Source organism: Homo sapiens, chromosome 17, assembly GCF_000001405.40.
Source record: "Homo sapiens chromosome 17, GRCh38.p14 Primary Assembly".
NCBI lineage: Eukaryota > Metazoa > Chordata > Mammalia > Primates > Hominidae > Homo > Homo sapiens.
This window is the reverse complement of record NC_000017.11, coordinates 38141414-38698518: the sequence shown is the minus strand read 5'-3', so window position 1 is coordinate 38698518 and position 557105 is coordinate 38141414. Positions and strand designations below refer to the sequence as shown.

The 557105-nt window shown below is 49.5% G+C and overlaps 7 protein-coding genes, 6 long non-coding RNA genes and 3 pseudogenes across 37 annotated transcripts, besides 62 other annotated features; 10 read left to right on the top strand and 6 right to left on the bottom strand.

Moving 5' to 3' along the window:
• Positions 21169–21463: an enhancer, noted in NCBI's record as "tiled region #4536; HepG2 Activating DNase unmatched - State 8:EnhW, and K562 Activating DNase matched - State 5:Enh". NCBI's record gives its function as "activates a minimal TATA promoter and a strong SV40 promoter by Sharpr-MPRA in HepG2 and K562 cells {active_cell/tissue: HepG2 | K562}" and the evidence as "EXISTENCE:reporter gene assay evidence [ECO:0000049][PMID:27701403]".
• EPOP (elongin BC and polycomb repressive complex 2 associated protein) lies at positions 23562–26816 on the top strand. Its single transcript, NM_001130677.2, has one exon. It carries the CDS (start codon positions 24024–24026, stop codon positions 25161–25163), a length of 1140 nt encoding a protein of 379 aa, NP_001124149.1. The 5' UTR covers positions 23562–24023; the 3' UTR covers positions 25164–26816.
• Positions 24319–25154: an enhancer, noted in NCBI's record as "H3K27ac hESC enhancer chr17:36829618-36830453 (GRCh37/hg19 assembly coordinates)". NCBI's record gives its function as "activates a minimal SCP1, AML or CMV promoter by ChIP-STARR-seq in naive H9 embryonic stem cells {active_cell/tissue: H9 hESC(naive)}" and the evidence as "EXISTENCE:reporter gene assay evidence [ECO:0000049][PMID:30033119]".
• Positions 26429–26723: a silencer, noted in NCBI's record as "tiled region #8107; K562 Repressive non-DNase unmatched - State 8:EnhW". NCBI's record gives its function as "represses a minimal TATA promoter and a strong SV40 promoter by Sharpr-MPRA in K562 cells {active_cell/tissue: K562}" and the evidence as "EXISTENCE:reporter gene assay evidence [ECO:0000049][PMID:27701403]".
• Positions 30669–30963: an enhancer, noted in NCBI's record as "tiled region #11404; HepG2 Activating DNase matched - State 12:CtcfO". NCBI's record gives its function as "activates a minimal TATA promoter and a strong SV40 promoter by Sharpr-MPRA in HepG2 cells {active_cell/tissue: HepG2}" and the evidence as "EXISTENCE:reporter gene assay evidence [ECO:0000049][PMID:27701403]".
• Positions 39314–39813: an enhancer, noted in NCBI's record as "H3K4me1 hESC enhancer chr17:36814959-36815458 (GRCh37/hg19 assembly coordinates)". NCBI's record gives its function as "activates a minimal SCP1, AML or CMV promoter by ChIP-STARR-seq in primed H9 embryonic stem cells {active_cell/tissue: H9 hESC(primed)}" and the evidence as "EXISTENCE:reporter gene assay evidence [ECO:0000049][PMID:30033119]".
• Positions 41229–41523: an enhancer, noted in NCBI's record as "tiled region #2012; HepG2 Activating DNase matched - State 1:Tss, and K562 Activating non-DNase unmatched - State 7:EnhWF". NCBI's record gives its function as "activates a minimal TATA promoter and a strong SV40 promoter by Sharpr-MPRA in HepG2 and K562 cells {active_cell/tissue: HepG2 | K562}" and the evidence as "EXISTENCE:reporter gene assay evidence [ECO:0000049][PMID:27701403]".
• Positions 78394–78904: an enhancer, noted in NCBI's record as "H3K4me1 hESC enhancer chr17:36775868-36776378 (GRCh37/hg19 assembly coordinates)". NCBI's record gives its function as "activates a minimal SCP1, AML or CMV promoter by ChIP-STARR-seq in primed H9 embryonic stem cells {active_cell/tissue: H9 hESC(primed)}" and the evidence as "EXISTENCE:reporter gene assay evidence [ECO:0000049][PMID:30033119]".
• Positions 88691–89361: an enhancer, noted in NCBI's record as "OCT4-NANOG-H3K27ac-H3K4me1 hESC enhancer chr17:36765411-36766081 (GRCh37/hg19 assembly coordinates)". NCBI's record gives its function as "activates a minimal SCP1, AML or CMV promoter by ChIP-STARR-seq in primed H9 embryonic stem cells {active_cell/tissue: H9 hESC(primed)}" and the evidence as "EXISTENCE:reporter gene assay evidence [ECO:0000049][PMID:30033119]".
• Positions 90505–91105: an enhancer, noted in NCBI's record as "H3K4me1 hESC enhancer chr17:36763667-36764267 (GRCh37/hg19 assembly coordinates)". NCBI's record gives its function as "activates a minimal SCP1, AML or CMV promoter by ChIP-STARR-seq in naive H9 embryonic stem cells {active_cell/tissue: H9 hESC(naive)}" and the evidence as "EXISTENCE:reporter gene assay evidence [ECO:0000049][PMID:30033119]".
• Positions 91106–91707: an enhancer, noted in NCBI's record as "H3K4me1 hESC enhancer chr17:36763065-36763666 (GRCh37/hg19 assembly coordinates)". NCBI's record gives its function as "activates a minimal SCP1, AML or CMV promoter by ChIP-STARR-seq in naive H9 embryonic stem cells {active_cell/tissue: H9 hESC(naive)}" and the evidence as "EXISTENCE:reporter gene assay evidence [ECO:0000049][PMID:30033119]".
• On the top strand, positions 91494–168488 carry SRCIN1 (SRC kinase signaling inhibitor 1). Of its 8 annotated transcripts, XM_017025169.2 has the most exons (23): positions 91494–91758; positions 119728–120029; positions 123545–123643; positions 130285–130308; positions 134206–134401; positions 134998–135196; positions 135599–135692; positions 136191–137056; positions 138043–138186; positions 138422–138465; positions 138747–138934; positions 140117–140292; positions 145664–145794; positions 145925–146072; positions 146387–146633; positions 147130–147364; positions 149309–149463; positions 149810–149962; positions 150638–150760; positions 151987–152058; positions 153060–153644; positions 154550–154696; positions 165088–168488. In XM_017025169.2, exons 2-23 carry the CDS (start codon positions 119751–119753, stop codon positions 165220–165222), a joined length of 4440 nt encoding a protein of 1479 aa, XP_016880658.1. In that variant the 5' UTR covers positions 91494–91758; positions 119728–119750; the 3' UTR covers positions 165223–168488. The 8 variants fall into 8 exon arrangements, with proteins under 8 accessions (XP_016880658.1, XP_047292808.1, NP_079524.2 ...); XM_017025170.2 differs by lacking the exons at positions 91494–91758; positions 151987–152058; positions 153060–153644 and adding an exon at positions 93801–94040 and having other exon boundaries at positions 138094–138186; XM_047436851.1 differs by lacking the exons at positions 91494–91758; positions 151987–152058; positions 153060–153644; positions 165088–168488 and adding exons at positions 93801–94040; positions 155383–157238 and having other exon boundaries at positions 138094–138186.
• Positions 98009–98303: a silencer, noted in NCBI's record as "tiled region #8854; K562 Repressive non-DNase unmatched - State 7:EnhWF". NCBI's record gives its function as "represses a minimal TATA promoter and a strong SV40 promoter by Sharpr-MPRA in K562 cells {active_cell/tissue: K562}" and the evidence as "EXISTENCE:reporter gene assay evidence [ECO:0000049][PMID:27701403]".
• Positions 104738–105237: an enhancer, noted in NCBI's record as "H3K4me1 hESC enhancer chr17:36749535-36750034 (GRCh37/hg19 assembly coordinates)". NCBI's record gives its function as "activates a minimal SCP1, AML or CMV promoter by ChIP-STARR-seq in primed H9 embryonic stem cells {active_cell/tissue: H9 hESC(primed)}" and the evidence as "EXISTENCE:reporter gene assay evidence [ECO:0000049][PMID:30033119]".
• Positions 104819–105789, bottom strand: LOC124903992 (uncharacterized). The gene is made up of 2 exons (XR_007065741.1): positions 105260–105789; positions 104819–104973 (listed from the first exon to the last, which is right to left on the bottom strand). It is a non-coding gene; the product is annotated as an uncharacterized LOC124903992 (long non-coding RNA).
• Positions 105238–105739: an enhancer, noted in NCBI's record as "H3K4me1 hESC enhancer chr17:36749033-36749534 (GRCh37/hg19 assembly coordinates)". NCBI's record gives its function as "activates a minimal SCP1, AML or CMV promoter by ChIP-STARR-seq in primed H9 embryonic stem cells {active_cell/tissue: H9 hESC(primed)}" and the evidence as "EXISTENCE:reporter gene assay evidence [ECO:0000049][PMID:30033119]".
• Positions 106032–106613: an enhancer, noted in NCBI's record as "H3K4me1 hESC enhancer chr17:36748159-36748740 (GRCh37/hg19 assembly coordinates)". NCBI's record gives its function as "activates a minimal SCP1, AML or CMV promoter by ChIP-STARR-seq in primed H9 embryonic stem cells {active_cell/tissue: H9 hESC(primed)}" and the evidence as "EXISTENCE:reporter gene assay evidence [ECO:0000049][PMID:30033119]".
• Positions 118678–119405: an enhancer, noted in NCBI's record as "H3K4me1 hESC enhancer chr17:36735367-36736094 (GRCh37/hg19 assembly coordinates)". NCBI's record gives its function as "activates a minimal SCP1, AML or CMV promoter by ChIP-STARR-seq in naive H9 embryonic stem cells {active_cell/tissue: H9 hESC(naive)}" and the evidence as "EXISTENCE:reporter gene assay evidence [ECO:0000049][PMID:30033119]".
• Positions 119406–120127: an enhancer, noted in NCBI's record as "H3K4me1 hESC enhancer chr17:36734639-36735366 (GRCh37/hg19 assembly coordinates)". NCBI's record gives its function as "activates a minimal SCP1, AML or CMV promoter by ChIP-STARR-seq in naive H9 embryonic stem cells {active_cell/tissue: H9 hESC(naive)}" and the evidence as "EXISTENCE:reporter gene assay evidence [ECO:0000049][PMID:30033119]".
• Positions 131976–132484: an enhancer, noted in NCBI's record as "H3K4me1 hESC enhancer chr17:36722271-36722779 (GRCh37/hg19 assembly coordinates)". NCBI's record gives its function as "activates a minimal SCP1, AML or CMV promoter by ChIP-STARR-seq in naive and primed H9 embryonic stem cells {active_cell/tissue: H9 hESC(naive and primed)}" and the evidence as "EXISTENCE:reporter gene assay evidence [ECO:0000049][PMID:30033119]".
• Positions 132932–134225, bottom strand: LOC105371761 (uncharacterized). The gene is made up of 3 exons (XR_007065740.1): positions 133995–134225; positions 133874–133906; positions 132932–133643 (listed from the first exon to the last, which is right to left on the bottom strand). It is a non-coding gene; the product is annotated as an uncharacterized LOC105371761 (long non-coding RNA).
• Positions 133027–133578: an enhancer, noted in NCBI's record as "H3K4me1 hESC enhancer chr17:36721177-36721728 (GRCh37/hg19 assembly coordinates)". NCBI's record gives its function as "activates a minimal SCP1, AML or CMV promoter by ChIP-STARR-seq in primed H9 embryonic stem cells {active_cell/tissue: H9 hESC(primed)}" and the evidence as "EXISTENCE:reporter gene assay evidence [ECO:0000049][PMID:30033119]".
• Positions 133579–134131: an enhancer, noted in NCBI's record as "H3K4me1 hESC enhancer chr17:36720624-36721176 (GRCh37/hg19 assembly coordinates)". NCBI's record gives its function as "activates a minimal SCP1, AML or CMV promoter by ChIP-STARR-seq in primed H9 embryonic stem cells {active_cell/tissue: H9 hESC(primed)}" and the evidence as "EXISTENCE:reporter gene assay evidence [ECO:0000049][PMID:30033119]".
• Positions 134685–135237: an enhancer, noted in NCBI's record as "H3K27ac-H3K4me1 hESC enhancer chr17:36719518-36720070 (GRCh37/hg19 assembly coordinates)". NCBI's record gives its function as "activates a minimal SCP1, AML or CMV promoter by ChIP-STARR-seq in naive H9 embryonic stem cells {active_cell/tissue: H9 hESC(naive)}" and the evidence as "EXISTENCE:reporter gene assay evidence [ECO:0000049][PMID:30033119]".
• Positions 135238–135789: an enhancer, noted in NCBI's record as "H3K27ac-H3K4me1 hESC enhancer chr17:36718966-36719517 (GRCh37/hg19 assembly coordinates)". NCBI's record gives its function as "activates a minimal SCP1, AML or CMV promoter by ChIP-STARR-seq in naive H9 embryonic stem cells {active_cell/tissue: H9 hESC(naive)}" and the evidence as "EXISTENCE:reporter gene assay evidence [ECO:0000049][PMID:30033119]".
• Positions 135790–136342: an enhancer, noted in NCBI's record as "H3K4me1 hESC enhancer chr17:36718413-36718965 (GRCh37/hg19 assembly coordinates)". NCBI's record gives its function as "activates a minimal SCP1, AML or CMV promoter by ChIP-STARR-seq in naive H9 embryonic stem cells {active_cell/tissue: H9 hESC(naive)}" and the evidence as "EXISTENCE:reporter gene assay evidence [ECO:0000049][PMID:30033119]".
• Positions 136896–137449: an enhancer, noted in NCBI's record as "H3K27ac-H3K4me1 hESC enhancer chr17:36717306-36717859 (GRCh37/hg19 assembly coordinates)". NCBI's record gives its function as "activates a minimal SCP1, AML or CMV promoter by ChIP-STARR-seq in naive H9 embryonic stem cells {active_cell/tissue: H9 hESC(naive)}" and the evidence as "EXISTENCE:reporter gene assay evidence [ECO:0000049][PMID:30033119]".
• Positions 147577–147786: a silencer, noted in NCBI's record as "fragment chr17:36706969-36707178 (GRCh37/hg19 assembly coordinates)". NCBI's record gives its function as "represses an EF-1alpha promoter that drives an FKBP-Casp9 reporter gene in an ReSE screen in both phorbol 12-myristate 13-acetate-treated (for megakaryocytic differentiation) and untreated K562 erythroleukemia cells {active_cell/tissue: K562 | K562(+PMA)}" and the evidence as "EXISTENCE:reporter gene assay evidence [ECO:0000049][PMID:32094911]".
• A 17645-nt stretch (positions 168489–186133) lies between the features above and the next one.
• ARHGAP23 (Rho GTPase activating protein 23) lies at positions 186134–279244 on the bottom strand. 11 transcript variants are annotated; one of them, XM_006721991.2, is made up of 24 exons: positions 279120–279244; positions 240256–240417; positions 237587–237614; positions 235578–235673; positions 235323–235401; positions 235137–235191; positions 231188–232352; positions 229220–229375; positions 228884–228995; positions 228615–228672; positions 226513–226656; positions 220623–220940; positions 219022–219083; positions 218636–218766; positions 216376–216497; positions 215841–215996; positions 212379–212457; positions 208344–208417; positions 207968–208057; positions 206987–207112; positions 200693–200734; positions 200009–200105; positions 197891–197922; positions 186134–188575 (listed from the first exon to the last, which is right to left on the bottom strand). In XM_006721991.2, the coding sequence occupies exons 1-24, from the start codon at positions 279126–279128 to the stop codon at positions 187547–187549; spliced, it is 4422 nt and encodes a 1473-aa protein (XP_006722054.1). In that variant the 5' UTR covers positions 279129–279244; the 3' UTR covers positions 186134–187546. The 11 variants fall into 11 exon arrangements, 10 of the variants coding, with proteins under 10 accessions (XP_006722054.1, NP_001186346.1, XP_006722055.1 ...); NM_001199417.2 differs by lacking the exon at positions 279120–279244 and adding an exon at positions 269971–270055; XM_006721992.4 differs by lacking the exon at positions 279120–279244 and adding an exon at positions 269971–270055 and having other exon boundaries at positions 220623–220691.
• Positions 188119–188935: an enhancer, noted in NCBI's record as "H3K4me1 hESC enhancer chr17:36665820-36666636 (GRCh37/hg19 assembly coordinates)". NCBI's record gives its function as "activates a minimal SCP1, AML or CMV promoter by ChIP-STARR-seq in primed H9 embryonic stem cells {active_cell/tissue: H9 hESC(primed)}" and the evidence as "EXISTENCE:reporter gene assay evidence [ECO:0000049][PMID:30033119]".
• Positions 188936–189763: an enhancer, noted in NCBI's record as "H3K4me1 hESC enhancer chr17:36665002-36665819 (GRCh37/hg19 assembly coordinates)". NCBI's record gives its function as "activates a minimal SCP1, AML or CMV promoter by ChIP-STARR-seq in primed H9 embryonic stem cells {active_cell/tissue: H9 hESC(primed)}" and the evidence as "EXISTENCE:reporter gene assay evidence [ECO:0000049][PMID:30033119]".
• Positions 198402–198926: an enhancer, noted in NCBI's record as "H3K4me1 hESC enhancer chr17:36655835-36656359 (GRCh37/hg19 assembly coordinates)". NCBI's record gives its function as "activates a minimal SCP1, AML or CMV promoter by ChIP-STARR-seq in naive and primed H9 embryonic stem cells {active_cell/tissue: H9 hESC(naive and primed)}" and the evidence as "EXISTENCE:reporter gene assay evidence [ECO:0000049][PMID:30033119]".
• Positions 198927–199453: an enhancer, noted in NCBI's record as "H3K4me1 hESC enhancer chr17:36655308-36655834 (GRCh37/hg19 assembly coordinates)". NCBI's record gives its function as "activates a minimal SCP1, AML or CMV promoter by ChIP-STARR-seq in primed H9 embryonic stem cells {active_cell/tissue: H9 hESC(primed)}" and the evidence as "EXISTENCE:reporter gene assay evidence [ECO:0000049][PMID:30033119]".
• Positions 204271–204770: an enhancer, noted in NCBI's record as "H3K27ac hESC enhancer chr17:36649991-36650490 (GRCh37/hg19 assembly coordinates)". NCBI's record gives its function as "activates a minimal SCP1, AML or CMV promoter by ChIP-STARR-seq in naive and primed H9 embryonic stem cells {active_cell/tissue: H9 hESC(naive and primed)}" and the evidence as "EXISTENCE:reporter gene assay evidence [ECO:0000049][PMID:30033119]".
• Positions 204771–205272: an enhancer, noted in NCBI's record as "H3K27ac hESC enhancer chr17:36649489-36649990 (GRCh37/hg19 assembly coordinates)". NCBI's record gives its function as "activates a minimal SCP1, AML or CMV promoter by ChIP-STARR-seq in primed H9 embryonic stem cells {active_cell/tissue: H9 hESC(primed)}" and the evidence as "EXISTENCE:reporter gene assay evidence [ECO:0000049][PMID:30033119]".
• Positions 213508–214029: an enhancer, noted in NCBI's record as "H3K27ac-H3K4me1 hESC enhancer chr17:36640731-36641252 (GRCh37/hg19 assembly coordinates)". NCBI's record gives its function as "activates a minimal SCP1, AML or CMV promoter by ChIP-STARR-seq in naive H9 embryonic stem cells {active_cell/tissue: H9 hESC(naive)}" and the evidence as "EXISTENCE:reporter gene assay evidence [ECO:0000049][PMID:30033119]".
• Positions 225886–226386: an enhancer, noted in NCBI's record as "H3K4me1 hESC enhancer chr17:36628374-36628874 (GRCh37/hg19 assembly coordinates)". NCBI's record gives its function as "activates a minimal SCP1, AML or CMV promoter by ChIP-STARR-seq in naive H9 embryonic stem cells {active_cell/tissue: H9 hESC(naive)}" and the evidence as "EXISTENCE:reporter gene assay evidence [ECO:0000049][PMID:30033119]".
• Positions 228608–229244: an enhancer, noted in NCBI's record as "H3K4me1 hESC enhancer chr17:36625516-36626152 (GRCh37/hg19 assembly coordinates)". NCBI's record gives its function as "activates a minimal SCP1, AML or CMV promoter by ChIP-STARR-seq in primed H9 embryonic stem cells {active_cell/tissue: H9 hESC(primed)}" and the evidence as "EXISTENCE:reporter gene assay evidence [ECO:0000049][PMID:30033119]".
• Positions 232896–233687: an enhancer, noted in NCBI's record as "H3K27ac-H3K4me1 hESC enhancer chr17:36621073-36621864 (GRCh37/hg19 assembly coordinates)". NCBI's record gives its function as "activates a minimal SCP1, AML or CMV promoter by ChIP-STARR-seq in naive H9 embryonic stem cells {active_cell/tissue: H9 hESC(naive)}" and the evidence as "EXISTENCE:reporter gene assay evidence [ECO:0000049][PMID:30033119]".
• Positions 234697–234991: a silencer, noted in NCBI's record as "tiled region #7659; HepG2 Repressive non-DNase unmatched - State 20:ReprD". NCBI's record gives its function as "represses a minimal TATA promoter and a strong SV40 promoter by Sharpr-MPRA in HepG2 cells {active_cell/tissue: HepG2}" and the evidence as "EXISTENCE:reporter gene assay evidence [ECO:0000049][PMID:27701403]".
• Positions 237545–238173: an enhancer, noted in NCBI's record as "H3K4me1 hESC enhancer chr17:36616590-36617218 (GRCh37/hg19 assembly coordinates)". NCBI's record gives its function as "activates a minimal SCP1, AML or CMV promoter by ChIP-STARR-seq in primed H9 embryonic stem cells {active_cell/tissue: H9 hESC(primed)}" and the evidence as "EXISTENCE:reporter gene assay evidence [ECO:0000049][PMID:30033119]".
• Positions 240311–240476: a silencer, noted in NCBI's record as "fragment chr17:36614287-36614452 (GRCh37/hg19 assembly coordinates)". NCBI's record gives its function as "represses an EF-1alpha promoter that drives an FKBP-Casp9 reporter gene in an ReSE screen in K562 erythroleukemia cells {active_cell/tissue: K562}" and the evidence as "EXISTENCE:reporter gene assay evidence [ECO:0000049][PMID:32094911]".
• Positions 246088–248125, top strand: LOC101929494 (uncharacterized). 3 transcript variants are annotated; one of them, XR_429962.4, is made up of 4 exons: positions 246088–246201; positions 246692–246893; positions 247126–247213; positions 247796–248125. It is a non-coding gene; the product is annotated as an uncharacterized LOC101929494 (long non-coding RNA). The 3 variants fall into 3 exon arrangements; XR_934733.3 differs by having other exon boundaries at positions 246994–247213; XR_429965.4 differs by lacking the exon at positions 247126–247213.
• Positions 246659–247600: an enhancer, noted in NCBI's record as "OCT4-NANOG-H3K27ac-H3K4me1 hESC enhancer chr17:36607163-36608104 (GRCh37/hg19 assembly coordinates)". NCBI's record gives its function as "activates a minimal SCP1, AML or CMV promoter by ChIP-STARR-seq in naive and primed H9 embryonic stem cells {active_cell/tissue: H9 hESC(naive and primed)}" and the evidence as "EXISTENCE:reporter gene assay evidence [ECO:0000049][PMID:30033119]".
• Positions 248542–249483: an enhancer, noted in NCBI's record as "H3K27ac-H3K4me1 hESC enhancer chr17:36605280-36606221 (GRCh37/hg19 assembly coordinates)". NCBI's record gives its function as "activates a minimal SCP1, AML or CMV promoter by ChIP-STARR-seq in naive H9 embryonic stem cells {active_cell/tissue: H9 hESC(naive)}" and the evidence as "EXISTENCE:reporter gene assay evidence [ECO:0000049][PMID:30033119]".
• Positions 257248–257750: an enhancer, noted in NCBI's record as "OCT4-H3K27ac-H3K4me1 hESC enhancer chr17:36597014-36597516 (GRCh37/hg19 assembly coordinates)". NCBI's record gives its function as "activates a minimal SCP1, AML or CMV promoter by ChIP-STARR-seq in naive and primed H9 embryonic stem cells {active_cell/tissue: H9 hESC(naive and primed)}" and the evidence as "EXISTENCE:reporter gene assay evidence [ECO:0000049][PMID:30033119]".
• Positions 262049–262549: an enhancer, noted in NCBI's record as "H3K4me1 hESC enhancer chr17:36592213-36592713 (GRCh37/hg19 assembly coordinates)". NCBI's record gives its function as "activates a minimal SCP1, AML or CMV promoter by ChIP-STARR-seq in naive H9 embryonic stem cells {active_cell/tissue: H9 hESC(naive)}" and the evidence as "EXISTENCE:reporter gene assay evidence [ECO:0000049][PMID:30033119]".
• Positions 268074–268981: an enhancer, noted in NCBI's record as "H3K4me1 hESC enhancer chr17:36585781-36586688 (GRCh37/hg19 assembly coordinates)". NCBI's record gives its function as "activates a minimal SCP1, AML or CMV promoter by ChIP-STARR-seq in primed H9 embryonic stem cells {active_cell/tissue: H9 hESC(primed)}" and the evidence as "EXISTENCE:reporter gene assay evidence [ECO:0000049][PMID:30033119]".
• Positions 268982–269891: an enhancer, noted in NCBI's record as "H3K4me1 hESC enhancer chr17:36584872-36585780 (GRCh37/hg19 assembly coordinates)". NCBI's record gives its function as "activates a minimal SCP1, AML or CMV promoter by ChIP-STARR-seq in naive H9 embryonic stem cells {active_cell/tissue: H9 hESC(naive)}" and the evidence as "EXISTENCE:reporter gene assay evidence [ECO:0000049][PMID:30033119]".
• Positions 273972–274617: an enhancer, noted in NCBI's record as "H3K4me1 hESC enhancer chr17:36580149-36580794 (GRCh37/hg19 assembly coordinates)". NCBI's record gives its function as "activates a minimal SCP1, AML or CMV promoter by ChIP-STARR-seq in naive H9 embryonic stem cells {active_cell/tissue: H9 hESC(naive)}" and the evidence as "EXISTENCE:reporter gene assay evidence [ECO:0000049][PMID:30033119]".
• Positions 276204–277132: an enhancer, noted in NCBI's record as "H3K27ac-H3K4me1 hESC enhancer chr17:36577634-36578562 (GRCh37/hg19 assembly coordinates)". NCBI's record gives its function as "activates a minimal SCP1, AML or CMV promoter by ChIP-STARR-seq in naive H9 embryonic stem cells {active_cell/tissue: H9 hESC(naive)}" and the evidence as "EXISTENCE:reporter gene assay evidence [ECO:0000049][PMID:30033119]".
• Positions 278062–278986: an enhancer, noted in NCBI's record as "H3K4me1 hESC enhancer chr17:36575776-36576704 (GRCh37/hg19 assembly coordinates)". NCBI's record gives its function as "activates a minimal SCP1, AML or CMV promoter by ChIP-STARR-seq in primed H9 embryonic stem cells {active_cell/tissue: H9 hESC(primed)}" and the evidence as "EXISTENCE:reporter gene assay evidence [ECO:0000049][PMID:30033119]".
• Positions 279490–280039: an enhancer, noted in NCBI's record as "H3K4me1 hESC enhancer chr17:36574723-36575272 (GRCh37/hg19 assembly coordinates)". NCBI's record gives its function as "activates a minimal SCP1, AML or CMV promoter by ChIP-STARR-seq in naive H9 embryonic stem cells {active_cell/tissue: H9 hESC(naive)}" and the evidence as "EXISTENCE:reporter gene assay evidence [ECO:0000049][PMID:30033119]".
• Positions 280040–280589: an enhancer, noted in NCBI's record as "H3K4me1 hESC enhancer chr17:36574173-36574722 (GRCh37/hg19 assembly coordinates)". NCBI's record gives its function as "activates a minimal SCP1, AML or CMV promoter by ChIP-STARR-seq in naive H9 embryonic stem cells {active_cell/tissue: H9 hESC(naive)}" and the evidence as "EXISTENCE:reporter gene assay evidence [ECO:0000049][PMID:30033119]".
• Positions 281878–282812: an enhancer, noted in NCBI's record as "NANOG-H3K27ac-H3K4me1 hESC enhancer chr17:36571950-36572884 (GRCh37/hg19 assembly coordinates)". NCBI's record gives its function as "activates a minimal SCP1, AML or CMV promoter by ChIP-STARR-seq in primed H9 embryonic stem cells {active_cell/tissue: H9 hESC(primed)}" and the evidence as "EXISTENCE:reporter gene assay evidence [ECO:0000049][PMID:30033119]".
• Positions 281878–283748: a biological region, named in NCBI's record as "NANOG-H3K27ac-H3K4me1 hESC enhancers GRCh37_chr17:36571014-36571949 and GRCh37_chr17:36571950-36572884".
• Positions 282639–282933: an enhancer, noted in NCBI's record as "tiled region #681; HepG2 Activating DNase unmatched - State 1:Tss, and K562 Activating non-DNase unmatched - State 5:Enh". NCBI's record gives its function as "activates a minimal TATA promoter and a strong SV40 promoter by Sharpr-MPRA in HepG2 cells, with weaker activation in K562 cells {active_cell/tissue: HepG2 | K562}" and the evidence as "EXISTENCE:reporter gene assay evidence [ECO:0000049][PMID:27701403]".
• Positions 282813–283748: an enhancer, noted in NCBI's record as "NANOG-H3K27ac-H3K4me1 hESC enhancer chr17:36571014-36571949 (GRCh37/hg19 assembly coordinates)". NCBI's record gives its function as "activates a minimal SCP1, AML or CMV promoter by ChIP-STARR-seq in primed H9 embryonic stem cells {active_cell/tissue: H9 hESC(primed)}" and the evidence as "EXISTENCE:reporter gene assay evidence [ECO:0000049][PMID:30033119]".
• Positions 283749–284683: an enhancer, noted in NCBI's record as "NANOG-H3K27ac-H3K4me1 hESC enhancer chr17:36570079-36571013 (GRCh37/hg19 assembly coordinates)". NCBI's record gives its function as "activates a minimal SCP1, AML or CMV promoter by ChIP-STARR-seq in naive H9 embryonic stem cells {active_cell/tissue: H9 hESC(naive)}" and the evidence as "EXISTENCE:reporter gene assay evidence [ECO:0000049][PMID:30033119]".
• Positions 292926–346675, bottom strand: SOCS7 (suppressor of cytokine signaling 7). Of its 4 annotated transcripts, NM_014598.4 has the most exons (10): positions 345487–346675; positions 336744–336808; positions 333663–333767; positions 333110–333211; positions 332102–332232; positions 330469–330637; positions 320677–320805; positions 303075–303210; positions 302521–302671; positions 292926–299006 (listed from the first exon to the last, which is right to left on the bottom strand). In NM_014598.4, the coding sequence occupies exons 1-9, from the start codon at positions 346464–346466 to the stop codon at positions 302551–302553; spliced, it is 1938 nt and encodes a 645-aa protein (NP_055413.2). In that variant the 5' UTR covers positions 346467–346675; the 3' UTR covers positions 292926–299006; positions 302521–302550. The 4 variants fall into 4 exon arrangements, 3 of the variants coding, with proteins under 3 accessions (NP_055413.2, XP_016880040.1, XP_016880041.1); XM_017024551.2 differs by lacking the exon at positions 333110–333211; XM_017024552.2 differs by lacking the exons at positions 333110–333211; positions 333663–333767.
• Positions 346676–347522: 847 nt separating this feature from the next.
• LOC124903991 (uncharacterized) lies at positions 347523–348060 on the top strand. The gene is made up of 2 exons (XR_007065738.1): positions 347523–347601; positions 347794–348060. It is a non-coding gene; the product is annotated as an uncharacterized LOC124903991 (long non-coding RNA).
• Positions 354563–373948, top strand: GPR179 (G protein-coupled receptor 179). Its single transcript, NM_001004334.4, has 11 exons — positions 354563–355523; positions 358994–359102; positions 360799–360886; positions 361306–361541; positions 362375–362443; positions 362819–362928; positions 363248–363486; positions 363677–363815; positions 364481–364586; positions 365122–365268; positions 366988–373948. The coding sequence occupies exons 1-11, from the start codon at positions 354730–354732 to the stop codon at positions 372052–372054; spliced, it is 7104 nt and encodes a 2367-aa protein (NP_001004334.3). The 5' UTR covers positions 354563–354729; the 3' UTR covers positions 372055–373948.
• Positions 356664–357188: an enhancer, noted in NCBI's record as "NANOG hESC enhancer chr17:36497214-36497738 (GRCh37/hg19 assembly coordinates)". NCBI's record gives its function as "activates a minimal SCP1, AML or CMV promoter by ChIP-STARR-seq in naive H9 embryonic stem cells {active_cell/tissue: H9 hESC(naive)}" and the evidence as "EXISTENCE:reporter gene assay evidence [ECO:0000049][PMID:30033119]".
• Positions 365264–365764: an enhancer, noted in NCBI's record as "H3K27ac hESC enhancer chr17:36488638-36489138 (GRCh37/hg19 assembly coordinates)". NCBI's record gives its function as "activates a minimal SCP1, AML or CMV promoter by ChIP-STARR-seq in naive H9 embryonic stem cells {active_cell/tissue: H9 hESC(naive)}" and the evidence as "EXISTENCE:reporter gene assay evidence [ECO:0000049][PMID:30033119]".
• Positions 375308–401351, bottom strand: MRPL45 (mitochondrial ribosomal protein L45). Of its 2 annotated transcripts, NM_032351.6 has the most exons (8): positions 401270–401351; positions 399893–400070; positions 399051–399168; positions 391888–391986; positions 379784–379832; positions 377752–377901; positions 376220–376393; positions 375308–376010 (listed from the first exon to the last, which is right to left on the bottom strand). In NM_032351.6, exons 1-8 carry the CDS (start codon positions 401333–401335, stop codon positions 375924–375926), a joined length of 921 nt encoding a protein of 306 aa, NP_115727.5. In that variant the 5' UTR covers positions 401336–401351; the 3' UTR covers positions 375308–375923. The 2 variants fall into 2 exon arrangements, with proteins under 2 accessions (NP_115727.5, NP_001265208.2); NM_001278279.3 differs by lacking the exon at positions 377752–377901.
• Positions 377209–378146: an enhancer, noted in NCBI's record as "H3K4me1 hESC enhancer chr17:36476257-36477193 (GRCh37/hg19 assembly coordinates)". NCBI's record gives its function as "activates a minimal SCP1, AML or CMV promoter by ChIP-STARR-seq in primed H9 embryonic stem cells {active_cell/tissue: H9 hESC(primed)}" and the evidence as "EXISTENCE:reporter gene assay evidence [ECO:0000049][PMID:30033119]".
• Positions 400916–401466: an enhancer, noted in NCBI's record as "H3K27ac-H3K4me1 hESC enhancer chr17:36453019-36453569 (GRCh37/hg19 assembly coordinates)". NCBI's record gives its function as "activates a minimal SCP1, AML or CMV promoter by ChIP-STARR-seq in primed H9 embryonic stem cells {active_cell/tissue: H9 hESC(primed)}" and the evidence as "EXISTENCE:reporter gene assay evidence [ECO:0000049][PMID:30033119]".
• Positions 401467–402015: an enhancer, noted in NCBI's record as "H3K27ac-H3K4me1 hESC enhancer chr17:36452469-36453018 (GRCh37/hg19 assembly coordinates)". NCBI's record gives its function as "activates a minimal SCP1, AML or CMV promoter by ChIP-STARR-seq in naive and primed H9 embryonic stem cells {active_cell/tissue: H9 hESC(naive and primed)}" and the evidence as "EXISTENCE:reporter gene assay evidence [ECO:0000049][PMID:30033119]".
• On the top strand, positions 402914–431748 carry LOC105371760 (uncharacterized). Its single transcript, XR_934732.2, has 3 exons — positions 402914–403025; positions 411429–411551; positions 431481–431748. It is a non-coding gene; the product is annotated as an uncharacterized LOC105371760 (long non-coding RNA).
• Positions 411268–412467: an enhancer, noted in NCBI's record as "P300/CBP strongly-dependent group 1 enhancer chr17:36442025-36443224 (GRCh37/hg19 assembly coordinates)". NCBI's record gives its function as "activates an origin of replication core promoter dependent on BRD2, BRD4, P300/CBP, MED14 and CDK7 cofactors, with strong dependence on P300/CBP, by STARR-seq in HCT116 cells {active_cell/tissue: HCT116}" and the evidence as "EXISTENCE:reporter gene assay evidence [ECO:0000049][PMID:35650434]".
• Positions 440949–441482: an enhancer, noted in NCBI's record as "H3K27ac hESC enhancer chr17:36413044-36413577 (GRCh37/hg19 assembly coordinates)". NCBI's record gives its function as "activates a minimal SCP1, AML or CMV promoter by ChIP-STARR-seq in naive H9 embryonic stem cells {active_cell/tissue: H9 hESC(naive)}" and the evidence as "EXISTENCE:reporter gene assay evidence [ECO:0000049][PMID:30033119]".
• NPEPPSP1 (NPEPPS pseudogene 1) lies at positions 441270–502779 on the top strand (annotated as a pseudogene). Its single transcript, NR_036750.2, has 12 exons — positions 441270–441621; positions 456234–456318; positions 479396–479473; positions 489403–489468; positions 492777–492884; positions 495538–495783; positions 496185–496281; positions 496414–496447; positions 497300–497414; positions 500809–500973; positions 502048–502152; positions 502579–502779. The product of NR_036750.2 is annotated as an NPEPPS pseudogene 1 (transcript).
• Positions 454652–455151: an enhancer, noted in NCBI's record as "H3K27ac hESC enhancer chr17:36399387-36399886 (GRCh37/hg19 assembly coordinates)". NCBI's record gives its function as "activates a minimal SCP1, AML or CMV promoter by ChIP-STARR-seq in naive H9 embryonic stem cells {active_cell/tissue: H9 hESC(naive)}" and the evidence as "EXISTENCE:reporter gene assay evidence [ECO:0000049][PMID:30033119]".
• Positions 473747–474248: an enhancer, noted in NCBI's record as "H3K27ac hESC enhancer chr17:36380303-36380804 (GRCh37/hg19 assembly coordinates)". NCBI's record gives its function as "activates a minimal SCP1, AML or CMV promoter by ChIP-STARR-seq in naive H9 embryonic stem cells {active_cell/tissue: H9 hESC(naive)}" and the evidence as "EXISTENCE:reporter gene assay evidence [ECO:0000049][PMID:30033119]".
• A 3184-nt stretch (positions 502780–505963) lies between the features above and the next one.
• Positions 505964–516860, top strand: TBC1D3 (TBC1 domain family member 3). The gene is made up of 14 exons (NM_001123391.4): positions 505964–506074; positions 507489–507561; positions 507724–507809; positions 509093–509132; positions 509615–509695; positions 510139–510246; positions 510576–510685; positions 511939–511987; positions 512531–512651; positions 513365–513459; positions 513844–513909; positions 514373–514472; positions 514843–514995; positions 515977–516860. Exons 2-14 carry the CDS (start codon positions 507490–507492, stop codon positions 516543–516545), a joined length of 1650 nt encoding a protein of 549 aa, NP_001116863.3. The 5' UTR covers positions 505964–506074; position 507489; the 3' UTR covers positions 516546–516860.
• YWHAEP6 (tyrosine 3-monooxygenase/tryptophan 5-monooxygenase activation protein epsilon pseudogene 6) lies at positions 528693–528800 on the bottom strand (annotated as a pseudogene).
• On the top strand, positions 532822–545294 carry LOC102723933 (uncharacterized). Its single transcript, XR_429960.3, has 3 exons — positions 532822–532957; positions 535972–536079; positions 545170–545294. It is a non-coding gene; the product is annotated as an uncharacterized LOC102723933 (long non-coding RNA).
• On the top strand, positions 554232–554318 carry RNA5SP526 (RNA, 5S ribosomal pseudogene 526; annotated as a pseudogene).

Below are 557105 nucleotides of genomic sequence, written 5' to 3'. Positions count from 1 at the left end.
TTGTATTTTTTTTTTTTTTTTTAGTAGAGATGGGGTTTCACTATGTTGGCCATGCTGGTCTTGAACTCCTAACCTCGTGATCTGCCCACCTTGGCCTCCCAAAGTGCTGGGATTACAGGCATAAACCATCGCGCCTGGCCTGGGCTGATCTTGACTCAGGTCAGGCAATCTTCCTGCCTCAGCCTCCCAAAGTGCTAGGATTACAGGTGTAAGCTGCCATGCCCCGCTAGCACCCCCCCTTTTAACTAGGTGTCCATGGGGTTGGTCTAAATTATCAATCAGGGAGGTGTTCTGGGGCTAATTCAGAACTCATGTTTCCCTGCTCCCCAAGACTCTCCCTGTCTGTGTGACACTACTGTTAATCCACTGTCATCTATGTAATCAGTTACCATTTGTTGACCCCCCGACTATGTGCCGGATAATGGGCCAGGCACTGATACTGCAGGAAGGATAAAAGCAGTTCTGGTCCTGCAGGTGCTTGGGGTTGAAGGGAAGGCCGCTGGACAGGCAGTACAATATGCCTTATATTTGGGGATGGACCACCTGCAGAGGGAGTCTACCATGTTTAGAGGGTACAAGTGTTTGGTGGGGGAGGAAGGGAAGATGAGAGAAGACAGGAGGAAGGGGATCAGGACACCTCACACATGGCCCAGGCTTGATCCCAGGAGGATGAAGTCCCATGGAAGATGCTGAGCAGCTGCACATGTGGTGACTTTTGCTGTGGCCACAGCAGAGTGGGCAGTTAGAGGGGTTAGAATGAAAGATGGAGCCGCTTTTGAAATTACTGCAAGTGCTAGAAGGGAAGCTCTGTAGGGCACTGATTTTTATGTGTTGTGTTTGAGCATCGGGATCAGTGTCTGGCACAGAGTAGGTGCTCAGCTAATACTTATTGAATGAATGAATGCTTGAACCTCTCTGGGAATGTCTGTAGGGGTGGAGAAGGGGGAGTTTTAGAGGGTGAAATCAAGAGAAGGGGATAATTGACAATTGCTGGTCATGGAGTAAGAGGGTAACTCCCAGGTTTCTGCCTGAAGCTGGAATCCTGAGGAAGGGAGGAAGAGCAGGGCTGGCAAAGGGCTGATGAGTTCAGTTTGGGGCTTTCTGAGCCTGAGGTCCAGTGGACTGTGACAGAAGGGGGTTGAGTATACATATCATATTAAAAATTGTAAACAGCTTCTGAAGCATATGTCATATATCCTGTGTCTACCTCTTCTGCCACATCCTTGATACTCTGAAAAAAATATTCAGAGGTATCTTTGAGCATTGTCAGCAATAGATGGTAACTGAAGCCCTGGAGCAGGTGAGATCATGACGGGAGACTGTGCAGGTGCAGAGTGGAAAGCAGAAGACCAGGTCCAGGGGCCCAGGGAATGCCGGCACTGAAGAGGTGTCAGAGGGAGAGGAGCTGGGCTGGGAGCATGAGAAGGAGTATCCAGACATGGAGGGAGAGCCTGAAACTCTCCCTCCATCGCTGGATACAAGCAAGTGGGGTCCTAGGAACCTGAGAGAAGACAGAAAGGAGAGAAGGAGTGTCTCTGCAGGGCAGGTGTCTCAGAGATGGGTGACTGATCCAGCATGCTGAAGGGGAATATAGCCCATCCTTCCTAGGGGCTGGGCTGTAAGGACAGCAGGGGAGATGGATGCAAGGTCAGAGGAAGGGTGGCATGAGTTTTTTTTAGGGGGAACAGTCTAGGCGTGATAGCTTGCATGGACAAGAGGAGGCGCTCTGCCGTGCCAGAGAGAAGGGAGGAAGCAAAGCATGTGGACAGATGGGAGTGTGTGTATGTGTGAGATGAGCGTGTGTGTGTGTGTGTGTGTGTGTGTGTGTGTGTGTGTAGGATTTTTCTGCTTGATAGACTGTTATTTTATCTTTAAAAACAATTTTTTAGGCGGGGTGCGGTGGCTCACACATGTAATCCCAGCACTTTGGGAGGCCAAGGCAGGTGGATCACGAGGTCAGGAGTTCGAGACCAGCCTGGCCAAGATGGTGAAACCCCGTCTCTACTAAAAATACAAAAATTAGTCGGGTGTGGTGGCACATGTCTGTAGTCCCAGCTACTTGGGAGGCTGAGGCAGGAGAATCGCTTGAACCCGGGAGGTGGAGCTTGCAGTGAGCTGAGATGGTGCCATTGCATTCCAGCCTGGGTGACAAGAGCAAGACTCTGTCTCAAAAAAAAAAAAAAAAAAAAAAAAAAAAAACATGCTTAGCCAGGACACGTTTCAGGTCCCTGGTGTAGGGGAAGTGCTCTGTAGCCTCAAAGCACAAATGTGGGGCGCATTACACAGGCTGCCCAGTGGGAACTGTGTGCCCTGGTGGAGGAGGGGAATCAAAGAACAGAAAGGGAGTGGGAAGGAAGAACTGTGGTCACAGAGGGGCCACACAGCCCCAACTTTCTTAGTGGCCCCACCTGCCTCTGCTGTCAGGCTGGTTCCTTGGTGGCCCTGTAGATTCTGGGCCTGTGAGTGAACCAGCCCCTCTTCCACCTGGAATGCCTCCCAGCTGTCCCTTATCTCACTTCTTCCAAGGGAGCCTCTCAGACCTCCCAGCCCTGCTCTAGTCTCACTTCTTCCAAGGGGGCCTCTCAGACCCACCCTCTTTTTTTTAGACGGAGTTTTGCTCTGTCGCCCAGGCTGGAGTGCGGTGACGAGATCTCAGCTCACTGCAACCTCTGCCTCCCAGGTTTAAGCGATTCTCCTGCCTCAGCCTCCTAAGTAGCTGGGACTACAGGCGCCTGCCACCATACCTGGCTAATTTTTGTATTTGTAGTCGAGACGGGGTTTCACCATATTGGCCAGGCTGGTCTTCTGACCTTGTGATCTGCCTGCCTCAGCCTCCCAAAGCGCTAAGATTACAGGCATGAGCCATCCACCACGCCCGGCCCTAAAAAAATTTTTTAAGGCCCGGCATGGTGCTTCATGCCTGTAATCTCAGCTCTTTTGGAGGCCGAGGCAGGTGGATCACTTGAGGCCAAGAGTTCGCGACCAGCCTGGCCAACATGGTGAAACCTTGTCTGTACTAAAAATACAAAAATTAGCTGGGTATGGTGGTGCACCTCTGTAATCCCAGCTACTCGGGAGGCAGAGGCACGAGAATTGCTTGAACTTGGGAGGCGGAAGTTGTAGTGAGCTGAGATCGCGCCACTGCACTCCAGCCTAGGCAACAGAACAAGACTCAATCTAAAAAAAAAAATTTTTGTTTTTTCTTTTTTTTAGGCCAGGTACTTTGAGAGCACAGGGCAGGAGGAATTACTTGAGCCCAGGAGTTTGAGATCAGCCTGGGCAACATAATGAGACCCTGTCTCTACAAAAAATTTAAAAATTAGCTGGGCATGGTGGTGGGTACTTGTAGTCCCAGCTACTTGGGAGGCTGAGGTGGAAGGATCTCTTGAACCTGGGAGGTCAAGTCTGCAGTGAGTCATGATCCTAGTGCTGCACTCCAGCCTGGGTGACCGGGTGAGACCCTGTCTCAAAAAAATATTTAGTTCTCTATTTTAAAAATCAACTTTATTAGGCTGGGCTCGGTGGCTCATGCCTGTAATCCCAGCACTTTGGGAGGCTGAGGTGGGTGGATCACCTGAGGTCAGGAGTTCAGGACCAGCCTGACCAATATGATGAAACCCCACGTCTACTAAAAATACAAAAATTAGCTGGGTGTGGTGGCGTGCACCTGTAATCCCAGCTACTCGGGAGGCTGAGGCAGGAGAATCATTCGAACCCGGGAGGCAGAGGTTTCAATGAGCTGAGATCATGCCATTGCACTCCAGCCTGGGCAATAAGAGTGAAACTCTGTCTCAAAAAAGAATTAAAATTAAATAAAATAAACTTTATTATGGTATAATTTACATATAATAAAATGCACACGTTTTCAATGTACAGGTGATGTCGTTTGACCAGTGTAGACAGCTGTGTAACCACCACCCCTTAGAGATATAGAACATTTCCATCTCTTTGGAAAGTTTCTTCCTATCCCATTGCAATCAGTCCCTTGGCCCCAGACAGCACTGATCTGATTTCTATCACTGTAGGTCACAGTAGGTGGGTGTCACTGCTTCTAGAACCTCCTAAGAGTGTATTATGTGTACTCTTTTGTGCTCAGCTTCCCCCGCTCAGCACCGTGTTTCTCTTTGAGACAGAAAGCAAAGCCCTTGCTGAGATGGGGGCTCTGGTGGAGGGCAGGAGAAGGAGCCACATCACCGGGCTGTGGGATAGAGGGGCCAAAGGGCATTGGAATCAGCAAGTGAACAGTGTCCTCTGATTGTGGCTTGCAACAAAAGCAGAGGAAGCAGTGGTGTGAATTTAGAATCAGGTATGGGGCCGTGCTCAGAGAACTGAGAACTCCAGGGTGCAGCAGGCTTTGGTAAACCTGGACTTAGAGGGGGACAGAGGCCTTCAGGACGCTGGCAGGAGTTGGGATTCAAAATCTTGGAGTTGCGCCTGACTCCTCCCACTCTCCAGCAGCTTCCTGGCCATCTCTGCTGCGCAAATGTCTCTGGATCCTTTCCCCCTGCTCCCTGACGCTGGTCCAGGCCCTCAGTGCCTTGAGCCTGACCCTGTGCTTTTGCAGCCAAGCCTTGGCTGGGATCCATCTCTCCTCCCTCATGTGGAGACTCTATCCTGATCTGCACTCTCTCCCTCTCCTGGCTCTTCCCGGCAGCCTCCACATGGGCTCAGGCCACCACCCTCTGTGTCTCCCAGATCCCTCTGCTCTGCTTCGTAAGTCAGGAGACCAAGCGCGGCCTCCACATGCGCAGCACACTTAGCTGTGTGGTTCCTCCTCACCCTGCTGGAATTGCTCTGCCGCAGGTCACCAGGAACCACCTGTCCTGGGCATTTGCCGGAAGTTGTGGCTGTCCAGTGTCCCCTTTCCTAGGTCAGGGGAGTGCTCCATTGGGTGATCTGCCCTGGAACCCTGGATCTACCCTTGCTTCCCCCTTCCCACCCCACACCCACCGCTTCATCCACAGCCTCTTCCTTCTCAACTGATGGCAATTTCATCTTTCTTGTTGTTCAGGCTGAAAACCTTAGAATCATTCCTGACTCCTCTCCCACATCCATTCTGTCAGCAAATCCTGTTGGCTCTACCTTCAAAATATGTGCAGAATATGATGACTTGCCACCATCTCCCCCATCATTTTCTCCCCTGGATTACTGTGGTCACCTCCTAACTGGTCTCCCTGCCTCCATCCTTGGCCCTGCCATTTATTCCCTGCACAGTGGCCAGAGTGATCCTATTAAGCTGTAAGATAATCAGGTCACCTCTGGGCTCAGAGTCCCCCAGATGTTCTCATGGCATTCAAAGGGAAGCCTGAGGTCCGGGCACGGTGGCTCATGCCTGTAATCCCAGCACTTTGGGAGGCCAAGGCGGGCAGATCACTTGAGGTCAGGAGTTTGAGACCAGCCTGGGCAACACAATGAAACCCTGTCTCTACTAAAAATACAAAAATTAGCCGGGCATGGTAGCACACACCTGTAATCCCAGCTACTTGGGAGGCTGAGGTAAGAGGATCCCTTGAACCTTGGAGGCGGAGGTTGCAGTGACCCAAGATCACACCACTGCACTCTAACCTGGGTGACAGAGCGAGACTCCGTCAAAAAAACAAACAAAAAAACCAAAGAGAAGCCCAAGTCCTTCCAGGGGCCTACAAGGTCCTACGCAACCTACTGTCCCAATCCCTCCAGCTTCTTCTCCATTCCACCCCAACCCCCATCCTCTGGTCACCAGCTTCCTTGCTGTTTCCTGGCATGCTCCTCCCTTCCCGATTAGGCTTTTCTGGACCATCCTATTTATTTATTAATTTTTAGTGAATTAATTTTTTTGAGACAGGGTCTTACTCTGTCACCCACACTTGAGTGCAGTGGCACAATCTCGGCTCACTGCAGCCTTGACCTCCCTGGGCTCAGGTGATCCTCCCAGCTCAGCCCTTTGAGTAGTTGGGACTACAGGCATGTGCCACTATGCCAGGCTAATTTTTGCATTTTTTGTGGAGACAGGGTTTCGCCATATTGCCCAGTTGGTCTTGAACTCCTGGGCTCAAACGATCCACCCACCTCAGCCTCCCAAAGTGCTGGGATTACAGGTGTGAGCCACCAAGTCCTGCAGGACCACCCTATTTAAAACTGCACCCTGGGCCAGGCACGGTGGCTCATCCCTGTAATCCCAGCACTTTGGGAGGCCGAGGTGGGTGGATCACCTGAAGTCAGGAGTTTGAGACCAGCCTGGCCAATATGGTGAAACCCCATCTCTACTAAAAATACGAGGAGATTAGCTGGCGCCTGTAATCCCAACTACTTGGGAGGCTGGGGCAGGAGAATCTCTTGAACTTGGGAGGCAGAGGTTTCAGTGAGTCAAGATCATGTCATTGCACTCCAGCCTGGGCAGCAAGAGTGAAACTCTGTCTCAAAACAAACAAACAAACAAAAAAACTGCACCCTGTTCTCCTGCTGCCCCCATACTCCCCGTCTTCCTTATACTTTCCTTTTGTCCTTCAGCTTTTACATTATTTCCACATTTATGTCTGTGGGTTGTTGTCATTCTTTCCCCTCGGGTGTGAGTGCCATGAAGACAGGGATGTTTGTGGATTTTGCTGCTGTATTCCAGGGCCTAGAACGGTGCCTGGCGCATTCTAGGTTCTCAGTAAATATTTACAGAAAGAACTGAAGGAAGGAATTCTGAGCCTCTGTCTTCAAGCCCTAGGCAGCCAAGATGTGGACATATGGCCCAAGCTGTGCCAGTCTGATGCCCTCCTGGTCTATTCTGAGGAGCAAGTAGCCAGAGGCTAGCAGGGGTCACTCAGTGGCTACACTGGTAGCACCCAGCGGGTGCTGTTTCCTGTGCTTTTTCCGGGCTGAGAGACAATTGTATTATACTTTCTGCTTCTTGGCCCACAGGGCTCTGACACCAAGTGAGTCCTCTCGTTTCTCTGTTTTTGCTGAGAAGCTGGAGTCTCCTAAGGCTTCAGAATCACTAAGGTCAGTAGCTCCTCAAACACTGTCCTGCTTACCCTGTCCATGGCATTTGGTCCCCATGACCATCCCCCTCCTCTGAAAACTCCCTTTCCCTTGCCCTCAAGTCTCACTCTCTTCCTTCCCAGCCACCTTTGCGAGGGCCCTTTTGCCCTGCCCCTCCCACAGGGGCCCACTTCTGGATCCGCTTGGCTTCCCCTGGAAGAGCTTATCCATGTCTGTGGCTTTAACCTTGACCTGTGTGCCTGTGACCTGGTCCTCACCTCTCCAGTCCCAGGCCTCCTTTTCCAGGTCTCCTCTGGCCACTCCCTCCGCATCTAAACTAAGCTCCGCATCTCCCCACCCCAGACCCACCCTTCCTCTTCCAGGTCCTGCCTCAGCTACTAGCCTCCACTTTCTCTGGAGACAAAGACATGGGGGCCTTCTCAACTCTGTCTTCTTCACTCCTTCTCTGAATCAGCCACTCAGTCCCACAGAATCAACCTGGTCAATGCGTCCTAACCCAGAAGCATTCCCATTTCCCCTGAGCACAGCCCTGTTCAGCCTGAAGCATCTTGGTTGTAGTCCTCCACACTGCCTCCCAGGGGATCTATCCCCCATCTTCCTGGTCACTGCCTCCTTCACACACCTCTTGGAAACCAATCTCTGGGCCAAACTCCTGCTAGGCATTGAATGTGCAGGTCTCAGCACCCCCCACACCCTGTCCGAGGGGGAGCCCACACCTTCAAGCCCCAGAGACAGACTTGAGCCCAGTGAGCAGACACTTCAACCACCCCACCAACTTCAGTCTCCAGCCCACTTCAGTCAAAAGAGACAGAGGCACAGCTCTCAGTTCACACTTACCCTGGAACACTCACAGAAGGCAGGCCTCATCAGAATGAATGGAAGAGTGTCCTTGCTTTGAATAAAATGCCAATGAGGGATAACTTAAGCTAATTATCGAGTCATGCCGGAAGCCAAATTATAGACATTGTCATGTTATAAACACCATTTCCCTAGAGAGCGGCTTGGAGACATCTGGGAAGCCTGGAGCCTGAGCTCATTACCTTCCCCCCAAGTTGCTCTGTCTCCTCATGTCCCACCCGAGATGTGAGGGAAGTCTCTGCTTCTGCCAGGGCTTCTGGTTCCCTCCCCAACACAGCCAGTTGTTTGCAGATGCTGCTGATTCTCCTTTGAAAACCCGTCCGTTCCTGTGGCCACTGCCTTCCTTTAGGTCTTAACCATCTCTTGCTGCTTTCTGGGGCGAGTGACTGAATGAGGCAGAGCCTCTGTTTTCCTCATCTGTAAAATATGACTTTTCTTCTGTTCATTAATTTTTTTTAGAGACAGTCTCACTCTGTCGCCCAGGCTGGAGTGCAGTGGCACGATCTCAGCTCACTGCAAGCCTCTGCCTCCCAGGTTTAAGAGATTCTCCTGCCTCAGCCTCCCGAGTAGCTGGGACTACAGGTGCATGCCACCACACCCAGCTAATTTTTGGATTTTTGGTAGAGATGGGGTTTCACCATGTTGGCCAGGGTGGTCTCAAACTCCTGACCTCAAGTGATCCACTGGCCTTGGCCTCCCAAAGTGCTGGGATTACAGGCATGAGCCACCTCGCCCAGCCAAAAAATGCAATTTCTTGATAGAAGGATTGGCTGTTGCCAAGGGGAGCAACTGATCAATATTATATCACTAACAGTGAAACTCAGGCATCAGGGACACCCCAAGGGAACGCAATATGTTGGAGGAAGCTTCACCCACAAAGTGTTTTTGTCAGCATAGTCAACCTGAAGCTAATCAAGCCTGGAGATCTAATTTCCAGTTTACAGAAAATACGGGATAAACAACACCATGAGGAAGCAATCAGAGAAATCTAGAAGGTGGGACATGATGTCTGTAATTTACTTAAAATACTTTAGCAGTTCACCAAGTCAATGGCAAAGGGGGAAAAAGTTATTCTAGATTTAAATGAGACTTAAGGGACATAGCGAAATGCAGTGCGCAGACCGTATTTAGATTTTGGTTGGAGCTAGGCACAGTGGCTCATGCCTGTAATCCCAGCACTTTTGGAGGCCCAGGGAGGAGGATTGCTTGAACCCAGGAGTTCAAGACCAGCCTAGGCAACATAGCAAGAGCCTATCTCTACCAAAATAAATAAATAAATAAATAAATAAGATATACCTAATGTAAATGACGAGTTAATGGGTGCAGCACACCGACATGGCACATGTATACATATGTAACAAACCTGCACGTTGTGCACATGTACCCTAGAACTTAAAGTATAATAAAATAAATAGATAAATAAATAAATAAATTAGCTGGATATGGTGGCACGCGTCTGTGGTCCCAGCTACTCAGGAGGCTGAGGCCTGGAGGTTGAGGTTGCTGTGAGCTGTGATTGTGCCAGAAGCCTAGGCGACAAAGCAAGACCCAGTCCCAAAAAATAAATAAGTAAATAAAGATCTTGGTTGGAACAAATCAAATACAAAAAAAGCATTTTGGAGGACAAGTTGGTAAATTTGAATATGGGCTACATATTGGATGATATTAAGGAATGGGTAATTTTCTGAGGTATGATCATTTTATATATAAACATATATATACATATGTGTGTGTGTGTGTGTGTGGGTATATATATATATATATGTATTTTTTTTTTGACTGAGTCTCGCTGTGTTGCCCAGGCTGGAGTGCAGTGGAGAGATCTTGGCTCACTGTAGCCTCTGCCTCCCGGGTTCAAGCAATTCTCCTGCCTCAGCCTTCTGAGTAGCTGGGATTTCAGGCGCACCACTATGCCTGGTTAGTTTTTGTATTTTTAGTAGAGACAGGGTTTCACCATGTTGGCCAGGCTATTCTTGAACTCCTGGCCTTAGGTGACCCGCCCACCTTGGCCTTCCAAAGTGCTCGGATTAAAGTGTGGCCACTGCACGCAGCCTATGATCATGATATTGTAGTAAGAAAACTTCCTGAAGTATTTAGGGGTAAACTTCCATGAAAACTTTAAATCACTTTTAGCAAATGTTGGCTGTGAGCAGTGGCTCATGCCTGTAATCTCAGTGCTTTGGGAGGCTGAGGAGGGAGGATTGCTTGAGTCCCAGAGTTTGAGATTGCAGTGAGCTATGATCATGCCACTGTACTCTAGCCTAGGTGACAGATGGAGACCCTGTCTCTTAAAAAAAAATAAAAAAGTATTTGGTGGCCAGGTGTGGTGGCTCACACCTGTAATCCCAGCACTTTGGGAGGCCAAGGTAGGTGGATCACGAGGTCAGGAGATCCAGACCATCCTGGCTAACACAGTGAAACCTCGTCTCTACTGAAAATACAAAAAAAAATTAGCCAGGCATGGTGGCGGGTGCCTGTAGTCCCAGCTACTCAGGAAGCTGAGGCAGGAGAATGGCATGAACCCGGAAGGCACAGCTTGCAGTGAGCTGAGATTGCACCACTGCACTCCAGCCTGGGCGACAGAGCAAGGCTCCGTCTCAAAAAAAAAAAAAAAGTGTATTGGGTTGCCAACTCTGTGCCAATTACTAAGCTACTGCAAAATTCAATGTGGTCCCTGTCCCCATGAAACAGAGTGGCGGAGGAGAGGGAGGAGAGGTGGATAATCAGATACACTAATAGATGAATAGTGATTAGCAGATGGAAATCTTTTTTTTTTTTTTTTTTTTGAGATGGAGTCTTGCTCTGTTGCCCGGGTTGGAGTACAATGGCGCCCTCTCAGCTTACTGCAACCTCTGTCTCTTGGATTCAAGCGATTCTCCTGCCTCAGCCGCCCAAGTAGCTGAGACTACAGGCACGTGCCACCACACCCGGCTAATTTTTGTATTTTTAGTAGAGAGCAGGTTTCACTGTGTTGGCCAGGCTGGTCTTGAACTCCTGACTTCAGGTGATCTGCCCGTCTTGGCCTCCCAAAGTGCTGGGGTTACAGGCGTGAGCCACCACGCCTGGCCAGTGGAAATCTTTGAAGGAAATATACACAGCTCTTGAAGTGGGGATAGTGTGGAAACTGACCTGGGCATCATCTGGAAGGGCGAAGAGAGGTTTTCTTAGAGGAAGGGATGACTCAGTGGAGCTCTGAGTAGGAGCAGGCGTTGGCCAGGAGAAGCAATGTGGGGGGAAAGTTTACAGTCTGAAGGAACAGCAAGTGCTTAGGGAAAGAGAGGAAGGAGCTTATTGCTTTAGGCCTAAAGAAGACATGAGTGGCTGAAGGAAGAGGCAAGGGAACTGTCCCCTTCCCTAAGAAGACCTGTGTGTGGCATTGCTAGAGTTAAGTAACACTACCTGTGAGCCAAATTAAGAGTTTAGTCTTTTAGGCTGGGCTTGGTGGCTCACGCCTGTAATCCCAGCAGTTTGGGAGGCCAAGGTGGGCAGATTACTTGAGGTCAGGAGTTTGAGACCAGCGTGGCCAACATGGTGAAACCTCTTCTCTACTAAAAAGACAAAAATTAGCTGGGTGTGGTGGCGCACAACTGTAATCCCAGCTACTCAGGAGGCTGAGGCAGGAGAATCACTTGAACCTGGGAAATGGAGGTTGCAGTGAGCCGAGATCGTGCCACTGCACTCCAGCCTGGGCAGCAGAGTGTGACTCCATCTCAAAAAGAAAATTAAAAAAAGTCTGGTCTTTCTCCTGAAAGCAGTAGGAAACCATTAACAGATTTTTGTTTTTTTGTAGAGATGGATCTCGAACTCCTGGGCTCAAGCGATCCTTTCACCTTGGCCTCTCAAGTAGCTGGGACCACATTTGCTCACCAGCTGGCCCAAGACCAGACTGGGCAACATGGTGAGACCCCGACTCTACAAAAACTTTTTTTTTTTGAGACAGAGTTTCGCCCTTGTTGCCCAGGCTGGAGTGCAATGGCACGATCTTGGCTCCTGGCAACTCCGCCTCCCAGGTTCAAGAGATTCTCCTGCCTCAGCCTCCTGAGTAGCTGGGATTACAGGGACCTGCCACCACACCTGGCTAATTTTGTATTTTTAGTAGAGATGGGGTTTCTCCATGTTGGTCAGGCTGGTCTCGAACTCCCAACTTCAGGTGATCCGCCCGCCTCAGCCTCCCAGAGTGTTGGGATTACAGGTGTGAGCCACCGGGCCTGGCCCCCCAAAAAATTTTAAAAATTAGCTGGGTGTGGTGGCACATACCTGTAGTCCCAGCTACTTGGGAGGCTGAGGTGGGAGGATCAGTTGAGCCCAGGAAGTTGAGGCTACAGTGAGCTGTGACTGTGCCACTGCACTCCAGCCTGGGTGACAGAGTGAGACCCTGTCTCAAAAAGAAAAGAAAAAAGGTTTTGAATACGGGCGTAACAGTCAGATTTGTGGCTTTGGAAAGATGACTGTGGGGTATGATGAGTCTTGCTGAGGCATTGACTTGGAGGGCTGGAGGTGTCGGGATGAGGACTGGGTTTCTGGCTGTGGAAGTGAATAGATGGGGGAGCCACACCTCAGGATAGGTTTCCTGGGAAGAGGGGGTGGAGTGGGTGCTGATGGTTTGGGATGGCTGAGTTTGAGGGGCTTTTGAAATGTCCGAGGTGGACTGAGTGGGCAGTGTGGTGTCTGGGCCAGACCTGAGAGGAAAGGGCCAGGCTGAACCCCGGGGCTCCAATGCTGACTGCAAAGTGAGCAGGGAAGAGTGTCTGGAGAGAGAAGAGAGTTCTGGACAAAGCCTTGAGGAGCCCCGACATTTTGGGCTGAAAAGGGGAGAGTGAGCCTGCACTGAAAAGCAAGAGGAAGCAGCCCCAGAGGCAGGACAGCAAGGGAGCTTGGTGTCCAGAAAGAAGGGGACTGGAAATGTCTCGGAGGAGGAAGTGGCCAGCCAAGCGGGCTGCCCGGAGAGGTCAGGGAGGCTGACAAGTGCCTGCCAGTTTCGATGAGATGGAGGCCACCGAGACTTCAGCAAGAGCTATTCCGGTGGCGGGCGAGGGTGGAAGCAGATGGAAGCGGGTTGGGGAGCAAGTGGGAAGTGAGAAAAGGAAGGCTACGTGCGTAGACAGCTCTCGGGGGAGCTTGGCTGTGAAGGGAAGAAAGGGATAGGGCTGTAGCCTCTGGGGTCAAGGAAGATTTAGCTTTTTAATGGGAGAGACCTCCTGATGGCGAGAGTGATTGGCTGTGCAAGGGAGATGAGATGACTCTAGGAAGGTGGATGAGAAAGGCCAAGGCCAGGGCACCCTGCTACTTAACAGAGGGGTGGTACGCTGATGGCTGGAAGTTGGCAGCACATGGGGCAGGCACTTGCTTGCCTTGGTTCCTTGCTCATATTCCTCTGCAGGTGGAATTCTTCTCTCTTCTCTCCTGCCTCCTTTGTTTTTTTTTCTTTTTCTTTTTGTTGAGATGGAGTCTCTCATTCTGTCGCCCAGGCTGGACTGCAGTGGTGCAATCTCGGCTCACGGCAACTCCCACCTCCCAGGTTCAAAGTGATTCTCCTGCCTCAGCCTCCTGCATAGCTGGGACTACAGGCATGCACCACCACACATGGCTAATTTTTGTATTTTTAGTAAAGATGGTGTTTCACCATGTTGACAGGCTGGTCTCAGGTGATCTGAGGTGACCTCAGGTGATCCATCTGCCTTGGCCTCCCAAAGTGCTGGGATTACAGGCATGAGCCACCATGCCCAGCCCTGCCTCCTTTGTATACTCCTGTTCAGCCTGTAGACATAGGAGGAAGATTACGTTCTCTGAAAAGACCTCCTTCCTCTTCCTCTAGGGTCATCCTCCTCTAAGATTCCAGGACCATGATCATCCCTCTATTGCTACTTCTTAGATCAGCTTGTAATGTCCATCTCCCCCACCAGACTGCGTCTCCAGCATCTCTGAGTCCCCAGGGCCTGGCCTGGGGCTTGCTACATGGTGGGTGCTCAGTAACTGTGAGGTAAATAAATGAATGAATTAACCATGGTCATATGGAGGAAGTACTGCAGGAGGAGGCAAGTCTGGAATAGTTCCTAAGTGAATGCGGAGAGGGATGGGACAAGGAAAGAAAGGAGGAAAGGGAAAAGGCAGCCTAAGCTACTGCCAAAGGCACTTACATTGATCATGAACTTCTATGCACCAAGCATTAATACGTGAGTTTCTCATTTTTTATTTTTTATTTTTTTCCCGAGACGGAGTCTTGCTCTGTCACCCATGCTGGAGTGCAATGGCGTGATCACGGCTCACTGTAACCTCCGCCTCCTGGGTTCAAGCAATTCTCCTGCCTCAGCCTCCCGAGTAGCTGGGATTACAGGTGCCCGCCACCGAGCCCGGCTAATTTTTGTATTTTTAGTAGAGATGGGTTTCACCATGTTGGCCAGGCTGGTCTTGAACTCCTGACCTCAAATGATCTGCTCACCTTGGCTTCCCAAAGTGCTGAGATTACAGGAGTGATCCACGGCGCCCGGCCATGTTTTTTCTTACCTATGGATAATAATTATTTTTTTTTTTTGAGACAGGGTCTTGCTCTGTCACCCAGGCTAGAGTGCAGTGGTGTGACCAAAGCTCACTGCATCCTCAAACTTTTGGGATTAAGGGATCTTCCTGTCCCAGCCTCCCAAGTAGCTGGGGGCACAGGCATGCACCACCATGCCCAGCTAATTTTTACACTTTTTGCAGAGATGGGGTCTTGCTATGTTGCTGCTCAGGCTGGTCTTGAACTCTTGTTGGACTCAAGTGATCCTCTTTCCTTTGTCTCTCAAAGTGCTGGGATTACAGGCATGAGCCACCTCGCCTAGGCTAGGTTTCTTCTTTAATCCTCACAATATCTTCAGAAGGAATATTATTTGCCTGTGCATTAGCTGGCTTCCCGAATCTACTAGAATACAAACTCCTTGAGGTGGGGGTTGTCTGTCTTGCTGCTGTGTCCCCAGTGCTAGAATAGCACCTGGCACATAGAGTTGCCAGATAAAACACTGTCAAATCTGAATTATAGATAAACAATAAGTAAGTTTTTTAGTATAAATAAATATGTTCTGTATATTTTGTGCTAATTTTTTTTTTTTTTTTTTTTTTGAGACGGAGTTTTGCTCTATTTCCCAGGCTGGAGTGCAGTGGCACTATCTCAGCTCTCTGCAACTTCCGCCTCGAGGGTTTAAGTGATTCTCTTGTCTCAGCCTCCCTTACAAGAGCCTCCTCTTTTGTAAGCTGGGATTACAGGCACTCGCCACCACACCCGGCTAATTTTTGTATTTTTAGTAGAGATGGGGTTTCATCATGTAGGCCAGGCTGGACTCAAACTCCTGGCCTCAAGTGATCACCCGCCTTCGCCTTCCAAAGTGCTGAGATTACAGGTGTGAGCCAGTGCACCCAGCTCTGTGCTAAATTTGACAATACTATACATAGCAGGTCCTTAATAAATATTGTTCCATAAATATTGTTTGATTAAATCTCACGGTGGGAATGCAGCCAGTAAATTCCAGACTATGGGAAGTCTAGAAGACAATCGTAGTATCTCCAATGACTAAATTGCAAAGAGGAAAAAAAAAAAGAGAGACAGAGAGAGATAAAGGGGGAATTTATAGATAAAAAGAGAGACATATTAACCACTTGAAATCCTTCTTTGGCTCCTAATTCAAATAAACTAAAAATTGTAAAGAAAAAATATTATAAGATAATTAGAAATTTGAACACTGACTGGCTATTTGATGAAGTTAAAGTGTGATTGTTAATTCTTTTTTTTTTTTTTTTTGACATGGAGTCCCACTCTGTCACCCAGGCTGGAGTGCAGTGGTGTGACCTCAGCTCATTGCAACCTGTGCCTCCCAGGTTCAAGCAATTCTTCCGTCTCAGTCTCCTGAGTTTCTGGGACTACAGGTGCATGCCACCATGCCCGGCTGATTATTTTTTGTATTTTTAATAGAGACAGGGTTTCACCATATTGATCAGGCTAGTCTCGAACTCCTGACCTTGGGTGATCCACCCGCCTTGGCCTCCCAAAGTGCTGGGATTACAGGCATAAGCCACTGTGCCCGGCCAATTGTTAATTTTTTTTAGGTTTGATAATAATGTTGGGGTTATGTTTACTTTTAAAGGGTCCTTATAGAAATATGTATTGAAATATTTAGGAATGAAATTATGTGATGTCTTGGATTTGCCTAAAAATAACATGGGGTTTGTTCTAGGTTGGGCACAGTGGCTCGCACCTGTAATCCCAACAGTTTGGGAGGCCAAGGCAGGAGGATTGTTTGAGCCCAGGAGTTTGAGACCAGCCTGGGCAACATAGTGAAACCCTATATCTACAAAAAAATACAAAAATTAGCCGTGCGTGATGGCACACGTTTGTAGTCTCAGCTACTCAGGTGGCTAAGGTATGAAAATCACTTGAACCCCAGAGGTTGCAGTGAGCCGAGGTCGCATCACTGCACTCCAGTCTGGGCAACAGAGCAAGACCTGTCTCTAAAAAACAAACAAAGCAAAACAAAATAATATGGGGTTTGGGGTTTGTTCTATATCTTATATTTTTCTTTCTTTCTTTTTTTTTTTTTAGATGGAGTCTTGTTCTGTCACCCAGGCTGGAGTGCAGTGGCACAATCTCAGCTCATTACAATCTCTGCCTACTGGGTTCAAGTTATTCTCCCACCTCAGCCTCCCAAGTAGCTGGAATTACAGGCACGAGCCACCACATCCAGCTAATTTTTTTGTATTTTTAGTAGACATGGGGTTTCACCGTGTTGGCCAGGCTGGTCTTGAACTCCTGACCTCAAGTGATCCACCTGCTTCGGCCTCCCAAAGTGCTGGGATTGATTACAGGCATGAGCCACCGTGCCTGGCCATTGTTCTATAATATATCTTTTTTTTTTTTTTTAATTGAGACGGAGTCTCGCTCTGTTGCCCAGGCTGGAGTGCAGTGGCGCAATCGCGGCTCACTGCAAGCTCCGCCTCTCGGGTTCACGCCATTCTCCTGCCTCAGCCTCTCCGAGCAGCTGGGACTACAGGTGCCCACCACCACACCCGGCTAATTTTTTGTATTTTTAGTAGAGACGGGATTTCACCGTGGCCTCGATCTCCTGACCTCATGATCCACCCGCCTCGGCCTCCCAAAGTGCTGGGATTACAAGCGTGAGCCACCGCGCCCGGCTATAATACATCTTAATTGTGGTGGTAACATGGGCATATTCCTTTGGCAAAACCATTTGAACTGTACACTTAAAATGTGCATTTTATTACATAAATCATACCTAAATAAAATTGTGTTGTTATTGTTGTTTTTTGAGACAGGGTCTCGCTCTGTCACCTGGGCTGGAGTGCAGTGGTGATTGCAGGTCCCTGCAGCCTGAACCTCCCAGGCTGAAGGGATCCTTCCACCTCAGTCACCTGAGTAGCTGGGACTAGCTAATTTACATGTTGTTGTTTTTGTTTGTTTTGGTAGAGATGGGGTTTCGCCATGGTGCCCAGGCTAGTCTCAAACTCCTGGCTCTAACAATCTGCCAGCCTCGGCCTCCCAAAATGCTGGCATTACAGGTGTGAGCCATCATACTGGCCAATTTGATTTTTTTTTTTTTTAAGTGAGGAAGTGGGTGGGTAAGAATGAAACAAAACTGACCATGAGTTGGTGAGTGTCGAAGCTGGATATTGGGTACTCAGAGGTTAATTATGTTTATTTACTTTTGTGTAGGTTTGAAATTTTCCATCATATAATACCTTTTTAATTGCATGAGGAAAGATGCTAGTCTTGTTTTACAAATAAGGAAACTAAAGCTTCCTGAGGTTAAGTAATTGCCCCAAAGTCACAAAGCTAGTAAAATGATGGGTCTGGAATGTGAACTGACCCATCTGAGCCCAGAACTTAAGCTGTTAACCCTGGGTGCAAATTCCCAGAGGAGGTAGAGGAACATGTGGGTTTATGCTAGGGGGTGATGCAGCCCTGCTGACTTAGGGAATTCTGGGACCAAGAAAGGTTAAATGATGGTGGCTGGGTGTGGCAGGGTGGAGAAATGGCTTCCCTCTTGGATTCATTGTTGTGGGGTAGCCTTGTGGTTACCAGAGCTAACTTAGGACTCAACTACCTGGGTTTGGGTTCTGGCTCTACCACTTGCTAGCAGTGTAACTTGGGCAAGTCACTTATCTCCCTCAATGTCCTCATTTATACCATGGATTATTTATTTATTTATTTTTTGAGACAGAGTCTTGTTCTGTCACTCAGGCTGGAGTACAGTCCTGCAATCTTGGCTCACCACAACCTCCGCCTCCTGGGTTCAAGCGATTCTTGTCTCAGCCTCCCGAGAATCTGGGCAGCTGGGATTACAGGCGTGCACCACCACACCTGGCTTATTTATTTATTTATTTATTTATTTATTTACAGACAGAGTCTCGCTCTGTCACCAGACTGGGGTGATGTGGCGCAATCTCGGCTTACTGCAACCTCCACCTCCTGGGTTCAAGCGATTCTCCTACCTCAGCCTCCCTAGTAGCTGGGATTGCAGGCACCCGCCACCACGCACAGCTAATTTTTGTATTTTTAGTAGAGATGGGGTTTCACCATGTTGGCCAAATGGTCTTGATCTTTTGACCTTGTGATCTGCTCGCCTTGGCCTTCCAAAGTGCTGAGATTACAGGTGTTAGCCACTGCGCCCGGCCTAGTTTTAAATTTTTTTAGTAGAGACGGGGTTTCGCCATGATGGCCAGGCTAGTCTCGAACTCCTGACCTCAGGTGATCCGCCCACCTCAGCCTCCCAAAGTGCTGGGATTACAGGCGTGAGCCACCGTGCCCAGCCTATATCATGGATATTAATAGGAATGTAAAATGGAATAGCCCGTTTGGAAAACAGCCTTGCAGTTTTTAGTTTAGTTTTGTTTTGTTTTGAGACAGGGTCTCACTCTGCCGCCCAGGCACAGAATGGCATGAATGTGGCTCACTGCAGCCTTGACCTGCTGGACTCAAGTAATTCCTCACCCTCAGCCTTCTGAGTAGCTGAGACTACAGGCACATGCCACCACTCCCGGCTAATTTTTGTATTTTGTAGAGATGGAGTTTCACCATGTTGCCCAGGCTGGTCTCAAACTCCTGGCCTCAAGCCATCAGCCTGCCTTGGCCTCCCAAAGTGCTGGGAATACAGGTGTGAGCTACCATGCCCGACCTTGGCAGTTTTTAAAAGAATTAAACACAGCTGGGCATGGTAGCTCATGCCTGTAATCCCAGCCCTTTGTGAGGCTGAGGCAGGAGAATCCCTTGAGCCGAGGAGTTTGAGACCAGCCTGGGGAATATAGCGAGACCCTGTCTTACAAAAAAAATTTAAAAAGAAATTCGCTGGGCATGGTGGCTCAGGCTTGTGGTCCCAGCCACACTGGAGGCTGAGGCAGAGGATCTCGTGAGCCCAGGAGGTCAAGGCTGCAGTGAGCCCTGACTGTGCCACTGCACTCCAGCCTGAATGAGACTGTGAGACCCTGTCTCAAAAAAAAAAGAAAAAGAAAAAAAAGGTTAAACATAAATGTAGCATATGACCCAGCAATTCCACCCTTAAATGTCTACTTAGGAGAAATAAAAACATATATTCACAAAAGACGTGTATAGCAAATGTTCATAACAGCATTATAGATAATAGCCAAAAAGTGAAAAACACCCAAATGTGATTGGATAAACAAAATGTGGCATATCCCTACAACAGACTACTACTCAGCAATAAAAAGGAACAGGCCGGGCGCAGTGGCTCATCCCTGTAATCCCAGCACTTTGGGAGGCTGAGGCAGGCGGATCACCTGAGGTCGGGAGTTCAAGACCAGCCTGACCAACACGGAGAAACCCCGTCTCTACTAAAAATACAAAATTTGCCAGGCGTGGTGGCGGGTGCCTGTAATCCCAGGTACTCGGGAGGCTGAGGCAGGCGTATCGCTTGAGCCCAGGAGGCGGAGGTTGCAGTAAGCTGAGATTGTGCCATTGTACTCCAGCTTGGGCAACAAGAGCAAAACTCTATCTCAAAAGAAAAAAAAAAGGAACAGATTACCAATACACGCTACAACACAGGTAAACCTCAAAAACATTATGCTTTTGTGAAGCCAGATGCAAAAGACCACATATTGCATGATTCCATTTATATAAAATATCCAAAAAAGGGAACTCTATAGAGACAGAAAGATTAGTCACCCAGGGCTGGGGATGGGAAGGGAGAGCTACAAGTGGGGAGGAGGAGTCTTATAAGCAATGTTCTAAAACTGGATTATGGGGCCGGGCACGGTGGCTCACGCCCATAATTCCAGCACTTTGGGAGGCCGAGGTGGGCGGATCACCTGAGGTCAGGAGTTCGAGACCAGCCTGGCCAACAGGGTGAAACCCTGTCTCTACTAAAAATACAAAAATTAGCCGGGCGTGGTAGCATCTGCCTGTAATCCCAGCTACTTGGGAGGCTGAGGCACAAGAATTGCTTGAATCTGAGAGGCGGAGGTTGCAATGAGCTGAGATTGAGCACTCCAGCCTGGGCAACAGAGTGAGACTCTCAAAAAAAAAAAAAAATTTAGCTGGGCGTGGTGGTGGGAACCTATAGTCTCAGCTACTTGGGAGGTTGAGGCAGGACAATTGCTTGAACCCGGGGGGTGAAGCCTGCAGTGAGCTGAGATTGTGCCACTGCACTCCAGCCTGGAAGACAAAGTGAAACTGTCTCAAAAAAACCCCCAAAACTGGACTATGATGATGGTTGCATAACTGTAAATTTACTAAAAATCATTGAATTGGACACTTAAAATGGGTTATGTGTGGTATGTTCACTTTTAAAAATAGTGTCGGCCAGGCGCAGTGGCTCATGCCTGTAATCCCACCACTTTGGGAGGCCAAGGCGGGCGGATCACAAGGTCAAGAGCTCGAGACCATCCTGGCCAACATGGTGAAACCTCGTCTCTACTAAAAATACAAAAACTAGCTGGGCGTGGTGGTGCGCGCCTGTAGTCCCAACTACTCAGGAGGCTGAGACAGGAGAATGGCTTGAACCCGGGAGGCAGAGGTTGCAGTGAGCTGAGATCGCGCCACTGCACTCCAGTTTGGGCGACCGAGTGAGACCCTGTCTCAAAAAAAAAAGGTCTATTTCATAGGCTGTTATGGGGATTAAGTGACATCCAGTTCTTAGAACAGAGACTGGGCAGTAAGTACTACAGAAGTTACTATGGGGTTGGACGCCTGGGGTGCAGTTCCCCAAAAGGGGCAACCGGGCAGGTCTCCTGCTCCCAAATCCTTGAACACAGTCCTTACTGCCCCAGGTGAGACCTAGATGGGCCAAGGAAAGGGAAGGGCTGGCTTCTGGATCCAGAGGGGCCCTTTCTAGCCTTCACTCTGGAAGTGTTAGATGGGACCCGGCATCCAGCCTTGTCCCTCTTTTTCTCCTATGAGGAGGAGAGGTTCCTGAGAAGGGTGTTGCCGCCCTCATAGCAGGCTGAGGATGGGGTCGAGTGTCCTCTACCGGAGGAAATGGTAATTGCAGCAGCTGGGCCTGCCCACGTGAGTTCTGGTGACTGCTCACATCATGTTTCAACCCTCCCAACAATGTGAGGAAGCCACTGTTGTCCCCTTTTCACTGATAAGGACATTGAGACTTAGAGTGTCTAGGTGACCTGCCCAGGGTTGCACAGCGCCACCCCCGCCCCCATCCAGGCCATAAAGGGTGGTTTGATGATCTCCTTTCAGCTGGAGAGGCACTCACACTATTCTCCTACTGTTTGTAGTGATTCCATCCCTGAGTCCATATTCTGGGGTGCCTGATGAGAGCAAGGGGAAGTAGGGATAGTGGAGGCAGAGAGAAGCACTCACAATCGTAATGACCCCTCAATAAAGCCCCCAAACTCACATGGGGAAGGGGGAGCTGGGAGCTTTTGGAGGCAGAGAAAGAAGAGGCCATTGATCTGCACTGTTATGTAATATTCACTCATTTATTCATACTGATCATTTTCTTGGGCATTCTCTCCTTGTGTCTACACTGTGGTAGGCACAGGAGTGCAAGTAGGCACTGTTGTTGAGGATGAGTCCTCAGCACTGTCCTGCAGAAGAGACAGCCATGAAGATCATCCTTCCAGAACTTTCCGTGTGTGTGTGTGTGTGTGTGTGTGTGTGTGTGTGTGTGTGTGTGTAGAGGTGGGCTTTTTGAGCAATTATGAGCCCTGGAGTCTAGACCCAGCTCAGCTTCATGACTTGGCAGGACCCCAGGATCCCCCCTTGTGACAACTGCCCTGGAGAGCTCTTCTGCAGATGTTAGAGGGTGAGTGTTTTGGGCAATGGAACATCACACCTCCTCCTTCCTCAAACCCTCGCCCCACCTAGGGACTTTACCTCTGGACTTTGCAGGTGGGGGAGGCAGATCCTCCTTACCCCTGTCCTCCCAGATGTTATTTGATGACACATAGGGAAACTACACCTCTGTTGTCACTGCTAGAAGGGCCCGGAGGCAAGCTGCATCATTTGTCCCCGTTCTGAAACCCTCTCTTGTCCTGGCTCCAGAATAAGATATTTATCTGTGGGGCCGCCCCCAGCATTCTTCCACACCTTTACCCCAAGTCATCATACCAATCTCTGTATTTCCACAGATAGGAAACGGCAGTATTCCAATAACCTGATTTTTATCAAGAGAGAAATATCCCAAGGATTCATTCACTCGCTCACTTGCTCATTCATTCATTCACACATATTGATTGAGCACCTATTATATCTTGGCCACTGTTCTAGGCAGTGGGGGATGCACCAATGATCAAGACAAAGTTCTCGTCAACTCATTTCCAGACTAATGGGAGAGACAGACACTAAAGAATAAATCCATTTACAGACTTTTATGTAACAATAAGCTATGCAGAAACTAAAGAAGGTTAAGGGGATAGAACAGGGTGGGGGTGTGTGCTGCATTATCAGAATTTGTACTGGGAATTCACTTTTTCTTTATTTTCCTTGGGGCAGATGAGAGTGAGGGTCTGCGCGTGCCCTCCTCTGGCCTCTTCAACCGGTTTGGCAGATCAAACCTCAGAGGGGGGCATCCTGGGATTGGGGGTCAGGGGTTGCAGAGTCAGCCCTCGGAATTTAGTTGAGGCGGAGTATTTAGATACTGCATCAGAGAAATGGAAATAGATACCGAGACAGCCTATTTATCGGCTTCCATGGATGTAATAACACTCCCACCCTTCCAAATTTATTTTTTTTGTTCATCTTGCATACAAGTACTGAATTATTAACTACTTATACATTACAGCATTTTTGAGCCTACTGTGTGCCACGCACTGTTTTAGGGGCCATTCACGGCCCGCTAGAATCCCTGCTGTGCAAAGCTTGTAAACAACCATTGCCTCATTTCATCTTTCCCCTAAACATTATTTCTGAGATTCATCTACGTTGATTCACATAGCTCTTTTAGTCCCAAGAGGGCAGATATGAACCGTCCCATTTTACAGATGCAAAACCGTGACTGCTCGGGAAAAAACGAGTGGCTTTGCGACGACGAAATCCCAGGACGCCACCGGGCCACGTGCGGCGGCGCATCTGGCCGCTCGCGATCCCACCCGCGCACGCTCCCTCCCGCGCTCCCTCCCAGCCGCCGCCGCGCCGGGTCCACGTGTGTGTGTCTGTGTGCGGAATGGGGACGGGGGCGGTGCCGCCGGAGGGGTGGGGTCCGGGCTAACGTCACGGGCGGTGCGGCCCAATCAGCGGCGGGCTCGCGGCCCCGGCGCTGGTATTGGGGCAGCGAGGGGGCAGTTCTCTATAACGCGGTCTCCGGGAGCCAGCGGGGAAGAAAGAAACCGAGCGGGCGGAAGGCGCCCTCCCCGCCGCCTGGGCCCGGGCACCGGGTGCCGGGCCCGGGGTCCTTCCCGCCTCCCGCGGCCGCCGGCCGCTTTGTTTCCCCTGCCTCTGCGCTTCGGGCGACTCGAGAGGGTCTCCCGCCGGGGTTGCGAAGGGGACGCGGCGGCAGAAGGGCGGCCGACCCCGCCGGGACTCACAGGGACCCAGGAGTCCGGCCGCCGGGAGGGCCGCGTGAGGAGAGCGAAGAGGGAGCCCGAGCTCTGCGGCCCCGGGTGGCGGGCCGGGGGCGCCCGTGAGCAGAGACCTCCCCGTCGACGGGGGGCGATGTTCCCCTCACCCGTGGGCTCTTCGGGCAGCCAGGGCATCCCGCCGCTGGGACCTGGACCCGCTCAGTGGGCACCCCTCAGGCTGCTCCATGGAGACCCTGTGCCCTGCGCCCCGCCTGGCAGTGCCGGCGTCCCCGCGAGGGTCGCCCTGCTCCCCCACGCCCCGGAAGCCGTGTCGGGGGACCCAGGAATTCTCTCCGCTGTGCCTGCGTGCCCTCGCCTTCTGCGCCCTTGCCAAGCCCCGGGCGTCCTCTCTGGGCCCGGGGCCTGGGGAGCTGGCGGCGCGGTCCCCAGTGCTGCGGGGCCCTCAGGCCCCCCTGCGCCCTGGCGGCTGGGCCCCGGATGGCCTGAAGCACCTCTGGGCACCGACCGGGCGGCCCGGCGTTCCTAACACCGCCGCCGGCGAGGATGCGGACGTCGCAGCGTGCCCCCGCCGCGGAGAGGAGGAAGAGGGCGGAGGCGGTTTCCCGCACTTCGGCGTTCGCTCCTGTGCACCTCCGGGCCGCTGCCCTGCGCCCCCGCACCCTCGGGAATCTACGACCAGCTTCGCCTCGGCCCCGCCTCGCCCGGCCCCGGGTCTCGAGCCTCAGCGTGGCCCAGCCGCCAGCCCGCCTCAGGAACCCAGTTCCCGGCCTCCGTCGCCACCTGCGGGCCTCTCCACCGAGCCCGCGGGTCCCGGGACGGCGCCGCGGCCGTTCCTGCCCGGCCAGCCTGCCGAAGTCGATGGAAACCCCCCGCCGGCCGCCCCCGAGGCTCCAGCGGCCAGCCCCTCGACGGCCAGCCCGGCTCCGGCCGCACCCGGAGATCTCCGCCAGGAACATTTCGATCGTCTGATCCGCCGGTCGAAACTTTGGTGTTACGCGAAGGGCTTCGCCTTGGACACTCCGAGTTTGCGCCGGGGGCCAGAGCGGCCGCCTGCGAAAGGGCCGGCTCGGGGAGCCGCCAAGAAACGCCGGCTGCCGGCGCCCCCTCCGCGCACCGCGCAGCCCCGCCGCCCTGCACCGACGCTCCCCACCACGAGCACCTTCAGCCTCCTCAACTGCTTCCCCTGCCCCCCGGCCCTGGTGGTGGGGGAAGACGGAGACCTAAAGCCGGCATCCTCGCTTCGCCTCCAGGGAGACTCTAAGCCCCCGCCCGCCCACCCGCTGTGGAGGTGGCAGATGGGGGGTCCCGCTGTCCCTGAGCCCCCTGGCCTCAAATTCTGGGGGATCAACATGGATGAAAGCTGACCGTGGGACTTCTGCCAAAGGGGAAAAGTTGGGACCATGGCCAAACCGCGGGCTTGAGGAGGGAGCCCCGTTTCTCACATTTGTCCCCTTCCTTTACATTTTAGGAGCTGTGGGCAGAGGGACCTAAATAACAGTGATCTTCATTCAAGCACCTAAGTTTTCGGGGTGACAGTCCCTCCCCCTCATCCTTTGCAGAGGAACCCAGGGCTGGAGTCGGGAGAAGGCTGATGACATAGATTCCAATCCCTGCCTCCTTCCATCTCGGACCGTTGGAGGCAGGGCCTGCACCCCAGTGGGAGCAAAGGAGGCCACCGCTCAAAGACACCCCCCCACCCAAAAAAAAGGGGAGAAGAGAGAGACCTCGGTGATGGACAAACCGGTTGTTACTGTGTCTGTGGGCGAGCCTGGGGTGCGGGGCTGTGGTGGGGGTGGGGAGATGATTGGCAGCTCCCTGGGGGCATCCCCCACCCCCACTGTCCAGGCCTTTAACCCTTTGCTCCCCTCAGGCCTTCCCTAACGCTCCAAGCACCGCTGGAGCCTTTAATGGGTGAGGGAACTTGGGTAAGAGGAAGATCACCCCCTTCCTGTCCCCTTTCTAGGCCCCCTCAAGTGCAGGTGACCCTTAATTGGTGAGATCTTCAGCCTCAGCCGCCGACCTTTCCCTTTTGTCCAGTTTTGGAGTTCCCGTTTTTTCCTTGTTTGCTTTCCGAGTGTAAGGTCTGGCCGGTGAGAAAGATTTCCCCCAACCTTGATTAATCAGCCCCCTCCCCCAACTTACTTCCCTTAGGACGGGTAGGGCTGAGGGACCTCCTCTCCTGGAAAGTGCTTACTTTGCCTGGGGAAGGGGCTAGACACTGTCCCAGGGAAAGTAATAGAAGGTGGAAGAAATCAATAAAATCAGACCAAACAAGTCGCCTTTCGAGGGCCTCCACCGATTTATGGATGAGAGGGGGTGGAGGTGGAAGGCAGGCCCAAGTCCATTCTTTGGACACCCAAACTCAGCCCCCTTAAAGAGTGGAAACAAAACAAGCTGCACTTTGCAGAGGTGGTAAATGAAAGGACTCTTGGCCTAACTTCAAGAGTCCCCTGGGGTTTGAAGGGGCAAAGTTTGAGTCTGGATGGAACCTGGGCTGAGGTACCTTAAGCTTCCCCCCGCAACACCCCAGCCTCAGGGATTGCGGGAGTTGTCAGAGATCTGATGGATCCGAAAGGGGCAGGGCCAGGGGATTAGGTTTGGGGTCAGAGGTTCTGTTTTCCAGGGGAGGGGTGAGATAGGCCTGGATCATGCCCTCTGCCATGCCCTCCAGCTAGGAGGATCTTGAGTCAGAGAGGATTGGAAGTGCTTTCTCCTCCACCCAGGTGAGGTCAGGGGAGCTTAGGTCTTAGGGAGATGGCAAGTTGAGGTATGAAGGGAAGCTGGGGCTTTTGGAGCTGCCGAACAACTGAGGGACCCAGTGCGCCTTCCATCCCGCACTAGTGAATAGCGCCCCCTCTTCCCCCGAAAACGAGGTGCGAGAGGAACAATTCCCACGCTGGGGAAGGACTTGTCTCCTTTTCTGTGAAAATGCTTTGTAAAAAGTTGTTATTGTTTGCATAGAGCAGATTCTTGAGAAAAACTGTTTTGGACCATAAAAGTTTTGTTTGTTTTAAAAACTGTCTCCTTTCATTTTTCTTTCCTTGGGGGTGAGGGTGGGGGTGGGGTGGGTGGGCACTTCTCTCTTTTTCCTTAACATCTGGCCTCTGTGAACCCTGCTGACCTCCCCTCCCCCTCCAGCTGTGTTGTGGGAGGAGGAGGAAGAAGGGGTGGGGGAGTGCCTTCCACCCTGTGCTTCGGGAGTCTCCATCTTATTTTGCCCCCCAAGAATGGAGAACGGGAGGAAGAAGACACAAGGGGTGGGGAGAGAATCGCTGTGAAGAGGGGGGCTGTCAGAAGTCTGGAAAGGCAGACTCCCTGATTTTCAAAGACCCCTTGGTTTTAGTAACGCGCTCCGGGTCAGCGTCTGCCCCACCCGCCTGCCTGGAGCCGGGCACGGGATGATGGTGTGAGCTCTGGGTGAAGGAGGAAGGGCTGGTGGGCATGAAATACTCTTCTTGGACTTTCCTCCTCTTCGGGGCAGGAGGAGATGCTGTTAATTTAGGTTCTTTCCTCCCTGCATCACCTGCCCCCACCCTCACTCCCCCACCCCCGCCCTGCAAGTGAAAGGGTTACAACTCAACCTGGAAGGGGGCGGGGTGGCGAGTTAAAAAACACACCTTTTGGCCAAATAAGATTTAATTCTAGTTATTTTACAGAATAGGGAACTACGTTAGTTTCCAGGGCTGCCATGACAAATCATAACAAACTTGGTGGCTTAAAAGACAGATATTTAAGCGGCCGGGTAAGGTGGCTCACGCCTGTAATCCCAGCATTTTGGGAGGCCGAGGCGGGTGGATCACAAGGTCAGGAGATCGAGACCATCCTGGCCAACATGGTGAAACCCTGTCTCTACTAAAAATACAAAAACTAGCTGGACTTGGTGGCGCATGCCTGTAATACCAGCTAGTCTGGAGGCTGAGGCAGGAGAATCGCTTGAACCCGGGAGTCGGAGGTTGCAGTGAGCCGAGATCATACCACACTGCACTCCAGCCTGGCGACAGAGTGAGACTCCATCTCAAACAACAACAACAAACCCCGATATTTCTTCTCTTCCATTTACTGGGACCAGAGGTCCAAACCTAAGGCATTGCAGGGCCGAACTCCCTCCGAAGGCTCTCGGGAAGGGCCCCCTCCGTGCCTCTTCCAGCTTCTGTGGCCCCAGGTGTTCCTTGACTTGGGGCTGCAGAGTTCCCATTCTCCCATGGTATGGCCCTCCCCTCTCCTGTCTGTCACAAGGACACTTGTCATTGGCTTTAGGGCCCACCAGACAATCCAGGATGATCTCGTCTTGACATCTTTAATTAAGTTACATTTACAAAGACCCTTTTTCCAAATGAAGTCATATTCACAGGCTCTGGGGGAGTGGGGGCTGGGGATTAGGACCTGGACACATCTTTTTGGGTTCCATCATTCAGCCCACCCCAGAAACTGAGTCCCAGAAAAGAAAGAAACTTGCCCAGACTTCTGGGGGAAGCAAACAGGTACTGAGTATTTGGGGTTGGAATAGGGAAAAGCGTGCTTCCAAGCGAGGGCCACAAGTTTCTCCGAACAGGAGCCGCCTGGGGAAAGGGGAAAGGGACCCCTGGCTTTCCCTAGGCTCTGAGCTCCCGGGAATCTGGGACTCCCTCTCCCACGCCAATACGCTGGAGCCCGAGAGGGTCTGAGGAAGTCTGCTCTCCCTCCCAGGTGTCTTCAGCCCCTGCTTCTACCCCTCCCTTCCTCCAGTCCCATGTCCTCTAGGGCTGGTGGCCACCACGTTGGTTTGTCAGGGATGTGGTGGTCATAGTCTTATTTCTGTCTGGGTCTCTAAGCTCTTACAGCATCACCTGTTTTCCTTCTGTCTCAAAGGGTCTCAGAGGGTCTCCTCTCCATGTGCCTCTGGGTCTCTACCCTCCTCTTCAGGGTCTGGCAGGACCCCCAGAGTAACCCCTCGCTCACCTTCCCCTATCCCAGCCCTGCTTACCGTCTCCTCCCTCCTCCCGGGAGCATCAGCCGCCTCCAGCTCCTCTGCCTCTCACCTCTTAGACCTCTGCAGCCTGACTTCTGTCCCTGAAACCGCTTTTGCCAAGGTCAGCCAGGAGAGCCCCCAACCTCAAATTCAACAGTTGCCTCCCTGCCACCACTCCTGGACTTCTGCATAGCCTGTGACACTGCTGGACACTCACAAGGGTCTCTGTCCCCAAAGGTCCCGCCTCTGTCTTCTTCCATCTCCTCCTTCTCTTGCCCCCCTCCCCCAGAAGCTTTAAAAAGACAAAGTCCGATGAAGTCCGGTGGCGCCTGCCCTCCACCCTATCTGCCCGCAGGATTCTGTTTTCCTCCCCTAGGTCATCAGCTTGCACCTATATGGGTAAATGACTCCCACTTGACTGTCCCTGCCTCCTCTCCCTCCAGCACCCCTCCTGAGCCTTGGTCCCGCATCTCCACAGGGACAATGGCAACTCATTTGCCCCTGTCAAAGACCAAGCTCCTGGTCCCTGCCCACAGCTCCCTGCCCACAGCAGTCCCCCTGGTCAAGTCCACATTCTGGTTACAGCTCTGCTTTTCTCCCCATTACTTCCCCTGGACTCAGCACCTTGAATTCTCAGCTGGGTCCTCCCATTTGACCCACAGCTATCTATTTCCAAGCCTCCCCCTGCTTCTCCCCTCCCAAGGATCTCACAATTCTGTCTCTAATCTCCACTCCATCATGGTGCAGTGTCCCCTACCTCTAGGCTGGACTATGACAGTAGCCACCTAACTATTAATAGTTTCTGGGTGTCTGGTTTTTCTCTGATGCCCTCAGATCAGTTTACCTTCTTACTGAGTGGGTCCCCTGATAGTATTAAATGCAGCCTCCTTGGCCTGTCATTTGGAGCCCTCTGTGATTTGGCCTTAACCCCCAGCTCCCTCAACCAACTTGGTTCCCATTACTTCGCTTTATACCAGTGAAGGTATACCTGGTCTACTAGGCTGGAATGCACTTCCTTCCCCAGCGCCCCCAGCATGCCCCTCCCTGCTTTCTTTACCTTCATTCTCCAATGCAAAATGTCATCTCTCCCATGAAGTATTTTTTGATTCCCCCAGTTAGATGTGCTTCATGCCACCTCTAGACCCTCTTCACTCTTCTGTGTCTGGTAGGAAGGGACTGTGGAGTGTGGAGGGCGAGTGCGGCTTTGGGGCCAGACACTCCCGCTCCCCTCTGTCTATGGAGAACCTGGGTCAGGGGACTCGAGGCAGAACCTTCCTGACCTAAGCTTTCATTTTATTGCCTTGGCCTTAACTGAGAGTCATTGACATGTAACAACCATTTCAAAAAAAAATCGCCCCTGCAATTGTAAAAACTTCCTGAGAAGGCTGGCAAGGTAGCTTGTGTCTGTAATCCCAGCACTTTGGGAGGCCAAGGCGGGGAGAATCACTTGAGCCCAGGAGTTTGAGCCAGCCTGGACAACATAGGGAGAACTTGATGCTACCAAAAACAAACAAACAAACAAAAACAAAAAACAAGCTGGGTGTGGTGGCGTGCACCTGTAGTCCCAACTACTCTGGAGGCTGAAGTGGGACGATTGCTCAGCCACTTCAGGGAGATCAAGGCTGCAGTGAGCTGTGATCACTCCACTGCACTCCAGCCTGGGTGACAAAACGAGACCCTGTCTCAAAAACAAAAACAAAAAACACTTCCTGAGAAGACACTGTCCAGTGTGCCAAGTCCCCCTATGCTGTGTTCACATTTTCTCTAAGATAAAAAGTTAGGGTATTGATGACAAAGTTATAATTATTTGTGATTTTTCTTGTGTCCTTCTACAGTGATCTTGTATCTCTTGCTTCATTTTTTAAGGTCCTGGATCAGTGCCTTGCACACAGCAGGCACCTAATGAATACTTGCCCAATGCATTTCACCCCACCTCCGTTCCTCCTGACCCCTCCACCCTTGTCTAAAGCATTTTTAAAAAGCCTCATTTAAATGACTGCACAGCAGCTTGGCGAGTGACCCTTGGCCAGAATGCAGTTCCAGAGCTTGTCCACTAGATGCTGCTGTCTGCTAGCACCAGAAAGAGGATGGCGAGCCAGAGAAGGGTGGCTGGGGAAGGGATTCATTCTCCCAGGCCATGGAGTGAGAGCCCTGAGGGGGATCGATGTGCAAGACGTGGTCTCTGCACACAAGGAACTTAAGCAGGTGTCAGGTGTTTTACAGGCATTATTTTGCTTTCATAGCAATAGATAAGTACTATTTGTTTAGCAGATGAGGAAATGGGACTCAGAGAGGTTAATTAACTTGCCTGAGGTCACACAGCCAGTGGAGGAGCAAAGTAGCTCTGGTCTGTCTGACTAGGTTTCCTCCTGAGTGGTTATCATAGCAAGCACTGTAATGGCATTTCCTTGGAACCAGGCCTTGTTATATTATGCTTAGTTGCTCATGTAATCCTCAGGACACAACATGAGGTAGGTACTATTATTTATTTATTTATTTATTTATTTATTTATTTATTTATTTATTTATTTTTGAGACAGAGTCTCACTCTGTTGCCCAAGCTGGAATGCCGTGGCGCAATCTTGGCTCACTGCAACCTCCACCTTCTGGGTTCAAGTGATTCTCATGCCTCAACCTCCCTAGTAGCTGGGACTACAGGCGTGGGCCACCATGCCTGGCTAATTTTTGTATTTTTTAGTAGAGACGGGGTTTCACTATGTTGGCCAGGCTGGTCTCGAACTCCTGACCTCAAATGATCTGCCCACCTTGGCCTCCCAATGTGCTGGGATTACGGGTGTGAGCCACCGCGCCCAACCGTGGTACTATTAGCTCCATTTTGCAGATGAGAAAACTGGGGTTCACAGAGGTTAAGCCCATACAGCTACGGAATTGTGTCCTTTGAGTTTGTGCTCTAAATGACCACACTGCTGCCATGTTTCACCACCCAGCAGCAACCTGTTATGGGGTGGGAGTAGCCCCCACCAATATGTAGAGGTCCCAGAGCTCTGTTCCAGAGACACAAAGACACAGAGCCTGCCCCCAAGGTCCCTAGAGTGGCATGGGGAAAGCAGGACATGCAGTCCCCTCCTTAGGGTGTGGACTCTCCACAGATGTGCTGAGCGACTCAAGCTGAGTGTTGAGTGTTTTACCCTCTCTGGGGCTCAGTGTCATCACCTAAAATCAGGGGACTCTGTAACAGAAAGTGCCTCTCAGACGCAGACTTGCCATCCATGGTGATTTTTTTTTTTTTTTTTTGAAACAGGCTCTGACTCTGTCACCCAGGCTGAGTACAGTGGTGCGATCTTGGCTCATCGCAGCCTTGATCTCCCAGGCTCAAGAGATCTTCCCATATCACCCTCTCGAGTAGCTGTGACCACAGGCACGTGCCACCATGCACAGCTAATTCTGTTTATTTTTAATTTTTTTTTTGAGACGGAGTCTTGCTCTGTTGCCCAGGCTGGAGTGCAGTGGTGCAATCTTGGCTCACTGCAACCTCTGCCTCCTGAGTTCAAGCAATTCTCCTGCCTCAGCCTCCTGAGTAGCTGGGATTACAGGTGCCTGCCACCATGCCTGGCTAATTTTTGTATTTTTAGTAGAGGCGGGGTTTAACCCTGTTGGCCAGGCTGGTCTCGAACTCCTGACCTTGTGATCCACCCGCCTCAGCCTCCCAAAGGGCTGGGATTACAGGTGTGAGCCACCGTGCCTGGCCAATTTTTTTTTTTTTTGAGATGGAATCTCGCTCTGTCACCCAGGCTGGAGTGCACAATCTTGGCTCACTGCAACCTCCACCTCCCAGGCTTAAGCGATTCTCCTGCCTCAGCCTCCTGAGAAGCTGGGACTATAGGCGTGCACCACCATGCCTGGCTAATTTTTTTTTTTTCTATTTTTTTAGTAGAGACAGGGTTTTGCCATGTTGGCCAGACTGGTCTAGAACTCCTGACCTCAAGTGATCCGCCCACCTTGGCCTCCCAAAGTGCTGGGATTACAGGCGTGAGCTCTGTTTATTTTTTGTAGAGATGGGGGTCTCATTATGCTACTCAGGCTGATCTTGAACTTCTGATCTCAAGGGATCCTCCTGACTCAGCCTCCCAAAGTGCTGAGATTACAGGCATGAGCCACTCTACCCGGCTTCCACGATGATTTATTACAAAATCATGGCACTTAAACAAACAGAGGGAAGTTACCTACTCTAAAATGCACCAGAATTTCAGCTTGATGATCATTACACATGTACATTACCTGTGTGATCGCCACCCAGACCTAGATAAGCAACACTTCCAGCCTTTGGGAGGCTGTGTGAGGCCTGCTCCCAGTTGATCTCCTGACCCGGAGATGACCACCATGCCGGCCTCTGTCACCGAAGATCCGTTCGGCTTGTTTTTGACCCTCATAAGAATGGAAGGTACGTTTTTGGGTCTGGCTTCTTTTGTTCAACATTATGCATGGGATTCATTCATGCTGTTGCATGAAGCTGTAGTTAACTCATTTTATCACCGTGTAGTATTTGATTGAATGAATATTCTGCAATGTATATGTTTTCCTGTTGATGGATGTTTGGGCTGTTTCCAGATTTTAGTTTTATGTATAAAGCTACGTGTTACAGTTTTTATTGTTGTTGTTTGTTTGTTTGAGACAGAGTCTCGCTCTGTTGCCCAGGCTGGAGTGCAGTGGAGTGATCTCAGCTCATTGCAACCTCTGCCTCCCAGGTTCAAGCAATTCTCCTGCCTCAGCCTCCCGAGTAGCTGGAATTACAGGTGTGAGCCATCACGCCTGGCTAATTTTTGTATTTTTAGTAGAGACGGGGTTCTGCCATGTTGACCAGGCTGGTCTCGAACTCCTGACCTCCAGTGATCCACCCGCTTTGGCCTCTCAAAGTGCTGGGATTACAGGCGTGAGCTTCTGTGCCCAGCCTTTGTGTCACAGTTTTAAAGGAGAAGAGAAAGGAGCTAACATTTCTCAAGCGTTAAGCGTTAACTGTCTCCAACAATGGGCTAAGGACTGGAGATGAGAAATAACTAAAACCTCATATTGCTCTCCGACAGCTCACCACCTAGCAGGGGAGAGAGGTAAGTGAGCAATCAGGACAAGACAGGCATAGAGGTGGAGACTGGTGAGGTTGAGGGAACAGTGGAGCATGTGGGAAGAGCATCAGGGCATCAGAGGGGGCTTCTCAGAGAAGGAGCTCTCTGAATTGAGTCTTCAAGGATATAGGAATCCCTGAAGTGAAGGCCGGGAGGCACTGGGGCAGAGCACACACAAAAGTGCCAAGATTTGAGTGGCTGGAGCACAGGGTACATGTGACAAGAGATGAAGTAGACCGAGGTCAGATCACAAAAGGTCTTATATGTTAGGGTAAGGAGTTGATTCTGAAGACAAGAGGGAGCCCCTGAAGGGTGACCCAATCAGACTGTGAGAGAAGAGGGCTCAGGAACAGGCAGGGTGAATACTCACATTTCATGATTCATGGGAGGCTGGTGTGGAGTCCCTGGGGGTAGAGGCAGGGGGGCAGGGGTGGAGGCTGTGAGAACCCATTCGGGGGCGGGGTCGGCGGGGAGAAGGAGAGGACAGTCTCGGTGAGGGGGTCCTTACAAGGTAGACTCACCAGCTTTGGTGACAGATTGAATGTGGGGTGAGGCAGAGGAGGAGTGTGGCTTGAGTCCCAGATTTGGCCCTGTTGCCTGCGTGGGTTTGTGGCTGAGAGAGGCCTGAGCTGGAGGTAGGGAGGCTTTAGGGCATCAGACAGGATTGGACGGGAATGGCCAAGGCATGCATGTGGGGTGAGAAAAGGGCCAAGAACAGAGCCCTGGGGCACATTTACAAAGGGGAGCCAAGTGCCGTGGCAGCTCACGCCTGTAATCCCAGCACTTTGGGAGGGCAAGGAGTACGGATCACTTGAGCCCAGGAGTTTGAGACCAGCCTGGTCAACATAGTCAGATTTTGTCTCTACTAAAAATTAAAAAAAAAAAAAAAATTAGCTGGGCATGGTGGTTCGTGCCTGTAGTCCCAGCTTTGTGGGAGGTTGAGGTGGATCACTTGAGCCCAGGAGGTCGAGGAAGCAGTGAGCCATGATCATGCCACTGCACTCCAGCCTGTGGTGGGCAAAAGAGGGAGGCTTTGTCTCAAAAAAAAAAAACAACAAAAAAAGGCGGGGGCTGGGGAGGAATGGCCAGGGAGAGAGTGGGGAGAGAGAGGGTGGAGAGGAGGGAGAGAGGGGGAGGCTCTGGGGGCTCTGGTGACCACTGCTCATTGTCCACCCAAATCTGAGCTCCCTGTGCCAACTGGGTAGGCACATTTCCCAGCCCCTTTGCGGTCAGGTATGACTATGTGATTTAATTCCCACCACTGGGCTGCGAAGGGGAAGGGGTGTGTGCCTCTCCCAGCCTGGGCTTTAAGACCCTGGGCCTGCCCGCCCCACACTCCCTTGCCCTTCCTGCTGGCTGGAACCCGGCATGGCAGTCACTCAGCTTCGGTCCTGAGTCACTGGCAGGGCCCTAGGGGGCAGCACAGCAGCACATGGAAGGAGCCTGGTCCCCGAATGGCTGTGAGAGCTCCCGGCTGACCTGGAGTGTTCACCTGCAACACAGGAAAGAAGCAAATTTTACATTCTTCAAGCCATCATCTTTTTTTGGATCTCTTTGTTCTAGGAGTTTAGCCTAACCAGTACAACTTAGACTAAGCTAAACAGTTTAGCATAGCCCAAATAATACAGAGAATTAACCTAATGAAAAAATAATTAGCCAAATTAATACAATGGAAAATTAAAACATAATAAAATAAAATATTGGCCTAACGAACACAACTTACCCTAACTCATCCAATAATCAAAGGAGGAGAGTATCAAGAAAGGAGGAAAACAGGGTGGAATGTCACACAAAGATGGGATAGAGCCGGGCATGGTGGATCATGCCTGTAATCCCAGCACTTTGGGAGGCCAAGGCGGGTGGAGCACTTGAGGTCAGGAGTTTGAGACCAGCCTGGGCAACATGGTGAAACCCCGTCTCTACTAAAAATACAAAAATTAGCTGGTGTGGTGGCGCAAGCCATAGTCCCAGCTACTTAAGAGGCCAAGGTGGGAGGATCACTTGAGCCTGGGGAGGTGGAGGTTGAAGTGAGCAGTGATTGCACCACTGCACTCCAGCCTGGGTGGCAGAGTGAGATCCTGTCTTAAAAAAAAAAACAAGATCAGATACAGGATGAGGAAGGTCCACTGGCCTTGGCAAGCAGGATGGCACCAGTGACTCTAGTGAGATCTTCCTGGGGAGTAGGGATGAAACGGGAGGGAAAGAAGCAGATCCAGCCCATGCATCTCTTTTGAGGAACTTGGATGAGGAAGGGCAGAGATGAGGAAGGCTCTAGAACGAACCCAGGATCCAGCACGATTACAGTGCGTTAGGAGAGAGGGAGGGGTTGGGGACACCGGAAAGAAGAGAGGAAGGCCTCTGTGGAGGGCAGGTGCTGGGCTCCAGAGCTCAGGTGGACAGGGATGGACAAGCGTGTTCCCAAACGGGCTCAGACTCCTGCTCCTATGCACATGCACACACACACGCACGTGCACGCACACATGAACACACATGCACACACACCTGACACAAGAGCCTGGAGACAGGCTGGGCACGGTGGCTCACACCTGTAATCCCAGCACTTTGGGAGGCCGAGGCGAGTGGATCACTTGAGGTCAGGAGTTTGAGACCAGCCTGGCCAACATGGTGAAACCCCATCTCTACTAAAAATAAAAAAAAATTAGCTGGGCACGGTGGCAGGTGCCTGTAGTCCCAGCTACTTGGGAGGCTGAGGCAGGAGAATCGCTTGAACCCAGGAGACAGAGGTTGCAGTGAGCTGAGATTGTGCCATTGCCCTCTAGCCTAGATACAGGGCGAGACTCCGTCTCAAAAAACAAAAAACAAAAATAAGAAGAAGAGGGGCTGAGTGTAGTGGCTCACACCTATAATCCCAGCATTCTGGGAGGCCAAGGAGGGAGGATTGCTTGAGGCCAGGAGTTTGAGACCAGCCTGGGCAATATAGTGAGTCCCCCTATCTACAAAAAATAAGCAATTAGCCGGGTGTGGTGACGCATACCTGTAGTCTCAGATGCTTGGGAGTCTGAGGTGAGAGGATTGCTTGAGCCTGGGAGGTCAGGGCTTCAGTGAGCTGTGATTGCCCCACCACACTCCACCCAGAGAGACAGAGCGAAACCCTGTCTCCAAAAATAAAAGTAAATAAATAAATATATTAAAAAATTAGCCAGGCACAGTGGCATGTGCCTATTGTCCCAGCTACTCAGGAGGCTGAGACAAGAGGATCACTTTAGCCCAGGAGTTTGAGGCCGTAGTGAGCTATGATCGCACCACTGCACCGCAGCCTGGGTGACAGAGTGAGAACTTATCTCAAAAAAAAAGAAAAACAAACAAACAAAAAAACACTTTGGGAGGCCGAAGCGGGTGGATCATGAGGTCAGGAGTTCAAGACCAGTCTGGCCAACGTAGTGAAACCCCATCTCTACTAAAAATACAAAAATTAGCCAGGGGTGGTGGTGGGCACCTGTAATCCCAGCTACTTGGGAGGCTGAGGGAGAATCACTTGAATCCGGGAGGCAGAGGTTACAATGAGCCAAGATCGCGCCACTGCACTCCAGCCTGGGCGGCAGAGAGACTCCATCTCAAAAAAAAAAAAAAAAGGCCGGGTGCAGTGGCTCAAGCCTGTAATTCCATCACTTTGAGAGGCCGAGGTGGGTGGATCACCTGAGGTCAGGAGTTTGAGAACAGCCTGGCCAACATGGCAAAACCCCGCCTCTATTAAAAATACAAAAAGTAGCCAGGCGTGGTGATGCACTCCTATAGTCCCAGCTACTCGGAAGGCTGAGGCAGGAGAATCGCTTAACCCAGGAGGCGGAGGTTGCAGTGAGCTGAGATCACTCCACTGCAATCCAGCCTGGGCGACAGTCTCAAAACAAACAAAAAAACCAGAAGGGAAGTAGGGAAGTGAAGTGTCCTCCACCCTTGGTCCCTCCCACAGAGAGACTTGTCCTGGGGAAATAAGCACTGCAGTTCCAAAAGACAGGAGCTTATGGAGAGAAGAGGGGAGACTGGGGATCCATTCCCAGGGTTGCGGTGATCCTTGATCCCATGGCCCTGGTAGTGTGGCAGCAGGACTGCCTTTGCTGTTTTTGTGCCCCAGAGAGTGGGGACCTGGGAGCAGGAGCTGGATAGAGAGTAGGGAACCCCTGTGGGGAATCACGCCTATGGCTTATGAGGTCCATGTGTGTCTGTGTGGCCCTGTGAACAGGGAGCTCTGTCTGTGTGTCTGCTGGAGGGGGTCCTTGGGTTTGTTCGTGAGTCAGGAAGGAGTCTCTGGATATGCATGTGTGTGCACCGGCCTCGAGTGTGCGATCTCCTGCATTCGTCTATCCCACGTGCATGCGTGTGCATCTCTTGGCTCTGCACAGCTCTGTGTCTAGGAGTGTGTAACATGTGTCCCCCCTGCCTTGAAACAGAAACTAGGTCAGCCTGGAGATGTGTGGGCAGGAGTGGAGTTAGGGTTGGATTCTTCAGCAGTACCAGGCTGGATGGGGAGCGTCATCCAGCTCCCCATTCAAATTGGCCAGGTGCAGTGGCTCACTCCTGTAATTCTAGCACTTTGGGAGGCAGAGGTGGGAGGATTGCTTGAGGCCAGGAGTTCGAGACCAGCCTGGGAAACATAGGGAGACTCTGTAAACAATTTTTTTTTTTTTTTGAGATGGAGTCTCGCTCTGTCACCCAGGCTGGAGTGCAGTGGCGGGATCTCGGCTCACTGCAAGCTCCGCCTCCCGGGTTCACGCCATTCTCCTGCCTCAGCCTCCCCAGCAGCTGGGACTACAGGCGCCCGCCACCACACCCGGCTAATTTTTTGTATTTTTAGTAGAGACAGGGTTTCATCGTGTTAGCCAGGATGGTCTCGATTTCCTGACCTTGTGATCTGCCCGCCTCGGCCTCCCAAAGTGCTGGGATTACAGGCGTAAGCCACCGCGCCTGGCCCAAAAAATTTTTAAAAATTGGCTAGGTGTGGTGGCTTGTGCTTGTAGTCCCAGCTCAGCTACTCAGGAGGCTGAACGGGGAGGATTGCTTGAGCCCAAGAGATCAAGGCTGCAGTGAGCTATGATTGTGCTGATGCACTTTGGTCTGGGTGAGACAGCAAGACCTTGTCTCAAAAAATAAATTCATAGTAATGCCCCTCCCTCCATCCCTTCCTCCTCTACATTAACCTTGGCATAAAGAGAAGCTGCAGGTAGCCTCTGAGGGGCTTCTCCCCTTGGTAGGGACAAGGACTGAGAGGCATCTGACCAGAAGCGGGAGGGAGGGCTGGGTTTAGTTAAGACGAAGGTGTGGGCACCTATTTCTAGATCTTGCCAGGGATGTGGGAAGGGGCAGCCTGCATTGTTTTCTGCATTCCTCTGGGCAAGGACACAATAGGGCCAGGGCACTCTGCCTAGGGACCTGGCTGCATCAAAAGGACCTCCAGTGCCAGGAGGGAGAACCCTTCCTCCTCTGGACCCTGAGTGCTCCATTCAGGGAGACATCGGTTTGTCTGTTCCCCCAGCGCTGAATGCTCCTTGATCTGAGGTCCGTAAGTCCCAGACCCATAACCCACCGCATCGCCTGTGTATAATGGGAGCGGGGAGTGTAAATGCCAGGATCCACATGGGCAGTGGGCCAGCCCCCGTGCCAAGCCTCTTTGGGGGAGGAAGTGCTCTCCCCACCCCAGCCTCGCGCCCACCCTGCCTCCAGCTTCCCACTTCCTCCTCCATCTGAGCCTTGCAGCAGCAGCACCTCCTCTCTGGGGCCCAGCCAAGTAGCACTCAGCCCACGGCAGGCAGGCTCACAGCAGCCACAGAGCAGCCTTGCTCCCCGGCACCTGCTCCTCTCCTCTCCCAGCCTCCTCCGGACCCTCCCTTCCTGTCTTCTGCAACCTGGAGTTTGCACGGAGAGCCCCCTGTCATGTCTGGGGCTCTGTGTTGGGTGCCTGGTTGGTCCAGTTGGTCCAAGTCCTGATGAGCTCTATGTCACCCTGAGCAAATGTGGCCATCACCTCTGTTAGTCCTTTCTGAGTTCCAAGTCAGTCCAGACCCCTGTGGCCACTGTGGGTTCCATGTCACTCTGGACCAAAACGGGCACCACTTCAGTCTAATCCCTGTGGGCTCTGTGATTTCCTGAAGCAACATGGGCGCCCTATCATTCAGTCCCACCCCACCAGGCTCCATGTCACTCCAGGCCCTGTGAGCCCTGTCTCAGTGTGGGCTGCTACAGGCTCCCTGACACCCTGGGCTGGGTTCTGTGTTGGTTTGGGCCAAGTTAGGTGTCCTATAGTTCTAATTCCATGACAGGCTGGACACTGTGGACAGACACCATCTTGATCAGCACCGTGGACCTCCCCTTAGGCCAGACGCCTTTGGGCTCAGCCTCTGATCCCACTCTGGACTCTTGTGGGTCCTGTGTTCGCCTGAGCCAAAGGGAGCTCCGTGTTGCTCTAGCTCCTTGTAGTCCCTCGCCACTTTATGGGGGCCGGGAGGCCAGCAGCACTGGCATCACCTGAGTCTTGCTAGTAATGCAGACTCTTAGGCCCCACTCCAGGCCTCCCTAATCGGAATTGCATTTACCAACAAGATCCTAGACGATCCTGGCACATGTACAAGTTTAAGAAGCGCCATCATCAAATGCATGCTGACCTGAATCAAGGCAGGAACCTTGCTGACCTAATTCCACGTGAGCTCCATGACACCTGGGCCAGTGTGGTGACAAGAGACACCCCCCCCCCGCCCCGTGCCCCATGTGAGTGGAGGTGTTCTCCCTCTAGACACCCCTACTCCTGCCACACAGGTCTATGCCTCTCCTCTGTCTCCCCTTCTTTTCTTCCACTCGGAGGCCTTGCCTCTAACCAACTTCCTTCTCCAAAACCAATGCCCATTCCCCTGCCCAGCGTGTCTGGCACCCCCTGCACAGAATCCAAGCACAAAGGGCTTTTGTCATCCCTCACTCTGAGCCTGGCTCTGGGGCTCCTCTTGACCCTCCCTCCCGGCCAGCCTCCTGCCGCCACCTCAGGCCACCCCAGCTGGAGGCTGCTGCGGTACTTTTCCATCCCTGCTGTTCTCTGCCTTACACACACATTGCACAGATAGATCCAAAGTCTATATCTATATATACCTCTCACCCCCCCACCCCCGGACGTCGTGCGTCTCGTTTGCCAGGCTGTGGTCGTGCAGTCTGTCGCTCGTTAAGGCTCTGTCTCAGATTTGCATGTTTAATATTTTATCCAGGAAGTGCTTCTGGCTGGGGCTCCGGGAGGTGGTGTGAAGCCGACAGAATGTCAGGCCCCGGAATGGTTGCTCACGGGTGGTGGCGGTGGGATGAGCGTCTGCGGGACTGGGGATGGTGACGCCAGTTCCTGGCTGCTTGTCTGGGCTTCAGCATTGGGGTGGGGTGGCAGGAGGTGGGCTTGGGGAGAACATGTTGGAGATCAGCTCCCCCAGCTGCACGGACAGCTTCCCTTCTTTGGGCCACATGGCTATCAGAAGGAGGGGCCCCGAATTTGAACTTACTTTTTAGGTTCAGCAGCTCCACTAGGTCTTAGTCACTTCCGTGTCCGGGGATTTTCCAGGAGGAAGAAGCCCTTTGACTCCATGGGGAAATGGCGGTAACTCATCCTCTTCCTGGTTCACCCTGTACCCGGGACAAACCATGTAGGAGAACAGAGTGGGAAACAGAAAATGGGCTGCCACGGTGTGACCTTGGGGAGCCATTGAGCTCTTCTTTTTCTTTTTTTTTTTTTTTGAGACAGAGTCTTGCTTTGTCGCCCCGGCTGGAGTGCAGTGGCGCCATCTCAGCTCACTGCAACCTCCACTTCCCGGGTTCAAGCAATTCTCTGCCTCAGCCTCCTGAGTAGCTGGGATTACAGGCACTCACCACCATGCCCAGCTAATTTTTGTATTTTCAGTACAGATGGGGTTTCACCATCTTGGCCAGAGTGGTCTCAAACTCCTGACATCAGGTGATCCGCCCGCCTCGGCCTCACCTCCCAAAGTGCTGGGATTACACCGTGTCTAGCCAAGGCCAAGGTCTTTTTTTTTTTTTTTTTTTTTTTTGAGACGGAGTCTCGCTCTGTCACCCAGGCTGGAGCGATCTCAGCTCACTGCAAGCTCCGCCTCCCGGGTTCACGCCATTCTCCTGCCTCAGCCTCCCAAGTAGCTGGGACTACAGGCACCTGCCACCGTGCCCAGCTAATTTTTTTTTATTTTTAGTAGAGATGGGGTTTCACCATGTTGGCCAGGCTGGTCTCGATCTCCTGACCTCTTGATCCGCCCACCTCGGCCTCCCAAAGTGCTGGGATTACAGGCATGAGCCTTTTTTTTTTTTTTCTGAGATGGAGTCTCTCTCTGTTGCCCAGACTGGAGTGCAGTGGTGTTATCTCAGCTCACTGCAGCCTCCACTTCCTGAGTTCAAGTGATTCTCCTGCCTCAGCCTCCCAAGTAGCTGGGATTACAGGCACGTACCACCACGCCTGGCTAATTTTTGTAGAGATGGGGTTTCATTATGTCGGCCAGGCTGGTCTTGAACTCCTGACCTCAGGTGATCCTCCCACCTCAGCCTCCCAAAATACTAGGATTACAGGCATGAGCCACTGCGCCCAGTGTATTGAGCTCTTTGGGTTCCTGTGGGTGACAGGAGAGGACCACAAGCATCTTTACCCTCGCTGCCCCCCAGCATGTTAGAGACCTGAGTCAGTGGCAGGCACTACAGAGCACTGAAGAAATCCCTTCTGTTCCCAGATATTTGTAAATAACTCAGCGGGCAGGAGGGGGAAAGGAGGGAGAAAGATGAGGCTCTGGCCCAAGGGCAGATGGAATTATCTGAAGATGGAGAAAGGGAGGCGGGGAGCAGACAGACACAGGCCTTTCATTCTGACCCTTGCCAGGCATGAAGTGCCTGATTGTGCTTGTGTCCAGAGGGCTCAGTGGGGCCTGGAGGTCAGAGGGAGAAGGGATTGCCTGCTCCATCCCCCAGGTCCCTCGGGAACAAGCTCTCCACACAATTCTGCTGCCGTCTGGTGGGGGTCAGACAGAAAGGGATTCTTTTTTTTTTTTTTTTTTTTGAGATGGAGTCTCGCTCTGTCACCAAGGCTGGAGTACAGTGGCGCAGTCTTGGCTCAATGCAACCTCTGCCTCCCGGGTTCAAGCAATTCTTGTGCCTCAGCCTCCCGAGTAGCTGGGATTACAGGCGTGCCACCACGCTGGCTAATTTTTGTGTGTGTGGGTATATATATATATATATAGTTTTTTTTTTTTTGTAGAGATGGGGATTTACCATGTTGTTCAGGCTGGTTTTGAACTCCTGACCTCAAATGATCCACCTGCCTGGGCCTCCCAAAGTGCTGGGATTATAGGTGTGAGCCACCACGCTCACCCAGAAAGGGCTTCTTAGCAACAGAGGGGGCATGGCCCCAGGTCCCACTCTCCCCACCCCTTGCTGAGTTTCAGGGCCTGGAGGTTTATCTGTGCAGAATTTCTGGAGTCAGCCCTGGTTGGGGCAGGAGCAGACGAAGGGGGTGTGAGTGGGAGGATGTATGTGATTATCTCTCAGCCTGCAAAGGGGACCTCCTCCTACCTCAGACAGTTCCACATTTGCTCCCAGCTGCTCCTCCCCCAGGTGCCAAGTTGGGAAGTTCTTCCCGGCGTCTAGCTTCAGCTCTTTCCACTGCCACTGCAGTGCGATTACTCTCTGTTCTGCTATTTGGGGGCCGGAGGGGAGGCAGTTAGGGATCTTCACGTCCTGGGGTTTGTGCCTGATGTGGAAGCCAGGAGTTCAGTCTCCCTCTCCTGTTCGTTCTCTGCCCACATCCATACAGCAATGAGCCCCTATGTAAAGGGATGCCCTCCTGCCGGCACCCCACCATCCACCAGTGACAAGGAGTTAGGAAGCTTAAAGGGCCTCCAAACCGCCGACACCACCAAACCCTGCACCGAAGTACAGGCATTTTATAAGAGGGTGCCCTCTGCTCCTCACAATTCCCTCCATCTAGGTCAGTGGTTTGCGAACGCCTTTCGGGACTTTTTGTACACTTGGGACTTTTTGTTCAAAGATATCATGCAGAAGCAGAGAGAAACAAAACCAAGAACAGCCAAGCTGCTGTGGGGCCACTGAGGGCTGGGGCAGGGCGACCTGCCGCCTCCACTCCTCCAGCCTCCCGGAAGCTCCTCCTCCTCCTCCTACCCCACTACATCCTACGGGGGCTTCTGAGAGGGCCCTGGGGATTCCCAGTGCTTGGCGGGGCACAGTTAGAAAAACACTGATCTGCAAAACTAAGTTCCTTAACTCCTCGAAGCTGCCAATTAAAGGGAATGGGGGCCAGAGTCGATAAGAATATAACGAGCAGTCCCACAGGGCCAATTGGATGACAGGGAAAGAGGAGGTAGAGAGATGCTGAAGAGCAGAAAGAGCAGACTGCAGACCTGACAGGCTCTGCAGGCTGGGGCCATTCCATCTGGGGGCAACGTTGATTGGTCCTCAAGAATCTCCGGGATCTGGATGGAATTATAGCGCATGCTGTGGTTGCGGGGCAGGTCTGGGCTTCAAGGAAAAGAATTACATGATAAATTTGAGAAGAGCACCTTCCATAGTGGTTAAAATACAAAAATATGGAACAACGTGCATCCTTGAAGGCAAGTCCTCAGCCCGCTGGGTCTGTATGAAAAGCTCATAGCCTTAGGGTCTTGAGCAGTGGTTCTTAACTGGGGGGATTTTGCCCTCCCTCCCCACATTTGGCAATGTCTGGGAACATTTTTGGTTGTCACAACTCAGGAGTTGCTAATGGTATCTAATGGGTAGAGCTCAGGGACGCTGCTAAGTATCTTACGATGCTCCGGAAAACCCCCTTCAACAAAGAATTACCCAGCTCCAAATATCAATAGCACTGAGGTTGAGAAAGCCTGGTCTAGACTCTAGACAATACTGGAGTCTTTACTGTATTTATTTATTTCCCCGAGTAGAGGGTATGTTCCTAAAAGTTAGAAATAATGACTTTCCTGCTTGTCTACTGCATCTGCCTGAGCACCTTATGCTCAGCAGGTGCTTTACAAGTATTTGTCAGACAAATGTGAGAATAAAGAACCCACCTTGACATGGTCAGCAGCACTCCCCTTTCTATCCAGAGCTGGGTTTGGCAGAGGCACATGCTACATCTCAAGTTTAGTTAATAGGTCTTGCAAGGGATCCTGACCCCAGGCAACCCTGGGAGAAAGCTGGGGAGGGCCCTCCCAAAAGTGCCTGAGCTATTGACTCAAAAATACCAGATGCTCATTTCTGATGCAATTTACATCTCATATGCATACTGCTTTGAATATGATTTGCAAGCTGCTCCTTTAAAGTCAAAAGACACATGGCCGGGCATGGTAGCCCATGCCTGTAAACCCAGCATTTTGGGAAGCTGGGGCAGGTGGATCACCTGAGGCCAAGTGTTTGAGTCCAGCCTGGGCAACATGGCAAAACTCCATCTCTATTAAAAATACAAAAATTAGCCAGGGGTGGTGGCAGGCGCCTGTCATCCCAGCTACTCGGGAGGCTGAAGCAGGAGAGTCGCTTAAACCCAGGAGGCGGAGGTTGCAGTGAGCCAAGATTGCACTATTGCACTCCAGCCTGGGCAACAAGAACAAGACTCCGTCTCAAAAAAAAAAAAAAAAAAAAAGGCCCAGCGTGGTGGCACGCACCTGTAGTCCCAGCTACTCTGGAGGCTGAGGCATGAGAATTGCTTGAACCCGGGATGCAGAGGTTGCAATGAACCAAGATTGTGTCACTGCACTCTAGCCTGGGCGACAGAGCAAGACTCTGTCGAAAAAAAAGAAAAAAAAAAAAAGAAGAAGAAAGACACAGTCTTCTGGCCTTGTCTTGCTTTTTTCTACTTCTATAGGGACCTCTGTCTGTCCCCACCCCTCTTTCTTGGCTCACTCTCTGGTGAACACCCATCTGTTGGGCCCACATTCACTTAGGTTCCCCAGAGCCTGGCACAAAAAACTTAGGAAATCCGTGGATGGTGAGTTGCAGAAAAACAGGCAGGCCCCTTGAATTCCAGCTGCCCTCTGTGGTCACGATCACGGTTTTTGGTGCCCCACATGGCTGAGTTTCAACCCAGCTTCTGCCATTCCACAAACAGTATGATCTTTTTTTTTTTTGAGACGTAGTCTCGCTGTCACCCAGGCTGGAGTGCAGTGGCACGATCTCGGCTCACTGCAAGCTCCGCCTTCCGGGTTCACGCCATTCTCCTGCCTCAGCCTCCTGAGTAGCTGGGACTACAGGCGCCTGCCACCACGCCCGGCTAATCTTTTGTATTTTTTTTAGTAGAGATGGGGTCTCACCGTGTTAGCCAGGATGGTCTCGATCTCCTGACCTCGTGATCCACCCACCTTGGCTTCCCAAAGCGCTGGGATTACAGGCATGAGCCACCGCACCCAGCCACAAACGGTATGATCTTGAGCTAGTGAGTTAATCTCTTTGTCCCTCAGTCCCCTCATCTGTGAAAGAGGGATAATAATATTTACTTCATGGAATTCCTGTGATGATTCAATAAGAAAATCTATTAAAATGGCAGGTTTTTGGTAATTTGGTAGGCGCTCAAGGAGTGGTAACTGATGTGCTTATTATTATTATTATTATTATTATTATTATTATTATTATTATTTTGAGACAGAGTCTCACTCTGTCTCCCAGACTGGAGTGTGGTGGCTCCAATATCTGACTAATCCTGAAACAGAAGACAGAGATGAAGAGAGCAGGAAACTGACTTTTAATTTAAAAAAAATTTTTTTTTAAAGACAGGGTCTTTCTCCCAGGCAGGAGTATAGTGGTGTGATCATGGGTCACCACACAGCCTGGAACTGCTGGGCTCAAGTGATCCTCCTGCCTCAGCCTCCCCAGTAGTTGGGACTATAGGCACATGCCACCGCCACATCCAGCTGATGTTTTAAATTATTTATTTTTGTAGTGACAGGATCTTGATGTGTTGTCCAGGCTGGTCTTGAACTCCTGGCCCCAAGTGATCCTTCTACCTTGGCCTCCCAAATTGCTTGGATTACAGGAGTGAGCTACAGTACCCAGTTGGAAATTGACAATCAATTTTTTAAAAATTTCACATCCAACCTGAGCAACTTGGTGAAACTCCATCTCTATCAAAAAATACAAAAATTAGTTGGGTGTGGTGGCTCACGTGCCTGTAGTCCCACACGCTTGGGAGGCTGAGGTGGGCAGATTGCTTGAGCCTGAGAGGTCAGGAAGTTAAGGATGCAGTGAGCTGAGATCGCACTACTGCACTCCAGCCTGGGCAGCAGAGCATGACTCTGTCTAAAAAAAAAAAAAAAAAAAAAAAAAAAAGATTCACAGAATTGTAGGACATGAATCTCCAAAATGAATGAGCTGAGCTTCTGCTTCTGTGTAAGATGGAGTAACAGGTAATTGATTTATCTTCCCACTAGAAACAACTAAAAAAACCAGACAGAATATTCAGAACAATGGGGTTCAGATACTGGACATCAGGCAGCACAGCCCAGTGATCCCTGACAGAAGAGAAACAAAGCTCCTACAATTTTTCAAACCTATTACCTGGAGTGAGTTTCCAGCCACAGTACAGAGCAGAGTAAGTCAGTCAGAGTCTGATGGTCTACCTGAGTTGAGGAGGTTAAGTTGGGAGACAAGAGAGGCCCAGAAGTTCACTGGGTAAGGTATTAGAAAAGAGTTCTGCACAGAGGGCTAGGCGCGGTGGCTCACACCTGCAATCCCAGACTTTGGGAGGCCGAGGCGGGTGGATCACCTGAGGTCAGGAGTTCGAGAACAACCTGGCCTATGTGGTGAAACCCCGTCTCTACTAAAACTACAAAAAATTAGCCGGGCATGGTGGCAGTTGCCTGTAATCCCAGCTACTCGAGAGGCTGAGGCAGGAGAGTCGCTTGAACCTGGGAGGTGGAGGTTTTGGTGAGCCGAGATCGTGCCATTGCACTCCAGCCTGGGCAACAAGAGTGAAACCCTGTCTTAAAAAAAAAAAAAAAAGTGCCAGACAGAGGAAGAGAATCCTGAAAATTTGCAGGGGATCCCACTTGAGTCTTCAGCCGAGTACTAATCAGTGCATGTGTGTGAGGAAACCACCTGAGGCCAGGTCAAGACCATCCAACGGAGGAGAGAGAATGATTCCGAGACTCACACAAGGCTGGGAATTGGTTATGGTCCTGCTAGCAGAGAGACAAAACATTATAACTAACAGGGCATCAGATAGTACTCAGAAGGGTATTGACTCAGTAATGGGGCAAAATTAGCCCTAGACTAAAGTCTGTTCTAGTCCCGCCTAACAAAGCTTAAAAATTAGCCTCAAAGGGACCAAACTTTTGTGAAGTAGCTTCGCTTCATCCCAGAACAAAACTCAAGAATTGTTATTAGAAAATAAATCTAGGCCACACATGGTGGCTCACACCTGTAATTCCAGCACTTCATGGGGCCGAGGTGGGCGGATCACAAGGTCAGGAATTTGAGACCATCATGTTGATGAAACCCCATCTCGACTAAAAACACAAAAAATTAGCCCGGCATGGTGGCAGGCACCTGTAATTCCAGCTGCTCAGGAGGCTGAGGCAGGAGAATCACTTGAACCCGGGAGGCAGAGGTTGCAGTGAGCTGAGACCACGCCACTGCACTCTAGCCTGGGCAACACAGCAAGACTCCGTCTCAAAATAAATAAATAATCAATCAATCAATCAATCAATCTAGGCAAGGCACAGTGGTTCACACCTGTAATCCCAGCACTTGGGGGGGCTGAGGCAGGTGGATCACTTGAGCTTAGGAGTTCAAGACCAGCCTGGCAAATATGGCGAAACCCCATCTCTACTAAAAATACAAAAATTAGCCAGGCATGGTGGCGCATGCCTGTAATTCCAACTACTCAGGAGGCTGAGGAAGGAGGATCACTTGAACCCAGGAGGCAGAGGTAGCAGTGAGCTGAGATCGAGCCACTGTACTCCAGCCTAGGGGACAGAGTGAAACTGTGTCTCAAAAAAAAAAAAAAAAAAAAAAAACAGCCAGCTACGGTCGCTCACACCTGTAATCCCAGCACTCTGGGAGGTCACAGTGGGCAGATCACCTGAGGTCAGGAGTTTGAAATCAGCCTGGCCAACACGGTGAAACCCTGTGTCTATTAAAAATACAAAAATTAGCTGGGCATGGTGGTAGGCGCCTATAATCCCAGCTACTCGGGAGGCTGAGGCGCGAGAGTCACTTGAACCCTGAAGGCGGAGTTTGTAGAGAGCAGAGATCGTGCCACTGCACTCCAGCCTGGGTGACACAGCAAGACTCTGTCTCGAAAAACAAAACAAAACCAAACAAAAAAACAGCAAGATGGTGGATTTTAAATAAACAGTTTAATGATACTGAATAAATTTATACAGTTGTGCAACCAAGATGGTAGATTTAAACTCAATCAGATCAACAATTAAAATAGATATACATAAACTAAACAACCCAATTAAAAGGCAGATGAAAAAGCAACACCCATCTATATGCTATCTACAAGAGACCCGCTTTAAAAATAAAGACACAAGGCCGGGCACGGTGTCTCATGCCTGAAATCCCAGTAGTTTGGGAGGCTGAGGCAGGCAGATTGCTTGAGCCCAGGAGTTCAAGACCAGCCTGGGCAACATGGTGAAAACCCATCTCTACTAAAAATACAAAAAAATCAGCCGGGAGTGGTGGCATGTTCTGATAGTGCCAGCTACTCAGGAAACTGAGTATTGGAATTTGAGGTTGCAGTGAGCCAAGATCATTCCACTGAACTCTAGCTTGGGTGATGGGCGTGAGACCCTAGCTCAAAAAAAAAAAAAAAGAAAGAAAGAAAGAAAAAAAAAGAAAAAAGGCACAAATAGGTAGAAAGTACAAGAATATACTAACATTAATCAAAAGAATGCTGGAGGCCGGGCCGCGATGGCTCACGCCTGTAATCCCAGCACTTTGGGAGGCCAAGGCAGGTGGATGACCTGAGGTCGGGAGTTCGAGACCAGTCTGACTAACATGGAGAAACCCCGTCTCTACTAAAAATACAAAATTAGCCGGGCATGGTGGCACATGCCTGTAATCCCAGTTACTCAGGAGGCAGAGGCAGGAGAATCGCTTGAACTCGGGAGGTGGAGGTTGCAGTGAGCTGAGATCAGGCCGTTGCACTCCAGCCTGGGCAACAAGAGTGAAACTCTGTCTCAAAAAAAAAAAAAAAGGAATGCTGGAGTGGCTATGTTAATAGAGGATAGGCCATGCCAAAATGAATTTAAAGGACTCTTATCTTGTTTAGGTATAACATGCATAAGCAAAGGACACAAATCTTATGTAATAGCTTAATAAATTTTCCCATAGGTATATGATATAACCATTCCCAGATTCACAATGCAGAACATTTTTTTTCTTCTTTTTTGAGACAGGGTCTTGCTCTGTCACCCAGGCTGGAGTGCAGTGGCGTGATCTTGGCTCATTGCAACCTCTGCCTCCTGGGTTCAAGCAATTCTCCTGCCTCAGCCTCCTGAGTAGCTGGGATTACAGGTGTGCACCACCACACCCAGCTAATTTTTTGTATTTTTAGTAGAGATGGGGTTTTGCGATGTTGGCCAGGCTGGTCTTGAACTCCTAACCTCAGTTGATTCTCTCACCTCAGCCTCCCAAAGTGTTGGGATTACAGGCGTGAGTGTACCTGACCTAATGTTTGTATTTTTAGTAGAGATGGGGTATTGCCATGTTGGCCAGGCTTGTCTCGAACTCCTAGGCTCAAGTTATCCACCAGCCTCGGCCTCACAAAATGCTGGGATCATAGGCGTGAGACACCCCACCCAGCACAGAACATTTTCCATCTCCAGAAGGCACCCCCATCCCAAACCTGTCCCTACAGGTGACTGTTTCTGTCTTCTATTAACATAGGGTTTTGTTGTTATGTCTCGCTCTGTAGCCCAGGCTGGAGTGCAGTGTCATGATCTTGGCTCACTGCAATCTCTACCTCCTGGGTTCAGGTGATTCTCCTGCCTTAGCCTCCCAAGTAACTGGAATTACAGGCACGTGCCACCATGCCTGGCCAAGTTCTGTATTTTTAGTAGGGACGAGATTTCACCATGTTGGCCAGGCTGGCCTCAGCCTCCAACGTGCTGGGATTACAGGTGTGAGCCACTGCACCTGGCCCACTATAGTTTTGTTTTTCTTGTTTGTGGGTTTTCTTTCTTTTTTTTTTTTGCCTGTTATTGAACTTCATAGAAATGGAATTATTATATAGTACATACTCTTTTATATCTGGTTTCTTTCACTCAACAATTATGTCTGTAAGATTCATCCATATTGTTGAATGTATTATTATTATTTTGAGACAAGGTCTCACTCTGTTGCCCAGGTTGGAGTGCAGTGGTGATGGCAGCTCACTGCAGGCTCAACCTCCCATGCTCAAGCAATCCTCCCACCTCAGCTGCCTGAGTAGCTGGGACTAGCTAATTTATGTATTTTTTTTTAGGTACAGACCATGTTGCAGTTTTGTCATGTTGCCCAGGCTGCTCTCGAACTCCTGGACTCAAGTGATTGCCCCACCTCAGCCTCCAGAGTAGCTGGAACCATAGGCATGTGCCACCCATGCCCAGTCAATTTTATTTTATTTTTTTTGGTAGTGATGGCTTCACACTATATTGTCCAGGCTTGTCTCCAACTCCTGGGCTCAAGCAAACCTCCCGCCTCTGCCTCCTAAAGTGCTGGGATTGCAGGCATGAGCCACTGTGCCTGGACCATTTTCAATGCTGTATGGAATTCTGTTGTGTGACTATAACACAATTTACTTATCTATTGTACTATTGATGGACTTCAGGTTTGTTCTAGTTTTTGGCTATACATGATTTTTGCTGGAAATACACGTTTATGTTTCTTGTGTACTTACCTTAGAGTTGCTAGATAATAAGGTAAGCTTATTTTTATCTTTCACAGAAGTTGTCAAAGAGTTTTCCAGAAGAATGATACCAATTTACACTCGCACCATAAATTTTCAGTTTTTCAAATTTTAGCCATACTTGTCGATGTGCAGAATAGGTATCTCATTGCAGCTGTAATTTGCATTTTCCTGATGCCTGGTGATTTGAGTACTTACATATTTGTTGGGTATTTGGATATCTCTTTTGTGAAATGCGTTCAACAGTTTTGCCTATTTGAATCTAAATCTAGATTAAAATTAAATCTAGATTGTTTAAATCTAAACAATTTAAACAATCTAAAATTAGATTGTTTTACTTTTTAAAATTAGTTAATAGGAGTTATGTATTCTGTGGTTTGATTTTTCATCTTTATGGTATCTTTTGATGAACAGAGCTTGTTTATTTTAATGAAGTCAAATATATCATTAATGCTTATTGTGTCCTGATCAAGAAATCTTTGCCTACCCCAAGGCCATAAGAATATCCTTCCATAATTTTTCTAGAAGGTTTATTGTTTTTATCTTTCGCACTGAAGTCTATTATACATCTCAAATTAATCTGAGTGTAGGCTCGAAATGGGAGAGCCAAGACTCAATTTTTTCTATGTGGCTAGCCAATTACTCTAACACTATTTATTGGAAAGATCATTTCCCCACTGAATTGCAGTTGGGTCTTTGATGTAAATTAGGTGACGATGTATCTGTAGGTCTGTTTCTGCATTCTATTCTGTACCAGTGGTAGTCTATTTGCCCATTCTTGTGCAAACTACTTATTTTTATTTTCATTTTGAGATGGAGCCCGCTCTGTCATCCAGGCTGGAGCACAGTGGATCTCCAATCTCGGCTCACTGCAACCTCCGTCTCCTGGGTTCAAGCAATTCTCCTGCCTCAGTCTCTCAAGTAGCTGGGATTACAGGTGCGTGCCATCACGCCTGGGTAATTTTTGTATTTTCAGTAGAGATGGGGTTTCACCACGTTGGCAGGCTGGTCTCGAACTCCTGACCTTAGGTGATCCTCCCGCCTTGGCCTCCCAAAGTGCTGGGATTAGAGGCATGAGCCACCGCGCCCGGCCACTAACCACTTATTATTTCTAATAGTTTATCTGCAGATTCTATTGGATTTTCTTTCTTTTTTATTTTGAGACGGGGTCTCGCTCTGTTGCCCAGGCTGTAGTGCAGTGGTGCCATCTCAGCTCACTGCAAGCTCTGCCTCCTGTGTTCACGCCATTCTCCTGCCTCAGCCTCCTGAGTAGCTGGGACTACAGGCGCCCGCCACCATGCCCCGCTAATTTTTTGTATTTTCAGTAGAGACGAGGTTTTACCGTGTTAGCCAGGATGGTCTCGATCTCCTGACCTCAGGTGATCCACCTGCCTCAGCCTCCCAAATGCTGGGATTACAAGCATGAGCCACCGCGCCCAGCCGGATTTTCTATATACAAAATCATGTTGTTTAAATAATTATAGTTTTGCTTTTTCCTTTCCAGTCTTCATATCCTTTTCTTGCCTAATTGCACTAGTTAAAACCAATGTGATGTTGAATAAAAGTGGTGAAAGTGGACTTTCTTGTCTTATTCCCAAACTCAGAGAACATTCAGTATTTTATTATTAAGTATGGTGCTAACTATAATTTTTCTTAAACAATTGTTTATATGTATAGATATATATAATTGATATATACTTGATGTGCTACTTACACGATTCAATTTTTTATTGATGTGTAATTTACATACAGTAAAATGTACAGATTTTCCAGTAAATGGCTTTTACAAACCCGCTACCCCAACTAATGTATCAAACGTTTTCATCATCCCAGTAAATTCCCTCATGCCTCTTTCCAGGAAATCTCCAGAGGCAACCACTCTTCTTATTTCTATTCCATAGATTAATTTTTCCCTATTCTAGAACTTCATATAAATGAAATTATTCAATATGTACTCTTTTGTGTCTGGCTTTTTTAAAAAACTAATCATAAGACTTTTGCAATTTATTATGTTCTTGCATGCACCTGTAGTTAGTTCCTTTTTTATTGGTGAGTGGTTTCCCATGAATATATTACAACTTATTTATTCAATCACATGTTGATGGACATTTGGGTTGTTTCCAGTTTGAGCTTATTATGAATATAAATGCTATAAACACTCTTGTCCAGGGGTGGTGGCTCATGCCTGTAATCCCAACACTTTGGGATGCCAAAGAGGGCGGATCACCTGAGGTAAGGAGTTCGAGACCAGCCTGGCCAGCATGGTGAAACCCATCTCTACTAAAAATACAAAAATTTGCCGGGTGGGGTGGTCTGCACTGGGAATCCCAGTTACTTGGGAGGTTGAGGCGAGAGAATGGCTTGAACCCAGGAGGAGGAGGCTGCAGTGAGCCGAGATCGCACCACTGCACTCCAGCCTTGGCGACAGAGCAAGACTCCGACTCAAAAAACAAACAAACAAAAAAAAACAGCAACAATAAAAACCCCAAAAACATTCTTATACAAGTCTTTGTGTGGACTTGTGTTTTCATTTCTCTTGGGTAAAACCTAAGAGTGGAATTGTTGAGTCATAGGGTAGGTGCATCTTCATTGCCAAACTGTTTTTCAAAGTGGTTGTAGGTTGTACTATTTTATAATCCATGTCAGTGAGTTCTGGTTGTCCACATCTTCTCAACATGTAGTAGTATTTTCAGACTTTAATTTTAACCATTCTGATGAGCCTGTTGTTGTTTTAGTTATTATTATTATTGTTATATAATAATATATATTATTTTTTGAGACGGAGTCTTGCTCTGTCACCCAGGCTGGAATGCAGTGGCGCGATCTCGGCTCACTGCAACCTCCGCCTCCCAGGTTCAAGCGATTCTCCTGCCTCAGCCTCCTGAGCAGGCACGTGCCACCATGCCCAGCTAATTTTTGTAGTTTAGTAGAGACTGGGTTTCACCATGTTGTCCAGGCTGGTCTTGAACTCCTGACCTCAAGTGATCTGCCTGCCTCGGCCTCCCAAAGTGCTGGGATTACAGGCGTGAGCCACTGTGCCCGGCCTCAAATATCTTCTTTTGTGAAATGTTTCTTCAAGTCTTTTTTAAAATTAATTAATTTTTTTTGAGACAGGGTCTTCTTGCTCTGTCACCAAAGCCAGAGTGCAGTGGCACAATCATGGCTTAATGCAGCCTTCACCCCTGGGCCCCAGAGATCCTCCCATCTTAGCCTCCCAAGTAGCTGGGACCACAGGCTTGCACCACCACACCTGGCTAATTTTTGTATTTTTCGTAGAGATGGGGTTCTGCCATGTTGCCCAGGCTGGTCTCGAACTCCTGGGCTCAAGCAATCCTCCCACCTCGGCTTCACAAAGTGCTGGGATTACAGGCATGAGCCACTGCACTCTGCCAAGTCTTTTGCCTTTTTAAAAAATTGGATTGTTTGTTTATTATTGAGTTGTGGAAGTTATTCATTTCTTCTGTATATAAGTCTGTATCACATATATGAGGTGATTATTTTCTCTCATTCGGTGTCTTACCTTTTCATTTTATAAAGGTATTATTTGATGAATGGAATTTTTAATTTTAAGGAAGTCCAATTGATCATTTTTTTTCCTTTATGGTTACATTTTTGTCCTAAGAAATCTTTGCCTACTCCAAGGCTGCAAAATCTTATGTTTTCTTCCAGGAGATTTATAGTTTCAGCTTTTTACATTTAGGTCCATGATCTAACTTGAATTAATCTTTGCAAATGGTGTAAGGTGAGAGTTGAAGTCTCTCCCCTTGACGGCACTTTCATTTCCCCACTGAAGTACCTTGACTCTTTTGTCAAAAATGAATTATTATATATGTGGGTTTGTTTATGAACACGCTTTTCCACTAATCTATTTGTCTCTCCTATACCAATACTATGTTATCTTTTTTTTTTTTTTTTTTTTTTTTTTTTGAGACAGAGTCTCGCTCTGTTGCCCAGGCTGGAGTGCAGTGGTGCGATCTCGGCTCACTGCAAGCTCCGCCTCCTGGGTTCACGCCATTCTCCTGCCTCAGCCTCCTGAGTAGCTGGAACTACAGGCGTCCGCCACCGCACCCCGCTAATTTTTTGTATTTTTAGTAGAGAGGGGTTTCACCGTGTTAGCCAGGACGGCCTTCATCTCCTGACCTCGTAATCCGCCCACCCTGGACTCCCAAAGTGCTGGGATTACAGGCGTGAGCCACCATGCCCAGCCTATGTTATCTTGATTATTATAGCTTTGTAGTAAGTCTTAAAATCCAATAGTGTAAGTTTTTCAAGTTTGTTCTTCTTTTTCAAAATTGTTTTGTCTATTCTAGGTCTTTTGTATTTCCATATAAATGATGGAATCAGCTTGTCCATTTCTATTTTAAAAACCTGCTGACATTTTGATTGTGATGGCATTGAATCTATAGATCAACGTGGAGAGACATGACATCTTAACAATATCGAGTCTATTCTATGAACATGATGCATCTCTCTATGTATTTCAGTTGTCTTTTATTTCTTCAAGCAACATTTTTGTATTTTTATAATAGAGGTCTTGCATATCTTTCATAAAATTATTAGTGTTTTTTTAATATATTATTGCCTATGGTGTTTCTAAAATTTGATTTTTCAACTATTTGTTGCTGGTAGACATGCAATTGACTTTTTGGTATGTTGACAATATTGATGCTAATTTCACTCACTGACTATAATATAATAGTTTTTGCAGATTCTTCAGGATTTTCTATGTATATAACCTTGTTGTACAAAGACGGACTTACTTCTTTTTCAGTCTTTATGCTCGTAAGTTGTTTTATTTCTTTATTGAGCTAGCTAGGATAATGTTGAATAGAAGAAATGAGAATAGACATTCTTATTTATTTGTTTCCAGTATTAGCAGCAAAGTTCTCAATATTGTACCATTAAATATGAGGTCAATTGTGGGTATTTTTTTTCTGAGATAACTTCTATCAAATTGAGGAAAGTGCTTTTTATTCTAGTTTTCAAAAATCATGAATAATGACTAAATTTTGCCAAATGCTTTTTCTGCATCTATTGAAGTGGTTGTCTAGATTTTTTACTTTATTTTGTTAATATGATTAATTACATTTTTTGGTATATTAAACTTACTTTGCCTTACTGGACAAAACTGCATTTGGTCATTATTCTGAGTTATCTTTTTAAAAAATGTATACTGGCTGGGCACAGTGGCTCACACCTGTAATCCCAGCACTTTGAGAGGTCAAGGTGGGTGGATCACTTGAGCTCAGGAGTTCGAGACCACCCTGGACAACATAGTGAGACCTAGTCTCTGCAAAAAATACAAAAATTAGCCAAGATTGGAGGATTGCTTGAGCCCAGGAGTTTGAGACAAGCCTGGGCAACATAGAGAGACACTGTCTCTCTAAAAAATAAAAAATTAGCCAGATGGGGTGATGACATACTTGTATAGTCCCAGCTACTTGGGAAGCTGAAGTGGGAGGATTACCTGAGCCCAGGAGGTCGAGGCTGCAGTGAGGGGTGATCGCACCATTGCATTCCAGCCTGAGTAATACAGTGAGACCCTGCCTCCAAAATAATAATAACAATTTTAAAAACTTCAAAATAAAAGGTTAAAAATAAATGTATTACTCAATTTGGTTTGAGATATATATATATTTTCTTTTTTTTTAGATGGAGTTTTCGCTCTTGTTGCCCAGGCTAGAGTGCAATGGCACGATCTCGGCTCACTGCAACTTCTGCCTCCCGGGTTCAAGCGATTCTCCTACTTCAGCCTCCCTAGTAGCTGGGATTACAGGCATGCGCCACCACATCCAGTTAATTTTGTATTTTCAGTAGAGATGGGGTTTCTCCATATTGGTCAGGCTGGTCTCAAATTCCCGATCTCAGGTGATCCGCCCTCCTCGGCCTCCTAAAGTGCTGGGATTACAGGCATGAGCCACCGCGCCTGGCTTTGTTGTTGTCTTTTTTTTTTTTTTTTTTTTTTTGAGACGGAATCTTGCTCTGTTGCCCAGGCTGGAGTACAGTGGCGTGATCTTGGCTCACTGCAACCTCCACCTCCTGGGTTGAAGGAATTCTCCTGCTTCGGCCTCCCTAGTAGCTGGGATTACAGGTGCCCACCACCACACCCAGCTAATTTTTATATTTTAGAAGAGATGGGTTTTCACCATGTTGGCCAGGCTGGTCTCGAACTCCTGACCTCAAGCAATCCATCCGCCTCAGCCTCCTAAAGTGCTGTGATTACAGACCTGAGCCACTGTGCCCAGCCTCGTTTGCTATATTTTGTGTAGGATTTTGTATATACATTTATGAGAGATCCTGGCCTGTGACTTTCCTTTCTTTGTACTATCCTTGTCAGCTTTTGGTATTACAGTTATGCAAGTCTCATAAAATGAATTGGGAAGTGTTCCTTTTTACTCTGTCCTCTGAGTTTGTATAAGATGGTATTATTTCTTCCTTAAATGTTTGGAAGAATTGCCTCAGTGAACCTGCCCGAGCTTGAAGTTTTCTCTAGGGGAAGATTTTATTTTATTTTATTTTATTTATTTATTTTTATTTTTATTTTTTTTTTGAGACAGAGTCTCACTGTTGGCCAGGCTGGAGTACAGTGGCATGATCTCGGCTCACTGCAACCTTTGCCTCCCGCGCTCAAGCAATTCTCCTGCCTCAGCCTCCTGAGTAGCTGAGATTACGGGTGTGTGCCACCATGCCCAGCTAATTTTTGTATTTTTAGTAGAGACAGGGTTTCACCATGTTGGCCAGGCCGGTCTCCAACTCCTGACCTCAGGTAATCCGCCCACCTCGGCCTCCCAAAGTGCTGGGATTACAGACATGAGCCACCTTGCCCGGCCAGGAAGATTTTAAATTAATTCAACTTTTTTTTTTTTTTTTTTTTTCTGAGACGGAGTCTCGCTTTGTTGTCCAGGCTGGAGTGCAGTGATGCGATCTCAGCTCACTGCAGCCTCTGCCTCCTCGGTTCAAGCAATTCTCTGCCTCAGCCTCCTGTGTAGCTGAGATTACAGGCACCTGACACCACGCCTGGCTAATTTTTGTATTTTTAGTAGAGATGGGGTTTCACCATGTTGGCCAGATTGGTCTTGAACTCCTGACTTTGTGATCCAGCCGCCTTGGCCTCCCAAAGTGCTGGGATTACAGGAGTGAGCCACCTCGCCCGACCTTCAACTTCTTTAACAGATATAGGTGTATTGTGATCTCAAAAATCAGAAAATTCTTATAAAATTTTTAAATATTCTTATGACACTTTGTGTTTTCTCTTAAGGAATTTGCCCATATTATCTCAATTTTCAAATGTCGATGTAAAGTTGTTTATAATATCCTGCTATTATCTTTTTAACATCTGTAGGGTCTATAGTAATGTTTCCTTTTTTATTTCTTATTTATTTTCTTTTTCTTTCTTTCTTTCTTTCTCTCTTTCTTTTCTTTTCTTTCTTTGTTTTTTTTTTTTTTTTTTTTTTTTTTTTGTGAGACAGAGTCTCTCTCTGTCATCCAGGCTGGATGGAGTGCAATGGCGCGATCTTGGCTCACTGCAACCTCCACCTCCTGGGTTCAAGCAATTCTCCTGCCTCAGCTTCCCCAGTAGCTGAGACTACAGGTGCCTGCCACCACACACAGCTAATTTTTTGCATTTTTAATAGAGATGGGGTTTCACCATGTTGGCCAGGCTGGTCTTGAACTCCTGACCTCAGGTGATCCACTCCTCGGCTTCCCAAAGTGCTGGGATTACAGGCGTGAGTCACCGTGCCTGGCCTTATATTTCTAATATTTGTTACTTGTGATCTCCTTCCCTCCTTCTCTTTTTACCTTAATCTTTCCTGCTCTTTATTACTTTTAGAGGTCTTTAGTAATTTTAGAGATCTTTCCAAAGAACCAGTATTTGTCTTTGTTGACTTTCTCCATTCTATATTTGTTTCCTATTTTATTGATTTCTTCTCTTATCTTTAACATTTTGTTCCTTCTACTTTTGGGGGAAGGGGAGTGTTAAATGCTCTTCTTCTAAAAATTTCTTTTAATGGATTCTTAAATCATTAATTTTTGTTCTTCTATGACTTTAAGTCTATACATTTCTCCTTAAACATGTTTTGGGCAATATCCCATTATCATTCAGTTCAAAATACTTTATAACTTCCATGGTGGTTTCTTCTTTGACCCCCATGGCCTATTTAGAGGCTTATTAATTAATTTTTGAATATTTGGGGAGAATTCTCTAGTTATCTTTTAGTTATTGACTTCTAGCTCAACTTCACTGAGTCCAGAGAACATACTATGCATGATTTCAGGAACTGGAAATTCGTTAACACTTGCTTTATGGCCCAGCATATGGTCAATTTTGTTAAGTGTCAAAATTGGTACTTGAGAAGCATGTGCCTTCTGTAGTTGTTGGTTTCCTCCTGGTTTTTAAAATAATATCCTATAAATGTCAGTTAGGGAAATTTGTTTAATTACATTGTTCAAATCCTCTACTGACTTTTAAAAAATCGACTTGTCTATCAGTTACTGGGAGAGCTGTGTCAAAAATCTCCAACTATGATTGGGAATTTTGGGGATTTGCCTATTTCTTCTTTAATTTTTTTTTTTTTTTTTTTTTTTTTTTTTGAGTTAGGTTCTCGCTCTGTCACCCAGGCTGGAAAGCAGTGGCATGATCATGGCTCACTGCAGCTTTGAATTCTGGGCTCCAAGGATCCTCCCACCTCAGCCTCTTGCGTAGCTGGGATTACAAGTGCATGCCATCACGCCTACCTATTTTTATTTTTAGTTTTTTGTAGAGATGAGGTTCTCACTATGTTGCTTGGGCTGGTCTTGAACTCCTGATCTCAAGAGATCCTGGCACCTTGACCTCTCAAAGCACTGGGATTACAGGCATGAGCCAACATGCCTGGCCTGTTCATTAATTCTGTCCATTTTTGCTTTATGTATTTTGAGGTTATATTATCAGATGAGTATTTAGAACTGTTATGTCTTCCTGTTGAATTGACCCTTTTATTATCGTGAAATGTCCCTCTTTTTTGTTTTTCTTTTTTTGGTTGTTTGTTTTTTTAGACAGAGCCTCACTCTGTCACCCAGGCTGGAGTGCAACAGCACCATCTCGGCTCACTGCAACCTCCACCTCCTGGGTTCAAGTGATTCTCGTGCCTCAGTCTCCCAAGCAGCTGGGATTACAGGCGTGCACCACCACACCTGGCTAATTTTTTTGTAGTTTTAGTAGAGACGGGGTTTCACCATGTTGCCCAGGCTGGTCACGAACTCCTGAGCTCAGGCAATCCACCTGTCTTGGCCTCCCAAAATGCTGGGATTACAGGCATGAGCCACCCTGCCCAGTTCCTTCTTTGTTTTTAGTAATGCTTCTTGCCCTAAAGATTACTCTGTCTGATACTAATATAGCTACAACTTTATTTTGGTTAGCGCTTGCATTATATCTTTTTTCATCCTTTAATTGTAGTATTTATTTATTTATTTTAATTTTTTTGTAGAGATGGGGTTTTGCCATGTTGCCCAGGTTGGTCTTCAACTCCTGAGCTCAAAGCGATCTGCCTGCCTTGGCCTCCCACAGTGCTGGGATTACGGGCATGAGCCACCACACCCAGGCCTCACCCTTTAATTTTAACCTTTCTGCATCCTTATATTGAAGATGTGGCTCTTGTAAACAGCACATAATTGGATTATTTAATGCAGTCTGACATCTTTTTTCTTTTAATTAGAGGATTTAGCCCCTTTAAATTTCATGTAAATACTAATAGAGTTGGGTTTAATTTACCATATTCTATTTGTTTCCTATTTGTTCCTGTATTTGCAAAGGTCTCTCTCTGGTTGCAGTATGAAGATCTGACTGGAAGAACACACGCACAGATGCAGGGAAACCAGTTAAGAGATCGGAGCAGCTGTCCAGGTGAGTGAAACTGGCATCCTGAATTAGATTCATGGTGGTGAAGATAAGGAGATGTGAACAAACTAGATATTTGGGAGGTAGGAAAAATAGAACTTAGTGATTGTGACCAGGCGCAGTGGCTCACACCTGTAATCCCAGCACTTTGGGAGGCCGAGGCAGGCAGATCACTTGAGGTCAGGAGTTCGAGACCAGTCTCGCCAACATGATGAAACCCGCTACTCTATAAAAATACAAAAAGTTAGCCGGGTGTGGTGGCATGAGCCTGTAGTCCCAGCTACTTGGGAGGCTGAGGCAGGAGAATTGCTTGAACCCAGGAGGTGGAGGTTGCAGTGAGCAGAGATCGTGTCATTGCACTCCAGCCTGGGCAACAGAGCGAGACTCTGTCTAAAAAAAAAAAAAAAACTTACTGATTACCTTTAGAACAGTGGTCTCCAACCTTTTTGGCACTAGGGACCGGTTTTGTGGAAGACAGTTTTTCCACAGATGGTGGGGTGGGAGGTGGCTTTACACTTGATTTTAGCCAAAAGGCCGAGAAGCGATGGGGGGTGGTTTTGGAATGGAACTGTTCCACCTCGGATCTTCAGGCATTATTTAGATTCTCAGAAGGAGCATGCAACCTAGATTCCTTGCATGCGCAGTCACAGTAGGCTTTCTGCTCCTATGAGAATCTAATGTCGCCGCTGATCTGACAGGAGGCGGAGCTCAGGCGGGAATGCAGGCCAGCCACTCACCTCCTGCTGTGTGGCCCTGTTCCTAACAGGCCACAGTCTGTGGCCCGGGGGTTGGGGACTCCTGCTTTAGGGTATAGAGTGCAAGAGTAAAGAATCAAGGAAGACTCTCCTATTTCTGGTTTAAGAGGTTTGGTGGATGGCACCAGTATTTATTTAAAAAACCCAGGAGGAGAAACAGAACTAAGGGGAAAGATAATGAGATCAGTTTTGGACTAGTTGACAACCTAGTGGAGAAAGTCCTGGTATGCAATTCAATATATAGGACTAGAATTTCTATCTGAGCTGGAGATATTAATTGGGACCTGCTAAAATATGGGTGGTAATTAAGGCCATGGGAGTGTCAGGGAGTGAGGATAGAAACAGGCCTAGGACAAAAAACTGAGGAACATTTCATAGTTGGGTTGAGCCAAGGAGACTGAGAAGAAGTAGTCAGAGAGGTTGTGAGAAGGAAACCAAGAAAGTACAGTATCCTGGCCAGGCGCGGTGGCTCACGCCTGTAATCCCAGCACTTTGGGAGGCCGAGGCGGGCGGATCACGAGGTCAGAAGTTCGAGACCAGCCTGGCCAATATGGCGAATCCCTGTCTCTACTAAAAATACAAAAATTAGCCAGGCGTGGTGGCACACACCTGTAATCCCATCTACTCAGGAGGGTGAGGCAGGAGAATTGCTTGAACCTGGGAGGTGGAGGTTACAGTGAGGCAAAAGCATGCCACTGCACTCCAGCCTGGGTGACAGAGTGAGACTCCGTCTCAAAACAAAAACAAAAAACAAAAAACAAAGTACAGTATCCTAGAAGCTGGGAAGAGAGTGTGGGTTTTTTTTGTTGTTGTTGTTGTTTGTTTTTTTTGAGACGGAATTTCGCTCTTGTTGCCCAGGCTGGAGTGCAATGGTGCGATCTCAACTCACTGCAAACCTCCGCCTCCCAGGTTCAAGCGATTCTCCTGCCTCAGCCTCCCTAGTAGCTGGGATTACAGGCATGCGCCACCACGCCTGACTAATTTTGCATTTTTAGTAGAGATGGGGTTTCTCCATGTTGGTCAGGCTGGTCTTGAACTCCCGACCTCAGGTGATCTGCCCACCTCGGCCTCCCAAAGTGCTGGGATTACAGGCACGAGCCACTGTGCCTGGCCGAGAGTGTTTTTGTAAAGAGAAAAATGGGTAACTGCTCTATGCTGCTGAGAGGTCCTATTAGGTAAGGACTAAAACAGGTATGCCACAGCCTAAGGAAGAGTAGTTTGAATGGAGTTAGTGGGGTGGCACCAGCGTGGAGGGCGTTATAAAGTAGGAGATGAAGAAATGAAGACAAATTAGCCGGGTGTGTTGGCGGGCACCTGTAATCCCAGCTACTTGGTAGGCTGAGGCAGGAGAATTGCTTGAACCCAGGAGGTAGAGGTTGCAGTGAGCCAAGATCGCACCGGTGCACTCCAGCCTGGGCAACAGAGCGAGACTCCGTCTGAAAAAAAGAAAAAAAAATTATATAATGGATTTTGGAGACTAAGAAGCAGAATGGGTGGGTACGGGGTGAAGGATAAAAAACTATGTGTTGGGTACAGTGTACACTATTCAGTTGAGGGGTCCACTAAAATCTCAGACTTCACCACTATATAAATCATCCATGTAACCAAAAACCACTTGCACCCCCAAAACTACTGATTTTTTTTAAAAAAGCATTGACCTGGAAGTAACACACATCACTTCTGTCCAACTTTCGTTGACCAAATGAAGTTGCGTAGCCATTCTAACTTTTTTTTTTTTTTTTTTCGCTCTGTCGCCCAGGCTGGAGTGCAGTGGTGCAATCTCGGCTCACTGCAAGCTCTGCCTCCCGGGTTCATGCCATTCTCCTGCCTCAGCCTCCCAAGTAGCTGGGACTACAGGCTCCCGCCACCACGCCCGGCTACCTTTTTTTTGTATTTTTAGTAGAGATGAGGTTTCACCATGTTAGCCAGGATGGTCTTGATCTCCTGACCTCGTGATCTGCCTGCCTCAGCCTCCCAAAGTGCTGGGCTTACAGGCGTGAGCCACCACGCCTGGCCGACCATTCTAACTTTAAGGGAAATAGCATCTTGCTTTGTGCCCAGAAGGCAGAGACACAGAATAGTCCTAATGACAATTGTAATCACTCCTTTTGAGAAGGAGTCTTGCTCTGTCACCCAGGCTAGAGCGCAGTGGTATGATCTTGGCTCACTGCAACCTCCGCCTCCCAGGTTCAAGCGATTCTTCTGCCTCAGCCTCCTGAATAGCTGGGATTACAGGTGCCCACCACTGCACCCGGCTAATTTTTGTATTTTTAGTAGAGATGGGGTTTCACCATCTTGGCCAGGCTGGTTTCGAACTCCTGACCTCGTGATCCACCCACCTCGGCCTCCGAAAGTGCTCGGATTACAGGCATGAGCCACCGGGCCTGGCCCCAGCAATCACTCTTTTAAACAGTTTAAGGAAGGAGAATGGGAGATGTTAGAAGTTGTCACTTTGAAGAGCAGGTAGGGAGTTAATCACTGAAGCATAGCCAGGATTGTCAAGCCACATTCAGGTTCCATATAACATCGAGGACCACCATTTTCTTTGGTCCCAGTCTTCTCAGCTATGTGCTTTTCTCTAGTGATACTCAGCTGCCCGGATGCAGGCACGATAAAAGCCAAGAGTTGGGTTCATCAATTTTTAACATTTTATTTTATTTTAATTTTTGAGACGGAGTCTCACTCTGTCACCCAGGCTGGAGTGCATTGGCATGATCTTGGCTCACTGCAACCTCCGCCTCCTGACTCCAAGCGATTCTCCTGCCTCAGCCTCCCAAGTAGCTGGACTACAGGTATGTGCCAGAATGCCCACCTAATTTTTTTGTATTTTTAGTAGAGATGGGGTTTTCCCATATTGGCCAGGCTGGTCTCGAACTCCTGACCTCAAGTGATCCGCCTGCCTCGGTCTCCAAAATTTTTGGGATTACAGGCGTGAGCCACTGCACCCCACCTAGATATCATTTTTAAAATATATTGATGCCCCCTCCCATCATGAAAGCAAGGATTTTGTCCGTTTTGTTTAATGCTATGGCCTTAACCTAGAACAGTGATTGGTCAAGACAGGTCCTATTTAAATATTTGTTGAATGAATAATTCATTGCTCTTTAGAAAAATTCAAGCTGGGCATGGTGGCTCATGCCTGTAATCCAAGTACTTTGGGAGGCCGAGGCGGGAGGATCACTTGAGGCCTAGAGTTCAAGACAAGCCTGGACAACACAGCAAGATCCCATCTCTACAAAAAAGAAAAGAAAAATTCAAATCATAAAGATGTGTATAGGATTAAAAGTGGATTCCTTTGGGGCTGGGTGCAGTGACTATGCCTGTAATCCCAGCACTTTGGGAGGCCGAGGCGGGCAAATCACTTGAGGTCAGGAGTTTGAGACCAGCCTGTCTAACATGGTGAAAACCCGTCTCTACTAAAAATTAAAAAAGTAGCCAGGTGTGATGGCTCATACCTGTAATCCCAGCTACACGGGAGGCTGAGGCACGAGAATCACTTGAATCCGGGAGGAGGAGGTTGCAGTGAGCTGAGATCGTACCACTGCACTGCCTGGGTGACAGAGACTCTGTCTCAAAACAAACAAACAAACAAAAAACACAAAAAACACACAACAGTGGATTCCTTTGGCTCCCATTGCCACTCCCTTAGGGATAATTACTGCTAATAGTGTGTGTGTCCGTGTGTGTGTGTGTGTGTGTGTGTGTGAGGGTGTGGGGATGTGTGTGTCTGTCTATATTTCCAGACCTTTTTGTATGCATAGACATACAGTAGTTCCACTTTATTCACAGTTTCACTTTCTACAGTTTTAGTTACCCAAGGTCAATCGAGTTCTGAAAACAGGTAGGAGGAATACAATAAGTATATTGTTATAATTGTGCTATTTTATTTTATTTTATTTATTTATTTATTTATTTATTTTATTGATCATTCTTGGGTGTTTCTCGCAGAGGGGGATTTGGCAGGGTCACAGGACAATAGTGGAGGGAAGGTCAGCAGATAAACAAGTGAACAAAGGTCTCTGGTTTTCCTAGGTAAAGGACCCTGCGGCCTTCCGCAGTGTTTGTGTCCCTGGGTACTTGAGATTAGGGAGTGGTGATGACTCTTAACGAGCATGCTGCCTTCAAGCATCTGTTTAACAAAGCACATCTTGCACCACCCTTAATCCATTCAACCCTGAGTGGACACAGCACATGTTTCAGAGAGCACAGGGTTGGGGGTAAGGTCACAGATCAACAGGATCCCAAGGCAGAAGAATTTTTCTTAGTACAGAACAAAATGAAAAGTCTCCCATGTCTACCTCTTTCTACACAGACACGGCAACCATCCGATTTCTCAATCTTTTCCCCACCTTTCCCGCCTTTCTATTCCACAAAGCCGCCATTGTCATCATGGCCCGTTCTCAATGAGCTGTTGAGTACACCTCCCAGACGGGGTGGTGGCCGGGCAGAGGGGCTCCTCACTTCCCAGTAGGGGCGGCCGGGCAGAGGCGCCCCTCACCTCCCGGACGTGGCGGCTGGCCGGGCGGGGGGCTGACCCCCCCACCTCCCTCCCGGACAGGGCGGCTGGCCGGGCAGAGGGGCTCCTCACTTCCCAGTAGGGGCGGCCGGGCAGAGGCGCCCCTCACCTCCCGGACGTGGCGGCTGGCCGGGTGGGGGGCTGACCCCCCCACCTCCCTCCTGGACGGGGTGGCTGGCCGGGCGGGGGGCTGATACCCCCCACCTCCCTCCCGGACGGGGCGGCTGGCCGGGCGGGGGGCTGACCTTCCCACCTCCCTCCCGGACGGGGCGGCTGGCCGGGCGGGGGGCTGACCCCCCCACCTCCCTCCCGGACGGGGCGGCTGGCCGGGCAGAGGGGCTCCTCTCTTCCCAGTAGGGGCGGCCGGGCAGAGGCGCCCCTCACCTCCCGGACGGGGCGGCTGGCCGGGCGGGGGGCTGACCCCCCCACCTCCTTCCCGGATGGGGCGGCTGGCCGGGCAGAGGGGCTCCTCACTTCCCAGTAGGGGCGGCCGGGCAGAGGCGCCCCTCACCTCCCGGACGGGGCGGCTGGCCGGGCGGGGGGCTGACCCCCCCCACCTCCCTCCCGGACGGGGCGGCTGGCCGGGCGCGGGGCTAACCCCCCCACCTCCCTTCCGGAGGGGGCGGCTGGCCGGGCGGGGGGCTGACCCCCACCTCCCTCCCGGACGGGGTGGCTGCCGGGCGGAGAGGCTCCTCACTTCCCAGACGGGGTGGCTGCTGGGCGGAGGGGCTCCTCACTTCTCAGACGGTGTGGCTGCCGGGCGGAGGGGCTCCTCACTTCTCAAACGGGGCGGTTGCCAGGCAGAGGGTCTCCTCACTTCTCAGACGGGGTGGCCGGGCAGAGACGCTCCTCACATCCCAGACGGGGCGGCAGGGCAGAGGCGCTCCCCACATCTCAGACGATGGGCGGCCGGGCAGAGACGCTCCTCACTTTCCAGACTGGGCAGCCAGACAGAGAGGCTACTCACATCCCAGACGATGGGCGGCCAGGCAGAGACGCTCCTCACTTCCCAGACGGGGTGGCGGCCGGGCAGAGGCTGCAATCTCGGCACTTTGGGGGGCCAAGGCAGGCAGCTGGGAGGTGGAGGTTGTAGCGAGCCGAGATCACGCCACTGCACTCCAGCCTGGGCACCATTGAGCACTGAGTGAACGCGACTCCGTCTGCCATCCTGGCACCTCGGGAGGCCGAGGCTGGCGGATCACTCGCGGTTAGGAGCTGGAGACCAGCCCCGCCAACACAGCGAAACCCTGTCTCCACCAAAAAAATACGAAAACCAGTCAGGCGTGGCGGCGCGCGCCTGCAATCGCAGGCACTCGGCAGGCTGAGGCAGGAGAATCAGGCAGGGAGGTTGCAGTGAGCCGAGATGGCAGCAGTACAGTCCAGCTTCGGCTCAGCATCAGAGGGAGACTGTGGAAAGAGAGGGAGAGGGAGACGGTGGGGAGAGGGAGGGGGAGGGGGAGGGGTGCTATTTTATTAATTGTTGTAAATCTCTTTTTGTGCCTTTTTTTTTTTTTTTGAGATGGAGTCTCGCTCTGTTGCCCAGGCTGGAGTGCAGTGGTGCAATCTTGGCTCACTGCAGCTTCTGCCTCCTAGATTCAAGGGATTCTCCTGCCTCAGCCTCCTGAGAAGGTGGGACTACAGGCATGTGCCACCACGCCCAGCTAATTTTTGTATTTTTAGTAAAGACGGGGTTTCGCCATGTTGGCCAGGCTGATCTCGAACTCCTGACCTCAGGTGATCCACCAGCCTCAGCCTCCCAAAGTGCTGGGATTACAGGCGTGAGCCACTGTGCCCAGCCTCTTGTGCATAATTTTAAAATTAAACTTTGTCATAGGTTTGCATGTACAGGAAAAAACATAGTACATATATGATTTGGTATATCTGCAGTTTCAGGTATCCACTGCGGGTCTTGGTGTATTTTAAAATTAAAAACGAAGGCCGGGTGTGGTGGCTCACACCTGTAATCCCAGCACTTTGGGAGGCCGACACAGGTAGATCACGAGGTCAGGAGTTCAAGACCAGCCTGGCCAATATGGTGAAACCCCGTCTCTACTAAAAATACAAAAATAAGCCGGGCATGGTGGCGCATGCCTGTAATCCCAGCTACTTGGAAGGCTGAAGCAGGAGAATTGCTTGAACCCGGAAGGCGGACATTGCAGTGAGCCGAGATTGCTCCACTGCACTCCAGCCTGGGCAACAGAGCTAGACTCTGTCTCAAAAACAAACAAACACAAAATAAAAACAAAACAAAAAAGAAGTAGTATTTCCACATGGTTCTAAGAAACTTTTTCCCCCTCAAGTATTTTATTATTTATTTATTTATTTATTATTTTTGAGACAAGATCTTCTCTGTTGCCCAGGCTGCAATGCAACAGTGTGATCTCGGCTCACTGCATCCTCGACCTCCTGGGCTCAAGTGATCCTCCCACCTCAGCCTCCTGAGTAGCTGGGACTACAGGTACACTCCACCATGCCAGGCTAGTTTTTGTATTTTTTGTAGATATGAGATTTCACCAAGTTGCTCAGGCTGGTTTCAAACCCCTGGCCTCAAGCGATCCTCCTGCCTTGGCCTCCCAAAGTGCTGGGATTACAGGCGCGTGCCACCACACCCGGCTAATTTTTGTATTTTTAGTAGAGATGGGGGTTTCACCATGTTGGCCAGGCTGGTTTCAAACTCCTGACCTCAAATGATCTGCCCACCTTGGCCTCCCAAAGTGCTGAGATTACAGGCGTGAGCCACTGTGCCTGGCCATGGAGGGTGTTTTATTGGCTCATATCACTCAATTCCTAGGGACAGCTGAATTCAAGTATAGCTGGGTCCAGGTGCCCAAATTTTGCCTTCATAATCTCTCACTAGCACTTGGATTTCCTTTGTTTTGGCTTCATTCTCAGATCAATTCTTGCATGGAAAGTCAAGATGGCCACACTCCACCTGCTCTTCTCTGGGAGGCTGGAAAAGTCACAGGGCGGTCTCTAATTTGGCTCTCACTTAGATCACATGTCCTGCCCTAAACCAATCACTTTGCTTGAGGTGGGGGATGGAATACACTGATTGGGCAAGTTTAAGTCACAGAACTCACCCCCGCAACTGGGAGGCGGAGCCAGCCCCAGCAAACTGCTTGCTGGACAGTAGGAGACAAGTGGTTCTGCAGACAATCTGGGGTGAGGGAAGGGCAGTTGCCAGAATTCTGAAGGGGTAATGGGTGCTGGGAAAGCTAAAACAACAGATTTTTACTAAAAAGGAGTAGCTTTCTCAAAGGGTTTGTTTAACATTTTGGTGAGTACAGATCAATTGCCTCCCAAACTGTCGTATTGTTTTGTATATTCGTCAACAATGTTTGAGAGTTCCCTTGTATCTGCGCTCATGTGAACACCAAACATTATCAATTGCATTAATTTTTTACCAACTTAATGGACAAAAATGTATCTCTACCAGGTGCAGTGGCTCATGCCTGTAATTCCAACATTTTGGGAGGCTGAGGTGGGAAGGTTGCTTGAGCCCAGGAATACAAGACCAGCCTGGGCAGTATAGCAAGACCCTGTTTCTACAAAAAATAAAAATACTAAAAATTAGCTAGGCTTGGTGGTGTGCACTTGTAGTTCTAGCTACTTGAGAGGCTGAGCACAGGAGGTTAAGTCTGCCATGAGCTATGATCACACCACTGCACTTCAGCCTGGGCAACACACTGAGACTCTGTCTCAAAAAAACAAAAAAAGCATAAATTGTCCTGTCATTACCTTCGCCCTTTGTCCTGTTGGATTTTCTGATCTTTTCTTACTGATGTGTAGGATCCTTTTGTATATTAGGGATAATAATTAGCAGGTAACTCTATCTGTGCTTTAAATATTGCAAAACTCCTACTTTAGCATTCACTTTTTTGTTGTTTTTGAGATGGAGTTTCACTTTTGTTGCCCAGGCTGGAGTGCAGTGGCACGATCTTGGCTCGCTGCACCCTCTGACTCCCGGGTTCAAGTGATTCTCCTGCCTCAGCCTCCTGAGTAGCTGGGATTACAGGCATGTTCCACCACGCCGAGCTAATTTTTATATTCTTAGTAGAGACAGGGTTTTACCACGTTGGCCAGGCTGGTCTGGAACTCCTAACCTCAGGTGATCCGCCCGCCTCGGCCTCCCAGAGTGCTGGGATTACAGGTGTGAGCCACCGCCCCCGGCCTAGCATTCCCTTTTTTTACTTTATGGTGTCTTTTACTGTAATCAAATCTTTTGATATTTTTCATTATAGTTTATGAATTTCATGTCTTATGAAAGTCCTTCTTATCCCCAAATTACAAAAAATGTTCTCCTTCTTCTGGCACTGTCTGATTAAAACAAAACAAACAAAAAAATAAAAAAATAAAAACAAAAAAAACCAAACCCTCCTGTATTTCTTCCTGGTGCTTTTGTAGTTATTTATGTACTTAGTTAATCCATCTGGAATTCATTGTTATGTATAGATCTGACTTAAGTATTTATTTTTCATAGATGGATAGCCACTTATTCCAGCACGGTTTCTTTTCCTTGCTAGTTTGAAATGCTGTTTTTATCATGTGCTAAATTTCCATGTGGTGGGAGGTGGAGATTGAGAAATATCTTAAAAGGTAAAACTGAATGAGAGAGTGAGTGGGAGGAAAAGGAGGGATCCAGGGTGACTACTTTTCCTGGTTGAGTGATTGTCTGGAACTGTGGAGTAGGAAGAGGTGCATGAATAAGAAGGTAGGTCAATCTGGGGCATGTTGCTTTTGAGGGACTCATGGATATCCAGGACATATTTAATAGAAATACATTAAATACAGGTGGCTCAAGCCTGTAATCCCACCACTTTTGGAGGCCGAGGCGGGTGGATCACTTGAGGTCAGGAGTTCAAGACCAGCCTGGCCAACATGGTGAAACCCCATCTCTACTAAAAATACCAAAATCAGCCGGGCATGGTGGTGGGCACCTGTAATCCCATCTTCTTGGGAGGCTGAGGCAGGAGAATCACTTGAACCAAGGAGTCGGAGGTTGCAGTGAGCAGAGATTGCACCACTGCACTCTAGCCTGGGCAACAGAGTGAGACTCCGTCTCAAAAAAATAATAATAATAAAATAAAATAAAAAAATAAAAAAAATAAATAAAAATAATAGAAATACATGATAAGTCTTTATGCTAAAATATTCACTACATGAAAAACGTTTTGGAGACTGTCTCTGTATGATGCATTCTATTGTTCTGTTTGCCTATTCATTTACTTGGTTATTTCGTAAATATTTGTGAACTAGGAAAACAAATCCATGCTTGCTATAATAATAATTGTTTTATGGTACATTTGGATTAGTGGTAATGGAAGTAATTCCCACCTGGTCCATTATCCTTATTTTTAACTACTTTTTTTGTTGTTGTTGTTCTTGGTACCCATTTACTCTTCCAGATGAATTTTAGAATTATCTTCTCTAGTTTTGGTTAAATAATTCCACTGGAAATTTAAACTGGAGTTGCAATGAATTTATAGAGTAATCTGGGGGAAAATTGAGAGCTTTTCCGGAGTGTTCTTCCATTTTGAGAAGATGGCATAGGTCTCTCTGTTTATTCAGGTCTTCTTGTATGTTCTGGGTAAAGTTTATTCCTGGGTATTTCATAGCTTCAATTGCTATCACGAATTAGATAATTTTTTTCTAACATTTTAAAATTGTTTTTGCTTGGTAAAAAAGAAAACTATTGATTTTTGTATATTTTTCTTTTGGCCATCTTACTGAACCTGCTGATGTGATCTAAATGGCTTCAGTTGAATCTTTGACTTTTCTAACTAGACAATAATGTAATCTGCATGTAGTGATGATTTTGCTCTTTTTGTAGTATTTATATCTCATTTCTTTTCTTAGACTAACTCTTTTATTTGATTCTTGCTTCTTTTTATTTACCTTTTTATAGCTTTATTGATGAACAATTGACAATACAATAAACTACACATATTTAAAATGTACAATTTGATAAGTTTTCACATATGAACATATCCTCAAAGCCATCAAGTCAAGATAATGAACATATTTATCACCCCAAAAGTTTCCCCATGCCCCTTTGCTCCCCCAACTCTCCCCTCATCTCTAGGCAACCATTGATCTGTTTTCCATCCCTATAGATTAGTTTGCATTTTCTTGATGCAGTCATACAGTAGATACTCCTCTTTTTCATTTTTCTTCTTTCATCCAGCATAATAATTTTTTATTATGTGGCCGGGTGCAGTGGCTCATGCTTGTAATCCTAGCACTTCGGGAGGCCGAGGTGGGGGCATCACTTGAGGTCAGGAGTTCGTGACCAGCCTGGCCAACATGGTGAAACCCCGTCTCTACTAAAAATACAAAAATTAACGGGGCGTGGTGGTGCATGCCTGTAATCCCAGCTACTCAGGAGGCTGAGGCAGGAGAATCGCTTGAACCCAGGAGGCAGAGTTTGCAGTGAGCCGAAATTGCACCACTGCACTCCAGCCTGGGCAACAGAGCAAGACTCCGTCTCAAAATAAAACAAAACAAATTAGCTGGGCTTGGTGGCAGGCACCTGTGGTCCCAGCTACTCGGGAGGCTGAGGCAGAATTGCTTGAAGACAGGAAGTGGAGGTTGCAGTGAGCTGAGATTGCGTCACTGCACGCTAGCTTGGGCAACAGAGCGAGACTCTGTCTCAAAACAAAAACAAAAACAAAAAACAAACAAACAAACAAAAAAAACCCCCGCCAAACTAATTTCCAAAGTGGTCGTACCATATTACATACCCACCAGCAGCGTATGAGTTTCATTTTCTCCTCATTCTCACCAGCGCTTGATACTGTGGTATTCCAATAGTGATGTCTCATTGTGAAACCACAATTTGCATTTCTCTAATGACTAGTGATGGGTCTCTTTCCATATCCATCTGCATATCTTCTTCTTTGTTGAAGTATCCAAAATCTTGCGCTTTTTTTTTTTTTCCTGAAACAGGATCTTGCTCTGTTGCCCAGATTGGAGTGCAGTGGTGCAATCGTGGCTCACTGCAGCCTTGACTTCCAAGGGATCCTTCCACCTCAGCCTCTCAAGTAGCTGGGACTACAGGCGCGAGCCACAGTGGTCAGCGGTCAGCTAGTTTTTTAAACTTTTTTTTTTTTTTTTTTTTTTGAGACAGACTACTGCTCTGTCACCCAGGCTGGAGTGCAGTGGAGCGATCTCAGCTCACTGCAACCTCCGCCTCCCGGGTTCAAGCAATTCTCCTGCCTCAGCCTCCCCAGTAGCTGGGATTATAGGCGCTTGCCACCATGTCCGGCTAATTTTTGTATTTTTTTTTAGTAGAGACGGGGTTTCACCACGTTGACCAGGCTGGTCTCGAACTCCTGACCTCAGGTGATCCACCTGCCTCAGCCTCCCAAAGTGCTAGGATTACAAGCATGAGCCACCGCGCCCAGCTTAAACATTTTTTGTAGAGACAGGGTTTCATTATGTTGCTTAGGCTGGTCTCTAACTTCTGGGCTCAAGCAATCCTTCTGCCTTGGCTTCCCAAAATGCTGGGATTACAGGTGCGAGTACCGTGCCCGGCTCTTGTGCCCATTTTATTTATTTATTTATTTATTTATTTATTTATTTATTTATTTGAGAAGGAGTCTCACTGTGTCACCCAGGCTGGAGTGCAGTGGCACGATCTCGGCAACCTCTGCCTCCCAGGTTCAAGCGATTCTCCTGCCTCAGCCTCCAGAGTGTTTAGGACTACAAGCGCACACCACCACGCCCAGCTAATTTTTGTATTTTTAGTAGAGACAGGGTGTCGCCATGTTGACCAGACTAGTCTTAAACTCCTGACCTCGGGTGATCCACCTGCCTTGGCTTCCCCAAGTGCTGGGATTACAGGCGTGAGCCATTGCCCCTGCCTCCGTGTGCCCATTTTAAATATTGGGTTGTTTGTTTTCTTATTATTGGGATTTTAGAGTTCTTTATATATCCTGGATAAAAGTCCTTTATCCATATATGCTTGCAAATATTCTTTCCCAGTCTGGCTTGCTTTTTTATTCTCTTTTTTTTTTTTTGAGACCGAGTCTCGCTCTGTTGCCCAGGCTGGAGTGCAGTGGCGTGATCTTGGCTCACTGCAATCTCTGTCTCCCGAGTTCAAGTGATTCTCCTGCCTCAGCCTCCCAAGTAGCTAGGATTACAGTCACCCACCATCATGCCCGGCTAATTTTTGTGTTTTTGTAGAGATGGGGTTTCACCATGTTGGCCAGGCTGGTCTTGAACTCCTGACCTCAGGTTATCTGCCCGCCTCGGCTTCCCAAAGTGCTGGGATTACAGGCGTGACCCACCGCACCCAACCTTTTCTTTTTTCTTTTTATTTTTTTTTTAGGCAAGGTTTTGTTCTTGCACCCAAGCTGGAGTGTAATGGTGTGATTGTAGCTCACTGCAGCCTTGAACTTCTGGGCTCAAGTAATCCTCCTGCTTCAGCCTCCCGAGTAGCTAGGACTACAGGTGCGTGCCACAACAACCAGCTAACTTACTGTTTATTTATATTTTCTTTGAGACAGGATCTCGCTCTGTTGTCCATGCTGGAGTGCAGCACCATGACCACAGCTCACTGCAGCCTACTTCCTGGGCTCAAGCGATCCTCCCGCCTCAGCTTCCCAAGTAGCTGGGACCACAGCTGCATGCTACCATGACTGGCTAATTTTTGTATTTTTGGTAGAGACAGGGTTTCACCATGTTGCCTAGGCTGGCTTCAGACTCCTGAGCTCAAGTGACCCAACTGCCTTGGCCTCCCAAAATGCTAGGATTACAGGCGTGAGCCACTGCACCTGGCGAAAAGACAGTCTTTCTTCCACTAGATTGCCTTTACATCTTTGTTGAAAATCAGTTGAACATATGTGCATGGATCTGTTTACAAGCCTTGATCTATTTGCCCATCTTGATGCCAATATGACACTGTCTTGATTGTGCCGTCGCTTTATAATCATCTTAAAGTTAGATAGTGTAAGTCCTCCAATTTTTCCCCTTCTTTTCCAAAATTGTTCTGACTATTCTAAATCCCTTGTGCTTTTCTTCTTTGTCTTTCTTTCTTTCTTTTATTTTTTGAAACAGAGTCTCGCTCTATCGCCCAGGCTGGAGTGCAGTGGCGTGATGTCGGCTCACTGCAACCTCCACCTCCCGGGTTCAAGTGATTCTCCTGCCTCAGCCCTCCTGAGTAGTTGGGATTACAGGCATGTGCCACTGTTCTGGCTAAGTTTTGTATTTTTAGTAGAGAGGGGATTTCACCATGTTGCCCAGGCTGGTCTTGAACTTCTGACCTCAGGCGATCCGCCAGTCTTGGCCTCCCAAAGTACTGAGATTACAGGCGTGAGCCACTGCGCCCAGCTTCCATCAGATTTTCTACATAGAAATTCATGCCATCTGTGAATAATGATCATTTTGCTGCCGCCTTTCAAATCTGATGTCTTTTTCCCTTTCTTGCACTGGCTGAACTACAACACTGACTAGGGATGATATTCAGGTCTTTAATTCCTCTAAGCAAATTTCATAGTTTCTGGTATCAAGTCTTGTATATCCTTTGTCAGACTTATCCCTAAATATTTCATATTTTTTGGATGCTACTATACAGAGTTTTTTTTTTTTTAATTTCAATTTCCAATAGTTCACTTGCTAGTATATAGAAATGTAATCGATTTTTATATATTGATCTTATCTCCTACAATCTTGTTAAACTTACTTATTAGTTGTAATAGCCATTTAACAAATTCCATCAGATTTTTTACATAGAAATTCATGCCATCTGTAAATAATGATCATTTTGCTGCTGCCTTTCAAATCTGATGTCTTTTCCCCTTTCTTGCACTGGCTGAACTACAGTGCTGACTAGGGATGATGGGGGTGGACATCCCTGCCTTATTCCCATGCTGAGACACAAGTCTAGGGCTCTTCGGGGAAAATTCACTCTCTTAGTGGAGCCCTCTATGATGTCATAGATTCCTTCTCTGTTAGGTTGTGCTATCAGTAAATCAAGCCTGTTTTAAAACCCCAGGATATTTTTTTGTGTCATTTCAAAGGGATTGTCCAGGATGGAGGGGCAAACATACGTGTTAAGGGTAACCATCTTGAATCAGAAGTCTAAATGTTAGGGTTTTGTCAGGGAAGTGTAACCCCAAAATACAGAGTGTGGGGAGTTAAGATGATCTGACAAACCAGGGACTCTGGGCTGACAAGAGAAGAAAGAGTGGGCCGGGTGCGGTGGCTCACGCCTGTAATCCCAGCACTTTGGGAGGCTGAGGCAGGTGGATCATTTGAGGTCAGGAGTTCGAGACGAGCCTGGCCAACATGGTGAAACCCTGTCTCTACTAAAAATACAAAAATTATCCGGGTGGTAGTGGCGCATGCCTGTAATCCCAGCTACTTGGGAGGCTGAGGCAGGAAAATTGCTTGAGCCTAGGAGGCGGAGATTGCAGTGAGCCAAGATCTCGCCACTGCACTCCAGTCTCGGTGACAGAGTGAGACCCTGCCTCATTAAAAAGAAAAAAAAAAGAGTGAAGGCAGAAGGGAACTGATGGATGGGGAATGCACCTCTGGATCAGTTGGTGGGAGATTGAAGAACGGTTGTATGACGAATAGTTGAATAGAGGGAGTGGACGATGCTCCAGAGAGGAAAATATGAGCACATACAGATGGTAACAGTGTCTAGATGGAAACAAGGCTATGGGTACAGTGGAAAGTGATCAGGCATGTGAAGGTCACAGCACTGAGAGGCTGAGGCTTTGAAGTTACCCAGGATATGCTAGGAATTGGGATGTCAAAAGGCTTCAACAAATAGAGGCAGTATTGCGAGTTCAATGGACAAGGCCACTGTAGGTGGCACGGTGAGGGTGGCACAGATGGATAGAGCAGAGGCTTTTGCAAGAAAGTAACAGAATGATGTTTTGGAAACAGCGATGGGGACCTAGGAAGGGCCTGATCCCACCTCCCAACGGTGGCCCCACTTCCTGACCCTGAGGTTGGGGGTGAAGGAGACTGAGCAGCAGCTGTTCCTGAAAGGGACAATGTGAGCCGCAACAGCCATGGGGAGGTGCCAGACTCTTTCTCCCCAGTCCTGGGGTCCCAGATCCCCTGCCTCTGGTTACACTTGGGGACTGGAGTCCAGCCACGGCCTGGAAGTTGGACACACAGTCCAGGGATTCAGAGCCAAGTGTTTCCATCAATCTGGAAGTAAAGAAGAGAGGGGCTTTGGATGCCTCAGGCAAGTCACTTCACTTTTCTGAGCCTCAGTTTTATCAACTCTAAAATGGGGTTTTATACTCGCAGATGGAACTAAATAAAATAATATCCTAAGTGCTTAAGAATTACCCCAACTATGATTATTTTATGTTCCTAGAGCTAGACCTTGATTTCCTTGTCTTTCTGTGAGGAGCTCCTTGATTTTGGCCAGAAGTGCAGCCCAACCCTTGGAAGTAAGGAGTTGGAGCCCGACGCTCAGGGCAGCATCAGGGCCTCAAAGGTGTCCCCTGAACACCAGCCCTTACAGCCTCCGACAGGATGCTTGCGTCGGATTCAGGGCTGGGCCTGGACGGGGGCTGGGCAGCTGTGAGTCTGCAACAGGACAAGGAGCAGAGCTGTGGGTCCTGGAAGGGAGGGAACAGAAGGCAAAGCGTGCACCCGTCTGCCTGACCCAGATGTGGCCAAAAACAGAGCAGGGTTGGGAAGGGCTTTGCTGGTCTCACAGGGGTTGGAACAGGGCTGCTCACCACAGAGGCTGGCAGTGATAGTAATACATAGCGGCTACACAGTGGGGAGCTTCTTCCGCCTTCTTCCCAATTTCTAGATCCACACGTAGAGCACACCAGAGAGACTTGCTCAAGCTCCCACAGCCAGAAGGTGGGACTCAGTGGGAGCATTTATGGGGCACATTCCCTGTGCCTCTGGCCCATTCTCCTCTCAATCCTCATCTTAATATCCACTTTGGAAGAGCAGATTATTTCTGTTTCTGGTTGTGCCCCAACCACTGAAAGATGATCTTGCTCCTAGTAGTTGCTCAATAAATATTTGTTGAGTGTTGAGTGCATACCAGTCACTGTGCTGAGTGACTTGTACCTGTGCACTCTCACTAACCCTCCCAGGCCCATTTTACAGATGAAGAAACTGGGAAACACAGAGGCTGAGCGCTCTCAAACATGCCAGATGCCCCCTCCCGACCAAATAAACTGCCAGAGACACAGGGCTGAAAGGCAGAGTGGGTAGGTGTGAGAAGGGATCTGGCTCTGAATTCTGCCTACGTCACAAATTAACTTGTGTCGTCGGGCAAGTCACTTGATGCTTCTGAACCTGTTTCTTTTTGTTTTGTTTTGTTTTAGAGACAGAGTCTCACTCTGTCACCCAGGCTGGGCAGTGGCACGATATCGGCTCACTGCAACGTCCACCTCTGGGTTCAGGTGATTCTCCTGCCTCAGCCTCCTAAGTAGCTGGGATTACAGGCACCACCACACCCAGCTAATTTTTGTATTTTTAGGAGATATGGGGTCTCACTATGTTGGCCAGACTGGTCTTGAACTCCTGGTCTCAAGTGATCTGCCCACCTTGGCCTCTCAAAATGCTGGGGTTACAGGTATGAGCCATTGCTCGGCCTCAGTTTCTTTATCTGAGTGTAGTTAGGGTTGTGGGGTTGCCATGGGGCCCTGGAGCCCTGGATCTGGGTAGAGACAGTGAGAGGGGGTAAAGGTTGGGGCCCTTCTTTGGAAGGGAGTCGTGGCTCTGTTCTGGGAGGTGGTAAGAGATGAAGGGGATAGGGCCAGGCACGGTGGCTCACACCTGTAATCCCAGCACTTTGGGAGGCTGAGGCGGGTGGATCACAAGGTCAGGAGATCGAGACCATCCTGGCCAACATGGTGAAACCCTGTCTCCACTAAAGATACAAAAAATTAGCCGGGCATGGAGGCGGGCGCCTGTAGTCCCAGCTACTCGGGAGGCTGAGGCAGGAAAATGGCGTGAACCTGGGAGGCGGAGCTTGCCGTGCGCCGAGATTGTGCCACTGCACTCCAGCCTGGGCAACAGAGCAAGACTCCGTCTCAAAAACAAACAAACAAACAAAAAAGAGATGAAGGGAATGTACTGGGCTCTGGAGACACATGGATCCAAATTCTTATGCCACTTACAAACTGTGGGACTTTGGGGATGGGACCCGAACTTCCTGAGCTTCTGTTTCCACATCAATAGAAAGGAGGGAAGCATGTGCACCACTTGGCCTTGTTGTAAGGTTAAATAAGGCCATGCTGCCAAGTGCCTATAGCAGGTGGTGCTTAGTAAACAAAAGCATGTGGGTGTCCCCTGGGCCAGCCTTTCCAGGTGAATCCCCTGAAATGCATCCCTGACCTGACCTTGGTCCCCTTGAGCTAGTAAGCCTCTATCATCTCTATCTCTCTCTCTCTCTCTCTCTTTTTTTTTTTTTAAGACAGGGTCTTGCTCTGTTGCTCAGGCTAGAGTGCAGTGGTATGATCATGGTTCACTGCAGCCTTGGCCTCTTGGGCTCAAGTGATACCCCCACCTCAGCCTCCCGAGTAGCTGAGACCACCATGCCTGGCTAATTCTTGCATTTTATTTTGTAGAGATGGGATTTTGCTATGTTGTCCAGGCTGTTCTCAAATTCCTGGGCTCAAGTCATCTGCCCGCCTTGGCCTCCCAGAGTGCTGGGATCACAGGCGTGAGCCACCTCACCTGGCTGTCACTAATACTTTTACAAGGAATTTATTTCTTACATTGGCCTCTCTCCCCAGTCAGGAGAGGTTACCCTGCTAGTGGACTGGAGAAGGATGTGGTCAGGGTGTCTGGTGTCCAGAAGGGACACTCACTCAACCTCTGCATCCCTGCCCCTCCCAAGTTGACTCCTTCCTGCCCATAGCTACATGTTCTTCCTGAATCACATCACTTAAAAGCCTCCGTGGGCACCTGCAGGGCCCACCTGAAGCTCCTTAGCTGGGCATCCACCATTCACAGCTCCTCCAACGCTAGCCTGCCACCTCCCAGCCTCTCCTGCTGCCACTCCCTGGGCAGCCCTCTACCCCCAAGCCATACCAGCTCCCGCACGCTGGCCCCGGCGCGCTGGCCCCAGCTTTCTCAACATTCTCCCTTGGCCAGAGACACCCTCCTCCTCTTTTCCACTCAGCAAAACCCTGCTTTGCTTTCAAGGCCCAACTCAGATGTCAGCCACCTCTGTCATAAAGCTTTTCCAGATCCCTTTCCCTGAGGACTGATTGCTCCTTCCTCAGTGCCCCACCCACAGGCTGGGAGGGCACACTGTCGCAGGGCAGTGGAATGGTGTCTGTAGGTCCCAGCTGTTCTGCTCCCGCTGCTCTGGGAAGAGGACAGACACAGCTGGTCTCCTGTCCCGCCCTACCCTGACTGCTGGATGCCTGGCCCTTCAGAGTCCCCTGTGTACGTCCCCAGCCCCCATCTGGGCTCTGAGCCCCAGAGGTAGCAGGTGTATTCCTCATCCGGCAGGAAGCCTCTGGCTCCACCCCGGTAGGCTGTGTGCGAAGCTATAGTACAGATGGGGTTGTTGAAAATATCCGTGACATATTCCAAACTGGCCTACTTTCCTATCACGAGAGTCTGAGACGGAGACGGGCGAGGACAAGTGAGATGGAAGTTTGGGACCTGTTCCCACCTCCTTCCTCCCTCAGTTCAGTTGTTAGGAGAGGGATTTGCAGCCTCTCCCCGCGGTCCCTGCCCTGTTCTGGGGCTGTGTGGCTGGGGTGTTGGTGGAGAGGGTGGCATGGGGGTGTGGGGGTGCAGAAGGCCTAAGGAAGTTCACAGAGCCACCAAGAAAGGAGGCCTGGGTCCTATCTGGGAAGCTTCTGGCCCCAAGAGGCAGGGCAGTGGGGGTCATCTCACTGGACTGAAGAACTGAGGGTCTGGGCTCAAGTCCTGGCTCACCTGTGAGGCCTCAAACAAGTTTCTTAACTTCTCTGGGCTTCAGTTTTCTCATCAGGAAAACAGGTTATTCGTAATCCTGGCTTGCCTCCTTGAAGCCTTGATTATGGGGTTGCTTTGAAGACTCTAAAGCTCTGGACCCTGCCTTAATAATCCGTTTCTCAGCCTCTCCCTGTCGGCGAGGCTCTGCCCTTGCATGGCAGCTTAAGTGGTCACCTGCTCCGGTCCTCTGCCTCCCAGCAGGCCTGGCTGGGCCTCCACCCTTAATCCTGGTTGAATGATCTCTGAATAGGAAGTCACCCAGCATCCTCCCCCTGGTGCCAGGCCTTCATCATCCCTCCTGCACTGCCAGGAGGTTCACACTCAGAGCTAATTTCAGTCTCTCTTGCTGACATGAAACCCCTAGAGTGTTCCCTGGCTTGTCTCCTCCTTCACACACACGGTGATCATTATTTTAGTTTCTCCCTTTTCAGATGAAACATGCCCTCCTTCCCTCTCTTTCTCAAGGTGGGCAGAATTCTTGAGGCATTTTTCTAACTCTGATGAAGCTGAACTGCTTCTTCTTCCTTCTTCTTCTTCTTCTTTTTTTTTTTTTTTTTTTTTTTTTTTTGAGACAAGGTCGCACTCTATTGCCCAGGCTGGAGTGCAGTGGTGTAATCATGGCTCACTGCAGTGTCCACCTCCTGGGCTCAAGTGACCCTACTGTCTCAGCCCCTTGAATAGCTGGGACTACGGGTGTGCACCATCACACCTGGCTAATTCGCATAAATAGAAAAATGTGGCCAAATCGAGGAAGATTGGTTGCTATGGATCCACTAATCAGGGCAAAACTAGAAATAATGATTCATTTGAAACACTTATGGGCTTGGCGCAGTGGCTCAGGTCTGTAATCCCAGCACTTTGGAAGGCCAAAGCGGTTGGATCACCTGAGATCAGGAGTTTGAGACCAGCCTGGCCAATGTGGTGAAACCATCTCTACTAAAAATACAAAAATTAGCTGGGTGTAGTGGTGGGCACCTGTCATCCCAGTTACTCAGGAAGCTGAGGCAGGAGAATCACTTGAACCTGGGAGGTGGAGGTCGCAGTGAGCCAAGATTGGGACATTGCACTCCAGCCTGGGCGACAGAGCAACACTGTCTCAAAAAATAAAATAAAATAAAAAATAAGCAAAATGTATTATTTTACTTTCTTTTTTCTTTCCTTTTTTTCTTGATAGTCTCAGTCTGTCGTCTAGGCTAGAGTGCAGTGGCATGATCTCGGCTCACTGCAACCTCTGCCTCCCAGGCTCAAGTGATCCTCCCACCTCAGCCTCCTGGGTAGCTGGGACTACAGGCATGTGCCACCATGCCCAACTAATTTTTTGTATTTTTAATAGAGACAGCGTTGGCCGGGTGCAGTCGCTCACATCTGTAATCCCAGCACTTTGGGAGGCCCAGGTGGGTGGATCACGAGGTCAGGAGTTCAAGACCAGCCTGACCAACATGGTGAAACCCCGTCTCTACTAAAAATACAAAAATTAGCCGGGCGTGGTGGCACATGCCTGTAATCCCAGCTACTCAGGAGGTTGAGGCAGGAGAATCGCTCGAAACCGGGAGGCAGAGGTTGCAGTGAGCTGAGATTGTGCTACTGCACTCCAGCCTGGGTGACAGAGCAAGACTCTGTCTCAAAAAAAAAAGAGAGAGACAGGGTTTTGCCACGTTGCCCAGGCTGATCTGGAACTCCTGGGCTCAAGCATCTGCCTGCCTCGGCCTCCCAAAGTGCTGGGATTACAGGCATGAGCCACCACGCCCTGCCAGTATTTTTTTACAGTGTTTTTTTTTTCGTTTTGTTTTTGTTTTTTGAGACGGAGTCTCGCTCTGTTGCCAGGCTGGAGTGCAGTGGCGCAATCTCGGCTCAATGCTTAATGCAACCTCTGCCTCTCAGGTTCAAGCGATTCCCCTGCCTCAACCTCCTAAGTAGCTGGGACTACAGGTACGCGCCACCACGCCCAACTAATTTTTGTATTTTTAATGGAGATGGGGTTTCACCATGTTGGCCAGGATGGTCTGGATCTCTTGATTTCATGATCTGCCTACCTCAGCCTCCCAAAGTGTTGGGATTACAGGTGTGAGCCACCGCACCCAGCCTTTTTTTACAGTTCTTAACATGTCAAGATGTCACTAATTTTTGGTCCCAGTCATATACCAGCAGTTATTGCTGAGAGGGTCGGATCTCCCAGGTGATGAGGTGAAGTCAGGAGTGGGGCAGGGAGTGGGATGGAGTCCTTGCTGAGGGGAGCTCAGAGGGGCCAGCACAGAAGATGGGTGGACACAAAGGAGCAACCACAGGAGAGGCCAGGGGAGTGGGGTACAAATCAGGATAGCAATGCCCAGAATCCATGCAGCGAGGTGCTGGACATCCCAGAGCGGGAGAGGCCAGGAGGCACCGGCAGAGAGGACCACAGCTCTGCCTTGGCTAGGAAGAGACAGACGGCCACAAAGAAAGCTACATGGGTGTTAGGAAAGCCCAGGGGAGTGCAAAGTTCAGCTAGAATATGTTTGTGTGTTTGCTTATGTGTGTAAGGAAGGAAGGGGGTGGAATTTGGAAAGGCTTTACTGAGGAAATGGAATTTGAGCTGGGCTTTGAGGCCAGAATCAGGTGTCAACAGGTGCAGAGGAAGGAAAGGACAACCCCATGGGGGAGGGGAACAGTATAGGCAAAGACATGGAGTGTGAAGGGAAGATTGTGTGTGTGTGTGTGTGGGTGTGTGTGTGTTGTGGGAGGTAGCCAGAAATAAGGCTGGAAAGATTAGAGGATGGGGTCGTGGAGGGCCTGGAATGCCAGCCTGAATTTATTGAGTAGGTCAGCAGTGAAAGGGTCCTTAGGGTAGTGTTTCTCAAACTCTGTAATGAAGGACTACCCCCGCCTTTTAAAAAAATTTCCAATTGATTGCATACCCATATTTTTGTAAAATACAGTAAAAGTGGTCATGTGCCTAGATGTACAGGCAATCGCTATAAAGGTTTCTCAGTGCTTACTCTCCATTTCTGTATTCTTGTGAACCAGTGGCTGGCACTGGTCTATGGACCACACTTTGAGTAGCTCTGCCTTAGAGGTCCTTGGATGGGCTGCAGAGGTCAAAGAGGCCCACTCATTTCTTGTACATGGGCACATTTATTTATTTACAGAGAATGCAAAATTCTTGTTAGGACCTCAAAGGGTTCAGGTTCCTATAATCCCTTGGTGTGAGAATGGGGAGCCATGGAAGATCTTTGAGCAGAAGGGGCTATAGGAAGCTTTGGAGCAGGGAGGAGCAGTGAACAGCCTGATTCACCCTGGAACTCCTCCCCACTCTGCTGCACCCTGAGCAGGCAGCCCAGGGCCTGGCATGTGGGGAGAGTGCTGTGGGGAATGTGAGATTCCAGAGAGCAGGAGGTTCACTTAAGGGGTGATGAAAACAATCTGTGGTAGGCCTGTACTCCCAGCACTTTGGGAGGTCGAAGTGGGCAGATCACTTGAGGTCAGGAGTTCAAGACCAGCCTGGCCAACGTGGTGAAACCCCATCTCTACTAAAAATACAAAAATTAGCCGGGCGTGGTGGCACGTGCCTGTAATCCCAGTTACTCAGGAGGCTGAGGCAGGAGAATCACTTGAACTCGGGAGGCAGAGGTTGCAGTGAGCCAAGATCGCATCACTGCACTTACTAAAAAAAAAAAAAAAATTGTGGTAAAGAAAACTAGAGGGCTTTGAAGGCTATGTTCGGAGCAAAGGATCAGAGAGGGGTGGACCTGCCACTGGGGCAGATGGCACGATGTTAGCTGAAGATGCGAAGCACAGATCAACTGTCTGCCACCTGCTTGGGAGGCAGGAACCTGAAAGGGAGGCCCCCATGGAGTGAGGGCTAGGCAGAGGAAGAGGCTTCGGGGAGCAGCCTGGGGCCAGAAAACATCTCAAGGTCCTACGAGCATCCTCTGAGAGTCCTCAGAGCAGTGCCCAGTGTTCCAGCACACCGGGAAAGGCTGTGACTCATGTGGGCACAAGCTCTTTTGTTCCAAAGAAGATAAGCTGAACTTTTCAGATGGTTCTACTCATTGAATTCCCTGGCAGACTCCTACTTTCATTATTACTTTGTTTTCTGAGGCGAGATTTGCATAGTATATTAATAAAACTAACCATTATAAAGTGAACAACTCAGTGGCATTTAGTGCTTTCATAATACTGTGCAACCATCAACTCTATATAGTTCCAGCACGTTTTCATCATCCCAAATGGAAACCTCATACCCATTAACAGTTGCTCCCTGTTCTCCCGTCTCTCCAGGCAAATCTCTGTGGATTTACCTATTCTGAATATTTCATATAAATGGAATCACACAATATATGACTTTTAATGACTGGCTTCTTTCACTTAACATGATATTTTGGTGGGGACTGGGGATTTTTTTGTAAAGATAGGGGCTTGCTACATTGCCCAGGCTGGCCTCGAACGCCTGGCCTCAAGGAATTATCCTGCCTTGGCCTCTCATAGCACTGGGATTACAGGCCTGAGCCACGGTGCCCAGCCAGCATGATGTTTTTGAGGTTCATCCATGTTGAAGCATGTATTAGTACTTCATTCCTTTTTATGGATGAATAGTATTCCATTGTATGGATATACCACAATTTGTGTATCCATTCATCCACTGAAGGACATTTGGGCTGTTGGATCATAGGGTCATTCTATGTTTAAAGAACTGCCAAACTGCTTTCCATAGCTGCTGAACCATTTCACATTCCCATCAGCAATGCACGAGAGTTCTTCCTACTTTCATCATTAACTAGGGGATTGCTATAACCTTGGAAGGCAAGGAGATGGTTACTAGGTGCTAGCAGGGGTAAAACGGATCAGGATAGTACCGGCTCCATGCCCTGCACCTTCTACCACAGTCTTCTAAGGCTGGTTGGCAGGCCTGGGAAGGCAGCTAGCTGGAGGTGGAAGGAGTCTTCCATTTTTTTCCCCAAGACATGTGAATCAGATGGTGAAATCTAGAGCCTTAAAGTCAAGCTGGGTGTGGCCCTGCAGGAGTTGGGCTTGTGGTCTACCTGGGCCTCAGTGGCTCATAATATGTCCTGTTAAGGACAGATACAGACTGTACCTTCCTTCTCCTCCTCCCTGCCCTGGCCTCATCTTTCTTGTCTTTTCCCTTTCCCTGTCAAAGGCCTTCTTTCACTCTTTCCATCTCTCCATACATCCCTCCCTCTCTTCTTCTCTCTTTCCTCCCCTCCCTCCCTCCTGCTTCCCCTCTTCTTCCCTTTTCTTCTGTTTTTCTCCACCTCTCATCTTCTCTTCATCCCAATTCTGTTTGCCCCCTCCCCTCACCCTCCATCTCTTCACTCCAGCTCCAGTCTCCTGTCTCCCTCCTCCCCCAACTAGAGCACTAAGGTTGCAGTTCACTCACCCACCCACCCGGGCAATTCTTTTTTGTTTGTTTGTTTTTTGAGAAAAAGTCTTGCTCTGTCACCCAGGCTGGAGTGCAGTGGTGTGATCTCGGCTCACTGTAACCTCCGCCTCCTGAGTTCAAGTGATTCTCGTGCCTCAGCCTCCCGAGTAGCTAGGCTTACAGGCGCGTGCCACCACGCCCGGCTAATATTTGTATTTTTAGTAGAGATGGCGTTTCTCCATGTTGACCAGGCTGGTCTCAACTCCTGACCTCAGGTGATCCACCTGCCTTGGCCTCCCAAAGTGCTGGGATTACAGCGTGAGCCACCTCGCCTAGCATGAGCCACCTCGCCCGGCCCCACCCCGACAATTCCTTTTTTTTTTTTTTTTTGAGATGGAGTTTCACTTTTGTTGCCCAAGCTGGAGTGCAATGGCGCGATCTCAGCTCACTGCAACCTCTGCCTCCCAGGTTCAAGTGATTCTCCTGCCTCAGCCTCCCAAGTAGTTGGGATTACAGGCACCTGACACCATGCCCAACTAATTTTTTGTATTTTTAGTAGAAACAGGGTTTCACCATATTAGCCGGTCTGGTCTCGAACTTCTGACCTCAGGTGATCCGCCTGCCTGGGCTTCCCAAAGTGCTGGGATTACAGGGGTGAGCACCGCATCCGGCCCCATCCCGACAATTCTTATGCCTAAGGGACCAAGTGGGAAGGGAGGAGGTGGGGAGCTGCAGGCATGCTTATGGACTGTAGCCACAAGCCCCTCTCCCCACTTAGGCCCTGGGAGGTCACCCAGAGTGAGGTGGGTGCTAGGAACCCTCTCCCTTGCGGTTATTCTCCCCTCCTACAGAGAAAGGAGATCCACTGGCATCAGCAGCACCGAGCATGGACCTGGCACACAGCAGGGGATCAGGGATCCAGTTCCGGTCTCCAGTTTGGGCAACAAAAGTGAAACTCCATCTCAAAAAAAAAAAAAGAATTGTCAGGGTGGGGCCGGGCACGGTGGCTCACGCCTATAATCCCAGCACTTTGGGATGCTGAGGCGGGTGGATCACCTGAGGTCAGGAGTTCGAGACCAGCCTGGCCAACATGGTGAAACCCGGTCTCTACTAAAAATACAAAAATTAGCTGGGCATTGTGGTGGGTGCCTATAATCCCAGCTACTCGGGAGACTGAGGCAGGAGAATCGCTTCAGCCCGGGAGGCAGAGGTTGCAGTGAGCCGAGATCGAGCCACTGAACTCCAGCCTGGGTGACAGAGTGAGATTCTATCTCAAAAAAAAAGAGAAAAGAAAAGAAAAAAGAAATGCGAATTCTCAGGCCCCTCCTCAAATCTGTTGAATCTGAGACCTTGAGGGGAGGGGAGCAATCGCTGGTTTAACATGCCCTCCAGGCAACTGGGCTTTTCCAATTACTTTCAGAGCCACTGCCCTACCACAGGGGGAGCCCTGGCTTAATGAGGGGGGCAAGGTGCCTGACTCAAGGAGCTCCCAGTCTGATGGGACAGATGGAACCCTTGCCATCTGACAGGGAAGACAGCCTTGTGCTCAGGAAATTCCCACTGGGAGGGGAACACCTCGGCTTTTCACTCCAAGCCCCTACGCTGGTCCCTCCCTGCCAGAAGCAACGGGATAAGGTTCTCTGGAGGAGGCTGGCTACGGCTCCGACCCCAGAGAACCTGCCTCCACTTTCTGTCTCCATTCTTCAGAAAGCGGGTTTGATGTGCTAATGAGGGCATCAGTTAGGGAGCATCATTAGCATTCATTACAATAACAAGCAGGGAAGCGGGGAGGGTCTTTAGAAATTTACTGCCACTCACTCCTCTCCTATGGAGTGGGAGGAGGAGCAGGAGGGTGAGGAATGTGAGAAGGGAGGCTTAGGGGCTCTGGGAGACCAGGCTGTGTTCAGAAAGCCCCAGAAGCAGGCCTGGGGCAGCGGGAAGCACCCTCCTCCTCCTTGGCTCCTCCCCCACCCCTCTTGTGCCCCAGGTGCTAGGTCACTGCCCCTGGTTACTTGACCCAGAATAGGACCAGGTCCCCAGGCCCTCACTGTCTGCAGGCCACCCTTAGTGGAATGTGGATGGTTCCTTGGGGTCTCATGAAATGCCTGGCCAGACAACAGCCCCATGGACCGGGGGCTTTCTCAAGGATACTGGGCTGGGGGTGCTCCAAAGCAGCAGAGTGACCAGTTTGGGGTGTCCCAGCCATTATTTCCACGTCACCTTTTCCCTGTGCCTTCTCCTAGAGGCCCAGATGCCCTTCTCTGCCCACCCCAAGGCCCATCTCCCTTTGCCTGCCCAGATGTTTGTCCAGATGCAACCCCTGTTCCTATTGCATCTTGGGGAAGGAGAGGCAGGGCTGAGAATTCTCTCCTCTAGGGTGCACCCCCATAACCTCTCTCTCGCAAGCTCCCAGGAACAGGTGAGGGCTGGGTGGGATGTTTGGGGAGGCAAGGTGAGTGGTTAGGATCTGCTGTTCCAAGCCCCAAACATGCCAGCTGCCCCCTCCCCACCAAATACACTGCCAGAGGCACAGGAGAGGAGGACCAGAGGGAAGTTACCTGTTGAGGAATGAGAGCGGGGGCGGGGCGGCACCTGAGGCATCTCAGGTGGAGGCAGCTGGCAAATTGGTTGTGCCTGGGCACCATGCCAGCTTACAGGAGCAATTCTCATCTCTCAGCTGAAGTAATACCTGTGTTGCTTTTGCCCTGATCAGTGGAGATGGTGTCCCCAGCCTTCTCTCTCCACCAGGAACCCCTCCTTTTGAGACCTGGTGGGAGGAGGGAAAGGCACGTATTTTTCTTGGGGTCAATGAGGGGCGATGATGCCAGGCCATCTGTCCTCTGGCTCCACTTTCAGCCTTGGGACCTTGGGTTCTATTCAGGGAGCTGTATCCCTTCTCACCCCTCCAGGAGACCCATGGAGTCAGCTGGGCAGGGTGGGTGTGGACAAAGCATCTTTGGGGAAGAGAGGGCAGAAGGGTCTCAAATGAGCTGATAGCTATGAAGATGATCAGAAATGCTAAGGATTCATCATTAAAAGGTGAGCTATACAAATTAAAAATATTACATAAATCTGATTTAAGCTCCTCACTATGGAGGTGGCCTTCATGATGAGCGAGCTCACCTTAGGGCGGGTAAAAATGGATGCTTCGTTCTGCTGACACCTTTGGAACTGTTCCAATCCCTGGGGGCTGCATCACAGAACCTTTCCCACCCCACCCCAAGCCACTGGGGTTGGGCAGGCAAATCTCCACATGATGGCACAAGCATCTTTTCAATTGTCAACTAGAGGTAATGCCTCAGGTCACTCTCTCCACAATAGGACCAGATCCCTGTCTCCTTCCTGATTATGGCATGGCTATACATCTTAACTCTCAGCCACATTCCTGATCTCAGTTCTCTTCTAACGACTATATGGTTATGAGACTTTGTGTCCCAGGGGTTGTCCCTGCTGTGGCGACCCACAGGGTTATGAGATGATGGTGATAGAAGAAAGGCAGGGAGCTTTGACATAAGGCAGATGTGGGTTTGAATTTCAACTTTGCTGCTCTTACATTGGGCAATTGGCTATATCTCTCTGATAGGGGGTTGAAAATGCTCACTTCCATCAGGCTGTCGAAAGGGTAAAATTAGAGATTATGGTAGAGCACCTGCTAATTTTCTTCCCCTTAGGCACAAAGTGGGGGAGGGAAGAAATCTTGTCCCTTGGGGGGAATCTGAGTTGGGGGCAGGTGAAGGGCAGGAGTCCTGTGCAGTCAGTGGGTGAGGAATCTGAACGGAGGAGCGACCTGTGCCAGAGCTCTGGGCTCCCAGCCGCTTGGGAGGTGGTGTCCGTGTGCTGAGGGGAAGCTACCCTTGCCTCCCCTGAGCCTCCCCCACACAGAGCCTGCTGCCTCCCATGCCCATCCTGGGCAGGCAGCCAGGCAGGGCACTGGATGGATGCCCACTGTGCGCTCAGAGGCCAAAAGATGGGCACCATCCAGTTGGCAGAGGGAGAGGCAGTTGGCCCAGGAGGGAAGAAGTCAGGGTGCCTGCCGCTGGGGTCGTGTGCCCAGACTGTGTGTCCAGGACACAGCTCTTGGCTGTCCTCCTGATCTGTCCCACTGGAGCTGGGAAGGGCCTCTCCTCTGGTCCTGGCCCTGGCATCTGAGTTACTGCAATTGGTTATTTATCTCTAAGGGGAATCTGGGACCTTGTCCCTAGCTGGGCATGTGGTTGGCTCAGGGGCAGGCCTGGGGGTGGATAGGAAATTGGGAGAGCCCAGATTAAGGTTGCAACTGGGTAGACCAGGAAGTGGGGAAACCGGTTTGTCATTTGGGCCACTTGGGGTGGGGTCTCCTCTCCTGGGCTCTCTGCCTGCCTGCCACTCTGCCTGATGGCCCACAGTGAATAGAAGTACTGTGTCCACTCTCTTGCTCACCTAAACTGCTTTTGGAAACTCCAGAAGTAAATAAAAGGGACAGGGGACTCAGCCCACCTTCTCCTCCGCAAGAAAGCTTGAGAGAGAAGGGACTGGCCAGAGCATCGGAGCGAGGGAGGGAGGGGGCCGCTGGAATCACGAGGTGTCGGCGCGGGCCTGGGTCTGGGTCTGGGTCCGGGTCAGCGCTGGAGAAGTCTGCGGAGCCAACAGGTAGGCCAACGAAGGTGGGACGCGGAGGGGCGGGGGACGGCAGGGTGGAGCCGAGCTAGTGCTCTGCGGGCTGAAGTAGAGGCGGCAGTGACGCCGCCAAGCGAGGCGTGAGCAGGGACCGTCGCTGGAGCGTCCTACGGTGGGGTCTCACTGGCCGGAGGGGCGCGGACCTGCCTGCAGTTCCCGCGCACGCCTGCAGGAGGGGCTGCAACCCGGAGCGGGGGCGAGGCGGCGGCCCAGCAGGGGGCGCCGGGGAGCCCAGACCCTCCGACCGAGCCGCGTCTAGGCGCGCTGGGGTGAGGGGTCGCGAGGCAGAAGCAGAGGAGGATCCGGGCGCTCCCAGCATGGGGCGGCTGTTGGTTTCCGCGGTCACCTTGGCTGAAGGGAGCCCCCAGTCTCGCCGCCCCGCCTCCCCACCCAGCCCCGAGAGCCTTTCCATCCCTAGGCGCGCCCGGGCTTGGAGACCCAGGAGTCCTCCACCCTCCAAGTGTCCCCGCTTCCCCGGGTGCCTCCTCCGAGCCGGTCCTCGGTCAATGTATTTGTCTCTATCGTGGCGCGAAGACTACTTGGGGTGGGACGAAGCAGGTGGCGCGGGAAGGAGAGAGTGAGCGCGCCCCGCGCCCGGCCCCGGCCGCGCGCTGCGGGATCACGCGGTGAAGCTGGAGGGCGCGAGAAGGCGCAGTGCCCCCTCCCCTCCCCCGCCCCCGCCGCCCCGGGCGGCCCTTTGTAAGTTCCGGCCACACGCGCGCGCCCGCGCCGCGCGCGCGCCCGCCCGCAGTGACACACCCGCGCCGGCCCGCGCGCGCGCAGACACACACTCAAACACACACACACTCGCTCTCGCACACTCGGTGACACGCCCGCGCGCGCGCTCACCCACACGCCCGGCCGCCGGCGCCCTCCCAGCTGGTCCACCCCGGCGGGGCCCGCGCCCCCGGCCCGCCCGCCTGGCACCGCGCCCCGGGGCTGGGGCCGAGCGAGGAGCCCGCGAGGCGGCGAGAGGGCGAGCGCCAGGCAGGCCGGCCCGGGGCCCCCGCCCCCCGCGCCCCCGCCCGATGGGGAACGCTCCGTCCCAAGGCATGTCCCTGTCTCTCTCCTCCCTAATGTGCCTCCATGCTTAAGTGGAAGGTATTTCTGTTTTCTTTGTGTGTTTTCCCCCTCGGCCGGGGGCGGGGGCGGCGGCCGGGCCGGGGAGGCGGTGGCCGGCGGGGCGAGGGATGCTGGGGCGCAGGTGTGTGGGGGCAGGGGACCGCTGTGCGCCGGGCTTGGGAGAAGGACCCGGGCGAGAGGAGTGCTGGGACCAGAGAAGGGGGCAGGGTGGCGAGGCAGGAGACTGGGTGGGGAGGGCCTCACTACGCCCCGGGGTGGGGGCCAGAGGGGTTCAACTGTAAAGGGGCTTGTGTGGAAGGGGGAGGGGTGAGGAGAAGAAGGGGGATGGATGGTGAGGAGGGTGGGGGGAGAAGGGCGTCCCTCCGAGGTGGGGGAAGTGGAGGATGCAGGGGAGGGGAAGGGGATGGAGAAGTGAGGGGTGCATCAAAGGCCTCCCTCCCCCAGCTCCCAGAATGGGGTGCACGGGCTAGGATGGTGGTGGTGGGCCCTTTGCGCCAGCCTCCAGGGAGGGAAGGGGATGAGTGCGTTCTGGGGTTGGCCGCGTTGCCAGGATACAAGCCTGTATTCCACACACCCCCCCTCCCCGCACCTCGAGGCCCTAGCCCTGGAGACCTCTGAGCCTCAGCAGCAGTTGCAGAAACTGGGGACCAGCTCCCCGCTCTACCAGCGGGTAGGGAGGGCCACGAGAGGGAGGGGTTTAGGGAGGGGCTATTTGATCTTAACCCCTCCCCCTGCAGAGGCCAGGGGGCAGGGGAGGGCGCCCCCAGCTGGGGAGGGCATCTAGGGTGAGTGAGAAGATAGGGAAGGCAGGCGGCTGAGGGGTGGAGGGTGGGGCTGGGAAGGGGACGCACCGTGGCCCCCCCTCCCCTCCCACGCACCCCCCTGCTACGTCAGAAGCTCCCGGGCCAGCTCCGAGTCCTGTCGGTGGGGGCAGCAGGATGCTGGTGGAAGCAGAGGGGACAGGCCGGGTGCCTCCGCAGCTCAGCTGTCAGGGCCCGGCGGGGCGTGTGCGGCTGCTGGTGCTCGTCCCCCAGCCCCACGCGTCCCCATGCAGCCCTGGCAGTGCCTCCGGCGCTTTGCCCTGGCCTGGTGGGAGAGGACGGCGGAGGGCAGAGCCCGCTCTCCCAGGGAGGAGGCTGGACCGAGGGACCCTGGGGGCCGAGGGGAGCCAGGTGAGCAGGCGCGGGGAAGTATGCAAGGAGGGGGATCTTCCCAGCCCCCCTCCTCAAATGTTGTGGGACAAGGAGGTCCTGCAGCACCCCAACTTTAAGGAAAGTGGGCTCCCCGAGCTGGGGGTGGGGGTTTCTGGCAGCAGCCTTTCAAAAGGAGATGGAGGAGCTGCTGTCTGTTTTGGGGAAGGGAGAAACAGGTGAGGCTTGGGAGTGAGGGAAGCTGACCAGACTTCCAGGTTTGTGGGCCTGAATGTTCCTTTGGGTGGGGTTTGAGCACTTTTGGGGGGTCGTCAGGATACCTTCTTCCCGACTCTTGGTATCTTGGTCTGGGTGACCTTGAGCCAACTGCTTTGCTGTCTAATTCCTTGCCTCAGTTTCTCTTATTCCCATCCCTTTCCCTCTTGTTGATCTTTAAAAATTGATGATGCATTTGATGGAGATTGTGAGGCTGTCGCCACTGGTGGCAGCTGTGATGGTGGTGGTTTCTGGTGTGGTTGTATGTGGGGAGCAGCTATGGTGCATTTGAGGGGTTTTGCTGGTTCTGGTTGGTGATGGGCCACTCCATACAGGTGTCAGGGACATGGGAAGGAACATTCACACAGGAAGGAGTGCTCCAGGCAAGCTGAGAGTTGCTGGGGACAGAGACTTAGCTGGTGGCCTGGGGTAGAAGCAAGGGATGGGGTGAGGGCTCTGGGCATAAGGGGAGGGTTTCCAAGAATAAGATGCACCCCCCCTCCACCCCGCTGTCCCCACCCAGACTGCCTGGCACCCAGGCACCACTGGCAGCAAGTGCAAAGGCTTTGCCCTGGCTTCCTGCCACCCTGCCTTGGGGACAAGAGGGTCTTTGTCCAGTCCCCCCACAACAATTCCTGCTTCTTCTGCCCTTTCCACGATGGCTGGTTCTCTGTGATGACCCTCAAGGCTGGGATGGAGGCACAAATCCCCCTTCTGGCTCCCACTGTCTGTGCCCTGGAGCTCTATCTGGAAGAGGCAACTGTGGTCCTCGGGGAGTGCTGAGTGGAGAGGGATGCTCCACTAGGGGAAGGGTCGCTCGAATGAACCCCTCAAAGAGCTACCCCCACCCCAGGCTTTCCCCTGCCCCTCTACTTGCCTCCTTGCCTAATGCGGAGGGTCTGGGGTCTTCGTGGCCTCATCCCTGCTGGGTTCCAGGCGTCTTAAAGATGTGCAGGATACTGGGTTGGGCACTGGGATGCAGGGCCTCTCTGATGCACTCTCGCGCTCTCTCTCTCTCTTTCTCTCTCTCTCCCCCTCTCCCCCCTCCCTTCCCTGTCTCTCTCCCTCTTCCCTCTCTCTCGCCAGGGACCCACCCTGGAAAAAGGGTTTAATTAGAACCATTGATTCCTTCTTTGGCTGTGGGCATCGACAGTGTGGTCAGAGCTAGAGGGTGGGGGTGGCATGGCTGCCATCTGCCTATGCCAACCTTGGAATTCTCTGCCAAAACCCCAGCCCTGGAAGTGCTTAGGAGGGAGGCGGCTGGGCTCTTTGAAGTACCCAGTTTGTTGAGCCCCCACCCCCACCCCAGGTTAGGTTTTGGGGAAAGAAGGGAGACAGTGTTGAGGATTTGAACTGAGGGAGCTGAGTTTGGGGCTCAAGGAAGAACAGTTCATGGCGTCTGTCATCCTGGGTAGCAGGCCTGGGGCACATGAAGAGGCAGCTGTGGTGGGGGGTGCTCTTGCAAAGGGGCCTGTGGGTGCTGGGCAGGCAGGGAGTTCAGGGGAAGGATCCAGGGCTTGCCATAAAAGCTGCTCTTTCGAGGAATCTCAAGCATTTATCTCCTCCAAGCCCTGGCAAGGAAATCTGTTTTCTTTCTTCATTTATGTCCTTGAGGCCCAGAGAGGGACACAGACTGCCTCAGAGGCCCAGCAGACTTAGGTCTAGCTTTAAGCCTGGTTTCCTGACCTAGGGACCCCTGCTTGGGCACAAGCTGCTGAGGGTGAGTCTCCTGGTAGCTGAGGCTCTGGACTCTAGGATTTGTGGGGGGTGGGGGACAGGTTGTGCCCCCCAAGTCCTGGCTGCCTGCTGTGGGTGGGCTGGTGCAGGTGCAGGCTTCAATGAGGCACTCAGATGCTCTTTGAAGAATCCCTCACTGGCTTCCTAGGGCCCATTCGAGCAAAGATAATAAAAATCTGGCCGTCAGCGGGTTTGAGGGCTGTACTCGCTTCCCCTTCTTTCATTCCAAGCTCTGAGTAGCGGAGATGAAGGCTTCGGATTTGGCTGGGAAGCAGTGCCTGCCCCGAGGGAGGAAGGGAGGGAGGCAGTGAAGGAGGGAGGACTGAGTTCCTGGCAGCCAGGGGAGTTTCTGGGGGAGGTGGGCAGAGGGGCAGGGGCATGGTCCCCAACTCCTGCCAAGCAGCCTAGAACCTCGGGGTCAGGGTTCCTCTACCCGATACCTGGGCTCCAGAGCACTCCCCTGGATGCCCTCAGTCTTCGCCCCTCCCCCATCTCTCCTCTGTGCCTTTCCGTCTTCCCATTCCTCCCCTCCCGCTCCCTGTTCGTCAATTTCTCCTGCGCTGCCCTTCCTGCTGTCTCTCTCTCTAACCCTGTCCTCGTCTCTTCTTCTGCCTCCCCCTTCCTCCCTCTGACCACCCCTCCCATTGTCTGCCTCCCCTTCCTTTCCCCAGCTCTGGCCCTGCTTTCGAGGACTGTCTGGAAGGTTGAGAAGCCAAGCTGGGGGCGGGGAAGTGGCCTCAGAAGGGATGGGCCTGGGTTAACTATTATGGTCTGTCAGGTGCCATAATTGTCAGAGTCCAGGAAGGGCTGCAGAGCACTTAGCGATGTGTGTGTGTGTGTGTGTGCGCGCGAGCGTGTGTGTGTGTGTGCGTGTGTGTGTATGTGTTGAGGGCGCCATCCCCCTCCCCACACCACAGCAGGCACCTTGCCCTGACATTGGGCTCTTCCTCCCCTGCCTCAAACACCCCAGGTTCCCTGCTCTTCTGCCCTGCCCCTCATATTTCTCTTTGCCTACCTCCAGCCTCCCGCCCCTCCAACCGCGCGGCCCCCCAGGTGCTATGCTGCCCTTGCACTGCCCCTCACACCCACCAGACCATCTCCAGGTGCAGAGGCGGTAAGGGAGGCATCCAAGAAGCCTCTCAGCTCCATCTCCCACCCATGTCTCTGATGGGCCTGCCTGGAGCCCCATCCACGCCCTGGGGCCCCTTTGCAATGTTATAAACCCCCCAGCAGAAAGACAAGACCCTGGTGGAAAAAGCACTGCACTAAGTCAAGAGAGCTCATTCTTATCCTTCCTCAGTGCCCAGATGTCTGCGTGACCTTGAGCAAGTCCCATCCCAGCGCGGGCCTCTTTCCTCACCTGTGAAATGAGGGGGCGTGGGCTGGCTGATCTCCAAGGTTTCTTGTGACATTCCAGCGGTGTTGTGTCTCTCTTCTGGGTGATTTGCATATGCTTTGCATATATTAATGGTGCCTGCTTGAAGGGGGAGGGTGCCGCCCACACCCGGCCCAGAGTCCCACCCACCATTCCAACTCCCCTTGCCCATTGGCCCATGCTTTTGCTGCTCCGATTTCCCAGAGGGGTGAAAGCTGGGCTTGAGCATTCCCTGGGGAGGTGAGTCTGGCCCCTGTGTTCCAGCCATGCTGGGGGCAGGGTTGGGGGGATGGCTGTAGTCGAGGGGACCCCTGCCCTCAGCACTTCTGCTCCAAAAGGTCAAAACAGAGAAGCCAAGTGGTGGGTGAATTCACCAAAGTTGCCTGTGGCTAGCTAGGATGGGGTGTGCAGAACCCCACGGAGGCCTGATACTGCAGCCGGCAGAGGGGCTTGAGGCTGTGCACCCTCCAGGGCCTGCTAGCCCTCTGCCGGGAGCTTAGCCAGGTGTCAGAGCTCCTCCTCCGGCTTCACCTCCCAGGCTCAACCCATGGCAAGTCCTGCCCTTGTGCCCCTGCCTGCTTTTGCCCATTCCCCTGGGCTCTGGGGATGTGTGTGCTGAAACCTGGGCCTCAGAGATGGTCAGTGAGAAGGACTAGGTCATTCATTGCCTCTCTGGGCCCTCTTAGCTACCACACAGAAGATGGGGCCCAGGCCCCCTGCAGGGGTCATGGACATTATGAGGGAGGAGAGCCTGCCACCCTAGTCCTGCCCGTACCTCCAACAGCCCTGCCTGACCTTTTGGGGACCTCCCCCAGAGCCTCTTCGCATGCCTTGGTCGCTTTTACCTACATATCTACCCCGTCCTGGGGCAGGGCTGGGTAAAGGTTGATAGCCTGGAAAAAGATCATGTAGGCCACTGAGTCATGAGAAGAGTCTCTGAAGACAGGAACAAAAATGCCACCAAGGAGGACTGGGCCAGAGGAAATGCAGCAAGAGAGATCAAGGTTAGACTTAGTCTTAAGGAAGGATGGTCCCAGGGGACAGATTCGTTTCTGATCCTGGAATTGTGAAGATTAAATGAAACAACAGATGAAAACATCCCGCACAGTGCCGGACATATACTAAACAATCAACTTATTGTTGGGATAATAAACAATCAATTATGAGGGGATAGGGGACAGACATCTCTGAACCCAGAGAAGATAATAATCCTTAGAGAAGTCTAAGCCTGAGACTTAGTTAGGATTTTGCAGAGGATGAGGACTTGGAGGGGCGATTCCTAGAAGAGCTGTTTCCCCCATACCCAGGCTGCTGTTCCCTCATCCCACCCTTCGGGCCCCACGCATGCACTGGGCTTGGGCCCAGCCACCCAGGGACACCCTGCCCTCATCCTGTCTGCTGGGGGTGGGCAAACATAAGGGTGTGGAGGCTGGAAACCTGCTTTTCTCCCCCTGCCTCCATCTCTGCATAGGACAGCTTGAGAGGAAGCAGGCCCACGCTGTAGTAGGAGGAATCGAGGTTAGATAGGAAGATAAACCTCCCAGCGTGTGGCCACTTCAGGATGGGAGGCTCCAGTGGTATTTTTGCATCTTTCACCTCAATGACGGTGGTCTGTGAGCACCCGTAGACTAGTGTTGGACCTAGCGGCAGGGGACTGGTCAGCGTGACCTTTCAGATGAACTTTGGGCATCCTGAAGAGTTTGGCTGGTGTGGTTGCCAGAGTGCAGGGGACCCTGCTGGGGAGGGATCCAGTGCTCCGGGAGAGGGAGAAGAGGAGGAGAAAGAGAGAAGCTGCTCCTCTGCTCCTTAGGGCAAAGAAGTAAATTGTAAAGAACAAGCATTGGGCTGGAGTCAGCTTGCCTGTCTCCCCTACTGCTGTGTGACCTTGGCAATTTAGTTGCCCCCTCTGGTCTTCAGTGTCCTTGGTATAAGAAAAGAGGGTGGGACTAGAGGACCTTCAAGCTCCCTTCCAGAGCTCCCAGGCTCTCTCTACCTCCTCTCCCTTGAGATAATATTGCTTTGCCACATGGAGGGTGGGAAGACTGTTTCCCAGCTTAAGCTAAGAAAAAAAAAATGGGGATTTGGCCCAAGAGAATATTGGAATACACACACACGTACGTACACACACACATACACACACACACTCATGCCTTACAGACAGCCCCCTCCTGTTCCGAAGGCACACCTTGCCTACATCTGCCCTCCCAGCCCAGGGGATGGAGAAGGGAGTGGCTAGAGGATTCAGCTGTCCTCTGAATTCTAAACTCACTGTTTTCCTCCCACCCCAGCAGAACTGGCTTTGCCACACTCCATTCCATCCGGGGACTATAATCCAATTCGGGTTTTCTCCCACAAGGCACTTCAAGCTGGTGGCTCAGCTCCCCCACAGCCTTATCCTGGCTCCTGGTAGCCCAGGCCACCTGCCTCGGTTGCCTGCATGTCCTGATGTGGAGTAACCCAAGACTGGAAGGGAGTTGGGTTTTCTCATGCCTGCCTTCCTCACCTGTGCAAACACACGCATTCCAGGGCACTGGCTTCTTTTCCATTCCAGCTGGCAAAGCATGCTGGAGACCCCAGACCCAGGGGCCCATAGAGGGGCCCCCAGACTCAGCTTATAGAGAGACCCCAGACCCAGAGACCCCACAGAAAGAGCCTAGCTGTTTCTGCTTGTGCAGAGCTGGGGAGATTGCGGGGGGGACGTGTTCTGCAGTCTCCCCTCACCCCTAGGATGCATGATAATTGCATACGCAGCAGACATCACTCCAGACACCAGCCTCTGCTTCTTATGGGAAGAATGAATGACCCCAGCTCGTAGGGAAGGCCTTCCATGGTTCCTTGAAGCCCTTGGGATGGGCCTTGCTGTCTTCTCTCCTGGGCTGTCTGCTGCCTATTCCACCCCACCCAGTGACCAGGCTGGCCTGATGAGTCCCCCATTCTTGTCCCCAGCCCCCTTATCCATGGAAAGTTAGGACTCTGTGCAGAGGCAAGGGCTGTGGGGACTGCCGCAGACTCTCACTTTGTCCACCCCAGAACTTCTGGGCTCTCCTCTACCTGGGCACTATGGGAACTTCTGGTTGGTAAAACGTGAAGGGGCTTGTGCGGGGCTTCCTGGAGCTTCCTCTCTCCTGGAAGTGGGAGGGGCAGGAAGGGGCTATTAGAGAGGCAGAAGTCACCTAAAGATAAAGCTCAGGAAAACCTAGACCCACCTCTCTCCTTAACCTGATGGCTCACCCCCTCCTGGTCCACTGGCAGCCTGGGGTTAGAACAGTCTGCCTCCCACTCTTAGGACGAGGCAGAGCCGAAGAGAAATCTTCTCTTCTACCTTATTGCCCATAGGAGATAATTTCTTTAGGCAGAACTTCCCAGAGGCCACCAAAAGGAAGATAGCCAAAGACTGAGAGAGGGGTGGGAGTGGATAGGAGACAGTTTAGCTCCTGGGTCAAGAGCTTAGGGTCTACAGTCAGACAGCTCTGGGCTGCAATCGCAGCCCTGACAGTCATTTGCTGTGTGGTTTGGGGCAAGTTGCTTCACCTTTCTGAAGCTCAGTTTCTGTCTCTGTAGATCAAGAGCATTAACACTGGCTTCCTCACAGAGTGGGTAGTAGGATTATATGAGGTAATTTAGGCAGAGTTCCTGGCACATAGTAGACATTCAATAAATAGTCATATCTTTATCTTCCTCCTCTTCCTCTGTCTGACTGAATGATTGAATGGGGCCCACTCTCCACTGAGAAAAGGGCATACATAAGAAACCTCTTTAGATTTTTTGAAAACCCAGATCCTCACCTCAGCCTGTCTGGGGCTGGGCCCCTGGAGCTGCCACTTAGGGCTGGTGGTAAGAAGGAAGCTGGAGCTCCTAAGCCTTCACTTTTGTGCCTCCCACTGCCTCATCCAGGAAGTTCTCTGGGGCTAGACACATCAATGAGCATTCTTAATATTTTCTCCCAGTCCGTGTCCCAACAGCTGTTTCTCCCTGGGATGTCGATGTTTTAGGTAATCGGTGGGAAAATTGGAACCATGAGATTGGCAGGGGGCTCTGAGAATGCTTGTAGCCAGACGTGTTGTGGGTATGGATGGGTCTGAGCCAGCCCAGGGAGGGCTGTGCCTGAGTGGGTGCTGGCCACAGTGTCTCCCGGCAGGAAGGGTCTTAACTGCTGCATGCCCCAGGGTAAAAGGCTAATAGGTATTGCAGCATGAGGGAGGTGGAGTAGGTTTAGAAAGGACTTCTAACCTTTCTAAAGGGTGGGGCATGGTGGACAGCTGTAGGGGACCCTGCCATGGCAGGTTGAGGGTTGGGGGTGTGGAGGCAGTAGCTAGGTGAAGGACTTCAGGCAGGTCTGTGCTCCTAGCACAGTGTGAACCTATGAGTGCCTTTTGGGTGGGGAATGCCTGTCTCCTCTAACACAGGCAGGGGAAGCTGGGCATTCTCAGGGTTAGTGGGGAGTGGAGCAGATGGGGGTCTCGTAGGCTGGGGAGAGGGTTGTCACCAGGGGAATGATGGCAAGCCTCTCTGACCCTGAACCCATCAACCTTCCAGAATGGCATAACCTGGCATGAAGGAGGCAGGCGGGCTATCATTTGGGGTCTAGGTTGGGCACCTCAGTAAAGTGTCTGCCCCTGTTTCTGGGTGGAGAACCAGGCATGGCTTGTTGGCTGTCTGTCCTGGGAACCCAGTTCTGGGGACCCCATGTTTTCTGTGTTGTCCTGCTGTTTGTCCCCCTGTCTGTCTCCCACCAGTGTCTCTACCCCCTCAGTCCCTGCTCTTCCTATGACACCCAATCTCTATCCTGTCTGCCCTGGGGGGCCCCAAAGGGAGAGCTCCTAAGGCTCTGCCTTGCTCTGTACCTGCTTCACCTCCCCCAACCCCATGGCCCATGGCCCTGCCCCTGACCTAGCCCACTTTGGGAGCCCCTGCCCCGGCCCCCTCCTCTCTCCAGCTCCTCTGCAGCCGGGCCTTTCTGGGCATTCATTCACGACTTTCCTCCTTTCCTGTCCCTCACCCAGGGCTCCAGCGTGCGGCGGGAGGGAAGCCTCCAGGACTCTGTTCCCTCTGTTTAAAGTCTCCAGGTTAGTAAGCCAGGAGGAGGGAGGCCCCCCACGATTCCTCCTCCTGCCAGCTCTCCAGCTCTCCGTAGTCAGATGCTCCTCCCCAGCCTGGAGGGCCAGAAACGGAGAGGGGGCTATCCCTGGTGGGCCCAGCCTTTGCCAGGGGAGGGGGCAGCAGATACCTGACTCTGGGGGGGGCACTTTGGCTGGTAGAGAACATGTCTGTATGTGCACGTGTGTGCATGTCAGTGAGTGTGCGTGTACAAGCACGCGTGCATGTACATGTGTGTGCAGGCTGCAAAGCCGCCATGTAAGCTAGGGCTGGGGTGAAGAGAAGAGGCGGGAATCCTCTGCTGAGGGGGCTTGTGGCCTGGGGAGAGGGGTCAGGAGCAAGGGGCACCTCTTATGGGGGGAAGCCCATGTTCCAGTGATGCCCAGAGGGTGGGGGATGGGAGAAGATGGGACCATTTTGTTTAGCTTACAGTCACATGCAAACTTGTGATCTCGTTTCATTTATTCAATTGTTTGCTTGTTTATCTATTCATCCATTTATTCAATAAAGACTTATTGAAGGCCAGGCGCGGTGGCTCACGCCTGTAATCCCAGCACTTTGGGAGGCCGAGGCAGGCGGATCATGAGGTCAGGAGTTCGAGACCAGCCTGGCAAACGTGGTGAAACCCTGTCTCTACTAAAAATACAAAAATTAGCTGGGTGTGGTGGCGGGTGTCTGTAATCCCAGCTACTCAGGAAGCTGAGGCAGGAGAATTGCTCGAACCCGGGAAGCAGAGGTTGCAGTGAGCCGAGATTGCGCCACCGCACTCCAGCCTGGGTAACAGAGCAAGACTCCATCTCGGGGTCGGGGCGGCGGGGAAAGACTTATTGAACACTTTCTCTGTGCCAGGCACTGGGCTAGGCTCAGAGTCTAACAGCAACCAAGGCAGATAGGTTCCTGGATGCTTTGCTTAAGTGTTGAGCAAGTAGAGGTTGAAGAGTTGGAAGATATCCTGGCTGTGGGGGCCTGTCCTCTGTCTATCTGCCCCTGTTCCCCCTGCTGGAAGCTGTTTTGTAACTTTATGTCCCTGTAGAGTGTCCTCTCATAATGTGCCCCTGCCAAGCAAGCAGTTACTTGGCCTCCAAGTCCCTAGTGACCTTGATGGCTAAGGGCAACATCATTAGGCTGCTCCTGAGGCTGTTTCAGAGGACATCAAACAGCCCGGCTGGAGGAGGGTGTATGGGCAGGGGAAGCCGCCCCCCAAAATCTGGGCCCAGGACCAGCAGCCTGGAGCATTGGACTTGAGAGTCAGCCTGCCCTGGGTTCAAACCCCCACTTCAGCCATTTCCTAGCTGTGTGAGCCTGGACGAGCCACTTTCCCTCTCTGAGCCTCAGTGTTTGTGCCTGTAAAGTGGTACAAGAACACCTCCCAGGCAGCATTGTTGAGAAGAGTAAAGAAAAAGTAGTGATGGGCCCAGACTTGGCCCACAGCAGGGGCTGCCTAATTGCAGGTGCCCTTTGCGTCCCCACCTGCTGCCCAGGGTTGGGCAGGCTGTACCCTGGGTACTATCTGGATGCTGCCCTGCCTTCTTAGGAGAGGGGCTATTTTCAGGTTCCACGTCCTCCAGCCCTTTTCCAGCTCTCTGAACTGCTATTCAGCTACAATCTGGGTGGGCAGCTGGGGGAGGCAGCTCTCCTTGCCACCGTGGCTGCCGCCGCCTTGATGGCTTTTTAATAACTTTGCTCTGAGACAATCTGCAGAGCGCTCATTTGTCTGCCTCTTAATTAAAATTACCGTTTTCCTAAAAGAGCAACGACACTGCTCCCCTCCCTCCCCCATCCTTGGCTGCTGCCGGGAGAAGCCAGGAGAACGCGGAGAGACTTGAGATTGGAGCCCTTTCCCTCCTTGCTCGCGTGAGTTACCCCCGCTTCCCTGCACAAACAGCAGAGGGGCCAAGGCTCAGCCTGCAGGGTGGGCTCAGGGGCAGTGAACCAGGCAGAGGGGGCCAGGGCAAGGGCCTCTGAGACCTGAATGTTCTTCTCTTTCACCCACCCTTTTCTGGAATACCCCCAGTGATGGGGAGCTCAGTACCTTACAAGACTTACTTTCTGCCTCCGTAAAAAGGTGAAGCAGCCCCGTCCTGGCTTTACCAGCCAGAGTGGAATAAGATGTGGATGGGTTTTGGAAAAGTGCTATGAAGGAGTATTGCAATGCCTAGTGAGGGTGTAGGGGGTGGGAGTCGGGAGGAGGCTACCATGGTAGTGGACACCGGGGTCAGCCCCTCACTGTTGACTCTGGTTTTGGTTAGAAGAGACCTGTGCTCCCTCTGTGGGCTTTCAGGGGATGGGGCTCATTTAGTCATTGCTGAGTTTTGAGAAAAAAAATCATCACTGGTAATAATGAAAACACTGATGGCCAGTATTTATTGGGTGCTTCCTGGGAGCCAGATGCTGGGTTGTGCATTGTACAAGTGTTAGTTCATTTCATCCTCACAACTGTCCTGTGAGCTCACTGCTGCTGACTGTTTTGTGGGGGAAGAGACGACAGACCTGAGGGGTTAAGTAGCATGCCTGAGGTCAGAGAGAGAGTCCCAGTCTCTAGCAGGGCAGCCTCAGCCCTACACCCTCCCTTCCCCTCCGCCTTCACCTGAAGCTTTGTATGGGTCTTGCCCCATTCCCTCGTGCCCCTTTTCCTCACTCTCTGCACTCTGGCAGCAGGGCTCCTCTGTGGCCCAGCGCCATGGAGAATTCACACTGAGATTCATCACCTTCCTCCCCAACCCTGTTCCTCCTGAGGAGTCCGTGCTGCAGCCAGGTGGGGGCCCCAGCAGCTCACCTTGGGTCTGGCCTCTTCCCTGTGGGCCTTTGCCTCTGTGGCTCAGCTCCTCTTCATCACCTCCCATTCCTGCTCCTCCCTGAAATGCCCTTCCCCAACAACCGCCTCTGGGCTCGCCCCTCCGATCTCCCAGAGCACTGTCAAACCTCTGGTGGCTCCTAATGTAACCTTTCTTGAACAATCACCAGTTCTGGACATAACTAAGCCCACTAGCCTACTTTTGCTTGTGGGGGCAGCAAACTCAGTACCTTCAGGGACAGCAAATGAGGGAAGCGATGCATGAGGATGATAGGGAATGGTGGGGGCTGTGGTGAGGAGAGGGGTGCCTTGCAGCCTCTGCAGCCCTCCCTTCCTTACCTCACTTCCTGTGCTCCTTAGAGGTATTAAAATTCAAAGAAATAAAACCAAACACCACCAGCCCCCCAACCCCCCCAACAAAAAAAGCCTGTGCTTCAGTGTAGCCACAGTGTGATCCTTGCTAAATCATCTCATTCATCTTGGCATCCCCACATTGCCTAACACATTAAAGTAGCTGTGTATGAATTGTTTGTTGAATGACTACATGATGACACATGTGCCAGGCACTGTGCTAGATACTTTACACACCTTATTTCTTCCCATCTTCACAAGGGAGGCACTATTTTTTCCATTTTGCCATTGGGGAAACTGAGGCCTGGAGGACTGAAATGATTTGTTCAAGGTCACACATATGGGAAGTGGCCAAGGTGAGATTTGAGCCTTGGCTTGCTGTGTCCTTCTGCCTGTTCTGTTTGGTCATGGGGATGCATACATGGGACACATGTCACCTGCTTTCAGTACCTGTCCCGGGTAACAGGGAGCACTTGTGTGGCTGGTGACCACCTGGTTGAGGTGCACTGCTCACCTTGGGGAGGCAGGGCAGGGAAGTGAGGGCTGCAGAGGCTGGAAGGGTGCAGATGCCCCTCACCCCAGCACAGCCCTCCTCCCTCAGCTTCCGATCCCATCCCAGCAGCCTGGGGATGGCGGCGTGGTGACAGGTGCCGAGCTGCAGAGATGACGGCACTGCTGATTCCCCCATAATTACTGTCTGATGAGACACCAGAATTAGCCACTGCGCAAGCATGGGATGCAGACACGGGGCACTTGCAGGGAAGCAGCTGAGGGTGGGGGAGCCTCTCCTTCCAAGCCTGGGGCCCTCTGGCAGCAGGGCAGGGAGGAGGAAGTAGGTTAGCAAGGAGGAAGCACTGTGTGGTTAATATGCCTCAGATATTATCATGTGGGCTTGTGGTTTTCCACTTCTCACAGTGACTGGCTGCCAGACAGGGGCATCCTGGGCCTCAGGCCACTAGCCAGAGAATTCCAGGCAGAGCGGGCTGCCCACTCAGACTCCTGGGCACACCCTTTGGTGTCTGGAGCTGGGGCTCTGAGGGGCATAGTTGCTGGGAGGTGCTAAGATTCAGACCAGACCCCTTAAGTGACATTAGCAAGGCCAGGCACCAGAAAGCAAATGGAAGTGACTGGAAGGAGCAGTTTCAGCTGACTGGGCCAGGAACTTCACCCCTTCCAGGCAGGAGGAGTCAGGCTGGCCCCCTGAGGTCTGAGGCTGGGGGAGGCCTGAGCGTTAGGAGCAGGAGGCAAGGAAGGTATGTTCTGGCCCTGGAACAGCGCTCTTAGGCCCTGAGCATTTGTTTTTCCTGGCACATGTGCTGTGTGGGCAGGAGGGGCACTAGCGAAGGCACTTTAGTAACAGAAGCAGAGAGGAGTCACCTGTGCTGCTCATACCTCATCTGGACCATTAGAGCAGTTCTGAAGGCCAGCAGCCAAGAGGGGTGGTGACATGGGGATTACCCAACAAAGGGTGGTGCAGATGGCTGGGGGGCTGGGCCACACAGGAAGGACCTGAGGGCTTATGACAGAAGGTTCCGGTTCAGGAGCCTCCACTCTGCTCCAAAGGGAGAGGTCATGACCTTCCCCCAGGTTCCCCTGAGGGCCATGGGCACAGACTGTGGCTCATGTTAAGGAAGGAGAAACCCCACAAGATGATTGGTGCTTTGGATGTAATGAGTTCTCCTTTCCTGGAAGTATCTAAGACCTGACTGGCTGGAGCTCCTGATTTGCAGTTCTGTCTCTGCACAGCCTGTGGCAGGGGCTGGGAGGGCTTCGTATCCAGCATAGGTACAAGAAGGCTACGAGTAGGGCTGTGGAAAGGTGGATCCCCTAGAAGGTCTTTCAGGACTGTGGGACCCCCACTTCCAGCCTAAGTTTCTGTGATCTGGGGGTGGCTCTGCTTCCTCCCTCTCCTCCAGCCCTGGGGAATAGGCCCCCCCAAGAGGACTGGGTGGATGGCGCCCAAGATTAGCTGGGAAGGAGGGTTGTTTCAGCGTTCTCTTCTTAGGGTGTAGGAAGGACAGAGGGGACCTGTGGGGCTCTGGCCTAATGGCTTAGATGAGTACTCACAGATGACCTGGTGGCAGAATCAGCATCTTCCTCAGGGGCAACAGAGTGTAGGGGAAAGAAGAAGGACATGGGCTAATGGGCTAAGCACCCCGGCAGTTGAGATCAGCCTCTTCCACTTATCAACTCTGACCTTGGACAAGTCACTCCTTCCTGAGCCTCAGTTTCTTCACCTGTAAAATAGGGGGTTTGCAACCTCACAAGGTGACTGTGAGAATGAAGAGAATGATGGCTGCACGAGCCCTTTGAGATCATCATGAATATGTGTGGGTGTTCAAGGGTGGTTATCATGGCTGGGTGCAGTGGCTCATGCCTGTAATCCCAGCACTTAGGGAGGCCAAGGCGGGCAGATCACCTGAGGTCAGGAGTTTGAGACCAGCCTGGCCAACACAGCAAAACCTTGTCTCTATTAAGAATACAAAAATTAGCCAGGTGTGGTGGCACGGGCCTGTAGTCCCAGCTACTCGGGAGGCTGAGGCAGGAGAATTGCTTGAACCCGGGAGGAGGGGTTTGCAGTGAACTGAGATTGTGCCACTGCACTCCAGCCTGGGCGACAGAGCAGGACTGTCTCAAGAAAAAGAGTGGTTATCATTTCATGGCTGGTCCATATTTCCCACAGCTTCCAGAAAGCCCGATGCTGGGTTTAACCCTCGTCACTCAAGATGGATGTGTGGATTGGAGAAGGGAGGGTGGGAGTCTTTGTGTCTTTCGCAGAAGGGGAGACAGTTTATTTTTCCTTGCCTTGAAGCCTGTGCTCCACATTCCCAGATGCTGCTCTGATGGGAGAGCTCAGGTTAGACAACAAAGAGAACTTCCACAAGATGCCCCTGCTATCTGACCAGGCCCTGGCTTCCAAAGACTGCCTGACCCAGAGGCCAAGCCGACTTGCCAAGTCTCCTGCCTTTTCCAAACTGTGAACTCCGGGCTGCCCTCGCCCCATCCTCCAGAGTCTCTCGGGATACTAACAGGGTGTCCCTAGGGAGAGAGAATCATGGGCTGCAGATTCGGCTGTTTGTTCTTAGCTAGCTTGCAGGGTGGCAGAGAAATTAACCCATGAGGTGAGAGCTAAGCCTTGGGTCCCAGCAGCCCTGTCCTTCCCCATCAGCAGAGCTGGAAGCTGGGCAGAGGCTCTCCGGCCCCCTCGCCCTGGTGGAGGCGCTGAGCACCTACAGAGGTGGAATGAGGGCTGGAGGCAACCAGGTCCCAGAGGAGGGTCTCACTCATGAACATCGCCCCATTGGCTAAGCATTGGTCAGAGTAGGTGGCCTTGAGGTTACTGGGCTGACTCCTGTATTTTAAGACATTGTGTAAACACCTCAGCAAGGGAGCCCCGAACCTGGCAAAGTGGAAAAGGAGCTGAAGATGTCGCCTCCATGAGGGACTCAGGATGGGCAAGTCCCCACTGTCTTTCACCCCAAGCTGGAGATGCATCCACCTGGCGCTTTAGCGAGCCCCAGATGCCCTGCATGAGCTGCGTGGACTGGCATGACATTCTCCCTGTCTGCGTGGCATCTAAGGTGGCAGAGTGGGGCACCCTGGTGGGCCCAGGTATGTAGACCCCTGCATGTAGACTGTCATGAATACGTGTGGGTGTTCAAGAGTGGTTATCATGGCTGGGCACGGTGGCTCACGCCTGTAAGCCCAGCACTTTGGGAGGCCGAGGCAGGTGGATCACCTGAGGTCAGGTGGAGAGTGCTGGTGAGGCAGGCTGTGACTGGGCCCATGTCAGTGAGCAAGTACTGGGCAGCCAGGCGCATGCCGAGGTGCACAGGTTTGACGTAGAAGCATGAGTGAGCAGATGTGTGTGCCTGGGCGACTGAGTGTGTGCTGGGAACCCGGAGGAATCCTGCTGGTTCTAGCGGCCGAGGGAGCTGTCTGAGTGCTACTAGGTCATAGGGCTGGGACAAGGCCTCCTAGGGAGAGCCTGTCCCCATGAAAGGTGGTGTCTCTGAGGAGGATATCAAGGGCATCTTGGCAAGGCTGGGTCTCCTGCCCAATATTGATGAGCCCGTTGATGAGTACTTGGTGTTGAAAATGCTTCCCTGTGGGGAGGCAGGATGGTGGGTGGGGCTTCCACCACTCACTTCCAACAGATTGGAGTCTCTTCCCCTGGAAACAATATGCTTCCCCCTGGGCACGCTTTCAGCCTGAGGCAGCTGCAGGGAGGGAGGAAAGATCCCTTTCACACACAGAGGGGCGCAGCACTCAGGCTGGAGTGCCCCCTGGGGAGAAGACGCCCTGGCAGCCTCCTCAGAGTGATGGCAGAGCTGAGGACAGGCACCGGCCTTCCTCCCTTCCCACCCTCCAGTGTTCCCTCCTCCCCTCCCGCTCGGCCTGTGTTCCCCTCGGCTGCCTCTCCAAGGAGATGTGGAGCTGACAGGACACCTTCCCTGGGCGCGTGAGCAGTGGAGCTGCCACACAGGAGTTAGCTGGTTAACATAGTGCCGCGTGGGCACATGCCAGGGCTGTTCTCAGCATTTCCAGCTCCAGCTTCAGACTGGGGGTGACATGCTGCCCTCCATATCTCTGCCCCCTTCCTTCCCAGGGAAGCCAATTAGCCAGATCTTCATTAGAAGCCAAAAATCACAACCCCACAGTCCTGGGTCTGATACAACTCTGACAGTGGGTGGAAGGAAATCGGGCTCCGGGGTAGATCAGAAGAAACTGACTCTGCTCACCCAGGCTCTGCAGTCTGCATGCCTGTTGCCTGTTGCCTGTTGCCTGTTATTAGCTTCTGCTTCTTCTTCTTCTTCCTTTTTTTTTTTTTTGTTAAAGCAAATGAGAGGACTGAAGCTCTGAGCATCCCCTGACCTACTCAAGGTCACATAACTAGTCAGTGGATGCAGTGGTTTTTGGTAATGTCACAGATTTGCCTGCTGTGTGTGAAAGAGGAGGGGCAGGGGGAAGAAAGAGGGTTGTATATCTGGAATTCTGGGCACGGGGCTGATTTGCACATTTTGCAAGGATGGGGAGTCTTGTCTGAATGTGCAGTTCGGATGCCCTGCGGGGACCCTGATTTCTGTGTGGTGAGCATCCCCCTGGGCTGGGGGCATCACTGGGCCATGGACCCCAGCTTTTCTCCCTGTCGGCCGGGCTGCTGCGGTGTTTCTGCCTTGCTGCTGATCCTTCCTAAGGAGGTTGTTAGTCTGTGTCCTCCTGGGGCCCGTGGCCTAGAGAGGGGCTCCCCAGGCAGCTGCTTTCTGGGAAGTGGCATCGTGGAATGGAAAAATCCTTGTCCCTGAGGGCCAGGACCCCTGGGTTCCACTTTGGGCTCTGCCTTCAGCTCCTGCAGATTGGGTCAGGCTTGTACTCTGGGTGTTGGTTTCCTGCCTAGGAAAGGCATCTGGCTGGAGAGAGAGCACTGTGGTTTCCCGACACAGGACGGGTAAGGAGGGGGCCACCTCTTCCCGAGAGCTGAGAGCTGAGGGGAGGCCCCACCTCACCACCAGAGTCTGAGAGCTGCTGTGCTGTGTGGCCTGGGGCCCTGGGGGAGAGACAGCTGCAAGCAGAAGGAAGCAAGGACTCAATAGCCATGCAGAGCCAGTGCAGTTGGTGGAGGTGGCACCGAGGCCAAGCCTGGGATCTTTGAGAGTCCCCAGGACCCCACCCCACTCCTGATGTGGTGGGTGGGCCTCCTCACCCCACCCAATTCTGCCCTTCTGGGTGGAATGGCCCTTCTGCCATAAGGGAGGCCCCAGTCTGAGGGAGGAGGTGAGGGTCCTGCCCTGGGAGTGCCCAGGTCTGTGCAAGTGGACACAGTCAGCCTGGGATGGGCGAGGAGGAAGAGCTGGGCTGGGGAAGCATCTGATGCCCGCCCCCCTCCCCGGGTGCCCACCCGCAGGGAGCTTGACCCCCTCAAATCTGCTCTCCCCATGGAAAGCCCCAGCAGCTCCACCAGTAGCAGCCAGGGCCCAGGCCCCCAGCCTCACCGCTCCTCCTAGGCAGGTGTCAGTGCCTTCCCCCAGCCTCGAAGAGGTCCTTTAATTAGATTCTGACTCGTTTACCAACTAAGTGGCCTTCAGTGGGTTTTAAATCTGCACAAATTGGTTTGTGTTTTTCTGCCTACACAAAGCTGTGACTGGCAGTGCCCTGCACCCTCCCTAGCTGCCCTTTGCATCACCTCTGCTCCCAGCTCCCTCCAGGGCTCCATCATCCCCCATCCCATTGGATGCCCAGCTTCTGTGGAGCTTGGGAAGGGGGTGGCAGTATTCCCTGGGCAGGGGGATGGAAGAGACCACAGGGTCATAGGCCACAGTCCTAGTCCCCCTTCTTACCCCCACCCCTGGGGAAGGGAGTCCATGTGGTGACTCAGATTAGATCACTCGACCTCCCTGAGCCTCAGTTTCCCTTGCTGTATGATGAGGAGAATCAGCCTGCTCCAGACCCTTCTCCATGGTGGCTTTATAGATCAGGGCTGGGAGGTGGAGGAGGGGACAACAGGTGTATCACCTGCCAAGAACCACCTGACACCTCTTGCCTTGTCCATCTCCCCCCGCCCCCATCCACTACAGTGCCCAGGGAGTGGGCAGGGCCCACGCTGGGGGGATGGCCTCGATCCTCCCTGGCCTCGACCCTCTTCTCTGTCCTCCTTGTCACCCTTGGTGGGGAGGGGAGCTGGCATTCCTTGAAGACAACTTGCCTGGCCTTGCCCCATGTCCCTAGTGCCCTGCCCTAGTCACCAGGAGTCTTTATTTTCTAGCCATCTCCTCCATGCCTTCAACTCAGCTCCTTCTCCTCCCAGGCCCTGTCTCAGGCCTTCTGTCCAGTGGGCTCCCTTCCCACTTCCTCTCTGTCTTCCCTCCTAGTCCAGGCAGACTCTCCTGAAGTGGAGCCTGACATTCAGGGGGTGGGGCTGGGCTGGCAGGGAGTGGGGATCACCGTGGGGAGGTGCAGAGTTTCTGGCCCCCGCTCTGTGCCAGGAGCTAGGCAGGAGCCCCCTGTCTCCAATCCTCAGTCCAGCTGCCTCCTTCCCCCCATCGCCCTTCCCCCATCACACGCCCTCATCTCCGAGGCTTTAGTTGGAGTGACAGGGAGACTCAACAGGGCGCTGGGTATTAGCAATTTGGGGGGATATTACACAGGAATGTTTACAGAAAGGCAATTGCCCGGAAAATGACTTTGGTTGCTGTGGTATGGGGCGGAAAAGATGGTTTTAGAAAACAGACACAGATGGGCTTCTGATCCAAGGACCCACAGCCAGCCAGCAGAAACTGAGGAGTATGGGCACACAAGGAAGGCAGAGCCAGGGGCACCCAGGGACAGGGAGGCCGATTCCTTCACTAGCAGGGGAAGCAAAGGATCCCCTCTCCTAATTCGGGTTCCCAGAGCCTCTGCCTAGTTTGATACATATCTGGTCCCGGTTGACCTTTGTCCTCTGGCCTCCAACCTCCAAGCACACCGTGTGCTTCCCGACTGCAGCAGGCACCCAGCAGGATGGAGTCATCATGCACAATCGAAGGTGGCAGTGCCTCGGGGCTCCTCCTGGCTGACTTGGGCTCCTGTAGCATTGGCTGCAGAGGAGGGACTGGGGGAGCCTCATGCTGTGTGTTTGTGTGTGTGTGTGGGTGTGGCCTAAGGCAGGCAGGTCCTCCACCCTTCCAGCTGTCTCCATGCTCCTCTCCTGCTGCCCTGCCTAGCCCCATGTCCTGTGGGCTTGTGAGTTGGTGTCTTCACCCTGAGTGCCTCCTGCCCTCGCTTCCTGCCAGGGCTATAACCCAGCTCCTACCCCTGCCCAGGCAGTGGGTCGGGGCACACATGTGACAGCCTCTCAGGTCCCCAAGGGAGGGGTTTTGTCCAGCCTCCTTATCTCCACAGAGAGGGTTACAGGGACCTGATTTCCAGATCTTGAGTTTGGGGCTGGGGAGGACTCACATCAGGGGCCCCAGAGAGTTCTCTTCTCCCTTTCCTGAGCTGGTGGCTTCGTTCTTCCTCTACTTTGTCCATTTGCCTCTCTCCTTCCTTCTCCCTCCCTCTCCTCTCCTCTCCCCGTTCTCCTCCTTTGCAGATGACATCATGTGTGAATGTTGCCCAGGGGCAGCCAGAGGACAGAGTAGAGGGTTACATCCGGGGTAAAGATGCCAGTTGGGGACCGGCTTGGTGGCTTATGAGATGGTGTCACTAAGATGTTGGGATCTTAATTCTCATAATCAGTTACAGTGATCTCATGTAAAAGAATGTGGTGGAGGATAAAAATAAATGAGGCTGATAAATAAACGTAGAATTTGGAATTGTTCGGACAAATGACAACGTCACTCTTCCCAAGCACCTGTGCCGTCCTCCTAGCCGGCCACTGGGGGGCGCCCGCCACTTCCCGGCCACCCCAGCCTCAGGCCACTTTCACCTTCCGCGTTTCCCAGGCGGGGCAGGCTGAGCTGAGGGTGGCAGAACCCGCCTTCCTCACCCTGCCCTTCCCCTCATTCGGATTCTGGATTTCGCCAGTTCTTGGCATCTTCCCTGTGGCTTGAATCTCGGACTCAAAAAATATAGTCAGCCTTGCACACTGAGGTTCCTTGGAGAAAAGAGAAGCCCTGAGCCCCCTCCCTTATGTCTCTGGTTTCCCCAACCCCATCCCTGGGTTGGGGGGAACCTTCAGGCCCAACGCCCCTCCACCAGGGTATCCTAGCTTTGCTTCCCTTCCCCCAGAGTTCCCTGCCTCCGTCTCTCTCTATCGCAATGCCCCTATCCCTCTCCCAGCAGAACCCAGCCATGCTTAAGACCCCAGCCCGGGTCTCTCATGCCCTCCCTGCCTGGAACAGGACGCATTGATCTGTGCAGGGCTGGCAGGTGCCTGGATCCGCTTGCTAGATTGGAATCGATCCCTGTGTCTTTTCCCTGGGCTGCTCAGGTCCGAGGGGGGTCAGGGCCACTCCGAGGACTTGCTGATGGCTGGAACAGGCGTAGGGGTAACAGGGAGGTCAGGCTGCTACAAGCCCATCGCTGCTCAGGAATGTCTTTCATTGAAAGCAACCTACTTTGGCCTGGCGCGGTGGCTCACGCCTGTAATCCCAGCACTTTGGGAGGCCGAGGCGGGCGGATCACCTGAGGTCAGGCGTTGGAGACCAGCCTGGCCAACATGGTGAAACTCCGTCTCTACTAAAAATACAAAAATTAGCTGGGCATGGTTGTGGGCTCCTGTAATCCCAGCTACTCAGAAGGCTGAAGCAGGAGAATTGCTTGAGCCCGGGTGGCAGAGGTTGCAGTGAGCCGAGATCGCACCATTGCACTCCAGCCTGGGCCATAGAGTGAAACTCTGTCTCAAAAAAAAAAAAAAAAAAAAAACAGAAAATGAAAAAAAGAAAACAACCTACTTTCTCTACCATTGTCTTGCCAGCCTCTCACTTAGTGCCCAAAGGCAGAGTTTAGACGTTAACATCCCCATTTTACAAATTAGGTTCTTAGGCTCAGAGAGGGAAGATATTTGTTGACTGAATGAGTAAGTAAATTAATGAGGCTGGGTGTGTGTGGTGGCTCATGCCTGTAATCCTAGCACTTTGGGAGGCTGAGGTGGGTGGATCGCTTGAGCTCAGGAGGTGGAGACCAGCCTGGGCCACATGGCAAAACCCCATCTCTACAAAACAAAACAGACCACCAAAATAAGCTGGGCATGGTGGCACGTGCCTGTGGTCCCAGCTACTCAAGAGACTGAGGCTGGAGGCTAGCTTGAGCCCAGGTTGAGGCTGCACTGAGCCATAATCGCGCCACTGCACTCCAGCCTGGGCAACAGAGTGAGACCTTGTCTCAAAAAATAAATAAATGGCTAGCCTGGGGTCTCAGAAAAGTTGCTAAGACACCCAGGGTGTCTCTGGCCTGGGTTTTTCTCTCCCAGTGTTCTGATTTCAAGTGCCTGGCCTGCTGAAGGAGTTAAAATCATGCCTGAATCTTCAGAGCCCCCCCAGGAGGCTGGTCACTGGCTTCCCTCTCCTAAGGACAGGATGCTCCCCCACCCTCAACCAGAAGCCCAGGTTCATCCTCCCAGCTCAGCTGGGGCCCTGCAGAAAGAAGTTAAATCTGTACAAAGTAGGAAGCCAGGACAGCTAGGCTACCCAGGCGTTCCCTTCTCCCCGAGCCTCAGCTTACTTTTTTGTTATATAAAAGCCAAGGATCTCAAAGGTTCTTAAACAGATTCTAAAGCTTTTCACATCAAAGCTCCTCCTTGCCACCGCCCCTCAGAGAGAGCAGATCATCTCTCCTGCCCCCTCCCCTCTCTCTGCCACCCCTTAGTATCTAGCTCCTGCCCGCCTCACCCCAATAGCCCCAATGCCAGAGCACCTGAGGGCTGAGCGACGGCCTGGAGGAGGCAGTGAGGGGTAGTCCCTGCTTCCCTGTCTGTGCAGGCTGCTCAGCAGCCCCTCCCCACTGCCAACTGTGAGATTTGTGGGACTGCAGTCATATAGTGCAGTTGTGAGCTCCATGCCCTACCCTCTGCCTGCTCCAGCAGCTGGGAGCTGGGACCTCTCCCTGCCATAATCTGCCTGGGAGAACTGGGTGACCTGGGGACCCTCCCACTCCACAGTCACCACTCATCTCAGGCTGGTACACTGTTTGCTCCACCCCAGACACACTGAGATCCCCCAGGAGGTAGGGAAGGAGGTGCTGGCATGAGGAGGGGGTAAGAGAGGGGATGAGGAGCTCTTTTGGCTCCAGGAAGGAAGCAGCTGGGAGATGATAATTGGAGACCTGTCCCAATGTTGTCCTGAGCCCTAGGAGGGCAGAGGAGCCTGGATCTCTGGCATAAGGGGCAGGGGTCCTTCTGGCTCAGGCAGGACTAGGCCTGAACTGTGGAGCTGGATTCCAGCAGCAAGGCCACGGCAGAATCCACAAGGCCTGGGCAAAGGAAAGGCTCTTGGCCTCAGAGGGTCCCCTCCTTCTCACTTGTACCCAATGGGCTGCAGACCTCTGGCTGGTGGTGAGGGTGAGTGGAGGAGGAGGAAGGTCAGGGGTTATGGGAGGCAACCCTCTGACTTTGGTTGGAGCTATTTCTCCAGCGCCCAGGGAACCCCCAGCCTTCTCATGGAGGCATTATTCAGGCCACTCTCCTTTAGCCACACTTCTGGCCACTGTGGGTTGCCACAAGTACCTCAAAGACAGGGACTGGGCCCTCAGGAAGATGGCCCCAGTGTTCCCAGTCTCACTCAGTCAGGGTCTATTTCACGAATTACCATCATATCAGGAAACCTTTTGTACTGTACTAATGCAATATACGTTTTTGTTAGCTCACTTTGAACTTTAAATTTACTTAAAAGGAAACTTTATTTCACTACCATCCCAAGGAACTATATCCATGAAATCACTGGTTTGACCTTCTAATTGGGGCTTTTTCTAATCCTTATGAAAATAAAGGTATTTAAAAAAAAAAAAAAAGACCTGGGTGTGGTGGCTCACACTTTTTTTTTTCTTTTTTCTTTTTTCTTTTTTTTTTTTTGAGACAGAGTTTCACACTGTCTCCCAGGCTGGAGTGCAGTGGCGTAATCTCCGTTCACTGCAACCTCTGCCTCCCGGGTTCAAGCATTTCTCCTGCCTCAGCCTCCCAAGGAGCTGAGATTACAGGTGCCCACTATCACTCCCGGCTAATTTTTTGTATTTTTAGTAGAGATGGGGTTTCACTATGTTGGTCAGGCTGGTCTCGAACTCCTGACCTCGTGATCCACCTGCCTCGGCCTCCCAAAGTGCTGGGATTACAGGTATGAGTCATCGTGCCTGGTCCGCGGCTCACACTTTTAATCTCAGCACTTTGGGAGGCCAAAGTGGGAGAATCACTTGAGCCTAGGAGGTTGAGACCAGCCTGGGCAACATAGCAAGACCCCATCTCTAAAAAAAGGAAGAAATTCACTGGGTGTGGTGGCAGGCACCTGTAATTCCAGCTACTTGGGAGGCTGAAGTGGGAGGAACTCTTGAGCCCAGGAGCTTGAGGCTGCAGTGAGCTATGATCACACCATTATACTCCAAGCTGAGTGCCAGAGCAAGACCCTGTCCCCCCAGAAAAAGAAAAAAAGAGGAAGGAAGAGAAGACATAAAATAATGTTCTTCCCAAAGTCATCTCTCATGTATTTGGACCTTATTTTGGGGAGCACAACAGAGGATGGTGACCATGGTGAGAGGGACCACCCAAGACCCAGGGCCATGGTTGGGGATAGCAGCAGGTCAGTGAGGAAGTCCACACATGCCATGTGGTGCTGTCAATGTTCACTCAAGAAACAGTCATCGTGGAGAGTGTGGTGGCACAAACGTAATAAATATTGAGATCAAATCAGGCCTCTTCCATTCAGTGTTGCTTTAGGCTTGTCAGTGGACTTCTCTGAGTCTCAGTAGCCATTTCTGAAATGGGGACCATGATAACACCCACCTGATGGGGTGTAGGGAAGGAAGCATGCAGCCATGAGGCAGGTGGTCAGGCCCTGGTGAGCTGCGGCTCTCATGCCCATGGGAGCCCTTCTTCCCTTGGTTCGGTGGGAGGTGCTGGGTCCTCGCAGGCTCTGTGCCCCTAATGGACACAACCCAACCATTGCCCAGGGAGGGGTGTGTATGTGTGTATGTGTGTGTGTGTGTGTGTTGGGGGCAGGTGGCTTTTCTTGAAACCTGGCTGAATCTCCTCTTTCCTCTGTGGCTGGGCAGGGGATGGCAGACCTGGCAGCTGTCCATAGACCTCCTGACAGTGGATGCTTGGCGGGAGGAGGCTTGTAGCAAACCTGGCTGGTTTCCAGCGTTTCCAGCCGCGTCCCCTGTTGCCCTGGGCTGCCCTTGGAGGAGCCCTATGAGTCAGGCCACACGGGGGCGGGAGTGCATGTGTCTGCTGCAGCGCCTGATGCCCCAGTCCTAGGCCACACTTGGAGGGCTGCTTTGGGGCTGGTGGATTGTGGGGCTGGGGTGTGCAGGAGAGGCTGTGCTTGTCTCCCTATGGACTGACTTCTGAGGGGCACAAATCTATGTTTTATGCCCAGGAATATGGCTGAGGTAGGCCCCCAGCAACTTCTTCCACCCCCAGGGGCATGCGTGACCTCTGGAACCCCTGGCCACTGGTCACTGAAGCTGGAGAGTGCGGGCCAGCAGGGCTGGGCCTGGGGAGGCCAGGAGCTCAGGGCTGGAGAGCATTTGGGAAGGGGATTCAGAGTTCCGCGTGGGACCTCAACCCCCGGCCTTCTCTTTCTTTTGCTTCTGTGCTGTCCTTTGTCCCCTGTACGTCTCTTATGGGTCTTGATCTTGTGTGTGTGTCGGGAGGAGAGACTGAAGAAGGGAGGGGAGAGGTGGGGGGAAAGCCCCTGGGAAGGACTTCAGCTGTTCTGTCTGCTTTCTTTCCCTTTAAGTTTGTTCCAAATCCATCTCTCACTGTCCTCTCTGTGCCCAGCCTCTCCTGTCTGTCTATCTGTCTGTCTCTGGGGAGGGAAGGGAAAAGGGGTCCCACTGCCCCAGACGCTGGGCTTCCATCTCCATGGGAAACCTGAGAGCGATTTTTGCCCTCATTCTCCCCATGTCTTCCTGCCCTGGCCCTTTTCCCAGCCGGCGCCCAGCCTTGAGGATAAGTATGTCCTGGACATATGCTAGTCTGAGGGAGGAGGCAGGGCTCCCCGCCCCCAACCTCAAAGGAAGACTACGAGCTCATTTTCACGTCTTTTAGGGAGCATCTAAAAAGCACCCCTCCTTCCCTCACCTGCTGGCACCAGCTTTAGGAGGGGAGGGGGTTGTGTGGCTGGAGAGGGTCTCAGGATACCTTCTACCCCTTTCATCCAAACCCCCAACCCTTGGCCTCAAAGGGCTGCACCCCCGCGGTCATTATCGCTCCAAACCCACGGAGGAACAGGGAGTATCCAGCCCTTGTTCCTCACCCCTCCCTAGGGGCCGTAGGCGCGCTTTCCACGCCATCCACGCACTTCCCCCTTCAGTCCCTAGTGGGGTGCTGGGCAGCCCCTGCCTCTCCCCGGGCGCCTCTCCACTCTCCTTAGGCCCAGGCCCCGCCCCTTCCCGCAGGGACCCCCTTGGGGGATGGGCAGCCCCAGGCCGGGCGCGCCGTGACCCAGCCGTGCCCCTCTCACCTCTCGCAGATCCGGAGCGGAGCAGCCCCCCCATGCTGTCTGCGGACGATGCGGAGTACCCGCGGGAGTACCGGACCCTGGGGGGCGGGGGCGGCGGGGGCAGCGGGGGCCGGCGCTTCTCCAACGTGGGGCTGGTGCACACGTCCGAGCGGCGGCACACGGTGATCGCGGCCCAGAGTCTGGAGGCGCTCAGCGGGCTCCAGAAGGCGGACGCCGACCGCAAGCGTGATGCCTTCATGGACCACCTGAAGAGCAAGTACCCACAGCACGCCCTGGCCCTGCGAGGCCAGCAGGACAGGATGCGAGAGCAGGTGAGTGGGCTCCCGGCTGCGGCTGCGGCTGCGGCCGCGGCCAGCGGGCAGGGGAGGAGGTCTGACCCCGTGCTCCGTGTCCCCAGGCTCATTCCAACTCTGGGAGGCATCTGGAGCAGAGAGGGAAGAAGGGGAGGAGTTGGGGAGTTGTCCCTCCAGGGCAGTGGCTCTGGTTGGCCTTTTCTGGAGCCTGGGGAGGAAGGGGGTGGGGGCTTGGCCCCCAGACCTCTGCCTGCAGTCCGGAAATCGAGAGCGTGTGACGGGGCAGAGAGAGCCCAGCCTCTTTAACTCAGGCTGTTTGGGCAGAACTCTTCTGGGAGGAAAGGAGAGGAGGACAGCCTTGGGGACTGTTGTTCTGTGCCTGAGAGTCCATCCTGTGGTGAAGTTGAGATGCTGGGGTCGTCGGCACCTCTGTGATATGGACTCTAAGAGAGAGTCGGGCCTTGAGAGCCTCAGTAGGCTGGGTCCGATGTGTCCCCAGTTCCTGCAGCCTGCAAGAATGGAGCCCAGAACGGGAGCCTTTGACCTCTTTCCTCCCTGTTCCACCCCGTGGCGTGCTGGGTGACTTGGAGCTGGAGGCCTCCTCTCTCTGTACCTGGGTATCTCTCCTGCCATCAGTAGGGCTTAGAGAGGAGACACAGCGCCTGTGTCTAGACCAGGACCCGTCTCCTTCTATAGCGAGTGGGATGGTTCCTTTTTAAACCTCCCCCAGAACCTCGGGGTCCTGAATGCATCTCTCCACCCAAGTATGAGCTTCTTGTCTGTAAGAACATGCTTTCTGGGTCTAGCATCCTGTGTACAGTTCTGCATTGGTGAGGCGCTTGCATGGTTGCTGCATATTGGCTTCTGAGACTCAGCCATTGTACCCCTGGGTGAAGGGACTGAGGGGAGGGATGCACATCCCATCAGCAGCCTTTCAGTCAAGCCTGGGGGTGTGTCAGTCCCTGTCTCCCTTTTCCGGGTTCTACTGGATGTAGCTGGGGATGGGGAGGAGTGTCCCCACTCCCATCCTCACTGCAGGGAACAAGACACATTGGCACATTTCTGCTACCTTATCTGCCCTCTAGTGCCACCTCCAGTTCCGTCTGGCTTTTGCCTTTTCCCAGCTCTGAAGTCCTTCTGGGAGCAGGATGCAGATCAGGATTAGAGAGAGTTGAAGAAGATGTTGCCGTCACCCTCAAGGAGCCCCTCTCATTGGGTTCCTCCTGTGTGCACTGGCTTGAGGAGAAGGGCAGGGGCATTTGTCATCTAGCTGGGGAGGGGAACAGTCAGTTGGGACGGGGTTTAGAGGAGGGAAGATCATAGGCAGGCCTGATCGGGGAAGGCTTCCTGCAGGAGGAGGTATCTAAATCAGGCTTAGAAAGATGAAAAGGGTTTGCATAGCCCTAAAGGAAAGAATGTTGTTTTAGGAGTGGTGGGGGTGTATGGCATGGGCATAGGCCTGAGTTGGTTTGGGAACTGGCACAGAGGTCCACCTGGCCGGCGAGAAGGCTCAGGTGGGAGGTAGTGGGATGTGTGGGAGCTGACTGAAAAAGTGGGGCAGATGGTGGTGGCTAAGGTGGCTGTGTTTGCTTTTGGATGGTGAATAGGAGGGGAGAAGCGGGACTGGAGGCAGGGGAAGGAGAAGAGGAAGAGTGTATCAGGGATGATGAAGGGGAAAGGATGGATGGATGGGGGTTGGAAGAAGACCAAGTGTAGGTCTAAGGCTAAGCTGCCTGGACCTAGAAGGCAATGACAGAAACACCTGGGCGACAGGGAGATGTTGGTGCCTTGGAGAGAAATAGGAGGGTTGGAGGGAAATGTTTGGGGGTGAGGGAGAGGAATATACAGAGACGGGTTTGAGCAGTGGGTAGGGCATTCTTGGGGATGCTCTTAAGGCACCATATGCACCACTCAGGACTCCAGAGAGGCTGCAGCTTCAGGAGAAGAGTTGAGCACGGTCACAGCAGATACAAAGTGGACCTGGGATGCGGAGTGGCCATCAGGGCACAGTGGGGTCTAAGAAGGGAGAAAGCCCATGATGTTTGGGGAAAGGGGACCAGGAATGTTCTACATCCATGAGGAAGTCCCAGGGGAAAAAAGGCCCCTGGACAAGGGGCCAGCAGGAGGGTGACCAGAGCTTCAGAAGTCCAAAGGATGGGGAGAGAGAAACAGACATCGCGACTGGCCGGGATTTGTGGGCGCAGAGGGTATTGAGAGCTTGTGTCTCGTGGTGTGGTAAAGTAATGGCCAATTTCATGGGTTAGGGAGTTTGGGATTGGTGAAGGATCAGGAGCCCCAGCCACAGACTTATTTTGGGGAGATTGGGCCAGGAAAAGGATGAAAACAGCTGGGTGGAGCTTCCAGGGGTAGCAGGCCTGGGAGAGAAGGCATAGGCATGTCTAAGGGCCTCCTATGTTCTAGCATGTTCACCAGCACAGAGTTTGGAACTCAGTAAATACTTAGGAAATGAATCAAAGCCCAGCCACCCACAAATTTGTTCCTTTCTTCTTTCACTCATTCGTTTCCCCACTTAGAGTGTAAGTGGGCAGGATCTATGGCCCGTTCACTTGCCATGGAATGTTCGGTGCTTAAGCACGGTGCCAGCTCAGGCAGTGTTTGTGGAATGAATGAGAGAATGAGGGAGGAATGAATCTGAGGATGCCAAGGGGAAAGAAGGCCACGGGAAACAGGTCCTAGAGGAATCTGGAAGGATGGTCTTAGGTGTGGGGTGGCCTTGGGGAACGAAGGGGGTGGAGTCACTTCCACTGAGATACAGGAAAGAAAGGTATGCTGTGGGACAGAGACAACTGGGGGGAGGCTTCTCCTGCCCAGCGGTTCCTATTTCTGTGAGGTAGGTGTGACACCTTTAGTGAGGAGGGGATGAGAGCTGGGGAAGGGGAGATGGTAAGGAGCAGCTTCCTTGCCAGTGTGCAGAGGGACAGCCAAGAATTGGATATGAGGCCGGGCGCAGTGGCTCACGCCTGTAATTCCAGCACTTTGGAAGGTTGAAGCAGGTGGATTCCTTGAGCCCAGGAGTTTGAGACCAGCCTAAGCAACATGGCTGTCTCTTAAAAATAATTTTTGTTTTTAATTAGCTGGGCATGGTGGTTTGCCCCTGTAGTCCTTGCTACTCAGGAGGCTGAGGTGGGTGGATCACTTGAGCCCAGGAGGTTAAGGCTGCAGTGAGCCATGATCGTGCCACTGCACTCCAGCCTGGGAGACAGAGTGAGAACCTGTCTCAAAAAAAATAAAGTGGAGATGAGAATTTCAGAAATGTCTGATAGGGAAGGCCCTGCCCTGGGCTCAGGGAACCCCCAGGTCTAACAGAAAAGCAGACATCCAGAAACAGAGCAGGGCTCTAGTTAGAGAGATACCCAGCCTAAATAAGGGACTTGCCAGCATCGCTAGACCCCTCTGCAGTATGAGCTCTGTGCCAAGGCTTGCCCCAGGAATGCCCTTCCCTCCCAATCACAGTACCCCAGCGGCTCCTGCCCGCTTCCCCTAATGGGGTGTCCCCCGCTTCGCACACACAGGTTGGCGGCTGGACCGTGGACCCCGTATGCCTCCTCAGCTCCCTCTGCTCCCACCTCCATGGCGACTCCGCCCCCTCCGGGGCTGGCCAGCCGGCCCAGGTGAGTCACCCACCTCCACCCCACCCCCCAAGCCCATGGTGGAGTTTGGCTTTGGGGAGGATTTTTTTTTTTTGGAGGGGGGATGTTCAGGACTTTTATTTTGCAACCTTTTCTCTTTGGTGTAGGAGCCCCTATTTTCAGGAGACTTCTGTGTCCCGTACTCACATCTGCCCGATGTCTAATTCCCTGCCACTACCTCCTCAGGCCTGGTTGACTTTGGAGAAGGAATTTTTTGAGGGAAGATACTCAGGATTTTTAAAAAAGTTTTTGTATCCCTTTCTCCTTTAAACAGAAGTCCCCTGACCTTGCTCTGTGGGTTTTATGCCCTCCTCCCACTGAGGACTATCTTATTCCCCTCTCCACACCCTCCCCTTCCGTTTCTGAGCAGATCCAGCCTTCCCCAGATGTCCCACCATCAGGAAGTTCTGCATGAAGTCTCTCTCTCACCCCTCTTGCTAAGTTCATGGCTTAGTCTCTAATTTTTAAGAAGACTTGGGCATCAAGCCATCTATTCTGAACTTATTCCCCTCTTCCTCATCAGGCTTCAGTGTCCGTTATGGGAAGATAGATCTTAGCTTAGACAGGGACACATGTAGGCAGGATACCAGGGGCCTGGGCTCCCAGCTAGGCCTGGACATTGCTATGGGAGAAAAATAGGCATCTGAGGCCCAAAATAGGCATCAGAGTTGCAATGGGAAGGGGACAGCCCAGGGGAGGTCTTGACTTGAGGATATTCAGCTGTAGGAGGCGGAGGAGGGGTAGTGGCAGGGAATCCAGTGGGAACAGGGTGCTCAGGTCCTTACACACCCTGCTTCCCCCAGAGGACAAAAAGTCTTGGCTTTTTCAAGGAGAATTAAGAGAAAGAAAATTGTGACCACCTAGGAAATGACAGGCCTTCAGAGGGAGGATGTTTTAGCCGAGTGTAACTCAAGTCTAGTAACAGATTGGCATGCTTGTCATCACTCACAGGGCATTCAGCCCAATTTCTTTCCCAGTTCCCAAGCCCCATCTTGGCTGAACTTTGGGGAACAGGAATGTGTCTGCCCCCAAGGCTGGATGGCAAGTGGGACAGACTTGTCCTGAATGGCCAAGTGCATGGCGGAGACCAAAGTGGGGCTAGGACAGGGATGGTGATAGGACAGAGGACGATGTGATATGCATGGGTAGGGTTGTGGTGCCTTGTCTGCCCAGAGGTCCTCCCCAGATGGAGCATCTTGGGGCTGTGATAGGGGTTGGATGATGGACAGGAGTGAGGCTGGACTGGGTGAGCTCAGTTGTCCCAAGTCAGGGGCTTGGGGGAGCTGGGGATTTTGGCCTGTCCACATCTGGGATCTGCTCTGATGGAGGAAAGGGGAGCGCTTGAGCAGACCTTCCTCCTGGGGCTCTGTAATTAACCAGGAAAGTGTCTGTGCATAGGATCTTTTCATCACTTGATACTTATCACACTCCCTGCCCCTAAGGCTGAGTCTGAGGTTCCCTTTTGTTAAGTGCAGGACCAGAGACTTTGGAAAGGCCAGAACCACACAGCAGGGCAGGATGAGAGGCCATCTAGGAAACTTAGGCATCCTAGGCCTCCCAGACTTGGCTAAGGATTAAGTCACGGGAGAGTTAAAGGCCAAAGGTGCACAGCAAAGACCCCGGTGGGGAGAGGCTGTGGGCTCTGAAGTTTGAGCAGGAGGCAGAACACTGTCCCCTCCCTGATCCTCCACCAGGCGGGACCTTTAGGGATGGGGGCAGTGAAGAGGATCCTGGGAGGGCACCAGAGGTTGGACTCCAAGCCAAAGCCCCTCCCCCGGCTTCCACCAGGCTGTCTAACCTCCCTCCCTCCTGCTGCAACCCGAGTCCCGGGCGCCAGGCCGGCGTATCGGGTGACCGCGGCGACGCAGCCACCAGCCTCCGCCGCTCCTCTGCGGGGCTGCGCCGGCGGGGCCGCGCCGAGGGAGGGGGCCGCGAGAGGGGATGTGCACGGCGGCGCGCAGCGCCGCGCCAGGTGGAGTCGCGGTTACCGGGGCGACTGGGGCCCGGGCCGGCACGGCGGCGGCCGCGGCGGCTCTCGCATTGCAGCAAAGGGCACCGGCGGCGGCGGCCGCGGCTGCGGAGGCGGCCGGGGGAGAGAAGAGCCCGGGCGGGTGGGAGTAGGGGCCCTCCCTCCCCAGCCGGACGCAGGACCTGGGGCTGGGGACCCCGCACGTACACCTGTGGCCGCAGGTAAGGGGGAGCGACTGTGGGGGCCGGGATCGCCGCCTCGGGTTGGGCGGGGGGCGGGGACACGGAGATGGGGGCCCGCTCCGCGGCACCGAGAGCCATCCAGGGGTGGGGGACGTCCAGGCCATTGCAGGTTCCCGATCCCTGAGAAACGCCTCCTCCCCTCCCCCACCGCATTAGGTGCCTTCGGCGTGGGCCGGCCCCCACTCCAAAATCAGGCTGGCGCCCCCTCCCCCAGCGTCGGAAAGTCATGACCTTCCCGGGGTGCGCCCTCTTCCCCAGCGTCCCACAGCACCCCCACCCACCCACCCACACACACACTCTGCATTGGGAAGGAGATGAGGGTGTCATCCACACATCTGGAAGAGAGGGTCATGCATGTACATCGCGGTGGGGGCAGGCGCCCGAGGAGGGGCGAGTGGCTTAGCCCCAGCCCGGGGGACGAGTGTTTACGCTGACTCGTGTTCATGGGAGTTGAGAGGTGGGTGTGTGCACCGGTGCAGCACAGCCAGGGGATTAAGGAGCCGGTGTGGACCCGTGGGTTGCCCTCCCTCCTTGGAAGGTGCGTGGTCAGGGCTTGAGGTCAAGGAGGGGTCATTTGCTCACTGAACCTGCTGGGGATGCCTGCCCAGGGGAGGAAAGAGACCTCAGCTGGCTGGGCCAAGCCTCCCCAGGGGCCCTAGCCCCTCCCCTCCCAGGGCATGAGGGCCGAGGGGGGGAAAACCAGCAGCAGGGGAAGTAGGAACCCCTCTACCAGTGGCTAGGATGGAGGAGAGAGGAAGGGAGTTAACTCCTTAGCTCCCAGAGAGAAGAAGCTGTTTCCTCTTCTCACCAGGAGTTTGAGGACTCCCTGGCCTGGCTTCCTTGGGCCTTGAGAGACACTCCTTTCCCCCGTTTCTCACAGCGTGGTCCCTAGGGTCCTATGCTTCCATCTTACCTTCTTAGAACACCTCTCATTTTGCCCCAGCTCCTTTAAGATTCTTCCCCACAAGTGGTTGCCCCTGCCGGGGTCTCCCCTACTCACCCCTTTCTTTATTTCCCCCTTTCACTGTCTTTTGGGAAGGTGAGACCCCCTCCCTGACTATGGGGGAGGGAGACAGCTTTGGCACTGGAAGATTTGGCTTGAGGTGGACAGCCAGACCTCTCCTGGCCCTTCCTGCCCTCTGCCCTCCTAACTGGGGGGTTTCTGGTGTTGGGAAATTCCCAGGGAAAAGGCCCAGAAGGCTGAGCAGTGCTGGGTGCCAGGAGATGGAGGGAGTGGTGCCAGACCAGAGTATTCAGAGATCCCACCCTCCACCCATGGCTCGGTCCTATTTTATTGACATTCATTCATTGTCACATACTTGCTGAGTGCCTGCTATCCACCAGGTACTGTACTGGGCACAGCAGGAGGAACAGACACCCTGGAAAGGGGTGAGGAGGTACAGGGTGCTGGAAGTTGGAAGGGGAGTGACTGGGAATGTCCCACCTTAGAGAACACTAGAGGAGCCCTTTGCTCTCAGTCACGCTAGTCTGTCCCATGGGTTAAAATCCTGGAAAGAGACAGAGAAGGGGATGGATGATATCCCCAGAGGCCTCCCCCACCACAGTTTCTCTTCGCCAGAGACACTGAGTGGCCAAGAGACTGTGTCTCGTTCCTGGTGGGGTCAACATGAAAGAGGATCATTCTTCCCACTTTCCAGAGGGAGGACAGAGGATGGAGGGGCAGGATTCACTCATGTGCTCTATAGATCAGAGCCTGAAGTTCCAGATTTTGATCTCAACATCTCTCATGCATCCAAGTGACCGGCACAAGCGCAGCCCCTCTTCCATCTTTATCCTTTGAGGGGCTTGGCTGGCCTTTCCTATGGCACTGATGCCACCCAGTCCTCTCCCTTGGCTGCTGCTAGTGATACGTCCCTTCCAGGTGACTGCCCCATGGATGTGCACAGCCTTGGGACCCTGGGGCAGGCCCATGTGGAGGCCATAGCCAGTGTGGTTGTGGCCAGGCCCTGTCTTTATCTCCCTCCCAGGACCACGAGGTGGGCCTCAGTCATCCGAACAAGGTACCCTGAGTCTGATGTGTTGACACTGGTGGCAGGGTGGGGGACAGAACATCTTCTATCTCTTTTGCATCAGAGGTCACCTCCCTGACTTATGATATCTGGGACATGATAGGCATGGGACAGTGGCACCCTGACCTGGGGCTTTCTCTTTGTACGTAGGTGGCTCTGAGGCCGTGTGTGTGTGTGTTTCAATAGCCGGGGTGTGTGTCTCTCACTGTGAGTGGGCACCCGTGTCTCTGTTTCTGTGACTGTGGTGTTTTGAGGGTGAGTGTGAATGCCATCAGCACCTCTTGTCCTCTGTGACTGGCTATGGTGCTTGTGAGTGTGTGTAAGCGAGGCAGGGGTCTGGCGGGAGCCAAACACGTTTGTGTATGAGTGGGGGCGGTCTATGTGTGAATGTCTCTGTCTCTGAGTTTCTGTTTGTTTCCAGGGCTGTTTCTGACTGGGGAGCCCCTCTCTTAGTAGGGGTGTGTGTGTGTCGCTCTGGGTGTGTCTGTGGAGATGTCCTTATCAGAGGATGTGTCTGAGAGTCTGTGCTCAGCTGTGCGTGAGCCTGTGTGTTGCGGGGCGCTGTGGGTGGCCCATGTGTGCGCCGCCCGTGCCTGGTGTCATGGTAGTGGTGGGTAAGGGACTTGAGGCCTTCTCTGCAGAGCGGTCCATCACCGCTGGGTCTGCAGACGTGATTGTCCTCATAAACCTTCCGGTGTCCTCTGCCTGCCCCCACGTGTCCACTCCCTCTGCTACCCCTCCCCTTCCCCAGGCCACAGTCAGCTGCCGCTGGAGCCTGTTACTTGGTCCCTGGTCTCCCCTACCCTCAGTACCTGTGGGCATCCCCTAGCACCACTGGGGGTGGCCTCAGTCCATAGATGATTCCAAGCATTGGCTGGGACACAGACTTTGTTGTCCTCTTCTACTGCCTGGTATGTGACTGTTTTTTTTGGTTGTTGTTGTTTGTTTGTTTGTTTTCTAGCGTGAATGCTGGGGGAAGGATGGGGATGGTGGCTTAGGAGGGGGTGGTCTTGGCAAATGACCCTCTTGGTCCCAGCCCCAGCCCAGTGTCACCCCCACCCCAAAGGTCTGCCTTAGGTAAAGCCTCCAGCCGGAGTGCCCCTCGACTCAGCCCCTTCCAACTCCTCCCTGCCAGGAAAGCATTCAGGTGGCCCAGGACACCCTGGCATGGTGTTCTTCCCCCAGGGGCGCCTTCGATGTCCCTCTCCTCTGCCAGTGGCTCTAAGGCCTGGGGATCTTGTCTGCTCGTGCCAGGCACCCCCGGGCCAGGCCATCTGCTGCCTCTGTCTCCCTGCTGAGGCTGGCACCGGTCAGCAGGGTGCCTTGGCTTTGCCAAGAACCAACCCGGCCCCAGGGCAGCTCTTTCCTTGTACTAAGCCATCTGGAAGGGCCTTCTGGTCTCTAGGGAAGGAAGGGTGACCCTGGGTTACTGCAAATGAGGAGGACTCTCTGGCTTCCCATTCTAGGGATGCTAAGAGGGATACGAGGAGCCCTCCTCAATCAGCCAGCCAGCCACAGTCCCCAGTCTCCCCAACTCCCTTCACTGCCCCCAGCTCCCCAGCCATTGATTGCCCAGTGAGTGAGGTTCCTGGCACCTGGCCACTCTGCTCTGTAAACTAGATCCACCATGCTGCATAGGCCTCTCTCTCTTGGCCTTGGGCCCCAGCCCCCCTCCTCCGACCCCTGCCCCATCCATCCTGATCCACCCCATCCACCTCTGCCCCGGGGTCTAGTTCTGATCCCACTCTGCTCCATTCAGACACTTTCTGCTTGTCCACCCAGTTAAGTCTAAATACTTTCTCTCAGCAGTTATGACCACTCATCATCTGGCCTCAGCCTCCCACTTCCCACCCTTTGCAGCCTAATCTGCTACTTTCCCAGCTGCGCCCCAGCCAATGTGGACTAGTGACTTGCCTCAACCCCCCTCCACTTGTCTGCCCCTGGGCACTTCCCCTCTGCCCAGCAGGCCTCTCCTTCCAGTCTCCAGCTGCTCGTTTTTCCAGACCCAACTCAAATGCCACCTCTTCCAAGCACTGTTCCCTGGCCTGCCATTTCTCTGACCCCACAGCTCAGCTTTGTCGCTGCCTCTCTTGTGACTGCCTCATGGGTTCGCTCTATCACCATCCTCTGTGCCTTTTCCCACCAGTAACTCTGCGAGGAGTCGCTGTAGCGCCTGCTCAGGGCCATCCTGGGTACACCATGGTGTTCCAGGTCTCAGTAGAGAATGGATGTACCAGGCATGACTTCATTCCTGCTCCTGGGAGGGTGGAGGGCCCTTGTCCTAGGGCTGAGTGCTGAGTTCCAAGGGTCTCTAACCTGCCCCTGCCCCTCTTTTCCCCTCCTGGGCCCCCTCATAACCATCTCTTCTCTTATTTCCATCAGCAGCCAAACTACTGGAGTTTCAAGGTCAGTGTGTGATGCCTCTGCTCCCATGACAACTGCATGTGCTCTCCCTCCCCTGCCCCTGCCTCTCCCTTGCACAGGCTTTGCACCGGGGTGCGCATCTGCACGGACACCTTCTGGTATGGGCGGTGGGCCTCGGGGCTGCAGGCTGTGGCTGCTGCTTTGGGAGAGTCTGGGTTCGCCTGTCAGGGGCTTGTGGATGGAGTAGGAGTTTGGGCCACCCCTGCTGGGGATCTGGGCTAGAGATGCTCAGTCCCCAGGCATCCCCAGCCCCTGAGGGGCATTTTGAAATGACATACATTTTCCCCAGCCTGGAGAGACTGCTGCCTCTGAGTTAGGGACTTAGACCCTTGTTGTGGGCCCTCTTCTTTGAATTCATATCTCACCTCCCAGGGAGGCCCTGTGACTGTGATGGGTCCCCCTTCCTTTTCTTACTGTCCACCATGGGGGCTGGTCCGTGCTAGGCAGGAGACTCATGGTCCTACACCCTCAAGCCTGTTGTCTAAGTGGAGGGCTAAGCTGAGGGATAGGTGCCTTCTTGCCTCCTCCTGAGCTCTGGCCTTTCCAGAGCTAAGACAGCTGTCTGCCCCTCCCAGGGTATCCTGTTGACCCCTGGGAGAGCACCCTCAGGCACCTGCTTGCCTCCTGGAGTCTCTGGCCTCCCAAGTCCCAGGCATCATGACAGCGGGTGGGAGGCATCCCACCCAGACTCCCCAGGTGTCTTATTTGCATGCATTCTTCCTAGCACTGCAAGAAGTCCTTGAATCAGAGAATCATGGAGTCAAAGTCACACTGTCAAGCATAGCCTCTTTGGAGGAGGCAGTTGAGGGTAGTGGTTAAGCGCATGGACCCAAGAGCCAGGCTGCGTAGTGGTGAATTCCATACAGTCTGCTGCTAACTAGCTTGGTGACCTGGGGCAAGCCACATATCCTCTTAGCCTTGGTTTCTCCTCTGTAGAGTAGAACGACAATGTCTGCATCATAGAATTGTTGTAAAGATAGGGAAAAAAGGCCGGATGTGCTGGCTCACGCCTGTAATCCCAGCACTTTCGGAGGCCGAGGCATATGGAATGCTTGAGCCCAGGAGTTTGAAACCAGCCTGGGCAATGTAGTGAGAACTTGTTGGCCAAGGAGGGAGGCTGAGGTGGGAGGATCACTTGAGTATGGGAGATTGAGGCTGCAGTGAGCTATGTTTGCACCTCTGCGCTCCAGCCTGGGTGACAGAGGGAGGCCCTATCTCAGAAAAAAAAGAAGAAAGAAAGAGAGAAAGAGAGAGAGAAAGAAGGAAAGAAAGAAGGAAGGAAGGAAGGAAAGAAGGAAGGAAGGAAGGAAGGAAGGAAGGAAGGAAACGAAACAAAACAAAACAAAACAAAACACGAGAGGATGCATGTTCCAGGCAGTGCCTGGCTCCTGGTGAGCCTTACATGGTAGCTGACCTCATTAGCTACTAAATCATAGACTCTGCCTTGATTCTCAAACCTAGAAATCAGAATCGCCTTAGGAACTTGTCAAAAATCTCGAACCCCAGGCTCCAATCCCCAGAGATTCTGGTTCAGTGAATATGGGGTCCTGGAAAGGTATTTTTAAAAGCTCCCAAGTGATTCTTCCCTAGTCTATGGACAACCTCTGGGAATCTCAGATCCATGAGCTGCTCCCTGGAACACTCTGGTGATAGGCGCTCTCTACCTCCCATGGTGGTCCCTCTCCTGTCTTGGGAGAGCTCTGCTTGAATCACTGTTTTGTTCTTCTGCCATCTCCCTTATGGTGGGGAAGTCCTGGATGTTTCACTTTCCTCTGCCCTATTGTCTCAGCCCAAGCATGGAGAGAAGTGCCAGCAGGTTTTCCCTCCTCTCGAGAGGGTTTTCTGTACAGGCTGTGAGAATGGAAAGGTGCCCACTGGGCTAGGAAGTGGTGGAGCAGGGAACGTGGGCATCTCTTCTCCCAGGGTTTCTGCCTTCTTGGCAGGCAGCAACCCCCAGGATCCCTGCCCTGCCTCCCTTCATTTGGACCCCTGTTCTGCCTCCTTACTGGCATCTCACTGGTGTCCCCCCGGCACCATGGCCACCCCCTACTCTTCATCGTTGCTGGCTGCCTCGTGCTGCCTGAATTCTGTAGCCCTCATCCGCACTAGCCTGGCAACCACTGACCTTTTAGTTGCCAGGCAACCCCATGACCACCAGACCAGACCTGGTTCCCCACACTGCCACAGAGCTCCCCGCCCTTCAGCTGGGATGAAGGTGAGACAGAGGGGTGTGGGCTGGCACTGGTGGTCAGCCTAGAGCTGAGCCATAGCCTCTCGGTCACAAGCACAAGCGGCCCCTCCCTACTGCCCCTGGCCCATTTCTATGCTGCCTTCCTCCTGCCAAGACCCACACCCACCCAGTGGTCAAGGCATTATGCTTGAGAGGGGAAGCTCCCTGATGTCCCCACGTCTGATCTATTATGGTCCCCAAACCCTCAAGGCCACCTTGGGGACAGCTGGGCATACTGCCCATCAGAAGAAGATGCTCTCCCTTTAAGAGTGCTAATCCAATTGGAACATTAAATTGAGTTAATATGAAGATGGAGATTAATTAGGGGTAAATCAGGAATTGGGGAGAGAGGGAGCTGAAGAGGAGAATAAATGATTCCTTTTTAGAGATATTTTATTGTTGTCTTTTTTTAAATTATAAAAGGAATCTATTCACACCGTTTTGTAGAGAAATCTATAAAGTGAAAAAAGAAAACTGTCAACCCTGAGATAACCAGTGTTAATGGTTTTGAGTGATTTGTTGTTAAAAATAGACAATTTGTTTTACAAAAAAATATAATTGGGCAACATGATTATTTCTTGACAGTATATGTATATGTAATACATATATGTATATAATGCACATAACATGGAATGATGTAGATCGGATTCATTATCTCACTCCTTGTACCAGCTTCTGTACAACAACCAGATTTCTTGCCCAGGGACTAAGGCAGAATGTCAGGGGCTGTGGCCCTGAGTGACATCCCCAGGTTTCAGCCAAAAGTAGGCTCTTAAAGTACGGTTGAAATCATCCTGACTCCCCCTCCCCCACGGAGAGAGCCATCAAGCTGTCCTGTGACATCCTCCCCCACCCCCAGCCAGATATCAGCCTCAGCTACAGCTTCAGAGAAGTGGCTGCCGTCACTCAGAGGCTCCTGGGGGAGGCTGGCTGGCTGTGTGGCAGCATGTGCCTTGCAAGGAGGGGCTGAGGCCTGGCACATGTGTGTCACATCAGACTTAACATGTGTGTTGTGGGCACTGGGCAGGTCGTCTCAAATCCGGGTCCAGCTGGCTTTGAGGAGTTCGGGATAGTTTTCTCAATCACCCTAAATCAGGCACATTCCCTGTGTCCAGCTCTGTCAGGGTCCGCATCCCCTCAAAGCTGGGATCCTGGGGTGCCAGCTCTCTTTGCTTTCTCCCTGGGCCCTGCTTCCCGCCCCCACCCCCACCCCCACCCTCTGAACTCCATGAAGAATAAATTCTCCGCTCACAAACCTGCCACTTAATTAATGTCTGGAACTAATGCCCCAATTTGCTCAACGATTCTGCTGCTCACCTCGGTGACAAATTTGTGTTGTTCTTCGGAAGCCTGAAATAGCAGCCGTGCCCATGGCTCCCACTCACATGGCCTCTTGTCTGGCTTCCCAGGGTGCCTGGGTCCTTTGCCCATTCCTTACCTGCCGGGTGTCCCAGGGAGGCCAAGGCCAGCAGAGACTGGGGAACTCTCTTGTGGCCATGCCAGGAGTCTGTAATCTGTGTGGGAGTCTGTAATCTGTGTGGGTGTCGCTGGCTGGCAGGACCTTCCCAGGCCTGGATATGGGCAGTGACAAGCAAAGGGGAGGGGGGGTGCTCATCCTTGGTTCCTCTCACCCTGCCCGGCCCCTGCAGACCCGCAGCTCACGCCACACTCAGGGAGCCCAGCCCGGGCTGGCAGACCAGGCGGCAAAGCTGTCCTACGCCTCCGCCGAGTCGCTGGAGACCATGTCGGAGGCCGAGCTGCCCCTGGGCTTCAGCAGGATGAACCGCTTCCGACAGAGCCTGCCTCTCTCCCGCTCGGCCAGCCAGACCAAGCTGCGCTCCCCAGGTACTGCCCGCCCAGTCCACCCTCCCTCCCCACACAGGCTCCTCCCTCTGCTCTTCACTCCCTGGAGCCCCCTCCTCCCCTACAGCACGCCAGCTCGCCTCAAGCTCTGCTCTCTTTCCCACAGCCCCTTCTCCCCAAGCAACCCCAGCTCTCTCCATCTCTCTCTCGCCCTCAGCATCCCCACCCGACCCCTTTCCCTCCAAGCCTCCTCTCTCCCTCTTGCTTCCTTTTCTGTCCCTTTCTTTCATCCCTCCCTTCTCTCCCATCTCCCTTCTCTAACTCTCTCCAACCTCTCTCTCCCTCAGCTCACTTCCCCTCAGTTTCCGCCCCACCTGCTCTGCCCCCACTTCCATTTCCTTGTCCAAGTTCCTTCAACTGCCTGGAGTCCAGTGGGTGCCTTGAGAGGCTGGAGAGCCGGCCTGGCGCCCCCGCCGGCAGCATGAGAGGTGCCTGGGTGCATCTGCACTCGGGGGCGGCGTCTAGCCTCAGACCCTGCCGCTGCGGGGCTGGCGCAGCTCCGAAAAGCTCCCCGCGCTCTCCTGGAGGGCGGCGTGGAGACGGCAGCAGTGACAGCGAGGGCGGCGTCTCCTTCGCAGGGGTGCTGTTCCTGCAGTTCGGGGAGGAGACTCGGCGCGTGCACATCACGCACGAGGTCAGCAGCCTGGACACGCTGCACGCACTCATCGCGCACATGTTCCCGCAGAAGCTCACCATGGGCATGCTTAAGTCGCCCAATACCGCCATCCTCATCAAAGACGAGGCTCGCAACGTCTTCTACGAGCTGGAGGACGTCCGGTGGGCGTGGACCGGGGGGGATTTGGGTGGGCTTCCCCACGCTCCTCCTCTGCAGGGTGCTGGACCCCGCCGGCCCTTCCCCAGCTCCTTCCTGACCCGACCTCAGCCTTTCCCCTCCCCTCCCAGAGCCCTACCGCCCCGCCCCCTTCCTCGGCCATCTCAGCCCCCACCCCCTAAATCGTCCACCCCTGCTGGTTCCCTTTGCTTTGAGCTAACCTGAAAATGGCGCCGGAGGCCAGGAAGAGGCCGGGGTGGAGGCTGCTGGGCGTGTGTGCAGGCAGCCTGAGATGGGGCTCCCGGTGCCTCTGGCCACCCCTCTTCTCTAGGCCTGGAGTAGCCATCCCTTCTCATTGTGCACAGCTGGGGGATGGGTGGTGACCCCCGTCTCCCCGCCTCTCCCAGGGACATCCAGGACCGCAGTATTATCAAGATCTACAGAAAGGAGCCCCTCTACGCTGCCTTCCCTGGCTCACATCTCACCAACGGGGACCTCCGGGTATGGCTGGGCATGCCCAGGGCATTGGGGAGGCTGGGCACATGGGGTCCAGGGGAGCAGGGTCTGGGCAGTTGTCATCTGGAACCAGGGCCAGCTTTGGAGAAGACAGCATAGGGGCTGAGGGGTTAGGGAAGAGCCCCTGTCCCACCTGCCACTTTCCCCTCCATTCCGGGCCTGTCCACTCGGGATTTTGCTAACTTGCCTCCAGATATTCTAAGCCCTCTCTCAGGAGCCGGAGCCACCCCTTCCCCTTCTACTTCCCACCCCTCACGGTAGCTGAGCTGAGGGTTACCCCTCTGGTGCCTCTTCATCGGCCACCTTTTCCTCCATGCTAGGAACCCTGATGGGAAAGGGACCCTAGACGCAGCAGGATGGAGGGAGGGCAGAGAGCAGAAGGGACTTCCTAAGCGTCAGGGAGGAGATGCTGGCTCCTCAAGCAAGGGACAGGGGTGTCCTTGGTGACCAGCCCCGTGGGGTTCCGGGCTGTCTTCTGCGCAGAGAGAGATGGTGTACGCATCGCGGGAGTCCTCGCCCACGCGGCGCCTCAACAACCTGTCACCAGCGCCGCACCTGGCATCCGGCTCGCCGCCGCCCGGGCTGCCGTCGGGGCTGCCGTCCGGGCTGCAGTCCGGTTCGCCGTCGCGTTCGCGCCTATCGTACGCCGGGGGGCGCCCGCCTTCGTACGCCGGCAGCCCGGTGCACCACGCGGCCGAGAGGCTGGGAGGCGCCCCGGCCGCCCAGGGCGTCAGCCCCAGCCCCAGCGCCATCCTGGAGCGGCGCGACGTGAAGCCGGACGAGGACCTGGCGAGCAAGGCGGGCGGCATGGTGCTGGTGAAAGGCGAGGGCCTCTATGCTGACCCCTACGGGCTGCTGCACGAGGGCCGTCTGAGCCTGGCCGCGGCCGCCGGCGACCCGTTCGCCTACCCGGGCGCCGGCGGCCTCTACAAGCGCGGCTCGGTGCGCTCGCTCAGCACCTACTCGGCCGCCGCGCTGCAGTCCGATCTGGAGGACTCCCTGTACAAGGCGGCGGGCGGCGGCGGCCCGCTGTACGGCGACGGCTACGGCTTCCGCCTGCCGCCTTCGTCACCGCAGAAGCTGGCCGACGTGGCAGCACCCCCCGGAGGTCCCCCGCCACCGCACAGCCCCTACTCGGGGCCGCCCAGCCGCGGCTCGCCAGTGCGCCAGTCCTTCCGCAAGGACTCGGGCTCCTCGTCCGTCTTTGCCGAGAGTCCTGGAGGGAAGACCCGCAGCGCGGGGAGCGCCTCGACGGCCGGAGCTCCCCCTTCGGAGCTCTTCCCTGGGCCTGGGGAACGCTCGCTGGTTGGGTTCGGGCCGCCAGTGCCAGCCAAGGACACGGAGACCAGGTGAGGGACGTTAACCAGGCCTCAGGGACTGGGGGTGGGGGGTGCGCTGCGGAGAGGGTTCACAGCAGAGTCCGTGGCAGGTGTGTGTCCTGGACTGAGATCCTGGAGTCCTTTGGAGACCTTGAGTAGTCTTGAAGGGTCGCCAGAGAGCATCTTGGATGTGGCAGAGAGGGCATTGGAGAGACCAGCTTGCCATTTTCCTCCCATCCGCAAGACTGGAGGGGGTGGTTGAGAGGTCCCCAGACGAGGACTCTGGAGACTTGGGTTTGCATCCATTTTCTAAGCCTCGGTTTCCCCAACTGTAAAATTGAGGGGTTGAACCACTTTTAGTGGCTTTCCAGCTTAAGAGTTTGCAGCAGTGAGAGCTGTCCAGCACCGGGACAGCTGAAGTCCACTGGGGAGGAGGGTGCTGTTGAAAAATGGTGACGAGGAAAGGAGCACATTCGGGTACCTAGCCTCCAGGCTGAGGAGCCCCTGCCCATCGCTCAGTCCCCTCCTAAGGGTGCAGGGCTGGAGGAGGTAACCAGGGCAGTAGGTAATCTGCACCCTCAGGCAGCGCTGCTGAGCAGTGAAGAGAAGCCATTGGCCTTCACACAGCTCTTACGTGGCCTGTGTGGCAGGCGCTGCACAGGGTACTGTCAATGCCAAGCTGAGCAAACCCAGTTCCTGTCCTGGTCTAGTGGGGAGACACTCAGCATACCTCCACTTCCCTTGGGTGGTATGGAAGGAGGCGTTCCTCGGGGCCCCTGGGGTCTGTGGAATGGTTTGGGGGAGGGGTCAGGAGAAAGGCAGAGCAGGCAGGGGAAAGCATTGCCAGGCATGGAGAGATCAGCGTGCAGCCTTTAGGGAGGGAATGAAAGGTGAGATGGGAGGCTGTGGGCTTGATCCTTAGGCATTGGGGCCCTTTGCGTTGTCTGTGTTTTGGCAGCCAGGGATGGGACGGTGTTTCTTCTGGTTACCAATCTTAGGAATGGGGGGCTGGGCAGGAGAGACCCTATGCTCAGAGGCGAGGTTGCCCAGACCCCCTTCCTCCCCAGGGAGCGCATGGAGGCCATGGAGAAGCAGATTGCCAGCCTCACAGGCCTGGTGCAGAGCGCCTTACTGCGAGGCTCTGAGCCTGAGACCCCCAGGTGAGGCCCCTCTCCCAACACCACTGCCAGGGCCTAGGGGTGGAGCAGGAGGAAGGGGAAATGGGCATCGGCTCTGCCAGTGTCTCACTGGGTGACCCTGGGTGAATCCCTTCCCTTCTCTGGGACTCCATCCTGAGATCGGAGAGCTGGAGGAGATGACATCCAAGGTTCCACCCAGCTCTGAAGGTCTGGGGCTGGCCTGGACCCCCTGATGGCTTTTTTCCCTGTGCCACAGCGAGAAGATTGAAGGCTCCAATGGAGCAGCCACCCCCTCAGCACGTGAGTGAACCTCCCCCTCCCCCATCCTTGTTCTCTCCGAGCCTGTTTTCTAATCTATAAAGTGGGGATTAAGCAATAGCTACATCACTGGCCTTAGCCCAAGAGGTCTTTTTCCTGGCACTTTGGTCCCCACCGTTAGGGCTGACCACTTGGGGCAGGTAGAGCCACGGGCTTCTCTGGCTACTGTGTGGGGTCGGAGAGTAGGGAGGACTTTGTCCCAGCCCAGTCCTTCCCAGGCTCACAGTTTGTTCACTTTCTCCCATCCTCGTGGTCCTCTGCAGCCTGTGGGTCAGGCGGCCGGAGCAGCGGGGCCACCCCGGTGTCCGGCCCGCCCCCGCCCTCGGCCAGCAGCACCCCCGCAGGTCAGCCTACCGCCGTTAGCCGGCTGCAGATGCAGCTTCACCTGCGAGGCCTGCAGAACAGCGCCAGTGACTTGCGCGGCCAGCTCCAGCAGTTGCGCAAGCTCCAGGTACCGCCCCGTCCTGGGCCCCGCCCCACCAACGCCCACCTACTGGTAGAAGTCCCTTGCCGCAAGTCCCGCCCCATCCCCTACTACCTCATCCTTTTCCCAGAGCTTCCACGCCCGAGTCCTTCGCCGCTCACTGGCCTCTCTCCGAACCCTTTCTCCCCTTCCCCTTTCTTGAGCTTCCGCTCCCTCGCTGAACCTCCACTTCCTCACCAAGGCCTTATCCCTCGCCCGTGACCCCCTCATTGAGCCCTCCTTCTCCTTCCCTGAGTCCCCATCGCCCTCCTGGAGCCCCAGTCACCCACTGAGCCCCTCCGTCGTCAGTATCCCTCGGGGCAGTTCCAGTTCCTTCCTGCCCTGCATCCCTTTCCCTGAGTCAGCGAGAGCCCTTCCCCCAAGTCCTCTCAGCTCCTCCCTCCTGAGCCCCAACAGTCTCCCCGGCCCTGCTTGGCAGATGGTCCCACCTGTCAGGAGCTTGGCATCGCCGAGTCCGCTCCTCAAGCAGGCCCAGGGGCCGTCAGGTGAGGATAATTAGCAGAGACAGGCTGGGGAGGGGGCAGAGAATTGCCATCTGGGCAACGGGTAAGATCTTGCCCACCCCCGCCATTCAGGCTTGGAACAGGGTTGGATCGATCATCAACTTAGTCTTCCTGTCCCAGCCATAGAAGCTCTATCAAATGCCAGCGCTTGAGTCCTTCATTCCAGTCCCGTCCCCATTCCGGGATGATGGAAGCCATAGCCATGCGGCCGCACTGTCGGCAGGGACCTACATAGGGCTACACCCTGTCCCGCAAATATTCCCAACCCCTTCTCCTGCCTCATATTCCCCAGAACTTAACCTTGCCCTCCTCCCCCTGCAATACCACCCCTGCTCGCGGCCACAGCCATGCAGCTCCCCCTTTGCATGGCCCATTTTAACGCTCCCCTCTCCACGATCCCCATCCGTTCTCCTCCTGCCTCTGTTCTTCCCCAGAACTTAGCCCTCTGCCCCTGCCCTTCGCCATCCCGCCCCTGCCCTTCGCCATCCCACCCCTTCGCTGCTGCCTGAGGCGGAGCCAAGCAGCCGCTTCTTCTGCAGAGCCCCGCCCTGGATTGGGCAGTCCTCTACCCGCCTTCTCCCGGCCCTTCCCCTGCCTCGCGGCTCCGCTCCCCCCACCCGGGTCCATCCGTCCGTGCGTCCCGCAGCTACAGAACCAGGAGTCGGTGCGCGCGCTGCTGAAGCGCACGGAGGCAGAGCTGAGCATGCGCGTGTCGGAGGCGGCGCGGCGGCAGGAGGACCCGCTGCAGCGGCAGCGCACCCTGGTGGAAGAGGAACGGCTGCGCTATCTCAACGACGAGGAGCTTATTACCCAGCAGCTCAAGTGAGGCTGGGCCCGCGGCGGAGGGAGGGGTGGGGGTGCGGCTGGAGTGACCCGCAACCTGGTTTCCCTGGGAGGCGCAGCTCCCTTCCCTCTGAGTCACAGGTGGCGTTGGTCTGTTCTGAAGCCTGATTTCATTCTCCTCTGGCCTGATTTCACTGTGACCCACAAACTTTTGACCGGCTGGCATTATTCCTGATTTCTTTTTTCTGGCTTGATGCCTGCTTTTGCTATGGTCTTGCTTCATAATGATCCACACTCAGGCTTCCTGTGGCCTGCAGCTTCACTGTCATGTGGCCAGCTGCCTGATTTCCCTCTGCCCTCTGCCTACTTTCATTTTGGCCTGTGACCCGTGCAAAGTGACCCTTGGGTAGTGAGTTCAGGTGCAGCGTTCAGGTGCCGTCACTGCTCCAGCCTGGCGCTGACCAGCCATCATTGGAGATCCGATTCCCTGATCTCTGAGTCCAGATATAGCCAAGGAAAACCCACCTTCCTTCCTAGTGCAGCTGGAACAGGGCTGTAGTGTTTTCAGAAGGAAGGAGGAATCGCGAACACTGTGCCTCCGCATGCTTAGGCATGGAGGGGTTAACAGAAGACAGTCTTCTGATCCAAATTTAGCAAATGGCTGTCTGGCCAACCATTCCATTGTCTGGCACCTTTGAAGGGAGACGCTGCCTTTCAGTGTCCATTCAGGGAGTGAGCACCCACCCTGCTTTCCCTCGCCAGTGATAAGGATCTGAGACAGAGGCCCTGCTCCTTCCTTTGGGCCCTCTCTTGGTGACACAGGGCACTAGGGGACCTGGAGTCCAGTGCCAGCACTGAGAGGCTGAGTGATCAGGGCAGTTCCTGCCCCTCTCTGTGCCCCAGTGTCCTCATCTGTACCCAGCATTAAGTTTTTCACCTCTCTTTTCAACAAGGGGTTGAGTTGTACTGGCCAGTGACTCCGGGAGCCAGGAGAGGCTGCTCCTTGGAGCCCAGCTTCCTCACTAAGTCATAAATGAGCCTCTTGCGACGGGCTCCTTGAGATGGGTTGCTGCTCCTCAGCCTGAGGCCCACATAGCCTGGTGGTACATGTGCATTTTAGCAAGGCCCAAGGCAACAATTCCCATGACACCATGTGGCTGAAATAGGGTAAGGGGCCACCCCATCACTCTAGGTGTGATAACTTAGTGAGGACTCCAGCCAGATCTCCAAGCAGACTGGCAGGTGTCATCTCTCCTCACCCAGGGAATTCCATTTCTCCAGATTTTCTATCCTTTCCTTGTCCCTTTTCATTCAGCCCAGAGGAGGGGGGTTGGAATTTTCAAAAGCAACTTTACCGAGACATTAAAGGAAAATTAAAGGAGATCTAAAAGCACAGAGCCAGAAGATACGAAAGGAGAGATTTATGCTACCGTCATTATAAGTGTTTGGTCCTTGGCTCCCTGAAGGCCTTGGTTCTCCAGGAACACAGACTCCCCAACCCCTGCCCCATTATCAAACCCATTACTCAGAGAGCTTGGGACCTGCATTACTGTTTCTGGCAGGATTCTCCATCCTCCTGAAAGGGGACTCCTGCTTCTTCTGGGTTGGGCAGATACTGGGCTCCAACCTGGCCATGAAGGCCCTCCCTGCCCAGCTCCCATAGCCTTCCCAGGCTTTAACCCTGCAGCCCCCCTGCCCCACACTCTGGCTGTAGCTCGTGGTTACTCCAGGAGCTTACGCTTACTCTTGCTCCAATTTGCTATACCACTTCCTCTTTCCTGGCAACTTGCTGGAAGTTAAAACTGGTTCTGTTTCATTCAACTTGACTCACTCACCTGCCCATCTAGCCCAGCACTTAAGGTCTGTCTGGGCACTGCCTTTAGGTGCAGCCTCTGCTGACTGAGACCTTTTAGGTCCTGGAATCTACCTTTGCCTAACCCAGGTCCAGCTTTGTAGGTATGCCACGTGTGCGGTCACGCGGAGCCCCATGCTTGGAAGGGCCCCATGCTTGGTGTAATGCTCTGCTGTTGCCATCTTGAAATTCTTAATAATTTTTAAACTAGAGGTAACATTTTCATTTTGCATTGGGCCCCATAAATTATTTAGCTGGTTCCATTTTGACTCTCCCCTCTTGACCCCTCCAGGACTAAACCTGGGCTTGGAAAGCCTAGCCACATTTTAATCCAGTGTCTAGACTAGCTGGCCTGGGACTCATTTGCAGAGCTTGCCCAGGTTAGAGGCCCCCCAACTTTGGCAGATTGGGTGATCAGAACATCAAGTTGCCGATTGAGCTTAGGGAGGCCTAGTCTCTCCTGCCTAAGAATTGCAGTGTTGTCATCTCCTGGAAGCTTATTTGAGTCCTTTACATGAGAGTCTCTTCCCCCTCTGAGTGATGTTTGGGAGTGACCATTTTATAAAACTGGCACAGCCTGGACCAGTCAGGTGTTACACATATGAGCAGGGGAATTGTTCTTTCCCATGTGGTAGAGCGAGGGCTGGGCTAGGACAGTGTATGGATTGGGGGCAGCGTGGCTGATGTTGGTCTAGTGTGAAAATGAGATGCAGCAGAACCAATGGCTGATGTCAGATGTGAGTAGATCCCGCTTTGCTGCAAAATAGCTGTATGACCTTGAACTAACTAGTTAATCTCTTTGAATATCTGAATATCTTTTTTTCCTTTTTTTAAAATGCCAGAGTCTTAGGATAGCTAATTAATTAGGGTAGCTTCCTATAACAAATAAGCTCCCAAATTGTTTAATAATTCAAAAGTAATAAACATATCTTTCTCATGGAACAGTATTGGGTGGGTTAGGCGGGTGGCTCTTCTCCATGCAGTCATTCAGGGACCCAGGCTGATGGAGGTTCTGCCGTCTTCAACATGTGTTTTCCAAGATCACCCAGAGAGTTTCCAACCAATGGAAAAGGAGAAAGGAGCATGGAGGACCTTACATGGGAGGTTTTTGTGAGCCAGGTCTGGAAGCAGCATGTATCCCTTCCACTCATCTTCCATTGGGTAGACTTCAGTTAAATGGCCACTTATCATTGCAAGGGAGGCTGGGATGTGTAGTCTAGGCTCTGAGCCACTGTTTGTCTGTGTATAAGCTGGAGATAATAACTGTTCCCACCTCCAGGATTTGTTTTGAGGGTTAATTAAAGTAATGAAAGCCAAGGCCTGAGTGTGGCACCTGGCATACAGTAAGTGCGTAATACAGGATAGCTCTTTAACTGGTAGTGTTGCTGAGTCACAAGCTTTTGCCCTTGACTTCAACCCAGTCTGTCTTTTCACCTGCTAGTTGGATGAAGATGTGTAAGGCGTGCTGATAAGATTTGCTGATGACACAGAGCTTTAAGGGGGAGCAAATCTGTTGGATGGTAGAACTGAAATTCAAAAGTTGTTTGCCCCTGGATTGAGCTGAAATCCAACAATGGGATTTGACAGGAATATATATAAAGTCCCGCATGTGAGTCAGGGATGTCAGCGACTCAAGTACAGAACTGAGATGACTTACCTGGGCAGCAGTTCCTTCTCTCCCTTGTTCATTCATTCCACAATTATTTCCCAGACATCTACTCTGCACCAGGCACCATGCCAGGTGCTAGAAACCGGAGATGAATCTGGAAGACATGGTCTTTGCCTGCCTGGGGTTAGTAGTCCAGAAGGCTGCACAACCCAGCCAACAGGAGCTTCAGCGGTTTGGAGGGCAGGAAGCAGACCCAACAGCCGCAAGGGGAGGGGCTGGAGGACAGCTTCCCACTGAGACCTGAGGATCAGTGGGAGTTAGCACGTGTGTGTGCCTGTATGTGTATGGGTGAATGGAATATTCTAGGCAGAGAAAACAGCATTATAAAGAGCCAGAGAGGACAGCACATGTAGCACCTCAGAGCAGGTCTGAAGGGCTCTAAGCAGAAGCCAGATGAGATGAGGGTTACAGCAGCACGGAAAACAAGAGCAGTTCCCAGGCACTGAGCCCTTTGCCGCGTGCTTTCCTGTCTTCATTAGCTCATCCAATCCACCTGATGGCCCCCATGAAGGGGGAACTCTTTTTTTTTTTTTTGAGACAGAGTCCCACTCTGTTCCCCAGGCTGGAGTGCAGTGGCATGATCTCGGCCCACTGCAACCTCCGCCTCCTGGGTTCAAGCGATTCTCCTGCCTCAGCCTCCCAAGTAGCTGGGATTACAGCCGCACGCCACCATGGCCAGCAAATTTTTGTATATTTAGTAAAGACAGGGTTTCGCCATATTGGCCAGTTGGTCTCGAACCCCTGACCTCAGGTGATCAGCCCACCTCGGCCTCCCAAAGTGCTGAGGTTATAGGCTTGAACCACCATGCCTAGCGGGGAGCTCTTACCATCCCTATTTTTTGGACGAGGAGGTTGAAGTCCAGAGATATTAGGTAACTTGCCCAAGATCTCTCCTCTGGCAAGGGCAGAGTGAGGATTGGAGCTTGGATCAGTCTGACTCTAGAACCAAGTTTTCAACTACCACCTTCCTGCCCTTCTTGGCTGCATTGAAAAGTTTGGATGTTAGGCCTCAGGATGATGGGATCCATTTAGCGTTCAATGGCACAAGTGAAGACCTGATCTGATTTACAATTTAGAAGAATGTAGGGTCTCAAATGACACAAGTTCAGCATATAGTAGCTGAAAATCTAACTCAGCTTTGGCCCTCAGGAAAGAGGCTGTGTGGCTGGATCATGTGAGAGAAGGGCAATGGACATGGCAGTTTCCCCCGAGACAAGAGACCTCCCCGGGGGCACGTGCTCTGCCTCTGGTTCTTTGAAAGGCAACTAAGTTCTCTCTGCTTCCTTGGCAGAATAGAATCAGGGGATGCAAGTTACAATGAGAGATACTCGGGCAGATATTGCTGAGGGTCAGAGCTTCCAAGGGGGCAGATGGTGCAGGGCACCTCTTAGGGAGCGCTTCTGAAGTCTCCTCATCTCTGAGATTTGGCGTTGCAGATTTTACTTGAGTATGTGGCCTGATGGCTGGCTTTTATGTTTGTATGCTTTTGAGACAAGGTCTCCCTCTGTCACTCAGGCTAGAGTGCAGTGGCACAATCACGGCTCACTGCAGCCTCAACCTCCTGGGCTCAAGTGATTCCCCCTGCCTTAGCCTCCCGAGTAGCTGGGACTACAGGCACCTGCCACTACATCCAGCTAATTATTTTATTTTTTTGTAGTGATGAGGTCTCCCTATGTTGCCCAGGATGGTCTTGAACTCCTGGGCTCAAGTGATCCGCCTGCCTCAGCCTCCCAAAGTACTGAGATTACGGGCGTGAGCCACGGTGCCCAGCCTCCTGCTTTTACTTTCGATCCAACTGGTGGCCTGATTTCTTTCCAGTTGCCCAATTTCAGGGGGCTGGGCTGGCATCTCAGGCCAAAAGGGCTGAAAGGGTCTCTCTGTGGCTGCAGTGACCTGGAGAAATCGGTGGAGAAGATCCAGAGAGACGTGTCCCACAACCACCGGCTGGTGCCCGGCCCTGAGCTGGAGGAGAAGGCACTGGTGCTGAAGCAGCTCGGGGAGACGCTGACAGAGCTCAAGGGTGGGTCTGGGGCCTGCGAATGCAGCACGTTGTTCAGGGTGGGGAAGTCTGCCATACTCCAGCCACCATCCTCTCCTCCCAGTCTGTGGTGCTCCCTCTGGCCCCAGCTCATGCCTTCCTGTCTCCTCAGCTCACTTCCCGGGCCTGCAGAGCAAGATGCGGGTGGTGCTGCGCGTGGAGGTGGAGGCGGTGAAGTTCCTGAAGGAGGAGCCCCAGCGCCTGGATGGGCTCCTCAAGCGCTGCCGCGGGGTCACGGACACGCTGGCCCAGATCCGAAGGTCATTCTGTCCCTGACCTCTGATTTCCCATGGGTTCACACACCGGGCCCAGACCCATAGGTCATACTGAACCCTTACCCCAACTCCCCCAAAGGTCACTGGCGTGCCGACTGGACTGGCACCTCAGCTCTGCCCTGTGACCCCTGCATGCTGTAGACCTGGCTTCCTCTTATACCAGGGGCAGTCACTCCTCCCCAGGCCCTCCCACAGCATCCCAGAGCCTGCCTCCCACCCCACCTCCCTCAGAGCAGCCTTCCTGCAGAAGGGTCACCACCTGCTGGCCTCACAGCTGCTCCCAACTCTCCCAACCCCAGGCAAGTGGATGAGGGTGTGTGGCCACCCCCCAACAATCTCCTGAGTCAGTCCCCCAAGAAGGTGACGGCAGAGACTGACTTCAACAAGAGCGTGGACTTCGAAATGCCACCCCCCAGCCCCCCGCTGAACCTGCATGAGCTGAGCGGGCCAGCTGAAGGAGCCTCTCTTACCCCCAAGGGGGGCAACCCCACCAAAGGCCTGGACACTCCTGGCAAGAGAAGCGTGGACAAAGCTGTGTCTGTTGAGGTGCTGGGGCCAGGGATTGTGGGTGGGGCCATGAGCCAGGTTCACACATTCTTACGACCATCCTTCCTAGAGTGGGGAGTGCCAATCCTGTGGGTCTTTTTCCTTGGGGGAGGAGGGCCAGTGCCCTAATGGAAGCCTAAGAAGCATAATGAGGGTGACATTAGCCCTCCTAGACAGAAAGCGTATTATAAAGCTACAATAATCAAAGCAGTATGATGTTTGCCCAAGAATAGACTATGTAGTCAGTGAAACAATAGAATGCCCAGAAATAGATCTAAGTTTATCACGAATGTAGTATATAATGAGGGTGGCATTCCTACCCATGGGGATGCCATGTGATACCCACGAGAAGTCAAAGTGTCTTCCTGGAGGTGGGATCAAATATGAGGCTTCGTTTTCTATTCCTTGCCTACGTGGCTTGGGGGAGGAGGCTGAGGCCCCAGAGGTCCTGGAGCAGGAGAGCTACCTCAATCCTGACTCCTGGCTCCCTGTTAAGGCTGCAGAGCGAGACTGGGAGGAGAAGCGGGCAGCCCTGACCCAGTACAGTGCCAAGGACATCAACCGGCTGCTGGAAGAGACACAGGCAGAGCTGCTCAAGGCCATCCCTGACCTGGACTGTGCCAGCAAGGCCCATCCAGGCCCGGCCCCCACTCCAGATCACAAGCCCCCCAAGGCCCCCCACGGCCAGAAGGCAGCCCCCCGAACGGAGCCCAGTGGGAGGAGGGGCTCAGGTATGGGGAGTAGTAGGGCTGGTAAGGAGCCCAGCGTGGGGGAGTGCCCTCCTCAGGAGCCCAGGCTGATGGGGGAGGCACTGGGATCTCAAGATCATTGTGGTTGGGCTGCCACACAAGGGAGGCCCTGGGACATCGGCTGCCACTAAAGGGAGACTGGGACCCAGAAGGACAGGGCAAGCTGGACTCCATCCCGGCATTTCCCACTGTCCTGGGAAGGGAGCCACTGAGAGGACCAGGCAGGGAGCAAGTCCAGGCAGAGTCATCCGCCTCCACGGCTTGGCTGGGCACATGCCCCAAACCAGGCTGTGTTGAGGGCGGGTTGAGCGCTGATACTGCTGATACTGACACAGTTCCCATGGTCCCCAGCCTGAGTCACGGTCCCGGGAGTGGCAGAAATCCAGACCAGAAGTGGCAGTCATCATTCCTTCATTTTATTCATTCCTGCAATGCATATTGGTTAAGTACCTACTGTGTGCTAGGTGCTGGAGATACGGAAATAAGACAGGGCTTGCTTTAAAAGAGCTCAAAATTTAGTGGGGGGAATAACACTGACATTTGTGTTTATCAAGCACTTACTCTGTGATAAGAACTGTTCCATTGCTTTTACTGTAGTCATCCTTATAATTTTATTTTTATTTTTTATTTATTTATTGTTTTTGAGACGGGGTCTGTCTCTGTCGCCCAGGCTGGAGTGCAGTGGCGCTATCTTGGCTCACTACAAGCTCCGCCTCCTGGGTTCTCGCCATTCTCCTGCCTCAGCCTCCCGAGTAGCTGGGACTACAGGCGCCTGCACCACGCCCGGCTAATTTTTTTGTATTTTTAGTAGAGATGGGGTCTCACCGTGTTAGCCAGGATGGTCTCGATCTCCTGACCTCGTGATCCGCCCACCTTGGCCTCCCAAAGTGCTGGGATTACAGACTTGAGCCACCACGCCTGGCCTCATCCTTATAATTGTATAACAAGCTCAGGAGGCAGACACGGTAGTTATTCCCATTTTACAGAGAAGGACATAGGCTCAAAATGATTAAGAAATCTGTGCCGGACCATGCCTAGTATGTAAACCAGAAATAGAATGCAAGTGCTAAATGTAATAGCAGAGGTGAATGCCGGTACTGTGCAGTCCTGGCGGAGGCCCTAGGAGGGCAGGAAGGCTTCCCTAAAGATGTGACTTTTCACTGAAATCTTGCAAATGAGTGGGCACTTCCCTAGCTAGTGAGAGCGGGTACTCCAGGGTGAGGGAACAGCGTGTGCAAACGCCTGAAGGTGTGTGTGTGGCATGGCCTGAACAGGGTCCAGCCTGGGGAGCAGCAAGCAGAGCTGAGGCTGAAAGCTTGGCAGGTGCAGAGGTGCTGGCCTAAGGAGCTTGGACATGGTTTGGGGTGATGGGGAGCCACTGCAAGATCAAAGGCAGGGGAATGGCTAGAGTGACCTCTCTGCAGGTTACCCCGGAAGCAGGGCTGGAGGACAAATTGGGGGAGAGGAGAGCCCAGTGGGAGGGGCCAGGATCCCTGGAGGAGAGATGGAGAGCTGAGCCGAGGCAAGGGTGAGGGGCAGTGGGAAGGAGGTGGTTAGAGCAGCGCCTCTCTAACTTGAATGTGTGTCCGTCACCTCAGGATCTGTTCAACCAGATCCTGGTTTAGCAGCCCAGAGGTGGGGCCTGAGCTGCAGTTCTGACAAGCTGCCAGGCGCTGCCAGTGCTGCTGGTCCACAGACAACACTTGGAGTAGCAAGAGTGCTGTCAGGAGAGGGACAGGGCTTGGGGCTTGTGTGCAGGAGAGGTAAGAGAAGGAGGGGCCCTGTGTTCTTGCCCCCAGGCTTTCCTCTCACCTCCTCCTGGTCCTCCCTGGAGGAAGAAGCAAGGTTTATCCCCTTCAAGTTAGATGTAGTGCACTGACTCCAAGGTTGCAGGCCTGCTGACCCCCAGCCCCTTGGTGCCTGCAGATGAGTTGACCGTGCCCCGATACCGCACAGAGAAGCCCTCCAAGTCGCCCCCACCGCCCCCTCCCCGCCGGAGCTTCCCCTCCTCCCATGGCCTGACCACCACACGTACCGGAGAGGTGGTGGTCACCAGCAAGAAGGACTCGGCCTTCATCAAGGTACCACTCCCACCTCAGACAGAGGGCCAGGGGACTGAGTTAGGATGAAGCCTCAGATGACTTCTGGAGGCCCTCTGGGGTGGGAAAGAGACCCCTTTCTCAGAGAACATGGAAGGAAAGAGGGAGTGGCCGGTGGCGACTTTGTCCTGCTAGTTTGGGATTCTAGGTATGTGTATTTGCCTTAATTCCATGCCAGGCCCCTGTCTGTTGAGGGACACCCTGGCAGGGGTGTAGCAGCAGAAGTAGCAGACGAGAAGCTGGGGTACATGGGCGATGGGGCCTGGGAGGTGAGCTGGTGCTGAAGTGGGGCAGAGCCTGGCCTTGACAGGAGTCCCGGGCCTTGCAGAAGGCTGAGTCCGAGGAGCTGGAGGTGCAGAAGCCCCAGGTGAAGCTGCGCCGGGCTGTGTCTGAGGTGGCCCGCCCAGCCTCCACACCACCCATCATGGCCTCGGCCATCAAGGACGAGGATGACGAGGATCGCATCATCGCAGAGCTAGAGGTAGGTCAGGGCACACCTGGCCCCCAAGGTCTCAGCCAGGCCCCCTTCCCTCCCAGGCTGCCCCCCAGGCCAGGTGACAGGATGAGGCAGAAGATGGGCTCTCGGGCTCCCTGCGGAGCGCTGGCTGTTCAGACCCCAGCCTTTTGCCTCCATTTCTTCTCCACTGTGAAATGAGGGGTGGGGGTCTAAAGTCTTCTCTCCTTGCAGGTTTGAGTTTTTTAACTATAGTCTCTGAGTCCCCCCAAGTATCCCCAGACCTCCTGCACTCTGAAAGTCCCGTATCCGAAGATTCTGAGATCACCGAGTTTGGAGATCCCCATCCCCCAGTGTTCTGAGATCAGCTCATGCTTGAGACCCCCATACTTGAGTATTCTGAGGACGGAGCTCTGAGACTCTCATACCCCATGCCTCGACTCTCCCAGCAGTGTCAGTCACCACACTCAAGCGTTCTCAGCCACCCCCAGCTCCAGTGCGGGAGACCTGGACTACCAGGGCTCTGAGGTGACCAGATGAGGGCAGAGAGGGCTGGCGGCTATGGCAAGGGACCAAGGGGTGAGGCTGGGGGCCGATGCCATCCCAGGCCACCCTCCCCAAGGGTGCCGGGGCCACAGGCCAGCACCCCCATCCTCCCTAGTGCCCCCTCCTCCAAACCTGCCCCCACCTTCTGCTCCCCAGGTGTTTGAGAGAAGCTCAGTGTCTTCCCTCCCCCCCACGCCCCGCCGCCAGCTGATCCCCACCTTGCTGTCCCCCCAGGACCTGGGGCCCCCCGGGGGCTCAGCCCCAGGCCCTACACGGAAGGTAACGGGGCTGCTGCCACTTCTCACAGCTCTCTCTCTGCCTGTGCCCCCACAGCTTCCTCTCCTCACCTCCCACGCTAACCCGCTAAAACGCCAGTCACCATCCCAAGTCCCACCATGGCCACAGCCACTGCCACAGCATTACATGTGGACTCACCCCTCCCCCACTCCAAGGACAGGCGCATAACCCTTCCTCCCCGCTGCTTGCTGGGGGGCTCCCTGAGACTCCAGCAGCCTGGGTGTCTGGTGGCCCCTTGTGTCTGCATTTTCTCACGGGCTTGCTGATGGAGGCCTGAGTATTTTGTTCTGGTTCGCAGTTTGAGCTTAGGTCTGGCCCGAAGGCTGAGTGTGGCCAAGATTGGAGTTTGGATCTTGCTCACAAGATGACTTTGGATCCAGCTCAAAATCTGACCTTGTCCTGAGCCCTTGCCTAGCCCCCACCTCCATCTTCGCTGCTCTGCTGCCTGTGCCGGGGAGGGGCTCTGTTTTTCCCCTAGAATCTATGCCTTGCGCTGGGGGCCAGGACACCACAGGGGTAGGCTCGTCTACAGCCTCACTAGCCCAAGGGCCTACGATGCCCTCTTGGACAGAGAGCCTGGAATGGAAGAAAGCTATGCCATTCCTTGGCTGCTGGTTCTTTTGGCATTGGGAAATTCTTCCTTCTCTCTAATGTCAGTCCTTGCTGCTGTCCTGCTGCACTTATTTCCTCTTTATTCTTTCCTGGGAATTTGGGGGTGAACCTGCTGTCTGCACCCTACCCCTGGGGACTGTGCTTGGGGAGGAGGGGAGGGGGAAGGTCTGGGAATCTCTCTCTCTCTGCCAGGTCAGGTTGAGGCAGGGGGGCTCCGCTCTGGAGAAGGAGAGCCTCCCGTGTGCACACACTCCCTATCTGGGGCTCCCTGGCCCACAGTGGGCTCTGTGCTGGTGGCCACCTGATTTCTGGCCTGGCTGGAGGCCTGTTGGCGCTTTGGTTTCCTGGCGGGGGAGGAGCAGAGGGGCATCAGATAGTGGACAGTGCCTTCTGCTGGGCAGAGGATGGGCACAGAGCAGTGCGAGGAACCTCTAGGATGAGCTGTATGGAAGGGGCGCCTCCTGGGCTGGCCATGCCCTTGGCACTTTGGCCCCTCCCATCCAAGCCCTGCCCCTTTCCGGCTCTGGGAGCCCATCCTGAGGGGCCCAGTGGACAAGGCCTTTTGCCCCTGGCCGACCCTCTGCATCCTGCGGCAGCATCGGGCAACGGAGCCGGGCGAGCGTGAGGTTGCCCTCTCTGCCTTCCCAGTCAGCACCCCCCACTTCCAGGTAAGCAGGTGGCAAGGCTGGGTGGGTTCCTTTGGGAGGGGGTGGTTGGGGGTCCCTGCTGCCCCCTCCCATCTCCCCACGGCTCCCTTTAGTGGAAGGAGCACTGGCCTTGGAGTCAGACTACCTGGGTTCAAATCCAGGCTCTGCCACTAACTAGCTGTGGGTGGGTGGCCTTGGGTGAAGTGTGTTACCTCCCTCGCCCTGGTGAGAGCAGCAGTCACTTCCCGGGTTAAGGTAGGCACTGAAGGTGAGGAAGGGTGTGACGGCACCTGGCACAAGCCTGGTGCTCAGAGTTAGACCAGGATTCACTCACATCGGGGAGTGGTACTTGGGGCTTCCCTCTGTGCCCTCACCGAGGCCAGGGCCAGGGATGCTGGCACCGGAGCAGGTGCCCAAGGGAGCTTTGCCCGAGTGTGTGTGCCACAGAGGATTTGTCAGGGGGCAAGCCCCACCCCTTCTAGCTGTGAAGCTCTTGGGGAGAGCACACAAAGTTGGGGTAGACCAGAAGTCTCTGGTTTGAGATGCCAGAGGCTGACATGTTGTCTCTGCCCACATGGGGCCAAAGGTCTCGGCCATTCCATTCATTTCAACAAATAGCTAATATTTATGAAGCACTCACAACATGCCCAGCGAGCTCACTTCATCCTCCACCGGCCCCACCTTGGTGTCGAGTCATTGCACAGATGGGCACGCTCATGGGAACAACCCTGAGCCCGGCTCCCAGAGGCTCACATGGGTGGTGTAAAGTAAATGTGTGCCTGCCCTGGCCAAACCGGCACCTTTACTGGCAAGTAGGAGGCCACAGGGTATGGTGGGAAAGACCTGAATTCTGGTCCCAATTTTGCCTCCAACTTACTGGGTAGCCTCTGTCAGGACCCTCCCTGCCTCAGTTTTCCCATCTGTAAAAGAAAGGGGCTAGGCTCACCTAACTGTAACACCCATTTTAGCTTGGGGTTTGGTTGTAGGAATCACACTCTTCCTCATCTTCCTTCTCCCGGCAGGCTGCCCCAGGTCCCAGGGCCTTCTGCGTCCCAAGGATCATCTTGACAGAGTGTGCCCCCAACCCTCCCTCCCCGCCAGAGGCCAGACTTGAGGAACTGGGACCCAGGACAGCTCCCACCCCAAGACCTCAGACCCTGGCTGACAGCACGAGGGGCTGGGATGGCCCACAGTCCCCACCAGGGGTAGTGGGGGAGACTTCTGGGCCGAGGAGCAGCTTCATGCCCCGGAAGGAGGGGGCAGCTCTGAAGAGACTGGGTGGAGGAGGCAGCAGCCTAGAGGATGGAGGAGCCAGAGTACAGTGTCCTCAGGGACCAGCCCAGGATGGGACTCCAGAGACCTCTACTGCTGACACCTACCCAGAGGAGATCCTCAAGGACTCTGGACATGATGCCCAAACCTGCAGTAGGGAGCATCAGGGCCAGGCTGCTGCCAACTCAGGCCGCACCACGTGGGGCGCCACTGCCCAGCAGATGGACAGCTTGGAGGAGACGCTCCGGGAGCTGGAAGCCACCCTGAGCAACATGGGCACAGGCCCTGCCATGGGGTCCCCTGGCAGCCCCCCACCCCTACCCCTCCGCCCCCAGGTGGCTGCCCGCTTTTCATCCTCCTCTGCTGCCTTCCTCCTCCATTTCCAGAGTCAGACAGAGTAGGGGGCAGCAGAAATGCCAGGCCAGCCCCCTCCTCCCACCGGCCTTCTCTCAGCTCTTACCACTCTCCTGGGAGCCTGGTGCCAGAGCAGGGTTTGCAGGCAGAGTCCGGGGGAGGCTGGGAAGCCGGCCTACCCAGGGGCCGGCCAATCCCCAGCCTTGGCAAGAACCAGGGCCTCCCCCTTCTGCTCTGTATCTGTAAACCAACAAATAAAGTTCTCTCCCCACCTTCCATCCCCATGCTCCCCTCCCCTTCCTGTCTCTGATTCTCTGTCTCTGTCATCTCTCTGCTTGCGCCTCTGGATCCCCAGTGCCCCGCGGGCAGGCCTGGTACTTGGGGAGGTTCATGGGAGCCAAGCTTGCCCATCCCTAGGGAGACCTCACCTGCATCCTCCCCTTAGGAGGAGGATGTGGGCCTGGGGCTGCCCCTCTGCTCTGTGTGCCATTATAGAGAGCCCCTTGCTGGCATGTGCACCCAGGTCCAGATGGTGCCCCTTGCCGGGAGTGGGGTTGCTGCTGGGGACCCTCACTTTAGCAGAGGCTCCCCAAGGAGGGCATCAGCTGCCCCTGAGCTACTCAAGGAAGCCACCGAAGAGCTCTCCCTCAAGAGCCGTTGGGAAACTGGCTTGGGCCCCACCCCTCTCCTGCAGGGAGACCATAAGTGGGGACTGAGAGGGTGGACCTGGGTTCTGGACTCGGGTGTGGAGCTAGAGAGGGGTCTCCAGGTCTCAAAGGGCCCCACTGAGGAGGTCCCAGCCCCGAGACCCCACCCAGTGCTAGGGTTCCTGTGTGATTCACCCCATGTGGACTCTGCAACTGCAACCCTGTTCCTCTTCCTGCAGAGTGGCGGAGGCAGTGTACCACCCATGAAGGTGGTGACTCCGGGGGCCTCTCGGCTGAAGGCGGCCCAGGGCCAGGCGGGCAGCCCCGACAAAAGCAAACATGGCAAGCAGAGGGCCGAGTACATGCGGATCCAGGCCCAGCAGCAGGTGAGGGCGGGGACTGTGGGGGCCACCCAGGCCCACTCTGCTGCATGCCGGGCCCCTGCCCCACTGGGCATCTCCTGCCCCTGCTCCCGTGACCAGCTTTCCCAACCTCTTCCCAGACAGACCTTCCCTGCCAGGACTGCCCCACCCACCCCCTGAACCGTCTTCTCCCTCCTCCTCCCGATCCCGGAGCTTTGGATCTAGATTAGCACATGAGTTCTCAACCAGGCACCTCCCCTCTCAGGAGTTCCCTCACTCAGACACAGAGAAGACTCTCCAGCTGCCACTGCTGGCTCCTGGAGGAGGGGCGAGCGAGCGAGTTTGTGACTCCAGCAGCCCCAACGCCTGGGTCCCTTCTCAGGCCTGGCCTACCCTGGGGTGCAGAAGGGGGATTTTGTGGCCCTCTGCTTCCTGCCACTCTGTTTCTCTCTCCGCTTCCCTCTCCCTCTTCCCAGGGCTCCGCCTGCTATTCAGGGCCCCACTCTCATCCTGGTCTCCCTCTTAGCTCTTAGGCCACCCCTAGCCAAGGGAGAAGCCAACTTTGCATCTGCTTTTCAGCCTTGTGTTTGGGTTTCAGTGGGGTCACCTCCCGTCTTTGCAAGGTTGGGTGGGGACAGGGCGAGGCACTTTGGCCCTCAGGAAGGGTAGGGGTGCAGCAGGAATTGCAGGGATGCCGCAATCTCTTTCAGGTCTAATGAGCAGGCGCGGAGGCTGTGTGGAGAGTGGACATACCTCACCTGTGGGTGTTTACTGCCCTTGTGGCCTGGTCAGAGGCTGCAGGGTGGCTCCTGGACCCAGATGTTGTGAGAGACCCTTAGTGCACTCGTTTGATTTAGTTAATATTTATGAGCAGCTCCTGTATGACAGGCCCATTCTGGGTGTGAGGGTGGGGGCTGTGATATGTCCAGATGCTCTCACTTAAAGAAGGTTCTAGACTCAGAGGCAAGACGTTAGAGAAGGTTCTAGACTCAGAGGCAAGAGGTTAGAGATGGGTGAGTCCATCTCTTTTTCAGATGAGGGGGCAGCTCAGAGGAGGAGAGGGGCTTCCCAAAGGTGCACAGCAAGGTGGCATCACAGCCAGGATCGGGACCTAGGAATCTTGGAACCCTTCCCTGCACTGGCCCTGGGACAGCCCTGGGCACCCAAGGCCCTGCCTCCCTACTGGCTCCCAGGAGAATTTCTCAAAAAGCAGCCCTCCAGCCCCCCGCAGCCTCTCCACAGCTCCCACCTGCCTCCTCATGGCCCCCAGACACCCTGCGAGCCCCACCTCCAGATCTTTTTCCTGCCACTGCCAGGGATGAGTTCCCCTTGTCCTGTCCGGGCTGGACCCTCCTGGGTGCCCAGCAGAGCAGCTGACACTGACAGAGCTTTCGCTGGGGCCAGGCATGCGCATTATCTCATCTCACACTCACCACACTGAGGAAGGTCTATTACCCCCATGTGACGGGGGCGGAAACTGAGGCTTAATCCAAGGCCACACGGCTAGCAAGTGGGGGGCAGGACACAAGTCCAGACTGCCTCCCTCCCCACCACAAAGTGCTTCAGCCTCTCCAGCAGCCCCTTCCCTCAGCTCTAATGATGTTGCACTGTTTCCCACCCTAGTCCCTCCCTCCCCAGAGCCCAGCTCCTCCGCTGTGGTGTCAGCCTCATGCCTTTATGGCCCAGCCTCCACCCCATCTCCGGGGTTGCCTGGGTCTCCAGTGACATCGAGATGGGCTCTTTTCACCCCCCTCCCCCACTGCTCTGCAGCATGTGGCCTTGTAGACCCCCCCCACACCTGCATAGGGCTGTGCAGACCCTCTGTTCCTCAGCATCCTCTCCCCAGCCTCCACCTGGAGCCTCTGGGCTCCTTTCTGGGTGACTCCCTCTATTTTTTGAGACGGAGTCTTGCTCTGTCTCCCAGGCTGGAGTCCAGTGGTGTGATCTCAGCTCACTGCAGCCTCCGCCTCCTGGGTTCAAGTGATTCTCGTGCCTCAGCCTCCCGAGCAGCTGAGACTACAGGCTAATTACCACACTGGCTAATTTTTGTATTTTTAGTAGAGACGGGGTTTCACCATGTTGGCCAGGCTGGTCTCAAACTCCTGAGCTCAGGTGATCCTCCCACCTCAGCCTCCCAAAGTGCTGGGATTACAGGCGTGAGCCATTGCACCCTGCCTGGGCGACTCTCCTTTGCCTGCCTCTTCCCTTCCTGTGCCCCACTCCTCAGCCTCTTCTCCTCACACCATGCCTTCCTCTCCTCAGGCACCAGGTGCACTGCTTAGTCCCTGCCCCCACCCAGGTCTCCATTCTGAGCTCCAGTCACCCACACACGCTTCCCCGGGCATCCCCAGGCTCCTCGAATGCGTGTGTCCAGACATAATGCTCCCCCGACCACGCTGCCCCAGCCGGTACGAGGCTGCCCCAGCTGCTGTCTCCCTCAGGAAGGGTCGCCCACCCCCAGCCTTCCCAAGCCCCTCCGTGCCCCTGTCTCACTTCCAGTGCTCCAGTAGCCTTTCTTATAAACATGGCTTCTTTCTTGTAAAGTAATAAATGTTTACAGTGGAAATTTTATTTTATTTTATTTTATTTTATTTTATTTTATTTTTTTGAGGCAGGGTCTCACACTGTCACCCGGGCTGGAGTGCAATGGTGCGATCCCAGCTCACTGCAACCTCTGCCTCCTGGGTTCAAGGGATTCTCCTGTCTCAGCCTCCCGAGTAGCTGGGATTACAGGCGCCCACCACCAAGCCTGGCTAAATTTTTGCATTTTTAGTAGAGATGGGGTTTCACCATATTGGCCAGACTGGTCTTGAACTCCTGACCTCGTGATCCACCCGCCTCAGCCTTCCAAACTGCTGGGATTACAGGTGTGAGCCACCGCCACCAGCCTCCCTGTGGAAATTTTCAACAGTAAAGTATAGAGAAGCAGGGGAAAACCATCGATGTCTCACTACCAACATGCACGGTCTTCTAAGATCTCCTTGTGACTTCTGTCACCTCTAACTGATTTCCCAAGACCTGGGGGTGGGGAGGGAACTTTGTAAAATGCAGATTTGATTGTCTCTGTGTGTGTCACACACACACACACACACACACACACACACACCCCTGCCAGCTTAAAATCCCTGCCCCGGCCCCTGGCAGATGATCAACCCAAATCCTTCATGTGCGGCCCAGGGCCCTTCACAGCAGCCTCAGCTCACCCTGCCCCTGCACCCACACCCTCGGTGTGCTCCAGCCATGCGGGTCACTGGTGGGACACGATCCACACTAGCTCAGCCTGTGGCCTTGGTCAAAGCCCTCTGTCTTCTCAGGCCCTTTCTTCGTCTGTACAATGGGGACAGAAGTATCCAGCCTGGTCCTGAGCTCACATAATGCCAGGTACAGGAGAGAGCTTGGAACACCACAGTGAGCTCTACGGTGGCCGGCGGGGGTGGGGATTGGGGGGGCGGTGCCCAAGGCCTCTCCTTCATCCAGTGAGTCCAAGCTGTCTTTGATAATGTTGAGATGGAGGGGACTAGAAGTGCTGGGATCAGGGACACAGAAATTGGGAGTAAGAAAGTTCTAAGATGGAGGTGCCTTGCAGCAGTGCCTGACCCCACAGAGTAGTCAGAGGAAGTGACTGAGGAGAAGCCCGTGAATGTTGTGCTTAAGATCCCAGGGAGGGACGGGAGCCAGGTTCCCAGGCGTGCAAGGATCAAGGCTTTGTGTAGACCTGAAGCTATGGACACCCCCTCTTCTATTAGGGCTAAGAAATTTGCTGAACAACTGCTTATCTTCTCAGATGGCTGAAATGAAGATACTTTTTTTTTTTTTTTTTTTTTTTGAGATGGAGTCTCGCTCTGTTGCTCAGGTTGGAGTCCAGTGGCGTGATCTCGGCTCACGGCAACCTCTGCCTCCCGGGTTCAAGCGATTCTCCTGCTTCAGCCTCCTGAGTAGCTGGGATTACAGGTGTGTGTCAACACGCCCGGCTAATTTTTGTATTTTCAGTAGAGGTGGGGTTTCACCATGTTGACCAGGCTGGTCTTGAACTCCTGACCTCAAGTGATCCGCCTGCCTCAGCCTCCCAAAGTGCTGGGAGCCATTGCGTCCGGCCCCAGATGAAGAGACTTTAATGAAAGGACGACACCAGAGGATTGAGGGAGAAAACAAGGGATGCCGAGGTACCCATGGACATCTCAGAGCAGGAGGCTGTGACTCCCTGGGGGAAGGGCAGTGGGGCAGGTGTTTAGCGAGTCCCGGAGGGCGGGAGCAGCAGAGCTGTGCTGTGGAGGGCACAGCTGCTGCCTGTGACACAGCTCCCAGGAGGGAGAGAGCAGGGAAGGAACTTCACCCCACCTACCTCTCTCTCACCCTGCCACAGACCCCACTGGCCAAACCCAACCAGAGTCCAGTCAGCAAAGGAGTGACCAGGATCAGCCTCTCAGGGTACAGAGCACGGCAGAAATTAGTTCTGGGAGGCCAGGGGCAGTGGCTCACGCCTGTAATCCCCACTTTGGGAGGCTAAGACAGGAGGATCACTCGAGGCCAGGAGTTCGAGACCAGCCTGGGCAACATACGTGAGCCCCCCCATAATTGGTTCCGGGGTATGGAGAGGCAAGTGAAAGACAGATAGCATACCTGTTAGGTACCAAGTTTACAACTTTATACCTTAAAGTAAATCTGTGTTGTCACAGCTGCATCCCCACAGCACCTAGAATAGTGCTTGGCATACGTAGGCACTCAGTAAATATTTGTTGAGTGAATGAGCGAATGAGTTTGCCACCAATCAGGCCCAATCCAGGTGGAAACAGCCAAAGCAAATCTGAAAGGTTAAAATGACAATCGCTATAATGGCTACCATTTGTTGCATGTGTACTGAGGGTGTTGGGCGCCGGGTCTTACACCCTGTTGGCATCATCTCGTCATGTGCATCTGGTGCTGTGGGGCCTGTTATCCGTTTGCAGGTGAGGACATGAAGGCACAGAGAGATATGCGATTAGGGTCACACGGTTAAAAAGTGGCAGAGCTGGGACTTAAACCCGAGTGTGCCTGCTACAAATTCTGCTGTCTTAGTGCTGGATTCTGTTGCCCTGCCAGGGAGCATAACCTCGTGGGTGTGAGCAAGCCTCGATGAGATCGCGCTTGTGACGAGAATTCTAGAAGGTGATACGTTAACAAAAAATGAAGGTCGAATAGATCAATAAAGCAACACTGGGCCTCACGTGTATCAGTGAGAATGCTTTCAGCTGCAAGGAACAGGAACCCTGATTCAAAATGGATAAACAATAAGGAAAGGTATCCTGTAACCAAGAAGGCTGGAAGCAGGGGGATTCCAGGGTTGGTGAATTTAGCAGCTTGAGGATATCAGGACCCAAGTTTCTTTGCATTTGGTCCCGCTGTCATTTTTATTATTTTATTATTATTATTATTATTTTTTTTTTTTTTTTTGAGACGGAGTCTCACTCTGTCACCCAGGCTGGAGTGCAGTGGCGCAACTTTGGCTCACTGCAACCTCCGCCTCCTGGGTTCAAGTGATTCTCCTGCCTCAGCCTCCCTAGTAGCTGGGATTACAGGTGCCCACAACCACGCCTGGCTAATTTTTGTATTTTCAGTAGAGACAGGGTTTCACCATGTTGGTCAGGCTGGTCTCGAACTCCTGACCTCGTGATTCGCCCACCTCAGCCTCCCAGTGCTGGGATTACAGGTGTGAGCCACCACACCCGGCCTATTTTATTTTTATTTTTATTTATTTATTTATTTATTTTGAGATGGACCCTCGCTCTGTCACCCAGGCTGGAGTGCAGTGGCACAATCTCAGGTCACTGCAACCTCTGCCTCCTGGGTTCAAGCAGTTCTCCTGCCTCAGCCTCCCGAGTAGCTGGGATTACAGGTGCCTGCCACTGCCCCCAGCTAATTTTTGTATTTTTAGTAAAGATGGGGTTTCACCATGTTGGCCAGGCTGGCCTTGAACTCCCGACCTTGTGATCCACCCACCTCAGCCTCCCAAAGTGCTGGGATTACAGGTGTGAACCACCGTGACTGGCCTTATTTTTTTTTCTTTCTTTTTTTTTTTTGACACGGAGTCTAGCTCTGTTGCCCAGGCTGGAGTGCAGTGGTGCGATCTCTGCTCACTGCAAGCTCTGCCTCCTGGGTTCACGCCATTCTCCTGCCTCACCCTCCTGATTAGCTGGGATTACAGGTGCCCGCCACCACGCCTGGCTCATTTTTCGTATTTTTAGTAGAGACAGGGTTTCACCCTGTTAGCCAGGATGGTCTCGATCTCCTGACCTCATGATCCGCCCGCCTCGGCCTCCCAAAGTGCTGGGATTACAGGCATGAGCCACAGAGCCCAGTCTTATTATTATTATTTTTGAGATAGGGTCTTACTCTGTCACCCAGGCAGTGGCATGATCTCTGCTCCCTGCAGCCTCAACCTCTCCAAGCTCAATCCATCCTCCCGCCTCAGCCTTCCAAGTAGCTGGACTGCAGGTGGCGCCATCAAGCCTCACTAATTTTTTGTATTTTTGATAGAGATGGGGTTTTGTCACATTGCCCAGGCTGGTCTCAAACTCCTGACCTCAGGTGATCCACCCACCTAAGCTTCCCAAAGTGCTGGGATTACAGGCATGAGCCACCAAGCCCGGCTTCACACAGCTGTTTTTATTTATTTATTTAATTTTTTTTTGAGATAGAGTCTCTCGCTCTGTCACCCAGGCTGGAGTGCAGTGGTGCGATCTCGGCTCACTGCAACCTCCACCTCCCTGATTCAAGCGATCTTCCTGCCTCAGCCTCCCAGGTAGCTGGGACTACAGGTGCACGCCACCACGCCTGGTTAATTTTTGTAATTTTTGGTAGAGTTGGCGTTTCACTGTGTTGGCCAGGCTGGTCTCAAACTCCTGGCCTCAAGTGATCTGACTGCCTAGGCCTCCCAAAGTGCTGGGATTACAGGCATGAGCCCGGCCTCACACAGCTGTTTTTAGAAGCTGGAGAATCTTTCCCAGAAGCCTCCAACAGACCACACCTCTTATCTCACTGCCCATTCCTAAATCAGTCACTGGCAAGGAGAAAGGAATTTCTCCAATTGCCATAGATTTTGTCATGATCCCCACATCCCCCACTCTGGGCTGGGGAAAGCCCAGCTTCTCCTGATGGTTCAATACCTGACCCAGGCAGGGCTTAGCAAGGAAGGAGGGCATGGGGGCTAGGGAGGGTGGCCCTGGGAATGGCCCTGGAGGTGGAGTCAGCGGGGTCTGTAGAGTCGAGAGGTTCCACACTTGTCTGGACATCTGGGCGTCAGAATGTGAAGGGCCTCGGGAACATGGACCTGGCGAGAGCAGGTGGCCGGCTCTGATCCCCAGGCAAGAGGGAGGTGTGCAGGGTGGTGCCCTCTGGGACCAGCTCAGTGCTCCATGCCTCCCCCAGCTGAAAGCTGGACATGTGTGAGGTTTCTGCCTTGCCACGAAGGTAACAAAGTTCTGCTTCTCTGGACATAATTGGAATCAGCAGGGGAGGATGATGGGTGAAAGGAAATGACAGGAACCTTCAGAGACAGCAGCTGTGTCACCTGAGAAGGGTTAGCAGCACAGGCTGGGGTCACCGGGCACAGCTGGACGTGCTCCCTCAACTTCAGGAGAGTGGATTGTGGATGGTGTGTCCAGAGTCTCCCGGGAGGGAAGATGACCCGAGAGGATTTTAGAAAGCACATGTTGCAGAAGTGGTCTCCATGAAGAAGCGGGACGGGGACGAGGCATCCCCATAAACTGGTGAAGCTGGATGTCTAAAGGTCTTGCACTGGCTGTTGGGGGGAGAAGGGGTACCTCAACTGGGTGAAGGCACATCACCTGCCTGAATACAGAAGCCAGGTGGTGGTGCCGGAAGACAAGTGTTCCCAAGACCAAAACTTGGAATAGAATGAGGCTCTTGAAAAATGCTGAAGGGGTAGGAGCAGAAAAAGCAGCTTTTACCTAGAAAGATCAGTTCAGAGGGAAAAGGACAACCGGGGAGAATCAGCACCTTGCCGGGGGACATGGTGAGGTGTGAAGAGACATCAGGGGGAACTGGGCAGTGCTTCCCTCTCACCTGGCTTTGGGGGAAAGAACTTTAAATGGGAAAGGCTAGAGCAGAGGAGAGGCAGGACTGAGCCCAAGGTAAGTGACACAGTGGTCAGAGAGCCTCTGGTTCCCGTTGGATGAGTTTGTCTCCAGGCCCAGGTACTGGGGGCACAGAGAGGGCAGGGGCCATGCCTGACACATGCTGAGGACTGCGTGAATCTGACGACCCTGTGGCTGGGCCCTGGACCCCCTAGAACTCCCTTGAGTAATGGATGAGCAGAGGAGAGGGGTTAGAAAACCCAAACAGGGCCAGGCGCGGTGGTTCACGCCTGTAATCCCAACACTTTGGGAGGCCGAGGTGGGCAGATCACCTGAGGTGGGGAGTTTGAGACCAACCTGACCAACGTGGAGAAACCTCGTCTTACTAAAAACACAAAATTAGCCGGGCGTGGTGGCGCATGCCTGTAATTCCAGCTACTCGGGAGGCTGAGGCAGGAGAATCGCTTGAACCCGGGAGGCGGAGGTTGCCGTGAGCCAAGATTGCGCCATTGTACTCCAGCCTGGACAACAAGAGCAAAAGTCCATCTCAAAAAAAAAAAAAAAAGAAAGAAAAAGAAAACCCAAATGGGGAATTTTCGCTTTAACTTAAATAAATAAATAACAAAACAAACAAACAAACAAAAAAACAGGGCCTCATTCTGTCACCCAGGCTGGAGTGCAGTGGTGCAGTCATGGCTCACTGCCACTTCCACCTCCTGAGCTCAGGCCATTCTCCCACCTCAGCCTCCAGAGAAGCTGGAACCACAGGCACACACCATCACACTCAGCTATTTAAAAAAAATTTTTTTTTTAGTAGAGACGAGGTCTCGCCATGTTACCCAGGCTGGTCTTGACTTCCTGGGCTCAAGCAATCCTGCCTCAGCCTCCTGAAGTGCTGGGATTACAGGTGTGAGCCACCACACCCGGCCCTTGTTTTGATTCTCATAAAAGGGAAATGTAGATGGCAAACTACACTGTAGTGAGCAAAACCCAGGTGAATCGTGGAACCAACCATCTGTGCACCTGTAAAGGAGAAATGGTGATTGCAGCCAGCGCTGGTTCTTTACTGTGAGCTGGGCAGGCTGCTGGAGACAGGGCTTGCTTTAGACTCTAGCTTCTCCTCTGCAAGGCATCTGAGAAAACTCCGTAGCAGCAGGGTGATAGTAGAGGGAAGTGAACGACCCTGCCCAGACCTAACCTCAGGGTGGTCTCTGGTGACTCGCCACAGCGCCCTGTCTTATCTTTTGGATCTTTTTTTAAATCTGGGTGATTCAGTTCTCACACTAGTAGCTAAGCAAGGCCAGGAGGGACAGTGGGTACAATTACAAGGAGAAACCTGGGTCTGTGTAGCCTTAATCCAGTGGATCTCAAAGGTAAGTGTGCAGCAGAGGCACCTGGGGCACCTGCTTAAAATGCACATTCATGAGCCCACACAAGAGATGGATTCTGGAGGGGAGCCCAGGAATCTGCATTCACGATGCATGCCAGAGGGTGGCCCCTGGAGGTGATGAGGTAATGCACGTAGCTCTCAAACCGCACTTTGGAGACCGCAGCTGCAGAGGAAAAGCCTCCAGGACCGGTGGAGTTGCGGGAGTCCACCGAAGGTGGGAGGAGGATGAGGGGTCAGTTCTGACCACTAGAACTGACCAGTGAGGGCAGGACAAGTCATGAGGGAGTAGCCTCCTGTTACCAACTGGGGCGACAAGTGCTTGCAGGGCATGCAGTGGGGCCTCCTGCACTGGGCGGGAGGCTGGTGCGGCAGCGCCTTCTTCTCAGATTTCCAGGTGGTGGTGGTGGTGGTGGTGGACGGGGTCTTTGAAGTGTTTATTCCCCCCTGGGAGGATAAGCCCCCTCCTCTGTTGCCACCAGGATGAAGCTGGAAGGGGCTCTGGCTGTACAGCGGGCCATTTGGGACTAGGAGCCTTTCCCCACCCTGACCCCCGTCCCCCGCAGGGCTTGTGCCCCTGTCCCAGCTAATGTTTCACTTCTTCCTCCCCTCCCCTGCCCTCCCCCACCCCCACCTCCCCATCTGCCCATCCTGGGCGCGGCCTCTTCTGTGCTTCTCTGGTCGCTCTGCTTCTCTCTCTGCTCTCAGTAACTATGGGCCTGCCCTCTGACCACCCAGGCCCTTTGTCCAACCTCGTGCCCCCTCCCCCCCCTTTTCTGCCCCCACCCCTCCACCATTCAAGGGACCCCTCTCTCCAGATGCCCCTCTGGCTTCTTCCTTTTGCAGTTAATTTCCTTGGATTTGTGGAGGTTTTCCACTTTTAAAACTTCAGCTGGGGGCCAGCATGGAGGCGCTCCCTTCCGCTCTCTGACCCCTGACCCCTGTTTTTGTTCCAGGCCACTAAACCATCTAAAGAGATGAGCGGGTCGAATGAGACCTCGAGCCCAGTCTCAGAAAAGCCCTCGGCTTCCAGAACCTCTATCCCTGTATTGACTTCCTTTGGGGCAAGGAATTCTTCCATCTCCTTCTAGAAGCCCCTCACCCCGCTGCCCCGCCTGTCCCCCTCCCTCACTCCTGCCATTTCTCCCCTCTCTTCCTTCATCTCCACCCCACCCCACCCTACTCTCCAGACGCCCTGAGGGGTGTGCCCTGAAGAGGAGGGTGCGGCCCTCCTCAGCGACCCCTACCCATCATCTGTTGGTGTTTTTGGTTTTGTTTTTTTTTTTTTTTTTAACAATTAACTTTTAATTATCTTTTTTTAAACAGTAAAACTAAAAACCAAACACACCACCTTCCTTGATCCCAGCTGGCCTCTCGCTGGCCGCACCTGTCACATCTCTCCTTCTTCTCTTTCACCACTCTTTCCCCCAGTCCATCCTGAAGCTCCTGCACCCCCTTCCCGCCTTCCCCTCACTTCCCAAGAATACTCCAAACAAACTCTGAACCACGGAGACTTGGAGCAGTGGGAGACCCCTCTCCCGTTTCTCGATACCTTCCTGGAGGAACGCGGGGACATCGGACCAACCCATACATCAAGCCAGAGAGCGGGGCTTAGGGAGACTGGCCTTGGAGATGCCCCACTCCCTGTCTAAGCTCCGACAAGACTGTGACTTCCTCTGTGGCTGCTCTGCCTCCTCCCACTCACACCCAAGTGGGCCTGGAGTAGAGACGGACAGGCTGGAGACGAGGCCGGAGTTTGAGAGGCCTCAGGGTGGGTGTGAGGCCATGGAGTCTGTATCCCTGGGGAGGCGCTGGCCTCCTGGGCCTTGCCGTCCAGTGGGGAGTGGAGGGCAGAGGCCCTTTGGTCTGCTGGCTGTGGAGGGTGGGTTGCACGGACAGCCGGATATCGGGGACACTGCCTTGGGAGAGGGCGGCCCGGACGGGTATTTGGTACTTTTAGTTTCCTGATTTAGCACTTTAAATGGCATTAACTTATTGAATGGGGATGGGGTGGGCAAGAGTGAGGGGCCTAGAAAACCAGGTTTTGTGGCTTGCAGTTGGGGGAAGGGTCTGGTTTGAGGGAAATGGGAGGGTCGAGAGGGGCTTGACGGGGAGCACTGAAGACACCTGGGACCCGCAGGTGGGGTGACTTGAACTTCAGTCATCCTCTTGGCAATTTGAGGGTTTTCCCAGGAAAGGATGAGACGTAGTTTTTCAATGGGGCTCTGGTGACCCTGGTGAGATGTCTGAAGGTCCCTGAGGCCTGACCATCCAGCCAGCGCCCCTGGCCTGTGGACGCCCTGCCTGCCCTGCAGAGGCGGTTGGCAGTGCCGCCTGGCTTTTGGCCGGGTCCTGGGGAGGCAGAGAGAGGCCAATTTTGGTTCTCACTCCTGGCCCCCCAGAGGGCACAGTGAGGAGCCGGTAGGGAGAGGATAGGAGAAGAGGAGGAGGAGGAGCGGGGTCCCCGGCCGCAGGATTCCCACTTGGAGCACAAAGTGAAGTAAGCACAGGGGAGGGGGACTAGAATCAGTCCCCCATAGCAAGCACAGAAAGGAGGAGCTGCGCAGAAGGCAGAGCCCCCCAGACCCTGGGGCCTGGCTGGGGAAGGTCCGCACCTGGGGAGAGCTGGGAGCTGTTGAAGGTTTGGGGGGAGGGGAAACGGGTTGTGTTTCTTCATTTCTTTTTTTGTTTTTGCCTTTGTTGGTTCATCCTTGTTTTCTAGCTTTGGATCATTTTTGTACCAAGGCGAGCAAGCCTTTTTGAAAAATAACAAAAGAGGAAAAAAAAAATCCCTCCTGGAAAAAAAAAAAAACCCTGGAAAATAGAAAAAAAAAAAAGGACCTCATAAATGATGCAATTACTTTTAATTGCAGGCAACTCTTTACATTTAAGTGAAGTGTCTTAACATTTTATATTGTTTTAAAAATATATTTACATATTATATATATAATATACGTAATATAAATATATATAAATATTTAAAAAAGAAAAAAAAAAGAAAACCACGGCACTCTCCCTGGCCACTGTTTTGGCGGGGGAGGGGGGCTGGGGGGCGGGCACGTCGGCCTGGCTTCTGTGGTCCCAGTGAAATGGTCTGGTTTGATTTGGCTGTACAGAGACCCCCTGACTTGGGAGGGGAGGGGGGAGTGGTGCCCCCTCCTCCCTCCACTCCATTACTCTCTGCTTGCTACTTCGCTTGCCCCCAGCTCCCACCCTCAGCCCTGTGACTGGAATGTGTGCCCCACCGTCATTGTCCTGAGTTGAATGTCCCTTTGTGGGGGAGGTGGGGGGGGCAGTGTCCATCCACGAAGGGGCAGAAGGAGGGAGCCACGTGCCCCGCCCCACCCGCTCGGGTGAAGCCCAGTGGGATTTGCATCTTTCTTTCTCTTTGGTTCCTGCACATTTATGGGCTGGGAGGCATCCGTGTGGAATTGCGTGCAGCCTGTGTGTGTGCTGGCACAAGCCCATGCACTGTGTGTGCAGACGCATGGGGCCTGCACCCACAGGCATGGCCGAGCACATGTGTGGGGGAAGGCGTGGGCACATAGGTGCATGTAACCTGTTTGGGCATTGGCACGTGCCTACCTGCATGTTAGCGTGAGAGGAGCTTTGTGTGTGAGAACATGTGTAATGTGTGTGCAGACATGCCGAGAGCCAGAGACTTGTGTGTGGGCCACGTACATGTGGATAGAGACGCATACATGGAGGTGCATGTAATCTGTGTCTCCGAGTGTGTGTGTGCAGGTATGTGTGCTGGTGCAGACCCAAGTGTGTGGGTGTGCCTCTGTGTGCGTGTGTTCCATCATCCCTGCACCACTGGCTCCAGATCCCTTCCTGAGCCCCCGTCCCCGCTGGCCCTCTCACAGCCTGCAGCACATCAGTGCCCCCAGCTGCATGCGCCTCGCTGCTCTGTCCATCAGTGTGTGCTTGACCAAGAGAAAACTAAGACGTCTCGGGGGACCCCTGTACCTGGTCCTCTCAGCCCCCGCCCACTGTGCTGTGTTACTCGCATGGGGGATTTCCTGCCCCTTCCACAATATGCTGTTTCCCCAGGAGCCTCAGGCCTGAGGCTCTGAGTGGGGTCCCCAGGGGGCCCCCCGGGGTGAGCCCCGGCTCCACACCCTGCCCCATCCACCCTGTAGGGCCCATGTTGGTGTAGCAGTGATGGCTTCTGTGGATATTCTGTGACCTCTGTCGGTGTAACTTGACAATTTCTAAATGGAAAAGGGTTGCTGTGTTTTCTCTGTCTCTCTTTTTTAATGTCCTTTTTTCTTCTCCCCCGCTCCCTGCTCTCTTTCCTTTTCAGTTTTTCTAGCCAAGTGTTTGGGGCTTTAATAAAACTTGTTTCTTTTTCCTCTCCTGGATCTCCTTCCTATAGGCTGATGTCTCATTATTTCTCTGCTTCACCCTGGAGGATCTGGAAGGTGCTGGGATGGGTGGGGTGGCAGGTGGGGAATCCCTGGCAGCCACTGGCCTTCAGCTGGCAGAGCATGAGGGGGAGGACAGAACAGGGCCCCTGGGATTAGCCAGGTGGGGTGGTGTACACCAGTAATCCCAGCTACTCGGGTGGCTGAGGCATGAGAATCGCTTGAACCCAGGAGGTGGAGGTTGCAGTGAGCCAAGATCGCACCACTGCGCTCCAGCCTGGATGACAGAGCGAGAACCTGTCTCAAAAAACAAAAACAAAACAAAAAAAACCAGTTCTCAGCTTGGCATTCCAGGAGGTGTCCTGCCTAACCCTCACAACCATCGGTGAGGTAGCTACCGGCACTACCTACTCAGGCAAGTGACAAAACTCAGAGATGTTGGGCATCTTACCCAGAGTCATACAACTGGTAGGTTGTAGACAAACCAGTAAGTTTGAATCCAGCTCTGCCTGACACCAAAGCCCACGGTTACCCTGAAACCAAGCAGGGCTGATGACCTCCAGTAGTCCCCTGAATTGGGTCTCAGCCTCCTGCCCTTTGAGTGAGATGACCCTTGGTGGGGGTCCACCCATCTTTTCTTTCTTTTCTTTTTTTTAGACGGGGTCTCCCTCTGTCACCCAGGCTGGAGTGCATGATTACAGCTCACTATAGCCTCAACTTCCCTGGGCTCAGGTAATTGTCCCATCTCAGCCTCCCAAGTAGCTGGGACTACAGGTGCCTGCCACCACACCTGGCTACATTTTTTTGTATTTTTTGTAGAGATGAGGTTTCGCCATGTTGCCCAGGCTGGTCTCGAACTCCTGAGCTCAAGTGATCTGCCCACCTCGGCCTTCCAAAGTGCTGGGATTACAGGCGTGAACCACCGAGCCCGGCCACAAACATCTTTTCTAGATGCAGCAGCTTTCAAACCCGTAAAGTGGTAACAATACAAAATGCATTTGACACCTCTATGCTTTAGGTATGTACACACATATGCACAAACAGCCACAGCAAAGCAGCACCTGCTACACAGAGCACCATGGTGTATGCCATGGGTCCTGATTGGGTTTTACAGGCTTTCCCGGAATTCTGAAGGCTGTGCCACTGTTCCAGCATGTTCTAAGAGTCCCCGAGGCAGCCTTCCAGCTGTTCTGCGTGGCTGAGGGCTGGCATGTTACTGAATCTCTTCTCCCCCCTCAGCATCACTTCACTTCCATCCCTGAAGGTAGTGACTGTGTCCTGGAGCCACAATCTTCCAGTCATCACAGGGGCCCCAGTTGCGCTTCCTTCTCTTAAAGACCTCTTTGGAGACAGAGGGCAGCAACCTGCCTACTGTCTGCAGGGAATGCCCCTCCATGAGTCACCCACCCACCAAAGCCCAGCAACCCTTGAGACTCACAGAAAGCCAGTCCTCAGCCTGCCCGTAGCCCATCCCTATGTCCTTTTTAGAATGTCGGCAGATCTTGCCTTCTCTCTGCCATCCTATTCCCCAAAAACTGGGAGAGGAGCCAAAAAACCCCCTCTCCCAGAATCACTGCACTCATGACAGTTCAAGATCAAGTAACAAACGGAACCATCCGCTGCACGCCTGGAAGGAGGCAGGCACTCATTCACCCGCCAGATGCCTATCCAGGATGCACTCCCTGTGAGGCGCTGCTCGTCCACTCCTTGGGGCTGGGGCTCTGTCTGGCGGGAGAGCTGCCAGGACAGCCAGCAGACAGAACACAGACACCCGAGCTCAACCAAGGCAGGTGCTGGGAGAACACAAAAAAGAGGCACAGTGGCAGATGTGGCGGGGAGTAGCAGGGTCAGTCACATTTGAGAGGAGACCTTGTGGGTGGGTGAGGAGTGGGCTTTGGGGGCGCTGGTGGCTGAGGGTCCCAGGCACAAGGCCCTGGGTGGGACGTAACCAGTGGGTTCTGGAAAATGAAGGAAATCCAAGAAGAGTGAGGAGGGGAAAGTGCAGCGTGGTGGGCAGAAGCCCCCTCATGTGAGGCCTTATGGGCTGTGGTAAGGAAGGTGCCATGGAAAACAATAGGAGGGTTTAAAGTAAGAAAGTGTCATGAACTGACATGTTGTTTCAGAAGTTGTCTCAGAGTGGGCTGGACGTGGTGGCTCACGCCTGTAATCCCAGCACTTAGGGAGGCTGAGGCGGGCAGATTACAAGGTCAGGAGTTCGAGACCAGCCTGGCCAACATGGTGAAACCCGGTCTCTACTAAAAATACAAAAATTAGCTGGGTGTGGTGGCAGGCACCTGTAATCCCAGCTACTGGGGAGGCTGAGGCAGGAGAATCACTTGAACCCGGGAGGCAGAGGTTGCAGTGAGCCAAGATCATGGCATTGCACTCCAGCCTGGGCGACAAGAATGAGACTCTGTCTCAAAAAAAAAAAAAAAAAAAAAGTTAATCAGAGTGGCATGCACCTGCGGTTCCAGCTACTGGGGAGGCTGAGGTGGGAGGATTGCTTGAGGCCAGGAGTTTGAAGTTTCAGTGAGCTATGATGGCATCACTGCACTCCAGTGTGGGTGACCGAGGGACACCCTGTCTCAAATACAATACTGCCTACTGTCTGCAGGGAATGCCCCTCCGTGAGTCACCCACCCACCAAAGCCCAGCAACCCTTGAGATTACAGAAAGCCAGTCCCCAGCCCTGTCTCAAAAATGAAAAATAGGCCTGGCGCGGTGGCTCATGCCTGTAATCCCAGCACTTTGGGAGGCAGAAGCGGGCAGATCACGAGGTCAGGAGATCGAGACCATCCTGGCTAACACAGTGAAACCCTGTCTCTACTGAAAATACAAAAAAATTAGCCGGGCGTGGTGGCGGGCGCCTGTAGTTCCAGCTACTCGGGAGGCTGAGGCAGGAGAATGGCATGAACCCGGGAGGCGGAGCTTGCAGTGAGCCGAGATCGCGCCACTGCACTCCAGCCTGGGTGACAGAGTGAGACTCCGTCTCAAAAGAAAAAAAAAAAAGAAAAACCGGAACTTATCCCTCCCAATAGCCATGCTTTATTAATGTTTTATAATACTAATTGCTACCATTTATGGAGAGTTCGTTAATCTTCTAACAACCCAGACAATAGATATTATTACCTCTGTGCTATCAGTGGGGAAGGTTGACTCTGGCCAAGATTTGAGCGCGATCTGACTGCCTTCAGAGCTCAGGTTCCTGATGGAGAGGAGGCAGGCGCTACTTGACGTGTAGTGGTCGGGGAAGCCCTCGGCTTCTCTCCTTCACTGTCTGCACATCCTCTCTTGGCCCCCCTGGGCATTTTCTGACTGTTTGATCATTGAGTGGCTTAAGTGGTCCCTGAGCTCAGAGTGACAGAGCACGATCCACAGGATGGGGGCCTGGGGCTAGTGGCATCTGTGCCCCTTAACTGAGAACAGGCTTCCTCGAAGCTCACTGGTGCTGACTGGCTGATACCACTCATAATGGCACACCTGGCAGGGGGATCCCTCCATCCCCTCCCCTTTGTCATCGTTCCAGAAATCTTCACTCAAAATCTCAGCCTGTGTTTTAGTTCAGGGTGACAATCATGCTGCCTCTCCATGTCCATACTAGAAGGGCAGGGAAAAATCTCTATTCCTTTCACCTAAGCCCTCATAGATTTGGAGTTTTCCCAAAGAAATGTTTCCTGCCGGGCGCAGTGGCTCACGCCTGTAATCCCAGCACTTTGGGAGGCCGAGGCAGGTGGATCACGAGGTCAGGGGTTCGAGACCAGCCTGACCAACATGGTGAAACCCCGTCTCTACTAAAAATACAAAAATTAGCTGGGCGTGGTGGCGGGCGCCTGTAATCCCAGCTACTCAGGAGGCTGAGGCAAGAGAATTGCTTGAACCCGGGAGGCGGAGGTTGCAGTGAGCCGAGATTGCACCACTGCACTCCAGCCTGGGTGACAGAGCAAGACTCTGTCTAAAAAAAAGAAAAAAAAAAAAGTTTCCTATGAAATATATCAAACCCCACTGGAAGCCAGGCACAGTGGCTCATGCCTGTAATCCCAGCACTTTGGGAGGCCAAGGCGGGCGGATCACGAGGTCAAGAGATCGAGACCATCCTGGCCAACATGGTGAAACCCCGTCTCTACTACAAATACAAAAAATTAGCTGGGTGTGGTGGCGCATGCCTGTAGTACCGGCTACTCGGGAGGCTGAGGCAGGAGAATCGCTTGAAACTGGAAGGCGGAGGTTGCAGTGAGCTGAGATCACGCCACTGCACTCCAGTCTGGGCAACAAAAACGAAACTCCATCTCCAAAAAAAAAAACCCCCACTGGATAGGCAGAGCAAGTTTTACTGTATTTTATTTATCCTATTTTATTTTTTTGAGACAAGGTCTTGCTCTGTCACCCACACTGGAGTGCAGTGGCGCCATCATAACACACTGCAACCTCAAACTCCTGGGCACAAGGGATCCTCTGGCCTCAGCCTCCTGAGTAGCTGGGACTACAGGTGCAAGTCACAACCCCTGGCTAATTTTTCAATTTTTGCAGAGACAGAGTTACCAAGGCTTATTTTGAACTGCTAGACTCAAGTGATCCTCCTGCCTTAGTCTCCCAGAGTGTTGGGATTACAGGCGTGAGCCAGCAAGCCTGGCCTAGAGCAAGTTTTAGAGTACAGTTTGTTATTGTTTGTATGGCTGCTTTTTTTTTCTTTTCTTTTTTTTTTTTTTTTTTTTTACAGAGTCTCACTCTGTTGCCCAGGCTGGAGTGCAGTGGCACAATCTCAGCTCACTGCAACCTCCGCCTCCTGGATTCAAGCGATTTTCCCGCCTTAGCCTCCTGAGTAACTGGGACTAGAGGCAGGTACCACCACGCCCAGCTAATTTTTGTATTTTTAGTAGAGACGAGGTTTCACCATGTGGGCCAGGCTGGTCTTAAACTCCTGACCTCAAGTGATTTGCCCAACTCAGCCTCCCAAAGTGCTGGGATTACAGGCACGAGCTACCACGACCGACCTGTTATGGCTTTTTTAAATTATTTATTTATTTATTTATTTATTTATTTGTTCAAGACAGGGTCTTGTTCTGTCACCAGGGTTAGAATGCAGTAGTACTATCTCGGCTCACTGCAGCCTCGACCTCCTGGATTCAAGCAGACCTCCCACTTCAGCCTCCAGAGTAGCTAGGACTACAGGTATGTGCAACCATGCCTGGTCAATTTTAGTTTTTTGTACAGCCCAGGTCTCAGTATATTGCCCAGGCTGGTCTCAAACTACTGGGCTCAAGTGATCCTCCCACTTCCACCTTCCAAAGTGCTGGGATTACAGACGTGAGTCACCATGCTTGGCCTGTTACACGGCTTTATTGAGATTTATTTCACATACCACAAAATGCACCCTTTTAAAGTCTACAGTTCAGTGATTTTTAGTATATTCACAGATATGTGTGACCATCACCACAATCGAACTTTAGATTATTTCAACTCCCCGAACCCTGACCACTTGACAGTCATTCCCCATTCCTGCACCCTCCTCTCTGCCACCTACCTCCTCACCCCGACCCACAGCCCTAGGGAATTAGTAATTTACTTTCTATCTGTATGGATTTCCCATTGCAGACACTTCCCACAAATGGAGTTATACAACATGTCGTCTTTTGTGACAATCTTCTTTCTACATGTTTCCAAAATTCATCTATGTTGTAGCATGTATCAGTACTGATGCAGGGCAGACAAGCCCCCAAATTGGGGTTTAGCAGAGGAGGATTCTTGGTTTTGTCCGGGAAATAATTCAAGGGTGAGCCGGTGGTGTTAGACAGCAGCTTTTATTGAAGCGACAGTGCACAGCAGCAGAGGTGCTGTTCCTTGTGGAGCGGGGCTACCCCACAGGCCTTGTGCTCAGAGTAGCAGCTCAGAGGTGGGTCTGCACTCATAGTTATACCCACTTTTAATTGTATGCAAATTAAGGGGTAGATTGTGCAGAAATTTGTAGGAAAATTTTGGTAACTTTTGGGTCATTGGGTCGTTGCCATGGAAAGGGGTGGTAATTTCTGGCTGTTGCCGTGGCAATGGTAAACTGAAATGCTGCACTGGTAGGTGTGTCTTATGGAGACCTGCTTCCACTCCATCTTTGTTTTAGCTAGTTCTCAATTTGGTCCAGTGTCCAAGAACTGACTCTGGAGTCGAGTCCCACCTCCTACCTCAGTATTTCATTCTTTTTTTTTTCTTTTTTTCTTTTTTTTTTTTTTTGAGACAGAGTCTCTCTCTGATGCCTAGGCTGGAGTGCAATGGCATGATCTCGGCTCACTGCAACCTCTGCCTCCCAGGCTCAAGCGAGTCTCCTATCTCACCCTCCCGACTGCAAGTCGGGACTTGTAGCTGGGACTACAAGTGTGTGCCAGCATGCCCGGCTAACTTTTGTATTTTTAGTGGAGAAGGGGTTTCACCATGTTGGTCAGGCTGGTCTTGAACTTTTGACCTCAAGTGATCCACCCACTTTGGCCTTCCAAAGTGCTGGGATTACAGGCATGAGTCACCGCGCCCAGACTGAATAATTTTCTCTTGTATGGATATATCATATTTTACTTATCCATTCATCAGTTGATGGATATTTAGGTTGTCAGTACATGAACATTTGTGTACAAGTTTTTTTTTGTGTGTTGACATATGTTTCAGCTCTCTTGAGTATATCCTAAGGAATAGAATTGCTGGGTTTTACAATAACTCTAGGTTTAACATTTTGAGGAGCTGCCAAACTGTTTTCCAAAGTGGCTGCCCCACCAGCCATGTAATAAGCATTCTAATTTCTCCACATTCAACACTTGTTATTGTCTGTTTTTTTACTGCAGCCACCCTAATGTGTATGAAGAGGTAGCTTATGGTTTTGATTTGTATTCCCATGATGACTACTGATGTTGAAAATCTTGGCCGGGAGCGGTGGCTTATGCCTGTAATCCCAGCACTTTGGGAGGCTGAGGCAGGCGGATCACGAGGTCAGGAGATCGAGACCATCCTGGCTAACAGTGAAACCCCATCTCTACCAAAAATACAAAAAAATTAGCCGAGCATGGTGGCGGGCGCCTGTAGTCCCAGCTACTCGGGAGGCTGAGGCAGGAGAATGGCGTGAACCCGGGAGGCGGAGCTTGCGGTGAACCACTGCACTCCAGCCTGGGTAACAGAGCGAGACTCCATCTCAAAAAAAAAAAAAAGAAAATATTTTCAAGTATATAATAGCTATTGGCATATCTTCTTTGGATAAATGTCTTCAGATCCTTTGCTTATTTTTATCCAAATTGGGTTGTCTTTTTATTGTTGAATTTTATTGTTCTTTATATATTCTAGATATGAGTCCCTTGTCAAATATATGATTTGCAAATGTTTTCTCCCACCGGGTGTGGTGGTGCATGCCTATAATCCCAGCTCAGGAGGATCACTTGAGCCCAGGAGGTCGAGGTTATGGTGAGCCATGATCATACTGCTGCATTCCAACTGGAGCCACAGAGTGAGTCCCTGTCTCAGGAAAAAACACACACACACACACACACACTTTTTTTCTTCCATCCAATGATTGGTTGTCTTTTCACTTTCCTAATAGTATCCTTTGACACACACAGTTTTTAATTTTTATGAAGTCCAATCTATCAATTTTTTTTCTTTTATAGCTTGTGCTTTTGGTGTCGCAGCTAGAAGATCCTCACACCTCAGCCTCCCAAGTAGCTGGGACTACAGGCATACACCACCATACCTCGCTAATTAAAAATTTTTTTTTGCCTGCGCATGGTGGCTCATGCCTATAATCCTAGCACTTTGGGAGGCTGAGGTGGGCAGACCACTTGAGGTCAGGAGTTTGAGACCAGCCTGGCCAACATGGTGAAACCCCGTCTCTACTAAAAATATAAAAATTAGCAAGGCGTGGTGGTGGGCGCCTGTAATCCCAGCTACTTGGGAGGCTGGGGCAGGAGAATCACTCTAGCCCAGGAGGTGAAGGTTGCAAGGAACTGAGATCGTGCCACTGCACTCCAGCCTAGGCAACAGGGTGAGACTCCATCTCAAAAAAGAAAAAAAAAAAGAGAAAAACATTTTTTTGGTAGAAAGGGGGTCCTGCTATATTGCCCAGAGTGGTCTTGAACTCGGCGTCTGAAAGCGCTGAGATTACAGGACCTGCCACCACACCCGGCTAATTTTTGTATTTTTAGTAGAGATGGGGTTTCACCATGTTGGCCAGGCTGGTCTCGAACTCCCGGGCTCAAGGGATCCACCTACCTCAGCCTCCCAAAGTGCTGGGATTACAGGCGTGAGCCACCGGCCTGGCCTCTTCTCACATTCTTGATGATGTCTCGTGACATACAGAAGTTTTAGATTTTTCTGTTTTTTCTTCCATTGTTCATGCTTTTGGTGCCAAATCTAAGAATCCATTGTCACATTCAAGGCCATGAAGATTTACCTTATTTTTTTTTCTAAGAGTTTTAGATTTTATTTTAAAGTCTATGATCTATTTTGAGTTAATTTTTGTAGACAGAGTGAGATAGTGGTCCAATTTCATTCCTGTGCATGTGGTTATCCAGTTGTCCCAGCACCTTTTTTTTTTTTTTTTTTTTGAGATGGAGTCTTGCTCTATCGCCCAGGCTGGAGTGCAGTGGTGCAATCTCAGCTCACTAACCTCCGTCTCCCAGGTTCACACCATTCTCCTGCCTCAGCCTCCCGAGTAGCTGGGACTACAGCCGCCCGCCACCACACCCAGCTAATTTTTTATATTTTTAGTAGAGACGGGGTTTCACCATGTTAGCCAGGATGGTCTCGATCTCCTGACCTTGTGATCCGTCCACCTTGGCCTCCCAGCATGCTGGGATTACAGGCGTGAGCCACTGCACCCAGCCTCCAGCACCATTTTTTTAGAAAAGATTATCATTTGCCCCATTGAATGGTCTTGGTAACGTTGTCAAGTGTCAAATTGACATCCAGTGTGTATCATGGATGTAAAAAATATATGTATCTGTTGACCATAAATGTTTGGGTTTATTTCTGGATTCTTAATTCTTTTCCATAGGTCTATATATCTAGCCTTATGCCAGTACCACACTGTTGAGATTACTGCAGCTTTGTAGTAAGTTTTGATATTGGGAAGTGTAAGTACTGCTACTTTGTTTTAAATTTTGTTTTCACTATTTGAGGCCCCTTGGAGTTTCCTATTTCATGGATTCCTTAGAATTTTCTACATACAATCTCATGTCATCTGCAAATAGAGACAGTTTTACATCTCTATTTGTGGATGGCTTTTATTTCTTTTTCTTGCCTAATTGCCTGGGCTAAAACTCCCAGTAGAATGTTGACTAGAAGTGGTAAGAGTGGACATCTTGTCTGTTTCCTGATCTTAGAGGGAAAGCTCTCAGTCTATTAATTTAATAGCATGAAATACGATATTAGCTGTAGTTTTTTTTTTTTTTTAGACAGCGTCTCCCTCTGTCACCCTGGCTGGAGTGCAGTAGCTCAATCATGGCTCACTGCAGCCTTGATCTCCTGTGCTCAAGCAATCCTCCTACTTCAGCCTCCCAAGTAGCTGGGACTACAGGTATGAACCACCACGCCTGGCTAGTTTTTGTATTTTTTGTAGAGACGGGCTTTCACCATGTTGCCCAGGCTGGTCTTAAACTCCTGGGCTCAAGCAAGCCACCCACTTCAACCTCCCAAAGTGCCAGGATTATAGGCATGAGCCACCCTGCCTGGCCTAGCTACAGATTTTTCATAGGTATGTTTATCAGGTTGAGGAAGTTTCCTTCTATTCCTAGTTTATTGAATTTTATAATCATAAAAGAGTGTTGAATTTTGTCTTGCTTTTTCAGCATCTATTGAGATGATCATGTAATTTTTATTCTTTATTCTCTCAATTTTGTGTGTTTCATCGATTGATTTTCAAATATTAAACCAACCTTGTATTCCTGGGATAAATCCCACTTGGTCATGGTGTATAATCCTTTGTATACGTTTCTTGATTTGTTTTGCTTGTATCTTTTTGTTGTTGTTGTTTTGAGACAGAGTCTCGCTCTCTCTTCCATGCTGGAGTGCAGTGGCGTGATCTCAGCTCACTGCAATCTCTGCCTCCTGGGTTCAGGCAATTCTTGTGCCTTAGCCACCAGAGTAGCTGGGATTACAGGTGTGTGCCACCACACCCAGCTAATTTTTGTATTTTTATTAATAGTAGAGATAGGGTTTTGCTATGTTGGCCAGGCTGGTCTCCAACTCCTGGCCACATGTGATCTGCCTGCCTCGGCCTCCCAAAGTTCTGGGATTACAGGTGTGAGTTGTCACACCCAACCGGTTTGCTGGTAGCTTGTGGAGGACTTTTGTTTCTATAGTCACAAGGGATATTAGTCTGTAGTTTTCTTGTGATATCTTTTTCTAGCTTTGGTATCAGGGTAATACTGGCCTCACGGTTGCTTCCTCTTCTTTTTTTGAAAGAGTTTGTGAGGGATTTGTATTAATTTTTCTTTAAATATTTGATAGAAATCACCAGTGAAGCCATCTGGGTCTGGAATTTTCTTTGTTGAAAGTTTTTAAATGACTAATTCAATCTTTTTCCATGTTGTAAGTCTGTTCAGATTATTTATGAGTTCTCCTTCTTATGTCAGTTTTGGTAATTTATGTCTTTCTAGGAATTTTTTCATTTCTTCTATTTATCTAACTTGCTGGCATGCAGTTGTTCACAGTGTTCCCTTATTATCCCTTTACTTTTGTGTGTGTGTGTGTGTGTGTGTGTGGAGATGGACTCTTGTTCTGTCTTCTAGGCGGAGCGCAGTTACACGATCCCAGCTCACTGCAACCTCTGCCTCCCAAGTTCAAGTGATTCTCCTGCCTCAGCCTCCTGAGTAGGTGGGATTACAGGCGCCCGCCACCACGCCTGGCTAATTTTTTTATTTTTAGTAGAGACAGGGTTTCACATGTTGGCCAGGCTGGTCTTGAACTCTTGACCTCAAATGATCCACCCGCCTCGGCCTCCCACAGTGCTGGAATTACAGGCGAGAGCCACTGCACCCAGCCCCCCTTTACTTTTTATAAGTATTGATAGCTCCCTTTTCATGCCTGAGGTATTAATCTGAGTCTTCTCTTTTTTTTTTCTTGGTCAGTCTAGCTAAACAGTTGCCAATTTGTTGATCTTTTCCAAGAAAAAACTTTTGGTTTTACTGACTTTCTCTATTTTTTCTATTTTCTATTCCATTTATTTTTACTCTTACCTTTATTATTTCCTTCCTTTGGCTTTCTTTTGGTTGAGTTTGCTCTTCTTTTTCTAGTTTCTTAAGGTGGAAGTTTAGGTTATTAATTAGAAATCTTTCTTCTTTTCTAATATTGACATAGTTACAAATGTCTCTCTAAGCACTGCTTTAGCTGCATCCAGTAAGTTATGTTATGTTGTGTGTTAGTTTCCATTCATCTCAACATATTTTCTAATTTCCCTGTGATTTCATCTTTCACTCATTGATTATTTAGGAGTGTTTTTAAATTTCTACATATTTCTAGCCAGGCGTGGTGCCTCATGCCTGTAATCCCAGCACTTTAGGAGGCCAAGGCAGGCAGATCACTGGAGGTCAGGAGTTCGAGACCAGCCTGGCCAACATGGTGAAACCCTGTCTCTATTAAAAATACAAAAATTAGCCGGGCATGGTGATACACTCCTGCAGTCCCAGCTACTTGAGAGGCTGAGGCAGGAGAATCACGTGAACCCAGGAGGCGGAGGCTGCAGTGAGCCGAGATAGCACCACTGCACTCCAGCCTGGAGGACAGAGCAAGACCCGCCTCGAAAAAAAAAAAAAAATTCTACGTATTTGTTAATTTCCTTGGTTGTCATTTTCTAATTTAATTCCATTGCAGTTGGGGAACAGACTTTATGTAATTTCAATCCTTTTCCATTTATTGAGGCTTGTTTTAAGGCCTAGTATAAGTCTACCCTGAAGAGTGTGTCACGCGTAGCTGAGAACAATGTGTGTTCTGCTGCTGTGTGGAGTGTTTCGATGTCTTTCAGGTCTTGGCTTACAGTGTTGTTCAAGGCTTCTACTTCCTTGTTGATCTTCTGCCTCGTTGTTTTATCCGTTATTGAAAGTGGGGGCCGGGCGCAGTGGCTCAAGCTTGTAATCTCAGCAGTTTGGGAGGCCAAGGTGGGCGGATCACGAGGTCAGGAGATCGAGACCATCCTGGCTAACACGGTGAAACCTCGTCTCTACTAAAAATACGAAAAATTAGCCGGACATGGTGGCGGGCACCTGTAGTCCCAGCTACTCGGGAGGCTGAGGCAGGAGAATGGCGTGAACCCCGGAGGCGGAGCTTGCAGTGAGCGGAGATCGTGCCACTGCACTCCAGCCTGGGCAACAGAGTGAGACTCCGCCTCAAAAAAAAAAAAAAAAAAAGAAAGTGGGGTATTGAAGTCTCCAACTACTATATTGAATGGTCTAATTCAGTTCAGTTCCCTTCAGTTTTATTAGTTTTTGCTTCATGTATTTTGGGATCTGTTGTTAGGAGTATATATGTTTACAATCATTTTATCTTCCTCATAAACTGGCTCTTTTATCATTATAAAAGATATTGTATCTTTAGTAACAATTTTTTTTTTTTTTGAGACAGAGTCTTGTTCTGTCGCCTAGGCTGGAGTGCAGTGGTGCTATCTCGGCTCACTGCAACCTCCGCCTCCCAGATTCAAGCAATTAGGAGCGCCTGTCTCAGCCTCCCGAGTAGCTGGGACTGCAGTGCACGCCACCATGCCCAGCTAATTTTTGTAGTTTTAGTAGAGATGGGGTTTCACCATGTTGGTCAGGCTACTCTTGAACTCCTGACATCAGGTGATCCACACATCTTAGCCTCCCAAAGTGCTGGGATTACAGGCGTGAGCCACCTCGCCCAGGCTTCAGTAAGAATTTTTGTCTTAAAGTCTAGTTTGTCTCATGCTTGTGTAGCCACCCTAGCTCTCTTTTAATAACTCCTCACATGGTTTCTTTTTCCATCCTTCTACTTTCAACTCTTGTGTCTTTGACTCTAAAGTAAATCTCTCACAGTTAGATCATTTTATTTTATTTTATCCATTCTGGGATGGGCCCGGTGGCTCACACCTGTAATTCCAGCCCTTTGGGAGGCCCAGGTGGGAGCATCACTTGAGCCCAGGAGGTTGAGACCAGCCTGGTTAAGATAGCATGACCTCATCTCTACAAAAATTTTGTTTTTAAAATTAGCCAAGCGTGGTGACGTGGCCCCGTAGTCCCAGCTATTTGGGAGGCTGAGGTGGGAGGATTGCTTGAGCCCAGGATGTCGAGGCTGCAGTGATCTAGGATCACACCACTGCACTCCAGCCTGGGCAATTGAGCAAGACCCAGTCTTATAAAAGGAAAAAAATAATAATCCATTCTGCCAATTTCTGCCTTTTGATTGGGGTGTTAAATTCATTTACATTCAATGTATCACTAATAAGCTAGGATTTATGTCTGCCATTTTGCTAATTGTTTTCATATGTCTTGCCTTTTTTGTTCCTCTATTCCTTGATTCTGCCTTCTTTCTTTCTTCCTTCCTTCCTCCCTCCCTCTCACCCTCTCTCTCTCTCTCTCTTTCTTTCTTTTTTTTTTTTTGGAGACACGGTTTCACTCTGTTCCCCAGGCTGGAGTGCAATGGCGCCATCTTGGCTCACTGCAACCTCCGCCTCCCGGGTTCCAGTGATTCTCCTGCCTCAGCCTCCCAAGTAGCTGGGATTACAGGCACACACCACCACACCCGGCTAATTTTTGTATTTTTGGTAGAGACGGGGTTTCGCCATGTTGGCCAGGCTGGTCTCAAACTCCTGACCTCTGGTGATCCTCTGACCTCAGCCTCCCAAAGTGCTGAGATTACAGGCGTGAGCCACTGCCCCCAGCCTGATTCTGCCTTCTTGAGTGTAAAATAAATATTTTCTTTCTTTTTTTATTTTTATTTTTATTTTTTTGAGATGGAGTCTTGCTCTGACGCCCAGGCTGGAATGCAGTGGTGCGATCTCAGCTCACTGCAAGCTCCTCCTCCCAGGTTCACGCCATTCTCCTGCCTCAGCCTCCTGGGTAGCTGGGACTACAGGCGCCTGCCACCACGCCCAGCTACTTTTTTTGTATTTTCAGTAGAGGCGGGGTTTCACCGCATTAGCCAGGATGGTCTTGATCTCCTGACCTCGTGATCCACCCGCCTCGGCATCCCAAAGTGCTGGGATTACAAGCTTGAGCCACTGCGCCTGGCCTCTTTCTTTTTTTTAATACAGGGTCTCACCTCCTGGGCTCAATCGATCATCCCACATCAGCCTCCCAAGTAGCTGGGACTACAGGCATGTGCCACCATGCATGGCTAACTTTTAAAAATTTTTTTATAGAGATGGGTCTCGCTAGATTGCCCAGGCTGGTCTCAAGCAATCCTCCTGCCTCAACTTCCCAAAGTCCTAGGATTACAGGCATAAGCCACAATGGCTGGCCAATATTTTCTGATATATCATCTATTTAATTCTGTTTTTTTGTTTCATTTACAATTTTTTGAGTTATTTTTAGTGGTTGCCCTAGGGATTACAATTAGCATGTTAACTTAGAACAATCTAGTTCACCTTAATAGTAACCTAATTTTAATAGTGTTTAAAAACTTTGCTCTAATATAGCTCCATTCCTCTCCAGTCCTTCATGCCATTATTGTCATACAAATTACACCTTTATATGTCAACACAGTTTTGTAATTATTGCTTTATGTAGTTATCTTTTAAAGACAGGGTTAAAGACAAAAAGGAAAATAATTACTACAAAAATGTTTATTCTTTCTTTTTTTTTTGAGACAGAGTCTTGCTCTGTCACCCAGGCTAGAGTGCAGTGGCACTGTCTCAGCTCACTTCAACCTCCACCTCCCAGGTTCAAGTGATTCTCCTGCCTCAGCCTCCCAAGTAGCTGGGATTACAGGTGCCCACCACCACACCCAGCTAATTTTGTATTTTTAGTAGCGAAAGGGTTTCACCATGTTGGTCAGGCTGGTCTCGAACTCCTGACCTCAAGTGTCCACCTGCCTTGGCCTCCAAAAGTGCTGGGATTACAGGCTTGAGCCACCGAGCCTGGCCTATACTGTCTTTCATAATGCCTATGTGGCTATCCTTACAGTGTTCTCTATTCATTCGCGTGGACTCAAATTACCATCTAGTGTACTTCCGTTTCAATCTGAAGGCTGCCTTTACTATTTCTTATATGGCATGTCTGCTAGTGATAAATTCTCTGTTTTTTAAAATCTAGAGATATCAGTGGGGGTATGGCGGCTCACACCTGTAATCCTAGCACTTTGGGAGCCTGAGGCAGGAGGGTTGCCCAAGAGTTTGAGACCAGCCTGGGCAACATAGGGAGACCCTGTCTCTACAGAAATTAAAAAATTAGCTGGGTATGGTGGCACGCACCTGCAATTCTAGCTACTTGGGAGGCTGAGGTGGGAGAATCGCTGGAGCCCAGAAGGTCCGGGCTGCAGTGAACTTCGATCGCCACTGCACTCCAGCCTGGGTGACAGAGTGAGACCCTGTCTCAAATAAATAAATAGGCCCGTCACAGTGATTCACGCCTGTAATCCCAGCACTTTGGGAGGCCAAGGCAGGAGGATCGCTTGAACCCAGGAGTTCAAGACCAGCCTGGGCAACATAATGAGATCTTGTCTCTACTAAAAAAAAAAAAAAAAAAAAAAAAATAGCTGAGTGTGGTGGCACATGCCTGTGGTCCCAGCTACACTGGAGACTGAGGCAGGAGGTTCACTTGTGCCCAGGAGGTCCAGGCTGCAGTGAGCTGTGATCACACCACTTCACTCCAGCCTGGGCAATGGAGCAAGACCCTGTCTCAAAAATAAATAAATAGAATAATAAAAATAAAAATAAATCTAGAGATATTTTCATTCCTTATTTATTTATTTATTTATTGAGACAAAATCTCACTCTGTCACACAGGCTGGAGTGCAGTGGCACAATCTCGGCTCACTGCAACCTCCACCTACCAGGTTAAAGCGATTCTCCTGCCTCAGCCTCCCGAGTAGCTTTCCTGAGTAGCTGGGATTACAGGCATGTGCCACCACGCCCGGCTAATTTTTGTATTTTTAATAGAGATGAGATTTCACCGTGTTGGCCAGGCTGGTCTCGAACTCCTAGCCTCAGGAGCTCCCTGCCTCAGCCTACCAAAGTGCTGGGATTATAGGCATGAGCCACTGTGCCAGGCCTATTCCTACTTTATTTTTGAAGGAGAGCACAGGGTTTTCATCCATTCTCACTCAAAGTCTACTACAGTCTGGAGAAGGTGGCCCAATGGGCTTGTTACCCCATCTCTGTGTCCTTTCTTTGGACTTAAACTTACCCTGGTTCTACAGCTTACTAGCTATGTGATCTTGGGCTGGGCAAGTTATGACACTGCTGCGTGCCTCCATTTCCTCATATATAAAATGCAGAAAACAATGGTGGTGTGCTCAAGAGTGTTGGACGACTGATTTAAGACGTGTTGGCCGGGTGTGGTGGCCCATGCCTGTAATCCCAGCACTTTGGGAGGCCGAGGCGGGCGGATCACCTGAGGTCAGGAGTTCGAGACCAGCCTGACTAACGTGGAGAAACCCCATCTCTACTAAAAATACAAAATTAGCCTGGTGTGGTGGCGCATGCCTATAATCCCAGCTACTTGGGAGGCTGAGGCACGAGAATCACTTGAACCTGGGAGGTGGAGGTTGCAGTGAGCCGAGATCCAGCCTGGGCAACAAGAGCGAAACTCGGTCTCAAAAAAAATAAAAATAAAAAAAATAATAAGACGTGTAAAGCCCTTGGAGCTGGCAGAGCCTACAATGCTATAAGCTCATTTGCCCAACAGAAACGACTTGGGAGGGTGGGGCATAGGATTCAGTGAGCAACTGAGCTCTTCCCAGCTCCTGGGCTCCTCCCTAGATTCTCTTTATATATATACAGATTTAAATATATATATATATGTATATATATAATAGAGGAGGGGGAGGGACTATACTATGTTGCCCAGGCTGGTCTTAAATTCCTGGGCTCCCGCCTTGGCCTCCCAAAGTGCTGCGATTACAGACGTGAGCCACTGCCCCAGCCCTCCCTAGATTCCCTTTAATGACTGTCACCTGGTCTTCCTACAGAAAGCTGCGAGGCTCAGCAGAGGCAGCCTGTAAACTGGCTGGGGCAACTACAAAGCAACCGCCGGCACAGAAGGACGCCCACCCCATGTTGTAAGCTTACACATGTGAAGGGGACAACGGGCAAAACCCATTCTGTCCTTTTGCAATATTATCTGGGCCTGGAGTGCCTACGACAGCTGGCCCAAGCCTCCTGTCTGCGGGGCAGGACTGCTGGAACCATTGTGAAGCTCCAGGTAGGCCTGAGAAGGTGCCTGTGCACCTGCCTGGGCTCTGTAGGAATAGAGAGCAGGTGCCTGGAAACTTCGCACAGCAATGAGGGCCACCCACTCTTCCAACTCATATCTGTCCCTGTGTCATTGACCAGTCCCCCAGGACACTTACAAAAAGGTCACCAGGAAAAAGTCTGCCTCCGTCCTGCCACCCCTTGGTCCAGTCCCCATCGCCCTCCTTCCCTGGGCCAGGTACCTCTCCTGTCTCCCAGCCCCACTCTGGCCCTTTCCCTCCAAAACAAGTGAGACAGCTGACTCATGCCTTGAGGAAAGCTATTTATTTCCAAGATATAGACTGTACTTTTAAGACAGGACTTTTCAGAAGCAGGAAATTTTAGTTGTTGCCAGAGAGGTGTGTCAAGGACACAGTGAAAGGAGCCATGCGGACATGGGGTGGAAGGCTTTGTCCAACACTGTTACAACACTTTTGTAAATGAGCAAAACATCTTTAAAAATCCTTATAAATTCTTTATAATATGTTACACATTTAGAGACAATATTTACAATAAAAGAATGGGGGAGGGAGGGAAAGAAATCTACTTTACAGTAAATCTTTGCATAAAACAAGAGGACTGATAGACGTGGCAGCGGGTTCACCACCTACCTGGGCTTCCCTGGAATGAGTGAGGGTGTGTGGGGGCTGGCCTGGTGATTGGAAGTCTATTTACAGCCTGTGGGGAGAAGAGGGCGCTGGGTCCTGTCCATCCTGCAGGAACAGCCCAGCTCAGACCCCATAAATCAGTGTGTGAGTGACAGAGAGACAGCAGGGGTGTTGACTATCCCTCCTCCTAAGGGGAAGAAGGTGGGCTTCTGTGTGCCTGGGCTGTGGAAGGAACAGGCACAGATGGAAAAACAAAAAGAGGGGTGAGGGAGGTACCAGCAAGGGGGACCCTGGACCCCCCCCACCAAAAACTGTCTGGGGAACAGGCAGCTGCCCGTGGTTAAAGCGCTTAGAGGGTGACTCAGGCAAAAGGATGTTGGGGAGTAACCCTGGTGAGGGTTTCAGTCCTGCCTCCTTGGAATGGCCCCAACCCCCTTCTCTGGCTCTGGCAAGGGGGGCGGGCAGGATCCTGTGTGCACCAAAGGCAGGGAGCCCGGGGGCGCAAAGTGGGGACCAGGGTGGGGATAGGGGGACAGAAGTCGCTACTGGAAACACCTTGGGACAATGACTGCACACACAAGCCCCTCCCCCCATGGACATACGCACCCTACACCTCCTCTCCCCAGACATACACACATCCCCGCTTACAAGCTGAGGTGGGAGGGCAGAAGAAAGAAGCAAAAAGCCAGCATCACCCAGGATCTTTCCTTTAGTCTGAAACTTAGGGGTTCCCTAGCCACACCCCATGGTCCACAAGGGTCCCCAAGTGCAGCCACAGAAAGGCTCAGAAGGACCTATCGGGCGCATGTGTGCAGGGACACAGACCCCAGCAGCCCACGCCCCCTCCTCTTCTGCTCATCACCTCTGGAACCCCCTTCCATTCAATTAGTCCGGCCCCAGCCTTCTCCTCTGCCCTGCCAGTTCCAGCACACCAACTAGAGACACTGCCTGCTGCGCCCTCCACCCACACCATGCACCCAGGGGCCACAGAAGAGGAGGTGCAGGCTGGTGAAGCCTCCTGGTTCCAAAGGGGCTCTAGGGAGGGGTGGCGCCCGAGCGGCGCGGGAGGTGGGGATCACAGACACTGATGCAGGCGGGAGGCGGCCGAGCGGCGCGGGGGCTGGCTCTGCAGGGACCCCGTGTCCCCGGGCGCGGGCGGCTGCGAGGCAGCGGACGACGGGGCCCGCGCCTTGGTGGACTCCAGGCTGCTGAGTCCGGAGTCCTTGTTGTCACTGTGCGCCCGCGCGCCCGCAGGCTCCGGGGGGCCCCCTCCGCCCAGCTCCTTCCACTCGTTGAAGTTGAGGTCAGTCAGCGGGCTCTGCACCACCACGGTGTGGCGGCGCCAGCTGCTCCGGCGCCGCCGGGTCTCGGGCGACAGCGGCCGCCGCAGGCGCACGGCGAGCATGTCGTCCGCCGTGCCGCGGAGCCTTAGACGCAGCGCCTCCATGCGCGAGGGCCGGGAGGCCAGCGCCGCCGCCGGGGGCCGCAGCGACTCCTGGCTGCTGGACGACGCCGAGCCGGGCGGCTCCGGGGCGCGGGGACCGCCCCGGCCCGCGCCCTCGCCGTCTGGGCGGCCCCGGGCCAGGCGGCGGCGCGCCAGAGTGTCGCAGGGCATGAGGTGGTGCGAGCTGAAGGACGGCCGGCGTGTCAGGCGCCCCCCAGGCCCCGCGCCCGCCGCGCCCTCAGTGTCCGTCTCCACGTGGCTCAGCTCGCTACGCTCGTCGTCCGCCTCATCCCCCGCCCCTGCCCGCCGACCGCTAGCGCCCGAGCACACGCTGCGGTCCATGGTGGACAGGGTGGAGTAGCCCGACACAATGGAGCGCGTGTCCGCGGCCGGCCGCTCCTCCGGCGCCGCCGGGGGACTGAGGCGTCCGGGGGCCTCGGGGGCGACGGCGCCAGGCAGCGGCCCCTGCGGCCGCTCCTGAGTCCCCGGCGCTGTGGCCCCCGCCCCAGGCTTGTGCGCCTCCTGCTCCGAGTCGTCGTCGGTGCTGCTGCCCAGCCCCCGCGCCTCCCGCCGCTTCTTGCGCTTGCGGTTGACGGCCGAGATGAAGGAGATCGCCAGCATCTCCCGGGCGTACGGCTCCTTCTTGGGGGCCCACGAACCCTGTGTGGGAGACAGGTCAGGATGCGGGGGGCGCCCGGACTCGGCCCCCTGCCGACCCCGCTCTACCCGGTCCACCCCCACGTCACGGCACCCAGTCGCCACAAGCCCCAGCCAAGGCCAGCACCCACGGCCGCATCATAAAACGCTCCTCCTCCAGCCCCGTGCCGCCCTCCGTCCAGAGACTACCCCCGCTGGCCCAAATCTAGGCTCTCAGCTCTTTCTTGTGAGGTGGGCTGGTCTCCCAAAGCCCCCTTCCATTCTGTTTTCCGTATCCAGCCCTGGCTAAATCCTTTAGACACGGCTCTGGTGATGACAATCTCTCCACAGTGAATAACGCTTGGCAGCCTGAATCCGTTTCACACACGCCCCTGGGGTGTCATCACCAGAGCTTCCTGCATGCTGATCCCCAAATCCCCGCCAGGGGCGCTCTCTGACCACAAGTCCCCCACCTCCTCTCCACCCGCTGCCACCTGGAAACCTGCCTTCCCACCTGCCCAGCATCTACAGGCCTCTCCAGGGCAACCCGCCCAAGTTCACGTCCTCCCCTTTCCGCCGGACCCCACCAGCTCCCCACCCCGCCAATCCCCAATCCCAGGTCAATCCCGCCGCCAGCTCCGCCCCTGCAAGTGGCTGAAAGATCCCGTATGGTGTCATGGTTTGGATTGGAGCCGCTCCCAAACTGTGATTTCCAACCCCAAGTTGGGCAACTTCATGCCGCTGTTCTCACCTGAACCAGCCCTCACTGCTACACCCTGTGGTGTTTTGGGGCCTTGGCCTTTCACACTTTCCCAGGAGGGCCCATGCTGCCGCCCATGGCCTTCTGGAAGCTGGTTTTCATCCGCCCTTCTGGCCTCTCCTCTGCCTCTTGGGAGGTTCTTCTTGCCCGCCCCCCGCCCCGCCCCTGCCTTCCCCTGCCTTCCCCACTGAGACTCAGTGTTCCCAGGACTGTTTTTGGCCCCTTTGCCTTCTCTGTTCGTGTTCCCTAGAAAATACCATTCCCAAGCAGCGCTGCTATCCAGGCCTCCCTGTCCAACACCACACTCACTTGAGCTCCGGGACTCTTCTTCCCATTGAGAATCCATTTCTACCTGGGTGTCTGTAGGCTCTTAAAACTCACCTATCCGGAACCACAGCATCCTACCTACCCCTGCCCCAAACTGCCTCCATTCACACTGCTCACCTTAGGGCGGTCTTGTGACTCCTCCCTCTCTCCTCCACCCACAGCCAAGTCCTGGATTCTTTTGAAATGGCTCCCAAAGCCAACTCCTCCTCCTCCTCCGGCAGGCCCTCATTCTGCCCTCTCTGGGCCCTCCTGCCCCTCCTAATAGGGTTTCCTGCCTCCACCCTTGCCCCAGCCCGGGTCTCTCCTCCAGAGCCACCATTCTGAAGCAGGAATCTGATCCTCACCCAGCTTTGCTCAGAAGCTTGCATGCCCCAGCACCCACCAGGATAAAGCACAAGTTCCCCAGTTCAGCACATGGGGCTCTTCATAACCCAGCCCCAACTTTCCCAGCCTACTGCCCTGCTCTGCCCTGACCCCAACCCCAACACAGCCCTCACTGTGGAAATACAGCCCTACCAACCCTTCCTTTGATGTGACCTACACTGTTACATTGCTGCCAGCCCTTAATGTCCCCCTGCCCTATTTGCTGGATGAGCTCCTACTCACCCTACAAGGCCCAGCTCGAACATGGCTTCCTCTGTACAGCCACTTCCCAGCCCTCCCTTTGCCTGAGATGGGAGATCACTTCTCTATGTTCCTGTCATCTCACTATGCTCCTAGCTCTTCTCACATCAGCCTCATCAAACTCTGAGCTCCTTAAGAGCAAAGGCTGTGACTTGGTTGTTTCTGCATGGCACATAACAGGTGCTCAATAAACATGAAATGAACAAACAATTGGTGAATGAAGTCCCCTTAACACAGGAAGCCTTGTAGAAGCAGACGCTGGGACTGGTTCCTGTCTTGGGCTGGAATGACCTGACAAGGTCACGCTGCCCTTTCAACCCCTCCTCACAGACCACCTCTTGTTTCAGCCATGGTGTAATAATGAATGGAGACCCAGATGCCTCTTGTGGCCACTGCAGCCACTGTCCTTGCTCTCACATTAATTAGTTCTGAGAAAACCAGAGCATGTCAGGGACTCAGGAGTCACAGGCATGTGGCTCCTGGGCCATGGTTGCCCACAATGCACAACACCAGAAGGCACCCCCTGGAGTTGTGCAATGTGGTTGCACTGCTAGGATCAGCCTGGAGCATATGGTGGCCAGTACTGCTTTCTTTCCTGGCCAGTGCTCTCTGAGAGACTTAAGAGGCCGCTAGGATCACCTGATCAAACTACCCTCTCATCCCAGCTGGTTCCAGAAGCAACGAGGTCAGACTGATTTCTCTTCCAAGGAATGCAGAGGTCAGCAGATTCACAGAGAGATCAGGGAGTTAATCCAGGATATACTGCAGGAAAGCAGGGGGCCAGCAGGAGCAATGGACGGAAGTGACAAGGACCTGGATGTAGGTCACTATAATGAACTTTCTCCCTGTCACAGCAATCTTATGATGGAGGTCTCTGTCACCAGAGGTGTCCAGGTGCAGGCAGGGGCTCCATGCAGAGCTTACAGGGGACCCTTGCACCAGGCTAGAGCATTATTATTATTATTATTATTATTATTATTTTGAGACGGAGTCTCCCTCTGTCACCCAGGCTGGAGTGTAGGTGGCGCAATCTCGGTTCACTGTAACCTCTGCTTCCCGGGTTCAAGCAATTCTCATGACTCAGCCTCCCGAGTAGCTGGGATTACAGGCATACACCACCACACCTGGCTAATTTTTGTATTTTTAGTAGAGACGGGGTTTCACCATGTTGGCTAGGCTGGTCTTGAACTCCTGGCCTCAAGTGATCCTCCCACCTTGGCCTTCCAAAGTGCTGGGATTATTACAGGCATCAGCCACTGCGCCCACAGCCTTTTTTTCTTTTGTCCAGTGTATTCATCCGACACACACGGAGCACCTGCCAGGTGTCAAGCACATGGCTGTGGAGTGGGCTTACAAACCTGGCCAGTGCAGTGCTCAGAGACCCAGACAGAAATGAGCCCAGTTCCACCAGCCAGTCATCAGCTGGTTTCACTCACTGCTATGGACTAAATCGTGTACCTCCCAAACTCACATGTGGAAGCCCTAACCCCCAGTTTGGAGGTGGAGCCTTTGAGAGATAATTAGGTTTAGGTGAAGGTGGGACCTTTTGATGGGATTAGTGCGGTTATTAGAAGGGACACCAGAGGGCTTGGGCTCTCTTGCGCTCTCTTTTCTTTCTGCCTTGCCTTGTAAGGACACAGTGTGAGAAGGTGGCCATCTACCATCTACAAGACAGGCAGGGAACCCTCACCAGAAATGAGCCACACTGGCACCTTGATCTTGGACTTCTAACCTGTAGAACTGTGAGAAAATCAATTTCTGTTGTCTGAGGCACCTAGCTATGGCATTTTATTACAGCAGCCTGAGATGACTTTATACACACCCTGCCCTCAAGCTCTAATCTCACAGCCGGGCAGGGTCACCCAGGGCAGGCCTCATCTCCTAACGGGTTCTGTCTCACAGGGGAGGCTCTGGAGCAGGCGACTTGCTGGTTGTGAGACCTGGGGCAAGTTACAGAAGCTCTTCTGGCCTCTGTTTCTTCAACTGCAAAATAAGGACAATTTTATCTCTAACTCACAGGGCATTTGTGAGGATTAGTAATTCTAAGCACAGTAACACAGCAAATGCTCAATAAATTGTAACTATTCATATTGTTGAATACTTTAAACTTAGGAATCAGCGATGACCAAAGGCATTATTGACAGCTGGACTGACACCTTCTGCCAAACAAGCTAATTACCAGCCGGAATACTCTGGAGAAGGTGCTGTTAACTGGAGTCCCTGGGTTGGCTTTGGGGGTCCATAAACTCCTTGAACTTGCCACAGGATTTGTGTAGATAGGTGTCGTTCTGGAGCAAGAGTGCATAACTTTCCTTTTTTCTTTTTTTGGAGACGGAGTCTCACTCTATTGCCAAGGCTGGGAATGCAATGGTGCAATCTTGGCTCACTGCAACCTCCACCTCCCCAGTTCAAGCGATTCTCCTGCCTCAGCCGCCTGAGTAGCTGGGATTACAGGCGTGCACCACCACCCCCAGCTAATTTTGTATTTTTAGTAGAGACGGGGTTTTGCCATATTGGCCAGGCTGGTCTCAAATTCCTGGCCTCAAGTGATCTCCCCACCCTGGCCTCCCAAAGTGCTGGGATTACAGGCATGAGCCACCATGCTTGGCCTCCTCTGATTCTTGAAGGTGCCTGAAGTAGATAGGGAATCCCTGCATTCCAATATCTGTTGTCAATGCAAAAATTTTCACAGCCAGTTCTCTGTCAGGGTCAGGGTCATGGGGAGGTTTCTTATGGGGCAAGGGTTGGGGTCAAGGAATTTGAGGAACTTGAATAGGGCAGGGCCGGGGAAATCAGAGCCTGGTCAGGAGCTAGACTTCTCCCTGTACCAGTGGGGGTGCTCGGGGATTATTGCAGGCTGTAAAGAAAGCTAAGCAGTAGGTGAGGGACCACCAGAGAAGACAAAAGTGGTCCCCTTCCTCAAGAACTTGGAATTAAGATGATAAGGAGAGTGGGGTGCCGTGGCTCATGCCTGTAATCTCAGCACTTTGGGAGGCCGAGGCAGCAGGATCCATTGAAGCCAGGAATTCAAGAACAGCCTACGCAAAGAAGCAAGACCCCATTTCTACAAAATAATACAAAAACATTAGGCAGGAGTGGTGGTGTGTGCCTGTAGTCCAGCTAACTCAGGAGGTTGAAGCAGGAGGATCACTTGAGCACAGCAGTTAGAGGCTGCAGTGAGCTGTGTTCAGGCCACTGCACTCCAGCCTGGGTGACAGAGCAAGACCTGTCTCAAAAAAAAAAAAAAAAAAAAAAAAAAAAAAAAAAAAAAAAAAAAAGATGATAAGGGAGGCTTCTGAGTAATGAACAGCTCCACTCCACCCACCACGGAGCTGAGAGACTGCCATGTGTGCCTGGCCACACTCCTACCCGGGACAGCCTAAACCATCCACACAGGGAGGCAAGATCAGAATGTGGCTGTAACTTGGGGCACCGACGCCGCCTGGGTGTCCTGGACACAGCCTGGAGAACGTCTACAGACAGGACTGTCACATCTAGAACAATGGTTTCTGATGAGCTTGGGAGCACTCTGTCCAAATCGAATCCTCCCTAGAGACCCAGCAATGTGAGACAGAACCAAGAGTGGCTCAGATGGAGGCCGTGGGAGCTTGGATCCCTGCACGCTTGGTCCTGTCATACACCTGTTGGTGGTCACAACCCCATGGTGGCTCCAGGGAACACAGTTTGACCATCACAGACCTGGGTTTTAGAGTCAGGCAAGAGAGACAGAGGCTGGCAGTCGTGAATGTCCGGCACTTGCAGGATTTGTGCCCACCCTCAGAGCTCACAGCCTGGCGGGAGGCCAGGCCCTGGTGCCCGAGGCAGCCCCTTCCTTACAGCCGGGACAGGAGGCCGCAGGCTCTCAGATGCCTGGTGCCTCCTGCTTCCCTGACTCCGATTCCTGGTCTCCCCAGTAGATGAGACTGAGACCACTGCGGCACACACAACTCAACGTCCCTGTCCCTGCAACAGTTATTCCTATCGCTGTACTTAATAGACCGGCAGCCTCGTCTGTGCCTCCGTTTCTTAGAGGCTTGGCCGGTTGGTTTCAGCTCAGGCTCAGGACAGAGCCAGTCCCTGTGCCAGAAAATCAAGAAACACTCAGAGCCTGAGAACAGAGGATCAGAACTCAGATACCAGAGCACCAACCAAGGAAGGAGGCCACCTAACCAGCTCCCCTGCCTGAGGCCCAAGAATATGCCCAAACTTCTAGTTACTTAAGTTCTCTGAGCCTTGGTTCCCCACATCTGTAAAATGGGGATGGTACAAAATTCAAGGGTCTTCCGTAAAAATGAAATGAAACCGATGTTCGTGAAAAGTTATCTGCATACTGGCTGGCACCTAGTAGGTGCTCAGTAAATGTGCATTCCCTCCTCTTTCATCTCATGCTAGTGATTGTGATGAACTCACTGGGTCACAGTGAAGTCTCTGAGTCAGTTTACAGTAAAGACGTACTCTCTGAAAAGCACGTTCTATTGTTCAAGGCCCTGTGATTGAGAAGGCCTCCTGCAGGAGTTCCCAGGTTAATGCAGGAGTCAGGCAGGCCCAGACTGGGAAGCGGTAACTGCTAGCGTCTCAGGAGGAAGGAATTTCAAGCCAGGAGGCTTCCGGGAGGCAGTGGCCTGTGAGCTCTGGGGAGGTCAGTGTTGAGTCCACTGGAGACACGGTGGGGTCACAGGAAGCAAATGAGGACATCTTCTGGCCAGAAGGGACTCAGAAGGGGCTCTCCGGGGAGTGTGGAGAAGCCAGGCCCAAAGGGGCGGGGCACGGCTGCTGGGCAAAGTGCTGGCTCTCGAGAAGGGGCCGCAGCCTTCAGAGGCCTCGGCCTGCCCATGATGCTTCTCGGCCCCTTCAGGAAATCTGCCTTGCTTCATGGGACCCATTTCAGACTTCCTTCACTCTGCTCAGACTTTCCCTGCCACCTTCACGCCCAGCAGAGGTCCTCACCTTCCACTTCGCTGAGGAAAGAGCCATCAGCTGGGAGTGACCCCAATGACCTGCTGCCAACACTGCCTGCCAGTGTGCCCCTGCCACCTCCCTCTCTTCCTACTACACCTGGGGATGCATCTGCTAGGAGCACAGGCTACTGCTGCTTCACGGGCTCTGGGCCCAGCTCTTCCTCTCTCTCTCTGTCTCTCACCTGGATCATTCCCATTGGCAAGTAAATATGTGCTTTCGTCTTTTTTTGTTTGTTTGTTTGTTTGTTTTTGAGATAGGATCTTGCTCTGTTGCCCAGGCTGGAGTGCAGTGGCATGATCACGGCTCATCACTGCAGCCTCAACCTCCCAAGCTCAAATGATCTTCCTGCCTCAGCCTCCCAAGTAGCTGGGACTACAGGCATGCCCCACCATGCCTGGTTAATTTTTGCATTTTTTGTAGAGTTGAGGTCTCACTATGTTGTCCAGGCTGGTCTCGGACTCCTGGGCTCAAGGGATCCTCCTGCCTCGGCCTCCAAATGTGTTGGGATTATAGGCGTGAGCCACCATGCCTGGCTGCTTTCATCTTTTAATGAAAGTTTCCCTCAAGCCACATATTTTTCCATTTTTGTTCTGTAAATATCTCTTCACAATCGGACTTCTCACAAGAGTGGTCTACGTATGCGCTTTTCCCTCCCTCACTTTATTAGCTCATTCCATCTGGTTTCTGCCTCCACTGTGCCTCCAAACCTGCCAGACAGATAGTCTATTTCTTCATAAGCTTAGTGTCTGTCTCTCATTAGAAGATAAGCTTTGTGAGGGCAGGAACCTATCTGTTTGGCTCATTATTTATATTTTCAGTACCCAGCACAGTACTGATATAAAGTAGACGTTCAACAAGTATTTGTGGTATTATCAAATGAATTAGCCCTATCTTTTTCAAAAGCATTGTTAGGTTTTGGTATCAGGGTAATGCTGGCCTCATAAATGAGTTGGAAAGTGTTTCCTCCTCTTCTATTTTCCTTTCTTTTTTTTGAGACGGAGTCTCGCTCTGTCGCCCAGACTGGAGTGCAGTGGCACGACCTCGGCTCACTGCAACCTCCTCTTCCCAGGTTCAAGCAATTATCCTGCCTCAGCCTCCTGAGTAGCTGGGATTACAGGCGCATGCCACCACACCCAGCTAATTTTTTTGTATTTTTAGTAGAGATGGGGTTTCACCATGTTGGCCAGGCTGGTCTTTAACTCTTGATCTCAAGATCCGACCTCAGCCTCCCAAAGTGCTAGGATTACAGGCGTGAGCCATGGTGCCCAGCCACCCTCTTTTATCTTCCAAAAGAGATAGTGGAGAATTGGTATTATTTCTTAAATAACTATTTAAATAACATTTAAATAATTCAAATATTTAAATAACTATTTAAATATATCAATATTTAAAATTATACTATTTTCTATTTAGAATATTTTAAAATTATTAAAGTAAATTGTTTAAAAATTTAAAAAATTCCTTAAATATTTGGTAGAATTTAACAGTGAAACCATCTGGTCCTGAAGTTTTCATTGTTGGGGGATTTTAAATTACATATTCAATTTCCTTAGGAGGTATAGGACTATTCAGGTTATCTATTTTTTCTTAAGTGAGTTTTGGCAGTCTGAATCTTTCAAAGAATTGGTCTATTTCACCTAAGTTATTGAATTTATGGGCAACTTTATGCCCATAAATTCAATTACTTAGGGGTCTATAGCCAGGCGCAGTGACTCACGCCTGTAATCCCAGCACTTTCGGAGGCCAAGGGGGACGGATCACGCGGTCAGGAGATCAAGACCATCCTGGCTAACCTGGTGAAACCCCGTCTCCACTAAAAATACAAAAAATTAGCTGGACGTGATGGTGGGCGCCTGTAGTCCCAGCTACTCGGGAGGCTGAGGCAGGAGAATGGTGTGAACCTGGGAGGCGGAGCTTGCAGTGAGCCGAGATGGTGCCACTGCACTCCAGCCTGGGTGACAGAGCAAGACTCCGTCTCAAAAAAAATAAATAAATAAAAAATAAAAAATAACTTAGGGGTCTGTAGTGATGTCCCTCTTTCATCCCTGATACTGATAATCTGTGCCATCTTTCTTTTTATTCTGTTAGTCTGGCTAGAGGTTTATCAATTTCACTGATTTTTTTTCAAAGAACCAGCTTTTGGTTTCATTGCTTTTTTTCAACTGTTTTCTATTTCATGGATTTCTGCTCCTCTCTTTATTTCCTTCTGCTTGCTTTAGGCTCTCCAAAGACCTTAAAGGATATCTGTTTTATTTATTATAGCACCCCACAGATTTACTGATATTCCCATTTTATAGATGAGGAAGCTAAGGATCAGAAAGTGGTTAAGTAACTTGCCCAATGTCCCAAACTACTAAATGGTGGAGCCAGAACTCAAACCCAGGACTGTCTGACTGCAGAGTCTGTGCTTCTAACTACTGAGTGACATTGCCTCCTAGCCACATAACTCCCAGGCCAGGTCCTTCTACTACAGCAGATGCCTCACCAAACACTGCCAAGGTAAGCAATTTCTCAGCTTACCTTGGGCACTCGGTACCTCCTGCCTTCCCTCCCAGGGACCATCAACTTTCCCCATGGTCCAACTGCCATTCCCTCAATTCCCTTGAACAAAAACCAAAGTGGGCTGCCTTGTACAGGGATCAAGCCTTCAGAATTGCCTTCATACGTACCTTGGACTTGGCTGAACTACAGGTGGTAGAATCTGTTGGTGAAAGACAGAAAAAAAAATGAAAGTTGCATCAGGAAAAAAGAAAGCTGAGTCTTATGCACACAATTCCCTCTCCTCAAAGGCTTCAGAAACCAGGGAATTCTGAAACATGAGATCTCCCCAGGCCCTAGGAGTATGATGGACATCTGATGTCCATCTATGGGAGAGGGATGGAGGAGAAAATGATGTTAACTGCCACTTCCTCTAGAGGCAGGAAGTGACATCAGGCTGCCAGCCACTGGCCCCTCATTTACCGATGGCTAAGGGCAAGGGGGCATTGTCTTTGAGCCTGGTTCCTCTCCCCTTCCCCGCCCGTCCCTGTTACTCTGAAGCACTGGAGAGAAAATGCCAAATATCAGGTGCAGTCCATGGAAACCACCACAGTGAAACACAGCAAATCACAGATGCTCTGGAGAAATGGAGACCACACAGTGCACAGAGAGGTGGGTGCCCTACATCCACCCCCGAGCACACAACAGAGAAGAGGGACCACATGAATAATGGATAAAAGGGCAAAAATGAAGTGGGTGGGACGCAGGAGGTGGAGTGGGCTGGTGATTAGAGCCTTGATAGGTTCCACCTCCGGACCTGGGGTCACCCTGCCTCATGGGCAGGGTCCCCAGTTATCACCCAGTTATGAAGGAGACCAAAAGCATGATTTCTATGGGACTTGGGTCCCACTCCCTTAATATCACTGGGGTGGAGAAGGAACCAGAAACACGTCCTGGTGGGTCCCCTCCAAGGCTAAAGAAGGAGCAGGTTGGTCCAAGGGCCTCCTGGGGTCCCACAGGGTAGTGGGCAGGTGCGGTTAATCCACACTCTCTGGCAGGCAAGTTAGACGCCCCCCTCTCCGGACCCCTCCCCCTGCACAAGGTGAGAAAAGCAAGATGGGCGACCACACACGACACACAGGGCGCGGGGGGCGGCGGGTGATTAGAAGAGACATGGGGTCCCTCTCTGCCGTCCCACCCCCATGTCTTCTGGCCCCTCCTGAGCCTGCCTCTGGTGACTAGGGAGCTCCTGTGTGCCTCTGTCAGAGACGAACAGAAATGCTAAAACTAAAGGGAGGGACAACCATGGCGGGGGGAGGAGTCAGTGGCTGCAGCCACAAAGGGAGTGGCCCTCATCTGTCTCTGAGCATGTAAATCATCTGTCCTCTGCCATGAGAGGGCCACAGGCCCTGCAAACAGGACTTAGGGCCCCGGTTTCTTAAGCAGGAAGAGGCGGCCCATTGGGGTGACTGAGGCAGGAGTTAGAGATAAAGAGAAGCTTCTGGGCGTGGCATCGCTGGTCTCCAGAGAGTGTCGGTCCCCAGCCTGGATGACTAGCAGTGGTGAGACTCGGCAAAGAGAGGCCGCAGGGTCTGTGGCACTGCAGGAGGGCAGCAATTCGATGCCCAGGTGTCCAGGCAACGGGGAGGGCCCTGGGCCCAGTGAGTGCCTCCTTCCTCCTGAGAAGGGGCTTTAGAATGGGAGGGGCATGGACTGCTGGGGTAAGTGGATAACAGGCAGGGGTAACTGGCATGTCAGCGTGGGGTCCTCACAGTCCGGGACATTCTGCCTGCCGCTGTGCCCACCCAGCCTTCTTATAATCACCCGCCACTGTTAGTGACCGAGGCCGCGACACCGCACTGTACCCTTTAAATCTCCAACAGGTCCGCTGGAGGAGGGGAGGGGGAGGAGAAGAGAAGGGGGTGGGAGGAGAGCACGGGGAGAAGAGGAGGGAGAGGCGGGGGTGCAAGGAGAAAAGGAAGAAAAATTAAAAAGAGGAACATGCCCAGAAGGACACAGCCAGCCCATGAGAAATTAAAGGCTGAGGAAAGAAACCAGTGAGAGAGGGCGAACAAAGCTCCGACCCTGCCCGGGGCGGGGCAGCTGCGCAGACAGGAGGTGGGCACGGGGCAAGCTGGACTTCCCTAGGGAGGGAGAAGGCCCCCAACAGCCCCATCTCCATGGTGGCCGGCAGGGGAGGGCCCCGCTGGGGTGGCACAGGGAAGCTGGGCATCTGGCCAGGCACCTGGGACCCTCAGGAATGCAGTGTCCAACCTCCCGCCTCCCCACTCCCAGGCCCCTGCGCTCACCTGACCCCGGGTCGCCAGGGGGCACTGTCCTGCCAATGTTGGGCAGGAGGTACTCAATGTTGGGCACTGCCTGAGGCTCCTTGTCGCCCACAGGGGTCTGCGAACAGGAGGAGGGGTCAGCTGGCATGCCCTCAGATGCTGGGCTGCCAACCCCCCAGAGGGGGGTGCCCTGATGACAGAGCCCATGTCTCCTCCATCAGACCGGGCTCACTGGGGCAGGGACCGTCTCCCTCATCAGCCGGGCGCTCTTGAGGATGATTCCTACATGTCCCCTATTAGACAGTTTTGTGCCTTCCTCAACACCTGGGAACCGCGAAGGCCAGAGCGGCCCCTTCAGCTAGGGGCAGGAGCTGTGTCTCCCGCACCAGACTGGAACTCCTCCAACCTAAGTCCTTCTCAGTAGCCTGGAGGGCAGGAGCTGCCTTTACTCCTGAACTGGGTTCCCTCTGAGCAAGGCCTATATCTCCCCCATTTCGACTGGGGATTCCTGAAGGCAAGCTTTGTGCTTCTCTATCAGACTAGGGGCTCCTGAGGAGAGGGTCTGTGTTTCCTCCACCAGACTTGAGGGAAGCCTCAAGGACAGACACCTTCCCCGGCTTAAGTCCCGCTGCCTGCCCCACCCCCAAGGACTGGGGCTCACCCCAGACCAGCCCCCATGCCAGCCCAGCCCGCGGCATCACTTACTCTCTCTCCCTTGTCCTCTTCGTCACTGAAGAACCAGTCTGACTGCAGAGAAGACAAAAGGAAGGGATGAAATCAGCATGGGAAAGAAGAGTCTCTTCCACCTGCTCATTCCAGAGGACCCGCTCAGGCGGCAAGGGGCGCCTCTCTCTCAACAAACCCCAGGCTGGCGGGGCTGCAAAAGAGGGCTCAGAGGGAGCTTGACGGACCCTAAAACCTGACTCCACAGACTATGAAAAACCCTGGGGGAGAGAAAAGGTGGGACCCCAGTGTGGGAGGAGACACGGCAGGGAGTGGGAGCATTCACCTCAGACAGGAGATAGGCTTAGGGAGAGCTTCGCTTTTACTTGCTTTTCTCTAAACACTGTCCTGGGCACACCCCTGTGGTATACTCCCCACAGCGAGCCGGGGGGCAGGGAGGCACCAGTGCCGTTAGTGTTGGCCAGGTCCATGGCTGTGACAGCCGAGTGTGCCCCACGCCACCTGCCACCCATGGGTGCCACACTGACAACAGGGGTGTCACGTACTCAGCCCAGAAAAGGAAATGACAGGAGAAAGGCGTTGGAGGTTTCCTGAGGGGCAGGAGGCGAGAGCTTTCTCATAAAGGCCAAACAAGAGAGAAAATAAAGACCCCCACAGTTTAATATATTTTGTAAAATTTGAGAATCTTGAAGATAAAATTCTAAGTTTTCTGAAAAAAAAAATCCAGATTGCTTATAAATGAACACGTATCACAGGTACTTGGAACTTTCAGCAGCAAAACACAAGAAGACAAGAAAGTAAGTTTTGACGTGTTGAAGGAACCTAGAATTTTATACCCTGCTAAACTCTCATTTAAATCTGAGTGTAAAATAAAGCTATTCTTTTTTTTTTTTTTCCAACAGAATCTCACTCTGTCACCCAGGCTGGAGTGCAGTGGTGCAATCTTGGCTCACTGCAACCTCTGCCTCCTGTGTTCAAGTGATTCTCTGGCTTCAGCCTCCCAAGTAGCTGGGATTACAGGTGCACGCCATCACGCCTGGATAATTTTTGTATTTTTAGTAGAGATGGGGTTTCGTCATGTTGGCCAGACTGGTCTCAACTCCTGACCTCAAGTGATCCGCCCACCTCCACCTCCCAAAGTGCTGGGATTACAGGCATACCACAGATTGTTTTAATCACCCCTTAAGTGAACCTCCTGCTCTCTGGAGCCACCACACCTGGCCTTGAAATAAAGCTATCCTGAGACATCAGAAAATTTACTACACAAAGACTCTCTTAACTGAATACTTGAGCAAGTAAAGAGATGACCTTCGGCAAGCTCCAAGAAATAACTAAGGCACTTTTGGCTTTTATTGTATTTATGTATTTATTTTTGAGATAGGGTCTCTCGCTGTTATCCAGGTTGGAATGCTGTGGCCTGATCCTAGCTCACTGTACCCTTGAACTCCTGGGCTCAAGAGATTCTCCCACCTCAGCCTCCTGAATAGCTGGGACTACAGGCATGTGCCACCTTGCACAGCTAATTAAAAAAAAAAAAATTGTAGATTTTGGGATTACAAGCATGAGCCACTGCACCCTACCACTTTTGGCTTTTAGATGTGGTGGAAGGAAGACACAGAAACTGATAAGCATTAGAAATTGATAGTGACAGGCCCGGTGCAGTGACTCACATCTGTAATCCCAGCACTTTGGGAGGCTGAGGCGGGCGGATCACCTGAGGTCAGGAGTTTGAGACCAACCTGGCCAATATGGTGAAACCCCATCTCTACTAAAAATATAAAAATTAGCTGGGCATGGTTGTGCGCACCTGTAATCCCAGCTACTCAGGAGGGTGAGGTGGGGGAATTGCTTGAACCCGGGAGGCAGAGGTTGCAGTGAGCTGAGGTCGCACCACTGTACTCCAGCCTGGACAACAAGAGTGAAACTCCATCTCAAAAAAAATAAATGAATAAAAATTAAGGCAATTACCCTTTACCCCCCTCAACACCTATGAAAGAAGAGGAACAGGCAATTTATAATCTCATTATGTAGACTTAAAACACACAAAGAATATTATATATATTTAAGGGTAGCCATGCATTTACAATAAGTGGAAGGTGTCCTGGAAGGACACATATTAGCCTATTAAGAGTGGGCACCTAGGGGAATGAAGAGGGGAAACAAGGGGACTTGCCTGAGCATACGCCATGAGCCTCAGTTATTATCGCTCATGATCTGACATGTGATTAACTCAAACAGCACAGGAAGGCCAGAAGGGAAAGAAGAAAGAGATAGAAGAGAAGACAGCAAAGGAAGATAAGAAAAATGCAAGCTCTGGCCGGGCACAGTGGCTCACACCTATAGTCCCAGCACTTTGGGAGGCTGAGGCAGGTGCATCAGCTGAGGTCAGGAGTTCAAGACCAGCCTGGCCAACAGGGTGAAACCCCAGCTCTACTAAAAATACAAAAATTAGCCCGGCATGGTGGCATGCACCCATAATCCCAGCTACTTGGGGGTGCTGAGGTGGGAGGATCACTTGAGCCCAGGAGCTGGAGGCTGCAGTGAGTGGAGACCGCGCCGTTGCACTCCAGCCTGGGCGACAGAGTGAGACTCTGTCTCAAAAAAAAAAAAAAAAAAAAAGAAAAAGAAAAATGGAAGCTCTGGAGTCAGTCATCTTGGTTCAAGTTCACCTTAGCCAAGTTACTTTCCCTCTGTAAGTCTATTTACTTATCTCTAAAATGGGCATGATGTGAGTACCTCCTTCTAGGCCTGAGGAGGATTGAGATGAAATACTGTATGGAAAACGTCGAGTGCAGCACATTGTTAATGTATAATAGATGTCAGCTACTGCTATTCAAAAGTGTGGCTTCCAGAGACAGGCTGACCAGGGGAAGCCTGAGGATCGGCCCAAAGAAGCCAGCCGTTAATGCAGGTTGGAAGGTGCCCAGAAGTACTCTGCAAGCCACAGCGTCTACAGGAAGCGCCCGGGTGGCCACGGCTCTCAAGAGGAATCCACACTAGTTCCTGCCACCCTGTTTCTGCACGTGCTGTTCTTTCCGCCTGGGATGCCCTTTCTCCCTGCTCTGCCTGGCTAAGTTCTCATCATGGTCCTCTAAGGCAGTTCAAGAACTCCATGACTACGACCCCAGCCCTGCACCCAGGGCCGGGGTGGGTCCTTCTGTGGGGCTTCCTTGGGCATAGCCCAGAGCACAAAGAGACGCAGCTCTTACTTTGATAAACATTATTAAAAGAATAAATGAATGAGAAGCATCATTTTTTTAATGGATTTTTGTGTGTGTGTGTGTGTGTCAGGGTCTCACTCTGTCACCCAGGCTGGAGTGCAGTTTCGCAATCTCGGCTCACTGCAGCCTCCCACCTCAGCCCCCCAAGTAGTTGAGACCACAGACACGCACCACCACACCCGCTGGCAATATTCCTTCTGAGCAGGCTCCCATTCACCTCCGTGTTCCCAGCACGGGGATCTGTCTCTGGCGTGGAATAATGACCACGACGAAGAGGATGACAGTCCGTTCTCACACGACACTTAGGACCTGCCAGGCACCGCCGCGAGTGCTTTAGCAGACATTCACAACGATGTGAGGTAAACAGTATTGTCATCTCTGCTTTACAGGTGTGGAGACTGAGGCACAGCAGGTAAGGAACTTGTCCAAGGCCACACAGCACATAGGAGCAGGCTGGCCCCAGAGCCACTGCCGTCAATCCCCCCACCCCAGTGGGCACTTGGCAATGTCTGGAGACATTTTCGATTGTGACAACTAGAGTGATATTCCCAGCATCCAGCAGGTAGAAGCCAGCGATGCTGCTAAATGTCCTGTAACACACAGAACAGCCTCCCACAAGAAAGACTTATCTGGACCCCAGCGCTCACTAGTGCTGAGGCTGAGAAACATTAGGTATCGCTGCCTTTGCTGAGTGAGTCCCTGAGCAAATGCCCTGGGTGATCTTTGTTTGGGTTCCATTTGACTTCGTAAACATAGGTAGGGGCTCCTGGCAACTTGCCCGCTGCAAGATCAGACACCCAGGTTTGCTCTCCTCTCTGCTCTGCCATTATCTTGCTGCGTGGCCCTGGGCAAGTCGCTGTTCCTCTTTACCCCTCAGTTGCCACGCTCTTTCCGACCTGAAGACTGGTCTGGGTACCCCAAGTGACAGCAGCACTGCCCTGGCTATGGAGCCTCCAGGCTAGACAGAGCTGGCACGCTTGGGTGGGCAGGCTTTCAGGGCTTGCAGAGTGGGTGGCTCATTCCCTCGACAATCATCCAGGGCTGGTTACGTTCAGATGCCAAGGAGGCAGAGAAGGGAAGGACACTAGCTCAGTTAGCTCTCGGGAATGAATCTCTGAGTAGAAAAGCCCAGCCTGGCTGGGCGTGATGGCTCACACCTGTAATCCCAGCACTTTGGGAGGCCGAGATGGGAGGATCGCTTGAGTCCAGGAGTTCAAGACTAGCCCTGGCAACATAGTAAGACCTCATCTCTACAAAAGAATACAAAAATTAGCCAGGTGGTGTGGTGGTGGCATCTCTAGTCCCAGCTACTCAGGAGGCTGAGATGGCAGGATCGCCTGAGCCTGGAAGTGGGCCGTATCTGCCCACTGCACTCCAGTGTGGGCGACAGACTGAGACTCTATCAAAAAAAAAACAAAAAAACAAAAAAAAAGCGAAAAGAGAGAGAGAGAAAGAGAAAGAAAACCCAGCCTGACGTAACCTCAATTAGCAATTTACTCAGTCATTTATACTCCACAAACACTGAGTAGCCACTGTGTGCCAGTAGTGTCAGTGCTAAATGAGACAAACTCCACCTTCTCCACCCTGCCCAGAGCAGGGACTCCCCCTTGGGGCTTTGGCCTCCTTCCTCCCTGAAGGCTGCAGTTCCTGACACCTCAGCTGACCTCAGACCTTGGGCTTCCAGGGACTTCTCCAGGAGCACAGGGCCAGACACCCATTCTTCCCTGCTGCTGCCCCCAAAACACACCCTCACGGGAGGTTCCGGGGCTCCCTGGTGCCCTGGAGAGCTAAGCTTTCCCAAGGCCTCATCAGGATCCCCGACGCTGCAGGGCAGCCCTGGCCTCCCAGACAGCTCTGGAGTGGTGTTCCCAGTGTCCGGATGCAGCAGGCTGTGATCTTCCCTCCTGTGGCTCGGAGCCCTGAGCATGCAGTGAAGGAGGGAGATGGGCAAGCAAGGCTGTTAACATGGCTCAGCTGCTCACCACCTCGCCTCCTTACCCTGGCCCCCTCCCTCCGTCCCAAGCCAGCTCAAGGAGGGACCCAGGAGTCTGGCCTTTGGGTTGATAGCAGGAGGAAAGCACAGGCTTTGGTTAGTCAGATCTGGCTTGAAATCTTGGGCTGCCACTTATTAGCTGTGTGACCATGAGCAAGTTGCTTTGCCTCTCTGAGCCTGTTTCCTCCTCTGTAAAATGGGGGTGATAGGGCCCAGCTTTCCTTCCCTAAAGTGTCTAGGGGGCTTGGGACTGAGGCTTCCCTTCCTCTGACCAGCTGCCAGTCTTATTTCCCCTGGCAGGAGGGGCTCTGTTCTCATCCTTTGTGGGCTGTAACAAGAATTGGAAATGGAAAATCTACGATTCATAATGATATCCGTGTGCACACCAGAAGGCGGCAGTGCTGCCTTAGGGTTGGGCTCTCGAAAACCAAGGCCTTCTGCGCCCTCTGCTGGCCACTCTGGGTTCTCCTCCGCCCATGCACAGTAACAAGAACCTACAGGACCAGGGCTGTTGGCATCCAGGAAGCCATGAGAAGGGAGGTGGCCAGCCCAGTACATGCCAAGCACTGGTGCAGGATCCTGCCTCAGGCCAAGGCCCTGTGCCCTGCCCCATCCACCCCTTGTTACCAGGAACATCACCACTATCTCCCCAAAACCTCAGTGGGGCCAGCAGGGAAAGTCACTAGAGCCGGGGCCTCCTGATATCAGGCCAGACCTTGGCCCCCGTCTGCTCGTGTCTGCCAGGACACCTCTCCAGGGGCCAACTTCTGAAGCTGCCCCTTCCGCCCTCCACCAGTAGCACCTTCCCTGCCCTTCCTCCTCTTCTACCTTTCCCAGGCATCTCGGAAGCTCGGGGGCCTCTTGACTCTCCTGCTGGGGACACAACATCCCAGGGCAGCAGGGATTCCAGGATCCATTCCTGCCTTGCCTTGAAATGCAGCCCATGGCTTTGGAGGAGTATATACCACCCTAGCAGCATGCTCTAAAGCTGCCGAGCCCTTCCTGGGGCACACTCCGCCAGGCGGAGCAAGAGCGAGGGGCTCAGAGGAACATGGCCTGGGCCCCAGGGGCTGCCGGGCGCCCCCCGGAACAGGGGCTTACGTGCTGGATCAGTGTCTCCACGATCTTGTAGCGGTCAGGCATGTGGGTCACCATGTCTGTCATGTTGTCCTCAGACGTCCTCACCAGTGTCGGCCCAAAGACCAGGGCCAGGTTCCGGGGTTCCATCTGGGCAGCAGGGAAAGCAGGTCACTGTCAACATCCTGACCTCAGTCCTCCCTCACTCTGGCACCTGAGGCCTCTGTCCCCAACTACATCCTCACCAGTCCCCAGCTTAGAGGGTGGACACCCCCTTGTATGGGCATGGAGATGCTTGATGAGTAGAGCACAGACCAGATTTCAGCCCCTTTCATCCCCAGGCCCAGCAGCCATGAGCAGTGCCCAACCTGCACACCTATACAAGGCAGCCCTGAGTGGTCAGTGCCAGCAGTGGGAGACCCTGCAGTAGGAAACATGTTGGAGGTCCCAGGGGTTATTTTAGGCCTGGGAAATAATCCGATCACTTCCAGGTGCCTGTAATCCCAGCTACTCGGGAGGCTGAGGCAGGAGCATCGCTTGAACCCGGGAGGCGAAGGTTGCAGTAAGCCGAGATCGTGCCAAGGCACTGCAGCCTGAGCGGCAGAGTGAGACTTCGTCTCAAAACAAACAAACAAACAAACAAAACACAAAAAATCCTATCACTCCCCTCATTTTCCCCACTGCAGAACCAGAAGGCATAAGGGGTTTGATGAGGAAAATGCAATGCGAGGGACTTGAGCTAAGTCGGAGGATGGCAATGCATCGGATACGGGGGGCCGGGGTTCCCTGCCTCTGGAAAGCCCTCAGAAACTCAGGAGATGGCTCTCTGGGGGAAAGCACTGACCAGCATGTAGGAGCGGGGTGGGGACGGAGCAGTCATAGGAGGAGGGCGTGCCTAGAGGGGCCTGAGTTACTGGACCTGCTGGAGCTCAGTGCGTGCTGAGGGCCCTCACACAGTAAGTCCGTGCTTGCCTCCCCCAGACTCCATGCGGGACTCCTACCCACCTTGTTTTTCTCAGAGTGGTCAGCGATGGTCTTGAGATGGCCCACAAGGAATTTGAGCGTTTCATAGTAGTGTCCTGGGAGATCCCGGATCTGAGCAGGAGAGAGGAGGGGCATGGGGACAGGCTGTAAGGGCCTGCCCCTGTCCCCCGTCATCACCATGCCCCAAAGATCTCCCACTACCATGCCTCAGGGAGTCTGGAACCTATCCTCTAACCCCCCGTTCTCTTGTATGGACGGGGAAACTGAGGCCCTGAGTGGAGCGGGGCTTCTCCAAGGCCACAGGGGTCGTGGGCAGCACCGGACTCCCTGCCTCCTGGGACAGAGGTGCTCAGGCAGCTGCCCCACCTCGTGTCTGACAGCACCTCTCTCTCCTTACCAGCTTCCGCAGCGTCCTCATTCGCTCCCGCGCGTCCTCAATGCGGTTGGCCTCGATGAAGTCGTTGTATTTGTCTAGAACACAGCGGAGACTCTTTAGAGAGGTGGGGGCAGCGCCTTCCCCTGTTCTCCCGGCCAAGGGCCCTGCTGGGAGGGCTGTGTTTTGAACTCCTCCAGTTCGGGGGCTCCAGCGTGGGCGACAGCCTCTTGTGTATGTGAACACACCCACCACAGCTGCACTCACCACAGCTGCACTCACCACAGCTACACTCGGGTGTGCACCTGACCTGGGGTAGCCCAGCTGTGTTCATTTGGGAGGCAATACCATCTGAGCTGCATGCTGATCCCAGAAAAGGGGTCCCTGCCCCCGTCTCCAGGACATGGACACCAAGGTTCAGCAGGTCAGAAGAGAAGGGCACCTGGAGAGGAGGAGGGGCTTCAGACAGCCTCCACCAAGGATTACCCCAACTCCCTTCAGAACAAGTCCATGGGGACCTTTAAAAAATGGAACATGATAAGCCTATTCTGAAATTCATCTGGATGAGCTAACGCACAAAGACAGCCAGGAATAGTTTTTAAAGAAAGAGTAACGCGGGAGGATCTGCCCTACCAGGGACTGAAACATCCCGAATGGATGGCACAACTGAAGCCGGCTGGCACGGCAGAAAAGGCAGAGCAATGTTAAGGCTAGAAAGGGGGGAAGCGGGCCATATGGATATTTATTATATGATAAAGGCAGCACTTCCAATCGGGGGGAAGGATGGGGGCCTCAACAGATGTCCCCGGGACAAATGGCTACCATCGGGGGCGGGGGGATCATTTCTAGCTCACAATACACAAATGCAATCACACGGCAGAGCCAACTGTGAAAATTATAAAAGCACTGGGGAAAAAGTAAGAAAATATTTTTATAATCCTAAGGCCATCCTAAACATGAGATGCAGAATCCATGAAGAAAAGATGAACAGCTTTGGTCACATTTTAAACAATTGTTTTCGGCCAGGCACAGTGGCTCACATCTGTAATCCCAGCACTTTGGAAGGCTGAGGCGCATCAGCTGATCACTTGAGATCAGGAGTTCAAGACCAGCCTGGCCAATGTGGCAAAACCTCATCTTTACTAAAAATATAAAAATTAACTGGGCATGGTGGTAGGCGCCTGTAATCCCAGCTACTTGGGAGGCTGAGACAGGAGAATGGCTTGAACCCGGGAGGCGGAGGTTGCAGTGAGCCGAGATCGTAACACTGCACTCCAGCCTGGATGACAGGGTGAGACTCAGTCTCAAGAAAATAAATAAAATTAAATAAAAATAAAATTAAAAATTGTTAGGCAGGGCGCGGTGGCTCACGCCTGTAATCCCAGCACTTTGGGAGGCCAAGGAGGGTGAATCACCTGAGGTCAGGAGTTCAAGACCAGCCTGGCCAACGTGGTGAAACCCCGTCTCTACCAAAAATACAAAAATTAGCTGGGCATGATGGTGGGCACCTGTAATCCCAGCTGTTCGGGAGACTGAGGCAGGAGAATCGCTTGAACCCAGGAGGCAGAGGTTGCAGTGAGCCAAGATCACACCATTGCACTCCAGCTTGGGCGACAAGAGTGAAACTCTGTCTCAAAAAACAAAACAAAACAACAACAACAAAAAATTTGTTTTCAGTTTCTATACTGCAAAGTGAAAGGCAAATGGCAGGCCAAAGCAAATATTTGCAAAAACTAACAAAGGGTTAATAGCTGTAAAACACAAAGAGCTTTTCTCCCGCAAATCAACATAAGAAAAAGATAAACAACGCAACAGAAAAATGGGCACATGGTCTGATCGAGCAATTACAGAGAAAATAGAAACAGCCAATATGCTAATGAAAAAAGATTTAATCTCCCTAGTAATGAGGGCAATGAAAATAAAAACAATAATGAGATACCATTTCCCTTATCTGATTAGCAAAAGTTTAAAATGTTAATAATATTTAATGCTGTCTGGGTGAGGTGGCTCAAGCCTAAAATCCCAGCACTTTGAAAGGCCGAGGCGCGATGATCACTTTAGACCAGGAGTTGAAGACCAGTCTGAGCAATGTAGTGAGACCCTGCCTCTACCAAAAAAAATTTTTTTTTAATTAGCTGGGTGTGGTGGCACAAACCTGTAGTCCCAACTACTCAGGAGGCTGAGATGGGAGGATCACTTGAGCCCAGGAGGTTGAGGCTGCAGTGAGCCATGATTGCGCCACTGCATTCCAGTCTGGGCAACAGAGCAAGATTCTGTGTCAAATAATAGTATTTTTATTTTTATTTTATTGTATTATTTATTTATTTATTTATTTTGAGATGGAGTCTTGCTCTGTCACCCAGGCTGAAGTGCAGTGGTGCGATCTTGGCTCACTGCAACCTCTGCCTCCTGGGATCAAGCAATTCTCCTGTCTCGGCCTCCCTAGCAGCTGGGACTACAGGCACCCGCCACCACATCCAGCTAATTTTTGTATTTTTAGTAGAGACGGGGTTTCACCACAGTCAGGCTGGTCTTGAACTCCTGACCTCAGGTGATCCACCCGCCTCAGCCTTCCAAAGTGCTGGGATCACAGGCATAAGCCACCATGCCTGGCCTTCAAGTAACAATAATAGTTATAATATCCAATGCTGTTGGGGATGTGGAGAGACAGACTCCTACATTTTAGTGGGAGTCTAAACCAGGGCCTCTTTCTCAGAGTGCAATTGACACTGGTCTCAGAAAGGTTCACCGGGACTTTGACCCAGCAATTCTACATCTAAGAATCTCCTTAGAGAGCACAGATCCAGGCGTGCAAGGACTTATTCAAGGAAAGCCATTGCAACAGGTTGTGTAATAGCAAACATTTGAAGACAACCTAAATATCCATCAATAGAGGAGTACTTAAAGAAATTGTAGTCTATTCAAACCATGAAATTCTATGTGGCTGATTTAAAAGAAGAATGAGGTAGAGCTCTCTGCACTGACACGAATGAATCTCAGAATTACAACTCTGCTTTTGTTAAAAACAACTCAACCAGCGGTGTGCTGGAGCCCGCTCACACCAGCTCCTGAGAGCGACTGTGTGCCTCTCTTCCCAATTCCATGTTGGTGACATCATGTTGGTGGCTTGAAATAAACCATGGTAGGAGTATTTACGCCATGGAAGCTGGAAAACGCTAGGCATTAGGGCTTTTTTCCCCCAGAGACAGATGTTAAACATCTGCCAGCACACCCCTGAACCCACCCAAATCCAAACCCCACGCAGGCACGTGTGTATCTCTGCCATGCATATAAGAGGGCCAGGAGAGAAACACAACAGATTGTGAATAAGCAGTTCAGCAAACGGCCAAAGCCCGTCGGTGCCCGACGCCTGGGGTGGAATCCTGGCTCTGCCATTTACAACCTGTGCGACCTTGGGCAAGGCATTAAACTTCTCTGAGCCTTGGTTTCCTAATCTGTAGAGGGAAGACAATAGCACCTTCCTCATGGAGTTGCTGTAGGGAGTTGTGCTTGGCACACTCTAATGCTCAGAAAGTGTTAGCCACAACCTCCCGTGAAAGGGAGCAGGACATTCACAGGGTCCTGTGCTGTTTTCTTCATTCACATCTGTACAATCTATGTTTTTTAAATAAGCTTTTGTGTTAAAAAAAAAAAAAAAAAAAAGCCAGCGTGGTGGCTCATGCCTGTAATCCCAGCATTTTGTGAGGCTGGGGCAGGCAGGAGGATTGATTGAGCCCAGGAGTGCAACACCAGTCTGAGCAACATAGTGAGAAACTCCCCCCATCTCTGAAAAAAAACTTTTAAATTAGCTGGGTGTGGTGGTGTTCACCTGCTGTCTCAGCTACTCAGGAGGCTGAGGTGGGAGGATCGCTTGAGCCCAGTAGCTTGAGGCTGCAATGAGCCGTGATTGCGCCACTGCACTCCAGCCTGGGCAACAGAGCAAGACTGTCTCAAAAAAAAAAAAAAAGAGTAAAACCAACAAACCAAATGCAAAAGTAGTGGTCAGGGTGAGGCACGGACTGGTGTCCCCTCCCCGCCCCACTTCCACCTCCTACTCACCATCAGTGAAAAGAGGCTCGGGCAGCTTTCGGAAGAAGGACTTGAGCAGGCTGCTGATCACATTGAGGTCTTGCCAGCGCTGGGGGAGGGGTCAGATGTCAGGCACAGGCAGGCCCAGCCCGATGCCCATGCCTCCACGATCATTCACCCCAGAGCCCAATCAAGCCCACCAGGCCCTCCCTGGGACCTACTTAGACCAAGCTCTCTACTCATCAGGATGGTGGCAGCAGAACTGAGTCCCCAGAGAGGTCCTGTGCCCACACTCACACTTGGCCCCAGCCCCTCCCTGCTCCTGCCAGTGCGTGGGCTCCAACACCTCCCCATGCACAGAAAGTCCCAGGCACTGTGGGGAGACAGTGAGTGGCAGCTGCTGCCTCCACTGGGCACAGTTTAAGCATCCGTGACACAGCAGTCATTCGTGCCGGCTCCTTCCTGTCTCAGGTCCTCTGCATGTGCTGGTTTCCTCAACCAGAACTTTCCTCCCCGCCTCCACACAACTGGCTCCTCATCCCCGCCTAAAAGTCGCTCTTCAAAGAGGCCTTCTCTGACCCTCATAGCTAAAGCAGCCACCTTCACCACTGCCCTGTCACCTGCACCCCAGCCCTGACTTTGTTTCCTTCCTGGCGCTTAACCCAATTTGTCATTATTTTCTGCTTTTGTTTCCGTGTTCATGCCTGTCTCCCTGCAGGACTGTAAGCTCCAGGAGGAGACAGGATCCCGTCTGTCTCATTTCCCACTGTGCTCCTATCACCTAGCAAGGACAGTTAACCTGGTACTTACATGGCCCTAAATCAGTAGTTCTAACAGAAGGAGGCAATTTTGTCCCCCAAACTCCCACTCCACCCACAGAGGACATTTGACAATGTCTGGAGCCATTTTGATTTTCCCAACTGGGAGGTGCCACTTGCATCTAGTGGATCGAGGCCAGGGATGATGTCAAATTCCCTCCAGTGCACAGGACAACCCCACACAACAAATAATTGTTCTTCCCAAAATGTCCACTGAGATTGAGAAACCCTACTCTAAAATAAATGGTTGTCGAGTACAAGAACTAACGGCCGGGTCGTTGTCCCTTCTGTCCTCCAGGGGGCACCATCACCCCACATTGCAACCAAGTTGGGCACAGCCGCCTCGCTGGGAATGGCTCAGAATAACTCAGGCCCAGAAAGCGACCTAATACCCCCAACAAAGAGACACAGTACAGCAGTACACACACTCATTACAATGGATCCACAGCTTAATGCCAGACAATCCCATAAACAATACACTCCCCACAGGCTCACCAGGGGTTAGATTCATCCCCCACTACACTTACTCCCAGCACGACCCACAACAAATGACACAATGATATCCAAGACAAAACAACACACCCAATATACCTCGTATGCCCCCAGCTGGCCCTGGCTTGGACCAGCTGCCTGCCAGCATGGCCCCCTCATCTCACACACACCCAGTGCGGCTCCTGCCCACCCGACTCCGTTACCTCCTGGCCCTCAGGTGTGAGCTCCTCTCATCTCCCAGCTGCCAAACCCAATGCCCTGGCCAGTGCTTCCTGGTTCCTCCAGAGTGAAGTGTCTGCCCTCACCCCAGCCTCACTGGCGGCCCTCTCCTTCTGTCCCACTCAGAGCGTGGCCCCTGCTGTTCTGCGGCCCACCCTTGGTCATCCCATGCCTCAGCTGCAGCAGGACCCATGCCACTCTCTAGTCCAGGCTCAATATAGCGCCTGTTTATGCCCTCACCCCATGCAAGGGACTTTCCACACCCCAAATCCAATGGAGCCACTCCCTGAGACGGCCCCTCCCTTCCGCCTCTCCTCACGCTGCCCCACTCCCTGGTTTCTGCCAAGGGAAGATACCACCAGCCCCAGCTCAAACATGCGGCTCTTCCTCGCCCCTCCTTCCTCCCTCTCATGCAGACAACTCTTAGGGTTGCTCCCATCCTCCCCCTTCCCCTGAGACCACCAAGTCCTCCCGACACTTAGCGCTTCCATAGATCAGTGACTTCTCCCCAGACCCCTGCCCTCCGCATTCGTATCCAATGGACATGAGCAGGAGCATTACTGTTTCTTGAACTTTGTTCTCACGATGCCTCCCCAGCTTAAGAACCATCAGAAGCTCCCTACTGTCCATCAGATCAAGGTCGAAGTCTTCAGTGAAGCCATCAAATGCCTTCTCTGTCCCCCTGGGGCCTCACCCTCCCCACCTCCAAGCCCAGGAGGTAGATCCACTCTCTGTCCTAACCCTCAAGCCCTCCCCGGCCCTTGCTGGGGTTTTGGAAAATGCCATCGTCTCACACCCCGAAAGGCTTCCCGTCCACCTGCCCCCTCCTATTCATTCCTCCAATACTCAAACCCTCCAGCCACCACCTGCTCCAGCCTGAGCACCCTCTCCTTCCTCATCACAGTGTGGTCCCTGATGAGAGATCATCTTTTTCTCTTGTCCACAATTTCACACACACTTGTCTCAGCTCCTCATTCTCCAAGGACAGGAAGACTTGTGTATTCCATGAGCCTTCACGTGTGTGATTCGTGGGACATCACTGCCCACGTTCACGGTTTTCCAAAATATCTTTTTTATCAGAGCCCCTTTGGGCAAATAAAATTGTACATGAAAACCCAGTACAACAGACAGGGCAAAGCAGGGTTGCTCTAGCAAGGACAGGGGGTCCTGACCTGCCCCTGGCCTCCCAAGGCCCCTCTGGGGAACCCTAGGACTCTGGGGAACACCCTTTGAGAATCGCCGGCCTTGCTGGAAACACTTAAGTGTGATTGCAGATCCCTTCACAGGCTGGTCTCATCTCGCCTGATCAGCCACTTCTCTTTCCATGTTGCAGCCACCCAAATTGCTGGCCATTCTAGAAAACATCATATATTCCCCTTTTTCTAAGCCGGCGGTTTGTAAACCATGGTCTGTAGGCAATATCTAGCCACAGCCTGCTTTTGGATGGCCCTTGAGCTAAGTATGGTTTTTACGTTGTTAAAGGATTAGGAAGAGAAGGAGGAGGAAGAGAAGGGGGGAACGCAACAGAGCAAACTACAGCAGAAAATATTTACCCTCTGCCTTCTACAGAGAAAGCTGGTTGACTCCTGGCACACTTTCCGCGTCTACACCATTGAGCAGGCCATTCTGCTGCCTGGAATGCCCTCACCTGGCTTTCACCGGCCTTTGGTGAACTCTACTCATCCTAAACACTCGGACAAAACTGCCATCTGTGAGCCTCTGCCTCAGAGCTCCCCAGGCCATGACTGCATTTACTTGGTCAGCTTCAGCCTGGGGTGATGCCCATCCCCGGGCTGGCCAGCGGGGGCAGGTCCCATCTTGCCCATCTTGGTGTTCTGGACCAATGCCGGGCATGTCATAGGGCACAATGCATGCAACACAATAGACCACAGAACTCTCCAAGCGGAGCACCACCCACACACCATCTCAGCCCCTCTTCCACAGACCCCCCAGCTTCACCCACCTCATCCTGCAGGTTGATGTCACCAGGCCCGCGGTTGAGCTGCTCCTGTAGGCTGGACACCACTGCATTGTTGCCGGGCACTCGGTAAATGCCTGTGGACTCCAGCCCTCGTGCCTCCACAATGCGACAGCATGCAGCCACGATTAAGGGGACGCGCTGGGGACACATGGGAGGGGTGTTAGGGGGGACAGGGGCCAGAGGAGCTGGGGAGGCCAAGAAGGGGACAATGCAAGGCCCAGAGCTGCTGCCAGGAACCCTTGGGGGGAACAAAAGGCCCTTGCTGCCTCCAGTCTGGGAGCTAAAAATGACACCAAAGCCTCGCCATGGTCTGAGAAGGAGCCGGGCTCAGCCTCAGCCCTGCTGCTCCCTCCCTGGGAGGCCCGGGGCAGGCGGGGGCCTTCCCCTCTCTGGGCTGTTTTCCCAGCTGTGTTTGTACAATGAGGTGGAGAGCTGGTTCCATGTCCCTTGCTGCTCTGACCCTCTGTGCCTCGGTCTCCCCCTGCTGGGCCTGCTCTGGCGTGTGGCAGAGACTCACCTGGTTCTCCGTGGCTGGCTGGCACTCCTCCAGCCTGACCCCAAACGCCCTCGGAGCGGCCTTCTTATTTTTCTTGATGATGTTGATGCCCCAGGGGGTTTTGGGGGCTGCAGCACTGTCATCTGAAGTGGGGGAGACAGAGCCAGAGTGAGCTGGGGTATCCAGGAGGGTCACACACATTCACTGCCACATTCACACATTTGGACGTATGGGGATTCCATCAGAGAAGAAACCAGATGCCCAGGGCTGATGGGACATTGTATGGCAAGAGAGAAGGCCTGAAGGGGAGGATGCTTACCCCAAAGGAGAGGCCCAGAGCAATGCAAGGACTTCCGTGTGGCTCGTGGGCCAAAACTACAAGGCGGAAGCCATAGAACTTTGTTTCTTTAGAGATAGAGTCTCTGTCGCTCAGGCTGTAGTGCAGTGGTATGATCATAGCTCAATGCAGCCTCAAATTCCTGGGCTCAAGCAATCTTCCCTCCCCAGCCTCCCGAGTGGCTGGGACTATAAGCTCATACCACCACACCTGGCTAATTAAAAAAAATTTTTTTTGCCAAGCACAGTGGCTTATGCTTGTAATCCCAGCACTTTGGGAAGCTGAGGCCGGCAGGACCACATGAGGCCAGGAGTTCGAGACCAGCTGGCCAACATGGCAAAACCCTGTCTCTACTAAACATACAAAAATTAGCCGGGCGTGGGCCGGGCGCGGTGGCTTACGCCTGTAATCCCAGCACTATGGGAGGCCGAGGCGGGCGGATCACGAGGTCAGGAGATCGAGACCATCCTGGCTAACACGGTGAAACCCTGTCTCTGCTAAAAATACAAAAAAATTAGCCAGGCGTGGTGGTGGGCGCCTGTAGTCCCAGCTACTCGGGAGGCTGAGGCAGGAGAATGGCGTGAACCCAGGAGGCGGAGCTTGCAGTGAGCCGACATCACACCACTGCACTCCAGCCTGGGCAACAGAGCGAGACTCCGTCTCAAAAAAAAATAAAAAAAAAAAATTAGCCGGGCGTGGTGGCACATGCCTGTAATCCCAGTTACTAGCGGGGCTGAGGCACAAGAATCGCTTGAACCTAAGAGGTGGAGGTTGCAATGAGCTGAGATCACTCCAGCCTGAGTGACAGAATGAGACTCTGTCTCTAAATAAATAAATAATATATAAAAAAAATATTTTGTAGGGATAGGACCTTTCTATGTTACCCAGGCTGGTCTCAAACTCCTGGCCTCAAGCAATCCTCCAGCCTCAGCCTCCCAAAATGATGCTGGGATTATAGGTGTCAGCCACCATGTCTGCTGGCCCAAGGGAACAACTTTCTTTCTTTTTTTTTTTTTTTTTTTTTGAGACAGGGTCTCACTCTGTCACCCAGGCTGGAGTGCAGTGGTGTGATCTCGGCTCACTGCAACCTCCACCTCCCAGGCTCAAGTGATTCTCGTGTCTCAGCCTCCCAAGTAGTTGGGATTACAGGCGCACACCACCACGCCCGGGTACTTTTATTGTATTTTTTTTTTTGAGATGGAGTCTCGCTCTGTCACCCAGGCTAGAGTGCAGTGGCGCGATCTTGGCTCAATGCAAGCTCCGCCTCCCAGGTTCATGCCATTCTCCTGCCTCAGCCTCCTGAGTAGCTGGGACTACAGGTGCCTGCCACCACACCCGGCTAATTTTTTGTATTTTTTAGTAGAGACGGGGTTTCACCGTGTTAGCCAGGATGGTCTCGATCTCCTGACCTCGTGATCCGCCCACCTCGGCCTCCCAAAGTGCTGGGATTACAGGCGTGAGCCATCGCGCCCGGCCTTTTGTATTTTTAGTAGAGTTGGGGTTTCACCATGTTGGTCAGGCTGGTCTTGAACTCCTGACCTCAGGTGATCTGCCCTGCCTTGGCCTCCCAAAGTGCTGGGATTACACGTGTGAGCCACCTTGCCCAGCCAGGTAAGAACTTTCTAACAGCCAAAGGTGAGTGAAATGGGAAAGGTTGCTCTTGGAAAGGGTGGGCCTCTCATCCCTGCAGAGACACCAGCAAAGATTAGAGGACCACCCAGCAGGGATGTCAGGGACGGGAATCAGGCTCCAGGCCCTTCCACCCCGAGACCCTGAGAGCCCCTAGACCCTCACAGGCATGCACACGCAGACAGACATACCGGTAGCCCTGGCACACAGTCAGGCACACATGAGCAGACACAGCCCAACACACACACGCGTGCCCTCCCCTCCCCATGCCCCCTGCCCCCACACACCACCCTGTCTCAGTGGCCACCTTCCTACCCTTGCTCCCTGCGGGCAGGTCCTGAGTCCTGAGGCCACGTGCCGCACTCTGCTTGAGGAACTCAGACTTGAGGCCCCCCAGGCCGCGAGAGCCTTTGGGGGAGGAATCAGCTTTGGGCCCAGAGCTATGGCTGTGTAGGAAAAAGGGGGAGAGGAGAGGTCTTCATTTGGGGTGGCCAAGCAGGCCACCCACCCTGGCCTCCCGCCCCTCGGGACCTCCCCTCCACCCTGAGGCAATGCCTCCATGCCTAACTGCAGCCTGGAGACCCTGGATACCCCTTCCCCCAGCAGAGGGCAGCCCTGGAGGTGGGCCAGGAAGACATCCTTTGCCTTCAGCCCCCTACCACCCCCACAGAGGAGACTGCTCCACGAGGGCTGGGCCTCACCTCACTTTGCGATAATCGTTAAGCTTCTTGCTGATCAGAGCTTGGTTGGCACAGCCGGGGTCCTGAAGCAGGAGAGGAGAGAGCGGATCATGTCAGTGCCCACAGCCAGCCCACCCCAGGGCTCATCCCTAGCCCTGCTTCCCCTCTTGTCCACCTGCCAGGTGGACAGCCCAGACCCTGGAGTGAGAAAGACCAGGCCTGGACTCCCCAGCACCCTCTCACCAGCTGAGGCCTTGGGGAAGCCTCTTAGCCTCTCTGAGCCTCAGTCTCCTCGGTAATAAACATGGGGGGCTAACAGGGAAGGCTCAGGGCCGGGTGCAGAATCATGCAGCACTCGCCACCGTCCTGGCAGACACTGAGCAGGCATGGAGGAGGTGCCCCAGGAGGGACTGCTACTGCCATAGTGATGGTGACTTGGGATCCCCTGACTAAGCCTTGTTGGGGACAGCCAAGAGAGGCCCCCAGAGGAGGAGGCCCAAATTCCAGGTGCCTTCCTCCCTGCAGTGGGGAAAGCTGTTCCCGGGAGAGCAGAGCCTGGTCAGTAAGAGGATGTGACCTCAGCAAGAGGCCATGCACTAGCACCCCCTCCCACGGCCACAGCAGGCCCAGGCCCACTGCCCTCTTGGCAGAGACCCCAGGCCTGGGACGCCCACATGACTTTGTGTGGGTGTCTCAAGGCACTTCTGTGTAGGTTCCTGGCCAAAGAAGTAAACAGGGAGGAATCCCTACCTAGGCCCCTGGAGTGTAGCTATGGCTGACCACAATGGGCACCATTAAAAAAAATTCTTCGGCTGGGCACAGTAGCTCACACCTGTAATCCCAGCACTTTGGGAGGCTGAGGCGGGAGGATCACGAGGTCAGGAGATCAAGACCATCCTGGCTAACACAGTGAAACCCCATCTCTACTAAAAAAAAATTAGCCGGGCATGGTGGCATGCGCCTATAGTCCCAGCTACTCGGGAGGCTAAGGCAGGAGAATCACTTGAACCTGGGAGGCGGAGGTTGCAGTGAGCTGAGATCGCGCCACTGCACTCCAGCCTGGGCAACAGAGCGAGACTCTGCCTCAAAAAAAAAAAAAAATTATCCCAAAATCCCTGCCGAGGCCCTTGGCTCCACCCCTGCCCACCTGTGGCCAAAGGCCAAGCCTCTCGGCCTCCTCACAAGGTCAATGTGCTCATCCTTCTGCAGACAGGCCAGCCCAGTGCAGTTCTGGTGCGGGGACACTCATGCCCTAACACACTCCATAGGAGGCCCCTGCCTTCCTCGCCTGCTGAGAAAAGCTGAGACTGGCCTGGAGCTGACCACTCCACACCGGAGCCTGCTCAAGGCGATCCTAACACAGTCACAATCATCCCTGTCATCATTAGGGTCAGGATGGTGACTGCCGGTCCCCGCACCTGAGGACGCCAGGTCCCCCGTGAGCCCTGCCTGTGCACCCTCCTCACCCCGAAACCTTGGGGGACACAATCACGAGGTGCACTCCTGTCAGCCCCCCTTTCTAGCAGAGGGAAGTGAGGCTCAGAGCGGGCATCCCAGGTCCACAGCCGGTGAGAGGCCACCCCGCCCGCCCTCTGTGGCTGCCGGGCTGGCCGGGCCCTCACCTCGCCCTCGGCCCTGCTGTTCTCCCGGATCGCTCTGATCCAGCCCAGCATGTCATCCCGGTCCTCAGCCTGAAAGAGATATTCACAGAAGTCAGCGGTGGTCAGCCGGAACACGTGCCTCCTCTTGGTCTCGCTGTAGGAGATGTCCACGAGGCAGGAGCCGATGCAGACGGGCGCCGCCTCGTCCTCACCTGCGCCGGCCGCCGCAGCCCCCGCCGCCGCCGGCCCGGGCTCCCGCCGCTCCTTGCTCAGCGAGAGCGAGCGCGCCCGCAGCGCGGCGTACACCCGCTTCCACTGGCGCAGGCCGCTGCCCGCTTTCTGCAGGGAGACACGGGGTTGGGGGAGACAGGAATGGTGAGAGGCCAGTTTTGCCCACTGCTCTCAGAGTAGCAGACAGAGGACAGCCAGGGGATGGACCCCACGCTGCCTACCAGGAGCCCCCTGCTCCACCCGGCTAGACCTGGGCAGCCTCCTGCCCACAGCCCACCAATGCCTTCTCAGCCCCTTGCCTGCCTAGACACCCCTACCCATCATCCTAAAGCCCCCCAGCAGACCCCAACCCTCTCCCCCTCTAAACACCAGCATCAACACTCACCGAGCGGTGGCAATGCTCAGACACCCAGCATGGCCCTCCATACATGAAATCCTGGGGATGCCATTCCCAGCCCACGCCCCTCCCCAGGCTGCCCCTCATCCCAGCAAACCTGCTCAGAAGCCGTCCGCACTCTTAGAGGGTTGTTCTCCCCACTTTCCTGCCGCCCACCCAAGACTCCACTTGCCCAGAAGCTCCTTCTCAGGGACACCCAGAACCGCCATGTGGCCAAAGCCAGTGGCTGCTTCTCCCCAACTTGCCTTAACCCCTCAGCGGCATCTGACACAGCCAGCCCCTCCTTCCCTCTCCAGACCCTATCTCGGCACCTGAGACCCCACGTTCCCAGCTTTCTTCCTAATGCCACTGGCTCCTTCCTAGTCTTCTCTACTTGCCCTCCCCCACCCTCTACACCTGTAGTTAAACAGCCAGGAGACTAGTCCCCACGGGACATTTGTGTGGAGGGAGCTGGAGGGTGTGCTATGGCATCTGAGGGATGCGGCTAAACATTGCACAATGCACAGGACAGCCTCCCCCAACAAGGAATTATCTGGCCCAAAATGTCAGCAGAGCTGAGGGTAAGAGACCCCGCCCTAAAGGAGGCGGAGCTCCAGAACTTTGTCCTGACTCTCCTCTCCTCTCCTCTCCCTGCACACCTCCCTCAAGGATGTCACCTCTGCCGTGCCTTTAAACTAGGTCCATCTGCTGATGGCCATTCCCAAGCCCAGCGTCTCTCCCAGCCACAGCCCGGCACCCCCACCCTGCTCAGTGGCTTCATTTGCAGGTCCCATGGGCACTTTGCACAATACTTGCCAGGCCATGTGATTTCTTACCATCAAACCCCTTCTCCACTCTCCACCCCCATCTTTTCCAGCCCAGTCAATCCATCCAGTTGCCCAGAAACCTGGGAGCTGCCCTTGACTCCTCCCTTTTCCTCGCCCTTGACATCCCATCCATCAGGAAGTCACAACTATTCTGCCTCCAAAACATCCCGTCTCTGTCTTTCCTGCCACCACCCGGTCCACGCCATCAACGCCTCTTGCTTAGAGGATGCACAGACCTTCCCAGTCTCTACTCTCGCTCCTGCAACCATTCTCCAGCAGCAGCTGCAGCGATCATGTTAGAATGAAAAGGAGATCACATCTCTCCCCTGCTCAGCATCCTCTCAAGGGATCCCATCGCCCTCAGAATCAAATCTAAGGTCTCCTGTGGTCTGTCCCTGCCTTTCTCCAAATTCATCTTCACACCTTTCTCACTATGTCAAGCCAGGGGGCCCTTGCAGGTGAGCGAGCCAAGCCTTTCCTTTCTCAGGGCCTCTCCGCTTGCTGTTCCTTTTGCCTAAGCCCCCTCCCTCACTTCTATATGTGGCTGCTTCCTTCTTCCCCTTCAGATCTGAGCTCCAGCATCACCAACGTCACCTCCTCAGTGAGGCCTTCTCTGGCCATATTTTTCCCTCAATGCAGCTCCCGCTTCTGATCAGCTTGATCCTTTCCAAGAACTTACTGCAGCCTCAGGCTGTCCTGGGGACAGGGAGCTTGTCCGTCCTCTCATTTCCATATCCCAGGGCCTACAGCAGCAGCATGCAAGGGCTCATCAATATTTGTTGAATAAATGAATTAATGATCCTTGGAGCACCCTGAGGGCAGGAGCTCCATCTCCCATCAGACCAAGAGCTCCTCTCTGCTGGCTGGTGGCTCCACATCCAGCACAGGCCTCAGCTCTCCGAACAAACCAGACAAAGAGACCCCGTGGCTGGCAGATGGGCACAGCCCACATCTGGCCTCCCATCGTGTGGATCCTGAGCTGTGAGCCCTGCTCATCACAGAACTGCTGGATGGGGACAGGGACATTCAGAGCAGGAGACAGCAGAGCCCTCCAGGGAGAATTTTAATGTGACAGTGAGGTGGTGACAAGGGCACCTCTCTGAGGCTAAACCAGAGGCATAACCTAGGACAAGTCAACCGCACTCCCAGGCCTCAGTGTCTCCGGCTGGTAAATGAGTGAGAGAGTTGGTCACCAAGGCTGCATGCAGCTCCCATGCTGGGGCTGAGGCTGCGGGGACAAGTCACTGTCCCTTTCCCTCCTCTGCCTGACAGTCCGTGTCTCTGAAAGAGGCTGGGGCTGGGAGGGAGCACAGAGAGGGTGCCCACGGCCTGGGTGGACCAAGGGCCTGAGGCTGACTTGAAGACTCTCCTCTAACGTCCAGGCCACGGCACCAAGAGAACAAGTGATATCGGGTTTTGGCCAGCAAGGGAGTGGAGGCCTGGTCCTCCAGAACTGGCCAGTGAGCAGGAAGGGGACAGCTCCTGTCCCTGAACTGGGCTCAGGGCCCCCAGGAGCTGAGGGTCAGGCTCCCCGGCAGGGGGAGCCAGCCACCCTCACAAGGACCCTTCATGTGGCTCACACGTTAGACTGGAAGGGCTGGCCCACACGTGGCTCTCCTCGCACAGTGCACATGGCTGGTCCCTCCTTGCCTCATGGCTCCCACCCCATGGGTCACTGCCAACTTGCTGGCTCTTTTTGGTCTCTGTCAGCCTCCCCGGCCCCCCCACTTCTCTCAAGGCTCAGCCGGGTCTCTTGCCTTCTTCCTTCAAGCCCCTGCACAGAGGCACAGGTAACTCGTCGGTGCTGACAGACAAAGGCCATCCCCAGGTGGGCCTCCCTCTAGTGCCACGCCCTCAGAGCCTCTGTCCCCAGGACACCTCCACTGGGGTCTGTCCCAGGGCCCTCAGACTCACATAGCCCCAGTGGAGCCACTTGGCTTCCTCTCCCCAAACCTGTTCCTCCAGTATGCCATGGCCCAGGGAGGGTCCCACCACCCACCACCCTCCCTCAGCCCAAGCCAGGAATCCAGGAACCTTATCGCCTCCTCCTCCTTCCATACCTCCCAGCAGCCGGCAAGCCCTGGCCCTCCTTCCCCTGGAATCTCTCTCTAAAGTGTCTGCTCCACCCGGCCTCACACCACTGCCTTGGGTCAGGGCCCCCAGCCTCACTCACCTGGACAAGGGCAATGGGATTGGCTCCTCCTGTCACAGACATAACCCCAGTCTCCTGCCATCCCCAGCCCACATTTAAAACCCTGGACAGAGCTGGGCACGGTGGCTCACGCCTGTAATCCAAGCACTTTGGGAGGCCAAGGCAGGCAGCTCACTTGAGGTCAGGAGTTCAAGACCAGCCTGGCCAACATAGTGAAACCCAGTCTCTACTAAAACTACAAAAATTAGCTGGGTGTGGTAGCAGGCGCCTGTAGTCCTAGCTACTCAGGAGGCTGAGGCTCAAGAATTGCTTGAACCTGGGGGGCGGAGGTTGCAGTGAGCTGAGATCGTACCACTGTACTCCAGCCTGGGCAACAGAGTGAAACTCCGTCTCAAAAATAGATAAAATAAAATAAAATAATAAAACCCTGGACAGGCTCTTCCTGGGTATCAAGGCCCCACACTCTGGGCAGGCACCCAATTCCCCAGCTCATCTTCCACCTCTCGCCCTGGCTCCCAGCACCCCTCTCCCCAGGACCCTCTAAGGAGACATCTTCCCTGTCAGGCCCCTCCACTGTCTCCCAGTTTTGTGGCTTCTCACCCTTTCGTGTCTCAGCCTCTGGATACCTCCCTACCCACGCCCACCCGCCCCCGCACCCCGGCATCACGGCAGTCTGTGCACTGGGAACCATGACGCCACATGCGTTCTCTCTGCTCAACAGGAGCGACAGGAGCCCCAGGAGGGCAGGGCTGCCCTGGCTCCCTTACCACTAACTCCCCAGAACCTCCACGGAGGCTCCCGAGCAGGGCGGCCTTAGTCATTCTCCACAGAGGAGCGCCAGTCCCGCCTCGACTTCACCCTCACTTAATCCACAGCAGCCCTTGGGGTAGGATAACATTGTTCCCATCGTACAGATCAGAAAGTGAGGCTCAGGGAAGGTAAGTGGGGTGCCCAAAGCCACGTGCTTGATATGTGGCCGGATAGGAACTCAAAGTCTGTCTGCTTCAAAGCTTATGTTCTTTCCAGGGACCCCCAAGACCCCAGAAGGCAGGGTAGAAAATTCAAATAGCAGTAAGCGGGCTGGGCACGGTGGCTCACGCCTGTAATCCCAGCACTTTGGGAGGCCGAGGCAGACACATAATTTGAGGTCAGGAGTTCGAGACCAGCCTGACCAACATGGTGAAACTCCGTCTCTACTAAAAAAATACAAAAAAAAAAAAAAAAAAAATTAGCCGGGTTTGGTGGTGAGTGCCTGTAGTCCCAGCTACCCAGGAGGCTGAGGCTGGAGAATTGCTTGAACCCAGGAGGTGGAGGTTGTAGTGAGCCGAGATCGCGCCACTGCACTCCAGCCTGGGCAACAGAGCGAGACTCCGTCTCAAAAAAAGAAAACAAATAGCAGTAAGCAGAAGTACAGCAGCTTCAAGTGCCGGGCACTGGGTAAACCCTTTACTTAGATCATCTCATTTAATCCTTAGCAATAGGCTTATGAGCTAGGGATTACTGTTAGCTCCATTTACAGGAGAGGACACTGAGTCATGGCCAGGTGAGTCACCCAGGCTCTCAGAGCAATGGGTGATGCAGTCAAGAGTCAAACCCGGGTTCATCCTAATCGCCAGGAGGGAAGGCAGTGGTCTCTCCTCCCACTTCTCCAGCCCACAGCGCAGCCTGGGGCCAGGATTTGCACCCCATGGATCCAGGGGCCCTGCCCTTCTCCTCTCAGAGTCCTGCTGGTTCCCTCCCAGGCCCTCCCCAACTACTCCCCGAAGCCCCCTTCGCCTCTCATCTGGATCTCCACGGTGGCTCCTAATTGGTCTTCTTGCCTCCAGCATGGCCCCTCCCTAACTCACTCCCAGGGAGCCAAATGAATATTTTAAAGCTGTAACTCCCTTGGCAAGAGCCCCCGAGAGCTTTTGGTTGCCCTTAGGATGAACACTAAGCCCTTTGCTGGCTTGCCTGCGTCTTCTTGGGCCTTAGCTCTCCTACGGAAATCACCCCGGCCTTGCTCCTTGTTTTCCATGAGCCCCAGCGGCCATCTTCAGGATGGCCTGTCAAGCCAGGGCCCGTGTGGGATGGTTTTGCCAGAATATTCCAAGCACGACTCGATCAGATCCATCCCACAGCAAAATCCACCTCTCTTGTTAACTTCTTTTACATAAGTTCTTTAAATCCCCCTGCCAGGAAGTTCTTCCTAGCATCTAACCTCCATCCTTCATGCAACAACCTACACTGGTTCTCTCTGGCTCCAGAGGCTGTCAGGGTAGGCCTAGGAGAGGCTGGAGGGTTCTGCTGGAGCCAGCTTCCACCTCATTCCTCCACCCATCTTACCTTCCCCTTCTTGGTGAGAATCTGCTTATAATACAACCAGCCTTCTCTCCTGATATCGCTGAAGGTCGCATCTGAGAGGTCAGAGGTTGAGTGTCGCTTAGAAGGAGCGTCAGCATCTTCAGAGGTGCCCCAGCTATCCAAGGACTGCAGGGAGACAACAGAGGACAATTTAGGGTGGCTCCCACAATGCCAGCATCTCAGGAACCCCATGGACCACTTGTGGCCGCACAGGCCTGATATATGTCTGTGCTACACCCCGATGTGCTGTGCGACCTCATGGGCATTGCTTGTCCTCTCTGGACCACTTGTGTTGAGGTCATGAGACGTACATAAAGGAGAAGCCAGAAAGGAGGAAAGGCTACGACCTGTCAGCAGACCACACGCCTCACCACACTACAGGAGCCAATTCGGAGCCTCCCATAACTTTATAGACTTAGAAGAATCAAGGAAATGGAGGAAGTGATCGTGTCAACGAGGAGTTAAATAAACAGGGGAAGTGGGAACATCAACAAAGGCTGAGTGAGTGGAGCAGGTAGTCATGTCCACGAGGAGTTAAACAGAGGAAGTGACAGTCTCAACAGGACTCCAGCCAGAGGGCGCAAGTCAAGGGAGAGTTAAGTAAGCAGAAAAAGTGATAAGAAATAAGCTAGGTGCCAATATCACCAGGGTGTTCAACCAACCAATGAGACAGAGCGCTTGACATCAAGATGGCTTTTCCAGTCCATCTATAATCAAAAACAGCCAGGGAAAGGTGGGGCGGGCACGCTGGCTCATGCCTGTAATCCCAGCACTTTGGGAAGCTGAGACAGGTGGATCACTTGAGGTCAGGAGTTCAAGATCAGCCTGGCCAACATGGTGAAACCCCATCTCTACTAAAAACACAAAAATTAGCCAGGTGTGGTGGCGCATGCCTGTAATCCCAGCTACTCAGGAGGCTGAGGCACGAGAATCGGTTGAACCCAGGAGGTGGAGGTTGCAGTGAGCTGAGATCGTGCCACTGCACTCCAGCCTGGGCAATAGAGTGAGACTCCATCTCAAAAAAAAAAAAAGAAAGAAAAATCATGCATGAAAAATATATGTATGATTTTAAAAACAAAAATATGTCCAGGTGCGATGGCTTATGCCTGTAATCCCAGCATTTTGGGAGACCGAAGCAAGAAAATCATTTGAGGCCAGGTGCGGTGGCTCACGCCTGTAATCCCAACACTTTGGGAGGCCGAGGTGGGTGGATCACCTGACGTCAGGAGTTCGAGACCAGTCTGGCCAACATGGTGAAACCCAGTCTCTATTAAAAATACAAAAATTACCCAGGCGTGGTGGCACACGCCTGTAATCCCAGCTGCTCGGGAGGCTGAGGCAGGAGAATAGCTTGAACCCAGGAGGTGGAGGTTGCAGTGAGCCAAGATCATGCCACTGCACTCCAGACTGGGCAATGGAGTGAGACTCTGTCTCAAAACAAACAAACAGCCAGGGCTATCACAGGCCTGATCCTGCCTCCCCAGGTCCTGAGGCTGGGAACTCTACCTGTCCACCAGTCTCAACCCTGTGTCCCGGCCACACCTTTCCAGTGTCCACCCCGACCCCATCCCATGAAGACAAGACGCGATGCAAATACTGACTGAGGGTAGTGAAGGAAACAAATGAAGCCCCAAATATAAGTTCAGGGAGCTTCTATTCTAGCTGGGGAGCCAGGCAGGGAGGAAGGGAAACACCAATTGTGCATGAGGCGTGCTGAGGAGGAAAACATAGAGTAGCGAAGGGAGGCGTGAAATGTCAGGAGCGGAGGCTGGAATTTCAGGGAAGACCTAAAAAGCCGCGAAGACAGGGGAGAAGTGAGTCATGTGGCTATGGGGGATGGGTCTGGAAAGAGGCAGTCCAGACGAGGGCCCATGGGCGGGGCTGCATGGTGTCATTCAGGGATGTCGGGGCCCACAGCAGAGGGCGGGTCCCGCGGTGGACACGAGGGTGAGGGGTGCAGGGAGGAGGAGGAAGGCAGGAGCTGGAGCAGGAACCCCCATGCCGAGGCTGTGGCCCCACCTCCCTGACACCCTCTCTCCCCACACCCTCGCTCCTGCGCACGCACACACACTTGCAGCTCTCACCCCGTCGGTGAAGAAGCTCCGGAGCATCCGCAGGCTGGGTATGCGGTTTGGCAGGCGCCTGGAAAGCGAGGGTCGAGGGTGAGGGATGTGGGCAGCAAAGCTGGGACCTCACTATCTCGTCACCCACCAAACCCCAAGCCCAGAAGCCTTCCAGCGGGGGAGGCACACTGTCCCATGCATAGAGGACCCCCAGGGCCAAGAGCCCTGCCCCAGAGCAGCTGGCCACGGTGGCTGTGGCCACCCCACCCCGTGTCCGGACAGGGCCTCACCGCAGAACCCGGCCCTCGTCGCGGAAGGTGTTGAGTCCATCATCGCAGGACTTGGAGCGCTCCGTGGTGATGGCCAGCAGGTAGGAGGAGCGGCGGCCAGCCTTGATGCTGCCTGCAAAGCCGCCCACATCGGGCCTCAGGGTCAGCGGGGCAGCAGGTCAGGGGCTTCCCAGAGCCCTCCCTTCTGGGCAGGGGCAGGAGGTGACTCTCCCAAGGGGCCGCAGGAGAAGCGGAAACCAGAGGAAGAGGCCAGACATCAAGCAGCAGGCCCAACAGAGACCCCTGGGACTGGGCAGCGAGGGAGAGGGTGGGGCTGGGGGTGTGGGGAGTGCTCACTGCAGTCCTGCGAGTAATGGCGTCCGAGGGTGAAAGTGAAGGTCGGGGAAGATGGGCTGGTGCCCAGGACAGGGGCTGAGTTCATGGCACTGGAGACCACAGCAGAGGCAGGGACGTGCTTGGCTTGGAGGTCAATGCTGGGGCTGGTGGGCTCATCTATGCATGTGGAAGGAGAAAGGTGTGAAGGCAGCAGACAGCGGAGCCTGCCTGCCTCCACCCTAGCCTTGCCAGCCCCCGTGCCACTCGCCTCCAGGCTCAGACACATCCCAAAGGGTCCTGCTGGCAACATGCCCACTGTCAAGCATGACTGGCCCACTGTCCAGACTGTGGCCATGGAATCCTTACCCTCAGGAGTGGGGCTGAGCCACCCTCCTTAGACCGGGCTCCAGAGGACAGAGCCAATATTCCCCCATCAGACTGGGAGCCTGCTGAGGGCAGGGACGGTGTCTCCCTCATCAGACTGAGGGCACTCAGAGAGAATGAATTATGTCTCCCCTCTCAGACCAAGAGCCTCCTGAGGGCAGGGGCAGTGTCTTCCCCATCAGACTGAGAGCTTCCTAAGGGCAAAAGCTCCCCCATCAGCTGGGGCTCCTCAAGGGCAGAGATGACATCTCCCCCTCAAACAGACTGTGCTGTGGAAGAAGAGACTGCCTCTCCCGGCCACAGCCTAGAGCCTTCCTTACTAGCAGAAGGGGCTGTGTCTCTGCTCCACCGAAGGCTGGCTGGGGGAGCCAGGGCTGTGTCTTCCCCCTGCCCCAGGCCTCCTCCCTCTCACTGTCTGGTAGGGTGAGCTCATCTCCCATCTACCACCATCCCTCTCCATTACCCTGCATCTTGCTCTTTCTCCCCAGCCCCGTCTATCCTGCTCCCTCTTGGACACCTCATATTCAACAGTCCTGAACTTTGTCCCCCTCTCACTCCCAACACGGGGGTGAGGCACCACCCCCAAGCCCGGCCAGAAACCTGGGCATCACCCAGCCACTCTACTCTCTTGCCTCTCCCTCTCCTGCATCCAGTCGAAGGCAAGGCAAGCCTTAGAGGGTTCCCTCTGCTCTCAAAAGCCAACCCCAGTGACTAATGAGACCCTTGGGCCTGAAAGGGTCCTCACAACCTGGAAGGGGGTCCTGCCTCTCTCCCTTCAGGGTCTTTGCATATTCTATTCCCTCTCCTTGAATATTCTTCCCCTGATAAACTCCTTCTCATCCTTCAAGTCTTAGCCCAAATGTTCTTTCTCCAAGATTCTCACCATAGCCCTTCTCTGAGCCCGTCTCCTCAAGCTCCCTGTCCCACGACACGCCCATCCCAATGGATTGTCCCTGCATGTCCAACACCCTCTGCTGGGCCATCCAGTCCAGGAGAGCATGGAGCCATGCACAGGGCCTGACACAAATATCTGTTGAGTCGATGGAGGGATGGAGGGTGGATGGAAAGGACAAAGAGGGAAAGATACAAAGGGAAGATGGAAGGAAGAATGGGAGAATGGAAGGAAGAGTCAAAGGAAAGAAAGATGGATGAATGGGTGGAAGAAAGGATGGAACAAATGAATGAACAAAAGAAGGAGGGAGAGAGGAAGGAAAGAAGGAAGAATAGATGGATGGATAGATGGATGAATGGATGGAACAAATGAATGAACAAAGGAGGGAGAGAGGAAGGAAAGAAGGAAGGAAGAACAGATGATGGATGGATGGATGGATGGGGAGAGGGAAAAAAGAAAGAGTGCGTGGAAAGATGCTGAAAGGATAAATGAATGAGAGGTAGGATGGAAGAAAGGATGACAGAGAACAGAAAGAAAGATGGAAGAACAGATGGATGGATGGATGAACAGATGAATGAATTGACAGAGAAACAAGATGATCCCACCAGCACCCAGCCGAATTCTGCCCATGGCAGACAGGCAGATGGGGTACAGCAGGACACAGACAGCCGACAGCTAAGTCCCCCAGGACAGCCACATGTACCATCACTCACCAATAAAGGGGATGGAAGCCAGAGAGTCTTCGGTGGTGGCCAAAGGGGCCACCTTCCTGCCCAGGCGTTCCCCTCGCCCACTGGCCTCTGGCTCTGGGGACTCGTCACCAAATCCAAGGTTCATCTGTCTTGCGGGGGTCAGCTGAACCTTGCGGCCCGTCGGGGGCTTCTGCCTCAGGACCACCTCATCGCCGCGATCCTCCGCAGGAGGCTCCAGGGCCCGGGTGCTGGGTTCCGGCCGTACAACCCTGGGTGGCTCGGAGGCCTCTGGTGGGAATGACGCAGGGGACTGGGCCAGGTTGAAGGTAGGCAGCCCCCCAAAGGGTGAGTCCCGGAAGGAGAGCGCATGGAGGAGGCCGGTCCGGCGCTGGAATGATGGGCTGTAGCTCCGGTAGCCGATGTACCCGAGGTCATCCAGGCCCTGCAGGCCAGACGGGGGTGGGGCCTGGGGCCCTGGCAGGTCCCGAGTTGGGCAGGCGGGGGTGCGGGCAGACGAACGCTGGGAAGCCCAGCCACACCGCTCAAAGCGGGGTGACACCAGTGCCCCTGGCCCCAGTGCCTCGGCAGAACGGGTGGCCCGGCTCAAGTAGTCATCTGAGCGAGCTCGGTGCCAGCCCTCCTGGCCCAGCTGGCTCAAAGCATCCTGGGAGGTGGAGCAGGGCCACGGGCGGGGGGCAGCCACCTCCTCCAACCGGTCCTGGGAGGCGCTGCGGGCCCGGGGGGCCATGGCTGGGCACCGTCTCTCCCCCGCCCGGCGGGGTACCTGGTTTGACAGCCAGTGTGACAAGGCCTGCTGGCACTCCAGTCTGCTGGGGGGCACCCGGCTGCCAGGCTCTGGGAAGGCACGGGGCGTCCGGGGCTCCGAGGAGAGGTGGGGGAAGGCACCAGGGCTGGGGCGGGGCTGGCTCATCCCCAAGGAAGAGTTGTCCAGGTGGGCACGGGCAGCAGGTGGCACACGGAGCCCCGGGTCACTCCAGGCAGCAGGACTCCGGGGGTCACTGGGCAGTGCTGAGGTGGGCTCAGGCACCATAGTGGCCCTGGTGGAGGCCCGGGCAGGAGGGGCGTAGGTCTTGCGGGGGTAGCAGATCGGGGGTGGCTCTGGGATGCTGCGGGCCTCTCCAGAATACGGCTCGTTCCCTTTCAGGTAGGCATCCTGGGAGTAGGCCTGGCCAGAGACACAGAGACAGGTAAGCAGGGCCAGACAAGTCCCACAGGGTAGGGGAACGGCAGCCCGAGGAGGTCAAGGAGCCCAGGAGGGAAATGAAGGGAGAGGACCAAGCGGTGGGGGGAACGAGGGAGAGGCATAAGTGGGTGGGGGTGGAAGGGCAGGTCCAGGGAGAGAACAAAGAAGAAGCAAGAAGCCTTTGAGACGCAGGCAAACTCCAGCAAAAGTGGGATTTCGCTAAGACTGTGACAAGGACTGCCCTAGCCACAAACATTCCAGCATCTGTTTCCTGGGGTCCTCCCCCAGTCCTGGCCTCCACCGCCTGCCTGCCCCCTTATGTCCACCAATGCCCAAAGCTCCTCGGGTGGAGCCGGAAAACCCCACCGAGACCAGTCAAGGTGGCAGATGAGAGAAGAAAGCCGGCTAGGGGTGTGTCTGGGTGGGGCAGAGGCTGGCAGAGCCCAGCTGTCCCTCCATCCCCGGGAATGGGGAGCTGGCTCCTGAGCCACAGGGGTGAGAAGGAGTTTGCCCACCTCCTGCCAGGCTTGAAGGAGGGGACTTGAGCCACCTTCTGCCACCCCTGGGCCTGGAATTTGGCACTGGGAGCTGAGGCTGACGCTGCATTGCTAAGGAGTGACAGGGCCAGCGCCCAGGCCCAGCCAAAAAAGGAGTCAGCTCCCAGGGACAGCGGCCTTGTGGCCTGGGCCCAGCCTGGCCCCTGCTGAGCTGCCCAGGAGCCTAACTCAAGGCAAAGAACCAAAGGGTGGGAGGGTGAAACCAAACACACACACACACCACACTACAAGGAGACACTGGAAGATACACACCCAGAGACACACACACACACAGTAGAACACAATGAAACACACACAAATAACTACACCTCCAGTCCCAGGCACAAACATCATGTGATGAGGACAAGCTAAACCACACCCCCGCACACTCAGCCCCCTCCAGCTGGCACAGGGCCGGCACACACATACCTCTCCCTCCTGCCATCCCGCCGTCTCCCCAGGCTCCCGGCATCATCACGGCGGCGGCAGCATCCCAGCCCGCCTCCGCCCACCCCCAGCTCCGGCTAACCCCGCCACTGACCACTGTGTTGCCCTGGCCAGGGCCTCCGGTCCCCCTCCGTCTGCCCTCCCTGCGGCTCCCCCTCACCCCCACCCGACTCTCTCTCGGCTGGCTGGCGGGAGGAGGAGGGAGGAGAGGATGGGTGTGGAGGGGCCTCGCCGCGTCGGTGGTGGCGTCAGCAGCTGCCGAGGCCCGATTGGCCTCCAGCCTTGGCTTCCAACCACAGGAATGCCTGGGCCCCACCCTCCGGCTGGCAGAGATGCGGGGGCCAGTGGAGGCCCCCAGATGCTGTCATCTGGCGCTGCCAGCCCACCCCAGCCTGGGCAGCAGAACTTGAGGCTACTGCCCTTCCCACTCCTTGCCCCTGCCAACTGGAGAGAGTGGGGGACACCCTAGGGTCCCACCCTGTCACTGCCCCATAGCTGGCCTCGCCTCAGCCTGGGGGAGCTGTACAGGCAGGGCCTTGAGACTTGGGGTAAGCAGTCCACCTCAGATCCCCCCCTCCTTCCTCCCTCTCCCCAGGAAGAGCAAGGGGACAATCGAGGTCAGGGGTGGAGGTTTCCAGAAGGGCATCATGCCAGGCATGGCACTGTGATTACAGTGATTAGGAGAGTGCGTCCAAGGCAGAAGCCAGCACAGCGGCTCCCAGGGCCTCCCCAGGGACAGTGACCTCAGGGGCAAGTAAGCCGCCATCTGGCTGGGACCCATGAGACCAGGGAGGTGGGCACTGGGCAAAGCGGACCGCCGGGGCTCCAGGCACAAAGAGGCAGTGTGTGAGTGTGAGTGTGTGTGTGTGTGTGTGGAAGGGTATGCTTGGGAGTGCAGGGCCTGCTTCGTGCAGTGTCTGGGCCACGCTCTCTGTGTGGCAGGCTGGATGCTGTCTTCTAGGTATGCTGAGGTGTCGAATGTATAAATTTGGAGTCCTGTGACACGGGTGGGCGCACGTGCTGAGATGGGCAGGAGGATGCCGCGGTGTTTGCGAGCATACATGTTGTGATAGTGCGGCGTGGGTGTGTAGTTGTGGAGGTCCGAGTGTGCAAGGTACTATGCTGTTTGTACTGCAGGGAGCCAAGGGGCTGGTGAGTGTGTCGTGTTTTAATGTTTGTGGGTGTGTGTTGTGGTGCACTTCGCTGTATGAGGGTGAACTGTGGCAGTGGGTGCTTGTGTGGTTGTCTGTATTGCGGCACGTGCCTGGTGCTGCATGTGTGTTGTGGTGTGCTTCGTGCTATACAGAGGGTGGGACTGTGGGGCTGTGCTGTGTGGCTGTGTACTGCTCGGGTACTGTGTGGTGCACATGACGGTGGGTGGGGTGCAGTGTGCTGAGCAGTGTTCGATGTGTGCTCGGTGCCTGTGTGGACACACCCACCAGAGACACCCTCACTCAGGGCCAGACAGGGAGGGGGTGCAGGGAAGAGGCATCTCTCCTAGGAGCTGACAAGAACGTGCCAGGCTGGCAGAGCCTGCTGGGCCACCCTCCTTCCAGATACCCTGGCAGGAATCCTGCCTGCCAAGGCCAGGTCTCCCGCTCCCCCAGCACAGAGCAGCTCCGAATGAAGCAACAACCAGCCCCAGCCCAGGGAGGGGCCTGGCATCCCCAACTGGGCAATGTCGGCCTGTGCCCTCCAAACACTTCCTTCTCTGCCTCCCAGGGGAGCCGGTGCTGCCCCAGGGCTCAGGGGTCTCCTCTCAGGCCACAGGGGCTGGACTCACCAGCTGGAGGATGTCCTCGTCCTTGGGCATGATAGACAGCTCCAGAGTGTCATCACTACAGAGACAGGCAGAACGTCAGGCTGGGTCAAGGAACAGGGTCCAGGAGGAAGGGATCCTGGTCTCCAGGGCATCCCCAGGGCAAAGGGGAGGGGAGATAATATGGGACGAGGGGTCAGGGACACTCACCTATTCTGGATCAGAGCTATGACCTGAGAGTAGGTCTTCCCAATGACGCTTTCCCCATTCACCTTTACCAGCCGGTCTCCTGGGGACAAGGAGCGCATGAGTGGTGACCAAAGGGCATCAAAGGCCCCATCTGAGAACCCCTGTACCAGGCATGGCTAACACTGTGGGGACAGGAGCCTCCCCAACACCTGGATCTGAGAATAAAATCCTAGCCAGAAGGTAGAAAGTAGAGCCCAGGTAACTGGGCCAGCTCACCTGTGCGAAGCCCCGCCCTATGGGCAGGGCCGTCTTCCTTCACATTCTTGACAAAGATGGTGTCCATGGGCTCCAGGCGGTACCGGGGGGAGGGTCCTAGTGGGCATCAGCCAGGTTAGCTGGGGGTGGCTGGGGAAGGTCACACCCATGCACAGCTACACACACAGGGGACACACACTCAGAGAATGATTGCACTCGTCCGGTCACAAACATGCACAGGCTCAAACATCCACGAGGACACTGGACAGGTCCATGGAGGCACAGAACCCAACAGGAGGACACAGACCTGGGAGAAAGAAAACCTATGGGGACATACAAAGAGTCACTCCGTAAACACCTCCTGTGTCCTCTTCATGTGCTAAAAACTACACTAAAAAGGATGAACAGGCCAGGCATGGTAGCTCACGCCTGTAATCCCAGTACTTTGGGAGGCCAAGGCGGGTGGATCACTTGAGGTCAGGAGTTCGAGACCAGCCTGGCCAATATGGTGAATCTCTGTCTCTACTAAAAATACAAAAATTAGCTGTGTGTGGTGGCACGCATGCCTGTAATCCCAGCTACTCAGGAGGCTGAGGCAGGAGAAACACTTGAACCTGGGAGGCAGAGGTTGTGGTAAGCCGGGATTGTGCCACTGCACTCCAGCCTGGGTGACAAAGTAAGACACTGTCTCAAAAAAAAAAAAAAAAAAAAAAAAGGCCGGGTGCGGTGGTTCACGCCTGTAATCCCAGCACTTTGGGAGGCCGAGACAGATCATGAGGTCAGGAGTTCAAGACCAGCCTGGCCAACATGGTGAAACCCTGTCTCTACTAAAAAATAAAAAAATTAGCCGGGCGCGGTGGCGGGCACCTGTAATCCCAGCTACTCAGGAGGCTGAGGCAGAAGAATTGCTTGAACCCGGGAGGTGGAGGTTGCAGTGAGCCCGGATAGCACCACTGCACTCCAGCCTGGGTGACAGAGCAAGACTCCATCTCAAAAGAAAAAAAAAGGATGAACAAGCACAGCCCTTGTCCTTCCAGAGCTCCCTGTCCAGTGGGGGAGGCAGATTCTCACACACACATGTGCAGCACACACAAGTCACGAGACAGAGGAAAGGGCGCCATACAAGAGGCCATAACAGTTCTGAAGACATGTGGCAGAGTCAGACGCCCTCCTCACAGGGATGCCCACTCCCGCAGACCCAGCAAGACACCTAATACTCACATCCCCCACCTCCTCCCTTCCCCAGGCTCAAGGGACTCCAAGCAGAGGTCCGAGGCCCCTAGGGTGGGCACAAATCGCATTGCACCCCAACAAAGTTTCTCTGCTCCTAAGTGCTGCTAACTCTAAGCTAACAGAGAAATGGGCCGCTCTAGGTCAGCGGGCTCCTCCCTCATCACGGCCTCTGGATGGGGATGCAGGAGTGTCCTATGGCTGCCCAGCGAAAGCCCCAGTGGCAGAGCAGGAAGGCTGCCAGAGAAGGCACTCTGCCTTGAATAACCTGGGGGCCTGGGTGTCCACCAGGGGCCTCTGGGGAGCAAGAGCCACAGCAAGGGGAGTCAGGCTCACATCATATGAGAGAAAGACCTTGGGGGATCCCTGACTTCCACCAGGACTCCACTGTCTCCGCCTCCAAGGACAGCCTTTGCTCAGCGCTCCCACCACCAGCCCCCAGGCCCTGCAGCCCTGCCCTGCCTTGTTCTAGGCTGGGAGCAGCTTGAGGGCAGGGGCCAGGTGGCAGACACCCATCTGCGCCCCAGAGTGCCGCCCACAGTGTGCCGAGCTCAGCAAACTTCTGTGGAGGAAATGCCCAAGGGAGACAAATGTGCGAAAAGAAAGGGGGAGGACAGAGAGAGTGAGGAGGAGGTGCCCAGAGGGGGCCAGACCAGGGGCACAGACAGGAGCAAAGGCAGGAACAGGAGTCAAGGGAGGGGGGCACAGAAAAGGACAGGCAGTCTTAGGGGAGGACAGGGAGAGACAGGAGCTGGAAGAGGAGTCCCGTGCAGGTCCAGCGCCCGCCAGTCCTCCCTTACCTCCTCCACGGCCTCCATTCTCTTCCTCCTGCAGGGAACAGAGGAGTGGGTGTGGGCGTCAGTCCAGCCCTCAGCAGCCAGGGGTGGCCCAGCTCCAGTGGGCAGGGCCCCTTCAGGTTCCCGCCACCCCTTATCTCCTCCCAAGTAGCCCAGCAGGGGAGGGTGCGGGAGGGGTGTCCGAGGGGCACCAAGTCCGAGGCCAAGTTCCCCAGTGACATGTGCTCCCATCGCCTCAACACCCTAACCATCAGGGAACCCGCAATCCAACAAGTGACCCAAGACCCCTTCCCTGGGGGAGCTCCCAGCCCAACGAGGGAGGCATCACACAGGCTCACACACACAGAAGACGCGGGCAGTCACAGATAGGCACGTGACAAGCGCAAACTACAGCTATCAGCTCCAGGGAATACCAAGGGGAGGACTGATTAGAGTCCTCCTGGGGAGGGGACTCAAAAGACATCTGAGGGTGGCGGGTAGAAGGCACTGTGGACAAGGGAGGCGGGGTGTGCAGACGCTGGCTGGCAGGGATAAGCGCTCACAGCACACCAGGGGCTGAATCGCTGAGTTAAAGGAGAAAGTCAACAACAGCAAGTGACAATACTCAGGCTAAAGCACTCAGGCTTACAGGACAGAAAGAGGGAGCCAATGGAAGTTCTTCTGTGAGAGAGAGTGGAGGTGAAAATGAGAGTTAGGGGAGAGGATTCTGGCACCTGGGTGCAGGGTGTCAAGGGGACCCACTGGGAGGCCTCTGGGATCACCTGGTAGGTGATGGCACTAGACTTTGTGGGGGAATGAGGAAGGAGGGCATGGAGGTCAGAGGAACAGGCTAAGTCAGCTGGATGTGGCATTTTAGAGCTGGATCAGACCTTCAGCGTCATCTCTTCTAACCCTCTCCACACATGTACCCATTGTATAGCTCGCAGGGTATGGTGTGTTCAAGGCCACTCAGAGACTCAGTGGCAGAGCCAGGGCTGGAACCCAGGCCTCTGTGGCACCCCAATGAGGACAGGGTGGGTCACAGGAAAGCTGCTGGGCCCTTCTGGGGAGCAAGCACTCTGCCCCCGTCCTCCTGTGTGGGGTGCACTCCGGCTGATGCAAGCTGACAGCACTGCGAGAGAGTGGCAGAGGCAGACAGATGCATTTGGACGGCTGAGCTCCCTGCAGGCTGCCAGGTGGCAGCATGAAGGACGGGAGAACACAGCCTCCTCCTGCCTCCAGGCCAAAGGCCCCTCCCAGCCCTGGGCAGGTTCTGGAAAGGAGAGGCAGCCTGTCCCTGGCTTGCCTGGCCCTAGGTCTTCCAGCCCTAGACTCTATGCTGTCACGCTTCAGCAGGGTCTCCTGAGAGAAGATGCTGGGGGCAGCAGGAGGGGCATTCTGGGGAAAGAGTGAAGGAAGTACTGGGGGTTCCGGAGAACTAAGGGGCTGGTGTCCTTGGGCATGAAGTAGGGGTCTGTGCCCCCTCCACACTCCATCAGCCCCCACTTATGTTCTTCAGCACAGCTGTAGCCAATGAGAACAGTTATGCAGGAGCCCCAGAGCTTCCGGCATGCATGTGAGAGCTGCACAGTTACATGTACACATGACATGTATTTGCAGACACTATATGCACACAGAGAGATACACACATGCATGTCCATGGCCAGCACGCGATGCACACAGAGAGACATGTGAGCACACGAACACAGACAGTGAAGTCCCCTGTTTGGTTCTCTGATAGGTGGGACCAAGGGGGAGTCCCCCAATAGCTGTACAGGCAGATCCCGGTCCTAGGGAAAGTGGATAGAGGGGTTCATTCACTGCAAAATCAGTGTCTCCTCCCTGCTGGAAAAGAAGTGGTGATGGGAGCAGAGCCCTAGTCGGGGGCTTTGGTTGCTCCCTGGGGCCCCTTCTGTCTTCTTCCCACACTTCTGCTTCGCTGTCAGGGACCCCTCCCCCTAGCTCACAGCCTTGGATTGGGGTCAGGACCCCTGGTTCCTGGACTCAGAGAACACAACGTTTACATTAGGGCAGGAGGGACTCTGAGGGGTCAAGTTGATAAATGTCCTCAGGTTCCAGCAGGAGAAATGGAGCCCAGAGATGGGGAGGCAGCCCCAAATTCACAATGAGTGAGGAGTTGTCCCAGGACCGGAACTCTGGGCTCCTGTGTCCCAGCCTGGGTCTGTTTCCAGCGCACTGAGCTGTGGCCAGCAGGGGCCAGGGGCGTGCTGGGAGGGCTCCCACAGGTGGGCTAGGCCCCTGAGAGCTCACGCTGGAGAGGGGAGGAGCAACCCCAGCTCAGAAGCAGCCGGTAGATCAGGGGTCCCAGGAACTCCCAGACAACTGTTCACCTGCCAGAGACAAGCGTCTGGGGGTGTGAGGTGAGCATCCTGGCTGCCCACCTGCAAGGTCCTTGCCCTGCACCAGCCACCCCTCCCTGTCTCCTGAGAAGCCCCAGGCCACAGTGATTCAAGTGTTTGTCCACGGTCACACAGTACAAATAACCCAGCCAAGGCTGGCACTGCCTCCCTGCAGTCCTCCTCCCCAGGCCACAGCAGAAGGGAGTCAGGCCGGACCCCAGGAAGGACTGCCTCTCTGAGAGGGTGAAAGGACCATGAAGGGGACTGGCACAAAAGAGTCTCCCTCCCTCATGAAAGCTTCCCCAGACCAGGGCAGCGGCGAGCCGGGCATACCTTCAGGCTGCAGTGCACGGCCGACTCGGGTGGGTACACGATGAAGTGGCGCAGAGTGAAGCCAAAGCCGTCCTGGGGACTTTTGTACAGCAGCAGCGTCCTCGGCCCCTGCCAGGGGAAGGGGCGCCTAGGAGAGCACCCATCTCTTGGGCCCAGTGGCAGCTGTGGGAGACAGAGAGGCCAGGCTGAGCGCCCGTGTGGCTGACACTTCTGGCTGTTTGCACCACCTCCTGCAGCCCACAGGACCGGAGGGGCACCAGAAGGGGTCTTTCGCCCTAGGGTTGCCAGGCATCCTCCCTGCCCATGACCTCCTCCTCACCCCTTCCTTACTCTCCCACCTTCATCAGCCCAATAGCTTTTTCCTTCTTTCCTTTCCCCTCAGTCCCCTCATAATGTCTTTGCCCTTGGGAAAATAACTCACTGAAGCAAGTTCATTCAGTTCAGTTCAGCTGAGTTCAGCAAATGTTCACTGAGCACCTACTATGTGCAGGACCCTGGATACAGCCTTCCTGCCCAGGAAGTGCCTGTCGTTGTCTTAGCTCATGCACAATCTCACACACACACATGCACACATATATGCACTCCCAGATAGACACATACTTATGCAGACACAGCCCCAGCCACATACACTCATGTAGACGGAACATACCACAAACATACAGACAAGCATGTGCAAATATGCAGACACACAGATACACACACACAAATGAGTACACATGTGCACACTTTTGTAGACACATAGATATGCACAGAGTTGCACAGAATCAAAGTCCTGCACACACAATGCACATACAGACGCATGCGCATGCATCACAGACATGCAGATACACACATGCACAGCAGACCGGCACACACGCATCCTTCAAGAACAGCAGCAGGAACACAGGGGGAACCAAGAAACAAGAGGGAGCGGACTGGACATCAGACACCTGAAGGGACTTCCTGAGGCTCCAGAGCCCAGCCCAGAGGCCTGGCTGGTTCACCAGAAAGGCTTGGGGTGGCTGGGCGCGGTGGCTCACACCTGTAATCCCAGCACTTTGGGAGGCCAAGGCGGGTGGAGACCAGCCTTTGCCAACATGGTAAAATCCTGTCTCTACCTGTAATCCCAGCACTTTGGGAGACCAAGGCGAGTTCGAGACCAGCCTGGCCAACATGGTGAAACCCTGTCTCTACCAAAAATACAAAAATTAGCCGGGCATGGTGGCTGGCGCCTGTAATCCCAGCTACTCAAGAGGCTGAGGCAGGAGAATCGCTTGAACCCAGGAGGGAGAAGTTGCAGTGAACTGAGAGCGCACCATTGCACTCCAGCCTAGTGACAGAGCGAGACTTCGTCTCAAAAAAAAAAAAGGCTGGAGGTTTCAGAGACACTAAAGCCTCCTGTCAGACCTCCCAAAATTCTCAGGATTCTCCAAGATGATGTGGCAGAGGGTATCTGAAGACAAGAGTTTGGAGGGGGCACACAGGTCTGTTTCTGGGGCAAGAAGAAAAACAGTGCCTGAGACAGGGCTCCCTTTGGGACACAGAGAGGGAAGGTGGGTGACAGGAGGGTGTCAGATAGAGGGTGCTCACGGAGCCCAACTGGGGAAGATGGGAGCCACGGAGAAGCTGCCTGGCTTTGAAAAGCCAAGAGGACCCCTAGAGGACTCTTAAATCCATAACATCATGTGGCCTAACCTCTATGTTGCCCCTAGTCCAAGCCCCTCAGAGGGCAAAAAGCCCTCACCACCAACACTCCTTACTCCCCTCAACTCCTCCTCGGCACCAGGCAGGAAGCATCAGCTGACAGGAGAAAGGCTGAGGGGCTGGGTGTGGAGGAAGAAGCTCATCAGTTCTGGAGTGAGGAGCTCCCGCTTCACTAGCAACATCCCCTTTTGTCCCCTTCTCGTAGCTGGAGAAAGCTCAAATGTCCTGATGCCAATAAGTTCATTCATGGACCATCCACCCTCCTGTCCACACACCCAGTGGAGGGAGACAGCTGCCCTCTGCTAAGGATTTCCGCATGGGGGAGAGCCTGGCTGCTGTCGAGCAGGTCTGGGGAAGAGGCTAGATCCTCCCATCTCAGAAGATTAAAGAAAAATGTGACAGAGACAATAGGCTATAGGCTTGCTTCATACAGCCCCAGGGGACAGAGCCAGGTGGAATATACAAGAGGCTGAGTGGAGCTCCAGGCAAGGGAGACAGACCGTTCTAGACTGTTCTACTCCTATACGGTCTGGAAAACTACCCAGATGAGGCTATGAGTGCCCCCTACCAGACAGGGGCCACGTAAAAGCTGGAAGACCCCCAGTCCAGGAGGTCTCAGCAGGGGTTTTGACATCAGGGGTAGTCCAGCATCTTCCACCTGTAGCTTTAGCCCAGTCTCTCCCACGGTGCCCTGCACCCCCATGGGGGCCTGGGGAGCCCAGAGGAGAAAATTCTCTGGGAATTCTGCTGAGGTCTGAAATCCCCCGGATTTCCCATCTCTGCTGACCTGGCAAGGAACTGATCAGGGAGCGAAAAGGGTCTGGGGGTCCCCTCACCAACTGCCCTCTCCTACCAGAAGCCCCTGCTCCTCCCCAGTGTGGGCTGCCCCCTGCCTGTCCCCCACCCAGGCTCAGAGCTGAGGCTGTTTGCAGGGCCCATTGTTTTGCTGCTGTCCTGGATTAAGGTTCAAGCCACCAGCTGCCCCAGTGACGAGAAGTGGCTGGGACAGGTCCCCGCACGCCCCCCGCCCCTCCCCCAGCACACATCCTGCCTGGAGCTGCCAGCTGCCTGGGGGGGCTGCTCCCTGGGAGGGCCTGCATGGAATCCAGGGTAGGAGGCATGCCTTCCTCTCCGGGTCCCCTCCTCACCAAGCACTACCAGCATTCCCTCCCTTATCTCTACCTCTCCCTTTCCTCTGTTCCTTCCTTCCAGTCCCCTTCCTCCCACCTCTTCCAACTAGGCTCTTGAGAATGTCAGCTACCACACAGCCACAGCTACCACACACCTGCTTGAAGAGGAGACACCAGGACACCCATCAAAAGCCAGAGCTGGCATCTCCCCTGTGGGAAGTTCTTCCTTGTTTAACCTCAATCCTTCATGCTATAATACATGCATGTTTCCTCTCCTCCCCTGTGACCTGGGACAGAACTGAGTCTTGTTCTCATCTTGAGGTGGGGGAAGTGATAGGTGCAAAAACCACAGAAGGAGCCATTGATAACAACTAGAAAGGTGCACAGCTCACACACACAGCTCTGCCTCTCTGACTTAGGCACAGAGACAAGGGGACTGAGAGGGAGTTGCTCAGGGGACACAGGGACATTGCTGATTAAATTCTCCTGGCCTGGATCTATTTCCAAACACTCCCACCCTCATGTCAGGAAAGAAAGAGACGTCCAAAAATACCAGCTGATGGTGACAGCAGGGCAGACGGCCTTAGGCCACAAATTAGGCAGAGGTGGACACGTGGTGGGTTGGCAGCACCAGAAACTAGAACCCAGGAGCCCTGCTCCTCCCCCCGGGAGCATAAAGAGGTCATTGCAGGGAGCACAGTGTTCAGGCCGGGCATGGCGCCCACTGTGACTCACACCCTACCAGCCTGGTCCATCCCGGACATCAGAAACACGGCAGTCCCCCAGCCCAGCCCTGTCAGCCCTGAGAGCACTCACTACCTGCAGGGGCCCGTCTGCCACTCAGCCTCCTCTGCCCACTAGGAAACCCTCGTGTGCCGTGTCCAGGTCCCCTACCAGGGGTGGGGTGGGTCGTGGGCCCTGCTCCATTCAGTGGTGCCTCTGCCTGCCTCGGAACTCGGGGTCCCTGCCCACCCATACCCTCTGGGATTCCTAGAAGCCCCAGCGTCTCTTCAAACGCTCTGGTCCCTTCCATCCTTCCACTGCCTGGAAACCGAGAGGGCTGAGCCCCGTGGAGGCCTCGACCCAGACTGGGGGTTGTCATCCCAGAAGCCCTGGCAGAGCTCCAAGCCACAAATCCTGCCACCCTCAGCCCCATCTCTCAAGTGCCTCACTCACTCCCCGTTCCAGGGGCATCAGTCCTGGAATGCAGGGCGCACACAGCTCAAAGGCCGCAGGGAGTTGGTGACCCAGTCCCACTCAGACCCCGACAAGGCCTGCCCCGGCCCCGGCCCCGGCCCCGCGGCTCTCACCCTGGCCCGGCGCGGCCCGGGCGCGCGGCGGTCGCTGTGGCTGAGGCAGGGCAGCCAGAGGCAGCGCGGTTCCGGGGCGCTGCAGTCCACGCCGACGGCGCGCTCCCAGCGCCAGCCCCCGGCCCCCGCGCGCTCCACGCGCCACACGGCGCTGCCCACCAGCTCCGCGGCCGGCGGGGGCTCCCGGGCCCGGCCACTGCCCCGGCCCCAGTACGCCCCAGGCCGGGCTTCCGGAGACGCGCGCGCCGCGCGGGGGCCCGGGGCCGCTGCTAGGCGCCCGGCAGACGGCGTCCTCGACCCCCCGGGCGGCCGGCGGGCCCCGGGGGTCCCCGCCCGCCCCCCGGAGCCGCGGGCCCGGGGCCCGGGGGCCCCGAAGGGACGGACGGCCCGCGCGGACGGCGGCAGGACGGCTGGATTGGCTCCGCGCCTCCTGCGCCTCCCGGCTGAAGGCGCCCGAGCCCCGACACGCCCGCGAGTCTCGCAGGGCTGACGCCTCCCCCTCCGGGGCGGCCCCTGTCCGCGGCCGCCCAGATCTCACACTCACACCCCACACGCCAGGGCACTACACAGTCCCCCGCACGACCACACCCTCGCACCCTCACACGCAGACGGCAGCCCTGGACCCAGACACGCACTCTCCCCCGGCCCGCACACCTTGCACCCTTCCAGCGCGCGCGCGCACACACACACACACACACACACACACACACACACACACGCACGCATACGCGCGCGCATCAGCCCCATCCACCCAGAGAAACAGCCACACATGCTCCAGGTGTCCCTCACTCTGCTGCACACCCTACCCACTCTGTACAGACCCGCACCACACACATCCACCTGCCCACACACACTCACCCTATGTGGACATACCCCAGAAACACACTATCCCCCCCACACACACAGGACACTCTTCCACATCGTATACACACACCTCAGACATCCGCCCAAGTGTATACGGTCCACATACTCAGAGAGATGCATGTGCAAGCACACCAGACCCACATTTACCCACCCACGCACTCCACACATACCCCACAGGGACCCCCACAACATGGCAGATGCCACGCACACACTGCACAGCTCAGGCACTCCAGGCATGGATGCCACAGCCCCTCGAGTGCTACACACACTGCCCTGCACAGAGTGACAGCCACACACTCTTAAGCGCAGATGGAGTCCCCAACACCCCTGTGGGAACCACCCTCCTTCCCAGGACTCCCTACCCATTAGCTCTACCTAGAGGGTCACTACAAGCTGACAATCATTCAAAGCTGCCCCCTCTCCCACCCCCTGGCATGTGAGCCAGATGGGAAGCGCCATGTTGTGCTAGCCCCTGCCCTGCTCGCCTTCCTGGCTCTTGCTCTTCCCAGGCCCCATCCGGATGGGGCTAGCAGAGGCCTTGGCTAGTGGATGTGTAATCACCATCACCATTTCTAGCCCACTTGACTGTTCACCAACAATATCACCACAGCCACTTACTGTGGCCCGGGGCCATTTCTATGGCCTCATTTGTAGAGAAGGAAACTGAGGTCCAAGAGGACCCAGCTTGTTATGGCAGCACCGGGACTCCAACCCCAGGGCCTCTCATCCCAACTTCTATCCTACACCAAAATCCTAGCCAGCAGCCAGGAAAGCGGGGCAGCTCCAGCCCAACCCCACTCCTGAATCTAGGAGGAGTCCAGGAGGAAGCGTCATAAGGGTTGGACCTTTTTGAGGCAGCTACCAGAAGGGAGCACCAAGCAGATGCAGCTCCCCTTCCCTCCCATTCCACCATCCACTGTCCCCAGCAAGAACCTGCGGGAGGGTGGCCCAATGGGGAGGTAGGAAATCCAGCAAGGGGGTTGGGGGGGAGATGGAGGGACAGAGATGGGGAGGGGCCTGGGGGCAGAGGGAGGGGAAGGCAGCAGACAACAAAGTGTCAGAAGGTGGAGAAGCAAAGGGACGGGAAGGGAGCCTAGGGGACGGAGGTGGGAGGGGAGGGGGAAGGGAGCAGAGCGGACCACGAGGGAGGTCGGGATCAAGGGAGGGAGGAGGAAGAGAGAGGAAGGGTGAGGGTGAGGCGTGTGGGGGCGGCTGCCTGTGTCAGCCAGGGAGCTGGTTTTGTTCTCCTGTTTCCTGTTTGCTGGGCTCCCCCTCCGTGCAAGAGCTGGACCCCCCACCCCCACCCTGGCGGAAGCCAGATGGGAAGAGTGAGGCTGCCACGAGCTGAGTCAGGAGAGCTTAGGGGGAGAGCGGGAAAGGACTGCAGCCGGGGAGAGCAGGACGCGCCATCTCCATTGGCACCCTCTCCCGCCCCACTTCCATCGCTAGAAAACTAAGGATTCGGTGTTGGGACCACTCCTGCCCTGACCTGCCCTGTGACTCCGTCATACTCTCCAAAGGCCAGACCCTCCTAGACCAGCTGGAACCACCATCAAGATGTCCCCAGCCATGTCAGACTCTGGGGCCCCAGGCGGAGGGCAACCAGATGTCTTCAGCTCCAAGTCTGGCCTCTCCTCCCAGCAAGCAGCCAGTAAGTCCTTTCAGGTGCCTAACTTGCATTCCTCTTGCTGCTAGTCCAGTCCCTGGTTCTAAGGAAATGGAATGACTCTCCCCTCTCATCCCCCATGGAGCCTCTGATGGCCAACAGGTGCTGCTGTGTGCCCAGATCAAGAATCCACCTCTGCGGAATTCAAAACCGCTGAGGGTTCTGGGACAGCAGGGAGGAGAGAGGTGGAGACGCAACATGGGTTTTCTGTGTTCAGACTGCAGAGACCTTGGAAAGGATCAACCATATACAATGTCCATTTCCTGCCCTCTAACCTGGCAGGGGAGCAAGGCCCAGCCAAGGAGGTAACAGATTCCTCCAACACAAACCACACCTTCCTTCCCCACCCCCACCACCTCCACACCCAGCTGCCTCTGTGGGGACTTCAGGGGGAGAGTGCACACAGTGGGGCCTCAAAGGTTATGTAGCTTGAATAAATGATCCTCCAGGCCTGGGGAGCCTCTCCGCTCCCTCCCCCATTTCCTCTGGGAAAGGAATGTGGGGTGGGCCCCAGAGGGTGGTGGCGGAGGGGGCCCAGGGCTGGGAAATACCAGGCGTAGCTGAGATTCTATTCCAAGCCTTCCTGCCTAGCATGAGTCCTCCCCCCACGCCCTGCCCAGCTTCCTCCCCCTGCATCAGAAATTACCCTGCTGAGCTGCCCCTTCCATCCCCCTCTAGTTTGACCAGCTTGCAAAATCCATTCAACCTCATCTTCCTGAGGGTCCCTGGGGAGGGGCTTGAAGGCTGCATCCCCAAAGGGAGGGCATCCAGTCTTCCCTCCTTCCAAGAGATCATTGTCTTTTACCATTTGAAAGCACTTTCACTTGTTCTCATTTGACACCCTAAGAATCAGATAACCAGAGATTTTTTTGATACCCGTTTTTCAGTTACAGAAACTGAGGCTTGGCCAGGCGTGGTGGCTCACACCTGCAATCTCAGCACTGGGAGGCCAAGGTGGGCAGATCGCTTGAGCCCAGGAGTTTGAGACCAGCCCGAGGAACATGGCGAAACCCCATCTCTACAAAAAATACAGAAATTAGCCAAGTGTGGTGGCACGTGTCTGTAGTTTCAGCTACTCAGGAGGCTTAGGTGGGAGGATCACCTGAGCCTGGGAGGTAGAGGTTGCAATGAGCAGAGATTGCTCTCCAGCCAGGGAGACAGAGTGAGACCCTGTCCCAAAATAAATAAATAAATAAGAATAAAATTTAAAAAAGAAACTGAGGCTCAAAGAGAACAAGTGACTAGTTCAAGGACTCATTTTCACTAAGCTGGGACCAGATCCCAGGGTTCTAACCGCTTACCAGATCCTTTTCCATTACCCTCTTGTTTAACCACATCTTGAGTACCTGCTGTGGGCCAGGAGCTGAGATACTTTGGAGAGTCTTTCAGGAATATTGTCCCAGCTCCTGAAACCTTTAGGGATCCCCAAGTTCTAGACTCTGGCCAAAGCCGGCTGCCTTCACCCCCACCAAGGGAGACCCCCACAAACCAAGGGAGCCCTGCTCTCAGGTGCACAGGGCCTCTTCTCTCTGGGAGGTGACAGTTTTTTGAGGGTGGGGCCAGACACCTCCCAGGCTATCCCTCACAGGAGAGGATGGTCTGGACTGGAGGAGTAGAAGCAAGTAGGCACTGGGGAAGGGGAGGAGAGCGTCCTGAGTCCCAAGGGTCAGAGATAGGAGCAAGAAGGAAACTGACGTGTTGCAGGGCGTGTGGTTAAGGAAGTGAGAGAGGGGCTCAGGGTCGATTCTGCCTGCTTTTCCTTCCTCCAGCTTGCTCAGCACTCTTCCCAGAATGTGGGCCCCAAACTGCCAGGTGACAAACAATGCCCCCACCCCAAGAGAGTCATCCAGCATGTTTGAAGCTCCATCTGGTCCTGTACACCAGTTGCACACCACCAAACGCAGACCCATGACCACTCCACAACCTCGCACACAGACAGGGCAAATCCCACCACAGATCCGTGCATCCCAGGCATGCAGGCAATGCGATACTGACACATGCCCGCCCCGCCCACGCCTGGGCCTCTGAACCCTGCTCCAGTCTCCTCAGTCAAGGGCGGCGGCCCCCTCAGGCCTCTTCCACCCTTTTGCCCCATTCAGATGCCTGGTTCCCAGCATTGCTTGGGTAGAGACTCCCGCCTGACAAGCCCCAGCAGGCCAAGTTGATGAGCCGGCCAAGCAAGCCTGTGTCTCCGCAGCGCCCTCCATGTACACATAACCCCCATCACCGGGAACCTGGGCACCCCGCACTGGCACTATGTCTGGCCCACGGGTAGGGGATGGTTCCCAGGGTCTCCCCAGACCCAGTGCTCTTCCCCTGTAGGGCCACTCTTGCCCAGGGTTAGGATGGACTGTGCTCCCTCTCCCTCAAACTAGGCCAGAGCCACGGAAGCCTGGGAAGGGAGATGAGGAAGCACTTGTCACTCCAGACATCCCACCACCATCAGGGAGGTGGGCTGAGATAATGCCAAATGCACAAAATCCTCAAAATCTGTCTGGGCATGATGATTCATGCCTATAATCCCAGCACTCTGGGAGGCCAAGGCAGGAGGATCGCTTGAGCCCAGAAGTTCAAGACCAGCCTGGGCAACACAGCGAAACCCCGTCTCTACAAAAAATATAAAAATTAGCCAGGTGTGGTAGTGCATGCCTGTGGTCTCAACTACTCAGGAGGCTGAGGTGGGGAGGATCACCTGAACCCAGGGAGGTCAAGGCTGCAGTGTGAGACCCGGTCTCAAAAAAAAAAAAAAAAAGGCTGGGCAACTTGGCAAGACCCCATCTCTACAAAAAATTTAAAAATTAATCGGGGATGGTGGCGTGCACCTCTGGTCCCAGCTATTCAGGAGGCTAAGGTGGGAAGATCACTTGAGCCCAGGAAGTCAAGGGTGCAGTGAGCTGTGTTCGCGCCACTGCACTCCAGCCTGGGTGACGGACCAAGACCCTGTCTCAAAAAAAAAAAAAAAAAAAAAACTCCCCAAGTTCTTTCAGTGGCAGCACAGCTCAGGGGCTGACACACGGGATCTGGAGTCCTCTGGAGGCTGAGTCAGAGCCCTATCTCTACCACTTTCTAGATATGAGACTTTGGGTGAGTTACTTAACCTCTTTAAGCCTTGGTTCCTCATCAATAAAATGGTAATGACATGTATTTCCACCTCAAAGGTTGTTGGGAGGATTAAGTAAATTAAAGAAAGTCTTAGCACAGGCTCAGAGCACATAGTAGGGATTTAATAAATGCAGGCTGTTTCGACGGCTTTTTGGATAGTCATCACAGTCACACTGACATTCAGACATGCAGACACTCAGCCATGGATACACAAAGACACGGTGACACATGTGGACGCTCATAGACCCAGGCAAGCTCATCCTTCCCGGCATCACCCCCACCTCCCACTGCCAGCCTCAGGTTCCTACAGGCTCTTGACGTGCCCCAGTTCCTCCCAAGCAGGGAGGATTCAGTAGGATCTCCCACTTCCTTGGCTGAACTTTGGCAAGCCCAGAGCACTACCTTATGGGCCCTCTGGGAGTAGGGAAGGGGTGGGCAACATGAGACCCCAGGATGGGGCCTCTCCCAGCAGGCAAGGAGCATGGCAAAGGTGCCAGGCTGGCAGGGTCTCCAGTGCCAGAGGAGGGCCAGTTCCTCCCTCAGGGACAACAGAGGAAGGGGAAACTAAAGAGGAGCCTCTTTCCTCTTGGTGGGAAATGAGCACTTACAGAAAAGGGTGCGTCTAGCCAGCCACAAAGTAAACACCAGGGCCATTGCCCAGGCAACAGCAGGCTGGCATTGGGACAGGGCTTACCACAACCCCTCCGTACCCCTGATTTACCCACTCAGCAGCCCTTGGCTGTCTCTGGGGTCTCCATTCTGGTCTCTAGGCCTGTCTGCAGACTCCTCAAAGGGAAGAAGCTATGCCTCCTCCATCAGACTGTGTGCTCCTTGAAAACAAGGGATTTTTGCCCCACATCAGTCTAGGGTCTCCCAAAAGGCATGGCCTGTGTCTTTCCCCTCAGATTGGAGGATGCCCAAGGGCCTGGCCTGAGTCTCCCCCTTAGACTGAGAGCTCCCTAAGGACAATGGCTGCTGGGTTTTCAGAATGGATTTGCCCTCCTAGAGAGCTTTGTGCATAGCGGGCTCTCAAAAATTATTTCTTTTTTTTTTTTTTTTTTTTTTTTTTTTCAGACGGAGTCTCTGTTGCCCAGGCTGGAGTGAAGTGGCGAGATCTCGGCTCACTGCAACCTCCACCTCCTGTGTTCAAGTGATTCTCCTGCCTCAGCCTCCCGAGTAGCTGGGATTACAGGCACGTGCCACCACGCCCGGCTAAATTTTGTATTTTCAGTGGAGATGGGGTTTCACCATGTTGGCCAGGCTAATCTCGAACTCCTGACCTCAAATGATCCACCCGCCTCGGCCTCCCGAAGTGCTGGGATTACAGGCATGAGCCACCATGCCCAGCTCAAAAATTATTTCTTAATGGTGAGGATGTGGAGAAATTGGATTGCTGTGGGAATGTAAAATGGTGTGTCTGTGGCCAGGCACAGTGGCTCATACCTGTAATCCCAGTGTTTGGGAGGCCAGGAGTGCAAGACCAGCCTGGGAAACATATAGAGACCCCATCTTTATAAAAAATGCAAAATTGGCCAAACGTGATGGCACACACTTGTAGTCCCAGCTACTTGGGAGGCTGAGGTGGGAGGATCCCTTGAACCCAGGAGTTGGAGGCTGCAGTGAGCTATGATGCTATGATCACACTACTGCTCTTCAGCCTGGGCCACAGAGGAAGACTCCCTCTCTAAAAAAGCAATAAAAAATAAATAAATAAAATGGTGGAGTTGCTATGGAAATCAGTATGGCAGTTTCTCAAAAAATTAAACATGGACAGGAGGCTAAGGCAGGAGAATCGCTTGAACCAGGGAGGCGGAGGTTGCAGTGAGCCAAGAGCGCGCCGTTGCACTCCAGCCTGGGCAACAAAAGTGAAACTCCGTCTCAAAAAAAAAAAAAAAAAAATTAAACACAGAATTACCATATGATCCAGTAATTCCACTTCTGGGTATATATCCACAACAACTGAAAGCAGGGATTAGAAGAAATGTTTGTACACCCATGTTTGTAGCAGTGTTATTCACAACAGCCAAGAAATGGAAGCAACCCAAGTGTCCATCTACGGATGAATGGACAAATAAAATGAGGTATATCTATACAATGAAATTGTCTGTATTATTGTATTACATATAATACATACATGATATGAATAATAATAATTGTATTATTTAGCCTTTTAAAATAAGTGAAGGCCAGGCGGGGTGGCTTACACCTGTAATCCCAGCACTTTGGGAGGCTGAGGTGGGAGGATTACTTGAACCCAGGAGTTCTAGACCAGCCCGGGCAACATGGTGAAACAACATCTCTACCAAAAAAAAAAAAAAAAAAAAAAATTAGCCAGGTGTGGTGGCACATACATGTAGTCCCAGCTGCTTGGGAGGCTAAGGTGGGAGGATGGCTTGAGCACAGGAGATGGAGGTTACAATGAGCTGAAATCGCGCCACTACACCTCAGCCTAGGGGAGCCAGACCTTGTCTCAAAAAAAAAAAAAAAAGAAAGATATTTGACACATGCTACAATGTGGATGAACCTTGAAGACATTATGCTAAGTGAAAGGATTAATATTGGCTGGGCTTGGTGGCTCACATCTGTAATCCCAGCACCTGTATTCCCAGCACTTTGGGAGGCTGAGGTGGGAGAATCACTTGAGGTCAGGAGTCCAGGGCCAGCCTGGACGACACGGTGAAACCCTGTCTCTACAAAAAATAAAAAAATAGCAGAGCGTGGTAGCATGCACCTATAATCCCAGCTCCTCAGGAAGCTGAGATGGGAGGATCCCTTGAGCCCAGGGCGTCAAGGCTGCAGTGAGCCGTGATCACACCACTGCACTCCAGCCTGGGTGACAAAGCAAGACCCTGTCTCAAAAAAAAAAAAAGGAATGAATGAATAAATATTATATTATTCCACTTACGGTGATAGTGGAATATCACCACTTATGGTGATAACACAATAATATGGATGTACTTAATGCCACTTTACAGTTAAAAATGGTTAAAATTATAAATTTTGTTTTATATATATATATTTTTTCAGATGGAGTTTCGCTCTTGTTGCTCAGGCTGGAGTGTGGAGTGCAATGGCGTGCTCTCAGCTCACTGCAACCTCTGCCTCCCCGGTTCAAGCGATTCTCCTGCCTCAGCCTCCTGAGTAGCTGGGACTACAGATGCGAGCCACCATGCCCAGCTATCTTTTTTTTTTTTTTTTTTTTTTTAAGTAGAGACAGGGTTTCACTGTGTTAGCCAGGATGGTCTCGATCTCCTGATCTCGTGATCTGCCCACCTCGGCTTCCCAAAGTGCTGGGATTACAGGCGTGAGCCACAGCACCCGGCCGTATTATATATTTTGTGATTTTTTTAAAAAGGCCAAGTCAGAAATCAAACACACACACAAAATAAAAGGCCAGGCACGGTGGCTCAGGCCTGTAATCCCAGCACTTTGGAAGGCCGAGGCAGTTGGATCACCTGAGGTCAGGAGTTTGAGACCAGCCTTGCCAACATGGTGAAACCCCATCTCTACTAAAAATACAAAAATTAGCTGGGCGTGATGTCAGGTGCCTGTAATCCCAGCTACTCTGGAGGCTGAGGTAGGAGAATTGCTTGAACCCAGGAGGTGGAGGTTGCAGTGAGCCGAGATCACGCCATTGCACTCCAGCCTGGACGGCAAGAGCAAAACTCTGTCTCAAAAAAAAAAAAAATGTTGAAAGATGAAACAAATGAACAGGTCTCTCCTTGGTGCCCAGGAGAAGTCTCTGCCCACAGAGGTTGCCCAGGAGCTGGGCACCTCCTGCCTGGAAGACCTTTCCCTGCCGTCCCTTCTCCACTGCACCTCCTCAGAGTCTCTACTGTCATCTTTGGAGCCCTAGAGGTCCCCGCACAGGGGGATCGCCCAGCCTGAACCTGGCACGCATCAGGTCCTTGGCGTTGATGGGGGCCTGCCATCCACAGAGGCTGCCATCCCCAGTCATGCACAAACTCTTCCAAGGCTGCCGGCAGGAACTTGGAAGAGTTTTCTTGGCAGAAACCTGGCTCAGTGTGGGGGCCCTCAAACCCACCAAGCACACACATGCCCATTCCAACGCGCCACACGCTCACACCCACCTGTAACATACACACAAGGGTGTGCCCACAGAGACACCGCCGCGTCCTCTCAGGCACTCCTGGAAATGAGCCCGCACAATGAAGGGTGCACATCTCGGCTGCCTGGCAGGCAGGTCCCGTGGCCAGCAGAGCCCCCTGCTGGCCCAGCGCTGGCATGCCTCGTCTCCTTGACAACCCAGAGCGAGCAGAAGGGTCCTCATTCCCTCAACCTCGCTCCCCAGGCCCCTCAGCTCCAACCTGCCCTGGGATCTTCCCCTCCCCATCTCCTACAAAGGAGAAGAATCTCCTGCAGAAGGACAGAGCAACTGTGGAATCTCGGGGTCTCCCTTTGGTCAAGGAGAGAGGCCAGAGCCCCTTTTCAGACTAGACTGGAGCAGTCATTCCTAGAGGCAGGGGAATGCCTGCAATGACTCTTCTCTAAGGTCAGCAGATCCATCCCCTGGTCTCACGCTGGACAGTGCATTTCAGAGGAGACTAGGGGAAAGCTCTAGGTGTGACTCCGCCTGCCCCCCGCCCCCCAGGAGTGCTTCCTGTTGTCTGACAGCCTGGGCAGAGGTAACAGGTGCACACACTGGTTTCCTTCAGGCAAGAGCTGGGTCCCAGTCAAGCTAAGACCATGTCCCCTCCCAGGGCAGGTCTCAGCAGATTCCGAAAGTCTCCCGGGGGCACATGGGGCTCCCTTCAGGGAGAGGCTGTCAGCCCCACCCCTGAAACCACCCACCCCCTCACCCCAGCCCTGCCCATCCCTCCCGGTTACCCCTGCCTTCCCCTTCACACATGTGGCCCTGCCTATGAACTGAACCACTCCCTAATCCAGTCTGTGATGCCCAGAGGCAGCTGGACAGGTGGCAGGGACAGTGGCTCTGCAGGGACAAACAGCCTCCCCTGGGTCACTACCATGAGGGAGCCCCCTGGGCTGGGCTCTCTGGTCAGAAGAAGACAGATGGCATCATCCTCACTCCAGATCCTCCTCCCGCCTCCCCCTGCCAGTTTGCCTGGCCCCACATTTGGGGACAGGATAACAGCCACACAGTCAAGAATACTTGCTGAGTGCTTACTATGCCCCAGGCAGCTGCTGTTAGATGCGCTAACTCATTTAACCAACCTCTGGAAATGAAGGTAGCACCCAGCACCCACCACCTGCAACTCCTGGCTCTCCACCGGGTTGGGTGCTAGGCAGGGAATGCTGGGTGACCTGCAGGGGCACCGAGGCTTGGGGACAGGGAGGATGGTGAGAAAGTGACCACTGTCCTGGCATCAAGAAGGCTAACACAGAGAAAAGGCCACACTTGCCATTGGTACTGGCCCTGGCCCTTTTCTGGCTGTGTGACCTCAAGATCATCACTCAAGGTCACTCAAGTTTCCTTATTTCTTCAGCTATAAAATAAAGACAGAGATAGCAGCCTGAAAAAGTTGCTGAGAACCAAGAATCAGGTATTATGGCCCCAGCGCTCCATCCCCCCATCGGAGTAGACTCTGCTTCCTAGATGTCTCTGGAGTCTGCTCACTTCATTACACCATTGCCCTGCTCCAAGCGGCAGTCACCTCTCTGGCATCTGACAGTCCAGATTGATTATTTTAATATTATGACCACCAGGCCCTGTGGGACGCGCCTTGGCCCCCACACTCACCACACCCTCTTCCTCTGTGCTCTGGCCACCCTGGCCTCCTTCCACCTCCTGTGAGGACCAGGCACCCTTCCAGCCTCGGGTCCTTTGCACATGCTGTTTCTGGAATGCAACCCATGCCCTGATTCACTCCTACCCACCCTGTTGCTCTTAACAAAAATGTCACTTCCCCAGGCACACCTCCTCTGGCCCCAGACCAGGTCAGTTACCTGTGCACCCTCTTGTCAGTGTCTACTTATTTATGAGCTTATTTTGACCAACATCTCCCCACAGGGCTGTAGGTCCTGGAAGGCAAGGACCATGTCTGCTTTGCTGGTGGTCAAATCCCTGGTTCCTGGCCCAGGGTGGGTGCTCTGCACACTGTTTCTAAATGTTGGAGAATGAATGAGCCTTTCCTCAGAGAGTTAGAGGTAACCAGAACCCTGTCCCCAGGAGGGGTCTGGCAGAGGCAGGGGCTTTTTATATCCCCACCCCTTCCTCAGAGGGAACCAGATCCAGAAGTCGGGGGTGCTGGAATAAGGAAGAAAGGGGGGCCGGGCATGGTGGCTCATGCCTGTAATCACAGAACTTGGGGAGACAGAGGCAGGAGGATCCCTTGAGCCCAGGAGTTTGAGACCAGCCTGGTCAACATAGTAAGACCCCATCTCCACAAAAATAATAGTAAAAATTAGCCAGGTGCCGTGGGGCACGCCTGTAGTCCCAGCTACTTGGGAGGCTGAGGTGGGAGGATTGCTTGAGCCAAGAGTTCAAGGCTGCAGTGAGCCATGGTTGTGCCACTGTACTCCAGCCTGGGCGACAGAGCCAGATCCAGGCTCAAAAAAAAGGAGTGGGGGAGAAAGGGGTGGGGAAAAAGGGGGGAGCTGCTTCAATCCTCTTTGCATCTCTGTGCCCTCACCCCAGCTGGCCACACTCCAGCCACGAGCCCTCCTCGTGGGTTCTGCAACGTGCCAAGCCCTTGTCCTGAGACTCAGAGCCTGCTCCCCACATCCAAGTTCCCCTCTCCCTGGACTATAATACAGTGCCTGCCTGCCCCCTCCCCGTCCCCTTCTTCCCTTGACTCAACCCTTACCCTCCAGGTCTCAGCTTGACTTTCTGAAACGCTTGTTTAACTTAGCAAGCTAAGGAATCTGCCATGGTGCCACAGCTAATGTCAGCTCAGGATTGAAGCTGTGGGCAGAGCCCAGACTCTCGGCCACCTCATTATACGCCTCATCACTACTGGTTTCTCCCTCCAGTCCCCGCCCTCTCTGGGGCCTCAGTTTCCTTATGTGGGCTCTTCCATGATGAGGGACTTGGACATCTGTAGATTTCAGGAAGATTGGTTGAGAGGAAGAAGGTGGGGGAAGAGGTTAAGGGAGGAGGGGAAGGGGGAAAGAGAGAAGAGAGGAGGGAGGGGAGGACAACAGAGGGGTGGCTGCCTTGGGCCAGCCAGACATGAGAAACGCCAAGTATGTGAAGTACGCCAGCCCTGAGCTATGAATAGTGCGCCAGGCTGGCAGCCCAGGTGGGCCTTTCTGCCCCTCCCACGGGAGCTCTGCACAGGGGGCCTGAAATGGGGAATGGGGCATGGGCTGGGGAAGCACACTTGGGGACAGAGCAAGGGGTGTTGTCATGCAAGTGAGATGCAAATACACAGCAGCAGGCAGGTCTGATTGGTGGATCCCTGTGGGGCTGGGAGCATAGGCCGAATGGTCACTCAGCAAAAGGCAGTGCCCAACCTGCAGCACAACCCAGGGCCTCTGCCCACCTGCGCTGTGGCCACTGCAGCTGCATTTCCCAGGCTTGGAGGTTCCTTCTGGTCACCCGTGGCCAAAATCCCACTGACGCTGTGCAGCCTCTGGAGGCCTCTAAAGGTCGTGGTAAGGCTCTGCCTGCCCTGGACACCATCTCTGACCACCCCAGCACCAGGTCAGCCTCTCCTTGGAGCTCACAGGTCTGACAGACAGCTGGGCACCTGGAAATTACGACATCCCCAGTCCCGGCCTCTAGATCCCTCTCCTCATCAGTGATCCCGGTGGGACACACACTGGGCTTAGAGGCTGGAGGCCCAGTCCACGGCCCCTGTCCGGCCACTTGTGTGCCCCCAAAGAAAGCAGTCACCTTCAGAGCCGGTTCCTCTTTCTTTCATTCTAGGACTGTTCACTGGGTGCCACCAAGGGCCTGGCACCGGGCTAGGGGGGCCAGTGACACAAGGGAAGACGAGTCAGAGGCCAGGTTTCAGGTCCCAACTGCATGACCTTGGTCAAGTCCTTTCCCTCTCCAAGCCTCAGTCTCCTCAGCTGTAAACTGGGTCCTGGAGAGGACTCAGCATTGAGTGCCTGGCATGTAGAAGTTGCTCAACAAATCAGTCCCGTAGTCTGAGGATTTTCAAAAACTAACAAAAGCAGTCCCTGGTTTTATAAAACCAAAGACATAGACATGCAACAAATAAAGGTGCTGTAGGGCATAGTGTTTAAAAGTTCCTAAGCAGAGCCTGGGCATAGTGCCTCATGCCTGTAATCCCAGCACTTTGGGAGGCCGAGTTCGGAGGATCACTTGAAGCCAGGAGTTAGACACCAGCTTGGCCAACATGGTGAAACCTTGTCTCTACCAAAAATACAAAAATTAGCCAGATGCAGTGGTGCGTGCCTATAGTTCCAGCTACTCGGGAGGCTGAGGCAGGAGAATCGCTTGAACCCAGGAGGAGGTTGCAGTGAGCAGAGATCACGCCATTGCACTCCAGCCTGGGTGACAGAGCAAGACTGTCTAAAAAAAAAAGTTCCGACTGGGCTCGGTAGCTCAAGCCTGTAATCCCAGCACTCTAGGAGGCCGAGGCAGGCCGATCACCTAAGGTCAGGAGTTAGACCAGCCTGGTCAACACGATGAGACCCCATCTCTACTAAAAATACAAAAATTAGCCGGGCAGGAGAATCGCTTGAACCTGTGAGTTGGAGGTTGAAGTGAGCCAAGATCGCGCCACCGCACTCCAGCCTGGGTGACAGAGCAAGACTTGGTCTCAAAAAAAAAAAAAAAGTTCCTAAGCAGGATTCAGAGGAAGCTGGATTGAATCCTGACTCAGGCCCACTTCCTAGCTGTATGTCACTGGACAAATTACTAACCTCCCTAAGCTTCTGTTTCCACAGTTATTAAATAGAGATAATCCATCGCCCATGGGATTGTTGTGCAGATTAAAGAGACGGTGTGTGTAAAGTGCTCAGCACAGCAGTGTCTGGCCCTGAGGCCCGCAATACAAGTTTGCTATAACCAATACTCCCATTGTTATTATTATTGGTGGGCAATGCAGTGTCAAGTGCTATGGGAACACTCAATTCATCAGTCAGCAGCGTTCACTCAACAGGGCCTGGCCTAGAAGCTGGATATAGAGCAGTGAACAAGACAAAGTCCCTACCCTCACGGGGCACAAGGTCTAGCGCACAGAGGAGGAAGTCGCCATATATTTGAGTGGTGGAGGGAGGCTTTACGGAAGATATTTGAACTGGGCATTGAAAGAGGAATAGGAGTTGGAGAAATGGAAAAGGCAGAGAAGGCCCTTCTAGACAAGGGAAAGAGACGGTACAGCAAGTTTCTGGAAAGGGGAAGAGGGTGACATACTCCCACTCTTTTTTTTTTTTTTAGACAGAGTCTCACTCTTGTCACCCAGGCTGGAGTGCTATGGTGCGATCTCGGCTCACTGCAACCTCCACCTCCCGGGTTCAAGTGATTCTCCTGCCTCAGCCTCCCAAGTAGCTGGGATTTACAGGTGCCCGCCACTACACCCAGCTAATTTTTGTATTTTTATGTATGTATGTATCTATTTATTTATTTTGAGATGGAGTTTCGCTCTATTTGCCCAGGCTGGAGTGCAAAGGTGCAATCTAGGCTCACCACAACCTCTGCCTCCCAGGTTCAAGCGATTCTCCTGCCTCAGCCTTCCTGAGTAGCTGGGATTACAGGTATGTGCCACCACTCCCAGCTAATTTTGTATTTTTAGTAGAGACGGGGTTTCTCCATGTTGGTCAGGCTGGTCTCAAACTCCCGACCTCAGATGATCCGCCCACCTCAGCCTCCCAAAGTGCTGGGATTACAGGTGTGAGCCACCACGCCCAGCCAACATACTCCACTCTTATCCTACCCTTCCAACTGTACCTCCAGTTTCAGCTCCCATCTCCTTTCACCTGGTCTGCTGCCTCCACTGCCCGAGACCCTTGTGTGGCTCCAAAGTAGCTATGGGAGCAAGTTCCTCAGTATGGCATGAGGGATACGACCTGATGGGGGAGGGAAGGGGCGGGATCTGGTCTCATTGGCCTTGCCAACCTGACCTCCTCCCTCTATTCTGGGCCTTGTATTCATCAATCCCTTAAGAGGCCAAGCTGGTTCATGCCTCCTTGCCTGTGCTAATGCTTGGTCCCTCTGCCTGGCACACCCTTCTCTCCCTTCTCCTCCATCCCTTTCTTGCCCCAACAAACATCTTTTTTTTTTTTTTTTTTTTGAGACGGAGTCTCACTCTGTCACCAGGCTGGAGTGTGCAGTGGCATGATCTTGGCTCGCTGCAACTTCCACCTCCCAGGTTCAAGTGATTCTCCTGCCTCAGCCCCCCAAGTAGCTGGGACTAAAGGCGCATGCCACCACGCCCAGCTAATTTTTGTATTTTTAGTAGAGATGGGGTTTCACCATGTTGGCCAGGACGGTCTCGATCTCTTGCCCTCGTGATTTGCCCACCTTGGCCCCCAAAAGTGCTGGGATGACAGGCGTGAGCCACCGTGCCTGGCCCTAGCAAACATCTTTCAAGCTTTGGCAAGCCTCATCTCCCCACAGTGAAGCCTTCTTCCCCTGAGAGCTGGACCATCTTTGGAGGAGGCAGGGGCTCAGCCATGTTTATTGACAGAACCCTGGGGTCCCCCACGCCACTCACGAGCAAATCCAGACTCCACACTGAATCACAGAAGACACAGAGAAGCAGAACTTAATCTACATCTCTCTGCACCCACCACCCATTACATCTGCCCTCCCCCCCCTTCGTTATGCCAACCTTTGCTTGGATTTCAGGGCTCAGCTGTGGAAAAGAGGGTCTAACTTCCCTGGGTGAGGGGTGTCCTCCCAGGCTCCTTGTTGTCAGAGAATACAGCAGTCACCACAATGACAGACCTAGGATTCTGAAAGACCCAGCTTTAATATTTTTTGGGGGGGGTAGGGGTGGGTAGGGTCTTGCTCTGTTGTCCAGGCTGGAGTGCAGCAGTGCAATCATAGCTCACTGTAGCCTCAAACTCCTGAGTCCAAGCAATATTCCCAGCTCAGCCTCCCGAGTAGCTGGGACTACAGGTGTGCACCACCACACCTGGCTAATTTTTTAGAGACAGGGTCTTGCTATGTTGCCCATGTTGGTCTCAAATTGATCTTTGGTTCATGCCTGTAATCCCAATACTTTGGGAGACCAAGGCAGGAGGATCACTTGAGCTCAGGAGTTCAAGACCAGCCTAGGCAATATAGGGAGACCCCCATCGCTACAAAAAAATTAGCCAAGCATGGTGGTGTGTGCCTGATTGTGCCACTGCACTCCAGCCTGGGTGACAGAGCAAAACCCTCTCTCAAAAAAAAAAAAAAATCCTGGCGTCAAGCAATCCTCCTGTCGAAGCTTCCCAAGTCTCTGGGATTACAGATGTGAGCCACCATGCCTGGCCCAGCTTGAAATTTGATGCTTGGTGACCTTGAGTGAAGTTATTTGCCCACTCCAGGTCTCAGTCGTTGCATCTGTAATTATACACCCCCTTTATGACGGCACTTGAAAATCGATCAAAAAGGATTTCACTATAGAATCCTCAGGTTAATGATAGATTTGGAAACAGATGAGAGAAAGGAGATTAATCATATCACCAACTGGTTTTTAACCAATCCCTGTGGCAATTCTACCCAGCTTCCGGCTTCCAGTTTTAAACTCCCGTTATCGCCTTTGTGACCACACTCACTTTCCAACGATTACCATGGTGAAGACATTGGCTTGTGTAGGCTGCAGGTCCATCACCCCAGTCAGACTGGGCCGTTTTTACATTAATATTTTTGGCAGGGGGCCCCTGAGGGGTGTTCTGGACTGATCGATGGGCTGGATGCAAATCTTAGAACTCATGGTTCTACAGTCTTTGTGGAGACTTTTTGTCTGGCTTTTGGGCGGTAGGAAAAGCAGACAAGGAGGCCCTTGAGAGCAGGGTTGTTTCTCATTCATCCAGGTCCCAAGAGAGAGCCTGGAACGCAGAGCACGAGCAACCAGTGATCACCACTGACAGTGGGTTCGATTCGGCTCCAGCCCACTGGCGGACTTTCCCAAGCCCTGGGCCTCCCATGCTGGGATCAGGGCCTTCTCCTGCCCCCGGCTGAAATTACGGAGAGGGCAGGAGGGGCACTCTCCTCAGCGTTTTTTTTGGGGGGGTAGGGGTAGCTGAGGGGAATATCCTCAGCATCCCCAGACCACATCCCGTCTCTCAGATAAGGCTTTCCCTAGCACTGGGGGTACCTAGGCCTCTGGGCCACTGGAGAAGAAAAAGCTCCCAGTGGGGAAGGAAGAGGGGCTGTTTCTCCCTCATGTTGGCAACCCCAGCCTGGTTGTGTGGTCCCCATTTTCTGCCTCCTACCCTCTCCTCTTGCAAACATCCCCCCGACCATCTCCTGGGCTCTGGACCCAACCTCAGCTGTCCCCCTCGCCTTCCTTGAAACGTCTAGGTGCTGTGTGGGAGGGGCACAGTGCCAAGGCTTCATTAGAGCTAATGAAGCTCAGCTCTGTGATGCCAGTGCAAGATAACAGTGCGCAGACAGCCTCCATTGCAGCCTGGGGCCTCCGCCCCCTCCTCCACCTCTCTTGGGGAGGAGCCCAGGGCCACACCTCCAGAAGAGGAAAGGGAGATTTATAAGAATCTTCCCAGGCCAGGCACGGTGGCTCACGCCTGTAATCCCAACACTTTGGAAGGCTGAGGCGGGCGGATCACCTGAGGTCAGGAGTTTGAGACCAGCCTGACCAACATGGTGAACGCCCATCTCTACTAAAAATACAAAAAAATTAGCCGGGCATGGTAGAGGGCGCCTGTAATCCCAACTACTCGGGAGGCAGAGGCAGGAGAATCTCTTGAACCCGGGAGAGGTTGCAGTGAGCCGAGATCGCGCCATTGCACCCCAGCCTGGGTGACAAAGCGAGACTCTGTCTCGAAAACAACAACAACAAAAAATTTTCCCCAGTACAGAGACTGCCGTGAGGCCAAGGAGAGATCGGGTTCCAGGGCAAGAAGTACAAACAGCATCAGATTCGGGGGCAAGGTTCTCCCTTGGGCTGCCAAAGGCTCCCCTGTGCATTGCTCAGTCCAAAAGCCTGGGGTGCCCCTTTCTACTTGGACCTTGGGAACTCACCAGCAGGAACCACTCCTTCCTCTCCCTCTTTTCATGGAATCACCGCAGGTCAGAGCTGAAGGGACTCTGGGCACTTCTCTACAACCCTCTTATGACAACTCAACAACCTGAGGCCCCTTCCTCCTCCCACTTGGCATCCATCCTCTCAAGCAATCCTCCTGTCTCAGCCTCCCGAGTAGCTGAGACTACAGGTGTGAGCCACCATAGTCCCTACAGTTCCAACCACACAGGGCTGGCTTCCTTCCACTCTTGCTGGTCCCTTCCTCTCTGCTCTATCCCCTTGGCCTGTCCCTTCTCTAGGCCTCAGTTTCCCCATGAGGCAAATGGAGAGACAGGGAAGGAGGGTGGCCTCTGATATTCCTCCAGCTGAAGCAAAGGAAGATGTCCCCTCTCTGGGTAGCTTTCCTCCTCCTTCTGTCCCTTTTCAGGAACAATACAGAGTTCCTCCACCTTGAGCATAAGGGAGACTCTATGCGGGAGGTGGGGGTGTCCCCTCCAGCCTCTCCTTCCAGCCTTCGGGGGCTCTCAGAAGCAGGAAAAGCTCTGGATTGCCCAGGTCCCCACCTCTCCCTCCTCCCAAGAGCTCTGAGTCTGGCGTCCACACCCGATTCTTTCCAAGCTCTCACACTTTTGGGGAAATTAAAAAGGAAGAAGCAGCTGTTGATACAGGAGCACAGAGCCAGACAGAAGTCAGATAGGAGACAGAAACACTCTCGGGCCAGAATGAACTCGGCCCCTGCCTAGGTGCACCCCCACTTGGGGCTAAGGCCCCTTGCGTGGTTGTCCTCCCACATGGCTCCCACGCGGTCTCCCAGCCCACCACATTCCTCCGGCCCACACACCTCCGACCAACCTCCACACCCCAAGAGGCCAAGGCCGGGTCTGTTTCTATCCCTCAGGCCTCGGCCCTTGGGTCTCAGTCATCCCCACGCCCCGCCCCATGCTGTCTCTCCTCCCAGGGATTCAGGCCGAGCTTTGAAAGGGTCACTTCAAAGAGGACCTGCCTTCCGAGGGCCTAGCCAGACCCAGGGCCAGCTCCTCGGCCAGATTCCCAGCGGTTGGGGACAAAGGCCCCACTGTTCCCCGACCCCCGGACGCCCCCAAATGCACTGGGCATAAGAAGTCTTTCTTTCCCCAGTTCCGCTCCTTACGGGCCCGGGCTCCTTGCCACCGGGAGTAGCCCTGGCTCCTCCTCCAGGAGAAGCTGGGGGGTTGGCGGGACAGGGAATTACTAGTTTCCCCACTGCCACCACCATACACCCAAACCCCTTGGGCACCCAGGATGATGACAAAATCCAGCCAGGCGCGGTGGCTCACGCTTGTAATCCCAGCACTTCGGGAGGCCAAGGCAAGTGGATCACCTGAGGTCAGGAGTTCGAGACCAGCCTGGCCAACATGCCAGCCAACATGCCGAAACCTTGTCTCTAAAAAAATAAAAAAAATTAGCCAGGTGTAGTGGCACACCTGTAATCCCAGCAGCCCAGGAGACTGAGGCACGAGGATGATGACGCAACCCCGGGGCCAACCTCAGGACCAGTGGCCCAGGCTCCTCTCTGTCCCTCGGCCACCAAGCCCTTCCTGGGCCTAGAATACAATCCCACATTTTCCCACCTATCAGAACCATACCCACCCTTGCAGGCCTCCTCCAGGCAGCCTCTCAGGACTACCTATCCTCTGGGGAGCCTCACAGTCCAAACCATAGCAGCCAACCCCTGATGTTCCCAGAGGCTGGGGACATCTCTGCCTGCTCTCCTCAATGCCCCACAGTAGGAAGTAGGATTCACCTGCTCCTCTAATTTCCTATCATATAGTGCTGATCCCAAGGCAGGGCCCTTAAAGTTTCCTGTGCCAAGCCTTTGCTGAATTCTCTCTAGTGCACATCATTCTCCAGCCTGTGCTTGCCCAGACCTCACTGCACCTCCAGTGATGGGGGCCTCATTACCTCCAGAGGCAGGTCACTTTCTCTTTAGATTGCTCTGACCATAAAGGTCAGTACTTTTTACTGAGGCAAAAGTGCATTGTTCTCATTTCTATCCATTGATTTTTTTTAATAATAGTTGCTACCAATAATTGAGATTACTAAATCTCAGCCACTTTACCAATACTACCTCATTTAGCCCTCTCTGTAATTTTGAGGGATTATTTCAGGGATAAGAAAACCAGCCAGGTGTGGTGGCTCACACCTGTAATCCCCGCACTTTGGGAGGCCAAAGTGGGAGGATCACTTGAGTCCAGGAATTTTGAGACCAGCCTGGGCAACATGGCAAAACCCTGTCTCTATAAAAAATACAAAATGGAAAAATTAGCTGGGCATGGTGGCATGCACCTGTAGTCTCAACTACTCAGGAGGCTGAGGAGGGAGGCTCACTTGATCCCAGGAGTTCAAGGCTGCAGTGTACCAAGCTCACACCACTGCACTTCAGCCTGAGCAACAGAACAAGACCCTGCCTCAAAAGAATAAAAGAAAGCCGAGGCTAAAACAATGAAGTAACTTGTCCAAGGGCACACAGTGAACAAGGAGTACATCTAAAATTTGGACCTCAGCAGGCTGAAGGCAGGCAGAGCTTTTTTGTTTCGTTTGGTTTGGTTTTTTGAGACAGGGTCTCATTATGTTGCCCAGGCTGGAGTGCAGTGGTGCAATCACAGCTCACTGCAGACTCGAACCCCCCAGCTCAAGTGATTTTCCCACTTCCACCACCCGAGTAGCTGGGACTACATGCCCAGCTAATTTTTTTTTTTTTTAAGACTACATTTTGCTCTTGTCACTCAGACTAGAATGCAATGGCGTGATCTTGGCTCATTGCAATCTCCCTCTCCCAGGTTCAAGCGATTCTCCTGCCTCAGGCTCCCAAGTAGCTGGGACTACAGGTGTGTGTCACTTCACCCAGCTAATTTTGTAATTTTAGTAGGGACAGTGTTTCACCATGTTGGCCAGGCTGGTCTCAAACTCCTGACCTCAGGTGATCCACCCGCCTTGGCCTCCCAAAGTGCTGGGATTACAGGTGTCAGCCACTGCTCCTGGCCCCAGCTAATTTTTAAAATTTTTCTGTAGGTATTGGGTCTCCTTGTGTCACCCAGGCTGGTCTCAAACTCCTGAGTCCAAGTGATCCTCCTACCTTGGCCTCCCAAAGTGCTGGGATTACAGGTGTGAGCCACTGTACCCGGCCTGTGTCAGTTTCTTAATCTGTCAAGTGGGGTGATGGTAATATACCAACATAGTGGTAAGCACTATGGAAGAAGTTGCTATTATCATTTTTCTCGGCCTCAAATAACTCCTACCTGGTAGGGTAGACGGATATGAGATGGAACATCACAGTGTCAGGGGTAGAGCTGGGCATGGGGCGCCCTGGGGGGCCACAGGCGGGGCTGTTCCCTGGTTTGTACTTCACAAACATTTATGGAGAACTGCTCTGTGCCAGGCTCTGTGCTGGCCACTGGGGACACAGAGATGAACAGGATACATTGTCCACTCATCCCTGCAGCTCCCTGCCCTCCCCTCTCCCTCTTGGAGCCCAGTCCATGAACCCTGCACTGAGGGGGGCCACGAAGGACAGAACCAACCACAGAGGGAAAGGCATGGCCTGGGAGCTGGGAGTCAGAAGATGGGTCCTTGTCTGCCGAGGCTGAGGGACCTTGGGCACTCCCCAGTCTGTTTCCCCACTGTAGCGTAACAGAGTTGGACACGATCACCCCTTTGGTCCTCACCCACTCTGACAGGTGGTAAATACACCCCAACCCAAAAGGGCTTTAAAATCTCCCCAAAGTCCAGCCCCAAGGCCATCTCAGCCTGATGTCCCACTGAGGCAATGGGGGAGGAGACACCCACCTGGCACAGATTGGTACTGCCCTGCTGACAAACTGGCACAATTTCACAAGAAACAGGGGGGCCTGGATCTGAAGGCGGGTTGTTTGAAGCGGGTGGAGGGTGCTAGGGGAAAGGCAGCACCAGCTCCCACAGGCCCTATTCATGTCTCTCTCCCGAGATGGTGAGAGCAGGATCATTAAAACCAGGCTTTGTCCAAATCCCTGACCAAGCCAATATCTTACCTTTGAACCCCTGCAGCCAACAGAGCAGGGCTTCATGCCCCTTTGGAAGGAAAACACCAGTGAACCGAGCCCTGGCCCAGTGCTATGGGCTAGCATGGGGCAGGGTGGGAAAGATTGGAGGAGTAAAGAAATAGAACAAAAGACAAGCAACTAAGCTGCAATCCAGCCAGAAGCTGACCTTGATCTTGGGCTGTGTAGAAAATGGACACGGATTTGGGGTGGGAGTGACAGCGGGACATAGCAGGTCCTGAGAAGCCAGATAGTGAGGGTGAGAGCCAGACTCTAGAGCCAGACTGCCACATTCCTACCCTGGCTCCACAGTGCACTGGGGGTGTGATTTGGGCTGCAATATTGGCTATGCCTCAGTGTCCTCAACTGTAAAATGGGGATAATAATGGTATCTACCTCTTAGTGGTATTGTGAGGATCAAATGAGGTAGTTTTTATAAATACTGGCCAGGAGTTTTTGCTGTCTGTGTATTAACTATGAGCTATACTGTGAAAGCAACTCCCCTTTCTTAAAAACACATTTTTTGTTTCCAGGCACCAGTGCTCATTTGAATATATTTGCTGGAATATTTGATATCTCCAATGACCATCTCCAGGTTTCTACATTGGAATCCAACTTCACAAGAATCCACTTGACCCACTATACTGGAGGAAACTTCCCTGCATGGCTAGCCTGGGATGCTGTGGGTCACAAGCCCCTCCCTAGAAGTTCTCCTGAGTATCTAACTGCAGTCCCTCACACTGTAACTTCTTCCATGCTGCTGCTTTGTAGTCTCTCTTTTAACCTTACACATCAAGAAGTCCTTCTGAGTATCCCTGCAATGTAGGATGAAGCAATCCACTACCCACTCCTGCACTGCTCTGCTCAGAACCAGCACCCTCCCTCACCCCCACTCCCATCCATGCCAAGAATGCTGCACTTCTTCCCCGTGAGCCAGGGTCAGCCCGAGGAGAGGGGCACAAGCACAGGGCCTCTTCCCCCCACCCAGTCCTTCTCTGCTTGGGCTGGGATCCACACAAGCCTGACCTATTCCCGTAGTCAGACACCTTCCTAACAGCTTTCCTCCCCAAGCTTCATCTTGTGCCCTGACTACCCTCAAGTGTCCTGGGTTCTTGCCTGGGCACTGTCACTACATAGGCTCAGACCCTCTCTGTGAAATGGGACACCAACACCTACCCTGCCCACTCCCATTCTTCCTGTTTATTATTATTGAGGCCTTTGAATCCAGCACTGAATGTAGAGGATTTACTGCTCCCATGGTTCCCAAGAAGAGGTCAGGTCCTCAGATGCAGGATCTTGGAATTCCCAGCCACCTTGGGGTGGACCCAACCACACTGTGGGCAAGTGGAAGAAGCCGCTGGGGCCGGGGGCCTTTGGGCTGCCTTTGGAGGCGAAATGACTGGTTATATAATCGAGATTCAAATCGCATGCCAAGGAGCACATGGCAGTGAGAGCTGTCACTTTGGGGAATGGGGTCTGTTGCCCTGGCAGAGGGGAGAACCACATGGGATCAAAAGCCACTCACCCCCAGCTAGGCCGCAGGGTTGGGGTGGAGACAGAGAGGGGTGCAGGGGATAGAGATGAAGTATGTGTTGCTGGTGGGGGATTGAATCCAAGGGACTCATGCTTGGATTCATGACCTCCACCCCCACCCCCCGTCCATCCTGAATTTCAAGTTCATAATTAGGAAACACACTTTGGCTGAAGGGAGTCGGGGAGAGATGCAGATTGAGGGAGAACTGAACACACATCCAGCAACCAAGGAACACACCAGTCTCCAAAAGAGTTGCAAGCACCAGATCCCACCTTCAACACTGCCGGGAAAGCTGGGGAGGAGGGTCCCCAAGTCTTTCAGCCCTGTCTAAAGAGGAACAGGCCTCAGCCCTGGCCTTGACCTCAACCTGGACCCCGGGGAATTTCTTTTCCGAGCTCAGGGAAACTGTTGGCCTGACAGTGTTCAACCCTTCAACTTAGGAGCAGGGAGGCCTGCTGGGGGGCTCCTGCAGGGCGGGCAGCCAGGCTCAGAGGTAAGGGAATGGCCCTGATGGGGGGATGGGGCTGGGAGGCCCCTGCTGGCCCCTCCCCAGCCTCAGCAGCTGGCAGATGAAAGAACCCAGGCAGAGCAGCCCAGCGCTGAGTAATGCCCCTGGCACCCCGCGCTCTGACCCACCCACAGCCGGTCGGAGAGGGCAGAGGGGAGGGCAGCCTCGCCGGCAGAGCCCGGGGTCCTGGGCCTGTGTCTAGAACTTCCCCAGGATCCAGGAGGGCGGCGGAACCGCGCCTGGCAACCCGTCCCGCAGTCCGACCCGGCAGGGGGCGAGTGTGGCGCGGGGAGGGGGTGTCCGGACGCCTTAGTGGAGGACGTCCCGCTCCGGGAACCCCCTCCCCCACCCCCTCTCCCTCCAGCTGTGCCGGGGCCTCGCCAACGGAAAACGAAAACTCGGGCAGAGGAAACGGCGGCAGGCGCCCCGCCTGAAAAACCCGAACAAAAGCCGCGGGCCTCCCGCCCCCGCTGCCCAGCCGCTGGGGGCCTGGCACCGCCACCTGGGTCTGTGCCCCCTGTCCTGACAGCCCCGTGCCCGTCCCGACCCCTTGCCTGCTTCCGTCCTTCCCACCCCTCTACCCCGGACAGCTCTTGCTCGGGCCCCCTCCCGGGCCTGCCACCAGCTGAATCTCCCCGCAGCGGTGCCCGCGGTGCCCGCGCCCACCGTGCGCCCCAGGCTGTGCAGGGCGAGCGGGGTCGCAGCGACCCTGGCTTGGCAGCCCGCTCCCCAGCAGCTACCGGCCCCGCCCACTTCCCTGGCCCAGCACCCTCACCTGTGGGGGCCGGGGCTCCGGGCGGGGCGGGATCCCGACCAGGCAGAAGGCGACTCCATTCATCGGGTGGCAGCGGCGGCTCTGCGGCCGGGGCACGGCTGGGGGCGCCGGCAGGGACCCGGGAGGGGCGGGGCCGGGGGCGGGGCCGAGCGCGGTGTGGGGGGGCCCCCCCCGGGGTCCGCCCCCTCGCCCCTCCCCCTTCCCACCACCCACCCCGCGCTCCCTTCTGGGTGCCCCGGCGGCCTCGCTCAAGGGCCACAGACCTGCAACCGGGCTGAGGCAGAGGCGAGCGCTGCCTGAGAGCTGGACGTCAGAGCCCAGCCTGGCGAAGAGAGGCGGTCTCCAGGAGACGCTTGCCCGGCCTCTAAGGGACCGGCCCAGATAGAGGGCCATCCAGGCCCAGGAAAGAGGACAAGGGCACCGAACCCAGAACTAGCACGGGGATAGGGAGGGAGGGAGAGGGAAGCAAAGAGAAACAGCCAGCCAGAGATGGTCAGAAACAGAGATCCAGAGACCCAGAAAGCATGAGAAAGGCAGAGACAAGATAGAGACAGCGCAGAGAGAGGCAGAGAAAGTCAGAAACAAAGATGAGGAGACCCAGGATCAGAAAGGGGGGAAGACAGAAAAAGGCTTAGAGGCCCCCTTCCCTTTAGAGACCCCTAGACATTGAGACACAAGGGAAGATTTAGTGCAGGGGGTGGGGAGACGGGGTGCCCCTCAGTGTAGGGTAAGCCCCTCCCAGCCAGAGTCTCAGCCCAGGATCCCAGAGAGGAGGGGGAGTCGAGCATAGAAGAGAGGCTGGCAGGTGCCCCAGCCCTTCGGACCCCCACCCAGCCAGTCCTGGGGCTCAGGCCATGGGGCCAGCCCACAGTCCTGCTCTGCAGTGAACAGCAGTGACAGCAGAGGCTCCCAATCACCAGCACCCCACAGCCACCCTTCCTGGCTTCACTCTGAGCTGGGCCTAAAGAGATGCCCTGGTCCTGAGCCAGCTTCTTTCCTTGTCCCCCAGAAGGACCCCCTCCAGCCCATCCCCTGACAGTCCAGGGAGGGACAGTCCTTCTGTCTTTCTTTTCCTTTTTTTTTTTTCGGCAGGGTCTCACTCTGTCACCCATGCTGGAGTACAGTGGCACAATCTAGGCTCACTGAAACCTCTGCCCCCAGGTTCAAGTGATCCTCCCACCTCAGCCTCCCCAGGTAGCTGGGACTACAGGCCCATGCCACACCGCCCACCTAACTTTTGTACTTTGGTAGAGATGAGGTTTCACCAGGATGGCCAGGCTGGTCTCAAACTCCTGACCTCAAGTGATATTCGCCTGCCTCAGCCTCCCAAAGTGCTGGGATTATAGGCGTGAGCCACCATGCCTGGCCTTGTCCTTCATTATTAGAAAATAGCTAGAAAATTCTTTCTACTATCTAACTCCCATTCTTCCTGCTTCTTACTTCCTCCAGCTTATGCTTACCTCTTTCCCATGACTTTTTCAGTTTAAGGGGCTTCCATATTCCTTTTCCCAGATTATGTAGAAAAGAAGGCGGAGGATAAAATAGGACTTGGAGAGAGGAGGCAGTGAAAGCGGGAAGGCCAGCTCTGCCTGCTGGAGTCACCACCTTCCTTGGGCAAGGAGACCCCTGAGAGCCGAGCAGCCCCAAGACCTCCACCCCTTTAACCTTGATCAGGGTTGGGAACTCAGGTCTTAGAGGGGTTGGGGTGCCCCAGACAACAATTAGGCCATCCCTACTCCTGTGAACCTGAGGAATGAGATACTGACTGGGGTTTAGCTCATATGCTTTATTTAATGTATTTTAAATCCCCTGGCAGTCAAGAGAAAGGGATTCTGTTTCATAATAATGGAGGGGCAGTTAAATGACTCCTCTCCCTTCCTCATCCCTTTTTATCAAGGTCATGTGCAGCCAGAATTAGCCTCCACTTCTGGAAAGTCCTTCCTGCTGTCTAACTGTAATCTGTCATACTGCCTGGATTTTTTTTTTTTTTTTTTTTTTGAGATGGAGTTTCACTCTTTTTGCCCAGGCTGGAGTGCAATGGTGCCATCTTGGCTCACTGCAACCTCTGCTTCCCAGATTCAAGCTATTCTTCTGCCTCAGCCTCCCAAGTAGCTGGGATTACAGGCGCCTACCACCACACCTGGCTAATTTTTTAATTTTTTGTATTTTTAGTAGAGACAGGGTTTCATCATGTTGGCCAGGATGGTCTCGATCTCTTGACCTCGTAATCCACCCTCCTCGGCCTCCTAAAGTGCTGGGATTACAGGCATGAGCCACCGCGCCTGGCCTACTGCTTGGATTTTCTTGCTTAACTTTCCACCAGGTCCCTGTTCCTGTCTCTTTCTGCCCTGTAGCTCCAGTGGTCCAATGCTTGTTGCCACCTTGGCTCAGAGGTCCTTTCCTCCCAGGATAAAGGGTTGTCTCTGTGAGGGAGAAAGGTTGGCATCTGAAATCAGACTGAACTGAGGCCATGGGGGAGGAGGGAGGGTGGTGGCCGTGGGGTGCCCCTGGCTCACTTTTTCCAGAGCCTGATGCCCTCAGACCCCGCAGGAGGGGGTGAGAGGAAATGAGCTCACACTGACCGGCAGGCGAATTCCTCCCTCCACAATGCACTGCACAGCCTCCCCCACCCGCTCCCACTTCCCAGAAAGTGCGGCTCTCTCCCCACCCTGCCGCCCTTCCCACCTCTTCCTGCACCTTGACCTGCACCCCCACCCTGTCCCAGCCCACCTCATCTATCTTCTTTAGCTGCTCTTCCTCCTCACCTTCCTCTCCATCCGGGCTCCCCTTCCTCTCTCGACACTCTGGGTCTCACTCCATGCATCCTGCCATCCGCCCCAGCACCCACTGTATTCCTGTACCCTATTTTTTTGGGGTTTGGAGCCATAGAGCCCAACATGGGGAGAGTCTCCCTGGTTGAGGACCCTCCTCATACTCCCCCTCTTTCCAAACTCCTTCCCCAGCCCAATCACCATCCTTCATTCACAAGGTCTACTATGTGAGGGGGTAGAGGAGAGGAGGGGGTGGGGTAGGTTGGCCCTGGGAATACAGAGGTGAGGCCTAGATCCTTCCCTTGAGGGGCCTGGGTCTCCTCCAGTTGTGACTCTATAAAGAACTCCCAGCACAGGAGCACATTCGGCTGGAGAAGCAGAGGAGGCTTCCCCAGGAGGTGCCTTGAGCTTCTTGGGCTTCCTGGATGGGGCAGGGGAGAGTGGGAATAGGGAAAAAGGCACTCCAGGGAGAGTGATGCTCAGGGCGAACCAGGGAGGCAGGAGAGAGAGCAGGCTCCGGCATCGGCATCGTGGCTGGAGCCAAGTGGAGGGTGCCTATGGGCAGGAAGCATGGAGGGATGAGGAAGGAAACACAGGCGGGGGTGTGACGCTGGAGGGGCTGCCCAGAGGCGCTTCCGTGCTAGCCTGGTTTGGGGCAGGGAGCTGAAGCAGCGATGTGCCATGGCCACCGTGGCACATAACGGGAACAGGAATGGAGGGCGGCAAGCAAAGTGATTCTAGGAGAAAGGTACCAAAGCAAGGGGCAGGGGCAACAAACAACAGAGGCTCTGGGATTTGGTGAGCAGGAGGAAGGAAATGGAAGAGTGCAGGGCAAGGCCAAGGCCTGGAATATCAGGTTGTCTAGGGTGTTCACAGAGAGAGGGGACAAGCCAGGCACGAAGTCCTTTGTATGTGAGATCCCAGTTAAGCCTCACAAAGGCCTGTGAAATAGATCTCAATCCTCATTCTATGGATAAGGAAAATGAGGCCCAGAGAACTCAAGTATCTTACCCAAGGCCACACAGGATTTGAACCCAGGCATTTGGGCTCCAGGGTCTATACACTTAACCCGCAGGCTGTGAGGCTGGTGGAATGGTGACAGGCTGCTTAAACCGTGGGTCCATCTTCTGAAAGAGAGGCTTGAGCTAGAGACTCTGGTAGTCCCTGAGACCAGGGGTGTGGTTCAGATTCTCCAGGGAGAGTGAAGAGTGAGAGGAACCCTGGCTTGGGGGTAGGCAGAGAAGGAGGAGGCAACAAGGACTGGGAGGAAGCAGGCAGCCAGAGAAGGTGGCACTGTGTGGGGCAGAGACAACAGCCTCGGGGGCCAGTGGGTGTGGGGGTCAGACTGTGCAGGGAGGAGGGGCCCCAGGGAGGAGGGAGTCGAATCTGCCCACTGAGCATTAACAGGAAGGGACAGGCGACAGGCAGGCAGCACAGGTGGGTGTGGACAAGGCAGGTGTCTGTTTGGGTGGGGAAGACTTCAGCAGGCTGTTGGGTTGAGGAGCAGGTGCCAAGGAGAGACAGCCGGAGGGGACGCAAGGAGGGCGTGATGAGCGGACTGGAGGAAAAGTATCTGGAGGGTGGGGCTCCAGAGGAGGAACCCAGGTTTATGATGTCCTCAAAGGAGCCCTGAATCAAGAATCTGAAGACCTGGGTTCAAATTCGTGCTGCACCCTCCCTGCGCCCCAGCCCCCAGTAGCTGTATGACTTTTGAGAACAAGTATATTCTCAGAACCTCAGTTTCACCCTCTGTAAGATGAAAACGATAAGGCCTTCTCGGCCTGCCTCTGATTTGAGGCTCACATTTGACAAAGAATCTGAAAAACTCTGTGAGCTGAAAAGGAAAAACCATAATGTATGAAAGGTGGGTTATGGGGCACGGGCACCTACACCTGGCCCCAGCTCAGGCCCTTCCACCAAAGGAGAAAGAGCATCCCCTGGTGGAGAAGGATGGCAGGGCAGGACTAAAGGGGACAGCGGTTCTTGCACTTTTATGGCTTCAGCCCCCAGGTCCTCTACTTGTCCCCCACAGGCAACACCCCCACCACAGTTTGTATCTCCAAAGCGAGAGGGGCCCCATTTAATCAAGTCAAAAGACATTTATTGGCCAGGCGCGGTGGCTCACATCTGTAATCCCAGCACTCTGGGAGGCTGAGGAGGGCAGATCACTTGAGGTCAGGAGTTCGAGACCAGCCTGGCCAACATGGTGAAATCCCATCTCTACTAAAAATACAAAAACTTAGCCAGGCGTGGTGGTGTGCGCCTGTAATCCCAGCTACTCAGGAGGCTGAGGCAGGAGAATTGCTTGAACTGGGGAGATGGAGGTTACACTGAGCTGCGATCATGCCACTGCACTCTTGCCTGGGCGATAGAATGAGACTCTGTTTCAAAAAAAAAAACAAAAAGCAAAACAAAAAATTAGCCAGGCATGGTGGCACGTGCCTGTAGTCTCAGCTACTTGGGAGGCTGAAGCAGGAGAATCGCTTGAACCCAGGAGTCAGAGGCTGCAGTGAGTCGAGATCATGCCGCGGCACTCCAGCCTGGGTGACAGAGCAGAACATCGTCTCAAAAAAAAAAAAAAATTATTGAGCACCTAGTACATGCAAACTGCTGTGTTGGGTGGTAGGGAGGGAACCGTCCCCATATTCCACGGAGGGCAACAAACACAGCAAAGGGTGCCTGGGATGGTGCTGAGATTGTGGTGCAAGCACAGTGTTGAGCAAAACAAGAAGGAGCCTCCAGTGACTAGGGGAGGAAGAAGGGGTCTTGGGAGGCAGGCAGGGTTTGTCCTAGACCTCAAAGCCCTCTACTAGCAAACGTCAGAGAAAGGAGGGAGAGGGTGGGGCACAGGCGCTGGCCACAGCCCCAGACATCCCATAGAGTGAACCTCACTGACCATATTTAATGATGGAGGGTGGGGCAATGGTCCACTCAAGATGATGCCAGTTCCCACTCATCCCTGGTGTCAGGTCTCCCAGGAATCCTGTGAGAAGAATCCCACCTGAACACCCCTTGGGGAGGGAGGCTGAAGACCCATGGCCAGGCTGGGGCCAAAGAGCTCTGGTAATCTGCCAAGCAGCTGGGGCCTACGCAGAAAACCTCTGGACAGCTGGCTACGGCGGGAGCGAGAGGCTGCATCTTGTCTGAGCTGGCAGCAGGGTAAGCTGGCAGCAGGGTAAGCAAGCCACACCCAGCGAGGCCCCATGTCAGGTCAGGAGGTGGCCGACAGAAAATCCACCCCTGCCACTCTGAACTGGCCATCTTTAGGGAAACTACGTTTGGGAAACCCAGCCCAGCAGGCTTTTCACTGTGTGACACCCTGTCAGGGAAGGCCGGTGGCACGGACCCTGTGTATGAGTGAGTGTGCGCGAGGCTCAAAGATGCCTTACAAAAACCATGCCGTCACTCAGCAGGGGCTTGCAAACACCAAGACGGAGAGGAAAGGAATTAAAATACGTTGAGCACCCACTATGTGCCAAGCTCTTTATAAACATTATTTCATTTAGTCCCCATGACAACACTGTAAGGTGGGTATTATTAGCCCCGCTATGTAAATGAGGAAACAGACACAGAGAGGCTAAGTAGCTTGTCCAAGATCTCCCAGCTAGGATTCAGGATTCTAGCCGAAGTCTGATGTTGCTCTTTCTATCGAATGATCCCTCTGGGAGGGGTCAGGCCAGGGAGTTCATTCCAGCTCAGGATGCTAAATTCTACAGTTCTACATAGGGCTTTTCAATTCTTCCTGCTTCTGTTCCAGGCTCCCAGCCCCTGCCCAGCCCCACCTGGTCCCCACACATCACTGCACATGGGACCCATCCTCCTCCCTGTCTCCATTTTGCCCTTCTGGAAGGGAAGAAGGAGAGGAGCAAAGAGGAAAGAAGGGGAACATAGAGGAAGGGAAGAGAGAGGAAGCAAAGGGGAAGGGATTAGAGAGGAGGCTCCCACCTCCCCGTCGAAGCTCTGGAAATCCCCCTGCAGCTGCTCCCCTCTCCTCTGTCTGGCCCTGAGCCAGCCCTGGGTGGGAGTGTTGGGAGTCAGATGAGGAGAAAAGAGGGGCGGGACTGACCACAGTGGGGCAAGCCCCTCAGTCCTGGCACTCACCCCACCCAGCAGTTCCAGCCCCCGTGAGAGATTCCAGGCATGCTCCCCTTTAAGGAAGCCCTCCATGCCAAAATCCACACATACCAAACAGACACATCGGCGGCTCACGCACTATAAAAGGATTCTTTGCTTTACAAGAGGGCTCAGCACATGGGAAACTTAAAATAGGAGCTTCCCCTGGTGCAATGAAAGAAGCTCTGATTTCAGACGCACTCCATACACACCACGCTTCCGGTGCATCCAGAAAGCCGGGCGTTAACCACATCAGCCTAGGCACCTCGGAGAGTGTGCCGATCATCAGAGTCCATGTCTGTGGGGAGGGACCTCACAGTCCAGGGGACAGGCTGAGCTGCTGTGCTTGGCAGAGGTGTCCTAGGACATCCAGAAAGGACCAAGAAGCCACCACTTGGCATAGCTGGCAGAGATTTCACAGCAGCCCAGACAGGATGAATGTCCAAGGCTTCCCAATGATTCTGTAATGGAGCCAAGGGCAGAAGCCCAATGTCCTGACTCCCCTTGATGTTTCTCCTCCCAGGGGAGGGTACAGGGGAGCAGGCTGTGGTCTGTCCTCTGGGAAAGGGGAAGCGGCTGATCCCCAGAACAGTTACGGAGGGCTGATGAAGGCCAATGATGGGCAGATGGGCTACTTGGAGGAACAACTCAGGCTGAGCTGCAGGCCCAGTGAGATGCATTTAGGATTCTCTAGACAGGAAGCAGTAGTGGCCCCTAGCCCTGCCCCTCTTTTAAAAAAAAATCCAGGTGAAATTCACGTAACGTAAAATTAGCCATTTTACAGTGAGCAATTCAGTGGCATTTACTACTCTTCCCTCCCTCCCCGCCCTACCACTATTTTTGTGTTCAGTCAGTAATGACAATAGCAGCCAGGCCTGCTGCTCTGGGGAGCTGCCATTGGCCATTTAAATTAATGCCCAAGATGCCAAACAGGCCTGGAAACTGGACCAGCCACAGCCCCGCCCCAGACTCACACCCAGCCCAGGGAGGATGCCCAGAGCACTTTATGCCTCCCAGTGCCCCTCTCCAACCCCCCAGAACTTAGGGTCACCCCTTCCACGGACTCCACCTCCCCCGACTCCTCACCCTCCACTCCTCCTCACCCCTCTCCTCACCACCATCACAGGCCACCCACAAGCCCTCTGCCAGAGTGATAGGGGGCCTGTGCTCAGCCTGGAGGGGAGGGTCTCAGAGCCAGGGCCCCCAGCCACTGCTTTAGGCAGAACAGCCCCAAAGAACTTGGGCCAGGAAAAGAAGGGAGTTAGGGCGGCTGAGCACTGAAAGGTGTGTCCCAAATAGAAAACCTATCCCGCCTCTCCAGACCCCACCTGAGACCTCACCCCAAGTGGGGGTTGGGAAGGGAGTAAGGCAACCCCTGGAGCAGCCCCCTCGCTCTGCCCCCCATCAGGCTGCTGGCTTCTCTTAGATCAGGGGGCTGCAAGTCAGGATACAGCCCCTTGCTCACTGAAGGGGACTGGTCCAGCCTGTCTGGGATTTGCTGAGCTCCGTGCAGGGAATGAGAACTCTGACCAGAGGGGGTCTTCATCCCCGCCCACTGAGCCCAGCCCACACTCAGTGTATTCTGATGGAGCCTGTGTGAAAGGAAGGCAGCACCCCCCTCCCAAAACCTGGCTGGGGCTGCAGCTCTGCCTTTGGGGTGCATTTGGAGAAAGCCTCTTAGCCCACCCCATCTTTTCACTGACATGAAATGGTGGCAGCAGCTGCTGCAGCTGCTGTGACTGGGAAAGGAGGGGAGCCGGGCTGGAAGAAACCCCTTGATGTGTAGGGGGAGGGGACCGGCGTATCTTGAGGTCCCACCAGGAGGGACTGGGGGTCAACGAACCAGTAGTCATATGGCACAGAGCCCACCCACTCCTTCATTCTGCAGAGTCTGTAGCCTCCTTGGGCCTGGGTTCAGGGAGCAGGGGCTGTACCCTTACCAAGTGGGGATGGGGGTTTCTCCGTGTGGGTGATCTCTTTCTGGAAAGGGGGTGGGGAGAGAGGTGCCCTCTGCACACGCCTTCCTAGGTGTCAGTGATAAGGGAGTACTCGTGTGTGTGTGTGTGTGTGTGTGTGTGTGTGTGAGCTCTGTGTCACATCAGTCCCATCCCTCCCCCAGAGCCCCCGCTCCGCCCGGAGCTCCAATGCCCCAACCCCTCCCTCGGTGGCGGCCCTCGGCGCTCGGCGCGCCCACCTCGCCGGGTCACAACGCCCGCAGCTCTCTCTCCCCTCTCGGCCGCGCACCCACGCCCGGCGCCCGCTCACCTGCTCCATGCTGGGCCCTGCTATGCCGTCCTCGCCGCGCCGGCCCCGGGGGGCGCAGGGGGAGGCGGCCCCTCCATGCGCCCTGTCCGGGCAGCTGCACCCGGCGACCGCCAAGCGCAAGTAGCGGCTGGTGTCAGCGCTCGAGCCCCCTCCCCGCACCGCCCCGCCCCGCCGGCCCCGCCCCTCCGCCCGCCCCCTCCCCTCCTCACCCCGCCCGGCCCGTGGCAGCACCGCGCACCGGCGAGCACACGCGCTCACAGGCAACCGCACAATCGCACGCACGCACGTGGGGGCACACACACTCGAACACACACACAACGCGCACCCGACCCTCGCACATCCCTGGCTAGCCCGCTCCGGCACCCCCTGTTCTGCCCGTCCTGGGGGCGCTGCTAGGGGAGAGGAGACCCCTGCAAGCGAAGCCGCTTTCCTCATTCCTGAGGCTCATCGGAGTCGGAAGGACCCTACTCTCATGCTACAGGGGCCAGAGAGTGGCTTGCCAGCGGTCTCACCGCACCTTGGCAACAGAGCTGATCCCAGTTGATCCCAGACCAACTGCCTCCCAAGCTGACGACCCGCTGCAGGGGGTGACTGACAGCAGGCCAGAGACACCCAGAGCACTGGGACTCAGGGAGACACTGTGCCACCCCCACCTCGAGATCGCTGTGGGAACAGGGAGCTGTTGCCGACGTCCAGCCTATAGTTGAAGGTGTTCTGAGGCCCTTGGCTGGGTGTGGGAAAAAGAGATGGGGATTCCTGTTGCCCACCCAGTGAGCCATGTTCCTGGCACTTGCCAAGCAGGAGGAGGGGGCTGATCTGTTTATCCACTCCCAGAGAAGGGGGATCTGAACCCCCAGATACTACTGGAGAACATAATGTGTGGGCAGCGGGGCCGCCCACTCTGGTGAAGACCAAGGAGATGGCAAAAAGACACCTTCGCTCTCTGACACCCTCCATCAGGTGTGGCTCCTGACCACCCACTGCCCTCTGTTCTGCATCTGACAGGGCAGGACAAACTGAGAGGGGCATCACATAAATGGTCATGTGAGAGGTGGGCACGCTGCCCTGGGCAGGGGTACGCAATCCCCAGTGGACAAGGGTGGAAATTAACCTGCCCCGAGGTGGGCGGTGGGGTGGAGGCATTGGTTTACAGGCACTGGCTGCCCACACCCCCTGGGCCAATGCCCAGGCTGGCATGAAGGTGGCTTCACCACTTCTCACTGAGCCCTGGCCTCTTTGTTAGGCACCAGAGGATGAGGGAGAGGGGGTGGGAAGCTGAGATGGGGAGAGTTAAGATCCTCAGTGGCTCAGACAAAGGGGGCTTTATAGGCTGGGTGTGGGGGGCATGTTGGGGGCAGGGAGACAGGAATGTGGGCCAGGGAGGCCCTGAGCTCCGGGCAGCCCATTTTGGGGCTGAAGTTGGACTCCCCCAGCCTCCCATGCTGTGGCCCTGCAGGGTATTTGCTGCTTTGCTCCTGGGACTACAGCCAGGAGTACCCGGAGCCCTCATCCTTGGCCTCCCCTGGTGGCAATCTGGTGGGCACTGCCCACGCACTCCCAGTTTTCCCTGACCAGCTGGCTGCCGCCTCTCTTGGCTTCCCCGCCAGTGCCCTCCCAGCGGCCTTGTGGCTCCTGTCTGCTACTCAAGGACCCTGCTGGCTGCCTGGGGAGGGAGGGACAGACTTGGGTGGGGTCACAAGGCTATGAGGTCAATGGGGCCCTTTGTCCCTTCAGACGGAGTCTGTCTTGAGCTAAAGAGACTGGAGACAGAGAAGAGTGTCAGCCAGCAAGCCTGCCCCTCGCCCTGAGCCGCACTCTCCCGGGCTGTGGTGTAGCAGGGCCCTGGCTGTGGAAGCCAGGCTCCATTCTCTCCAGTTGGTTTCCCTCAGGTTCTCTTTCAGTGCTGAGGAAGTGAGAACAAGAAGGTGGTGGCGGCGGTAGCCACCCATGCTGGGCCTTCAAATAGCTGTTGCTTGGCCAGGCCTAGGGTCTGGTGTTGGGCTTTGCAAGATCAGGGACTGTCTGTCCTCAGAGATGCTAATCTGGCTCTCAGGAGTAAACTCCTACTAGCCAAAGTCATGGTGGCTAGATTGCTAAACCCAATGCTATCTTATCAACACACCTTGAACACTGCAGGAAGATTCACAAGCAGAGTTCCTGAATAAGGAAGGGATAGTACCACCCACAGTCTCTGTGCCAGCCTGCAGGGTCCACAAGTGCAGTCCCCCAGTCCTCCCTCCTCCCTGGCAGGCTGGATCCCCCAGTGCTTCTCTTCTTCTACATCCCACAGGGACCAGAACCTTCAGCAACAATGTTGCCTCAGAGGTACAGCAGTGTGGAGAGGGGCAGGGCTCATTTGATATGAGCCCAGGCTGGAGTGCAGTGGTGCAATCACCACTTACTGCTGCCTCCACCTCCCAGGCTCAAATGATCCTCCCACCTCAGCCTGAGCAGCAGGGACTACAAGTGCATGCCACCATGCCTGGCTAATTTTTTATTTTTTTAGAGACGGGGTCTCAGTATGTAGCCCAGGCTTCCATGGATATTTGTTATTTATTCTATCTCTTTGATAAAGTTAAAATAAGATACTTATCTCTTGATGAGTGTCTTGGCCAAAAACAATCTTTTAGGGGTTTAAAAAAAATGTTCCGGGTGGGTCAGCATCGAATTTTCCAACCATCTCTTCCAGAGGCTTCAAGAGGGAGGCAGACCAGGACTCACCTCCCAGACCTGCCATTTAATATTCGCGCAGTCTTGGGCAAGTGTTCTGACCTCTCTGCCCTGCAGCTCCCTTATCTGTAAACCAGACATGCTAACCGCACCACCTCACAGAGCTGTTGAAAGATGACATGAGAATGTGAGTCTAAAATGCTCGGTCTACTGGTGGGCACAGAAGTGATCAATAAAAGTTAAGCACCGGCAGGGTGTGGTGGCTCACGCCTGTAATCCCAGCACTTTGGGAGGCCGAGGCTAGCGGATCACCTGAGGCCAGGAGTTCGAGACTAGCCTGGCCAACAAGGTGAAACCCCGTCTCCACCAAAATTACAAAAAATTAGCTGGGCGTGATGGCACATGCCTATAATCCCAGCTACTAGGGAGGCTGAGGCAGGAGAAATTCTTGAACCTGGGAGGCGGAGGTTGCAGTGAGCCGAGATTGTGCCACTGCAGTCCAGCCTGGGTGACAGAGCGAGACTCCATCTCACAAAAAAAAAAAAAAAAAAAAAAGTTAAGTGCCTTCTACAAAGGGCTGAATTAATTCATTTTATGTTGATTATTATTAGTTTTAGTTCAGCAGGTGACGATTTCTGACCTTGTCCCCAAATTCTAGGAGGCTATACCCTGGCTACAACCGGGTGTTCCCTTTGCGGGTGGCACCTGCTTTCAGCCAGTTGGGGGCTAGAGGTGAAGAATGGCGGTTTCCAGCCTGGTGCTCATCCCTGCCCCCCAGTCTACTTCCTTCCACCTCGGTAGCCTCCAGGGCTCCCTGGGGAACAGGGAGAAGGTAGAAAGGGAGCTAAGAGCCACGGGTAAGGCAGACAACTCCCGGGGTGCCATGGGCCTAGGAAGGGAGGAAGGAGGGGGATTACCCAGGAGGGAGTGGAAGGAGATGAGAGGGAAGGAGGGGGGCGGCGGGTGGCAGGCCCCACTCCTGCACCTGCTGCTCTGAGAACAAAGCCAAGAATGATGCAATCCTGGCCTGGTGCAGCTGAGGCTGCAGGGCCCCGAGAGAGAAGTGGGTGTCAGGGGCGGGGAGGGCAGTGGGCAGCAGGGCAGGACGCCTGACCTTGATTCACAGCCAACGTGTGGCCCCTTCATGAGGACCCTCAGCCTCCTCCTGAAGCCCCTCACCCAGGGCCAGACCCCTCCCCAGTAGTCACAGCCACCTAATAGGCAGGAGTAGGGCATGATGCAACCAGGCCATCACTCCAGGCAGCCTCCTCAGAGGGAGGGGCATGAGGAGAGGCCCCATCCGGCTCTCAGGCCTCGGGCGGCCGGTCTCTGTCCGCACCCTCTCCATACTGGAGACAAAAAGGCAAAGTCCTCCGAGAAGGTGAGATGGGAAGGTTCAGGAGAGCCCTAACCCGGACCCTGCACAAAATAGTGCCTATTTATAGAATTAACTAGAACCCGCAGCAGACACGGACATGGTCCCGGGCCCCAGTCTCTCCCATGAGCAGCCATCAAGCAAGCGGGGGCGGGGTGCATGAACGTGGCATCCACCGTCCCCAGGTGTCCGCCTCGGCCCCCCAACTCTGCCCCGGAGCCAGGAGAACAAAGGCTTCTCGCTCTCCCTCCACCTGGAGGAGGGGGTCGTGTCCCACACACCAGGGCCAGGTGAGGGATGCCTCATGGGCCAGGGTCCCTGAAAGGGCAGGGCGTTTAATGGGCTAACAGAAGAGGACTGGAGACACCGTGTTTAGGAATATTTAAGTGCGGCCTCACCCCACCACCACCGAGGGGACCTGAGGGAACAGCAGGGTGGCTTAGCCCTGAGGAGCCACTAGGTGGCAGGAGAAGCCCAATGACTCACCCAGCTCTGCCCGCGGCCACCAGCAGCCTCCGGGCCCTTCCCCACCTGGAAGCTCCCTCCTCTCTTTTTCCCTACAGCCCGCTCCTCTGCGGCCTCCGGTAAGAGGAGCTTTTCATTCTTCCTCTGCCTTTGGCAAAAAGAATCTCAATCCTAGTTTTCAAAATACTGCTAACAGGGCCGGGCACAGTGGCTCACGCCTGTAATCCCAGCACTTTGGGAGGCCGAGGTGGGAGGATGGCTTGAGCCCAGAAGTTTGAAGTTGTAGTGAGCTACAATAGCGCTGTTGCACTCCAGCCTGGGTGATGGGCGAGACTCTTTCCCTCTCCCAGCAAAAAAAAAAAAAAAAAAAAAAAAAAAGCCCGCTAATAATAATGATCATGGGGCCAGGAACGGTGGCTCACGCCTGTAATCCCAGCACTTTGGAAGGTTGAGGCAGACGGATCACCTGAGGTCAGGAGTTCGAGACCAGCCTGGCCAACATGGTGAAACCTAGTCTCTACGAAAAATACAAAAATTAGCCAGGCGTGGTGGCAGACGCCTATAATCCCAGCTACTCAGGAGACTGAGGCAGGAGAATTGAACCCAGGAGGCAGAGGTTGCAGTGAGCTGAGATCTTGCCACTGCAATCCAGCCGGGGTGACAGAGAGATACCCTGTCTCAAAAATAATAATAATAATAATAATGATCATAATCAGTGCCGAGAGAGAGAGAGAGAGAGATGACACACATTTGAGACAGAGTCTCGCTGTGTTGCCCAGGCTGGAGTGCAATGGCACCATCACCATTCACTGTAGCCTGGACCTTCCAGGCTCAAGCGATCCTCTCACCTCAGCCTCCTGAGTAGCTGAAACTACAGGCGCACGCCACCATGCCCAGCTAATTTTTTACTGTTTATGAAGACAGGGTCTTGCTATGTCGCGCAGGCTTTTGTGGATATTTATTAAGTGCTCAAGATGTACCAGGCATTTTACACACATGTCTCATTTACTCACACATGAGGTAGGAAATAAAACTCAGGAGGAAACAGACCAAAAAAGCATAAAGTGCCCAAGATCACAAAACGAGCAGGCAGTAGAGCCGGGACTCAAACTTGGGTCAGCAAATCCTGGGCCAGGCCCTCCCCAGGAGTCTTAACAGGCAGGCAGGAGCATGGGAGGAAGCGAAGAGCCCGTGGATGCCCCTGAGATGTCTCATCTGCTATCCTCACCACCGCTCTCCCCCACAACCCCTTGAGATTCTAGGAGGGTGTCTTAGTCTTGGGAGTGAGATGTGAAAATGTTGTCTAAGTGATTCAAGCTCACAAAGCCTCTGCCCTGGCTGAGAACCACGGCACCATCCCCGAAGCCTCTCCGCCAGACTCCACAATGCATTCTGCGGTCTCCCCCACCAGCATTTGCTGAAAACAGTTCCCACATAAACTCCCATTCCAATATGGGAGCTCCCCGGTCCAGGCCCAAAGGTGATTCCAGCCTAGAAGACCTTTCCCCACTGCCACCTCCCTCCTGGCCTGGCTCTGCCTCTGACCTGCTCCATGGTTTTTGGCAAACATTCACAGGTATCCCTTCATGTGCTCGGCTGGGGGATGGGGGTCATCCCAGAAGATGAGCAAGACACAGAGCCCGCTCTCCACATGCAGTCGGCGTTTAACATGTCCAGAGCCGTATGGGATCCCAGTCAAAGACATATCTGCCCCGTATCCAGACAGGTTTTTCTTTGTTTTGAGACAGAGTTTTGCTCTGTCACCCAGGCTGGAGTGCAGTAGCTCAATCACAGCTCCCTGCAGCCTTGATCACCTGGGCTCAATCAATCCTCCTGCCTCAGTCTCTTAAATTGGTTGGGACTACAGGCACATGTCACCATGCCCAGCTAATTTTTTATTTTTTTTTCTTAGAGATGGGGTCTTGCCGGCCGGGCGCGGTGGCTCACGCCTGTAATCCCAGCACTTTGGGAGGCCGAGGTGGGTGGATCACGAGGTCAGGAGATCAAGACCATCCTGGCCAACATGGTGAAACCCCGTCTGTACTAAAAAAAAATACAAAAAATTAGCCAGGCGTGGTTGTGGGCATCTGTAGTCCTAGCTACTCGGGAGGCTGAGGCAGGAGAATGGCATGAACCCGGGAGGTGGAGCTTGCAGTGAGCCGACATCACGCCACTGCCCTCCAGCCTGGGTGACAGAGCGAGACTCCATCTCAAAAAAAAAAAAAAAAAAGAGATGGGGTCTTGCCATATTGCCTAGTCTGGTCTTGAGCTTCTGGGCTCAAGCAATGCTCCTGACTCTCTATTTTTTTTTTTTTTTTTGAGACCGAGTCTCCCTCTGTCACCCAGGCTGGAGTGCAGTGGCACGATCTCGGCTCACTGCAACCTCCGCCTCCCAGATTCAAGTGATTCTTCTGCCTCAGCCTCCTGATTAGCTGGGATTACAGGTGCCCACCACCACGCCCAGCTAATTTTTATATTTTTAGTAGAGATGGGGTTTCACCATGTTGGCCAGGCTGGTCTCAAACTCCTGACCTCAGGTGATCCACCTGCCTCTGCCTCCCAAAGAGCTGGGATTACAGGCATGAGCCACCATGCCTTCCCCATACTCCTGACTCTTAAAGTGCCGGGATTATAGGCGTGGGCTACTGCGCCGGACCCATATATCAGGTTTTTCAATACCAGGGCATGGGGAAGAAGAGGCACCAAGAGATGACACCCACTGCATAGTGAAACATCTTGACTTTATCGGTCTCACACACAGGACAGCTGTTGCCAAAGACCTTCCTACCCATTTCCAAACCTTCTCAATGTCCCCCAAGCTCAGCCATTACCATTTCCTCTTACTTTTCTCTCCCAGTATAAATCCAGCTAGCCTCTCCCGTTCTCCCATCATCCCTGGATCTGCAGAATAAGGGCCCAGAAATAAAATCAAGTTTCTCAGCAGTGCAGGGGCCAGGAAGCCAGGCCTTGACACCCACCCCCCACCCTGACCCTGATGAGATGAGAAACCTGGGATGTAAGCCTAGGATGTGAGAAGGGGGCCTGGGTTGAGCTCTCTTTAAATGCAGGGTTTCTGTTAAGTGATAACTCAGCAGGGAGTAGCAGGTGGCTCAGTGCAGTCTCTGGCCACTGGACAAAGCCAGCTGACCCTAGATCAGTGGCGTCTTCCATCCAAGAGCAGCGACAGCTCTGTCATCCTCTATGATGTCAAGAGGAAGCAGTCCACATCCCACCTCTGGAACATCTTGGGTTACCGCTGTATACTTCTGTCTTTCTTTCTCTTTCTTTCCCTCCCTCCCTCCCTCCCTTTCCTTCCTTCCTTCCTTCCTCTCTCTCTCCTCTCTCTCTTTTTACTTTTCTTTTTCTTTTTGGTCAGAGTCTCACTCTGTTGCCCAGGCTGGAGTGCAGTGTCACGATCTCAGCTCACTGCAACCTCCGCCTCCCGGGTTCAAGTGATCCTCTCCTGCCTCATCCTCCACACACAGGCATGTGCCACGATGCCCATCTAATTTTTTGTATTTTTTAGTAAAGACGAGGTTTCACCATGTTGACCAGGCTGGTCTCAAACTCCTGACCTCAGGTGATCCACCCACCTAGGCCTCCCAAAGTGCTGGAATTACAGGCGTGAGCCACCGCATCCACCTTGTATCACACCTTTCACACTCCTACTCCAACCATGAAAATTTCAGTCTCTTGAGAAAGTTTTGCAGAAGACTGACATTTGGGGCCGGGCACTGTGGCTCATGCCTGTAATCATAGCACTCTGAGAGGCTGAGGCAGGTGGATCACTTGAGGCCAGGAGCTAGAGACCAGCCTGGCCAACATGACAAAACCCAGTCTCTACTAAAAAATACAAAAATTAGCCGAGTATGGTGGCGCATGCCTGTAATCCCAGCTACTTTGGAGGCTGAGGCATGAGAATCACTTGAACCGGGGAGGCGGAGGTTGTAGTAAACTGAGATCGCGCCACTGCACTGCAGCCTGGGTGATAAAGCGAGACTCCATCTCAAAAAAAAAAAAAAAAAAAAAGAAGAAGAAGAAAAAGACTGGCATTTGGTGACTAAAAATCCCCACCTCTAAACAATCCAGTTGTCCAGTGTGAAAGGTGGAGATCCAGGTTCAAGGACTGGCTAACTAGAGGGGAGGGAATATTAGCAACATTCGTGGGAAGGGGGCTGATCTCATCTCCTCAACTTACCACCACCTTGGCACGGCCATTTAACTGTGCCAGGCCCTGGAAGTGGGGAGAGAGATGAATAGGACACTGTCCCTCGCAGAGGTCACAGTCGGAACAAGCAGGCAGAGATAGATGAACAAATGTCATAAGAGAGGAAAGAGCCATTTGTTTGTGGCTAGTGACAATTCCAATTCCACAGAGTGACCCTGGGGCAGGGCCCTGAAGAATGAGTTCAGCAGGTAAAGAGGGTGACAGGTAAGGGTCCTCCAGGCACAGGGTGAACCATGAGGGAAGGCAGAGTGGCAGGAGGGATGCCATGATTACAGGCTTCAGGTCACACATGTGACCAGACTGAAGCCTACGTGTCAGGGAAGGAAAAACAGCATTGGAAGGCAGGTTGATGGTCAAGATTTCAATGGGGATTTCTCTTGGTTGAAAGACATCAAAGACTGTAAACTAAAGAAATGACACCATTGGGCATGGTGGCTCATGCCTGAAATCTCAGCACTTTAGAGGCCAAGGTGGAGGATGCTTGAGCCCAGGAGTTCCAGACCAGCCTGGGCAACATAGTGAGACACTTGTCTCTACAAAAAGATTAATTAGCCAGGCATGTTGGCTTGTATCTTAGTCCCAGCTACTCAGAAGCCTGAGGTGGGAGGATTGCTTGAATCTGGGAGGTTAAGGCTGCAGTGAGCCAAGATTGAGCCACTGTACTCCAACCTGGGCAACACAGTGAGATCTTATAGAAGGACATTTTTTTTTTTTTTTGAGACAGAGTCTCACTCTTTCGCCCAGGCTGGAGTGCAGTGGCGCGATCTCTGCTCACTGCAAGCTCCGCCTCCCGGGTTCACGCCATTCTCCTGCCTCAGCCTCCCAAATAGCTGGGATTACAGGTGCCCGCCACCACGCCCGGCTAATTTTTTGTATTTTCAGTAGAGGCGGGGTTTCACCGTGTTAGCCAGGATGGTCTCGATCTCCTCCTGACCTCGTGATCCGCCTGCCTCGGCCTCCCAAAGTGCTGGGATTACAGGCGTGAGCCACCGCGCCCGGCCAGAAGGACATTTTGAAGGACTAGAGAGGAGAAACAGAAGCAGGAAGACCAGTTGAAATTGTCCAGGTTCACGAAGGAGAATGCCTAATGAGGACATGGCAATAGACGGATGGTGAAATCATAGCTTCAATGGGGATGTGTGCAGCAGAGGAAGCTGCAAAATTCCTCTCAAAAACCCCTTGCGGAGGGGCTCCATTAGGGATCAGCTAGTGCCTCTCCTGAGCTGGAGTCAACTCTTGTGCCTTTGGCTGAGCACCAGTGAAAACAGTTGGTCTTCAGAATCCACGTAGTACAAATATGCACTGGAATCCTTATACGCGAGATGCTCACACTATGAGAGGCTGGAGGGAACCAAGAGACATAAAACTTACTGTTCCCATCTCACCTTCAATCGGGGGGGCACACAATGGAATGAATGAGGAATCTCCGGCACTATTACTTGCCAAGTGCTTATCATTGAATTCAAGTAAGTATGTGCGTGAGAAGACTCCATTGCAGTGGTTTGATGGAACAGCCTTTGTGATGAGGAGATGAAGCAGGTAGTTTCAGGTTTGGAGGTGAAGACAGTGGGAAGGGGTTTTATTTGGGGCCCATTGTTTCCAAAAGAATGCTAGGCTGGGCACAGTGGCTCATGCCTATAATCTCAGTGCTTTGAGAGGCCAAGGAGGGAAAATTGCCTGAGGCCAGGAATTCAAGGCTGGAGTGAGCTATGATCGTGACACTGCCCTTCAGCCTGGGCATCATAGCGAGACTCTTTCTCTACCAAAATTTAAAAAAAAAGTTTTTAAGTTAGCCAGACGTAGTGGCACATGCAGCCCACCTACTCAGGCGGCTGAGGCGGGAAGTCAATGCAACTGGTCACCCAAGAGCTCTGATGGAGCTGCACAAGGAGATGAGTGTTGTTTTTGTGACTGCTAACACAACATCCATTCTGCAGCTGATGGATCAAGGAGTAATTTCGACTTTCAAGTCTTATTTATTTTTCGGAGATGGAGTCTCTCTCTCTCTGTTGCCCAGGCTGGAGTGCAATGGTGTGATCTCGGCTCCCTGCAACCTCCGCCTCCTGGGTTCAAGTGATTCTCATGCTTCAGCCTCCCAAGTAGCTGGAATTACCAGCATGCATCACCACACCCGGCTTATTTTTGTATTTTTAGTACAGATGGGGTTTCATCATGTTGCCCAGGCTGGTCTTGAACTCCTGACCTCAGGTGATCCACCCACCTCGGCCTCCCAAAATGCTGGGATTACAGGCATGAGCCACCGCGCCCAGCCCCAGCTTTTTTTTTTTTTTTTTTTTTTTGAGGCGGAGTCTTGCTCTGTTTCCTAGGCTGGAGTGCAGTGGTGGTGTGATCCTGGCTCACTGCAACAGCCTCCTGAGTAGCTGGGATTACAGGTGTGTGCCACCACACCCAGATAATTTTTGCATTTTTAGTAGAGACGGGGTTTCACCATGTTGCCCAGGCTGGTCTTGAACTCCTGACCTCAGGTGACCCGCCCACCTTGGCCTCCCAAAGTGCTGGGATCACAGGCGTGAGACACTCCACCTGGCCCTCAAGTTTTACTATTTAAGAAATACAATCATGCCAGGCGCGGAGGCTCATGCCTGTAATCCCAACACTTTGGGAGACCAAGGCGGGCAGATCACGAGGTCAGGAGATGGAGACCATCCTGGCTAACACGGTGAAACGCCGTCTCTACTAAAAATACAAAAAATTATCCGGGCGTGGTGGCAGGCTCCTGTAGTCCCAGCTACTCAGGAGGCTGAGGCAGCAGAATCGCTTGAACCGGGGAGGCGGAGGTTGCAATGAACCGAGATCACACCACTGCACTCCAGCCTGGGTGACAGAGTCTCACTCTGTCTCCAAAAAAAAAAAAAAAAAAAAAAAAAAGGGAAATACATTCATAAGGCTGTAGCTGCCATAGTGATTCCTCTGATGGATCTGGGCAATGCAAATTAAAAACCTTTTGGAAAGGACTTGCCATTTTAGATGCCATTAAGAATATTCGTGTCACGCACGGTGGCTCACAATTGTAATCCCAGCATTTTGCGAGGCTAAGGCGGGTGGATCGCCTGAGATCAGGAGTTCAAGACCAGCCTGGCCAACATGGTGAAACCAGGTCTGTACTAAAAATACAAAAATTAGCCAGGCATGGTGATGCACACCTGAAATCCCAGCTACTCGGGAGGCTGAGGCAGGAGAATCGCTTGAACCCAGGAGGCGCAGGTTGCAGTGAGCCGAGATCATGCCATTGCACTCCAGCCTGGGTGACAGAGTGAGACTCCATTTCCAAAAAACAAAGATCATTCATGATTCATGGGAGGAGGTCACAGTATCAACATGAACAGGAGTTTGAAAGAAGTTAATTCCACGAAAATGGAAGTTAATTCCACGAAGAAGTTAATTCCCCTATGAGGGGGTTCAAGACTTCAGTGGAGGAAGTAACTGCAGATGTGGTGGTAATAGCATAACTAGAATTAGAAGTGGAGCCTTGAAGATGTGACTGAATTGCTACAATTTTATGATAAAACTTAAACAGATGGGAGTTGCTTTTTTTTAAGGGACAAGACTGGGTCTTGCTTTGCTGCCCAGGCTGGCCTTAAACTCCTAGGCTCAAGGGATCCTCCTGCCTTGGCCTCCTGAGTAGCTGGGGCTACAGGTGCGTACCATCACACCTGTCTGGAGTTACTGCTTATGGATGAGCAAAGAAAGTAGTCTCTTAAGATAGAATCTACTCCTGGTGAAGATGCCGTGAACTTTGTTGAAATGACAACAAAGGACTGAGAATGTTACATGAACCTAGTTGATGAAGCAGTAGCAGGATTTGAGAGGGCTGACTCCAATTTCGAAAGGAGTTCTACTGTGTGGAAATGCTATCAAACAGCATCACATGCTACAGAGAAATCTTTTTTGAAAATAAGAGTCAAATCAATGCAGCAAACCTTATTGGTGATCTTAAGAAATTGCCACAGTAGGCCAGGCGCGGTGGCTCACGCCTGTAATCCCAGCACTTTTGGAGGCGGAGGCGGGCAGATCACGAGGTCAGGAGATTGAGACCATCCTGGCTAACACAGTGAAACCCTGTCTCTACTAAAAATACAAAAAAATTAGCTGGGCGTGGTGGTGGGCGCCTGTAGTCCCAGCTACTCGGGAGGCTGAGGCAGAAGAATGACGTGAACCTGGGAGGCGGAGCTTGCAGTGAGCCGAGATCGCACCACTGCACTCCAGCCTGAGCGACAGAGCAAGACTCCGTCTCAAAAAAAAAGAACAAGAAATTGCCGCAGCCACCCCAACCTTCAGCAACTGCCACTCTAACCCATCAGGAGCCATCAACATCGTGGTAAGATGCTTCATAAGTGAAAAGATTACAATTTGCTGAAGGCCCAGATGATCGTGTTTTTTAGCAATAAAGTATTTTTAAATTATGCACATTATTTTTTAAGATTACACACTTACAACAGCATAGTGTAAACATAACTTTTATATGCACTGGGAAACCAAAAAATTTGTGCAACTTGCTTTATTGTGATGTTCACTTTATTGCGGTTGTCTGGAATGGAACCCACAAAATCCCCGGGATATGCCGATACACACGTTGTCAACCAGAGGAACAACTTAGTCCCTTTCTCTCCGAAGAGCACAGCTTAAGCAATAGTAGGCTAGAAAGGCAGCAGGAGGGCTATGGGTTGAACTTAGGAAAAACCTTGGTGCCAGCCACAGGGAATACTAGGAATGACTGCTATGGTAAATATGAACTCTCCTTAGGTAGAGCCCCACGCCAATGCTCACCAAGACAAAAAGGCCACGGGCACTCAGCCCCAGAAAGCTCTCGGGAATGCTCCTACACTTCCTAGGGAAGGAGAAGGTAGCTCTGAGCAGTGGCCATCAGCCTCAGGGATTTTTCAGCACCTCTAATTCTGACAAGCCTAGTGCTGGGTGCACTCTGCTTGGCTGACATCACAGGGATCACCCATTCCCCAGGGCTGGGTCATCAGATCCTATTGGGGCATGTCAGGAGTCACATGAGATGGGAGAGGGAGTGAAAAACACCAAACCAAAGAACATGAAATAATTTCTAAACATTTTTATTTCAAATCTCTTTTCACCCCTCCCCAAAAAGACATGGGTAGGTACAGCAATCATAAAAAGGAGATACAAACACAAGAGTCAAATGTCTCTCGCACTGACACTTACAAAAAACTGGGAATTGTACATGGGGTTTCCAAACAGGACCTGCAGCAGCTACTAACGTCCCTTTACGAGAGTCAAACATGCCTATTAATACAGTATATACAGACACCCCATTCTGGAACTAATCTACAGGGACATCCCTAACCCCACCCCCTCTATCCCCAGAAAAATACCAAAACACACCCAAAGTGCATTTGTTTTGTTTATATCAAAACCTCTTTCCCTTTCCCCATCCCACCCTCAGACCCCTCCCACCCCATTTAAGATTGGCCTGCAAGTCTATTTTAACCATTTAGTATTTTTTTATAGTTTATGAAAATAAATTATACAGCAACTATTTTAATAAATTAAGCACAAAAGGAAGGGTAAAAGAGGAAAACTAAATGGGAAGACAAAAGCCAGGCCACGCTTTGGCTTGGAGGAGGGCAGAGGGGGGGCTAACGGAGACAGAAGTGGTTGCAAGGGGTGGCTCCCTTTCTGGTGAAAAATTGGCAACCACCCCGAGCCCAGAATGACACCCCTCTTCATCGAGTTTCTTAAAAACAACCAAAAACGTACAGCAGTGGCTATGCCACAGGCAGCACCAGTGTGGGCATTCCAACAGCCAGCTACCCAAAGTGGCACCTGGACCCTACCTGTCCCTTGGACAGGTTCTGGGCCTAAGAGTGAGGGACAGGTCCCCGCCCAAGGGAGCACCAGAGATGGAGGAGTGAGAGCAGGCTTCTGCTCCACCTGAGCTGGTTAGGGAGCTCAGGACGAAACTCTGAGCGGGGCAGTGTGGTATGTGATGATCCCAGAGTCTGAGGAAGAGTGTCCTAAGTTCCTCACACTCTATCTCCAGGAGGAACTACGATCGCAGTCCAGCTGCAACCAAACATGCATGTCTTCCCGCCGTGGCTGGCTGCTTTCTGTCTGCCCCTCCAGGCCTCTTGGTGTTGCAGAGGAGGGGGTAGGAGAGGGAAAGGGAACGGTTCCAGGTCACCTCTAAACCCTCTAGAAATGAAATGGGAATGAAGCAGGTCACAAACTCAGCATGCAGGGCTGGCTTCCCGGGAGGTAGATGGGAGTGGGACGGGATAGCAGGTGTGGAGAGGACAGGAAGGGAAACAGGAAGAAACTGAGCGACACCTGCCAGGAAGGTCAAGAAGCAATGAAAAGGACAAAGACAATATGAAATCTGCATGAAAAGACAGGTCCTTTTCTGGCAGATTAGAGAATCAACATTTTCAGTACAACTCATAACGCTACTTTCCTAACTGCAGTACCCGAGTCCCCAGCGCCTGTCTCTATGATCCAACCCCCATTTCACTGCTCCCAAGACTTTGCTCTCCATTTTATCAAGGCCTCCAATCATTTTGTGCTGAGTGTGAAGGCTCCAATGTGAAAGCAGGGTCTACCACAGGGACGTGCAGACTTGACCTTTGTGACCCAATCATTTTATAGCTATCGCAGCATAGGAGGGGGGCACACTTTTCTTTCTTTTTTTTTTCTTTTTCTTTTTTTAATAAAAAAGGTTTTACTCCCCAGGAGCAAATAAATCATTTTGAACTACTGATAAACACTGCTGCAGTGAAAAGAAAGATGGCTACATGTATGCAATAGCACAAATTCAGTGGAAGAACAGCTGTGTTGACGATTAGAGATAAAAATCACTTATCCATTCCCTCCTTTCCCACAAACCAAACCGAGGATTCCCATAGGGAAAATGTCTAACTCAATAGCTCCTCCCTTACATGACAGGGGGTGTGTCATTCTCTTAACAGTGGAAAACAAATGCCAGGTCTCCGCCCAGTGGAGATGCTCTTAACACCCTAACTGGTAGCAAGACTTCTGCAAATGAGGACACACACACACACACACATGCATGCATATGCACACACACAGACTCAGACCTCCTTCCAGCAGCCATAGAGCTTTATCCCAGTGTCTTGTCCACTAACTTTAGGGCTCCAAAGCTAAGGGAGCGAGGCAGCAGGGAAGGGAAAGATCTAACTGAAGGAAAAAGCTCCTCCTCGCCCCAGTTTCTGCAGGGAGCAGAGGGCTTCAAGCAGGCCATGCTTTCCTGGGGGCCCTGGGGTGAGGGCTGACACGGCTGGATTCCAGGGCACTTCTGGTTCTACTCCCACCTCTCACCCCTAGACCTAGGAACTATAATTACCCCCACTCCCTAATTCTTCCTGGATGTCTGTTACAGGGGTGTCTGCAGCTATCTCCACACCATCCCCAACCTCAAGGGGGGCTTACATCATTAGCCCAAGTGAAATGTAGGGAAGGGGAAGGAGCAGGAGCCATGCAGGAGTTTCCTTTGGCCACACCTTTCTCCTCAGGGAGGTGGCGCCACCTCCATGGCTCAGGTTCCAAGATGTAACATTCACTTGGCCTAGGCACAGGCAGGTGACCAGGCAAAGGTCAGCACCAATGGTCCCAAAGAGCCGGTTGCCACCCACTTACCTAGTGCCCACACCAAAACCCCCGCCCGCCTACTCCTGTGCTACCAACATAGCACACGAATTTCAAGTAACAGCAAGTTGTAGCAGTAGTTGTCACTGGCTCACAGCAGCTCACTCTCAACCTGAGGAAGGTTACAGTAGATCAGTCATAAACAGGTGAGGGTTATGCAGGCACTGAGGCCACTGATATCACCCACCCACAACTTAGGAATCAACAGTGGGTCCCTAGATGTAAGCCTTTTCCAATTTGTGACTTGAAAATACAACCAGAAAGAAATTATTTATTTTTTTTGAGATGGAGTCTCACTCTGTCGTCTAGGCTAGAGGGCAGTGGCGCAATCTCGGCTCAGTGCAACCTCCGCCTCCTGGGTTCAAGCAATTCTCCTGTCTCAGCCTCCCAAGTAGCTGGGACTACAGGCGCATGCCACCATGCCCAGCTAATTTTTGTATTTTAGTAGAGATAGGGTTTCACTGTTTGGCCAAGCTGGTCTTGAACTCCCGACCTCATGATCCACCCACCTCAGCCTCCCAAAGTGCTGGGATTACAGGCGTGAGCCACCGCGCCCAGACCTAGAAAGGAATACATTTAAATGAGCTCTGCACAGCACTGGCGAAGGAGGGACGGGCCTGGTCAGGGAGGTGAAGGGCAGGTGCTGCCACACCTGCTCCTCTGCTCCATTTACTCTCTGACCAGGCTGTATCCCAGAGAGCTGGCCCAGCCCCATGCCTCCCCCTCATCTTCCCCTAACTGCTCTGTGCAAGGCCACCCATGCAGGCACCAAACACCCACACCTGACGAAGACTGTCTCCTCTTGCGCTGCTGTTTTGCAGCCCACTCCACAGAGAAAGGACTAGGCTGCGGCCAGGGCTGGGACCAGTGCACTGACACAGACACAGTTCAACACGACACTCCCCAGGAGGAGAAAGGTGGGTGGTGAGGTTGGGTCACACCTCCTCAGTTGGTTTGTTTTGTACCTGAATGTATGAGTTCTCCAGAAGAAACCCCAGTAACACAGGGGGTGCAGAGGCTCTGCCTCCCTCACATGGCCTGAGCTGACCATAGTGAGGCCCTGGCAATGGGCAGGAGCCTTGCTGACTCCTTTGGGCTTTGGGCTCCACCTCACCATCATAACCCCTTGGCACTCAGGTCTGCCTGGTGGCTGGGAAGCTTCCATCTAGAAAACCGCACTGGAAAGGATTCTTTAACCATGTTGCTCTAACAGGGCTGTGCACTGTTCAGTACATGCCATGCAGATTTCTGCTTCCTTGCTTTTGCTCATGTGTTTTTCATCTCACTGTCTGTCCTGCCATTGACTACAACCCAAAGCCTCAGAGGCACAGAACTTTCCCAGACCATCTGGTCTACCCTGATCTTATCTACTATAAACGTCTTTAGATAGTCCTTGATTTTCTGCTTGATGTGCAGCAGTCACCTAAAAGCTCCCTTAGGCCACATATTACGTCTTTTACCTTTTTTGTTTTCTACAATATCTAGCGCAAAGCCAGGCACACACACACTAAAAAATAATATTAAAATTATGGGTGGTTGAAAAGGAACAAAAAAAAGAAAGATCCCAGGCTGTATATCAGCCACCCAAGGATCTCAACAGATTCCAACTTCAGGCTCTATATTGGGGTGGCACTTCCTGCAAGATGGCGAGTTATATTACTTGTACTCTCACGAGGCAACACTCACATGCTAAGCCAATTTCTGGGATCACAATCTTGCTTAGTTGATAATACTACCATGGAAGCCAAGGAAAGAAGAGGTACCACATGACAAATCAGAGGTGGGCTGTGTTTATGGTGCACAGCTCATCTTGTGGGCCACCCTTCCACAGTCAGGTAATGGTGCAAGTTTCCTCCCTGTTCAGCTACAAGGAGGAAGACTGGTCACTCCACGTGGGACTAAGGAAGAAGGCAATGCTCCCAGATGAGGCAGTCCTATAAATTACCAGGACACTGGGGCCCCACCCAAACCATCAGGAAGCCACAAACCTGACATTAGTATCTGTCTTGTGACACGAGGCAACTATAAGCATGGGGAACCCAGAAAGAGAGTCCCATGGAACACACGCAAAGGAGTCATGAAGACCCAACAGCTCCACTGTTACATCTCAATAGCAAACCTCTCCCCAGAGCAGCTCTATAAGAAAGCAAACTCACAATGTCATATGAATTGGCCATGGCCAGCTGCAGAAACCATTAAAGACCATTGGAGTTTTTCTCCCCGCTCCTCCTGAAAGCAGGGACAGGCAGCTCTCAAATCGGCATCTGGCAGACTTTCCAGTGAGTGGAGACCAGCAGGATCTGATCCGGAAATGTCTGGGTTGCTAGAATGAACACAAGAAAATACAGAAGCCCTTGCTACCTCCCATCCCAGAAGTGGGATGGCAGTGATAAACCTAAAAACGTGAGATGCGATGCTCTCCTCTGACCTAAGGAAATCCCGTGAGGGCTGCGTTCTGAGAGCTTCCTCTAGGAAGAGCACAACTGTGGGAGCTGTATTTCTCACCTTCCTCCACATTCCCCCTCACAAGCTGACAGGCACATGGAAGTAACACTCACTCCTAAGTCATGAGTACAGTTTGCCATGAAGAACCTGGAAACATGCTCCATTAAATTCAGCAGCCCATGACTGGCTCTGAACCGCCCAGGTGATGGGAAACACGATTGCCATGACAGCTGGCAGAAGCAATAGGGATGCTGTTACCATGATCAGAGTGACATGTACAGTTATCTCAAGGGGCAATGGGTTGAGAGCAGAGGAAGAACGGGGTTAACTTCAGGTCATGGAACTTAAGGAATTAAGTAAATCACAACTAGTACAGCTTCCATGAGAGGTGTTTCTGAACTCAGGTTCCTAAACCTTAAAAAAGGATGCAGGAGTCACTACTTCTCCCAGCTAAGGCCAATTGGCTAGGTTTTGCCCAATATTCTTTTCGAGACCACCCACCCTCCTTTCTCTCCTGCTCCTACAACAGCTGCCCATGGCAACAAGAGGCAGATTCCCCCTTCCTCAGGAACTCCCAGTCCTTTGCAAACCTCAAGCCCCTCCTCCCATCTTCCAGGCCCACAGCACAGACTCTAACTCTGCCTTTGGCACCAGCTGAATGGCCGTCCCCTGTTCCCTCCTCCCACCCCTTCTTTGGACCTGCTCACCCTTCGCACCACTTTCAATCCAACGGGCACAAACCCCAACTGCCTTCAAGGTGAGTTTTCCATACCAAGTAATATAAATATCAAAAACAAAACTTCTGAAAAAGAAACAGTGTTGAGACTTCTTCCAGTTTTCCAAGGAGCCCCTCCAGTCCTAAGATGCCCAGGGGTGGGTGTGAGGTGGAGCCCCACGCAGAGTACGGTCATGTGCTTCTTCCAAGCCCCAGGGCTGCGTGGGGAACCAAAGTCTCTGCACAGAGAATCCCAACCTTCCTGTTCCCTCACTTTTCCTCTTCTTTTCATGGTAGCTTAATTTGGTTCTTCAAAGCTGGAGCTTGGCAACCAAATGCCTAGGTAGAAAAGGAAAAAAAATTAAAACAGTTCAACAGAATAGAACCAAAATGGAGTGAAATAACAGCCAGCCACTGGAGGTGGAGCAGCACACCTCAAAAGGAGAACGGAGCCTGGAGAGCTGAACGCTTCCATGAGGGCCACATGTGACTAGGGATGCAGCAGTGGCCTTTGTCAGGGGGACCTGAGCAGCCTATGACTTGGATGACAAAACAAGGTCCTGAAATAACTAATAAATACATCCTACCACATTGCATAAATTCTCTCTTTCCCTTTCCCTTACCCCTTCATTTCCTACCCATTTTTTCCCTGAGGCTCAATTGCTCTAGGGACTGAAAAGGGAAGTAAGCCCCTGGAGTAACCCCTTTTGAACCTGGCAAGAAAGAGCTCTATATTTCTTTCTTTCTTTTTTTTTTTTTTTTTTGAGACGGAGTCTCGCTCTGTCACCCAGGCTGGAGTGCAAAGGCATGATCTTGGCTCACTGCAATCTCCACTTCCTGGGTTCAAGATTCTCCTGTCTCAGCCTCCCAAGTAGCTGGGATTACAGGCATGCGCCACCATGCCTGGCTAATTTTGTATTTTTAGTAGAGACAGGGTTTCACCATGTTGGCCAGGCTGGTCTCAAACTCCTGACCTCGTGATGAGCCCGCCTTGGCCTCCCAAACTGCTGGGATTACAGACGTGAACCATCACACCTGGCCAGAGAGCTCTGTATTTCTGCAGCTTCTGTCAACTGGACAGGGTTGACACAGAAACACAAAGGCCACTGTTGCTTCCACCTTCCGACTTGAGACAGGCACTGTTCTAGCCATTACTCTATAGTCTGACTCCAAACCCCCTGGCATGAAATTCCCCAGGTAACAGCACACATAGACCAAGCAGGCCATTCAGAACTCCCAAATTAAAATCAGCCTGAACAACAAGAAGTCATAAAGGCCAAATTTCATACCCTAAAGACCTTTCCCAATGGGGCACAGTGGCTCATGCCTGTAATCCCAGAACTTTGGGAGGCCAAGGTGGGTGGATCACTTGAGTGAGGTCAGGAGTTTGAGACCCAACTGACAAACGTGGTGAAACCCAGTCTACTAAAAATACAAAATTAGCCAGGCGTGGTGGTGCACACCTGTAATCCCAGCCTCCCACTGGGAGGCTGAGGTGGGAGAATTGCTTGAACCCGGGAGATGGAGGTTGCAGTGAGCCAAGATCACGCCATTGCACTCCAGCCCGGGCAACAAGAGCGAAACTCCATCTCAAAAAAAAAAAAAAAAAAGACCTTTCCCTTGGGAAGTGTTACTTCCTCCCTTTCCAGGGCTCCTAGGGTCTACACCAGGAGCAAGTTCAGCATTACGCTTACTCTTTGTCACAGGCATCAATACTGATGTCACAGCAAAAAGGGATCCTGGGAGTTCAGTTCAAACCTTCGCCAATATATGACTGCCCCCAACACTCAAGACAAATGGCTACCCACTGGCCTGTTCCTGATCATGCCACGTCCTTCCCAGCTGAGGCAGGGCCTTTATACCTCTAGGTCCCCTTGCCCAGAATGCTCTGCTCCAAGGCACTCCCATGGCTGGCTCCTTGATATTTGGGTATCGGCTGAAATGGCACCTCCTCACAAGTCTCTCCCTGACCATCTAAACTTGAGGAGTATCCCACCACTAATCACTAAACTTTACCCAGTTTTACTTTCCTCACAACACTGTACAGTCACCTGAAATTAGCCCATTCATTTATGTTCATGTTTGCTGCCTGTCTTTCCTTAGGAGAAGGGAAGCTGAGTGAAAACAGGGCCTTTGCTTTGCTCAGCACTCTATTCTCAATTCATACTGGGTGCCAAATAAACACAAATATACAGCTATCTGCTGAATGGAAGCTCTTGAGGAAAACCATCCCAGTTTTGGACCTCTCTGTTAAAAAGGTTCTTGTAAAGTTGGACTGAAATCTAGTTCCTTGTAACTTACATTCATTTTGGTCCTTATCCATGTCTCTTTTTGCTGTGACATGGGAGGGCCTTGGGGCAGAGCATTCTGGGCAAGGGGACCTAGAGGTATAAAGGCCCTGCCTCAACTGGGAAAGGTGTGGCATGATCAGGAACAGGCCGGCAGGGAGCCACTTGTCTTGAGTGTTGGGAGCAGTCATGCACTGGCAAAGGTTTGAACTGAACTCTCAGGATCTCTTTTTGCTGTGACATCAGGATTGTTGCCTGTGGCAAAGAATAAGCGTAATGCTGAACTTGCTCCCCACTGGAACCACAGAGAGGAGGTTAATCACTCTCTTCCTTAGGAAAACCCATCAAATGCATCTTTCAGCTATCCCTCCCTAAAACCTCCGTGCTCTGGGTTAATCACATTTCTTTCTAGGCCATTTATTCCCATATGATGAAGTTTGAGCTCTCCAATGCCACAAGGCCTTTCTCTGAACATGCTCCCTGTTTATATGGGTTCTTCTACAGCACTGCACCCACAGACGTGGTCCTCTAACTGAATGGCCTAATTACTCTTCAAGGGTAGTCAGGTAGGTGGACCTCCCTAGTGCTCTACCTCTCACCCTAATCTCAACTGCAAAGCCATCATGCAGAGAAATCCACCTAGACACAAGACATTAGATATTTAGTCATTTCCAAAGGCATACAATTTGCATATAATTGAAGACATGATGAGACTGTACATCTACTCCAGGATCCACACCAGAAGAAAGCAGTCACTGCACACTGGCAGTCAATCTTGCTTGTCACCACCACCACCAAAGTCATGGCTCCCTGGCAATTGTGTTCCCTACTCAGGAACTTGGCCCCACAATGTTCACTTTAGTGCAATTTAAAAGACTAATTGGAATTCATCTGCACAAACCAGTATTGCAAGATGTTTTATGGGAAAATAAATGGGTAGAACTGTGTAATGATGGGAGAAGAGCCTCGTAGATAAATGAATTCCTTAGTTTCAACAATTTACTTTGTAATGGCCCAAATGGAACGCTAAATAGAAGAGTGGGCTGTTTTTCCTCATCCCCATATTCCAAGCTGTGGGACATGGTGGAGTCTCACTGAAGTGCATGCCTGTTGCAATTAAAGGCATGTTTGCATTCTCTTTGATGAAGTTTCCTTTCCCTTTAGCTTCCTGCTTTATATGCCATTTGTGCAGTATCAGGGAGATCAGCCCAAGTCTGTATGAGAGGAGGCTGCACTCTTCTTCTTATTTTTTTCAATTACCCTCTCCTTGCCAGAGGCCGCACTCTTAGCTACACTTGGGTGTCCCCCTCCTTGCTCACATTCAGTGATTAGCTTGCACGTTTCCTGGCAATCTACTTTCTTGTCTTTCTCGTCTGTCTGCTTTTCTCCCAAATGGGGTGTGTGCCCCTTGAGGACTCCACGGTCAGATCTTGTCATTCTATGGGCAAATGCCTGGATCGGGGCTATCCATGTTGGGAGTTGTGGGGAGGGGGCCCAAGGCTCAATGCATGATGATGACTGCCCAGGAAGAAATGTGGCTGGGCAGTGAGGCAGAGAGCTCATACCCTTGGTGGTGACCAGCAGGGAGCCCCTCGCTACGTGGAGGGTTCCACCTCTTGCTTCTGTTTGGAAATGAGCTGCGCTTCCTTTAGAGACAGGTATACCTCTTCCTGAGGATCATAGTAGTAGAACTTTCGGATATAAGAGATCAGAGGTCTGTGAAAAACAAATGACGGATATACACAAAAGGTTTTTATACAAAATATAAAAGAAGTAACTCCTTTGTTCAACTCTTCTTCACTCCCTACATGGTTGAGACCTAACACAATCCCCATTTTCTCAGTTATTATAGTTCTGTCTTCCTTACTCTTACCACTTCTACTCTATTCTTCCTAGAGACTGCAGAAGGAAGGCTGACACACACACCTTCCTCCCTCTGGCTGCAATATGACAGTTCTAGAGTTAGGTGCTAAGACACAGGAAATGTGTAAGAATGACATCTGCAAATATTTTATGCCAGACTCTGCCTGTGAAGGTAGCTTGCAGGCCTCACTGACATTGTTACCTCCCCACAACCCCCTTACTCATTCCTGTCCCAAACCTGACAACCCCATTGTACTTAGGCAGTGGGAGATCTGGGATGTGATCTATCCTGACGAGCTGTCGTATCCGGAATCTGCAAAGGTGCTGGAGGGATTTGACATTGCTGAATCGGGACACTGGATAGAGCAGCTGGACAGGAGTTGGTGGCAGTCCTTCAAGAAAGAAAACAAAGGAAAGTATTCAGAGGAAACAATGGAGCTAACTACCATTTCTTGTATGAAGAGAACCTAGGGAGGGGAAATGGGACTTCTTTATGGTTCATATATGTATTCTGTGCAAAAGCCCCTCCACAAAGTGCTGTTGATTTCCATTTCCAGAAGCACCACCACCACATTCACAATTAAGGAAATCCATTCTCTGCCAAAGGCCTCCCTAGCATCACTTTTTTGTGTGTCTTTTGTTTTGTTTTTTGAGACAGGGTCTCGTTCTGTCACCCAGGCTGGAGTGCAGTGGCCCAGTCTCAGCTCACTGCAGCCTTGACCTCCCAGACTCAAGCAATCCTCCCGCCTCAGCCTCCTGAGTAGCTGGGACCACAGATGCATGCCATCGTACCCAGATAATTTTTGTATTTTTAGTAGAGACGGGGTTTCCCCATGTTGCCCAGGCTAGTCTCGAACTCCTGGGCTCAAGCAATCCACTCGCCTCAGCCTCCCAAAGTGCTAGGATTACAGGCGTGAGCCACTGTGCCTGGCTCCTAGCATCACTCATAACAGCTGAGAGTCCTGCTCCTCGGAGTAGCCCAATTATGCCAAACTAGAGACACTGCTTGGACCCAAGTGGCCAATCCCAGGCCTGAGGCTCTCGGGAAGGCCAAGAATCAAAAGTATCCCTGCTGGGAATGGGAGATACTTGTTGGGCACATCTAGCAGTATCCTGAAGGTGAGGACCCAGAAAAGCCGTTCAGAGGAGTCCCCACCAAATTCCAATTGGTTCAGCAGAGGCTGGTTCAGCAGAGAGGCTGGTTCAGCAGGGAGGCTGGTAAGTAGAAGGTAACAGCTAGGATCAAAGTTAACAAGCCTATTATTCCTGCCATTATTTCAAGCCAGGATAATCAGGTTTAGCTACCTTTTATACCCAACCCCCATAACCCCCAGTTCCTGCTTCTGAAATTTTAGGCCAGGAGACCAAAAAAAGATGATGCTTTTAAAAGAACAACTACAATCGCTTGGGCAAGCTAGGATTAGTACCGCTCAGTGCAAACCCGCCTGCTGATTGATGCCAAATAGACTCAATGGGAGTACCACACCCTTATGTATTAGCAGGCTCTGTGCTGGGGAATCCCACCCCAAAAAGGGCCCCACGCCACAGCATGGAGACATCCAGAATGGCAGGAACACTGGGATTCAAGGGAACTAAGAATATTTTGCTTTCAATAAACAAAGGGGCTATGGAAGGTAAACAAGATTCTTTGAGAAAATCTGAGTTGCAAAACCTGTCAAAGAATTCTCAGCCATTGTCATATCAAAAGACATTCTATAGACACAACTGATTGGAAAATAAAATATCTACTATTATTGGGGTTTAAGTTCAAATAGTTTTTTTGTTTGTTTGTTTGTTTTTTGAGGCGGAGTCTTGCTCTGTCGCCCAGGCTGGGGTGCAGTGGCGCGATCTCGGCTCACTACAAGCTCTGCCTCCCGGGTTCATGCCATTCTCCTGCCTCAGCCTCCCGAGTAGCTGGGATTACAGGCACCCACCACCACGCCGGGCTAATTTTTTGTATTTTCAGTAGGGACGGGGTTTCACTGTGTTAACCAGGATGGTCTTGATCTCCTGACCTTGTGATCCGCCCACCTCAGCCTCCCAAAGTGTTTGTTTGTTTTTTTAAGACAGAGTCTTGCTCTTGTCACCCAGGCTGGAGTGCAGTGGCGCGATTTTGACTCACTGCAAGCTCCAACTCCTAGGTTCAAGCGATTCTCCTGCCTTAGCCTCTCGAGTAGCTGGGATTACAGGCGCCCGCCACCACACCCAGCTAATATTTGTATTTTTAGTAGAGACGGGGTTTCACCATGTTGGCTAGTCTAGTTTCGAACTCCTGACCTCAGGTGATCCACCTGCCTCAGCCTCCCAAAGTGCTGGGATTATAGGCATGAGCCACCATGCCCGGCCCAGATAGTTTTAAAATTTTATTTGAAGGCATGAAAACAAAACAAATGAAAGCATGTACACCGCATCCCAAGGCCTTTCCATGATCACTGACAACATACTTTCCAGGGGAAAAAAAAAATCAAAATACATTATTTTATTGTTACTGAACAAGTTAAGCTCATCTTAAAAACATTTAACTCAGGCTGGGTGCAGTGGCACACGCCTATAATCCTAGTACTTTGGGAGACCAAGGAGATAAGATCACTTGAGGCCAGGAACTCGAGGCTACAGTGAGCCAAGATTGTGCCGCTGCACTCCAGCCTAGGTGACAAAGTATGACCCTGTCTCTAAAAAAAAAACAAAAATAATAATGATAACTTATTTAGTCTTTAAAACTATACTTTGAGGCAAACACCACCATCCCCATTTCACATATAAAGAAACTGAGGCCCACTGAGCTTAGAGAACTTGCTGTGGCATGGAGCCACTAAAGCCGGCCTGCCTTGAACACCTGCCCTAAGGAAGAATTATCGGTAGCTCTGCCATAGCCGAGGAACCTCTCAGCAGGGTTCTCCAGGAGGGTCTCTAGAGTGCCTGCACCTCTGCCCATCTAACAGGGAGGTTGTCCAGGACAGTCACAGCACTCTGGTTCATGACCAGCCTCTCCTAGTCCCCTCCCTGGCACTCCCACCCCTTCAAAACTAAGTCTTGTATTTTGAAGCCCTACTTCTCTCCTCTACCCACATGGCTGGTCCTCTCCATTAAAAGAAAAGAAAAAGAACTCACACGTGAATTTCTCACCTGAATATATTTAACTCAAGTGGTTTTAAGAAATAATTTTGGGTTCAAATGCCTCTTTGAATTTGTCCTGTCCCTCACTGGTATTTATATATTCTTTAGTAAATTAAACTGTGGCAAACAGAAAGCTTTGGGGGATTGGCTGTAATACTGGTAAACTCAACATGATGTTTCAGAGATAAAAGTAATTTATACATCTAATAATTTATTCCCAAAGATAACACTGTGCTTAAAGAGATCAGGATAATATGCAACATACAATTATCTGATTGTTTGCCTACTTGAATTTTAATGACCACATATACTTGCCTATTTAATTGTATTACTTTTAGCCTTTAGGTTTACAAATAGCAATTTGAAACCTGTTAATTTTCTGATATTCCCTGGTATTAATCTGACCATTTACTGTTTGCCCACAAACGCCAACAAACAATTAGAACTCTCACATTTAGAGCATGCTAACAGAAGCAGTTAAAAATGTGAAGAATCCAGGATAAGACCCAACTGGGACTAAAAGAGTAAGGGTGAAGTCGAACATTAATCGTCAGTAACTTTCTTCCAGTCCTCATGCCAGAGGTCCTGGGCACAAACCTAGTTTCTAGCCATGCACTATTTTTCGTTTCTCCCAACAAAGACCATGTTAGGGGTAAGAAATCTCTTCCAGGTATAAACACCCAAATACCCATGTCTTTCTGCCACACCAAAGGTTTTTCTGACCCCTGAAGACAGAATCAGATAAGGAATCACATCTGTTTCACATTCCAGATCTCATTTTCTTAACAGTGTAAGTAAAAAGAGAATAAACTAGGGAGTCTAGTTGACTTATATGTAATCCTCCAAGAAGAAAAAAACAAGCACAAGGTCAAAAGTAAAAGAAGGCCCAGTGCGGTGGCTCACGCCTGTAATCCCAGCACCTTGGGAGGCTGAGGTGGGAGGACTGCTTGAGCCCAGGAGTTCAAGATTGGCCTGGGCAACATAGGGAGGGAGACCTTACCTCTACAAAAATTAAAATTAAAAAAATTAGCCAGGCATTGTGGTGCACAACAGTGGTCCCAGCTACTCAGGAGGCTTAAGTGGGAGGACTGCTTAAGCCCAGAAGGCTGAGGCTGCAGTGAGCTATGATTGTACCACTGCACTCCAGCCTGAGTGATAGGGTAAGACCCTGTCTAAAAAAAAGATATTCAGCTAACAGTGAAGCACTGTTTTTTAATATCCCACTCCTTTCTTCAGCTTGAAACAGCTTAAGAAAAACTAAACAATAGTTTAGCTTAGTGGGAGCAGGGGTGAGAGGGCAGAAGATTCACTTTTCCTTATATTCCCTTGCGCACTATTTGACCTTTTTACCACATACATGTTATTTCACAATTTAAAAAGAAATACATAATAGAACTAATAAATGAGTTATGCAAGTTTACAGGATATAACATGAATGTGCAAAAAGCAATTAAATTTCTATACTCTAGCTATAAACAATCCAAAAATAATTAAAATTAAGAAAACAATTTACAATAGGATCAAAAACAAATACTAAAAAATAAATTTAACAAAAGAAATACAAAACTTATATTATGAAAAAATATGGGCCAGGCACAGTGGCTCATACCTATAATCCCAGCACTTTGGGAGGCTGAGGCAAGGTGGATGGCTTGAGCCAAAGGGTTAGAAACCAGCCTGGGCAATGCGGTGAGACCCCATCTCTACTAAAAATATAAAGATCAGCTGGGCATGGTTGTGTGTGCCTATAGTCCCAGCTACACAGGAGGCTGAAGTGCAGGACACACTGGGCCAGGGAGGTGGAGGTTGTAGTTAGTGAGCCAGGCACCACTGCACTCCAGACTGGGTGACAGTGGGACAAAAAAAAAAAAAAAGACAGAAAGAAAGAGAAGGAAGGAAGGAAGGAAGGAAGGAAGGAAGGAAGGAAGGAAGGAAGGAAGGAAAACGAACAAAAGAAAAAATATAAAACATTGTTCAAAGAGTTTTTAAAAAGACCTAAATAAGCAGAAAGACAGCCTATGTCCATGGATCAGAAGACATAATATTGTTGACATGCCAATATTCCCTCCCCAAATTGATGTACTGACTCAACTCCACACTCTTGCCAACATGGGGGTATTAAAATCTCAGTAGGCTTCTTTGCAGAAATTGACAATCTGATCCTAAAATTCATATGGAAATGCAAGAGACCCAAAATAGTCAAAACCAACTTGAAAAACAACAAAGTTGGAGACTCACACTTTTCCATCTCAAAAAGTACTACAAAACTATAGGAATCAAGACAGTAATGGCATAAGGATGGACATACAACTCAATGGAATAGAACTGAGTCCGGAAATTAACCTTCACAGTTACAATCAACTGATTTCAACAAAGATGCCAAGACAATTCAATGGGGAAAGAGTATCTTTTCAACAAATGGCGCTAGAACAACTGAATATTCACATGAAAAAGAATAAAGTTGGACTCCTTTCTCATGCCATACACAAAAATTCAAGGCTGGGTACGGTGGCTCACACCTGTAATCCCAGAACTTTGAGAGGCTGAGGTGGGAGGATCACTTAAGGCCAGGAGGCGGAGGTTGCAGTGAGCCACGATCGTGCCACTGCACTCCAGCCTCGGTGACAGAGAGAGACTCTGTCTCTCTCTCTCTCACTCTCTCTCTCTCTCTCTCTCTATATGTGTATATATATATATGTACATATATATATATATGTACACACATACACACCAAACAAAAAAATTAAAAAACAAAAATTAACTCAAAACGGATAGTAGACCTAATGTAAAAGCTAAAAGTTTAAGTCTCCTAGAAGAAAATATAGGCATTAAGCTCCATCACCTTTGGTTAGGCAAACTTTTCTAAATATAACAAGCAAAAAAAAAAAAAAAAGTTGGAATAGGAACTCATCAAAATCCTTCATGCTTCAAAGAATACCATCAAGAAAGTAAAAAGACAACCCACAGAATGGGAGAAAATATTTGTAATTTATATCTGACAAGGGACTTGTATCCAGAATATATAAAGAACTTTATTTTTTGAGATAAAATAAAAGCTGGAGTGCAGTGGCGTGATCTCGGTTCACTGCAACCTCCACCTCCTGGACTCAAGCAATCCTCCCATCTCAGTCTTCCAAGTAGCTAGGACTACAGACATGCACCACCACACTGGGCTAATTTTTAAATTTTTTGTAGAGACAGTGTCTCCCTGTATTGCCCAGGCAGGTCTTGAGCTCCTGGGCTCAAGCAATCCTCCTGCCCTGGCCTCCCTAAGTACTGGGCTTATAGGCACCATACCCAGCCTGTAAAGAACTCATAACTCAATAAGAAGACAAATAGCTCAATTATAAAATGAGCAAAGGTTGTGAATAGAGATACAATAGCCAATAAGCAGATGAAAAGATGTTAACATCATTAGTCATTAGGGAAATGCAAATCAAAACCACAATGAGCTACCACTTCATACTCACTAGGATGGCTATATTCAAAAAGATGGACAATAACAAAATCTTGGGTGCAATTGTTTTGGGAGTCTGGCATGGGGTTAAATATGGGATTACCATATGACCCAGCAATTTCACGCCTAGGAATATATCCAAGAGAATTGAAAAGATATTCACATAAACAGCTGTACATGAATGTTCAAAGAAGCATTATTTATTTCATAATAGCCAAAAACTGGAAACAACCTAAAGAATGGAGAAACAAAATGTGGTACATCCAGAGTGGAATGTTATTCAGTCATAAAAAAGAATGCTGTGCTGACAGATGCTACAACACTGGTGAACTTTGAAAACATTATGCTAAGTAAAAGAAACAAGACATAAAAATATTGTATGATTCCATTTATGTGAAATGTACCAAACAGTCAAATCCATAGAAACGGAAAACAGATTAGTGGTTGGTAGGGGCCAGGAAGTAGAGGGAATACGGAGTAACTGCTAATAGTCTGAGGTTTTCATTTTGGTGTGATGAAAACATTCTAAAATTGATTGTGGTGATTGTTGTACAACTCTGTGAATATACTAAAAACCACTGAATTGCACAGTATTTTTTTTTCTTGAGACACAGTCTTGTTCTGTCTTCACCCAGGATGAAGTACAGTGGTGTGATCTCAGCTTACTGCAACCTCTGCCTCCTGGGTTCAAGCAATTCTCCTGCCTCAGCCTCCTGAGTAGCTGGGACTACACGTGCTCACCACCGCTCCTAGCTAATTTTTGTATTTTTTTTTTTTATCAAGATGGGGTTTCATGCCATGTTGTCCAGGCTGGACTTGAACCCCTAGGCTCAAGTAATCTACCTTCTTTGGCCTTGAATCACACATTTTAAATGGGTGAATTTCATGTTATGTGAATTATATCTCAATAAAGCTGTTAGATAAAAGCAAGGAAGGAAGGGAGGGAGAGAGGGAAAAATACCCCGACATGAAGAGCCTTCTGCTGGTTAAAGGTGAGACAATACGAGCTTCAATAATTATAACTGTAATGAATTAAAAGCCATTAAGTGGGCCAGGCACGGTGGTTCACACCTATGCCTATAATCCTAGCACTTTGGGAGGCCAATGCAGTTGGATCACCTGAGGTCAGGAGTTCGAGACCAGCCTGGCCAACATGGCGAAATCCCGTCTCTACTAAAAATACAAAAAAATTAGCCAGGTGTAGTGGCACGTGCCTGTAATCCCAGCTACATGGGAGGCTGGGGCAGGAGAATCGCTTGAACCCGGGAGTCGGAGGTTGCAGTGAGCCAAGATCACGCCACTGCACTCTAGCCTGGGTGACAGAGTGAGACTCTGTCTCAAAAAAAAAAAAAAAGAAAGCCATTAAGTATGTTTAATTCCATGAATTTTATATGTATATAATATATAGTATATATATAATATGTATAATATAAATATATAAATATATAAAATATATAGTATAATATATACAATATATAGTGTATATAATATACAATATATTGTATATATAATATACAATATATTGTGTATATAATATATACAATATATTGTGTATATATATTATGTATTGTGTATATATATACTATATATTGTGTATATAATATATACAATATATTGTGTATATATATTATGTATTGTGTATATATATACTATATATTGTGTATATATGTATATATTTTTTTGAGACAGAGTCTCTCTGTCACCCAGGCTGGAGTGCAGTGGGGTGATCTCGGCTCACTGTAATCTCCACTTCCCAGGTTCAAGTGATTCTCCTGCCCCAGCCTCCCAAGTAGCTGGGATTACAGGTGCCCACCACCACGCCCGGCTATTTTTTTTGTATTTTTAGTAGAGGATGGGGTTTAGCTATGTTGGCCAGGCTGGTGTTTAACTCCTGACCTCAGGTGATCCAACTGCCTCGGCCTCCCAAAATGCTGGGATTACAGGCGTGAGTCACTGCACCTGGCTGAATTAATCATATATATATATATATATACATACATATATATATATATATATATATATATTTTTTTTTTTTTTTTTTTTTAAGATAAGAGTCTCGCTCTGTCGCCCAGGCTGAAATGCAGTGGCGCGATAGCTCACTGCAAGCTCTGCCTCCCGATTCACACCATTCTCCTGCCTCAGCTGCCCGAGTAGCTGGGACTATAGGTGCCCACCACCACGCCCAGCTAATTTTTTCTATTTTTTAGTAGAGACGGGGTTTCACCGTGTTAGCCAGGATGGTCTCAATCTCCTGACCTCATGATCCGCCCACCTCAGCCTCCCAAAGTGCTGGGATTACAGGCATGAGCCACTGTGCCCGGCCATTAATTATATTTTTCAAATGGTCACCTTCAAAGGATGATAGGGAACCAATTCGTTATCTTGAAAATTAGTAAATAAAGAAAAAGAGTCAAGCATTTATCCTGCTTTTTCTATATGAATTTGGTAAATAATAAATGAGGAGAAATGTCTCTATAAAACTATTCCATCTAATAAATAAAAAGTGATAAAATTAGAGTATCATCATTTTGCAACTCCCAATGAACAGCTGCTAAGATCACAAAAAGAGACACAACCAGACATCATGTGTTTCCTATGGGCATGCCAAATACTACCTATATAATCTTGCTAAAAGGATCAAGCCTCAGTTTTTTTGTTTGTTTCTGAGATACAGTCTCACTCTGTCACCCAGGCTGGAGTGCAGTGGCATGAACACAGCTCACTGTGGCCTTGACATCACAGACTCAAGCGATTACCCTGCCTCGGCCACCTGGCTAATTTTTTTTTTTTTTTTTTTTTTTTTGAGACACAGCCTCCCTCTTTTGCCCAGGCTGAAGTGCAGTGGCACAATCTTGGCTCATTGCAACCTCCGCCTCCTGGGTTCAGGCCATTCTCCTGCCTCAGCCTCCCAAGTAGCTGGGATTACAGGTCTGGGCCACCATGCCTGGCTAATTTTTATATTTTTAGTGAGACAGGGTTTCCCCATGTTGGTCAGGCTGGTCTCAAACTCTTGACCTCAGGTGAGCCACCTGCCTCGGCCTCCCAAAGTGCTGGGATTACAGGCCTGAGCCACCGCGCCTGGCCTCGGCTAGTTTTTAATTTATTTTTTTGGTAGAGACAGGGTCTTACCATGCTGCCCAGGCAGGTCTTGAACTCCTGGGTATAAGCGATCCTCCTGCCTCACCTCCCAAAGTGCTGGGATTTTAGGCATGAGCTACTATTATATGTTCAGTCAAGCCTGAGTTTGAATCAGACTCCTGCTAATTTGTAAGAAATACAGAAGACAGGACAACATGCTAAACTCCAACAAGAGTACGTAATTAGTAAAATCCAAGGAAATTTTCCAGGTCAAACAGCCCAATTATTCAATAAGTAAATCGTAAGGAAATGAAAGAAAAAGCCACAGATTAAGATATTTAAAAGACATGAAATTTTTTTCAAATGAGCAATATCAAACTATAGTGTTCAGGGATATACACTGGGGTGATAAAAGCATTCATGGAAAAATGAAAGGAAGTGATTATTATAAAGACAGGTGTAGAGATTAGTATGGGGCACACGGAAGGATTTCTGGAGTGGCTGGAAAAGTTTTGGTTCCTTTGCCTGAGTGGTGTTCACCTTATAATAATATTAAACCATGCATATGATTTTTGTGGTTTTCTATTTAAAAAAAAAAAAAAAGAAAGAAAAGAAATTCAGATGAAGTAATGCTGTCACGCTGCTCCCCCTCCCCAACGAATCCAAATTGGGTAAGCCTTTGAATTCAATTACCATTTTACAGGAAATTCAGAGTACAGAGGAACATATTAAACAACGTCATGGAGAAGCAATAGGTAAACTCCAAACATAACAATATTTTAAATATATAAATTGCAAGAAAAAAAGGGAAAAAGAAATGGAGGAAGAAAACTACAAATTAAAAAAGAAGTGCTGCTGGGCACGGTGGCTCACACCTGTAATCCCAGTACTTTGGGAGGCTGAGGCGGGTGGATCACGAGGTCAGCAGTTCAAGACCAACCTGACCAACATGATGAAACCCCGTCTCTACTAAAAATACAAAAAATTAGCTGGGCGTGGTGGCGGATGCCTGTAATCCCAGCAACTTGGGAGGCTGAGGCAGGAGAATTGCTCAAAACCGGAAGGCGGAGGTTGCAGTGAGCTGAGATTGCGCCACTGCACTCTAGCCTGGACAATAAGAGCAAAACTCCGTCAAAAAAAAAAAAAAAAAAAAAAAAGAGCTGGGTGCAGTGGCTCACGCCTGTAATCCCAGCACTTTGGGAGGCTGAGGCGGGTGGATCACAAAGTCAGGAGTTCAAGACAAGCCTGACCAACATGGTAAAACCCTGCCTCTACTAAAAATTAAAAAATTAGCCAGGTGTGGTGGTGTGTGCCTGTAATCCCAGCTACTCAGGAGGCTGAGGCAGGAGAATCACTTGAACCCGGGATGTGGATGGTGGCAGTGAGCCGAGATCGCACCACTGCACTCCAGCCTGGGTGACAGAGGGAGACTCCATCTCAAAGAAAAAAAAAAGAAGCTGGGCATGGTGGTTCACACCTGTAATCTCAACACTTTGGGAGGCTAAGAAGGGAAGATCACTTGAGCCCAGGAGTTCATGACCAGCCTGTGCAACATAGAAACACCTTGTCTCAACAAAAAAATTGAAAAATTAGCCGAGCATGGTGGCCCATGCCTGTAGTCCTAGCTACTTGGGAGGCTGAGGTGGGAGGATCACTTGAGCCTGGGAGGTCAAGGCATGATTGCACTACTGTACTCCAGCCTGAGTGACAGAGTGAGACCCTGTCTCAAAACAAAACAAAACAAAACAAAAGTATATTTAAACACTAAACACTAATATGCAATGAAGAAGTGGACAGGTATACAAACAGGGCAGGAGTGGCCATGGGCTGATGGTTGCTGGGGCTGGGTGATGGATACACAGGGTTTATTACACCATTCTGCACACCATACAAATAAACATAAAGCAGGTAATAAGCCAGGAATAAGTCTAGTTTGCAAATATCCTCAAGGGAGTCTTACGGTGTTGCTAAAGGGGGTCATGCAGCCAGAGCAAGGAGGGGAGCCCCATCAGTGGCATGACTCTGTACCTATAAAACAAGGACGAACCGCTTACTGGGGAGATGCTCAGAGACACTGGTCACAAATCCCCAGGAAAGGACTCCTGGCTTCTTTCACAAGCGTAAGTGAAATAACCTCTTCTGAGTATGTCTAATATCTCATCAGCAAATGTTTGAGTGTTCTAATATACAAAATAATATAGAGCAGGCTGGGCGCGGTGGCTCACCCCTGTAATCCCAGCACTTTGGGAGGCCGAGGCGGGTGGATCACCTAAGGTCAGGAGTTCGAGACCAGCCTGACCAATATGGTGAAACCCCGTCTCTAAAAAATACAAAAATTTAGCCGGGCGTGATGGTGGGCGCCTATAATCCCAGCTACTCAGGAGAATTGCTTGAACCCAGGAGGCAGAGGTTGCGATGAGCCGAGATTGCGCCACTGCACTCCAGCCTGGGCATAACAAAGTGAGACTTCATCTCAAAATAATATAGAGCTAAGGAAAGACAGTTCTTGCTCTGGATGACCTGGCAATCAGACAGGTAAGATAAAATAACGACAAAGGGCATCTCAAAGGATATCACAAGGATATCTGAGGGGCCACCCAGAGTATCATTCAACACATATTATCTTGGGTACCACCTTTATAGGGCCAGGAGAACACCAGAGATACCACCTTAAACACTTCCTATGCACCTACATCTTAGAGAGCACTGAGAAAAGTAACATCTGTTGAGTGCTTACTCTGTGTCAGGCATTGTCTTAAATATTTTACATGAGTTAACTCTTGCATTCCTCAAAACAACCCTATAAGTGAGGTACTATAATCATCCCCATTTTACTGTTGAGGAAACTGAGGCAAGAGAGGTTCAGTTCATGCCTAAGATCACAGAGCTAGTAACTGGCAGGACCTGGGGTAGCACTCGGTGCTCTGGATCCAGAACTTGTACTTTTTAACCCCTATGGTATATAACAATGTTTCCCAACTGGGGATGATTTTGGCCCCCAGGGACATATGGAGACATAATGTGATTGTCACAGCTTGGGGTGGGGGTGAGTGCTCCTGGCATCTAGTGGGCAAAAGCTAGGGCTTCCTCCAATACACGGGACAGACCCCACAACAAAAAACTGTCCAGCCTAAAATGTCAATAATGCAGAGCTGAGAAACCCTGGTAAACAGGGAAGACATGTCACTGAACAAGTAATTATAAACTTAACAAGGGTTACAAAAGAGGAAGTAACCAATTTCCTTAAAGAGCTGTCCAATTCCGCCAAGCGTGGTGGCTCACGCCTGTAATCTCAGCACTTTGGGAGGTTGAGGCAGGTGGACCATGAGGTCAAGAGTTTAAGGGCAGCCTGGCCAACATGGTGAAACCCCGTCTCTACTAAAAATACAAAAATTAGCTGGGCGTGGTGGCGGGCGCCTGTAATCCCAGCTACTCGGGAGGCTGAGGAAGGAGAATCGTTTGAACTCGGGAGGCGGAGGAGGTTGCAGTGAGCCGAGATCGTGCCATTGCACTCCAGCCTGGGTGACTGGGGTAGACTCCATCTTGAAACAAACAAACAAAAATGAGCTGTCCAATTCAAAGCATGATTTTTTTTTTTTTTTTTTTTTTTTGAGATAGGGTCTCGCTCTATTACTCAGGCTGGAGTGTGGTGGTGCAATCACAGCTCACTGCAGCCTTGACCTACCCGGCCTAAGAGATCCTCCTACCTCAGCCTCCCAAGCAGCTGGGACCAAAGGCACACACCATCACATGTGGCTAGGCTTTTTTGTTTTGTTTTGTTTTTGTAGAGATGAGGTCTCTCTACATTATCCAGGCTAGTTAGAACTCTTGGGCTCAAACAATCCTTCCACCTCTACCTCCCAAAGTGCTGGGATTACAGATGTGAGCCACCAAGCCTGATCAAAGCATGATTTTTTAAAGATATTTTTTTCTTCACGAACTTTACAGATGAAGATTCTCTCAATTAAAAAGGGTATGTTTGCTTTTAGCCTGGCTCTAATAGGATCAGAGGTTTTGTGTGACATCAGTCACACTCTCACTGCTGTCTGGTGTTAGGGGTTTAGTTTTTTTAGGTTTTTTTTTTTTTTTTTTTTTTTTTTTTGAGACAGAGTCTTTGGAGTGCAGTGGTATGACTTGGCTCACTGCAATCTCCAATTCTGGGGCTCAAGCAATTCTCATGCCTCAGCCTCCTAAATAGCTAGGACTACAGATGTGCACCACCATGCCCAACTAATTTTTTGTATTTTAGTAGAGATGGGGTTTCACCATATTGCCCAGGGTGGTCTTGAACTCCTGAGCTCAGGCAATCCGCCCACCTTGGCCTCCCAAAGTGCTGGGATTACAGGCGTGAGCCACTGCGCCAAGCCTGATACCAGTCTTAACACCCTCCTACTGCATCCAGCTCTGGGATCTGAGCCAGAAAAACCTGAGATCTCATCCTGGTTCTGCAACTCACTGGACCTCAGTTTCTTTTGCTTTTTCAAAAAGAAAAAAAATAAAAAGGAGACGGTACTATCCCCTCAAAGGGTAACACTTGGTTAAATGGAATAACACCTGGCTCCTTGTAGGTGTTCAGTTGTCATCATTCCAAAGTCTGAACACACAGCCTCCTTTCTGAATCGATCAAGTTAAAATCCCTGACGCAGACTGACAGAGCTCAACCTAAATGCTAATACCTACCTCTTCCTCACCCTAATAGTCTCCTCTAATAAAATCAAGCTTATATAATGCCTTCCCCTTTATAAGCAAAAGAGGGCAGCAAACAGTGGTAAAGGCTTTGTCTTCTTTGGCCCTATCCTTCAAAGAGAGGTCACTTAGGGTCGAGGGGCAATAGCTCTGCTTTGCCCTCTCAACTTGATTACAATTTTAAGTATACACAGATATTCAACTGGAGCATGTGCACCCTCCTGCCCCCAGTAAACATGGTTCTACCTTCTTTAGGTAGTTTCCACAAATGCCAGCAAACTTTCAATCTGATTACTACTACCTCTTCCAATAACAGACCGGTGGGAAATAAAGTCAAGGATTTGTAGTCAAGCCCAGGTTTGAATTCTGGCTTCAGCACTGATCAACCGAGTTACCTTTAGAGTAAGTAACTTAACTTTTGAGCTTCAGCCTCAGTTTCCTCACTGGCAAAATGAAGTCTCATGTATTATTTTATTTTTAAATTTATTTTATTTTTATTTTTTGGAGACAGAGTCTCCCTCTGTCACCCAGACTGAAGTGCAGTGGCTTAATCTTGGCTGACTGCAACCTCCACCTCCCAGGTTCAAGTGATTCTCCTGCCTCAGCCTCCCAGGTAGCTGGGACTACAGGTGCCCGCCACCATGCCTGGCTAATTTTTGTATTTTTAGTAGAGGTGTGGTTTCACCATGTTGGACACATCATTATCATTATTATTATTATTTTTTTTTTTTTGAGACAGAGTCTTGCTTGGGGGCCCAGGCTAGAGTGTAGTGGCACAATCTCAGCTCACTGCAACCTCAGCCTCCTGGGTTTTAAGCGATTCTCCTGCCTCAGCCTCCAGAGTAGCTAGGATTACAGGCGTGCACCACCACACCTGGCTAATTTTGTATTTTTAGTAGAGGCGAGGTTTCACCACGTTGGTCAGGCTGGTCTCAAACTCCTGACCTCAGGTGATCCACCCACCTCGGACTCCCAAAGTGATGGGATTACAGGCGTGAGCCACCGAGCCCAGCCATATTATTTTAATAGATTGATCTATATTACCTAACTTTGAGGTTGTTGTAAAAATGTCAATATATTTAAATAAAGAGCCTGGCCAAGTACCTGGCATCTAACAGGCACTCAATATTAATAGTTGCAAACACTACACACTCTAGCCCTTAATACAATGCTAAGAATCTTGGTTAAAATATCTGCAGACAGGGTACATTTGTACAATGAAATAAGCTGTATCTGAGGAGTCCAATATTCCACGAAGTTTTCTCAATATTCTACAAATAGAGTGATGTTCCAGAGTCCAGAATCTTCTTTGAGATTTCCCGGGCTTGTCCACAGGCAGAGCTGACTACCCTACTCTTGCTGGTTACCACCACATGCTTTATACTGACTTGAACATGTGCTCTGACCTTTGTCTTCCTTCCTGTCCCTTCTTTTAGACTATGACTTCTCTGAAGGCAGAAAGGTAGCTTATTTTTGATAATTAAGTTACAAAATAAATGTTTGTTAAATAAAAACCCCCCAAAAAGCCATAAACTTTAAAAACTGCTAAGCAGAGTCAACTCCTATAAGGAAGGAATCTAACTTTTCCCTTTAAGCAAGTCAACTGCACAAGACCCAACTGTGTTGACAGCACTGAGGCAAAACTAAATGAAGTGAGAATTAATACAGTTCACACCCTGTCATGCCTTATTCAAATCCCCAAGATTACAAGAAACATTCCTGTCACCTGGCTCAACCTGTTCCTAGTCTTCTGCCTGAGGCTCCCCTGAGCTCCTACAGTTTAGAGCAATTTCTAGGTGTTCTGTTCAAGAATCTTAATTTGATTCAATGGGAAAGCATGAAGTTCTCATTTTAAGTTGTTTCTTTTTTGTTGTTTTTGTTTTTTTGAAAGAGTCTGGCTCTGTCGCCCAGACTGGAGTGCAATGGCGCAATCTCAGCTCACTGCAACCTCCGCTTCCTAGGTTCAAGCAATTCTCCCGCCTCAGCCTCCTGAGTAGCTGGGATTACAAGGCACCTGCCACCACACCTGGCTAATTTTTGTATTCTTAGTACAGACAGGGTTTCACTATGTTGGCTAGGCTGTCTCGAACTCCTGACCTCAGGTGATCTGCCCGCCTCAGCCTCCCAAAGTGCTGGAATTACAGGTGTGAGCCACCAACCCCTGCCTTGTTTTTTTTTTTTTGTTTTTTTTTGTTTTTTTTTTTTGAGACAGGGTCTCGCTGTGTCACCCAGGCTGGAGTGCAGTGACGTAATCTTGGCTCATTGCAGCCTCTGCCTCCCAGGCTCAAGTGATCCTCCCACCTCAGCCTCCCAAGTAGCTGGGACTACAGACGCCTGGCATCACACCCGGCTAATTTTTGTGTATTTTGTAGAGACATGGTTTCACCATGTTGCCCAGCCTGGTCTTGAACTCCTGGACTTGAGCAATCTGCCTGTCTCAGCCTCCCAAAGTACTGGGATTATTACAGTGTGAGCCACCATGCCTGGCTTAAGTTGTTTGCATCTTACAAGTTCCTCATATTAATGTCCGTGTCATTTTGTCTTACCCAACACTATAAAGGCAGATTGCTCCAAACAATCCCCTCTTGCCCTCCACAGATTATACAGACACCTCCCTAACTTAGTGGGCAGGAAGACTATACAATCACATCAGCAAGGATAGCAACTGCCCAGTGCTCCCAAATGGAGAGAGGTCTTGTATTCATCAATGGTAGGGATGGCAAGATACAAAACAAAGTATTTACTATTCGGCAGCAAGTTTAGTACAACATGGGCAAACCCACAGCAGATACTTCCTAACAGAGTGCAATGTGCAACTGGATTTGGCCCTTACTTTTTCTTTTTTGGGGGAGACAGGGTTTTGCTCTATCACCCAGACTAGAGTGCAGTGGCATGATCACAGCTCACTGAAGCCTCGACCTCCTGGGCTCAAGTGATCCTCCCACCTCAGCCTCCCAACTAGCTGGAACTATAGGCATGTGCCACTATGCCTGGCTAATTTTTTATTTTTTTAAGAGATGGGGTCTCAAATTCCTGGGATCAAGCAATCCTCCCACCTCGGCCTCTCAAAGTGCTGGGATTACAGGCATGAGCCACCACGCCTAGCCATACTGAGCCCCACTGACGCTCGCCCCTGCCTTTCTGGTAAACATTCTCCTACCTTCCCCGTTCCTATGGGTAGGACCTGAGAGCTCTCATCTTTCTGCTTCACTTATAAATGTTGAGATGCCTAGATCAGGGATACCTCCAAATGTCAAATGTTCACATGATGCCTGGACATCAGAGGTGGAAGCAGTTTTCTCATTCACGTGGTTAGAGAAGCAAAGATTCCTCCTCAGTATGCTGAGAGATTAATGTACAAAGGCAGGGGATTAACCATGGGACTCTGTAAGAGGAGTGGTGGCTCCAACAGCCAGGGAAAAAAAGCTTAACCATGGCCTTTTGTGGGGATGGTGTTTTTTGACACTAAACTGGATCATACCCAACTTAAGTTAAATAATTAACAGAAGTACAGCCTTACCTGGAACCCTGGATCTTAAGAAATAGAGAAACTTTCCATTCTTGGAGTGCATAATGGCTCTCTTAATAAACTCTACAACAGATTGACAGCGGTCCTCAAACTTGGGATGACACCACAGGCTGAAGGTTCCTGCCATGGAAAATTAAGAAGTAAAAATTTTAAAACTTACTTCAGAAGACATGAGAGGCTGGTTTGAATATTTTAACTATGATTCTCACTTTTGGGAGGGCAGTTTGGGGGCAAGCTGGCTCAAAGGTCTCTGAAGCTACCTGTTCCTGCTTATCTCACAGTTAACTGTAAAAAGATGTTGCCTTTTGTAAGACATAAATTAGGTCTTACAAGGTTTTTGTTAAGTAAATACAAGCTAAGTACTCCTTATCCGAAATGCTTGAGACCAGAAGTGTTTCAGATTTTGGATTTTTTCATATTTTTGGAATATTTGCATTATACTTACCAGTTGAACATTACTAATCCAAAACTCTGAAATCCAAAGTGCTCCAATGAGCATTTCCTTTGAGCATCATGTCAGTGTGCAAAAAGTTTCAGATTTTTAAGCATTTTGGATTTCAGATTAGGGATACTCAACCTTTAATAATTTCAAATCAGAAAAAATGATATAAAATTGTTCACTGAGTATGAACATTAATCTTTAAATCACAGGCTTCCTCTCTCTATATAGATGTACTTATTATGTATATTAAGTATAGGTACAGTCATGCATTACTTAATGACAGAAATATGTTCAGAGAAATGCATCATTAGGCGAACATCAGAGTGTACTTATCCAAACCTAGATGGTGTAGCCTACTACATACCTAGGCTATGTGGTACAGCCTATTGCTGCTAGGCTACAGACCTGTATAGCATGTTACTGTGCTGAATACTGGAGGCAACTCTAAAGAATGGTAAGTATTCATGTACCTAAACACATTTAAACATAGAAAAACTACAGTAAAAATACAGTAATATAATCTTATGGGACGACTGTCATATATGTAGTCTATCATTGACCAAAATGTTGCTAAACAGTGTATGACTGTGTACACATATAAGCAGGTCTTTGAATAACATTTTGTTCAGTGTTGTTACCTTATAACTTTTTTTTTTTTTTGCGACAGGGTCTTGCTCTGGCACCCAGGCTGGAGTGTAGTGGCGTGATCTTGGCTCACTGCAACCTCCACTTGCTGGGTTCAAGTGATTCTCCCGCCTCAGACTCCTGAGTAGCTGGGATTACAGGCACCTGCCACCACGCCTGGCTAATTTTTGTATTTTTAGTAGAGACAGGGTTTCACCACGTTGGTCAGGCTAGCCTCGAACTCCTGACCTCAAGTGATCCACTCGCCTCGGCCTCCCTAAGTGCTGGGATTACAAACGTGAGCCACCATGCTTGTTTCCTTGTAACGTTGATAAGAAAAAAAAATTGATTTCCGGCCAGGACCACTGTCTGTGTGGAGTTTGCACATCTGCACAGGTTTTCTCTGGGTATGCTGGTTTCCTCCCATATCCCAGAGATGTGCGTGTAAGGTGAAATGGCATGCTAAGCTGTGCCAGTCTGAGTGTGGGTGTGTGGGTATATGCACCCCGATGGAATGGTGTTCTGTCCAGGGTTGTTCTGCCTTGCATCCTGAACTGCCAGGATAGGCTCCGGCCATTTGTGATCCTGAGCTGGAATACTTGGGTAAATGATTACCTAACTTATTTTCATTAATCTTTCTTACATGTGTGTATAGTTTACATATATTTCACTGTTTAATACTGGTCTTTATTTAGAAGTGTTTTGGTCTTTATTTAGAAGTTTGGTCTTTACTCCAGCCTGACCAACATGGAGAAATCCCGTCTCTATTAAAAATACAAAATTAGCCAAGCATGGTGGTACATGCCTGTAATCCCAGCTACTCGGGAGGCTGAGGCAGGAGAATTGCTTGAACCCAGGAGGTAGAGGTTGCGGTAAGCCGAGATCACACCATTGCACTCCAGCCTGGGCAATAAGAGCGAAACTTTGTCTCAAAAAAAAAAAAAATTGGTTTTGTTATACGTCATTTTGCTTAAAGTCAGTTTCCAAGAACCTATTAATGACCTTTAAGTGAGGAATGACCAATTTACATACATAAACTGACCCTTGAATAATGTGGGGGGGAGCATGAACCCTATCCCAATGGCCCAACATCCTCCTCAACCCCACCAAAATAAAAAATCCACATATAAAAATCCATTTGACTCCCCCAAAACTTTACTAACAACGTACTGTTGACTGAAAGCCTTACCAATAATATAAACAGTCGGTTAACATATATTTTGTATGTGATATGTATTATATACTGTATTCTTACAATTAAGCTAGAAAAAGGAATACTATTAAGAAAACACTATTAAGAAAATAAGAGAAAATATATTTACTATTCATTAAATGGAAGTGGATCATCATAAAGTGATCATAAAGTGGATCTTCATAAAGGTTTTCATCCTCATTGTTTTCAAACCAAATAGACTGAGGAGGAAGAGGAAGAGGAAGAGGGGGGTGTCTCAGGGGTGGCAGAGGTAGAAGAGGTAGAGAAGGTGGAAGGGGAAGTAGGAGAGGAAGGCACATGTGGTATAAATTTATGGAAATGTTATAATTTGTCTGACTTTTTTTGCTTTTTCTATTTTTAGAAACAGGGTCTCACTCTATCACCCAGGCTAGAGTGCAGTGGCATGATCACAGCTCACTGCATCCTTGAACTACTGGGTTTAAGTGATCCTCCTGCCCTAGCCTCCTGAATAGCTGAAGCTACCAGCCCAGGCTGGTCTTGAACTCCTGGCCTCAAGTGATCCTCCTGCCTTGGCCTCCCAAGTGCTGGGATTACAGGCTTGAGCCTCCACACTCAGGTTTGCTTTTTCATTTCTCTAAAAATGTTTCTATATGGTACCAATTCTTCTTCTACCATTTGCTTTGGTTTTAGTGCCCATATCATAGAAGGGTCCAAGTCTAAAATAACTCAAAAGCAGTCTCAAATAACCTCGACCCTTCTGCCAGATTGCCTGACATTAATGTTTTCTGGCACTGTTTCTTCTACGTCTTCTTCCTCGTCATCTGGCACTGACTCAGAAGAACTCATCTCCATCAAGTCACCTTCAGTTAATTCCTCTGATGTGGTATCTATGAGTTCTTGAATTTCTCTAAGATCCCTATCTTGAAATCCTTCACCCTTCACCTTCTTTTTTTGCCATATCTCTTTCATGATTTCCTTGATTGGCTCTGTCACAGATCCTATGAAGTCACATACAATTTCTGGACACAGTTTTCTTCAGCAGTAATTTATTGTTTTGGGCTTGATGGCTTTCACAACTTTTTCTTTTGAGACAGGGTCTCACTCTGTTGCCCAGGCTGGAGTGCAGTGGCATGATCACGGTTCACTGCAGCCTTGACCCTCCCGAGTACCTGGGACTACAGGTACGCATGACAGTGCCCAGCTAATTTTTGTATCTTTTGTGGAAATGTGGTTTCACCACGTTGCCCAGGCTGGTCTCTAACTTCCAGGTTCAAGTGATCTGCCCGCCTTGGCCTCCCAAAGTGCTGGGATTACAGGCATGAGCCACTGCACCTGGCCCACAATTTCTTCTATAACAACTATGGCATTTTTTTTGAGACAGAGTCTCACTCGGTCGCCCAGGCTGGAGTGCAGCGAAGCAATCTTGGCTCACTGTAACCTCCACCTCCCAAGTTGGAGCGATTCTCCTCCCTCAGCCTCCCAAGTAGCTGGGATCACAGGCGCGTGCCACCAGCCTGGCTAATTTTTGTATTTTTAGTAGAGACAGGGTTTCGCCATGTTGGCCAGGCTGGCCTCAAACTCCTGACCTCAGGTGATCCACCCACCTTGGCCTCTCAAAGTGCTGGGATTACAGGCGTGAGCCACTCCACCCGGTCAACTATGGCAACTTCAATGGAGGAATCTTTCCAGACATTCATGATGTTCTATCGGTGTCTTCTTCCACAGCACTTAAAATCCTTTGCATAGAGTACCAAGTGCAATGAGTGTTAAAGGTCCTTATGACCCACCTGATCTAAAGGCTGAATTAGCGACGTCGCGTCTGGGGGCAAGCAGACCACTTTGACACCTTCAGTGTTGAACTGATGGGGTTCTGGGTGGCCAGGGGCATTGACCAATATCAAAAGAGCTTTAAAGGCAATCCCTTACTGGCAAGGTACTTCCTTACTCCAGAGACAAAGCACTGATGAAACCAATCCAGAAAAAAAGGTTCTCATTGTGCATGCCTTCTTGCTGTACAACCAAAAGACTGTAGCTTCATAGATAAAGGTAGTCCTGATTATTAACCCAATTGCATTTGCACAAAACCAGAGAGTCAGCCTACCCCTTCCTGCCTTAAATTCTGGTTCTTACTTCTTTTCCTTACTAATAAATATCCTTTGTGGCATTTTCTTTTCCCCAGAATAGGGCACTTTCATCTTCATTAAAAACCTGTTCAGGCAGATATCCTTTCTCCTCAGTGATTTTCCCCATGGTGTCTGGGAACCTGTCTGCTGCCTCTTGGTCAGCAGAAGCTACGTCTTCTGTTATCTTGACATTTTTCAAGTCAAACTGTCCTAAAATTATCAAACCATCCATTGCCGGCATTAACTTCTCCAGCTCTAGTTTTTTCACTTTCCTCTTGCTTTAAGTTGTCATATAATGACTTTACTTTTATTAAATCATATTTATCTATAGGTATGCTTTTCTTTTCTTTTCTTTTTTTTTTTTGAGACAGAGTTCTGCTCTTGTTGCCCAGGCTGGAGTGCAATGGCACGATCTTGGCTCACCACAACCTCTGCCTCCCAGGTTCAATCGATTCTCCTGCCTCAGCCTCCTGAGTAGCTGGGATTATAGGCATGCGCCACCACACACGGCTAATTTTGTATTTTTAGTAGAGATGGGGTTTCTCCATGTTGGTCAGGCTGGTCTCGAACTCCCGACCTCATGTGATCCGCCCGCCTCGGCCTCCCAAAGTGCCGGGATTACAGGTGTGAGCCACCGCATCCAGCCTTTTTTCTTTTATTACAACAGTCCTTATGCTGAATTCACTTATCTTGAAATGGTGAACAACCACAGCTGTGGACCTCAAACTATGTACAAACTGAGCAATTTTTCTTGTAATGTTCTAACTTTTCTCTGCCTCTTAGGGGAACTTCCAGCAACACTAGTGGCACTAGTGGGTCCCATAGTATTACTCAAGGTTTACTGTATTGCACTAAACACAATGAAAACTATACAAGAACCATGAGAGATCAATTTTTACTGTGATACACAATTAGCTGGAGAGATAAACACTCACATGGTGATGACTAGCGTCACACAACATTTTAAGCGGATACTTGCAACACTTGAGCTCACCACAATAGTAACAGGGAGTTAGTTGGCTATGAAATATTACGGTAGTACACCCAGTATGTAACAGTTAATTTTATGCAGTTATGATTTAATACTGCACCTTTATATTTGTCTACATTTCTCTCAACAGTGAATGGTGCCATGTACGGTTTGTGTGCATAAGTTTTGATAAAGTTTTAACTTTTTATAACAGATTTGTATATATTTTATGGTAGCAAATGTTAAAATAGACTAGTATCCACATATATTTTATTCATTCATAACATACCTTTTTAATTCTTTTGATATTTCTAGGCTACAGTTTATCTGTAAGATTTTACAAATTGTCACAAATCTCCAAAAAATTTTCCAATATATTTACTTTTTAAAATCCATGTATAAGCAGACCTGCGCAGTTCAAACCCAGGTTGTTCAAGGGTCAACTATATATACTTCTTAGAGACCATATGGAATAGTCGAGGAAAGACAGGAACAGCAGTTTTGTGGGTCTCATTCATTCAAGTGCGTGTTGAGTGCAAAAAATAGAAATCTAAGTCTTTCCTTCTTTAACTTTAAAACCCCACGCCAACATATTACAAAGATCCCACCTCAAACTTTAAAATCCCAAATGGAAAAGGGAATCTGAACTCCTATGACTTAAAAAAATAAAACAAGAAAAAACTCAAAAAACTGAAGCACCAGATTCCAAAGGAATCACCCACAAAAAAAAAAAAAAAAAAAAAAAACACAAAAGGGCCAGGCACAGTGGCTCATACCTGTAATCCCAGCACTTTGGGAGGCAGAGGTGAGCAGGTCACTTGAGCTCAGGAGTTCAAGACCAACCTGGACAACACAGAAAAATACCCGTCCCGGCCGGGCATGGTGGTTCATGCCAGTAATCCCAACACTTTGGGAGGCTGAGGTGGGCAGATCCCCTGAGGTCAGGAGTTCGCCAGTAATCCCAACACTTTGGGAGGCTGAGGTGGGCAGATCCCCTGAGGTCAGGAGTTCAAGGCCAACCTGGCCAACATGGTGAAACCCCGTCTCTACTAAAAATACAAAAATTAGCTGGGCGTGGTGGCACGCGTCCAGGAACTACTCAGGAGGCTGAGGCAGGAGAATTGCCTGAACCCAAAAGGCAGAGCTTGCAGTGAGCTGAGATCGCGCCACTGCACTCCAGCCTGGGCAACAAAGCGAGACTCCGTCTCAAAAAAAAAAAAAAAGTTGGGCATGGAGGCACCCATCTGTAATCCCAGCTACTCAGGAGGCTGAGGCAGGAGAATCGCTTTAACTCAGGAGGTGGAGACTGCAGTGAGCCGAGATCGTGGCACTGCCCTCCAACCTGGGCACAGAGCCAGACCCTGTCTTTAAAAAACAAAACAAAACAAACAAACAAACACAAAAAAGGGATACTAATCAGTCAAGAGAACTGCAGATTTGAGTCTCTCTACCTACTCTTACAGTATCACTTAAAAAAGACAAAGACAAATGCTCCACTGCAAACTGGTAACGGAAAGGCCCGCAAGGTTTCCATTAAAAATTCCAGTTATAAGGCCGGGCGCCGTGGCTCATGCTTGTAATCCCAACACTTTGGGAGGCCGAGGCAGGCGGATCACAAGGTCAGGAGTTCGAGACAAGCTTGGCCAATATGGTGAAACCCCGTCTCTACTAAAAATACAAAAATTAGCTGGGCATGGTGGTGGGTGCCTATAGTCCCAGCAACTTGGGAGGCCAAGGCAGGAGAATAGCTCGAACCTGGAAGGCAGAGGTTGACACTGAGCTGAGATCGCGCCATTGCACTCTAGCCTGGGCGATGGAGCAAGACTCTGTCTCAAAAAAAAAAAAAAAATTCCGGTTATAGGCGAGGTACAGTGGCTTATATCTATAATCCCAGCACTTTGGGAGGCCAAGGCAGTAGAATTGCTCCAGTCCAGGAGTTCAAGACCAGCCTGGGCAACATAGTGAGACCCTGTCTCTACTAAAAAAATTTTTTTAAATTAGCTGGGCATGGTGATGCACACTAGTCCCACCTACTAGCAAGGCTGAGATAGGAGGATCACTTGAGCCTGGGAGGTTGAGGCTACGACGAGGCATGATCTCACCACTACACTCCAACCTGGGCAGCAGGGTGAGACCCCGTCTCAAAAAAAAGAAATTCTACTTATTCAAGGAAGCAAAGTCCCTTTAACAAAAAGTAACTGGTGGCCAGGTGAGGTGGCTCACGCGTGTCATCCCAGCACTTTGGGAAGCCGAGGCAGGCAGATCACGTGAGGCTAGGAGTTCGAGACCAGCCTGGCCAACGTGGCAAAACCCTGTCTCTACTAAAAATGCAAAAATTAGCTGGGCGTGGTGGTGCACACCTGTAATCCCAGCTACTTGGGAGGTTGAGTTACAAGAATTGCTTGAACCCGGCCAGGCATGGTGGCTCACGCCTGTAATCCCAGCACTTTGGGAGACCAAGGCGGGCGAATCACGAGGTCAGGAGTTCAAGACCAGCCTCACCAACATGGTGAAACCCTGTGTCTACTAAAAATACAAAAAAAATTAGCTGGGCATAGTGGCGGGCACCTGTAATACCAGCTACATGGGAGGCTGAGGCAGGAGAATTGCTTGAACCCAGGAAGCGGAGGTTGCAGTGAGCCAAGATCACACCACTGCACTCCAGCCTGGTGACAGAGCGAAACTCTGTCTCAAAAAAAAAAAAACAAACAAAAAAAGAATTGCTTGAACCAAGGAGGTGGAGGCTGCAATGAGCCGAGATCGTGCCACTGTACTCCAACCTGGGTGACAAAGTTAGACTCCAACTCAAAAAAAAAAAAAAAAAAAGTAATCGGAGAACTATTTGAAAGACCTCTTGTTCCTGGCATCTCACCTATCAAGAACTTAAAGGTCAAGTATTTATTTATAATTCCCAGGGCCTAGTCATTTGAACAGGTTTAACAAAATACTTCACTCTGAAATGCTCCGCTTCACATTTTGTTTTTTTCCTTGTGTGTTTTTGTTTTCACAAACAGCAGAACAGGAGGCAGTCCCCCTCACCTATCCCACCTAGTTATCTAATTCATTCCCAGGTCATTGGATTGAAGTTCCTTTCTCTTCGTGTTATCTCTAAGGTAGAAGTGGGTACAGAGGAAACCATGGACAAAGCTATGCTGACCTAAACAGCTACTTCCTGCCTCACAAGAGAACCCGATGCAGTGTGGGCTGAGTGGGGAAGATGCTGTGGGGCCTGAGAAGAGGCAGGACAGAGGCTCTTACCTCAGATGCAATGTCTCAGAGCATTCACTTAAGGTTGACCACCATGGTAAGACTGTGAGGGATGGGAAGCAAGTCCCTGAAACACACCAAAGTTCTCTATGCTTTTTCAATTTGTAGCATACACAGGTATTTTGACAAAGGATGTATTACCCAGCCTCAGAAACAATGACCATCACAAGTTTCTGGCCCAAGTTAGATACAGAATGTCTCGATACAAAGTCAATCCAGAGAGCTGTGTTTAACAAGTCGGCTTCTAGGCATGACTGGCACATGAAGTACCATCTGATCACAAAGGAAGAGGTACCACTAGGAGAATGGCAGATAGTCTAAAGCATGTTGATCCCACAAACTCTCAACATTTTAATGAATATTTCCTAAGAGACTACAACATTGACAAAAAGAGGAAATTATCACCATGCTGCCTGGGAGAAAGTGACTATCAGACAAAGAAATTCAGACACACCTGTAATCCAAGCCCTTTGGGAGGCCGAGGCGGGTGGATCACCTGAGGTCAGGAGTTTGAGACCAGCCTGGCCAACAGAATAAAACACTGTTTCTACTAAAAATACAAAAATTAGCCAGGCCTGGTGGCACATGCCTGTAATCCCAGCTACATAGGAGGCTGAGGCAGAAGAATCACTTGAACCCAGGAGGCGGAGGTTGCAGTGAGCTGAGATCGCACCACTGCACTCCAGCCTAGGCAACAGAGCGAGACTCTGTCTCAAAAAAAAAAAAAGAAAGAAATTCAGAACAGAACAGTTACAGGATCAACACTAAATTCACCCTCTTTGTATACGTGATTTAACAAAATATCTCTAGATGATAAGTTTAACTACAAACAAAGCTTGTGAGAATTTGCCTAATGGTCCTAGGTTCTTTCTTCCTTTTACCTAAAGAGTTTTACCGGCTCATTTCTCGGGAGCCTCTCCAACAGTTTTGTTCAGGCCCTCCTATTTAGGAAACAAGATGCTGCTGACAAGACTTTTAAATGGAACCCTTACTCTCCCTTCCCTACCCCCTCCATTTCTTCTAGTGACGGAAATCAGCGCTCATATCAATATTCAACTGAGTCTAAGATAATTTTTCCCCTATTTGTAGTTCCATTCCTATGAATCTCTTCCACAAAAAAGTCAGACAGCAAAGGTAGAGCAAATCAAGGGGGGAAGAAGCCTCTCTTACCAGTATCTCTTACCTCTGTAGTGCTCCATTCTAGTGTGGTGGGTGATACCCTGTGATCGGAAACTGAGGCTCAGGATGTAACGAGGATCAGAACTGTCTCGTACCAGGAAAGAACCATCTGGTTTCCCTTTCAGCTTCATCTCTGCATCTTCCCAATTCATTGGCCCCCAATACCAACCACACTATCAAAGACAAGAAGCAGTCCACTAGTTATCAGGACAGAGAAATGTCAAAGTTTTCAGTGCAATCTATCTTAACATGGGAGAACCCTCTGCATTCTCTCCAAAATATTTCAATAGGTAAAAGCCACTTACAAGTGTCTCAACCATTAGCAATGAACATCAGGCTCACTATACTTTTAGCCCTCCAAAGTAACAGAATAATAATTCTGGCCGTGAGCTGTGGCTCATGCCTGTAATCCCAACACTTTGGGAGGCTGAGGCGGGTGGATCACTTGAGGTCAGGAGTTCGAGACCAGCCTGGCCAACATGGTGAAAACCCATCTCTACTAAAAATACAAAAATTAGCTGGGTTTGGTGGCACATGCCTGTAATCCCAGCTATTCAGGAGGCTGAGGCAGAAGAATCGCTTGAACCCAGGAGGTGGAGGTTGCAGTGAGCTGGTATTGCGCCACTGTACTCCAGCCTGGGTTACACAGTGAGACTCTGTGTCAAAAAAACAAAAAACAAAAAACAAAATGGCTGGGCGCAGTGGTTCACACCTGTAATCCCAGCACTTTGGGAGGCCAAGGCAGGTGGCTCACCTGAGGTCAGGAGTTCAAGACCAGCCTGGCCAACATGGTGAAACCCCATTTCTACTAAAAATACAGTAATTAGCTGGGCATGGTGGTGGGCGCCTGTAATACCAGCTACTCAGGAGACTGAGGCAGGAGAATTGCTTGAACCCAGGAGGCGGAGTTTTCAGTAAGCCGAGATTGCGCCACTGCACTCCAGCCTGGGCAACAAGAGCGAAACTCAGTCTCAAAAACAAAACAAGACAACAACAACAACAAAAAACAAAGAATAATAATTCTACAATTTTGTTACCAAAGACCCTACCAAGAAAAGAAGAGGGAACTGGGTCAGTTAATCTATCAAAATCAGCTTAGACTATGTAAAACATTTCTCCAACAACCTTTATCATGTCCAAATTTTTTCCCCAAATTCAATTTTATTACATCTCATGGAACTAATAGCAGGAGCACACTGTTTTGTCACTGTAAATATGGAAGCAAGTAAACTATTCTTCCTCTGAAAACAATAAACAGGGGCTGGGTGTGGTGGCTTACGCCTATAATCCTAGAGCTTTGGGAGGCAGAGGCAAGAGGATCACGTTGAGCCCAGGAGTTCAAGACCAGCCTGGGAAACTGCAAGACCAGTCTCTACAAAAAATATAAATAAATTTTAGCTGGGCTTGGTCGTGCATGCCTGCAGTCCTAGCTACTCAGGAGGCTGAGGCAGAAGGATCCTTTGGCCCAGGAGTTTGAGCCTACAGTGAGCTATGATTATGCCACCACACCCTAGCCTGGGCAACAGAGCCAGACCCTGTCTCTAAAAATAAATAAACACATAAATAAAGGTGTGTCCGAATACAGAATTTAGCTAATGGGAGGAGAAGTGACCTGCCAGTCCTTAGGTACCACCTACCTTCTCCAACTCTCGAAGGCTGGCTGCAAAGCTGCTCGAGTCAGGCCGGTAGAGGGGACACTGGAGGTGCTGTGGGGGTTGGCTGTGCAGGGATTCAGCTGCTCGGATGGGAGCAATCCGGGGAAATGCATCTGCAGGGCAAGACAGTGGTGGTCACTTGTTTACCCTCACTGCTCCCAACCACAAATAGACCCTCCCCCAAAAACAGAGGATGCTAACTGAAGAGGGCAAGGCATTAGAAGCTAAGCTGGAAAGGGTAGAAGCCAAAGCAGTGGCAAAGAGCTGGATGGGCTGGAACAAAAAGCTGTGTGGGCTTGTGTAAGCTGTGAAGGATGGGTGGGGGCACTTGACCCCAAGAAAGGGGGAGGGGAGCTGCTCACTAACCTTACTAAGGTGACTACTTCAGGGGCTTCACCAGCCTAGAGCGATTCCAACTTCTCCCACCTCGAAGTGAAGTGCCGATAAGGCAGCCTTGGAAATAGTGACTCGCTTACTTGCCCAGGAAGAGTAATGATTTTGCCAGGCAAGTAGAAAAGAATGCTGATTTCATTCATTTTATTCCTTGGGTACTGTAAGCTGGCAAAGCAGGTATGGGCTGCTAAATGCTTGGTACTTATTTACAAGGCTGCAGTAAATACTAAAAGCTTAGAAAAACCATAGAATGCTGAAAACCACCAACATATTAAACCTCACTATCCTGAAATTAAGGCAGTTTCTTAAGTGATATCTACTCAAGGATTGCAAAACAGTCTCAGCAGCAAAGACTGATGAAAAATTCAGTAGTCTTTCATCCCTAACAAAAATCAGATTGACCTCCATAAAGAAAACGGGTTAGGAAAACCAGTTCTCCGCCTCATTTCTAAGGAGTCTGGTCCAGCCAAGGGGAAAAGATTTAAACTTTCTACTAAGCTGTTATTTCCATAAATAGATTTCTCCCATCCTTCTATGGTAGAAAGTATCACTTTGTACTCCCAACTCTTACAAGTCTTGCCTCTAAACTAAGCTAACCTGGGGCATGGGGTGGAGGAGGCGGAGGTAGGGGGAAAGACTGCAAGGAAGACCCCATCGGAGCCACAAGGACAGATGTAGGCAGCGTCCCACTGATATCATCTAGAAGAGAGAACAAAAGCAAGAGGTTCAGAAATGTGAGCACAGAATGAGCACGCTGAAGGCAGAGGAGAGGGAGAAGGACTATCAGGCTGCCCTCTGGGGCAGGATGGCCCAACCTTCACCCAGTCTTTTTGCACAGAGGGCAACAATCATCTTACTCTGTTTTGCTTTTGGAAAGCAGGGTAGTAAGGATATTCCTAATGCAGCCCAATAGCAGTGGGTTCAAGGCAAGATAAATGTAAACTGAATTAATATATGTATAGTAAGTATTACAGCATGCGGGTGAGACCCATTTAATTGCTTAGGGAGATGACGGGGTGCTGAGAAAGAGCTGGGAAATAATTGAGTCATCATCGGAAACCCAGAAGCGTGGTCGGCCCCCAGCAAAGAACAAGTCCCTGGAGCTCACCCTCCCACTAGGCAAGAAGGTGGAGAGGGGAAGAAACTATACCTAGGAGGCTGAGGCTTCTTCTCGGAGGAGGAGGGGGAGTTGGAGGGTGTGGAGAGGTCAGGCCCCGCTGAGAAATGTCCACATCCACAAGCGACACAGTTTCACCTGAGGGATTCATGGAGCAAGCAAGTTACAGAAGCGCCTTGCCCAAAGCTGATGCAGAAAGCAAAGGGAAGCAAAGGGCAAGCAGGCGAGGCTGGGGGTCTGCTGCTCTCAGAAAGCTCAAAACCTAATGCCCCCAGGGCTGAAATCACCCCAACACCAGGAAGTCAATTTTTAAATTCTATCATTCCTTTGCCCTGTTAAGGGTCAAGGATTCTTTAGGACAAAACCATGGGACTGACAGTGGAAAAACCATCTAATTCTGGTTCCGCCACTGACTTACAACGTACCCTCAAACAAGGGGTCTTCTTTATCCAATAGAACCCATACCATTTATTTTTTCAGAATTGTGTATCAATTTCTGCCTTAGGAAGCAAGCCAAGTGGCTTGTTATATGCCCAAACAGACATGGAAAGCAAGGGCCAGAAAACCTAAGAACTGTACGGTAAGCTGAATGCAGATAAAGTTCCCAATGTTAGTCCTAACTTCTTCCTAGAGGGCAGTCCATATCTTGATTTTCCAGAGTATTCACACATAAGAGAATCTACCTGAATAAGATATCTGTTCTTAACAGCTGAGGCTACAAAGGCTGAAAGTACAATTTATAGTCCTAAAAATTAACTACTTTCACAGTCAGACAAAAGTCAGGTAATCTAAGAGGCAGCTTCTCCATAGGAACTTGGTGGGAGGAGGCACATGGCCTCTCTTCTTCCCAGCATGTCATGCAGTTCTGTTCCCTGCCATATACAATACTCCTTGCCACCCAACTCTGTCTATTCCCTCTCCACTTGAGTCACGAGAGGATGAAAGGTATTTTATTAATATGAACACAAGCTGATAGCCAGGAATACGGTTATTTTGGCAGGCCTGATGCACAAGTCAGAACTCAGGATTTCTCTAATTTAGCCCTTACGGTGTTCCTTCCAACACCTTTTTTTTTAATTCAGGGCTGAATGAGCCCCTCAGCTAGTATTTTAAATGTTTCCCCGTTAAGAAAATGAGGTGACCAATATCTACCAAAGGAAACTGGGCTTTCAGAACCTAAATACACAGTTTTTTTACAAAGCTCTTGAATACTAATTAAGATAAACAGAAAAGCTCTTCTAAAAGTCATCAGTGAGACCAGGTGCAGTGGGTCACACCTGTAATTCCAACACTTTGGGAGGCCAAGGTAGGCGAATCACTTGCACTCAGGAGTTCAAGACCAGCCTGGGCAACACGTTAAGACCCCGTCTCTACAAAAATATAAAAATTATTCAGGTATGGTGGTGCATGCCTATAGTCCCAGCTATTCTGGAGGCTGAGGTGGGAGGATCGTTTGGGCCTAGGAGGTCGAGGCTGCAGTAAGCTGAGACTGCACCATTGCACTCCAGCCTGGGAGACAAAGTGAGGCCCTGTGTCAAAAATAAACAAAAGCCATCAGTGGAAGTTCTAGAAAGCTGGTACCAGACTCACCATACAGCTTGGTAACTGAAAGCCTGGCTGCCCAGAGCAATGCGATGGAGCCAGACAAGTGTATTTCCTGACAGGCCAGAGCAGTCTAGACTATTGGTAGAGCACTTAACATAAAGGACGTCATTCAAGAGGGCTGAGGCTGACCTGAACCTCAAACTACAAATGTAGGTGGTGTTCCTTTTTTTTTTTTGAGACAGAGGCTCAGTCGCTCAGGCTGGAGTGCAGTGGCAAAATCTCTGCTTACTGCAACCTCAGCCTCTCGGGTTCAAGCGATTCTCCTGCCTCGGCCTCCCGAGTAGCTGGACTACAGGCGTGCGGCACCATGCCCCAGCTAATTTTTTGTATTTTTAGTAGAGACGGGGTTTCACACCATGTTGGCCAGGCTGGTCTGAAACACCTGACCTCAGATGATCTGCTCACTTCAACCTCCCAAAGTGCTGGGATTATAGGCATGAGCCACCGTGACCGTGACCAAGCCATGTTCCTTACTTTAATGAGGAAACAACTATTAACTAGAAAGACATGGTATCGCAAGATAAGATTTTTTAATTCTGGGCTTGGGTAAGAACAGAGACCTCCTTCTCCACTACAGTAGATGCCTATACAGGTACCAATTCACTTGTTTTGACAGTTCACAGCAGTCTACCCAGCTGCAAGTCTCATTGGCCTGCTTAACATTTTCCTGGAAGCATCCATTCCCAAATCGTAAGTCTTCCAATCACCTTTTTGAGGGACATGATATCCAAAGGAGTTTGAGATTGGGATTTTTTTTAAAGGCTTCTCAGTCACAACCAATGAGAAGTACTCAGTTTCTGAGACATGGGCAAAGCCCCACTTTTCTCCAGCTTATTCATGCAGGAGCTTCACCTGTGACTGACATAACAGAAGGTCTCCCTCTCTGAAAAAGCTCCCTACGAAACGAGAAGGCAGTTACCCATCATCCAAAGGAGATTCTACAGCCTTCCTAGTTTAGCAACTGTGTTCCCTGCTGCAAGAGGGCAGACTTAAATTAGATACAATAAAGAAGTCTAACAGCTGCAGGAACTGCAAGCCCCTAAAAAGACAAGAGCTCATGTAATCCCCTTTGCCCAAAAAAGTCTTTAAAAATAGACCAGATAATCATGGATCATTTTTATGAGATAACCCATGAACTCCCTTGGAAGCAGAGACAGAAATTGTATGACTTCTAGAGAGTCTTTTATGCACTGTGAGCCCATAAATTTGTAATTCCTAGTTTTAATTTATATGTGATGACCCTGAACTAAGCACTGCATAACTGCTAGGGCCACCCAGGCCACCTAATTACCAACAAGCAGCCTTTACCTCCAACTATAAAGCATCCAAAGTCAAGAACACATTCCATACCATAAAAATAGCCTCACCCCAAACCCACTAAGCATGGAATGAAGGAAATAACTGCAGACACGCCTACAGCTCCCTGTGATGCATCTGTAAGTGTTTCCCAACAGGTCTCAGAACGCCCCTGTTTTCAGATGTCAGAAGAGAGAAAGATATTACCCTTACCTGTGAACAGGGGGCTGAAGGAGACCGGAGAAAAGGCACTTTGAGTTCTTGTCAACTTGGGTTTCCTAGGGAGTGAGAAAGCAGAGAGAGAATAGAGGGGAGAAATGAACACATATGCATTTAAGTCACCACAACACTCAGTTCCAGATGCACTGAGAAATAAAGCAAACCCTAGTCGTTGTCAGCAACACTCTTGTAATACAGCATAAAATAAAGGGGGAGAATGAAATAATTAAGGCAATTCCTTAAATAGATTTGGCTACAGAATTCACCAACCTACAAAGCAATGAGAAATCCCTTTGGAGCTCACCATACCCAGTACATTAAAAGAGTAAAACACCTTGAGTGGTAATTAGCAAGTCCATTTCAAGAGGAAGGAAGTCTGATGCAGAGCTAATTTCCATCTGGGAGCCAAGAAAAGGGCTCTTAACCTGGACAGGCACCAGCTCAGAGCAAAGTTTCCCTCTGGGCTTGCCTATAGGATAGGTCATCCCAAAGTGAACCAAGGAACAGATTCTGACCTGAGAATAGCACTGCAGGATGCATGTGCAGTCTTCAACCTTGAAGACCTCTGATTTCTGCACAATTGCCCCAAGGCATGGGTCAAAGCCATCAGCTACTAAGTGGGCCTCCTCAGATTAGGGGCTCTGCCTAGCATCCAAGAGGGCCCATTCGTCTCTCTGAGCTGCCACTCACACAGCCCTCCCCATGACTTCTTGATGCTGTTTCAGGGAACCAGTCTGAAAACCCAGATCTTTTGGTTAATATACCAAAGATAACTTCACTTCTTACCACACTTTCAAGTGGCTTTTCAGCAAGAAATGAAAGAAACTCAAAAGACTCCAACAAAGACATTACGGCCAGAAGTGTGTTAAACCAAAAAAACTCACCTCAGAATTACTGAACTTGTCGAGGTAATAGAAATATGTTATATGCTGGCCGGGTGCGGTGGCTCATGCCTGTAATCCCAGCACTTTGGGAGGCCAAGGCAGGCGGATCACAAGGTCAGGAGATCAAGACCATCCTGGCTAACACGGTGAAACCCTGTCTCTGCTAAAAATACAAAAAATTAGCCGGGTGTGGTGGCGGGTGCCTGTAGTCCCAGTTACTCGGGAGGCTGAGGCAGGAGAACGGCGTGAACCCAGGAGGCGGAGCTTGCAGTGAGCCAAGATCGCACTACTGCACTCCAGCCTGGGCGACAGAGCGAGACTCCGTCTCAAAATAAAGTAAAATAAAATAAAAAATAAAAATAAAAAAATAAAAAAAAAGAAATATGCCATATGCTGGCTGGGCACAGTGGCTCACTCCTGTAATCCCAACACTTTGGGAGGCCAAGGTGGGCAGATCACAAGGTCAGGAGCCCGAGACCAGCCTGGCAAACATGGTGAAACTCCATCTCTACTAAACAAAAATTAGCTGGGCATGGTGGCATGCACCTGTAATCCCAGCTACTCAGGAGGCTGAGGTAGGAGAATTTCCTGAGCCCGGGAGGTGAAGGTTGCAGTGAACCAAGATCACACCACTGCACTCCAGCCTGGGTGACAGAGTGAGACTCCATCCCCAAAAAAAAAAAAAGAAAAAGAAATATGTTACATGCTGATTATGGTAGAAGTTATGATGACTATATATAAATTTGTCAAAATTAATAGAGCTGGACACTTAAAAGGGTAAATTTTGCGGTATATAAATTATACCTCAGGCCCGGTGCGATGGCTCACACCTGTAATCCCAACACTTTGAGAGGCTGAGGTGGGCAGATTGCTTGAGCCCAGGAGTTCGTGACCAGCCTGGGCAACATGATGAAACCTCGTCTCTACAAAAAATATAAAAATTAGCTGGGCGTGGTGGTGCACACCTCTAGTCCCAGTTACTCAGGAGTGTGAGATGGGAGGGTCACCTGAACCTGGGAAGGTCAAGGCTGCAGTGAGCCATGATTGAGCCACTGCATTCCAGCCTGGGTGACAGAGACCTTGTCTCAAAAAAAAATTTTTTTTAATTAAAAATTTTTTTAAAAAAATAATATATATATATATATAACAGTAAAACAGACTTAAAGAAAATCCTACCGCAGAATTGAGTGCCTGTCTCCTAGCATTATAGCTGGCTCACCTTCCAAAAATACTCTTACCCAAAGGTCTAAATAGAACTTAAACTCTTTTCAACTATAAACTGCACCAATAGAGAGGGGCAAAAGCAAAGAAAATCCAAAATGAAATTCTATTTTAAATTATTTGACTTCAGAAGATATTTATGCATTTATGTTTTAACACTGATGTCTGAGCTTCTCAGAATTCACCTCAAACAAAATTCTAAAACCATACCATGAAGATCTTATTCAGAAAGAGCTGAAACCCTGGTCCGTCTTTCTCCTGACCTAGCTTTACATTCCCTTGGCAACCTCTTCCATACTTGAGGGTTCTGATGATCACGCTCACTATGAATATTCCACCCACAGCACCCACAGGAGAGGTGGCTACATAAAAATAAGATATGGCCACACAGTTTCTCCGCTCATAAAAGTGGCTCATGACTGCAGCTTAGTTCCAAAAATCCAGAGGAATGGAATGCAATGTTAATTCCACTGGACATGAACTTTAGGACTGCTGAAGAGCTTCCAAGCTGATTTTTATTTGATAACTTGTGGGTACAACATTAAACCCAGCAAGTAGAAACCTGAAGCACTGGCCTTTCAAAAGGTTCACACCTCAGCCATTTGGCCGTTTGCCTCTTTTCAAAGGAAGCTGCATTACTCTGCCATCTGCCCATGCTGGGGACGAGTCTCTTCAGTGCCAAGCACTGAAGAACGGCAGGACCCAAATGCACACATCTTGCGGAGGCCTTCTCACTTCAGCTCATCTTCTCCCCCACCCCCGGCATTTTGAAGAAGAAAAATCATAGTTTCTAGGATCTAGAAAAAGAAAAACATCTGAATCCAGGGAGAGCTGTTCGAGAGTGCCAGAATGGTTTTTCCTGGCAAATAAGGGGGCCTCATGGCTGGATGCTTGGAAAGGTAAAAGGTCTAAAGTCTAGGAGGCTAAAAGGCTACTAATAAATATGCATGCTTCTTTCTCTCTTTGGGGAGACAAGCCTAACTACAAACCCAAAGCAGTATCTGTCTCAAGGATCCTGAGAGCATTCTAATGGCAGTCATTCATGAAAAAACCAATCTAGATGACAATAAAAAAAAAAAAACAACAACAAAGCAAGATACTAATACATAAAATTGAGGATGGTGGTTACCTGGGGGAGGGGTAAGATGTAATTAGAAAGCAACACTCTTCAAAGGTACTGATAACATTCTATTTGTTAAGTTTAGTGATGGGTACCTACATTTGTATTTTATTATTATTCAAAGACATACACTTTATATATCCCCTTTTGTATACATGAACCATTTGGAATGATAAAAGGCCATTCTAAGCTGACACACTATATTTTGGAGAGCAATATGAATAAAGGAATTTCAGATAACATTTTAAACTAACCCTCTATACTACATTCCCATGTTATTTATTCTTCCCCAGATCACCTCAAAAAGCATTAGGGTGCAAAGTTATACCCCTCTAACTTTGCCAGTAGACCACTTTCATCTTAGCAGCAACAAAGACTGGAGGAGTAGGGTGGGAAAGAATAGCATTTGGTGGGCTGTGCTTCAGGTGACAGAAAAGGACAGGGCAGCAGGCCTTAGGCAAAGGTCTTTGAGGCCAGCAGTCCTTTGTGTCAGCTAAATTACTGCCTATGCTGTAGGTAACAAAAAAACAGGATGCCTCTGTCCATTTCTACCCTGCAAATTATTAACTGTACTGCAACAGATTTATGGGATAAAGGAGTTAAAAGCATTAGACTAGACAGAACAACAACACATAGATGTAACCATTGGCTGGTTTTCAAATTCCTTGAAACCTAAAATAAAAACAATGAAAGAATAATAACCTATCTTGCCCATAAATCTCCTGTACTGATGCCCTAAGATTTACACATGTCCTTTTCTAAAGTAACTTCCAAACTAGGATGTCCAAATACCAGATTTTATGGCTCCAATGTACCTCTGCCCCTGCTAAAGCACACGGTGCCAAGTCAGCCAGCCTGTGCCATTTCCAACACGTCATAAGCCAGTGTCTGTTCATGTGCTACAGGCACAAAAACCATGTGTTCATTTTTAGTTCCAATACACAGACATCTGTGCAGCAAGGTCAGATCCAAAACTCCATCATAAACCAACTAAAGAACCTATAGAGGGAACTTCCAGGGAAAAGCCAAGAGGCATGGTCCAAGGTCTAAAACCTTAGAAATGATGTTGGCAGAGAGAATGTTAAGGAGTGAGAAGCACTGCACAGGACTCAAATGGACAGAGATTTTTTTTTAAGCCCAGGAGTTCGTTCTAAAGGAGAGCTGCCAACCACAACCACTTCATGGAAAAAATAGTTAAAAAGATCAACAGTGTGTGGACCCAAAACCCAAACATAAAATCAGAACTTCCTCGCCACACCATAAAATCATTTTGCTCTCAGCATGTCATGCTATTACTCAAAAAGATCCCTTTAGACCTGAAGACCCAAGGATACAGTGAAAAAAGTTTCTCACGTCTGCCAGGCCTGTCCACGACAGCAGGGCCCCAAATGGATGCCAAAGCAGCCTGCCTCTCTTTCCAGAATTCTATATTTTGTTTTTTTCCCCCCCAAATAAATAGATAGGAAACCACTACAGAACCGTCCTCCATTTCTCCACCTCACTACCATGAAGACAGCCAGTAATAGCCTCATCTGTTAACTTGGTAAAAAACAAATCTTGAAAAGTGAACAAGGTACCTATTTCCAACCAAGTGTGTATTACGTGATGATTCAAAATGGTCAGATCAAATTAGATCTCTCACCAAATCCAAAGGAAGGCAATCAACTCAACATATGAGAAACAGACATGGGAACTCCACTGGTTTTCCTGAAATAGCAATGCTAGATTACACTGAGGACCACAGGCATCAAGCCCAGCTCTTTGAATTCCAACATATGTGTGTTATAAGCCCTAGCCCAGTTCCCCAGAACAGAAACCTGATTAGTTGCTGGGCCCATTTCTTTCTTTCTTTCTTTCTTTCTTTTTAAAGAGATGGAGTCAGCTGGGCGTGGTGGCTCACGCCTGTAATCCCAGCACTTTGGGAGACTGCGGTGGGCGGACTGCCTGAGCTCAGGAGTTCGAGACCAGCCTGGGCAACACAGTGAAACGCCGTCTCTACTAAAATACAAAAAATTAGCCAGGCGTGGTGGCGTGTACCTGTAGTCCCAGCTATTCGGGAGAATGGCTTGAACCTGGGAGGCGGAGGTTGTAGTGAGCCAAGATCGGGCCACTGCACTCCAGCATGGGCAACAGAGTGAGACTCCATCCCCCCGGCCCCAAAAAAAAGATGGAGTCTGGCTCTGTTGCCCAGGCTGGAATGCAGTGGCACATCATAGCTTACTGTGCCCTTGAACTTCCTGGGCACAAGTAATCCTCCTGCCTCTGCCTTCCAAGTATTGGGACTACAGGTGCACACTACCACACCCAACTGGTGGGCCCATTTCTTACCTCACTTAAAAACAGTTATCTAAGTTGGCCAGACTTGGTGGCTTATGACTGTAATCCCAGCACTTTGGGAGGCCAAGGCAGGCAGATCACCTGAGGTCAGGAGTTCGGGACCAACCTGGCAAACATGGCAAAACCCCAGCTCTACTAAAAATAAAAAATAAAAAAATGAGCCGGGTGTGGTGGTGGGCCCCTGTAATCCCAGCTACTGGGGAGGCTGAAGCAGAAGAATCGCTTGAACCCGGGAAGCAGAGGTTGCAGTAAGCCAAGATCGCACCACTGCACTCCAGCCTGGGCGACAGAGCAAGACTCCACCTCAAAACAAAAAACAAAACAAAAAGACTTCTCTAAGCTAACTCATACCACACTGAAGACAATATATCCAGGTAGGTCCACTTACCAGACTCAAAAGCAACTAAAAGGAAGTTTTGCTTAGTGCTAAAATGTGGGAATTGTTAAACCTTCTAAAATGATTGTAGGAAGGCAGATGTTGGGAATAGCAAAGGGAATTATGCCCAGAGGTTACTGCAAAAGCCCCAAATTATACAGCAAAGACTATAGAAGCCCATAATTAACTCCAATCAACAATGAGGACAAAGGCATATACCCTTTGGCAAAAGACTGAAATTTCTCACCATTTCCAGGTCCTACCAATCAAAACAAGAGAACAAGCTAAAAATCCAAACTCATCCTCCCACTATTGCGGACTTAGGAGGTGCAGATCCACAGAAATCACAACTACCCTGGCCAGACTCACCAAGTTTCTCACAGCTGCGAGGCTGCCAGCAAGACTGGCACATAGTAAGCTGTCGAAAAGCTCACAAGCAGCACCAAATCCTAAGCATTAAAAAATTTACCAGCTCAGTCCTATTACTTATCTTCTAAAAAGCACAAAATATTCCATCTAGATTTCTCTTCTCAACAATCTACTCTTATAAGGACAGGAACAAGACAGTCAACGCTCACCCATTTTACAGATGGGGGAAAAAGGGAAGCATGAAGGTGACAAATTTGGTCATCTCCTAGCTGATGTTGGAGTTTACACGGAATCTAGACTTTCACATTCTCTATACAGCATGCTGCCTCCAAACAGCAGTCAACCAAACGTTTATACACAAATAACTAGCTCTTCTCCAATTCATCAAAAAAAGCCCTTGGACCAAAAAATGTAATTCTCCAGTGCCCTGAACTAAGCTTCTTTGCAAAGCTACAGCCCAATTTGCTCTGCAGCAGAAATCTGTATTGTGCTTAGTGTGAGGGTTGGTGACAGAGCAGCCAATGACCATTAAATTCTGCTTCCAAAGGCAAAAAACCGTATAATGTCATATGCCTTTTCCTCTTCCTAATCTATTAGACGTAGCAGCTAATTTCACGCCACACCTCGTATTTGGCGTCTCTGGAATCTCAGACGAACTCCTGGTCAATATGGAACAAAGGCAAGACAAACCACAAGAAAATTAGCAATCTATCCTATGTCATTACCCATAGCTTTAATCCCGCCCTCCCCTGCATCTGATGAAAATTTCATCTGTGCTGGTAAGTGGAGCATCGAATACAGAGCCTACCACAAAAAAAGCTGTTTCAGCAGCCACCCACTTTTCAAGATCTGAACTCCCAGCATGAATTCACTGGGAGGCAAAGCAGAAACACTGGCCTACCTAAAGGGACAACACACTGATTTCTTTAGAAAGTTTGGATTTGGCCTCATCCCCAAGATAAGCCCATGGCACAGCTGTTCAGAAAGGGCAAGAAAGCCAAATCCACCCAACATTTTCTTGTTGGAGTACCCAAGTTCCCTTGAAAACAGAAGTCTATGGATGAGTGGTTCCCAGTTCAGGATCAACTGGGGAGCTTTTAAAAAGTTCAAACTCTTAGGCTTTTCAAAAAGCTCCCCAAGTGATCTTAGTTCACAGTAAGGTTATCAATTTATACCTGTTCTTTAGCTTTGGTTTATGGCTGCCAGTATGTCTCAAGAATCCATCACGTAAACCACAACAAAACCCATTCCAATCTTTCTGAGAACCCAAAGAAGTACAAACCACAATGGCAGTTACTACAAGGTAACTAATTTCACTGACACCAAAGTTGACAGCTTTGTAAACCAACGCTACAGATGTAACACTGGATGCCGAAGATCAGTCCACCCCTCAGAAATGCAGGAAAAAAACTCAACGTCTATGTTTGGAATTTTCATCAATCGGCCTAGAACTCATGTACCTGTCTCTACCTTGTCTATATCTTACTGGTACTTAGAATTCTCAAAAGGCTTTGAGAGAGCGCAAAGCTATTTTCTCGAGACAGGCTCTCACTCTGTCACGCAAGCTGGAGTGCAGTGGCACGATCACTATTCACTGCAACCTCCGCCTCCTGGGCTCAAGTGATCCTCCTGCCTCAGCCTCCCGAGTAGCTGGGACCACTCCCGCCTAATTTTTTGTATTTTTTTCGTAGAGATGGGGGCTAATTTTTTGTTTGTTTGTTTTGTAGAGATGGGGTTTCGCATGTTGCCCAGGCTGGTCTCAAACTCCTGAGCTCAGGTGATCCGCCCTCCTCGGCCTCCCAAAGTGCTGGGATTACAGGTGTGAGCCACTGTGCCCGGTCTGCTATTTTCTATTCTCAGAGACAGTGGTCAGCACCCAAGTTTGATATGCCAAGTTCATCTAAGGGAACAACCAGGAAAACAGTAAAACTTTGAATAGAGGTGTCCAATTGATTGCTGGCCTACAATTGCATTTGAAGATTCTCCTGTCATTTGCATGCATGAGTGTGAAGGGAGGTGCGGTGCTGGTACACAGAATAAGCAAGGCGGTCAAGGTGCAACACCAGCTTTTTGCCCCAAAGGCCAAACACTTCCAGCAATCTCCCTTCCAGGGACAATGGCACACAGCCGCCTTGGAAAAACTTAAAAAGCCATGCCAGGATGGGGATGGGAGGATGGTCTGAAACCATCTTCCAACAAGACAGATGCAAACCAGCTGAGAAGTGTCACGGAGTGTGCACTCTTTAAGAGTGAAAGCTGTTTCCACAATTAGCGCTGACCTTATGCGAGATGTTACCACCTTTGGTCCCAAGTCTCTGCCTCCTCCTGAAGACCCTATCTTAAGAACTGTCAGGATCGCGATAGCAATAGATAAAAAGGGAAACCAAACAAGAAAAGGAAGTTTGTCGGCCAGCCCCCGGCCGGTCTCACCTCCCCGCGTCCAGCTCCCGGCCCGCAGAGCCTCCCATGTCTGTCAGGCTCGCAGCTGAAGCAGCCAGCTCTCCAGAAGGCCTCTTGCCGGTCCCATCCCCACCGCCGGAGCCACCGTTGCAGCTCTTGGTGCGAAAGAGGCGACTGAGGCGGATTTTGAAGGAGCCCTTCCGAGAAGGACCCGCGAGTGGCCGGAGGGGCCCGGGAGGAGGCGGGGGCGGGGGAGGTTGCTGCTGCTGCTGCTGCTGCTGCTCCCCTCTACTCAGGCGCCCCAGAGGGACCAAGTCCTGCAGCGGGAAGGGCACCGGAGGTAATTCAGGGCCTGGGGGCTGCAGCAGAAGCCGGCCGCCCCCTCCTCCTCCGCGACCCGGGCTGCTGAGCTCCTCTTCCGAGCAGCTGTTAGTCTCCAGGCTCTCGGCCTCCGATTCCAAGCCCTCCAGGACCAGCAGCGCGTCGCTCGTTTCCGTGGGGTCCTCCCCGGCCTGCGGGGCGGCAGCAGGCGGCTGGGGCTGCGGAGGGGGCGGCTGAGGAGGACACGGACACGGGCAGCAACCCCCACCGACTGTCTTGACCCCCGGCCCCGCCGGCTGCCCGAGCCCCAGAGCCGCCAACTGCGCCTCTAGTCCAGCCGCCGGGCCCCAGGTCCGCTCGAGCGCCAAGCCCGGCGGCAGGGCCTTGGGGTCCAGGGCACAGCGGTGCCGGGGACACAGCAGTTCCGAGGGTCCCGGCTCCGGGGCCGCCTCCACGTCCTCCTCCTCCGGCGGCCGACCCACGTTGCGGAACACCATCAGCTGCGGCGGCCGGGAGCCCCGCGGGCCGGGCCGCGCGAGGAAGGGTGGCGGCGGGGGGCCATGGCCCGGGGGCGGTGGCGGAGGGCCTGGCTCGGGGGCCGCCTCTCCATAGCCAAGGAGGCGGCTCAGGACGCGGTACGAAGCGGCCGCCGCCGCCGCCTCGCCATCCCGGAGCTCGGCCTCCTGCATCGGGGAGAGGGAGGGAGGGCGGGCGGCTGGGAGCCGGGCTGGGGTGGGGACTAGGCCGGGCCCCGCCGGAGCCCCGCCCGCCGCGGCCCCCGGAGCGACAGCGCTAACGGCCGCCGCGGCCTCTGCCTCATAGAGGGGGGCGGGGGGCGCGCGGAGCCCAGCGCGAGCCCAGGCCGCGCTCCGCCACCGCCGAGCACCGCCCCCAAGCCGACGTCACTTCCGGAAGGGCTTAGCCACGCCACTTTCCCCAGGGCGTGCTCGCGCTGGCCTCCACGGCGAGTGACGCCGCGCGCGCCCCCGGCCCCTATTGGCGGTGAGCTGTCTGTTGGCTGGCGTTGGTCTCTTTTCCCGGTCCTTGCTTTTCACTTCCTGGGCGCCCAGGCCCAGGCCATCCCATTCGGTAGAGTGGAGAGGCCTTGGAAACCATGGTCTGGTCCTGGGAGCGCGCCGCTGGCCTTGGGAGCACATATGGTTCTGCCATCTACGCCGCTTGCGATGTGTGACCTTGGCTGAGTCATTTCATCATTAATCTGTATCTCCGTCCGCCTGGCACCCAGTGAATGTTTGTGGAATCAGTACATGAATCGTGTTCTAGACCCAGTGCTGTACTGATAAATGTGTAACAACCAGCTCTCTGGGGGGAGAACGGGAATGTATGCACATATATAGGTACAAAAATTTGTCGTTAAGTTTTACTGACATAAAGGATGTGTAGTTCACAATTTACAATTAATAGTAAATTGGCAAATTCCATATAACTCTTTCTCACAGAATGCTTTCATTGATTTTTGCCAAACTCTTATATGGGTAGCCAAACTGTGATTGCAGTTGACCTAGGAGTGTAATTGTAAAGGTGAATGTTGGTTGATAAAACTGAAAAAGACAAAACTTAATTGGATTGTCAATGATGGGAGCAACTTCTTTGCTGAGTCAGAAAACGGTTTCAAATACTGGAAGAATATTTACTCAATTTTTGTGCTATTCATAATGTAACGGCTACAGACAACACATTAAGTTTTTGCTGTTGTTGAGATGGAATCTTTCTCTATTGCCCAGGCTGGAGTGCAATGGCGCTATCTTGGCTCACTGCAACCTCTGCCTCCCGGGTTCAAGCAATTCTCCTGCCTCGCTCCAGGTAATTTTTTGTATTCTTAGTAGAGACAGGGTTTCACCATGTTGGCCAGGCCAGTTTTGAACTCCTGACCTCAGGTGATCCACCCGCCTTGGCCTCCCAAAATGCTGGGATTACAGGCGTGAGCCACCGCGCCCACGCCCGGCCTTCTTATCTTTACACAGGGATAAGGATTGCAATTTTGCTTGCTTGCAGGCATGTTGTGAGGATCAAATAAGATCAAGCTTTTTGTGTGGAGGAGGTGAGACTGGAGGCAGGGAGCCCATTGAAATAGTCCCAGTGGGAGATATTGAGAGATGCAAGGGAAAAGGAGGAAGGATCAGCTGCAGAACTCAGTGACTTCTAATACCTGAGGGTGCATTGAGGGGAAGAGGGTGGAGGGTTGAGTCCTGCAACCAGAGGGACCTTTTCAGAATGGAAATGTGTTCATAGCCTGTGATTAAAATTGTTCATGGCTTCCCATTGTTCTTAGGCTAATGTGTGATCTTGTGATCTGACCCCTGTGTGATCTAACCCCTGCCTCTCTAGCCACATCCCCTGCTAAGCTCCACCTTGTTCTCTGTTCCCTGCATTCCCATCAACCTTGCGGCAGGCTCCCATACATGTGGGCAAGAAAAGCTATTCCCTTTTCTTGCAAGACTTTTCTCTTTTTGCTTAGTAAACTCCTACTCATCCTTCAGATTGAACTCACTCCTCACTACCTTAGGGAAATCTCCCTGCCTGGGCCCTTCCTCCTCCCCAGGCTCTGAGATCATTCCTTTGTTGCACTTACTTGCGCAGGTGTAATTTGCAATCTGTCTGTGGGGTCAGTTGATTAAAAGCTGTCCTCCCTACAAAACTGTAAATTCTATGAGGGCAGAAGCCATGTTTGCTTTTTGCCCCTTGGGGACTCTCCAGTGCCAAGGACAGTGCCTGGAATTGTTGTTCAACCTTAAGCCCTGTAAGAGTCTCCTGAGACAAATTCTGCACAACAGAATTAATTATCTTTCCTCACACATAAAGAGACAAAGTAAACCTCAGTGAGTTATTTAGCTAAAGTCACTCAATTCAAAAGGATGCAGTGAAAATCAAAACCAGCTCTGACTCCAGATAGTTCATTCTCTTCCCCTGGCTGCCTCTCAGGTGTCACTCAGGTTTCTGAAGAAAAGAAGAGCGATTGAGAGGGGCATGTTTACCCACGTCTGTAATTCCAGCGCTTGGGGAGGCCAAGGCAGGTCTTGGATCACTTGAGGCCAGGAGTTTAAGGCCAGCCAGGGCAACATAGCAACACTCTGGCTCTACAACAAATGTTAAAATTAGCCAGGCATGGTGGTGTGCCCAGATGTGGTCTCAGCTACTCAGGAGGCTGAGGCAGGAGGATTGCTTGAGCCCAGGAGGTGGAGACTGCAGTGAGCTGTGATCACACCACTGCACTCTAGCCTGGGTGACAGAGCAAGACCGTGTCTCTATATAGATAAATGAATAAAAGAAGAGAAATTGCTATAGAATCACACAACACCTGAGGCCTAAGAAGACTACCCAAGATCCCCAGCTTTCTCTCTGAGAAACTCTCTGGCCTCAGAGCCCATTACAAGCTGATTACAGGCAAGGTCCCTGGCTCTTCATCGCCCTCTGCTGTCCAGCTGCTTTCCTGGCCGTGGGAGAAGAGGACTGTGTGGGTTATCTGGAGTATCTCTACTTGCACGGAGTGCACAGAGGTACAGAGGAACACACGCGAGCTCTTTCTAAGGCAGGGCAAGCCATGGGGTAGACTTTTCCCATTTCCATAATTGTCCATTTCCGTAGCCCAGATCCTGGAAAAAACATTGAAAGTTAAATTCCAAGCAAAGAGGGTGTATCTTTGCATTTGTAGGACTTGAATTTGTGTTGGGGGTTGTTTGTTTGTTTTGAGACAGCATTTCATTCTTTTGTGTTTTTGTTTGTTTGTTTTGTTTTGTTTTTTTAGACGGAATTTTGCTCTTGTTGCCCAGGCTGGAGTGCAATGGCGCTATCTTGGCTCACTGCAACCTCTGCCTGCCAGGTTCAAGCGATTCTCCTGCCTCAGCCTCCCAAGTAGCTGGGATTACAGGCATGCGCCACCACGCCTAGCTAATTTTGTATTTTTAGTAGAGACAGAGTTTCTCCATGTTGGTCAGGCTCATCTCGATCTCCCAACCTCATTGATCTGCCTGCCTCAGCCTCCCGAAGTGCTGGGATTACAGGCGTGAGCCACGGCGCCCGGCCTCAGAGTTTCATTCTTGTTTCCCAGGCTGGAGTGCATAGGTATGATCTCGGCTCACTGCAACCTCTGCCTCCTGCGTTCAAGCAATTCTCCTGCCTCAGCCTCCTGAGTAGCTGAGATTACCGGCGCATGCCACCAGGCCCAGCTAATTTTTTTGTTTTTAGTAGAGACAGGGTTCCGCCATGTTGGCCAGGCTGGTCTCAAACTCCTGACCTCAATTGATCCACCTGCCTCAGCTTCCCAAAGTGTTGGGATTACAGGTGTGAGCCACTGCGCCCTGCCAAATTTATGTTTATTGAGCTGATTTTATGTTTAAATATACCTCTTTCACTGAGCACTATAAAAGTGGTCCTCAGCCGAGCGTGGTGGCTCAAGCCTATAATCCCAGCACTTTGGGAGGCCAAGGTAGGCGGATCACTTTAGCCTGGGAGTTTGTGACCAGGTTGGGCAACAAAGAGACCCAATGTTGTGAGGATGTCGTGAGACCTCGTCTCTACAAAAAATAAAAAAAAAATAGTTGGGCGTGGTGGCGTGCACCTGTAATCCCAGCTACTCAGGAGGCTGAGGCAGGAGAATCACTTGAGCCCAGGGGTCAGAAGTGGAGTGAGCTGTGTTCATGCCACTGCACCCCTGCCTGGGTGACAGAGTGAGAGACCCTGTCTCAAAAAAGTAAAACAGAAAATAAGGTGGGCACAGTGGCTCACGCCTATAATCACAACACTTTGGGAGGTTGAAGTGGGCGGATCACTTGAGCCCAGGAGTTTGAGACCAGCCAGGGCAGTAAGGCAAAACCCCATCTCTATTCCCACCGCCAAAAAAAAAATATATATATATATATATATATTTACCTGGGCATGATGGCACGCACCTGTAGTCTCAGCTACTTGGGAGGCTGAGGTGGGAGGATCCATTAAGCAAGCCCTGGCGGTGGAGGCTGCAGTGAGCCGTGATTGTGCCACTGCACTTTAGTCTGGGTGATAGACACTCCAGCTTGGGTGACTGAGTGAAACCCTGTCTCAAAAAAAAAAAAAAAGGTCCCTACAGAGATAGAGTCCTAGTTTTAAAAACTTTTATGAAGGATGACTTAAAGAATTTAAGGTCTGGCACAGTGGCTCACACCTGTAATCCTCGCACTTTGGGAGACCAAGGTAGAAGGATCACTTGAGCCCAGGAGTTTGAGACCACCCTCGACAACATAGTGAGACCTCATCTCCACAATTTTTTTTTTGGGCGGGGGGACGTTGTCTCTCTCTGTTGCCCAGACTGGAGTGCAGTGGTGCGATCTCGGCTCACTGCAACCTCTGCCTCCTGGGTTCAAGTAGTTCTCTGCCTCAGCCTCCCGAGTAGCTGGGATTACAAGTGCCCAACACCATGCCTGGCTAATTCTTCTGTATTTTTTAGTAGAGGCCGGGTTTCACCATCTTGGCCAGGCTGATTTTTTTTTTTTTTTTTTTTGAGTCAGAGTCTCGCTGTGTCGCCCAGGCTGGAGTGCGGTGGCGCGATGTCGGCTCACTGCAAGCTCTGCCTCCCGGGTTCACGCCATTCTCCTGCCTCAGCCTCCTGAGTCGCTGGGACTACAGGCGCCTGCCACCATACCCGGCTAATTTTTTTGTATTTTTAGTAGAGATGAGATTTCACCGTGTTAGCCAGGATGGTCCCCATCTCCTGACCTCGTGATCCACCCACCTCGGCCTCCCAAAGTGCTGGGATTACAGGCGTGAGCCACTGCCCCTGGCCAGCCAGGCTGATCTTGAACTCCTGACCTCGTGATCCACCCACCTCGGCCTCCCAAAGTGCTGGGATTACAGGCGTGAGCCACCGTGCTCGGCCTTTTTTTTTTTTTTTTTTTTAATTAGCCAGGTGTGGTGGCACATGCCTGTAGTCCCAGCTACTCAGGAGGCTGAGGTGGGAGGCTCACTTGAGCCTGGGAGGCCGAGGCTGTAGGAAGCCATGATCTCACCACTGCACTCCAGGCTGGTGATAGAGCGAGACCCTGCCTCAAAACAAAAAAATGATAAAGAATCTAAAGAAGTTCTGAGATTCATTTGGTCATTCAACGGTGGGCTAGGTTTGGGGATGCAGTGATAAATGAGACAGACACAATCCCTGTCCCTCTGGACTTTGTGGTTGGTCTAGTTAGTCTTAATCATGCCACTTTCTGAATATATGAGCAAACGCAAATAATTAAACATCTCCGAACCCGTGTTTCATTTGTTAAAATGGGTCAGTAATAATCCCCCCTTGACATGGCTATTGTGGGGAATTAAATGAAAACTTACGTGTAAAGGTACTTAATAAATTCTACAGTGCTATACAAATGTTAGTTAATACATTTTTTCCCAAGAAGCTTTTCATGGTAATAACTTAATACATTTTTTCCCAAGAAGCTTTTCATGATAAGTTACTATTGTCTTCACCCAGTGTGTTTTGTTGACCCTCAACTAACAGTAACCAGTAATAAATACCAAGAAATTGAATAAGTCACTCAGAAAGGCCAAGGAAAGAGCTATGGATGTGCAATACAGGTTTCTGCTCCCAGCAATACCACTAACTGGCTGGGTGACCTTGTGAATGTCACTTTCCTTTCAGTGTTTTAGTTTCCTAATTTGTTAAAAAAAAAAAAAAAAAAAAAAGTCTGGGCTATGGGCCCTGCTAGTTTTGCCATCATAGAGATTCTCCTGGGGGCTTGTCCTCTAGCCCCGCTATCCCCACAGCCTGGGCACTCCCACTTAGGTTGCATAGCACAATTGTTCTTTGCAAGGCCGGGCACGGTGGCTCACGCCTGTAATCCCCGCACTTTGAGAGGTCAAGGCAGGCAGATCACCTGAGGTCAGGGTTTCAAGATCAGCCTAGCCAACATGGTGAAACACCATCTCTACCAAAAATACAAAAATTAGCCAGGCGTGGTGGCACACGCCTGTACTCCCAGCTACTTGGGAGGCTGAGGCAGGAGAATCACTTGAACCCGGGAGGCAGAGGTTTCAGTGAGCCGAGATTGTGCCACTGCACTCCAGCCTGGGCAACAGAACAAGACTCTGTCTAAAAAAAAAGAATTATTGTTTGCAGAGGTCAACTGGAAAGCAAGGGACATGTTTGGCAACCACCACCCATCCCTACCTACATACACTCAATGATCTTGGACATCAAAGGTTCCAGACATTGGGGGTTTGGAGGGGGTTTGAAGGGAAGAAGCCAAGAGACAGCCTGCGCCTGCGGGGCCAGATTGCCTGGTGAAGCAGGAAGCCCATCATCAAGGGAAAAGTGATGGGTGGGCAGGCAGGAGCTTTGTTCTGTGGCTTCCCCAAGAATCCATGCCCTTCCGGATCCAAGGAGGCCGGCTCAGACAGCACTGACTCAGGGCCCCCCAGTTACTGTGCCTAGCAGCAGGAAGGAGGTGAGGGGTAAGAAAAATGGGGAAAAGCGAGAGAGAGTAGCCACAGTTTTCATGAAGAAAAGGAGAAGGGGCCAGGTGCAGTGGCTCACACCTGTAATCCCAGCACTTTGGGAGGCTGAGGCAGGTAGACTACTTGTCAGGAGTTCGAGACCAGCCTGGCCAACATGGTGAAACCCCCGTCTCTACTAAAAAATTTAAAAAAAAAAATAAAATAAAATTTGCCGAGCATGGTGGCACATGCCTGTAGTCCCAGCTACTCAGGAAGCTGAAGCAGGAGAATCGCTTAAACCCAGGAGGCAGAGGTTGCAGTGAGCCGAGATCACGCTGGTGCAACTCCAGCTGGGTGGACAAAGAATCTATCTCAAAAAAAAAAAAAAAAAGAAGAAGGTAGAACTTAGGATGACAAAATGAAGGTGTAAGAAATGGAGGCAAAACTGTGTTCACTGTCTTCTCCTTGCCCACCTCTCTCCCGCCACCATTGCCACTGTGCTTGTCGACTTTGGTTCAGAAGGAGGCCTGGGTTGTAGGGACGGACACCTGGGTGGAGGCTGCGGCTCTGTCATAAACAACACTGTGGTTCTAGGGAAGTCCCTTGACGCCTCTGCTAGGAGGCTTTGTTATAGTCCCTGAGGCTGAGTAACGGTGATGGTGGTGGTTTGGATGGGCAATGTAGGGGAGTCAGAGCTCTGGATGTAAGTCTCTGAGTGAGCTGCTTTGTGACCTTGGGTGAGTCTCAGTGTCTGCATCTGTGAAATGGGGATAAGAACATTCACCATACATGGCTGTGGGGAAGACTCATTCAGATAAGGCACATGAAAAGCACCTTATAAGCTGCCTCAGTCTGTACAAAGACCAATTACGGTACTATTAGGCTGTCTTTCCTGCCCTCAACATCCCCATTCTCAAATCCCAGCTCAGCAGCACAGGGTCAGGGGGGTGCAGGCAGCCAGCGCAGACTGCCAGGAGATGCAGCTTGGCCCCTTAGTGTGCCTGTTGCAATTGCTGCCAGGAGCCTGAGTGGAGCAGAGGGGTGGAGAGAGGGGCACAAGCTCATCTGCGGTTGCTATGGTGCCCCATCCTGGATTTGCCCATCTCTCCTAATGGAGCAAAGGGCAGGCAGAGGGAGGGAGGGAGAAAGAGCACAACTGGTGCCTTCGTCTCCCCTTCCCTCCCATCTCTCTCCCTCGGGAGCAGATGTGGATGGGGGATGGAGGGAGCCTGAATACTGGATAGGAGGGGAGGAAAGAGTGGGGTGCTGGGATTAAGAGGTTTGAGATAGGGGGCCGCACTGAGACAGTAGGGGGCAGGGCCCTCATACCTACATCCAGAAGCCAGCTGGTGACGTTAGAGAGAAGAAAAAAGCAGGCGAGCTGGCACCAGCGTGAGAGGGAGACGGAGAGAGGAAGAAGGAACGCCAGCATAGGAGGCGTGGAGGCCGACAGCCCCCAGACTGCAGCCAGCCTCTGCCTGGGCTCTCCTGAGCCTGGACCCCAGGGTCCTGAGAGCTGCCCCAAGGATGGGCACCAGGGGAGCGGTCATGCCCCCTCCTATGTGGGGGCTGCTGGGCTGCTGTTTTGTCTGTGCCTGGGCTCTGGGGGGTCCACGGCCCATCCGCTCTCTGCCCCCTCTGTCTTCCCAAGTCAAGCCAGGATCTGTACCCATGCAGGTGCCCCTAGAGGGGGCCGAGGCCGCCCTCGCTTATCTCTACTCTGGAGATGCCCAGCAGCTATCACAGGTGAATTGCAGTGAGCGCTATGAAGCGCGTGGGGCAGGAGCCATGCCAGGGCTCCCCCCAAGCCTACAGGGGGCAGCGGGCACCCTTGCCCAGGCCGCCAATTTTCTCAACATGCTGCTGCAAGCCAACGACATCCGTGAGTCCAGTGTGGAGGAGGATGTGGAATGGTACCAGGCACTGGTCCGCAGCGTGGCCGAGGGGGACCCAAGAGTGTACAGGGCTTTGCTGACCTTTAACCCTCCACCAGGGGCCAGCCACCTACAGCTGGCCCTGCAGGCCACCCGGACTGGGGAGGAAACCATCCTGCAGGACTTGTCTGGGAACTGGGTGCAGGAGGAGAACCCTCCTGGGGACCTGGACACCCCTGCCCTGAAGAAGCGAGTGTTGACCAATGACCTAGGGAGCCTCGGCAGCCCCAAGTGGCCGCAGGCAGATGGATATGTGGGGGACACGCAGCAGGTGAGGCTGTCTCCTCCTTTCCTGGAATGCCAGGAGGGACGGCTCCGACCTGGATGGCTGATCACACTCTCTGCCACCTTCTATGGACTCAAGCCAGACCTCAGCCCAGAAGTCAGGTAAGTGGGTTTGTGCAGGATTTGATGCATGTGTGGGGATGTAGGGGAAGGAAGTACAGGTCCCCTCAGCTGTGCCTGGGCCATTTGGCACGAACATGTGCATGCCTGGGGGGCACACAGATGTGGGTATTTGTACTCAGCTGTGTGTACTTACAGTCGGCTCTGGGAATCTGCAACTATCTGTTAACACATACAGGTGTGAGTGTACATGTGTATAAATCAATCCATATTTATCTGGGTTTATGTGCTTGAGCACATGCAGGAATGTCTGTGAGCCTGTGCATATACAAATAGGTATACATATGTAGCATACATCTATATGCAGGTATACACATGTGTGTAGAGATATGTCAGTATAGCTGGGTGCAGTGGCTCACGCCTGTAATCCCAACACTTTGGGAGGCTGAGGCGGGTGGATCACCTGAGGTCAGGAGTTCAAGACCAGACTGACCAACATGGAGAAACCCCATCTCTACTAAAAATACAAAATTAGCTGGGTGTGGTAGCGAGTACCTGTAAACCCAGCTACTCAGGAGGCTGAGGCAGGAGAATCACTTGAACCTGAACCCCAGAGGCAGACGTTGCGGTGACCCGAGATCACGCCATTGCACTCCAGCCTGGGCAACAAGAGCAAAACTCTGTCTCAAAAAAAAAAAAAAAAGATGTGTCAGTATAGACAGGCAGAGGTCTTGGCCCCCAGGCCTGAGAAGGGAGTGCAAGAGGCAGGAGAGGTCTTGGTGTGGATGACAGTGACAATCTATGCACCAGGCTTGTTAGTGGAGAGCTGGGTGGGCACTCCAGGCGTTCAACCTACTGCTCTCTAGCAACTGAGAGCTGTAAAATGAGGCTTCCCCGGAGAAGGAAAACTTTTTTTTTTTCAAGACAGAGTCTCGCTCTGTCGCCCAGGCTATAGTGCAGTGGTGCAACCTCGGCTCACGGCAGCTGCAGCCTCCCAGGTACAGATGATTCTCCTGCCTCAGCCTCCTGAGTAGCTGGGATTACAGGTGCGCATCATCATACCTGGCTACTTTTTGTATTTTAGTAGAGATGGGGTTTCACTATGTTGGCCAGGCTGGTCTCGAACTCCTGACCTCAAGTGATCTGCCCGCCTCGGCCTCCCAAATTGCTGGGATTACAGGTGTGAGCCACCACACCCAGCGGAAGGAAAACTCTTGAGGGGGCTTGGAATCAATGCTCTTTCTGCCAAGGAGCTGGCTGAGTCCCCAGGGCCATCTTCTTAAACCAAGCAGGCCGCACTATCCTGCCTGTCCTGACGCAGAAGCTTGTGATTCTCCTCCAGTAAACTACCTCCTCCCTCAACCACAGGAAAGAAGGATTGAGGGTCCTATTGGGAAGGGAGCAGCGACTGAGCCTAGGACTGCAGGGCATTCAACAATCAACACTGCTTCTCCAGCTCTGTGTCCCCATTCATTGTTCCCAGCAGGGTTCTCCTCCTGCCAGCAGGCAGCCTGGCTCCTTGCCAGCTCAGCCCAGAGCAAAGGCTGGGGAACTGCTGGTCCAGGCAGTGCCAGGTCAGGGCTCCTCTATTTCATATCTCCTTTGCTGTGATCAATTCAGACCTGGCTTGGGCAGAGAGAGGAGATGGTTAATAGCTGAGCTGATCTCTGTGTGTGTGCGTGTGTACATGCATGAGGAAGTGTGAAAATCCTCTTCAGAGATCATCAGAGCCCTGACTCCTGCCATGTCTTGACATGCGCCCTGTCTCTCCTCCTTGACAGAAACCAGGAAATGATAGGATATCAAAAAGCTGAGGGGTGGAGAGAACAACCTAGTAGAAAGAAGACTGTTGTCCACAGAGACAGTGAACATTCATAATACTGGAGAAATGGAATACATGCATGCCCTTCGCACACACTGCAGGTGCTGGGCTAAAGTTTGCAAAGACTGCATTGTCCCCAGATCTAGTGCCTGTAGGGGCAGAAAAGTGTGATCCCTTTCCTCACTCATCATAAGGGTCACAATACTCCTATAACAAAAGACAGATTAACAAGAGAAAGGCATAACAAATTTATTTAATCAAAGTTTTTTGTTTGTTTGTTTGTTTGTGTGTTTGTTTTTGAGATGGACTCTTGCTCTGTCACTAGGCTGAAGTGTAGTGGCGCCATCTTGGCTCACTGCAACCTCCGCCTCCTGGGTTCAAGCGATTCTCCTGCCTCAGCCTCCTGAGTATCTGGGATTACAGGCATGAGCCACCATGCCCGGCTGATTTTTGTATTTTTAGTAGAGACAAGGTTTCTCCATGTTGGCCAGGCTGGTCTCGAACTCCTGGTCTCAGATTATGCACCTGCCTCGGCCTCCCAAAGTGCTGGGATTACAGGCATGAGCCACTGCACCCCGCCTATTTAGCCAAAGTTTTACATGACACAGGAGCCTTCAGAAATGAAGACCCAGTGGCAGAGGCTCAGTGGCTTACACATATAATCCCAGCACTTTGGGACGCCCAGGTGGGAGGATGGCTTGAGTCCAGGAGTTCAAGACCAGCCTGAACAATATAACCAAAGCTCGTCTCCACTAAAAATAATTTTTAAAAACTAGCCAGGCATGGTGGCATATGTTTGTAGTCCCAGCTACTTGGGAGGCTGAGGTGGGAGGATTGCTTGGGCCCAGGAGTTCAAGACCAGCCTGAGCAATATAGCCAGAACTTGTCTCCACTAAAAATAATTTTTAAAAACTAGCCAGGCATGGTGGCACATGCCTGTAGTCCCAGCTACTTTGGAGACTGAGGTGAGAGAATCACTTGAGCCAAAGAGGTGGAGGTGGCAGTGAGCTATGATCATGCCACTGCACTCCAGCCTGGGCAACAGAGCAAGACTGTGTGTCTAAGAAAAAAAAAGAAAGAATAGACTCAGGGAAAACTGTTCATTGTTATGCTTAGATTCCATGAAGCATGGTCAGCCCTGTAGAACTGTGATTGGACAAAAAAGTCTATGATCTAATGGTAGTAGACCAAATAGGGAAACTCAGCCAGGCCTCTGTTCAGCTTCCTCTTGGCCTGTCTATGTAGCATCCTTCCTCCCAGGTACAGGGCAGGATCCCTCTGGAATGAGGGTCATATGACCTACTTACTATCAGTCAAGGCAGGCCAGAGAATTTCTTTATGACCAGCTCCTACACAGAAAGGCAGGGGAAGATGAGAGTAATAGTTCTTGGTTTTATATCTTGCTCTGGGGGAGGGGGATTCTAGTTTCTATGACCTGCCTTGGGGAAGGGGAATTCTGGTTTCTAGAACTCACTTCAGCGGGGAGAAAGAGGGGCAGGAGACAAGAGAGAAGGAGAAGGTCGGAGAGACCTTACTTCTGAACCCTTCTAATCTCCTTTAGTTCAAAGTCCTCAGCATGCCAAAGTGCCATAATTCCGAGCATCATTTTCTGGGCCCCAACAACGCCCAGGGACACACGTCCACTTTGGCATCAATCACTGTGCCCCTAATTGCCAATTCACTGCCGTAGGGGGCAGGTGCAGATGGACGTAGATCTCCAGAGTGTGGACATCAATCAGTGTGCAAGTGGCCCAGGCTGGTACTCTAACACACACCTGTGTGATCTCAACAGCACCCAGGTAAGGATGAGGAGGATGGGGGGCGCTACTAGAGTCCTGCCTCCCTCCCCTTTTCCCATCACCGCCACCATGCAGCTCCCAGGAGCAGCAGACAAAGCTACCCCAGCATCTCAGGGCTTCAGGGGAGTTCCTAGTGATTGGCAGAGGTGAGATACCAGGCTTTTAAAAAGTCAGGTCACCTACAGCCTGCCCCCCCACCCCCTATTCCTCCTGCTCCTGCCCTCATTCCTTTGAAAGTTCAGTGTTCTTCCTGTCTGCTCTCCTTTCTGGTACTCAGTGCTCCAGGACCCCTCCCCAGGGTGACTTCCTGAGCCTCAGTTACTTATCTCCTTTCCTTCCCCCGGGAACACATTCTTCATGTAACACAGCTCTGGGCTCCTCTTGGCCCACAAAGGATGTTCCATTGGTCTGTCTACAAAAGGGTGTTCCATATTGCTGAAATAAATGGAATTGCTGGTTGGAGTATGGGAGGAATCTAACCAACCAAGGAGCTCGAAGAGGCCTGGGACCAGTGAATGTGATGGAACCTGGGCCAGATGCAGGTAGATTCAAAGCTACGGGTGCAGGTGACTCACAGTGATGGAGAGCACTGGCTGGAAATCATGCAAACCCAGTACTGGGAAACTGGGAGGCCAGTGAATTCACCCGCTCCATGGTTACAATCACTGCATGCTTGTTCCTGAGCTGAGCCAAAGCCAGGGCGAGCCCTGTGGCCTGCTGGGGCTGGTGGGCATATTGTTCTGTGTGCACAGGTGGTTCTACTGCTCTTCAGGGCACATGTGTCTGCAGCTAGAGGTGGAGGGATGGAAAAGGGCTCCCACCATCCAGTTCACTGTTTAACCCAGACACATTCACTTCTCTGGGTGCATGTTTGTCTAATTGTGCAGACTGTGTAGTCCAGTGGTCCAAGCAAGAGGGGAAGTTGGGCCACAGCTTCACAAGCACCACACACTAACCCTACTAAGTGAGGTCAGGGGCTCGATATAGAATCTTCCAAGGTTAACCCTTTCATTTGCGTCACTGATGTCTGTTCCCAGCCACTCCCCACAATAGATCTGACCTCATTTGTTCATATTCCCTGCCTGGCTCTGAGGTCTGCTCTGTCCCCTGCCGGGCAAACATCAATAGGAGGAGGTGGAATAAAGGCTGGCCTTGGCATCCCACCAGCCTGGCATTAGCCTGGCATTAAGGCTGGGAAAAACAGTCCTGTGCGAAAGCCAGATGGTCCCTGGTGAAGGAAGCTGCTCCTCCGTGGGGGGCCTTTCCAGTCCATTTGTGTGCCAAAGATGGAAGCTGATGGGGACCCTTTGAAGTAGGATGTAGGCACACAAGGTATGGCTGGGCTCAGAACTTTCCCTACTTCCATCTCCCCCAGTACCTTGCCCTAGCAAGAGCTGGCCACTAGGAAATGGGTCCTATGAGGCTCCTGTCACTGCCAGTCTGAACAAAAGGGTGATTTCTCCCTGTACTCTTTGCTTAGGGTCTCTTTGGGAAGAGAGGCAACAGCAGGGGTCAGGTAGGGTTTCCACAGAGGGAAGGCTTCCCAAGGACTAGAGAGGGCTTCTGGAGGGATTCCCTAGTGTGGACCCAAGTCCCATGGATAGGGAGGTAGATGGACCCTCCATCTCTCCCAGGAGGGAAAGCTCTTCCAGAGAAAGCCCCACATAAACACATACTGTGTTTGTTGTCCCCATAGTGTGTCCCCCTGGAGAGTCAGGGCTTTGTTCTTGGCCGCTACCTCTGCCGCTGCCGACCTGGATTCTACGGGGCAAGCCCCTCTGGGGGTATGTAAGTGTGGTGGGGGCCAGGCATGTGTTTTACATGAGAGGATGGTTGGGAGGGTACATCTGGGGAAGAAAGCCAGATTGGGGTGAGACACTGGGAGGGAACTTGTGGGGCAAGGGCAGAAGGTTGAGAGAGGCAGGAGAGGCAAGCAGGTTGCAGTGTGGGGGTGTCTACACCTTCTGAGTATGAGCCTGTAACATGCAAATATGATGCAAGTTGGCCTCTCAAGGAGCCCTAGCCTGGTGTCACCTCTTCCTGGTACTTTGCCCTCCCAAGGAAGCACCCATTCCCACTTGTCCCTGGAGCCCCAGATCACAGGAGAACAGGGAGAGGGCTGTGGTGACTATCAGGGAAAAGGCTGGGATGTCAGGATGCTCTAGCTGGGCCCCTCTCCCTGCACTCATCTTGTTCTTTATAGGGTTAGAGGAGAGTGACTTCCAGACTACCGGGCAATTCGGGTTCCCAGAAGGCAGATCTGGGAGACTGCTGCAGTGTCTGCCATGTCCTGAGGGCTGCACCAGCTGCATGGATGCCACACCGTGCCTGGTGGAAGAGGCCGCGGTGCTGCGGGCCGCTGTGCTGGCCTGCCAGGCCTGCTGCATGCTGGCCATCTTCCTGAGCATGCTGGTCTCCTACCGCTGCCGCCGGAACAAGGCAAGGAAGGCCCCACACCTCCTACACACATGTCCGACCCATCTCAACTGGAGGCCTGAGACTACCTAAGACCAGAATTTAGGAGAAATTGGTTCTAATCTTGATTCTAAATCTAACTCACTGTGTAGCATGATGCAAGTGATTTCTCCGCCTTGGACCTGCTTCCTCATCTGTAAAATAAGGGCATTGAACTTGATTCAATAAATGCTAGTTGAGTATCTACTCTAAGCAAAACACTGCCTAGGCTCAAATGGAAGTGATCTGGGCCTGCATGGAGTTCCCAGTTTAATGGAGGAAGCAGACATGTAAATAAAATGACAGCACAGTGAGATGGGGGCAAGGATGGAGGTGTCTGTCAGCTGCTGTGGGAGCTTACAGAAAGTCATCCTGCCTGAGATGGCATGGGAAAGACTTTCTGGATGTGACATGAGCCAGGCTTGAAGGTTAACTGGATACTTACTGGGCCAAGAAGGGGTACCCTATTCTAGACAAGGGAGCAGCCTGACCCAACGCTTGAGGAATGCATGAGATCCCTTCCAGCTCCAGCAGCCTCTGATTTGAGCCTAGGTCTGCAGCAAGGCCCTGAGCAAGACTGGGAGGAACACAGGGATGTGTGTGTGGGAATGATGTAAAACCTTGGCCTTAGCCATGTTTAGTGCCAGTGGAGTTGAGCCTGGGGTAACAAGGGACGTGGATGTGGGCAGAGAGGGCAGAGCCAGTGTTACAGGGTGAAGCCTTAGCTCAGGGTCACTGAGTGACCGTTCACATAGGCCTGAGAGCCTCTAGAACCATCGTCCAGACTCTGCTCACATGCCTCTCTCCTTGCTTCACAGAGGATCTGGGCATCTGGAGTGGTCCTGCTGGAAACTGTCCTTTTTGGATTCCTGCTGCTTTACTTTCCTGTGAGTCTGTGGCCACAGGCTGGCCCCACCTTCCAGCATCCCCCATAGCCAAAACCTGGCACCCTCCAAGCCCCAGAACCCTTCTCTGCCCTCTGGAAGGGATTCAGAGACCACAGATTTCCCCTACTCTTACCCACAAATGGCAAGCTGGTCTATGAGCTCTGGAGCCTCAGGCTTATTAGGAGCTCTGTGACTTGCAGTGTGATTTAGGGCAAGTTACCTAACTTCTTTGACACTTCAGCTGCTCCTCTGCAGAATGAAGGTGGTGATGGCTCTATTGCAGGGCTGTTGGGAGGATCCACAGTGTGCTTAGCATAGGCCTGGCCCACAGCAGAAGCATAGTAGAGAGCAGAGATTTTTGCCCCTTCCCACCAGGTCTTCATCCTATACTTCAAGCCCAGTGTATTCCGCTGCATCGCTCTTCGCTGGGTGCGGCTGCTGGGTTTTGCCATCGTCTACGGCACCATCATACTCAAGCTTTACAGGTACGGCCTGGGGCAGACTTTGCTCTCATGCTGCTCATCCCAGACCACCCCAGCTCACTCATGGAATGGTGTTTTTCAAAGCCAGACCCTTGCCAGCCCCACTCCCCTCTACCCCCAAGGCCAACCCCCATCACCATAGCCTTGTCTTCCATGTTACTTTGTGGGGGGGTAGCAAAAGGCAGCAAATCACAAAAAGGATGGAAGGACAAGTACCTGTGTGGAGGAGAGGGCAGCAATGGACAGAGACCAGGGCGCTGGCACCCTCTTCGTGATCCACCCAGGTCCCTGCCATCCACCCTGTGTATTCTAACCCTCGCAGAGTGCTGCAGCTGTTTCTGTCTCGAACGGCCCAGCGGAGTGCCCTTCTGAGCAGCGGGCGGCTGCTGCGGCACCTGGGGCTGCTCCTGCTACCTGTGCTGGGCTTCCTGGCTGTGTGGACCGTGGGCGCCCTGGAGCGAGGCATCCAGCACGCACCTCTGGTGATCCGAGGCCACACTCCCAGTGGCCGCCATTTCTACCTCTGTCACCACGACCGCTGGGACTACATCATGGTTGTGGGTGAGCTGCTTCTGCTGAGCCCAGCCTTACGCTGGTCCCTGCCTCTGTGCCTCCAGGGTTCCTCTTGTTCTGGTTCTCCTGACTTGTCCCCAGACCCCGAGCCCAGGCTCCCCCCAGCACATCTTTCAGAGAAAGGGGTGGGACAGCTGCTGAGGTGGTGCCGGCTCTCTCCCTCCCTGTCTCCCCACAGCTGAGCTGCTGCTGCTGTGCTGGGGCAGCTTCCTCTGCTACGCCACACGGGCTGTGCTCTCGGCCTTCCATGAGCCACGCTACATGGGCATCGCCCTGCACAATGAGCTACTGCTTTCCGCTGCCTTCCACACAGCCAGGTGAGGACGGACTCACCTCCCCACACCCCCTTCCACTCTAACAGTACTCCTCACCTCTCCCAGGTGAGGTGCCCCCATCCCATGCCATCCTGGCAACACTGCTACGCCTCAGCACGTTGACGAAGGCCCCCACTTCTGGCTCTCTCCCTACCCCCCAGATGCCCCTTCTGTACTCCATGCCTGGCCCAGGTGAGGAGGCCCCCAACACAGAAGAGGAGGAAGAGGACCTTCCTCCTAACTCCTCACCCCTCCCAAAGCACCTCTCCAGCACCCCAACATACCCCTTTCCACACATGCTCAGTCCTCCCTGCCTTCTCCCCTCACTCCTCAGCCATAAGAGCAGCAGGCTGCTGTTTGTCCATAACGACCAGACCCTGTGGTGGAGGCAGAGTTAACCCACAGAGTGGGCCTAAGAGTCTGGAGCACAGGTCTGTGCTATACACAGCCAAAGAAAGTGAGCTGGAGTATTCTGGGAGGGCGTCTTGGAGGTTGGGATTAACAGGATTGAAGTGGGACCTAAATCCTGGAGAGGGCAGGAGAGGGCAGAATGCCCCCTCGTCCTAAGCGTATCAGGGTTGGGGCTGAGGTGAAACGCCAGTGAGAAGGCAAAGCAGAAGAGGCAACTCCTGCCTGCAGTAATGACCTGCGCCCCTATCCCGCCCCAGGTTTGTGCTGGTTCCCTCTCTGCACCCGGACTGGACCCTCCTCCTCTTCTTCTTCCACACCCACAGCACAGTCACCACCACGCTGGCTCTGATCTTCATCCCTAAGGTGAGGCCCTCCCCTCCTGCCTGTGAGGTGGACCCCAGCCCCTCTGTCAGGGCCACTGTGGAGCGGTTGTCCCGCAGCGCCCTCTGCAGGCCAGGGTGAGGACGACAGAAGGTGCTGGGTGAGTGAGCACAGTGCCAGGGGCCCTAAGCTAGGAGCTGACTTGAGTGGGGACACTCTCTGCTTCCAGTTCCTGGGCAAGGGAAAGAAAACCCAGGGCTGGAGGGGCTCCCTCCTGCAGCTGGAAGGTTGGCACACTCTGAAAATCTACTCAGAAGCAGGTATACAGGGAGAGGTGGGAGAGCTGAAGGACCCGGCTAGGAATTGCAGGGTCAGGGGCTTAGAACCACCCTGCTGTCTGAGCTAGAGAAGGTCAGGGAGGATGAGGGGAGTAAAACTCTAAAGATCCCCAGAATTCCAAGTCAGAGAAGGGGGTGAAGCGTCACAAAGTAAGGACGCATTCCACAGGGCAGGTGAGTGCAGGAGTGGACAAGGAGCCAGGGCGAGTCTTTTTCCCACTCTTATGCACCCCTGCCAGTTCTGGAAGCTGGGGGCTCCTCCCCGGGAGGAGATGGTGGATGAGGTGTGTGAGGACGAGCTGGACCTGCAGCACTCAGGCTCCTACCTTGGCAGCAGCATCGCCTCAGCCTGGAGTGAGCACAGCCTGGACCCTGGAGACATTCGGGTATGTGCCACCCTCCCTGCCTCCTTTCAATGCTAGCTTTTAGGAACTGGGCAGAGGGAGGACTGGGCCCTGCCACCTGGGCTATGTGCCACTGCAAGTCCTCTTCCCTCCAAGACCTGCCCTCTCCCTTCTCCACTGGCCTAAACTGATTCCCCTGACTCTATTCAAAGGAGGCCACACACACCCAAGTGGGAAGACCCCAAAGCCCCAGAACCAGATCCCGGAGGCTCAGGCCATGTGGCAAGCTAGAGGCAGGGCCGAGAGTGGAGCCCTACTCCTTCGCATCCTCCACTCTCACTCAGCAGGGGCATCAGGTCGGGGGCAGTCTAAGAAACCCCTCAGCTGGCTGGGCACAGTGGTTCATGCCTGTAATCCCAGCATTTTGGGAGGCCAAGGCAGGCGGATCACTTGAGGCCAGGAGTTTGACCAGCCTGGCCAAATGGCGAAATCTCGTCTCTACTAGAAATACAAAAATTAGCCAGGCATGGTGGTACATGTCTGTGGTCCCAGCTACTCAGGAGGCTGAGGTGGGAGGAGGATCACTGGAGCCTGGTAAGTTGAGGTTGCAGTGAGCTGAGATCGCACCACTGCACTCCAGCCTGGGTGAAAGAGTAAGATTCTGACACACACACACAAAAAAGCCTCAGCCCCCAGCAAAGCAGGATGGTTGGTGCCTAGGGCACCTAGGGCCAGCCTAGGGCCAGCTGTGGGGCTGGGTAGTTCAGGCAGTGAGTAGCCACCAGGATCCCCTTTCCCTGGACCTGGCAGGTCTTAGAGGAAGTTCTTCCTGGGTCTACACTGGAAAAGCATGCTTATTCTCATTTCTGTGCTCAAGGGGATCATTATAGTCACCAGAACCCTAACAAGAGGCTCAGTGGGTAAGATACAAGGAGAGCTGATAATCTAAGCCCATTGTTTTATACAATCCAGAGTCTAGGAACCATCATGGGAAGCCATTCTGTCCACCCCCTCCACCTCTACTGGGGCCGTCTTCACACCTGACTTGTTTACAGGCCCACAAAGCAGAGTCCTCTGCATCTCCTGAGTCCTTCCTTGTTCCAGTGCCTCTGCCCGTTTCCCCCTTGTGTCCTCACCCTCTGAGCTCTGCCTGCCCTGCCTCCTGAGACCCCAATCCAGCTGAAGGGCCAGGGAGTATGGAGGGGCAGCTCCACCCCTGACCCTCCACTTTCTGGAACACAAGCCAATCTGCGGCCCCTATGCTGGATCTGGGGAGAAACCCAGAACAGAAGACTTCTAAAGCCCCGTTCCATCATTTACACCTGAACACTGCATATTTCAAACCCACTAGTCTCATCAATCTCATATAATGCTCTTAAGGAAGTTAACACTGGTCACCCAGGTAACATTGCTTTACAGAAGATCCAGAGGCTCAGAGGGAGGGGTCATGAAAACAGCCTCCAGGGACACAGCATATTGAGTGTCCCCAAGCTACTAACTTCCCACTAGACCACAATGCCCCAGAGAAGGGGGTACACATGAGTCCTCCGAGCTGACTGGATCTGGCTGGGACTCAGGTTGGCAACTGGTCTCACAGGAACAAAGAGGTGAATTACGAGAGTTTTAGAAGCAGGGAAGAGATACAGCTTGATGGAAAGAGATCCCTAAGGGAAAAAGGTCTAGGCAAGGGTGGAGGAACAGACAGCCAGGGGATGGAGAGAGCTCACCTGCAGCCCTGCTTTCCTCCCTGCTGCCCCACAGGACGAGCTGAAGAAGCTCTATGCCCAGCTAGAGGTCCACAAAACCAAGGAAATGGCCGCAAACAACCCCCACCTGCCCAAGAAGCGAGGCAGCTCATGCCAGGGACTGGGCCGCTCCTTCATGAGGTACCTGGCGGAATTCCCCGAGGCCCTGGCCAGGCAGCACTCCCGGGACTCAGGATCCCCAGGCCACGGCAGCCTGCCCGGCTCCTCCCGCCGCCGGCTCCTCAGCTCCAGCCTCCAGGAACCCGAGGGGACACCAGCTCTGCACAAGTCCCGCAGCACCTATGACCAGCGCAGGGAGCAGGACCCGCCTCTTCTTGACTCACTGCTGAGGAGGAAGCTGGCCAAGAAGGCCTCTCGAACAGAGAGCCGGGAGTCGGTGGAGGGGCCCCCTGCCCTGGGCTTCAGGTCAGCCAGCGCCCACAACCTGACGGTGGGAGAGAGGCTACCCAGAGCCCGGCCCGCCTCTCTGCAGAAGTCGCTCAGTGTGGCCAGCTCCAGGGAAAAGGCCTTGCTCATGGCCAGCCAGGCCTACCTGGAGGAGACCTACCGGCAAGCAAAGGAGCGGGAGGAGCGGAAGAAGGCCAAGGCAGCCATGGCCAGCCTGGTGCGGAGGCCATCAGCCAGGAGGCTGGAGCGGCCTCGAGGGGCCCCCCTGTCAGCTCCACCTTCCCCTGCCAAGAGCAGCAGCGTGGACAGCTCTCACACCTCTGGGAGGCTTCATGAGGAGGCTAGGAGAAGGCTGCCTCATCCACCCATCAGGCACCAGGTTTCTACCCCCATCTTGGCCCTGTCTGGGGGCCTGGGAGAGCCAAGGATGCTATCTCCCACCTCCACCTTGGCTCCAGCTCTGCTGCCAGCTCTAGCTCCAACCCCAGCCCCTGCCCTGGCACCAGTCCCAGTATCCCCACAAAGCCCCAACTTACTCACCTACATCTGCCCCTGGGAGAACGCAGAACTGCCAGCCAAGCAAGAAAATGTGCCCCAGGAAGGCCCCTCAGGGCCAGAGCGAGGCCACCACTCCCCTGCCCCAGCTCGAGCCAGGCTCTGGAGGGCCCTCTCTGTTGCAGTAGAGAAAAGCAGGGCTGGGGAGAATGAGATGGACGCAGAGGATGCACATCACCAGAGGGAAGCTAATGATGTGGACGAAGACAGGCCCAAGATCTTCCCTAAATCCCACAGCCTCAAGGCCCCTGTTCAGCAGGGTTCCATGCGCAGCCTGGGGCTGGCGATTAAAGCTCTGACCCGTTCTCGGAGCACCTACAGAGAGAAGGAGAGTGTGGAGGAGAGTCCCGAGGGGCAGAACAGCGGGACTGCGGGAGAGAGTATGGGGGCACCCTCCCGATCGCCCAGGCTAGGCCGGCCCAAGGCGGTGAGTAAGCAGGCCGCTCTTATCCCCTCCGATGACAAGGAGTCCCTCCAGAACCAACAGAACGCTCACACCAGCAGGATGCTCCAAGTCTGTCAACGGGAGGGCAGCAGGGAACAAGAAGACAGAGGCAGGAGGATGACCCAGGGTCTAGGGGAACGGAAAGCTGAGAGAGCAGGTAAAACAGGGCTTGCCATGCTGAGGCAAGTTTCCAGGGACAAAAACATCAAGCAATCAAAAGAAACCCCTGTCGGGTGGCAGGAACTGCCCAAAGCTGGCCTCCAGTCCCTGGGCAGCGCTGACCACAGGGTGGCAGAGGTATGCCCCTGGGAGGTCACTGAATCAGAAACGCGTCAGCCAGACAGTGGCAACAAGGCCGAAATCTGCCCCTGGGAGACGAGTGAAGGAGCCCCAGAGTCGAGGGCACTAAGACAAGACCCAGGTGACTCCCAAAAAAAGAGAGGGGAGGCCCGGGGAAAATCAGAGCCCATAGATGTGGTTCCCATGATGCGGAAAAAGCCAGAGAGGCTGGTGAGGGAGCAGGAAGCAGTGTGTCCCTGGGAGAGTGCCGATCGAGGAGGTCTGTCCCCTGGGTCAGCTCCTCAGGACCCTGGCAGAATCAGAGACAAATCTGAGGCGGGGGACAGTGTGGAGGCCAGGAAGGTGGAGAAGCCTGGGTGGGAAGCTGCTGGCCCAGAAGCTCATACCCCTGACATCACCAAGGCAGAGCCGTGTCCCTGGGAGGCAAGTGAAGGAGGCGAGGATGGGAAACCAGCCCAAGAGGCAGTGAAGGATCTCCCTCAGGAAAAGCAGAAAACCAGGAAAGCAACCTTTTGGAAAGAACAGAAACCGGGAGGAGACTTGGAGTCTCTTTGTCCATGGGAGAGTACAGATTTCCGGGGCCCCTCAGCAGTCTCAATTCAGGCCCCAGGAAGCTCAGAGTGTTCAGGGAGTTTGGGCAGTGGCATTGCTGAAGTGTGTCTGTGGGAGGCAGGAGATGCTCCTGCTATCCAGAAAGCAGAGATCTGTCCCTGGGAGCTGGATGATAACGTGATGGGGCAGGAAATGCTGAGTCTGGGGACAGGTAGAGAATCTCTTCAAGAAAAGGAAAAAGCCTCCAGAAAAGGAAGCTTTGGAGAGATGGGGGAACAAACTGTGAAAGCAGTGCAGAAATTAAGTCAACAGCAGGAGTCAGTTTGTCCCAGGGAGAGCACGGTCCCTGGGCACTCCAGCCCATGTCTAGACAATTCCTCATCCAAAGCTGGTAGCCAATTCCTATGCAATGGAGGAAGCAGAGCAACGCAGGTGTGTCCACAGGAAGATCTCAGGCCGGAGGCACAGGAAGCAACACCTGCCAAAACAGAAATCTGTCCCTGGGAGGTAAATGAAAGAACAAGAGAGGAATGGACATCAGCACAGGTGCCAAGAGGAGGAGAATCTCAAAAGGACAAGGAGAAAATGCCTGGAAAATCGGAAATCGAAGATGTCACAGCTTGGGAAAAGCCTGAGGGGCAGATCCAAAAGCAAGAAGCGGTCGGCCCCTGGGAGAGTGTGGACCCTGGCAGCTTCTCCCCACAACCACGTCCTCAAGACACAGAGAGACCCCAAACCCTTCTCCAGATGTCAGGCAGTGTGGGAAGCAAAGCTGCCGACATTTGCCCTTTGGATGTGGAGGAAAACTTGACTGCTGGGAAGGCAGAAATCTGTCCCTGGGAGGTGGGTGCTGGAGCAGGGGAGGAAAGGGCTTTGGGAGCTGAGGCCATTAGGAAATCTCCAAATGATACAGGCAAGGTTTCTGCAGATCTTGGACCCAGGGAGAGAGCTGTTACTGCTCCAGAGAAGCCACAGAAGCCAACCCCAGAGTGGGAGGTGGCTTGTCCCTGGGGGAGTGTGGGTCCAGGGGCCTGTTCTCAGCATCCAGGTACTCTAGATGCTGATGGACCAAAAGCTGGGTTCCAGGAACTGGATCATATGGGCTGCAGGCCAGGTGAAGTGTGTCCCTGGGAAGCACAGGAAGCTGCTACCAGTGAAAAAGCCAAGATCTGTCCCTGGGAGGTAAGTGAAGGAACTACTGGGAAGGGATTGGACCAAAAGGCAGGGAGTGAATCAGCAGAGCAGAGGGAGAAAGCTCTAGAAAAGGGGAGACTCACTTCCCTGGGAGAAGACGTATCAAAAGGGATGGCAAAACTGTGTCAACAACAGGAAACTATTTGTATTTGGGAGAACAAGGACTTGAGGGAATCCCCTGCTCAGGCCCCCAAGATCTCAGACTTGCCCAGCAGCATGAGTAGTGAAGTGGCAGAGGGACATTCCTTGGAAGCAACAGAGAAGGGGGACCTGAGACAAGACCCAAAGACAGGTTCCTTCCCAGAACACATAACCCAAGAAAAAGCTCCAGCTGCAGACACAGAAGAATTCACTACTGAAGATGGGGAAAAAACAAGCCATGAGCTACAATCCGTCTGTCCATGGGAGACCACTGCCCCAGCAGATTCCGTCTCTCACCTAGACAGACAGCGCCCTGACCAACCTAAAGCTAGCTCCCAGAGACTGGTCAGCACTGGGGGCAGGGCCGCTGACGTGTGCCCATGGGATGTTCCTGATGCAGGTGTGTATAAATCTGACAGCAGTGCCAAGGCTGAGACCTGTCCCTGGGAAGTGACTGAAAGAATCCCTGTCAAAGGGGTGTCAAGGCAGGATGGAAAAGGGGACTCTCAAGAAGAGAAAGGCAGAGCCCCAGAAAAATCAGAGCCAAAAGGTGTGCCAGTTCAGAAAAAGCCAGAGATGGCAGACTTCAGGCAGCAGGAGGCTGTGTGTCCCTGGGAGAGTCAAGATGGCAAGGGTCTGTCCCCACAGCCAGCCCCAGATGCTTCTGACAGAAGCAGAGGCAGTTCTGAGGCAGCAGGCAGTGTGGAGACCAGGGTAGCGGAAGTGTGTCTGTGGGAAGTGGTAGAGGCTCCCTCTGCCAAGAAAGCAGAGATCTGCCCTTGGGAGGCGGGTGGAGGAGCAGCAGAGGAAGGGGAACAGGAAAGAGAATCACAAGGGCAAGGAGAGATGTTCCTTCAGAAGGCAGGACCTGGAGGGACGGAAGAACACTTCTCAAAAGCAGCAGCAAAGCCCAGAGAGCAGGAGGCAGTCTGCCCTGGGGAAGGCACAGGCTCAGGAGGGCTCTTGCCCCAGTCAGGTGCCCTGGACCCAGAACTCAAAGTCAGCCCCAAGGAAGCAGGCAGCATGGGAAGCAGGATGGCAGAGCTGTGCCAATGGGAAATCACAGATCCAGAAGGAAATAAAATAAAGGGTACCATGGCAGACATCTGTCCTGGGGAGGAAACTGGAGTCCCATCTGAGGAATCTGGCCTCCTGGCTTTAACAGCAACTCGGAGAGAATTTTTCCCCACAGCTCCTGAAAAACCACTATGCCTTTTAGTCCATGGGCCTCTGGATCACTTCTTTCCAGAAAGCAAAATCCCCTGCCCCAAGGTAAGCAGGCCAGCCAGTACTTTCACTCTAGAAGGTGTCAGAGAACTACAAGGACCTTCAGGGCTTGAGCCAAGGACCAGCTTAGCCCCAGAGCCAAGTCTCCAGGAAGCTGAGTCTCAGTCTTCGTCCTTAACTGAAGACTCAGGCCAAGTGGCTTTTGAAGCTCAGTATGAAGAATTCACCCCTCCCACTGTCTATCCTTGGGATTGGGAGTAACAGCCTTATTAGGTGAGGTCAAACACAGAGCTAGCTTTCAGGAGCCAAGGCCCTTTCCAAGTCCAGGTGTTCCCAAAGAGCTGAATCAAAGACAGCTTGGCCACTTCCCCTCCTTGAGAAGACCAGAAGTCAACCCATCCCAAAGACAAACTGCATGAAAAGGGTACAGCTTAGACCCCAATGGGAAGGCCCACCCTCTCTTTACTTCTAACTTTTCTTCCTGTTTGAGGAAACAAAGACTGGACACTCTACTTCTAAGGACGCCTCCCATCCACCTACAGTACTCACAACACAAACCACCCGAGTCTGGACACTCACCCACAAAGCCACTGTTAGGGATGAAAAAAGTCAGTTGTGCCCAGCCTACCTTCTCTCACAGGGGGACCCAATTCTCTGAAGTCTACGATGGAGCATTTTTTGAGAAGAAACTAAACCATACAAAGTGTTGGCAACGTAGGGATGGTGGACCACAGAAGGCTATAAAGGCCACCATAGAAAGCTGAAGAGCCATTTAATTGAAGCGGAAGATAAATTGGGGGAAAAGCTAAAATGACTCAAAATAGGGGCCTGAAAATGCTTTAAGGACCTTGTCATTTTGACTTTGAATCTCCTGTTTCTGCTTTATTGCTTCTCATACCTGCCCTGCTTGACTGCTGAAGCAGAAACAATCAGGCACGCTGACACCCTTATCAGCATCTGGCATCCAAAGCAACATCAGAGAGAGAGAACACAGAAGAAAAGCAATTGCCCCAGGTCCTCCCCACAGTCAAGGGAGCTCTTCCTTCCAGACATCCTTGTGTGCCTCTTGCTAGTTTTTTAGGGGGTCTCCCCCTCTTCCTGCCCTAGCTCTCACCAGTCTCCAGAGCTCGTCTCACTGGCTCATTTCCTTCCCCCTAGCTTTTCAGCGCTGCCATCAACAGGACCTCTCTCTTTTGTCAAGGCAACTGGAGTCAAGGGGAATCTCTGGTTCTGATGCAAGACCCATCCACCCTCCCCCACCCCTCCCCGCCCAAGAATCACTTGCTCAGTAACAAGAGGCCACATCAATCTCCTTCCAGAGGAGCTCAAGAAAGGCAGTCCTGTACACAGCCAGCACTCTACTTCTTCTGCCCTCTAAAAGAGGAGTGCTACAGGGCAAGTTAGAAGCCTGAGAGCTGGGAAAAGGGCACTGTGTGAAGACAAAGCCTTCTTTCTTAGGGAGCTCTCTCTTTCTTGGCTCCCTTCTCTCGTCAGTTCAGGCTACACTTGCTTAAGCAGTACTAGATTACAAATTGCTGGGATTAGATGATAATACCAGAGGGAAAGGAAGAAGGAGAAAAACATACAAAGAAGTCCCAAGATTGGCAAAGGGAGGTGGGAGAGGGGGGAAGGGGCAGCTAGAGAAGGCAGAGCTGCACAGGGGCACTAAAGATGGCAGTAAGTCACGCCCTCTAACAGTACAACAGTACAGACATTGATGTCATTCATGGGGAGAAAAAGACAAACAGGGAGACCAAATACCCAAAGGGAAAAAGAGCCATTAACATCTAGTCTGCATGTAAATATGCTGGGCGGTTATGGGACTTCACAGAGAAAGTAAAAAAGTACTCCATTTCCAAAAGGGAACAGAGGAATGGAGTAACCTACTCTCCTTTGGGGACCAGATGTCCTCATTCTCTTACCTAGGGCCCTTATTCTGGGCTTTTGGAGCAGTAATTGAAGTGTGTTGTTGTTCTGGGCTCTGGCTAGTTAGCCTTACGGCTTCTGAGCTAAAGTGGATTTTGCTGTGCACCCCAAAACAATCCCATTGGGTCTGGTCTAGCTGGAAACAGCAAAGTTGCCGCCAAACACACTCTTGTGAAATAAACCATGGGGTGGGGGGGGCGGGGCGGAAATAAAGAATGCTTTTTCTTGACATTGCAGTTGGCTCTAGCTTATTCATGATTATCTTTTTTTAACATTTTTAAACAGTAACAGAAGATAGATAAGGAAAGAACAATGCCTGCTCCAAAGCTCAAGGTGCACTGCAGTCTTGGGACTTTGGGTTATCTGGCTAATGCTCTGCTAGTGCCCAGGTCAGTGCTGACACTGCAGATGGTCTCTGCCTGGTCCTTCTAGCCAGCCCCTCACATCTGGAGGCCATTTGCTCAGCTGGATTTAATCCCAAGGGGAAATGGAAATTGCACTCATCCTCTGGCTCTCTGGTGGCAGCTACTGCTTAGCTCCTATTTAGGATTATCTAGAGAACCCTGAGATATCCAGGGGAGTGGGATGAAACAGCTTATTTGAAGCACTATTTTTACATATTCAAAGGAATCAATGTATCATTTACCCACTAAGTGTGCTTTTTTTTTTTTTTTCATTTCTTTGCTTCCTTACCCTGCAAGGATTATTTCCCCTTCCTCCATACTCCCTGGCAGTGGGTCCTGCTCAAAAGCACGTCCCTTCTCATTTTGCCTTAATCCAGGGCTCAGGCAAATAGGATGTGACCAAACCTCACTTGGGCAGTAATTAAAGTGATGTACACTTTAAGCCAAAAAGGTTGGGACTAAGCAGCATGATGAGAGTGGTTGATGAGAGACACCAGGGCTGTCTCTTCCCTAAATATACATACCTTTGTTTCCATAGTTAACACTTAACAGGCCAGGCATGGTGACTCACACCTGTAATCCCAGCACTTTGGGAGGATGAGGCAGGCAGATCACCTGAGGACAGGAGTTCGAGACCAGCCTGGCCAACACATAGTGAAACCCCATCTCTACTAAAAAAAAAATTCAAAAATCAGCCAGGCATGGTGGCACATGCCTGTAGTCCCAGCTACATGGGAAGCTGAGGCAGGAGAATAGCTTGAATCCAGGAGGTGGAGCTTGCAGTGAGCCGAGATCGTGCCACTGCACTCCAGCCTGGGCCTGACAGAGCAAGACTCCATCTCTAAAAAACAAAATAAAACAAAAACAAAGTGATTTCTCTTGTCACACTCAGATGGCCTAGGACACATGGGCATGTGAGGTCCCACACCCTTTTAACAGCCCATCTGGAGCTAAGGAACAAGGAGGGGCTGGCCTATTTTCCTCTGCACAGGTTCATACTTTTGTACACTCACCTTCAATACTGGGCTGGAAAGAACAGTCCCCATCTCCAAATGGTGCTAGAAATCAGGGAACCAAGTACTGCAGATAAATTTTCCAAATGTAACAACCTCTCCATGGCCCCTGCCTCCCCCAACACTTCCTGATACAGCTAATAATTAAGAACACAATCAAAGGCTAAGGGATAAATTATTTCTTTGGATTTATATTTTTCCATAAAATGCAAATGCTGATTCATCAGTGAGTCAGTATATGAAAAAGGGCCTCTTAAATGTCTTATAAACACTAATTATTCTTCCCCAGTCTTCATTTCCTTAAAGTCACATCGCTCACAAGTAGGCTCATCTTCCACTTCTGCCATCTGAAGGCTGGTCCATGCCCAGCCTGAACCAGGGGAAATGTGCAGAACTCACCAAAATTTTTCCAACACCCTGACAACATTTCATTTCAAACTCTGATCCCTGCCCTGTGATTACAAAGAGGATGCTGCTGGTTGTCTCTCACAGTCCCTGCTGTGGGAAAAACTGATATCCAATGTTCTCTGAAACATACTGTCTTTCATCTAGACTCAGAAGCTAGACATAAAATTTAAAAAAGAAGAGTGTCCATGGCCATGTTATACCTGCCACCTGCTAGGGCCCAGTCATCAGTCATGGTTGCTGATGATGAGACTGCTGAAAAGACCTGAGCAGGATGGGAGAGAACAAAGGTAGTTCTTTTTATAGCATGAGGGGAATGGGAGACTTCAAAGCTTCCAGCAGCCTCATCACCCAGGCTTCACCCTAGAAGTCATTTTTGTCATCAGGCTAGCTGAGGCTTCTGGGCCTCTCCTTGTGCCTCTTCATATTCTTCTTCTGGTTTCAGCTGAGGGCCAGGGATCATCACCGTCTGAAAGAGTAGGACGCCAGGTTACCCACCAACCAAGCCCATGGCTGACCCAGAAGAGCTTCATCCCTTGCTCCCACCCACCCACCCACCCGGCCTTCCCTTCCTGGGTGGTGCATCACCCCCTCTCGCCACTAGGTGGAGCCCGACAGAGTGGCTTAGGAGACCACGAGTAGTGCCTCAGCTCTCTTAAACCATGCAAGCCACCTTACCTTAAGGATGGGCTGCTTAGGGGGTGCCCATGGGGGAACGATCTTGGTATGCATTCTCCAGCTTCCATAGGGGTTTGTCAACTGCTTTTCGAATACAACATACTCCAGGACATCCTTGGGTACATCTTCCTGTCCATACATCAACCGGCCAAACCGGTCATAGATGGCCAGAGTCTGCAAGGATAAAAGCAAATCTGGCCTCTTAGTTTTTTTGGTGTGTGAGTGTGAGTTGTTTGTTTTATTGCCATACAACCTTTTTTTTTTTTTTGAGACAGAGTCTCACTCTGTTGCCCTGGCTGGAGTGCAGTGGCATGATCTCAGCTCACTGCAACCTCTACCTCCTGGGTTCAAGCAATTCTCCTGCCTCAGCCTCCCAAGTAGCTGGGATTACAGGCACGTGCCACCACTCCTGGATGATTTTTTTTGTCTTTTTTAGTAGAGATGGGGTGTCACCATGTTGACCCAGCTGTCCAACTCCTGACCTCAGGTGATCCACCCGCTTCGGCCTCTCAAAGTGCTGGGATTACAGGCGTGAGCCACTGCACCCAGCCTGCCACACAACCATTTTTGAAACCACCATAAGAAAAATCTTTTTAAATTTTTTTTTTTTGGAGACGGAGTCTTGCTGTTGCCCAGGCTGGAGTGCAGTGGTACGGTATCGTCTCACTGCAACCTCCGCCTTCCAGGTTCAAGCGATTCTCCTGCCTCAGCCTCCTGAGTAGGTGGGACTACGGGCACACACCATGATGCCCGGCCAATTTTTCTATTTGTAGTGTACACAGTGTTTTGCCATGTTGGCCAGGCTGGTCTTGAACTCCTGACCTTGTGATCTGCCTGCCGTGGCCTCCCAAAGTGCTGGGATTACAGGCATGAGTTACTGTGCCCAGCCAGAAAAAATCTTAATGGGTAGAAAAAAAGTTATCTCGGAATTCTGAATCTAGGACTATCTGATCAACTACTGACACTTTATTCTTACAAGTTCTTTGACAGGGGGCAGAGAGACGGGGAAGTCAAGACCAAGAAGGAGTGGGGCACAATGGCTCATGCCTATAGTCCCAGCACTTTGGGAGGCTGAGGTGGGTGGATCACTTGAGCTCAGGAGTCTGAGACCAGCTTGGGCAAAATGACAAGACTGGTCTCTACAAAAAATACTAAAATTAGCCAGGCATGGTTGCGTGCCCCTGTAGTCCCAGCTACTTGGAGGCTGAGGTGGGAGGATTGCTTGAGCCCAGGAGGTTGAGGCTGCAGTGAGCCACAATCACATCACTGCACTCCAGCCTGGGTGACAGAATGAGACCCTGTCTTGGGGGAAAAAAAAAAATCAGGAAGAGTGGGAGAGAATATCCTCACACATCTTAGTAGAGCCAACATGTAACAGTGGGAAGGGGACAGCGGCACAGCAAGGAAGACAGATCACAGTGTACCTTTTATTACTGTCTACAGTCCTGGGCAACCATACCCAGCACTCCAGAGGGAGGTGCCCAAGCTCAGAGTGAAAAAAAGCTGGGAGGAAGGCAGACGAGTGCCTCTACCTGCCGGGTGTGCATGCGTACGGTGATCTGGCCGTACACGTTGCCCTGGTTCATCATACTTGAACAGCGAACTTGAACAACATGAGAGGGCTCTAAAGATTCCACAAAGCTCCAGCGGACGGTCTTATATTTGATGTCCCAAGTCATGTCCTAAGGGCAAAGGAGAACAAGTTCAACTGCATTTTTCCCTCCCTTTAAGGAAGCTGGTGCTGCCACACTGCTCTCACTTCCTGCAAGACTACAGCCAACAGGCAGCACGTTTCCCACCACATGCTCTCTTGTGCCTATTTTCTCTTGCACCTTCTCAAGTTTTGATTAAGCTATTGGTCAAGCTTACCTGACAACTCTCTCTTCATCTATATCACAACTTCAGACCCACCTTCCTCTTTGAGGACCCTTCTTTAAATCAACAAAAACCACATTCCAAACTGCCAGCATGCCCAATACACCAACATCCCTCCCATACACTTTCATAATGTGGCAATTATTGCATGTACTTGTGTTGACTGCATATATATTTTTTTTCCCCACTCACATATTAACAATGAAAAGTGGGAATTTTACAGGGCTATAAGGGCTAAACTGCTAGGACTGGGGAAGACTGATAGAAACTGAAGTTCTACTGATAGAAACCCAAGTTCTTTTTTTATTTATTTTTATTTTTGAGACGGCAATCTTGCTCTGTTGCCCAGGCTAGAGCACAGTGGCGCGGTCTCGGCTCACTGCAAGCTCCGCCTCCCAGGTTCACGCCATTCTCTTGCCTCAGCTTCCCGAGTAGCTGGGACTACTGGCGCCCGCCACCACGCCCGGCTAATTTTTCTGTATTTTCAGTAGAGACGGGGTTTCACCATGTTAGCCAGGATGGTCTTGATCTCCTGACCTCGTGATCCGCCCGCCTCGGCCTCCCAAAGCGCTGGGGTTACAGGCGTGAGCCACCGCACCCGGCCCCAAGTTCTTATTCTTGGATCTCTAACTGAACCACAAAGTTCTTATCCTTGGGGATCCCTCCAAGTGCTTCACACTCCTGTTACCACTCAATATAAGCCTCATGAACTCTTGTTAAATCCCTCATGATAGTGCAGGCGTGTGGAGATGTGGCCTAGTATGGCCCATATCCAAGCCTCAGGACCTATGCTCCTGCAGTGTCATTACTGCTTGTTGAGGGACTTCTTTCATTTGCCAGGGCCCTTACCAGAGTCTGTGTCAAGACATTGTCATTCAGCTACAAGCAATGAACCTTCAGCCTGTGCCTTAAACTTCCTACACTCTCAAAACTGATCCTTCTTAAGAAAAACCAGGCAGGGCGCAGTGGGGTTCATGCCTGTAATCCCAGCACTTTGGGAGGCCGAGGCGGGCGGATCACCTGAGGTCGGGAGTTGGAGACCAGCCTGACCAACGGGAGAAACCCCGTCTCTACTAAAAATACAAAATTAGGCCAGGTGCGGTAGCTCACACCTGTAATCCCAGCACTTTGGGAAGCCGAGGTGGCCGGATCACGAGGTCAGAAGATCGAGACCATCCTGGCTAACACAGTGAAACCCCGTCTCTACTAAAAATACAAAAAATTAGCCGGGTGTGCTGGCGGGTGCCTGTAGTCCCAGCTACTCAAGAGGCTGAGGCAGGAGAATGGCGTGAACCCGGGAGGCGGAGCTTGCAGTGAGCCGAGATAGCGCCACTGCACTCCATCCTGGGCGACAGAGCGAGACTCCATCTCAAAATAAATAAATAAATAAATAAATAAATAAATAAATAAATAAATAAATAAATAAAAAATTAGCTGGGCATGGTGGCGCATGCCTGTAATCCCAGCTACTTGGGAGGATGAGGCAGGAGAATCGCTTGAACCTGGGAGGTGGAGGTTGCGGTGAGCCAAGATCGCACCATTGCACTCCAGCCTGGGCAACAAGAGTGAAACTCTGTCTCAAAAAAAAAAAAAAAAAGAAAAGAAAAGAAAAGAAAAGAAAAACCAGAGACGCCATCTAGAATCTGCCCACTCAGTCACCCCACAGTTCTAAGGAGGATGAGAACTTACTGGAAAACAGTGTTCAGTTACCAAGGTATGAAGCCGGTCATGGTCTGAGCTAGAAAAGAAAGCAATAAATATCATTGACTATTGCTCTTATAATACCCTGTATGAAGACTGAAAATGGTCCTGAAAATGGAAAACAATTCATTTTTACAAATGTTTTCGGCACATCTAGTATAAGCCAGGTATAAAATATGCTAAATTCTAGGGGCACAAACACGAACAATAATGTGATTTACCAGAAAACCCTAAGATCTAGTAGCAGAATAAAATTATATTACAAATAAAAAATAAATTTAAAAAAAATTATGTTTAAATCTAAGGAGTAGGAGGCAATTTCTCTAAAATTACCATATATCCTTAAGATGGGTACCCTCACTGGGACATAGGACCTGATTTTTGCTCTAAGCTGGTATGAGCAACAAAGTTCAACACAAGTAACAATCAAAAGCTTGTTTTATCTCCTCTTGCCTCTGAGCCAGCATCAGTACCATCTGGCTTGGCCTTATATCTTTTTTTTTTTTTTTTTTTTTTTGAGACAGAGTCTCGCTCTGTCGCCAGGCTGGAGTGCAGTGGCGCGATCTCGGCTCACTGCAACCTCCACCTCCCAGGTTCAAGCGGTTCTCCTGCCTCAGCCTCCTGAGTAGCTGGGACTACAAGTGCACGTCATGACGCCCACCTAATTTTTGTATTTTTAGTAGAGATGGGGTTTCACCATGTTTTTAGCCTTATATCTTACACGCTCATCTTTGAACCTAGTCAAAGATAATCATGTCTTTCCTGGTCTATTTTCTCTCCTTTATCTTGTTGCTGCCAGAGTGGCCGAGTCATGCTGACTCTATATAGTAATGGTTAAAAAAACACAAAACAGCCGGGCATGGTGGCTCATGCCTGTAATCCCAGCATTTTGGGAGGCCGAGGCGGGTGGATCATGAGGTCAGGAGATCGAGACCGTCATGGCTAACAAGGTGAAACCCCATCTCTACTAAAAATACAAAAAAAATTAGCCGAGAGTAGTAGCAGGCGCCTGTAGTCCCAGCTACTCAGGAGGCTAAGGCAGGAGAATGGCATGAACCCGGGAGGCGGAGGTTGCGGTGAGCTGAGATCACGCCACTGCACTCTAGCCTGAGTGACAGAGCGAGATTCCGTCTCAAAAAAAAACAAAACAAAACAAAAAAAACACAAAACAGACAACAAACCCTAGCTCCTATAGATACAAGATTTTAGGAGGGTTCCTAGCTGATGAGTCTCAAACCTAAGGCCATAGATTAGCTTCTTTCAGATACACACGACTTTTCCCCAGTTTACTATGAGCAGTTTAACTCTTTGTCCCCTTTGAAAAATCTTGCTCTCTAAGCCCAGAATGGGTAAGGGATTAGTTCTAACATGTCTATCTGCTTCCCTTTCATCTCTATTCCTAATAGGAAAGATTCCAAGTCATTTCCTCTACTGTAGGAACAGACTGAGCTGTGGTGACAACTACCATGATGACCATCACTGGCACCTCTGAGTGAACTCTTCCTCCCCACTATCCTGGCATAGAAGTCTTCAGTGGAAATAAACTCCATTTTCCATGAGTTCACTTACTATTTTGCAATAATGTAATACTACTTCTACTATAAACATTTAGAAATGGTGGATTTATGGGCCGGGTGCGGTGGCTCATGCCTGTAATCCCAGCACTTTGGGAGGCCAAGGTGGGCAGATCACGAGGTCAGGAGATCAAGACCATCCTGGCCAACATGGTGAAACCCTGTCCCTACTAAAAATACAAAAATTAGCCAGGTACAGTGGCACACACCTGGAGTCTCAGCTATTCAGGAGGCTGAGGCAGGAGAATCGCTTGAACCTGGGAGGTGGAGGTTGCAGTGAGCCAAGATCGCGCCACTGCACTCCAGCCTGGCAACAGAGCAAGACTCCGTCTCAAAAAAAAAGGAAATGTTGGATAAAATGTAAAACAGACAAATACACTTTTGCTTTTTTTTTTTTTTTTTTTTTTTTTTTGGATTGCACCACTGCCCTCCAGCCTGGGCTACAGAGTGAGATTCTGGGACTACAGGTGCACGCCACCACACCCAGCTTTTTTTGTATTTTTAGTAGAGTTGGGGTTTCACCATGTTGGCCAGGCTGGTCTCGAACTCCTGGACTCAAGTGATCTGCCCGCCTCGGCCTCCCAAAGTACTGGATTATAGGCATGAGCCACCACACCTGACCAAAAAATAATTTGACAGAAACCACCCCTAAGGAAACCCAGACATTGTAATTATTAGTAAAGACACAAATCAATTGTCCTAAATATGTCCAATGAGCTAAAGGAAACCATGGACAAAGAAGTAATGAAATCAGAAAAACAATGTGTGAACACATTGGAGACAGAAATTATACAAGGGAACCAAACAGAAATTCTGGAGCTAAAAAGTACAATAAATTTTAAAATTCACTAGAGGGGTTCAACAGCAGGTTTGAGCAGGCAAAGTATCAGTGAACTTGAGGATAAGGTAATTAAAATTACATAGTCTAAAATGCAAAGAGAAAAAATAATGGAAAAAAAATGAACAAAACCTTGAGGGACCTGTGGGACATCATCAAGTATACCAAATACACATCATAGGAGTCCCAGAAAAAGAAGAAAGAAATGGATAGAAAAAAAATTTGAAGAAATAATGCGGCCAGGCACAATGGCTCATACCTGTAATCCCAGCACTTTGGGAGGCCAAGGTGGGTGGATCACCTGAGGTCAGGAGTTCGAGACCAGCCTGGTCAACAGGGTGAAACCCTATCTTTACTAAAAAATACAAAAATTAGCCAGGTGTGGGTGGCAAGTGCCTGTAATCCCAGCTACTTGGGAGACTGAGGCAGGAGAATCACTTGAACCTGGGAGGCGGAGGCTGCAATGAGCCGAGATCGGGCCACTGCACTCCAGCCTGGGAAACAAGAGTAAAGCTCCATCTCAAAAAATAAAATAAAATAAAAATAACATGCAAAAAAAAAAAAAGAAAGAAAAAGAAATAATGGCTGCAGACATCCCAAATCTGATGAAAGACATTCATATGTACATCCAGGAAGCTCAAAAACCTCCTAGCAAGATAAACTGAAAGAAATTCATACCAAGAAACATTAAAACCAAAGTGTCAAAACCCAAACACAAAGAATGAATCTTGAAAGTGGCAATAGGCTGGGCACAGCAGCTCATGCCTATAATCCCAACACATTGGGAGGCAGAGGCAAGAGGATCACTTGAGGCCAGGAGTTCGAGACCAGCCTGGGCAACAAAGCGAGACCCCTGTCTCTACAAAAAAATTAGAAAAAAAAAAAAAAAATTAGCCAGGTGCTGTGGCACACACCTGTAGTCCCAGCTACTCAGGGGCTGAGGTGGGAAGATCGCTTGAGCCCAGCAGGTTGAGGCTGCAGTGCAGCTATCATTGCACCACTGTGCTCACTCCAGCCTGGCTGAAAAAGTGAGACCCTGACTTTAAAATAAAAAAGAAACAAACAAAGGCTAAAGGGGATCCTTCAGGCTAAAATGAAAGGACACCAGAAAGTAACTCAAAACCACAAGAAAAAAACAAAAAACATGTATGTTTTACTACTATGTAGGAAAAGTAACTACATAGATAAATATAAAAGCCTGTATTACTGTACTTTTGGTTTATAATTCCTCATTTTTCATCCTGTATGATTTAAAAGGCAAATGCATAAAACAATAATTATGAATTGATGTAATGGGCACCCAAGGTATAAAACTGTAATCTGTGATAATGAAGCAGGAGAGACATAATGAAGTGGGAGGGAGAGACATATAGGAGCAGAGCGTTTGTATATTATTGAAACTAAGTTGATATTATTCAAACTAGGTTGAACTAGCCACCACGCCTGGCTGTGTTTCTCTATTTCTGCAAAAACCACTGTTGAGGACAGGCGGTGGCCCATGCCTGTAATCCCAACGCTTTGGGAGGTCAAGGCGGGTGGATCATCTGAGGTCAGGAGTTTGAGACCGGCCTGGCCACTTAATGGGAAAGCACAGTCTCTTCAATAAATGGTGCTAGAAAAATGAATATTCTCATGCAAAAAAAAGCAAAAACATCACATAGTTTTCACTATATACAAAAACTAACTCAAAATGGAGCAAAGACCTAAATGTGAGAGCTAAAACTATAAAAATCTTAGAGAAAAAGGAAGGGGAAATACTTCATGACACTGGATTTGGCAATGATTTCTTGAATATGACACCAAAAGAAAAAACTCGATATGGTAACAAAAGAAAAAAACTTGAAAAACTGGATTTCATCAAAATTTAAAACTTTTTTGCATCAAAGGATACTATCAAGAGTGAAAAGACGGCAGGCGCAGTGGCTCACGCCTGTAATCCCAGCACTTTGGGAGGCCGAGGCAGGTGGATCACCCGAGGTCGGGAATTCAAGACCAGCCTGTCCAACATGGTGAAACCCTGTCTCTACTAAAAATACAAAATTAGCCAGGCATGGTGGCGCATGCCTGTAATCTGAGCTACTCAGGAGGCTGAGGCAGGAGAATTGCTTGAACCCAGGAGGCAGAGGTTGCGGTGAGCCGAGATCACGCCATTGCACTCCAGCCTGGGCTTCAAGAGCAAAACTCCATCTCAAAAACTAATAATAATAAAAGAGTGAAAAGACAAACCATAAAATGGGGGGAAATATTAGCACAGCATATATCTGATAAAGGATTAATATCCAAAATATATAAAGAACTCCTATAACTCAACAACAAAATAACCGCCTAATTTAAAAATAGACCTTTCTGGGCTGGGTGCAGTGGCTCACGCCTGTAATCCCACCACTTTGGAAGGCTGAGGTGGGTGGATCATCTGAGGTCAGGAGTTCGAGACCAGCCTGGCCAACATGGTGAAACCCCGTCTCTACTAAAACTACAAAAATTAGCTGGGCATGGTGGTGCATGCCTGTAATCCCAGCTACTCGGGAGGCTGAGGCAGGAGAATCGCTTGAACCCAGGAGGCAGAGGTTGCTATGAGCCGAGATCGTGCCACTGCAGTCCTGTCTGGGCGACAGAGCAAGACTTCAACTCAAAAAAAAAAAAAAGACCTTTCTTCAAAGAAGACGTACAAAAGGCCAATAGCACATGAAAAGATGCTCAATGTCACTAGCTATTAGGGAAATACAAAGCAAAACCATAATGAGATACTACACTTCACACCCATGAGGATGCCTATTATAAAAAGAAAAAGGCTGGGCATGGTGGCTCACACCTGTAGTCCTAGCATTTTGGGAGGCCGAGGCAAGAGGATTGCTTAAGCCCAGGAGTTTGAGACCAGCTTGGGCAATACAGTGAGACCCCATCTCTCATATATATATATATATATGTATATATATATATATACGTATATATATATATATATACGTATATATATATATGTATATATATATATATATATATTTTTTTTTTTTTTTAATAGAAAGGAAAGTGGCTAGGCGCAATAGCTCACGCCTGTAATCCCAGCACTTTGGGAGGCCAAGGCGGGTGGATCACGAGGTCAGGAGATTGAGACCATCCTGGCTAACACATGAAACCCCATCTCTACTAAAAATACAAAAAATTAGCCGGGTGTGGTGGCAGGCGCCTGTAGTTCCAGCTACCCGGGAGGCTGAGGCAGGAGAATGGCTTGAACCCGGCAGGCGGAGCTTGCAGTGAGCCAAGATTGTGCCACTGCACTCCAGCCTGAGCAACAGAGCGAGACTCCATCTCAAAAAAAAAAAAAAAAAACCAATAAAAAGGAAAGTAATAGGTATCAGTGAGGATGTAGAGAAACTGGAATCCTTGTGCATTGGTCATAGGAATGTAAAACAGTGTAGCTGCTAAGGAAAACCATATGGTGGTTCCTCAAAAAGTTAGGGTTTTTTTTTTGAGACAGTCTCACTCTGTCATTGAGGCTGGAGTGTAGTGACACAATCATAGCTCACCACAGCCTCAAAAATCCCTGAGCTCAAGCAATCCTTCTGCCTTAGCACCTCAAATAGCTGGGACTACAGGCATGCACCACCATGCCCGGATGATTTTTTAAATTTTTTATAGAGATGGGGTCTTACTCTGCTGCCCAGAAACAATCCTCCCACTTCGGCCTCCAAAAGTGCTGGATTACGGGTATGAGCCACCACCCAGACCTTCAAAAAGTTAAACATAGAGTTATCATGTGATCCAACAACTTCAGTTCTGAGTATATACCCAAATGAATTGAAAGCACGAGCTCAAACAGATACTTGTACACCAACAATCACAGGAGCATTATGCCACAATAAAAGGTGGAAACAACCTGAATGTCCATCACTAGATGAATGGATAAACAAAATGTGGTGTATATACATACAATGAAATATTATTCAGCCTTAATAAGGAGACATACGTGGCTGGGCACGGTGGCTCACACCTGTAATCCCCGCACTTACGGAGGCCGAGGCAGGCGGATCACCTGAGGTCAGGAGTTCGAGACCAGCCTGGCCAACATGGTGAACCCCGTCTCTACTAAAAATACAAAAATTAGCCAGGTGTGATGGCAGGCGTCTGTAATCCCAGCTACTTGGGAGGCTGAGGCTGGAGAATCGCTTGAACCCAGGAGGCAAAGGTTGCAGTGACTGGAGATCGAGCCATTACACTCCAGCCTGGGTGACAAGAGCAAAACTCCATCTCAAAAAAAAAAAAAAGATAAAAAAATAAAAATAAAATTAAGGAGACACATGCTACAATATATATGAACATTGAAGACATCATGCTAAGTGAACTAAGCCAATCACAAAAGGTCAAAAACTGTAAGATTCCACTTATGTGAGGTACCTAGATGCCTTCATCTGTTCAGGATGCTGTAACAAAAATATCATAAACCAGGTGGCTTATAAACAACATTTATTTCTCACAGTTCTAGAGGCTGGGAAGTCCAAGATCAAGACACTGGCAAATTTGGTGTCTGGTGAGAGCCCGTTCCTCATAGATGTTGACTTCTTGCTGTGTCGTCAGTGGGTGGAAGGGGTGCACAAGCTCCCTCAGGTCTCTTTTTTTTTTTTTTTTTTTTGAGACGGAGTCTCGCTCTGTCGCCAGGCTGGAGTGCAGTGGTGCGATCTTGGCTCACTGCAACCTCCACCTCCTGGGTTCAAGCAATTCTCTTGCCTCAGCCTCCCAAGTAACCGGGACTACAGGTACACGCCACCACACCCAGCTAATTTTTGTATTTTTAGTAGAGATGGGGTTTCACCATGTTGGCCAGGATGGTCTCGATCTCTTGACCTCGTGATCTGCCTGCCTCAGCCTCCCAAAGTGCTGGGATTATAGGCGTGAACCACCACACCTGGATCCCCGGGTCTCCTTTATAAGGGCACTCTTCCCATTCATGAGGGCTCCACTCTCAGGACCTCATCACCTCCCAGAGGGCCCCCCACAGCCTATACCATCACCTTGGGGGTTAGGATTTTGACAAATGAATTTTCAGGAGACACTAACATTCAGACCATAGCATCAGGATGGGTAAATTCATAGAGAAATAAAGTAGAATGGAGGTTACCAGGTGATAAGGGAAGAGGGCAATGGGGAATTACTGCTTAATGGGTATAAAATTCCTGTCTGAGATGAACAAAATCTGGAAATGGATAGTGGTAAGAATTGTACAACATTGTGAATGTACTTAATGCCACTGAATTATATACTTCAAAATGATTAAAATGGTAAATTGTATATTATGTGTATTTTACCATAAATATATAAAAGCTATTATTAATCTTATAATTTTTAAAATAAATGATTGTCTTAGATTTTTCTAAAATATCTATTTGTTTAAAAAAAAATGCAGGAATACAAAATGGCAAGAAAACTGTACCAACACTTTGGGAGGCTGAGAGGACTGCTTGAGGCCAGAGTTCGAGACCAGCCTGGGCAACATAGCAAGACCCTGTCTCTACAAAAAATTTAAAAATTAGCCAGGTATGGTGGCATGTACTAAGTCCCAGCTACTTTGGAGGCTGAAGTGGGAGGATCACTTGAGCTTGGGAGGTCAAGGCAGCAGTGAGCCATGATCGAGCCACTGTACTCTAGCCTGAGTGACAGCGCAAGAGCCTGTCTCAAAAACCAAAAACAAGGCCAGGTGCAGTGGCTCATGCCTGTAATCCCAGCACTTTGGGAGGCTGAGGCAGGTGAATCACCTGAAGTCAGGAGTTCGAGACCAGCCTGACCAATATGGTGAAATGCCATTTCTACTAAAAATACAAAAATTAGCTGGGCATCATGGTGTGCACCTGTAGTCTCAGCTACTCCAGGGACTGAGAAGGGAGAATTCCTTGAATCCGGGAGGCAGAGGATGCAGTGAGCGGAGATCACACCACTGCACTCCAGCCAGGGTGACAGAGCAAGACTCCATCTCAAAAAAAAAAAACAAAAACAAAAACAAAAATGACAAGAACTAACCAAAACCCAAAAGAAACAAATAAGACAAGAGAAAATGGACCTATTGAAGACATAGATTTTGAAGTTATCAGACACAGGTTTTAAAATAACTGTGATTAGCATGTTCAAGAAATTAGATGACAGAATGGAGAATTTTACCAGAGATCTGGACACACTAAAAAAAAAAAAAAAAGAAAATTCTAAAAGCGAAAAACAGAAAATAAATAAAATAAATATAAAATTAAGAACTCGATAGGTAGGTTAACAGCAGATTAGCTACAACTGAAAAGAGGACAGGAAGATAGATCAGAGAATATCCAGACTAAAGCTGGAGGGGGAAAAAAAAAGGTTGGAAAAATATAGAAAAGAGCTGAAGACACATTTGGCACACAGTGAAAGATCTAACATATGTGTATTCAGAACTACACAAGGAGACGAGAAAGTGGAGCAGAAGCAACATCTGAAGAGATGAGTTCTGACTGAGAATTTTCCAACACTGACAAAAAAAGCACCTAAAGATTTAAGAAGCAATATGAACCCAGAGCAGGATAAAAGACACACACATGGCCCAGTGTGGTGGCACATGCCTATAATCCCAGCATTTTGGGAGTCTGAGGTGGAAGGATTGCTTGAAGCCAGGGATTCAAGACCAGCCTGGGCAACAAGGCCAGACCCTGTCTCTACAAAAAAAACTAAAAAATAAAAATAAAAATTTAAGAAGACAGATACCCATAGATAAATCATAGTAAATTGCTGAATACTAAAAAGAAAGAAAAAAAATCTTTTTTTTTTTTTTTTTTCTGAGACGGAGTTTTGCTCTGTTGTCGTGGCTTGAGTGCAGCTGCACGATCTCGGCTCAAAGCAACCTCTGACTCCTGGGTTCAAGCGATTCTCCTGCCTCAGCCCCTCCCAAGTAGCAGAGATTACACACATGCACCACCACACCTGGCTAATTTTTTTTTTGTATTTTTAGTAGAGACAGGGTTTCACCACATTGGCCAGGCTGGTTTCGAACTCCTGACCTTGTGATCCACCAGTCTTGGCCTCCCAAAGCGCTGGGATTACAAGCGAGAGCCACCACACCCAGCCTGAGAGAAAATCTTCAAAGCACACAAAGTCAGCTGGGCACAGTGGCTCACACCTGTAATCCCAGCACTTTGGGAGGCCAAGGTGGGCAGATCACAAGGTCAGGAGTTCGAGACCAGCCTGGCCAATATGGTGAAACCCTGTCTCTACTAAAAATACAAAAATTAGCTGGGCGTGGTGGCAGGCACCTGTAGTTCCAGCTACTCAAGAGGCTGAGGCAGCAGAATCGTTTCAAACTGGGAGGCGGAGGTTGCAGTAAGTCGAGATTGCGCTACTGCACTCCAGCCTGGTGACAGAGCGAGACTCTGTCTCAAAAAAAAAACATAAATAAAAGCACACAAAGTAAAAATAAACTTTAACAAAATGAAAAAAAAAAAAGTTAATTTCTCAACAGAAACAACAGTAACGCTGAGGAGGGCGGATCACCTGAGGTCAGGAGTTTGAGACCAGCCTAGCCAACATGGCAAAACCCCATCTCTACTAAAAATACAAAAATTAGGCCGGGCGCGTTGGCTCACGCCTGTAATCCCAGCACTTTGGGAGGCCGAGGTGGGCGGATCACTTGAGGTCAGGAGTTCAAGACCAGCCTGGCCAACATGGTGAAATCCGTCTCTATTAAAAATACAGAAAATAGTCAGGTGTGGTGGTGCGTGCCTGTAATCCCAGTTACTTGGGAGGTTAAGGCAGGAGAATTGCTTGAATCTGGGAGGCAGAGGTTGCAGTGAGCCAAGATCACGTCACTGCACTCCAGCCTGGGCAACAGAGCAAGAGTCTATCTCAAAACAAACAAACAAACAAAAAAAAAAACAATGTTTTGAGAAATAAAACAAGGCTGAGCATAGTGGCTCACATCTGTAATCCCAGCACTTTGGGAGGCTGAGGTAGGCAGATCACCTGAGGTCAGGAGTTTTAGACCACCTGGCCAACATGGTAAAAACCCATCTGTACTAAACATACAAAAATTAGCTGGGTGTGGTGGCATGCAGTTACTTGGGAGGCTAAGGCAGGAGAATTGCTTGAACCCAGGAGGCACAGGCTGCACCACTGCACTCCAGCCTGGATGACAGAGCTAGACTCCGTCTCAAAAAGGGGGAAAAAAAAAAATGACTGGCTTGCATAGCCTGGGCAACATGGTGAAATCCCATCCCTACAAAAAATATGAAAACTAGCAGGGTGTGGTGGTATACCCCTAGAGGTTCCAGCTACTCAGGGGGCTGAGATGGGAGGATCGCTTGAGCCCCGGAGCTGAGGCTGCAATGAGCTGTGATTGCACCACTGCCCTCCAGCCTGGGCAACAGAACAAGACCGTCTCAAAACAAAAAACAAAAACAAGAACAGCCTGGGCAACATCACGACATCCCATCTCTATTCAAAATAAATAAATTTTTTTTAAAGAAATAAAAGTAAAATTAAATAATTAATGGATTTTAGACTACAGGTTTTGGGTCCCACCTGAAGCCTAGCCACAGCAGCCACAGATCAAAGAATGCCAGCAACAGTCCACGGCTAGTACTTAAGATATTCCAGCCTCCTAATGTTGATTCTTCATCTTCCTAGGAGCCCTAACTTGGATGAATCAAGAAAAAGCTGGGTGGCCAGGTATGGTGGCTCATGCCTATAATTTCTTCACTTTGGGAGGCCAAGGCAGGAGGATTGCTTGAGCCCAGGAATTTGAGACCAGTCTAGGCAACACAGCAAAACCTTGTCTCTACAAAAAAAAGTTTATTTTAATTAGCTGGGTGTGGTGGCAGATGCTGGTGGTCCCAGCTCTACTTGACGGACTAAGTAGATTCCTTGAGAGAACCACTTGGGTCCAGGAGGTCAAGGCTGCAGTGAGCCACGATCATGCCACTGCATTCCAGACTGTGCAACAGTGAGACTCCATCTCAAAAAAAAAAAGGGGGCCGGGCGTGGTGGCTCATGCCTGTAATCCTAGCACTTTGGGAGGCCGAGGCGGGCAGGTTGCCTGAGGTCAGGAGTTCAGGACCAGTCTGGCCAACATGATGAAACCCCGTCTCTACTAAAAATACAAAAAAATTAGCTGGATGTGGTGGCGTGCACCTGTAATCCCAGCTACTTGGGAGGCTGAGGCAGGGGAGTTGCTTGAACCAGGGACGTGGAGGTTGCAGAGAGCCAAGATTGCGCCATTGCACTCCCAGCCTGGGCGACAGAGCGAGACTCCATCTCAAAATAAAAAATAAAAAAATAAAAGTGGAGGGAGAGCTGGAAATTTTCACAAGAAATATATTCAAAATAACCAAGGAAAGGGAAATGAAGATACGTAAGACAAACACACAAAAAAGATCAGAATGAATTCAGGGATCAGATAGGGTGAAAAAGGCAGCTATTCTGGCACAAGGTCCCAACACTTGCAGGTGGAACTGAGACAGACCAAATGGTAGAAATTCCCAGAAGCAGAGAGGGGAGTGAAAGACAGCGTCAGTCACTAATTACTTCCAATATAGGAAGTTCTCTCACTCTAGATCTCTTACCTGAAGGCAGAAAACAAATTTGTGCAAAACAAAAACAAACAAACAAAAAAACTGTGCCTAAAATAATAGCTAACTGCTGAGAACAGAATGGGTAAAGATAGGGAGTTCACTTACTTATTTAGACAAAGGTGAGCTTCAATAAAGATATCCTTAGCTTTTTCAGGGAAGTCCTTTATTTTAAAGTTGGCATCATAGTCTTTTATCCTCCGGATTCTGTAAAATTAAGCCTGAGTATTACTTCTAAAGGTCTTACAATTCCATAATTCACAGCCTACACTGACCTCCATTCATGTCCATCCACTTACTCAATAACTGTTTAGCTTTTTTTTTTTTTTCTTTTTTTGAGTCTCGCTCTGTCACCCAGGCTGGAGTGCAGTGGCATGATCTCGGCTCACTGCAAGCTCTGCCTCCCAGGTTCACGCCATTCTCCTGCCTCAGCCTCCTGAGTAGCTGGCACTACAGGCGCCCGCGACCACACGCGGCTAAATTTTTGTATTTTTAGTAGAGACGGGGTTTCACCGTGTTAGCCAGGATGGTCTCGATCTCCTGACCTCAGGATCCGCCCGCCTCGGCCTCCCAAAGTCCTGGGATTACAGGCGTGAGCTACCACGCCCGGCCAATAATTGATTTTTTAATGTGTCAAGTCCTGGAAATTCAACCTTCTCCCTCTTAAATTAAGCACTCTAAAGAAAGACTAAGACTTCTCATAGTGAAATTTCAGAATTCTAGAATCAAAGATAACATCTGATATGCACTAAAAACAGAAAAAACGGGTTTCTTACAAATGCTCAAGAGTCAAAATAGGCCAGGCGCGGTGGCTCACGTCTGTAATCCCAGCACTTTGGGAGGCCGAGGCAGGTAGATCACTTGAGGTCAGGAGTTTGAGACCAGCCTAGCCAACAGGGTGAAACCCCATCTATACTAAAAATCCAAAAATAAGCTGGGCATGGTGGTGCACACCAGTAATCCCAGCTACTCCGGAGGCTGAGGCACAAGAATCGCTTGAACCCAGGAGGCAGAGGTTGCAGTGAGCAGAGATCGCACCACCGCATTCCAGCCTGGGTCACAGAGCGAGACTCCATCTCAAAAAAAAAAAAGCTGGGCATGGTGGTGCTGTCTGTAATCCCAGCTACTTGGGAGGCTGAGGCAGGAGAATACTTGAACTTAGGAGGCAGAGGTAGTGATCGCGCCACTGCACTCCAGCCTGGGAAACAGAGCGAGACTCCATCTCAAAAAAAAGAGTCAGAATAACACTGGGCTTCTTTTTTTTTTTTTTTGAGACAGAGTCTCGCACTCCGTCGCACAGGCTGGAGTACAGTGGCGCAATCTCGGCTCACTGCAACCTCTGCCTCCTGGGTTCAAGCAATTCTCCTGCCTCAGCCTCCCAAGTAGCTGGGACTACAGGCACACATCACCCCGCCCGCCTAATTTTTGTATTTTTAGTAGAGATGGGGTTTCACCATGCTGACCAGGCTGGTCTCGAACTCCTGTCCTTGTGATCTGCCTGCCTCGGCCTCCCAAAGTGCTGGGATTACAGGCCTGAGCCATGGCACCTGGCAACACTGGGCTTCCTAACAGCAACATTAGAAGTTACAAAGACAGGCCGGGTGCAGTGGCTCACGCCTGTAATCCCAGCACTTTGGGAGGCCAAAGCAGGCAGATCATGAGGTCAGGAGCTCGAGATCATCCTGGCCAACATGGTGAAACCCCGTCTCCACTAAAATACAAAAAATTAGCCAAGCGTGATGGCACGTGCCTGTAGTTCCAGCTACTCGGGAGACTGAGGCAGAAGAATCACTTGAACCCAGGAGGCAGAGGTTGCAGTGAGCTGAGATCCTGCCACTGCACTCCAGCCTGGGTGACAGAGCGAGACTTCGTCTCAAAAAAAAAAAAAAGGAAGTTACGGCCGGGCGCAGTGACTCAGGTCTGTAATCCCAGCACTTTGGGAGGCCAAGGTGGGCTGATCACAAGGTCAGGAGTTCGAGACTGGCCTGGCCAATATGGTGAAACCCTGTCTTTACTAAAAATACAAAAATTAGCTGGGCGTGGTGGCAGGCGCCCGTAGTCCCAGCTACTCAGGAGACTGAGGCAGGAAAATTGTTTGAACCCAAGAGGCAGAGGTTGTAGTAAGTCAAGATCGCGCCACTGCAATCCAGCCTGGGCGAAAGAGTGAGACTCCGTCTCAAAAAAAAAATAAAATAAAAAGTAATTACAAAGACAACAGAGCAGTGCTTTTATTATTCATTCACTCATTCATTCATTCATTCACTGAGACAGGGTCTCACTCTGTCACCCAGGCTAGAGTACAGTGACGCCATCAGGGCTCACTGCAGCCTTGACCTCTGGGACTCATGCAATCCTCCCACTTCAGACTCCCAAGTAACTGGAACTGCAGGTGTGCACTACCACGCTTGGCTAATTTTCACTTTTTTTTAGTTTTTGTAGAGACAAGGTCTCACTGTGTTGCCCAGCTGGTATTCAACTCCTGCTCAAGTGATCCTCCTGCCTCAGCCTCCCAAAGTGTTGAGATTACAGGCATGACCCACCATGCCCAGACTTTGAGCAGTACTTTTAATTGAGGAAAAAATTATTTCTATCACAGAATTAAATACCTGGGCAAATTATAAATGAAGTGGGAGAATAAAATATTTCTTTTTAGACTTGCAAGATCTTATTTATCCACCATGCAGCCTTTCTCAGGCAGCTGCTAGAAAATGTGCTCCACCAAAGTAATGAAATAGACTATGAAAACATAAAGACATAGGATCCAAGCAACAGGGAATACAACGTAAGAGGGAGGCAATCAGCCTGACCAACATGGTGAAACCCCATTTCTACTAAAAATACAAAAATTAGCTGGGCGTGGTGGCGCACACCTGTAATCCCAGCTACTCAGGAGACTGAGGCAGGAGAATCGCTTGAACCCGGGAGGCGGAAGTTGCAGTGAGCTGAGATCGCACCACTGCACTCCAGCCTGGGCAACAGAGCAAGACTCAGTCTCAAAAAAAAAAGAAAAGAAGACGGAGGCAAGAGGAATCTTAGATCCTAAGACGTACAGTTGGCCTTAAGAGCAACTAGTCCAGATTAAAACAGGTAAGAAGACTCCAGGAGGGATTTCTTGAAAAAGATGAAATTAATAAAATATTTAATGTTGCAGGGCGTGGTGGCTCACACCTGTAATCCTAGCACTTTGGGAGGCTGAGGCAGGTAGATAATGAGGTCAGGAGTTCGAGACCAGCCTGGCCAATATGGTGAAACCCCGTCTGTACTAAAAATACAAAACAGCCAGGTGTGGTGGCACACACCTGTAGTCCCACCTACTGGGGAGGCTAACACAGAAGAATTGCTTGAACCCAGGAGGCAGAGGTTGCAGTGAGCCAAGATCATACCATTGCACTCCAGCCTGGGCAACAGAGTGAGACTCCCTCTCAAAAAAAAAAAAAAAAAAAAAAAAATTTAATGTTTTGAATGCACAGAGAGGAAATTACATAACCCATAGTTCCATAAGCAAATGAGCAAATTAAGACACTACACTTCAGGAAAAAAAAATATATTATGCAGGAAAGAAAAAGTGTTCATAATGTACTATATAACTCAGCTGTCAACAGCATTTTCCAAGTTATAACAATATAGAGAATTTGATTTAATCAAAGTATTAATTTAAGTGTGTTAAAGGAATTTATCCCAGGGATGTGAGGTTGGTTTAATATTTGAAAATCAATTAATAAGGCTGGGCACGGTGCCTCACGCCTGTAATGCCAGCACTTTGGGAGGTCAGGAAGGTGGATCACCTGAGGTCAGGAGTCCAGGCTGGCTAACATGGTGAAACCCTGTCTCTACTAAAAATACAAAAATCAGTGGGGCATGGTGGCGCACACCTGTAGTCTCAGCTACTCGGGAGGCTGAGGCAGGAGAATCACTTGAACCTGGGAGGCAGAGGCTGCAGTGGGCCGAGATGGAGCCACTGCACTCCAGCCTGGGTAACAGAGCAAGACTCCATCTCAAAAAAAAAGAAGAAAAGAAAAGAAAATCAATTAATATGTCATCATATCAACAGAATAAAGAACAAGTATCACATGATCATCTCAATAGACACAAAAAAGCATTTGACAAAATCTGACACCCCTTTATACTCTTTTAACCTCAAAGCCTTGCTTGTACTGTTCTGTTTCCCTAGAATGCTATTCCTCACCACACTTCTCCACCTGGCTAACTCTAAAAAAAAAAAAAAAAAACAAACTTTTTTTTTTTTTTTTTTTGAGATGGAGTCTCACTCTGTTGCCCAGGCTGGAATGCAGTGGTGCAATCTGGGCTCACTGCAACCTCCACCTCCTGGGTTCAACCGATTCTCCTGCCTCAGCCTTCCGAGTAGCTGAGATTACAGGTATGTGCCACCATGCTTGGCTAAATTTTGTATCTTTAGTAGAGATGGGATCTCACCATGTTGGCCAGGCTGGTCTCGAACTCCCGACCTCTCAGGTGATCCACCAGCCTTGGCTTCCCAAAGTGCTGGGATTACAGTTGTGAGCCACCTCATCCAGCCACAATCCCAACTTTAAATATCATTTCCTCAGGCAAGTCTTCTCTGATCTCCCAGACCAAGTTATCTTTTTTTTTTTTTTTTTTTTTGAGACGGAGTCTTGCTCTGTCGCCCAGGCTGGAGTGCAGTGGTGCAATCTCGGCTCACTGCAAGCTCTGCCTCCTGAGTTCACACCATTCTCCGGCCTCAGCCTCCTGAGTAGCTGGGACTACAGGCGCCCACCACCGCACCTGGCTAATTTTTTGTATTTTTAGTAGAGACGGGGTTTCCCTGTGTTAGCCAGGATGGTCTCGATCTCCTGACCTCGTGATCCACCCGCCTCGTCATCCCAAAGCGCTGGGATTACAGGCGTGAGCCACCTCGCCCGGCCATTATCTTTCCCTGTCATATGCTCCCATGGCACTCCTACTTCACTACACCTATAATTATTTGTGTGCGATCAGTATTTAATGACTGTTTTCCTCCCCTAGAAGAGAACTGCATGGTAAAACCGTATGTGCTTTGTTCATCATCACCATGGACCCTGCTCACAGTCCAGGAGAGAAATACATGAGAGGAAACATTGCAGTACAGAGTATTAGGAGAAATAAATACAAGTGTGCAATTACAATCACAGCAAAGGCAGCACCAAAAATAGTCATGGAGGCCTTAGAAACAAACATGATAGCCCAGCGTGGTGGCTCACGCCTGTAATCCCAGCACTTTGGGAGGCCTGAGTCTGGCGGATCACCTGAGGTCGGGAGTTCAAGACCAGCCTGACCAACATGGAGAAACCCCATCTCTATTAAAAATACAAAATTAGCCAGACGTGGTGGCACATGCCTGTAATCCCAGCTACTCGGGAGCTGAGGCAGGAGAATCGCTTCAACCCAGAAGGCAGAGGTTGTGGTGAGCCGAGATTGCACCACTGCACTCCAGCCTGGGCAACAAGAGTAAAACTCCATCTCAAAAAAAGAAGAAAAAAAAAGTAGGAGGGGAAAAAGACATTTCAGGCAAAGGAAAGGATGTGCAAAGACAAAGAGGAATGGTACAGTACTGGCAAGGAATTGGCAATTAGTTTGGAAATGCTAAAATTTAGGATGAGAAAAATGGAATAAGGACAAAGAATGATGGTGGAGAAAAAGGCAAGGACCAGATTATAAAAGCTTTGTATACCACTGAAGATATCTGGATTTTATTCTTTGGTTAACAGGAAGCCATAAAAGAGTTCTAAGCAGGGAGGTAATATGATAAAATCTTTTTTATTATTATTTTTTTTTGAGACAGAGTTTCGCCCTTGTTGCCCAGGCTGGAGTGCAATGGCACGATCTCGGCTCACCGCAACCTCCGCCTCCCGGGTTCAAGCGATTCTCCTGCCTCAGCCTCCTGAGTAGCTGGGATTACAGGCATGTGCCACCACGCCCGGCTAATTTTGCATTTTTAGTAGAGATGAGGTTTCTCCATGTTGGTCGGGCTGGTTTTCGATTCCTGACCTCAGGTGATCCGCCCACCTCAGCCTCCCAAAGTGCTGGGATTACAGACGTGAGCCACCGCACCCAGCCAATAAAATCTATATGTAGAGAAATAAGTCATGGCCATGTGAAGAATTCATACTGACTCAATATACTTATGCACATAAACCTATACATGATTTACATATAGTGACAGCGGCTACTCTGGGCACAGTGGCCTATGGGGTAGCCCTGCTCTGCAATGAACAGTACAAATTTAAAAAAAAAGATAGATACAGTCAGAGCTAGACTGGCTGGGTGTGACGGGTCACACCTGTAATCCCAGAATTTTGGGAGGCTGAGGTGGGAGGACTGCTTGAGCCCAGGAGTTCGAGACCAGCCTGGGCAACATAGTGATAACCCGTCTCTACAAAAATTTCTTTTAAAAATTAGCCAGGTCGGCTGGGCGCAGTGGCTCACGCCTGTAATCCCAGCACTTCAGGAGGCTGAGGTGGGTGGATCACGAGGTCAAGAGATCGAGACCATCTTGGCCAACATGGTGAAACCCCGTCTTTACTAAAAATACAAAAATTAGCTGGGCGTGGTGGCATGCGTCTGTAGTCCAGCTACTCGGGAGGCTGAGGCAGGAGAATCTCTTGAACCCGGGAGGCAGAGGTTGCAGTGAGTTAAGAGTGAAACTCCGTCTCAAAATAAATAAATAAATAAATAAATAAAGGGCTGGGCGTGGTGGCTCTCACCTGTAATCCCAGCACTTTGGGAGGCCAAGGCGGGCCTCCTGAGGTCAGGAGTTCAAGACCAGCCTGACCAACAGACCAACATGGAGAAACCACATCTCTACTAAAAATACAAAATTAGCCGGGCATGGTGGCACATGCCTGTAATCCCAGCTACTCAGGAGGCTGAGGCAGGAGGATCATTTGAATCCAGGAGGCGGAGGTTGCGGTGAGCCAAGATCGTGCCATTGCATTCTAGTCTGGGCAACAAGAGCGAAACTCCATCTCAAAAAAAAAAAAATTAAATATATGATTAAAAAAGGATCCTATACACTCCAAAGTCAACTCCCTAACTGATATGACAAAAATTACCAATAAAGGCAGGGATGCTGAGAATCAGGAAGCCCACATTATTCTGCATTAAATACAGACTCTAGTACAAAGGAGAAAATACCATCATGTTATTAAGAGAATGACACCCAACCCAATTAACCCAAAAAGGTCTCTTTGGGATAAAGTAGCAACAAAAAATTGTTATTCTAATACCAATACCCAATTGTCTCAGACACCTACGACACTTGTGATGCCATAGTCTTCTTCATTCGTTCAGTTCTCTCTATCAGTCCCTCCTTTGAAAGAGATGATATGCGTGCATCACCCTCAGGAGGAACATAGGCATCAAATATACCAGCTGTAATAAAGGAAGAAAAAAATTAAGAAAGTGTTGAAAGATTGAGAAAAACTCATAAAATTGAAGTAATGTAAAATTGGGAAGGATTGTGGATATGAAGTAGACTAATGAAACAGACTTCCATGTAGAGAGAACTATGTTACACTAGAAAAAAACAAAACAAGGCCGGGCACAGTGGCTCACACCTGTAATCCCAGTACTTTGGGAGGCCGAGGCGGGCGGATCACAAAGTCAGGAATTCAAGACCAGCCTGGCCAAGATGGTGAAACCCCATCTCTACTAAAAATACAAAAATTAGCCGGGCATGGTGGCAGGTGCCTGTAATCCCAGCTACTTGGAAGGCTGAGGTAGGAGAATCGCTTGAACCCAGGGGGGCAGAGGTTGCAGTGAGCCCAGATTGTGCCACTGGGCGACAGAACGAGACTCTGTCTCAAAAAACAAAACAAAACAAAACAAAAAAAGCCAGAAAGATTTAAGTCTTCTCTCAGAGCCTCAGTTTCTACTTCCACAAAATGGAGAAATTTCACTCTTGCCTTCTAGGGACAGTGTGAAAGTAAGTTCAAAGAACAACTTCATGATATATAGTGTATATAAGGTTAATCATTATTGAGGTTGAACTGACTTCGTGCTTAATTAAATATTATCAATCATAGTCCAAGTCATCCCAAGTTCCAGAAGATCTCTGACAGAAGGATCCCAGGTCAGGGTCCCAGAAATACCTCACCTGTACAGGCCAGATGTATGGAACGGTCCGATTTTTCTGGAGGAATAACCAATCCTGCTTTCCGGGCATGTTGCATAAACTCCTTTTCTGTTTTAAATTTAGGTTGATAAATAGGAGGTGTGAAACGTTTTTTAGTTCTTACTGGAACTATAGCTGCGGACTGAGTCACCAGAACTGGCTGGAAGGTAAAGGAAAGGTTAGGAACCTAGAAAAAAGATCTACTATCTTTTACAAACTCTAAGCAAAGCACTATAGAGAGGGAATATCCAAAGAATGCTTCAGGAACAATTATAAAACAATATCACAGGGAAAAAATGCATTAGGACCTTAATACTTATGGGTGTCTCTAAATAGAAGACAGTTAGCAACCTTTATTAACATCACATTTACTAAAGGCTTTCCTTTAGAACTTCCCACAGTACAGGACTATGCTAACTCCTACGGATACTGAGTTGATCAAAGCAAGTTTCAAAAACTGATGGTGATGGGGAAACACCAACTCAATACTGAAATGGGCAGAATACTATTCTTTATTATTTTTTGAGGCAGATCGCTAGCCTAGAGTGCGATGGCACGATCACGGTTCACTGCAGCCTTGACCTCCTGGGCTCTAGCTATCCTCCCACCGCAGCCTCCCAAGTAGCTGGGACTAAGGAGTGCGCCATCGCATCTGGCTAATTTTAAAATTTTTTTGTAAAGACCAGGTCTTATATGTTGCCCAGGCTCATTTCGAACTCCTGGGCTCAAGCCATCCTTCTGCCTCGGACTTTCAAAGTGCTGGGATTACAAGTGTGAACCACCGCGCCGGGCCCTGAATGCTATGCTTAAAGCATAAGCAAAGTCCTCTTGTAGGCATCTGCTCCATATGTACTCGTGATATTTTGCTCATCCTATCGGGAGTCTCGCTGTAAACTTTATTCTGTCGTTTTAGCACCCAACTGACCAATAAACCCTCGAAAGATCAGGAGATCTTTTCTCTCTGATCATGAGGTTTGCTCAGACGGGGCAGTGACAATATGGGACGCCCTCATTTTCGGCTACTCTTCAACGTAGTTCACTTATAAGAATCGAAGATTAGGGAGTCCACCTTCCAACCCATTACTTGTCTCTCCTTTAATATCTCCTCGCCAGACAGACCCAAACCAATCCGGAAAAACTTAATATCCGTTAATTCACTCGCTCTCATGGCCCTGTCTAGGCTATCCCCATTCGACCACTGAGCTCCGCAGCTAGGTCCTGTCCACCTAAGCCTCTTCCCCGGCCTAGGTATGACTCGTATTGTCCCAGCTCACCAAGGACAATTGCACAGAGAGTATTTCCCTCGACTCTGTCCTCTCCTGTAGCCCCTAGGGTCCTATCGGCCCCGTCCCTACCCACCTGCCGAGACCACCAGCCCAAAAACCTCGATAAACAAGAGAACCCTTGAGGTATGGGGGCTGCCATCTTGTTCCCGCAAAGGCCGCCGGGAAGGGAGCTGAGAGTGAAGAGCGTCGGGTAGGAGAAAAGCCGCATAGGGTGGAGCTAGCACAGGAGTGGAATTTTCCAGGGAGCGCGCCCTCCGCCGAAATGTGAGCAGCGAGGACGCGCACGTGCTCGCGGGAGTGGGGGAGGGTGGAGTAAGGAGGGCGGAGTACGGCCGCGCGTGCGCAGGGAGACAACGTTGGGCGTAGGGTGGAACGAACTGTTGTCCCCCGCCAGCGAGAGAGCGCTTGAACGCGAGCTGCGCCTGCGCCCGAGGCTTTCTGAAGGCCGGGGAATGGGCATTGCTGTATGCTTGGCACATTGCCGTTTATTCCATTAGTTAAAAAAGGAAAAGGAGGCCGGGCGCGGTGGCTCACGCCTGTAATCCCAGCACTTTGGGAGGCCGAGACCGGTGGATCACCTGAAGTCAGGAGTTCGAGACCAGCCTGGCCAAAATGACGAAACCCCGTCTCTACTAAAAATACAAAAATTAGCCGGGCGTGGTGGCACACGCCTGTAGTCCCAGCTGCTTGTAAGGCTGAGGCAGGAGAATCGCTTGAACCCAGGAGGCAGAGGTTGCAGTGAGCCGAGATCGCGCCACTGACTCCAGCCAGAGCTAGACTCCGTCTAAAAAAAAAAAAAAAAAATTAGTCGTAGGGTGGAACGCACGGTTGTCATGCGCCAGCAAGAGAGCGCCGGGCTTGGTGGCAGGCGGCTGTAGTCTGAGCTACTTGGGAGGCTAAGGCAGGAGAATCCCTCGAACACAGGAGGCGGAGGCTGCAGTGATCCGAGATCCCGCCACTGCACTCCAGCGTCGGTGACAGAGAAAGACTTTGTCTCAAAAAAAAACAAAAAAAGAGATTGACTACTGTCTTCTACTATGTTTACTAAAGCAGAAGACACGTGAATTGACAAAAACATTTGTGATTTGTCATTTCGGAAAGGAGTCACAGAGCAATTACGTAATTTACTTAAGGTTAGATAGATGATAACTGGCAGAACCGAGATTTGAATCTAAGCAGTCTAATTCCAGAACCCATGCAGGTAACTGCTACGTGCTGCTTCATGTTAAGTTGTTAAAGGATTCGTGATGTTGGGATCACCCTGGTAAATTCAGTAGTGTAAACGTTGCTGAAAGGCAGACACTTTCCACACTTAGCCGTTGGTTATTATTCTGCCAATTACAGCTTACAGAGTTCTCATCTACAATATTTTGCAATAAGTTAGGAGCTACAGGCTGTACATACAAGAAATTTCAGGCTGAAGTAGAATTGCTACAAAGGTCGAAGCAAAGTGCTGGGGACTATCAGAAGAACTGAAAGATTACTTTTGGGTTTGGAGATCACGTGTTGTTGTTGTTTTTGGAGACGGAGTCTCACTCTGTCACCCAGGCTGGAGTGCGGTGGCACAATCTCGGCTCACTGCAACCTCTGCCTCCCAGGTTCAAGCGATTCTCCTGCCTCAGCCGCCAGAGTAACTGGGATTACAGGTGCACGCTGCCATGCCCGGCTAATTTTTTCTAGTTTAGTAGAGACGAGGTTTCACCGTGTTGCCCAGGCTGGTCTCCAACTCCTGAGCTCCGGCAATCCGCCCACCTCGGCCTCCCAAAGTGCAAGGATTACAGGCGTTTTTTAAAGCTTGACTTCGCAGCTATATCGTACATTCTTATGTGGTAAGTATTTCCCTACAAGTTCCAGCCACAGTATTGAACCTATAGCACGACACATTAATAGTGACATGAAATTAGTGCTGTATGTATGTGTTGAAGAGTATGTGGGGTCGTGTGGGGTGGCTCACACTTGTAATCCCAGCACTTTGAGAGGCGGAAGTGGGTTAGATCCCTTGAGTCCAGGAGTTCAAGACCAGCCTGCCCAATATGGCAAAACCCTATCTCTACAAAAAAATTAAAAAATTAGGCCGGGTGCGGTGGCTCACACCTGTAATCCCTGCACTTTGGGAGGCCGAGGCAGGCGAATCACGAGGTCAGGAGATTGAGACCATCCTGGCTAACATGGTGAAACCCCGTCTCTACTAAAAATACAAAAAAAATTAGCCGGGCATGGTGGCAGACGCCTGTAGTCCCAGCTACTCCAGAGGCTGAGACAGGAGAATGGAGTGAACCTGGGAGGCGGAGCTTGCAGTGAGCCGAGATTGTGCCACTGAACTCCAGCCTGAGCGACAGAGCAAGACTCCGTCTCAAAAAAAAAAAAAAAAAAAAATAGCTGGGCATGGTGGCCCCAGCTACTGGGGAGGCTGAGGTGGGAGGATGGCTTAAGTCCAGGAGGCAGAGGTTGCAGTAAGCCAAGATCCCACCACTGCACTCCAGCCTGGGCAACAGAGCTATTCAGTGCCTATAGAAGCATAGGGAAACAAGAAAAAAGAAAAAAATAGAATATATGTTATTAAGCATTTAAATAAGCTATATCTGATTATTTAACAGACTCCTGTCCACCTACTCTAATCCCTAGAAAATAAAACATGATTTTTTTTTTCTCTTGAGACAGTTTTCACTCGTCAGCCAGGATGGAATGCGATAGCGCAATCTTGGCTCGCTGCAACCTCCATCTCTCGGGTTCAAGTGATTCTCCTGCCTCAGCCTCCCAAGTAACTGGGATTACAGGTGCCCACCACCACGCCCAGCTAATTTTTTGTATTTTTAGTAGAGATGGGGTTTCACCATGTTGGCCGGGATGGTCTCAAACTCCTGACCTCAGGTGATCCGCCCACCTCGGCCTCTCAAATTGCTGGGATTACAGGGGTGAGCCACCGTGCCCGGCCAAAACATGAATTATTTTTACTGGTATTCCCAACCAAAGTGAGGAAAGTTTACTCCATGGATGAGAGGTGTTTTTTTTGTTTGTTTTTTTGTTTTTTTTCAGATGCAGTTTCACTCTGTCATCCAGGCTGGAGTGCAATAGCTCGATCTCAGTTCACTGCGACCTCTGCCCCCTGGGTTCAAGCGATTCTCCTGCCTCAGTCCCCCGAGTAGCTGGGATTACAGGTGCCTGCCACTATGCCTGGCTAATTTTTGTATTTTTAGTAGAGATAGGGTTTCACCACATCGCCAGGCTGATCTCTAATTCCTGACCTCAGGTGATCCATCTGCCTCGGCCTCCCAGAGTTCTGGGATTACAGGCGTGAGCCACCGCGCCTGGCCAAGATTATTGATTAATGCAGAACATTAATATAATTTATCTTAGATTACTTCCTCCACCATTGAGTTTTATGTTAGCCTCACACAGTAGCCAACACATCCCAGATCATCTCTGCCCACCCTCTGATCAGTTTCTCAGTTAATACAAACTTGTTCCATATCAGCCTGGATGAAATAATGATAGGGGAGTCAATATCATTTAATTGCTTAGAGATGAGCTATAAGTTAGTTTTGTTGTTGTTTGATGAGCTACTGTTTTGGAAAATTCATATCTTCCTACCTCATCAGCTTCATGGAAAATTGGGAGCTGGCCAGGCACAGTGGCTCACGCGTGTAATCCCAGCACTTCGGGAGGCTGAGGCAGGCAGATCACCTGAGGTCAGGAGCTCAAGACCAGCCTGACCAACATGGAGAAACCCCGTCTCTACTAAAAATACAAAAAATTAGCTGGGCGTGGTAGCGGGCGCCTGTAATCCCAGCTCTTCGGAAGGCTGAGGCAGGAGAATTGCTTGAACCCGGGAGGTGGAGGTTGCGGTGAGCCGAGATCATGCCATTGCACTCTAGCCTGGGCAACAAGAGCAAAACTCAATCCCCCCCAAAAAAAAAAAAAAAAAAAAAAAAGAAGAAAATTGGGAGCTGTCTGTTAGAGAAGTAACACCAAAAGGATATTTCTTTTCTTTCTTTTTTTTTTTGAGATGAAGTTTCACTTTGTTGCCCAGGCTGGCGTACAGTGGGACGATCTCGGCTCACTGCAACGTCGGCCTCCAGGTTCAAGTGATTCTCCTACCTCAGCCTCCGAAGTAGCTGGGATTACAGGTGCCCGCCACCAAGCCTGGCTAATTTTTTCTATTTTTAGTAAAGATGGGGTTTCACCGTGTTGGTCAGGCTGGTGTCGAACTCCTGACCTCAGGTGATCCACCTGCCTCATCTTCCTAAAGTGCTGGGATTACAGGCATGAGCCACCGTGCCCAGCCAAAAAGGGTATTTCTTAATCCTACAATCTTAGTAATTCACATTTCAGAAAAAGCAAGATAAAAAGATCTTGTCACGATGATGGGAGCAAGAGAAGAGAACTCATTGTGCAAGTAGAGGAAGGAATCGATTGTTAGGGGCTCAGTCTTGGCAAAGAACACTCTTGCACATAGTAGACACTCCAATATTTATTTATACAATAAGCAGATGTGAAGAATTCCAGTTGAAATATGATGGGGCAGGCCGGGCGCGGTGGCTCACGCCTGTAATCCCAGCACTTTGGGAGGCCGAGGCGGGTGAATCACGAGGTCAGGAGATCGAGACCATCCTGGCTAACACGGAAACCCCATCTCTACTGAAAATACAAAAAATTAGTCGGGCGCGGTGGCAGGCGCCTGTAGTCCCAGCTACTCAGGAGGCTGAGGCAGGAGAATGGCATGAACCCAGGAGGCGGAGCTTGAAGTGAGCAGAGATCTGGCCACTGCACTCCAGCCTGGGCGAAAAAGCGACACTCCATCTCAAAAAAAAAAAAAAAGAAAAGAAAAGAAAAAGAAATATAATGAGGCAGAAGGAAAAGTTGATTTCCTGTTTTTCCCAGTGAAGTGGGTTACTGGAATCCCTTGTTGTCGTATTGAAATTTCTAAATGGAGCCCGAAGAGGGCTGGGTGTGGTGGCTCACACCTCTAATCCCAGCACTTTTGGAGGCTGAGGCAGGCGGATTGCTTGAGGCCAGGAGTTCGAGACCAGCCTAGCCAACATGGTGAAACCCCATCTCTACTAAAATTACAAAAATCAGCTGGGCGTGGTGGCATGAGCCTGTAGTCCCAGCTTCTTGGGAGGCTGAGGCATGAGAATCATTTGAACCTGGGAGGCAGAGGCTGCAGTGAGCCAAGATTGTGCCACTGTATTCCAGCCTGGGTGACAGAGTGAGACTCTGTCTCAAAAAATAAATAAATAAAATAAATGGAGACCAAAGAGAATGAGACTCTTCCTATGTAAGCAGTGGAGCACACACTTACATTTTTTCCCCTCCCAGTGGCAGATGACATCAGAGATGGAAACTTCAGAAATTCTGCGTAGTGACCTACTTTCTAGGAGAAGCACAGCTGATTTGAACCAGGAAAATTCTTCTGGAGAACTGGGAAGAACCCAATTCTAAACAATATGATACTAGAATTGGAGCAAGTACTAGGCTTGCCATGTATTTATATTGTACTTCCCTTCCCTAAAGTGAGACTATGGAGAGCAAAATAAGTGAATTGTCCAAAATAAGGTGCTGTAGAAGAAACAAGGATCCTGACTTTCTAAGAAATATTCTCAACTGAGCTTTAGTTAATTAGTTAGTTACTTAGAGATGGGGTCTCGCTTTGGCACCAGGCTGGGGTGCAATGGTACCATCACAGCTCACTGCTGCCTCAAATTCCTGGGCTCAAGGGATCCTCTTGCTTCAGTCTCCCTAGTAGCTGGGACTACAAGAGCATGCCACCATATCCAGCATTTTTTTTTTTTTTTTTTTGTAGAGACAAGGTCTTGCCATTTTGCCCAGGCTGGTCTCAATCTCCTGGGCTCAAGCAATCCTCCCCTCTCAGTATCCCAAAGTGTTGGGATTACAGGTGTGAGCCACCACGCTCGGCTTCAGCTGATCTTTAGCAAGCAATATTAGTAGAGCTTGTTTGTCACTCGAGTTGACTGTATATGGCTTTCACATAGTGAAAGTGGTTAAGAATGCTATAGTGCCTGAGTTTACATCTTAGCTTCACCTTTTTTCCTCACCTATAGAAAGGGGGTTATTGGCCGGGCGCAGTGGCTCACGCCTGTAATCCCAGCACTTTGGGAGGCCAAGGCGGGCAGATCACGAGGTCAAGAGATTGAGACTATCCTGGACAACATGGTGAAACCCTGCCTCTACTAAAAATACAAAAATTAGCTGGGCGTGGTGGTGCATGCCTGTAGCCCCAGCTACTCAGGAGGCTGAGGCAGGAGAATTGCTTGAACCTGGGAGTTGGAGGTTGCAGTGAGCTGAGATCGTGCCACTGCACTCCAGCCTGGGCGACAGAGTGAGACTCCGTCTCAAAAAAAAAAAGAAAAAGTAGGGGGCTGGGCACGGTGGCTCACACCTGTAATCCCAGCACTTTGGGAGGCTGAGGTGGGTGGGTCACGAGGTCAAGAGTTCAAGAACAGCCTGGCCAACATGGTGAAACCCCATCTCTACTAAGAATACAAAAATTAGCCAGCTGTGGTGGCACGTGCCTGTAGTCCCAGCTACTCGGGAGGTTGAGGCAGGAGAATCCCTTGAACCCAGGAGGTGGAGATTGCAGTGAGCCGAGATCGCACCATTGCACTCCAGTCTGGGCGACCGAGCAAGACTCTGTATCAAAGAAAAAAAAAAGTAAGAAAGGAAGGGGGTTATTAAGTAGAATTTAAGTAGAATTGTTGTTAACTCATAAAGTGAATTCATATATGGTCCCACTCTGGTTAGTTATAATTACTGCTTCCAAGCCCCATCATAGCCCTGAAAGGGATATAAGGAGCCTAGCAGAAACCTGGAAAGTGTAACTGCTCTTTGTGCTGGACACAGATAACATCCCTGCCCCCAGAGTCCACCCCAGTGCAGCGTGCCTAAAGCAAGAGAGTTCCTGTTGGATGGATGAACAAGAAGTCCACAGGAAGCCCTGAGCGTTAGCTCTCTTCCCCTAGAGAGCAGTTCTCGCCTTTGTTGAAGCTAAGACCACTGAAATGCAGGTAGCTTCCAAGCCCAAAAGTCATTCCTTATTCCTGTGCTGAAGGTCTTTCTTCTCTTAGCTGCTGTTCTTTCCCATCTATCCTTCCACTCACCCCTGCTGCTGGGGACAAATCCTTTTCCTTTACCTCTTTCTGCTTCCTTGCCCTAGATTCCTTATTCTAAAGACAGGTTTCGGAAGAGATGTTGCTTGCTCACCTTGGCTGAGCCAGAAAAGAAGCCCATGCATCCCATTGCTCAAGCTAGGTCTAGAATTAATCCCTCACCTCTTCTTGCTCCACTTTCACCCCAGATAGCTAAATCAAGCAATAATCCTAAAAGGGAATTTCAGGCTATTTTCAACTCCCCACATCCCCCACCTCCCACACCATGTTTAGGGAGGAGAGAGCAAAGCCCTTGGATCAGAGTAATCTGTTTCTAACCCACTTCCATTCCCAGGGATTACCTCTCCAGGGGGAGGGAGACAGAAATAAACCTAACAATTTAGTGCTAGAAACTTGGGAAAGAAGCTCCAGGAGTGCCTTGGAGGGCTGTAGGCATGGGGTTCCAGTAGCCTGGGAACTTCTTCTCATATGCTGGAGTACCCTGTAAAAGGGTCCACAAACTTGAAAAGCAATGCCTAGTGTGGCAAGAATAGGCACTCTATAAATGTGCCCATTGGATGAAAGAATGAAAAATGTATGGATTGTGGGCAGATGAAGGCAGAAACAATATCCTTGTTATACCTACAACCTTTATGTCCTTGTATGCACACCAATTTATGGCTAAAATCAATCAACCAACAAATAAGGAAGTGCGATAGAGTGGAAACACCTCTGGATTGGGAGACAGGAGATATGGATTCTAGTACCACCATTGCCGACATTGATTTGCCCTTTGGCCTTTGGCAAATTGCTTTGCCCAAAGTCAGTTTGTTCTCTGATCACTAATTTTCTCCATTAAAAAAAAAAAGTCTCAGCCGGGCACAGTGGCTCACACCTGTAATCCCAGCACTTTGGGAGGCCAAGGCGGGTGGATCACGAGGTCAGGAGTTTGAGACCAGCCTGGTAAAGATGGTGAAACCCCGTCTCTACTAAAAATACAGCTGGGCGTGGTGGCATGTGCCTATAGTCCCAGCTACTCAGGAGGCTGAGGCAGGAGAATCACTTGAACCCGGGAGGTGGAGGTTGCAGTGAACCGAGATCATGCCACTGCACTCCAACCTGGGCGACAGAGCGATACTCCGTCTCAAAAAAAGTCTCCCTCTAGAGCCCTAAAGGCCTACAGTCCTGTGTTATGTATATTGAGCCCCTATTAATAATGTACAAAGTCCTAAGCTCATTTATATACTAACAGTGACTCATTTTGGGGGTCCCTTGTGAACCAAGTGCTTGGCACACATTTTCTCTAGTCTGTATTCCTTCCTCTACCCTGCATGACCCTGCTATACAAAAATCTACCTTCCGGGCGGGCACGGTGGCTCACGTCTGTAATCCCAGCACTTTGGGAGGCCGAGGCAGGTGGATTGCCTGAGCTCAGGAGTTCAAGACCAGCCTGGGCAACATGATGAAACCGTATCTCTACTAAAATACAAAAAATTAGCCGGGCATGGCGGCGTGCATCTGTAGTCCCAGCTATTTGAAAGGTTGAGGCAGGAGAATTGCTTGAACCTGGGAGGCGGAGGTTGCAGTGAGCCAAGATCGTGCCATTGCACTCCAGCCTGGGCAACAGAGCAAGACTCCATCTCAAAAACAAAAACAAAAACAAAAACAAAAAAATCTATCTTCCAGCTGACCATTCTTTTGGGATGCTCTCCTGTGGCTGGGTGAAGGCTTCCTTCTCAGCTCTTTGGGATTGGAAACAGGGAAGCTGTGCGAATGCAGAAAACTTCCACTAGAGGGTACCAAGGCTGCACCGGATCTCAGACTGCAGGGAGGCCTATGTAAACCCAATTCCTGGATGTTTAAATACCTATGTTGAGAGATTCAGGGATCTCCATTAATTCCTCACTACCGGTGGGAGGTGGGCGAGAGATAAAAAAACTACATATTGGGTACAGTGTACACTACTTGAGTGGCTGGTGTATTAAAATCGCAGACTTTACCACTATACAAATCATCCATGTAATCAAAACCACTTGTACCCCAAAAGCTATTGAAATAAAAAAAATTAATTTAAAAAAATTGCTCAGCCGGGCGCGGTGGCTCACGCCTGTAATCCCAGCACTTTGGGAGGCCAAGGCGGGCGGATCACGAGGTCAGGAGATTGAGACCATCCTGGCTAACGTGGTGAATCCCCGTCTCTACTAAAAATACAAAAACAAAAAATTAGCCGGGCTTGGTCGCGGGCGCCTGTAGTCCCAGCTACTCGGGAGGGTGAGGCGAGAGAATGGCGTGAACCCAGGAGGCGGAGCTTGCAGTGAGCCGAAATCGCGCCGCTGCACTCCAGCCTGGGCGACAGAGCGAGACTCCGTCTCAAAAAAGGCTTTTTTTTTTTTTTTTTTTTTTGAGAACGGAGTTTCACTCTTGTTGCACAGGCTAGTGTGCAATGGCTCGATCTCGGCTCACCGCAACCTCGGCCTCCCAGGTTCAAGCAATTCTCCTGCCTCAGCCTCCCAAGTAGCTGAGATTACAGGCATGCACCACTACGCCCGGCTAATTTTGTATTTTTAGTAGAGACGGGGTTTCCCCATGTTGAGGCTGGTCTCGAACTTCTGACCTCAGGTGATCCGTCTGCCTCAACCTCCCAAAGTTCTGGGATTACAGGCGTGAGCCACTGCGCCCGGCCCCTTGAAAAGCTTTTAAGAAGTCTCTACTATTTGGACATCATTTTGCTTTCTTCATTTTGATTACTTCAAATCAAAGAAAACTTGGCATAATGAAATTCGTGGGGGCTCTGGCAACTGATGTAGATCTTGCTCCACTATTTCCAAACTTTATTAGCCAATTACTTAAGTCATCTGCATTTCAGTGCAAACCCATCTGTGGAATGGAGATAATTTCGCAGATGGGTACACTGAAATGCAGAGAACTTACCTCATAGAGGGGTTGTGAACGTAAGTAAAATCATATATGGAAACAGGTAACTCGGTAGATTGTAGGTGCCTAAAACCGTTTTTGCACTGGCCTATTATAAACTGGGAATTGAGATGTTGAGGAGAGAAAGATGGATTTGCAGGCACTGAGTACCTCCAAACAAGAGACGTGACCTTTTGTCATTTTGCTCTTAAGGCTTGCAGGTTTCCAGGCTAGCGCTGCAGGGCATGCCCCAGCCTTATCCTTCAGCTGTGTTCTATCATCTGCAACAGCCCAGCCATGTCGTTCTGCCCTTTTCCCATCCTGATTTCTCTGGAGGTGAGTTTAGTTTCTACTTCCTACTCGCCTCCTGGATGAAAAGTCTCATGTACGGTGTTTTGCCCTGTGCTTTCTGAAGTGTCACATCTCCACCTAGCTCTGCTCTGCCCTTTTCCTCTCATCTCTCCAACAGTCACTTCTGGGGTGGAATGTGCCATCTGTTTCTGAAACTGAGCAGAAGTTTGGGAAAGGGGGAGGGACAGCCGTGTCCAGGGCTTGCGTGTCAGCAGACACGTTACAGCTGCTGCAGGGCAAACCAGGGTGAAACCACAAGCCAGAGGACCCAGGGCAGGCAGCCGTGAGGCCCGCCCCTCGGCTTCTCTCTCATCTGTCTCACCCAGAGGTTTCCTGGCAGGAGTGGGAGAGGTTGGTATCGAGTCCTTGAGCCCTGACTCATTCCCTGACCTAGTTGGGTGGTACCCAGTTATCTCCTAAATCTCTCTCCAGGGCCCTCTGTTAGCAACACAACAGTATCATCCTAGACAGAAGACGCAGGAGGAAAGCAGACTACCTATTTATCTCATTCCCTTCTGAGGGTCCCAACAACAACCAGGAGGTTTACAGGTTACATTGCTTATAAAATGACCAAAATCATCCCATAGAGCTACACTAAGAGATTGGCTACTTTCCAGATTTCTCTATAGAAACAATCATGCTTACCTTTCTCAAAAAAAAGAATAAAATCATTATTTTATTTTACTTGGGCAGGGGAAGGGACTGAAACACTGAACCAGGAAGTGACTGGTGATTATCACACAGTTAATCAGGGGCCTAACTAGGGACATAACTCAGGTTTCCTAACCCCACCCCAAATTCCATTCTTTCCCTCAGCTTAGTTACTTATGGACTACAGTAATGTCCTGGGCTTTCTGGACTTTACCAAAGTTCTTGTAATTGTCAAATTCCTGAGGGTTGGATAGGAAGCTGATTCTGTGATGCTTCTGGGCTTCACATGTATCTCTTTCACAGTTTGTCCTGTAGAAAACATGAGATATATATTTGTTGCCTCCTGGACAGGTTGCCAAAAACACTTTAGATATTATTCTTAGATTCAAAGAAGACCAATGTGATCCTAAGGTTAGATCTCAGAGACAGAATATTCCATTTTTAAATCATTTGTTGCTGTTCAAGATCCTCATATCTTTATGAGTCACTGTACCAGTAGATGCTGAAAATTATTTTCTTACCCTCCCTTTATTCAGAGGTCCCCATCTGGGCTGGGTGTGGTGGCTCGCACCTGTAATCCCAGGGCTTTGGGAGGCCAAGGCAGGTGGATTGCTTGAGGCCAGGAGTTCGAGACCAGCCTGGCCAACATGGTGAAACCCTGTCTTTACTAAAAATACAAAAATTAGCCAGGCGTGGTGGCAAACGCCTGTAATTCCAGCTACTCGGGAAGCTGAAGCATGAGAATCACTTGAATTTGGGAGTTGGAGGTTGCAGTAAACCGAGATTGTGCCACTGCACTCTGTGTAACAGAGACTCTGTCTCAAAAAAAAGATCCCAGTCTCAGCTGGGCACGGTGGCTCACGCCTATGATCCCAGCACTTTGGGAGTCTGAGGTGGGCAGATCACCTAAGGTCGGGAGTTTGAGACCAGCCTGACCAACATGGTGAAACCCAGTCTCTACTAAAAGTACAAAAATTAGCCGTGTTTGGTGGCCGGCACCTGTAGTCCCAGCTACACGGGAGGCTGAGGCAGGTGAATTGCTTGAACATGAGAGGCGGAGGTTGCAGTGAGCCGAGATCGCGCCACTGCACTCCAGCCTGGGCGACAGAGCGAGACTCCATCTCAGAAAAAAAAAAAAAAAGGTCCCAGTCTCTCCTTAACTAGGGTCATGCTTCTAAAGACATTAGCTGGTTTCCAAGAAAGCAGATTTTAGCTTTATCCATTGGCAGAGAAAACAGTCATTGCACATAGGCCAGAACATTCTTTCTGCCAGAGCTCCCCATCTGGAAGAAAAGAGAAAGAGTTTCAGAGTTTCCATAAGGGCTGCCTAAAGGGGAGGAAGAGAGAGGGAGCCATAGGGAGGGAAGAAGAACGTTACAGGGCTGCAATCCCAAGCCTAATAGTCTGAAAAGAAAATCAGATACTGCAGGCCTGAAAACCTGAGTCAGCATTGCCACACCTCTCCCCTCTACCTAACCCTTAGTCGGGATTTCTTTTGTTCTTCACTCTTTGATTTTTCACATGTACGTATCTATCCTACCTGTCTCACCTCAAAATTTTCTTTCCATTCTTTGTTCTTTATGTAGCTCCCCTCCAAATTTGTGCTCTCCCTATAGATGATTAATAGAGGTTTGAGGTTCCAAGACTAGGTCTTTTTTGGGGTTTTTTTGAGATGGACTTTCGCTCCGTCGCCCAGGCTGGAGTGCAGTGGCGTGATCTTGGCTCACTGCAACCTCCGCCTCCTGGGTTCATGCAATTCTCCTGCCTCAGCCTCCCGAGTAGCTGGGATTACAGACGCGTTACCATGCCCAGCTAATTTTTGTATTTTTAATAGAGGTAACTGTATATTTTTAATAGAGGCGGGGTTTCAGCACGTTGGTCAGGCTGCTCTCAAACTCCTGACCTCAAGTGATCCACCCACCTTGGCCTCCCATAGTGCTGGGATTACAGGTGTGAACCGCCGCACCCAGCCCCAAGACTACTTCTTAATACTTTTTGTTTTGTTTTGTTTTAGAGAGATTCTTGCTATATTGCCCAGGCTGGTCTCATATTCCTGGCGTTCAAAAGATCTTCCTACCTCAGCCTCCTGAGTAGCTGGAACTACAGGTACTCACCACCATGCCCAGCTCCCAGCTACCTAATTTTTTTTGTTGTTTTTTTTGAGACAGGGTCTTGCTCTGTTTCCCAGGCTGAAGTGCAGTGGCACAATCATAGCACAGTCTCACTGCAGCCTTGACCTCGAGCTCAAGCAATTCTCCTGCCTCATCCTCCCAAGTAGCTGGAACCCCAGGCACATGCCACCATGCCCAGCTAATCTTTTATTTTTTGTAGAGGCAGGGTCTCACCAGGTTGTCCAGGCAGGCCCAACTACTTTTTAATACTTCTCAGAAAAATAGGATCATAGAGTTAGAAGGAACTTTCTCATAACCTGTGATTCTCAGAAGGAGTTTGGTGGGTCCAAGGAGCCCCTGAAATTGAATGTCAATTTTAGTACACGTATGCATCTTTCTGGCAAGAAGGCCCATAGCTTCCATTGGGTTCTCAAAGGGTTCCATGATGATACCTTCCATTCAAATCCCTGCTGTGGACCATACAGTTCAGTGTTTTTCAGAATAAGGCTGGGAACCCAAGTTAATTTTGGAATCTAGGTCATGACTTACATTTAAAAAAATGAATAATATAGAATAGAAAATATAATCGTGCATCACACATAGTAAAGACATTAATTTTTTATTAACTAATAATATTTGATTCAAAATTCATATTTATAACTTTTTGATGTTACATATATATAAAATCAAAATGTCGAACCTCATTCATTTAATGAATTTTTTATTGAGTATTTGCCATGTAGCAGATATTGCTGAAATCACTGGGGAATATAAAAATGAAAGAGAAATGTTTCTGGTCCACAAGCAGCTTATATTTGGTAGGAAAGAGAAAAATACACCAAAAATAACAAAAGAACCATAACAGCCACTACAGAAGTAAGCACAAGGTACAAGGTGGTGCAGAGGAGAGCATGAAAGACCGTTTTGAGAATTCAGGTGGGGCCACACTGGAGTTGAGTCACACTTGAAATGAGCAGGAATTTGCAGGGAGGCATAAAATTCTAGCCAAGGGGCTGGGCATGGTGGCTCGCGCCTGTAATCCCAGCACTTTGGGAGGCCGAGGTGGGCGGATCACGAGGTCAAGAGATCAAGACCACCCTGGCCAACATGTGAAACCTCATCTCTACTAAAAATAGAAAAATTAGCAGGGCATGGTGGTATGTGCGTGTAATCCCAGCTACTTGGGAGGCTGAGTCAGGAGAATTGCTTGAACCCGGGAGGCGGAGGTTGCAGTGAGCAGAGATCGCGCCATTGCACTCCAGCCTGAGCAACAGGGCGAGACTCTGTCTCAAAAAATAAATTAATTAATTAATTAAATAAATAAAAATAAAAATTTGGCCAGGTGCGGTGGCTCACTCCTGTAATCCCAGCACTTTGAGAGGCCAAGGTGGGCGGATCACGGGGTCAAGAGATCGAGACCATCCTGGCCAATGTGGTGAAACCTCGTCTCTACTAAAAATACAAAAATTAGTGGGGCGTGGTGGCATGCACCTGTAGTCCCAGCTACTCACGAGGCTAAGGCAGGAGCATCTCTTGAACCCGGGAGGCAGAGGTTGCAGGGAGCCGAGATTGCGCCACTGCACTCCAGCCTAGTGACACAGCGAGATTCCGTCTCAAAAAAAATAAAAAACATATAAAAATAAATAAATAAATATTCTAGGCAAAGGGATTGACATGCATGAAGACACAGCAGTGTAAAACAACTTGGGAACTTGGGATGGCCAGGGTGCCCTAAGTGGTCTGGTATGTTGTCCCTGTACTGTGGGGTCCAGTTGGCCAGGGTGCAAATGCAGGCTGGATCATGGAGAGTCTCCCACTGAATGCAGAATATTTTAAATATCCCCAACACACTGTCACCCAGCTCTGCCTGGGCTCTCTCAGACAAAGAACCTAGATCTTTGTAAGGTACTTAATTCTGTTTCTGAGCATCCGATTGTGACAAATTCCTTCCTATATTGATGTAACATTTGCTTCCTTCTTTCACCCAATGATTCTGGTTTGCCCTCTGCAGCATTAAAAAATAAGTCTACATCCTCTTCTATTAGGTTGAACCAAATGAAAATGCTATTTTTATAGATCAAACCAGTTGAACATTGACAGTTTTATATTGTCAGCCTTATTATACCTGTTTGAGGACATTAGTCTTCTCTTCCCCATCAATAATATCTCCAAACTCCATCAAATTCTTTCTCACCTGGTAAAGTTATGAGATCTTTTTCAAATATGATCTCATATTTAGGCATATTCTAGTTCCTCAATATTTTTCTTTCTTTTTAATGTTTGATTTTTGTTTGTTTGTTTTGAGATAGGGAGTCTCACTCTGTCGCCCAGGCTGGAGTGCACTGGTGCAATCTCGGCTCACTGCAACCTCTGCCTCCTGGATTCAAGTGATTCTCCTGCTTCAGCCTCTCGAATAGCTGGGATTACAGGCGCCAGACCCAGCTAATTTTTGTACTTTTAGTAGAGACGAGGTTTCAGCACGCTGGTCAGGCTGGTCTCGAACTCCTGACCCCAAGCGATCCACCTGCCTTAACCTCCCAAAGTGCTGGGATTACAGGTGTGAGCCACCACACCTGGCCTGTTTTTTTTTTTTAGATGGTGTCTCGTTATGTCACCCAGCCTGGAGTGGCGCAATCTCGGCTTACTGCAATCTCCGCTTTTTGGGTTCAAGCGATTCTTGTGCCTCAGCCTCTCAAGTAGCTCGGATTACAGGTGTGTGCCACCGTGCCCAGCTAAATTTTGTAGTTTTAGTAGAGATGGGGTTTCGCCATGTTGGCTAGGCTTGTCTCCAACTCCTGACCTCATGTGATCTGCCCACCTCAACCTCTCAAAGTGCTGGGATTATAGGCGTGAGCCGCCACACTCAGCCCTCAATATCTTTCTTAATATGGGACAGTCAGAACCAGTCAGTTTAAAATGCAGGGAGACTATTCTTTCTCTGGATCTGACAGTGTGTCTTTTCATGAAACTCTGACTGCATTGGGTTTCATGAGACCTGAACCTTTTTCACACAAGATACTGTCAAACCAGTCCTACTCCTACCTGTGCAATTAATTTTTTTTTTAAGTAGAGATGGGGTTTCTCCATGTTGGTCAGGCTGGTCTCAAACTCCCGACCTCAAGTGTGCCCACCTCGGCCTCCCAAAGTGCTGGGATTACAGGCGTGAGCCACCATGCCCAGCCCATTTAGTTTTTTTTTTTTTTTTAAATCAACTGCACCGGGCGCAGTGACTCACACCTGTAATCCCAGCACTTTGGGAGGCCGAGGTGGGCAGATCACCTGAGGTTGGGAGTTTGAGACCCGCCTGACCAACATGGTGAAACCTGGTCTCTACTAAAAATACAAAAAGCAGCTGGGTGTGGTGGCGCCCGCCTGTAATCCCAGCTACTTAGGAGGCTGAGGCAGGAGAATCACTTGAACCCAGGAGGTGGAGGTTGCAGTGAGCTGAGATCGTGCCACTGCATTCCAGCCTGGGCGACAGAGCAAGACTCCGTCTCAAAAAAAAAAAAAAAGAAAAGAAAAGAAAAAGAAATACAAACCTCAGCCAGGTACAGTGGTTTACGTCTGTAATCCCACTACTTTGAGAGGCCGAGGCAGGTGCATCACCTGAGGTCCGGAGTTCAAGACCAGCCTGGCCAACATGGGGAAACCACATCTCTACTAAAAACACAAAAATTAGGCCAGGTGTGGTGGCTCACACTTGTAATCCCAGCACTTTGGGAGGCCGAGGTGGGTGGATCACCTGAAGTCAGGAGTTCAAGACCAGCCTGGCCAACATGGCAAAACCCTGTCTCCACTGAAAAAATACAAAAATTAGCTAGGCGTGGTGGCAGGTGCCTGTAATCCCAGCTACTCGGGAAGGCTGAGGCAGGAGAATCACTTCAACCCCAGAGGTGGAGGTTGCAGTGAGCCAAGATCACACCACTGCACTTCAGCCTGGGCGACAGAGCAAGAGTCCATCTCGGAAAAAAAAAAAAAAAAAAGAGCTGGGCACGGTGGCTCACGTCTGTAATTTCAGCACTTTGGGACACCGAGGCGGGCTGATCCCAAGGTCAATAGATAGAGACCATCCTGGCCAACATGGTGAAACCCCATCTCTACTAAAAATACAAAAAAAGTAGCTGGGCATGGTGGTGTGTGCCTGTAATCCCAGCTACTCAGAGGCAGAGGCAGGAGAATTGCTTGAACCCGAGGGGCAGAGGTTGCAGTGAGCCAAGATCACGCCACTGCACTCCAGCCTGGGTGATAGAGCAAGACTGCATCTCAAAAAATAAAATAAGGGGCTGGGCGCGGTGACTCACGCCTGTAATCCCAGCACTTTGGGAGGCCAAGGTGGGTGGATCACCTTAGGTCAGGAGTTTGAGACCACCCCGGCCAACATGGTGAAACCCCATCTCTACTAAAAATAAAAAATTAGCTGGGCATGGTAGGGGGAGGAGCCTGTAATCCCAGCTACCTGGGAGGCTGAGGCAGGAGAATTGCTTGAGCCCAGGAGGCAGAGGTTGCAGTGAGCCAAGATCGTGCCACTGCGTTCCAGCCTGGCAACAGAGCAAGACTCTGTCTCAAAAAATAATAATAATAATAATAATAAAATAAAATAAAAGAGCCAGACACGGTGGCTCATGTCTGTAATTTCAGAACTTTGGGACACTGAGGTGGGTGGATCACAAGGTTAAGAGATAGAGACCATCCTGGTCAACATGGTGAAACCCCATCTCTACTAAAAATACAAAAAAATTAGCTGGGCGTGGTGGCGTTCGCCTGTAATCCCAGCTACTTGGAGGCTGAGGCAGGAGAATCAGTTGAATCTGGGAGGCGGAGTTTGCAGTGAGCCGAGACTCCGCCACTGCACTCCAGCCTGGGCGACAGAGTGAGACTCTGTCTCTAAAAAAAAATAAAAGAAATACAAACCTCAACATAGTAAACTTGCTGCTATTCAAGAGCCATTCTCCTCAGTAATAATATTGAGCACTAACATGGTTTTATCCTTATTTTTAAATTAAATTATTTTTAGTGTATTTTATTTTATTTTAGAGAGAAAGCCTTTTGTTGTTGTTGTTGTTGTTGAGACGGAGTCTCGCTCTGTCGCCCAGGCTGGAGTGCAGTGGCGCCATCCCAGCTCACTGCAAGCTCCGCCTCCCAGGTTCACGCCATTCTCCAGCCTCAGCCTCCTAAGAAGCTGGGACTACAAGCTCCTGCCACCACGCCTGGCTAATTTTTTGTATTTTTAGTAGAGATGGGGTTCCACCATGTTAGCCAGGATGGTCTCGATCTCCTGACCTCGTGATCCGCCCTCCTTGGCCTCCCAAAGTACTGGCATTACAGGTGTGAGCCACCACGCCCAGCCAACAAAGTCTTACTTTGTCATCCAGGCTGACGTCTAGTGGTGCAATCATGGCTCACTGCAGCCTTGACCACCTGGGCCCAGGGAATCCTCCCACTTCAACCCCTTGAGTAGCTGGGACTACAGACCCATGCCACCATGACCAGTTAATTTTGTCAAAATTTTTTGTGGATACAGGGTCTCACCATGTTGCCCAGACTGGTCTGGAACTCCTGGCCTCAAGGAAACCTCCTGCCTCAGCCTCCCAAATCGCTGGGATTGTAGGTGTGAGTCACAATACCCAGCCCTAGCACTAACATGTTTTAACTCATTTAATCCTTTGGACAATCTTGTGATACAGGTACTGTTATTATCCCTATTTCTTTTTCTTTTTTTTGAGACGGAGTTTCGCTCTTGTTGCCCAGGCTGGAGTGTAATGGCGTGATCTTGGCTCACTGCAACCTCCGCCTCCCAGGGTCATGCTATTCTCCTGCCTCAGCCTCTCAAGTAGCTGCGATTACAGGCGCCCCCACACCCCGATCATGCCCAGATAATTTTTGTATTTTTAGTAGAGACGGGGTTTCACCATGTTGGCCGGGCTGGTCTTGAACTCCTGACCTCAGGTGATCCACCCACCTTGGCCTCCCAAAGTGTTGGGATTACAGGTGTGAGCCACCGTGTCTGGCCTATTATCCCTATTTCATGAGTGAAGAAACTGAGGTATAGGGCAGTTAAGTAACTTGTGTAACTTATGGTTAAATGTGTAACAAATGGTTAAAAAGTTGCACTGACACTATTTGAACCTAGACATTAGGTCTCTAGAGCTTCACACTCTCAATCCCTACAGACACGTCTCAGACTAGTCTACTTAGGTTCATATCAAATTCTAATCTAACGCCAGGCACAGTAGCTCATGCCTGTTATCCCAATACTTTGGGAGGCTGAGGCAGGCGGATCACCTGAGGTCAGGAGTTCAAGACCAGCCTGGTCAACATGGTGAAACCCCGCCTCTACTAAAAATACAAAAATTAGCCAGGTGTGGTGGCACACACCTGTAGTCTCAGCTATTTGGGAGGCTGAGGCAGGAGAATCACTTGAACCTGGGAGGTGGAGGTTGCAGTGAGCCGAGATCACGCCACTGCACTCCAACCTGGGGACAGAGCGAGATTCCGCCTCAAAAAAAAAAAAAAAAAAAAAAAAAAAAAACAACCCAACACAAACTAATCTAACTTTCTTAGTGATCCCTACAATAAAATTCAGGCTCTGATCTCTACCCTGAACCCTATCTAATACACAGCCTGTTCTATTAGCAGCTCTGCCACATAAAATGGCCTGGATCATTCTGGGGGGTTGGGGTGGGGGGGTAGGCGTTCCAGGACTGCCTTAGCCTGTGACAGAGGAAGGAGAATGGGGTGGGATCACAGGCGGAGGAGGGACATCAGTCAAACCCTCTCTGTCTGCAGAGGTGGAGCTTCCCCTTTCTGCTCTGTGGGTGGGTCCTCCCAGACAGGAAGGGAGCAGTTGGCTTAGTCGGTCTAGTTTTCCCTGGAATTCAGCATACTGTGAAATTTAGGAGATGCCTGAGGCCAATTTAGGCAAGTTCTATTCAACAAACATTTGCTGAGTCCCAACAATGGGGCAGACACTGTGCTGGATTGGAATAGAACATAAACATGTCACATATTGTCAAAATAAAGATAAGCACTTCAATGGCCAGTTACCTCCTAAGTGTGATAAGAGCCTGGATCGCTACAGACCTGAGTGTATTGTTTGGAATGAGGGATGGCAAGAGGAGAAAGGAAAAAGGGGAAGTAGGGATAAGGCACCTATTACTGGGGTTTTTGGTTTCAAGGAAACAATCCAGATTAGGGAAGGAAAGAATAACTGAGTAAGGATTGCTGGCAGAAGGGAGGCGCCTTCAAGAGTACTGAGTTATTCAGCTGCAGGTGAGTCAAGTACCTTACCTGTTTATCTGGAATGCTTGAGGGAAGGAAGATATGAGGGCAAAGAGCAGTCAGGAAGATCCATTGTGTGTGTGTGTGTGTGTGTGTGTGTGTGTGTGTGTGTTTAGGGTTGTGTGAAATGCAAATTCCTGCTTTTTCTTGGCAGCTTTTCTGGAAATTATGATGACAGCTGGTGGTGGGAAACATCACTGAAATACTGAAATTACTAGTGACCACAGCTTTTTCTCTGCTCCAGGTGACTGGCTATCACCTGAGCCATTCCAGATGGCGCCTACTGTGGATTTTCTTTTCTTTTCTTTTCTTTTTTGAAACGGTCTCGCTCTGTTGCCCAGGCTGGAGTGCAGTGGTGCAATCTCGGATCACTGCAGCCTCCGCCTCCCAAGTTCAAGTGATTCTCCTGCCTCAGCCTCCCGAATAGCTGGGATTACAGGTGTGTGCCACCATGCCCAGCTAATTTTTGCATTTTTAGTAGAGACAGGGTTTCACCATGTTGGCCAGGCTTGTCTTGAACCCCTGACCTCAAGTGATCCACCTGCCTCAGCCTCCAAAGTTCTGGGATTACAGGCATGAGCCACCGCACCTGGCCAGATTCATTTTTTTTCCTCTTGCTCATTTAGTAAAGTGAGGGTATTATTGTTTTTCTGTGTTTTTGTGTGTGTTTTTTTTTTTTGAAGTAGGAAGGGAGGAAGAGACAGGTTCATTTTCCAAGAGCAATTAATGAGCATTCCACATTCTGTACATTAACCAGAAAGCTTACTGTGGATAAAAAGCCTGGACAAGAGACGCAGTCAGCAGAGAGATCCACTTTCTCATTTTAGATCTACTCCCACTTACTGTGAGTTTTAGAAGTGCACGACCTAGGCGGGGCGTGGTGGCTCACACCTGTAATCGCAGCACTTTGGGAGGCCGAGGTGGGCGGATCACGAGGTCAGGAGTTTGAGACCAGCCTGGCCAACATGTGAAACCCCGTCTCTACTAAAAATACAAAAAATTAGCCGGTGTGGTGGCATGCGCCTGTAGTCCCAGCTACTCAGGAGACTGAGGCAGGAGAATCGCTTGAACCCAGGAGGCAGAGGTTGCAGTGAATGGACATCCGCGCCATTGTACTGCAGCCTAGGTGACAGAGCAACACTCCATTTAAAAAAAAAAAAGTGCACGACCTATCTGTATGTCCAGTTTCTCATTTTTGGTGGATGAATAATACCTTCTTGTGTCTCAATGACATTGTGAGAAAGGAAAATATTCAAAGTAATTAGGAAAGAGTACTCTGTAGAGATTTTATTGTTATTAATAATTTCCCAGACTGTGTTGGAAAAGTAAAAAGGCCATGGATGATATGCCATTTTTACCTTTTTATTAGAAACAGGGTCTTGCCACATTGCCCAGGCTGGTCTCAAACTTGGGGGCAAAAGTAATCTGCCTGCCTTGCCCTCTGGAAGTACGGGGATTACAAGCATGAGCCACCATACCAGGCCGGGAATTTCCTAAACTTTTCAAACTGTGGAGTGCAGCCCTCATTAGCCAAAGCTGATGGACCTGAGCATAATAATTTTTTTCCACAGAAAATTAGTAGAATAAAATAATTTTAGAGCTAGAAAGAACTTTGAAGATGATCTAATCCATTACCTAATTTTACAGATGAAGAAACTGAAACAGCAAGGGGTTCTAGACAGATAAAGGATTTGGGTGGCACTGTTGGAAAGCCAGAAGATTCTGATAACCATCAAGGGAAAATAATGTCTTTTAATAGTTCTTAATATTTAAACAAAACAGGTGATGGAAACTCATCTGCTCTTGAATGGGCTAAGTTATGTACCACCTGTCAGGGAAGAGCTAAATGGAAACTCAAGCTTTATTTCTCTTTGTCTTATTCCAGTTTATTCTTTGGGTTATATTACATCAGCCCTGGGAGTTCCAGAAAGAGATCATGGGAAGACCAAGTATTGGGAAAGAGTGCCTGTTCTGAGTCAAGGTAACCTGGCTTCTGCCACTGGCTCTGCCACTTACAAGCCACTGAGTGGCACACACTAGGTACTCAATAACTGCTTGATAAACAAGTCGTGGCACATCCCTGTAGTCCCAACTACTCAGGAGGCTGAGGCAGGAGGATCACTTGAGTCCAGGAGTTTGAGGCCAGCCTGGCCAACATCATGAGACCACGTCTAAAACAAGAAAAATCACACGAAGAGGAAATGATTTTTCTAAAGAACTAAATTATTAATGATTATAGAAAAGATTTCTCTCCTGTGGGTTATGGTAAAATGTGAAACTCTGTTGGGATACCTTTTTTTTGAGACAAGAGTCTCACTCTGTCGCTCAGGCTGGAGTGCAGTGCAATGATGCAATCTCGGCTCAGTGCAATCTCGGCTCACTGCAACCTCTGCCTTGCAGTTTCAAGCCATTCTCCTGCCTCAGCCTCAGCCTCCTGAGTAGCCGGGATTATAGGCACATGCCACCATGCCCGGCTAATTTTTGTATTTTTAGTAGAGACAGGGTTTCACCATGTTGGTCAGCCTGGTCTTGAACTCCTGACCTCGTGATCCGCCCGCGTTGGCCTCCCAAAGTGCTGGGATTACAAGCACGAGCCACTGCACCTGGCTGGGATACTTTTTTTTTTTTTTTGAGACGGAGTTTCACTCTGTCACCCAGGATAGAGTGCTGTGGCGCAATCTTGGCTCACTGCAACCTCTACCTCCTGGGTTCAAGAGATTCTCCTGCCTCAGCCTCCCCAGTAGCTGAGATTATAGGCACCTGCCACCACGTCCGGCTAATCTTTTTTTTTTTTGAGACGGTGTCTTGCTCTGTCACCCAGGCTGGAGTGCAGTGGCACGATCTCAGCTCACTGCAAACTCCACCTTCCAGGTTTGTCATTCTCTTGCCTCAGCCTCCCAAGTAGCTGGGATTACAGGTGCCTGCCGTCACGCCAGGCTAATTTTTGTATTTTTAGTAGAGGCGGGGTTTCACTGTGTTAGCCAGGATGGTCTCCATCTCCTGACCTCGTGATGTGCCCGCCTCAGCCTCCCAAAGTGCTGGGATTACAGGCATGAGCCACCGTGTCCGGCCAATGCCTAGCTAATTTTCATATTTTTAGTAGAGGCGGGGGTTTCACTATGTTGGCCAGGCTGGTCTCAAACTCCTGACCTCAGGTGATCTGCCTGCCTCGGCCTCCCAAAGTGCTGGGATTACAGGCATGAGCCACTGCGCCTGTTGGGATACTTCTGGATTAAAATCCTATGAATATTTATTCTTCAGAGTGTTTTTTTTTCCTCCCCATTAAAATGTTTAAGCTTTGATATTTGCAGGAGTGGCAGAATCAGGTTTATAATATCTGCCTGCATCATTTTCAGGTGAGTGGAAATACTAAAAGTATATTAATATAGTAACAGTGGCAAAAGAAAGAAAGAAAAAAAATCATTGGTTTGACAGTGTGGTATATCAGCCCTTGGCTGCTACTTGACATAATCTTGCCAACATCACTCTCAAAGTAATTTCTCTTATTAATACAGCATAATCACCACCATATTCTGAACATGGATATTTAATATTGGAAAAACTATTTAAAGTATTTGATATATTTAAAGGGACAAGTTGATTTTTATGGAGCCAGTTGATATTAACCTATGCTGTTTTCCACTAAAGTGAATACCCTAGGGAATAAGAAAAGGAGAAGAGAGTTAGATATCCCTTTTAGCGGTCTCCTAGCCTAAAAAATTAAACATGACAGAATGTCATTCCACTCTCCAGAAAAAGATATTTGCCAGCACACAAAGCTATTTTAAAATCCCTATTTACCCCGGGTGTGACGGCTCATGCCTGTAATCCCAGCACTTTGGGAGGCCAAGGCGGGTGGATCACCTGAGGTTAGGAGTTTGAGACCAGCCTAGACAACATGGTGAAACCCCATCTCTACTAAAAATACAAAAACTAGCCAGATATGGGCCTGGTGCAGTGGCTTGCGCCTGTAATCCCAGCACTTTGGGAGGCCGACCTGGGCAGATCACGAGGTCAGGAGATCGAGGCCATCCTGGCTAACATAGTGAAACCGCATCTCTACTAAAAATACAAAAAAGAAAAAAACCCCACAAAATTAGCCGCGAGTGGTGGCCGGTACCTGCAGTCCCAACTACTCGGGAGGCTGAGGCGGGAGAATGGCGGGAACCCAGGAGGCGGAGCTTGCGGTGAGCCAAGATTGCGCCACTCCACTCCAGCCTGGGCGACAGAGCGAGACTCCATCTCCAAAAAAAAAAAAAAAAAAAAAAACTAGCCAGGTATGGTGGCACGTGCCTGTAATCCCAGCTACTCAGGAGGCTGAGGCAGGAGAATGGCGTGAACCTGGGAGGTGGAGGTTGCAGTGAGCCGAGATCGCACCACTGCACTCCAGTCTGGGCAACAAGAGTGAGACTCTGTCTCAAAAAAAAAAAAAAAAAAAAAACCTGAAAGCAGGCCGGGCGAAGGTAGCTCACGCCTGTAATCTCAGCACTTTGGAAGGCTGAGTTGGGTGGATCACCTGAGGTTAGGAGTTCGCGACCAGCCTGGACAACATGGTGAAACCCCGTCTCTACTAAAAATACAAAAAAAAAGCCGGGCGCAGTGGCTCACGCCTGTAATCCCAGCACTTTGGGAGGCTGAGGTGGGTGGATTGCCTGAGGTCAGGAGTTCAAGACCAGCCTGGCCAATATGGTGAAACCCCGTCTCTACTAAAAATACAAAAATTAGCCAGGCGTGGTGACAGACGCCTGTAATCCCAGCTACTCGGGAGGCTGAGGCAGGAGAATCGCTTGAACCTGGGAGGTGGAGGTTGCAGTGAGCCGAGATCGCACCACTGCACTCCAGCCTGGGCGACAAGAGTGAGAGGCTGTCTCAAAAAAATATATATATATATATAGCTGGGCGTGGTGGCGGGCGCCTGTACTCTCAGCTACTCAGGAGGCTGAGGCAGGAGAGTCACTTGAACCCAGGAGGTGGAGGTTGCAGTGAGGCGAGATCATGCCGTTGCAATCCAGCCTGGGAAACGAGCAAAACTCCATCTCAAAAAAAAAAAATCTGAAAGCATAGTACTGGTAGGGTTACTATATTTAGCAAATAAAAATACAGCATGCCCAATTGCATTTGAATTTCGGACCAGGCTCAGTGGCTTACACTTGTAATTCCAGCACTTTGAGAGGCCGAGTTAGGCAGATCATTTGAGCCCAGAGTTTGAGACGAGTCTGGACAACATGGCAAAGTCCCTTCTCTAAAAAAGAGAAGATACAAAAATTAGCCAAAAGGCTGGGCGTGGCGGCTCACAGCTGTAATCCTAGCATTTAGGGAGGCTGAGGCAGGTGGATCACCTGAGGTCAGGAGTTCAAGACCAGGCTGGCCAACATGGTGGAACCCTGTCTCTACTAAAATACAAAAATTAGCTGGGCATGATGATGGGTGCCTCTAATCCCAGCTACTCGGGAGGCTGAGACGGGAGAATCGCTTGAATCCGGGAGAGGGTGGTTGCAGTGAGCCGAGATTGCGCCATTGCACTCCAGCCTGGGCAGCTGAGCGAGACTCTGTCTCAAAAAAAAAAAAAAAAAAAAAAAAAAAAAATTAGCCAAATGTTGTGGTGCATCCCTGTAGTACCAGCTATTTGGGAGGCTGAGGTGGAAGGATCACCTGAGTCCAGGAGATCAAGGCTTCAGTGAGCTGTAATCGCCACTGCACTCCAGTCTGGACCACAGAGTGAGGCCTTATCTCAAAAAAAAAAAGAAAGAAAGAAAGAAAAAAGAAAACTTGTAATCTCAGCACTTTGGGAAGCCGAGGTGGGTGGATCACAAGGTCAGGAGATCGAGACCATCCTGGCTAACATGGTGAAACCCCGTCTCCACTAAAAAATACAAAAAACAAAACAAAACAAAAAAACAACCCAGCACTTTAGGAGGCCGAGGCGGGTGGATCACTGGAGGTCGGGAGTTCGAGACCAGCTTGACCAACATGGAGAAGCCCTGTCTCTACTAAAAATACAAAATTCGCCAGGCGTGATGGCGCATGCCTGTAATCCCAGCTACTCGGGAGGCTGAGGCAGAAGAATCACTTGAACCCGGGAGGCAGAGGTGGAGGTTGCGGTGAGCTGAGATCGCGCCATTGCACTCCAGCCTGGGCAACAAGAGTGAAACTCTGTCTCAAAAAATAATAATAATAATTGAATTTCAGATAAACAATGAATAGTTTTTAGTATTTAGTAACCTAACTTGTAACTATTGCTTTTTTTTTTTTTTTTTTTTTTTTCTGAGACAGAGTCTCACTCTGTTGCCCAGGCTGGAGTGCAATGGCACAACCTCGGCTCACTGCAAGCTCTGCCTCCCGGGTTCACGCCATTCTCCTGCCTCAGCCTCCCGAGTAGCTGGGACTACAGGCACCCGCCACCACGCCCGGCTAATTTTTTGTATTTTTAGTAGAGACGGGGTTTCACCGTGTTAGCCAGGATGGCCTCCATCTCCTTGACCTCGTGATCCGCCTGCCTCGGCCTCTCAGAGTGCTGGGATTACAGGCGTGAGCCACTGCGCCCGGCAAACTATTGCATATTTTTAGTCTAAGCATGTGTCTAAGCATGTCCCATGAAATAGTTGAGACTATTTACACTAAAAAACTATTCATTTTATCTGCAATTCTAATTTAACTAGGTGTCCTGTTTTTTTATCTGGCCACCCTATTACTGGGGAAAGATACTTGGTCTAACTCCTTCATTACTCTGTAGAACAAGGGGCTCTAACCTGGCTGATGAGAACGTGCCCTTAGGGTTTACTACATGGAATTATAAAGTTATCATGATCATGGTAAAAGGAGAAGAACTGAGCCTTTCTTCTGCTCCATGGATTTCCATTCTGTCTCTCACACTATGAAAAGCATTTAAATATATTTCCAATTATTCAGAGTGGTAATAGATTAATCGTACTAAATAAAGAGAATATTTCATTTAGATCTCTAGGGTTAGGATTTGTTTAAGTAGGGGCTAAGAGCCTAGGATTAACCATATAGATGTATAAACCTAGAGAACTTGTTTCTCTTGCTAGGTTTGCTCTTCCTAGAGAGGAATGAACAGACTTGATTTCATAAAGCAGTTTGAGGACTTGAAAAATGCTGAATGAACATATTTTTTCCTGATGAAGTTATCACCCACAATGAAGTAACCTACAAAGGATGACCTCATTGTTTGGCTTTGTAGGACTTGTCATACTATGTCAGATCTCCAGGGTGGAAGCCTGACTAATGGAGGCTGGAGTACTAGTACTCCAGAGGTGGGTTGAAAACAGCAACTTTTCTCTGAGTCTGCTTTAAGCACTCATGGAAAGAGCATTTTTTTTACCATCATGATGCTGTGCTGCACAAGATTCTATTACCCTCATTTGAGCTGCCTGGTTATTCTAGCAATCAGATCTTTCTGTCTCCTTCCTGTTACCTGGCCTTGACACCAACTATCATGTGCCCTTTTTGCCTTGACTCCCAGGCATGCAGTTCTTCTTCCATTTTCTTTAACCCAAAATGCTAGAATATTGGAATTTCTAGGACATTTATTTACATGGGTTCTGATGACAGTGGAGAATATTTGCCATCAGGACTGTCCTGGAAAATCTAGGGTATGTGTGGTCCTCCTTGTCAACACTTGTCAACACATTTCAACACTTGTCCTCTGACAGTTATCTAGGACTGCTAGGATATTCAGAAAGAAGAGAGGCCTGGGAGTCAGAAATTCTTCTCATCATGGCTTTTAGTCATTGCTTTGCAGTTAACTCTGGGCAATGACTGCATCTATCTTTGTCCTACGTCAGTTTTTGACCCCTTGTATTTGAAGCCCCCTAAAACAATTATAAAGAATGAAACAATAGGAAGTAATCTTCAACTTACTTTGGCTATCCTTAAAATGTAAGTTATGAATCCTAGCGTTAGTAACATAGCACACTGGACTTCTTTACCATGAAGGGGAGGAAAAATTAGGGAAAACAAGGGCCTTAAAGATTTTACCATTTTAGGGCAGACACAGTGGCTCACATCTATAATCCCAGTACTTTGGGGAGGCGGGAGGATCGCTCGAACCAGGAGTTTGAGATCAGCCTGGGCAATATGGTGAAATCCCATCTCTACCAAAAAACTCCACACAAACTAGACGGACCTAGTGGTGCATGCCTGTAGTCCCAGCTACCTGGGAAGCTGAGGTAAAGGATCATTGAGCCTGGGAGGCAGATGTTGCAGTGAGCTGAGATCACATCACCACACTCCAGCCTGGGTGACAGAATGGGACCCTGGTATCAGCTCTAAGAACTGCAACTTGTACAATTCAAGTCTGAACCAAACCTGGATAGAACTAATGTTCTAATTTCTGGAAAAAATAAAAGGAGGTAGGGCTTATAAACTAAAGAAAACGATTTACCTTGTCAGACACCAATAATGGCACTTTTTCTGTAAAATAGTGACGCCTTTTTCTCTTCTTCCACCTCCTCCACTCCTTTGATTCTGTCACCCTCTCCTGCATCTACTGATATCCTCTTACATTGAGATAAGACAGTAATGAATCACTTTAGCAAAAGTACATAGAGCTAAACAAAGATGACATCGTTTGGCATCTCTTGGCACTGAGACACATTGGGATAGGGCACAACAAGAGTTCAGGGTTTCCTGATGTAGAGTTGCTAAAACTGTGGCCTCCACTTAACAGCTAATGTAGGTTTGGGGCAACAGGAATATAAATCTCTCTTGAATGGTTTATACTGTGCCTTTTTGCCTGAAGAATTTTGTCTTGGCCAGGCACAGTGGCTCAAGCCTATAATCTCTGCACTTTGGGAGGCCGAGGGGGCGCGGATCACCTGAGGATGGGAGTTCGAGACCAGTCTGACCAACATGGAGAAACCTCGTCTCTACTAAAAATACAAAATTAGCCAGGCGTGGTGGTGCATGCCTGTAATCTCAGCTACTTGGGAGGCTGAGGCAGGAGAATCGCTTGAACCCAGGAGGCAGAGTTTGCAGTGAGCCGAGATTGCACCATTGCACTCCAGCCTGGGCAACAAGAGTGAAGCTCTGAGTTTTGTTCTTTTTCTTTTGTGACCTGCCCTAATTCCTGATGTCAGGTCCCTAGGGTATTTGTGCTATGCCTCATTCTTAGTGACTTTATATTTTATACAGTGTGATTGCACTTTGAACTAAAATAGACCATATCCAGAAACCTGCCGGTGCAGGCTTCCCAGGGCTAAAGAGTATGAGCAGTTTGAATTGCTTTTTGTCTCTTTGCCTTTTTCTTGAATCAATTTACCAAAATAGAGATGTTACCATCAGATTTTTTTTCAAGGCACTAGATCCCAAAGGCTAGTCTCCATGCCAAGACAATTTTTCTAAAGCATGTATATCTGAAAATGAAAGGATCTTAGATGCTTACCTTATGGTTTCTCTTTAGCTCTAGCATTATTTGTTTACTGGGGACACTATGACTTTTGGTTCAGTCCTATGAATAAGCAGGTCACAAGCCAATTTTTAGCTCCCCTTACACTTTTTAAGTATTTATTAATCTTGACTCCTATGCAAACTGTAGGGAGGCTGGCAGCAGAAGATTCTTATCCTTAGTTATTTATGTGGCTAAGACTCCAAGGCAAATTGCTCTCTCAAACTGTAGGGAGGCTGGCAGCAGAATATTCTTATCCTTAGTTATTTATGTGTCTAAGACTCCAAGGCAAATTGCTCTCATAAAATCACACCCCATGAGATGTGATTCTGCCAGATTAGTAGGCCTTAATGTCTTGGGTCTCTTCTCTTCACCCAACTCTTAACCTGGGTTAAGCTTATTCTCTTTGCTAGGCCTTGGATAGCACATTGGGTGAGGACTATTCTGATGTCAATTCTTCTTGTCAAGGATTTAAGAAGCAAACAGAAATAGAGCCAAGGATGGAGAAACTGAGGCCCCCTGACTTGCCAAGCTGCGACTTCTAATCCTCTTGGCTACCCCACTGGTCTGGTTCAACCTGAGCTCGCACTGATTTTTTTGGATTTGACGTCAAGGCAAACATCATTGCAAACTCAATTCCAGCATGCCAGCTCCAGAGCACCGTAACCTTTAAAAACTTGGGATTTCGCCGGGCGCGGTGGCTCACACTTGTAATCCCAGCACTTCGGGAGGCCGAGGCGGGTGGATCACCTGAGGTCAGGAATTTGAGATCAGCCTGCACAACATGGTGAAACCCCGTCTCTACTAATAATAAAAAAAAAGCCAGGCATGGTGGCATGCGCCTGTAGTCCCAGCAACTCGGGAGGCTGTGGCAGGAGAATTGCTGGAACCCGGGAGGTGGAGGTTGCAGCGAGCCAAGATCGCACCACTGCGACAGAGAGAGACTCCGTCTCAAAAAAGAAAAAAAAAGACTTGGGATTTCAGGAGAAATGTTATAGTAGCATTCCAGAGGCCCACGCATCAGACACAGACATATGCACTCTTTGCAGCAGAGGGTATTGGCTTCACCCTATCATATAAGTTGGCTCCCTAACTTATATTCTGCAAAGCCCTGGTGGCTAATCCTTTACAACCAAACAGGTCACAGCCAAACAGGTCATCTCAGTTTGAAGATCATCAACAAAGGGGTTAGGTTTGCTCTTGTAGTTGTCACTCCCTTGGGATTGGTAAACAGACCTGCAGAAGTAGTTGTGAAAAGGGAAGCAGAAGTACTGAAAAAAAAAAAAAAAAAAGGAGGGCTAGAAAGGAAGTGAGAAAGGTGGAAATGTATGACTTTTTCAACTTCCTGATGGAAAGATACCAAGAGAAATAAAACTATGACCAGATAGGACCTTCCTTTGGCCACATTTTTATGTGCATAATGTCATATTGCTATCCCCACATAAATAAAACTATGTATCTATCCATCAATCTATCCAATCTATAGCTCACATATTATTATGACAAATTAAGTTATCCATCAGTATAGCAAACATTTTAAAGCATGTGAAATTAATCTACTTTCCTTTCATGAAGAACACAGGATGGGTAGGCAGCATTCCATCTACTCACATTTCCAACTGTCATTTCAACATCCATTTTAAGTTACGGAAGAGTCAAGGCTGGGACCTCATGGCATCATTTTCCATGGATTGCTCTCCAAGTTTTTGTGTTCCTGGCCTTTGGAACCCCTTCATCATATTCCGCAGGTAAGACACATATTAGTGGAATTCGAGTTATAATTTGTATGCTTGAAATTGACATTGAAGGCCATAATTTGTAAGTCAGAGAGGCTAAACAGTAACTGTAATGCTTTGTTTTGATCTAACTTGGTGGTTTTGTAATGGTTCTCTCAAACGCTCCACATCTTTCTCTTTCTGTGTTCCATAGCTGGGGTTTCTCTCCTTCCTGCCTGAATATTTTGCCTCCCTAATCCAATTCCTTTACATTATCTTTGCTCTGAAATACTTCTTTCGATGACTTACATTTGCTCTCTATAATTTTACTTCAACTTTTTACTAGTCCTGCTACAAAGACCATTCTCACATTAAGAAAATAATAGGCTTTTTTTTTGTTTTTTTTGAGACGGGGTCTCGTTTTGTCACCCAGGCTGGAGTGCAATGGCGTGATCTTGACTCACTGCAAACTCCACCTCCTGGGTTCAAGCAATTATCCTGCCTCAGCCTCCCAAGTAGCTGTGATTACAGGCACCCGCCACCACACCCGGCTAATTTTTTTGCATTTCTAGTAGAAACGGGGTTTCACCATGTTCGCCAGGCTAGTCTTGAACTCCTGACCTCAAGTGATCTGCCTGCCTCGGCCTCCCAAAGTGCTGGGATTACAAGCATGAACCACCATGCCCGGCCCAATAATAGGCTTTTTAAGAAATTCTCAAACCACTGGAGAAATCATACTTTTCTTTGAGATAAGCGTGCATTATGCCCATATCTGCTTTACAGATGGGGAAACTGAGGCAGAGAATTGCTAGGACTTGTTTTAGGTCATAAAGTCAGTGATGATATTGAAACTATTTCTTTTTGTGTCCTCATATTTGTCAGGCTAGTACTTGAAAACTGAAAACAATAGTGGCTCTGGCTAGAATGACTGATTGTTTTTTTTTCCTTTCTTTTTTTTTTTTTTTTTTTTTTTTTTTTTTTTTTTTTTTTTTTTTTTTTGAGACGGAGTCTCGCTCTGTCGCCCAGGCTGGAGTGCAGTGGCGGGATCTCGGCTCACTGCAAGCTCCGCCTCCTGGGTTCACGCCATTCTCCTGCCTCAGCCTCCCAAGTAGCTGGGACTACAGGCGCCCGCCACTACGCCCGGCTAATTTTTTTGTATTTTTAGTAGAGACGGGGTTTCACCGTTTTAGCCGGGATGGTCTCGATCTCCTGACCTCGTGATCCGCCCGCCTCGGCCTCCCAAAGTGCTGGGATTACAGGCGTGAGCCACCGCGCCCGGCCTTTTTTTTTTCCTTTCTTAAACTTTTTTTTTTTTTTTTTTAAGAGACAGGATTTCGGCCGGGCGCAGTGGCTCATGCCTGTAATCCCTGCACTTTGGGAGGCTGAGGCGGGTGGATCACCCGAGGTTAGGAGTTCGAGACCAGCCTGGTCAACATGGTGAAACCCCCTCTCTACTAAAAATACAAAAAATTAGCTGGGCGTGGTGGCAGGCACCTGTAATCCCAGCTACTTGGGAGGCTGAGGCACGAAAATCGCTTGAACCCCCGGGAGGCGGAGGTTGCAGTGAGCCAAGATTGTGCCACTGTACTCCAGCCTGGGCAACAAGAGCAAAACTTTGTCTCAAAAAAAAAAACACAAACCAAACCAAAACAAACAGAGACAGGATTTCACTCTGTTGCCCAGGCTGGACTGCAGTGATGCAGTCATAGCTTACTGCAGCCTCAAACTCCTGGATTCAAGGAATCCTCCCACTTTAGCCTCCCAAGTAGCTAGGACTACAGGCATAGGCCACCACACCCAGCTAATTAAAAACATTTTTTTTTTTTTTTGAGATGGAGTCTTGCTCTGTCGCACAGGCTGGAGTGCAGTGGCGTGATCTCAGCTCACTGCAAGCTCCGCCTCCCGGGTTCACACCATTCTCCTGCCTCAGCCTCCCGAGTAGCTGGGACTACAGGCACCCGCCACCAAGCCCGGCTAATTTTTTGTGTTTTTTTTTGTATTTTTAGTAGAGACGGGGTTTCACTGTGTTGGCCAGGATGGTCTCGATCTCCTGACCTCGTGATCCGCCTGCCTCGGCCTCCCAAAGTGCTGGGATTACAGGCGTGAGCCACCGCGCCCGGCCAATTTTTTTTTTCTTTTTTTGTAGAGATGGGAGTCTCACTATGATGCCCAGAGTGGTCTTGAACTCTTGGCCTCAAGTCATCCTCCTGCCTCAGTCTCCCAAATCTTTGTTAACTTTTTATTGATATATATGGACTTCCATAGGTTTTTCATTTGCAGATTTTCAAAGGTGTGGTAAACAGAGAAGCCTAGAAGCCTGTTAAAAGTAGGGCTAAGGATCTTGGGACATTACTGACTTTCCCATTCCTTCTGAAGCACCATGGAGGGAAATGAATTTCCAAGGGCCCTTGTGTTCTAATTTCTGTTATTTCAGAGAAGCCTGTATGGAGCATATGTTAAGTGGTCATCCAGTCATATTTAAGGGAACTGTGTGTTACCTTCCATTCCTGTAGCCCAAGTTCTAAGTGTGGGTTTATTCTTGACTTGCTGCATTGGAATCTCTTGGATCATAGGACCAAGGATGGGGCCAAGTAAGGTTCTCTTCTTTCTCCTCAGCAGGATCAAAAATTACTGCTGCCATGAAGTCTGTGGCCCTAGTGTTTTGTTTTTGTTTCTGTTTTTGTTTGAGATGGACTTTCACTCTTGTTGCCCAGGTTGGAATGCAATGGCGTGATCTTGGCTCACTGCAACCTCTGCCTCCTGGGTTCAAGCGATTCTCCTGCCTCAGCCTCCCGAGTAGCTGGGATTACAGGCATGCAACACCACGCCCAGCTAATTTTGTATTTTTAGTAGAGATGGGGTTTCTCCACGTTGGTCAGGCTGGTCTTGAACTCCCAACCTCAGGTGATCCGCCCACCTTGGCCTCCCATAGTGCTGGGATTACAGGCGTGAGGCATGGTGCCTAGCCTGGTGTTTTGTTTTTAATCTTTTCTGTGATTTTATAAAAGAAAGTTGCCTCCAGTCTTAGGTTCACGTAGTTTCTCTATGGGGCACACATCTTGTACATACAGGAAAGGCTACAGACTGGGTAAAATATTGTCTCTTGGTTAATTGGTTAGTCAGCTCAATAATAATTGAGATGTACTTTGTGCAGGGTCCAGTACTGAGAGTAATAAAGGAATTAGGAAACAAGCTCTTACTAGTAGTACATCTTGCGAAGATACACATATAAAATAAATTTAAACACAATTATAGGCCGGGCACGGTGGCTCACGCCTGTAATCCTAGCACTTTGGGAGGCCGAAGCGGGCAGATCACCTGAGGTCGGGAGTTTGAGATCAGCCTGACCAACATGGAGAAACCCCATCTCTACTAAAAATACAAAAAATTAGCCAGACATGGTGGCGCATGCCTGTAATTCCAGCTACTCAGGAGGCTGAGGCAGGACAATCGCTTGAACCCAGGAGGCGGAGGTTGCAGTGAGCCGAGATTGTGCCATTGCACTCCAGCCTGGGCAACAAAAGCAAAACTCCATCTCAGAAAAAAACCAGAATAAAACAAAAACAACAACATAATTACAGAGTAACAGTCAGAACAAGTACAAATAAATCAGCAAAAGCCAGTACTTGTGAACTGATGGGAAAAGAGAGTTGGGTGGAGTTAGTCAATGAGGACTTTCTGGAAAAGGTGAGTGTTGAAGGAAGGGAGGGGCCCCGGTTTGCCGAAAAAGATGAGGAGGTCATACCAGCAATAATGCCTGAGCAATGGTAGAGAAGAGAAGAATGAGCAAGCTGTAAGGGCCAAGCATTAAACTGGTTAGCTTGTTAAGACTGGAGAATATATGTTAAAGGATAAGAAAAAACAAGTCTGGGAAAATGATAAGGACAGTTCATGGAGAGCCTTAAATGGTTATGAATTAAATTTGCTTTAACAGACATAATGAAAATAACATTTTGAGAAGCTGAGAAACAGACGAACTATAATAAAATACAACTGGAGAGTTAGGGCCAGGCGCGGTGGCTCACGCCTGTAATCCCAGCACTCTGGGAGGCCGAGGCGGGCGGATCACGATGTCAGGAGATCGAGACCATCCTGGCTAACACGGTGAAACCCTGTCTCTACTAAAAATACGAAAAATTAGCTGGGCTTGGTGGCGGGTGCCTGTAGTCCCAGCTACTCGCGAGGCTGAGGAAGGAGAATGGCTTGAACCTGGGAGGCGGAGCTTGCAGTGAGCCGAGATCGTGCCACTGCACTCCAGCCTGGGCGGCAGAGCGAGACTCTGTCTCAAAAACAAAACAAAACAAAACAAAACTGGAGAGTCAGAACAACAGGGAATCTGCTGCAAGATTCTCAGGAGAGAAAAAAAAAATGCCTAGGTCCTAACTGTGGCTCTACCAATTATTAGTGTATGACCTTAGGCAAGTCCTTGAATTTCTGTGTGCCTGTTTCCTCAAATGTGAAATGGGGATAATGGTGTCCACCTCACAGAGTTGTTGAGAATAATTAAATGAATTAATATATGAAAAGTGTTGGCCAGGCATAGTGGCTCACACTTCTAATCCCAGCACTTTGGGAGGCCGAGGTGGGCGGATCACTTGAGGACAGGAGTTCGAGACCAGCCTGGCCAACATGGTGAAATCCCATCTCTACTAAAAATACAAAAAAATTAACCGGGTGTGGTGGTGGGCACCTGTAATCCCAGCTACTTGGGTGGCTGAGGCAGGAGAATTGCTTGAACCCAGGAGGTGGAGGTTGCAGTGAGCCGAGCTCACACCATTGCACTCCAGCCTGGGCAACAAGAGCGAAACTGCATCTCAAAAAAAACCCAAAACAAAAGAAAAAAAAACAAAATGTTTAGTAAGCACTCGATAAACATTCAATTACAGTTAATTAAATTATTATTATATGGGCTGGGCGTGGTGGTTCATGACTGTAATCCCAGCCCTTAGGGAGGCCTAGGCAGGTGGATCACCTGAGGTCAGGAGTTTGAGACCAGCCTGGCCAACATGGTGAAACCCAGTCTCTACTAAAAATACAAAAATTAAAAAAAGAAAAAGAAATAAAAAGAAAAAAAGAAAAAATAAACAAGAAAAACAAAACAAAACAAACAAACAAATAAAACTAAAAATACAAAAATTAGCCAGGCATGGTGGCGGGCACCTATAATCCCAGCTACTTAGGAGGCTGGGGCAGGAGAGTCGCTTGAACCCGGGGGGCCGAGGTTGCAGGAGCCAATATCATGCCATTGCAATCCAGCCTGGGCAACAAGAGCGAAACTCCATCTCAAAAAAAAAAAAAGTGTTTAGTAAGCACTCGATAAACATTCAATTACAGTTAATTAAGTTATTATTATATGGGCTGGGCACAATGGTTCATGTCTGTAATCTCAGCCCTTTGGGAGGCCTAGGTGGGCAGATCACCTGAGGTCAGGAGTTTGAGACCAGCCTGGCTAACATGGTGAAACTCCATCTGTACTAAAAATACAAAAATTAGTCGGGCATGGTCGTGGGCGCCTGTAATCCCAGCTACTGAGGAGGCTGGGGCAGGAGAATTGCTTGAACCCATGAGGTGGAGGTTGCAGTGAGCTTAGATCACGCCACTGCACTCCAGCCTGGGTGACAGAGGAGACTCCAGCTCAAAAAAAAAAATTATTATATGTTATTTAAATTATTATTTCTCTGACCAGTAAGTGGTCATAGAACTACATATATATAAGAAAAGGCCCCATCTCACACCTTAGTTTGAAAGGATTGCAGATTTTCAATCTGCCTTTCTGAAAAGTATGTAGGATTCAGAGGCTAAGAGGCCAGGCCCAGAGTCCAAAATTGTGCTGCCCAGTACAAGAGCCACTAACCACACGTGACTACTGATCACGTGAAATGTGGATAGTCAGAATTTAGATGTGCTATAAATGTAAAATACACGCTGGATTTCAAAGTTGGTGTGAAGAAAATAAGTAAAATATCTCATTAATTTTTTTTTTTTTTTGAGACGGAGTTTCGCTCTTTTTGCCCAGGCTGAAGTGCAGTGCTGTGATCTCAGCTCACTGCAACCGCCGCCTTCTGGGTTCAAGTGATTCTTCTGCCTCAGCCTCCAGAGTAGCTGGCTAGGATTACAGGCATGCGCCACCATGCCTGGCTAATTTTTGTATTTTTAGTAGAGACGGGATTTCACCATGTTGGTCAGGCTGGTCTTGAACTCCTGACCTCAGGTTATTCACCTGCCTTGGCCTCCCAAAGTGCTGGGATTACAGGCGTGAGCCACCGTGCCCGGCCTCATTAATATTTTTTATATTGATTACATGTTGAAATGATAATATTTTGGATATGTTGGGTTAAATAAGATGTGTTTTCATTTGTTTCCTTTTTACTTTTTTGTGATGTGGCTACTGTAAGATTTAATACTACCTAGTGGTTCACAGTATGTTTCTGCTGGACAGTACTGGTCCATTACAACATACTACATTCAGTTTTGGAAATTACAGGGTTCTATCTGAGAAATTTCTATAAAGAAATATGAAGATTATGGATAAATCTCCTTGCCTTTGACACTTTAAATAACATTTTTTAAATTGTTATTTCATTTTTATTTTTTTAGAGACAGGGCCTCACTCTGTCATCTGGAGTGCAGTGGCACCATTACAGCTCACTGCAGCCTCCATCCACCTCCTGGGCTCAAGTGATCCTCCCGTCTCAGCCTCCCGAGTAGCTGGGATCATAGGCACACGTCACCACACCTGGGCCCACTGTTTTTTTTTTTTTTGAGACAGAGTCTCGTTGTAGCCCAGGCTGGAGTGTAGTGGCGTGATCTTGGCTCGCTGCAACCTCCGCCTCCCGGGTTCAAGCGATTCTCCTGCCTCAGCCTCCCTAGTAGCTGGGACTACAGGCACATGACACTATGCCAGGCTAATTTTTGTATTTTTAGTAGAGATAGGGTTTCACCATATTGGCCAGGCTGGTCTCGAACTCCTGACCTCGTGATCCACCTGCCTCAGCCTCCCAAAGTGCTGGGATTACAGGTGTGAGCCACCGTACCTGGCCCTGGCCCCCCTTTTTAAAGATAATTTCAGTTACATTATATATATATATATATATATATATATATATATATATATGCATTTATATATATACCTCCTCAATTTGCAAGGTATCTACAGAACTGAGAGAGCCACAGATAGTTCACCATTAAAGAGGCCATGATTGCTGAAGGATCTTTTAGTTTAAAAAGAAACAAAGATGAAAATGGGGAAAAGGTGAAACATCCCATTTTATTTTATTATTTATTTATTTTTTTTTTTTTGAGACAGAGTCTCACTCTGTCGCCCAGGCTGGAGTGCAGTGGCGCAATCTCGGCTCACTGCAACCTCCACCTCCCGGGTTCAAGCGATTCTCCTACCTCAGCCTCCCGAATAGCTGGGACAACAGGCGCCCGCCACCAAGCCCGGCTATTTTTTTTTTTTGTATTTTTAGTAGAGACGGGGTTTCACCATATTGGCCAGGCTGGTGTTGAACTCCTAACCTTGTGATCCGCCCGCCTCGGCCTCCCAAAGTGCTGGGATTACAGGCGTGAGCCACCGCGACCGCCCGAAACATCCCATTTTAAACATTAAATCATGGAAACAAAAATATAGTTTTTGAAATCACTCCCTCAAAAGTCCAGATCTCATTGGTTGAAGTAACCTAGATTATTAAAGGTTTTTTTTTTTTTTTTTTTTTGAGACGGAGTCTTGCTCTGTCGCCCAGACTGGAGTGCAGTGGCGCGATTTCGGCTCACTGCAAGCTCCGCCTCCCGGGTTCACGCCATTCTCCTGCCTCAGCCTCCTGAGTAGCTGGGACTACAGGCGCCCGCCACCACGCCCGGCTAATTTTTTGTACTTTTAGTAGCGACGGGGTTTCACCATGTTAGCCAGGATGGTCTCGATCTCCTGACCTCGTGATCCGCCCGCCTCGGCCTCCCGAAGTGCTGGGATTACAGGCGTGAGACACCGCGCCCGGCTATTAAAGGTTTTATAACAAAACTTTCAAATCATCCTTTGAATTTGCTACTAACAGGAACTGAGGCCAGAGAGGCTCAAGTCAGGGCTTTTCGCTGACCTGGAGGCAGAATCCAGTTTGGGGTTTTGCTTGTAACTGGTATTTTATGCATGCGACCCTGGCTGAACTGACCAACTGCGTAGGCTTCAGTTTCCCGAGGGCCCCTTATGCCTTTCCTTCCTCTGATCAAGCCCTTCCCGGCTCCTTCCAGTTGGAAGGCCGCCCCCAGTCCTGAGCGGCGCCGACAGGTGCAGCGCCCGCCTCCCGCCCTGCGCTCGCGCGGGCAACCCTACGCCCTCCCGCCCCGCCGGCCGCGCCCTCGTCCTCGCCGCTCCGCCCTCTGCCCCGGCGTGCGCGCGCACTCCACGGGGGCGCGCCCGGCCGGCGGGGCCGCGCACGCAGCCGCCGCCACCACTTCCCCCTCTCCATCCCTCCTTGCTGGCCCTCCTCCCCTTCCCTCCCCTCCGCCCCCTTCCCCGTAGGCAGCTCGCCCGCCAGTCCGCCCGCACCGCCTCCTTCCCAACCCCTAGCGCTCCGGCTGGGTCTCTCCCCCGCCCCCCAGGCTCCCCCGGTCGCTCTCCTCCGGCGGTCGCCCGCGCTCGGTGGATGTGGCTGGCAGCTGCCGCCCCCTCCCTCGCTCGCCGCCTGCTCTTCCTCGGCCCTCCGCCTCCTCCCCTCCTCCTTCTCGTCTTCAGCCGCTCCTCTCGCCGCCGCCTCCACAGCCTGGGCCTCGCCGCGATGCCGGAGAAGAGGCCCTTCGAGCGGCTGCCTGCCGATGTCTCCCCCATCAACTGCAGCCTTTGCCTCAAGCCCGACTTGCTGGACTTCACCTTCGAGGGCAAGCTGGAGGCCGCCGCCCAGGTACAGCGACCCTCGGGCCCCGGGGCAAGCTGCGGGGCGAGCAGTTAGGCCGCGCCCGCGGGCTGGACTCAGGGCCCGGCCGGGAGGGCGGGCGGGCCTCGAGTCGGGGCTGGGCGGCCGCAGGGCGCCGGGTTCGGCGTGCTCTGCCTTTCTCTGTTGGGGCTGGGGCTGGGGCTGGGGCTGGGGCTGGGGCTGGGGCCGGGGCAGGGACCGTGGCCGGAGCTGAGGCTGGGGCTCGGGCTGAGGCCGCGCTGCGGGAGCTCTGGGGAGCCGGCGGCCCGGCCATTGCGCCCCTCCCCGGCGAGCACACCTGTGTGGGGCTTTCCCCCCCGCCCCGGACCCTTCTGGGCTTGATAGTGTTCCGGGGGAGGCTGGAGGGTGTTGGGGGAGGACGGAGAGGTCATGGGAGTCCCCGCTCTGCCTAACCACCTGACTCAGTTCTTTCTTTGGTTTCTCTCTACACCTCTCGGGTGATAGATTGGAGGGAGTGGTCATTTGGGACTCTGGCCGCCGCGTTGGAGCGAGGAGGGGAGCTTCTAGAAGGGCGGGAGAGGGTGAGAACGAGAATGTTAATCCTAGGCAGCCTCTCTGACTTCTCCCCGCCTGCTCCAGCCCAGGGGCTGGGTTTCCAAGATGATCCGCCCCCTCCCCCTTTCCCTCAAGTGACAGTGCAGCAGTGACTTTGTTCTCTCCTAACCTCTAGAGAAGCTGTGGGAGGACCCCATCTCCGCTTTTCCACCTATCTTCCTAGCTTTGCGGCCTTCGAAGCTGGTGGATTTATTGCTACCGTGATGGTTGCTTAGCAGTACCTTCCTCTCCCAAGAAGCTGGCTGGGCGCAGTGGCTCATGCCTGTAATCCCAGCACTTAGGGAGGCTGAGGCGGGCGCACTTGAGGTCAGGAGTTCGAGACCAGCCTGACCAACATGGTGAAACCCCCGTCTCTACTAAAAATACAAAAATTATCGGGGCGTGGTGGCGGGCCCCTGTAATCTCAGCTACTCGGGAGGCTAAGGCAGGAGAATCACTTGAACCCGGGGGGCAGAGGTTGCAGAGTCGAGATCGCGCCACTGCATTCCTGCATTCCAGCCTGGGCGACAGAGTGAGACTCCGTCTCAAAAAAAAAAAAAAAAAAAAGGAAAGAAAGAAGCTATTAGTTATAACATACCACCGGTGAAAATATTCCATTACTCTTCACTGCAGTTTTTGGTGAATCATACTCCCCTCCCTCCTCCCGCAGCATTATCTGAAGTATTGTTTGATTTTGGAGACCATCAGTATAGATGCCCGACAAACATCCTGCACAATAGGCATTTATGATACTATGTAACAGGAAGCCTGTAATAAAAATGGGAACTGTTTGATAGTTATCTGTAAATAGAATGTTAGTAAATATATTTTGTTTCATTTCTTTTCCTACTGCAGTCTGGGGTCGGGGGAAATCAGTAGGCTCCCACCTTAAAGAACATGGTGTATATAGTAATGAAATGAAGTGAAGACTTGTGCTCGAATGAATTGAATGTTGGTAGTTGTCTTTGAAAACCAAGAGGGTACGGTACTCAGATTAAAAATATGTCTAAAAGTACAGAATTTAAAAGTATAGTTATCTATACTTTATACTTATCTGTGATAGATAACTATAGCTGTCACATTTGGGGCATTGGTGTGAAAGCAAGAGGGCTCTAGGATTTGGCAGCATCAAAAGGCAGAACTTAGTGAAAATCAGGTGATTTAAAATTTTTCCATTAAGAATATGAATCAGAACGAATGCATCTTGGGTCTAAATTAGAATTTGAGAAGGTTATTTGGGAAACTGTGGCTTAAGCCAAGTGACTAGAGTGTTTGATATATATTGGCAAGGGGCAGATGGGAGGGATTGTAAACAGTAGTGTGTCTTGTGACTTGGCAAACCTTTGGGAAAGAGAACCTAGTGATGAATGAGTTCGCATTATGTGAAAAGACTAACATTAAAAAAAACATTTGTTTCTTTACCCCATTAGTTGCCAAAATGGATTCATAATTTTTGGAGGCAGACATATTTTGGGAAAAGTCTAGAAAAAAGTACAGATTTTTAAATAATTACTTATTAAAGAAGTGAGTTTGATTTAAGTATCGGGATAGAACAACAAGCAGTGACATGTTTCTCCTTACCTCTTTTCTACTTTAGTGGAAGACTGGTTTGTGCCATTGAGTGAGCATATGGTAATATACTAGATATTAGCAGGGACTTGTTAATTTGATGCAAGGAAATAAATAAAAAATAAATAAATTTTGTAAGTAGCATGAACTTTTCAAAACACTTTTTTTCCAGAAATTCTTTTCAGGCTAGATGGCAACACAAAGATGACGCAATAGTGAATTCCAACAGGTTTTATTAAAGGATGATTGGACTTTTAAATTGTACTAATTGACATGTTTGGAAGGGTAAAAAAATTAACATTGGTAAGAAGTAAAAAGCATATATTAATGTTTTTGAAATCCATGAATTAGAGCAATACGTTTAAATTGTGGCATTAGGTGGTATCTTGTGGGAATTTTAAAATATTCACAAAATTCTTTTTTTTTTTTTGAGATGGAGTCTCGCTCTGTCGCCCAGGCTGGAGTGCAGTGGCACGATCTCGCCTCACTGCAAGCTCTCTGCCTTCCGGGTTCACGCCATTCTCCTGCCTCAGCCTCCCAGGTAGCTGGGACTACAGGTGCCCGCCACTGCGCCCAGCTAATTTTTTGTATTTTTAGTAGAGATGGGGTTTTACTGTGGCCTCGACCTCCTGACCTCGTGATCTGCCCGCCTCGGCCTCCCAAAGAGCTGGGATTACGGGCGTGAGCCACTGTGCCTGGCGACAAAATTCTTTTTTTTTTTTTTTTTTTTAAATTTATTTTTTTACTGATAATTCTTGGGTGTTTCTCACAGAGGGGGATTTGGCAGGGTCATGGGACAATAGTGGAGGGAAGGTCAGCAGATAAACAAGTGAACAAAGGTCTCTGGTTTTCCTAGGCAGAGGACCCTGCGGCCTTCCGCAGTGTTTGTGTCCCTGATTACTTGAGATTAGGGATTGGTGATGACTCTTAACGAGCATGCTGCCTTCAAGCATCTGTTTAACAAAGCACATCTTGCACCGCCCTTAATCCATTTAACCCTGAGTGGACACAGCACATGTTTCAGAGAGCACAGGGTTGGGGGTAAGGTCACAGATCAACAGGATCCCAAGGCAGAGGAATTTTTCTTAGTGCAGAACAAAATGAAAAGTCTCCCATGTCTTCTACTTTCTACACAGACACAGCAACCATCCGATTTCTCAATCTTTTCCCCACCTTTCCCGCCTTTCTATTCCACAAAGCCGCCATTGTCATCCTGGCCCGTTCTCAATGAGCTGTTGGGCACACCTCCCAGACGGGGTGGTGGCCGGGCAGAGGGGCTCCTCACTTCCCAGTAGGGGTGGCCGGGCAGAGGCGCCCCTCACCTCCCGGACGGGGCGGCTGGCCGGGCAGGGGGACAAAATTCTTATCTGTAGAAACCTATATTTATGACTGATATTGGATCAGTTTCCTAACAGTTGGAATCACATAACACAAAATATGCAAGTTGCTTAGTTGCTTTAGTTACAAAATTTTACGATAAGCCCAGAGTATTTGTACAGGTTACATATTAGAAACTTAGTGGATTTATTTTATTTTTTATTTTTATTTTTTTGAGACGGAGTTTCGCTCTTTCTCCCAGGTTGGAGTGAAGTGGTGTGATCTCGACTCACTGCAGCCTCCACCCTGTCCCCCTGCCGGGTTCAAGTGAGTCTCCTTGCCTCAGCCTCCTGGGTAGCTGGGACTACAGGTGTGTGCCATCACGCCCAACTAATTTTTGTATTTTTAGTAGAGATGGGGTTTTGCCATGTTGGCCAGGCTGGTCTCGAACTCCTGACCTCAGGTGATCCCCTTCCCTTGGCCTCCCAAAGGGCTGGGATTATAGGCATGAGCCACCATGCCCGGCCAACTTAGTGGATTTTTAACCTGGCCTGGGGTGTGGACTGCTGCAGAAGGTGAAGAAATTAGTCCATGTTCAGTGATTTAAAAATTAGTTGTCTTGGCCGGGCACGGTGGCTCACACCTGTAATCCCAGCACTCTGGGAGGCCGAGGCGGGCGGATCACGAGGTCAGGAGATCGAGACCATCCTGGCTAACATGGTGAAACCCCATCTCTACTAAAATACAAAAAATTAGCTGGGCGTGGTGGCGGGAGCCTGTAGTCCCAGCTACTCAGGAGCCTGAGGCAGGAGAATGGCGTGAATCTGGGAGGCGGAGCTTGCAGTGAGCTGAGATTGCGCCACTGCACTCCAGCCTGGGCGACACAGCAAGACTCTGTCTCAAAAAAAAAAAAAAAAAAAAAAAAATTAGTTGTCTTTCACATTAGTGTGGTCTAGCTGGTTTTGAAAATTTGTTATTATACAGAAGTTTCTCTAGGCCCAAAATTTATTTCATTCCCTGTCCCCTCCCTTTACACTGGATACTTGAGAGCAGTGGACTTTTGTAGATATTTCATATTTTGATCCTCTCCGTTTGTGGATAATTAATTAAAATGAATTATAAGTTTATGTGTGTGACTACTATTTATGATTATGAGTGTGTAGTGGTTGGTACAATAATTGGGTATTCTTTTTTTTTTTTTTTTTTTTGAGATGGAGTCTTGCTCTGTCACCCAGGCTGGAGTGCAGTGGTGCGATCTTGGCTCACTGCAGCCTCTGCCTCCCGGGTTCAAGCAATTCTCCTGCCTCAGCCTCCTGAGTAGCTGGGACTACAGGCACGCGCCGCCATGCCTGGCTGATTTTTTTGTATTTTTAGTGGAGATGGGGTTTCACCATATTAGCCAGGATGGTCTTGATCTCCTGACCTCATTCCATCTTCCTCGGCCTCCCACAGTGTTGGGATTACAGGCGTGAGCCACCGTGCCCAGCTGGGCTTTCTCTTATGGAAATACTTTACCTGTGCCAGAGAAACTAAGTTTATCATTCAAGGCCAGAAATCAGGATATCCTAGCCAACCCCTGGCCTCTACTAACAAAATATTCATGTTGGAGATAACTAAATTGGCACTAAGTGAAGAGTTGCCAATATAGAAGTTTGTTTGGCATATTAAAAATTTGGCACCTGAATGGTTATTGTCAATTCTGTGTTACAAATTTTTTGCCCAAATTCTGCATATTTTCTCTTTTTTTTTTTTTTTTTTTTTTTGAGATGGAGTTTCGCTCTTGTTGCCCAGGCTGGAGTGCAGTGGCATGATCTCAGCTCACTGCAGCCTCCACCCCCCCAGGTTCAGGCAGTTCTCCTGCCTTAGCCTCCCAAATAGCTGGGATTACAGGCATGTGCCACCACGCCCAGCTAATTTTTTCTGTTTTTAGTAGAGACGGGGTTTCTCCATGTTGGTCAGGCTGGTCTCGAACTCCTGACCTCCGGTGATCCACCTGCCTCAGCCTCCCAAAGTGCTGGGATGATGGGCGTGAGCCACCGAGCCACCGTGCCTGGCTTCTTTTTTTTTTTTTTGAGACGGAGTTTTGCTCTTGTTGCCCAGGCTGGAGTTCAATGGCGCGATCTCGGCTCACCGCAACCTCTGCCTCCCAGGCTCAAGCGTTTCTCTTGCCCCAGCCTCCAGAGTAGCTGGGATTACAGGCGCGCACCACCAAGCCCAGCTAATTTTTTGTATTTTTAGTAGAGAGAGGGTTTCATCATGTTGGCTAGGCTGGTCTCAAACTCCTGACCTCAGGTGATCCACCCGCCTTGGCCTCTCAAAATGCCGGGATCACAGGCATGAGCCACCGTGCCTGGCCATTTTCTGCATATCTTCTATGTAATCATTTTGGCCGACACTGTGGCTCACTCCTGTAATCTTAGCACTTTGGGAGGTGGAGGTGGGAGAATTGCTTGAGCACAGGAGTTTGATACCAGTGTGGGCAACATAGCAAGACCCTGTCTCCAGGGAAAAAAAAAAAAGGAAGAAATTTTCTTAAAAAAAATTCATATATATAAAATTAAATTCAAAATATTGGTGATAAGGAATTGAATTTGTTCAGATTTTCTGTTTTTTGAAATGTATCTATGAGGAAAGAAGTATAATAGTTTTGTATGCTAAGCTTTGTCTAATTCATCTGGCAATGAATTCTGCAGTGATTTTTCCAGATAACTGAAGTTTACCCTTTGAGGCCCTTAGACATTTTTAAAAAAGTTTACTAGGCTGGGTGTGGTGGCTCACGCCTGTAATCCCAGCACTTTGGGAGGCTGAGGTGGGTGGATCATGAGGTCAGAAGTTTGAGACCAGCCTGGACAACATGATGAAACCCCATCTCTACAAAAAAATACAACAATTAGCCGGGCGTGGTGGCACATGCCTGTAATCCCAGCTACTCGGGAAGCTGAGACAGGAGAATTGCTTGAACTCAGGAAGCGGAGGAGCGGAGGTTGCGGTGAGCTGAGATCACGCCATTGCACTCCAGCCTGGGTGACACAGCGAGACCCTGTCTTAAAAAAAAAAAAAGTTGACTAATCTGAATGGAAATATTTCTAAAATACATTATCTTTTTATGCTTTGCAATTCCTCATAGTGTAGGTTTGTTTCATTGTTTTTTTTAAATACTGAACTTTATTCTGAACATCTCTTATTGACCCCAAACTATGTACTATAATTTATCAGTTTCATGTCTGTTTTTTTTTCTTTTTTTTTCTTTTTGAGACGGAGTTTCGCTCTGTTGCCCAGGCTGGAGTGCAGTGGCACAATCTCGGCTCACTGCAACCTCTGCCTCCCGGGTTCAGGCAGTTCTCCTGCCTCAGCCTCCCTAGTAGCTGGGATTACAGGCATGCACCACCACGCCTGGCTAATTTTGTATTTTTAGTAGAGACAGGGTTTCACCATGTTGGCCAGGCTGGTCTTGAACTCCTGACATCAGGTGATCTGCCTGCCTCCGCCTGCCAAAGTGCTGGGATTACAAGTGTGAGCCACCGCGCCAAGCCATATCTGTTCTTTTTTTTTTTTTTTTTTTTTGAGACAGAGTCTCACTCTGTTGCCTAGGCCAGGCTGGAGTGTGCAGTGGTGCGATCTCGGCTCACTGCAACCTCCACTTCCCTAGTTCAAGGGATTCTCCTGCCTCAGCCTCCCTAGTAGCTGGGATTACAGGTGCATGCCACCACACCTGGCTAATTTTTGTATTTCTGTAGAGACCAGGTTTCACCATGTTAGCTAGGCTGGTCTCAAACACCCGACCTCAGGTGATCCGCCCGCCTCTGCCTCCCAAAGTGCTGGGATTACAGGCATGACCCACCGCGCCTAGTCCATATCTGTTCTTTTTTTTTTTTTTTTTTTTTTGAGACAGAGTCTTGCTCTGTTGCCAAGGCCGGAGTGCAGTGGCGTGATCTCAGCTCACTGCAACCTCCGCCTCCCGGGTTTAAGCGATTCTCCTGCCTCATCCAAGTAGCTGGGACTACAGGCACCTGCCATCATGCCAGGCTAATTTTTGAATTTTTAGTAGAGAAGGGGTTTCACCATATTGGCCAGGCTGGTCTCGAACTCGTGACCTTGTGATCCACCCGCCTCGGCCTCCCAAAGTGCTGGGATTACAGGCCTGAGCCACCGCACCCGGCTAGCCTGTGTCTGTTCTTTAAAATTGTTTTGTTTTCCTTACTCTCAGATTCTTCTTGCTGCTTATTGTGCCTTGTTGCTGCCTGTTGTGCAATTTCTTCCCTCTTGTATTTTACTGAACTTCATCTGAAGAAGCCTTAGTAGCCAGATAAACAAGCTTGTTTGGGCTAAAAAATCAATTGCTGTGTGAGAGTTTGTTGGATTCTCTTCTGAGTAAAGGGTATGTGTTTTATTGTACGGACTTTGTATCACCTATTTTGGCTTTTCATCCAGGCCTTTTTTTTTTTCTTTCTTTTTAGCTTCCTGGTTCTAGATACAACTGATACTCTGATACAACCTGGGTAAATGTGGTCTTGAGTAGTAAATTATCTGTGAAGCTTCTCCGAACTTTGCCACATAAATGAGCCTGCTCTTGTTGTGAAGTAAATCTTACTCTAATCTGTATGTGAGTCAGTGGGAAATAACTGAGCCTTCGGATGGCTTTTGTTGTTAACTGAGATTAGTTCTCTAGATTTTAGTGATTTTGTTTTGAACACCATACAAGTATGTGGTTCTTGGTTTATTTGGTCACTTGTAATCTCTTTAAAATTTTATTTTAAATTAGGAAGTATTTTAGAAATACAAGAAAGTCACACACTATGAGATTAAACAGATGTTAACATTTTGCCCCATTTTCATCAGACTGTGCATGCTTTTTTTGGGGGGGAATAAAATGTCACAGATACCACTAAAGCCCGTTTCCATCTCGTCCCACCCTGCCTCTAGAAGTAACTTCTTTCTTCAGGTAGGTGCGTATTATTCCTTTTTATTCCTACGTATAGTTTAAAACTTTAATTGCATATTAGTAGCCACAAACATCACATACCAATATTCTGTGCCTTTTGCATTTTTACATTAATGGTAATTATTTTTGACCTTCTGCAAATGGCTCTTTTCAGTGTTTCTTGTTAGAAAACTTGGCTCAACTTGAGTTTACTAATTATCTGCTTCTTCTTGTCTTTAGCTATTATAGAACTGTTCCACCAAGGCAACAATTATTGCTATTTTAATGGTGAAATCAGTTTTATTAGGCAAATTGACTCAGGCTTCAGACTGGCATTTGGAATTGTCACACTGGAGATTTTCTTTTACTGAAGTCTCAGGACATTGACAATCAGAAAAAAACCCTCTTGAGTCTTACTATCGTACATGTAAGATATGTTCCTGAGTGACTATAGTAAAGACTCATTCAGGAAAATGTTATCTCCGATTTCTGCCTCCCTAGCTCATAGGAAACTTCCATTGTAAAGTTGTTACCAGGCGTCAAGCTGCCTCTTTGGTACAGCCCTTACTTAGTATTTGGCTCAGTTGAAGTGCAGTCTATATAGGAGGCCAAGAAGACTTAATCCTGGGTTTGAAACAAAGCAAGGATACACTAACATTCTATCCTTTAATAACATCAAGTAGAAAAATTGAAAATGAGCTTGTTATCAGTGCACTTTTATATGCCAACCTTGTTTCACTTGTGTTTTAAACTGGGAAACTGAAGATTTTAATGCTGAAATTTCTTTGAATTATTACCTGTTTTTTTGATAGTGGAACACACAGCTAATATTTACTAATATGAAGGTGTCAAAGGTGAGAAATCATGTACTACACCATCAGGTCAGCACTACTGTTTGGAAGAGCAGCATCACAAAGAGCAGTGTTATACTGCGTTGTAGTCAGCACATACACTTATGTCCAGACAGATATTTTAAATTACCTTCTTGGGGTAGTACACATATGCTGATATCCAAAGTGCCATATAATACAATACATAGTTTTTAAACTTCATATCATTCTGATCAGAAGCTTTATAAACTGTTAGGTGAATGCTGTTAGATGATATGAGAGCACAATTTAACCTGTGTGTGTGTATATGTATGTCTTAACATCTATTAAGTGATGACTACATATGAGGCACTAAGTGCTAAAACAGAGACTTTACATAGATTATCCCATTATTGGTCAACTTTTTAAATAAGTGCATCTCTAATATAAGACAAGATGCTGACCAATTTTTAAAATGTGAATGGATTTCTATTTTTAAGATAAGTACCTTTGTTCCTTTGGTTCCTCCCTCCCACCCTTCCAGAAATGGTAGTATCCTGGAAAAAAAAAATTAGTAGCAATTCAAGAAACAGCTTAATTCATTAGTATAAATAGATGAGTTTCCCCTAAACACAGGAGGAGTTGGAAGGTACTTGAAATTGGATGTTGTGCATGGTGCCTTTCCAAAATGCACAAATACTTTCTCTCAAATGGTTGCAGTAGTAATGTGCTGTGTGATTTGGCATGTATAATGTTGTACAGGTATCTTGACATTGGTGGATTAACTGCTTGGCTACTGTGAAATTCACTGTAGATGTTGATGGATGAAAGTGTGGTTGCCTAGGTAATGATTAAGACCAGTAACTAAACCACAGTTATTATTTTGCTGGCATAAACTTCAAACTCAGAAAGGTTTTTATTCATTTTACCCATTGGAGCATACCCCAGTAAGTGCTTCATTTCTTTGTGTTTCTGATTTTTTTTTTTTTTAAGATGGAGTCTTGCTTTTGTCGCCCAGGTTGGAGTGCAATGGCGCGATTTCGGCTCACTGCAACCTCCACCTCCTGGGTTCAAGCGATTCTCCTGCCTCAGCCTCCCGAGTAGCTGGGATTACAGGTGCCTGCCACCACGCCCAGCTAATCTTTGTATTTTTAGTAGAGATGGGGTTTCACCATGTTAGCCAGGCTGGTCTCGAACCCCTGACCTCGTGATCCACCCACCTTGGCCTCCCAAAGTTCTGGGATTACAGGCATGAGCTGCCGTGCCCAGCCATGTTTCTGAATTTTTAAGTCAACTTCTGAATAGGCAAAGAATTCTTTTTGTTTTTTTGTTCAACTTTAGTGCTATAAATCGCCAGTTGGACACAAAGGTTTTAGTGCTATTTAGGTATGTTTTGGTGAAATAGTGTGAAGGAATATTGCTGCTTAAAAGATAAGCCATTCATTAAATGACGTCTTTGTTTTGAAACATGAAGACTTATGAGAAGCATTTTTTTTGTAAGCCAAAGTAGTTTCACTTTATGTGTTACAGATTTTGAATAGCTCATTATAGACTTTGTAATTTACTGTCTCTCATTTAGGCAGGTAATTTTAGTTGCCAGCTAATCATGTTTAAATATGTATTGGTTATTAATAAATGATTACCCGTATACAGGTCTTTCATGCAGATAGCGTACTACTCTGATGTTCTTACCTAGTTTTGTGGTATGTTCAGTTGTCTAAGAGCATTGTTGATCTGCACACAGATTTTGTTTGGTCTATACAGTGTTTCTGAAAACTTGAATTAGTTACCATTAATAAAAAATAGAGAGACTGCACATGAAATCTGAATTTGTAGCTTTTAAAAAAAAAATTGGAAGATCAGGCCAGGTGCGGTGGCTCATGCCTGTAATCCCAGCACTTTGGGAGGCCGAGGCGGTCAGATCACCTGAGGTCGGGAGTTCGAGACCAGCCTGACCAACATGGAGAAACCCCGTCTGTACTAGAAATACAAAATTTACCGGGCGTGGTGGCACATGCCTGTAATCCCAGCTACTAGGGAGGCTGAGGCAGGAAAATCGCTTGAACCTGGGAGGCGGAGGTTGCGGTGAGCCGAGATCACGCCATTGCACTCCAGCCTGGGCAACAAGAGCAAAACTCCGTCTCAAAAAAAAAAAAAAAAATTGGAAGATCTGTCAGCACTAAACCTGCCAGTCACCATAGCGATAATTCTTTGGCTCCAAGAAATGGCTACCACCTCCTTCTTTTAAGGGGTTGTGCACAGCTTCCACATGGCTTGCTACACTTACCTGCCTCAGGAAGCATTTCTTTGTGATTTAGGGCATCTGTGTTTTTGTTATTTTAGATTTAGAACATTCAAATGTCTGGAAATGAATTTGAAGTTTTGTTTTAAGCAAGGTTATGACTAAATTGAAAAATGCACAAGAGGCCAGGCGTGGTGGCTCACGTCTGTAATCTCAGCACTTTGGGAGGCTGAGACGGGCGAATCACGAGGTCAGGAGTTTGAGACCAGCCTGACCAACAAGGTGAAACCCCATCTCTACTAAAAATACAAAAATTAGATGGGTGTGGTGTTGCACACCTGTAATCCCAGCTACTCAGGAGGCTGAGGCAGGAGAATCACTTGAACCTAGGAGATGGAGGTTGTAGTGAGCCAAGATCGCATCATTGCACTCCAGCCTGGGTGAGAGAGCGAGACTCCATCTCAAAAAAAAAAAAAAAAAAGAAAAATGCACAAGAGTGTTAAACAAGCAGTTCACAGTGGAAAAACTTAATGGCGCGTGCACACACACACACACACGAGAAAAGATGCATAGTAACCAATGTTATTAGTAATCAGGGAAATTCTGATTAAACCAATGGACTATCAGTACAAAAATTTTTTTTTTTAATTTTTGAGACAAAGTTTTGCTCTTGTTGCCCAGGCTGGAGTGCAATGGCTCAATCTAGCTCACTGCAACCTCCACTACCTGGGTTCAAGTGATTCTCCTGCTTCAGCCTTCCAAGTAGCTGGGATTACAGGCACGCACCACAGGCCTGGCTAATTTTTTTTTTTTTTTTTTTTTTTTTTTTTTTAGTAGAAATGGGGTTTCACCATGTTGGTCAGGCTGGTGTTGAACTCCTGACCTCAAGTGATCCACCCACCTCAGCCTCCCAAAGTGCTGGGATTACAGGCGTGAGCCACTGTGCCTGGCCAGGACTATCATTTAATACCCATTAGATTGTCAAAAATACTAAAGTTTTTCAGAACATGCTGAAAGTGGGATTTCTTCATTCTTTGCTCATGGGAATGTCAGTTGACACCACTCTAGAGGATAATTTGGCAGTTCTTGGTAAAGTTGAAGATTTATGTCCAACAATCCAGAAAGTCCACTATTAGGTTCCTTTCCATGGAAAAATTCTCTCATGTGTGCACAGGAAAACATGGACCAAGATGCTAGTTTGTTTGTTTATTTATTTATTTATTTATTTTTGAGACAGAGTCTTGCTCTGTTGCTCAGGCTGGAGCGCGGTGGCACAATCTCCGCTCACTGCAAGCTCCGTCTCCCAGGTTCACATCATTCTCCTGCCTCAGCCTCCCGAGTAGCTGGGACTACAGGCACCTGCCACCATGCCCGGCTAATTTTTTGTATTTTTAGCAGAGACGGGGTTTCACCATGTTAGCCAGGATGGTCTCGATCTCCTGACCTCATGATCCGCCTGCCTCGGCCTCCCAAAGTGCTGGGATTACAGGCGTGAGCCACCGTGCCCGGCCTTAATTTTTGTATTTTTAGTGGAGATGGGGTCTCTCTACTCTCTATGTCAGCCAGGCTGGTCTTGAATTCCTGGCCTCAAGTGATCTGCCTGCCTGACCCTCCAAAAGTGCTAGGATTACAGGTGTGAGCCACCACACTCGGTGGTAAGAGTTATTGTATAAAGTTTTGACATAATTTATAGTATCAGCCTTCTTCCTCTATCCTCACAGAAGGCCTCATGGTGAGTTTGATGTGCAGGTTAAAATATATAATTATTGCAATATGTTGTAAGAAATGTTTCCTAATTAAGATTTTTATGAAATTAAACGTATTTATTTATTTATTTTGAGATAGAGTTTCACTCTGTTACCAGGCTGGAGTGTAGTGGCAGGATTTCAGCCCACTGCAATCTCTGCCTCCCGGGTTTAAGCAATTGTCGTGCCTCAGCCCCCTGAGTAGCTGGAATTACAGGCCTATGCCACCTTGCCTGGCTGATTTTTGTATTCTTTTTTTTTTTTTTGAGACGTAGGCTCACTCTGTCGCCCAGGCTGCAGTGCAATGGTGCGATCTCGGCCCATTGCAAGCTCACCTCCTGGGTTCAAGTGATTCTCCTGCCCCTGCATCGTGAGTAGCTGGGATTACAGGTGTGTGCCACCAGACCTGGCTAATTTTTAGTAGAGATGGGGTTACACCATGTTGGCCAGGCTGATCTCAAACTCCTGACCTCAAGTGATCCGCCTGCCTCGGCCTCCCAAGGTGCCAAGATTACAGGTGTGAGCCGATGCCCCCAGCCTATTTTTATTTTTTGAGACAGAGTCTCACTCTGTTGTTCAGGCCGGAGGTCAGTGATGTAATCATAGCTCACTGCAGCCTTGCTTGACCTCCTGGGCTTAAGGGATCCTCCTCCTTCAGCCTCTCCTGTAGTTAGGACTATAGGTGGGTACCAGCACCCTCCTAATTTAAAATTTTTTTTTGTCTCACTGTGTTGCCCAAGCTGGTCTTGAATTTTTGACCTCAAGTAATCCTCCTGCCTCAGCCTCCCAAAGTGTTGGGATTACAGGCATGAGCCACTGTGCCCAGCCCTTTAATAGTTTAAAATCAAAGTTTAAGTAGAAAACATTATTTTATTTGGCTCATTGGTTAGATGTAAGTGATGTGAAATACTTAAACATCCATTATTGTTTTTAATATAATTTGGAAAATATGAGTTGCTTTGGATTATTAAAACTTCATTTATTTGTACCATTGATGCATAAATTCTCAGTCTAGGTTTTAGCGAAGTCTGGATTTTAAAAAATTGACTGTGATATTAGTTCAAGTCTTACGAACATCATTATTATTATTATTTGAGAGACACAGAGTCTTGCTCAGTTGCCCAGGATGGAGTGCAGCTGCACAATCACAGTTTATTGCAGCCTCAACCTCCTGGGCTCAAGCAGTCCTCCCACTTCAACCTCCCGAGTAGCTGGGACTATAGGCACACATCACAACTCCTGGCCAATTTTTGTATTTTTTGTAGAGATAGGGTTTCGCCATGTTTTCCAGGCTGGTCTCAAACTCCTGGGCTCAAGCGATCCTCTTTGCTTAGCCTCCCAAAGTGCTGGGATTACAGGTGTGTGCCAACACACCTGGCCAAGTTGTATATACTATTAATCTAGGCTATTTCTGACACTGTTGATTTTCCTTTTCCCCTTAGGTGAGGCAGGCGACTAATCAGATTGTGATGAATTGTGCTGATATTGATATTATTACAGCTTCATATGCACCAGAAGGAGATGAAGGTAAGAGCTGTTTTCCATTTTAATTTGCTGTCTGCATGTGCATATGTGGGGGGGGTGTGTGTGTGTGTGTGTGTGAGAGAGAGAGAGAGAGACATTTTCAGGTTAAGACTTCAGTGTTTGTTACTTTAGAAATGGGTAAATTCAGCTGGGTGAAGTGGCTCACGCCTATAATCCCAGCACTTTGGGAGGCTGAGGCGAGCAGATCCCTGAGCCCATGAGTTTGAGACCAGCCTGGGCCACATGGCGAAACAAAAACAAACAAACAAACAAAAATATTAGCTAGGCATAGTGGTGCGTGCCTGTAGTCCCAGCTATTTGGGAGGCTGAGGTGGGAGGATCTATTGAGCCCAGGTGGCCGAGGCTGCAGTGAGCCATGACTGCGCCGCTGCACTCCAGCCTGTGCGACAGAGTGAGACCCTGACTCAAAAAAAGAAAAAGAAAAAGGGTAAAATGTTTATGGGAAATATTGAATATTATAACCTAACAGTATTGTGAAATAAATGTCACAATTTATTTTACTTTTAAATTTATTTTTATTTTTATTTTTTTTGAGACAGAGTCTTGCTCTGATGCCCAGGCTGGAGTGCAGTGGCATCATCTAAGCTCACTGCTATCTCTGCCTCGTGAGTTCAAGCAGTTCTCCCTGCCTCAGCCTCCTGAGTGGCTGAGATTACAGGTGTCCACCATCATACCTAGCTAATTTTTGTATTTTTAGTAGAGACAGGGTTTTGCTATGTTGGCCAGGCTGGTCTTGAACTCCTGATCTCAGGTGATCTGCATGCCTCCCAAAGTGCTGGGATTACAGATGTGAGCCACCACACCCGGGCAAATGTCACAATTAAAATTCCACTTCCAAGATTAACTTATTTTGTGGTACTAGGGAAATCATATTTTCATAAGTATAAAATGAATATAATACGCATAATAAAGCTGATGAGTTATTTGAAAAATTAAGTACTTTGAACATGAAAGGCTCCTCAAAGAGGCTTCGTTTTTATGTTTTTCTTAAAGTTTTTTTTTCTTTTTGTACTATAGTTTAAAATTGAGATAAGTCATACTCCTAATTCAGAGAAAAACATTTGCTTTATGAGACAATATGAAGATTAGAAGCTAAATAATGGAGTTAGTTACAGGGGAAGAACATGCTAAAAAGAAACATGGTATAGAATGTGGAACTCGATTAGTGTCTATAAAATGAGAACTGTTTTATTTTATTTTATTTTATTTTATTTTTTATTTTTTTTTGAGACGGGGTCTCGCTCTGTCCCCCAGCCTGGAGTGCAGTGGCGCGATCTCGGCTCACTGCAAGCTCCGCCTCCCGGGTTCACGCCATTCTCCTGCGTCACCCTCCGGAGTAGCTGGGACTACAGGCTCCCGCCACCACGCCTGGCTAATTTTTTTGTATTTTTAGTAGAGACGGGGTTTCACCGTGTTAGCCAGGATGGTCTTGATCTCCTGACCTCGTGATCCACCCGCTTCGGCCTCCCAAAGTGCTGGGATTACAGGCGTGAGCCACCGCGCCCGGCCGAGAACTGTTTTAGACCTTATAATTTTAGTATGAAAGTAGTCCGTTTTGACTGGAAATCTTATTCCCGTATGAGCTGATTTTTAAATAGATACCAAGTTTGGCATAAACTCTTACAAGTACATCAGTATTGGAGCTGGATTGCTTTTTACTTTTTTTTTTTTGAGAGAGTCTCGCTCTGTCACCCAGGCTGGGGGGCAGTGGCATGATCTCAACTACCACAACCTCTGTCTCCTGGTCTCAAGCCATCCTCCCACCTCACCCTCCCAAGTAGCTGATATTACAGGCGTGTACCACCATGCCTGGCTAATATTCGTATTTGTATTTTTTTATAGATATGGGGGGGGTCTTCCTATATTGCCCAGGCTGGTCTTGAACTCCTGGGCTCAAGGGATCCGACCTCTTCGGCCTCGCAGGTTGCTGGGATTACAGGCAAGAGCCACCACACCTGGTTGCCTTTTTACTTTTGATTTCACCTAGACATTCCTTGTCAAAATGGTTATTGGTTACTCTGAGACTTCTTTAATAAAAAATAATTTAAGGCCGGGCGCAGTGGCTCACGCCTGTAATCCCAGCACTTTGGGAGGCCCAGGTGGGCGGATCACAAGGTCAGGAGATAGAGACCATCCTGGCTAACTCGGCGAAACCCTGTCTCTACTAAAAATACAAAAAATTAGCCTGGCGTGGTGGCGGGCGCCTGTGGTCCCAGCTACTCGGGAGGTTGAGGCAGGAGAATGGCGTGAACCCGGGAGGCGGAGCTTGCAGTGAGCCGAGATCGCGCCACCGCACTCCAGCCTGGGCGACAGAGCGAGACTCCGTCTCAAAAAAAAAAATAAAAAAATAAATAAAATAAAATAATTTACACATTTGATCTTTTAACTTACATTTTATATTTTGATTTCCTCTCTCCTTTACATTATACTGAAAAGAAGTTTCATTTTAAGGCCTCATAACATTTATGATTTTTTCTTAAACTATTTTGTCTATAGAAAGTCAAAGTAGTAGCAGTTGAACATACTGTTCCGAAGAAGTACTTAAGTTCAATTGATTGTAAATTAGATCAAACTGCTGGAAGAACAGATTCTTCAAATGGACTTGAATGAGTGCCACTTTTAAAAAATTGTCTGGTAAATGAAAGAGTGATTATTTAATTTCTTTAACTGTGGAGAAAAATAGAAGTACTTTAGCCAGGTATATCAAAGCAACAAGGCTTTCTTTGTTGCAGGTAGAGAATGTTTAAATTCGATGTGTGGTTTTAAAGTGGTATGTAGATAGGTAGATCTAGTAATATAAATGTGTACCTTCCAGCTGGCATGGTTTCAGCTCAAGTTTGTTTTTTATCTTCCTGTACTAAAAATGTCGGGATAGAATTCAGGTGACTGAAAAGTTCTTTTTTTTTTTTTTTGAGATGGAGTCTAGCTCTGTCGCCCAACGATCTCAGCTTGCTGCAACCTCCACCTCTGGGGTTCAAGCAATTCTTCTGCCTCAGCCTCCTGAGTAGCTGGGATTACAGGCGTGTGCCACCACACCCGGCTAATTTTTGTATTTTTAGTAGAGATGGGGTTTCACCATGTTTGTTAGGCTGGTCTTGAACTCCTGGCCTCGTGATCCACCCGCCTCAGCCTCCCAAAGTGTTGGGATTACAGGCGTGAGCCACCGCGCCCGACCTGACTGAAAAGTTTTGAATATGTGTAACCGAATGTTGCTAAGCTCATAATGATCTGTATCTCACGGAAGCCCAGTTAGTGTTCTTATTAAGAGAGTCAGGAGAGAAATGAAAACTTAATGGAAAAGAAGATTTGAAGAGAGATTCTGATAAAACATTAAATTATTTTAGATACATAATATATATTCAGTGCTGGGTGCAGTGGCTCACGCCTGTAATCCCAGTACTTTGGGAGGCTGTGGTGGGTGGATCATGACGTCAGAAGTTCAAGACCAGCCTGGCGAAGATGGTGAAACCCCATCTCTACTAAAAATAAAAAAATTAGCTGGGTGTGGTGGCGGGTGCCTGTAATCCCAGCTACTCAGGAGGCTGAGGCAGAGAATTGCTTGAACCCAGGAGGCAGAGGTTGCAGTGAGCCAGGATCGTGCCACTGCACGCCAGCCTGGGTGACAGAGACTCTGTCTCAAAAAAAAAATATTTTCCTTCAGAACTAGCTAAGGTACATTTCTCAACACTTTTCTACCACAGCAACAGGAAAAAACCTGAAGTCATGTGTAAGCCCATGTAATTTTAGAGTTTAAGAGAATGGGAAGTTGTATGAGTTGTTAAAGTTTGAATTGGGGGCAGCCAGGTGTGGTGGCTCACACCTATAATCCTAGCATTTTGGGAGGGCTAGGTGGGCGGATCACCTGTGGTCAGGAGTTTGAGAACAGCCTGGCCAACATGGTGAAACACCGTCTCTACTAAAAACACAAAAATTAGCTGGGCGTGGTGGCAGGCACCTGTAATTCCAGCTACTTGGGATGCTGAAGGCAGGAGAATCGCCTGAACCCGGGAGGTGGAAGTTGCAGTGAGCGGAGATTGTGCCACTGCACGCCAGCCTGGGCGACAGAGCAAGACTCTGTCTCAAAAAAAAAAAAAATAGTTTGGATTGGGAACAGGGATAGATTTGGGCTTCCACATGTATGTATGTGTGTGTGTGTGTGTGTGTGTGTGTGTGTGTGTGTGTGTGTATATATATATGTAATAAAAAAAGAAGATAAAAGTAAAATCAGAAAATTACTTTTAAGGCATGAAATTGTTGCTTCTTTTAATTTTTTTTTTTTTCTTTTTGAGATGGAGTCTTCACTCTGTCGCCCAGGCTGGAGTGCAGTGGCGCAGTCTCGGCTCACTGCAAGCTCTGCCTCCCGGGTTCACGCCATTCTCCTGCCTCAGCCTCCCCAGCAGCTGGGGCTACAGGCGCACGCCGCCACGCCCAGCTAATTTTTGTATTTTTAGTAGAGACGGGATTTTACCGTATTAGCCAGGATGGTCTCGATCTCCTGACCTTGTGATCCGCCCGCCTCGGCCTCCCAAAGTGCTGGGATTAAAGGTGTGAGCCACCGTGCCTGGCCAATTGTTGCTTCTTTGTGTAAGTTTTTATTTGAAGAAAAAGGCCATTTTTTTGTGATATGTGCAGTCATCCTAAAAGACCTATGAGCATGTGTCTGTTTTTTTTTTTTTTTTTTTTTTGAGATGGAGTCTTGCTGTATTGCCCAGGCTGGAGTACAGTGGCGCAGTATCGGCTCACTGCAACTAGTAGAACTTTTTTTTTTTTTTTTTAAAGAACTTGTTTTAAAATAATCCTTAATAGGCTTTTATTAACTCTGTTTGGATATTAGTTATGTACCCTTTTCTCTTTGCAAAAATGAAAAATCATTTCAAGTAGAAATTAAAGGTTTGTTTCTCATCCCTTTCTTTAGATATAGTAACAGTTATACCAGATATATATATATATATGTTTTTTTGTTTTTTTTTTTTGAGACAGAGTTTCACTCTTGTTGCCCAGGCTGGAGTGCAATGGCATGATCTTGCTCACTGCAACCTCTGCCTCCCAGGTTCAAGCAATTCTCCTGCCTCAGCCTCCCGAGTAGCTGGGATCACAGGTGTGCACCACCACGCCCAGCTAATTTTTGTATTTTTAGTAGAGACAGGGTTTCACCATGTTGGCCAGCCTGGTCTCGAACTCGAGACCTCAGGTGATCCACCTACCTCGGCCTCCCAAAGTGCTGGGATTACAGGCATGAGCCACCACGCCCGGCCCAGTTATACCAGATATAAGCAAATTTGCTAGTAGTTTAGATTTCTGGAATTGTGCCAACTACACATCAAGAGACTATTTAGCTTTGTTACAGAAGTCAGTATCAGTTTCTTGTTATAAGACGAGACCTGGTTTTACAGACTTTTCTATTTCTCAATGGAACTTTACTCTGAAGATATACTCTTCCATTTAAATACTAGTTCCAAAACCTACATTATATGGTGGCAGCTTAATAAACATTTAACATTTTGGTTAATTTAAATCTTGTTGATGTGTATACATGAATAACTGGGCTAAAAGCAGATACCTTTGATTATTGTGAAACTTCAAGTAAATATTGTGTGAAAAGGACCCCTTCTGTCTCACAAATTCTGGCCCCTCAGCTCATTGTCTGAACAGTGATTCCCTTGCATATAATAAATTCCCTTGGCTTATATATAATAATAAATGAAGTTTATTATTTATTTGAACTTTTTACCCCTGTAAATACCAAGGTTCTTTTTGCCTAAGTGGTAATTTGTGTCATTCAAAGAGTTTTTATTAAATATTATTATTATTATTTGAGATAGAGTCTCACTCTTATTGCCCAGGCTGGAGTGCAGTGGCACTATCTCGGCTCACTACAGCCTCCGTCTCCTGGGTTGAAGCGATTCTTGTGCCTCAGCCTCCCAAGTCGCTGGGATTACAGGTGTGTGCCACCAAACCTGGCTAATTTTTAAATTTTTGTAGAGATGGGGTTTCCCCATTTTGGCCAGGCTGCTCTCAAACTGTTGACGCCCACCTTGGCCTCCCAAAGTGCTGGGATTACAGGTGTGAACCACTGCACCAGACCTTAAATACTCTGTTTAAGTGATAGTTTGATAAGTGTGAACGCAAGTCTGAAATAGGTTTCTTTGCTTGTGAGAAAGTATAACGAATTGCCAAGACAATAGTGACAAACAGAGGGCATATTTTTCAAAGAGGAAGAGTTTATATAGTGTTAACATTAAGACAAAAGTCTTAAGTTTCTAATTTCTGATCTTGTTTGTTGGGATTTCTTTTTTTTTTTTTTTTTTTTGAGACAGGTCTTTCTCTGTCATCCAGGCTGGAATGCAGTGGCACAGTCATGGCTTACTGCAGCCTCCTGGGCTCAAGTTACTCTCCCACCACAGCCTCCCGGAGAGCTGGGATGGCAGGCATGTGCCACCACACCTGGCTAATTTTTTAATTTTTGTAGAGATGGGGTTTTGCAATGTTCCCCAGGCTGGTCTCAGACTCCAAGACTCAAGCAGTCCTCCTACCTCAGCTTCCCAAAGTGCTGGGATTACAGATATGAGCCACTGTGCCTGGCCCTTGTTTGGATTTCTATGCTTATCTGTGAAGTATATTCTGGTTTCTATGCAGGATAGATCCATTCTCAAATAAACAACCCTTAAGTATCATTAGTTCAAACTGGAGCCAAATAAATGTCAGCATTAGAAGGAGCAAGTGATAGTTAGCCAGCCCCTTTATTCCTTTTTAGTGCAAATCAGAGATAAAGAACATGAAGTTTGCAGTGTATTTGCATTCTTTCATTTTTACATTTGTTGGTTTTGAATAATATTGAGGGGCTGTCTGATAAAGAACCTGTGTAGGTTTCCATATGGCTATATACAAAGTATATGAGCGTAGAATAGTTTTAAATTTTGTCTTAGTTATACTTGGTAAGTTTTAAAACGTTATTTAAATAGCCTTAAGGTGATATGGATTGCTTTAGTGACTGCTGTTTTAGGAATTTAGTTGGCTTATTGCTGACTATAGAGGGAACGTTTTATCTTCTTTTTAACCTCCAGTTCAGGTTAGGTGCCTAACCAAGTGAAACATTTTTCATAATATAATGTTTAATAGTGATAATTATAAAAATAATGATGAGTTTAGTGTTTACTCTATACCAGGCACTAAGTGCATTACCTGTTCATATAGAGAACAACCGTAGGCACAGAGAGGGTATCTACTTTAGGTAATAAAACTGATAAATGTTAGAGCCAGGATTCAAACCCAGGCGGTTTGGATCTAGGGTCCATGTACTTGCCACTCTATTGCTTGTCATTAATGTAACCACACCATATTGCAATTATTTGTTTGTGTCATGTCTGTACTACTTTTCAATGGAATCTTAAGATCCTTGAGGGGCCGGGCATGGTAGCTCATGGCTGTAATCCCAGCACTTCGGGAGGCCGAGGCGGGCGGCTCACCTAGGGTCAGGAGTTCAAGACCAGCCTGGCCAACATGGTGAAACCTCGTCTCTACTAAAAAAAAAAGTACAAAAATTAGCTGGGTGTGGTGGTAGGCGCCTGTAATCCTAGCTACTCGGGAGGCTGAGGTGGGAGAATTGCTTGAACCTGGGAGGCAGAGGTTGCAGTGAGCCAAGATCACGCCATTGCACTCCAGCCTGGGGGACAAGAGACTTCTACTCAAAAAAAAAAAAAAAAAGATCCAGTAATTATGATTCATTCTTTTTCATTTGTGGTTTTCCCTGGTATCTGACATATAGTAGGGATTTAATAAATATACATTGAATGAAACGAAGAAAATCTAGATAAATGGAGTAAGTCTGTCATACAGTAGTTCCTCCTTATCTATGGCAGATGTGTTCTAAGACCCCCAATGGTACGCCTGAAACCACAGATAGTAGCAAAACTTATATATGCTATGTTTTTCCCTATACATATGTACTATGATAAAGTTTAATTTTTACATTAGAAATAGTAAGAAATTAACAAAAGCTAATAAAAAATAGAACCATTATAACAATATACTGTAATAAAAGTTACATGAATGTTGTGTGCATCTCTCTCTCTTTTCTTTTTTTTGAGACTTTGCTCTGTCGCCCAGGCTGGAGTGCAATGGTGCGATCTCAGCTCACTGCAATCTCTGCCTCCCAGGTTCAAGCGATTCTCCTGCCTCAGCCTCCTGAGTAGCTGGGACTACAGGCGCATGCCACCACACCCGGCTAATTTTTTGTGTTTTTAGTAGAGACGGGGTTTCACCGTGTTAGCCAGAATGGTCTCCATCTTCTGACCTCGTGATCTGCCCGCCTCGGCCTCCCAAAGTGCTGGGATTACAGGTGTGAGCCACAATATCTTTTTTTTTTTTTGAGATGCAGTTTCACTCTTGTTGCCCAGGCTGGAGTGCGATGGTGTGATCTCGGCTCACTGCAACCACTGCCTCCCGGGTTTAAGCAAGTCTCCTGCCTCAGCCTCCCAAGTAGCTGGGATTACAGGCATGCGCCACCACGCCTGGCTAATTTTGTATTTTTAGTAGGGACAGGGTTTCTCCATGTTGGTCAGCCTGGTCTCAAACTCCTGACCTCAGGTGATCTTCCCCCCTCAGCCTCGTAAAGTGTTGGGATTACAGGCATGAGCCACCGCGCCCAGCCAATATCTTCTTTTTAAAAAAAATTATTTCATTTATTTATTTTTAGAGGCAGAGTCTCTGTTGCCCAGGTTGGAGTGCAGTGGTGCCATCATATCTCACTGCAGCCTCAAACTGCTGGGCTCAAGTGATCCTCCTGCTTCAGCCTCCCAGTTAGCTAGGACTATAGGTATGCACCAACACACCCAGCAAATTTGTAAAAATTTTTTGTGAGTCAGGTCTGGCTTTATTGCTGAAGTTGGTCTTGAACTCCTGGCTTCAAGCGATCCTCCTGCCTCAGCCTCCCAAAGTGCCAGGATTACAGGCATGAGCCACTGTGCCCAGCCTCTCTTATAGTATCTTATTGTATTATACTCACTCTTCTTCTTTGACATTTCCAAACTGCTAGCATCACTACTCTTGTGCTTTGAGGCCATTATTAAGTACAATAAAGGTTACTTAAACACAAGCCTTGTGATACATTGACAGTCAATCTGATAACTGAGATGGCTACTATGTGACTAATGGGCTGGGTGGCATATATATACAGCATGGATAGGTCGGAGAAAGGGATGATTCATGTTCTGGGCAGAATGGAATGGGAGGGCACAAGATTTCATCACACTATTCAGAACAGTACAGTTTAAAACTTATGAATTGTTTGTTTCTGGAATTTTCCATTTAATATTTTCAGACTGTAGTTGACTCTAGGCAATTGAAACTGTGGAAAGTGAAACTGCAGATAAGGGGGACTTGTCAGGTCTGCATTTCTTCATGTGCTCTATCCTAGTAACTTTATGGGTAACAAAATTATTTCGTATTTGAGATTATTTTGTTACCAGCTTTAACTTGTATTTTACTTCCCTTTGAGGACTACCATCAAGATACTTACTAATTGTAAAGATTCTTTACAGTATTTTAAATATTAAGAAAATGGAGAGCATAAAAAACTGCTGTAAATTATGTAGTTTTTGCATTAAATGTAGAGAAAACACTGATTGCATAATGTTAGTAACATTGTAGTGTATGCTGTTCTTTTTTTTTTTTTTTTGAGATGGAGTTTCGCTCTTATTGCCCAGGCTGGAGTGCAATGGCATGATTTCGGCTCGCCGTAACCTCAGCCTCCCGGGTTCAAGTGATTCTCCTGCCTCAGCCTCCTGAGTAGCTGGGATTACAGGCATGCACCACCACAGCCGGCTAATTTTGTATTTTTAGTAGAGATGGAGTTTATCCATGTTGGTCAGGCTGGTCTCGAACCTCCGACCACAGGTGATCCGCCTGCCTCAGCCTCCCGCAGTGCTGGGATTACAGGCACAAGCCGCCGCGCCCGGCCATGTATGCTGTTCTTAAGTGTGAAGCTGGAAGAGTTAGTTGTTCTCCACATCAATGCTTCCTTACTTTTTTTCAAGGCATTAGTAGAAACTGATGTTTTCCTGGTACATAAGGAAGAGGAGGCTCACAACTGGAGGGTATCAGAGATCTTTCATTGCTCTAGGCCTACCAGGCTGGTCCAAGGGCCAAGGGAATTATTATCTTGATAAACCTGTAATACATGTTTGGATCTGCCACAGTTAGGGAAGCTCTGCTATAGTTTCAAGTTAATAGAATTAGAAGGGAAGTTAGGTAGTAGTCAGGGCTCATTTTATTTATTTGTGCCTTCTGTTTTACTTTTTTTTTTTTTTTGAAATGGAGTCTTGTGCTGGCGTGACCTCGGCTCACTACAACCTCTGCCTCCCGGGTTCAAGCAGTTCTCTTGCCTCTGCCTCCCAAGTAGCTGGGACTACAGACGCAGGCCACCACGCCCGGCTAATTTTTGTATTTTTAGTAGAGATGGGGTTTCCCATGTTGGCCAGGCTGGTCTCGAACTCCTGACCTTGTGATCCACCTGCCGTGGTCTCCCAAAGTGCTGGGATTACAGGCATGAGCCACCGCACCCAGCCTGTTTTACTTTTTTCTTGATCCCAGATCTTTTTCAGTTTTCTTGCTTTTTTTCTCAAAGAACTAACCATTGCTTTGTAGACCTCAGTTAACTATTATTTCCTTATTAACTTCTGCTTCCTTTGGGTTTACTTTGCAAGGTTTTTTTTTTTTATTTTTGAGACGGAGTCTTACTCTGTCACGCAGGCTGGAGTGCAGTGGCGTGATCTTGGCTCACTGCAATCCCTGCCTTCTGGTTTCAAGTGATTCTTATGCCTCAGCCTCCTGATAGCTAGGATTAAAGGCATGTGCCACCACACCCAGCTAATTTTTGTATTTTTAGTAGAGGCGGAGTTTTACCATGTTGGTCAGGCTGGTCTCAAACTCCTGACCTCAAGTGATCGGTTCGCCTTGGCCTCCCAAAGTGCTGGGATTACAGGTGTGAGCCACCGCTACCGTGCCCGGTCTACTTTGCAGATTTAAAAAAACTTCTTTAGGCTGGTCCCAGTGCAGTGGTGTTTATAACTCATCAATCATAGCCAGTTACAGATTTCTTTATTCCTCCTTCACTCCCACTGCTTCACTTGACTGCCCTTAAAAAAAAACAAAAAACAAACAGAAGTCTTGAGATGGATGTTTGGCTTATTACTTTTCAGTCCTTCTTTCTATTATATTCATTTAAATATAAATTTTAATCCTAAAAATGTACTGCTTTTAGCTGCAGCCCACACTTTTTTTGGTTTGTTTGTTTTGGGGGAAATTCTCCAGGCAGTAGTTATGGCTGTTGTTGCTTGCTGCTGCTTCTTTCCTATTTTTGTTGATAGCTTTGTGAGAGTACCTGTAATGTTGACATACTATAAAGGGTACATCTTAAAATATGTAATTTGATAAGTTTTCTCATGAATGTAACCAGGTAATGAGCATATTCATCACCCTAGAACATTTCCTCATGCCCCTTTATAATCCTTTTCTCCCCTTTTCCTTGCTCCTTCCCCAGGCAATTATGATTTGATTCCGTGTTATTTTTTTTTTGTACAGAGTCTCTGTCACCCAGGCTGGGGTACAGTGGCTCTATCTCAACTTACTGCTACCTCCACCTCCCGGCTTAAAGCAATTCTTGTGCCTCAGCCTCCCGAGTAGCTGGGACTTCAGGTGTACGCCACCACACCTGGCTCATTTTTGTGGGTTTTTATTTGTATTAATTAATTAATTTTTATTTATTTATTTAGAGATGGAGTCTCGCTCTGCTGCCCAGGCTGGGGTGTAGTGGTGTGATCTCGGCTCACTGCAACCTCTGCCTCCCAGGTTCAAGCAGTTCTCCTGCCTCAGCCTCCCAAATAGCTGGGATTACAGGCTTGTGCCACCATTCCTGGCTAATTTTTTCTATTTTTAGTAGAGATGGGGTTTCACCACGTTGGCCAGGCTGGTCTTGAGCTCCTGACCTCAAGTGATCCACATGCCTCAGCCTCCAAAGTGCTGGGATTACAGGCATGAGCCACCACACCTGGCCCACCCCCCACTTTTTTTTTTGAGACGGAGTCTCGCTCTGTCACCCATGCTGGAGTGCAGTGGCTAGATCTCGGTTCACTGCAGTCTTTGCCTCCTGGGTTCAAGCGATTCTCCTGTTTCAGCCTCCCAAGTAGCTGGGATTACATGCGCCTGCCACCACGCCTGGCTAATTTTTGTGTTTTTGTAGAGACGGGGTTTCACCATGTTGGCCAAGCTGGTCTTGAACTCCTGTCCTCAGGTGATCTGCCTGCTTTGGCCTCCCGAAGTGCTGGTATTCTAGGCGTGAGCCACCATGCCCGGCCTCTTTTTTTGTTAAGATAGGGTCTTGCGGTTGGGTGTGGTGGCTGACGCTTGTAATCCCAGCACTTTGGGAGGCCGAGGTGGGTGGATCACAAGGTCAGGAGATCGAGACCATCCTGGCTAACATGGTGAAACCCTGTCTCTACTAAAAATACAAAAAATTAGCCGGGCGTGGTGGCGCATGCCTGTAGTCCCCCCTACCTGAGAGGCTGAGGCAGGAGAATTGCTTGAACCCGGGAGGCGGACGGAGGTTGCAGTGAACCGAGATTGCGCCATTGCATTCCAGCCTGGACAACAGAGCGAGACTCCATCTCAAAAAAGAGGGAAAAAAAAAAAAGACAGGGTCTTGCTCTGTCACCCAGGCCAGAGTGCAGTGACAGAATCGCAGCTTACTGCAACCTCAAACTCCTGAACTCAAGTGATCTTCCCACCTCAGCCTCCTGAGTAGCTGGAACTACAGATATACGCTACCAAGGTGCCTGGCTAATTTTTTTTAGTAGAGATGGGGTCTTGCTTTGTTGCCTAGGCTGGTCTCGAACTCCTGGCTTCAAGGGATTCTCTCACCTCAGCCTCCCAAAGTGTTGGGATTACAGGCATGAGACACCGTGCCTGGCCTGTTTTTTCTTATTACATATTTTTGTTCTAGAATTAATTTTTCCAGATTTGCTTGTTTTCTTTGTTTTGCTTGGTTTTGGGTTTTTTTGGGGGTTTTGTTTGTTTGTTTGTTTTTTTAAAGTAACTTCGCGTTACTTGCCAAATTTTTCAGGATTGGGATTTTATATTTTTGAACATAGTAAGCAGGTATATGAATAGTTTGCTAGTATCTAGGGGAGCTTTGTTTTGTTCCCCGTTGGTTACTAATACTTAAGGTTCATCTTTTTCCAGTGTCTGGGCTTCAGATGTTCAGAAGTTTAATCACATTCCACTTGTGGACTGCTTTTCTTCTTGTTCATCTTTCCTGGTAGGATATCACTTTTTTGGTTTCAAGCCCAAAGGAGGGGGTCATTTACTCAAGCTTCTTGTCTTGTCTTGTCTTGTCTCTTCTAATAGAGATAGAGTCTCACTGTGCTACCTAGATAGACTATGTTACTTAAACTCCTGGGCTTAAGCAGTCCTTCCACCTCGCCTCCCAAAATGCTGGGATTACAGACACAGTGCCCACCCAGCCACAAAGCCCCCAGTGTTGATGGGCCCTGGATTTCCACTTTTGTCCCTGGGGCCTATAGCCTCAGCTTCCAAATCTGCTACATCTCTGCTAGATCAGCAAATGACCCCAGAGCAAAAGTGGCCTAGAATGCAAAGCTTCCTCTTTATGGAATTTCATCCTCTTCTTCATCTTGATCACCTTATCTTGTTCTATGATTCTTTTAAGGAGAAGTTTTCCCTTCCTTCCAGCTTTTTTAGTTTTGTGGGTGTCAAGTAGGAGAGAGATAATTAGTTTGAATTATATACTCCTCTATTACCCAAATATAAACTCCTTTAAAAAAAAAAAAGATAAACTGAGACCTAGACAAATTAAGTAACCGTGTAAGACCACATAATCAATGGAAATCCTGGTCCAGAATCCTGAGTGATTTTAATGAAATAGTTCACAGTCATTTATTAAGAGCAGGGGCACCCTAGAAGGAATTTTTTGATTCTGTTGAACCAGATTTATATTTGGCACATGCTCATTCTTTTTAGACTTTTTAGATAGCCTAATAGGATAGAACCATCACTATGTTATATAAATGTGAAATCCATTTGAAAATATGGGACCTGTCAGTATAGGTACTGCTTGAACTGTAACTATGCATATATCTGATTGGCTTTTATGCCCTACGGTGAGAAGGAGGTCACCTTGAAGCTTTGCAAAGTAAGTTCTTGGTTCCATTTTTCACTTGAATCCCCCTTGGATATCCTCCAGAATGATGTGTTTTCTTTCCCATTGCAACATTATTTTCAGCTTTGTGGAGAAACAAAGTATGTTCCAAGTAGCAGGTAGTCACTGTAGGCCTTCTTTGAACTGTGAACTTTATTTTTTTGCACCTGAACTGCTTTCTAAAACCACATAAACAATATGATAGGGAAGTTGCTATCTGAATAAAAAAACAAAATAAAACCTCACAATGTGTTTGATCTAGTACTGAGCTACACTGGTATATGTGGGCTATATAGAATTATGTGGTTTAGATTACTTGTTTAAGTATAGCAGTGGCTTGGAGGAAAATACATTCTGAGTTTCAAATAGATAATTTGTAAAGGAAAATTTGAAGTACAGTTGACTTGGCACTTCTGATATTGAAATTTTAGAAGATTTTATTTCTGTATCTCAATGTAATGCCTAGGCAGAATCCACTAGATGCTTGTATAGATGGTATAAGCAATAATGATTTCAGCTATTTTAAAAAATTTCAATCTTTTTTTAATGTTGCCTCTTGAAATACCATCTTGTACTTCTCATTTTCCCTATACCTCCTTTTATGTGATTAAGTTTTATTATGTATAGACATAAAGGGGGCCTGGCACAGTGGCTCATGCCTGCAATCCCAGCATTTTGGGAGGCCAAGGCACAAGGATTGCTTGAGCCCAGGAGTTCAAGACAAGCCTACGCAATGCAGTGAGACCCTGTCTCAAACAAAAAAAAAAAAAAAAAAAAAAAAGGTTGGGGAGGGTGCTATGATATTATGATACATATGTTGGTTTTCATCCACAGTTTCTGTCATAGAACACCCATAGTCCCTGTTATTTCCTAAGTGACTAAAACAATATACATATATTTTATTGAAATATTTGGCCTTTTATTCTTGGTTTTTGAAGTGGCTTCAGTACAGCTTCAGATCAATAAAAGTGAAAGATGGTCTTTTGTAATAACGTTGGGGCACTTTAAACCTCAGAAGCAGGCTTCAGAAAACAGAATCGCTCTCTGACCTTTTCTTGCCTTGCTTTTACCTGCTCCTTTTTCTCCCCAAGCAGGCAATAGAAACTAAAAATATACTCTGATCATCCCCCAACATTCTGTCTTGGAGCTGACAGCAAAGAAATTATCTGACCTACCTTGTCTGATTGGAGGTCATAAGACCCCCATTTCAGAAGGCATCCTGCCCTGTACTTGGGAGGAAAGAAGTTGCACAGAGAGGCCAAGAAGACTCTGAACAGAGAGGCCTTGCTAGGTTTCCCCACTCAGTCTGTTAGCATTAGGTCCTACTTTGTCCAATCATATTTCTACCCGGTTGTCCATGCTTCAGTCGTGACGGTCCAGTGAAGTCCTGGACCGGGTACAGAGAGCTTCCAGATAGCTGAACACGTGGAGGGTCCTGGAGGGTGGTGCACCCAGGGAGGGTATGAGAGCTCTGCACCCCTTCCCACATGCCTTGTTCTGTGCACCTCTTCATCTGCATTCTTTGTGCTATTCTTTATAATAAACCAGTACACGTGTTTTCCTGAGTTCTGGGCACAGCTTTAGCAAATTAATCAAACCTAAGAAGGGGGTCATGGGAACACTGACTTGAAGCTGGTTGGCCAGAAGTTCTGGATGAGGCCTGGCCTTACAACTAGTGTCTGAAGTGGGGGCAGTCTTGTGAGACTGAGCCCTCTCTCAGCCTGTGGGATCTAATGCTATCTCCAGGTAGATAGCATGAGAATTGAATTGGATTAGAAGGTGCTCAGCTGGTGGTATCTTCTGCAGAACTGATTGCTTCTTGTTGGTGGGGAGAAATCCCCACACATTTGGTCACAGAAGTCTACTGTGTTGATGATTGTGGTGTAAGAGCAGAGGAAAAGCAATTTGATTTTTCTCCACAAGGGGAAGAAAATGTTTCATGATTCAACTAATGATTTACCTTTCATTGTAAGGTTATCATGCTCAAGTATTAATGTAGGAAGGCTTTTTTGATGCAGAGTGTGTGTGTGTGTGTGTGTGTATATACGTGTGTGTTTGTAGAGGGCTAACATTAAAAAGGGAAATGTAATAAGGAAGAAGAAATGGTGTTCTAAACTTAAAACCCATTTCATCTGCTAAATCGTCCTAGTGAAATACCAACTTTAGTTAATTTTAAAAAAAGTTTAGTTAATTGTAAAAAAAAAAAGAATCTCTTCATTATATTTTAAAAACCATTTGTGTTTCCTTTTTCTGTAATTTATTCATATTTGTCCATTTTAAATTTCAGTGTTATTCTTATTCTTGTTATTGATTTTTTAAAACGTGGTCTTTATATTTGAGTGAAATTAACCTTCCATCATGAGTTGGAGCATTTTTTCCCCAATATATACTTCTCTTTTGATTTTGCTTATGGTCATTTTATAATGCCATGGTTTTTTTTGTTGTTTGTTTTTTTTTTTTTTTTTTTGAGACGGAGTCTCGCTCTCTCAGCCAGGCTGGAGTGCAGTGGCGTGATCTCAGCTCACTGCAACCTCCACCTCCCCGTTTCAAGCGATTCTCCTGCCTCAGCCTCCCGAGTAGCTGGGATTACAGGCGTGCACCACCACGCCTGGCTAATTTTTGTATGTTTAGTAGTAATGGAGTTTCACCATGTTGGACAGGCTGGTCTCAGACTCCTGACCTCAGGTGATCTGCCCATCTTGACCTCCCAAAGTCCTGGGATTACAGGCATGAGCCACCATGCCCAGCCTGGTCATGGTTTTATACATGCTATGTTTATAATCAAATTTTACTTCTATTTAATAGATGACTAACACACTTACACATAGATGCTTATACCCAAATATATATGTTTATAGATTTTAAAATGCTAATTATATTTAAAAGGCCTAATAAGGAGTTTCAGCAAAAGCTGTTATATATATGTATATAATGGACCAATTGCAGTTGGATCAATAAAGAACTGTAAGGTGTGTTATGATCTAGAAAAGTGATTCTTTTTTTTTTTTGAGATGGAGTCTTGCTCTGTTGCCCATGCTGGAGTGCAGTGGCACGATCTCGGCTCACTGCAAGCTCCGCCTCCCGAGTTCACGCCATTTTCCTGCCTCAGCCTCCTGGGTAGCTGGGACTACAGGCACGTGCCACCACACCCAGCTAATTTTTTGTATTTTTAGTAGAGACGGGGTTTCACCATGTTGGCCAGGATGGTCTCGATCTCTTGACCTCGTGATCCGCCCTCCTTGGCCTCCAGAAGTGCTGGTATTACAGGCGTGAGCCACTGCTCCCGGCCCTGAAAAGTGTTTCTTAACAATAACTAGGAACTGTGCTGTGTGTTTTATATAAGAGTATATTATATAATTTTTTTTTTCTTTGAGATGGAGTCTCACTCTGTTGCCCAGACTGAGTGCAGTGGTGCGATCTCAGCTCACTGCAGCCTCTACCTCCCAGGTTCAAGCGATTCTCCTGCCTCAGCCTCCCAAGTAGTTGGGATTACAGGCGCACGCCACCATGCCCTGCTAATTTTTGTATGTTTAGTTTTACCATGTTGGCCAGGCTGGACTCAAACTCCTGACCTCAAGTGATCCTCCCACCTCGGTCTCCCAAAGTGCTGGGATTACAGGTGTGAGCCACCGTGCCTGGCCCCCAATCTTTAATTAAGAAGCAGGTGCCAGGCACAATGGTATACTCCTATAATCTCAGCTACTCAGGAGGCTGAGGTGGGAGGATTGCCAGTGCTTGAGCCCGGGAGTTTGAGACCAGCCTGAACAACATAGTGAGACCCTTATCTCAATTTTAAAAAGAAAGAATTAGGTAATGATATGATTTTAATTTTATAGGTGTGGAAACGGAGGCTTAGAGAATTGAATAATCATATATACCTTATAAGATTCTCTCATACTCCATTTTTAAAAGTTTTCGATCAAGTTTAAGTTGTATTGATACACGATATATAGTGAAGTGTCTATGTACAATGCTTAATTTACATATATATACATTTCCAATTATGAATATATTGCAAACTGTATTAGTGAATGAATTATTCATTTATCATATCAGTATTATATATTACTATAATATATAAATATACTAATTATATATTAGTATTAATGTAAACATTAATTTAGAAATACTTTTTTCTCCAGTGAAGCCTCCTCAGACTTCTCATATGCATCTTCAGTATTTATGGGTTTCTACCCTTTAAACAATCTAACAGTTCCAGAGCAAATATTATCTTCTAAGAGGTTTGAGATAGATCCTTATTTGAATCAGTATATTATGTTGTGACTGGAAATTTTATCCCTAGCCATGTCTCTATTCACATAACATTAGTAAATGTGATTTTTCATTAATATATTTCATATGAGTAGCATTAATGATCTCCATGACATAATTACTTAGTCTGTTGCTTTTGAAGTGATTCATTCATTCTACAGATACTTACTGAACACACACTATGTGCCAGAAACTGCTAGCATTGGAAGTAGAGCTGTGAACAAAATCAAGCATCAACATTTCTGATATTTGAGAAGACAGGCAACAAGCAAATATGTGATGTAAAGTAGTGATAAGTGCTGTAAAATCACAAGAGGGTATAGAATGAGGATTGTTCTTCAAGTTGATAGAACAGATCTTTAAAGAAGTGATTTGAGGCTGGGCGTGGTGGCTTACACCTGTAATCCCAACACTTTGGGAGGCCGAGGCGGGTGGATCATGAGGTCAAGAGACTGAGACCATCCTGGCCAACGTGCTGAAACTCCGTCTCTACTAAAAATACAAAAATTAGCCAGGCGATACAAAAATTAGCCAGGCGTGGTGGTGCGTGCCTGTAGTCCCAGCTACTCGGGAGGCTGAGGCAGAAGTGCTTGAACCCGGGAGGCGGAGGTTGCAGTGAGCCAAGATCATGCCACTGCATGCCAGCCTGGGCGACAGAGCAAGACTCCATCTCAAAAAAAAAAAAAGATGATTCGAGGCTTCGTGTGGTGGTTCATGCCTGTAATCCCTGCACTTTGGGAGGCTGAGGCAGGAGGATCGCTTGAGCTCGGGAGTTTGAGGCCAGCCTGGGCAACATGGTGAAACCCCATGTCTATAAAAAATACAAAAATTAGTCGGGTGTGATGGTGGGCGCCTGTAGTCCCAGCTATTTGGGAGGCTGAGGTGGGAGGAACACTTGAACCTGAGAGGTCAAGGTTGCAGTGAGCCAAGATGGCAGCACTGTACTCCAGGTTGGGCAACAGAGTGAGACCCTGTCTCAAAAAAAAAAAAAAAAAGTGATTTGAGCAGAGGCCTGAATGACATAAAGTGTTTAGATATCTGGAGACTTTGCAAGCAGATGCAGAAACCCTGGGGTTGGAAAATGCTTACAGTCTGAATAGTAAAAGAGGCACCACCAGCATGACTTCTAGTTATTGTGCTACACCCTGCACATTTTTTTTTCTTTTTCGAGACAGGGTCTCACTCTGTCACCTAGATGGGAGTGCAGTGGCATGTTCATGGCTCACTCCAGCTTCAACCTCCTAGGCTTCAGCAATGCTCTTGCCTCAGCCTTTGGAGTAGCTGGGACCACAGGTTTGTGTCACCACGTATGACTAATTTTTTTTTTATTTTTCCTGTGTTGCCCAGGTTGGTTTTGAACTCCTGGGTTCAGGTGATCCTCCTGCCTTGGCCTCCCAAAGTGCTGGGATTCCAGGCAAGAGCCACCATGCCTGGCCCTGGGCAACATTTTTATTGTCAGTCATTTAATAGCCTAGTCTAATGGATGTGTAGTGATATGTCATTGTGATTTTAATTTGCCTTTCCTTAATGGCTAATGATGCTGAACACTTTTTTATGTGCTTTTTTTTTTTTTTGCCATTTATAAATTTTCCTTTGTGAAGTTTAAGTCTTGCCATTTTTAAATTGGGTTGTTTACCTTTTTATTCAACAGCTGTAGGTTTTTTGTTTTTTTTTTTTTGATACAGAGTCTCACTCTGTCTCCAGGCTGTAGTGCAGTGGCACATCTTGGCTCACTGCAACCTCCGTTCCCAGGTTCAAGTGATTCTCCTGCCTCAGCCTCCCAAGTAGCTGAGATAACAGGCATGCACCACCACGCATGGTCCACCCACCTCGGCCTCCCAAAGTGCTGGGATTACAGGCGTGAGCCACTGCGCCCAGCCCAGAAAGGAACATTCTTAAGCATTGAAGTGATTCTTGTCAAATTTGATTTCTATTCAAATTTAGGAGCTGGGCCAGGCACGGTGGCTCAGCCCTGTAATCCCAGCACTTCGGGAGGCTGAGGTGGGTAGATTGCCTGAATCCAGGAGTTTGAGACCAGGCTGGACAACATGGGGAAACCCCTGTCTCTACTAAAAATACAAAAGATTAGATGGGCCTAGTGGCACCTCACGCCTGTAGTCCCCAGCTACCCCGGAGGCTGAGGTGGGAGAATCTCCCGAACCTGATGGGAAAGGTAGCAGTGAGTTGAGATAGTGCCACTGTACTCCAGCCTGGGCAACAAAGTGAGACCCTGTCTCAAAAAACAAAACAAAACCAAACAAATTTAGGAGCTAGCTTGTGATTGTAGAAATAATTTTGGCAATAGAAGTGAGGGAACTGAGTTGTAGTCTAGCTAGTTAACATGTGACAAACCATTAACTTTATATGTCTCATTTTCTTCATCTGTAAAATGAGGAAGATTTGATTAGAGGATTTATTAAAGTTCTTTTAAAATCTGAAATTACAGTTTCTTAATTGGTTTTGTAGAGATTTTGGCTTTATAAAAATGTGTGAACCATAGTGACAGCAGAAACATTTGAAATCCTATATTTGGGTGATTCATAAAAGAAAGGAAGAATTATGGGCATCTTGCCTGTAAAATGTTATGTAATCTGAATCATTGTTACCCACAGCATCCTGTGACTGATAAAGGTACTCATGGCCACCTCTCCTCCCTTGTCTTTCTGTAGTACTTTCCTTTCTCCCCACCTCAATAATAGCTTTATTGATGTATAATTCACATACCATACATGTCATCTATTAATATTTAAAGCATACAATTCAGCGGTTTTTAGTCTATTTACAGAGTTGTACAGCCATCATCACAATCAATTTTAGAACACTTTCTGAACTCCAGAAAGAAAGTACCCTGCCTATTTCCCCTCTATCACCTAGCCCTAGGCAACTATGAATCTACTTTCAGCCTCCATAGATTGCCCTGTTATGGACAAATATGTGGCTGGTTTCTTAGTATAATGTTTTCAAGGTTATTTACGTTGTAGCATGTGTCAGCTATTTCATTTCTTTTTACTGTCAAATAACATTCAGTTGTATGGATATACCACATTTTATCTATTCCATCAGTTGATGGACATTTGAGTTGTTTTCATTTTGGGATTATTATAAATAATGCTACTATGAACATTTGTATACAAACATTATGTGGACATGTGTTTTCATTTCTCTTGGACATATACTTAGGAATGGGATTGCTGTATCACATGATACCTCTGTATTTAACCTTTTGAGGAATTGCCAAACTGTTTTCCAAAAGTGGCTGCACCATTTACATTCCCACTATCAATATATGCTCCAGTTTCTCTACATCCTACCTTATACTTTTTTTTTTTTTTTCTTTTTTTTGAGACAGAGTCTCGCTCTGTCGCCCAGGCTGGAGTACAGTGGCACAATCTCGGCTCACTGCAACCTCCGCCTCCTGAGTTCAAGCAATTCTAAATTATCATGCCTCAGCCTCCCGCATAGCTGGGATTAGAGGCGTTTGCCACCATGCCTGGCTAAGTTTTATATTTTTAGTAAAAATGGGGTTTCGCCATGTTGGCCAGGCTGTTCTCGAACTCTTGACCTCAGGTGATCCACACGCCTCGTCCTCCCAAAATGCTGGGATTATAGGTGTGAGCCACCATGTCCGGCCTGATTGGCCAGCTTTTCATTTGGAATGGGGATAGGACATAGTTGGAAGTTGGTGTCTTTGGTTATTTCCCTAACATGTCCAAGCATCCTAAAGTATCAGTCAAATAAGCAGTCTCTTCTCATTCCTGGCAGAGAGTAAGTCAAAGCCTTAATTCAATTTGCATACCTGTTTTCATGTAACAACAAATAATTTTTTTTTTTTGAGACAGAGTTTCTCTGTTGTTGTTTAGGCTGGAGTGCAATGATGCGATCTTGGCTCACTGCAACCTCTGCCTCCCGGGTTCAAGCGATTCTCCTGCCTTAGCCTCCCAAGTAGCTGAGATTATAGGCATGCACCACCACAGCCGGCTAGTTTTGTATTTTTAGTAGAGACGGGGTTTCTCCGTGTTGGTCAGGCTGGTCTTGAACTCCTGACCCCAGGTGACCCGCCTGCCTCGGCCTCCCAAAGTGCTGGGATTACAGGCGTGAGCCACCACGCCTGGCCACAACAAAGAATTTTACCAGAAGTGGGTATGATTTATATCTTAGTTTGAATTGCTACTTACCTTTGGGGAACAGACCTTTCCTTGATGTATCTTTAACACTGAAATCTTGGCAAGTTGCCAAGTCTCAAATGTTCATGAGTAAGACTGCAATATCACAATATCATAGTCACACAGGAATCTGATAGAAAAGCATCACATTTATAAAGCCTTCTTTCCTGTACATCACTGACGTTTTGTGAATTTTAAAGAATTTGTAATTATTTTTAAGGAGCATATTTAATGTAGTTAATGTAACCTAGAATAGGCTCATTTGAAATGAAACTCTTGCTAATAGGAACTTAATTCACCAAATTAAGAATATTTAGTTTTTGTAGAGATTTTGCTCTTGAAAATGTTGCAGTCTTGATTTCGTCTTGTCAGTCCAGTCAGAATTGTGAAGTATTTTTTTTTCTCATTCCAGAAATACATGCTACAGGATTTAACTATCAGAATGAAGATGAAAAAGTCACCTTGTCTTTCCCTAGTACTCTGCAAACAGGTAAGAGACATAGCTTTTGTAAAATCTCGTGATGAATATAGTGACATCTGACTTCCTCCAGAGAAATTTATTGTATGCCATTTTTTCCCTCGTTGTTATTAGCAGATTAAGTATTAAGAGCTTTTTTTTTTTTTTACTTTGAGACGGAGTCTTACTCTATTGCCCAGGCTGGAGAGTAGTGGCATGATCTTGGCTCACTACAACCTCCACCTTCCAGGTTCGAGTGATTCTCCTGCCTCGGCCTCCCGAGTAGCTGGGATTACAGGTGCCTACCACCACACCGGCTAATTTTTTTGTATTTTTAGTAGAGACAAGGTTTCGCCATGTTGGCCAGGCTGGTCAGGCTGGTCTTGAACTCCTGATCTCAAGCGATCTGCCCGCCCTGGCCTCCCAAAGTGGTAGGATTACAGGCAGGAGCCACCGCGCCCAGCTGTATTAAGAGCTTTTTAAAGAGGTTTGTTGCAACTTTTGGGCCACCAGCATTTCCTTCTGCGGAAGTTGGGCTACGAAAAGCAGGGTTTCCACCTCCTGTCACTCTATATTCTCTTTAAACAAACAAGCCAAGAAAAACAGGACAAAAACTAAAGATCATTCTATCCTAGAATGTAATGTATTGTTTTCCAGTTTTACCTTTTTAAAAATACCTTTACCTAGGCCAGGCGTGGTGGCTCACACCTGCAATCCTAGCGCTTTGGGAGGCCAAGGCGGGCTGATCACTTGAAGCCAGGAGTTAGGGACCAGCCTGGCCAACATGGCAAAACCCCATCTCTACCAAAAAATACAAAAATTACCCAGTGTGGTGGCTCATCCCTATAATCCCAGCTACTCAGAAGGCTGAGGCAAGAAAATCGCCAGAAGTCAGGAAGTGGAGGTTGCAGTGAACCGAGATCATGCCACTGCACTCCAGCCTGGGTGATAGAGTGGGACTCTGTCTAAAACAAACGAACAAAATACTTTTACCTAGCTCCATCTTCTATTAATTCAATCCAAATCCCTGAAGTGAATGGTCACAGATGATTTTGATATACAACCAGAGATCAAATAGGTATTGTGTTATTGAGGGCACAGAAAGAAAGATACGTTGATATGTTACTATTGTTAGGTATAAAAGCACAAAGAAATAGACTTTCTGAGCTTAGTATATGTGGAAGAAATTATATACCAATCAATTGGTGAAGTACTAAGACTTTGATGAATGAACAAATGAAAAGGAACAGATAATTCAAAAGGAAGAAAATGTAAATGACTAATAAACATGTGAAAAGATATTGAGCCTCCTAGTAATGAGAAATTTTTGCTTCTCATGTGAGCTGAAATTTTAAAAATTCCCAATGATATGGCTGCCTTGATATCGCTGGGGGGAGTATAAATCCATGTAATTTTTTTGTAAAGCATTCTGGCAGTATATCAAGAGCCTAAATATGTTCATGTCCTTTGACCCAGCAATTCTGCTAATAGGAATATATCCCAAGGAAAAGTCATAAATACAGAAAATACTTTATGCCCAGAAGTGTCTGAGATATTACTTACGGTAGTAAAAAATTATAATTAATATATTTGTTCAACACTAAGGAAATGATCAAGCCAGGAATGATATATCTATATAGTGAAATATACTTAGCAATTAAAAGTGAGGTTTGCGAATTCTTAACCCTGTAAAGTGCTTATTATAATGTAAAATTGAAAAGAAGAATATAAAATTACATATTTAAGGTGGTGAATCATGTCTCTAAATGGCACAAATAAAATGATAATTATGTCTGGGTGTTGACATAATTGGTGATTTTTATTCTTATTTATATCTTTTGTCTGATTTTCACAATTTTCCTACTGAGAATCTATTGAATTAATATAAAATTATTTTTAGAAAAAATTTAAATTGGAGATGTTTAGTCTTTTATTTCAGTGCTCTTGGAGGCCCTTTATGTGTAATTATTATAAAAATAAATGGGCCGGGCGTAGTGGCTCACGCCTGTAATCCCAGCACTTTGGGAGGCCGAGGCGGGCGGATCACGAGGTCAGGAGATCGAGACCATCCTGACTAACACGGTGAAACCCTGTCTCTACTAAAAATACAAAAAATTAGCTGGGAATGGTGGCAGGTGCCTGTAGTCCCAGCTACTCGGGAGGCTGAGGCAGGAGAATGGCGTGAACCCGGGAGGTGGAGCTTGCAGTGAGCCGAGATCGCACCACTGCACTCCAGCCTGGGTGGCAGAGTGAGACTCCGTCCCAAAAAACAAAACAAAACAAAACAAAAAATGCTTTGCCATGAACATGTATTAAAAGCTATTGAAGAATATAATTTGAAAAGGAAGGAGATTCTTTCGCTGATTTCTTCTACTTCCATTGTCTGGTGAATCTGTCTAGAAATATTCCTATGTATATATAAATTTATGTATATAATTTAACCCACAGATAGGATCACAAATCTCAGTGGCTTATAACCACTGAGATTTCTTTCTTTTTTACACATGGGCCATGAGGACTGCTGATCATATGCAGCCATATCACCAACTCTGCTGGCTCCACTTGGCTCCCAACTGTCTTTCCAGGACTAGTAGTCAGCGAGCAGCCACTCTCTGTATCATGCATGGCAGAGGGCAGAGGCTCAGGGATGGGGAGAAAGCTAGACCACAAAGACACATTTAAAACTTCTGCATGGCCAGGCGTGGTGACTCACACCTGTAATCCCAGCATTTTTGGAGGCTGAGGCAGGAGGATTGCTTGAGCCCAGGAGTTCGAGACCAGCCTAGGCAATGTAGTGAGACCCTGTCTCTATAAAAAATAAAATAAAAAATAAAATTTCTGTGTGATGGTGGTATACTTGATGTCTACTCACATTTCATTGACCAAAGCAAGTAGCATGACCAAGCCCAAAGTCACTGGGGTAGCATTTAACAGACATTTGCGAAAAGTTTCTAATGAAAGATAGGGCAAAAAGCAAAATTATAAGTATAATAGAAATAAAGGAAGTTGGAAAAAGCAAAGACAAATCTAAAGAAAGTTAAAAAAAAAACAAACCCATAGCTAATTACTATCCTTAGAGAGTTAAGAGAAAGCATTGCGTGCATTAAACAAGGACAGGACAGAATGCCATCAGATAGGAAGAATTACAGCAGGAAAACTTGGAAATTATGATAGGTATAAAAAACCCAGTAAAAGTGTTAAAGATGAAGTTGAGGAAACTTCCAAGCAGTAGAAAAAACAGATAGAAAACAGAAAAATAGATTTGAGAACCAGTCCAGCAGAACCAACATCCATCTAGTAAAACAGAAAGCAGAGGAAATGGGAAGAGGATTTTTTAATTTTCATTTTTGCAACAGAATCTTGCTCTGTCACCCAGGCTGGAGTGCAGTGGTGCAATCTCGGCTCACCACAGCCTCCACCTCGTGGGTTCCAGTGATTCTCCTGCCTCAGCCTCCTGGGTAGCTGAGATTACAGGCACACACCACCACGCCCAGCTGATTTTTGTATTTTTAGTAGAGTTGGGGTTTCACCATGTTGGCCAGGCTGGTCTCGAACTCCGGACCTTAGGTGATGTGCCCACTTCGGCCTCTCAAAGTGCTAGGGATTACAGGCGTGTGCCACTGTGCCCGGCCAGAAGAGAAACTCAAAAAGACAGGAACATTTCCTTGAACTGATAGAGCAGGAGCCTTCAGTTTGCAAAGGTACACCATTGAGAGAGACTAGCTTAAAAAATGTAAAAATTGCCACACTGACTGAAATTTTAGAACTTCTGCGATAAAGTAAAACTCCCAGAAAGTTCCTGTCTGGGATAGGGGGCAATAGGAGGGAAGGCAGGTGGCATACTACCTTTAAAATTTAGGAATCAGAATAGTCCTAGACTTACCATTAGGAACAGTGGAAACTTAGACTCTAATGAAGCTGTTCATTCAAAATACAAAGTGAATCTGATTTTCAACCTAAGATTGCATGCTTAGCCCAACTTTGAATTTCGGAGTAAAAATATTTTCAGATTTGCAAGGTCATAGAAAATTTGATTCTTTGTAAAAGATATTGGAGTGGGGGATGGATTAGCTAAAGCATGACTTTCTACAGTGAAGAGAAAATGTCTAAAGTTGAAAAATGAAGAAATAGGCCGTGGTCGTGGCTCATGCCTGTAATCCCAACACTTTGGGAGGCTGAGGTGGGAGGATTGCTTGCCCAGGAATTGAAGGCTGCAGTGAGCCGTGATTGTACCACTGCCCTCGAGCCTGGGCGACAGAGCAAGACTGTCTCAAAGAAAGGAAAAGAAAAAATAGCTGTGTAAGCAAGACATTTAGAAGTCACAGAGTTTGAAATTGATTGCTTCTAGGGGCAGGGTGTGGGGAGTAGGGCCTAGTGTTGAGCAGGGCCTGGAGCTTACGTATTTTAAACTGTGAACTATTACTTTGATAGAAATTTAAAAAATTTTAGAGTTTTAAATCTATATCATTACAGACTATATATATTCTGTGTTTACACTGTGAAAAAATTAGAAGTCAATAGAAAAAGAGAAATGAAAAAAATCCCTTTTTATATATTTGAAAAAATTATACCTCTGAATAATTGAGTCAAAGAAGACTTGTTATGGAAATTAGAAAATATTTAGAACTGAATAATGAAATTACCACATATGAAACATTAGGGATAAACATGTTTCATATGCAGATAAAATATTAGAATATTTAGTTAAGAAGAAAGACTGAAAATTAATTAGCTAAGCATTAAACTCATAAAAACAAAAGGTAACTTGGAGAAAGTAGAAGAAAGTTTTAAGAGCAGAAACAAATGAAATAAGTGAAGTGAGGGGCAGAAATATTAAAAAACTGATATTTAAAAATAGTCCCAAAAGATATATAAACCTAGCCAGTATAGAAAATAAAAGCGTAGATTGAATTGTTGTTCAGCATTAGGAAATATGGTAACCATTTTTCATTAAATTTAAAAAGTTAAACATTCTATATTTATCAAAAGGAATCAGTTTATTTGCTAGAATTCACCAGGGAAGAGTAGACAGAAACTTCTAACATGATAGAAGATATGTATTACACACACACACACACACACACACACACACACACACGACATAATCTGTGCCAAGTACTGTTTTAAGTGCCTCAAAAATATTAATTTATTTAGTCCTTTCAACAACCTTTTGAGGTAGATTTGTTTTGTGACAAAGTCTCTCTGTCACCCAGGCTGGAGTATAGTGGTGCAGTCACGGCTCACTGCAGCCTCAAACTCCTGGGTTTAAGTGATTCTCCCACTTCAGCCTCCCATGTAGCTAGGACTGCCTACACATGACAGTGCATCTGGTTAATTTTTAAATTTTTTTGTAGAGACAGGGTCTCGTTATGTTGCCTAGGCTGGTCTCAAATGCCTGGCCTCAGGTGATCCTCCTACCTCAGAGAGAGGATCTTGCCATCCTCCCAAATGTTGAGATTACAGGCATGAGCCACTACGCCAGCCAGATTCTGTTACTTCTATTTTGTAGATAAACTAAGGCAGAAAAATGATTTCAGTAACTTAAATAATTTGTCCAAGGTAACATAGCTAGTAAGTAACATAGCTGGGATTTAAACCCAAGCAGTTTAACTCAAAAGTCTGCACTTTTAACCACCACATTGTGCTATCTTTATTTTTCAAATTAAATATTTCAAAAACATAGTACATTTACATAATTTGAAATTCAAATGCTATGCAATGAAATTTTGTTTGCCAGTCTACCCTGTCTTCTTTCTCAGCTCCATTCCTCAACAGAATGAAATGAAATTTTCCTTTCAAAACTATACCCCTGCTTTTGTAAGCATTTATATATATACTTTTTAAGAACACAGAAATCACCATGCCATACATAATGTTCTGCACCTTTCTTCTTTTCCCCTTAACTGTAAATATTGGAGGCCATTTATTACTAGTATATAAGAGATGTATCATTCTTGATAAGGTCTGTTTACAGCAGACATGCTAAATGGTGAAGCTATTTCAAATAATAACAAACAAGTTAGAGAAGGTTATGACCATTAGTATAGTATGATTTAACATAATTTTTGATATTTTTGGCCAATATAACAATTTTGAGCTAATATAACAACTGATATAAATATTAGAACAGAAAAATTATCTTGCAGGTGTGACAATATTGAATTATTATTATTATTATTTTTTGAGATGGAGTCTCGCTCTGTCGTCCAGGCTGGAGTGCAGTGGCGCGATCTCAGCTCACTGCAAGCTCTGCCTCCTGGGTTCATGCCATTCTCCTGTCTCAGCCTCCCGAGTAGCTGGGACTACAGCTGCCCGCCACCACGCCCGGCTAATTTTGTTTTTGTATTTTTAGTAGAGATGGGGTTTCACTGTGTTAGCCAGGATGGTCTTGATCTCCTGACCTCGTGATCCTCCCGCCTCGGCCTCCCAAAGTGCTGGAATTACAGGTGTGAGCCATCACGCCCAGCCGACAATATTGAATTATTGAATATCTGTTTGAAACCATTGGCTTTCACATTTTCCCAAGGTTTGCTTTAAAAATGAAGTTAATCTTTTTCAAGACAGATTGCACAAGTGATCTATCTGATAATGAAGCAAATACTGAGCTTATCTTAGGAGGACATTAATAACCTTTGTGTTTAGCCTCATCAAATTTAACAGTAATGCAAGCTATTATACAGCTAAGTAAAACCTACTTTTCTGAAATTGGCACCATTCTGGGATAGTGATTAAATTACCATAATTATTGTAAGGTCTAACAACCTTAGAATTAGTGGCTGAGGGTCCTGAGGGTGGCATTTATATGGAGAAACACTGGTAGTTGTCAGCATTTTGAAGAGTCAAAAACAAGATAATAAAAAGTGGTGACACATGGCGAAACCCTGTTTCTACTAAAAACAAAAATTAGTCAGGCCTGGTGGCGCACGCCTGTAGTTCCAGCTACTCAGGAGGCTGAGGCAGGAGAATTGCTTGAACCCGGGAGCCGAAGGTTGCAGTGAGCCGAGATTGCACCACTGCACTTTAGCCTGGGTGACAGACTGAGACTGAGACTCCATTTTCCAAAGAAAAAAAGAGGTGGTGACACAAAGGCAACGATCTTTATTCCCTTTTTGTATAAATTAATCTCTTTATTTTTATAGCATTTAGTAGACTCATTAAATTTCTTATTATTAAAGTATTTCAAGATTTACTCCAGGTTTTACAATTGTTATACTCTCCTAAGCTTTAAACATTTAAGGTTTTTGATGGAAGTCCCAATTTTTCAGTTGTTTACTTTATAAACGAGCTTGATGTATGTTTCAAAAGGTTTACAACCCCAAACATAAATATTTCATACATTGGATATGAAATAAGGTATCTAATTTGAGGAAGTGGTGTAAATTATGTGTGTTGATAGGTATAAAATTAGACAATTTGGCAATCCGTTCATTAATATGGTGTAAATTTGATAAATGAAATTTATTAAAAAGTCATTTTTTCTCCTACTTGCCCTAAAATTCTACTATATGAATAGTAAGTAAATACTTTGTAATTGGTATCATATAATGTGACACTAATTAAACTTATTAATGATTTTTAAATACTTTAACTTGTGTTTTGTTTGAATTTCAGGTAATAACTCTTTCCAATACTTTGTATTTTGTTTAGTATGCCACTTTTTGGAAGTGGTCACTGTCAATATCTTGTTATGGTTTGATGGCCTTGGAGATTTAAAACCGAGTAAAAGTGTAAGCAGTCTTTCTTATTTAGTTATGAGTTTTAAAACCACTTATGTTCCAACTAGGAAAAAATGCAAGTAGATTTACCATGAAATATGAATTATATTTAAAAAACATCTTAACAGTTGACTGACTTAGTGAAACAGACTGGGCAATTCCACTTATGGAATTGTAACATAAAATTCCATCATATAGTTTCCATTAAAGGTAGTAGGTTTTTATAATCTGTTAGACGTTCTTTGCAAACTTTATTAATGTGAATACATTTGCTTTTTTAAAAAAATTAAGTGAACTTCTAAAGAAAATAGAAATTAAAAATTTTTAATTTAAATTTTGCTTTATAGTTTAATTTTTTAGTATCATTTAGAATTATCAATTATTTTACTATATCCATATATACTGTCCCAGTAACCTGTCATTCTCTTTAAAGAAAAAAGTATTCATTGTCCTCTTTAGATATTTACAAATATCTGATTTCTAAAAAATAAACATCACAAATGTCTATTCAATTAAGCTTCAGTTGAGTTGTTTTTTTCTCAGAATGATTAAGAATATAGCACTTTCATTAGTGGTGACTTTGCTCTAAAGGTCTGAAATTTTCACTTAAATTACTTTCAGAACCAGTTTGAGGCATCAGGCTAGAGACAGTTTGTAGTTTGTCATTCACTTATTCTGTAGACTCGCACTCCCCATAACTTTTGGTCCTTTCCAAAAGCAAATTCAATTTTATAAGATGAAGATTTGACTTTGAGATCATTCAAAAGAGTGTCAGAGGGGCTGGGCACAGTGGCTCATGCCTGTAATCCCAGCACTTCGGGAGGCCAAGGTGGGTGGATCACTTGAGGCCAGGAGTTTAAGACCAGCTGGCCAACATGGCAAACCCCTGTCTCTACTAAAAATGCAAAAATTAGCCAGGCGTGGTGGTGCCCGCCTGTAGTCCCAGCTACTCAGGAGGCTGAGGCACAATTGCTTGAACCCAGGAGGCGGAGGCTGCAGTGAGCCGAGATCACACCACTGTACTCCAGCCTGGGCAACAGAGTGAGCCTCTGTCTCAAAAAAAAAAAAAGAGAGAGAGAAAGAGAAAGTCACAACATTTTGAACAATGTCAAATGTCATTGCTCTTTAGCGTTCCAAAATGACAATTTGAAACATTAGGATATAAAAGTTTGGTATGATTGGTTAATTACTTTATAGTCATGCCCTATCTTTGATTTGTTAGACTTCCCATGCTTTAAATCTTGATATACGTAGGGCCTTTAAAATGGTCAACTAAAAAGTCACCATTCCTCTACGTTTTTTCGTGACTTGATTTGTAAAACACAGAATGGGATTACTGTTTTGCCATGCATCTGTATTTAGCAGATGATTACTAGATAATAATTATAATTTTTTATGTTATAAAAAAGAAAGTATATAAACTCAAAAAAGCTCACTTTTTTGTCTAAATTGTTTTTGCTCTTATACAATAGAATACATATTTAAGTTGTATTTTTATTTGCATTTAATAATTTATTAATTAAATGTATTTCTTTGTCAGATTTCAAATGATTGAGGTGACTTGTAAGAATTTGTTTTATGCCCTGTTGCTGATCAAATCATTGGTCTTCCCTATAGCTCCTTACAAAATTATGCAATCAGTGTTCCATTTGGAGTAAACATTTAGTGTCTTATCTTGATAGAGTAATTGGCTACATTTCTCTTTCTATGCATGAAGTTGTGTAAAAGGACCAATTCACATGTATAATTGGCAGAGAGCATGAATTCTGGACTTAACATTTTATCCCATTCTCACTACTTACTAATTTTATGACACTGGACAAGTTATTTAGCTTCTCAGCCTCAGTTTCCTCATCTGAAAAAATGAGGACAATATCTACTTCCAGGTTTATAAATAGTTATATATATTTTAAAAGCACTGTGCACAATAGCACATATCAGGCATTTAAGAATAAATGTTTGTTTCCTTTCCTGTTCTTATTTTCACATATTGGTAGTTTGAGACTAAGTTAATAACTTTTTAGGCAGTCACCCTAAACATGACTTTCAAGAGTTATTTTAGGATTAGTCTGCCTTTTACTTTAGTAAGTACTGTATTCTCTCCATTGCCAGGAGGAATATTTGAAAAAGGAAGGAATGATTTGAACATTGTAAATAGCTAACTGAATATAGTGTCTTGAGGACATATTTTTGGTAACTGTGTTTAACATCTCCATAAAAGTGTTTTTTATTTATCTTCAATCACAGGTACAGGAACCTTAAAGATAGATTTTGTTGGAGAGCTGAATGACAAAATGAAAGGTTTCTATAGAAGTAAGTATACTACCCCTTCTGGAGAGGTGCCCTATGCTGCTGTAACACAGTTTGAGGTATGGGTTATTCTTCTCTAAAATATTATTATTCTTAAATTAGGCATTCTGACAAAGGTGTGTTTATTATGTGGGGTGATTATTTGAGGCTAGGTGCCCTTGGCCATGATTGTATTCACAATTTTAGAATTTTTATTTTATATTTAGCCATTATCTCTATAGAAAGGAGGGAATTAAGGGTATGGGTTGGGGAATGATTATATACAGTTATACACACAGACATTCAAACACACGACACATTTTGATACCTGAATTGCCTATATACTGTGTACCTTTCTTAAAATCATTCTCTTAGTATTTGACACCTATGGCTTTTCCTACAGTATTATTAGCTGTTTTCTAGAATTCCTTTCCTTCTTTGACATCTTTTGTTTATCTTACTGTAGTATCTGTGCTGTCTTTGATTTTTTTTCTCTCTCTCTGTGTGTGTGTGTGTGTGTGTGTGTGTGTGTGTATACATATATATATATACACACATATATATATTTGCTGTCCTACGTAGGCCAGGATGATTTTTATTTGTCAGGTATTTGCAAATTATATAAATTGTTTTGAATCTGCTAGTCGTATTTTTAAGTGTTAAATCTAATTAAATTTATTTCTATAAATTTCAGTATGGATAAAGAAACAATTCATGATATCCATTCTTATGTTTCTGCCCATATCCCTATATTGTTTGCTTGTTTGGGATAACCTAAAATTTTTTATCCAGTTTACTACTAATTTGTTTTACCTGATGTATCTTCTCTTTCAATAATTTTATGTTACCTTCTGTTTAGAATAATATTTGCCACAGATATTTAGGTTTAATTCTGTGTTTGAATGATTCCAATGCCTTTCTCTACCCACTTTGAACACTTCATCCTGGAATGGTTGGCTGATGTATGTCTCTAAACAATTTTTTTTTTAGGAGAAGGTATGTGGGTAATGTAATTCCTAAACCTTTGCTTTTCTGAAAAATCTTTCATTTGCCTTTATACATGACCAGATTTACTGGGTATATAGATTTGTTGATGAAAAAAGGTAAAAAGAGCAACTTTTGACATCCAGAGGTTGTCTGGCACTCACAGCTAGCCCGTGTTATTCTCCCTATTAGACATAATATTACAGAATACCAACTTTAGACAAGGCTACTTGAGACCATAATAAAGTGAGACAAAACAAGGGATCCATAATTTTGCCTAGGTACAGTACATACAGGATCACTATGCTACCCGCAAAATATCAAACATCTCCATCTCTCAGTTAAAATGAGTGACTACTGCTTCTTTACCAATTACGGTTTTAGATTTGCTCTAGTCTGGCCTCCGTATAGATAAGATTTATTGAGATACATACCCATAGAATTGCCTCATAGGACTTCTTGCAGCACTCAATCTAGAGTGAATCCCTGTTTACTTAGACCCTCTTCCAAATCATGTAAACCAAATCCCAAATCGTATAGTGGGTTCTTTCTTACATTCTTATGGAGACACCAGTGGTTCCCTGTGGTGTGAGTTCTCTCTTGCCATGAGTAATAGGCCCAGCTCATTCAATTGTAAGAGTAGTACAATCAGCTTACAATTTTTCACTTTCAAAAGTCTGTGAATATTGTTTCCAAAGTCTTCTACATCTCACTTTTTCAAGAGGAGGGGTCACAGACTAAAATGTTTCTTCTTCCTTTGTAGGTAAGATGTTGTTTCGTTTTGCTTTATTTTCTTCCTGCTTGCTTGTTAAATTATATCTTGATATCGAAAATTAAACTGTTTTTTAAACCAGGTGTTCACTTTTCATTGATTTTTGCATAGTACTTGGTGAACCCTATTGATTTTTAGATTCAGGTAATTTTTCAGTGTGAAAGAGTTTTTCTGTTATATCTTCACTGTGATATCCATTCCATTCCCTTCTCAGTTAATACTCAGTTTAGCTCTAGTATCTGTCTCTCAAATTATGTTTAATTGCTTTTATCACTTTGTCCTTTAGATATTTTCAAACTTAAATCTTGTTATCTGTCATTAATTTCCTTTAGTATAAATTCATTTCTCTACTGCTGCTGCTTCTAATTTAAATGCTTCTGTGCTGCCATTTCTTTCCTTATACTCTCCCTTCTTTTCAGATGTCTTTTTTATTCATTGATAGAATTCATTATTTATTTAATGTTTTTGAGAATGTAGTCAGCCAAGTTTCTTCTACCTCTTTGGTTTGTTTGTTTGTTTGTTTGTTCGTTTGTTTGTTTGTTTTTTAGTCGGAGCCTTGCTCTGTCGCCCAGGCTGGAGTGCAGTGGTGCAATCTTGGCTCACTGCAACCTCCGCTTCCCAGGTTCGAGCCATTCTCCTGCCTCAGCCTCCCGAGTAGCTGGGATTACAGGCATGTGTCACCATGCCTGGCTTATTTTTGTATTTTTAGTAGAGACGGGGTTTCACCATGTTGACCAGGCTGGTCTCGAACTCCTGACCTCAGGTGATCCGCCCACCTCGGCCTCCCAAAGTGCTGGAATTACAAGCATGAGCCACTGCACCCAGTCTGTTGTTTCTTTTTATGATACAGTATCTTGTCATTGGTTCCATTTTATTTACTAAATAAATGGAAAATTCTGTTTACTGAAGTGTCTTTCCTTTATAACTGATACCCTGCAGAACCCCTAAGTTTTATTTTGCTTTCATAAGGTTGCTCTTTTTTAAATTTTTAATGAAAGAGTAAGGACTCAAGTAGGTCAAGTGGCGACAGTTTTATGTGTAGCATATGGAAGTGCCATTAAATGAATGACCTGTCTTGAATTGATAGAGCATCTGTCTTTATTCCCATTGCTGCCATTCCAGATGAAGAACAAAGCACATCAAAGATTGAGAATATTTTTATTTTTAATTCAAAAATAAAAGCCAGAGAGGCAACTTACCATGTTTTCCCAACTTTGAATTCTTATAGCATACTCTTTACTGTTCTGTGCTCTGTGTTGTGTTAACATTATTGATTTGAAGGCATTTGCATTAAATTTGAAATGTTAAAATGTAAACAAAAATTTAGTTGTAAATAATTATAATATATTGTTAAAATCCATAGCAGACACTGTTCCTGGATATTTGCTGGAATGGCAGTGGTAGCAAGTGTTGTCTTTTCTTTCTAGTTAATGCCTAGCTTGTTGCCTGGCACTGAAGAGAAAGTAAATATTTGAACAAGGGAATGAATGAATGACAGAGGGAAATGGCGACTGCTTTATGAAATAACTTGTTAGGTTAATTCTAAGGTATTTATATTTCATATTCTTTTCTTAAGGCTACTGATGCCCGAAGGGCTTTTCCTTGCTGGGATGAGCCTGCTATCAAAGCAACTTTTGATATCTCATTGGTTGTTCCTAAAGACAGAGTAGCTTTATCAAACATGGTATGTATGTGTTTATAAGTTTATCTAAAATTTTAATAGGCTTTAGCAGATTTAGTTTGCTGATTAGATGGGATAATATGAAACCACCTACCACAGTGCTGGTATATTATAGGAACATAAATAATAGTTTTCTTTATTTTCAATAAGCCTCTTTTTCTTTCTTTTTTTTTTTTTCTGTAGACTTGGGGTCTCATTATGTTGCCCAGGCTGGTCTCAAACTCCTGGGGTCAATCTGTCTTCCTGCCTCAGCCTCCCAAAGTGCTGGGATTAGAGGCATGAGCCACCATGCCCAGCCAAGACCTCTTTTTCTTGATAGCTTTATTTTTGGAGGATTTTCTCCTTGTCAAATTCCTTGTTAAATACATTTATAAGATTATCTACTTCTTTTAATTTAGAGAGGTAAATTGACAAGTTTAATAGATTTATAGTAACTAAAAGCAAAAGTCTTGGGCTGGATATGGTGGCTTACACCTGTCCTCCCAGCACTTTGGGAAGTCAAGGTAGGCAGATCGCTTGAGGTCAGGAGTTGAAGACCAGCCTGGCCAACATGGTGAAATCCTGTCCTTACTAAAAATACAAAAATTATCTGAGTGTGGTTGCACACACCTGTAGTCCCAGCTACTTGGGAGGCTGAGGTGGGAGGATCACTTGAACCCAGGAAGCGGAGGTTGTAGTGAGCTGAGATCACACCACTGCACTCCAGCCTGGGTGACAGAGCCAGACCCTATGTCAGAAAAAAAAAGAAAAAAAAAAGAAAAAGGTCTTGACTTATTAAATGTCATAAGAAAGCCAGGTACAGTGACTCTTGCTTGTAATTTCAGTGCTTTGGGAGGCTAAGGCAGGAGGATTGCTTGAGGCCAGGAGTTTGACACCAGTCTGGGCAACATAGTGAGACCTCATTTCTACAAAAGATTTAAAACTTAAAAGTTAGCCAGGTATGGTGGCAGGTGTCTGTAATCCTAACTACTTGGGAGGCTAATGTGGGAGGATCTCTCGAACTTAGGAGTTTGAGGCTACAGGGAGCCATGATTGCGCCACTGTATTCCAGCCTGGGTGACAGAACAAGACCCCATCTCTTAAAAAAAAAAAATAGGCCAGGCATGGTGGCTCATACCTGTAATCCCAGCACTTCAGGAGGCTGAGGCAGGTGGATCATTTGAGGCCAGGAGTTCGAGACCAGCCTGGCCAACATGGTGAAACCCCATCTCTACTAAAAATACAAAAATTAGCCAGATATGGTGGCAGGCACCTGTAACCCCAGCTACTTGGGAGGCTGAGGCAGGAGAATTGCTTGAACCTGGGAGGCGGAGGCTGCAGTGAGTTGAGATCGCGCCACTCCGCTCCAGCCTGGGTGACAGAGCAAGACTCCATCTCGGGGGGAAAAAAAAAAGGTTGCAACAGAGCAAGACCCTGTCTCTATCTTTTTAAAAAGTTAAAAGAATTCAAAAGATGTAGCTGCATAATGAAGTATATTTAGGTTTCTGGCTGTTTGTATTCTTGGAATGTATTCTCTTCACCAGTGTTATTGATCTCATTCATGAACAGGGTAAGCATTCCCCACTTGAAGTGTGTTGTCTAGGACTGTCTTGTGTGGGGAACTTGGAAAAACCTGCTGCACCTGAAAATAACTCTTTTATGTATTTACTGGGGGAGAGCATCCCATAAATAGAATGTCATTCTCTTCACACATATTCTTAGAAGAGGAGGCTAATACATTAAGCAGAAATATTCATTCACACTTTAGTATGAGTGAATTTATCAGTGTGTTCTTGAATAAGTCTTCCTTGGAAGGAAGAATAGAGAGAGCTTGAGGAAATGGAGCCTGAATAGGAAAAAGAGGGAGAACACCAAAGGAAATTAGGGACTCCAAAGGTAAAGTTGAAATTTCTTCACAAATAAGCTTAGAGCCAACTTTGGTAGAGAATGCCCTCGATCTAGAAGTTTGTATCCTTTGAAATGGGAGATTCTACAATTATATTATATTTTTTTTATTTATTTTTGAGAAGGAGTCTCGCTGTGTCGCCCAGGCTGGAGTGCAGTGGTGTGATCCCAGCTCACTGCAAGCTCCGCCTCCCTGGTTCACGCCATTCTCCTGCCTCAGCCTCCCAAGTAGCTGGGATTACAGGCACCCCCCACCATGCCTGGCTAATGTTTTGTATTTTTAGTAGAGACGGGGTTTCACCATGTTAGCCAGGATGGTCTTGATCTCCTGACCTTGTGATTCGCCCGCCTAAGCCTCCCAAAGTGCTGGGATTACAGGCGTGAGCCACCGCGCCTGGCCCCTATTTTATTTTTATTAATAGTCATTTTCTCCTAAACTTATGTCAGTTGAAAAGTATGAAGCCCTTACTTAAATCATCCCAATGCCTGGCTTATAATAAGTATTCGAGAAAAGTCCATTCCTCTTTTCTCTCACAGGTCCTTGGTAGTTTTAACACTTCAGCCTCCAGCTTCTTAGTATGAGTGTTTTATCAGACCACTTTCCTTCTTAAAGACAGCATAAAAGCACTGGATGAATTGGGGTAGAGAAATAAGCCATGCTAGAATAGAAAGGGGGAAAGAGATGCAATAAAGCCTACAGTTTTTGGCTGGTATTTGCTCTATGGTATTAATGTAAACCTATTTAAATTTTTCTTTTTTTTCTTTCTTAAAGAATGTAATTGACCGGAAACCATACCCTGATGATGAAAATTTAGTGGAAGTGAAGTTTGCCCGCACACCTGTTACATCTACATATCTGGTGGCATTTGTTGTGGGTGAATATGACTTTGTAGAAACAAGGTCAAAAGATGGTGTGTGTGTCTGTGTTTACACTCCTGTTGGCAAAGCAGAACAAGGAAAATTTGCATTAGAGGTAAATGTACTTGAAGAGGATTGTTCCAGCAGTCCATAACTCCAGGTTGGGGAATTTACATTTCTGGTCAATTATTAGTACAGTTATTTATAATTTAATCTGAAAGTTGTGCTACTTGGTTTATTTTTAATAGAATTTAGGAAATGCCAACCTTGGTGTTTCGTTATTTTACAAAATAATAATTAAGAGAATATAAGAGTGGAATTTCTCTAGGGAATGGGTTGGAAAATATGTAGTTATATTTTTCATATCAAGTTATAAATGGATTAAAGTTTGGCCATTGTATTCAAAGTTTGGAGCTAAGGCAGTCTTCGGAGGTAGGGCTCCCTGGGATTCATTTCTAGTAATTTAAGATACATTGGCTTGCAACAGGATTCCTTTGTGGGTTTCAATATGAATTATAATAACATATTTATTAGATGGTTATTTTGTTTATACTTTTATAGGTTGCTGCTAAAACCTTGCCTTTTTATAAGGACTACTTCAATGTTCCTTATCCTCTACCTAAAATTGATCTCATTGCTATTGCAGACTTTGCAGCTGGTAAAGTAAATTTCATTTTATTGCTGAATTGTAATAACTTTTTAAAATTTTGTGACTTTTGATGCAAGAGTATATATATATATATATATATATATATATATCTCAATAAATGTTTATATTTATTTTGTGAAGGTGCCATGGAGAACTGGGACCTTGTTACTTATAGGTATGTTAATGATGTATTACCCTGCCTTATCTTTTCAAATCACTGATTTCAAAAGGGCTTCCCTCCTAATCACAGTTGAGTAGCTTCTGCTTTACGATATGGTGTAAATTTTTCTACCTTCCCCCACTTCCATGCACATTTCAAGAATGCAGATGGACACCTCTCCCTTTGGTGCTACTGTCTGAGGGTGTAAGATTTTAAAGTGAGCATCTGGCGGTAGTAGCATTTTTAGATATATTCTTGGCTAAGTTTCTCATTGCAGTGCCTTTCTTTCCTGCCAGTAGTTTCACAGCTATTTATCCAGCTTGGAGAACCTTCCCTAATTTCATATCTTCTAGCCAAGTTTTTACATGTCTGTCACCACAACATAAACATGTGAGTTGAATAACTTTTAAAAGCAGAGTCTGTCTGTAAACAAGTTTTTGCCTTCTACTTTCAATTGCCTTCTTAGATGAGCTAAGTGTTGAACGGCCGGCTCAGTGCTGTTTTTGGGACTATGGAATGCATCTTCCTCCACCACTCCCCTCATTTAATGAAAGGACTTTCTTCTCTCTCCATCTAGCACAGTAATCGCTAATCCCTTAGACAATGTTTTCCCAAAATTTCAGGCAGCTATTCTATCAACAAACTGATAATTAAACTTGTGTCACATCTTTGATATTCTGTTGTATTAATTCTGTTGGGGTAGTCTTTAATCTTCGTGAAACTTTTTCTTTCCATATTAGGAAATATTTTCCTAATATCTCTAAAGCCTAACTTGTCCATCTGACTTACTGTCTGAATCTTCCCAACTTATGCATGCCCACTTTTATTGTTTAAATTTGTTTCTCTTTTTTTTTTTTTTAAACATAGGGAGACTGCATTGCTTATTGATCCAAAAAATTCCTGTTCTTCATCCCGCCAGTGGGTTGCTCTGGTTGTGGGACATGAACTTGCCCATCAATGGTTTGGAAATCTTGTTACTATGGTATTTAATATTTTTAAGTGCTCAAATATATTTATCTTCATCCTACTCCACATTATTTTGGCTACATAGTATTTCAAGTTTGGCTGCAACACTGTGCCAAAAAATAATTGAGTGATAGAAAAGTATTATTTTAAAAGGTCCACTTTGAAAGGGCTTATCAGAATCTCTGCATTGAACAAGGGCATATGGACAGTCTTTATTCAACAGACACTTCCTAAACTGTTCTAAAATTTGTCTGCAAATGGGAAAAGTCAAGATACTAATTTGGGTGAGAGGAAAAGATTCCTCTTAGGTGTAGATGAATGAATCATGCAGTGAGATTCCAGGCTAACTGTAGTTTCTTGAATCTTATTTGTTAATCTGACTCACAGCTGAAAAGTAACCTGATGAATAACAGACTGATCTTTAATTAGAGAGAAATGTTTTTAGGAGTCAGTTTTTTCATTGCCTAAAATGTTAAGTTGAAATTTAATGAAATAAAAGTAAACAAACTGCAGAGTGACTGCAGAATAAAGCTGTATTAAAATTCCAGCTGTTCTGTTGAAATCCTTATAATGTTTGCAGTAATGATCTCTGTCCTTCAGTCCTGATTTTTCACTCTTACTCTAAGTAAATACTATTTATGAATGCCAACTGTGTTAGAGCTTGGGAGCACAGGATTTAATAAGTGAACTAGATGTACCTCTGCAATTAAATAACTGGATATTCTGGAGCCAGCTAGATTCCCTGACATTTTAGGCTGCCAAAGAGCAGAACCTGATTTGAATGTAGATTGAGTCCATACGTTATATAAATAAGAATGTAAGACATTTATCAACTGTTACGTGTCTCAGAGAGTTTCTACAGAAAGTCAACCCTTGAAAATAAATCTTTTCCTTTTATTTTGGATGTTTAAAATTTTACAGGTGAAAAAAATTCTTTGAAATATAATTTCAGGCCGGGCACGGTAGCTCACGCCAGTAATCCCAGCACTTTGGGAGGCCGAGGCGGGTGGATCACTTGAGGTCACGTGTTTGAGACCACCCTGACCAATGTTGCGAAACTCCATCTCCACTAAAAAAAAAATAGAAAATTAGCTGGGCGTGGTGGTATGCACCTGTAATCCTAGCTACTCTGGAGGTTGAGGCAGAAGAATCGCTTGAACCTGGGAGGCAGAGGTTGCAGTGAGCCGAGATCACGCCACTGCACTCCAGCCTGGGCAACAAGAGTGAAACTCCATCTCAAAAAAAAAAAAAAAAAAGAAATATAATTTCATGTGGAACTATGTGTTGGTGCCTGTATTCAAATATGTGAAGAAATGGCCTTTTCTTCTAATGCAGCGAGTTTGCTACTTCGTACCAAATAATTTTTTTGCTTGGCTTTGAGATAACTTTATGATTTTATTTTGAAACTACAAGCAATAAATTTTAGTAGGGGAAATGTGTACATTCTTATTAAACAACTTTTTACTGGTTTTATGTAACTATTCTAGTTATTAGAACTGAAATTCCAAGGGCTTAGGGATAGGTTGGAAAATAAGTTTCATTTTATGCTAGTTTATTTTAGGAAGCTACTAGGCAAATAGCCACTTATCACTTAATATCAAAATAATTTTTTTTTTAAGACAGAGTCTCACTCTGTCAGTTAAACTGGAGTGCAATGGCACAATCATGGTTCATTACAGTCTTGACCTCTGGGCTCAAGCAATCCTCCTGTCTCTGCCTCCTGAGTAGCTGCAATTACAGGTGTGTGGCACCATGCCCAGCTTATTTTTGCACTTTTTGTAGAGACAAGGTTTCACTGTATTGCCTTTTGTAGAGACAGGGTTTCACTTTGTTGCCTAAACTGGTCTCAAACTCCTGGGCTCAAGCAATCCTCCCACCTCAGCCTCCCAAAGTGCTGGGATTACAGGCATGAGCTACCACACCTGGCCTTTTCTGGGGGGACTGGTTGGGGATGGAGAATAGGATCTCACTTTGTTACCCAAGCCGGAGTGCAGTGGCACAATCATGGGTCAGTGCAGCTTCATCTTCCTGGGCTTATGTAATCCTCTTGCCTCAGCCTCCCAAGTAGCTGGGACCACAGGTGTGTGTCACCATGACCAGCTAATTTTTTTTTACTTTTTAATTTTTTTAGAGATGGAGTCTCACTGTGTTACCCAGGCTTATCTCAAACTCCTGGGCTCAAGTGATCTTCCTGCCTTGACCTCCCAGAGTATTGGCATTACAGGAGCAAGCCATTGTGCCTGGCCTGCTTTCTTTCACTAATAGGCTTAATCAACTTTAATAAAATTTAGATTAAGATCTTTAAAATTTTTTAAAAACTGATTTTATCTGTCACTCATATTCTTTGTCCATTCCATTTACTATGCATTCTTATTTAACAGGTGATAATTTCATATTCCATAAGTGCTTAAACACCATTCATTACTGAACTACATTTTTGTTTAATTTCACATAATTTTTATATAAGCAGTACTCTTTCTCAGTTTCTCTTGAACATTCAACTCATTAGTGAGTGGTTTTCCCCAGTCATTTCCATTTTTCTTTATTTGGCTCTGATAGTTTTCTGTTTTTGTTTTTCAGAGATAATCCTTTACTATACTAAATTCTACGTGATTATATTTTCCACCTCTATTTGCCTATATTTATCTGCTGTCTTTTCCTTTTCCATATATGGGCTTATTTTTTTTTTCCCTCTTCTTCCTTTTCTACCTTTGGTATTTAAAAAGTTACTTAGGACTGAGTGCACTGGCTTACGTGTGTAATCCCAGCACTTTGGCAGGCTGAGGCGGGAGGATTGCTTGAGCCCCGGTGTTCAAGGCTGCAGTGAGCTACGATGGTGCCCCTGCCACTCCAGCCTGGGCAACAGAATGAGACCCTGTCTGGGTTTGGGGGAGAAGTTATTTACAATGTTTTGAAAATATCCTTTGGCCCAGGCATGGTGGCTCACACCTGTAATCCCAGCACTTTGGGAGGCCGAGGCAGGTGGATCACTTGAGGTCAGAAGTTTGAGACCAGCCTGGCCAACATGGCAAAACCCCATCTCTACTAAAAATACAAAAATTAGCCAGGCATAGTGATACATGCCTGTAATCCCAGCTACTGGTGAACACTCCAGCCTGGTGACAAAACAAGACTTTGTCTCAAAAAAAAAAAAAAAAAAAAAAAAAAAGAAAGGAAAAGAAAATGACCCTCAGATATAATTCTAATATCACCAGTTGGCCTTTCTTGACATCTCTTTTAGTCTTCTCTCTTTTTCAGAAATGTGAGTTCTTTGCGAAATGTTTTGAACTGAATTTTAGGTCATTAAATTGTGAGTTTTGGAATATAGTGGAAGGGACATGTGAGTGTTTTAGATTAGTAGAATGACAATCATTTCAATTTCTTTAAGTATTTTCATCTTCTGTTTTTAGGAATGGTGGACTCATCTTTGGTTAAATGAAGGTTTTGCATCCTGGATTGAATATCTGTGTGTAGACCACTGCTTCCCAGAGTATGATATTTGGACTCAGTTTGTTTCTGCTGATTACACCCGTGCCCAGGAGCTTGACGCCTTAGATAACAGCCATCCTATTGAAGTGAGCCATACTTTCTAACCATTAGCCTATGACTGCTCTCATTTACAATGAAATACGTAATTTGTTACATAGGTACTTTGGACTTTGAAAAGAAGAGAAAATAGCATGGGTGATTTTACTGGTTCATATTTCTAGTCTTGAAAAGCTAGTAAGTCTAAGTTCTAATTAAACATTTCTTTTAAAGGTAGGCAGTAAAAAAAAATTGGTCTGGCCAGGCGCAGTGGCTTACGCCTGTAATCCTAGCATTTTGGGAGGCTGAGGCGGGTGGATCACCTGAGGTCGGGAGTTTGAGACCAGCCTGACCAACATGGAGAAACCCCGTCTTTACTAAAAATACAAAATTAGCTGGGCACGGTGGCGCATGCCTGTAATCCCAGCTACTCGGGAGGCTGAGGCAGGAGAATCACTTGAACCTGGGAGGCAGAGGTTGCGGTGAGCCGAGATCGTGCCATTGCACTCCAGCCTGGGCAACAAGAGCAAAAAACTCTGCCAAAAAAAAGAAAAAGAGTAGTATGGGAGAAGTCATACCTATTGGGTAACACTATGGTTCCATTGTTTATGTCAAGGAAAATTCTGGACATATTTTATTGTCAGGGTCTGTTTTGTGAATACTTTAATTCTCTTGACTTAGCCTATCCCTACTTCAGTTTATATATATAAATTTTGTATCTAAAGAACTAGAGTTATAATCCTACTTCAACATATTTAATTAGGCTCCCATATAATTGTAATTCATTACAATTAGTGCAAGAAATCTAATGTTCTTCACCTCCATGTCTTCCTCATCACTCCTCTGCAACTACCCCAAAAATAAACAGAACCATAGTGGCTTCTTTCCCAGCAGAACAAAGCCAGGACTGGAACCCAAGCTCTAAGGGATGACAGGAATCATGTTCTATTCAACTTTATTATTATTAGTTACTACATTTTTTTGAGGACCATCGTTATACATTATGAGTGAGTTAAAGGCAGAAAAATGTAAGTTAGAAGGGTTTTCCTAGAAAGCGTTTTATGTAATTCAGTATTACAGGCTATCTGCTTCCTGTCATAACCCTGAATCACACTGTCTGCCAGGTCAGTGTGGGCCATCCATCTGAGGTTGATGAGATATTTGATGCTATATCATATAGCAAAGGTGCATCTGTCATCCGAATGCTGCATGACTACATTGGGGATAAGGTAAAAAAAAAAAACTTTAAGTATTTCATTCTTTCATGGTGAAATCATAAGAGTTTTGCATGAAAAAAAGTCTCACTTTATTTGGATTAAGTTCCCAAATAGTTTCTGGCTTGTCATTTTTTTTAATGACCAAAAAGAATGAGAATTCAATTATTTGAAGTTGACTACTGTGGTCTCTTAGATGAGTGATGTGCAGGTGTGTTTGGGAGTGGAAATGGGAGGCTGTTATAAAACTTAAGAGCAAGAATAGAAGGCATAGAGTACGCATTATTAAATAAAAGGCAGTAGGCATCAGAAGGATATATGTGTTTCAGTGTATCTGATACTTGAGTATTTGAGTAAATTTGTTTTTGATTACTAATATACAAATATACTATAAATTCTGAGATCTGACTTCCCTGGATTTTAAAAATTGTGTTTTCTCAGGACTTTAAGAAAGGAATGAACATGTATTTAACCAAGTTCCAACAAAAGAATGCTGCCGCAGGTAATCTTTAATAGCTTGAGATAGAAATGGAGAGAAAGTATTGTCACTCTATCCAGGCTGGGACATTTTATTTTTGTTCTGAATACTTAACTCAAGGTCAGGATCCATGTAATAAATAAATTAGCCTTATTTGAAGCTGTGTTCAGGTTGAATATCTCTAATCTGAAATTTGAAATGCTCCAGAATCTGAAACTTTTTCTTTTCTTTCTTTCTTTTTTTTTAATTAAAGTTCTAGGGTGCATGTGCACAATGTGCAGGTTTGTTACATCAGTATACATGTGCCATGTTGGTTTGCTGCACCCATTAACTCGTCATTTACATTAGGTATTTCTCCTAATGCTATCCCTCCCCCAGCCCCCTACCCCATGACAGGCCCTGGTGTCTGATGTTCCCCGCCCTGTGTTCAAGTGTTCTCATTGTTCAATTCCCACCCAAAATCTGAAACTTTTTGAGTGCCAACGTGATGCTCAAAGGAAATGCTCATTGGAACATTTTAGATTTTGGATATTGCAATTATAGATGCTCAGCTAGTAAGTATAATGCAAATATTCCAAAATCCAAAAGAAATATGAAATTCAAAACATTGCTGGTCCCACGCATTTTGGATAAGGGACACTCAACCTGCAGTAAGTCATAGGGTCAACATGAATCAGGACTCATTATCCCTTTGGTCATCCTCCAGCATTCTGCTTTCCATAACTGAATATTTTGCCAACTTAAAGAGTCTGGGCCGGGTGTGGTGGCTCACGCCTGTAATCCTAGCACTTTGGGAGGCCAGGATGTGAGGACTGATTGAGCCCAGGAGTTCAAGACCAGCTTGCAACATAGCGAGACCCCACCTCTACAAAAAATACAAAAATATTAGCCGGGTGTGGTGGTATGTGCCTGTAGTCCCAGCTACTCAGGAGGCTGAAGTGGGAAGGGTCACTTGAGCCCAGGAGTTTGAGGTTACAGTGAGCAATCGTGGCACCACTGCACTCCAGCCTGGGCAACAGAACAAGATCCTGTCTCTGAAAAAATAAAAAATCAAGGGAATAGTCATGTGTTGCTTAACAACAGGGATATGTTCTGAGAAATATGTTGTCAGGCAATTTCATCAATATGTGAACATCATAGAATGTACTTACAGAAACCTACACAGTATGTCCTAGGCTATATACACCTAGCCTACACGGTATATACCCTGTTGCTCCTAGGCTACAAAATACCTGTACAGCATGTTACTGTACTGAATACCATAGGCAATTATAACACAGTAGTATTTGTATACCTGAACATTTCTCAATATAGAAAAGTTACAGTAAAAATATGATATTAAAGATGCTCCATCAGCTGGCTGATATGCCTATAATCCGAGCACTTTGGGAGGCTGGGGCAGGTGGACTGCTTGAGTCCAGGAGTTTGATACCAGCCTGGGCACCATGCCAATACCTCGTCTCTATAAAAAGTACAAAAATTAGCTGGGTGTGGTGGCATGTGCCTGTAGTCCCAGCTACTTGGGAGGCTGAGGTAGGAGGATCATAGTTTCAAAGTGTGGCACTTACTGGTTCTCCACTCACTCCCTCCTGCCGTCTTGTGAAGAAGGTGCCTGCTTCCCCTTCCCCTTCTTCCATGATTGTAAGTTTCCGGAACTGCAAGTCAATTAAGCCTGTTTCCTTTATAAATTACCCAATCTCAGGTATTTCTTTACATCAGTGTGAAAACAAATGAATACAGTCCCCTTCCCTGAGGTGCCTTCTCCTTAGGCAACCAGCTGCCCCCATGCTCCTCTTCTGCCCCCCTGGTATTTCCTTTCCCCTCATGAGGCCCAAGTGATCCACATGGCCAGCCACAGCCCCATCCTACTGCAGGCCTGTGTGGCTGCTAGAGAGGCCAGGCTCCTTTCCGCACCCCGAGGCTGCCCGATATGCTTTCTGCATCCTGTAGAAAACTGACCCACTATTCTCATACTGGTGCAACTTCTTCCATTACCTCAAAACTGGACAACGTGAACTTGTTTCTTGTCTCTTCTTGCTAGGGCTGTCACTGGGACAGTCCGAGATGCGGGGGTGGGGGGAGACAATGGATGAATGGATGGATGAATGGACAGTAGTCCAGGGAGATGTCCCTGTGTGTCCTGAACTGGGACCTTCCTCCAATGAGAAGCCTTCCTGAGTGAGTTTATACAGTCATCCCTTGGTATCCATGGATTAGTTCTAGGGTCCCCGGGGATGCCAAAATCCATGGATCCTCAAGTCTCTGACATAACATGGCCTAGTATTTACATATCAGCTATGCACATCCTCCCGTAGACATTAGACCATCCCTGGATTATTCATGATGTGTAATACAATGCAGATGCTACATAAATGGTCGTGATACTGGATTCTTTAGGGAATAATGACAAGAACAAACTCTGCACATGTTCAATAGAAACATAACCGTCCAATTTATTTTCTGAATATTTTCCATCTGCTGTTGCTGAATCTACAGATGCAGAGCTCCTGGATACGAGAGCCAAGTGTGCTTTGAGAGTAGGGTGGGTGAGGTTGCTAATGAGTACAGGGGAGCAGGTGTTGATCAGGAGGACCCTGCACTGGGGCATCTGGACGTCCTGCCTCAGGACTTGAGACTCCAGTTGGATGGCACAGGCAGACTCAGCCCAGGTCAAAGCCGTCCCCTTGAAGTTTCTTTTTATCCCAAGCTCTTTCTGGCCCCTGGAATTTGGCATCCCCTAGGCCCTGTGTGGAAGGACAGATGAACCAGGTTTTAGATAACATGTCTAGAAGAGTGAGCCCCTACTGTGTGCCCGGCACTTTCCCCACAGGATCCTCTAGCTAGAATATCCAAGGGTCATGGAGAGAAATACCCAGTTAAAATATCAGAAATGAAAAAGCGATACCATTAGAGACACTAAAAAGACCATTAGGTAATAGTACTAGCTTTTGTATTCTGAGATCCAACAGCAGCAGTCACTTCCCTCCACCGCTATGTGTATCCCAGGACCACCCTGGGCGGGGAGGGCTGAGGTTAGGGAGCAGCCATGGATGCTCTGATGCTGGCCCTGGGCCTCGGGGGTGACAGTGATGAGGAACTGGGTGCACACATGAGTGGGGCAGCCGGGCCTGGCCAGAGAAGCAGCACACACGTGCACAGATGTGTTTACCCACATACACATGTGCACGCACGTGCACAAACACATTGCAGGCAGGCATGTTGACGCCTCAGGCAGCGGAGGACCCTGACTCTGGGCGCTGCTGACCCGGGCAAGGCCCCACTGTGATTCGTGCCATGACCTCAGAATGTCACTGGTGCTTAGCACCTATCTGCTCTCTGGTCTGCCTCAGTGGTCTACAGCAGTTACACACAGGCAGTGGTATCTGTGAGCAGCTCTGTGGACTCAAAGGTTTTCTCCCTGAGAGGCATGACCCAGGCCAGCTGATTCATCAGAATCAGGTGAGCGTGACCTGCTCTCTTCCCTCCAGGCGGACTTGGGGGCAGTGGCTACGGTGCGGGCGGTGTTGGCCTCTGTGGGGCAGCTACCGAGGAGGGTCATCCCTGAGCACTCACCAGGCGCCCGTTCTACACTGCCCGTGTAGACGATTGGCTCTTTCGTCTCCATGGTGGCTTCGTAGAGTGGGTGCTGTTCCCAAATGTCCCCATTCGACAGATGAGACGTCTGGGGTCAGAGAGGCAGTAACCGGCCTGGGAATCCGGACATGACCCTGAGTTTTGCTCTCAGCCCTGCCGTGTGCTGTGCTGGAATTCAGGCCTGAACCCTGTGACCTCCCTGCCCTAGATCCCAAATCTGCCCAGGTTTCCCATCCCGATGGGGCAGAGCCTGGTCCTGGCAGAGCCACTGGTACAGAGCCACTGACGGTCCTCAGAACACCTCTGTGCCCTAAGCTGGGTCCTGATGGTCGCTGTGGGCCCCACTGAACACACATGGTCCCTTGTCCGGGGGAGCCTGCTGCCCTTGGGCAGCTGTGGAAAATGAAGGAGCCCTGGAGGGCTGGCTGAGGGGAGACTATCTTCCCTTGTGTTCAAAGGGGTCCGGGCACTAGGGTTCTCCCCAGGTATTTCTTGCTCTGCGTGGTCCTCTTGAGGCCTCGCCCTCCTTTTGCCTCGAGTATTCCCAGGAGGGACGGTCCATCCAGCTGTTCTCCAGGACCAAGGACCCACTGTTCTTCCTCAGTGACCCAGGAAAATGAAGCCTCCTCCTGTTGGGACGGCTCAGAATGGTGGACTCCACAGTCCCTCCGCGAGAGACGTGGTTTCCATGCGTACAATAGATCTTTCTCATCCCCCAAACCCAACACCCTCCTGCTCAACAGGCGTTATTCCTAAAGTGGCTTCACTGTTCAGACTGAAGAGCCACGGTAGCCAAAGTGATGAGCGGAGTAGAACCGAGCAGTCGGGAGAGATCTTGTTCCCTGTAGGAAACTGGGCATCGCTGAGGCCCTGAGCATCCCAGGAGGCCGATTGCACAGAGACCTCTGGTCGCTGACCCCAGTCTGCCTCCACATCCCTGGAATAGCCCATCATGGGCCCTTCACCCTTGGCAGGTGGAAACCATTCAACCTGCTGGGGCCAGTGTGTCCCCATTTCATGGCATTGGGGGACAACAGGATTCTCTGTCTAGGTCCCACTGTACTCAAGTCCTTGGGAAGATGCCCACCCCTGCTTGGGACTTGAGACTCCAGAGACTGGAGCAGCTGTGGGCCACTGGGTCTGGCCCCTTTTTCCCTGGGGGCGGCGGTGGAATGGGGGTTACGCAGCCAGCCAGCATCTGGGAGCCCGGCGAGAGCGGTTCAGGTGTTCTCCGAAGCCGCCGCGTACGGTGTGACCTTTAGACAATTCTGTCTCACAGGATGGACGTGGTAGAGGTCGCGGGCAGTTGGTGGGCACAAGAGCGAGAGGACATCATTATGAAATACGAAAAGGTACAAGTCGGTCTGCTTCTTGGAGGGAGGCCTCTTCCAGTGTGCCCTGGTCAAAGGGTCCTGGGCTCCCTAGGAGCACAGGGCAGGGACGGGTGGCCAATGCCCCCAGGCCCTTGCACCCTTTACCTTGGACCCCTCACCAAGGCTCCCTCTGGGCTACAGGGACACCGAGCTGGGCTGCCAGAGGACAAGGGGCCTAAGCCTTTTCGAAGCTACAACAACAACGTCGATCATTTGGGGATTGTACAGTGAGTCCTCTGCACTCCCCTCACCCCTAAAGCACCTGTCTCAGCTCAGGGATGGGTTTGCTTTTAGAAAGGCCTTTCTGACGCAGGACATGTCTCACCAGGTCGGGTCAACCTCCTTTCCAGGGACAGAACTCCTCCCTGACTCCCCTGCAGGTCCAGCCCGAGGTTGTTAGGCCAGAGGTGTGGGGCCCATCTAGGGAGCCGGTGGGAATGGAGACTGGGCTAGGTCAGGCCCCTGGGCGCTCAGCAGTTCTGTCGGCAAGTGAGCACAAGAGGAGCGGGGCAGCCTGAGGGTCTGGCCCTGTCTACTTGGAGACAAACCCGGTGAGATGCAAGGGTTATGGCCACAGGGTGAGGGGACTCCTGGCCCAGCCTCAGGGCTGTTGTGCAGCAGGTCTCTGAGGGCCCACCTGCCCCTGTTCTCCCCCATTCCCCTAGAGCTACAGCCCTCACTGTCCCGTGAGGGGAAAAGGCATGGTGACAATGGGGGCTGTAGCCCTAGGAGAACGGGGGAGAAGATGGGCAGGGCCCCGTTCTGGGCATCTCACGGTGAGGCCAGGGAGGCAGCAGGGCTCGCGGCTAAAGACCTGGGTCTGGTGCTGGGAAGGGATCTGGGGCCGGGTAAGAGGAGCCCAGCCAGGAGCCCATCCCTCAGGGATCACAGGATGGAGAGACAGAGGATCCCTGGGGAGGTAGGGCGGGAGGGAGCTGACGAGCCGTGCCACTTCTGAAACGCAGGGTGTGTGGCTCGGGTGCAGGGAGAGGCAGGTGGATGCTGGGAGGTCAGAACCTGCAAGGGCCTTGGGGCTGTCAAGTGGGGTGGGCCCCTGGTGCAGCCAGAGTACACCGGGCAGGTCTCAGGGCAGGCTCCCTTGACCCTGGCGGGGGGATGTGGTCACTCCCTGAGGGACTCCTGTCAGGGCCCGGTCGCCCACCCTGGGCGGCCCCCATCCCATCTCAGGGCTAACCTTTCTCAGCTCCAGCAGAAAGCACCACCTCGAGTCCAGGACGGGCAGCCCCATTGGGCAGCCTGACCGCCCCCCACGCCAGGGGCCCCAGTAACCCCGGCCAGGCTGTCCCTACACTCCTTCTTCTCCCAGGTCCTGCCCCTCCTGGGAGTCAGCCCCACAGGAAGGCCCTTGTCCTCCCTTCCCTGTGCCTTCTCCTGGGCTGAGCCCTGAGCTGGAAAGGGACAGAGCCAGTCCTTTCTGGGGGTCGGCACCCAGGCTGGGGCCGCTCCAGGCCCCGTGCAGTTCCTCAGCTCTGCCTGGGTTGCCTTACAGTGAGACGGAGCTGCCTCCTCTGACTGCGCGGGAGGCGAAGGTAAGAGCCTGATGCGTGGAGGGGCTGGTCCAGGGACGTAGGGACTGGGCGGGTGGTCAGTGAGGCAGAGGAAGCAGCTGGCCTGAGCGGTGGCGGGTGAGGGCAACACGCTGTCACTGGGAGGGGCAGCAGTCCCTGCTGGACCTGACCCCAGGTTGCTGTTCACTTTGGCAGTTTGATAAAATTCCAAAAGGAGAACCACAGTCCTGGCTTGGGGGTGGCTGCGCGCTTGTGTCAGGACCCCACCTAGAGGCTGGGACCTAAGACTGGTGTGTCTGTGGCCTGAGGATGGTACATCCCGGGGTCCCAAAGCCAGCCCACTGGTGCTCATTTGCTCAAAGGCTCTCAGCCCTTGAGGTCTGCCCTTCCCTGGCTCCTTCCAGCTGGCTCCCACCAGGGCTCCAGAGCCCAAGACCCAGCATCCGCGGGCGGCTCTGGGAAGCCTGGCAGCTCCGCTAACTCCAACATGCCTCATTTGACAGCAAATTCGGCGGGAGATCAGCCGAAAGAGCAAGTGGGTGGATATGCTGGGAGACTGGGAGAAATACAAAAGCAGCAGAAAGGTAACGTGTGGAGGGAGGAAGCACTCTCTGCAGAGACAGGGGACAGGCACCCATGGCTGTGGCCTGGCACCATCAGCCTCTCAGAGGGTGGGCGGCACACTGTCCTCGCCCAGAGGACTGCAGGCCTGGTCGCCAGATTTCCTGCCTATTCGTGCAAGCGTCACCTTGCAGGGAGGGAATCTGAATCTAGGGCTGGGACTACCCGGAGCTCAAGGCTAGGGATGCCCTGGGGACCTGAAGGAAGGAAAAGGTTCAGATCAGAGTTTCGACTCTGAGTGTCCATCCACTCTTTCAGTCCTGGGAAGGGAGACCCTGTCCCAGCTTGATCTCACCTCTACTGAGGAATCATGGGGCCAAAACCGACAATTTCCAGAATCCCCGGGCTCTGGTCCTCACTGGGGTCACCCCGTGGCCTGTGACACCAGATCGTTTTCTGCCCACAGCTCATAGATCGAGCGTACAAGGGAATGCCCATGAACATCCGGGGCCCGATGTGGTCAGTCCTCCTGAACACTGAGGAAATGAAGTTGAAAAACCCCGGAAGATACCAGGTACGCTCAGCCAGAGCACAACAAACAGGACAGGCCGTGTCGGGGCCCAGGTCTCCAGCTGGAGGGAACGTCAAGACCACCCTGGGGAGCTGGGGGTGAAGGTCAGATGAACACCCTGGGCACAGATGGTGACACAGTCACCACAGACAAACTCAGCTCTGGTGACCCTCCCTGGCTTCAGTAACAAGCCAAAATGCAGCTTTCTGCAGAAGGAAACCTTCCTTCTGTCCTTCCTTCCCGAAGTGCTGACTGTGGGCTGACTGCCACTGGGGGCAGGGAGTCTTCCATCTGTTCTGAGACTGCTTCCTCCTCTTGGCCCTGCCCTACAGATCATGAAGGAGAAGGGCAAGAGGTCATCTGAGCACATCCAGCGCATCGACCGGGACGTAAGCGGGACATTAAGGAAGCATATATTCTTCAGGGATCGATACGGAACCAAGTAAGCCTACGGGAGCCACAGGGTCCCAGCAGAGATGGGGTGAATGAGAGGGATGGGGGCTTCCCCGGAGCAGAAGCCAGGGTCACCCAGGAGGGATGACACAGCTGCCAAGAGCTCTCCCGGCCCAGGGAGCAGCCGGCACCATGAACCGAGCACCTCCCTGGTTCCAAGCCCTGGGCCAGACTGGAACATGTGGGGCCAGAACCCAGGAGGATCCTGAGGAGATGGAAGGCAGCAAACAAAATCATGCACAATGGTGAAGGGTGCTCTCCCTGACCCATGGGGACCCATGGTAGGACCCACGGGAGGGTGGCAGGATAGAGGGCCCATGAGCCCCCGCCAGGCAACAGTGACAGCACCAAATGCTGGGAGAATTAGGGGTCCTGGAAACTCTCATCCAGGTCCGCTGGGAACATGACATGGCACAGCCACGTTGGCAGCCCGTTGGGCAGTGGCTCACAAAGCTCGATGGACTTGAACCACACATCCCCAAAGTGTCACAGATATTGAACCCACTGATTTGCAAACTGACATCCACATGAAACCAGCATGCCAGGTTCACTGCTTGACTCCTCGTCACTCACACACGGAGCCTTCGGGGACGGCCTTCAACACGGGGATGGGGAGAGCAAGGCTGGTCCTCCCTTCAAACGGAAGACCCAGTGAGAAAAGGGAACGAGCCGGTGATGCCCGCACGAACGTGGGTGGATCCTAGATGCATTTTGCTGAGGGACAGAAGCCAGACCCAATAAGCTACCACCGTAGGATTCCCATTCCTAGGCCATTCTGGAAAAGGCCAAACCACAGGGACTGAGAAGCAGTCTGGGTGGCCAGAGGCTGACGGATCGGGGAGAGGCTGGGTGCATAGGGGCCACCCTGGAGACTTGGAGGATGAAGGAGTCGCCCCAGGAGGGGCTGGAGCGGTGGCCGGGAGACTCTGCACATTGGTTTGGAACCGTGGAGGAACTGTACACCCACAGACTGAACTGGCGTGTATGCAAACTGAAAAAAAAAAAAAAATCATTCAGAGTGAAAAGGATCAGGCAAGTCACTGTACAACTGGGCTATTTGCATGTCACAGATGTGGATTTTACTGAAACATTTCTTCAAGAGTCTCAGGCCCTGAAGAGCTCACTGCTTATCTGGTGAAACATCTGAACCTGAAATGGGATTTGCTGTTAGGCTTTGTAGACAAAGTGAAATTAACAACATCTGCACAAAACAAACCAAAGCCCCCTTTCTCTGTTTCCTAGGCAGCGGGAACTACTCCACATCCTCCTGGCATATGAGGAGTACAACCCGGTGAGTATTCCCGGCAGTGAGGTTCCCGGGCCATATTTCCATATTGACAGGAGTGGGTGTCTGGTGGGGGTGTCGTTGCTTCTTTTAAAGTTAGTATTTGTGACCCACCAGGATATAGGAGGTAGGATGTCAGCTCACCGCTGGCATAAACCTCCAAGGAAGGGGGTGGTCTCAAGGGGTCAAGCTGAGACACAAAGGAGTCAGGGCCTGGACTCCTGGTGTCACCTGGGCCTGACCACCACTTCTCAGAACAAGAAATGACGCCCTCCTCCTGGGGCTGCCCCAAAGCCCAGGAGCTTGGCAGCATCGCACACAGGATGGTGCTATCAGCAGACATTTTGGACAAGGTGCTGAAGTGCCTGATGGACTTGGCTCTTGTCATGAAATGAATGTGCATCCTGAGGAAGCCTCTTTTTCAGAGGAAGCCTCTCCTTCAGAGGAAGCCTCTCCAGTCACCTCTGCCCTCTCCAATGACATGAGTCCTCCCGGGTGACCTCAGCCCTCCCAGGTGATGTCCTTCCATGGTGACTCTGGCTCTTGCAGGAGGTGGGCTACTGCAGGGACCTGAGCCACATCGCCGCCTTGTTCCTCCTCTATCTTCCTGAGGAGGATGCATTCTGGGCACTGGTGCAGCTGCTGGCCAGTGAGAGGCACTCCCTGCAGGGTAAGTGAACAGCTGCCCCGGGGACCTCCTGCAGCCAGACCTGGGGATGGCCACCCTGGCCAGGTGATCACAGCTTTCAGCCAAGGCACCCTCCTTGTGTCGCCAGCTTGTTGGGAGACTTTAGGATGTCTCTGCTGAGGGTCCCACAGGAGTCCACGGCTGACCCCCAAAGCCCAAATCAGACGCCTCTCATCCCCATCAGCAGAGGGCATCTCATCCTCCCCGTGGCCACCCTCTGTGTCCTGGAGCCACGCCCTCCGGCTCTGATTCTGTGCAGCTGACTCTCCCCTCCCTGAGAGTCCTCCTGCCCTCCAGCTGCCCGGGCTCCTGCTGCCATCGGTGCCCACGAACGGGCCGACCAAGCCCAGGTGGCAGCATCTCCCCATCCCCTGTTCCCTGGCCCGACCCCACTACCAGGAGATGACCGGGAAGCCCAGCGCCCACCCAGTTCCGGCCACCCTGTCGTGGCCTGAAAGTCAGGCTTGCCCTTTTTGCACCCTGGCCCAGGAGGCCTCCAGGGGAACCTCCAGCCAGGCTCCAGGGAATGTTCCCGCCCCACCTCCCCAGGGTAAAGGCCGCATGTTGGGGTCACCAGATGGGAGGGTGGGAGGCCTTGGGGTTTGGGGGCCTCTCCAGCTGCCCAGCTCTTACAGCTGATGGCTCCACATCTTGGGGGAAGGCTCTGATTTCATGATGGGCTGGGGGCTTCTCAGGATTTCACAGCCCAAATGGCGGGACCGTCCAGGGGCTCCAAGACCAACAGGAGCATGTGGTAGCCACGTCACAACCCAAGACCATGGGGCATCAGGTGAGTTTATGGTCCCCTCAGCTCTTCCCAGAGGCCCTGCCTCCCGTGGGACTGTAGGAGCAGGGGGGCTGGAGCCCCTCGTGGGGCTGGTGACTGGCTGAGTCCCAGCCAGGGCCTGACCTGGGACGTCGGGTTCTCCATGGGCTGGGAGTTGGTTTCCTTTCCTGCCCTGGAGGAGACAGAGGCACAGGGATGGGGGCCCAGCTCCCGCAGAGCAGGGCAAAGGGCAGTGTGTCCACCGGGAGTGTGGGAAGGTGACAGTGTTGTGGGGAGCTCTGGACACCGCCCAGTGTTCTGCACTAGGGGAAGGGTCTTCAGAGGCCCTGGAAGAGGGAGGTTTTTAGGGCAGCCCAGTGGCCTGAGCACCTCTGTTGCTTCCATCAGGACAAGAAAGATCTATGTGGGCAGTGTTCCCCGTTAGGCTGCCTCATCCGGATATTGATTGACGGGGTAAGGAGGCATAGGGAGACCCTGGCTCAGGGACCTTCCTTGCCCTGCAGTGCCCTGCTTCCCCAGCCCGGGGGTCTGGCTCACTCCCAGCCCACAGGAGGCTCAGGCGGGTCCCCAAAGGACACACAAGCAAAACCCTCTGCCCAAGGGGGGTCATCCCAGGGCCATGGCTGGGGCTCAGGCCCAGCCTCATGGGCAGACTGGGCCAGGACCCGACTTGAGAGGGCTCAGGGAAGCCTCAAGCCCTGGGCAAGCCCCTCTCTCCAGGAGCCACATCCCCACTCAAATGAGTGCCCCCCATGAGGAGCTTCAAGACCTTGTCTGACCCAGCGTCCTGGAGGGCTCAGGCGACCCTCATGGGGAAGGTCACTGACTCTGGAGACTGAAGCCCCAGTGTGCGCAGCTCGAGCCACCAGCCCCAGCCTGGAAGGACCAGGTTCTTTCACACCTGCTGTCCCCACAGATCTCTCTCGGGCTCACCCTGCGCCTGTGGGACGTGTATCTGGTAGAAGGCGAACAGGCGTTGATGCCGATAACAAGAATCGCCTTTAAGGTTCAGCAGAGTAAGTCTACGTGTGCCCAGCGGGGCCTGGGGAGCCCTGGGGTCAGACCCCGACTGGCCCGAGGGCAGCTTCCTCACACTGTCCTCATGATCCTCTGTTCTGGCCCAGAGGGAGGTCTGGCCAGGTGGGCTGGGCAGGACACTGTGACACCGAGCCCATCCCCCACATGACCCAGATGAAAGTCGAGAGTGTGGTGAGCACTTCCCTGTCCGGATCGCCCCCCAGCCACAGTCTCCTGTGTATATCTGGACACCTGGGGTGGCCACAAAAGGATCCGGCACCGCCCAGTAGGAGACTGAAGTGGCCACGGGGTATGAGCTGTGACCATTCCCAGGTAACTCCCCTGGCCTGATATCCACCCTGTCCCTAGAGCGCCTCACGAAGACGTCCAGGTGTGGCCCGTGGGCACGTTTTTGCAACCGGTTCGTTGATACCTGGGCCAGGGATGAGGACACTGTGCTCAAGCATCTTAGGGCCTCTATGAAGAAACTAACAAGAAAGAAGGGGGACCTGCCACCCCCAGGTGGGCTCCAGTGCCATGTCCCCTCCCATGTCACCCTCTGGGGTAGTCAGTAGTAGGGGAGTGCCCGGGACCCGCAACCCTACTACCTGGGCCTTCCTCTTCACCTTTTCTTCCTCCTCTTCCTCCTGGACTCTAAGAAAGTACAGGAGGCCCACCGGTCCTCAGGGCAGGCGCTCAGTGCGTGTATACTGGACATGCTGTGCACGCAGGAGGGGGATGTGGGCAAGACCCTCCAACAAGCCCCCTCCCACTTTCCACGGTGTCTCCCTCTCCCCCTCGCAGGGCCCTCCAAGTTACTAGACGAGCCCAGACCCATTTGTGGGAGACCCCGCCCCTCCCTGCAAGCACCCACAGCCTCAGAGAGCAGCAGAGGCCCCTCACTCCTGCACGCTCCTCCAAGGTTGCCAGGACAAGAAGCCTGGAGCCAGGGAGACAAGGGAATCCGTGTCCCTGACCCACAGAGCATTCAGGGAGAGGGCACAGGCGGGACCCCGGGCCCAGAGCCAGAGCCAAGAGTTCAGCCAGAAGTGGGAACGGTCAGTCCTGGCATGGACTGGGCAGCCCAGGAGGGCAGAGGGTGACCCACGTCCGGGCCCAATCACCCACTGCGGAGACGGGTCCCCACGTGAGGTGACAAGGGGCTGGGTGACATCCAAGGCCCCTCCCACCTGAGTTCTGACTGGGGGCCGTATCCCAGGCCCAACAGCCCTGGGACGAAGGTGTGTGGCAGGAAGCCCCCAGCCAGTCTGAACCCTGGGGGCAGTCCCAGGAGCCACCCGCCATGCCACGACAGCTTCCCCACGCCAGGCAGCATGCACCCCTCCCTCTGGGATCAGCAGACTACAGGCGTGTCCTCGGTGTCAGGCCACGGGGGCCACACAGAGACCCCGAGGACTCCAGAGACGCAGGCAGGTGGGGCCCAGCCCGGAAAGGCCTGCGTGGGCTCACTGGAGATGCTGACCGCGTCTGTTTTCCTTTCAGCCAAACCCGAGCAAGGGTCGTCGGCATCCAGGCCTGTGCCGGCTTCACGTGGCGGGAAGACCCTCTGCAAGGGGGACAGGCAGGCCCCTCCAGGCCCACCAGCCCGGTTCCCGCGGCCCATTTGGTCAGCTTCCCCGCCACGGGCACCTCGTTCTTCCACACCCTGTCCTGGTGGGGCTGTCCGGGAAGACACCTACCCTGTGGGCACTCAGGGTGTGCCCAGCCCGGCCCTGGCTCAGGGAGGACCTCAGGGTTCCTGGAGATTCCTGCAGTGGAACTCCATGCCCCGCCTCCCAACGGACCTGGACGTAGAGGGCCCTTGGTTCCGCCATTATGATTTCAGGCAGAGCTGCTGGGTCCGTGCCATATCCCAGGAGGACCAGCTGGCCCCCTGCTGGCAGGCTGAACACCCTGCGGAGCGGGTGAGATCGGCTTTCGCTGCACCCAGCACTGATTCCGACCAGGGCACCCCCTTCAGAGCTAGGGACGAACAGCAGTGTGCTCCCACCTCAGGGCCTTGCCTCTGCGGCCTCCACTTGGAAAGTTCTCAGTTCCCTCCAGGCTTCTAGAAGCATCTGGGCCAGGGCTCATGGCTGGATAATTTCCCTAGGCTTAACAACCCAAGCAAGCTTCGCATCCTCGTTTTATTTTTGGTTAAACTTATGAAAATGTATTAAGAAAGAGTGCAGCTCGAGAGAGATTCAGAGATGGAACACACCAGACCCCAGATCACAAAGCCAACCATGCCCAGCCCCTCCCAGCACCCCCAGCCCCACGACCATCGTTCTGAATTCTGACGACACCGTGAGCCTGCCTTTGTACTTCAAACTCATGGAAGGATAACCACCTTCATGTTTTGAAATAAATGTTTCCTGTTGAAATGATTTTAGATTTTAGACAGAAATATTGAAAAGGCACTATAGTATCCTCCTATACCTTCCATCCAGCTGCCCCTAATAATGATGTTTTGCAGTCCCATGGCACATAAGAAATTTAGGCCGGGTGTGGTGGCTCACACCTGTAATCCCAGCAATTTGAGAGGTCGAGGCGGGAGGTTCAGGTTCACTTGAGTCTAGAAGTCTGAGACCAGCCTGGGAAACCTAGGTGGACCCGGTCTCTAGAGAAAAGTCAAAGAAATTAGCCAGGCATGGTGGCGTGTGCCTATAGTCCCACCTAGTCAGGAGGCTGAGGCAGGAGGATTGCTGGAGCCCACGAGTTCCAGGAAGCAGTGAGCCATGATTGCACCACTGCACTCCAGCCTGGGTGACAGAGTGAGACTTTATCTCTTAAAAAAATTTAAGAAATTTAATGTGGGTACAGTTCTATTAACTAAATAATAATGTGAACTATTATCTAAGGTTATGAAGGCTAGAATTATCCCATTTTTGCCTAACTTCTCGTACCTGTCCCAAGATCCCACCTTGGACTCACCCTCTGCCTTCAGCTCACGTCTCTTCAGCTTCCTCCACATGGTCCAGCAAACACACACCTGGGCTGAATGGTAGAGCTGATTGCTCATACACAAAGGTAGACCGGTGGGCAGGGATTTTCAGACTTACACAGTCAATGAGTTTTCCTTGGTGTTCTGGAGAGCACCGTTTGAGAAACACTTTGACAGTGAATCTAGGCCTCAAGATCCATCAGCTGCTCTAGCTTGAATTTTGCTCAAGCTCAGTGAACACCTGCTCTGCCGGGTGCACGTGAAAGGGGCAAGGATGAGAAAGCTGTAGATAAAGAAGACAGGACGCAGGGGGTCTGTCTAAGCTCTATCCCCTGCCTTCAGCACTGAGGGATGAAATCCAACTCTTAGGGAACGGTGGCCACGTGCTGGGCCAGCCCCAGGCTCTCAGGATCTGACAGTGGGTGACGCAGAGCCAGGCCTTGCCCCTGGGGAGCTCTCCAGCATACACCTCCCTCTCCCCTCCCAGCGTGCCGCAAAGCAGGCGTCAACGCCATTGTTAATGCACGGAGGAGGAAGCTGACTGTTAGACCTGGGTTTTCCAGGGTTGCACGGCTTCTGGGAGACGGATGTGACCCTGAGGACAGGGCACAGGCCAGTGTAATGCCAGGATGGAATGAGCTGTGATCTGTGCTGTATAGAGGCCTAGGCCAAGGTGGGACTGACGGATGACCAGGTCAGCCGGGTCACTGAAAACACTCTTGGGTCCTCACCTGCCGGTTCCCAGGAGTCCGGAACTGCCAGGAGAGTGGTGGCAGGTCCCCCATCCTCAGCTGGGTGGGCCTGGATAGAACAGCAAGGCGAGGGCACATTTCCCTGGCCATTCCCTCCAGGCACAGCTGTGACCTGTTCATTCCAAATTTGTGGAAGTATTTCCACACACACACAACTGCAAATAGCAGTGGACGTGGTGAGAGGCGTTTGCACATGGGATAGGCAGGATTTTGGAGGCAGAGCCTCCAGGGCTTGCCGATGGGTTAGCTGCAGGGCTTGAGAGGGAACGGAGAATCCAGGATGATGTGTTCAAATCGGTCCATTCACCTCTTCCGTTCCACGCCTGTGCTGGGCACTGGGAGAGACAGATGCACACAGGAGCCCCGGCCGAGGGGAGGTGTGGGGGGAAGCCCAGAGTGTCTGGGCAGGGTAGGAAACCCAGAGCGTCTACTGGGAGCTGAAGGCTTAGGTCCACCTGGGTGCCGTCCAGGTTCTCTGCATGTAGAAGTATAGGCTGAGCTTCCCGGAGGAGGAGCAGCTGCTGTTGCTGGTGACCAGCACATTCAGGAACGGAGACTACTCTGTCAACAGACAGGGGGATGACCTGAGGTCTGGATGGTCTAGGGGGTGGTAGGGCCCAGGAGGACCCAGGAAAGGGTCTCGGGGATGCAGAACATCCTATGGAGGGCATTTGGGAGTCAGTGCTCAGGCCACTCCGGGTCACGCAGGTCATTTGCCGGCCCCTGTCATAATTATTGCCATATGAGAGTGCCACCCGTCCTATGACATATTTTATATATTTCTGTGAATGGCCTACTTGTTTGTATTTATGAATTTATGTTTAAAGGATGGGCAGGGGTGCTCGAGAGGTCCCCAGGAGTTTCCCTCTGGGGAGAGAGGGGCCCACCCCTTCCCAGCAGCCCTCTGAGCCCCCCGATCGCTTGGCCACAGCCTCTGCCTGGAGAAAGCATCCCCCTCGGAGATATATGGACATCAGAAGAAACCTTTCTCTGTCACCAGGACAAATCCTGTTCTTATTTGAACCAAGGCCAGTTTTCCTAATGAATGCAGGGAGGACAGCACAGATCAATGAAACCAGCAGATAATCCACAAGACTGTTTCCCAGAGCTGGGAGATTTCCTTCCCTGCCAACACTTTTCCTGAAAGGTCTTAAGAATGAGGCAAACAGTTTAAGTCTCTCTTGCACTGTTCTTTTAGTGAAAGAGTTCAATGAGGAAGGAGAGGAAGTGGAGCATATGCTTAGTTTCCAAGCTGGAAAAGTGGCCCATGGTTAACCAAGACTAGATGTAAAAGCACAGGTGGCCGCGGGTCCAGGTGAGTCGGTCCTACGATGGCACGGCTGCTAATGCCAGCAGATGCTCCTGTCCTCTCCTTTCAAGACTGACTTCTTCTGGTCTTTCATTCGTTAAAATAAAATTGACAGGGCATCATCCAAGAAGCTCTACACTTTCCCTTACTTGGATTTCAGACTCTAGATTCTGCTGAGATTTGAGCTTCATGGTGAACACATTCTTGTTGTGCTTGCTGCTGAGGGGTGTGGAGGACAGAGAGATGGTGAAATGGCAAAGTGGCTCTTGAGCATGGGTGGGGGAAGCCCCCACATATCTGAGTCAGTGCCACCTGGACACTACCCTTGGAGCATCCTGCTGAGGTGGCCATTCAGGTTTTCTTTCCTTTCCTTTTATTCCACTGTTTCTGAATCACAAATAAAGATCCAAGGCAAACAGCACATTCAGATCCCCAAGCTCTCCACCTCCAATGTGACCAGGGACGTGCACCACTTCAGGCTCATGCAGGACCCACAGCCTTTGGACCTCAGCTAAGGGACCTGCTTCTCTTCAGCACACGGGGCTTGTTTGTGTTGGGGTCTGAGCCCTGAGCGCATGGTCAAGGAGACCCCCAGGTCTTTCTGAACAGAGACAGCTGGCCTGGCGGCCTCCCTCTCACTGCATGCAAGAGTCTGTTAGGGCGGCTGTCTTGCTTCTGTGTGTTGGGAAATTCAATTTAGGTACCTAAAAATGAAAAGTCCCAGGACATCTCCATGGCTTGGGATCCACAGGAGAGCATCATTGATGCTGGGGACAATTTAAACATATAGAAACCCACAGGGCTACCTTAGACAGGGCACAGGGCACAGCACCCGGGGATGCAGAGTGGAAAGTTCACCACTACAGCCTGGAATTGCCTCTGTGATGCCTTCTTCATGACACTTGGCTGCCTTCGTGGCTGGAAGGCTGAGGCCCAGATCCCAACATGGCCACAGGCTAGCAGCTTGCTTCACCTTCCTGAACTGCAATTTCTCCATCTGAGCCTCTCTCCTAAGAGGAGTGTGCAGGGTCACTTAGCCCATATGGGCCAGAAACCCCACACGGTGCCAGGCACACAGTAGGGCCTCGGCAGATGCTGCCCCCTTCTGTCTCCACCACCCTCCTGGGGCTCCCTCCTGAAACAGCCTCCCTCAGCGCCTTGAGACTTGCACCCTAACAGCCTCTTGCACGCAGTGAGAGGGAGGCCCCCAGGCCAGCTGTCTCTGTTCAGAAAGACCTGGGGGTCTCCTTGACCATGGGCTCAGGGCTCAGACCCCAACACAAACAAGCCCCGTGTGCTGAAGAGAAGCAAGTCCTTTAGCTGAGGTCCAAAGGCTGTGAGTCCTGCATGAGCCTGAAGTGGTGCAGGTGCCTGGTCACACTGGAGGTGTAGAGCTTGGGGATCTGAATGTGCTGTTTGCCTCGGACATGAAACATCTCACAGACTGCCTGGAAGAAGGTGGAGCAGACTGGGGTTAATGGTCAGCAGCAGCAGCATCCCCACCACTGGGGCTATCCCTTTTTAGGCCCTTACCATGGGCCAAACACTGAGCCGTGTGCTTCGTGTAACTTCTAAGCACGCTTACCTGATAGGGTGACAGCAAAGACTCGAAGAGGTGCCTGGGCTTGGCACATAGTAGCTATTGCTACTGTTATGAATGTTGTTTTGTCTTTGTTTTTGTTTTGAGACAGGGCCTCACTCTGTTGCCCAGGTTGGAGTACAGCAGTGTCATCATAGCTCACTGAAGCCTCAACCTCCCTGGGTTTGAGCAATCCTCCCACCTCAGCCTCCCAAGTAGCTGAGACTACAGGTGTGCGCCACCAAGCCCAGCCAATTTTTTGTATTTTCAGTAGAGACTGGTTTTGCCAAGTCGCCCAGGCTGGTTTCGAACTCTGGGGTTCAAGCAATCTGCCCACCTCAGCCTCCCAAAGTGCTGGCATTACAGGCGTGTGCCACTGCGCCCAGCCATTATGAATGTCAATATTGACATGATCTTGTATCCTTATGCCCACACTGGGAGAGGTCTGATTGTCCCCATGTTCCTGGTGTGGAACCACATGGAAGAGGCCTATGTTATCCCAACAGTGCAGAAGCACAGCCTGAGTCTCTTCTTTGGCTGAGCCAAGGGCGTGCTGGAGAGGCCTGACAGAAGAAGGAGCGGCCCTTGTGACCAGTGCCCTTTTGGTTCACAAGGAACGTCTCCTCTTGTTGAAGTGACTTGGCTGAGCTTGCTACTTCTGCTTTGAGAGTCAAATATCAGGATCAAGACTTTAATTATCCCCAATTTACAGATGATGAAACCATATTGGGCAGGAAAGAAAGTCACCCCAGGAGAGCAAGTTGGACCTGAGCACTGGCTGAGGACAAAGGGGAATGATAATTTGGGATGTAACTTGTTAAGGGGTCTCACAAGTGTTCTTGTGATCCAGGTGTCGAGAGGATACAGCAGAAAGGTTGCCAGGGAGATGAGGGTAGGGTGCACCACAAGAGTGGGAGAAATTAAAGAGAACACGCAACAAAGCCTTGGGACACTGGGAGGGGGATGGACCACCCAGTTTTGTGCTATGGGAGAAGAGAGCAAGAAAAGGAATCTGTGTTAAATCCCGACAGCCTGCATGAGAAGCAAATGCCCTTCATTTTCTTCATCAGCGGCGAGACTGGCATCCCTGCAGCTTTGGGAGACCATGCTAGTGTAGATGCCAGCTCACGCCAGCGGGCCTGACTGGGAGACCTTGGGCTGGGGTTCTGGTCTGGGGCTCCTAGGCCTGATGGGAGGAGAGTTCAGCCCCAGGTTTCCTGTACTTCAGCTCATATCCACACAATGGTAATTATTGAAATGAGAGACTCAAAAGAAGATGGAACGTGAACTTTTTTGTTGTCCCATGTGGACACCTGTGTTCGGTTTCCAGTTCTACCTTTGCTGTCTGTGTGTTCTTAAGTAACTCACTTAAACCTTTCTGAGTCTCATTTTCTTCATTTATAAAATAAAAGACGTAACATTTATGTCAGATATTGTCCTGAGGATTAAATGGGAGAATGAACAAGCCTCTTCTGCATTCCCCTGGCATCCAGTGGGTGGAGGCCAGAGAAGCTGCTAAACATCCTGCCAGGTGCAGGACAGCCCCCATCACAAAGAATTGACCGGATCCTGATGTCAGTAAGGCAGAATTGAGGATCCTTGGTGTGGGGGAAAAAGAATAAACTCAGAAGCTTGGCAGATCTCAGTTCAAACCCTGGTTGTATCACCTCTAGCTGAGTGACCTTAGGCAGGTCTGTGAACTCTCTGAGACTCGGCCTCCTCATCGGTAGAATGAGGTAGATAAAAATGCCAAGCTCGGCCGGGCGCGGTGGCTCACACCTGTAATCCCAGCACTTTGGGAGGCCGAGGCGGGTGGATCATGAGGTCAGGAGATCGAGACCATCCTGGCTAACAAGGTGAAACCCCGTCTCTACTAAAAATACAAAAAATTAGCCGGGCGCGGTGGCGGGCGCCTGTGGTCCCAGCTACTCGGGAGGCTGAGGCAGGAGAATGGCGTGAACCCGGGAAGCGGAGCTTGCAGTGAGCCGAGATTGCGCCACTGCAGTCCGCAGTCCGGCCTGGGCGACAGAGCGAGACTCTGTCTCAAAAAAAAAAAAAAAAAAAAAAAATGCCAAGCTCACCCAGAAATAACCCCGTGCATATATGGTCAACAGATCTTTGACAAGGCCATCAAGGATATACAATGTAGATTCTTTTATTCCTTTACTTTCTTAATAGACTTGCTTTCACTGTACTGTAAAAAAAAAAAAAGGCACAATGTAGAAAGGAAACTCTCTTCAATGAATGGTGTTGGGGAAAGTGCATGAAAAAGAATGAAATTGCACACTTGTTTTACATCATATACCGAAAATTAGCTCAAAGTGGATTAAAGATTTAAATGTAATATCTGAAACCATGTAAATCCTGGAAGTAAACATAGGGAAAAATCTCCTCGACATTGGTCATAATTGGCAATATTTTTTTTGATGTAACACCAAAGCACAGGCAACAAAAGTGAAAATAAATAAATGGGACTACATCAATCTTAAAAGGTTTTACACAGCAAAGGAAACCATGACAAAATGAAAAGGCAACCTACGGGATGGAAGAAAATATTTGCGACCCATATATTTGATAAGGGGTTATTTGAAAAAATATAAGGAATTCACACAATTCAATAGCAAAAATTAATAAATACATGAATAACGCAATTAAAAATAGGCAAAGGACCCCAATGGACTTTTTTCCCCAAGGAAGATATACAAATGGCCAGCCAGCATATGAAAAGGTGCTCAACACCACTAATCATCAGAGAAATGCAAATCAAAACCACAGTGAGATATTGCCTCATAGGATAGGATGGCTCTTATAAAAAAACGACAAGAGATAACAAGTGTTGGCGAAAGCATAGAGGAAAGAGAACCCTTGTACACTGTTGGTTGGAATGTAAAGTGGTATAACCTTTACAGAAAACAGTATGGAGGTTCCTCAAAAAATTAGAAGCAGAACTACCATACGATTCAGCAATCAGTTTAGAACCTTGAAGAGAGATCTGCGCCCCATGTTTATTACAACACTATTCACAATACCCAAGATATGGAAACAGCCTAAGTGTCCAGCAACAGATGAATGGATAAATAAAACACATATAAACAATGGACTATTAGCCATTCAAAAGAAGAAACTCCTGTCCTGGATAAACCTGGAGGACATTACGCTAAGTGAAATAAGCCAGACACCGAAAGACAAGTTTTGTATGATCTCACTTATATGTGGGATCTAAGAGAGTCAAACTCATAAAAACAGATAGTAGAATGGTGGTTGCCAAGGGCTGGAGGTGGGGAAAATGGGAAGCTATTAATCAAAGGGTGTAAACTTTCAGTTATAAGATGAACAAATTCTGGAGATTTAATGTACAGCATAGGTGGTAATGGATGTAATAAATTTGATTGTGATAATTAGTACACAATATATACATATATGAAATCATCACATTGTATGCATTAAATATACACAATCCTTGTCAACTCAATATTTTTAAAAAAATGTTTAAAATGCCTAGGTCATAAGAATTCTGAGAATGAAATACAACAACATACATGAATGGACCTGCTACACAGAAGGTGCTAAATAGGTTTGTTTTGTTTTATTTTATTTCAACTCTGGCAGATGTAGACCTATTGGGAAAGAATATAGAATGCACTTGTGCACAAGGATTATCTATACGATGGTTAAATATCCTGCATACATGCCATGTCATTTCTACTCCTCAGTCAATGGATAATAAAAGCAGAACCAGCCTTCTGGTGGTCACAAAACATTTTGACATGAGAAAGGCTGATCATGAGCAATCTGGCAATGTACATCCCAGAGCGTGCATGCCCTTTGACCCACAGCTACCATGATGTCATGTCTAGCAATTAGCCCTAAGGAGATGATCAGAGATGTGTAAAGAGATTTCATTCTAACAGCATCCTCTGTAGTGGTATATGTCAGGGGCTGGTAAGCCATGTCCAGAGGAGCAGGCTGCATCTAGTCCACCACCTGTTTTTGTAAAGTTTATCAGAACACAGTCATGCCCATTCATTTACAAATTGTGTATGGCTTCTTTCCCTGCAACAGCAGAGTTGAGTGTTGCAACAGAAACCTATGGCCTGCAGAGTTTAAAATATCTACCCTTTGGCCTTTTATAAAAAAAGTTTACTGATTCCTGGTGAGTATATTAAAAAGTTAGGAAAACCTAAATCTTCCAGAGTGGAGAATTAGAAAGTAAGACGTGTTGTATATAAGACAGACAGTTTGTGTGTGCGTTTATTTATAAATATATTATTCTGAAATAATGTTGTCGACATATGTTGCAGGTCTTAAAAATTGGTCAATATATAGTGTTAATCAAAAAATGGCAAATTGTAAAATGTAGACAGAATGTGATTGTGTATTTTGTGCATACACCAACAGAAAAGGGTGCTAGGAAACCTGTGGACCAACATACTAAGTGTGGCTCTTTTGATGGTGGTATCATGGATTTTTAAAAATCTTCTTGGTTTTCTGTAGATTCTGACTTTCCTGTCATGAGTATGAATAAGTATGTATTTCTTGAGAAATGTGAAAATAACTTTATCTTCCCAGATTTCTCATAATTGAAAATGTTGGAATAAATGGTCCTGGGACAGATCTTTCCATTGAGAAGGGCAGAAGGGAAACCCTGGGGATTCAGCTGGGTTTCTGTTGCATTTCTGGTAACACACAGTTGTGAAAAGCCAGTGTTGGCCGTTCCCCAGGACAGTCTGGGGTAGAGGAGGTCAGGATTTAACTACTTGAGGGTCCGGGGAACAGATGTGGCCACAGTCCTTCCTGACTCACTGTTTTCCCTTCCACAGTCCCCGTCTTCTCTTCACTGATGCACATAGATGCCTGACCAGAGGAGAGATTTAGTTTTCGTCCAAGGATTATCTGTTATGTTGCAGTTCTGAAATTCCCATAACGTTTAGGCTAGAACACAAGTGATTTCATTATCTCCAATGTGTATGGCTTGATAGAAATAGATTCCATTATGTAGCACCTTAAATCCAGATAAAACATAAGGAATTTCTATTCCATGTTTGTATGATCAATGTTAATAATCTAAGAATATCTAAAAAGAAGCTACTTCCTCTATTACAGTATGAAATAAATATGCTGAATGATTTGTTTTGGGGGGTGGAATGGAAAGGTATAAGACTGAGGAGGGTGCCTGTGGGAACAGTGATAGGAATCCTTTCTTAAGGGTTGGGTTTTACATACGTCTTTTAAAATAGATGATATCATTAATAAATTATCTGTGGGCATCATGAAAAAAGTGTATAACGTACAACTTTATGAGCTTGACAGTTGGTGAAAACTTTTCTGTTTAAAATTTTATTTGGCCCTCCCCAAAAGAAATGTTTATTTATGAGTATTAGGATAGTTCCAGCAGTAATGCCTCAAAAGAACCAGGAGGTATAGTGTTGTCTAAAATGTGGACTCAGGAGCCAGACTGCCTGGCTGTGCAACTAGCCTTGTCACTTCCTAGATATGTGGCAAGTTAATTAACTTCTCAGTGTTCTTATCTGTAGAATGGGGATAATCCTAATATACATCTCAGGGTTATATTACAAATTAAAAAAGTTAATTTTGTAAAGGACTTAGAATGATATCTGGCAAATAAAAGTGTTCATAAAAGTAAACCCTATAAAAGTGTTTACTCATTAAATACAATAATCTGAAACCATTAGTAATTTAAACATTTGTGGCTGACTTGGTAATATTTATGAAAATAAATACTGTATTTATAATCTTTGACCTTATTTGACTCCTAGGAATTTATTGTCCAGCAAACATTTTCACAGGCAGACAAAAATATTACTATAAAATCACGTTTATTACACCAATCTGTGCAAAAGGAAAAAATAGACAATTAAAATGGCCATCAAAAGGAGTATTGATTAAGTGAATGATAGTAAATCCATTCAATAGTAATCATATTATCCAAAAAGAATGAGGCATAGTCATGTGATGTGGGAAGATCCACGGCTAATGTTAAACGGTAAATGATACAAACTGTTATGCCCAATAAAATACTTTCTGTGAGAGAATATATGTTAATTTATGCGAGTGGCGCCAATGTGGAGGGTTTATGCTAATTTCATTATACCTCACAGACAGACCTGGGCTCTCCCACTCATTTTCTATGTGGCCTGGGGTAAGTCATTTAACTGCTGGAAGCCTCAGCTTCTTCATCTGTCAGGCAGTGATACCCTGACTACTCTGCAGGGTAACTCTGAGATTTCAACGTGATCATCTCAGAATATGCCTGGCAAACAGTAGGAGCTCAGAACTTGATGTTTTTTTCCTACAGCAACTGCTGTAGGGGATAGCAGCTAATGCAAGAGGTTGGTAAATCCTTATATATATCAAATATTGTAGAAACATAACTACATGCTACTATTTTTTCAAACCCTCCCCTCACCCTTTTTTTTCCCCTGAGACAGAGTCTCACTCTGCTGCCCAGGCTGGAGTGCAGTGGCGCCATCTCGGCTTGGCTCACTGCAACCTCTGACTCCCGGGTTCAAGCGATTCTTGTGCCTCAGTCTCCCAAGTAGCTGGGATTACAGGCATGTGCCACCATGCCCAGCTAATTTTTTTGGTATTTTTAATAGAGATGGGGTTTCTCCATGTTGGCCAGGCAGGTCTCCAGCTCCTGGCCTCAAGTGATCTGCCTGTCTCGGCCCCCCAAAATGCCGGGTCAAACCTCTTATATCCAGTAAAACAGCCTCACTGGGTCAATGGATATCATGTGGCTGCCTAACATTTTTACTTTATAAAAGGTCTTCCTGAGGCCATTTGAAAGTATGGATCAAAACACTTTATGAACAGGGCCACAGGTTTGCATGAGGCTTGTCAGTGGACCTCCAGGATGAAGACCAAAGTGACTGTGCAATTTCTAGTGGAATAATTTACACTTAAGATCTTATTTATTTATCAAAAGACTGCTGTGAGGTAGGAATTCTTAACCCCCATTTGCAGAAACAGACTTTGCCTGACACCACAGAGCTAGGAAAAAGTGGGCATAAGATCCTCATCAAGTCTGACTTCCAAAAGAAGATTCAAAAAGAAACCTCCTTGCTACCCGCCAAATCTCTGTAGAGCCAGCCATGTTCACACATGAAACAGGACAATGACAATAGCACCAGGAATAGCTACTCCTGGTCAGATGCCCTCATGAGGTCAACTCCGCGGGATGGGGACACCGGGCCCTGCTTAGGGGAAAGGAAGGGGGTTTGTAGAGGAAGCCCAGCCAGCCAAGCAACCAGAGATGGGAAAAACCTATTGGGAAGAACTTGCTTGCTCTAGCTGGGCTTTGCAAAGAACAGGAAAAGATGAGTCTGCACAGACAGAAATGGTCTAGAATGGCTGAATGTTTCATGTAGAAATTTTATTTTATGATTAATACACTCGTGCCATTTCTTGGAACCACTTGCTTGTTTAATTCTAGTCTATCAAGTGATAATTTTGTTGATATTTAGAGGCTCCTCAGTTAATTTCTGTGGGATTTTTGGTTATATTTAATAAGGAAAATAATATGAAATGTCTAAGAAAAAAAGAAACAAAGTCAACTATTCCTGAGAATGTTTAAATTTATTGAAGTACACTTGTTAATTGTTAGTATAGAACCTACATTTCATGATAGAAAACCTTGGACTTGCCAGTTGTAGCTGCTGGAATGAGGTGTTTGTCCAGTACATCCAGAACGTCGCCACAGATTAACTTTAGCTCAGTCTCAACCTGAAAAAATAAAAATAAATTAAAAAAATCAGATCGTTGAAGTCTAGAAATTCTGTAAATTATTACACATTCTATCTACCTCTGGTTTTGAGGAAGAGAGCTTAGTGTTACAGAGAATTCATTTCCCTCTCCAAACTCCCTTCCTCCCTTTTGACACAAAAGCAGAGAAAAGCTGCCTGTCGGTTATCAAAAGTATCTTTTCCTTCCTGCCTGCAATTAAGTGCTACACACACACCACCCCCCACCCCAATACCCCCTCACAGTCCAACTGCAGAATCACCAATGACTGAAACTAAACACTGATGCTACTTGGTAAATGCTGGTCAATTACATGAATCTTTCACAAAGTAGCAACTATTGTGTCCATTTACTGGGGAAAACAGAAGCTAAGACATTTGCTCAAAGGTCATCCCCTTAAAAGAACGTAATAAGCAGAGCTAGGATTTGAAACCAGGCAGGGTGCAAGGGACAGAACAAAATTCAAACCCAGGCAGTTTGCCTTCAGTACTTACATTCCTAACAAGGTTCAACAGGCAATGCCTTTAGTGGAAGAGACCAAAAACTAGTTAAGATACCAAAAATCTGTGGACCAAAGTAACAGTTGCCACTCATTTATATTCATTTATAATGCTAAAAATGTGCACCACCTCTAAAGGCACATACCCAGTTTACGTCTTTTTTTTTTTTTTTTTTTTTTTTGAGAGGGAGTCTGGCTTTGTCACGCAGGCTGGAGTGCAGTGGCGTAATCTCAGCTCACTGCAACCTCCACCTCCCGGGTTCATGTCATTCTCCTGCCTCAGCCTCCGGAGGAGCTGGGACCACAGGCGCCTGCCACCACGCCCAGCTAATTTTTTGTATTTTTAGTAGAGACAGGGTTTCACCGTGTTAGCCAGGATGGTCTCGATCTCCTGACCTCGTGATCCGCCTGCCTCGGCCTCCCAAAGTGCTGGGATTACAGGCATGAGCCACCACGCCAGGCCTATTTTTTGTTTTTTTAGACAGAGTCTTCCCCTGTCACTCAGGCTGAAGTGCAGTGGCCCTATCTCAGCTCACTGCAGCCTCTGCCTTCCAGGTTCAAGCAGTTCTCATGCCTCAGGCCCCTGAGTAGCTGGGATTACAGGGGTGCGCCACTGTCTCGGGTTAATTTTTGTATTTTTAGTAGAGATGGGGTTTCACCATGTTGGCTAGGCTGGTCTTGAATTCCTGGCCTCAAGAGGTCCACCTACCTCGGCCTCCCAAACTGCTGGATTATAGATGTGGGCCACGCGTGGCCCAACTCTACTATTTCAGTGCAGCTCCTGTACCCTAGGTCATCACTGACTTCCCAGTTGCTGAATCCAGTTGTCTTTACTGAGTTGGTCCTTAATTTAACTTTCTTTTGCATTGAAGCTACTGACTGACCACAGCATTTTGAAACTCTGTTCCTCTTATTACTGTGATTCTACTTTCCTTATTTTTCATCTTATCTCTTAAGTCTGTGGCTTCTCAGACTTCCTCACAATTGATTGCTTATTTTAAAAATTCAAAAATTTAAACCTCCCGAGCAGTTCAAAAACAATATACCTTTGAAATTTTTTAAACTTTTCAGAGTTGCAAGAATAGTTCAGTGATCACCAGGTGTTACCATTTTGCCATATTTTCTTTGTCTCTGTGTCCCTCCCTTTCTACCTGCCCCCACATATATGTGTATCTATGAATATTGACTTTTTTTAACATTAATAAATTTTCTTTCTGTACAATTTGAGAGTTAACTGCAGATTTCATAGCACTTCACCCCTAATTTCTTCTATACATCTCCTAAGAATAAGGGCATTTTTTTTTTTTTTTGAGAAGGAGTCTCACTCTGTCACCCAGGCTGGGGTGCAGTGGTGCAATCTTGGCTGACTGCAACCTCCACCTCCTGGGTTCAAGCGATTCTCCTGCCTCAGCCCCCCAAGTAGCTGGGATTACAGGTGCCTGCTACCATGCCTGCCTAAGTTTTGTAATTATAGTAGAGATGGGGTTTTGCCATGTTGGCCAGTCTGGTCTCAAACTCCTTACCTAAGGTGATCCGCCCTCCTTGGCCTCCCAAAGTGTTGGGATTACAGACGTGAGACTCCATTCTCAGCCTCTTTTTCCTTTTGTAATTAACAAGTGATCTATGGCATGATAGAAACAGTGTGAATATTCTGTCCCATAATAATCTTTACTTAATGGTTTCATCTGGATTGCTTCTTGCCCAAATCAAATATTACTATAGTGATTAGAAATTGGAGACTTTTCTATTTTTTCTGTATTTTTTCTATATTGTCATTCTTCTGTAAAGATTTTTTTAAACTCTTTTTTTTTTTTTTTTTTTTTTTTTGAGACGAAGTCTCGCTTTGTCACCAGGCCGGAGTGCAGTGGTATGGTCTCAGCTCACTGCAACTTCTGCCTCCCAGGTTCAGGCGATCCTCCTGTCTCAGCCTCCAGAGTAGCTGGGACTACAGTCATTTGCCACTGTGTCCAGCTAATTTTTTGTATTTTTAGTAGAGATGGGGTCTCACCATGTTGGCCAGGATGGTCTTGATCTCTTGACCCCGTGATCCAGCCACCTCAGCCTCCCAAAGTGCTGGGATTACAGGCGTGAGCCACCGTGGCTGGCCCTATACTCCCTTTTTAAATTTTTTTTTTTTTTTTTTTTGAGATGGAGGTTCACTCTGTTGCCCAGGCTGGAGTGCAATGATGTGGTCTTGGCTCACTGCAACCTCCGCCTCCCAGGTTCGAGCAATTCTTCTGCCTCAACCTCCTGAGTAGCTGGGATTACAGGTACATGCCACCACACTCGGCTGATTTTTGTATTTTTAGTAGGGATGGGGTTTCACTATGTTGGCCAGGCTGGTCTTCAACTCCTGACCTCATGATCTGCCCGCCTCAGCCTCCTAAAATGCTGGGATTGCAGGTGTGAGCCACTGCACCTGGCCCTTTTTTTTTTTTTTTTTTTGAGACAGGGACTTCCTCTGTTGCCCAGACTTGAGTGCAGTGGTATGATCATGGCTCACCACAGCTTGGACACCAGGCTGCCTCAGCTCACTGCAACCTCTGCTTCCCGGGTTCCAGTGATTCTCGTGCCTCAGCCTCTGGAGTAACTGGGAGTACAGGTGCTCACCACCATACCTGGCTAATTCTTGTATTTTTAGTAAAGATGAGGTTTCACCATGTTGGCCAGGCTGGTCTCAAACTCCTGGCCGACATGGTGATCCACCTGCCTTGGCTTCCCAAAGTGCTTCATATTGTTAGCCCTAATTCTAGTCAAATTCCATAGCGTTCTTCCTCTTTATTTTTATTTTTTTATTTTTGAGACGGAGTCTTGATCTGTCCCCCAGGCTGGAGTGCAGTGGTGTGATCTCGGATCACCGCAGCCTCCACCTCCTGGGTTCAAGCAAATCTCTGCCTCTGCCTCCTGAGTAGCTGGGATTACAGACACCTGCCACCATGCCCAGCAAATTTTTGTATTTTTAGTAGACACAGGATTTCATCATCTTGGCCGGGCTGGTCTTGAACTCCTGACCTTGTGATCCACCCACCTCGGCCTCCCAAAGTGCTGGGATTACAGGCGTGAGCCACCGCGCCCGGCCTGTATTAGATATTTTTAAGTCAGTTTCCTAAGACAATTAAATATTTCAGGTAGTTGGGACTTTTCTTTTTTTGGTTTGTTTTATTTTGCTTAATTTAACCATTTTAAATATGATTCTCTGGGAATTTTTTCTTCAAAATATAGAATATGTGTGCATTAGTTTGCTAGGCTTGCTGCAACAAAGTACCACAAACTGGGTGGCTTAGACAACAGAAATTTATTATCTCATAGATCTGGAGACTAGAAGTTCTAGATCACGTTGTTAGAGTTGGTTTCTTCGACAACTGTGAGAAACCTTATGTTCCATGCCTCTCCCCTGGCTTCTGGTGGTTTGCTGCTCATCTTTGGCATACTTTGGCTTGTAGGTGCATCACCTGGATCTCTGCCTTCATGTTCACATGGTGTTCTACCTGTGTGCATATCTGTGGACAAATTTCCCCTTTTTATAAGGATACCAGGCATATTGGATTAGGGTTCCTCTCTACTCCAGTAGGACCTCATCTTCACTAATTACATCTGCAATAACCCTTTCCAAATAAGGTCACATTCTGAGGAACTAGAGGTTAGAGTTTCAACATACGAAATTTTCTGGGGGGTGGGTAAGGGACACGATTCAATCCATAACAATATGTTTATGAGTAAATGAGTTAGTGTGTTATTGTCTTTCTGCCACCTCAGAATCTGAGAAAACAGTTTCTTTTTCCATTCCTTGGGCTGTAGGTGGAGAAGGAGGAGGATGATGATGGTGATTATTTTTTGGTCATGCCCCATAATGTGACCCACTTTAAAAAACAACAAACAATTGTAAGGAGGAGAACTGTCATACACCTACTGCCCAGCTTAAAAATAATTAGATCATCTTCTTTAAACATAACTGTCATCCCATCATCACACCTAAGAAGTTGACAGTTTCCCCAGTTTTTTTTTTCTCTTTTTTTTTTTTGAGATAGGGTCTTTCTCTGTTGCCCAGGCTGGAGTGCAGTGGCATGATAGTGGCTCATGGCAGCCTCATCTTCCCAGGCTCAAGGGATCCTCCCATATAGCTGGGACCACAGGGGTGCATCACCACATCCAATTTTTTGAATTTTTCTAGAGATGAGGTCTCCCTGTGTTGCCCCACCTAATTTTTTTTTTGTTGTTGTTCCATTCTTTTTTTTTTTTTCTCCTGTTTGTAAGGATTTAATCAAGGTCTGTATGTAGTTTGGTTACTATGTCTCTTAGGTCTCTTTTCTTTTATAGATTCCCCTCGTGATTTACTGAAGAAACGGGGTCATTTGTCCTGTAGAATTCTCAAATTTTGATTTTGCTGATATTATCCCCAGAGTGTCATTGACCATGTTCATCTGTTCCCCAAATTTCCAAAAACTGGTAGTTAAATTTAGGTGGTTGATCTGATTCAGATTACACTCTCAGTATCGCATATGCTTTGATCAGGAGGCATAATGTGTACTTGTGTGTGCGTATGTGTGTTTTTTTAGTGATGTTAGTGGTCACTGCCTGTGTCAGCATTTCACTACCAGGGTAATTTGGCAATGTCTGGAGACACACTGATTGTCACAGCTTGGGAGAGGGAATGCTATAGGTACCTTCAGGGGTAAGAGTCAGCACAGCACAGCACAGCCCCCTAACGCAAAGTATTAATAGGCCTAAAATGTCAGTAGCCCTGAGGTTGAGAAACTCTGGCCTACTTTTGTAGTTTCATCAGGTGTTTGTGAAATGGTTTTATTCTAACTGTTATTTCTTCTTTCTTTGTTAGCTGGAATTCTTTCATAAAGAGAAACTCTTTGATCAGTTAGTTACCCAAGGTACAGTTCATACAGAAAAGGCAGGATGTATGTTTGATTCTTTCCTAGTTTTCAAAATAATGAATTAGTTCCCTAGCATCTTCCAAAATTGACCAATGAACTTTGTGTGTGTTTTTTTCTTTTTTAGTATATTATGAACTTACACGTTTTAACATATTTGTGTTTCCTTTCATCGCAGTTATTTTTATTTTATTTTTATTTATTCATTTATTGTTTTGAGGCAGGGTCTTAACTCTGTCACCCAAGCTGTAGTGCAGTGGTATGATCGCTGCCCACTGCAGGCTTGACGTCCCGACCTCCAGCAATCCTCCCACCTCACCCTCTTGAGTAGCTGGGACCACAGGTACACCATCATGCCCAGCTAATTTTTGTGTTTCTGGTAGAGACGGGGTTTTGCCGTGTTCACCAGGCTGGTCTTCAAATCCTGAGCTCAAAAGCAATCCACCTGCCTCTGCCTCCCAAAGTGTTGGGATGATAGGCGTGAGCCACCGCACCTAGCAGTTATTTTTATTGGTGCTCGTTTTTTCCCTTCGTTGAATGCTGGGTGCAGTGAATGCTGGGTGCATCTTCATGTTGGGTTCTGAGTCCTTTTGACATGAGCACATTGTCTGGTGTTGTACGAGAGAGCAAAATAAGGAAACTGGTGTTCTATGCTTATCTTGTACATTTTCCCCACACTTGGAATCAGCCATTCCTCCAGGGAGTGCAGGTTCACAGTCTGGGCTCTAAGAGAATTATAAGGTCAATGTGGTCATCATCTTTTAGTATTAAGTCAGATATTCTAAATTATTATTTACTTCTTACATTTGGCCCAAGAGTTTAACCAGATATTTTGGGAAAGAGAGAAGGAATTAAATAAATAAATCTCATGGTTAGAACTGAAGTGATAACTATACTTTCACAAGGAAATATAACTTATAACCCATGCGGAATAGAAAATTATTTTTGCTCCTTTAGATTTCTGAAGGAATGAAATGAGCTGTGGGAAGAAACTTTAACTGGAGCATCTTACCAGTATTATTCATGTTTTAACTCTGCTTCAGTAGTTTTTCAGGTTTATTACAAACGTGCAGTAGCCAACTGAATTAATTATCTCTAAACAGGGATTTAGCCAGTGGACTAGGCACACTGAAGCTTTGTGAGAGGGGAAATTGATATTCACATTTTTTCCAGCTTGTTTTGAGCTCGATATATTCTTTTTTTTTTTTTTTTTTCATTGAGACAGACTCTCGCACCGTCACCTGGGCTGGTGTGCAGTGGCACGATCTCTGCTTGCGGCAACCTCTGCCTCCCAGGTTCAAGCAATTCTCCTGCCTCAGCCTCCCGAGTAGCTAGGATTACAGGCGCCCGCCACCACGCCCGGCTGATGTTTTGTATTTTTAGTAGAGACGGGGTTTCGCTTTATTGGCCAGGCTGGTCTTGAACTCCTGACCTCATGATCTGCCTGCCTCAGCCTCCCAAAGTGCTGGGATTACAGGCCTGAGCCACCATGCCCAGCCAATATATTCACATTTTTAATAGGAATAACAGTATACTAAAATCTTTTTTAGTGCATGTTTAAGATTTGAAGATGTAATTTGACTCAGTACTTTCCACTTGCATTTTTTTCTTCCACTTGCATTTCTCCACTATTAGAATAGTGCCTGCTAAGACTATTCTAATACTTTATTATAGTTAACCCCTGCGAAAAGAGCTCCCAGAGCTTACAGTGCATTTGATTGATGTCATATGGACTATTCATTATTTTCTAAATTATTTTGTTTGTATAGAGCAATCTGAAGAGGATGTAAGTCAGTTTGATTCCAAGTTTACACGTCAGACACCTGTCGACAGCCCAGATGACACAACTCTCAGTGAAAGTGCCAATCAGGTGTTTTTGGTAAGTGAAAGAATTTCCATGTAGTCATGGGAAATTTTAAGTATGAGGATGGGCTCTTCGATAAGAAAATTCAGTTTGCTTGCTTTGCAGCTCATGTAGGTAACCTGGCCCACTTTTTTTTTTAAATAAGCCATGCTCTTATAACTTATTGATACCTACAAAATTGATTTTCATAATCCAACATTTTATTTTAGCAATTAGAGTGGGAATGTACAATTCTTTGGAGAGTATGATTCCCTTTTTTGGTTGGGCCACAGACTTAAAATGATGTTTGGCTTAGCATCTCAACCAAAAATTAAGTCATAGCAGTGGGAGAGAAAAACCTCACTAACTACATGTATTTTATTTCTGAAACAGCTATAGATTTTTGGTACCTTTTTTTTTTTTTTTTTTTTTTTGAGACAGGGTCTCACCTTGTAGCCCAGGCTGGGTGTAGGGTGTAGTGGTGTGATCACAGTTCACTACAGCCTTGACCTCCCAGGCTCAAGTGATCCACCCATTTCAGCCTCGTGAGTACCTGGACTACAGGTGTGTGCCCCATCCAGCTAATTTTTTATTTTTTTGTAGAGACAGAGTCTCACTATTTTACTCCTGGACTCAAGCTATCTTCCCACCTCGGCTTCCCAAAGTGCCAAAATTATAGGCATGAGCCATCATTCCTGGCCCTATTTTTGGTACTCTTAACATAAGTAGGGGATTTTTTTTTTTTTTTTTTTTGAGACCGAGTCTCACTCTGTCGTCAGGCTGGGGTGCAGTGGCGCGATCTCAGCTCACTGCAACCTCTGCCTCCTGGGTTCAAGTGATTCTCCTGCCTCAGCCTCCTGAGTAGCTGGGACTACAGGTGCCTGCCACCACGCCCAGTTAATTTTTGTATTTTTAGTAGAGACAGGGCTTCACCATGTTGGCCAGGATGGTCTTGATTTCTTGACCTCATGATCCACCCGCCTTGGCCTCCCAAAGTGCTGGGATTACAGGCATGAGCCACTGCGCCCGGCCAAGTAGGGGATTTTTTAAACCTAATTGTGAATATTTGACATCAAATTATATTGGTTCATATGTAATAGTGAATTCTCGTTGTAGAAATATCCGTATAGATTTATAGCTTGTCTCCTCAGAAAAGTAAAGGTTTTAGATGTTGGCCAACAGAAATGATGGATTTATATCAGATGACCATCAATGCATACATACTATTTTGCTTAAATACCATATATGCTTGTTGATTTTATTACTGTACTTATATGTCACATGAACATCTTTCTCATTTTGTATCCTTTTTTTTCTTTTGTCGTTCCTGTATGGAATACCTCTAGGGAGAATAGAATATGGGGAAAACAATTGTTTGGGAGTGTTTTTTTCCCTCTTTTTGAGTTCACTGGATTTGTCACTAACTTAATTCTATGCTTTTCTTCCCCACACTGCTCACTATATAACACAAGTAGTGTTGTATCTTATGGGATGGGAAATAAGCTCTAAAGTTAGCATGGAGCTGGGACATGGTGGCTCAGGCCTATAACCTTGAGGTCAGGAGTTCGAGACCAGCCTGGCCCACATGGTGAAACCCCATCTCTACCAAAAATACAAAAATTAGCCGGGTGTGGTGGCATGTACCTGTGGTACCAACTACTTGGGAGGCTGAGGTAGGAGAATGACTTGAACCCGAGAGGCAGAGGTTGCAGGAGCCAAGATCGTGCCACTGCACTCCAGCCTGGGCAATAGAGTGAGTGAGACTCTGTATAAAAAAAAAATAATTAAAAAAATAAAGTTAGCATGGAATGCAAAAGTTGTGTATAGTACAGTATGGTTTCAAGTAAACAACACTGAATAGTAATAATCCTATAAATTAGTAATATAGAGCACGTAGGCAAAATATAATCTTACAGTATTAATTACATAAGAGATAAAAGATGAGTGAGTGCATGCATGTTTTTAAATTCAAGTTTGATGTGTGCATGATCAAAGTTACGGCATCTCTGTTAGTAAAATCTTAGGTTCACTCAGGGAAGTGGGCATGAATCACTTTAATTTTGGCTTTTTTTTTCTCTTTCATGTACTACTGATGTGGAATTTATACCTTTGATTTAACATAGAGACCTTTTCATCAATTGAACATTGCAGAATTTCAACTTATGTGACAGTTTCCCCCCACAAAATAGAAGCATTTTATTTAGCTACCAAGAAATCCTAAGTTGTGGTGGTAAATGTGAGCTATTGACGCTTTCATTGCCAGTTAAAAGTATTGTTGAGCTTTTCATAATTACTTAAATTGGCTATAACTGATGAACAGAGCAACTCATTTGTTAGGTTGTAGCCAGAATTCTGTACATAAAGTGGGTCTCTTGAAACATTAGTAAAAACAAAAATAGGCCAGGTGCAGTGGCTCATGCCTGTAATCCCAGCACTTTGGGAGGCTGAAGTGGGTGGATCACAAGGTCAGGAGTTCTAGAACAGCCTGGCCAATATGGTGAAACCCCATCTCTACTAAAAATACAAATATTAGCCAAGTGCGGTGGCACACGCCTGTAATTCCATCTACTCGGGAGGCTGAGGCAGGAGAATCACTTGAAACCAGGAGGTGGCAGTTGCAGTGAGCCAAGATCGTGCCAGTGCATTCCAGCCTGGGCAACAGAGCAAGGCTCTATCTCAAAAAAAAAAAAAAATTCCGCATACATAAGAAGAGAATATGCATTAAAAAAATCAGCAGAGCCTCACATTCCAGGATTTTCTACACAAGAAACCATTCCTAAAATATGTGCTTGGAATTACTAGGGTTTCTCTTGCAAACATTTTAATAACACCTCATTTGTTTTTTTTATTATAATATTTATTTAAGCAAAATTTCTTTTTTTTATTTTATTATTTTATTATTATTACACTTTAAGTTGTAGGGTACATGTGCACAATGTGCAGGTTAGTTACATATGTATACATGTGCCATGCTGGTGTGCTGCACCCATTAACTCGTCATTTAGCATTAGGTATATCTCCTAATGCTATCCCTCCCCCCTCCCCACACCCCGCAACAGTCCCCAGAGTGTGATGTTCCCCTTCCTGTGTCCATGTGTTCTCATTGTTCAATTCCCACCTATGAGTGAGAACATGCAGTAACACCTCATTCTTTAGGGGTGTGGTTATATGTGTCATGTTATTAGATCTTTACAGCAACTCTCCTGGGTAAAGCGGTTATTACTAGGTCATTTTATAGAAGGAAAAATAACCAGTACTTTTTTTTGCTTTACTTCAGTAGCTATTGCCTCCTTCAATTTGACATTTCAATCCTGGCACATAGTGGGGGCTCAACAAATATTTGCTGGAGGAATGCCATTTAAAATACAGTGATTGGATAGGAGAATATTTGAGGGCATTAACAATTTTTAAAAGCCAAAAAAAAATTACAATTGGACTTATGAGATTTTGATTTTTTTGTGTATTTTCTTTTAAAAAATAAGCTTCTCTAAGCTGGGCTTGGTGGCTCATGCCTGTAATCCCAGCACTTTGGGAGGCTGAGGCAGGTGGATCACCTGAGGTCAGGAGTTTGAGACCAGCCTGGCCAACATGGTGAAAACCCGTCTCTACTAAAAATACAAAAATTAGCTGGCCGTGGTGGCACACACCTGTAATCCCAGCTACTAGGGAGGCTGAGGCAGGAGAATCGCTTGAACCCGGGAGGCAGATGTTGCAGTGAGCCAAGATCACACCACTGTACTCCAGCCTGGGTGACAGAGCAAGACTCTGTCTCAAAAATAAATAAATAAAGTATATAAATAAATAAATAAGCTTCTGTTTTGGCTTCCTCCAATGTAGTCTCTTTGAGTAGGAAGAAATTGTTATGATTCAAACTAGTAAATTCTTTTTTTTTTTTTTTTTTTTTTGAGATGGAGTCTTGCTCTTATTGCCCAGGCTGGAGTGCAGTGGCGTGATCTTGGCTCACTGCAACCGGCTCACTTGAACCGGGTTCAAGTGATTCTCCTGCCTCAGCCTCCCAAGTAGGTGGGATTACAGGTGCCTGCCATCACGCCTGGCTAATTTTTGTAGTTTTAGTACAGATGGGGTTTCACCATCTTGGCCAGGCTGGTCTTGAACTCCTGGTCTTGATCTGCTGACCTATATCCGCCCGCCTCGGCCTCCCAAAGTGCTGGGATTACAGGTGTGAGCCATTGCGCCCGGCCGACAGGTAAATTCTTATATCAAAAAACTGAGTTAGACTTGGTCCCTGGAGCTGTTTTCCATCCCTAAAAAGATGATGTCAAGCTATCATGTATAATAAATAACAACTCAATTGACCACATATTTTCCTTTAAGCCTAATGATGAAATAATATTATAATGAAATACTTAGAAGTTTTAAGGGAAAAAATCCTTTAAGTCATTAAATTAAAATTGAAACCAAAACAATAACTTCACTGTTTTAGGATAAAATTGGCATATGAAAGGTTTGATAGTGAACGACAGTAAGATTAACCTACTACAGCATTTGCCTTTAGCTTTTACTGAGTAATACTTGGAGCTATATATTTATAGCATTTGCTATAAATGTGCAAATGAAGACATTATTTATTGTATTACTGCTGAGATTAATATTGTCTTTTTCAGATTTCTAAAACATTACAGCAAATGCGCACATGAGGGCGCTCTAATCAGCTAGATGTGGAGAGGGTAGGCATTTGTTGACTGTTAAGTCAAAACTAGTTCTATACTTTTACAGATGGAAAAATCAAGGTCCACCAAAGAGGTTATGATTCTACACGAGTTATTCTCTAGAGGAAACAAATTGGGTATTAGAATTTTGAAAAGATTAAACAGAAATCCCTGTCAGTGAATTTATGCTGGAGAATTTTGACTTTTATCCTAGCAACTCCTTATTGAAAATCTTTACCCATGCCATGATATAATTTATCTTCAATCTTAAATGGGTTTGGTAATAGTGTTTATAAGATGTAGGAGAGTTAATTAGAATATTTATTTTTATGAACTTTTGCTTTATAAAATTAACAAATGTTAATTGTGCTTCATTTATACTTTTTTTTTTTTTTTGAGACAGAGTCTTACTCTGTCACCCAGGCTGGAGTGCAGTGGCGTGATCTCAGCTCACTGCAACCTCTGCCTCCCAGGTTCAAGCGATTCTCCTGCCTCAGCCTCCCAAGTAGCTGGGACCACAGGCACGTGCCACCACGCCTGGCTAATTTTGGTACTTTTAGTAGAGACGGGGTTTCACCATGTTGGCCAGGGTGGTCTCGAACTCCTGACCTCAAGTGATCTGCCCGTCTTGGCCTCCCAAAGTGCTAGGATTACAGGTGTGAGCCACCAACACCTGGCCCATTTATACTTAAGGCTGATTCTCAACTGATTTGGGTAAGATCCTTAGTCTTTCCCCATCTCTGACGTAATTCCTAGTTTGTCCTTTGGCTTTCCTGTGTATATAAAGCTACCAGGCTGCTTGCAGATTTTTCGGGGAATAAGTCCCATAAACACTCACAAAGATTTTATTAGGGAGAAGCTATGATGCGAATATAGAATGTAGATTTTTTAAATTTCAAAATCAGTATGGGCCGGGCGCGGTGGCTCACGCCTGTAATCCCAGCACCTTGGGAGGTCGAGGCGGGCGGATCACGAGGTCAGCAGAGCGAGACCATCCTGGTTAACACGGTGAAACCCCGTCTCTACTAAAAATACAAAAAATTAGTGGGCGCAGTGGCAGGCGCCTGTAGTCCCAGCTACTCGGGAGGCTGAGGCAGGAGAATGGCGTGAACGCGGGAGGCGGAGCTTGCAGTGAGCGGAGATCGCGCCACTGCACTCCAGCCTGGGCGACAGAGCGAAGACTCCATCTCAAAAAAAAAAAATCAGTATGTAGAGCTGGGCATGGTGGTGTGTGCCTATTAGCCCAGCCACTGGGGAGGCTGAGGCAGGAGAAGCCCTTGAGCCCAAGAGTTCAAGACTAGCCTGGGCAACACAGCGAGACCCTCATCTCGAAAAATAAATAAATAAATAAATAAATAAAGTATTGCAATATTTATTATATAGGCAAATTTTTTTCAACTTAAGTGCTACCCTCATCAGGGGAAGATTTGTTTGATTAGATCCCCACACAGGCTGGCCGCTTCCTCATTTCTACTTTTTCTTTTCTTTTTGAGATGGAGTTTTGCTCTTGTTGCCCAGGCTGGAGTGCAATGGCGCAATCTTGGCTCACTGCAACCTCCGCCTCCCGGGTTCAAGCGATTCTCCTGCCTCAGCCTCCCGAGTAGCTGGGATTACAGGCACCTGCCACCACACCCGGCTAATGTTTGTATTTTTAGTAGAGATGGGGTTTCACCATGTTGGCCAGATTGGTCTCAAACTCTTCAGTTCAAGCGATCTACCTGCCTCGGCCTCACAAAGTGCTGGAATTACAGGTGTGAGCCACTGCGCCCGGCCTCATTTCTACGTTTTCAAAGAAGTCAATTTTCTTTAAAAAATAAACTCTTTTGGCCACGCGGCGGCTCATTCCTGTAACCCTAGCACTTTGAGACTCAGAGGCAGACGGATCGCTTGAACTCAGGAGTTCAAGACCAGCCTGGCCAACACGGTGAAACCCTGTCTCTACAAAAAATTAGCTGGATGCAGCGGCACGTGCCTGTAGTCCCAGCTACTCAGGAGGCTGAGGCAAGAGAGTCACTTGAGTCCAGGAGGCAGAAGTTGCAGTGAACTGAGATCACGCCATTGCACTCCAGCCTGGCTGATGGGAGTGAAACCTTGTCTCAAATAAATAAATAAATAAACTCTTATTTTTAAAAAAAAAAAAGCAAATCATGAAACAAAACAAAACCCAGGGCTCTGAATGAAAAAGATCTCTCCTTTAGGGGGCTAGGTGATGGAAAGGAAAATAGGTCATGAATTTCATGTTCTCATTTGTCTTCGTTAATGACTTGTATGTATATATATTTCCATTGAAGACATAGATATGCATTTGATCACCTACACTTGTTTGTATTTTGAGTCATAAATTAAGGCATTTCCTGTCCAGAAAGCACCTGACAATCTTATGATAAAAAACATGGAATTTTAAAATCACAAATGCAAATAACAAGCCAGGCACAGTGGCTCACGCCTGTAATCTTAGCTCTTTGGGAGACCAAGGTGGGTAGATTGTTTGAGCTCAAGAGTTTGAGACCAGCCTGGGTAACATGGAGAAACCCTGTCTTTACAAAAAATAAAAAATTAGTGGGGCACGGTGGCATGTGCCTGTAGTCCCAGATACTCAGGAGGCTAAGGTGGGAGGAGTACTTGAGCTCAGGAGGTCGAGGCTGCTGTGAGCTGTGGTGGCAACACTGCACTCCAGCCTGGGTGACAGAGTGAGACCCTATCTCAAAAAAAAAAGGAGTGCAAATAACAGATGACCTTACAAACATCAAAAGTTATGTCTTTATAATAAGTTTTGTCTACATTTAATGAAATATATTGGACAAGGAAAAAATGTAGCAGTATGCGTATGGCTTTATCTTGGCCCTGCCCACTACTGTGCCCTCATTTCTTTTCCTTCCCACTGAGTCCTTCCACACTACCACACCACAGCAAACCTGACAAGCTTCTGCCTGAAATAGCACCATTGCACTTCTCTTCCCTTTGCCTGAAACATTCTTTTTTTTCTTTTTTCTTTCTTTCTTTTTTTTTTTTTATGAGATGGAGCCTCACTCTCTCGCCAGACTGGAGTGCAGTGGCACGATCTCAGCTCACTGCAACCTCCACCTCCCTGGTTCAAGCGATTCTCCTGCCTCAGCCTCCCGAGTAGCTGGGATTACAGGTATGCACCACCATGCCCGGCTAATTTTGTATTTTTAGTAGAGACGGGGTTTCTCCATGTTGGTCAGGCTAGTCTCGAACTCCCGACCTCAGGTGATCCGCCCGCCTCGGCCTCTCAAAGTGCTGGGATTACAGGCGTGAGCCCCTGTGCCTGGCCACCACAATCAATTTTAGAATATTTTCATTTCTCTCAAAAAAAAATACCATACCTATGAGCAGTCACTCCCCATTTCCTCCATCCCTCAGTCCTAGGCAACCACTAATTTACTTTCTTTTAGGATAGGATTTGCCTATTTGGACATTTCATATAAATGGAACCATACAATTTGTGATCTTTTGTGACTGGCTTTTTTCAAGTAACCTAATGTTTTCAAGGTTCATTCATGTTATAGCATGTGTCAGTACTTATTTCCTTTTTTTTTATGGCTCAATAATATTCTGTTGTAGGAATATAACACATTTCATTTATCTGTTTATCACTTTTTTTTTTTTTTTTTTGAGATGGAGTCTCAGTCTGTCACTCAGGCTGGAGTACGGTGGTGTGATCTTGGCTCACTGCGGCCTCCGCCTCCTGGATTCAAGCCATTCACCTGCCTCAGCCTCCCAAGTAGCTGGGATTACAGGCACGTATACCATGTCCCGCTGATTTTTGTATTTTCAGTAGAGATCGGATTTCACTCTGTTGGCCAGGCTGGTCTCGAACTCCTGACCTCAAGCAATCCTCCCGCCTTGGCCTCCCAAAGTGTTGGGAGCCACCACACCCAGCTGTCTCCACTTTTTGACTATTATGAATAATGCTGCTATGAACATTCATGTGTAAGTTTTTGTGTGGACATATGTTTTCCTTTCCCTTGGGAATATGATGAAGCCTGGCATTGCCAGGTCATATGATAACTCTATGTTTAAGCTTTGGAGGAACTGCCAGACTATTTCCAAAGCAGTTCCAACTTCATTGCAAAGCATTTTACATTCCCTCCAGCAACATATGAGTGTTTCAATTTTTCCACATTTTCTCCAACACTTGTTATTATGTGTCTGTTTATTATAGCCATTCTTGTGAGTGTGAAGTGGTATCTTAACATGGTTTGGATTTGCACTTCCCTGATGGCTAATGATGTTTCTATGGTTTGAATGTTGGAGTCCTCCAAAATTCATGTTATAACCTAAGACCTAATGTGACGATGTTAAGAAGTGAGGCCTTCAAGGTGGTGATTAGGTCATGAGGGCTCTGCCCTCGTGAATGAAATTAATGCCCTTATAAAAAGGCTTCACATAACATTTCTTCTTCTTTTTTCCTTTCTTCTCCTGCCATGTGAAGATGCCACTGCGAGAACGGGAACAATGGAACAGGCCCTCACCAAATGCCAAATGTGCTATCACCTTGATTTTGGATTTCCCAGCCTCCGGAACTGTGAGGAATAAATTTTTTTACTTATAAATTACTTAGTCTCAGGTATTTTGTTACAGCAGCACAAACAGACTAAGACAGAAATTGAGTGTATTTTCTTGTGCTTATTGGCCATTTATTTTCTTTCTTTTATTTTTATTTACTTATTTATTTTTAGGTGGGGTTTTGCTCTGTTGCCCAGGCTGGAGTGCAGTGGTGCAATCTTAGCTCATTGCAACCTCTGCCTCCCGGGTTCGAGTGATTCTTGTGCCTCATCTGCCTGAGTACCTGGGACTACAGGCATGCGCCACAACGCCTGGCTGATTTTTATATTTTTAGTAGAGATGGGTTTTCGCCATGTTGGCCAGACTGGTCTTGAACTTCTGGCCTCAAGTGATCCACCTGCCTTGGCCTCCCAAAGTGTTGGGATTATAGGCATAAGCCACCACCTGGCCCTTATTGGCCATTTGTATGTCTTCTTTGGAGAAATATCTGTTCAGATCTTTTGTCCATTTTAAAATTGGGTTATATCCTTTTTATTATCAAGTTGTAAGAGTTCTTTATGTATTCTAGATCCAAGTCCATTGTCAGATACTGTAGTCTCCCGTATGCTCTCTGCAGTTTCAGTTACCTGCGGGCAGCTGCAATCCCAAATATTACAGTATTTTGAGACAGAGAAAACTATTCATGTAACTTATGTTAAAGTATATTCTAGCCAGGCACAGTGGCTCACACCTGTAATCCCAGCACTTTGGGAGGCCGAGGTGGGTGGATCACAAGGTCAGGAATTGGAGACCAGCCTGGCCAATATGGTGAAACCCTGCCTCTACTAAAGATACAAAAATTAGCCGGGCGTGGTGGCAGGTGCCTGTAGGCCCAGCTACTCGGGAGGCTGAGGCAGGAGAATCGCTTGAACCTGGGAGGTGGAAGTTGCAGTGAGCCGAGATGGCGCCATGGCACTCCAGCCTGGGTGACAGAGCAAGACTCCATCTCAAAAACAAAAAGTATATTCTAATTGTTCTCTTTTATTATTAGTTATTGTTGTTATTCTATTACAGTGCCTAATTTATAAATTAAACTTCATCATAGGTATGTATGTATGTATAGGAAAAAAACATAGTACATATAGAGTTTGGTACTATCTGCAGTTTCAGGTATACACTGGAGGTCTTGGAACATATTTTGTTACATATATATCTATATATTTATAAATATATATTTATATATAGCTATATATTTATGTATCTATGTATCTATAAATATATGTTTATATATCTATATTAATCTATATCTATATATGAATATATAGGTAGATAGATAAATATATACATATATATATATATATATTTTTTTTTTTTTGAGATAAGGTCTCGGTCTATCGCCCAGGCTGGGATACATTAATGTTATCTTGGCTCACTGCAGCCTCAACCTCCTGGGGTCACGTGATTCTCCCACCTCAACCTCCCAAGTAGCTGGGACCACAGGCACATGTCACCACATCTGGGTAATTTTATTTATTTATTGTAGAGATAGGGTATCCCTATGTTGCCCAGGTTAGTCTTGAGCTCCTGGGCTCAAGTGATCCTCCCACCTCAGCTTTCCAAAGTTCTGGGATTACAGGCATGAGCCACTGTGTCTGGCTACATATTTTCCACAAATAAAGTGAGCCTACTTTGTACATAATTTGCAAGTATTTTCTCCCATTCTGTGGGTTGTCTTTCACTTTTTTTTTCTGGAGTCCTCCAAAATTCATGTTATAACCTAAGACCTAATGTGATGATGTTAAGAAGTGAGGCTTTCAAGGTGGTGATTAGGTCATGAGTGCTCTGCCCTCGTGAATGAAATTAATGTGCTTATAAAAAGGCTTCACATAGCATTTCTTCTCCTTTTTTTGCCTCAGCCTCCTGAGTAGCTGGGATTACAGACGTGTACTACCATGCATGGCTAACTTTTGTATTTTTAGTAGAGACAGGGTTTCACCATGTTGGCCAGGCTGGTCTCGAACTCCTAACCTCAGGTGATCGGCCCGCCTCGGTCTCACAAAGTGCGGGGATTGCGGGCGTGAGCCACCATGCCCGGCACATGCATCAGTTTTTATGCTTCCTTGCTTGGACTGATTAACCAGTCAACTACTGGTTCCAATAAAGTTGGATGAGGTGGCTTATACTCTACTTATTTGCCGCCCCTGCTTCTTCCTTTTTTTTGAGACAGGGCCTTTGACGCGCTGGCTGGAGTGCCGTGGTGTCATCTTGGCTCACTGCAGCCTCAACTTCCTGGGCTCAAGCAGTCTTCCCACCTCAGCCTCTAAGTAGCTGGAACTACAGATGTGTGCCCCTATGCCTGGCTAATTTTTGTATTTTTGTCGAGACGGGCTCTCCCCATGTTGCCCAGGCTGGTCTCCAACTCCTGGGCTCAAGAGATCCGCCCACCTTGGCCTCCCAAAGCCCTGGGATTGCAGACATGAGCCACTCTGCCTGGCAACTTGTAACAGTCCTTTGTATGTTCTTGATACAAGTCAGTTGTCAGATACAGCGGTAGTACATAATTAAACATAATTATATAGAACTATATTTTATATAAGCGCAGCATTATATAAAACAGCAAAAATTTGGAAATAACCAAATGTCCAACAATAGGTAGTTAGCTAAGTAAATTGTGAAACATCCATGTAACGAAAGGTATACAACTATAAAAAATGATCTAGACCTATTTATACTGACATTGACAGATGTCTAACATAAATTACATGAAAATAGGAAGTGACAGAGAAGAGAGTATGGTATAATCTCATTTACATTAAAGTAATCAAAAAAACCAGCTTATATAATAGATACAGGCTGGGCAGGATGGCTCACGCCTGTAATCCCAGCACTTTGGGAGGTCAGGGCAGGAGGATCACTTAAGCCTAGGAGTTCAAGATCAGGCTGGGCAACATACCCAGACCCCATATCTACAAAAAGTTTAAAAATTAGCCAAGTGAGCTACGATCACGCCACTGCACTCCAGGCTTGGGGACAGAGCAAGACTGTCTCTAATAAAATAAAACAAAATAAAATAAAATAGGCTGGGCATGGCAGCTCATGCTGTAAAAGTGCTGTAATCCCGGCACTTTGGGAGGCTGGGGCAGGTGGATCACCTGAGGTCAGGAGTTCAAGACCAGCCTGGCCAACATGGTGAAACCTCGTCTGTACTAAAAATACAAAAATTAGCTAGGCATGGTGGTGCACATCTGTAATCCCAGCCACTCGGGAGGCTGAGGCAGAAGAATTGCTTGAACCTGGGAGGTGGAGGTCACAGTGAGCTGAGACTGCACCATTGCACTCCAGCCTGGGTGACAGAGTGAAACTCTGTCTCAAAAATTAAAATAAAATAAAGTAAAATAAAATATAATAGATATAGCTACATATGTGTGAAAAGGACAATAACATTAAATTATGAGTGTTTTCTGTCCTCCCTTGGGGGACCTTTCTAAATAAATAGGAGTATACTCTAAAATAATGATTAAAGGTTTAGTATAGTAAATGACTACATAAAAAAAGCAGAAAGCAAAAACAAGTAAATGGCTACAATGTCACTAGGCAATAGGAATTTTTCAGCTCTACTATTATCTTATGGGATCACAGTTGTGTATGCAGTCCATCGTTAACCAAAACATCATCATGCAGCACAGGACTGTATAGGTATGTATAACATGGACAGAAACAGACATCTCAGAAAAAGCAAGATACAAAATTGTATGTACATTATGATTAAAACAATACTAAACACTAATTTGATAAAAGAGTAACAGCAAATAATTAACTGTGTTTGGTGATGAGATCATTAGTGAAATTTTCTCCCTTTATCTTCCAATCTCTTAGTAATCTTGTATATTGTTTTTTGTAATATTTAAATAAGTTTTACAAGAGTGCTGTTGGTGGCTGGTAGTTGATATTCCTGTTTGTCTTTGTTTATGAAGCTCCCTCCTTCTCTGTGGATACCACGCTTCTTCTTACCCTGTATATCTATAACCAACTGTGAGAGAGTTTTTAATGTTTTGACAAAAATTTTTAAAGGTCCAACAGAACAATCACAATTTTTTCCACTGATTACTATGATCCCTTTGAATAGTCTTAGCTTGCATGGTCATTTTTACAGTCCCATACTACTATGCAAACTGAGAAATGACTACATATAACATAGATTTACTCTCTATCTTAGTAATTTTAATCTTTATCATTGAGTGCTTAAAGGAACGTCTACAAGGCACCATAAACCATACAGCAGAATGTTAGAATTTTCACTATAAAACCAAACACGTCATATATGCACACCCATGAAGTGTACAAACAATACATACTAAGTTATCTCTTAACACTATTTTTCCTTTTTCTGGTGTTTTGTTGTTGTTTGTTTGTTTTTGAGACAGAGTCTCGCTCTGTCGCCCAGGCTGGAGTGCAGTGGCACGATCTTGGCTCACTGCAACCTCCGCCTCCTGGGTTCAAGTGATTCTCCTGCCTCAGTCTCCCCAAGTAGCTGGGACTACAGGTGCATGCCACCATGCCCAGCTAATTTTTATTGTATTTTTAGTAGAGACGAGGTTTCACCATGTTGGCCAGGGTGGTCTCAAACTCTTGACCTCAGGTGATCTGCCTATCTCAGCCTCCCAAAGTGCTCAGATTACAGGGGTGAGCCACTATGCCCGGCCAAATCTTTAATTTCTAAACTAATTTGGAAAGACAGAAAAATTCGTATCTTCCTATGTATGTAATCAAAAAATAGTAGTCAAAATATTCATTGCATTTTCACTGTCACTCAATCTTTTGCCAATCATAATCTATTTTTTTTTAGTTTTTATTTTTAGAGACGGGGTCTCATTCCTGTCGCCCAGGCTGGAATGCAGTGGCACAATCATGGCTCACTGCAGCCTCAAATTTCTGGACTCAAGAAATCCTCCAGTCTAAGCTTCCCAAGGAGCTGAGATTACAAATGCGAGCCACTGAGCCCAACTATAATCCGATTTTTTATTTGTATATCTAATTATTATATAATTTTATATATAATTGCACAATATATATTTTATGAAAAGTAACGGTTTCTAAGATGAAGAAAATCTAACCCCTTCCATGAGTTCCAGTATCTTATTATAACTACACTAAGCTACAATAATAGCTTAATATTAAACATTAATGTTTCTTCGACCTAAGGAAGCTGATTTTTAAAAATAATAAATATTAATTTTAAACACAGTATTAAAGTATTAATAATCAAACAAAGCCACGCAGTGAAACGACATTTGAATTTTGGGAAATTTTCTTTTTTTTTCCTTTTCTTTTTTTTTTGAGACAGAGTCTCACTCTGTCGCTCAGGCTAGAGTGCAGTGAGGAAATCTTGGCTCATTGCAACCTCCACCTCCCAGATTCAAGCAATTCTCCTGCCTTAGCCTCCCAGGTAGCTGGGATTACAGGTGCCTGCCATCACGCCCAGCTAATTTTTGTATTTTTAGTAGACAGGGTTTCACCATGTTGGCCAGGCTGGTCTCGAACTCCTGACTTCAAGTGATCCGCCCGACTCCACCTCCCAAAGTGCTGGGATTACAGGTTGAGCCACCACACCTGGTAAGAATGTTGGGAAAATTTTTTCATACTAACACATTGGCATATCAGTTATCAGTTGGATAAAAGTTTTCTTCCATATAGGAAGTTATAAAATGCCACTGCCCAGAGACAAAATCTTCTGAAGAGTTATTAGATGAATGGCTGACAACATCGAATAAAAATGCACAAAGAACATTGCCATAATAAACTTTTGATATCCAAAGGGCTACATTTGAGGGGTTATATACCTAAAAGAAACCTCTTTCGGCCAATATTTACATCCCCCTTAAACTCACCTACTACTCTCTCTCTATATATGCCCATTAAGATAGGATATCTTTTGAGAACCTGCCTCCAGAAATAAAGTCTTTAAAAAGTTTGGGCCAGGCACGTGGTTCACGCCTGTAATCCCAGCACTTTGGGAGGCCAAGGCAGGAGGATCTCTTGAGGCCAAGAGTTTGAGAACAGCTTGGGCAACACAGCAAGACCTCATCTCTGCAAAAAATAATAAAAATAATTTTTAAAAGTTTAAAAATATAGCATTTCATTTTAAAAAGTGCCTAGAAAAGCAGAAGATTTTAAAACATATAAATGTCACTTGCATCACTAAATACCCCCTTAACCTTCAAACAGTCTCTACTCCAATAACACACATAACAAATAAACCCTAGGCCCTTACAGCAATTGGGTTAAGAAAGGTTAAATTTCAGAATGCATAAAGATAGGAGGCATTTCTCATTCTTATGGTAGAGACTACATGCTGTCGTCTGTGTACATGCTTACAATAATAAAGGCCAACCTTTTATTAATGTTTGCTAATAAATATCCTCCTGATTTTCCATTCCAGCTAAGATTTGATAATATAATTGACTCTTCTGTGTTTTCATCACAAGCAGCACTGTTACAGATATCATTTCCTCTTAATTTATCCACAGGCTGTGTGAATAATTTAGAAAATTATTTTCGAAGGACTCTATCTAGGGAAGTCTTTTGGGTTTTAGAGTAGGGTTCTTTCTGGTTTTCTGCAGCTGTGGGGTCACTCCATCAGAATTTCATGGTTATATCCTTTGCGCAATCTGTAACATTGTTTAAGTTCAAAACTACATACATTATTTCATCAAAATTAAAAACTTTTGGGCATTAAAAGATCCTATCAAGACCATGAAAGACAATCTACAGATATTAATATATCTGTAACCCACAGAAGTATTTGGGAGAAAATATTTGTAAATCATATATCTGATGTGAGAATAATATCCAGAATGTATAAAGAACTACAGAACTACAACTCAACAACAAAAAAGCGCACATCTCAATTCAAAAATGGGCAAAGGATTGAACAGACATTTCTCCAAAGAAGACATACAAATGACCAATAGCACATAAAAAAATGCTCATTAGCACTAGCCATTAGGAAGCTAAAAATCAAAATGACAATACTATGTCACACCCATTAGGATGGTTATTAATTGAAAGAAAACAGAAAATAACAAGTATTGGGTAGATATGGAGAAAATGGAAGGAGCACTTGTGCATTGCTGGTAGAAATATAAAATGGTACAGAAGCCGTGGAAACCAGGTTAGCTGTTCCTTAAAAGGTTAAATATAGAATTACCATATGACCCAGCAATTCCATTCCTAGGTTTATATCCAAAAGAAGTGAAAGCAGGACTCAGATAGATATTTGCACACCAGTGTTCACAGCAACATTATTCACAATAGCCAAAAGGTGGAAACAACCCAAATATGTCCCATCAACAGATGGATGTATAAACAAGATGTAGTATATACAAATTATTCAGTCAAAAAAAGAAATTAAATTCTGCTATGTACTACAACATGGATAAACCTTGAAAACATTATCCTAAGTGAAATAAGAAAGGTCAAATATTGTTTGATTCTATTTCCATGAAGTGTCTAGAATAGGCAAATTCATAAAAAGAGAAAGTAGAATAGAGGTTACCAGGGGCTGGGGAAGAAAAGGGATAGAGAATTTCTGTTTGGGATGATGAACAAGTTCTGGAAATGGACAGTGGTGATGGTTATACAATATTGTGAATGTACTTCATGCCACTAATTGTACACTTTTTAAAATAGTTCAAATGGTAAATGGTATGTTTTATATATATATATATATAACCACCATAAAAATAAAATAAATTGCCAAAGCCAGGAGAAGGTGGGGGAGAGCTATGTACATACCCGAGTTTGTGAAGATCAGACAAAGATTCACATGAACTATTTTGAAAGTCTTTTACAATAATCCTAGTAAGACATAGCTGAAAACATAATACTGATCATGACTAAGCCATAATCCTATTACAGTGGAAATCATAATTTAGTACAATTTTTTGCTTTCTCAAAGATATGAGAAAAGCTGCATACATGTATTTATATACCAGAAAAATATACCTTTTAGTAAGGGTTTTACAGCAATGCAAATGTCAAAGTAGCACTGGCCTAAATTGAGGCAAATAGTTTTTTAACTAGTAGGCGATAACTGTGAAGGACTTAGTAAATGTGAAAACTTTGAAAAGCTGAAAAATCCACCTCTAGTATTTTGACTTCGCTGACATAGGGAAATGCACAAACATCTACTACATTCCAGATTTAGGGACTCAGGATACTAAGATAAACAGAAAAAGTCTACCCTTTCAAAAGTTTAGCTTATCTCTGCCAGGATCACAAGAGGCACTAGTGAAGAACAGACATTTTGGGGGCATTTTCAAATTCTCAAACTGACACAAATACATGAGATGCGCAAAAGTCTTCTAAATTACAGTGTAACCTACAATTGTCTATCTTCTAATAAATTCTTCTAACACATAGAGAACTTCTGTGTAGTGCAGTTTTCTGAGACCTGTAATTATAAACTTCAGTTACATTGCTATAAACTTCCAAATTGGGAGTTTGAAATATGAGCCACATGTTACTTAACGTTCAGAAGACGTATAAATGAGAGCAAAAGGTTATGGCTTAACAGAAAACTAAATAAGAAATAACTATTGATTGTTAAATAGCAACATATCACAATCATAGACACACCAATGACTGTAACCATATGGTTCTTCTCTCAATCATCAAGCATATGCTAAATTTGTACTTAAAACGGTCCAATGTGACTTTAAAAAAAGGTTACTCTTCAAGCAGCTTTCAATCTAGTTGGGAGAGTAAATTACTACACATAAAACGTGTTATTTATGTACATATATATGTAAAAATACTCAAATACAAAGGATCCAAATGTAAGAATTCAAAGGAGATAAGTTAGTTCAGGAAAGCTCCAAAGAAGGTAAGATTTAGGCAAAGTCCAGAAGGATAGACAGAATTGAATGGAAATGAACCCTTCATAATCTAACTTCATCTTGCCTTTCCAACACATTGTACAATACAAAATTATTAGAATAGATAAAAGCAGTCTATGGCCATACCAACCTGAACATGCTGATCTCATCTGATCTCAGAATAAAAACAAATTAGAAAAGAAGCTGAGTGCAGTGGCTCACGCCTGTAATCCCAACACTTTGGGAGGTTGCGGTGGGTGGATCTCTTGAGCTCAGGAGTTCAAGACCAGCCGGGGCAACATAGCAAAACCCCGTCTCTACAAAAAAACACAAAAATTAGCAGGGCATAGTGGTGCACACCTGTAGTCCTAGCTGCTAGGGAAGCTGAAATAGGAGGATGGCTTGACCCTGGGGAGTTGAGGCTGCAGTGAGCAGTAAATGTGCCACTGCACTCCAGCCTGGGTGGCATAAAAAAGTCGTTCCAGATAAGAGAAATCACAGAAATATGGAATAAGAAGAGCATACTAATTAGCCCACTTAATGCTTATTGTAGAGAAGTGGTTAAATATTTTACATAGGAATACACATGTCAAATTATATAAATCATATGGGAGAAAAAACGCTCCAAAAATTACATGGAATTTTGACATGACTTTCCAATGTACCCTATTCATACCCACTACTCATTTGCTATTTGAGAGAAATGTCTCAGAACCAGTCAGACCAAGGCTCACCTTCAAAACCAGGTGGGCACCCAAATTATAACAAGAATTAGAAATTTGTGTTTGTCCTTGCATATAAGGCTGTGTTTCATTTTTCCTTCATATTTACTACTGATTGCTTCATGAATTCAGATAATTTCAGAGCCAGGAGGCATTATTTATAACCCAAATTTTAAATGTTTATATTCCTGAAACATTTGAATATTTGCATAAATGTCATGAGACAAACAAAATTTACTCTGTAGAAAGCACAATTTACCAGATTATTACTGCTAGTTTTATTCTGTCAGCTCTCTCCTTTAAGGAGAAAGCACAGCACTAGGTAGTCCCATTTATTACATCAACATTTTAATAAGGCCAGGCACTGTAGCCCATACCTGTAATCCCAGCACTTTGAGAGGTTAAGGCCAGAAGATTGCCTGAGTTCAGGAGTTCAAGACCAGCCTGGGAAACAACAGTGAGATTCCCATTACTACAACAAAATAAAAAAATTAGCCAGGTGTGGTCCGCACATCTGGAGTCCCAGATACTTGGGAGGCTGAGATGGAAGGATTGCATGAGCGCAGGAAGTAGAGGCTGCAGTGAGCCATGATCGCAGAAATGCACTCCAGCTAGGGTGACAGAGGGAGACCCTATCTCAAAAAAAAAAAAAAAAGAAAAAGAAAGATCTGTATCTGTCCCTTGGACTATTTGCCTCCTACTCCTCCAATTCGTTCTTTATATTTCCCATAGAATAATCTTTGAAATGCACCTCTAGTCATTTTACTCAGGTGCTCTTCTTCAGTGGAAGGTACGTATGCCCTATGGTTTGAAGTCAGTCATTTCAGCATGGCAAGCCCTAGTAGTTTCTATGATTTGGTCCCTGTCTGAACACTGTGTACCCTTGCAACTGTTGCTTTCTAGATCTTGAAATGTTCTGCTTCTCCACAGGTTCCCCCTCTTATCTCTCCTATTACTTACATAAACTGCACAAATCTTACTATATAGCTTGACTGAATTTTTAGGGATGCATCCAAGGAATTATCCTGCAAAATTAAGATACAGAACATTTCCAGCACCCCAGTAGGCTCTCTTCTGTTCTCTCCCAGTCAACACTGACCCTCAGAGGTCACCACTATTCTGTCACCATAAATTAGTTTTGCCTATTTTGGAACCTCATATATACAGTAATGCAGTATTTACTTTTTTCGTGTGTATGTGTGCATGGTGAACTCATTTTTAAGACCAAATTTTATGCATCTTCTCTGTGAAGCAAAACCCTGTCTGTTCCACACAGACTTAGAGTGGCAGAGGAGTACCTTAACCTATCAAAGGCTATTTTGAGCAAAAGCCACTTTGTGTCATTGAAGCTGTAGAACTGAGCCACAAGAGGGAACTGTTAAAGTCCCAGGGTCAAGGACCAGGTACCTACGTTATCCCCACAGCACAGAAGCACAGCCTGAGTCTCTTCTTTGGCTGAGCCAAGGGCGTGCTGGAGAGGCCTGAGAGAAGGAGCGGCCCTTGTGACCAGTGCCCTTTTGGTTCACAAGGAACGTCTCCTCTTGTTGAAGTGACTTGGCTGAGCTTGCTACTTCTGCTTTCAGAGCCCAATATCAGGATCAAGACTTCAATTATCCCCAATTTACAGATGATGAAACCATATTGGGCAGGAAAGAAAGTCACCCCAGGAGAGCGAGTTGGACCCGGGCACTGGCTGAGGACAAAGGGGAATGATAATTTGGGATGTAGCTTGTTAAGGGGTCTCACAAGTGTTCTTGTGATCCAGGTGGCGAGAGGATAGAGCAGAAAGGTTGCCAGGGAGACGAGGGTAGGGTGCACTGCGAGAGTGGGAGAAATTAAAGAGAACACGCAACAAAGCCTTGGGACACTGGGAGGGGGATGGACCACCCAGTTTTGTGCTATGGGAGAAGAGAGCAAGAAAAGGAATCTGTGTTAAATCCCGACAGCCTGCAGGAGAAGCAAATGCCCTTCATTTTCTTCATCAGCAGCGAGACTGGCATCCCTGTAGCTTTGAGAAACCATGCTAGTGTAGATGCCAGCTCCCTCCAGCGGGCCTGACTGGGAGAACTTGGGCTGGGGTTCTGGTCTGGGGCTCCTAGGCCTGATGGGAAGAGAGTTCAGCCCAGCTTTCCTGTACTTCAGCTCGTATGCAGATGATGGCCATTGTTGAAATGAGAGACTCAAAGGAAGCTGGAACCTGAACTTTTTTGTTGTCTTGTGGACACCTGTGTTCAGTTTCGGGTTCTACCTCTTGCTGTCTGTGTGTTCTTAGGTGACTCACTTAA

Excerpts from the sequence above, each read along its gene's own strand:
- SOCS7 (NM_014598.4), bottom strand. The coding sequence starts at position 346,466 with ATGCAGGAGGCCGAGCTCCGGGATGGCGAGGCGGCGGCGGCGGCCGCT. Across the intron at positions 333,212-333,662 it reads AAGAAGCCTCAGCCTCCTAG|ATGATATCAGTGGGACGCTG; the intron begins GTATAGTTTCTT and ends TCTCTCTTCTAG. Across the intron at positions 330,638-332,101 it reads GCCTTCGAGAGTTGGAGAAG|TGTGGTTGGTATTGGGGGCC; the intron begins GTAGGTGGTACC and ends TGTCTTTGATAG.
- GPR179 (NM_001004334.4), top strand. The coding sequence starts at position 354,730 with ATGGGCACCAGGGGAGCGGTCATGCCCCCTCCTATGTGGGGGCTGCTG. Across the intron at positions 361,542-362,374 it reads ACCGCTGCCGCCGGAACAAG|AGGATCTGGGCATCTGGAGT; the intron begins GCAAGGAAGGCC and ends CTTGCTTCACAG. Across the intron at positions 362,444-362,818 it reads TCCTGCTGCTTTACTTTCCT|GTCTTCATCCTATACTTCAA; the intron begins GTGAGTCTGTGG and ends CCTTCCCACCAG.
- SRCIN1 (XM_017025169.2), top strand. The coding sequence starts at position 119,751 with ATGCTGTCTGCGGACGATGCGGAGTACCCGCGGGAGTACCGGACCCTG. Across the intron at positions 135,693-136,190 it reads TCACCAACGGGGACCTCCGG|AGAGAGATGGTGTACGCATC; the intron begins GTATGGCTGGGC and ends TCTTCTGCGCAG. Across the intron at positions 138,466-138,746 it reads AGCAGCCACCCCCTCAGCAC|CCTGTGGGTCAGGCGGCCGG; the intron begins GTGAGTGAACCT and ends GGTCCTCTGCAG.
- TBC1D3 (NM_001123391.4), top strand. The coding sequence starts at position 507,490 with ATGGACGTGGTAGAGGTCGCGGGCAGTTGGTGGGCACAAGAGCGAGAG. Across the intron at positions 509,133-509,614 it reads TGACTGCGCGGGAGGCGAAG|CAAATTCGGCGGGAGATCAG; the intron begins GTAAGAGCCTGA and ends CTCATTTGACAG. Across the intron at positions 510,686-511,938 it reads AGGGATCGATACGGAACCAA|GCAGCGGGAACTACTCCACA; the intron begins GTAAGCCTACGG and ends TCTGTTTCCTAG.
- EPOP (NM_001130677.2), top strand. The coding sequence starts at position 24,024 with ATGGAGACCCTGTGCCCTGCGCCCCGCCTGGCAGTGCCGGCGTCCCCG.
- MRPL45 (NM_032351.6), bottom strand. The coding sequence starts at position 401,335 with ATGGCAGCCCCCATACCTCAAGGGTTCTCTTGTTTATCGAGGTTTTTG. Across the intron at positions 399,169-399,892 it reads CATACATCTGGCCTGTACAG|CTGGTATATTTGATGCCTAT; the intron begins GTGAGGTATTTC and ends CCTTTATTACAG. Across the intron at positions 391,987-399,050 it reads ACTATGGCATCACAAGTGTC|AATCCGGAGGATAAAAGACT; the intron begins GTAGGTGTCTGA and ends TTAATTTTACAG.
- ARHGAP23 (NM_001199417.2), bottom strand. The coding sequence starts at position 270,033 with ATGAATGGAGTCGCCTTCTGCCTGGTCGGGATCCCGCCCCGCCCGGAG. Across the intron at positions 218,767-219,021 it reads AACGATTATCGCAAAGTGAG|CCATAGCTCTGGGCCCAAAG; the intron begins GTGAGGCCCAGC and ends TTTCCTACACAG. Across the intron at positions 197,923-200,008 it reads CCCTGGCGACCCGGGGTCAG|ATTCTACCACCTGTAGTTCA; the intron begins GTGAGCGCAGGG and ends TTTCACCAACAG.